Here is a 561,378-nt window from a genome sequence, read left to right as displayed (position 1 = left end):
AGCAAGATTATGGTCACTCAGCCATAAGTAAAACGCCAGCACTCATCAGTCTGAATGGTCAATAAAGGGGAGAGTACGCAAGCGTGCAGGCTGGCTAATCCTAAGAACAACTCGGTGGTACAGAGGAAATTCTAAGAACATGCAGCAGATTAAAGCCAAGGGTTTCCGTCAGCTCCCCGCAAAATAAACATTCCTGCCGGGCCTGTGCTCCTCGGATGGCTTCTATTTGTTTCGGAATAATTTGTTTGAAACTGATTTATGAGTCAGTTTGAGGTCACCCTTCCTTTTTGTGCTCCATCTGCTACCTTTACAGGGTCACTGTGACATTTGAATTTGTCAAAGAGTTCCAGCCCAGCAATTTCCCCTCTTAGACCCTTTTCCCCCTTTGCGTTTTGAGGTAGTGTTTCTGGTGGCCCAGGCTGGCCTTCACTCACTATGTAGCTGAAGTTGCCTTGAACTACTAACCCTCCTGCCTCTCCCTCGTGAAAGCTGGTACAACAGTCCTCTTCCGTCACTCCCAGCCTCGCCCCTAGATTAATTATGTTGGAGAAAATATGCAAGAACAATTTTATTTTTTTTTAAGTTTATATGCATGTCTGTGTGTCTGTGAGTGCAGATGCCCCTAGAGTCCAGGGTTGTTAGATGTTCCAGGAGCCACCTGATGTGGGTGATGGGACTTGAACTTGGAGCCTCTGGGAAAACAGCATGCATGCTTAAGGGCTAAACCATCTCTCCAGCTCCAAAGCAGTTTTTTCAATCAAACTTTAAAAAAAAAAAATTTTTTTTTAAAGTTTATTACTATGTGACTTGTGAGTATGAGTGGGGGTTTGCGTATGTTACAATATGTATGAGAGGTCAGAGGTCAACTTCCAGGAGCTTGCTTTCTCCTTTCACTAATAGGAGGACTGAAGTCAGGCTTGCACATCACACGTTGTTATCTGCTGAATGTGAGTCATGTCACTGGCTCCAGGCTCCAGGGTTTTTCATTTGAAAATCCAAGCATGTGGTCTCACAGGTCCCGTTGTCAGCTTGCATCATTGGCCAGCTCCATGGCTTCCGGGCGGGGGGGGGGGGGGGGGAGCATGCTCAGGAGTGTCGGAGCTTCTAGTCTTCCCCATTCTCTCTGCAAATCCCAAACTTATTTGCCTTGAGACTTGTGGGTAACACTTCAAATTGTGTCTGCTGCTTTCAAACTTGCCCAAAATTCCCTTCCCAAGCTGGTGCTGGCTTCTGCAGCATGGTGGGAGCTGTTCCAGGTTGTGGGGGTAGAGGCAGGAATAGGATTGGTCTTCCTAGGGACAGTTCTGTCTGTTACCATTGGATAGAGTTGACCCAAAGCACATACTGACTGGGCCCTTAGCCCAACACACCCCTAATCCCTACCTATCATATACTACCTCTTTGCGGTTTTTTCCCCCCCTAGGATAACCTTTTCTCTTCAAAAACCTGAAAATTCCAACGGGCTGTCAAAGGAGCAAGCCAGGGGAAACAGAGAATTTGCTCCGGTTCTCCCGTGGCCCCACATAATCTGGGTTGGCTTCAAACTCACTAGGTAGCCAAGGATTACTTAGAACTTCGGATCCTGTCTCCACCCCCAGGGTGCTGGGATTTCAGGTGTGAGGCAACACATCCAATATTGGGAGGGCTGGAGATGTAGCCCAGTACCTCTCTCGCAGACTATGCAAGTGCTGTACCAACAGAACTACACTCCCAGCAACTCCCTTTTTCTACTAGAATAATAAGCTACTTTTTCCTTGAGCACTGAATGTTTTGTCTTTCCTATTATAAACAAGTTCTCCCTCTTCCAACTCAGAGGAGGGCAGCTTGGGACCCAGTGACCAAACAACTTATTGGGCTCATTAGTTCTGATTAATAATCCACACCCTTAAATAGACCTTGGAGTCCTCAGCCCACCTCCAAAGAGTTGTGACACATGTCCTCTCAAGCTTCACCAGGCCACATCTACAAAGGTCACATAAACACATGTGACACGAGAGGCCCGCATGATTTCCTTATAATTTTTGGTGAATGAGTTGGCTGTTGTTCATCCCGAGAGGAACGGATGGCTGCTGGACATGACTTTCGGGGAATTCCTGAGGGGCAAGGCTAGGGAAGAAAGGGGCCTTCGGGCTGGATGAGGCACAGCTGGAGGACCCTCGTCAGTGAACTCTAAGGCTGCGTCTCAGGGTCGAATTTCCGCCAGCTGCTGAAACCCTTGCTCTGCTCTAGAGGTCGCTTAGACAACCCTTGTAAGTGGTGGCCGGCAGCAGGGAGACGGAGGGTTGTGGGCAAGCCTGGCGCCTCGGGTTCTTCATCGGGCGAGTGGGACTTCCTGTGGGGCAACATGTCATTTTCCCTTGGCTTGCGAACAAGCTTCTTCATTCAGAAGCACAGCGTCCACAAATACCCAAAGCCAAGAGTTGGTCTTCGGCTTCTAGCGCCCAGGATAGGAGGCAGCTAGAAGCTAGCACCGCGTTGGCCTCTAACCCCACCCTCCCACTCTTACCACGCCCACAAAACAACATAGGCTCCTCCCCATCCAGGCAGTGACTCCGCCTCTCACAGCCCCCGCCCCCGGGACCGCCCTAAAGCCCGCCCCGACCGGAAGAAGCCGGGACACAAGGCACTTATAGGGCTGGGAATGGGGGTGTCGCCGCCGCCCAGTCAGCTCCGTGTCCACCGATCCTCCGCCGGTGCCGCGCTGTCGTTGCGGCGCCCCCGTCCAGCCCTCTGTTCGCGCGGGCTCCAGAACCGGCCGGCGGGGCCCGGAGTCAGGGCCACGTCCTGCCATGCCGGCCCGGTGGCTGTTGCTCCTGCTGGCGCTGCTGCTACCGCCGCCCGGCCCCGGGGTGAGTAACCAGGGGAGTGCGGTGCGGGGACGGGCCGGCTCGCGGCCAGAGGAGAGTCGCGCGGTGGCGGGGGCTGGCGTCCGAGCCGGGCCGCAGCGGCGGGAGGCCCGGCGCCTGGGCTGAGGCAGCTGCGGGAGGCTTGGCGGTGGGAGCTGCGTCGGCCGGCCACACACTGGCGTCCGCCTCCGGAGGCGCCTCCGGGGCCAGCGCGGCCGAGGCAGACCGCGAGCGGCTCCACGGCCCGGGACGCGCGCGACTCGGAGCTGTCTCCCAAAGGCCGGGCCCTGGGCGCGCTGCCCACCTGCCCCGCGGTCTCCACAGGTGGGCGCCCGCACTGCCGCCGTGGCCGCGGATGGACACCCGAAGCCGGGGGAAGCGGGTGGTGGACTGGAGTTTTGAGTCTTTACTCGAAAGTTTTTTGTTTTGTTTTGTTTTTAAATGAGACTTTGGAAAGCGTTTGAAGCCGGGAATGGGCACGGCGTTTTTAGCCAGCCGCCGCTGGTTTCTGCCTACCTGACCCGAAGGTTTCTTTGTATTCGGAGGCAGGGGGCTTCCTACTAGTAATTTTGCTAGACAGTGAAGGTGTCATTAAACAAGTTAAGCTGTGGGCATTGGATCCTTTTAAAGACCCGGTGTGTGGGCCAGAGTTGTACTGCAAAACTTAAAGCTGTCTCACGTGCGGGGCCGTCAGAAACGTCTTCGCTTTTTTTTTTTTTTTTTTTGAGAAGAATATCGGTTTATATTTATTTAACTCTTTATCCACTCAGGATTTGAACACTTTGGCTAAAGAGGACATTTTGTAGGCGGACATGGCTATTTTCATCTTCTGGTTGGAAGAACTGGGGGCTTTAAAATTTTTTTAAAATGCACTTTTCAGGATGTGGGCATGGTACACTTGTGCTGGTTCTATTTAATGACCTCTTTGAAGGTACCGTGTTCCCTTTAATATGGCATATCATGTACCAGGTGTCCTGGTGGAAGACTGACATGTGTGGAGACCCGCGGGCCAGCCGCGGCCAACTCTTTGAACTCTTATGCCTTGTAGGTAAATAATTGTCTGTGCTCTCAGAATAACAAATTAGAATTTAGAGACTACTGAAGTATTAAAGAAGGTCTACTTTTTCAAATTCAAGTTGGTTTGTTTTTTTCCAAACGGAAATTTATATGCGTTTTCTTCATGGTAGACCCTAGGTGTTTTTTGTTTTTTTGTTTTTGTTTTGTTTTCTTCTTCTTCTCCTAATTAAAAAGAAAAGATGTACTTTTCACAACTAGGACCAGGTTTTGAACTTGGGCGCTTCACCTTGGGTTGATTGATTGCTGCCTGGTATCTGCTCACAGATAACGAGTATAAACAGAATGACTGGATGTTTCCCATGGAGCTCGAACGTTTCATAGTTTCCCAGCCGAGGTGGACCCGGTTTCCTTCTGAACAGCTTTGCATTTCTTCTGCTTTTGCTGGATTCTAGTGTTTTTGTCACTCAGCAGCATAGGAGAAGGAGCCAGCAACGATTTAGCTTTAGTTTTAGTTCATGTATTTTCAAGTCCTGCTTAGAAACGCAGACTTGTCAGAGTTCACATAAAAGATTCCAGGCCCTTAGCAAAGGTTGTTTTACTGTAACTTTTTTAGTCGAAAGGTTGGCTTTTACTTTTCAGAATTTTCTTCTAATAAAAGATTTCTTTAACTCCAAACATAGTAAGATAGGATTTTTAAGACCTGAAGTGGAAGTCAGAGCAGAATTCATACTTAGAGTAGACAGCAATGACGCTGGGCAAAGCACAGCAGCTGTTACATCAGATAGCCCAGTCTAACTGAGAACTTGCTAGCTGTATCCTCAGGCAAGTTATTTTTTTTTTTTAGGGACTCAGTTTCCTGATCTGTGAAATGGGGGCAGCTAGTGCGTGGGAGGGAAGGTACTTGCACATACGAGCTGGTGTGTGTGTATTCTCTTCCTCTCCCTGCCAAAGTGCCTTTTACTCCTTCATTGTAAGTGTTGTGCTTTTATGGTTATTTTGTTTTGACCGATGGAGTAGCTTGTGCACTGGAGGCAATGCTCTGATTTTCAGGGAGTGTGTTTTTTAATTGAGCCTGACACTGACTCAGTATTAGTTGACATTCGAGGCTACAAGACCCAAAATGCAGTAACATCCTTATTAGTAAGCACTGGAGGCTGCTTTTGTCAATCCAGAATGTGCTTAATAAGTTAGTTACATTCTAGAGTTTTCCCTTTCTTCCCAGACCCTTATCTTATACCTAATGTGGGTTAATTTTACATGGGCACCACTTCAAGATTGGCAGCATGTGAGACCAAATGCGTTTGTTTAAAAAAAAAAAAAGCTCAGCGAAGATATATCAAGTTTATTTAGTCGGTATTTGGTTTGATGTGGGTTAAGGAAAAGTCCCTGAGAACCAAGGACTGTAGATGTAAGAAACACACTGTGCCTCAGAGAGAGAAATCTCAACCAGAAATGCCCTTGTTTATCCTTTTCCTTGATAGCTATCATCTGAATGAATTATCCTAGTAAGAGACATGGAGTTATTTGTTCTGTGGCTATGATTAAGATGTTTCATTGCTGATGTTATCAGGATGGTTGCTGGTAAAATTAAGCCGTAGTTGAGCACATATGTGAGGTTCAGCAGTTCAGCAGCCCACTCAGCTTTCTTCAGCAGCATAGTGTTTCAGAATTGTATGTGAGATTCGCTCTTAAGAAAGAGCATTTACACCTGGGCAGTGGTAGCGCACACCTGTAATCCCAGCACTCGGGAGGCAGAAGCAGGCGGATATCTGAGTTCAAGGCCAGCCTGGTCTACAGAGTGAGTTCTAGGACAGCCAGGGCTATACCAAAAAAAAAAAAAAAAAAGCATTTGCAGCCCTTACAGAGGACCTAGGTTGGATTCCCAGCACCCACATGGAGGCTAACTGCAGTCTGTAATTCCAATTTGATGAGATCCATCACCCTGTTCTAACCTCTGCAGACACCAGGCATTCATGTGGTACACAAATACATACATGTTGGCAAACATTTATATATGGAATAAAAAGTAAATAAATCTTTTTTTTTTTTTTTCAAAGTTCAAAGATAGAGCTTGATCATGACTAGCCATCCATCCAGTGAGCCAAGGTCCCCTCACACTGGGAGCGTAGTTCTTCCTTCCGAGGCTGAGGGCAGGGAGTTATGTGCTTGCTTTAGGCTTTTCCACACCATTTTCACATTACAGAGTCATTAGATGACTATTTAATTATTATTGGATTTTTCCCTTGCCTTTGGGGCTAAAGTCTTTTAAATATTTTGTGTGTTTATAGTGATCAAATATTTCCTCCATAGGAAAGATACAGAGGAGAAATACCTAATGTCATTTTAATGGATTCAGTTCATATTATTTTCAAATAATTTGGGGGCTATCACCTCGCAAGATGATTAGAGTGTGATGCTGACTTAAAAAGTAGGGCTGGTGAATCATACCCCGTGAATAATAAGGGTGTTGGTTGGCTGTGTCTCCCGGATGCCACAGACTGCGCTGTGGCTTCAGCTTTATCATATTCCATGTCTGGTTTCAGACTTGCCTGCCTCAGAGTGACATATTGTAGAGCTATGCACTACAAAGGGTGGATGAGCCACCCTACCCTGTTGGGAAAAGTAGAAGTTAAGACAAATTATCATAAGGTTGTAACTTGCATTTGTTTTTAAAAGTTTAACCTTCATTCAGGTAAAAAGCGGTTGAGCTTTTGTGTCTTTCCACAGGTTGGGTAATGGGATCCTGATTGGGCTGGAAGAACACTGAGCCGTGGTTTGCCTAGCAGTTGCCTGGCTGGAGTCATGGGGTTGTTTCCATTTCCCAGTTTTATAAGGAAGGGTGTATTGCCTTTTATTCAGGGATATTTATTCTCATTCATTCATTCTCTCTCTCTCTCTCTCTCTCTCTCTCTCTCGGCACATGCTCCTTTTTGTGTGATAACATGGCAAATTTTTAAAAATCCAGATTCGGGCAGAGGTGTCACACACTTTTAATCTCAGCACTTGAGAGGCAGAGGCAGAAAGATCCCTATGAATTTAAGGCCAGCCTGGTCTACAGAGCAAGTTCCAGGGCAGCCAGGGCTACATAAAGAAACCCTGTCTCAAACCCAAACCAAACCAAACCAAATCAAATAACACAAACAAACCAACCAAAATAATCATTTTTATTGAAGAAAACTTAGAAAGGCTAGCTAAAGCAGAGATGAAACTAAAGCCCCTGTATAATCACTGCAAACTGAGCAAACCTCCAGTAACATTTCCAATAGCTTAGTGTGACTCTGGTTCATCCACTAGAAGGGTTCATCCATAGTTTTTGATAGTGTATTGATAGAATTGGACAACCATCTCCACGAGGAAGTTTGCACCGTTTTCATTGTCACTAAAAGAAATCCTAAGCTCAGTAGCTGTTGCTCCCTTTCTTTCCCACCTCCACCTCTTGTCCTCTCGAAATGCTAGCCCACTTTCTATCTCAGATTTGCCCGCTTTGCACCTTTCCCATGGATGGAATTGTGCAATACTTGCATCTCACCACTGACGTCGTTGATAAGTCATTTCAAGGCTCACACAGAACACAACATTAGTTGCAGACAATCTTTCTGTTTGTGCGACACCACATGTTAGCAGCTGATGGTCTCGTGGACTCTTTCTGCTTTGGGACTGCTGTGGATGTTACTAAGACCACTTAGGTGCTGCTTTCTGAATGGATGCATGTTCTCCATTTTCTTGGTGTAGAGTTGCTGGCTCATGTGAGCCAGACTCCTCTAAAATCAGCCTCCTCGATAGTTTACATTCTCACCTGCAATGTGTTGAGAAGAACAGGAACCTCCAAAAGGACAATTACAATGTGCACCACTGCCTGTTCTGTTCTTAGAGTTCTCTAGTGCGCATGAGTGGTAATTCATGGTGGTTTTGAAATGCTTTTCCCTGACCTTAATCTTCTAATATCTTGATATTTTTTCAGACATTTTTTTTCTGTGCACAAATTTACATAGATAATGTTTTTCTTCCCTAGACTGAAACAGATAGTTTTTTTATCAGTAAATTAATTAATTAATTCAAGACAGGGTTTCTCTGTGTAGCTCTGGCAGTCCTGAAACTCACTCTGTAGACCAGACTGGCCTCGAACTCAGAAATCTGCCTGCCTCTGCCTGCTGGGATCAAAGGCGTGTGCCACCATGCCCAGCTACTGTTAATTTTATTATTTTCATTTTATGTGTACAGGCATTTTATCTGCATGTATGTGTATGTACCACCTACATGCCTGGTGCCTACAGAAGCCATATCAGTCCCTCCTGGAACTAGAGTTACAGACAGTTGTGAGCTACCACATGGGTGCTGGGAATCAAACCCAGGTCTTCTGAAAGAGCAGCCAGTGCTCTTAATCACTGAGCCATCTCTGCAACTGTTGGATTTTTTTTTTTATAAAAGCATAAAATCAACTTTAATTGGTTTTATGACAACCACTTTGTAGTAAGCTGTTTTCTTTTAGAAGCATGGATTTATAAGATGGATGAAGATGTTTGGTTTATGTTTTCAGGATGAAAATAATCTTGGTTGAGTCTCTGACCCCTGTGTAACTAAGCGTTGGTGAGAAGATGCTTTATTCTGGCTTTTTAAATAGCTCCTTCACAGCTTCCTTTGCTCTGTAGTGGTTTCAGATCAGCTTTCTAGCAGATGCAGCCCTGTGAGCGCTCTGAAATACCTCAGGGTAATCCTGTGACTTAGGTTCTGATTGCAGCCTGTCTCCTGCAGATAAGATCCTTTGCTGGGTTTTGAAACCATTTAAAGTTTCGCCTGAAGAGTGTTCATAAATCAAGAGCTAACGTATTAATTGTCCTTTTAGAGGCTTCTGTTCTTTTTCCTGGTTTGTCCTTGCAGCTGTTTTTCTTAGGAAGATGAAAGTACCAGTTGACAGCAAACTTATTACTTTGGTAGTTTTTTTTCCCCCTCTACAAACATACCTGAACCTGTTCTTCAAAAGAAATAAGTGTCACTTTCAAAATAATTGCTTCTTCAGGGTCAATTTACAGTTATACAAATCTGTCTTCCCGTGGGCAGTGGTGGCGCACGCCTTTAATCCAAGCACTTGGGAGGCAGAGGCAGGCGGATTTCTGTGTTCGAGGCCAACCTGGTCTACAAAGTGAGTTCCAGGACAGCCAGAGCTACACAAAGAAACCCTGTCCCTGTCTTGAAAAACCAACCTTCCCCCCCCCCCAAAAAAAACCCCAAATCTGTCTCCCCTCCTAAAGAAAACCCCAAATCTGTCTCCCCCCCTTAACATTTTGATTATAACAATTATAACTTTCTAATCATGTAGTTTACTTATCTACTATTAAGTAACTTTAAAAATAACATAACTTTTTTTGGGGGGGGGGCAGGGTCTCTCTGTATAGCCTTGGCTGTCCTGGAAATCATTAAGTAGACCAGGCTGGCCCTGAACTCAGAGATTCTCCTACATCTTACTCTTGGGGGTGGGGTGGGATTAAAGGTGTGTGCTACCATAATAACTTTATGCACCAAAATAACTTTAAAATTTTTGTTTTGTTTTGGAGACATGATTTCCCTATGTAGTGCTGGCTGGCCTGGGACTCAAAGTATAGACTAGGCTGGCCTAATCAAACTTGTGTGATCTCTTGTCTCTGCCCCCCTAACTGGGATAAGATGTCCTGCCAAAACAGTTTTAATAACCCTAAACCAAGAAGGAATCTTTTTAAAAATACATATATCTACTCTTAAACCAATTATCCTTATATAACTTAAAACAGCTCCCAGTTCTTTCTAGCCGTCACCAAATACAACTTCTACATGAGTCATATTGCAGTTTGACCACAACTGCTACTACTTTGTTCGCAGTTTATTGCAAACACTTGGGTTAGATTTTTACTTGTTTATTAAAGTGTTGCAATCTGACCCACCCTCAGATCATCAGGACTTCCTCCTGCTTAGGGGATTCAGAAGTATAGTCGTTGAAAGGATCCTTGTTTCCAAAAAATGTTAGAAATGTTTCAAGCTGCAGTAACATATATGAATCAATGTGTACACTCTTGGGGTTTCTGGGGTCAGTGTAGAAGACAGGTCCATTCAGTCTTAGCCATCTGACCCAGTTCATCAAGAGTGCAGTGCCGGTCCCTCAGTGACAGTCGGAACCCTTGCCCTCTGGATAGAGGTTAGAAAGCCAGGGTCAGGGAAGTCTGGTCATCTGTCCTGGGTTATATGTGAACCTTTGAACCTGATCTTCTTGCTTCTCTACAGAGAGCTGTCCACTACCCCAGCCCTTTGCAGTTCTTTGGTCCTGGGGCTTATGTTAAGTCTGAGGAGGAGACTAGGAGGTTGCCATGAGGCTCTGGGTTTGAAGGACCCTCGGGTAGGCTTGCTGGTAAGCTGGAAGTGCTTACTTACTAAATGTGTCTATTCCTCCCACATGAGCTGTGGCCGCCTACCCTGTGCTGTAGTGTGGAGCTTCAGCATGAGCTACACATGCTGCCTCACTTCATCTGGGACGCTCCGTCAGGAGACAGGCCATCTTTAGTGGGCTGACCCAGCTTCAGAGGGTGAAGATCAAGAAACCACTAGGCCAGATTTGCAGTTTAAGCTCATTTCTTTAAGGTCTAATAATAACCAAGCAGGTGCATGTTTTTCAGTAACTTTTTGCCTAGTAATGTGTCTGAAATATCAAAACTGAAAACTCACGTCGTAGAAGTCCTGGACAAAGTTCTCATTAACAACCCTGCCAAAGTCTTCACCAGGAAACCCCACCTCCCAAGCAGTTTTGTCACCAAAGTGGGCCTGTGATGACAGGAAGGACCTGACCATGGCAGTGACCCTGGGACCACAGAGGAGGGACTCAGATTAGTCTAGGTGAACCAAGGAGAGTATAACGGGGGTGAGGAAACAGGAAGGTGCCCTGGGCTTGTGTGTGTGTGACTTCTTGCTGATTTATGCTAAAGCCTGAGAAACAACCCTGCCTTGCTTTTATATTTTTTATTTCTTGCCTCCTCTATGGAGTTTTGCATGCTGTGTTAGCCATACGCACTGTAGTATAGGCACTCAGCAAATAAAGATTGAATTTCCCCTTGAACTTTGTTAAGGGTCCAGAAAGCAAGGAACTATTTTATTTTATTTTATTTTATTTTGGAGACAGGGTTTCTCTGTGTAGCCCTGACTTTCCTAGAACTCCCTGTGTAGACCAGGCTGGCCCATAATTCAGAGATGTGCATCCCCAGTGCTGCCAACACTGCCCAGAGCAAGGGGCTGCTATTTTAACATAAAGCAAATGGCTTGTGGATTTAGGGTTGAGATGGGGAAAGATGTCACTTTGGTTGTCTCTATTCTATAATCTTTAAAAGGATTTCAGTGATAATGTACACTTTTATTCAACTAGAGGGCCTTTCAGAACATTTTCTTGAGCTCTTCCTGTCGGCACCCATGGGGTTAATGGGGGTGATCAGTGCAGTCCATTTCATTCCTCACTCAGCGTGAGTTTCACTACTAAAACATGATCCTTGATGCAGGGTTGTCTTCATGTATTAAACATGATTTCATTAGATTGTGGACTAATTTATAATTATAATTCAAAACCATCTTGTTCTGGTGGATTATCTCCCCTCCCCCACCTCAGATGTGGGGACAGTTGTTTGTCTAAGTCTCAGGAGTGTTTGTCATAGAAACTGGGTTTCTTCCTACACTTCTGAACACAAGGTGCTGTCAGATCCCCAGATCCTGATCTTGTCATTGACCTCTGGCCCAGCCAGAGGAGCTCTTTAACTAAGGTAAATCATATCTCTTAAAACTAATAGCCCTTGACTCCTGAGGGGCCTTGAAGAAGAGAGAGAAACATCTGCATAGAAGGCCACAGCTGCCCCAAGTGTGTGTTACTTGCAGCGAAGCTTTCTAGCCTGAACTCAGATTACTCATCTGGGAAGCTTTTAAAGCCCTGTGCCCAGTTACTATCCGAAATGAAGGAGGTCAAAATCTCTGGATACACAGCCTGGCATCTTTAAAGAAATAGTCTTCAACCCCAGGTCACTAATATATTGCCAGGTAGAGGCTTGTGGGTAATCCCTATGTCTTCCTTTTTTTTTTTTTAAGATTTATTTATTTATTTATTTATTGTATTTATATGAGTACACTGTTGCTCTCTTCAGATACACCAGAAGAGAACATTTGATCCCATTACGGCTAGTTGTGAGCCACCATGTGGATGCTGGGAATTGAACTCAGGACCTCTGGAAGAGCAGCCAGTGCTCTTAACCTCTGAGCCATCTCTCCAGCCTCAAATACACTTAAATAACTGAAATATAAGACGTTTAGGAGATGCTTACTTGAAGGTATCGAACAGTTGTTTTTGCTTTGTTTATTGAGAGACTTGGGAATCAAAACAACAGAGTTCCCTTGACAAACCCTGACAAGTAAAGTATCCTTGTTTCATAGGATGAAAGCAGGAACTTGATAGCAGGAGTGAAGTACCTAAGGGAAGTGGGTGACAGGCATTCATGGAGGAAGTAAGTTGGACCTTTAAAGTACAAGAGTGCAACATGTGTTTTCCTAGAAGCCACTATACCATGGCACACTTGTGTCCTGTGTCTAGTGTGCTACTACTCACAGCAGCCACAGTAGGGAGTCAACCTAGTTGTTCATCTGTGGGTGAGCAGATAAAGAAAGTGGTGTGTATATCTGATAGAATGTTATCTAGTCATGAAGAACAACAAAATCTTGTCACCTGTGATACCGTGAGTAGATCTGGAAGACATAATGTTAAGTAAAATAAGCCAGACATAAAAAGACAGATACCATTTGTTCTTATTCACATGTAGAAGCTAAAGAAATTGATCTCATAGAAACAGATAATAGAATAGTGGTTACCAAACCAGTCATGATGACACATGCCTGTAATCCCAGAACATGGGAGGCTCAAGAAAGCCTGGGCTACATAGCTTCAGACCTTTTTTTTTTTTTTTTTTTTTTTTTTTTTTGGGTTTTTCAAGACAGGGTTTCTCTGTGTAGTTCTGGCTGTCCTAGAACTCACTCTGTAGACCAGGCTGGCCTCGAACTCAGAAATCCGCCTGCCTCTGCCTCCCAAGTGCTGGGATTAAAGGCGTGCACCACCATGCCCAGCTTTCAGGGGACCTTTCCTGAGCACTGCTCCTAGCCTAGCACTTTGATAAGCATCACATCACTTATTGTCAGGGTCCACATGCAGGTCTGGACTCCAGTTTGCTTCTCTTCCTCTGGAGGAGTGGTGGCAACAAGCTTCAGATGTGTTTGAAAACCCTGAGCAAATCCAAGTGCTGATCAAGTTGTTGATTTTTAGTGGTAACAAGAAAAGTTTAAAATCAGGGAAATTCCCCAGTAGTTATTTGATTTTTGTGATGACTCTTTTTCCAAATGTGCATTGTGTGTGTGTGTGTTTCACATTAACCAAAATTAAAATTTTTCCCAATATAAAAGTATTTGAACTATCACCAAAGAAGTTAAAATAGTATAAGAAAGTTGTAAAACTTTCTCTCACCTCCCAAGTACTTTCTGTTTTCTCTGGGCAGTTCAGCAGTCTTTCACCATAATTCTGCGAGGGCTCGTTTTCTAGTTGTCATGGTCTAGGTTTTTTTTTTAAAGATAGATTTATTTATTATATGTATATGAGTAACACCAGAAGAGTACATCAGATCCCATGACAGATGGTTGTGAGCCACCATGTGGTTGCTGGGAATTGAACTCAGGACCTCTGGAAGAGCAGCCAGTGCTCTTAACCGCTGAGCCATCTCTCCAGCCCTTCATGGCCTAGTTTTGCATAGAAGAAAACAATTTCCTTACACTGTATGGTTAAGACATTCATCTATAGTTTTTCTGCGTAACTAACAGTCAACCCACGGTTTCTCTAAGACTAACCCTATTCCTGCTCTGAGGGCTGAGTGTTTGGAAATCTGTATAGAGTTCTTAGTGCTGGTAAAGTTCAGTCTCTTATCTGACCTGTGGTTGGAGAGAAAAAGGTTCTCTCCCTTTAGGTTTAGATGCTGGATGCTTCCAGAGTCTATATACCCTGTGCACATAGCTAGAAACCAGTCTCTGGTCCCTACAGAATTTTCTTTTAATTTTAATTTTGTTAATTTATTTTACCTTTAAATTTTTCCTTTGGTTTTTCTTTCCCTACTGTACCTTAAAGTGAATCAGATAATTACTAATATCCAGTGTTGCAATATTTCGAGATAAAAGGAGATGCCAGGGTGAGGCACGGATTCAAACGACTGTGTTTAAAGGCGTCAAGACTTCTACAGCCTCTATGTGGATTTTGGATGTGGTTTAATGGGCTGAGGCTAGAAGAACATTCAGCAAAGCTTGAGGGAGGCAAAGTTCTGTTAAATTATGGGTTACTTACACAGTGGAGCTAAAAGGCTCCATCTAGCCCACTCTTCTTCCCCAATAGAAGTGGAATGCCCTACTCATAGCCCAGGCTAGGACACATCAGTGCGTCCCACAGCACCTTCTTCATTCAGTCCTCTCCCCCCCCAAACAAACAAACAAACAAACAAAGCATAGGCCAGGTCCATGGGGCTCTCCCCAAACCTTGCTGTTTTGTTTTAGTTTAGTTTATAAGACCAGTCTCAGTACATAGCCTTGACTGGCCTACATAGACTGAGCTGTCCAGAACTCAGAGATCTGCCTATCTTTGCCTTATGAATGCTGGGGTTAAAAGATGAGCACCACCGTGCCCAGCAGCTCTGGGTTTTTTGAACTAAGATTTTGAGAGGATTAGTCACAAGTTTTGGTTGAAGTCAAATGAACACATTTGAGTTCGGCACAGGAGTGTGAGAACTTGGCCCAGGAAGGTAGAAAGGCTTTGAAGATTGGAGGCACTGTGGTGGAGCATGCTTTTTCATTGTTTTACGTGATTCCTCTGTTAGGTGGTCAACTCCTTGAAGACAGGAGCTCTGTAAGCTTTGGGAGTTCTTCATAACAAGCCTCTTTCTGTACATGTATAGGATAAAGCTAAGAGACCAGTCTGAGAGTGGAGTTGAAATAAGTGAACTAGCAAGTAAGAGAAACTGAAGAGTGAGCCAACAGGAAGCTGAGGGAGGGAGGCAGGGAGTGCCTGGAAGAGATTGGTAAATCCTCTAAGTCCTTGCCAATCTCCTTGAGTAATGGAGGCGATGATTCAGTGACTTATCTTAGTCTGTGGGGGTCTAGATTTCTCTCTCTTGTGGTAAAAGCCATCCTAGAATGGGTGCAAGTACCATAGAGACACATGGGGTGATTCAGAAGAAAGGGGCAGGGTTAACAATCATTCTGATCACAGTGAGGTGACTGACCAGAGAAGACTCTTAGACATGGGGTCTTAGAAAGCAGACCTTGAGTTGGGGTCTACTACAAGGCCCCTTTATTTAAGCTTTCCCCTGAAGTTTTACTGTGTTGTCCTTATAGTCTACAATCAGCTAAGCAACATTAATATAGTAATAGTGTAAATTAAAATATGAAGGAGGACTCCCACTATGTGCTCACAGATCATCACGGTTGGTGTGTGGAGTGCTTCATTCTTCAAGAGTGGGGTTTCCCAGTGTCACATCAGCAAATGGTCCTGTTGCTCCTGTGGGGCATAGGTAGATAAATAACCAACTAGACAGGTCTCATTGATTCTGGCCTTTGTGGCCCACTCTGTAAGTGCAAGCTTTCCCCCCAACCTTCCAGCCCTATCTGTTCACATTTCCTGTCTGCCTTTCTCTCCAGCCACACTGGTCCTAGAGGTCCTTAAATACAGATTATTTTCAGTCTCATGGCCTCTGCACAGGTTTTGTCCACTTCCTAGGTAGCTCTTCCTTTCCTCTCTGTGGATATTAACTCAAGAAAACCTTTGACATGAAATCTTCATCCTCAAACCCAACTCACCCCATCGAAAAACAATCTGTCTTCTGTTACACTTCTGTGCCTCCTGTCTCTTTCATAGTGCTTAACAAAGCACCTTGTTGTTTTCTGTTTGTAAAACTGACTGCTCCGACATCCATCTATCCATCCATCCATCTATCTATCTATCTATCTATCTATCTATCTATCGTGCATTGCTGTTTGCCTGCATGTATGTCTGTGTAAGAGTGTCGGATTTTGGAGTTACAATTGTGAGCTGCCATGTGGGTGCTGGGAATTTAACCCAGGTCCTCTGGAAAAGCAGTCGGTGCTTTCAACCACTGAGGCATCTCTCCAGCCCCAACTGCTGTGACTTTTTTTTTTTTTTTTTTTGAGACAGGGTTTCTCTGTGTAGCCCTGGCTGTCCTGGAACTCACTCTGTAGACCAGGCTGGCCTCAAACCCAGAAATCCACCTGCCTCTGCCTCCCAAGTGCTGGGATTAAAGGTGTGCGCCACCACCGTCCCGCCTGCTCTGACTTTTTAATGGATAATAAACTCCTACCCTAACCCTAACCCTCTTTTGTAATGGTAATTATTGTGTTTTGTTATTATTAGATTTTTTATAAATTGCCTTTGTGTGTTGTGAAAAAAATATATGTGTGTGTATAATTTCTCTTAAGTGCTTCAGAGTTTTATTATTTATTATTTACACCCATTTTATAGGTGACAAAGCCAAAGCAGGGGTTTCTCACTGGTAGTCTGGCTCCAGAATCTGGCCTTTTGTTTTGTTTTGTTTTTTGAGACAGGGTTTCTCTGTGTAGCCCTGGCTGTCCTGACTCACTCTGTAGACCAGGCTGGCCTCAAACTCAGAAATCCGCCTGCCTCTGCCTCCCGAGTGCTGGGATTAAAGGCATGCATCACCACGCCCGGCTCAGAATCTGGCCTTTTAATAACCATAGCACAATGATCAGGCTCTATATTGTACTATGTCTTTTTAATTGTCCAGCATTATCAGAAAATGGTATGATCAGGTGTGGTAGTATTGTAAAAAATTTTAATTCCAATCTGGTTTCTACCCCATCTTCAACCATTTATTTACCAGATAAAGGACACACACACACAACATTTATTTTTTTTTAATTTTATTTATTTATTATATGTAAGTACACTGTAGCTGTCCTCAGACACTCCAGAAGAGGGCATCAGATCTCATTACGGATGGTTGTGAGTCACCATGTGGTTGCTGGGATTTGAACTCAGGACCTTTGGAAGAGCAGTCAGTGCTCTTAACCGCTGAGCCATCTCTCCAGCCCCACAACATTTATTTTTTACAATAAGCTTTAATCAGCACAAGAGCTGGGCAGATATCTATCCTCTATCCTATTAAAATCTACTTTCCTATTGATAACCCTGAGTTATTACTGTGTTTCATCTAGGCTGCTCTTAACTCCAATTGACCAGCTCTCAGGGCCACATTTTCTTTATTCCTAACCCATTGTCTTTCTCCTCTCTTCACCTTCTCTCTCTCTCCTGGTCTCCTCCCACCTCTACTCCCGTTGCCTGGAACACCAAGCACCACCTATCTCAATTCTGTCCAGCTATAGGCTATAGGTATCTTTATTTACCCATCAGAAATAACTTGATCTTGGGGGCCTGCCCTTAGCATTACAATACTTAACAACAGACCAAACCTCAGCAGTGGTGGTGCATGCTTTTAAGCCCAGCACTCAGGAGGCAGAAGCAGATAGTTCTGAGTTCAAAGCAAGAAAATTCTAGGAAAGCCAGTGGCTACACAGAGAAGCTCCGAAACTCTGACAGGTAGTGGGGGGTTTTAGGGGCGGGAGAGGAAGAGGAGGAGGAGGATGGTATGTTGTATAAAGTGTTTCTAGATGGCTGAAATGCAATCCCAGGATGTAAAATGGAGTGGTGTCTGATAAGAATCTCTTCAAGAATCTTTTCACTGCTTGAACTTTTCCTTAAACACCACAAAACAAACACATTTTTCCTTCCCTTCCTCTTCCTAGCTTCTCTCTGGCAGTACCGTCTATTGTACTGCTGATGTCTGTCCATGAGATATGGGAGTAACCACTGTTTGAGACAGAGTGGATAATCAGGTTTTTGAGTTTTATTTGCTTTCTGAAGATATCCTTGGCTGCTACCAATATTCTTTATCGAATGTTCTTTGTTACATTTATATAACTCTTGCTTTGAAGTTTTTTATTTTTTGCTATTTAAGTAATTAAATTAATTTTTGAGACAGAAATCTCAAATGTATCCCAGGCTGTTCTCAAACTATAAGAGAGTGGTGTTGATTCTGCCCATGGCTTCTGCATTCTAGAGAGGCATTGTACCTACTAAGCCACATCCTCAGCCACCTGGGATTTTTTTTTTTTTTTTTTTTGGTTTTTCGAGACAGGGTTTCTCTGTGTAGTCCTGGCTGTCCTGGAACTCACTCTGTAGACCAGGCTGGCCTCGAACTCAGAAGAACTCAGAAATCCGCCTGCCTCTGCCTCCCAAGTGCTGGGATTAAAGGCATGTGCCACTACTGCCCAGCCACTTTGGAATTCTTAATATTCTTAATATTCTCAACAATTAGAGAGAAGTTGATATTTCTCAATTTTCAAGAGAGGAAAATAAAACAACAAAACTTAGAAGAGTAATGTCCTTGCCTCACAGTGCAGATGCCCAGGACCCATAGACGTTGGCAGTAGAGGAGACTGGATGACCTCTAGAGTATACAGAGCCTGAGGATGACATTAGGAAGAGAGAGTCCTGGAAGAATTGGACCTGTGCATGGGAGAATGTGTCCTGTGAAGAGTATGTCCCCTCCTCCATCCACGCTCTGGACAGCCATTTTCCCCTAATTTAACTGTTTGGAAAGACACTTTTTGAACCTATTGCTTCTTTTTGAGCCCAGAGGCTCTCTGTCTCCTGTGGTTACTCCATCCTGCTTCTGTTTCCTGCCTACCCCTTGATAAGTTAGAGAAGGCAGTGGTGCTCCATGCCAGTTGGTTCCTCTGGCTTTTTCTTTCATTTCTCCATGTAAAGGCCACAGGTCTGTAGACTTGGTTGTTCTAACATAGTCTTCCAAGCAGTTTTTATGCTTACCTGTCTCTGTCTGAATATATGAGAAACCCATGTTGAAATTAGGGAATCTGATGGCATAATTTGTATGTGGGGAGGGAGAGGGAAGTAGGGAGGGAGAGGGAGAGAGAGAGAGAGAGATATGCATGTATATGTGGTATATGTACTCATCTGTGCATGCATTTGTGGAAGCCAGATGTCAACATTGAATGTCTTCCTTTATTTTTTTTCTCCAGCATACTTTTTGAAATAGGATCTTTCACTGAAATGGAACTCATTGTTTTGGCTAGATTAGCTGGACAGTGAGCCCACAGGATCCCTGTGTCTCTGCCCCCTAGTACTGGGGTTACAGGAGTAGCCTGCTTCACCTGGCTTTTACATAGGTGCTAAGGAGCTGAACTTAGACCCTCATGCGCTCTACCCATTGAACCATCTCCACAGCTCCCTACTACCCAGGCTTGCTTATACTCACTGCAGTTCCAAAGTTGGATGTGAATTGCCAGTCTTCCCTCCTTTAGCTTCCAAGTGCTGAAATTACAGGCATTTGCCATCACAGCCAGCTAGCAATAAAACTTTCTCCACAAGCAATGTCAGTGTTTGATAGCCTCCTTTTGTGTCAGCATTTTATTCCTTCTAGTGAAACAGAAGGCATAATTTACTTTGGGAAGCTCATCAATTTGTGATTGTTAACATGATTCTTGCTGTAGAAGTAAGCTGTCTCATGCTAGTCAGTAATGTGCATTTCCTCATGTGCAGTGGCATTAAGTGACATTAAGAGCATAACTGGCTTCATCAAAGCAGTAAGCAATGACTGCGCCCTCCTCGTCTCACAACAGAGACCTTTATAGACAGTCAGAGCCGGGCTATTCAAGAGGCGTGCTTTACAACACGGTGGCTACAGTTAATAACAAGATTTCATGTTTGTGAAGAGTGTTTTTAATTAATTGTGTATGCATGTGAGTCTGTGTCTGTGAACGTGTCTATGCATGCATGCATTCGGAACTCAGAGGACTGGATTCTCTCCTTCTGTCTGTGGGTTGGTTCATGGGATTGATTTCAGACAAATGCCTTTACCTGCTACTGAGTTGTACACTTTAAGTATATGAATTTTGATGTCATCTAAAACATACTTTTTTTTTTAATTAGGAAAAGGTCTGGATTGGATCGGTGTGTGCTATAGGAAGTTTTTAGGATGATTAAGGCTATGACTTTTTGTGGTATTACTCCCACTAACTTACATGAATAGTAGGATCTCAGGAATTTTCATCTAGAGCATTTTTTAAAATGACCTCACCCTAGCTGCTGGAGAGATGGCTTAGTGGTTAAGAGCACTTGGCTGCTCTTTCAGAGGACCCAGGTTTAGTTCCCAGTACCTACATGATGGCTAATAATCATCTATTACTACAGTTTCCATGCCATTTTCTGACCTCCTTAGGCACAAGGCATAGACTTCCCATGCAGGCAAAACCCTACACACACTTTAAAAAAAAAAAAAAGACCCAAAAAAGACTTTACCTTGTCTAATTTGCTGTGCTATGTGATATGGTACATGTCTTTAGAGAACCTATAAATTATATTATAGTCTCCTTCAAGACATCTAACTCTTATGTCAAAGCAGAATGCTGATCCTCATCCATCCCACTGGGGTTCTAAGCGGGGAGTTTCAGACCTGAAATAATGTAGGCTTATGGCTCTTAGAGAACTATTACTTAAAGTAGTAAGATTATAGTTCAAGGACGGTGGGCAAAAGAGCAGATTGAGAGGTGGAGCTTTGAGCCTGCCTATGGTTAACTGTCTGTGGCGACCTGGGCAAGTCACTTCACCTCTGAGAGCCTTGATTTCTTCCCTGTGCAATGAGAGGGTTGGGAAGGTGATGTTTTGGTCCTTTCATCTTAAAAATTATATATCTCAAGAGCATAAGCAGCTCTGCCGTTTGATCTGTGTTGTGTGGATGATTAAATTGATCCAGCTAACTAGAGAGGAAAATGCTGCTGTGGACAAGTTGGTAGCGGTGGATAACCTACCAGTGTTATTTCAGACCCTGGGATCCTGCTGGGGTCTGGCCAGAGTGTTTCATGCTGTTCAACTTTTACTATGATACTTGGCAACATCTGGCAAGTGTAGGTGGCAATTATGTCATAAATACAATCGTTTGTAGATAATTTAAATTTAACTAGCACACTTACCTACTTTCTCTTTGACCTCTTCCCTTTCCACTCCCTCTGCCCCAAGGAATCTCCAGGGAAGTGTAAAGATCAAAATTGACAACTTCAGATTATTATAAGGACTGAAAATGTTGCTGTGTAATGGAGACTTATTTTCCCTTTGGGGTTTCTACATGAGCACTCTAATAATAGGTTAAACTGTACATGAATATCCATATTCAAGAGGAGTTTGGTTTTATAGATGTAAGGTTGATGCATCCTACATGTTTGTAGTCTAATCAGCTCTTTATTCGTCTAGATTGAGGTGGTTCTCCATTAGGATAAGTAAACCTGGCCAGTTTCTTAATTGTTACCAGGTCTAAATTGCAGTCATTTCTCTTTACTGAAGACAGTGGGAAAGCAGTGGCCACACCTGCACAGTAAGGCTCAGCTGCTAAGTTGTATCACCCTGGGTTTTTGTTTTTGTATCTATAAAATAAGTGATGTTCTCTAGATCTCCAGTACTCCTCAGGTACCTTGGAGATTTGATAGCATCCTAAGAACAAGGCTGTGTTTTCTGATCCATTCTCCAGTGTGGCAGAAGGACCATGAAGACAAGCAGAACTACAAATGACAGAACTTGGACTGAGCCTTGGGCCCTACAGCTTGTTAGTGGGGCACAGTCACCTGTTGTGAAAGCAGCCACCTTTGCGCTCAAGAATAAAGTGGACTTAGGAAGTGCCTTCTATCAGATCTATCTGGAAAAGCAGGGGGTAGCCTGAAATGAGGAGTTGTAACTGTCTTGGGTGGTGGTTAATTACACCACACCCTAAAATTGCCACAAATGCTAGTTTAACTCTCTCAGCTGCTTCATTGGAAACCACACAGTTTGTTCAGTTAGGCCTTGCTCTTTACTGCCTCCCCAGAGAAACACCTGACTCCTATCCAAAGCAAATGCCATTGTTACCTTTACTGAAACTCAGGAAATGGCACAGGAATGGGCTGGCCAGAAGGAACTGAATGGTTGATGGGTTATTGCTGACAGTACAGGCAAACTTGGCATGACAGAATTTGGAACGATTTAGGATTGTTCTGGAATCCTTAAAACTGGACATAATGAAGTTCATTAAAAGTAGACACGAGGAAGCTAGAAAAGTCTCTTACCGTCACCAGTGTTGTGATTCTGCAGGGTTTTTTGTTTTGTTTTGTTTTGTTTTTCTGCTGTTGGGTCAGATACTTGAATGAGATGGGATTGGAGAATAGCATTGGATTAAAATAAATATTTTGTTTTAACAAGCCTTTACCTAAAGGCAGACCTTCTGCTTGAGAATTTAGCCCTTTTTCTTGGGCTGTACAAGAGGCTTGGTCCTCTGTGGATCAGGTGGGCTTTCCTTGGCATAGAGAGGGCTTTGTGTAATAGATTTGTACTCTTACCAGACATTGATTTCTGTCTCATGCTGTTGTAGTGAGTGTGCCTCCTTGCCTTGTGTGAATTTTTTAAAAGTATTTTATTTATCACAGTTATGTGTATATGAATGATGTTTGGGCATGTGTGTGGAAGTCAGAGGACAGCTTGCAGAGATTGGTTCTTTTATTCTATGGGTACTAAAGATCAAACTCAGGTATCAGGCTCAGTATCAGGAGCCTTTACTTGCTGAACCATCTCCCTAGCCTGCTGCGAATTTTTGATGCCCTTCTGGCCTTTATTGGACACAGTCTCATACATGTGATTTTTTTTCGAGACAGGGTTTCTCTGTGTAGCCCTGGCTATTCTGGAACTCACTCTGTAGACCAGGCTGGCCTCGAACTCAGAAATCCACCTGCCTCTGCCTCCCAAGTGCTGGGATTAAAGGCATGCGCCACCACTGCTCGGCTCTGCTGAGTACTTTTATAAAACAATTAGACTCTTCAGTATCCAGGCTTTGTTTGCATTTATAAGAGGTAATATTGTGCAAACAGAATTGTAGATACAAATGTTCTTTAAAATATCTTTTTTTTAAAAAAGATTTATTTATTTTATTTATATCACTGTAGCTGTCTTCAGACACAACAGAAGAGGGCATCAGATCCTATTATAGATTGTTGTGAGCCACCATGTGGTTGCTGGGAATTGAACTCAGGACCTCTGGAAGAGCAGTTAGTGCTCTTAACCACTAAGCCATTTTTCCAGCCCCTAAAATATCTTTTAATGCCTATCAAGGTCCTCTGTTATAGGACACTACTCTGAGAGGAACTTCTTGCTGGATTGACATGCGCCATAAGTGTTTTATTTAACTTAGTTTGTTAATTTATTTGTTAAGATTTATTTTTTATTATACGTAAGTACACTGCAGCTGTCTTCAGACACCAGAAGAGGGCGTCAGATCTCATTACGGGTGGTTGTTGGGATTTGAACTCAGGACCTTTGGAAGAGCAGTCAGTGCTCTTAACCACTGAGATATCTCCCCAACCCAATTTATTTGTTTACTTATTTATTTAAAGCACTACAGGACTGGAGTCTGTGGTGGTCCACTAGAAAAGTTTCTGATATTCTTGAAAATCAGTGAGTTTGGGCTGGCAGTGGTGACAAACACCTTTAATCCCAGCACTCCAGAGGCAGAGGCAGGTGGATCTCTGAGTTTGAGGTCAGCCTGGTCCACAGAGTGAGTTTCAGGACAGCCAGGGCTACACAGAGAAACCCATCTAAAGAGGAAAAAAATTAGTGTGTCCAGGTTGTAATTCTCTCTTTTTTTAATGGAAAGGACTTATTTTTATATGTGTGTGTAAATACGCAAATGTATGTATGTGTACCACATGTATGCCTGGTACCTGAAGAGACCAGAAGAGGAGGTAGGATTCTCTGGAACTGGAGGTTGGAGGTGTTTGTAAGCTACCATGTGGGTACTGGGAACTTAATCTGAATCCTCTATGAGAGGGAGAGACGGGGAAGGGGGACGGGGAGGGGGAGGAGGAGAGAGAGAGAGAGAGGGAGAGAGAGAGAAAGAGAGAGAGTGAGTGTGTGTGTGTGTTAGGGAGTTTTATAAATGGAACAGCAATTGTAGTCCTCTTTATGCTGCACTCATAAGTGGCACAGTACAGTTTGCACCAAGCATAGATTACTTCAAAGGCTGGGAATTTCCAAATTTCCTGATCCCCTGGAACAGGAGTTACAGACAGTTGTGAGCTGCTGTGTGGTGCTAGAAATTAAACTTGGGTTCTCTGGAAGAGCAGGCAGTACTCTTAACTGCTGAACCATCTCTCTAGCCCCTAAAAACAATAAAAAAAAAAAGACCATTTGTGCTATTATAACAAGACTTAATCTAAGAAAGAAGAATAATACAGCCTATTTGATATTGACCTCTAGAGCTCTGTCATCCACCGCACGTTGACCATCTGTGCAGCGTAAACATGCAAGGTCTTGTCTTGCCTGCCCTTTGGAAAATACCCTTCCTACTTCTGAGCATTACTGTTAGAGCTAATAATTACAAACTCTCATTCTTTAGTACATTTTCATTCACTTAAAATTAATCATTCTTCATTTAGAGACATGCAGATTTAATCGCCATCAAGAGTTTATATGTCCAAACTGGGTAGTAAAACAAAACACTGTGGAAACTTGATATGTCTCACTGGCCTACTTATTTCATGTCTTACCTGTAACCCTGTACTGTGCATACATTAGTGAACCAAAATGGGCTCTGTTTTTTTCAGGTTTGTTTGGAGGCTAGAGTCTCATGTTCCTTGGTTGGCCTCAAACTTCCACAGTGACCAAAGATAACTTTGGCCCCTACTTCCCAGGTGATTGGAATAATAGCCATTCATCTGGTTTATGTGGTACTTTCGATCCAACACAGGGCTTCATGTGTGCTAGACAAGCACTCTACCAACTAGGCTATATCTTCACCCCAACAAAAAGAAACTTATAAGAAAATTATTTTATTTTATGTGATGGGTGTTTTGCCTCTATGTATATTTGTGTGCCTGGTGCTCTGAAAAGTCAGAAGAGGGAGTCAGAACTGATGTAACAGATGTTCTTAGCCACCATGTGGGTGCTGTGAATTGGACCTATGTTTTCTGGAAGAGCAGCCAGAGTGCTCTTAACCACTGAGCATCTCTCTAGACTCCCGGATGAACTTTTTAAAGTCCTTTGCTTGCTCTTCACCAGTGGAACAAGCTGACTATTAGAGTATAAAGCCCTGAGGAGTCCTTGTACTGCAGAAGGCAGCTTGATTGTTTATGGCTGGCCGTAGGTTCCGAGAGAGAGAGGGGGTGGGATATGAATGTGTGTTGGGGAGCTTTATAAATGGAACAGCAATTACAGTCCTCTTTATGCTGCAGTCTTATAAGTGGGACAGTATATTTGCATCAAGCATAGATTACTTCAAAGGCTGGGAAATTCCAAAGTGATTTGTGGTCACCTTTTATGAGAGGGACTGTTTAGACAGAGCCTGATGTCTTTGGGAAGTAGTAGATGTTCAGTTTTATGGTAGACTAAAATACTTGTCCCTGTTATTCTAACCCACTACAAGTTTCCTTGTTGGTCACTTTCTAGAGCCATCTTCAAGCTAGGAGTATATATGTATTAGTTTTAAACATCAGTTTCCAGAGAACATAAAGAAGATGTAAGTTTGACCTTTTTCTATTTTCAGGCCCTCTGGAAACTAGCATGCATAGCTGAAGAGTCTGTTCCTGTTTTTCATCTGTTGTAGAAAAAAAAATACTAAAGTCTGAAATGGCTAGGCAGAGGTAATGAGCAAGTTCATTATCATGAAGCAGCGTTTTTCAGTGTTCAGGTACAAATAGTTCTTGACTGTGATCAGTATCATAAAAGGCATCTAGGAGCATATTTAATTCATGTTAGTTATAGCAGCTATATTTAGAGACATGTATTTTCATGTTTAAGAAAATTGCTGAAGGTTTGGGGGAGTAGCTCAGTTGATAGTTTTTCCCTAGGACACATGAAGCCCTAAGTATGATTCTAGCACCACATAAACCAGAGATGGAAGGAACAGGATTATTATTGGCTATATATAGAGTCCAAAGCCAGCCTGAGCTATGTAAAACTCTATCTGAAAGGGAGGGATAAATTATGCTTGAGGTTTTGAAACACCAGGAAATTTGTAATACATACTTATAAGAGTTTGACAGGCTACATAGAGAGACTCTATCTCAGGGATGGGGGGATAGAGGGAGGGAGGGAAGGAGAGCAAGAGAGAGAGACAGAGACAGAGAGAGAGAGAATATGAATATGAATGAACTAGAATTAAGTAATTATAGTGGCTTCCCAGGGGCACCCAAATTGAATCAGTTAAGAACAAAACTTGCCAAGCTTGGCAGGGCTGTGATGTTCCTGTGGACGTGTACCTGGGCAAGAGCTCAGTTACTAATCCTTCTTCTCTCCAAACCTTGTGTTTTTTTGAGATTTTTTGGAAGAGTGTGCTAGTTGTATGACGAAGGGTTTATTTCGGTTCACCAGTCAACCACAGACGATTGCTTTTCCTGTGTTTCCAAGATATTCAAACTAGGTGGGTGGCTTTTGTCTCCACACTAGTAGTGAAGGAGTACTGATGTTCAAGTCACCATGTGGTTGCTGGGAATTGAACTCAGAACCTCTGGAAGAGATGCTCGTAACTACTGAACCACCTCTTGAGCCCTGTGGAGTGTTTTAAATTCTGCTACTGTGATGAGATATCTGGGGCATTCTCTGTGCTGCAATGTGCTTTAGTAATAAATAGTGCCAGCTCTCTTGTTCTCAGATGCTCATGATCTGACTGGGAGACTTTTGCCTCTCTAAGCCTTGCTGCTTTTGGTGACTACTAATAATCAAAGTTGGTAGAGCTGCCTGATTTCAATCCTGAAATTGAAAGTGTGCCCCCTGAGCTCGGCACTTACATTAGTGTTGCTGAGGGTTGCTTCTTTCCCACCTGCAGACTTGTGTTTTTCTTTCTGGTCTATGAAAGACCTGTTGCAAATTACATGATCATATTATTAAAAATTCAGAAAATAATAGTGCTATAATATTGTAATATTTTCCTCTGTAGGTGTTTTTGGTTTGTTTGTTTTGTTTTTCCTTGTTTTTTGTTTTTTTCAATACATGGATTCTGTTTTACCTCTGGCTGTCCTGAAACTCAGGCTGGCTTCTGAGACCAGCCTTCCTCTACCCCGTCCCCCTACCCCCCTACCCCACTACCCCCAGGTGCTAGGATTAAAGGCATTGGCTACCACTGCCCAGCTGTGTGTGTGTGTGTGTGTGTGTGTGTGTGTCTAAATTAAGTTTTGCTTTTGTTTTCTTGTTTTTGTTTTTTCCTAGTACCGTATGTGGAAGTCAGAGGACAGCTCACAGGAACAGCTCTCTCCTTCCACTCTGTGTATACTGGGAATTGAACTCAGGTCATGAGGCTTGGTGGCAAAAACCCTTACCCCTGAGCCATCTCCTCAGCACTCTGTTTTTATTTATTTTTGTTTATGTGTATGAGGATTTTGCCTGAATGTATGTATATATACTGTATGGATACTTGGTTGCCTACAAAGGCCAGAAGAGAACACTAAATCTGTTGGGAATGGAGTTACTGAAGGTTGTAAGCTGCTGCCGTGTGGGTTCTGGGACCAGAACCTCGGTCCTCTGAGAACAGCATGTGCTCTTACCAGCCAGGCATCTCTTTAAAGACCCACCACTCGCTTTTTTAAAAATAAAAGTAGGCGGGGGAAGGTATGCACTGTTAGGTACAACTAACAGAAACCTAGTTGCAGCAAATTTACACACAGCAGATTTTGTTTTAAGGGCAGAAGTGTCTTTGAGCTTAAGGGAAGCCCTTCCTGCTTTATAGAGGACAAGCATTCTCCATCTTTGAACAGAGTTTCTCCTTAGGCTTCCTTTTGTCTCTTTCTCTCATCCAGTTTTTTCCATATGGTTAAAAGCTGCAAACCTCTGCCTGGTTTATCATTTTCTATTTCAGCCAGCTGGACTGGGTTCCTGCGTGGGTTCCAAGACTGGTTTTACAAAGTGGTTATTCCTGTGATAGCTGTTTGCTCTGTGCCATGCAGTTTTCTCATGACAGGAGAAGGCAGGTCCACTTGTAGCTTGTTACCCTCTGGACCTTGGGAGCTAAAATGATTTCAACCATTCCCAAACAGTGACCTTTGGATCGTCAGATAGGACAGGTACCACCCTTGAGGCTTCTGTGGTTTCTCTCTTAGTCTTATTTCCGGGTTCCTCAGGTAGAATTAAAAGCTGGCTCTTTGTCCTCAAACTTGAGGCCCTGTACAGATAACAGATACACTGGGCAGCAGTAAAGTTGGCTCTTTCTCCCCGTCCAGAAAGAAGGCTGGGCCATATCAAATCAAGGGCTGCACCTCCTGCCCTCCAGGCCAGCACTTCTGGCAGCCGCTCCCAACATCACCCCCTAATATGGGGAATGGAGTACCGGGCTTGGAGTGCTTGTCCTGCCACCTCAGGCTGCCCTAAAGAGAACCCTCAGGGCCTATCCTTTAAGGTTTTTAAAGAGAGTGACCATTCTAGTGCCAGTCTCTCTTTCACAAGTAACTGCCCAATCCTTCTGTTTTTAACATGAACATGAAAAGACAGTTAAATTCATTCTAAAAAGAGTGCTTACACCAAAATTCAGATGCAAGCATTGTTGACCTGCTTAATTCAAGACTCTCCCACCCCAAACACACACACACAACTAGATAAATTGTAGGATAGCCTAGTGAAAAAGAAAAAGAAAAGCCAATTACAGAAGTGTGGCACAGTTGACTGGGGCCCATCCTAAAAGAGCAGCTTTTTCTAGGAAACTATCAACTGTCATCTATGTGATTGCTTGTGACAGTTCCTATGGAAACACTGTGGTGAGTAAAGATCCTAGCAAAGCCAGAGGACACGCAGACTCCACAGTGCCCACCAAGGTTTGGTTTCTGTATTTTTTTCACTGGCGAATGTATATGATCACTTTGCTGTATCATAGATTTCTCTTAAGGTCTGTGTTAATGACACATGCAACATTTGTTGTTGAGATATGTTTCAGTTTGTTCAGCTTTTTAAATATTAGAAAATTGAGTTCTAAAAAATACATATAGGGTCACTGTACCCTGAGATGTTTCTGTATCAGGAACTTTTTCTTTAGAAATTGAAACATGTATCTAAAATCTGAGGGACTTCTGCTTTCTTATAGGGTCATCTGAGGGATGAAAGGAGCAACTCTGTGTGTGTGTGTGTGTGTGTGTGTGTGTGTGTGTGTGTGTGTGTTGTGTTGGAACGAGGAAAAAGGGATGTGAGTAAGTGGATATGAGCAACGTGCAGTGATACACAAGTATGAAAATGTCACTTTACTTAAGTAAATTCTTTTTAAAAATACTTATTTCTGTATATCTGCACTGGTGTTTTGCCTGCCCGTATGTCTGTATGAGGTGTAAGATCTTGGAGTTACAGACAGTTGTGAGCTGCCATATGGGTGCTGGGAATTGAACCCCAGTCTTCTTAAAGAGCAGTCAGTGCTCCTAACCAGTGAAGCATCTCTCTAGCCTCTAAATAAACTCTTTTTAAAGAAAGCTTATACTAATGTTTCTCTCTGTTACTAGCAATGGATGATATAGATAATTTTCACAGTCTTTAGTTGTGACATTATGTGTATGGGTTTGTGCATGTGAACGCAGGTGCCTGTGGAGTGCAGAGATTATAGATTCTCCTGGAGCTGGAGTTACAGATAACTGTGAGCTGCCCAGTGTGGGTATTGAGCCCTGAACTCAGATTCTTTGCAAGAGCAGTAGGCAGTCTTAACTGCTGAGTTCCTCTTTAGATTTTTTTTAAAATCTCATTTTTTACTACTAGGATTTGAACTGGGAACTTTACACAACTGCTGTACCACTGAGCTATGTTCCTAAAATATTCTGTTTTAGCATTTTTATCTTGGGAACTGGAGAAATGGCTCAGTGGTTAAGAGTATTGTCTGCTTTTGTAGAAGACTCAAGGTGGGATCCCAGCACTCAAATTCACATCCATCTGTAACTCCAGTTCCAGGATTTGATGTCTTCTCCTGGCCTCTGCGATACCAGGCCCCCATGTAGTACACTTACATACATGTAGGCAAAACACTCCTACACATAATTTTTTTAAACTATAAATAAAATAATTTTTAAAATCTTATTATTTTATTCCAGTCAGGATCCTGGCTATGTAGCCTACGCGGATCAAAATCCTCTTGTATTCTCCTCTAAAGTTCTGGGCCCATAGGCACAAACTACCACACCTGGCCTTCTACTTTCATAATTTGTTGAATAATTTTTCATAATTTATTGAAAAAAGATAGACTTTAAATTGTATTTTTTTTTCAGTTTTTAAAAAAGATTTATTTATTATTATATGTAAGTACACTATAGCTGTCTTCATACACCAGAAGAGGGCATCATATCTCATTATGGGTGGTCTTGAGCCACCATGCAGTTGCTGGGATTTGAACTCAGCACCTTCAGAAGAGCAGTCGGTGCTCTTAACCGCTGAGCCATCTCTCCAGCCCCGTATTTTGATTGTGGAGAAAAGTTTGGAGTTCGTCTCTATCAATTTCCTCAATAACAATAGCTTCAACTTAAATTTACATTGGAATCTTGACATTTTTTGAAGTGTATTGTTCTTCAATCTTTTTTTTGTTAAATGTATTTACATAGATGTATGTATGTGTATGCCACATAGTATGGGAGTCCATGGTTTCAAGAAGAGAGGACATTAGAGCCTCTGGCACTGGATTAGAAGCTGTTATGAATGCCTAACATAGCTGCTGGAGTTGAGCTAGGGTCCTCTGGAAGAAGAGAATGCTCTCAACTGCTGAGCTATCTCTCTGGCCCAAGAATCTTGATATTTTAGCATATGCACTACTTTATATAATAAAGGCTGATTTCCTATTTTACTTTAAATGTGTTCTTCTAGTTTGCTTTAAAAAAAACTCTCCTGGCATATGAGTAGTTGTTATTCTTTTTTATTATGGATTCTTTTTTTTTTAAAGATTTATTTATTTATTATATGTAAGTACCTGTAGCTGCCCTCAGACACTCCAGAAGAGGGAGTCAGATCTCGTTATGGATGGTTGTGAGCCACCATGTGGTTGCTGGGATTTGAACTCAGGACCTTCGGAAGAGCAGTCGGGTGCTCTTACCCACTGAGCCATCTCACCAGCCCTGCTATGGATTCTTATAACATAGTAAGGTTTTATAGAGTAAAAGAGACCCAAGAGAAGGAAGCCAGAGAGCTGACCATCCTGACCCCTCCATCTCAGGGGCAGCTGCCCATGGCTGTTTTAGATTTTTTTGTCATGTTAGCATATAGACCTGTCGGTCTGTAGGAAAGACCAACACTTAGAATAAAGTTGACTCCGCTCTTGTCAGAAGATGTGCTCTTGGATGAGAACTTAGGCCCTCCAACCTCGGTTTCTTCCTCTGGAAGGTGGATGGTAATGTGAAGGACGACTTTTGAGGGCAGCAGTTTGACTATCCATGCCCAGGGTGAAGGAGTGGATTGACATGAAGGCGTTCTATCTCGTTGCAGAGTTTTGGAAGAACCAGCACAGTTACACTGCCTGAGACCTTGTTGTTTGTCTCGACCCTGGATGGAAGCTTGCATGCTGTTAGCAAGAGGACGGGCTCCATCAAGTGGACTTTAAAAGAAGGTAATTCGGATCGTTCTTGAGTGACACAGAACTCAAGTAAACATATTCCAGTGGAAAATGGTTCTATGTTGTTTAATAAAATAATAATGGAGAATGAGGTAAAAAGAGGAAACGGACTTGCACTCCAAAGAGGGTGAGTTTAAAGCTTGAACTGTTATGACTCCACCAAATGCAACAGAAACTATCTTATCTCTTATACTTCATTGCTTCTGTCTTGAGTTTGAATAGCTCTAGGTTTTTCTATTAATAGCTCTGGCTGCTTGGGCTTTCTGAAGACCTGCTGCATAAGATTTGTTAAGTTCTAATGATTAGAGTCTTGTAATCATAATTGCAAGAAGATCTCTTCTCAGCCATTTACATTACTCACTTGCTTTTTACAGGGCCTGTAAGGTTTGACATCCAACATAATCATGTTAACTGAGTTATTGAAATGAGGCTTGCTTCTCACTTAACTCTTACGTGTCCATCCTTCCCTTACGTGCTATCCTTCCCTTCTGGCGGTGGGGAGCTCTGCAGCTTGCAACTGATTGTACTTAATTTCCAAAGTGATCATCCCATACAAAGCTATGTATATATCAAATTCAGGGATTTTAGTATCTTCTCTGTTATCCTGTCCATTAGTAATTTTTTTTAAGATTTATTTATTTTTATGTATGTGAGTACACTGTAGCTGTACAGATAGTTGTGAGCCTTCATGTGGTTGTTGGGAATTGAATTTTTAGGACTTCTGCTCGCTCCAGTCAACCATGCTCGCTCTGGCCCAAAGATTTATTTATTATTATATATAGGTACACTGTAGCTGTCTTCAGACGCTCCAGAAAAGGGTGTCAGATCTCATCGTATCTCATTACGGGTGGTTGTGAGCTACCATGTGGTTGCTGGGACTTGAACTCAGGACCTTCTGAAGAGCAGTCAGTGTTCTTACCTGCTGAACCATCTCACCACCACCCCCCCCCTTAAAAATTCTTACTTGGTCTTAATTTAGACTTGACTGGTGTGTTCTCTTTTATCACGTCTTCATGGTTTATTATTTTCGAGCACAGCATTAATTTCCCTTTGTTAAGCAGTCTTCCAGATGGAAAAATATTGTCATATGTCAGAAGGTCACACGTCATTACTGCAGTAAACCTGCTTCCTATCCATAGTAAAGGCCAGCTCAAGTTCTTTGGGCATCCTGCCCCACCTGTTTGGAACCTGCATGGAGCAGCAAGACCTTTAAGGCACCCAAAAAGCCAGCACTATGAGGAGTGGCTAAATCAGCATTCTCAGTGCCTGCTTTGTGTTGTAGGCTCTGGGGACGCGTGTGTGCGGTCTCTCCTTCATGGTCGGTGTTTGACCTTTAAGTGTTTTATAATGAAAGAAGAATTTTTTAAATTTCAAAACTAAGAACCAACAAGTCACAAAGGACAGGGAGAAATATTTTGGAGGCCTATTCTTCCATTTACTGTCTCAAGGCAAGACACCTTTGCCACTCAGGCTGCTCTGTTCTTCCCCTGCTCTCTGCACACAGGTCTTTATTTTACAAGTAGTCTTGGTTGTGTCCAGCACAACTGGGGCTTGCCTTGTCTGTTACTTACTCAAATACACCAATCAGTCTGTCCTTCCTTGTGGCTTAGAGATGAAATTGTTTTTCATTCAATTTAATGTGTATTAATAGAACCTTAGCCTGGGAAAGATACTGTATGGGGACATTTAAAAAAAAAAAAAAAGACCTTGTCATTAAGGCACCTATAGTTTGATAGGGATCAAAGGCAGAGCTTCAGTGTAGAACAAGGTTCTGTAACAACTTAAGGAAGGCTCTGGCAATGTGCTGTGAGCCTGTACCCAGTGAGTGATGATTTCAGAGGTGGTCCGTGGCTGGGGTGGAGGGGAGGGGAGGGGGTTATTGGGGTAGAGGCCTGAGACAGGGTTGTGGGTCAGGGAAAGGGCTGGTGCGTGGGATACACAGCAGGTAGAGAGTGGAGAGAGCCGCAGGGTATGTTGGGCCTGATTGATGAAACAGGAAACTGGGAGCTATTAGCATGTTTGAACAGGTGAGTGATGTATCAAGTGTTCCCCTTTTAGATTAATCCAGCAGTAAGTATCTGTGTGGGAAGAGAACAGAGTCGGAGAGCCTATAGGTAGGGCCTAGCACTAAGTAAGGCGTTCAGACAGCAATTTATTTTTATTATTATTTTGTTGTTTTTTTTTTTTTGTTTTTGTTGTTGCTGCTGTTGTTATTGTTGTTGTTTTTTGAGAACAGGGTTTCTCTGTGACCTTGGCTGTGCTGGAACTCAGTCTGTAGACCAGGCTGACCTCAGAGTCAGACCTCCACCTGCCTCTGCTTCCTGAGTGCTGAGATTAGAGGAGTCAGCCACCACCCTGCCCAGCAGACAGAAGGATTGATTAAGACATTGAAGAATGGGGTAGTGATGCTTACCTAACCATCTAATCACTTAAAGTCATAGGAACTGGGCAGGGGTTGTTTCGGTTTTGTGTTTCTGTTTGAGACAGGGCTTCCTGGAGCCTAGGCTGGCCTTAAGTTCCATGTGTAGCTAAGGATGACCTAGAACTCTTGATTTTCTCTCTCCACTTTCCAAGTGACAGGATTATAGATCTATATCACCAAACTCAGCAGAACTACACTTTAAAATTAAGTCCTGGATAGCAGTAACTTCAATTTACATTTCTTTGTTTGTTTTGAGACAGGGTTTCTCTGTATAGCCCTGGCTGTCCTGGAACTCACTTTGTAGACCAGGCTGGCCTTGAACTCAGAGATCTGCCTGCCTCTGCCTCCCGAGTGCTGGGATTAAAGGTGTGCGCCACCACGCCCAGCTCAATTTATAATTCTGTATAATGATAGTAACACATTGATATTGTGAGTTGGAAATATAATTTTACTCTTAGGATTATAACTAAATATTTCAAAGTTGGCATATCTAAAACTATTAATATATAACTATATTATGAAGTTATAGACTTCATCTAATAGTTCATAAGAACTATTATAGACCTTGGAGATACATCAAGGGAAAAAAAGAGGAGGAAAAAAACCTCCCTTGCCTGAGCTCAGAGTTTTGGTTCTAGTAGGGACACAGACAGGAGAGAAATCTGTGCTGTGCTGGAAAGAGCTATGGAGAAACCGGATCAGGAAAAAGGGTCAGCACTGGGCAGGGGCAGGGTTGAGGGACCACACTTTTTAACAGGCCTACAGAGAACATGTCATTTGAGCAAGACCTCAAGGAAACAAGAACCCTTTGCAGTGAGATGTATGATGGCGTGTTATTGTTTGAATTTGAGATTATCTCCCACAGGGTTATGTCCACAGCTGGTGGCACTCTTTTGGGAGGTTGTAGAAACTTAAAAGAGTAAGGCCTGACTGCTGGAAGTAGGCCCCTGGGGATGAGCCCTGAGGGTTCTAGCTGGAACTTCCTTTCTCATTGGTCAGCATGAGAAGTGCAGCAGCCCCCCATTTGCACTCACATGGACTAAGCTTCTGTCATGCCTTAGCTTGGAGCTGGAGAGATGACTCGGTAGTCACAATGGTCTGTAATTCTAGTTCCAAGGTATCCAGCAATTCTTTTCTGGATTCCACAGCACCAGGTGTGCCCATGGCACATAAAGAAAAACAAAACAAAACCAACCCTGTGAGCCAAATAAATCCCTTCCCCCTTAAGTTACTCCTATTTGGTATTTTGTCATAGCAATGAGAAAAGTAACTCAAAATACCAGGTAAGGGTAGGTGTTTCCTCACCTGAAGAGCATTGGAATGGATGTGTGTGGCAGGAGCAGAGCAGCAGGTGGAGGTACACTGAACTTGGAGAGAAATGGGGACCAAACAGAATATAAGGGACCCTATTCTGCCTTTATGTGATTTATTAGAAAGGTATTCTTTTGCTTTCCTGAAACAAAATTTATAGATAGTGACTTACATAGTTTTGCAATTGATAATCTAAAACTGAATAATAGGAAAATAATTTTTAAAAATTGAGATATGGTCTTTCTGTGTAGTTTTACAGGCTGGGCTGTATAGCTCAGATTGGCCTCAAAATTGTGAAAATTCTTTTCACTCCTCATTACTGACGTTTCAGACACATGTTACATCTCAGCACTTGGGAGGCAGAGGCAGGCAGATCTCTGAGTTCAAGGCCAGCCTGGTCTACATAGTGAGTTCCAGGACAGCCAGGGCTATTTAGAGAGCTCCTGTCTCAAACAACAACAATCCAAACAAAACCAAACAAATGAAACTACCTGGCATCTCTGGCCCCAGTCCCTGTGGCCATCAGGAAATGTACTCACAGATTTCTGAGCACTCCATAGTGAACTGTCTGCACCCCCCCTAAAGAGTGCTTGTGTAGGCCTGGTTGCCATGGAAGGACATTGAAAGAAATGGAAGAATCCAACTGTAGGAGTAGCATGCCTACGTATTACAGACAGAATGTGTTTCCACAGGTTGGGTCTTAAGCTCCAGTGTACTGGTAAGTGACTGTGGGACTTTATGAGTAGCATAAGGGTGAGACTCTACACTTGCATTAGTGTCCTTGTAAGAACAGGACAGACTTGTCTGTGTTCTTTCTTTCATGTGAGGGCACAATGACAAGATGTCTGTAGCCATGAAGAGATTCCTGGATAAGATTCCAAGCCTGCTGGCATCCTGATCTCAGGATTCAGCATCCAGAACTATGAAAAATAATTGTCAGTTCTTTGAGTCCCTTAGTCTGTGATGTTTTGATGTTCAAGCAGACTAGTGTACCTGGTATCTATAAATGAGTTATCTTTTTTTTTTTTTTTTAAGATTTATTTATTTATTATATGTAAGTACACTGTAGCTGTCTTCAGACACACCAGAAGAGGGCGTCAGATCTCGTTACGGATGGTTGTGAGCCACCATGTGGTTGCTGGGATTTGAACTCTGGACCTTTGGAAGAGCAGTCGGGTGCTCTTACCCACTGAGCCATCTCACCAGCCCCATGAGTTATCTTTTTAAAAAATGATTTATTTATTTATTTTCGTTATATGAGTGCACTGTAGCTGTCTTCAGACATACCAGTAGAGGGCATCAGACCCCATTAGAGATAGTTGTGAGCCACCATGTGGTTGCTGGGAATTGAACTCAGGACCTCTGGAAGAGTAGTCAGTGCTCTTAACTGCTGAGCCATCTCTCCAGCCCTGATCATCTCTTCTCAATGATCCCTCTTCCTCATGGTTCAGCACCCCCACCCTTTGTGGACTTCTCACCCTATTCTCTATTCTGCCCAGCCATTGTGTAATTAGCATTTCTTGACAAGGCAGAACATAAATGGTAAGAATTGTTTACACAAACTTGAGGTAGGAGATTCTTGTTATAAGCATTACAGTGCCTTGTCTGGAGAGGGCAGAGAACTCAGCATTTGATTAATACAAGGGTAAACTTTTCACAGTGCACAAAAACATTATGCCCAAAGCATCCTCCAATTTGAGGATGGGCAGGTGCTATGTAGAATGAGGCTGGGCTGATGGGACTAGGAAGAAGTTGGGATCCTAGGCAGTAGTGTATTGTGCATGTTCACACCAGGGAGGACCTTGGCTTGGGCTTGAGACAGTGGAATGGGTGGAAGAAACCTGTGAATTCAAGCATAAGTTTTTTACCATCAAACTGATGTTCTTCGGAGTACATATCTGGGACTCATTTCATTGTTTCCTGTTTACTTTTTTTAGGAGCTAAAAACCTACAAATATTTCCCCCCATATCCACAGTTTTTTGGCAGGTACAGTTGCTCTCAATTAAACACATGTTGCTATTCCTAAAAATTTAAAGACAGACTTATACAACCACATGAATTTCCTATTCTGGATGGGCGCTTCTTTCTGAACCTTTTTCTATGCTGAGAGTCGTGCAACAATGCTCTCTGCTATCCTCTTACTGCTCAGCTGGCCATCAGGTCCTGTTGTGCAGATTCAGGAAGTACCTTCCAAATCTGACTGTCACTCCTCTCAGTCTCCAGGTCACAGCCAGGCTTGTGGCATCTACCTCCTAGATTCATGTGGCAGTCTGCTGACCACTGTCCGGATTCCCCACGTTCTCTTGCTTGTAATAGCCTCCCATTTGCCTGTCATACTGCCATTAGATTCACACACACACACCCTTCAAGGGACATTGTGCTGCCTCCAGTGCTTGCCACCGATATCCATGCGGAGAGTGTGCCACCTGTGCACAAAGAGAGAAAAGAGAGTGTGAGCACCCTCAATGGGGTCGTTTCAATTTTGGACCCTGTACCACAGCTAGTCTGAGAGGACTGGCTCATGTGGTCATGTCTGAGCTCATAGGACACCTGTAAGACCCATCAGTCTGATCACTCACATCTCAAGCCTCACTCCTTTGACTGGCACAGAACTCCTTACTAGGTCTCAGCACTTTGGTCTTATGGGCTAGAGAGATGGCATGAAAGTGAAATAGACATACATGCAGGCGAAGCCACTGAGACACTAAGTAAGTAAGTAAATAAATAAAGTCTAGACCTTGACTTAAAATAGTGTTGGGCAAAGACTCCATGGCCAGGTCACCTTCTTAGTCTACAGGCAAAGTGAAGGCCCTTCCTCATGTGGGCTCTGAAACTCTTCATTGCAGTGAATGAAGGTCTTCCAGCTTGTGCTGGGGTTTTGTCTTCTGCCAGATTTCTCTTTCTTGATGGGGCCTCTTGACCACTGAAGGGCTCAGTTAATATCTGAGGCATTTAATGCCAATTTGGTTCCCAGGACCCTTCTGACCAAGTGTCTTTTGTGAGTCCTTGGAAGTGTGTGGGACTTGCTTTGCCTCCTTGCATGCGTCAGTCCCTGACACTTGTACCACTGTGGTGACAGGTAGTTCTGGCTTCTTGAATTTCACACAGCTTTTTCTGCCTTTTGTAGTACCTGTTAGGTTGAGTGTGTGTTCTGAGGAACAGTCAGATCTGCAGAAAGAGTGACAGAGCATTAGATGGGGAAATTATGAAATGTGGCGATGGCATTTTCTTAGTAGTTCTATTTCTTAAGGAATTCCCAGGTTTTGGACGATGCGTGTCTTCTTCCTTTCTACCTCACTGCTCAAGTACAAGAAAGGTGTTTTTTCTCAATGTCTGTGAGGATTAAAATTAGTCTGACATGAGGGGATTATGACAAAGCTTTTTGTTTGTTTATTTTTTGAGACAGGGTTTTTCTGTGTAGTTCCCAGAACTCACTCTGTAGACCAGACTGGCCTCGAACTCATAGAGACCCACCTGCTTCTGCCTCCCAAGTGCTGGGATTAAAGATGTGTGCCACAAACACCCAGTCTGGCAAAGCTTTTTATTTCCGAAGCAAAATCTTTCACATTAAAAAGTAAAATTAATTAATTAATTAATTAAATAGTAAAATCCAGGCCCAGGGAGATGATGAGTAGATAAGGCACTGACTATGCAAGTGTGAGGACTAGTGCTCAGATTACCAGCACACACAGGGCAAGCTGGGTAGCTAGATTAGCTAAACTTGCAAGTACCAGGTTTATCAAGAGATCTAGACTCAGTAAATAAGGTGAAGATGCACTGAGAAAGACATCCAGTCTCACTCTCTGGCCTCCACACACCACACACACATGTGCACGCACACAATCATACCACGCACACTTTAAAAAACTAAAATACAAGGCCCACGAAAAAGCTGAGCTTAGCATTAAGCACCCATAACTTCAGCACTGGGGGAGGGAAGAGGACAGAAACAGATGGATTCCAGAGGCTTGTTGACCAGTTAGCCTGTCCTGCCTAACTAATAAGATCCAAGTTCAGAAGGCTTGGAGAAATTACTGCCGAAGACATCTTGAAGTTAACATCTGACCCCTACACATGTACACACATGGGTGAGAGCACGCATGTGGACACATGTGCACACATAGGTGCAGAGAGAGAGAGAGAGAGACAGAGACAGACAGACAAGGACAGAGAGCTGGGCCTGATGACACATATCTATGATTCTAACTGCTCAAGAGGCTGAGGCAGCAAAATCAAAAGCTCAAGGCCTACAGGGTCTATAAACTGAGATCAAGACCAGCCTGGACAATTAGTGAGATACTATTTCAAAATACAAATAAAAAGGGAACTGGAGACAAAATCCTGGACCTTGTGCTTGTTAGGCAAGTATCCTCCCACTGTACTAAATCCCTAACCCCATGTGAAATGTTTTTAAACATTTTCCAACATAAATGTACTCTGTAGGATACCATGCACTTACCCGTTAGCTTCAATAAGTACCATCCTGTGTACAGCCAGCCTTGTTCGTTTTGTACCTGACTCACTTCCCTTCCTGATGGGACACACTTCAAAATGTAGTGCTTCACACTGGACATTTTTCTTGCTAGCAAATCCCTACTAGTAGTAGCAGAAATCTGGCCTCTAGTGTATTCTTAGCCATCTGTTTTGGTATAACATAATTATGATTTTGGAAGCATATGAATAAAATGCTTCTTTTTGGCTGTAACTGTAACCTGTTCACTCTTGCCCTTGGGTATCAGTGGCTTGATGTCACCTCCCTCTCACCCCTATTGTATCTGTTAAGGTGTGGCATCCCAGAAGGCACCTGGGTGTGCAGTCTTTTCAGTCCTGTCATGATTGATGGTAACACCTGGCCTGAATTACTGTTGCTGAGGTGAGATGAGGAAGAATATAGAGTTTAGGGGCTGGAGAGATGGCTCAGCGGTTAAGAGCACTGACTGCTCTTCCAAATGTCCTGTGGCTCACAACCATCTATAATGAGACCTGACGCCCTCACCTGCAACATCTGAAGACAGCTAAAGTGTACTTAGATATAATAATAAATAAATCTTTAAAAAAAAAAGAAAATAGTTTAGCTACTTGGGCCATTTTCCTGATTGCTTGGGTATTTCTGCATGATTGTACATGCACTAGGTTTCCATGAAGACAAAAGCTGTGGTAAGATTTAGAACATGAAGACCTTTTGATTAAACATTTATTTTAAAGTTCTTTCCCCATGAAAGCTAGATTTTGAGGGGCATTTAAGACTTTCTACTTTACAATATAAACCTGACAACTTTAAGGAGCATAAGGCTTAGATTATTTCTGGGGAGAAATAGTTCCTTAACTAGGTTGCTTGGATGCATGAAATTTAGTTTTTTTTTTGTTTTTTTTTGTTTTTTTTTTTTTTTTACATTTTATTTTATTTTTTGTTTTTCGAGACAGAGTTTCTCTGTATAGCCCTGGCTGTCCTGGAACTCACTTTGTAGACCAGGCTGGCCTCGAACTCAGAAATTCGCCTGCCTCTGCCTCCCGAGTGCTGGGATTAAAGGCGTGCGCCACCACGCCCGGCTGAAATTTAGTTTTGAGTTGAAGGAACATAAATAACTATTTCATCCAATATTTTATATCAGAACAGTGTTAGGACATTTAAGTTAATTTCTGAGGAAATAGCACTTGTTTATTGCATTCAGGCCATACCCTTCTTGTTTTATTGCTGTCTTCTCTGCTAGAACTAAAATCTCATGTCAGCTTTTTCTCTTTTTGTCAGGACTCTAGCCGGTGTCTGTCTCTCTCGTTCATCTCACACTAGCTTAGGCCTGTTTTCATTGAGCAGTTGCAGCCGCCCCTATGTTGTGATTCCTTCTCCTCCTCCCTCCTCATTAGTACTCTGATGCCCACCTACTGCTCATCCCACTCTCATAGGGCTGCATCACACTTCTCTTCACCTTAGAAGCTTCTAGTTTGGTCTTGGTGCTTATATTCCCCTTCTGAGGCTTTCTATACTTTCTTGTCTGTGGTGGCTCTGCTGGCAGTCCAGCTTTTATTCTGTCTCATCAGGAGCACACCGCACTGACCAGGCTTGTGGCAGGTGCGTGGTTTTCAGCTCATCTTTTCCATCACCCCCATGCTCTGATCCTGCCTGCTTCCTCTATGAAGGTGTGTGTGTGTGTGTGTGTGTGTGTGTGTGTGTGTGTGTGTGTGTGTATGTGTATGTGTATGGGGGGGTGTTGTAAAGCATTTGGGACTTCATCTCTGGTGTCTATAGTCCCTAAATGCCTTTTGAAAGGCCTGGTTCAGAACATTTCAGATCACTTGGAGACACTTAGAAGGGTGTCTGATCAAATGCCATAGCGTGTAGGTTGTCTAGTTAGAGAAGAGCTGGTTCCAGTGGGTCTCTGTGGAGCCTGATAGAAAGAAGTTAGAACATGGGGGTATAGAAGGGCAGGACAACCTGCGCTTTGCCCTGCATGTGTGCCTGCAGACCCTGGAGAAGTTCCAGAAATATTGCTGTTCTTCTGGAGTAGAGAAGAGAATGATCTTTCAAGGCTCTTTGAGCAGCAGTTAAGTGAGCAGTGTGTTCTCACAGGGTCTATAATCAAAGGTTCTTACTTCTTGATACGTAGAAGTCTGTCTAGAGCCACCTCTAGAGAAAGCTGTTCATCGTCAACTATAGTTTGAAACAGTTGATTTCGTTTTTGACTGACTTCTTTAAAGCCTCTTTTCTCTTTAGCCAAGTTGTGTTGTCCCCACCCCACCCCCAACTCCCAATCTTCTCCTATAGCATCGCAGCCTGACCAGCTTCTGCTAGGGAAGTCTGAGGTGGGGGTAGGGTGTCTCTGGCATGCAGTTGCCCTGGGGAACTGGAGGATCAGACCTCCAAAGGTGTCACACAGGTGAATGTGGGGGTAAGAATGTCTTTGCTTCCAGCTTGTAGGAAAGGGTTTCCTGAAATGGTTTCTTTTTTAGTCTTTTTTGTTTGTTTTTATTTTTTATCTTTTCATTTTAGAAAAAAAATATATATATATATCTTAAATGAAAAGATATGCACATGCAGAATTAAAGGGAACAACATCAAGAGCTTCATGTAATCAAGAGAGCCTTATGTAGCCAGTGCCCAGCTGCAGTGATGGCCTGTCAACACATGACAATCTGCCCCTCTCCTCCTTTTATTTTAAAACAAATGCCACATCATCTTATCCATAAATTTAAGTAATTTTTTAAAAAGATTTATTTATTTTATTTATATGAGTACACTGTTGCTCTCTTCAGATACACCAGAAGAGGGCATTGGATTCCATTACAGATGGTTGTGAGCCACCATGTGGATGTTGGGAATTGAACTCAGGACCTCTGGAAGAGCAGTCAGTACTCTTAACCACTGAGCCATCTCTCCAGCCCAATTTAAGTAATTTTTTAAAACATGGATGAATAATCAGCACTTTGCCTAGGCAGCTACTTTTAACTTGTATTCCATAGGTGTTCACATGGGTTTATCCTTTTTGTTGGGAAAGTTTGGCTGCATTCTACCTGCAGTATTCTAAATTACTGATTGCCTTTCATTCTGCAGACTACATTGTTCCTCATGTGTCTTAGTCAGGGTTTCTATTTCTGGACAAAACATCATGACCAAGAAGCAAGTTGGGGAGGAAAGGGTTTATTCAGCTTACACTTCCACATTGCTGTTCATCACCAAGGAAATCAGGACTGGAACTCAAGCAGGGCAGGAAGCAGGAGCTGATGCAGAGGCCATGGAGGGATGTTCTTTACTGGCTTGCTCAGCTTGCTTTCTTATAGAACCCAAGACTACCAGCCCAGAGATGGTCCCACCCACAAGGGGCCCTTCCCCCTTGATCACTAATTGAGAAAATGCCCCACAGCTAGATCTCATGGAGGCACTTCCCCAACTGAAGCTCCTTTCTCTGTGATAACTCCAGCCTGTGTCAAGTTGACACACAAAACCAGCCAGTATACTGTGTATTAAGAGGGCAAAGGCTTGGGCAGCAGCCACTCAGAGGCACACTCTCTGGTTAGTCCCTAAATATATGTGAGCTTTCTCTATTTGCAGTGTGTATTTCCCAGCCAACAAAATAGGTAGACCCTGGGCCACAGTATTTGAAATTCAGTACAATCCTTAAGTAGCTGATACCAAGGAAGCTACATGAAGCAGAGTACTTACTCCTTGAGAAACATAGTAGGTCCATGATGCAATTGACCAAGTACACACAATAGGTAGTGGGTTTTTTATTTCCTGGAGAATGGGCTATTTGAATGGAGACTGAGGTGAGCTGACTTAGATGGAGGTGAGCGCAGGAGCAACATCAAGGCCAAGAGGAGTTTATGGAAGAGTGACTCACACAAGAAGGCACAGAGAAGTGGGCCTGCAATTGACAGATGTCAAACATCATGCTTGAAGGACATGATAGGTTTTAATCTCAGGTAATGCTACATTCATTTCGATGGTATTGTATCTTTGTGAAAGAGGAGTTTTTGACAGTTACTATGACAAAATTCAAGTACCATGTGAACATCTATGTTAAATGGTAATGAGGGTGGCCACAACCAGTTTATTCTAAGGTTTGAAAATTGTATAGTACTTGACAGGTACATACATTCTGTAGTTAGTAATTATGATTAAGAATGAAAAAATTTCACTTATGTGTATTTTTTGCCCCATGACTTCTCAGTTATTGGATCCTAAATACTAAGTTTCTCAAACCTATCTAATCAAGAAATGGGACTGTTTGAAATTCCTTTGGGGAAATTGCTGAGACATGGAGGTACTGTGACCATCAAGGATGGGGAAGCCACAGTAGAAGGCATTCAGTACTGGAAAGGAGACGTTGGAGGATTTTGGGCAAGAGGAGATTTGTGCATTACTTTTGTCAAGCCCAGCCCTCTTAGATAGCAGTGAATGTGGGTCTGAGAGCCAGAGAGACTCTGAGATGGGGAGCTGGAGTGTAGTCCAGTGAGAGATGATGCCTGTCTGTCTGTCGTGTCCCCGGTCCCCCCCCCTGCCCCCCCCCGTCCCCCCCCCCCGTCCCCTTTAATTCTCTCTTTTTTTTTTGAGACAGGGTTTCTCCATATAGCCCTGATTGTCCTGGAACTTACTCTATGGACCTGGCTGTCCTCAAATTCAGAGACCAGCCTGCTTCTGCTTCCTGAGTGCTAGGATTAAATGTGTGCACCACCACTGCCTGGCAGCTTTCTCATTTTTAAAGTGATAAGATGAAAAGGAAGAGGTACATTCAAAAAAATATTTAGTAAATCAAAATTTATAAAACTTGAGATCTAATTGAATGGAACTAGTAAGAGAAAGTAATACTGAGGACAGGAATGTTTCAGGTTATGTAACTGGGTAGTCTGAGACACCAGTCTCTGTGCCTGGGTAGTACTGAGACAGCAGTCCCTGTGGGTTAGAGTGAGGAGCAGGTGTGAGGGCCTGAGTAGCTGCAAATGAAAACATTGTCAGTGCGTGGTGGAGACCTGGCGGGAAGGATTTCAGAGTATCTCTGAGGCTTGCTCAGGAAAGATTACTGTGGCAGTGTGATTCTGACAGGGGAGAAAGGTCGGAGAAAGCATAGGTGAGAAGGCAGACAGGGAACTTGGAACAGTTCTTTCCCATAGGGCCAGCACATTGCATATGTAGCTAGAGAATTGATGCCTCTCAAGACAGTAATTTTCTAGGGGATGAGCCTAGAAATCAGCATTTCAAAACCTTATGGGTTACTGTTGGATGCTATAGGTAGCTGTGCAATACTTTGGAGAGCTGTTTGGCAATTTCTTGTCAAATATAGATAGTACAATCAGTCAATCCACTCTTAAGTTGTTTCTCAGGGGAAAGAAAAAAATAGTTCAAGAGACCCATACTCAAATGTTAGTAGTTTGTTTGTTTGTTTTTGTTTTTGTTTGTTTTTTTCCAGACAGGGTTTCTCTGTGTAGCCCCCGCTGTCATGGAACTCACTCTGTAGACCAGGCTGGCCTTGAACTCAAAAATCCACCTGCCGGGCTGGTGAGATGGCTCAGTGGGTAAGAGCACCAGACTGCTCTTCCAAAGGTCCAGAGTTCAAATCCCAGCAACCACATGGTGGCTCACAACCATCCTTAATGAGATCTGACTCCCTCTTCTGGTGTGTCTGAAGATAGCTACAGTGTACTTACATATAATAATAAATAAATCTTTAAAAAAAAAAAAAAGAAAAGAAATCCGCCTGCCTATGCCTCCCAAGTGCTGGGATTAAAGGCGTGCGCCACCACTGCCCAGCTAGTAGTTTTATTTTACAATAATCCAATGTCACTCAACAAATTAACAGGTAAGCAAATAGTGACTTAAGGCAGAATGCTACTCTTTAATCTTAGTAATACCACGGCTATGAATTTCAAAGACAGTGTACAATGAAAAAGAATCTCCACACAAACAAAGGAATCTTATGAGTGGTTGTTTGGGGTGGGGAGATTTGGGAATATTGATTCAGAGGGGTGTAAAAAAGTGTTTGCGGTAATGGAGATGCTATGACTGCGAAGGTAGTGACGTGAGCTATACATCTTTCCAAGATAATTTAAGCTATGTACTTAAATTTAATGCATTTAAGAAAGAAAAGAGATCATATGCAGAATGTATGTGGTAATATATGTACATAATATTGCCCCAAATGATTATAGTGTTTTCTTTTTTCTTTTTTTGGTTTTTTGAGACAGGGTTTCTCTGTGTAGCCCTGGCTGTTTTAGAACTCACACTGTAGACCAGGCTGGCCTCCAACTCACAGAGAACTGCTTACTTCTGCCCATGAATGCTGGGTGAACCACAGCTGCCCAGCTGATTGCAGTGTTTTCAACAGTGTTCAGAGGCCTGCTTTGAGGAAGGGGGATCACTAGATAGATTCGGGGTTCACAGTTGGAGCAGATATGTTGAGTAATTAGAAGTGATCATTGATGGATATGTGGACTGAATAGGAAGTAGGAAGTAAATTAATGCCTTTTAATTACTTCAACAAATGCACTGAACATCTGTTATGTGTCAGAGATTATTTTAGGTAGAGAGAATGTGGCAGACAACAGAAGATAGTATCTATAGAATCAGAGAAACAAACCAATAACAAAATACCCAGAATTTAAGGTGGGACAGGTGCCACAGGGAAGATTTCAGCAGAGGATATAGGAACTCCTGAGGGATAGAGCTAGTCATGGAAGACCTTTGAGGTATGACATCTGGTCAAGACCTAGGCAGGGGGAAGAGAAATGCACGGGCTCTGGGGCAGAGGTAGGCCTGGCAGGATGGGGAGGAGGACTGAGAAGCAGCGTGCTGGACTAGAGAAGAGGAGGAGCTAGTGGGCAGGGACAGGGAGGGAGTGTGTGTGAACAGTGGCCAGAGTGAGCTGGGGAACCACCAGACGGTCTAAAGCCATAGACCTGTGATCTGAGTTTGCCTCTGTGAGGATCATTCTTCTCTGTTTGACAGCAGTGAAGTAAAGTCTTGCTGTGGGCACTCAGGAAGCAGAGGGAAGTAGGCAGATCTCTGAGTCCAAGGTTAGCCTAGTCTACAGAGGGAGTTCCAGGACAGCCAGACAGTTTCTACACAGAGAAACCCTCTCTCCAGAAAACAAAAACAAAGTCTTATAATTATTGAATCTGTATTTAATCCATATAAAGATGGTCTGTGAGGGGCTAGAGAGATGGCTTAGTGGTTAAGAGTTTTTCTAGAGGATCCTGGTTCAATACTCAGCACCCACATGGCAGGCATGGCATGGAACTCCAGTTCTAGGGCTTCTGACACCCTCACACATATATACATATAGGCAAAATACTAATGAACATAAATAAAAATAAATTTTAAAAAGATGCTTGATGTACATTGATATATATATATATATATATATATATATATATATAATTTTCCCATTTGCTTAAAGCATAAGCAAATTTGCATACCAATGAGAGGGCAAAGTTTGTTTTTTTTACATAAAAGAATTAAGTCCTGTATGTGTGTGAGTGTGGTATATGTTGATGTGTATGTGTGTGTACACACTGTACACACACATGAAAATACAAAAAGGTGAAAAGTAAAGATATCTTTCTAGAGAGAGAAAAGTCTCGGCTGAACACTTGACACTGTAGGACATGGGGCATCTTCATCAGTTCCCAGTCGATCACTTGTTTTGATTTTATAACTCATTGTCGAGAACCCACTTCATACAAATCTGTAGTACAGAATGACGGAAGTATATTTAGTGTCATTTCAGAAATGGTTGGAAATCTCCATAATGATTTCTTTTTTATGAATGTAATGTCAGTGACTCAAACATCAGTTCTTAATATTTGTTTATTTACTTTGAGATAAGTTCCCACTTTGAGCCATGGCTAACCTGTAACTTGCTATGTAGACATTGTTGTCCTCAAACTCAAGGGATTCATGCCTGTCTCTGTTGCCTGAGTTCTGGGGTTAAGGCGTGGACCACCAAACCTGGCTCAAACATCAATTTTTTTTTTTTTTTTTTTAAAGATTTATTTATTTATTATATGTAAGTACACTGTAGTTGTCTTCAAATACACCAGAAGAGGGCACCAGATCTCATTACGGGTGGTTGTGAGCCACCATGTGGTTGCTGGGATTTGAACTTCAGACCTTCGGAAGAGCAGTCGGGTGCCCTTACCCACTGAGCCATCTCACCAGCCCCAAACATCAATTTTTAAGTCAAACAATAATTCGATACAATCTAAAGGTAATGGTGTTTTGATACATTCTCAGTGTGTAAAGAAATTAGGGAAATATTAATGGCTTTTGTTTTTTAATTAAATTATGTAATCTGTAACTAAGGCATATTTCTTTTGTTACTGGTAGTGGGTTTTGTTGTTGTTAGTTTGTTTGATATACTCTCAACCCAGGCTACCTTAAAATTTACTTCTGTGCAGCTGGGGATGACCTTTGAACTTCTGATTTCTCCACTGTACCACCTCCTAAATTTGGGTATTGTAGGTGTGCTCTACCATAATTGACTTTAAACCATTGTTTTTCTATGAGAGCAGAAAACTTTGAATGTACAATAATGTTCATAACATACAGGCTCTGATTGAAGCTGCAGTGTTTCAGGAAGTATTAACTGATGCTGTGTGGCACGATGGCATTCAAGGTGCAAAGTATATGTGTGCATTCAGGACCTGGCTGCAGTGAGGTTGTGTAGTATATATAGTGTGGGTGAGGGCTGCCAAGGACACCTTGGTGTCAGAAAACTTTCACTGCTGTCAAATTCTTCCTGATCCTCACATTCAATTATGCAGCCCCCTGTGGGTTTAAGAAGTTGGGCTTTGTTAATAATGCAGCGTACTCAATCCTGGCATTGGAGATGTCATTTGTGTGTCTGTCTCTCTGTGTGTATTTGCTTCTTGGGCTTTGTTTGTTTGTTTGCTTTGTTCTGCTCTGTTTGTTTGTTTTTCCTTCCTTCCTACCTCTTTCTTTCCTTCTGTCTTTTACATTCCTACCACAGTTTCCCCTTCCCCCTCTCCTCCCAGTCCCCACCTTCTCCCAACATTTACTCCTCCTTGTTTTCTCTTCAGGAAAGGGCAGGTCTCCCATGGCACATCAAGTTGTAATAAGACGAGGCACCTCTTCTCCTATTAAGGCTAGGCAACCTAGTAGGAGGAAAGGATCCCCAAAGTGAGCCACAGAGTCACAGACAGACAGCCCCTGCTCCCACTGTTCCAAGTCTCTCAAGAAGACCAAGCTATACAACTGTGCAGAGGTCCTAGGTCAGACCCTGTGAGCTCCTATGAGCACAGCTTAGTTGATTCTGTGGGGTTTCTTGTGGTGGTCTTTACCCATCTGGCTCCTATAATACTTCCTCCCCAATTTGTTTTCTAAAAAGGGGGTTGAGGATGGAGTTGGATGAATGGGAAAGTGGGGAGGATCTGGGAGGAGATAAGGGAGGAGAAAACCATGATAAGAATATATTATATGAGCCGGGCGTGGTGGCGCACGCCTTTAATCCCAGCACTCGGGAGGCAGAGGCAGGCAGTTGAGGCCAGCCTGGTTTACAGAGTGAGTTCCAGGGCTATATAGAGAAGCCCTGTCTTTAAAAAAACGGTGTTGGTGGGGGGCTGGAGAGATGGCTCAGCAGTTAAGAGCACTGACTGCTCTTCCAGGGGTCCTGAGTTCAATTCCCAGCAACCACATGATGGCTCACAACCATCTGTAATGGAATCTATGCCCTCTTCTGGTGTGTCTGAAGAGAGCAATAGTGTACTCATCATATACATAAAATAAATAAATAAATCTTGAAAAAAGAATATATTATATGAAAAAAACCTATTTTCAAAATAAACAAAAAAATATAGTGTACTCAAGAAGCCAGTCTCCGGTGAAAGATGGAGGGAATAATTTGTAGGGTAGAGGCTGAGGTGCTGGTAGCACCTAGTACAAATGTCCAGTTGATTCTGAGAAAATAGCTCCAAGTAGGGACCTAGGCCACCCCCCACCTTGTAGTTAGGGCTGGTTATAGATGCCCCTCCAGATGGAGCAAGACAGTACTCTGTCTGTCGGAGATGGGGACATTTTTACACTTCTGCCCTGATGAGCTCAGATGAGAAAGTATGGGCATCTGCTCTCCCAGTCCTGTCTCTGGTTAACCAGGGAGAGTAGATTAGCACAGTGTGGTAGCAGTGCCACCTGCCCTGGCCCAGGATGGAGTTTGATCCTTCCAGGGCAGCAGTGAGCAGGCTGGTTTCTTCCCAGGGTAACCTTGGGAGAGACCCAGCATTGTTTTCAGTGCTATTTTCCCAAAGCGTTACCTCATCTTTTCCTTGAGTTATACCCACTTAACCCTCCTTTTAAAAAATCATTATTATTATTTCTGTAAGTAAAACAGCTCAGTGAGGTTGGTATTTACCCTTCCTTACCTGGCCTGTGTTGCAGGAGTGTTTGCTTACAGCCCTGGAGTTGCCCAGGGTTTCTTTTCACCAGCTGACACTTGTAAGCAAGTATCATGCCTGATGTATAGTTGTCATTAGTAAATCAAAAACCACTTTCCATGTTGATCTTTCATCACATCACGGTTTCAAGTCATGTTTATTTTTGTTTTTGTTGAGGGTCACAAAAGTGTTCATCTTTAACCTTTATTAATGTAGGAAATTCCAAGCATATATACAAAAAATAGTGAAAAGACTGTGTGTCCCTGATTCTGTTTCTAACAAGTTACTAGCACTCTGCCACTTTGTGCTAATCTGCCCCATACACAACTCTTTTCTGTATTATTTTCGAGCAAATCTTGGATTCTCCTTGCACCAGATAAGGTCTCACTAGCCCAGGCTGGCCTTGAACTTTGAAATCTCCTGCCTCATGCTTCCAAGTGCTAGAACTCCATGCATATATTACCATGCCTGGCTATCAGATTGTTCTTTAAGAAGAGAAGGATCTGTAGAACAGGCTGCTGTTACCCCTCAGAAGCTGAGTCGCATATCGCTTGCTTCTGTCAGAGGTGTCTTAATAAATGAGTTTTTAATCTGGTCTATACCTTAGCAGAAACGTGTCCAGGTACCCTGTTATTCTGAGTATATAGCAAGTGTAAAGGAAACCACATGGCCACACCCCTAAAGTTTATCTTTTCCTTAGAAAGCAAGAATATTCCTTTATCACTGATGTTGTTGGTAGAGGGACACTGATGTTGTTGGCAGAGGGAACCTTGTGTTTTCCACTGATATTCTGTATCTTATGGTGCAGGCCTCAAAAAATAAATAAATAAATAAAATCAAAGAGCCAGTAGATAAGCCATAAAAAGCTAGGAAAATCTGCCTCTGAAGTCCATGAGACTGAGCAGACATTGTACAGCAAAGATCAAATTATGAGCAGGAATTCAAACACTTTAACATCCATGTCTTATTTTTATATTTGCTAGGTTTTAGCAGTACCTCTGCCCTCTGTTTTACCTGTGGCACCATTAAGTGGCTGAAGTGAGCAAAAAAGATGGCTTTTTACAGTGTTGTGCTTTCTTTGGAGTCTGACATTCTTGCTTTTGCTGGCTTGTGTGGCTTGCCTGGCTTTGAGGCTGAGTTGGAGATGCTGGGCCCTAATTGCACCTTGCCTGCTTTATTTCAGTTGAGTGAGTGTCGTATGCCTTTATTTCCTGTCTCTTGCATCAGTCTGTTTGTGAGAGTGTACTGAGAGGTGATTAATGGGAAAGATAAACATGTGCTTACTGACTGAAAGTTCACCCTGTTTCCTGTGAGTCCTTTGCTTTAGTGAATTTGTTTGCTACCTGCACAGCACATCTGGTGTGTGTCTCTGTTGTAAGCACAGGCAGTATATGATAAGGCTTGAAAGACTACTTCACAGGCGAGTCCCAAGTGACAAGAAGATCAGACAGCAGTCTGTCACCATGAGCCTCCTGAGTCTAGAACTCTGCATACAAAATCTTGCTAAAACGTTTTCCTCTCTTCTGCTCTATAGCTGTGGGCATTTGTTGGCAGTGCTGCCTCACTGTGCAGCCTCTTCCCTGAGGTCTTCAGATGTGGCAGCCTGCTCCTGCTACTCAGGCCCTCTCCACACTGTCCATCCCAGCCAATCAGCAGCCTGGTCTTCCGTTATGCCCAGGAGAAGAATTTGGCCAGAGTTTACTGCTGTAAACAGAGAAGGGAAAAAACAAAAAACAAAACAAAACAAACAAACAAACAAACAAAAAACCAAACCTCCATTTCTTTCTAATTGAAAAAGTAAAATCCAATCTTGTAGAAAATTTGAGAAAAATAAAAAAAGTGAAATTTGGTCATACTTTTAAAAAGAAGATCATTAGACTTTGGATCTTTCCATGTAGTGTTTTTCTGTTGTGCTGAAGGTTTTCTGTATTGTTACATTATAACCTATGTAGATGTGCCTTTTACCTGACTACATGACTGCAGAAGCAAAAAAAATTGTATATGCTTAAAACTTAGGCTTATTAGCACTGGGCCTGGTAGTGTAGAACTTGAATCCCAGCACTCAGGAGGTAGAGGCAGCCATTTCTGTAAGTTCAAGGCCAGCCAGAGCTAGTCAGACCTTGTCTCAAAACAAAATAAAAAAACCAACAAAAAGAAACATTTTATTAGACTTCTTAAGAGGCCTTAATTTTCCACCAAACAGATAATTTAACCATATCAAAGAATTTATAATGCTATTGTGAACATCTTTGTGCAAATAGCTTTTCTTGTATTTTATACTATTTTAAGCTAGATTTTATAGAAATACAATTAGTGGATCAAAGAAAATCATTACCTGAAGCCAGTAGGATTGCCATAAGCTCCGCAAGAGCATTTATTATCCAGTTAGCATCAGTTATGAAGTGTGGTGTTTCCTAATGGAAGGTATCCCAACAAAAAAACTAATGATTCAGTGTTTAGAAATTCCTGTGGTGGGGACTGGAGAGATGGCTCCAGATGGGTTAAGAACACTAGCTGCTCTTGTAGAGGACCTGGCATTAATACCCAACATGCATATGGCATTTCACAACCGTCTGTAACTCCACTGCCAGGCTTCCAATGCCCTCTTCTGGCCTCTGCAGACACTTTTTATGTACATGGCACAGAGACATACATGTGGGCAAAACATTCATGTATAAAATAAAAGTAAATATTTAAAAATTTTTATTAGATTTATTTTGTGCATGAATGTTTTACCTGTGTGTGTGTGTGTGTGTGTGTGTGTGTGTGTGTGTGTGTGTGTGTACACACACCATGTATGCTTGGTGCCCTCAGAAGTTAGAAGAGGGCATCAGTTCACCTTGAATTGGAGTTATAGATGGCTGTGAGGTGCCATGTGGGTTCTGGGAATCTAACCTGGGTCCTCTGCAGTAGCAACAAATGCTTAGAGCCACCCAACCATCTCTCCGGCCCACTATGTACCTTAGACTGTACTATGTACACTTAGTAAGAATTGTAAGCACGTACCTTTGTGCCTCTGTGTGTTTCCTGAAATGTCCTCACATGACTTACACAGTGGAGGTCAGCTTTAGTTGTTGGTACATCTTGTAAGTTGGTCCTGGAAAACCTCCAGGGCCCTGACATTTCCGAGCCCTTCTGATGATGCTTCTTGTTCTTTTGCACAGATCCAGTCCTGCAGGTCCCAACACACGTGGAAGAGTGAGTTTCCTTTTCTCCTCAGTATTTCCTTCTGACTTACCGTCTTATTTAGTTGCTGGGTACAAATATATGCACAAGTTTAAACTGTAACAAGAATTTTTGACACATAAAAATTCTCCATGTAGTATGATAGAAGCCTCTGTTCCTTGGTAAAGAAGAGGACAGTCATGTTAAAAAGGTTTGCGAGCCGGGCATGGTAGCGCACGCCTTTAATCCCAGCACCCTGTCTCGACACCCCCCCCCCCCCAAAAAAAAGGTTTGATTGAAATGGGACTTCTTGTCTTGTTTTTTGTTTTTCTTGAGACCTGGCTATCCTGGAGCTCACTATGTAGACCAGACTGGCCTCAAACTCACAGAGATCTACCTGCCTCTGCCTTCCTAGCACTGTGATTAAAGGTATGTGCCACAATGCCCAGTGACTTGAGATAGAACTTAAATTGAGTTTTGAACTGAACTTCTAAAGTCCAGTTCTCTTTTTAGGGTTTTTTATTTTTTTATTTTTTTATTTTTTTTGGTTTTTTGAGACAGGGTTTCTCTGTGTATGTAGCCTTGGCTGTCCTGGAACTCACTTAGTAGACCAGGCTGGCCTCGAACTCAGAAATCCGCCTGCCTCTGCCTCCTGAGTGCTGGGATTAAAGGCGTGTGTCACCATGCCCGGCTCCCGGTTCTCTCTCTCTCTCTCTTTTTTTTTTTTGTTTTTTGTTTTTTGTTTTTTGTTTTTTTGAGATAGGGTTTCTCTGTATAGCCCTGGCGGTCCTGGAGCTCACTTTGTAGACCAGGCTGGCCTCGAACTCAGAAATCCGCCTGCCTCTGCCTCCCGAGTGCTGGGATTAAAGGCGTGCACCACCACGCCTCTCTTTTTAAAACTTATTTATGTATTCATTTTTAAAATTTATTTATTTGTTTATTTGCTTGTTTTATGTGTATGGTTGTTTTGCCTCGATGCATATTTATGTATCACATGTGTTACTTGGTGCCTATGGAGGCCAGAGAAGGCATCAGATCTCCTGGGATTGGAGTTAACAGACAGTTGTGAGTCAACCATGTGGGTTCTGGGAATCGGATATGGATTTTCTAGAAGAGTAGACAGCACCTAACTTTCGAACCCATCTATCGCTCCATCCTCTGGATCTCTCTTTGTTCACTGTCTCACATCACAGAGAGGAGAGATGAAGGTAACCTGTTCTTAGGGTGTATGCATATTCAAGGGAGTATTGTTACCTGTAAGAGCCTGAAATGATGGAACAACCCAAGTTGAGAAGAGATTAGAAAAAGGATTCCTCATTGGCACTAATTCGAGTTCCATCTTTAGCACCAGACCATGATCAACCTCTCGTTTTCTTGTGAGATCTACAGACAGAGACCTTGATCTGTATCCCTAACATGTTCTTTGATGTCAGGCTTCAGAGTCTGCTTTTATTGCTGTCACTTAAGAAATAAATGTTTGAAAATGACAAGTAGATACTGGCAACACTAATTAGACTCAGTGGATTGATTGTTTTTTAAAAATTAAAAAGAGGGGAGCTGAGATAGCTCAGCAGCTAAGAGCACTTGCTGCTTGCTCCTGCAGAGGCCTTGGATTCAGCATGCACCTCTGTATCCCCAGCCCTAGGAGACCCAGCAGCCATAAGTGGGGTGCATATACATGGCAGGAGAGGTGTAGGAGTAGTTGGAAGGGGTGTGGCAAGTGGATATGATTAAAACATCATATGTACATTTATGAAATTCTCTAAGAATAAATAAAACTTTGGATTTGGTCTGAGATGCATGCTACTGTTGCTGTAAAATATTATCAATGTCTAGGCACAGTGGACATGGAAGTTGAAAATAGATTTGCTAAGCCCTTTTCGTTTTTGTCATCATTCACAGTAAATGACTTTTCTTTCTCAGATTATTTTTCTCTGTTTAAGTAGACTATGTACCTCAATGGGGTATTTTGTTTTTATGTGGCTGATGTGAAAAAAGCAGTTGGTAATGTTGTCTTCCACACATTCACTCATTCACCCCCCATGCCATGGCTCTGCATGATTTTGATCATTTTGGTCTTTTGTTCTGTGTTCTGGGCTATAGTTTATCATTGACATTTTAAATTTAATTTCTAGGCCGGCTTTCCTCCCAGATCCCAATGATGGCAGTCTGTACACACTTGGAGGCAAGAACAACGAAGGCCTGACGGTGAGAATATTTAGCTTCTTGGTATATTCTGAGGTTCTTAGCCAGGTCCTTGCCTGCTTCTCTATGTGAGACCACCTAGGAGCTTTACACAAACTGCAGGATTTCTGATTCAGATAAACTGGTTAGCATCACTGCCTTTTTAGAGCTTCCTAAATTAGCTTTTTTTTTTTTTTTAATTTTGTGTGTGTGTGGTATGTGTTTGCATATTCATGTTTGTGAATGCATGTGTGTATGTCACAGTGCACATATAGAGTCAGAAGACAGCCATAGGTGTTCTTGTCTTCTACCTTAGTTGAGACAGGCGGTTGTTGTTTTTCCACTCTGTATGCCAGGATAGCTGATCACAGACTGCAGTGATTCTCCTCCCTCTGCCCCCTGTGTCTCTGCGGGACTGTTGGGATTATAGACACTCAGCTCTGGGTCTGGCATTAGGTGCACTTTGGTTGTTTGAACCCAGGGCCTCATGCTAGCATGGCAGGCACTGTCACCTGCTGAGGAGCCATCTCTCCAGCCCCCAAACGAGCTTTGGATTGTCTAGCCCTAGTTCAGAATCCCAGACCCATACCAGCAGATACTGCTGTCCCAGACAATACCCTGGCGGTAGGTACAGAGGGCTCACCATGGTGACATGCTTACTCTAACTAGAGACCTTCAACTTAAGAGCAAGAAGTATAGTCTGAAATGCTGTTTACTGGGTTAACTGTTTACTGACTGTAGTTAAAGATACTTCCTACTAATCCAAGTTGGATCCGCAGGACACATGTGGCAGGAGAGAACTGACTCCTCTGAGTTGTTCTCTGGCCTCCACACGTGTGCTATGGCATGCGTTCAGTCCCCCTCACAGCACACACAGATGAATAAATGTCATCAAAAAGCTTAAAAAAATAATGTCTCCACCCCTCTCATATCAGAGAAATGTGCTTCTTTTTTAGCGAAAGCATGTGACAGTCTAGACTTGGGATTCTAGGCCAGTAATTGTCAATTTTTACTACACATTATAATAACCTGAGGTATGCTAAAAACAAATAAAAAAAATTACCAAGCATCTCAGGCTCAAGAGATGGCTCAGAGCACTGCTTGCTCTTGCTATTTCAGGGACCTACATTCAATTCCCAGCACCAAAACAGCAGCTCACCCATTTGTAACTCCAGTTCCAGGGCATCTAATACTCCCTTCTGCCTACCCCAGACTCTGCATGCGTGTGATATGCAAACATAATTTGGCAAATACTTGTACATATACAAATAATAAAATATTTTTTAAAAAGTTTTAAAAGACATGTTGAACCTAGCCATGGTGGTGCATGTCTTTAATACCAGCACTTAGGAGGCAAAGGCAGATCTCTGTGGGTTTGAGGCTAGCCAGGTCTACCTGGAAAGTTCCAGGTCAGCTCAGACTACATAGTAAGACTAGAGCTATAGAGTGAAACCCTGTCCATACAACAACAAGACAACTGAACCTAGATCTCAGCCCCACTGTTGATCTAAGTTATCAGCTTTTTTCTTCTAAGTTCTCCAGAAAAGAAAAATTTTAAATTAACCCACATAGATGGCCAACTGACTTGTGACAAAGATGACACACTTTGACAGGGGGTACCTTTTTAATAAATAGTGTACATCTTGGAATGGGAATATGGCTCAGTAGGAGAACACTTGCCTTATATGTACAGAGCTCTGGGATTCCTCCCCAGCACAGGGGGTGAAGACACAGAGATCGGTGGGGTATCCATGTAGATGTCTTGAGTGTACATCCATCCGAGTAAGAACCAGTTTCAGACAAATCATGGCTCTGTTAATAAATGTGAGACGTAAGGTAACACAGCCTTGGGAGTAAGTAACAGAACAGCTTCATGGTCTTAGAGTACGTCATCACTTAAAATTGTTTTACACTTTTATTACATTTATTTATTTGTATATATACCCACACATTCATACCACAGTGAATATGTAAAGATCAGAGGAGATGTGCCATTTCACCAACCCATAATGATTTTTTTAAATAGGATACTTTTAAATACACCAACCGTAAATTTAAATAAAGGATCAAGAGCTTTTCTTCCTGAAGAGAGGAAGCCACAAAGTATTTGTAGTCCATACATCCAACATTTGGAAAACAGAAACAAAATTCAAATATCTACATTTAAGAAACAAAAACAAATCCTATGGGGGCTGAGTCCAATCCCCAACAAGTACAGAAACTCAGTGTGGGGACTCATGTCTCTAATCCCAGTACCCAAGAGGTGGAGACCCGAGGATCGGAAATTGGAAGGTCATCCTCAGCTACACAGGGAGTTTGAGAACAAACTGCGTTACATGAGACTCTGTTCCAACTAGCCAACCAAAAGAACTCCTGTGTATCATTAGCAAAAGTCAGATGGTTGGGCATGGTGATGCACACCTTTCATCCCCAAAAGAGGCAGGAGCAGGCAGATTTCTGTGAGTTTGAGACCAACCTAGTGGGTCTATATAGTGGGGTTGAAGCCAGGGCTACAGAGTGAGATCCTATCTCAAAACACCAAACAACGATGATGACGAGAACAAAGACAGATGAGCCAATGGAAAGGTAGAAGAGTGTATTCTAATACTGAACAAGTGCATGAAGAGGTGTCATTAAGGAAATTGAAGTCATAAGGCCATCGGAGGTGCCAATAACCAGAACTCTGTCCACTGGGAGCTACAGGAGGTATAACTGACTCAGCAGCATATGTAACAGAACCTACTGTAGGCATAAAGTTTTTGAAGCCTGCTTTTAATAAGTGTTCAACCTCCCAGCAGAGGTAGTAGAAAAGTTTTTAGGCTATGGGGGAAGTGGACCTGTTCAGCAATTGTTCTTTGAGGGTGAGCTCAGTCTTCCTTGGCAGCAGCTCAGTCCCTTAGCAAATGCCAATTACAGCTCGGCAGCTGCAGACCAGTCCTCTAGGCAGCAGACACCACACAAGAACCAGCCCCTGTAGTTCCATCCTGAAGAAACCTCAGGCTCCCCAACAGGCCTGAGGTGAATCTCACAAGGAGTTCTTTGGCAGGTTTCTCTCAGTGGTGGTTTTATCACAAATGGAGCTCAACAATTCTATGTAAGGCAAACCAATACATGCGTGTCATTATCAAAGAATAGTGAGGTAGAGCAAACCAAACCAATGCTCAGTGGTCATCCCCCACTGACTGTGGGGTCATATTTATACTCATCATGGGTCCTTTTATATGTTTGCTATATTAAAACATCCTCTTACCTGTGTGCCCTAGCAAAACATCACTTGACATAACTGACTTTCCAAAGGAACTAGAAGTTTCCACTTCAACCTAAAACCAAGTAATACCATCCCTGGCATGTGCCCAAGAGAAATACATGGATGTGTTCTCCCAAAAGACATTGTCTTACCAGGTCTCTAGTGCTGTGTGAAGACCAGCACCAAAAACAACTCGGGAGGACAGGGTTTATTTAATTTCCACAGCTCTCAGTTCCCACTCTGGAACTGAAGGGAGGCCAGGCAGGAGCTCCTCGGATAGAAACTGAAGCAGAAATCATGCAGGGATGCAGCTTACTGGTTTGCACCTCCTAGCATGCTGAGTTTACTTTCCTATACACTCTAGGATTACCTACTAAGGTATGGGACCACCCATGGGACAGGGGGGCTTCCCTTTTAATCAAGAAAATGCCCCACAGGTCTGCCTACAGGCCAATCTGTTGGGGATATTTTTTTTCAGTTGGGGTTTCCTTCTAAGATGACTTCAGCCCATGTCAAGTTGACAAACAAACAAAGAACAAAACCCAACCAGGACAGACATTTATTCACCCCCTACTGCTTATTCTATGCAAAATGCAGAATGTAACTAAGTATATCAATAAATAGAATGGAGAAATAAATTGTGAGGTAGTCATTCAGGTGGCATACACCTTTAATCCCAGCGAGGCAGTCAGATCTCTGTAAGTTTGAGGCCAGCCTGGTCTACACAGAGAAACCCTGTCTCAAAAAACAAGCAAGCAAACAAAATAGGACAGACAAAACAGGCTACATACTCAAGAATTTGCTTTATAGATCTCAAAACCTGAACAAAATAGATTCTGTTGGTTTTAGAATTAAGATAAAGTTACTCCAGAGAGTTAATAGCAACAAAAGGGTACAAAGGGAGGGGCTTTCCAAAGAGCTTGACATGCTCTCTCTCTGTCTGATAAGGATGTTAGTGACAGATATGTTTACTTGCTGCAAATTACTGAGCTATGTTTATGAATCCCATCCTGCTTGTATGTTATGCTTCACCCGGAAGTTTGAAAAGCCTTCATGTGGTTCTGAGGTGCAGCCAAGGATGGAAACCCTTGGTCTAGACTTTTAAGTGTATTGTGGGCTCCCAAATGGGTATTTTAAAATTAGGTTTCGAGCACCTGGGGCTGATGCGAACAAAGGCAAGCCTGGGGGTGAGTTGCATGCACTTCACCGTTCACGTCTTTGTGTTGGTTTCTCTCCACAGCACATGAAACACACCTGTGTTTTAAGCATTTTGCTTGCTAGAAATAGTATGGAGTGATTGGAGTAAGTCATTGCATTTGAACTTCTTGTTAGTCCATGGGTGTTGATCACTTTAGAGATATAGAAAAGACAAGTCAAGAGTGTACTAAGACCACAGCTTACAGGATTGGTGTTTGGAGATGTGACTTCCCAAGGATGCTCTCAGAGCTGCGGTAGTGTCTGTCTTGGAGCATAGGACTCCAGAGTGCTGGACTGACAAGGACTTTCTGATTCCAGAAATATCTGCCAGCTCTAGGGATTGCTACCTTCTGCTGGCGTTTTCCCTTTTCTAAGGTTTAGTTTGAATGCTGGAATGATGGGAAAATGCAGATCATTACTACCTATGGTTCTGTTTGTTAACACTACCAAGAAATCTGTTCTTGCTTGGAGAAAAGGTCACAGCGTAGTAGAAGCTAACAGTGGGTATCTGCATAGTTTCAGGGCCCATTCCAAAAATAAAGTTCACCAAAACAAGCAGTGGCCAGGAGGGCATCAGAGGTCAGCTGTGGGCTCGGAAGAAGCAGTTTATGATGAAATGTGTTGAAACGTTGGGAGTTTCTTTTCCCAGCACCTACCATAACTTCCTTTTTATAACCCAAAGGCTACTTACTGAAGAAAACACCAAAATTCAGGCCTTTGTGCTTTGCCCATGCAACCATCATGGCTTCTCCTTCCCTTGACGCTTGAACTTCCTTCTAAGTTGCTTCTTTTCAGCATCAATGACATGGTAAAGGCATTGCCATTCTTCCTAGCCTGGCTGTCTTTGGGTCAGATTTGAAAGACAGGAGATTTCTTTCTCCCTTAAAATATCCAAGGCAGGGCCCAGGCATAGTGGTACATGCTTTAAATCCTAGCACCCAGGAGGCAGAGGCAGATGGATCTCTGTGAGATTGAGGCCAGCCTGGTTTACAGAGGGAGTTCCAAGAAAGTCAGGGTTATTACACAGAGGAACTGTGTCTCAATTAAAAAAAAAAAAAGCCATGACTGTAACTCTTCATATTTGTGTGATCTTAGAAAAGGTTTATGGCACCCTCAGGGAATACCTGACAGGAGACCCGAGGGACCTGTACATCCTGTGTCAAATAAATGAGTTGGTGTACAGAGTTCAAAGATGGAGGGAACCAGAGGCTGTTGGAAGTCCATGTGGAAGCCCAGGACCTCCTACTTAGGTTCCAGCAAGAGACCCCATCTGCAATGTGCTCCTCTGCTTTTACAAGAACTGGGTAACAGAAACAGCCTGTTTGGTAAAATTAAATTTCATAAGACTTAGTTAACTTTTTTCCTGTCTTTTTTCTTTTCTTTCTTTCCGTTTTTTTTTTTTTTAAAGAAACTTCCCTTTACCATCCCAGAATTGGTTCAGGCCTCCCCATGCCGAAGTTCAGATGGAATCCTCTACATGGGTAAGAGTTCTTGTTTTCAGTACTGAAAACTTGGTTCTTTTTGAAAGTGAATCCTGGATTCTGGGAGGGCTCTGGTTGAGAGAGCAGGCTGTTGTCACTCTCTTTAAATTCTTTCTGAATAAAGTCTTTTTTGCCTCAGTTGTGCTTTGGTTGTTCATACCAGCATCATCGGGCCAATTAAGAAAGAGCTTTCCCCCTCTAAGGAAAAATTGACACTATTAATATAGTTACTCATTTAACAAGCTTTTAGCCACTGGGTTGGTCTACTGCTGTTATTTCATGATTGCAACATACCTAGCTGCAAATGGATAAAATTTAAAGTAAATACAATACAATAGCCTGAGCTAAGAAAGGGAAGAAGGGCCTACCTATTAATTATAGGGCTTTCTTAGTATTTCCTGCTATCAGAATATTTGGTAGCAGCAGCACTTAGCAGCTTGCGTATATAAGCTGCCTTCATGCCTGTGAGGTCTCAGCTTTCAAAGCACCAGCTCACCTGCTTTTCCTCAGCATTAGGGTTCACCACAAGCTGCCAAAATGTCAATAAAAATGCATTTGTAGCACAAGGAACTGTATTTATCTCGAAATTCTAGTAGCAATAATAGCCCGTGTTTATATAGCAGCTTTCTTTTTGAGGAACTGAAAGTGTGTATCGCCTGTTCATGCTTCAGGATCTCTCCTTCATTTCCAAGGCTCCAATGCAGGCTGGTTTGTAAGGTCTTTGTAGGGACACCAGTGCTCCTCCTTCTTGCATGAGCCTCTCAGAATGAGGAACTCCCAGCCCAGCCAGGGAGTTAGAGGAAATGACTAGCAAACCTTCCCTCCTCTGGGCCATGCCCTGGGCCCATATGACTATCTTTTGACTAGTTCCATACTAGTCTTCCAGCTTTTGCCAACGATTCATCACCTGTGGCCAAAGGATATTGTGTCTCCACCATTTTGTGCCATGTCTTAAGTGATTTCACTGAGTATGTTTTTGAACATATAGTTATTCAGTCCATCCATTGGAGCTATAGGTAGATTATACAGACTGCAACAGTCCTTGAAGTAACCAGATGTGTATCACATAGATGGAAGGTATTTATGGTCATAGTTACTTGGATATAATTTACTCTCTATCTTCAGACCTATGAAGACTTTATTGTTGAGAACAGTAAGGATCCACAAACAAATTGTGCATGTGTGGAATATGGTGTGTTACATCTGTTACAGCTAAGTATAGCTTTAACAAATTCTGGTGCCTTGTGACCTTCTCTGGCTTCTCTTTATTCTGCTTCCATGGACTTTGAATGTAGGAAATAACTATTAACGTAAGAAGGCATAAATGACCAGAGCTGTGGCTTAAAGAACAGAAGTGTACACATTACAGTGACTGTTGGCCTTCAAACCAAGATGCCTGTGTCTGTGCCATAGACTCATATGCTGTATATTCACCTAAAAGTGTTTATGTGGCTTTGCTGTCTGCCTGTTCATATTTAATCAGCTGACCAAGGCAAGTGGCACAACCTGTGACCTGGGAATAGTTTGCTGGCCAGAGACAAAGGTTGAGATAACTTTAGCCTCATTAGCATCAGGTTACAGCAACTCTGCTGACCAGTCACAGGTACTAGCTAATTATAGTTATGTGCTGCTTCACATGTGAGCTAATTGGTAGGGATGTTGAAGAATATGAATCATAGTTAACCTGGAGGTGAGCCCTAGGTGCGCTTGTATTTACGTAGATCCTCACTCGTGGGAGAAGGACAGGCAAGATTTTTCATATTAAGATAGTTATTCAAAGCAATAAAATCCAACTTGAAAGTTAAGAGAACACTTTTCATACGATAAGGTTTAGATAAATTTTTATGTCAGCTTTAGGTTATTAAATTAGCATAAGAGTCAGTGGCCCAAGGAGTTATTACATTGACATTACCATTTACTTTGTCACTCCTGAGCACTATAGAAGCATCTCCAACATCCTGGCATTTCAGGCCTGCCTCCCAGCACAGAGGCTTTTGAATGGCTAGAAGTGCTACCTTGGCAATGCCATTAGTTTCCATCTGCGGTGGATGCTAACCGTGTATCCACTAACATTTCAGGTAAAAAGCAAGATATTTGGTATGTTATCGACCTCCTGACTGGCGAGAAGCAGCAGACTTTGTCATCGGCCTTTGCTGATAGTCTCTGCCCATCAACTTCCCTTCTATATCTTGGACGGACAGGTAAGAAGTAAGCCTTTGCTGTACAGCCCTCCTGTTTCTAGAGTGGATGGCACAAAGCTCCTCCACTGGCCTCTGTTAATAGTTTGTTCTCGAAAAAGTGGACAGAGTGGCCCTCTCCAGGCAGCCAGAGTTCTAGACCCTTCAGAGCCCAGGGGTGTGTCCAGATGACTCTGTGACTCACCTGCTGCATTGCCCTTCTTGAAGTGTTTTCAAGTGGGTGCACTACCTACAGCTCTCAGAACAGCAGTACTATTTTTAAGGACTCACGGTAGAGTGGCGCTCTCCACCAAGTATGCCTGGTTTGACTGTCTGGCAAGTAAATGTTCTTTCTCCTTTCACAGCTCTGCTCAAAACTCTCCTCTGTGAAGCTGTTTCTCTGTCTGCAAGCTCCCACCTCGTTTAGGAACACCCCATTTTAACTCCTGTTCTGGGGACACATGTACCAGTTGACCAGTCTGTTAAAGCAGCCATCCTCCCCTATAGAAATCAAGTATCCTCATTTCTAAACCATTAGGACTACTTAAGATTTGTTCCTTTTTCCATCAACTAAAGCCTTAGAGTGATTCCTAGATTCACACAGGGATTAAAAACTGTCTGGGTATTGGAGGGAATTTGGACATGCTCTGGCTTTGTTTGGAATGTATGCACTTAGTCCATAAAGCCACTGTTCCATTAGCCATTGCTTCATAATAAGCTGCCTAACCTAGTTTCTTAAAAATAACGGCCATTTTGTTGTTTCTAACGCTTTGACTAAGGAATTCAGGAGGGCTCCACACACAGATCTTCTCCAGTCTTCATGCTGAGATGACTCGTCTGGGATTCTGGCTCAGCTCCTTGTAAACTTGCCCCATTACATATGTGAATAGCCTGTACTTTCTGACATGGCTCCTTCTTGGGCAAAAATGGATATTAGAATGCCTCACACAGCTTTCTTCTGCTTCAGTCATTTGATCGATACAGGTCCAGAGCCAAGGGTGAAGACAAAGACAAAGCCTCTTGATAGGAAAAAAAAGGCTTGTGGGCTGGAGAGATGGCTCAGCGGTTAAGAGTACAGACTGCTCTACCAGAGGTCCTGACTTCAATTCCCAGTAACCACATGTTGGCCCACAACCATCTATAATGGGATCTGATACCCTCTTCTGGTGTGTCTGAAGACAGCAACAGTGTACTCACATACATAAAACAAATAAATATATCTTAAAAAGAAAAGAAGAGAAAAGGAAAGGAAAGAAAAAAGGCTTGCACATACGAGAAAGAAGTAATGATGGCCCTGTGCAGTGACTCTTACATCGTCTATCCTCTGGCTACAGTAGTGTAACCTTCCCACATACAGAATTCGTTCACCTCCTCCCAAGATCCCTAAAATCCAACCAAAGCCCAATGTCTTGGCATCAGTATCAGGCATGATGGGAGAGAGGATCCTCTGGCCTGGAGACTGGATTAAAGAGACAAGTTTTCACTGAACATGGTGTACACATCTGAAATCCCAGTGGGTGGGAGGTAAAGGCAAGAGAATCAGGAATGCAGTTTAGCCTTGGCTGCATGTGAGTGCAATGCCAGCCCGGGCTGCAAGAAACCAGATCCTAATGAACAAATGAGAGGGATGGCGAGGAGGGTTTTTCCCTCTTGTGCCTTTCCCTTCTTCAGCGTGGTGTACAATGGGACAGGATGGCTGAATAAATGTTCTTGTTCAAAAGGGAAGGACAAAGGGTGAAGGATAATATATATATATATATATATATATATATATATACACTTTAATTTTAAAAGATGGGCTGGAGAGATGACTTACTGATTAAGAGCACTGGCTGCTCTTCTAGAGGCCCTGGACTCAATCCTTAGCACCCACATGGCAGCCCACAACTGCCTGTGACTCCAGTTCCAGAGATCTGACTCCTCCACACCAATGCATGTGAAGTAAAATTAAATGAACTATAGAAAAAGAAAGAAAGAAAAGAAAAGAAAAAAAAAACAGCTAATTTTGTAGCTTTCTCATGTGTTCCTTGTTAAAAGTAGGAAGCCTGGATCCCACCCCCTTTTACTATCTGATTATTGTACTAATATTACTCTAAAAACTTGGTGAGCTTCTCATGTATTGAATTATAGTCTGTCTATTAGATAAATTCCATACCACAAATGCCCAGTTGAGAATGTGAGAGTGCCATAAGCCAGCATTCTTATGACTCTAGCTAGTAGAGTGCCTCCTAACTAAAGATTCATCCTAACTCTCCCTGAGGTCTCTAAGGATAGCATAGACTCACCTGAGTGTGATTTTAACCTTGACCTGGAACTTTTCCCCCTGCTGGTAACTCTGGACCTCTTTTTTTAGCATTTATTTTTTTATTTATTTATTTATTTATTTATTTATTTATAAAGAGTCTTTTTCAGCTGGAGAGGCCATCCTGAACTCTTATTTCCTCTGTATTCTGCTTGAAACTGGCAGTTTCTTCCTGAATTCATTGTCTTTTAGCATGTCATACACAGCTAGGAAAACCATTTAGCACTTTTTGCTGCCGCCTCGAGTCTCATTAGCTAGACTGCTGAGTCCAGATGCACCTTTTCTGTCTGCCAAGTGACTGAAAACAGTAACCTTACTGTGTCTACGCTATAGGCTCATACCTGGACTACCCCTTTCAGATTCCCACGGTGGTGGTCTCACTTGCCCTTCCAAGTTTGCATCTCCCAGTCTCTTATCACCTTCCCATCTTCCACTACATGGTCCCAGCGTCAGTGCCACATGTTTTAGGTTTTCATTATGGCCATGCCACTTCTAGGTACCCATTTCTTTTCTTTTCCTTTTCTTCTTTCTGCCTTTGTGTGTGTGTGTGTGTGTGTGTGAGAGAGAGAGAGAGGAAGAGAGAGAGAGAGAGGCAGACAGACAGACAGACAGACAGACAGACAAAGTTTCTCTGTGTAGCCTTGGTTGTCCTGGAACTCACTCTGTAGACCAGGCTGGCCTTGAACTGACAGAGATCCACCTGCCTCTGCCTCCTGAGTGCTGGGACTAAAGATGCGCGCCACCACTGCCTAACTTAAGAACCCATTTCTAATATTACCTATGTCTTACTGTGTAATAAAGAACTCTGAAACTTAGTGGCTAAAAACAGCCATTGCATGGCTAATGATTTATGAACTGTGTGTTTCAGAGCAGAGCAAGGGAGCCTTGACTTGTTCTGTTTGGGACTTGAGTCCTCCACCTGGTCTTTCCCTTTCCACATGGATAGGCTTGATGCAGTTTAGTGGAAATGTTATTTTTGTAACTATATTAACACCTCAGTAGGTTCTACATCCCTCCATGGTAACCGACTAGTCTGTATTCTCCAGAATACACCATCACCATGTATGACACCAAGACCCGGGAGCTCCGCTGGAATGCCACCTATTTTGACTATGCAGCCTCACTGCCGGAAGACGACGTGGACTACAGTAAGTGTGCGAAAGGGTGCGCCTTCCACATATAGAAATGATCGCTCCAGAGAGCAGGAGTTTAACAAAGTAACCCCTTACCACCAAGTTCTGGGTTTTTCATGGGCTTGTGATGATAGCTTTAGCCAGAGAGAAGGAAAGGCACACGTTTTGAGTCTTTATGTATCACAGAAGGAATGTATTACCAGCACGTGAGCAATAGAATCGGACGTTAGCATGTGGCATCAATACCTCCATTAAGAGGGCCACTCTGGGGAGCTGAAGAGATGGCTCAGAGCACTTGTTGCTTTTGCAGAGGACGTGAGTTCAGTTCCTATCATTGATGGCTCAGCTCACTACTGCCTATAACTCCATTCCAGGAGATCAAATGCCCTCTTCTAGCCTCTGCAGACACTAGACATGAGAGTGGTACACATAAATACATACATGCAGCTATTTACTCATAGTCATACAATAAATGAATCTTAAAAATCGTTTTAGGTCTACATAGTGAGTTCCAAAACAGCCAGAGCTACATAGAGACTCTCTCAAAAACAAATCAACAACAAAAATCTTGCCTAGCATGCTCAAATCCCTGGGTCCAATCCCTAGTACCACGATAAGAAAAGGCAGTCCACATTTAAATATGGTTTATACTCTAATAACTTGTAGCTGTCACATTCTGCAACTCAGATGATAACTGTGCAACTAAGTTTTTTTTTTAAGATTTATTTATTTATTTTATGTATATGAGTACACTGTAGCTGTACAGGTGGTTGTGAGCCTTCATGTGGTTGCTGGGAATTGAATTTAGGACCTCTGCTTGCTCTGGTCAACTCTGCTTGCTCCTGCCCTGCTCTCTGTAGTCCAAAGATTTTATTTATTATTATAAATAAGTACACTGTAGCTGTCTTCAGACACACCAGAAGAGGGCGTCAGATCTCATTACAAACAGTTGTGAGCCACCATGTGGTTGCTGGGATTTGAACTCAGGACCTCTAGAAGAGCAGTCGGTGCTCTTAACCTCTGAGCCATCTCCCCAGCCCCTAAGTTTATTGTCTTAACACTGGTATCTGAAAGTCTGACTCTTCTTTCTGGCTCAGGACCTCACACACTGTCTCTGGGTGCCCGGGCTTTCAATGATTGCTATAAAATGTTAGCGTCATTGGCACTGCATTCGCTCCTTTCCTCTCAGCATTTACTCTCACTTATTGAGAGAGTAATTTTTTAAAAAGGCAGGGGGGTGGGAAAAGAAGCCTATTTTACATTTATAAGCCAGGCATATCACAGTGTCTTAAAACTGAAGAGTTCATTGCAAACCAGTGACTTCTTGTGACCTGAGAATGTTCTGGAAGCCTCCACTTCAGTGATCCGAGTGCAGCCTCCGAGAGAAGAGGCCCTGGGTGGGAATGTGGCTGACATGCTTTGTTTGGTCTTTAGAGATGTCCCACTTTGTGTCCAATGGCGATGGACTGGTGGTAACTGTGGACAGTGAATCTGGGGATGTCCTGTGGATCCAAAACTATGCCTCTCCTGTGGTGGCCTTCTACGTCTGGCAGGGGGAGGTCCTGAGAAAGGTGGTGCACATCAACGTTGCTGTGGAGACTCTACGCTACTTGACCTTCATGTCTGGGGAAGTGGGGCGCATCACCAAGTGGAAGTATCCATTCCCCAAGGAGACAGAGGCCAAGAGCAAGCTAACGTGAGTTGGAGGAGTTGGGACAGATGAGGACAGGACAGAACAGGCAGCAAAGGACAAACTTGGCATTCTGGGACTGCTACAGTGTAATATGCCCTATACTGGGGGGGTCAGGGAATTGGCAGATATCTCTGAGCTCATGTAGAACATCAAGAGTCACAGACTTGTTTTGAGCTGGGGGATGGTGGTAGTGCACATCTTTATTCCCAGCTAAAATAGACAGAGGCAGGTGGATCTCTGAGTTCGAGGACAGCCTAGTTTACAGAGGGAGTTCCAGGACAGCCAGTGCTCTACAGAGAAACCCTGTCTTGAAAAGCAAATTACCCCCACCCCACCCCCCAAAAAACCAAACAAACCGCTGGCTCATTTCGGAACCTCAGAATGTAAGCCATGTAGTACCCCTTTATACTTCAGACTTCTCTGTCACTGCCTTTCTCTTTCTCTCTCTGCTTCTGTATTATGTTTATGGGTTTGAAGAGAAAGTCCCATTATGTAACTCATGCTGGCCTCAGCTTCCTAAGTAATGGGATTACAATTGTCTACCTACCTGGACTTCTTGAACATTGACTACAAAATATGAGGGGAGACTGTATTACAAGACTATATATTTAAAATTTTTAATACATGTCATATTCATTTTAAAAATCAGAAAAAAAAAGTATCACAGTGTATGTGACCAAAACTCAGCAGGCTGTATCCTTCATTTCTACCTGTTAAAAGCTAGGCCTCAATCTTCCTACTCCATAGATTTGTGGAGAAGCTGAAATATAATCATATTGTGAAACTGTTGTCTATAGTGAAACACCATTTAGGTAGAAGGTATTTGTAGAAAGAACTTTGGATAATTTCATAGATGACTGATCCAAGGCTCTTGACAGTAGTAATTACTGTAGCTCTGTAGGTATAGCTCCCGCTGTTTTCATGCTGGTACTAGACAGCCCTCTGTGATATCTCAGGTGGGAGCACATTACCAAGAAATATCATTCAGTTTGGATTGGAGTTTCTTTCTTTTTTTCTCATTTTGCTTTTTGCTTTGTTTGTTTTCTTTATTTGAGGCAGGGTCTCGTGAGCCTAGGCTGGCCTCCAGTGTGCTATGTGTCCTGGGATTACAGGTGTGCACTGCCCTGTACAAGATACATTCCTTTTGCTCTCAGCATCTGGAATGGAGCACCTGTTCCTTTGCTGAGCCCTGAAGTCCTCATAAAGCCCACAGCAGCATGGTAGTGCTGAGTGTAGTGCTTCTGAAAGAGTGCTGGCTCGCTCACCTGAGAAACTGGCAGCAGGTGCTAAGTGCTGAGTCTCCTGCTAGTCATCAGTGCAGCCCTTTCCTCGGCTGCACTGGTCTAGTCCAGTCTAGTCCAGTCCTGCCATTTGCAGGCAGGGAAAGAGGCTTCCCATTCTGTAGGTGATAGGCAAATCTGGGGCCTGAAGACCTACTGCCCTGTCACTCTACAGTACCCCTGCCACCTTGCTGGTTTCCTTGTGAGAGTTTCATGGCTCATGTGTGGCAGTTGACACTTGTGTCTATGCTTCTGATATCCTAAAAGCCACAGTGTATGGGGTTTGGACATAAAATGACTTAAGATGTATGTTTCTGGTTTTTTTCCTCAGGCCTACTCTGTATGTTGGGAAGTATTCCACCAGCCTCTATGCCTCTCCCTCAATGGTGCATGAGGGGGTTGCTGTCGTGGTGAGTCGAGTGTGGGACCTAAAGATGCAGTTTCTTGACTGCTTTTGTTCTAGCAAAAAGTGACATTGAGTTTTGTGTAAACGTCTGGTTAGGAAGGGGAAGTGCAGAGCTGAGTGAATCATGAGCGGCTTCTATAAATCCACATCCTGCTGAAAGCAGATGCTGACAGAAGCAGCTCCCTGAAGCCAGGAAAGACTCACTCCCTATGGCTTTGTGTTCAGATCTAACCGTCAGGCTTTCTTCCAGCCAGTCCCACCCTGCCTACCTACCACTCTGCTAGTTTTCAGGGTTGCATGGTCCAGAGAAGCACATGCTTCCCATGATCACCCAAACTTCCCTATTCTTTCTTCTGAGCTTCAGTTGCTGGTCTCTCACTTCCTTTCCCCTGCTCAATCCTTTTGTGAGTGCTCCATGCCTCCTCAGGCTTCTCCAGCCTGCTTTGAGCACTCTCACCGAGTGACTGGGACATTACACTCCTGATGTGCTTGTGCCTGGACTGGCTGGTTGTATACTGGCTGCCTGGTGAGTTGGTTGGCTGCTGCAGCAGTGAGGCCACTCCTGACTCTATCAACTCATCAGTGTCTAACAACTCAGCAGTTTATTCCACACTGTCAGTTGCGTCATCTGTGACCATATAGATTCTTACATGGTTTCATAGAATTTCTGATAGTAGCTTCTCGGAGTTCTATCATGCATGTTCTTCCTGGTTCTCGGTACCCAAACATGCAAACCTGACATGGCAGGACCAGACATGATAGTTGATGCCTGTAATCCCAGCACTTGCGAGATGCAAACAGGAGAGTCTAGAGTTCAAGAACAGCCTGGGCTGCTTGAGTTCTGTCTTAAGCAAACAATCTGAAAAGATGTCAGTAGAGTGTCCCTTGCCCAGTCCCAGGATCTTTGTGTCATGCTTTGATGGATGATGATTGTTGAGCTGCGTGAGCCACAACTGTCCCTTTAGGGAAACCTTTAGGACCTTGGGAAACCTCTCCTGCCAGCCCTGCAGCTCACCGCATCCCATCTCCACAGCCTCGAGGCAGCACTCTTCCTTTGCTGGAAGGCCCCCAGACAGATGGCGTCACCATTGGAGACAAAGGAGAGTGTGTGATCACTCCCAGCACAGACCTCAAGTTTGACCCTGGACTCAAAGGGAAGAGCAAGCTGAACTACTTGAGGAATTACTGGCTTCTCATAGGTAAGAGCTGCTTCTTGCTAGGTGGTAACATACTGCCCCCTGGTGGGCAAAAGCCAGCCCTGCTGGTTTACTGCTGCTCTTCATTGTGAATGCATTGTGTGCTCTGTCCATGTCAAGATGGTTTAGGCCTGGGAATATTTTTATTTTCAAGGAGTTCCAGGTTGCTTAATCAGGTCTCAAAAAAACCAGTTTCTCTCCAAGATTGAAACATTTGGTGTAAATTTCAGGCAATGTCTGCTCCCTGTTCCTCACAGTGACCATGTGAGGTGGGTACCCTTGTTATTTCCACTCTATAAGAATACTGGGACTTGTCATTTGGAATAGGAATCAGTGTGGATAAGAGGCTGGGCAGGACAAGTTTAAGACCTATGATGAGTGACAGTTGTGGAAATAAAGGCAAAATACTTAGCAATCTGAGGAGAAACCAGAATCAACAACCATGAAGAGTCTGCGCTGTTCCTGGGCCCTCACAGAAAGGCTCTTGGGGAGTTTCTTTTTCTCGGTCTGATTTTTTTGGTTTGTTTCATATTGTTGGAGACAGAATGTCACTATGTTACTCAGGTGACCCCCAATTCATTCAGTCCCTGTTTCCCACATACTTGGCTTCTCTCCTCCCTCCCATTTGCTAAGGCAGAGACCAGGGCCTTAAGCGTGCCAAGCATGCTTTGACTCTGGGATGCACCCTGGCCTTATCTTTTTTTCTTCTTCCCATTGTTGTTGCCCTTACTATCCTTGACCCTGGGAGTGAATTAAAGGCCTGGTTACAAAGATAAGAGGTTGAGATTATACCCCAAGGCAGTGAGTATTGCAAACAAAGGCAGAAGTGAGGGTGATTGGGTCCCTGGCAAATATCCCAAGTAACTAGAGCAGGATGGATTTTCTTAAATCAGATCTTTCCTTCCTGTGCCCTATATATACTAACAATACACACCAATTCTGATGACCTAGCCTAAACGTGAGAGGTGGTCTGAGTCCCAGCAGACTAGGTAGATGTGGGTAGAGAAAAGAGTATGTGTGGGCACAGAAGGCAGCAGGACCTGCCAGGCAATGGGTCTGGACCAGTATATGAATACCTAAGAGAGTGCTGCAGGGGAACTGGGTGTGCTGGAGCTCCGATCAGTCTATTGGCAGGCCATTTGAAAGATCCTGTTCTTTGTGCCTTTTACTTCTTCATAGCTGTGTGTGTGTGTGTGTGTGTGTGTGTGTGTGTGTGTATTAAATCTTTAGAGAACACTGACTAATACATTCACTCTTCACACATTGCTATAGAAGTACAGCAACAGCCATAGTATAGTGTTATCACTAACTAGCAAGGGCTCATTAGAATTATACGGCTACTCGGTTTTATGTACCAATGAAGGGTCCATAAACTGCCTGGCAGTGGTTAAGAAGTAGCACAAAGGAAATGTGTATGAAGGTACTGAAAATGTGCCAGAGGAGTCTCCGTGGCAGAACTGGAAAATGAGATCCCTTTAAAATCCCTTTAAATGGTCAGAGTAAGACAACTAGGAAGCCTAACAAACTTCTAAGAGGGTAGCTAAGTAAGGGTCTCACAATTCTGAGGTCCCCTTTGAGGAACTCTGTAACTGCTCAGCTTAAAATAAGGCAGTGGGAATACATAACAATCTTCTCATAGACCAGGGCCACTGTTTATACCTGTTAATGTCAAGATAGGCCCTGTGGTTCTTGTGGAAGACTGCAAGATAGTCTACCTTCACATTCATCTTGAAAATAAAGTGGATCTAATTAAATCAGAAGGTGGGGTTTGTTCTGTTTTTTGCCCCCAGCAGTGACCCTGACCTGGTGTTCAACATCCCCTAGTGCTTTGTCAAATAGTCATGAAGGTGACCCAATGCAGTAAGCTGGCCCTGTACCAGCAGAGATAGGTCCTGCGTGTACAGTGGGATATTATTGAACATCCTTCTTCAGTGGGAGCCTGTTTATAAGGAAACTCAGTGACATCTCCAGCAGTCTATTGGTAGGCCTTACAGACATGTCCTCTCACAGTAGGACATCAGGGAATGAGGTAGACAGAACACTGTAATGCAGAGTGGCCCATGGAAGGACAGCTTCATTTTCCTGGCTGTTGATCATTTTTGTTGGTTGTCATCGGTAACCCATGGTTGCTTACATTCAGATACCAAGTCTGACGCAGAATTCTGACATAGGCAGCCACATGTGAGAAAAGCATGCATGCCCCTTTGTAGAGCAAAGCATGCCTCAGCAGGCCATGGTATGCATGAGAAAATTTGTGATGGTTCAGAACAAAAGTAGGTTTTCCTGAACGAACCATGTCACACTATAAGTGACAAAAGCCTGGTAAGATTGAGGTCAGATGAGGGATTAAAGAGGGACTTTCCAGATCAAGAGGTGCAAGCTCTGGCTAGTTCCTGTCAGGCTTTATCTTGGTACACACTGAGTTGAGGTCAGCCAGGCTACACAGAGAAACCTTGTCACAAAAAAAAAACAAACTGAAAAGCTAAGTATAGGAAGGCAGAAACGGGAGGATCCAGGATTCACTGGCCAGCCAATCTAGTTGAAACACTCAGCTCCAATTTCAGTGAGAGACTGTCTCTTTAAATAATAGTAAGATAGAGAAGCAACTGAGGAAGATACCTCAGGCTAACCTGTGATCTACACACAGCCACAAAGAAGAACAGTACAGAGGAAAAGGCCTGAATCAAGCTAAGAGCTCATCCAGTGATCAGAACAGAAAGAAGGGAAACTGCTGGGGCTTTTCAAGCCCGGTTTCTTTTATTGCACACATAGACAATGGAATGGAAGTGTGCTGAATGTCAGGCGGTCATGAACTAGTATGTACAGGACAGCAGCAAGTGAGTGGGCACCACTCTTCCTGTCCAGCCAGCACCTACTTCTCTCATTCTCTCAGCTACTCACCACTCCTTAGATGGAAGCTCAGGTGTAGCTTGGAGAAGGACTAGAACTCTGCCTGAACACTGGAAATGTGCAGAAGGGACCTCGGTAGCCTAACTAGACTGATGCTACTAGAAAAAGCAATGAAAGAACTTGTTGAACTTTGAAGCATCACACTGCTTCCTGAGTTGAATACATGCACCCTCACAAGTTATTTTACTTGTAAAAAAACAAAAACAAGGGCTGGTGAGATGACTCAGTGGGTAAGAGCACCCGACTGCTCTTCCGAAGGTCCAGAGTTCAAATCCCAGCAACCACATGGTGGCTCACAACCATCTGTAACGAGATCTGACGCCCTCTTCTGGAGTGTCTGAAGACAGCTACAGTGTACTTACATATAATAAATAAATCTTTAAAAAATGACTCTTAATTAAAAAAAAGACACACATATAAATGGTAACTTGGACCTTAGGAAGCTGATGAGATCAAGGAATTGTGAAATCATGTTTAAATTGTGGTCAAAATTCAAAATTTAAAAAAACAAAAAAACAAAAAACAAAACAAAACAGAATACTGGGCCAGAGAAGTGGCTCAATGGTTAAGAGCACAAACTGCTTTTGCATAGGACCCAAGTTTGGTTCCAGCACCCAAGTTTGGTTCCAGCACCCATGTTAAGTGGCTTACAACCACCTGTAATTCCAGCTCCAGGGGGAATCTGTCACCTATCTTGAGCACTGCACATACCCACACACTGGCATGTAATTAATAATAAGAAGAGTAAACTATTTTTAAAAAGCAGAAGACTGCATTCTGCTGTCAATTAATAAATCTTGTTTTATTTTAAAACTTGTATTTCACATGTGTGTGCAGGTGTATGTTTGCATTTGTGTGGAGACTAGAGGACACCTTCAGTTGTCATTCCTCTGTTGCTTTTTGAAAAAGTCTCTCATCGGTATTCAGTGATTAGGTTAGGCTAGCTATGGGACAAGTTCCAGAGCTCACCCTGTTTCCATCTCCCCACTGGATTACACACACTTGACCGGCTTTTCTCATATGGGTTCTGGGGATTGAGCAGGGTCCTCCTGCTTTCACAAGCACTTTACTGACTGAACTGTCTCCCCAGCCCTAACATTTCTACTGGGGGACAGGGAGTGTTTTTGAGGTATTTGTTTGTTTCGAGACAGGGTTGCACTATGTAGCTCTGGCTGTCCTGGAACTCCCTTTGTGAACCAGGCTGGTCTTGAATGCACAGGGCTGTTACACAGAGAAACCCTGTCTTGAAAAACCAAACAACCAACCAAAAAATACTCTGTTTGCACACTAATTCTCTAGCAGCTCTATTTACCTTTTTCTCGTTGTGTAGCTATGAGTTTGCATTGTAGGAAAGACTCCCTCAGAGGGTAGAGAGCTGTAAAATTTTGTGTTGAGAGCTACCACTCCCTGGAGACTGTTCTCATTAAAGGTTTGTTTCCTCTTGTAGGACACCATGAAACTCCTCTGTCTGCATCCACCAAGATGCTGGAGAGATTTCCTAACAACCTGCCCAAACATCGAGAAAATGTGATTCCTGCTGATTCAGAAAAAAGGAGCTTTGAGGAAGTGAGTGGGAAGTGAACCAGTGACTCCAGCTTCTCCTCACAGCTGTTAGGGAGCTGGGTCAGGGCCTACCCCAGATCTTCTCAGAGAACCAGAGTGGAAAGGGCCTCTAAGCAGAAGCTGGGAGCTTTAGTCAAGAGCCCTCAGAGCCCTCAGACTTACTGTCTTGCCTCCATCTTCTGGTGCGTCCTATTGCCTTCCTGGTCAGATATCAGAGTGTTGGAGACTTTTTTCCTGGCTTGCATGGGCAGCAAAGGGGACTTGGAGGTTTCTGAAGGCCTTGGTAAGCCAGTAATTCAGGCCTGAACTCCAGACTGGCCTCAAACTCACAAATCTACTTACCCTCTGTCTCCTAAATTCTGGGATTAAAGTCATGTGCTGGCTTTAGGTTTTATTTAAAAGCAGAGGAATATTACAGTCTTTTAAGTCCAGGGTGCAATGTCTCTGTTCATCATCAATGGTATTAGCTGAGTTGGAGGAATAGGCTGGTTTCTAAAACAGAGATCTTGAACTGTATTGCTTGAAGATCTTATTAAAGTCCTGAATATTTATTATTGCATACTAGAGAATACAATTAATCTTATGCCCAGAGATAGTCATGGTCAAAGTTTATATTTAACCAGCTGAGCTTGAGCAAAGGGGTCTTTGAAAAAAAATTTTTTTTTACATTGATAGTGTGTGTGTGTGTGTGTGTGTGTGTGTGTGTGTACGTACATATGCCATGGTGAAGGTGTAAAAGTCAGGACAACTTGGCAGAAATTGGTTTTTCCTTTCACCCAGAGATCAAACTCAGATTGTCAGACTTGAAGTGTCTTCAGCCACTGAGCCATCTTGCTGGTATAAACAAAGGGCCAAAGAAGCTAGACAACTGGAATTACAGGTGATCCTGGGAGCCAAACTCAGATCTTCTGCAACAGCAGTACCTGAATTTAACCACTGAGCCATCTCTCCAGCCCCACAACTGTCTTTTTAAACACTCCTGAACAGCTAATATCTAAATAAATATTCTTCCTGTCACATGCTCAGCACAGATTTCTCAGCCACATGCTATATAACAAATAAGCCATGCTCCCCATGCACTGCACTATAAGAGAGGCATGAACACAAGAGGTGTTCATATACCTGAGTGGACTCAGAGCAACTGGAAGTGGGGAGAAGGGCATCAAAGCTGTGTCTGGCAGGAGAGACTGTAGTGACGTAAGGATGTGCAAAACCGTGTATGGGTTCAATGCACACATACCAGCATGGGTTGTTCTTCTAGGGCTCCTGAGTTCAACTCCTAGCACCCACATGGTGGCTCACAACCATCTGTAATGGGATCCAATGTCCTCTTCTGGTGTGTCTGAGGACAGCTACAGTGCACTTACATACATAAAATAAATAACTACATCTTAAAAAAAAAACTAAATAAAATAAAAGAAGGAAAACACAGTGTGCAGGGCCAGGAAGCTGTGTTAGCTTTGCTGGACAAACAGAGAACACAGCTGTTTGTGTACAGATCAGTGCGTTTTTCTGAACTGTTCCAGGAAACCTCTGAAATTCTGAGGAACTTGGAAGGAAGCTACATGCTTATCTGATTTAATTTGGAACTTCTACAATCATTTACTTTTTGTTTATTTTATTTTTCATAAGCATTTAATAAAGGCATCTGATACTTTTCTCTAACTTTGGAAAAACAACCTAAGAAAATGGCTTTATTAGGTCTGCTAGGTATATGCCTGCACATATATACATACGAACAACCATCTTGTTTTTTGTTGGTGTGCGTGTGTATGTGGTACAGTATGGGGGTGTGCGTAAGTGTAAAGAGGCTAGAAGATGTTGGGTATTCTACTCTTGCTCACCACCTTCTTTCCTTTGAGGCAGAGTCTCTCTGACTCTGAGGTGGCCTGATGATGGGCAAGCTCTAGTGACCCTCCTGTCTCCACCTCAACCACCTCACCCCACTGATGGGCTTACAGGTGCACATACACGTCTACTGCATCTGACTTTTTTTGTTTGTTTGGTTGGTTGGTTGGTTTTTTTGAGACAGGGTTTCTCTGTGTATCCCTGGCTGTCCTGGAACTCACTCTGTAGACCAGGCTTTTATTTGTTTGTAGTGTGGGGATTAAACCCAGAACCTTCTGCATGCCTGGCTAGCTTTATTTTTCTGTGTAAAAAGGTATCAAATTGGTGACCAACTTTCACTAGACTTTTTTCAATATCTGACTTAGGTGATTTTACAGTTTTCCTTAACTAGAAAATCTACTCTCAGAAGAGTTGTAATTTACCATTGAAAATTTTTAAAGAATGTCAGGGTCTAAAGGTATTTCCAAATATATTGTTCTAAAATCTCTGAACAATGGCAGCATCACTGTAGAATTGTATGGTCTCTCACAGCAATTGCTTAAAAAGAGGGAACAGTTATGTGGTCCATCAGAATTTGATGAACTAGAAAAAAGTTTCATTTTAGTCCTACATTTTAAATAGACATGGCTTCTCTCGAGTGCCAACTTCATCTCTATCTGGCTAGACATTTAGAAAATCTCTTCCATACAAGGTTATCAACATAGTTGGCCAGACTTCAGACAACACACCGACCACCGTATCTCAGGATGTGGAGGAGAAGCTCGCTCGCGCCCCTGCCAAGCCTGAGGCCCCCGTGGACTCCATGCTCAAGGACATGGCTACCATTATCCTGAGCACCTTCCTGCTGGTTGGATGGGTGGCGTTCATCATCACTTACCCCCTGGTAAGGCTTTGCTCTTTCTTAGTATCCTCCAAGTTCTGGTACTCCTCTGTCAGTCACTGGGTGTCAGTCAGGGCCACACAAAAGCAGGCAACATGTTTCATATTTAAAAGTCAATATTTGAGACAGATGTGGTATTGCACACACTGTAACACTTAGAACTTTAAGGCTACCCTGGTCTACATAGCAAGTTTAAAACCAGCCAGGGCTATATTGTGAGGGGAAAAAAGAGAAGTATTTGCTTATCTTCAAAAACATAATTAGAGATACTAGCTTCTCATAAAAGAACGGTTTTGTTTTGTTTTTTTAAAGATTTATTTTATGTATATGAGTACACTGTCAGTGTCTTCAGACACACCAGAAGAGGGCGTCAGATCCCATTACAGATGGTTGTGAGTCACCATGTGGTTGCTGGGAATTGAACTCAAAACCTCTGAAAAGTCAGTGCTCTTAACCACTGAGCCATCTCTCCAGCTCCCAAAAGGACAATTTGTAACTAAATCTTAGTGTTTTTTAAGAAAGGGTAAACTAGCTGATATATAGCTCTGCCTAAGATTATTTAAAATAGTTAATTGAATTGTGTTTTTAAAGGAAGGATAGATAACAGATGAAAATGTGCTCCTCACACTACTTAGGAGTGAGACCTGCTGACGGGTAAAGACTGGTATAGTGGTTCCTTTCACTTCCTAGTTACAAACAAGTCAAAATAAGCTGCTGTATCTGAGTAGGGAAGACAGAAGTCCCTCAGCAAGCCTGTGGGATTGTCTCAGAATACCAGCACATAGGCAGCTCACATCTCTATCGGGTAGGGAAGACAGATTTTGTATGCTTTGCTTTCTGTGGGCAAAGTGTCATTACCTAATCTTTCTAACTTCACACAGTCCTGTGAGGTCATTATTATTTATTCTCTGTCCACAGAAAAAGAAACTAGACTCTGGGAGGCAATGTGCCTTCGAGCTACTAGATGGCACTCCCGGAATTTTGACCCCAGATTCAAAAAGAGCTAGAAAACTCCCTTTTAGTGCACCTTCCATGCCCAGACAAGAATGTGTACAGACCACTGATGTTTCTCCTGATGGTGAAGCAGAGCTTTCAGAGTATTGAGAAGAGGGTCTGGGCAGCAGGAAGATGGGACTAGGCCCTTAGGAGCAGGCACCAGGTTCAGCCCCACCTACACTGCTCCCAGCATGCCTTCTAGACTTTGCCCCCCCCCCCCCCTTCTAACCTCTATTCAGGGACAGCTCCTCCTGGTGACCACTCAATCTCACCAGCCCCCTCCAGGGTTAGACTGGGCCCTACAGAAGTGTAAGATTACTGAACCAATTCTGTCTTGTTATGGCTTCTCTCTGACCTTGTGCCTTAGCATTCAAATAAGGCCAGCCTGACTCATTGGCCACAGGGAACACGTCTCCCTCTGACTTATTCTACTTGGAACTAGCCTGGCTGTGGGATTCTCTTCACAGAGCGTGCATCAGCAGCGTCAGCTCCAGCACCAACAGTTCCAGAAGGAGCTGGAGAAGATTCAGCTCCTGCAGCAGCAGCAGCTGCCCTTCCACCCACACGGAGACCTTACCCAGGACCCTGAGTTCCTGGATTCATCTGGCCCCTTCTCAGAGAGCTCTGGCACCAGCAGCCCCAGCCCATCCCCCAGAGCCTCCAACCACTCCCTCCACCCCAGCAGCTCTGCCTCCAGGGCCGGCACCAGCCCCTCTCTGGAGCAGGATGATGAGGGTAAATAGTTCCCCATTGTATCTGGGAGCAATACCTGGAACACAGAGCAAGCATGCTCTTCCCGGATTCCTGAGGGCTCACTGTTCTTTCTTCCCTGGATTCCTCCTACCTACTGATCTCTGGATAAAAGGCTCTGAACTGCTATTGGCCAGAGGGAAGTTTCCCATCTTCCCATCTGGCTTAAGTGAATTTTTAATTAATTAATTAATTAATTAATTAATTGCTTATTTATTGACAGGGTTTCTCTGTAGCCCTGGCTGTCCTGGAACTCACTTTGTAGACCAGGCTGACCTCAAACTCAGAAATCTGCCTGCCTCTGCCTCCCAAGTGCTGGAATTAAAGGCGAGTGCCACCACGCCCGGCTTAAGTGAATTCTTAAGACCCAGCACTGGCCAGGTTCAGAAGTGAAGCAATGGCCTATTTTCCTCTTGGGGAGTGGGCTTAGACATTGTCAGGCCACATCCTGGGAGGATTGCCACCGAGATGTGAAGGAACCCCAGCGCTTCTAGTTCTAAGCAAACTCTTTGTTTTACTGTCAGACCATACTGGGATGTTTTAGATATGGATCTTTGAGGTATCCTTCTTGTTGTTGTTGTTGTTGTTATTGTTGTTGTTCACTATTAACTAAATATGAGGTTCCACACAGAATTCTTCTCTTTGGAAAAGTTTAAGACTCCTGAGATAATGTAAAGATGATGTAAAAGCAGAAATAGAACGTAGGAGCAGGGGCAAAATGTTGGGGAGGAGGCAGGGGTCCCGATCAGTGGGCCTGACTCTTGCCCGCCAGGAGTCTGGGAATATAGAGCCTCTTAAACTCCACATCTTACTCAGGAATCTGGGAGCCCTGACATTCTTAAAGTACTTTAGGGGATGTCCGTTTAAAATGATCTCTTCTTTTTCCTGTTTTGTCCCAGATGAGGAAACCAGAATGGTGATTGTTGGGAAAATTTCATTCTGCCCCAAGGATGTCCTGGGTCATGGAGCTGAGGGCACAATTGTATACAAGTGAGTGGTATGGCCCAGTCCCCCAGCTATGTGAATCTTGTCAGGTTCCGGAGGCCTAGCAGGTCAAAGTGATGATCAAGGCAGGTGAGCCTTGCCTCCAGTAAGTTCCCACACTGTCTTAAGAGTTTCTGTTGCTGTGATAAAATACCATGACCAAAAGCAACTTGGGGAAGAAGGGGCTTATTTTACTTATACTTCCACATCACAGTCAGGATGTGAACTCAAGGCAGGAACTGAAATAGAAGCCATGGAGAAGTGCTGCTTACTGGCTTGTCCTCTTGGCTTGCTCAGCCTGTCTCTTATATACCCCAAGAGCACCTGCCCAGGGGTGGTACCCCTCACAATGTGCTGGGCAATCACCAATTCGGAAAGCATACTACAGAATTGCCTATGGGCAAATCTTAGGGAGCTGTTTTTTCAGTTAGGAGTCCATCTTCCTGAATGACTCTAGTTTGTGTCAAGTTGACTTAGTACTAGTCAGGACAGCAACTGGTGAGTTGGTGGTGGTTGGCCAAGGCCTCTGGATCTTGAAGCTGAGGAGGCTGATACTGGAATAAGGAACACTGGCATCTTACAGAGCTGATCTCATGTCTACAGCCCAATGTGCACTAACTAGACTCAACTACTACTTGTCCTACAGAGGTATGTTTGACAACCGAGATGTGGCCGTGAAGAGGATCCTCCCTGAGTGTTTTAGCTTTGCCGACCGTGAGGTCCAGCTGCTTCGAGAATCAGACGAGCACCCAAATGTGATCCGCTACTTTTGCACAGAGAAGGACCGGCAGTTCCAGTACATTGCTATCGAGCTGTGTGCAGCCACCCTACAAGAGGTGGGTCTAGCTGGCTTTCTAGTACCCAGGGTCAGTGACAGCTTTGCCATAGCCACTAGCCTCTTTTCCCACTAACTGCCATTTATTCAGAAAGTATATATTTACTATGCTTTTTTAAAAAGATTTATTTATTATTATATGTAAGTATACTATAGCTGTCTTAAGAGACACCAGAAGAAGGTGTCAGATCTCATTATGAATGGTTGTGAGCCACCATGTGGTTGCTGGGATTTGAACTCAGGACCTTCAGAAGAGTAGTCAGTGTTCTTAACCGCTGAGCAATCTCTCCAGCCTTATTTACTCTTCTTAAACTTGTATATGTATATGCACACACATACAAATATACATACATACATACATACATACATACATACATACATACATACACATCCACTTGAACACCAGTCACAAATACAGAGTTCTGAAGGTTATGTGCTGTGACCTTGCCAATGTGTCTCTTACAGTATGTGGAGCAGAAGGACTTTGCCCACCTTGGCCTCGAGCCCATCACCCTGCTTCATCAGACCACCTCAGGCCTGGCACACCTGCATTCTCTCAACATTGGTAAGAGTATCCTCTTTGCCAGACTAAAAGGCCCAGGATAGGGCGGCTTCCTGACCTTCACAGGAGAAAGGGGTGTGTGTGTAAGTGGTCTCTTGACAGGTTGTATAGGAATTTGAGAAAGAACCTTAGGTAATTGAACACTGAACATTTTGAAGATGACAGCAGGTATTTAGGAAGCTGACAAAGATCCACAGCCCATGTAGGAAGCTGGGGCCACTCATGGTAAGCATGGATGAATTTGGGGTTCTCTCCTAGTTCACAGAGACCTGAAGCCCCACAACATTCTCCTCTCCATGCCCAACGCACATGGCAGGATCAAGGCGATGATCTCTGACTTTGGCCTCTGCAAGAAGCTGGCAGTGGGCAGGCACAGTTTCAGCCGCCGTTCAGGGGTACCTGGCACTGAAGGGTGGATCGCCCCAGAGATGCTGAGTGAAGACTGTAAGGACAACCCTGTAAGTAAATGGCAATATTTTAAAAGAAAACCACAGCACCAGCCCATTATATTTCAAGGTTTGGGTGCCAGGCATATATGCTTACAGAATGACATCTCTTCAAACGTTTCATGTTCTAAGACAGACAGGTGTGAACAGTGTCTCTCCCAACCCTTCCATCACTTGTACCCTCTTTTCCTTTGGGAACCTGGAGAGTCAGGCCTTGTCTACAATGAGCAGACCTCCAATTTTCACTTCCCCAGACTTTTAACAATTGCTAGACGTACAGAAAGTTGGAAGAATATTAAGATCTATGTACTTTCACCCCTTCCACCTCTTCCTGACCTTCACAGGAACCACTGTTAACACATAATACATTTGTCTGCCTTTCTCTATTTACCTGCGGCTATGCCATGTACTTATAAAGGAGCAGAGATCTTGGCCCCTCGCCACTAAATGCTGCCGTCCCGTTCTCTAAGGACAGACCCTCTCCTACCACCTCCCTGCCACACCCGAGCCACCAGCATCTCCCTGTCCGCATTCCCCCAGAAACTCCCAAGCCTTTCCCAGCTAGTTTTGTCTTCCAGGACTGAACTGGACTGCATCTCCGCATCCCCGCAGCCTCCCTCCCTGTTCTGTTCTCTGATGCTTACTCTTGAGACGCCCTTTAATTCCCACTCCAAGCTGCTTGCTCATTTCCTCATGGCATCGCTTCACAGCTCTCTGTATTTTCTGTAAGCTAGAAGTTAAGACTAGAGGCTTGTTTAGATTCCAGAGAAGAGGCAGGTGGATCTTTGAGTTCAAGGCCAGCCTGGTCTACACAGTGAGTTCTAGTATTCCCAGGGCTACACAGAGAAACCCTGTCTTGAAAAACAAAACAACTGTGTAGATTCAAGAGAAATGTTTCAGGCAAGAATAGATTATAGGTCCCTGCCAAGGATGAGTGTGATGGCAGATTGTACCCTGATCAGTGACTAACTTGGGCACCTGGCAGAGCCAAGCATCCCAGGTTGTCAGCCCATAAGCCAATGACCTTGACATCAATCGGAACACTAGGGCAATAATTCAGGGTGTCCCCTTGCTGTTTTGGACAATTCACATTCATTAGCCACTGATCAGTAGGGGCTGAAGTGAAGTCAGGGCTGTGAATGAAGTGATGGCTGTCTGAGACCTCCGACTCTGTTTCTTTCAGACCTACACGGTGGACATCTTTTCTGCAGGCTGTGTCTTTTACTATGTCATCTCTGAGGGCAACCATCCTTTTGGCAAATCCTTGCAGCGGCAGGCCAACATCCTCCTGGGCGCCTGCAACCTTGACTGTTTCCACTCAGACAAGCATGGTGAGCAGGTGGTCTGGGTGGCAGCACCTTCCAACATACTGCCTGTCTGGCCTCAGGAAGTGCTGAGCCATACAGAGCTGACAGAGGCTGCCTAAGAGCATCCTTGGAGCACAGAGCGAGGCACTGACCTGGGGACTCTGATCAGAGGGCCTGACTGGCTGGCATATGGGAGGACCTGTGCTCTCTACACTGGACTCTGTTGTGTTATGGCTGTGGTTACAAGACATAGTCTGCCCAGCAGGGATACACAGGCTCTCCTTACTCTGCTGGCTCGGACACAATGCATATTTCCTCCCAACTGGGAAATTTGCTAGAATATATTAGATCAAAGCACCATAGTATGAAAAGATTAAAATGAAATAATTGTTTTGCTTATGAGGGTTCCCCTTATGCATTGTAGAAAAACACATTAGCATAAAGACCCATTTTTTCCCCCCGAGACAGGGTTTCTCTGTGTAGCCCTGGCTCCTGGAACTCACTCTGTAGACCAGGCTGCCCTCGAACTCCGAAATCCACCTGCCTCTACCTCCTGAGTGCTGGGATTAAAGGTGTGCACCATCATGCCCGGCTTCTTTTTCTTTTTAAAGATTTATTTATTTCATTTATATGAGTACACTGTAGCTGTCTTCAGACACACCAGAAGAGTGCATCAGATCCCATTACAGATGGTTGTGAGCCACCATGTGGTTGCTGAAAATTGAACTCAGGACCTCTGGAAGAGCAAGTGGCCAGTGCTCTTAACCGCTGAGCCATCTCTCCAGCCCCCATATTTTCATTATACAGAGATGGGTATCTGCTGTCAATTCCTTTGTATATGTTATTCTATTGCCTATCTAGATATGTGTACTTACTTTTATAAAAGTGGATCTGGGAGTAGTGGCACACAGCTTTAATCTCAGCACATCAGAGGCATGTGCTATAAATCTATAAATTCAAGGCCAACCTGATCTACATAGTGAGTTCTCAGACAGCCAAGACTGCACAACAACAAAAAGATGGGGTTAATGGGTTAGCAAGATGGATCAATGGTTAAAGGTATTTGCCTGAACACCTAATGACTGGAGTTTAATCCCTAGGACCCACCCACATGGTAGAAGGAGAAAACTAACTTCCTACAAGTTGTCCTCTGACCTCCACATGTGTGCTGTGTTACATATACATGTCCTCCCCTACACATACATACATGCATGCATGCATACGTACATACATACATACATATATACATACACATGGGTGGTTGAACATACCTGTAATCCTAAGGCTTAGGATGCTGAATCTCAAATTTGAGACCAGCCTAGGATACACAGAGAGTTCCAGGTAAGCCTGAGCTGCTTGGCCCCTGGTGGGAGTGGGGATGGGGTTCAGTCATACATTTACAATAGTCTTATTTTTTCAAATTCATCTTTTTTTGTTCGTTTTGTTTGTTTGTTTTTTGGGGGGGTTGGGTTTGTTTGTTTGTTTGTTTAATTAGGGTCTCTTTGTGTAGTTCAGATTAGCCTAGGTCTTCCTGGGTAAGTCAAACTTGTCTCAAAATCATGATCTTCCTGCATCAGCTTCCTGAGTACTGATATTACAAGCCCATTTCACCTTACCTTGAACGTCTGTCTAACCATCCAGGCTTACCCCACCGCCCTTTTAACAGCTCAGGTTTGGGATATTTTTAGTCACTACTTTTCACAAGCTACATAGTGAACATCTGTTACAAACTGATGTTTGCTGTGAGTTCTTCATAATTTTATTACAATCAATTCCTTTAGCAGAAGGTGGTATCAAGGGGCATGTAGGGGCTTGAGAGATGGCTCAGGTGGTAAAGTGCTTACCAGGAAAACATGAGGACTTGAGTTTGGATCCTAACACCCAGGACAGAGAGGCAGAGACAGGAGGCTCCGGTGCTTGCCGGTCAGCCAGGCCAGCTGAATCGGTGATCCCAAGTTCAGTGAGAGACTCTAACCTCATAAGACAAGGCGGAAAGCAACTAAGGAAGATACTTAACATAAGCCTCTGACCTCTGTAAGCCTGCATGCAAACCTGTACGCATATATGTAACAGAAACACACAACTGTAGGGGACCACATACATTTGTAAGCCTTCTGATATTTCATCTGGTTATAAGTTGGAAATAATGGGTTTATTTTTTCCTCTTTAGAGGACGTCATTGCTCGTGAATTGATAGAGAAAATGATTGCTATGGATCCCCAGCAGCGTCCCTCTGCAAAGCACGTGCTGAAACACCCCTTCTTCTGGAGCCTGGAGAAGCAGCTCCAGTTTTTCCAGGTACTGGGTCTGTTTCTCCATCAAAGTCCTAATGTCCTCCAAATTCTCAAAAGGTAAAAAGGGCAGTGAGAAAAACCAATGACCTACAGTTTACAACCAAGACAAATGTGATTGACATTTGCTAGTAGATTCTATGTGTAAAGGGAATGTACTAGAATGGCTCACACAGTACAGGCTAGGTAGTCTAGTCATGACCATCTACACACTGGAGAGACTGAGAGCCAGTAGCTGCTCAGTCCACAAAACTGGGTTGCCTTAGCAGCTAGTCTACACTGAAGACCTGGAAGATTAGAGACCCCCTGGTTTTAGGCCACAGTGGAAGGCTGAAGGAGCAGGGTTCTGCTGCCAGGGAAGGATGACAGCAGCAACAGAATGGGACAGCAAGAAGCAAAGGCCATCGGGTAAGACTGCTTCCCTAAGACCTCTCTCTAGCAGCCCACCTGGCAAAGGGTGCTGCCCATGCTGGCCGGGGGCCCTTTGCTCTAGGCTAATCCTTTCTGGAACTGCCCTCACAGACCCACCCAGGCATATGTCTTAGTTGACAACTGAAATTTACTGTCATATTTTGAATGTTTTCATATAAATAGTAGTATAATTAGGATCAAACTATATATAGTGTTATATCCTGCTTTTTAAAACATATACATAAAATTATGACTATAACATTCTATCATATGAATGTACCCAATTTTTTATTTCTTTTAAAAGATTAGATTTTTTTATATATTTATGAATGTTTTGCCTGCATGTGTGTCTGTGCACCATATGTGTACCTGGTGGCTGTGGAGTTAAGAAGAGTGTGACAGATCCCTGGAAAGGAAGCTACAGAAGATTGTGAGACACTGTGTGGATGCTAGGAACCAAACCCAGGTCCTCTGTGGAAGTGGGAAGTGCGCTTAACTACTGAGCCATCCTCCAGCCCCTAACTGTGCCCTAATTGTTAAACTTTATATCTGGGGATTTCTAATGGTCACACAGGTAAACTGGTGCTCCAAAGAGCTCCTCTTTCCATCCTCCAGTTTTAGCAAGTGTTCATTTCTATGCTGTTCCATACCCAGATGACTTTTTAAAGATTTCTTCTTGATGTGTGTAAGTGTGTACTTGCTTTGTAGAAACAGGTATATGTATGTGTAGCATACACTTGCCCTGGTACCCACAGAGGCCAGCATGGAGTACTGGCTCCCCTGAAACAAGGTACCGATGATTGTAGGCTGCCGGAAGGGGGCTGGGAACCAAACCTAGTCCCCTGTGAGAGCATAAAGTGCTCTTAACTATTGAGATGTCTTCTGAAACAAATCTCAGATACCATATAATTCCTTTCAGTGTCATAAATTCAAACATCTCCCTAAGTTTTTTTTTCTATTGTCTTTTTCTCAAATCTCATTTTGTTTAGTATATACTGTGGGGCTAAAATTTAAGATCAGTGGCTCAGAACTCCTTTGGCAAGTGACAGGTCTGTGGCTCTGTGACATTACCAAGTGGCTTTGTATAGACTATTTGTGGGTATTAGGTGGCATGAGATGAGTAAGTCATGAAAAGTAGGGTTGGGGCAGCAGGGTTTTCTCCTGGGAAGCACCCGACTTAGAATGGACACTCACATAGTCTGGAGCTTGGCAGGGGCCTTGGCTATAGAGATGCCCTAGAATATATGCTCCTTGAAGGCAGGACTTTCTGGATAATTGTAATCATTGTTCTGTCCTGGAGCTTAGTGATCATTCAAATGTCTTTGGGGTGAAGGGTCCAGTCTCTTATTCCAGCGCAGCAGCACGATTGGTCACTGTATGCTACAGGATATAACATGAAAATTCTCAAGTCTAGGTTACTAGACAAAACAGACAACAGAAATAAAATATATATGAAGGCCTTGACCTCACATGAAAGAGTTAGTGTATCTAAATTGTGTATCTGGCAAAGATGGCTGGCTTCTTTTCTATCAACCAGCTGTGACTAACTAGTTACTTTGCAACTCTGAAACATATTTCCACCATGCCCACCAGGACAGTCTAACAGTCTAGTCTCTGCAAAGTAGTTGGTTTTACATTTATTTATGTGTGCGTGTTTGTGTGTTGGTGTATATGTGGAGGTCAGAAGAGCTCTTGTGAATATCAGTTCTCTCCCTCCGTCATCTGAGTTTAGGAATAAAATTCAGATCATCAAGCGTGAAGGCCAGTACCTTCCCCTGCTGACCCATCCTGCCAGCCTTTCTTCGAGGCTTTTCCCTGTAAGTTCAAATAGAAATTCAGCCAGTACACTGGTCATGCTAGCTTACACCTGTAACCTGTAATCCTAGCACTCTGAAGGTAGAAGCAAAAGGACAATGAGTTCAAAGTCATTTTCTGCTATATAGCAAGTTCAAGGCCAGCCTGGGCTACATTAGACTGTCTTGGAGAAAAACAGAAAAAGGAAAAATTATCCAGTCTGATTTTTCCTTTATCAAAGTACTATGTAACTGACTCTCCCAGGGGCTCAGCATTGATGTGTGGGCTCATCATTCCATCTCATAGCCGTTATTACTGGAAGGGGCTCTGAAGGCTAGTACATAGGGTACCCACTCTTGACCCTCCCTTCCCTCCTACAGAGCTTGAAGCCCAGTAGGGCCAGATCCCACACCTACCACCCAGTGCTCTTGAAAAGAGGGCTCTTTATAGCTTCTCTTGTGCTCAAGTGAGGCGTATGACCTTCTGGCTAGCCATTGAGATGCCCTGTTTCAAGGATATCTGAAGCGCAGAATGAATTAAGCTTTCCCCTTTATGCTTCGGCTCCCTGGAAAATGTGTTTTGTATCTGTAGCTCTTTGTAAGTGTGCTCTGTGTGAGTGTGAGCTTCCAGAGGTGGATGTGTGCCCTGCATACAGGTACACCTCTATAACATCTCTCTCGTCATGGAAGGGATCTCTGCAAGTTTGTCCCAGTGAGTGAGGGATATATCTGCTCACGGGGAAAAAGTCAGTGGATCAGGGTAGGTTGCCTGCTGCTTTGAGGCTTTGAAGCTTTGAGGAACCTGCAGCCTAGACCTAAGAGGAATGTCAGTTTGCTTACAGCTCACACTCCAGTGCCTGCTCTGTAGCTTAGTGTGGACGAACCCCAAATCCCTACCCTGACCAGCACCTGTTGCCTGTTTTCCCTCACAGGATGTAAGTGACCGAATAGAAAAGGAGGCCTTGGACGGTCCAATCGTACGGCAGTTGGAGAGAGGCGGGAGAGCTGTGGTCAAGATGGACTGGCGGGAGAACATCACTGTCCCCCTGCAGACAGGTGACCATGCTAAAGGCAGGAGGAGACATTTTGAAAGCTGCAACTATTTCTGAGAACTTGATGTAGACAAGGAATTCCAAATCCCTGTTCTTGGATTTGAGACTTATTTGAGCATGTCCTTGTGGGCTTGGTCAAAGCAATGCAGTTTTCCGTTTGTCCCTTAGTGACAGGCTGGTGATAACGATGTGCTCTAAGATGCTGAACTCCAGACGAGCACCACCTTTATTTAGGTCCAAGAGGTAGCATCTTTTGTCTTGACTGAGAGTTTGTATCACTTTAGTTCAGTTGCAAGAGCCCAGGAATTCTCTGTAAAAATGTACCTGCTTAACCATTGCATCCCTTAATGTTCTTCTAGATCTGCGCAAATTCAGAACCTACAAAGGTGGCTCTGTGAGAGACCTCCTCCGAGCCATGAGAAACAAGGTAAAGACTTATGAGGGCTTGGGGAGGTGGCCACAGCAGAGATTGATGGCTTATGTTCATTTCTGTGTATTTTTTTTTTCTTACAATGGATCCTATCTGGGCAGTCTCAGCTGGATTTGACAAGTATTTTAGTTACCTGTCTATTCTGTAAAGAGACACCATGAACAAAAGAAGCATTTTAACTGGAAGCTTGCTTACAGTTCTAGAGGGTGAATCCATGACCATCCTGGCAGGGAGCATATCAGCAGACAGGCAGGCATGGGGCTGAAGCAGTAGCTGAGAGCTTACATTCTGATCCACAAGCTGGAGGTAGAGAGAGACACTGGGCCTGGCATGGGCTTCTGAAACCTCAAAGCCCACACTCAATGACACACCTCCTCCAACAAGGCCACACCTCCTAATCCTAAATGGTCCACCAACTGGGAACCACACCTTCAAATCTATGAGCCTATGGAGACCATGCTCATCCCAGCTACCACACCAAGTAAAAAGGCCATGTCTTCCCTCAGGGAATTTCTCTCCAAAGACTAGAATGCAGGGTTAAGCTGTAAGGGCTAGTCTTGGGGTATGTGTGCTGACAGCCAGTGTATAAATACTCTCTAATAGGGACCCCTGGTTACTTTCCTGTGTAAGGCTAGGTCTTCAGTGATCTGGAACGGTTCCTCTGTGTCCTCTTAGAGCCCTAGGGATGCTCTTGACCTGTGCTGTCACCAAGCAGCCTTCACACAAGGCAGACCTCAGTCACAGAAGCAGCCTCCAAGCCTATTGGCACAAACACTCCAACACACGGCCTTCATAGGAGGCCTGTGCTCTCTTCCTGGCAGCCTGTACCCCAGTGGAGCTAAAGCTGCTCTCCCTAAGCCAAGCCTTACCTGCTTGGAGCTTTACTTCTGGAGGAAGAAAGGCTACAGGACAACTGGGATGTACCATGGTGCATGCATCTCTTGTCCTTTCCTTACAGAGAAGCCCTTAGCACTGGTGCCTGCCTGTTAAAGCTGTGTCTCTGCTCATTCACAGAAACACCACTACCGGGAGCTCCCCGTGGAGGTTCAGGAGACGCTGGGCTCCATCCCGGATGACTTTGTGCGCTACTTCACTTCCCGCTTCCCCCACCTCCTCTCTCACACCTACCAAGCCATGGAGCTGTGCAGACATGAGAGACTCTTTCAGACCTACTACTGGCACGAGCCCACAGAACCCCAGCCTCCAGTGATTCCATATGCCCTCTGAGCTAGGGCAGCCCTCTGGTCTGGTGGCCCCAATAATGACCATGGGCCCGATCTCTGCAGTCATAGTTTGTTGCCTCTGGGATTAGCAGGAAGACTAAGCTTCGCAAATCAAGTGCCTTGAGCTGCTGATCTGCAGCCAGAAGAGGATAACGCTGATCCTAGGACGCAGGGGAAGATGGTCCCTCATGACTACAGAGACCTGAGGAGATGTGGCCCTGAAACCTTGTAGTGAAGGACGTCTACGAAGGCAGCCTGTCCCAGAGGCTGCAAAGGAAACAGCATCAGCCTTTCACCGGATGAGCTTGCTCCCACTTCTCTTTCTTTCTAAAATTCCTGTGGGATGGCATTTTGGGGGGCCTTTCAGTGAGAGTAGAGGAATCTGGTTTTGCCTGCATGGTGGAAGCAGCCTGGTTGGGGTATTGCATGTGCAGCCTCTGATAGAAATGGTTTGAGAGATGTGGGGTGCTAAGGAAGAGATGTTCAGAGGTGTTGCCATGGGGATAGGAGGCACCTCCAAGTTACTGATAGCCCGTGTTGCCTCATGCAGCAAGTTGTGAGAGTGGGTTGTGGAGACTCGTTAGCAATGCTGTGGACACTGACATGTGCTGTGGGTCTGGAAGATGAAGCAGACACTCAGTTCTGGATGTGGTGCTGGCCCAGCACAGTGGCCTAAATAGTGGCCCCTGATAGGTTGAATCCTGGCTATGTGGGCCAGAGATGAGTTTCCTGGCCACCAGGTGGCAGCTAAGACCAGACAGGGACAGAGACAGATTGTCAGGGCCAGAGAGGAGCAACTAGAGGGAGCTTCCCAGTCACTCAAAGATGCTAAGAACTAGAAGGTGAGTGATATGGTCCCTCTACCCCAGAGGCCAGCAGATTAGCGCATAGATTATGAATCAAGGCCCTGGGGGTAGAGAGCCAAGGTCAGGCTACCACAGACTTTGTAGGCCAGCTTTTATGTTTCTCCTGGCAGGTTTTAATAAGTGAATTTTGATCATATTGCAGAAAGCTACGTTTGCATAAATAAATTAAATGTAGCTTGATGCTTGTGAAGAAGAAATGCAAGATATATCTTCTGTTTTATGTTGTACCAAAAATCGCCATTCCCTTGATAATGTAGACCATTGTGTAATGCTGAAGAGGAAGACATTCTAGCAACACTGTGTAAATGTATTAATGTCAAAGTAGTTACATCAGTACCATTTTTCTCTAAGCCTAATTTTTAATTTTATTTCCCATCAGAATCTATTGTCTTCTCCCTCCCAGGATCCTTAGAGGCTCCGGGAGTCAGGGTATGTGGGGGAGATTCTGTGTAGGATCCTTGGAGCCAGCCGTGGTTTCTATTGTGTAGCCGTGGGGAGCTGAGGCGAACAGTGGCCTCAGCAGCTTCATGCACTGCACTGACTGGAGTCACTGCCCCTGCGTCCCCTAAGAGGGCTTCTGGGTGTGCTGGAACCAGGGCCACTTACCCAAAGCTCCCCTGCTGCTGTAAAATTGGATTTTCTTACTTTCATGGTGGCCAAAGAGGACTTTTTCTTAACCTCCTACATCTTTGGACCTCATGGGTGACCCTGTTTAGACCCTGGAACCTCAACCCCATGTTTGGCTTCCTGCTCACTTCTCAGCATAGCCCTTTGTCAGTGGCTGAGAGGTAACAGCCAAGACCAATGTGAGGAAGAGGAACCAATGTCACCGGGGGCTGCTGCTCACCTTGCTCCTCGTGCCTGGGCTCCCCTTTGGGAAGTGCTGAAGTTTTTTAAAGGCTCAACTTGGTGTTACCTTCCAGTTTGCATGGAGTCAGCTTTTCAAATGTCTTTGCCGTTTATCAGATCAGCTCTAACCAATCAAATTTCTAAAAGTCCTCTGTTCATTATACTTATTTGAAAACTTTGTGTAGAGCTAGGTGGGACATGAGATGCTCGGGACATAGAGGAAGAATACAGGAAAGACTTCTGTCTTTGAAGCCTCCTGAGAGTCAGCAGCACACAGTGTCAGGGCAGAAAGAAAACTCCAGTGGTTAGGAAGGGTGTGTATTTGGGGTTTGCCCTGCTTGTGCCTTAAAACTGTCCCATCTCGAAATCAGTCAGGTCTCGTCAGCTCACCTTCTGCCCATCCTCTGGGTGTGTCATGAAAATGCTGTGAGTCTGGATGCTCAGCCGGAGATGCTGGCTTTGGGTCAGGGTAGCTCTGTAGCGTTACACATCCCCAGAGGCTGCCAGATTGTCTACAAGTACAGCATCTTCAGCTTTAGCATGGAATTGAGCTGTGTCTGTGATGTTGTCTTTGTTTAACCCTTGTCTTGTATTGAAATTTCAGTTTAGGAAGTGTGCCGTTTCATTAGGTACCAAAGCACTTGCACTTTTGGGAACATAGGTGTCACTTGGTAAATCACTAGGCCATCTCGAGACTGAAGGTGAACCTCTGATTGCAGAGGTGTCCCCTGCTCCTGATACAGCAGTAGCCGCAGGCTCTTCCCATGATGCAATACAGAAAGGATGGAGGTCTGAGATCACTGGATATGGCTGAGTGGTTTCCACCAAACTGAGGATAGGCACGAAACTCTCCTCAGTCCACCTGACTTTGTGGAAGTTTTATGTGCATGCGGTTCAGTTAGCTGTAGCAGCTCCTTTTCCCAAAGTAAAAGGCTAATCTGTTGGTTGCTGCTGTGACTGCTGCAGAGCCATCTCTGGCTGCAAGCTGTCTTGTGCTGGCCCTTGCTTGTCATCTGCAGGGCTTTGGTCCCACTCTCCAGCTGTGCCAGGATTCTTTTGTCTGCTTCTGGGTCTGCTCCGTTTTCACCACTGCCTTCATCATCATGGTCCAGAGGTGTAGGAAGAGCCAGGAGTGCAAGCAGTAGCTACCCTGGAGAGAGCCATTGAAATTCACCCTGCTCTGTGGCTGATTTTCCAGCAGTGTCCTTGCTCATCCCTCTTGTCTGGAAGCCATGGTGTTGGCCATCTGGGGCCTGACATCAGCTTCACCTGAAGGTTATCAGACCTCTACCTGAGGTCTGAATTCTTTTAAGCCAAAGTGCCTGCTCCCCTCCTCTCCCCTTCCCCCCCCCCATCTTGGTTTTCATGATGAACTAGTGAATTTCCGTGCGTAAATCTGGTTGCTCTTGGCACTTTGGTCTCTTCTGTACTTACTAGAAAGCCTCCGAAGCCCGTCTGTGCTGAGCCACCCCCAGAGCAGCCTTATCCACACTGCTTGCCAGAGTCCTGTGGCCTCATCTCTCCTGTTCCCCTGTGTGTTTGGGTATAGTATTCCTTCCCAGTTGTCCCTAAAATTGTGATGGGGGAGTCCCCACTCACCTAAGCATTACCAGCCAGCTATGTGGCATCCCAACACGAAGACCTTGTGTAGTTCTTTTTGCAATGACATATTTATTGAATCTATTTATATTTATTTAATTTTTACTCTGAAGTATATCCGGTTACAATTGCACTTGCTTAAAGCACATCAGATCTATTTTGGACAATACCCCTGACCATTCTAAAACTGGAAAAGGAAAAGTTACACTGTATCCTGCCACCTTATGGTAGCCTTGTCTTTAAAGGGTGAATAATTTGGTCTGGGTAAAATGTTAATTTTTAGATGATTTTTTAAAAAAATCTTGTGCCATGTGTCTTCTCTGTGGACAGTTAATTGTTTAATTGATATGTGCTGATTGTGTGATTCACTCCTCTTTGTGGAAACTAAAATATTCTTTTTAGCTTTATATTTTATAAACTGCCAGATTGTACAACTTTTATGTGTATTTTTAAAGCTCATGATATGAGGATCATTATCTAAACGGCCTATTTTTTTACCTCTTTTACAGTTTTATAATTCTGCTCATTGATGAAGGCGACTTATGCTGAGCCAACCACAAATAAAGGTAGTTTTAGATTTGGGAGTTGCCTTGTTTCTTAAAGACTAGAGTGCCGCTCAGAGCAAGGAGCCAGGCCCACCCACGTCAGAGGTGCAGCATCTGCTCGGCCTGAACAGCTGGCATCTGCAGTAGACTCCAGAGCTATAACATCCTCCTTGGGGGCTGTTGAAGAAAAAACTGCCTTGGAATGTTTCAGGAAATTTCCTGAAGCGCCCTTTATTGAATTTCAGGAAGGTAGCCCATTGGGACCAACCTACTTCAGAGTGGGAATTAGATTTCCAAGTGAATAGGATTCTGGACTAAGGTACCTGGGAAGAGAGAAGATTAACTCCAGCCACCAACTGAAGAGTACACTGGGGAACCCATGGCTCCAGCTGGATATGTAGCAGAGGACTGCCTTATCAGGCATCACTGGGAGGGGAGCCCCTTGGTCCAGTGGAGGCTTGATAGGGGAACGCTAGGCTGCTAAGGCAGGAGTGGGGGGGGAGCATCCTCATAGAGGCAGGGGGAGGGGAGGGGGGCTTGTGGAGGGGAAACTGGGAAGGGGGATAACATTTGAAATGTAAATAAATAAAATAACTAATTTTTAAAAAGCACTAGGGAAGAGGGACCGTCCAACCTGGACCATGTTAGCAGCTCACACGACAGCCATGTCCCCACGGGATGTGCCAATGCAGCCTGCAGTCCATTTAGAATCTCCCTGTGCTTCCTCATCCTCCTGTCTAGAGAAGTCATGGAGGCTCCCAGGGCTCTTGCCCCAAGTCAAGGACTGTTTACAAAGCGCACACCCCAGGACCTCACTAGCCTCAGAACATCTTGTCAGACACTGGAGATGCTAACCATCCCTCCTACTTCATGCCTCAGGAGCCTAGAAGGTCCTGAGGCTTGTGGTCATATCTTTTCAAGTTTTAAATCTTGAACCCAGCCACATCCTCAGGAGACCAACCTCTTCCATGACCCAAAAAAGCCTATTGAGGTTTGGTCCCCAGAAGGACACTTACTGGGAGGTGGTAGAGACCTCAATTCTGTGAGTGGTGGTGCAAGGAGGGGGACAGTTAGGTAGTTTCCAAGTGTGCCCTTAAGAGGATTTGGCCACCTCCCCTTCCTCTGTTTTCTGGTTACAAAGTAAGTAGTTCATTCCTTTGGCCTCAGGGCAGCTAGAAAGGCGACTGACAAGTAGACTGGGAGGGAGGCCAGGTCTATGCCTCAGAACTCTACGATATCCTTACAGTCAGTCACCCAGCCCCTACTTCCAGGAACTGCCATCCTGATCTCCACCGAGTTCCAGAGTAACAGGCGTGAGTAGTCTGGGAGGAGCAAAGGAGTCTGGGAAAGCCAGGATCCAGTACTGTCTCTCCCTCCACAGTGAGAGATCACAGTCCCTGTAAACGACCAAGGAGGTCAAAAGGGTTGCTGCCAGGCCCCACCACAAAGGATGACTCTATTTGCAGCTGCTCACTGGCTTAAAAAAAGAACAACCCCAGGCTGGAGAGATGGCTCATCGGTTAAGAGCACTGCCTGCTCTCCCAGAGGTCCTGAGTTCAAGTCCTAGCACCCACGTGATGGCTCACACCCATCTGTAATAGGATCCAGTGCCCTCTTCTGGTGTGTCTAAAGACAGCGATGACAGTGTACTCATGTATACAAGATAAATAAAAAGAAAAGATTCAGTTAATAATTAAAAAAAAAAAGCAAACAAGCTGTGTAAACCCTGTGCTTGTTGGATTTTCCCCTTGCCAAACATGCAGTCTTGGGCTCTTCCAAAGGAAAGAGTGTATCCTCCCTCCTAGTCTCCAGTTGAGCTCACTGGTTTTATTTAGCCGTGAAATAGAAAAGGGGCTGGGCGTGGTCATACTTGCCTTTAATCGCAGCACTCCAGAGGCAGGCAGATCTCTGTGAGTTTAAAGGTCAGCCTGATCTACATAGCCAGTTCCAGGTCAGCCAGGGCTGTGTAGTAAGATCTTGTCTGGGGGGGGGGGGAGAAAAAAGGGGGTGGGGTGGGGGAGGCTGAGGCAAGAGGATTGCCAGGAGGAGTTCAAGTCCAGCCTGGTCCTCATAGGCACCTCCTGCATGTCTGCATGTCCTCTTCTCAGCTTTTCAGTTCCTGGATGTTTATGGATGTGTTCTTTTACGTCTATATTATTCTCCTTAAAAACAGTCCCTCGGGGGCCTAGAGAGAGAGCATACTGGTTTCCAGAGGAACCCAATTCAGTTCCCAGCACCCACATGGCATATTCCACAGTCACTCGTAACTCCAGTTCCAGGGGGACCCAATACCTTCTTCTGGCTTCTGTGAGCACCTGGACTCATGTATACATACCCTTATGCAGACAAAACACATAGACAAATAAATAAAACTAAGATTACCAAACTGCCTGGTGACTCACACCCTTCGGAGGCTTGAGGCAGGATTGCCATGAGGTCTAAACTTACCTAGGCTATCCAGTGAATTTCAGGCCAGCCTGGACTACAGGGTGAAATCCTTTCTCAAAACACAGTTTCTCAGGGACTCGTCTGCATCCCAATCCACTTTTGAACACAAAGGAACGTTGGGGCAGCCACCCAGCCCAGAGATGTAATTCTCATGCCTTTTAGAGAAGGTGGTGGCAGGATGCTTACTTTCTCCACCACTAGATGGCACTCATGTGCTGTCCATCCCCAGATCTCCTGCAGTGGCTTGTTCTTAGTGTGGCCACTCGCATGACCAGCCTGAATGCTGATCTGACTCCTCACCCTGCAGTGGGATTCCCCTGAAATGAGGCTGGGGTCCAGACCAAGGGAGACAAAGAGACCTAGCTTTCCTTTTTCTTTTCAAACGGTTTTTATTTAGTTTGTTTTTATGTATGTGGGTGTTTTGTCTGTATACCACATATATGAAATAACCACAGAGGTCAGAAGAGGGTGTCAGATCCCAATGGGACTAGTGTTACAGTTGTGATCCAGTGAGTGCTCTTAACCACTGAACCATCTTTCCCCCCAGGGACCCAGCTTTCTAAACCCAACTCCTTCGTCGGCTGATAGGTTTTTTAATAACCCCATAGCCACAAGCTTTCCCATTACAAGTTAACATTGGCCAGAATATATGCCACCCCTGTCCCTTGAAGAGTGAAGGTGATCCTGGAACTGGGCATTCCAAGAACCCCTGCAACAGTACAGGTGCCACTGTGTCCTTGAACAGAGGCTACGAGGACACAGATACCAACTGGAGCTACCAATCTCCGTTGTGTGCCTCTATTTACAAACTCTTGTTCGATGGTTTTACAAATTATCTGTGTAACCCAGGATTCCAGACTGACCCACAGCCTCTTATTTGGGCTCTCGGCCAATGAGTTTCCAGTTTACTGTGAAACTCTAGCCTTCTCCGTCCTGATCAACACCTTACTCTGCTTTCTGCATGTGGTTCGTTGGATATTATTTACTTAGCTCTTCTTCACTCTGCTAAAACAACGTATACACCTGTCACCTCTTACACCGGCTGGTTTTGTGTGTCAACTTGACACAAGTTAGAGTCATCAGAGAGAAGGAGCCTCAGTTGAGAAAATGCCTCCGTGAGATCCAGCTGTAAGGCATTTTCTTTATTACTGATCAGTGGGGGAGGGCCCAGCCCATGGTGGGTGGTGTCATCCCTGGACTAGTGGTCCTGGGTTCTATAAGAACACAGGCTGAGCAAGCCAGGAGAAGCAAGCCAGGAAGCCACACCCTCCATGGCCTGTGCATCAGCTCCTGCTTCCAGGTTCCAGCCCTGCTTGAGTTCCTGTCCTGACTTCCTCCAATGATGGATTATGATCTGGAAGTGTTAACGCTGAATAAACCCTTTCCTCCCCAACTTGCTTTTTGGTCGTGGTGTTTCATCACAGCAATAGAAACCTTAATTAAGATACTTCTCTACCCACCAAGGGAAAAGAGGGTGGGGGATCAACTCAGAATAAACAAACCATTAACAGTGTGCCCACGCTGAGCCAGTGATAGCATAGATATCCCGATTGCTCTCTACAGGGTGGAGTGCAAGTGTGTGTTTAGAGTAGAGAATATGCGAGAACATCCCAGCTGTCCTTTCCCATCTCAAAAGAGACTATAGGACTTTGCTTAGTGTCATGAGAGGTGACTCCTACCATATGTGTCCATCATTGCCATACACCGTCCTTCCTAGAAGCTAAACCAATGCCTCCTCTCCCCGACATCTAGGACTTTAAACCTCTAAAACTGAACTAAATATTTTTTTTTCCTTTCTAAGTTTGATCAGCAGGGCTGGAGAAATGGATAATTGGTTAAGAGCATTAGCTACTCTTCCAAAGGACCAGGGTTCAATTCCCACCACTGACATGGTGGCTAACAACTACCTGTAACTCCATTTCCAGGGAATCTGATGCCCTCTTCTAGCCTCTATGTGCACCAGGCTTGCATGATATACACAGACGTATACACATAATAAAAGAAAAAACCCACATATATTATACCTCAGGTGTTTTGTTGTAAAAATATGATGCTGACTGATACAGATGTCTACCCCAATTTATGTCTACAACAGATGCCTCTAAAACATATGGCAGGATATTTTAAAGTTAATTTGAAGTCAGGCATTGTGGCCTGACTTTAGTCCTAGTACCCCAGAGGCAGAGGCAGGACTATCTTTGCATTCAGCTAAGCCTGATCTACAGAGTGATCAGGGCAGCCAGGGCTACACAGAGAAACCTGATCTGGTGGGGAGGGCGTTTGTTGGGGGGTGGGGGGAATTGCTTTGAAGAAATTGAGGCACAAAAGCACCAAGAGAAATTGTTCCAGAGTCAGCAGACCCCAGCATTCTTGGTTGGCATTCATTCACAGACTGAACATTCTGTGGACTCCTGATAAGATCTAATTTGTGACTTTGCTGAGCCAGAGCTTTAGCCGGTATAGGCTGTGAAACTGATCCATGGGGACAAGATCCTTTGCTTTTGAGTGAACCTAGCTGGCTGGTTTCCCAGGACCCACCCCTAGCGCCTGGCTTCCTCCTTGTTAAAACAAAACCTCCCTGCTGGAGTAAATGACTTGCTAGTTGAGGCTACAGACTTGAAGAAATTTTGGGTGATGATTCTTAGTCACTAAGAACTTTTAGTGGAGTGCAGGACATAGCCAGAGAAGAGGGTGCTCTGTGTCCGCTACAAGCACAGAGGACAGACGAGACGGATGGCTTATTCCGTTGAAGGCCTCAAGCTGCTGCACATCAAGGAGAGCAAGCAAGCCTCCAGCTCTTCTGTAACTTGCAGTAAGCAGCCATCTGACACAGCTTTGTGTTCCCAAAGAACTGAAGCTGAACTTGCCTGGCCCTTTAACCAGTTTCAAATGCACGGTTCTGTAGTATTATATAATCGCACCTTTCTGCAGTGGCTGAAGCATTCATGGATAGGGGTCCGCCACATTTCCAGCTGGGACGCAAAGAGGAAGGAACATAGTCCCACGATGTCTTTCAAAGATGGTCCCTGAGTGACTTACAGATCTCCCAGAGGTCCTTACTCTCTTTTAAAGAATTTTAGGTCATGAGTTCAGGGTTCTTTCAGGCAATGGCCACTTGGCGCTGTTGTTCCTGGGCAGTGGACACATAGAACATTGTGGCAGGGAGCGGGGGGGGGGGGGGGGGGCAGGGGGTTGAAATACTTACTTTGTGGTAGCCAGAGAGCAGAGAGAAAGACAAATTGAAAACTGGAATTTGAACCAACAAGGTAGCTCAGCAAAAAACGGTGTATATGGAACCCGATGACCAGAGTTCAATCCTCAGGACCCACATGGTAAGAGAGAGCTAACGTGTTCTCTGCGTCTCGTGGCACACATATCTGCACTCATGAACGTGTGCACACTAAATAAATATGCGCACTAATAAGTTTTTGTAAAAAAGACAATGGGGGTGTGTGTGATGGAGAGATGGCTAAGAGCACTGACTGCTCTTCCGAAGGTCCTGAGTTCAAATCCCAGCAACCACATGGTGACTCACAGCCATCCGTAATGAGATTTGACGCCTTCTTCTGTTGTGCCTGAAGACAGCTACAGTGTACTTATATATAATAATAAATAAATCTTTTTAAAAAAAGCTAAAAAGACAATGGGAATTTGCATACTACATCATAGCAACAATATTTACAACAGCTAGAAAGTGCAAGTATCACAGGGGTCCAGCTGTGGACAGGGAACTGATAAACAAAAATGTGGTGGTCACTGTATCCAATGAAGCCGTCCTCAGCCTTAGAAAAGGATGTTCTGCCACATGGCTGAACCCTGAAGATGCTGAATACATGAAGCCATCACAGAAGGACCTAGAGAAGTCAACCGAAGAGTTGGGTGTGGTGGCTCATGCCTGTAACCCTAGCTAGCCCTCAAAAGGCTGAGGCTGGAAAACTGAATTTGGGGCTAGCCTGGTCTATGTGATGAGGATCCTGCCCTCCCCCAAGAAAACCCACAAAGTGATAGATTTTCTTAGGTATATTTTAGGACAGTGTGTAGTAAAAACCGGTAGTAGAGCTAAAGTCATGTTAATTTGGTGTAGAAACCACAGCACAGGAAACACGTGACTCCTGAGAGAGTTAACAGTTCAACTGGTAGAAACTTACACACACAACCACATTGCGGCAGGATCCCCAATTGCCAGCACGCGGTAAGTCACAGCATCTGGCTTTCCCCAGTTCCCCTCCCAGGAGCCCAGCAGCAGGGAACTTTTGGCCTCTTGAGTGTTAAGTAAGCCTGAATTCTGATCTCTTCTTCTCAGTGGAGCACCTCCCTAAAAGTTTCTAAACATTTGTTTTTCTGGTCCCCAGCCCACCATCTCTGCCCCGCCTTAGTGACTGTTTCCTGTTTTGTTTTCTTCCCTCCCTTCCTGCTCTGGGTGGCATCCCTTTAGGTTACAGATTTAGAAACATAGCCCTAGCTGACCTGGAACACACAGAGCAACCCCTGATTCTGTCTCCCTAGTGTTGGGATTAAAGTCATACAGATTTCATAACCCCAGGTCCACATGGGCGTGAGAAGGGACAGACCCCTTTTCTCAAGTGGTTCTCATCTTGAGACCAATGCCAGTTAGAGACAGGGGACCCATCAAAGCTATGGCCCACATTCCCACCAAGCCTCCTCTTTCCCTGCAGACCTTCAGGAATTTTCCTTTCCTCTTCGTCTTCATTCTGTAAAATTGAACCCATACTGTATAAGAAGGTGTCGGTGAGATATCTGTCACCATAGTGCACAGTGATGTAATGGTTGTGGGTGAAATGTCACTAAGACTTTCATGGACTGTAGCCAAGGGCTTCACACCGATGCCCAAGATTCCTGAAATAATGACATGGAGACAGAATTATATATGAATAAAAGCTTAGGCGTAAGCTCAGCCTATTCCCCAACGAGCATATATCTCAATTACCTGTTTGCTCTGTTCTATGAACGGCTTGTTGCCTCTCTTTATCGTTACAGGGCAATCTCCCTCACCTCTGACTCTATCCCAGAAAGCCTCTCTCTCTACCGGAGCTCCCACCTCCCTATTTCCTGCCTAAGCTCATAGGCCAATGGTCTTTTATTGACAGGTGAATCTTCCACACATTGCACCAAAGATTCCCCCTACAGTGGACTTCACCCCTAAGGGGCCACCCTCTTTCCCCCTACTTGCTAGAATTTTGTGTTAGTTTTTCTTTGAGGTCCTTGGTCATTCAAACACGCTTATTTTTATTTTATGAAACAGTTACATGGTGCCTAGCATTCTAAATCCCTTAAAACATCAACTCACTTGAGCCAGATGTGGTGGCAGCTGCCTGCACTCCTTGTATTTGCATGATGAAGACAGAAGGAACAGGAGTTTGAAGGCCAGCCTTAGCTCTAGATCAAATTTGAGGTCAGCCTGGGCTACAGAGGACTCTGTCTAGAGAGGGAAGATTAACTCTTTAAATTCACACAACAGTTCTGTGAAGGAGATACTACCATTAATCCCATTTTACAGGTGAGGGGTCGGACACATCAAGAGATTGAAAGATTTGTCCAAGGTCACACAGACTGTAGTAAGTGAATGTATATGTTTCCTGAGTCTCAGCACAAAAGTTCTTTTAGGGCATGTCTGTATCTGATAGGAGGACTGTGTGTGGAGAGATAGCTCCGTGGTGCTTTCTTAACCTCTGCCAACTTAATAGTTTTCATTTTAATTTCCTGGCTACTGTTGAGTTAAAAGTAATGTCCTCTTTCCTTGGAAATTGTTTTGTGGATTTGATGCACTCAGCTATCAATGACTTAATTTGTTTGGTTATTTTTCGGTGCTGGGAATGGAACCTAGGACCTGTGCGTACCAGGGAAGCACTCTACGCACTGAGCTACATCCCTGGCCCCTATTGTTTACGACTGACAGTTTTGAAGTCTTGCCTAATACCTTACCTCAACGACATAATATTCCCTTACATTTTCTGGTCAATGTCTATGACGTTTTCCTTCACATATGAGTACTTAATGTGAATGGAATTGAGTTCTCCATTGATGTGATGTAAGGATGCCCCGCCCCCTCCCTTTCCCATCTAGTTAATCAGTTGGCCCAGTCTCACATATCAGACCTTTCTTCTAACCCAGCCTTCCAGTGTCACCATGGTCTGATTTAGTCACAGATGTGTTTCTAGGGTCTAGAAACTAGGACTCATTAGTTGATCTGACACTCGTATTAATATTTTATATTAAATCTCAATATTCAAAGAGCAAATTTCCCCTCTTCTCCTTCCTGTGTGCCCTGAATCTTTTATTCCTTCACAAACACTTCATGACCAGCCTTCTGTTTCCATAAACAACCGTATTGGGATTCACTGGGATTTCACTGAATCTGTATATCAGTTGGGAAAGAAATGATCTTTCTTGTGTATTTCATTACATTTTATTTCAGGGGCACATAAGTGCCACAGCCCTCATAGAGAAGACAGAGGGCTTGTGAGGGTCAGTTGTCACATGGGGGTCCCAGGGGTCAAGCTCAAGTCACCAGACTTGGTGGCTAGAGCCTTTACCCTCTCAGTGAGCTGTCCCAGGAGCCCCTCAGACTTTTTATTTCTTCTCAAATTAAGTCTGTAAAGCTAATTTTTCTGGAATTTTGTTTCCTTTGTTCCATATTTTATGGCATACATTATTTATAGCTTTTACCTTTTCTTATTGGGTAGAGGGGTTGACAGTAGCCCAAACTAGCTTCAAATTTGCCATCCACCTGTCTCAGCCATCCAAGTGGTGCTGGGATTATACAACTGGGTCAGCACACCTGGCTGGCTTGCTCGCTCATTCATTCATTCTTTCTTTTTTTTTTTTTTTTTTTTTTGAGACAGGGTTTCTCTCTGTAGCCCTGGCTATTCTGGAACTCACTCTAACCATGCTGGCCTTGAACTCAAGACATCCATCTACCTCTGCCTCCCAAATACTGAGATCAAAGGCATGCACTACCACAGCCCAGGTTTATTTTTATTCTATTTGGTTTTATCTCATTCATTTGTTTATGGGTTGGTTGGTTTTGTTTGTTTGTTTGTTTGTTTGGAGACAGGATTTCTTTGTGTGGCCCTGGCTGTCCTAGAACTTGCTCTGTTGACCAGGGTGGCCTCGAACTCAGAGATCTGCCTGCCTCTGCCTCCTAGGTACTGGGATTAAAGGTACGCAGGGCCATCGCCTGGCTTATTTTTCTTTTTTAGTGGTGGTACTATACATAAAAGGGATGCTCTGTGCCCATTCGTTTATTTATTTGCAGCCAATCACGTTCACATTGTTCTGCATGTTATATTTGGACCAATCTTACAAAATGAAGCTATCCCTAAGACACCTCCCACTTCCCTTCCCAGCCCCAGCAGCCCCCCTCTCCTTCTGGGGTGTGATCAGTCTCTATATAGCCCTCTCTATTTCCATGGTTGTTCTGATGATAGTTACTTGCTTTCTTTTTGAGCCCTGTCTGGAAGTTTCCTCTGGCCTTGCATGTCCCTCCCAAAGGTCTTGGGAGAACCTGATCCTCACAATGGCTTCCTTTGAGCTTTCTCAGCTACCATAGCTGCCTGCCACTCATAGGGACTTCACCTTTCCCACGGTATGTGACCTTGGTGGAGCCACTTAGCCTCTCTGTGCCTCAGTTTCTCCTTCTAGGAGATGAGAACAGTAGTCATAGTTGAGCTTGTAGAATTCAGGAGTAAGCAGGTCATATTTAGGGAGCGCATTGACAGTGACCAGCCTGACGTAGGTATAGTCACCTGCTCCAAGACAACACTCTCATCCATGACAGGCCACATGTACGTACAATAGAGGTCCCAGAAGATTACACTGGAGCTACAAAAGTCATACCACATAGAGGCCTTATAGCCATCACAGCCCGGTGACAACATTGAATGCATCACTCCCAGATTCTCCTGGTGGTGTTAGTGTGCTACTGTGGTGCAGCTGTGTTCAAGTATAACACGTCTAACTATGTACAGGACGGTAGTGTCCTGTACCGTCTAGGTTTGTGTGGACACACTGTGGTGCTCACACCACCTGATGACAAAGTTCTCTGAACGTGAACTGCAAAGCGAGCTCTAGGCCAGTGTGGACCACTTAGCGGGGTGGGAAAAACACCAAGAGTCTAGGGATGCAGCTCTTGGCATGTGTCTAGCATGCATGAAGCCGTAGCGACTCAGTCACCAACACCCCTCCAAAAATGAAAAGACAACTCCTTCCCTGCCTAAGTGGTGTCTGTTTGTCTGCCCATTTGTGTTGCTGTATTATTATCACATTATTATTTATTATTATTATTATTATTACCCAGAGAAGGCCAACCCCCACCTTATCACCCAAAACCCTTGAAGCCCTCCAGTCCCCTGTTCTCAGGACTCTATCAGCCTAATGTGTGATCAGATACTCCCACCCTCCCCCCACCCTTCCCCCACCCTCCCCCCACTCTACCCCACCCCACTTCTCCCTTCTCCCTCTTTTCTCTCCTTACCTGGTCTTCGCTTTCTGGTGGAATCTCAAAGCCCAACAGCCTCATGTGGGGACTTCCCTTGATCCAGGCTGATAACATCTGCACTAGATAGCTATATACAACAGCCACTACTCAGCACTGTGGGAAGGACAGGATGTCACAGGGTCACTGGCTGAGCCATTGAGGCTTCCTCTACTTGAAATCTGGAGGACACAATGGACTGGGAGCTGGTCCTGCAGGTGGCTTCCTGAGCTCCAATAATGAGCCCTCAAAACCCTGGGGCTTCCTTTGGATAGGCCCTTTCTGGGATTCTACCGAGAAAGCAAGGAGGCCTGCTTTTGCCCTGCCTATCCCCCAGGTTCTAAGACAGAACTAAGACAGTAAGGTTGACTAAATATGGTGAACACAGTGCCTCCTGGGAAGGCCGTGTATCCAAAGTTCTCTGCCTGTGGTGAAGTGTGCCCGGAAGGAAGGCTAGGAAGACCAAGGTCCTGCCTGAAGTAAGGAGATGCACAGGAAAGCACTAACTGACAAGGCCAGGAAAGAGTCTAGGGTTTGGGAATAGGTTGTAGGCACTGTTTCCTGACCTCCTGGGCCCCAGGAGACGACTGTGGGCTGCCCTTTTGCAATCTCTGAGCCCTGTGTTGGCTGAATTAGGGCTAGGCTTCTGCTGGAAACTAAATGAGACATTGAGACATGCAGATATACGCAGGGCATTAGCAAGAGATTACTATGTGACTGCGTTCTAACTTTGGATATCATCTTTCCAGAGATGACGCCAACCGAGGCCTGGTAGAATTCAGAGTTCCCCTGATCTGAATCTTGGAGACCTCACTCTGCCCAATGTACAGTTAAAGAAATTCCATGTACACTCCCCCCACCCACACACAAAACACGTAAGTGCATGCAAGCTTGCACACATTCATGCATGCACACACACTTCCTGCATGTGATTTCCCATTGCTTTCCTATCCCCGCACAGGGAGCATGCAACGTGAGAGAACCCTGTTACACCCCTGCTTATCTGCTGCTTCCTGGCTTCCTCTGCATGAATTCTTGAGGCCCTAAAGGCTTGGGAGCTGGTCTGTGCATATTGTTTCCTGATCTCAGATAATTAGAGGAAATGAGCTCACTGGCACAGAGGAGATTGTGGATTTCAGTTGGGAGCGCCAGGCTTCACTCCCCGACCTGTAGCAGACATCTCTCCCTAACCCTCCAGGCAGCCGTCAGCTGTGCCCCTGAAGCCCATAGACTCCACAGACCCCACAGACCCCACCTGAGATGTCTTCTTTTGCTTGCTGGAGCCTGTCTCTTCTTATCCTGTTCTACAGCCCAGGTAAGCCAGCTCCCAGGGGTTTCAGCACATGGCATCTTAGGGTGGGAAGTACTAATACTCCTCAGGCATCGGGGTGGGGGAAGGGGACATCCTGGCCACAGAGGCCTCTCCACCATAGGTAAAGAAGACTGTGTCAGCCTGGCTTTGGTTTCTCATGGCCCCAGGCTAAGGACTAGGATCAAGGCCTTTTGGATACTAGAGGGAACAAACTCAGAGATCTGGGAATGTCGATGAAACATTCATCAATGAATGTTGATGTGACAGGCTACCGACGTTGGGGGTGGTGGACAGTGGGTAAATGGGAGACTCCAGAAGGAATGCCAGGGGCTAAGCGGAGATGAGGCAGCATGCCAAAGGGGCCTAGTGGACAGCAGAGGGCAGCCGATGATACTGTGCTCACTGGCAGAACAAAATGAAAATGAAAGCTGTTTCAGTGGGTCAAGGAGACCTGGAAGGACACAGCCTCTACGTGCTGAGTGTCCTATGTCTTAGACAACCTGCCAAACGCTTCCAAGCCTAATTGCACTCAGGACCCAGGGGAGGGCACATGATCCCTTTTAACAAGTGAAGAAACTGAGGCTCACAGAAAGAATATATATAACCAACGTTGAAAGTTCAAGTCCAGCACTATCTACATGGAAAGCCCCTCCTTTGCCGCTGAATTGAATGTCACTAGCTGATGGCTGAGTGGGGAGGGAGAAAGACAAGCCATGTGTAGGGACCCTGCTAGCCAGGATCCAGGACCATCGTGGTCCTCACAGAGTGGAGGTGAATACCGAGGGCCCCATTGTCTTACACCAGGTACATCCCAAATGTCTGTCCTGCATAGAGCTGTGTAGTCACCATAAAGAGAAACATGGGAAACTCAGGCCCAGCCTAAATGTCCTGGCTCCAACGATGTCTACAGAGCATCAACATAAATTATGAGCTTTATGCAACAGGTCCTTTTGATGGTGGCCTGTTGCTTTTCTGGTCTTATTTCCACCATTCCTCTTCCTTGCTAAGGTTTGGTCATCTCCGTTCTCCATTGCTTCATGAACGCATGCTCCCGATGGCAGGTCTGCGAGCCAGCGGCTCCGTTTATCTGCAAGGTGCTCCCACAGCGCATGAAAGGTTCTCTACCTCCCTCTGTCTTTGCTTCAACATCTCTTATTAGCTACGTTATTAAAAATGGAGTCCCTCCACTACCTCTACTCTCTTTCCCTGGAGCTTTGCCGCCACCCAGAGGGCATCCTGTCAGTTTTCGATGGTGATGTGAGCTCAGAGTTTACCTCCATTCTCAGAGGTGTCTTCATGACAGAGGGAACATTGTACGGGAGCTTAAGGAAGCCGAAAGTAGGCTTGAGGAAGACTGACCTAGGGCTGACTGATAAAGGGACTGGAGGAAAGGGGCCAACCAAAGGTGACCTGTCTCCTTGGGCCACTGGTAATAGAGAGCCCCAAGGACAGGCATCAGAGACGTCTGCTGCCAAGTGCTTTTGGTTTTACAGGGTCTGGTGAGAAGGCCTTTGAGGTCTACATATGGTCCGAGAAGCAGATAGTAGAAGCCACAGAGTCTTGGAAAATCAACTGCAGCACCAACTGCGCAGCCCCAGACATGGGCGGCCTGGAGACGCCCACGAATAAAATAATGTTGGAAGAGCATCCTCAAGGGAAGTGGAAACAGTTCTTAGTCTCAAACGTCTCCAAAGACACGGTCTTCTTTTGCCATTTCACGTGTTCGGGAAAGCAGCACTCGGAGAGTCTCAACATCAGGGTGTACCGTGAGTGTCTATGCTGGGGGCTCTACTCCCCAGTACAGTGCCCATGTCTACTACTACTGCTACTGCTGCAACTACCGCTACTACCACCACCACTACCACCACCACCACCACCACTACTACTACTACACACTAACTGCTCAGTGACTTCTCCTGGGTCTTCTCATCATGGGATTCATCTCCTTTGGCTCCTGAGCTACAAGCAGGACAGACCTGCGGGCTCAGGACCTGCTTACAGCCCTGGTTGGACTCCATGAGTCCTCCTGTACCTCAGAAGCAAACTGTGCAGGTTGTGACCCTTGCTCCAAGAAGGTCAGTCCAGCCAAGGTTTGCACAGACCCTGATGTCACTTCCTACCCTAGTTCAGCCACCAGGGCACTCACTCCCTCACGAGCAGCAGCGAGTCAGTCAGGGGAGCTAGCCTTCTCTAGTAGCTCCCTCATTTCATGAGGAAAGTGGAGGTGCTGTGCAGCAGTATTCTCGTTGTTCTCTCCAAGGACCTGTGGCAAGTGTGTGAACCTTGCGTACACACCTGCCAGGGTAGGCCAGGATTCTCTCAGTGTCTTAGTGACATCAATGGGTCAAAGAATAGATGTCCTAGGTCCTAGGTGTGTAGGAGTGAGTGGAGGAGACGTGCTCTAATTTAGAAGGGAACTGGGGTACCACCGTAGCACTCATTCAGTCGATCTGGAATTATATTGGTCAATCTAACTGGAGAAACGAGGCAAACCTGACTCCTGTCCCAGCATCGTGAGGAAGCTCAGTCAGCAACCCACGTGCTTCCTTCCAGATGTTCACAGCACAGAAACCCAGCTGTTTAATTTGAAGTTTGTGTTTAGTATCTAGAGAGGATGGAAACAGGCCCCGACTTTCCTATTTGCTTGTTTGCTTGTTTGTTTGTTTTTGTTTTTGTTTTATTTTGGTTTGGGTTTTGCTTTTGGTTTTTTGAGACAGAGTTTCTCTGTATAGCCCTGGCTGTTCTGGAATTTACTTTGTAGATCAGGCTGGCCTTGAACTCAGAAATCTGCCTGCCTCTGCCTCCCAAGTGCTGGGACTAAAGGTGTGTGCTACCACTCCCTGGCCCCAGATAGTTTTTTAAATCCTTCTAGTTGGTTGTACCCTTCCTTCCTCCCTTCCTCCCTTCCTCCCTTCCTCCCTTCCTCCCTTCCTCCCTTCCTCCCTTCCTCCCTTCCTCCCTTCCTCCCTGTCTTTCTTTCTTTCTTTCTTTCTTTCTTTCTTTCTTTCTTTCTTTCTTTCTTTCTTTCTTTCTTTCTTTCTTTCTTTCTTTCAAAAGACTTACTTATTTTATATTGTGTACATTCAGAAGGGGGAAGCAGGTCCCATTACAGATGGTTGTGAGCCATCATGTGGTTGCTGGGAATTGAACTCAGGACCTCTGGAAGAGCAGTCAGTGCTCTTAACCACTGAGCCATCTCACCAGTCAGCCTGGCTGTACCATTTCCGCATCTTCTCTTTGTAGACCCCTTTTCTATTTTCCAAACCATGTCTGCAGAGCAGAGCTAGCACCCTGCACACCCTCTACCATACACCTCCTCTTCCTCCCTCTTCCACTGAGCAGGCCACGCTCACTTCCTCTTTCTCAAGTTTAGCTAGGGATTTGGGATACGAGGAGTGGGCCTTAGCCCGGCAGGACATGCAGGGACACAGTTCCATCCTGTCTGGCCTTCCTCCTTTGTCTCCTGCAGAGCCTCCAGCTCAAGTCACACTGAAGCTGCAGCCGCCTCGGGTGTTTGTGGGTGAAGACTTCACCATTGAGTGCACGGTGTCCCCTGTGCAGCCCCTTGAGAGGCTCACCCTCTCTCTGCTCCGTGGCAGAGAGACCCTGAAGAATCAGACCTTTGGGGGAGCAGAAACTGTCCCCCAAGAGGCCACAGCCACGTTCAACAGCACAGCTCTGAAAAAGGACGGTCTCAACTTTTCCTGCCAGGCTGAGCTGGATCTACGGCCCCATGGTGGGTATATCATCCGCAGCATCTCGGAGTACCAGATCCTTGAAGTCTATGGTAAGGAGACCCTATTGGCTGAGAGGGTTAGAGGTAGCACTTCTTGGCAACGTGGGGAAAGAAAACTCACGAGCCTCACTCCTAGGTAGTCTGATGTGTGCATATAATTCTGAGGGTTCCCTCTTATACCCTGATTCCCTGGCTCTCTCCAATTCCACGCTGAACCCTAACTTTTCCAGAAGCCAGAAGAGCTCAACCAGCTGGCTTGGCCATTACTGAGCTGTGTAGCCATGTGTGGCAGTGAGCTCTCTCTTTCTACAATGAGAAGGCTGGCTGGCCTGATCCCCAGGCTCCTCAGAGCACTGCTGTTCTGTGATTCTCTACAGCCAAAGCCTGTTGTCAGAGAGCTCACCTGAAGCTCACTCAGCTCTGCCTGAGAAAGGCATGGTCTAAACCTGACCATGACGTCCTCCAGGCCATGGTATCTGGATGCCATGGCACTGGTATCAGGGGCTGCTGGAAGAGAAGGGTGTCTGCGCTGCCTGATGGCTTAGAACATAGGCCACCTTCTTCTTAGATGTCACTCTGGAGGCAGACACTCGCTGCTACCGGGATGACTGTGGAATGTATGAGAGGTCATGGAGTGATGAGCAGACTCCCGGGGCCCTAGCATCTGACCATCTCTGAGACCACTGCCTTTTGCCTCCCCAGAGCCGATGCAGGACAACCAAATGGTCATCATCATCGTGGTGGTGTCAATACTGCTGTTCTTATTTGTGACATCTGTCCTGCTATGCTTTATCTTTGGCCAGCACTGGCACAGAAGACGGACAGGCACCTACGGGGTGCTAGCTGCCTGGAGGAGGCTGCCCCGAGCCTTTCGGGCACGTCCCGTGTGAGCCCACGTTGCCAGGCCCCTGGTGGTTACCAGAACTCAACATGGCACCTTCAAGGTGTGGTTCGGCACTGGCTGAAGGACTGTGGCGGCAGCAGCAGATGCGGGGGACATTTCCTCTCCTTTTTAGCCTCAATACAAATATCTGGATTTCACCCTGTGCCCGCCATGACTGCTCTGGGGATAACAATCAACACCTATGCCAGGGAAGGTACTAAGTGCTTCCCGTTTACAACCAGTGTCTCTTCAGCTCTTCCCACCCCTTGCTCTTTCCCAGGGCTTTTTGGAGCCTCTGCATCCCCAGACATCTACCCACACCGTTTAGGAGCAAAGTATTTCCTCTTAAGGTCCCATGAGGTGAAGGACATTCTGTTCACACCCGACCCTGGGGACCTCATGCTGCTCCTGGTTGAATCAGGACACGGCCCTGACTCTCCTTTCTGCCAACACTAAGAGGAGGCTCAAGGGAGCTGAATCCGCTGCAGGGGCCTCCTGAGCTGGGCCCCTCTCCATCCATGCTGCCCTCTGGGAGTCTTAAGGAGTTTGGAGATGTGAGCTATCCTTTTCTCTCTTCCCCTATTTCAGGCCTAGGGGTGAAGACACACAGCCTTCATCATCCCAGAGAGAGGGGCTGAGACCAGCTGGGCTCTGGTATCAGGGCCTTATAGGGAAACAGAGGATCAATTGGTTTTGCGTGGCTTCTGGGTCATGGTTGGGCTTAAAGGAGCCTTTACTCCAGAACAGCCAGCACAAAATGGCAGTAGAGAGCCTGATGAGGGCTTGGGGTTGGGGGCGCAGAGTGGGTAAGAAGGGCCAGCATGGGTGCAGAGTTGCTCCAGGGTTTGGCATCACTGTGCAGAAGGTGACAAGGCCTGGTGTACATCTATCTTCATGGCAGGCTCTCCGCATCATAGTAGTCTAGAAAGACAGAACCCTCAGCTTGCTCCTTCCTGCCATTTTGGACCCCAACGAGGAACACAGACTGGGACGAGGCAGGCCTGGAGTCGTGATTAGCAGGACTGCACCCCCCACCCCCTTCACAGGGCACATGGCCCTTCTGACATCTTAGTCTGCCCCAAGTCAGGCCCCACTGCCCACCCACCCTGCCCCTACCTGAAGCTGGAGGTACATCTGCACCAACAGTCCCCGTTGCACTGGGGGGTGGGGGTGGGGGCACATCTCTCCTGAGGTGGGAGAGAGAGAGAGAGAGAGAGAGAGAGAGAGAGAGAGAAGACCCTTTCAGAGGCTCTGGATGGCATTTGAGGCTTTACCCCCCAAACTCTTCCTTTCGACCTAGATCGGGATCCTGGCCGCGCCCCAGTCCCTGTTCACTTACACCTCCTCTTGCCTGGAGGCAGGGGGCTGGTGCTGAATTCTCGGTTCACCCTGCCAGGGAGGCTGATGTGGGGGAACAGGGAGGAAGGAGGCTGGCCAGAGTGACATGGGACCCAAGGGAGTCACTGGGCAAGGCAAGTAGTGATGGTGGTAAACCAAAGGCTCTTGCTCCTGCATCTCCATCTCTTCCTCCATCTGCTCCTCGTGACTGTCGGTGTGGACCTGGGGGTTGTGCAAAGTGTAGAGGGGAGGTGATGACTCAGGCCTGGCCCTCCCTGCCTCCACTGCTCCACCTCCTGAGCCTCTGTCTGCACAAATAATCACCATCTCACGGTAACCGCGACTAGGCTATTTGGAGATGCCCACCCCATTACTATGCAGAGAGGAGAAGCTCTAAGAGGCTAAGCCACTCATCTAAGAGCATCAGAGCTAACAGGAGGGAATGAGGTAGTGCGGAACTGACTGGAAAAGTCCTAGTGACTCCAGAGTGGATACCAGAAGTCTACACATCTGCCTTTGTTCCTTTGGGGCCCGTGAAAGAAGGGAGATACTCATCTCAGGCCCTCAGAGGACCTAGGAGCATGAGGTAGCAGCCACAACTCAGGATCTACACCTACTTCATGATTTACCTCCTCCTTGGACCCCTCTGGGCTTCCTAGAGCTCCCCTTCCTTTGGTTCCTCTTTTCTCAGACCTCACTACCCTTACTGCCCTCCTGGGCCTGAGGTGCACAGAGAAATATCCAGAAGGAAAACCTTAAAGACAAGATCTGGGTGGTAGTGGGGATTTGGCAACTCCCTTCCTAGTGGAATCTGACCGGCCCTTGGCACACGGTAGATGCCAAAGAGACTTAGGCAGACTAAGTGCAGGCTAGTTTCCTGCTACTCTTGTCCTTGGTTTTTTTGTCTCCAGGTGAGGGAACCCCCTATAGAATCCCACCCTGACCCCCATTTTCACCTACCGGTGGGCTGGGCCACTCTGGCCCTGGGTTCAGGGCATCTGCCACCAGTTGGCCCAGTAGCAGCTGGTGCATCTGTGCGTTCTGTAGCATCATCAGCTCCAGCAGGTCTGGGGAGCAGGATTCAACAGGCCCACCAGGCCTCCACACAGTCCCTTCCCTCCCAGGCCCAGGCCCGACCTCATTTATAAAGGATGTAACCGGCAGAAGAAGGAAGGCCCCAAGTGCTTGTGGTACAGAGGAGCCAGGAGGGTGACCCAGAACTGTTACCTTCCTTGACCCGGTTATGCTGAGGCTGAGAAGATGGGACTGTCCAAGGGAAGGGCTGCAAGATGGTCACCCAGGGCTGGGGACATGGTTGGGGAGACTCAGCCAAACCAAGGAGACGTGGGTGGGGCATGTCAGGAGCCCCCTGCTTCCCTCTCAATGTCTCTGCACCTCATGACCACCCCTCCTTCTTCCCGGTCCACTCTCTTCCTCTTAGTTAGGGATCTCCCTCCCCACCATCTTATAGGCACCCCAGAGTTTACCCCAGCTCCACAGTCCTCCCCAGACCCCCACCTCCCCATTTAAGACAGTAAGCTCCTGGGCCCGGCCTCACCATAGGGGCTGTGCTCTGTGTTGGGACACCACTCCAGTTCCCACTCCCGAGGGAGGCCATGCCCTAGCAGGTTAAGTTACCTTGGCAGCTCTGGGGACGCCAGGGAGGGCTCCTCCCCAAAGTACACAAACCCGCCCAGCCCAGGACGTCTGGGGCCTAGGAAACAGGCCAAGTGTCTGCCCTAGTCTCTTCTTCCGGCTTGTGGGGGGTCTCTCTTCTGGAGATCCATCGTGGGAGGCCCCTGTATGGGGTTTCCCAGACTACCTTACCCCTCCTGCACCTGGTGCTGGCGCTAACCCTGGGTGACCCACTTTTGTTCAGTGAGAAGCTGGGGTGACTTGGTTTCCTGGTCGTCTGAGTCAGTAAGGAAGGCAGAGTCAGTCATGCTTAGGAGAGGGGAATCCAAAGACCCAGTGGTTTCTGGAGGGGACCAGGCAGACCCTGGGCAACTTTACAGAACAGGCTGGGGCTCTTCACCTCTCCTCTGCAGATTTGCTGAATTCCTGGCGGAGGTGAACCACTCACTGCCCTCTCAGAGATGGGCAGTTCAGTACCGGAGTCCACAACACCGTCTTCTGTTTCCAAGGCATGCATTCTTCCGACAGGAAGTTAGTGAAGTGTCTATTGCGTAAAGACAGGTGAGGGGAGAGATCTATTTCCACAGCTGTGACATCCGAAGATAGGCCCCGTGCAGCAGTCGAGCACAGTCCCAACAGGAAGCTGGGATTAGCACCCGAGACTCACCCTTCCCCCATCCTCCACTCCTGTCCCCCTTTCCATAGTCCTGGAGTGGAGAGCCAGGAAGAACATCCCCGTCTCCTCTTTGTCCCTGTCTGTCAGTGACTGCTGCTGCATTTTACTACGGCCAGAGCCTTCGCTCTCTCAGCCCTAGCCAGTCATCTTCAATAAGGCAATTAAAAAGATAAACTAATAGTAAAAATGTGGGAAAAGGAGAGTCTTCCATGTGGCCACATTAGGAAGGAGGACAAAGAGATCCAGTGATAACCCCGTCCCCACCCCCCAGGGCATCCTCAGGGTCTTGGCACTAGGGTTAGGTGGAAAGAACAGCCAAGCAACCCAAGAGGGAAATCACTGTACCCGGGAAATTAGCAAAAAGGGAGGTCACTCCCAACAGAGCAGAGCTCTCAGCCTTCAAAACGCTGCGACCTTTAACACAGCTCCTCAAGGTGTGGTGACCCCCAACCGTAAGAATTTTGCTACTGTTATGAATTATGGTGTAATATCCGATATGCAGGATATCTGCTATGTGACTCCTGTGAAAGGGTCATTTAACCCCCAAAGGAATCACCACCCACAGGTTGGGAACTGCTGTGATAAAGGCTGAGATTCCAAGATAGGGAATGTAGGTATTATCCTGAGAGTAATGGGGCTATGGGCAGGGGCCAGCAGGAGAGAACGGGTGACATGCACAGCCAAAACTAGAATTATTTTGTTCCTCGTGTCTTACTCCAATCCTATGGATAAACACACATGCGCGCGCGCGCGTGCGCGCGCGCACACACACACACACACACACACACACGTACACACAAACATACACACATACATATATATACACAAACACACACATACACACATCCATATATACACATACCCACACACATATATACACAGACACACATTCACATGCACACACATACACACACAAACACATTTTGGGGGGGGGAATGGGATCTCGCTTGGCCTAAGTTGCCCTCAAGTTCCATATGTACCCAAGGACACCCTTGAACTCCTGATCCCCCTGCCTGTATTTCTTAAGTGCTGACATTACAGATTTCCTCTTGTGTTTGTGGGGCTGCCACTCTCAGGTCTTCTGTGACTGGTCCACACACTTGCCTGGCTCTCCACATTTTCTATCCACAGGCAAGATAGGTCAGGAAGCTTGGGCATCTCCTGCCAGGCGAGTGTATTCCTTAGGGGTTGGCCAAGGCGAATCCCACATAGACTCTCCAGGGAACATTACGGATTAACCCTTACCCTTCCACTCCTGGATGGGCTCCTTACTGGCTTTTCTCCTATCCCTGTCCTTTCTCCATTCTGTCACAGACTTGCTACCCAGATCTTTGCAACTGAGTCTGCTTTGGGAAGATTCCCCACTTAAACACCAGCCCCCTCCATTCACATCTGCTTTCCACAGAGAAGCCCTGGAAAGATGCCGCTTCCATTGAGCTACTATAAATCTGGTTCTGAGAAACAAAATACTGTCGGGTGTAAAATGGATGCAACTCGGGCAAAGTTGGAAACTGAGGCTGTCGAGGAGGGCACCACCCTTATCCTTCAGGAAGGAGCCTGGGAAGGTGGAGAGAGAACCTATATTTAGAATACAGGGCTGAGGGGGGAACTAGTGTGCCCTATCCAAGTTCTTTGTCGAAGGAAACCAAACCATATCCATATAAAGGCTGAAAATCCCCAAATGCCTGCCTGATCTCTGCAGAGTTCTGTCAGCCCAGGGAGAACTGAAGGAGTACAGGCAACAGCTACTTCCCTGGCCAGGGTTATCTTCTTTCAGATGTTGGGCCCCCGCACCCATCTCCTTTTTATTTTGTCCTTCAGTAGGGACTCCTCCTTATGTCTTTGGATTTTTGTTTGTTTGTATGTTGGTTTGTTCATTTGTGTGTGAAGGGAGGGCTATGTGTATGCATGTGTGCACGCTTGTGTGTGCATGCTTGTGTGTGTGCCTGTGGAGGCCAAAGGTTGATATTAACATGTCTTTCTCAAACACTTCTTTGCTTTTTTTTAGACAATTTGAAATATTTATTCTATTTTGTGTATATGAGTTTTTGCTTGCATATATACATGTACCTATAGGCACTGTGTGCATGAGACATCAAGTCCCCTGAAACTGTAGTCTGTGGATGGTTGTGAGTCACCATGTGGGTGCTCAGAACCCAACCTGGGTCCTTTGCAAGAACAAAACTGGTTTTTGTTTGTTGTTTGTTGTTGTTAGTTTTGTTTGTCTATTTATTTGCTCCTGGTTGTCCTAGAGTGGTTGTCCACTCTATAAAACAGACTGGCTTCCAACTTGGAGATTCATCTGCCTCTGCCTCCTGAGTGCTGAGATTGAAGGCGTGTGCAACCTCCACCAGGTTAGACCAAGTGCTCTGGAGCCATCCCTCCAGCCCTGCCTTATTTTCTTTCTTTCTTTCTTTCTTTCTTTCTTTCTTTCTTTCTTTCTTTCTTTCTTTCTTTCTTTCTTTCTTTCTTTCTTTCTTCCTTCCTTCCTTCCTTCCTCTCTCTCTCTCTCTCTCTCTCTCTTTCTTTCTTTCTCCTAAAAGATTGTTTGTTTGTTTGTTTGTATCTCTATGACTGCACTGTAGCTGTACAGGTGGTTGTGAATCATCATGTGGTTGCTGGAAATTGAACTTGGGACCTCTGCTGGCTTGGGCCCCACTCGCTCCAGCCCAAAGATTTACTTATTATTATATGTAAGTGCACTGTAGCTGTCTTCAGATGCACCAGAAGAGGGCATCAGATCTCATTACGGATGGTTGTGAACCACTATGTGGTTGCTGGGATTTGAACTGAGGACCTTCAAAAGAGCAGTCAGTGCTTTTAACTGCTGAGCCATCTCTCCAGACCCTCCTGCCTTATTTCTTGAGACAGGGTCTCTCACTAAACTTGTTCTTTGTTGTTTCATTCAGACTGGCTGACCATCAAGTCCCTGGGATCCATTTGTCCCCACTTCCCACTACCAAGCACACTTCCCTCCTAGGCTTTCCCTGGGTGCTGGAGATCCAAACTCAGGTCCCCATGCCTGTGCAACCCACACGCCGAGCCAGCTCTCCAGTACCCATGGTGCTACATGGAAAGACCTAAAAATCCAACGTTACTCCATGTACAAGAATAAAAGTGGTTAAGCGAAGGACAGCACTTCACCCAAAGGAACACTGTAATGTCACTAAAACATACAGCTAGAGGGATGAACTCCCTCTGCTCTGGGGTAGAAAACAGGCCGGAAAAGACCTTTGGGAGAATTCCAGGGTTCTCAATGACTACTTCAGCCACAGCTGAGCAAGAACAGGGCAGGGAACATCTGAACATCAGACAGCAATGGCCTTTTTAGAGGGCTCAACTTCTCCCTCTCCCTCCCCCTCTCCCTCCCCCTCCCCCTTCCCCTCTCCCTCCCCCTTCCCCTCCTCCCCCTCCCCTCCCCCTCCTCCTCCCTCCCCCTCCCTCTCCCCCTCCCCCTCTCCCTCTCCCCCTCCCTCTTCCCCTCTCCTCCTTCCCCTCCTCCCCTCTCTCTCTGTGTTTAAGATTTATTATTTATTTTTTATTAGATATTTTCTTTATTTACATTTAAAATGCTATCCCAAAAGTTCCCTATACCCTCCCCCCGCCCTGCTTCCCTACCCACCCACTCCCACTTCTTGGCCCTGGTGTTCCCCTGTACTGGGGCATATAAAGTTTGCAAGACCTAGGGGCCTCTTTTCCCAATGATGGCCGACTAGGACATCTTCTGCTACATATGCAGCTAGAGACACGAGCTCTGGGAGTACTGGTTAGTTCATATTGTTGTTCCACTTATAGGGTTGCAGACCCCTTCAGCTCCTTAGGTACTTTCTCTAGCTCCTCCATTGGGGGCTCTGTGTTCCATCCAATAGATGACTGTGAGCATCCACTTCTGTATTTGCCGGGCACTGGCATAGCCTCACACGAGACAGCTATATCAGAGTCCTTTCAGTAAAATCTTGCTGGCATATGCAAAAGTGTCTGGGTTTGGTGGCTGATTATGAGATGGATCCCCGGGTGGGGTAGTCTCTGGATGGTCCATCCTTTCATCTTAGCTCCAAATTTGTCTCTGTAACTTCTTCCATGGGTATTTTGTTCCCTATTCTAAGGAGGAATGAAGTATCCACACGTTGGTCTTCCTTCTTCTTGATTTTCTTGTGTTTTGCAAATTATATCTTGGGTATTCTAAGTTTCTGGGCTAATATCCACTTATCAATGAGTGCATATCTAGTGACTCCTTTTGTGACTGGATTACCTCACTCAGGATGATGCCCTCCAGATCCATCCATTTGCCCAAGAATTTCATAAATTTATTGTTTTTAATAGCTGAGTAGTACTCCATTGTGTAAATGTTCCACATTTTTTGTATCCATTCCTCTGTTTAGGGACATCTGGGTTCTTTCCAGCTTCTGGTTATTATAAATAAGGCTGCTATGAACATAGTGGAGCATGTGTCCTTATTACCAGTTCGAACATCTTCTGGGTATATGCCCAGGAGAGGTATTGCTGGATTCATCCCTGATGATTAGGGATGTTGAACATTTTTTACAGGTGCTTATCAGCCATTCAGTATTCCTCAGTTGAGAATTCTTTGTTTAGCTCTGTACCCCATTTTTAATGGGGTTATTTGAATTTCTGGAGTCCAGCTTCTTGAGCTCTTTGTATATATTGGATATTAGTCCCCTATCAGATTTAGGATTGGTAAAAATCCTTTCCCAATCTGTTGGTGGCCTTTTTGTCTTATTGACAATGTCTTTTGCCTTACAGAAGCTTTGCAATTTTATGAGGTCCCATTTGTCAATTCTTGATCTTACAGCACAAGCCATTGCTGTTCTGTTTAGGAATTTTTCCCCTGTGCTCATATCTTTGAGGCTTTTCCCCACTTTCTCCTCTATAAATTTCAGTGTCTCTGGTTTTATGTGGAGGTCTTTAATCCACTTAGACTTGAGCTTTGTACAAGGAGATAAGAATGGATCAATTCGCATTATTATTATTATTATTATTATTATTATTATTATTATTATTATTACATGATAACCGACAGTTGTGCCAGCACCATTTGTTGAAAATGCTGTCATTTTTCCACTGGATGATTTTAGCTCCCTTGTCAAAGATCAAGTGACCATAGGTGTGTGGATTCATTTCTGGGTCTTCCATTCTATTCCATTGATCTACCTGTCTGTCACTATACCAGTACCATGCAGTTTTTAATCACAATTGCTCTGTAGTACAGCTTAATGTCAGGCATGGTGATTCCACCAGAGGTTCTTTTATTGTTGAGAATAGTTTTTGCTATCCCAGGTTTTTTATTATTCCAGATGAATTTGCAAATTGCTCTTTCTAACTCAGTGAAGAATTGAGTTGGAATTTTGATGGGGATTGCATTGAATCTGTAGATTGCTTTTGGCAGGATAACCATTTTGACTATATTAATCCTGCCAATCCATGAGCATGGGAGATCTTTCCATCTTCTTAGATCTTCAATTTCTTTCTTCAGAGACTTGAAGTTCTTATCATACAGATCTTTCACTTCCTTAGTTAGAATCACACCAAGGTATTTTATATTATTTGTGACTATATTATTTATTTATATGGTGTTCTGCCTGCATGTATGCCTGCAGGCCAGAAGAAGGCACCAGATCACATTATAGATGGTAAATGAGCCACTACCATGTGGTTGTTGGGAATTGAACTCAGGACCTCTGGAAGAACCAGTGCTCTTAACCTCTGAGCTATCTCTCCAGCCCCTCTCCCTCCCCTCTTCTTAAGACAAGGTTTCTCTGTGTTGTTCTGGAACTCATTCTGTAGACCAGACTGGCCTCAAACTCAGAAATCTGCCTGCCTTTGCCTCCCAAGTTCTGAGATTAAAAGCGTGTGTGACTGCTGTCCAGCGTGAGGGCCCAGTTTCTAAAGAAGCAAGGAGCCAGGATCTGAGGGGTGATAGAAATTAGGTATTGGCCTGCAGAATTCTGTGTCTGACGATGTATGGGCAAGGAGGAGTCTAGGAAACACACCAGCGAAAGCCGTTTGTCCCTGCCTACCTGCTCTCACTGGGCGACTTCTACCACTGCAGTTGTCCTTGAGTGCGGCGGGCATGTGGTTCTGTGTTAGCTGGTGGTACGCTGGGGACTTGTGAGCATGTGAGTGGTGCTGACGGGATGCTCAGGGGTGGAGATGTATTTCCAGAGTCCTACCCACTGGGACTGCAAGATGGAACGTCAGAGCCTTCCTCCTCACCTGAACCCTAGGTAGAAACTGAGGTGCCATCAGCCATAATATGATTAACCCAATAATCCTTGATACAAAATAGGAAGCTTAGCTCCATTCATCTCCTATACGTTTTTCCTGCCATCTGCAACAAAGTATCCATGCGACCATTCTACTTCAGCTGTGACTGGTGCCCAGATCCTCACAGTACTCAGCTCACACAACTGAATATCTCAGCCTTGCTCCCTCATATACGGTGACCCCCTCCCATTACTCTAATCCCTCATTTAAGAACATCCTACCCCATAGAGCTGTGACCAGAAAGAGGCAGAGACCAAAGGGGCAGGGATGTATGTGGAAGCGACAGATGACGCCAAGACACAGATGTTCTTACGCCTGTGTCACCGTTCTGTTGCTGTGAAGGGACACCATGCCCATTATAAAAGAAAACAGTTTCGGAGCCTTGAAAACGTGGTGAGTGTGGTAGCAGGCAGGCAGACATGGCGCTGAAGACGGAGCTGGGAGTTCTACCTCCTAGTCCACAGGCAGCAGGAAGAGAGAGACTCTGACCTTGGAATGGGTTTTTGAAACCTCAAAGCCAACACTTGTTGGAAGAAGGATGTCACTTCCTCCTCATCCTTCTAATCCTTTCAAATAGTGCCACTCCCTGGTGACTAAGCACTCAACTCTATGAGCCTATGGGGGCCATACTCATGCAAACCACCACATCACCCACCCAGTACCCACAAACAAGTGGCAATGTCCTGTCTAGGGGACAGTGACTAGTGACCTGAGACCACAGCAAGGCTAGAAGTGAGAGAAGGACCCTGAATGGCCTTGGGGAAGCCATCTGTGAAGAGTCTGAGAAGAAACTGTGTTTTCCTCTACATTCTGGAAGCAACCCCTTAGGAAGAAGCCAGGATTCCATTAGCAACAGAGCTCTGTAGAGACTGCTCCTCAGAAAGGACCCCAAGCCAGGCAGGGGCTGTGTATAAAAGAGACCAATGTGCTCACCTGGGTTTAGAAACTGCTCAGAGTCTCAAGTGGCTCTCCATGTCACCGATGCAGAGGGAGCTGAGAGGTGGAGAGTCGCAGGCCCAGCAAGAAATTCTGTAACCACAATCAGACAGGGCCACCCAGGAGGGGGGCTCAGTGACATCCGAGGCTCTGTCCACAGAGGTGCTAGAAAAGTCAAGGGTGGCTGTTGGTCAGGCCTCCCCGAGCCTACCAAAGCACACTGCACTCAGAGTTCAGTCTGCTGAGGGCTGGAAGCAACTGCCTGCAGCAGGAATAGACACGGCATGGCCAAGGCAGGCAGGCTACTTTGGAAGATCTGGAGCAGGAGGACAAGACAGAAACCACAGCACCTTCAGGCTGAGTTGAGGCACTTCTTAACAGCTCCACTAGGGGGCACCACCGCTACAGAGTGAACAGGGGAGCTAAGCCAATCTCGTTTTTTCCCAACCACAACCCCTCCCTGGGCTGGAAGGGACAGATGTCTTGCCAGCTGGGAGTTGGGGGAGGGGGTAGACAAATACTTCTTGGGACTTCTATGTGGTCCTGTTAAACAGTTGGGTGTAAATGTATGTGCATCTGTGTGTGGGTGTGGGGGTCCACACTGGGGGTGTACAGACTTGGTAAATACTTGATAAAAAAAAAATCTACTGGTAGAGCTAGCAGGTTCTGCTCATGTGAACAGAAGTGAGTATGTTGGCAAGCAAGTCACATTAGTGAAAATATGAATTCATGGACGTGCACACAGATATACCCTTCATAAAAGTCTGAAACATGTGGTGTTTGTGTTATCTGGCATGGGTGTGACTGAGAACATGGGATTTTGGGGGCAGGGGTGTAACTTGAAGGCTTGCACAAGTCTGTGGTGTGAGCCTGTGCGTGTGTGTGTGTGTGTGTGTGTGTGTGAAAGGTTCTTTGTATGTGTTGCATACAAATATGTTGCATGCAGCATTAGTGTGCAGTGAGCTCACATGTGAGCGTGCACCACAGTAAGTGTGAATGTGAGTGTGTAGACCAGCTTGTTCCCTGTGAACACTTGGAGAAGTGACTGTCAGGGAGATTGGGTACAAAAACGAGCCTGCGTATGTTTGTTGAGGTTAGGAGAGATCCTGGATGGGGGAAGTTCGTGTGTGTGTGTGTGTGTGTGTGTGTGTGTGTGTGTGTGTGTGTGTTCGTGCATGCGAGTGTGTGCTCCTGTATGGATAGGTGTGTCTTGGTCAGTGTGGTCCCAGAACCCAGGCAGTTGCAGGGGAAGCCTGGAACACGCCGAGAGAAAAGAGTGGCTGAGGCACCCACCTGAAGATTGGCCCAGTCCTCAGGTTTCACTCATGACTCTGTGACATCAGCGGTAGCAGCTGTCCTTGCCGGCCCGGCCCCCCAGCCAAGTCCCCCAGAGCTCCAGCCCCAGCCTGAGGTGGGCACGGCACCCGGGGCTCTCGTCTGCCACCGCTCTTCTCTGCTTCTGGCCAACAGTGAGTACTGTGTCTTTCTGTGCCAGCCCAGCCTGGTTCCCCCAGGGGTGGGTCACCCCAAAAGACAGGTGACCCTGGCCTCAACCCCAGCATGGGTCTAAGGAAGTCACCACTTTGCTACCGCTCCGCTGATCTGTTTGCGCCCGGCTCTCCTGTCTGCACCCGGACCCCACTCTGCCCTGTCAAAACCTCCTTGTACCCTGACCCTCTCTGTCCCCAAACTTGCCTTCTCTGGTCTGTCTTCTGTTCTCTCTGCCCCTGCCTAGCTGAACTTTCCCTGAGCAAGAGTCCTCATTCCCGTTACAAATGTGACTGAAAGTTAGCTCCAGACAGGCATAGGATGACCCAAAGGATAGGGCCCAGGCTGTAGTTTCTTCAGGAAGGGACATGACGGGGAACCAAAACAGTGACTCGGCTTGGCCTGTTTGCTAAGGAGCAGGGAGGTGGAGAGTGGAGGAGGAGAGCGGCTGGAGGCTGGGTGGGGGTAGGGTGGCGGCGGTGGCGGCTCCTTTGCTCTATTGAAAGAGGAATCTGTGAGATGCCAGCAGAGGACACATCCCGGCTGTCACTAGGCAAGGCTCTGCCCACTGTCCCGCCCTCCTCCAGCCCTCTCTGCCAGCCACAGGCCTCTTTTCCTAGCGAATCTGGAAGGGGTGGGGGTGGGCAGAGGTGTAGTCCTACACAGCAGAGGGGGAACGCTGGAGACCAAGACAGCCCTGAGTACGCTCAGGAGGATGCATGGGTTCCTAATGTAGGTCAGGGGACCTCAACCCCTTTCACCCCCTTTACTAAGAATAGAGCCCTCGGGACACCAGGACAGAGGGTAGGCAGTAATAGCTGATAGAGAAGAGGTGTGCCAGGGCTGGAGGGGCTAGCACTAGTTGGGTTGTTTACCAGAAGGGTCAACTTGGTAAAAGGTATCAAAGCATTATAGTCTTAGCTGGGCGTAGTGGTCTCTAATTCCAGAAAGCTGAGGCAGGAGGATTGCCATGAATTCAAGGCCAGTCTGGGTAACATATGACTCCATGTGGGTAGAGATCTCCAAGATAGAGCAGTGTGGGGCTAGGCTATGCCCAAGGGTTCAGAGCCTCTACTGTCAGGAGGCAGCCCCCCACCCCCACCCCCACCCGGGAGGGAACCCTCCACCTGTCCCCTCCTCTCCCTTACCTCCGGAAGGTTGCACATGAACAAGTCACTCAGCAGAGCCTGGAAGGCTAGAGGCACACACGGGGAGCCTTTGCTGAGGCCCTGCCAATGAACAGGTCAGGGAGTTGGGGAGGGAGAGGGGTTGAGCTTTAGGGAACAAGGTATGTCACCAGCTGTAGCTGTGTCAGGAGGATCCTAACAGTGGCGGAGGCTGAGTAAGCACTGTGTGTGGTAGGGTTGGAAATAGGGGTAGGTAGGGGTGTTCCTCCAAGTCCTCTGTCTAGAGCAGGAGGTATGGCCTTCTGTGGCAGGGACAGGGACAGCAGTGGCCACTATGCTACCTTTTGCAGTCACATTAACTATGTAGGATGTAGAAGAAGCTAAATATCCCAGGACTTTTGAACCTGCCATGTCAGGCAGGGTATCCAAAGATAAGCCAGGCCTGTGTCCCCACCCAGTGCCCAGGTAACAGAGGACAGAAACTCCAGGCCCTGTGTCTGGTGATCACAGAAGTTTACCTCAAAGGATTATATGTAGGGATTTAGGGAGTGAGGAGAAGGTAGATGAGGGACCTTTGTAGGCCCAGCCTTGCCCTGCCTGTCATTTCTGGTTTGGAACTATGTATGGGTGAGGACTTGGAACTGGGACCCACCTCCCCTGCTCAAGGATGGGCAGAGGGCAAGCCTGCTCCAGCAACTTCCCTCCAGAGGTTTCTGGACGCCCGGGCCCAGGACCTGACTCAGACACAGATGTCACTGGATCTCCTAAGGAGATGCTGGGGATTTCCTGGCAAGGGCTTTGCCTTGGGGGACCGTCAATTCCGGCCATCAGAACAGCAAGGAAACATGGGTAGACAAGAAAGTGGAGTGGTTAGCGCAGCTGAAGGCAGCAGTGTTCAGAGAAGGCTCCAGGAAGAGGGAGAATGGAGAAGAGAGAAGAAGCCATAGCTCCCAGAAGAGGGGAGTGGCTGCCCCATGAAGACTAGGCTTGGAGAACAGGGAGGAGCCATGAGGGAAGGGGACAGAGGCAGATGTGTGGGTGACGGCTTTACACTCCATGGGTCCTACAGTCGGCTTCTTCAACACCTTTCAGCAGATCCTCAGATGCCAAAGGGTCACACCACTTGCCTGGGGCACACCGTGAGTGAGTGGCCAAGGCTTCATCCACAGTGGCCACGGCCAGTGCTCTCTGGGGAGGAACTTGAGTTGGACTAAGTCAGGACAGAGCTTTCCTGGGACAGTGGAGACTGTGTTATGGGAGAAGATTCTGGGGCTTGGGGCCAGTCTGATGACTCTTTCAGGGGTCTCCAGTCTTATTATGGCAGGGAAGGTTCCATCTGAAGGCACCAGGGACCCAGGTTTCTTTCACCTTTACCACCATGCCTGGCCTCGCATGTGCGTCCTGTTCTTGCAGCATCAGCGATGGCTATTTTTATTCCCCGCCGTTCTCAGTCAACACCCTATGTTGAGGGTGGGGAGGGTGGCAGAGGATTGAGGGCTCCAGGGGTCCTAGGGGCAAGAGTGGGCAAGGTGGAAGACACCTGAGTCTGTGTCCCTGTCTCAGGGCCCTCTGCCTAGAGACCTGGCATAAGAAAGAAAGGTACAACTCAGTGGTCACTGGACTCCGCTCAGGAGCCCCTGTTAAGTGCTAGCAGGTTACAGCCTGTGAGGAGCAGTTTAGCCTGGTGGTTAAGGCAAGTTGAAGGCCCAGCTGTCAACTCCACTTACTACATAAGGAGCACTTATTCTCCCCTGCATCATCTACCAGGTGAGGTGATAACAACAAACTCACAGAGAGGGACCAGTGAGCTCCTGGAATGTCCAGAGCGGAATCTCACGTGCAGTAGTAGCTCTGTAGAAGAGCTCACTAAATTCACTGTGCCTATGAAGACAAAGGAAACACCTCACCACAGGAGTGAGAGAAGGAAGAAAGCTACAGGCTCTGGAAACCCTTCAAAACCAAGGTTTGGGGCCCGAGGAGATGACTCAGTCCATAGAGTGCTTTTTTTGTTGTGCAAGCATGAGGACCTGAGTTTGAATCCCAAGAACCCATATAAAAAGCCAGGTGTGCCTGTAATTTCAGCATTGGGAGGTAGAGACAAGAGGATACCTGGGGCTTGCTTGTCAGCTAGTCCAGCTGAATCAGTGAGCTTCAGGCTCAAAACACAACAGCAAATAGTGGCCTTAGTCTTAGCCCACACATGTATGTGCACACTCATACACACATGTATGCATACACCACACACACACACACACACACACACACACACACACACACACACACACACACAAATGGCAGGGGATTAACGGTTGTTTTTAGTTTTTATTCCTATGTTTCCTCTGGAAGTAAGGGCCTCTCTTACATGGGCTGGGGAGCCCTTCATCTGGGTAGCTGTGGAGTTTTGAAATAAGGCAGAGGCCATGGAGTCTGCTGTAGTAAGGTTTTCTGTTCCCTTGTGTCTTTGTTGAGGTTGGCAGGTCTCGGTCAGTCCAGTTTTGAAAAAGAGGCTCCAAGAGAGAAGGGGAGAAGACCTTTCCTGATAACAACTTGTAGGTAATGTCCCCAAGGGCAGGAGGAGGAGCAGGAGGCAGCACAGGCTTCCTGAGGACAGGTGGCAGCTGTCAGAGGAGGACACCTGTCAGTCTTCCTTGATCTCAGGTGTTGCAGGATGGCTGGTAGCCACGGTCTGCTCCCAGGATCTCTGCAAGGAGGCTTTTTAGCCTGCCCATGTGATGGGGGCTGATGGAAGAAGGTATAGAGCTGGAATTCTCTGGACTCTAGGAGGACAGAAGGAGCAGGATTGAAGTACATATAGAAAGAAGGAGCAGGGTGAAGTATATAGAGGCTGAAGGAGAGCAACAGAGGCATTGAGCTCCTGAAAAGAAAGATCCAGAAGGAGGAGCCACGGCAGGGGACAGCACTGTCTACATGGACATGTTTAGAGAAGGTGATGGGCTCACACATGACTGTAGTGTGAGCAAAGGAGAGGGGCCAGCATTGGATGCTAGGCACTGTTCCTTAGTGGGATTTAAGCTAACAGAAGGCAGGACGTCCCAGGCTTGGATAGAACAAATCGGTCTCCACAACCCTTTGAGCAGCTGGGAAATTAGTCACAGAGCTGACACTGTGTGTGTGTGTGTGTGTGTGTGTGTGTGTGTGCCAAGAAATGGCAAATAGGCCATAGTAGACATTAGATAGATATGGGGGCTAATTGGTTCCAGTTAGGGATGGTGGTACAATCCTATAGTGAGTTCAAGGTTAGCCCAAGCCACATATAGAGATCCTGACTTAAAACAAACAAGTATCCAGAAAGTTCTTTGCCAGGCTGCTGACTGGTGTGTTCCCAGACCTTCAGCCCACGACACAGAGACCCAAGAAGCAAGCAAGCATGGTCCTTCTAGGCCTGTCAGGCATCTTCAGCAGCCATACCTTTCAAGGGGCTTCAAGCAAGGCCTCTAGCCTGCCCTGAAGCAAAAGCCAGCTCAGTGCAGGGGGCTATTTGTGCTGTAGGTCAACCATGCCCAGGTCAGTGCTGTAAAGGGCTGGAGGAAGGCCATGTTTGTAGTAGTAGGTACGTGGGGTTGGCATGAAAGAAAGCTGTGTTCAAATCCTCTCTTGGTATAATAAAACCGCAGTAGGTGAACCAGGGCCTGGTACATGGTGCTAACTTTTCAACAAAGAATCTAGGGGTCTGGGATGACTCAGTGCTGTGTACCTGCCTAGTGTGGGCCCTGTCCCTGCAGCACAGAAAGCAGGCAGAGTGCACATCTGCAATCCCAGTCCTCCTGAGGTAGAGGCAGAAGGAGAAGCTCAGAGTCATTCTTGGCTATGTAGCAAGTTCAAGGACAGCCTAGGATACATAAGACCCTGTATCAACAATAAGGAAAAGGAAATAAGGAATAAGAAATGGGGGAATAAGCCGAGCAGTGGTGGCATATGCCTGTAATCCTAGTACTTGGGAGGCAGAGGCAGGTGGATTTCTGAGTTCGAGGCCAGCCTGGTCTACAAAGTGAGTTCCAGGACAGCCAGGGCTACACAGAGAAACCCTGTCTTGAAAAACTGGAAAAAAAAGAAAAGAAAAGAAAGGAAGAAAAATAAATAAATAAATAAATAAATAAATAAATAAATAAATAAATGGAGGAATAAAGTGGTGGTGGGAGGAAGGGACAGGGAGGGAGGAAGGAAGGGAGGGAAGGGAATATAGCTCAGGGCTAAGGGTGTAGCCTAGCATGCATAAATCTGTGAATTCAATTCCCAGAGTGCACTGAACTAGGTACAGTAACACAGGCTTGTAATCCCAGCATTGGGAGGTGGAGGCAGGAGGATCAGAAGCTAAATATCATCGCTCTTGACTAGGTAGGGACTTCTAGTCTAGTTTGTGTTGTTGAATTATGTGAGACCTGTTTTCTGGTTTGGGTTTTGTTTTTTTTTTTTTGTTTGTTTGTTTTGTTTTGTTTTTTCGTTTGGACGGTAACTTTGCCCCTTTCCATGATTCCTGAGTCAGATGTACAGGTGGACGCCCCAAGATTTAGGGCCAGAAGAACCCATCCTGTTCCGTAGAGCGTTTTCCATGTTGGAGGACACCTGGAATTCTGCATCTTGAGATAGATTTTTTGTCTGTTGGTTTTAAAGGTTTAGGCCTGGGAGGGAAAATCTTCCCTGGGGCCGTGTTCCTAGAGATACAGGAGCTGTGAGGAGTTTGGGAAGGTGCTGTCTGGGGCAAAGGCTGGGTTTAGCCTACTCACGGGTTCTTACATCATCGCTTTGAGCCAACAGGGGGCGCTCAGGGGAGGAACATCCAGCAGCCTTTGAGGGTCTTTAGAGCCTGCAGGCTGCAGGACTCACTGTGGAAGAAGAGGCTTTGGATGTGGACAGACGGCCACCTTGGTACACAGTCAGTGCAAAATAAATGTGTCCATCACTATTACCTGTGGCCCTTGGTTAACTGATGACCAGGTTGGGTGAATTTGGAATCTGAAGAAAGAAGGTTTATTCTAAACCTCTGTACCCCTTTATGAGTCTCCTGTGTAACACCGTTGGTTTCCTGAATTCTGGGGGCCACTCAATGCCCCTGGGGCTCCACTCTAGGCTCCCAGCTCTAGGCCACCCTTTGAGGCCCCACAGGAACAGACTGGGAGGGAAGGGCCACCAAGGATGACCTCCTCTGTACTGTGGCCTGCCAAGGCCAAGGCTGCTGTTCTCCTTCCTCTCCAGGCTAAGTGTTTGTTGTCAGAGCAGTAACACAGCTACCCAGCTTCCCATCCCCACCTCCACAGGAAAAAAGAGTTGTGACTTGAGACTTCCAGCCAAGGGATGTGAGCATCCATTTTTCACTCTTGGAACTGGGCACAGTGGGAACCCAAGGGTTTGGGGGAATTGCTCACTTTGACCAGAGTCGAAGTTCAGTGTGTTCGGAGTCGCCCAGGAAGTTTTGTATTGGAGCCTGTACTGTGGGAGGCCCTTAAAGCAGATCCCCACTGGCACATATAGCGCTCAGCAACTTCTGTCTGTCTGTCTGTCTGTCCATCTATCTGTCTGTCTGTGCCTTGTCTGTTTTGAGTGATAGGTCACTTCTCTGCCTGTGACAGGAGCCAATTGAAGCCATATTAGACTGTTTTACAGGCAGGTTTATTGGGAAGCTCTCGGGTGGGAGAGTTTACTGGCCCCAAGGAAGGAGCCCAGGGGAGCTGCCATGGGGAGAGGTGAGGGGTAGGGAAGAGAGAAAGGGCACATGGGCAGAGAGAAGGAGGAGGAGGAAGAACAGGAGGGGGAGGGGAGGGGGAGGGGGAGGGGAAGAAGAGAGACACCAAAATATCTGGGTTATATAGGGAAGAACATCTGGGGGAAGGACAGTTCAGCCCCTGGGCTGGAAAGTTCAGGGTTGGGGGGCAGGGTATGCCAGGTACGGACTGAGGGCTGCTGGTGGGGGGGACCAGAAGACCAGATCTGCTTTGATATGTACAATATACACCTCAGTCCCCCTAACCCTCCACCCCTGAAACCAAACACTAAGATAAGATTTACTCTGTAGTGGAATTCACTGTGTAGCCCAGGGTGGCCTCAAACTCATGGCAATCCTTCTGCCTCCGCCTTCCACTTACTGAGATGACCGACACGAGCTAGCATACTCAGGTTGTTTTAGATAGTTTTGTTCGTCTTATGTTATTTGTCAAGTACAGGTCTCACTATGCAGTCCTGGCTCATCTGGAGCTCCCTGTGTAGACCAGGCTGGCTTCGAACTTACAGAGACCCACTTGCCTCTGCTCCCCAAGTGCTGGGGATGAAGATGTGTGCCACCACGCCTCTCTATTACTTGTATTATTATTATGTATGTGTGATGTGTATAGGCAGGGTATGTGTGTAATCACGCCATGCATGTGGGGGCGGGGTCAGTTCTTTCCTTACATCCTTTACTTGGGATAGAACTCAGATCATCATGCTTCTACCCCCTGAGCCATCTAGCTGGCCCTTTCATTTCCTTCTTAAACAAACAAGAGAGTGGTGGGTGACGAGCAGTCTTGTGAGATTTGAAGGCTGCACTAGTTGGGAAGAAGAGTGGTAGCTGGACCCTGAACAAAGACAGCTAGCGAGAGGCAGGCCGTCTTTGTACTTGTAGAGGTGTGCTCTAAAGAGGATAGGATAGGTGTGCTCAGAGGCCATTCCACCCATGGCCAACTTCCCAAGACAGTTTCTTCCAGTAGCTTTGTATCACAGAGTAACGGGGGCATAGCTGAGACCACATGAGAGATTGCTGCTGTCGATGAATGAATTTCTGGATATTTGAAGACAACCCCCCCCCCACCAAGAAAAAGATATGAACCTTTCCAAAAAGGAAGGTTCTAGAAGTATGTGAAAGCATCTGGGGTTAGGAGACTATCCTGAGCTGTGTTTGGCCAATTGTTTGGCATGTTTAGCATCGCAGATACTCATTCGTGGTAGATGGGCTTGATCTCAGAGGAAACCAGCATCCAGCAGATAGACTGGGGTGTCCTGAGGCTTAGGAGGGGCAAGTGACCAAGGTCTTTGTAGCCCAGACATCGACTTATGTTAAGCTTGTATCCAGCAGCTTTTCTGTGGTTGTTTCCAGTTCTTAGAATCTTTTGGTCAGTTCTGACTTTGTCACCTGTCAACAGGACAGTTGTCTTTTCTCTTCTCTTCTCTTCTCTTCTTTCTCTTCTCTTCTCTTCTCTTCTCTTCTCTTCTCTTCTCTTCTCTTCTCTTCTCTTCCTTTCTTTCCTTTCCTTTTCCCTTTCCTTTTCCTTTCTCTCTCTCTCTCTCTCTCTCTCTCTCTCTCTCTCTCTCTTTCTTTCTTTCTTTTTTCTTTTTTTTCTTTTTTTTTTTTTTGAGACAGGGTTTCTCTGTGTAGCCCTGGCTGTCCTGGAACTCACTCTGTAGACCAGGCTGGCCTCAAACTCAGAAATCTGTCTGCCTCTGCCTCCCGAGTGCTGGGATCCAAGGCATGCACCACCACGCCCGGCTCAGTTGTATTTTCATCCTTCCCAATTGTTCTATTTTATTTCCTTGTCTTGTCTTATTGCAAAGGTAAACCATTCGGTCAGGTTGTTGAGAAGAAGTGAGGAGCCGCCTTTGCTTTGGTTGTGGCTTTCGGTAGAGAATCTTCCGGTTTCTCATCACTAAAGTAAATGCCAACTGAAGTAGCTGCAGGGCTTTCAAGGCAGGGTTTCTGTGTTGCCTGGCTGTCCTTGAACTCACTCTGTGGATCAGGCTGCTTTTAAACTCAGAGATCCACCTGCCTCTGCCTCCCGAGTGCTGGGATTAAAGGTGTGCGCCATCACTACCACCGGCAGAATTCTTCATAAATTGTCTTCATTAACTTGAGGGAATTTCTTTCCTCTCTAATTTACCACAGCCTTATTATGAATAGGGACTATGGGTTTTTTTCTTTTGTTTTTAATTTTTGCTCTCATCCATTGATAATGATCGTGGGATATTTTTTCTTCATTCTATTGATATGAAGTTACATTAACTTTTTGAGCTTGCCTAGCATGTTTGAAATAAATCCCATGAGGCCGTGGTACATAATCCCTTGACATACTGTTGGATATTAAATCAGCTACTATTTTTGTTGAGGTGTATAAAGGTTGAAAAGAGAAGAATCGGGGTAATTTACAGGATGGGGAATTAGACCACAGGTCTTAGAGACATCCAAAGTGATGGCAGACTCTGTCTGCGATGAATGGACACGCAGTGTCCAGGCCAGGGAGAAATCTGGAAGCTGGTGCTCCAATCTGGCTGCCCGGCAGGGAGAGACAATGCTGGGCTGGAGCTGCTCCAGGAGGAGCTGCCTCACCCTCAGCGTCCTCACCCTCAGCTCCCGGCCTGCGGACAGCTGGCCTCAGCCTGGCTCACCATTCCTGACCTTTCCCCACCCCCCAACCTCCCCACCTCCATCCTGCTCTGGCTCACCGTCTCCAGGCCCCCAGGAAGGCCTGATTTACCCACCACTTCCGCCCAAACTTCCTTTTCGAAGGCGGTTTGCATGAGACTTTGCACTTCCTAAATGGGCTCCAGCCTTGGCTCCTGGGAGATAGCTTTAGCCTTGGCTTGGCCTCTCATTTATCACACGCTAAAATTATCTTATTTGCTCCCTATTTACTGCCTGCCTCCTCCCTCTGGAATGCAAGCTCCGTGAGGGCAGGGACTTTACCTCCTCTTTGCTCTGCCCGAGGCCAAGACCAGAGCCGGGCATGTACCACAAACTCCGAAGGTTCGATGAATGAATGAGTGAACTTGTGGTCTGGGAAGTTGTGGTTGCCGAGTCTCAGTTCCCTGTTGGGAGCGCTGCTCTCTCAGGTCTTTCAAACACCAATATTCTCATTTGCACTGGGAAAAGGTTGCCCTGAGGACCCCTAACCCTCACCCTCAAGTGCCACAACTCGGGCCAGACTGGGACAGAGTTAGGTGGAAGGAGCGGTCATCCTACCAGGCTCACACCTCACTGTATCCCAAGAAGCCTACCACATGGTGACTTAGTGTCATGGAGTCTCTGTTGACGCTTTGTCCCTACCAGGAACATCCATACACCACAGCTGTCTTTTTGTCCTGTCACTGCTACCACCAAAGACAATGTGACTCTCCCCATCTGTTCCAGATGCATGGGAAGGGCAGGCAGAAGGGGCTCACTCCTGGGCGGCAGTGACTCCATTTGACTTCCCAGCCCTGGGAGGGATTCTCCAAGGCTACAAGGTGAAGTCTGCTCTCCTCAGGCCTGGCAGCAACCGTAACCGCCCCCTACCATCCACCTCTCCCCATCCTATTCCCTGCATGGCTTCTGTGACCCATATGAGTCTCCAGTGTCCTGCCCTTACCCTGGCTGTCCCCTCTCCCTGGGATATCCTTCTCCTCCATCCATTGGGACCCACCTGAAAAGGTCATCCTCCTTCCTCCTACTTGGAAGTAATCTCTCACACCTGAGCTCCTCCAGCACCAGCCACGCCCTTCTTGAAGATGGGCTCTGAGTCATCTTGTCGAAGCCCTGTATGCTCAGGACCACTTTCCCCAGACTGTCAGCTCTCTGCAAGCATCTAACTGTGCTTAACGCATGGCTATCTCAGCTTTTGAGATGTGAACAGAACGGATAGAGGGATGGATGGATAGATGGGTGGATGGATGGACAGACCGATGGATGAATAAATGGATTGGTAGATGAAGCATAGAAAAGCCCATGAGGTCCCTAGAAGGTCTGTATCCAAGGCTCACCCTTATTGGTATTTTTGTTTTAAGGCAGGGTCTCACTATGTAGCCCCAGCTGGCATAGAACTTTAGAGAACTTTAGGCTATGCTGATCTCAAATTCACAGAGATCTGATGTCTCACTTCCAAAGTGCTGATTAAAGGCATGTGCCACCATGCCTGACACACTTTCTAAATACCCACCACATGCCCAGTGCTGGGACTAGCCATGGTGATGTAGACAGGCACAGTTGCTGCTTGCTGGGACTAGCCATGGTGACACAGACAGGCACAGTTGCTGCTTGTGTTGACATTTCCATCTCGTGGAGAATACACACAAAACAAATGAGGCAAGCATTTACAACTTATGAAAAGTAATGCCAATGGGATGCAGGGGTGTGTGGTAAGAAGAAGAGGAAGAACTCTCTCAAAATAGAAGTCAGAGAGGGAACTACCATGGGAAAAGAAAGGGGGGGCTGTGGGGTTCCAGAGACAGAGGGGAGCTTGGTAAAATCCCAAAGGCAGGAACAAGGTCAAGGAAGACAATGGGACTGGAACAGAGTGCCCAGGGTGACAGCAATAGACAAAAGTGAGGGAAGTAGGCAGGGTCAAAGCGCCAGGACCTGGGCCACCACCACAGGAGGCTTAGGTTGTATTCCAAGCACATTAGAGAGTTTTAACAGAAACACAAGCCAACTTTTATTTTGAAGAATCAGTGGCTGCCTTTGTAGGACTGATTCAGAAGATAAGTGGCAAAGATAGTGGTAGTAGGAGACAGGCTACCCCTGGAAATGTCTGTGGTGTGGGCATGAGAGTTTGGGAAAAGATGGGTTTCCATGCATTATGGAACTATGGCTCAATAGGGCTTGTGTATGGAACCACTGAAAACCCACAAAAGCTCTGTTCCAATTGTGTGCGGCAGGGGCAGGGTAGGGAGGACATCTCAGCATTGTGGAGCTGTCCAGAGGCCAGTGTAGAATTCAAAGGAAAAGGTTCGTTTTATTCCTATGGCATTTTCTACCATCATAGAAATGATGGCGCTCCATGAGGGCGGAGCCCTGCGCATCTCAGAGATCGTGTACAGAAAGGGCCATACCGCAGAAATTGTTAAGGAGCAACTAGAGAGGAAGACAAACCATGAGTGTAATCCCATGGAGACCGAGGGAACAGAATTTTCCAGAGAGGGGCTGTGGCCTACTGGGCTGACCGCTCCTGAGAGGTCAAGAGAGGGGAGGGGAGGAACGGGTGCTGTGGACTTGGCAGAGCGCATTAGTGATTCCATAAAAACAGTTCCGGTTGAGCAGGGGGGTGGGGAGGGGTGATAGCAGCCGGGCTGGAAGGGGTTGAGGAGGGAGCAACAGGTAAGGTAGTGGAGACAGCTGGTGTAGAGACTTTCCAAGAAGTTCTGCGAACAGAGAAAGGAAGACCGGAAACTGGATGGTGGGAGGTGTGAGGTGCGGGCTGATGAGTGGCAGCTGTCATTAGTGTTAATGTAGAAGTCAGTCATCCCTGAGCAGGAGACAGAAAAGACCTGCAGAGAGAGGTCACGGGGAAGCACGGAGCCCAGGGATTGGGTGCACGTGTGAGGACCAGACGGTGGTGGTGGTTGTTATTATTATTGTTATTATTATTATTATTAGGTTGGTTTGTTAGTTTTTCTTTTCTTTTTAATATTTATTTATTCATTCATTTGTTTTTGGCTGTCCTGAAACTTGTTCTGTAGACCAGGCTGGCCTTGAACTTCAGAGATCCACCTGCCTCTGCTTTTAAGTGCTGGGACTAAAGGTGTGTACCATCAGCTACAAATATTCTTTTTTTTTAACATTTACTTATTTTAATGTTTGTGAGTACACTGTACACTGTTTTCAGACACACCAGAAGAGGGCATCGGATCCCATCACAGATGGTTGTGAGTCACCATGTGGTTACTGGGAATTGAACTCAGGACCTCTAGAAGAGCAGTCAGTGCTCTTAACCTCTGAGACATCTCTCCAGCCCCTAATAGTTAGTTTTTCAAGACAGGACTTCTCTATGTAGCCCTGGCACTCACTCTGTAGACCAGACTTGATACAAACTCAGAGATCTACCTGCCTCTGCCTCCTGAGTGCTGGGATTAAAGGTGTGAGCCACCATGCCCGGAATTGTGGAATAATGTAGTATTAACTATTAATATTTATTATTATTATTATTATTATTATTATTATTATTATTATATGCTAGGAAGGGGGAAGAATGAAGAGTCAGGGAAGTGGAGATGACTGTGAACTTGACTCCATGCTGACTTTCTGTAGGAAGACGAGGCAGCGTCGTCAAGGGAATGTTAAGGGGAGAGTGTGGGCATTTGAAAGAGTGTTAGATGACATGAAGCATTCAAAGAGTGCTTTTGAAAGGCCTCATGGGAAACACTGCAGGGATGGGAAATGGTTTGGTCTGCAAGGCACACATGGTACAGGCTTGAGAATCTGACTGCAAGCCTCAGCTCCCACACAAAACGAACAAAACCCCAGACAGACAATACAGGATGTGGTAGAATAGATGTGTTATCCCAGCCCTGAGGAAGGGGGCATCCCCACAAACAGCTACCATAGGTGATGTGATCATGGAGCTGTAGGTAAGGGTGGGCACACCTTTAGTCCCAGCACTCAGAAGGCAAAGTCAGCAGATTTCAGAGTTCAAGGCCAGCCTGGTCTACAGAGTGAGTTCCAGGACAGCCAGGGCTACACAGAGAAACCCTGTCTCCAAAAACAAAGTAACTATTATTTTTATTGTATGAGTATTTTGCCTGCACATACCTCTGTTCGCCAGGTGTGTGCCAGTCTCTGTGGGGATCAGAAGAGGGCATCAGACCCCCTGAAACAGACATTACAGATGGCTGTGAGCCACTGTGTGGGTGCTGGGAATGCAGATAATTTCCCCTCACACAGCAGAACAACCAAGTGTGAAGTGGCTTCAGGATTGGTAAAAGGCTAGGAGGGTTGGGAGGTGATTTTGAGGGGAAAAGTGTTGCCATAACAGAGACCAGAAGTGGGCCAGTGGGGTGGGCCACAACATTTCCAAGACTTGGGAGCAGGGCAGGATGCTGGGGGGAGGGGTCAGCTGAGAGAAACACTGGGGTTGTCCCTGCGCTCCTGTGAATTCAGATGAGGCTAGTTTCCTCGAGGGCTGGACTAGACCCAGACTGTGGTGTTGGGCTATTGTGGTCCCTCTGGGCTCCAGTGTGGGACAGAGGGCAGCACCAGAATCAGGGTATTGCTGCCAAGATGGCTTCAGGCTGGGTGGGTCCCTCTGAGGTCATCTGGCAGGCCAGCATTGCCTATATGATAAGATGCGAGCTCTTGTATAGGGTCAGGGTAAAGTATATATGACAGACTGAGTGTCTCTGTGAGGGGCTGCAGCTCAGACCTGTGTGTGTATGTGTGTGTGTGTGTGTGTGTGTGTGTGTGTGTGTGTGTGTGTGTTGCGTGTGTGCTTGCACACAGCAGGGTCACTGACCGGCTGGAAACCAGCAGAGTCATCCCCCAGAAACATGACTCCCTGGAACCTGGCAAGAAGCAGCTGGGTAGCGGGCAAGGGGGTGTGGCCAGCTCTGCCCAATGGCTCTGGCCCTTCCCTGTCATCTGCTCTATCTGTTGACCAAGCCTGAGAAGTATGTACAATGACCAGAGCCTCTGTGTCCGAGTCTTCTGTGAGAGGGCCGTACTTGATGTTGATCTGGGAGCCTGTTAGGGTGAAGGTTCTAGGATCCACCCATGTGTGTGCATGCTCTGTCTGTCTCTGTCTCTCTCTTTCTCTGTGTATGTGTGTGTGTGCACATGTGCTTATAGAGGCCGGAGGAGTGCATTGACCATTTTGCTTTCTCCCTACCCACCTCATTTCTTTGAGACAGCTCGTTCCTGGAATCTGGAGCTAAGCTAATGGCCAACGAGACCCTGAAACCATCCTTCTCTGCTCCTGCCCCAGCACTGGGGTTACAAATGTGCATGAGGTTATCCCATCCCCCTTTACTTTTAAACTTGAATACTAGAATCCCTCCTGGGGTCCTTATATGTTCTTACCCACTGAGCCATGCTTGCAGAGGCCAGAGGAGGCCTCTAAATATGCCCTCAGTCCCATATTGGCCTTTCAGTGGCCTCGAGGAACTAGACCGGTGTTCTGTTTGTTGCAGGAATCATTCCTCAACATCTATTTCCAATAACTAACCGAGCCCAGCCCTTCTGTGGGGAGCAGGAGCCAGAGAAGGTGGAGGGGCTACCTTAAGGATGGTCCACCTGCTGCTTATAAAGTCCAAGGCTTCTGCTGAGCCTTCCTTCTCCATTCCAGTTCATAAGAGAACAGTGACCAAAACCCGTTCCCATGGGGCGGGGGCTCTAACCCTGCCCTACTGGAATTGTCCATCTCTTTATCCCCATTACCTTCCCTGGCCATCTAAGTTAGCAGTCCCAGGTCTTCTGACACCCCCACCTGTACCTTACATCTTCTTCCAGCAACATCTGCCCAGAGGTTTTAATTGCAGAGAGCCATGGGAGGAAGGCACTGAGATCCCGTGCAGACCCGGGCTCTTTCTTTGTTCCTTCTCTCCAGGCTAAGATGACAAATACAGACAGGGCCCACATTCTTCTGAGCTTGTCTCTGGTAGATATCATCCTTTGGCACTGACTCTTGCTGAAACCTCAATGGTCTCCGCCCACATCTCCTGCTAGCCCGTATCACCCAATCCACATGACCTTCAAGCCGAAATTCTTTTTTATAGTCGTGTTTTAGGGTAACCCTACCATCACCCTCACCCTTGTCCATCTGGAGGTCATATAGACAGCCAGTACAGATTCTCTCTCTGTGTCCCTATAGGTTGAAGTCACACAGTTCCTGGCATCTGAACCCAGGAGACAGTTCAGGACAGTGGGGCATTGGCCCCAAGTTCCTAAGGCTGGAGAAGATCTGGTTTGCTTTCTGTTGATCCTGAAGCTGGCACAACCTATTGCTGAGAAGAGAACACAGTGGGGCCTGGGGTGGGGGGATGCTCCGTGCCCAGTGTCCTGTGCATCAGCACACTCAGGTCTTGCAGGCACATCTCTCAGCTCCAACAAGACCAGGACACCCACCTCCCTGACCCAACTCCTGGGCAGGCAGAGAGTGAGGCATACACAGTAGACCCAGGGCGTTAGTGACCACCCAAAACCCAAGGACTGCGGGCTGTAGCTGCTCCGTCTTTGCCTACCACCCTCTGGCCCCTGAGCCCAGAATGCAAGGATGGCCAGCTCATCTCTGCCCACCCTGGTCCCCCCTGGTCCCCACTGCCTGCGCCCCTTCACCCCAGAGTCCCTGGCAGCCATAGAACAGCGGGCAATGGAGGAGGAAGCCCGGCTGCAGCGGAACAAGCAAATGGAGATTGAAGAGCCTGAGCGGAAGCCACGCAGTGACCTGGAAGCTGGCAAGAACCTCCCACTCATCTATGGGGACCCCCCACCTGAAGTCATTGGCGTCCCCCTGGAGGACCTGGACCCTTACTACAGTGACAAGAAGGTCCGTGTGTGGGAGGGCTCCCTGTCTGTCCGTCCGTCTGTCCGTCCATCCTTCCATCCATCTGTCTGCCAGGCTCACCGTTTCTCTCCCTGCCTCAGACCTTCATTGTGCTCAACAAAGGAAAGGCCATCTTCCGATTCTCTGCCACCCCTGCCCTCTACATGCTGAGCCCCTTCAGCATCGTCCGGCGGGTGGCTATCAAGGTGCTCATCCACGCATATCCTGCCTACGTGGGAGAGGTGGGGAGGTTAGGGGTGGGCAGGAGACCTTCCTGTGCCCTCCTCTTCCCAGCTGCTCCCTCTCTTTCCTTGACCCGCCCCCCACGCTGTTCAGCATGTTCATCATGATCACCATCTTGACCAACTGCGTGTTCATGACCATGAGCAACCCGCCTTCTTGGTCCAAGGACGTGGAGTAAGTGTGTGTCTCCCCCACCCCCCTCCCCCCAACCAAACTCCCTCTCCCAGGTCTGCACTCAGTGTTCAGAGTGATGCTGCTTCTATCTTTCAGGGGAGACATTGTCCCTGTGACACAACACCTTAAGCCAAGGTGGAGTGGGCATGCTCTCTCCCTCACAGATGTCCCAGCCCTGGGTAGCCTTATGCTATCTTGGTACCTTTGCTCCTCCAGTGCCCACAGTTGCCAGGCACACACACACACACACACACACACGCACACACGGCATACTCAGCCCTGACCGGCCCTCTTCTCTCCAGGTACACCTTCACAGGGATCTACACCTTTGAGTCCCTCATTAAGATGCTGGCCCGAGGCTTTTGCATTGATGACTTCACATTCCTCCGAGACCCCTGGAACTGGCTGGACTTCAGTGTCATCACAATGGCGTGAGCAGGACCAGAGGCTGGGGTGGAAGCTGCAAGAGGGCCAATGCACCAAAGCGGGCACTGACAGGTGGTGGGGGCTATTGATCACTTATGCCTAGTGAGCCACATGATCTAGGGCATTCTCAGAGACCAGTGTCCCCTCCTGGAGCTATGTACACCTTAGCGGGGCAGCCTGACTCAGAGCTCCACAGCCAGCGGGTGACCAGGGATGTCCTTGTCCTTCCATTCTCTAGCAGTAAAACCCAGCACTATTCTTCCCAACTCTTGGGCTAAAACAGGACCTTTGGGGGTTTTGTGACCTCACTTTCCTCTCCTTGTGATAATCCCAATTGCAAGAAATTCTTCAGGAATCCTCATTCTGGACCCAGAGACACTTGATTTCTGTCCCAGCTCTGACATGCCCCACCTCAATTTCCCACTCAGGTACGTGACAGAGTTTGTGGACTTGGGCAACATCTCAGCCCTGAGGACCTTCCGTGTGCTGCGGGCCCTGAAAACCATCACGGTCATCCCAGGTATTGGGAGGGGTGGGGACTCTCTGCCTGACCATGGGAAAACATAAATATCTGCATTACGATCCCTAACGGGTTATTAAGTAGCAATAAAAATGACTTTATGGTTGGGGGTCACTGCACATGAGGAATTGTATTAAAGGGTTAGGAAGGTTGAGAACCACCGATCTGTAAGATGCTTAAAACAGCATCTTCTAGGGCCCAGGCGTTTACACTAGGGAGAATTCTGCCTGAGATACAAGGAGACCAGATGAGCTCAGAGCTCTACTTGATAGTGATTCCAAAAAGGACAAGCACCAGTCCTCGGTGCTCTCAGAGGAAAGTATCACCTCCATCCCAGCAGGCGATTCCAAAGTAATTAATCAAGAAGAACCAGGGCCTAGAGGGATGGCTAAGTGTTCAGAGTGACAAGAGTTTCCAACACACATCGGGCTCAGCTGCCCCTCACCCCAGCTCCATGAGACCCAACATCCTCTTCTGACCTCCTTGGGTACCAGCACACACATGTGCATATGTACATGCATACATGCACACATATGCGAAAGTAAACCAAGCAAAACCAAAATGATTTCTAATAAAAAGAAGAATGAGGCACACAGCTAGCTACTCAGAAAACCCCAGCATGGTGGGTGGGTCCACACCTGCAATCCTAGCACCAGAGAGACCAAATGATTCCAATCGTGAGACGGTCCTGTGCTCTATATAGACTCTCAGTCTCAAACACTATATACATGCATATGTATGTATATATGCATGCTTATATACATTTATGCACACACTACCTGCAGAGAGCAGGAGGTGTAACTCAGTGGTTGATTTCTTCTTGCTTTGCATTGTGAGGTCCTGGGTTTATCCCCAGCATCAGAAAGCATAGACAGAACCTGTAAACAGCTTACTCAGGGAGGACAGATTATCCCAAAGGGACGGCAAGCAGGCTGTGGAGGAGAGACACAGCTCACTCAGTCCTTATGCTAGGAAGTATGGTGGTCCTCGATAGTCCAGAGCTCTTTCGTGCACTGGAGACCTGTGAGACACGCAGCACTGATGGAGTTCACTAAACGCCTTCCTCTTCAGCATCTTCAGTATTCAGGAGGGCTTTCAAAGGGGAATGCTGAACATCTGGTTTCCATGTCAGGAAAAGAAGGGAGAAATGAATGACCAGGTCCAAGAAGGAAGCTGTGACTTCCTTCAATGACAGAAATCTGTCCTATGGAATTCCATCAGAATTGTTTTCTTACCTCTGTGTCTGGTGGAACGAATGTCTATCCAAAGAGACACTGGGTTTTTGTTTGTTTGTTTGTTTGTTTGTTTGTTTGGTTGGTTGGTTGGTTTGGTTTTTGAGACAGGGTTTCTCTGTTTAGCCCTGACTGTCCTAGAACTTGTTCTGTAGACTAGGCTAGCCTCAAATTCAGAGATCTACCTGCCTCTGCCTCTGCCTCTGCCTCTGCCTCTGCCTCTGCCTCTGCCTCTGCCTCTGCCTCTGCCTCTGCCTCTGCCTCTGCCTCTGCCTCTGCCTCTGCCTCTGCCTCTGCCTCTGCCTCTGCCTCTTGAGTACTGGGATTAAAGATATGCACCACTGCTCTGCATGAAGACACTGATTTTCAAAATCAGTTTAGAGATTTTTAAGGTGAACCCCACTGGTCCTTGGGTATTAATCAGTAATGGACTCTAGGGTACTGCCTTTCCCAAACACGGTGGCTTCCCCTTTTCTTTAAGGGCACAGTGAGATGAGGGACGGTTTTGAGAACACATTTTGGAAGCGCTAACCTAGTGACACTAAATTTCTCTGTCTGCTTTTGTGTGGTTCTGAGGTCAGGCGGCAGCCCATTGGATCTTAGAGGTCATTCTTCTGCGGGCAAAGCCGAGCTCCACACGGGGGAAGTGCTTAGGAAAGGCTTGCTATAGGGAGACCTCAGGGAAGAGGCTGTGAGGAGTGAAACCAGAGATGGAGCTGGCTGAGGCTCAGGGTGGGAGCCCCTCGACCATCCCACCCTTACCCCTGTTGACGCTTTTGCCCTGCCTGTGACCAGGGCTGAAGACGATCGTGGGAGCCCTGATCCAGTCTGTGAAAAAGCTCTCGGATGTGATGATCCTCACTGTCTTCTGCCTGAGCGTCTTTGCCCTGGTGGGGCTGCAGCTTTTCATGGGAAACCTGCGTCAGAAGTGCGTGCGTTGGCCCCCGCCCATGAATGACACCAACACCACGTGGTATGGTAATGATACGTGGTACGGCAATGACACCTGGTACGGCAATGACACCTGGTATGGCAATGACACTTGGAACAGCCAGGAGAGCTGGGTCAGCAACTCTACCTTTGACTGGGAGGCCTACATCAATGACGAAGGTGAGAAGGGAGGTAGACGGGCTAGAGGAGATACCTGGCTCCTCAGGTACCCATTGTCTCAGCTGCTTCTTCAGAGAAGACATAGCTTATGTCCATCCCTCTCCAGCTTGGGTAGCAGCCTCTAGCAGGTCTCTCAGCCATGACCCTTAGAACTGTTTCGTATTAAATGGAGTATGGCAAAACCTCCCTCAAAGGGTTAATGTGATGACGACAGACAGACCATTTTAAAATCCTGCATCTGTCAGGCTGAGAGAGCTCAATCCACAAAGTGCTTGCCCCACAAAGCTGAGGACTCAAGGTTAATCCCCAGAGCCTGTGTAAACAACCAGGCACAATGGCACATGTCTGTAGTTCCAGCTCTGGGGGAGTGGAAGCAGGCAGGTCCCAGGAGCTCGCTGTGCAGCGAGCCAACCCTGCTTCATTGGCAAGCCCCAGATCGTAAGGAGAGAATTCTGAAAAAAGTGTACCATTGGTCCTGAGAAACAGCACCCGAGGTTGCCCTGGGAGATACACACACACACACACACACACACACACACGCACACACACACACACGAACGCACACACGTGTGTGCTAAGGCTCTCACTGTACAAAGAGACAGTCTATCATCCTTCTATAGCCTAAGCATATTCTCCTTTCCCACATTCTGTGTGCCCTCCCTGGTAGAGCTGTTGCCAGTCACATCCCATTTGCGTGGTTGTCCTTTACAGCACACACAACACACATACACAGTCTCACGCAGTCACTATTACACACAGTGTCCTCATGGGAATAGTGTCCTTCCTTCACTGTGGTCTCTAGATTCCAACCCCAACCCCTCCCCAGTGCACACACAGAAACATGCCTTTTTGACCATTGGGCCTTATTAGGGCTCTGGTGAATCCTGACTTCATAACCACAGCAGGTACCAAGCTGATGTGGCTTAGCGCTGAGCCCATGCAGTTTATCCACTGGAGACCCTGGAGTTCGGAACTGTTCGTAAAAGACGGGGCTGAGGGGGGCAGGGAGTGTCTGTGTGGCCTCTTTGGGCACACAGATCTGTTGATGTGTACATGTGATAGATATGTGATGTGTACATGTGTTTCCTGGGCTTCTGTGTGGTAACATGTCTTCTTTGTGACCTCTGATTCCCAAAGGGAACTTCTATTTCTTGGAGGGCTCCAATGATGCCCTGCTCTGTGGGAATAGCAGTGATGCCGGGTGAGTTGTGGGGCCAAAGTGTACCCTGGTATTCTGGGGTGGAGAGAAGGTGAGGGAACCAGTGGTCGAGAATAGAAAGCTTTCATGCTTAGAGGACATATGGAGACCTGGGGATCCCCCCATCTTCATCTGTCTTCAGATCTCTTCTCTCCCTAAGGCAGCCCCCCCTTTTACTACCAGGCACTGCCCTGAGGGCTACGAATGCATGAAGGCTGGGAGGAACCCCAACTATGGCTACACCAGCTACGACACCTTCAGCTGGGCCTTCCTGGCTCTCTTCCGTCTCATGACGCAGGACTACTGGGAGAACCTTTTCCAGCTGGTACAGATGCCCCCACTCTGCTGTTTGGCCCCACAGACACACTTCATGCCACTCTCCTCAGAGCTTCACAGAGCCCACCCACAATGGCCAGACCCCCACTGCACTGTCTCCCCTAAGGGACTTCTTCAGTCCCACTGTGGGCTCTTAGAAATCCCTGGCTGGAGCCAAACCAGTCCTTTTCCTTTTCTGTTTTTGCTTTATGAGCTGAGAGTCTAGGCCTGCCATAGACTCAGGCCCAGGAATCTCCTAGCCTCAGAGAAACCAGTAAGATAGCCAATGGAGAAACTGAACCCTGTCCCCCTCCACAATGACAGTTGACCTTCCATATCTGTAGGCTCTGCCTCTGTATTCAACCAACTATAAATTGAAAATACTTGTTAGAAAATGGAGCAGAGAGTGGTGGCATGTGCCTTTAATTCAGCACTTGGGAGGCAGAGGCAGCCAGATCTCTGAGTTTGAAGCCAGCCTGGTCTACAGAATGAATTTCAGGACAGCCAGGGCTATATAGAGAAACCCTGTCTTGAAAAAACAAAACAAAACAAATGAAAACAAATAAAACAGGCTGGGTGTGTGGCTCAGTGGGAGAGTACTTACCTAGTGCACACAAGGTACTGTGTCCAAGTCCCGGTAATGTGTGAGAGATAAAGTATTTCAGAAGGAAAAACTGTACCTATAGATGAGACCCCTTTTCAGAAAACACACACAGATATTCTATGGGCAAAGATATTTATTCCATAACTTAGCAAGCCCAGCCACGATATGTGTAGCACTTATATTGTATTAGATACCATGGGTCATCTAGAAAGGATTAGAAGAGGGGGCTGTACCTAGGTTGGATGCAAACACTGCATCCTTTCCTAGAGGAGCCATGAGCATCTGCAGGTCTTGATATAACCAATTCCCAGGGTACCAAGGGATGCCTGCACTTGGTCTTTACTGTGTGTGTGGCAGGTGGGTTGAGAATGAACGATTTCCTCTGATCTTTGGCAGCGTTTCTAACAAGATTAATAATAACAATGATCATAGGTCTATTGTTCATTGAATGTGTACTAGGCACCAGGATATGGGGTAAGGCAAGGTTTCAGGCCCTGTTTGTTGTTTGTCCATCCTGGTTTTCTGGCCTCAGGGTGCCTATGTGGACTCCACGCAGCTCTGATATGGGAGGCTGGAATGCCTGGGTCACTCACAAAATATTTTGAGGTTCTCTAGAATATGGCTGGCTTGCTGAGGATGGCCATACCTTGTCTCCAAGACCCCCAAATCCCTGGGCTGTTTGAGGGACCCTCCTCTGCTTCCCCACCTGAGCAACAGCTGTGCAGAAGGGTCCCATGGAGACCGCTGATGCCTTTCTCCTTCTCTTCGCATCCCCAGACCCTTCGAGCCGCTGGCAAGACCTACATGATCTTCTTTGTGGTCATCATCTTCCTGGGTTCCTTCTACCTCATCAATCTGATCCTGGCGGTGGTGGCCATGGCATATGCTGAGCAGAATGAGGCTACCCTGGCCGAAGACCAGGAGAAAGAGGAGGAGTTCCAACAGATGCTTGAAAAATTCAAAAAACATCAGGAGGAACTGGAAAAGGTGTGGACCCAGGCAGGGAGCTTGGGATGAGGAGCCAAGGGTCTCCCTGCCTCTGGCCTGGACTTAGTGACTGGTTCCTTCCAGGCAGCCTGGGGGGAGGAGGGGAAAAAGGAAAGAAAGGACTGTGGGGCAAAACGAGCAGAAAGCCCCAGGTTGGGAGCTTTGCTGCCTCAGGACAACCATCACACAGCAGAGTTTGGAACAGTGACATGTGAACTTCCCTCCAGGGTAAAGGCCTATGGCTGCTTGCTTTCTGGGTCCTTGTTGAGGTAGAGGTGGGGCCCACAATTATTCATGGAGCAGCTTCTCTCTTAGGGTTGAGGGTTCTTCAGGGTCAAGGGTCCTCGGTCACCTTGTCTTTACCCTGTCATTCAATTGCCACTAAGGACTGTCCCTTTCCTACATGATTTGACATCAGCTAAGAAAAGCACCTGTCATTCAAAAGTCTCAGTAAGGGTCAGCGTGTTCATACTCCTGCCTCAAAGTGAAATCTCCTTCTTTCCTTTTTCTTTAGAGATTTATTCATTTATTTTATGTATGTGAGTACACTGTCACTGTCTTCAGACACTCCAGAAGAGGGCATCAGACCCCCATTACGGATGGTTGTGAGCCACCATGTGGTTGCTGGGAATTGAACTCAGGACCTCTGGAAGAGCAGTCAGTGCTCTTAACCACTGAGCCATCTCTCCAGCCCCAGAGTAAAATGTCTTAATCGTCATCTTTGCTGACTTATAGGCGAAGGCTGCCCAGGCTCTGGAAGGTGGAGAGGAGGCAGATGGGGACCCAACCCACAGCAAAGACTGCAATGGTAGCCTGGATACATCCGGGGAGAAGGGGCCCCCAAGGCCAAGCTGCAGCGCAGAGAGTGCCATCTCAGATGCTATGGAGGGTGAGTGCCCTGTGCTCCCTTCCCCTCCTACTCTGCCTGCGCTGCCCACCAGGCTTCTTAGCCTCCTGAGCTGTAGGGTGGGGCCTGCTTGGACCCAGTTTCAGGAGGGCAGTAACTTAATATTGACACCAAAGAAATAAGCTGGGTTAAATATAGACATGTCAACCTGGCCCATTGCTGGCTGCAAGGCCAGGCTGTTGCAGGAACTAGGGGCTTCCGGGAGGGCTCTTGGGGCTGCCAAGGCAACGGGGAAGGACAGGCTAATAATACTAACCAGGAAGGCCTGGCGTTCCGGAAACTACTCCACTATTTCCTGGGCACAGGTTAAAGATCGATGGTTAAATCCCCCAAGTAGAATCACAGACTCTCCACAAGTCCTGTGGCACCCCCAAGTCTCAGGAGGAGAATTAAAAATCCGTAACCAGACAGGGCAGACAGAGCATAGTAGATGCGGGGGAACGGATAACTGACTGGAAAGGAAGAAAGAAAGAAAGGAAGAAAGGAAGAAAGGAAGAAAGGAAGAAAGGAAGAAAGGAAGAAAGAAAGAAAGAAAGAAAGAAAGAAAGAAAGAAAGAAAGAAAGAAAGAAAGAAAGAAAGAAAGAAAGGAAGATGGGTGTATGTCGGGGTAAAGAGGAAGGAGAGAGGGAGGGAAGAAGAAAGGAGCAGTAGAGATATGGAAGAAGGAAGGAAATGAGGAAGAAGGGGGCTAGAAAGAATCTCTGGCCCAGAGAAGGGACCCCAGTCGCTCCCCAGGGCTTACTTAGTGTTAAAAGCAGAGTCTAGGGTTCTTCAGGGCTCTGTAAACCTTTGGAGGGATCCATCTCCCTTGACTTTATACTCTGCACTCAAGCGACTGTGTCCTGCCAGAGGGGGGTGGGGGGTGGGGGAAATGGTCCAGGGAAAACTGGGCGGAGCTGACCCAATAAGCTCCCCACCCCCTTTGCTCTTGCTGTGGTCTCTCTCAATCCCATTGAAGCACCCACAGTAGCTCAGGCAGACTAGTCTGGCACAGTCTGCAAAGAGGTTCACTCTTCTCACTCCTCGGTGGAACCCCAGCCCCACTCAGGGTCCCCAAGGGCCTGCCATCCTTCCTAGTGTCTTGCCTTCACCTGCAAAATAGGTGGAGTCAAGACTGTTGTCCCCAGTGCTGGAGAGCCTACCCAGAGGGAGGCCATGTGAAGGAACAGCCCCGTCCCATAGGCCCCACAGCTTGGGGGTGGCAGGAATAGGCAGTTTCCAGAAAGTCTCTGGAGGGAAAGGTGTCTATGCTCAGGGACAGTCTGGAGTGACCTATGTTAACCACCAGCAGGGAGGAAAGGCCTTCAGGAACTCTGGCTGGCAGCACTGGGGACTGTCCCCCTAAAGTGGACTCTCTGTTCCCTAAAGACTCCAGAACCCAGACAGAAGCCAGGGGAATCCCAGTCCCAAGAGCTCAGCTCCAGCTCACTGAGAGGAGGGCATTGTGAGAACTCAATAAAATGGTAGCGTTCAAAGCAGAGCTCTAGGGAGGGGTGTGGGTTAAGGCTTACCAAGGAGGTGTGCGTGAGGGGGCTGAGCTCTGAGAGAGCAGGTCCTGAGAGTGAAGTGTTGTGGGGCGATGCTAGAGAAGGCCTTATTGAGAGGGTGGGCAAAAGAGAGCAGAGAAGGGGGCTGGAGAGATGGCTCAGTGGTTAAGAGCACTGACTGCTCTTCCAGAGGTCCTGAGTTCAATTCCCAGCAACCACATGGTGGCTCACAACCATCTGTAATGGGATCTGATGCCCTCTTCTGGTGTGTCTGAAGACAGCTACAGTGTACTTATATATAATAAATAAATAAATCTTTAAGAGAGAAAGCTGAGCTTACTGGGCAATGTTCCATGAGGCGGAGTCTGTAGGGAAGATGTCAGAGCAGGCCTGTCAGTGGCTGAGGGGAGTACTGAGAGGAGTGCCAAAGAGGACCAAAGAGCCAGAGAGAAAGAGTTGAGCCAGGCAGAGACTCTTCATCAGATAACCCGTTATAACCCGTTGCAATGACCCCCGCCTCCAGAGCTGGAAGAGGCCCATCAGAAGTGCCCCCCATGGTGGTACAAGTGTGCACACAAAGTGCTCATCTGGAACTGCTGTGCCCCGTGGGTGAAGTTCAAGCATATTATCCTCCTGATTGTCATGGACCCCTTTGTGGACCTGGGCATCACCATCTGCATCGTGCTCAACACCCTCTTCATGGCCATGGAGCACTACCCCATGACTGAGCACTTTGACAACGTGCTCTCTGTGGGCAACTTGGTAAGGAGGGGACAGAAGAAGGAGAGGGTAGTCATCTGGAGGACAGGACAGACGCGTGGGGTTGCTTGGGCTGTGTGGCCATGCAGGGCATGTGGGGACAGCTGGCATGAGCTGTACAGAGGAGGCACAGGCAGTGGTCTAGCGGATACAGTAATTGAACTTCAAAGCATTTGGGAACAAGGAGGTGGGGTGAGCTGGGATCGGGATTCTCGGAGGTCTGGGATCCAGGCCACCTCCTGGAATTGGATTTGATATTGGATTTGATGGAGAGAGAGAGAGAGAAAGAGAGAGAGAGAGAGAAAGAGAGAGAGAGAGAGAGAGAGAGAGAGTGTGTGTGTGTGTAATGGGTAGGTAACAAGTTTCTCAACTGTTTATAGACTGTCATGAGCCTAAAAGAGACCAAGGGACCTGGGAGCGGGGGGGGGGCCATATAGCCAGAGACATCCAAATGCAAAGCAGTCTACCTCCCCCTGCCCCCAGAGGCCTCTCTGTTCTCCAGCCTCACCGGCTTCTCTCTCCAGAGCCCTTTGCTGCCTGGCTATTGTTGACATGCTCTGATCCGACTGCTTATCCTTACCCATTAGGAGCATTAGCACCTCATTGCCAGCCCCAGTGGAGCCTGACAAAGGGAAAAGCCGCTGCCTTCTCCTCCAGCCCCACCCATTGTACTCCACTCTTCCCAATGTGCTTTGCTGTTCCATTCCACCTCCCGTGGAAAATGGGCAAGAGGCTCGCCCTTACCTCCAGGGAGTGGCAAACTCACAGTGTAGGATGTGAGGGAGGGTTGGGGCAGAACTGGGTGGGTAGGGGACACGAAACTCCCAAATCACCCACATCCTCAGCCTTCAACGCACATATGTCTATCTTGTGAAGCAGCTGTGGCCAGGCTGGGCAAGGGAGGCAAGAGCGTGCTCCAGGCATGGCACAGATGCCAGGGTGTGTATAAATGGGCAGGACCTGTCTGCCTGCCCATCCACTGCACACTGTGTTGCTGTCTGGTCACCTGCTATGGCCAGGGAAAGTTCTTCGGAGGGATCCAGTGTGTGCCTAGGCAGGCTGTGGACCCCAGAGCAGCTGATGCCTGGTAGGAGTGGGGTGAACTTTAAGGGGCTGTGAGGCCTTTGTGTACCTGCTCTGGGGTTGAGGAGGCAGATCTGATCCTGTTTATCAATTTTATTCCTTTTAGACCCTGCCCGAGACCTTGTGCCCATCAAAGCTTGCTAGGTGGTTGAGATGTGGTTCAGTTGGTAGAGTGGTTCCCTAATGTGCAAGCCTCCATTCCCAGAGCTGAATAAAGCCAGGCATGATAATACATACTTTTGTAACCATAGCACCTGGAAGGTGGAGGCGGTTCAAGGTCAACCTCTGCTCCGTAGTGAGTTCAAGGCCAGCCCGAGCTACATGATACATGTTTCAAAATCAAAAAGTAAAGTTTGCTACGTCCTGGAGTTATATTTAGTAGGGAGACTTGGAGCCCAGAGGAGAAATCTTGAGCTGAGAACCCGTCTTAAAGGGAGCTGGGGTGCACGTCACTGAGCCTCCATTGCTTAACTGTGGAAAGAGTGTGATAATCCCTCCAGTTTTGTAGAGAACAGCATGCCAACGAGGTCCGTGTGACTAGCACTTCACGAACGTTGAACTTTACGATCAGGTCAAAGACACAAGACGTTAGCGACTTGACTGTGGTCACAAGATCCATAAATGGATAGGAATGGGTCTATGTTGTACCCACCTGTACATATGACATGGCCTTTGTACCAGACACTGCATGCACACACATGGGCTGTGGGTACTGCTCTCTGCCCCCTTTCTGGGTCTTGAACGCTTGCCCTTCGGTCCCCAAAGCCTCTGCCAGGAGGTGGGGGAGGGAAGTCTTCTCCATGAGGCTCTGTGACAGGGATTCCTTGTCCCACCCCACAGGTCTTCACGGGCATCTTCACTGCAGAGATGGTGCTGAAGTTGATTGCTATGGACCCCTACGAATATTTCCAACAGGGCTGGAACATCTTCGACAGCTTCATCGTCACCCTCAGCCTGGTGGAGCTGGGCCTGGCCAACGTGCAGGGCCTATCAGTGCTCCGTTCTTTCCGTCTGGTACAGACCCAGGGGCTGAGGAGGGTGGGAGGAGATTCCCTAAGAGGCTGCCCTGTGCATGCCACTTGGCCCCTTGGAAGCTAAACTGTAAAGTAGGAGAAAGAGAGTCCTTCCTTTCTGTTACCCAGGGCTGGGGTCAGGCACCGAAATGATAGCCTTGGGAGCCAACGTTAGGTGACCTTAGACTTCAGCTCCATGTTGCAGGCCTGAAGGAAGACAAATCCTCATTATGAGTTAGTAACAAGCTTGGGGCTTAGGAATTACTAATTTTTGCTCTACCTCTTGAAGTTCACTCCTTTTTTTGTTTTGTTTTGTTTTTTGTTTTTCGAGACAGGGTTTCTCTGTATAGCCCTGGCTGTCCTGGAACTCACTTTGTAGACCAGGTTGGCCTCGAACTCAGAAGTCCGCCTGCCCCTGCCTCCCGAGTGCTGGGACTAAAGGCGTGTGCCACCACGCCCGGCTCACTCCTATTTTTTAAACGTCATCAGGAGGGTGCAAACAGCAGAGAGTGTAGCAGAAGTATAATAGCCCCTTGGGTGTCTGTCTCCAACCCAACAGCCACCACCATATTGATCGTAATTTTATCTTTAAAAATATTTTAAATTTTATATGTGTGTGTGTCTGTATGCCACATGTCTGTGCTTGTAGAATCCAGAAGAGGATGTTGGATCCCCTGGAGCTGGAGTTGTTGGTGGTTGTGGACCACCAAATATGGGTGCTGGGAACTGAGCACAGGTCCTCTGGAAGAGCAGTCTGTGCTTTTAACTGCAGAGCCAACTCTCCAGCCCCACACACTGCAATTCTTGTTTCAATGATCTCCTCTTATTGAAGAGAACATTTTTTTTTAATTTTTAAAGATTTATTTATTTATTATACGTGAGTACACTTTAGCTGTCTTCAGACACACCAGAAGAGGAGGTCGTCAGATTTCATGGAGGGCATCAGATTTCATTACAGATGGTTGTGAGCCACCATGGGGTTGCTGGGATTTGAACTCAGGACCTCTGGAAGAGCAGTCAGTGCTCTTAACTGCTAAGCCATCTCTCCAGCCCTGAAGAGAATACATTAAAGCAAATCCTGGTATATAATCTTGCTTGTAAATACTTCAGACTTTATCTTCAATGGATAAGAACATCTTACTTTTAAATGTGGATGACAGGAGGGGTAAGACATAAACATCCAATAACAGAGAGACAAACTGAAGTTGCTCATCAGGAAGGTGGGGTTTAAGACTGTTGGACATTGCTCTTCCTCCTGGGGCTCGCTGGGATTGGGGTTGGCTGGTGGACCCAAAACTCATTCATACTCGGATTGTCTCTTCTTGGCAGCTGCGTGTCTTCAAGCTGGCCAAGTCATGGCCAACACTCAACATGCTCATCAAAATCATTGGCAACTCAGTGGGTGCGCTGGGCAACCTGACCCTGGTGTTGGCCATCATCGTCTTCATCTTCGCCGTGGTGGGCATGCAGCTGTTTGGCAAGAGCTATAAGGAATGCGTGTGCAAGATTGCCTCAGACTGCAGCCTGCCCCGCTGGCACATGCACGATTTCTTCCACTCCTTCCTCATCGTCTTCCGCATCCTCTGTGGGGAGTGGATCGAGACCATGTGGGACTGCATGGAAGTGGCCGGCCAGGCCATGTGCCTCACCGTCTTCCTCATGGTCATGGTCATTGGCAACCTGGTGGTAAGTGAGGCTGTCAGGCGAGCTTCCTGACTCTTACATAGGAAATCCATGAAGCATGTCAAGTTCCTTTCTTTCTCTTTTGAGGGGCTTGTTCATTAAGGTATAGCTGTATAAAATTCTTGGTCTTTGGGGGCCTGGTGGTGGTGGACACCATAATCCCAGCACTCTGGAAGCTGATACGGAGGATCTCGGAGAGTTCAAATATAGTCTGGGCTAGTTAGTGAATGCCCCTACGGCCTGGGCTCTAGAGCAAGGCTGTCTAACAAACAATCAAACAAACAACAAAAACCACTGGGGGCTGGAGAGATAGCTCAGCAGTTAAAAGCACTTGTTGCTTTTGCAGAGGATTGGGTTTAGTTCCCAGCACCCACATGGTGGTTTCTAATCATCCATAGCTCCAGTTTCAAGGGATCAATGTCCTCTTCTGACCTCCTCTGGCACCAGGCACTCATGTGGTACACCACACACACACACACACACACACACACACACACACACAGACACAGGCAAAATATATATAAAATAAAATGAAGAAATCTAACTTTAAAAATGTTTTCTATGCCCCGCCTCCCAAGATGGTAATTTTATACGACTCCTCTCAGTGAGCTTCAAAATTGTACGCCTAACAATCTGTAGGAGTTTCTTAAAACAGGTTCCTGTCCCCAGCCTTGGAGAATTTAGTTCTGCAAACTCCAGAGCTTAGGCTCAGAGCGCCACACTGGTTCAGAGACAGTGTTTGTTTTTGAGACTCACTCTATAATCCAAGACTGGCCTAGAACTTTCAGCAGTCCTCCTGCCTCGGTTTCCTGAGGCCCATTAGTAAAGCTGTGTACCATGTCTAGCTTGTAGGCTGTATTTGTGTGTGCACACCCAGGGTTTTTGGGGGGGGGTGCTGTGCATGGAAGAGATGCAGGCAGGACAGGGGTGAGGCTCATGGTCTAGCTGGCCAACATATCTGTGGCTAGGGTGGGGCCAAATCCTCCACTACCACTTGGGGTAGAGCTCTCTTCCATCAGGGCTCCTTAGTGCTGCCTTCAGCTGCCCCCTGTGGTGGCTGACACTTGCCCTGGGCAACAGAGGGTGGAAGTGGCTGCCCACATGTCCTTCACAAAGACTGGAGGAATTGTGGGCTGCTGGGTCAGGGCTTCTCAGATATCGCTGAGCTCTGGCTGGGGGCTGGTGCTGATGGGGGAGGGGGTGTCACCCCAGCTGGAGGAGACCGTGGGACAGCTACAGGAGAGAAATCAGAACTGCAGTTCCTCAGAGAGTGTTCTGAAGTCAGGGGGATGGCATGCTTGAAGTCAAAGTTTGTGACTGTAGATTCAAGGGCTGGGGTGGCTAAAAGAGTTAGGAGTCTTAGCTCTTTGTACAAGGGCAGTCAAGAACATTTTGTGCCACTTTTTGTGTGTTTGTTTCTTTGTTTGTTACCTTGGCTATTCTTGAACTCAAGATCTTCCTGCCTCAGCTACTCAAGCACTGAGGTTTGCAAGCATGCTCCACCGTGTGTGTGTGTGTGTGTGTGTGTGTGTGTGTGTGTGTAAGAGAGAGAGAGAATGTGTGACCATTTGTGTGTGTGTGTGTGTGTGTGTGTGTAAGAGAGAGAGAGAATGTGTGACCATTTTTGTGTGTGTGTGTAAGAGAGAGAGAATGTGTGACCATTTGTGTGTGTGTGTGTGTGTGTGTGTGTGTGTGTGTGTGTGTGTAAGAGAGAGAGAATGTGTGACCATTTTTGTGACAAGCCCTTTTACATTTCTGGTCATCTCACTGGCACATGCTTCGCAGTAATTTTCACCTCTTTTTTTTCTTGGTGGAAAACAGGGATGCCTAGCTATCTGGATTCTATCTATAAGGTTCTATCTGGAAAACAGGGATACCCAATGATGTGGTCATAAGAGTTACAGGGCACAGGTCTCAATACTTAGGCTCTAAGTTCAAGGAGGCCAGATGTTACCGATGGGTAGCTTTGGGTTAATAATTATTATAATAAAATTGGCTACTGTCTCCCCTTGGGGAGGGGAGCTCCAGCCATTAGCCTGAAGCTTCTGACAACACAGCTCTGTGAAGCAGGGAATACTGTCTCCACACTGGAGGCGGCATGGCCCTGAAATGCCCAGCTCTTGAGATGCTGAAGTGGGACTGGGTGTGGGGCTCTAATAACCAGAGCATCAGTGAGAGTGGCAGTGACTTAGTAACCTTGATGCCAGCAGTACTTGGTCAAGCATTTGCCCAGAGTCCTGTGCTGGGTCTGAGTATTCACTCCATCCTCACCACCCTGGGACAGCTGGACCAGGAAGCAAAGGCTCAGAGCTACTATATTTGAAGCCAAGCTTTCTGACTCCTGAATCTGTAGTCATGACACTGCACTGCCTCTGTGCACTGATACACCACAGACACAGATGCAGACACAGACGCAGATGCACATAGACACAGACAGACAGACAGACAGACAGACAGACACACACACACACACACACCCTACCAGCTCTTTTCCAGCCCATCTCTGTGACTCCCCCCATTAGCTCAGATGGCCTGCAGCAGCCCAGGGAGAGACTGTGCCCATTTCCTTGGGTGCTGTCTCCTCTCACCCCTCTCAACCCTCTCCCTCTCAGGCTTACAGAGAAGCAGGTGTCTGCCAGAGGGCACCAAGGCACCCTGCCAGGGCTCGTGAGCACTCATACCCTCCGCAGCCTTGGCACCTGATCACTTCCTCTGGGTTACTGTAAAAAGGTAAAGGACCAGGAACAAGTACCCTACCCCACAGAGCCCCCTAGGGAACGTGCCCTCCCTCTTTTGCCCCCTCCCCCTCTCTTTGCCTGAGGAAGCTATTTCTGTCCCAGGCAGGAGCCGTGTGCAAACCCTGCTGACCCAGAGAGCAGCTAATTCCCATCTCAAATGTGTTTCTGGCAGCTGGATGTCCCCTCCCCAGAGGGAGAAGAAAGACCAGTAAATGTGGGTGGGGGCAATGGCAGGAAGGTATGGGATGTGGGGCAGTGACTCTAAGCGCATTCCTCTGAAAAGATTCTAACATAATTTTGAGAGATTCCATGTTAACCTGATCATTAAGCCGATAATGAGAAGACCTTGGGAGGACACTGATGGTGCCAGGCAGTGGAGCCCATGAAGACAGTCAGGGACAGTAGATTCTCACACATAAGCTCCCTCATTCCCTCATACCCAGGAGAGCAAGACCTTAGCTATGCCCTTGTCAGGCAGAAGCTATGACCAACCACCCCAGACAGCTTCACCTTCATCCTGTTGTTTAAAGACTGGTGGGAGGGAGGGCCGCCATATTGCAAGCCTCCCGGGATTCAATTCATCTTGTAGTATAAAGGAGTGGTGCTCTATTAAGGTTGTATAATGATGCTAGAAACCTGAGATCTTGTCCTGGCTGTGCTGTCTGACTCAGGACAAATCATTCCACCTCTTGGGGACTCAGTTTTCTTACTCACAAAACACTAGCCCAACTTTGGGGTTGCCCACTCATTCAGTCTTTATACTTAGCACAGCGTGTGTATAATAGCTGCCAATTCAAGTACCTATTAAGTGTTCTATCTGTATTGATCTTCTAGCCATCACAATGTGCTGGAACTACCTGAATCGTACAGATAAGGGAACAGAGGCATAGGATATCCGGACAGCTAATAGGCTGAACTGTGGTAGCATGGTGCTAAAATTTACCCCCCTAGTTTCTATTGCCACCTCTGACCACGGTATTGGATTTGTCTGGTCGAAGGCCTGCTTCTCCAGGCTGTGGGCTCCTTGAGGCCACGTGACAGGTGTGTAGTCATTGTCCCTTGGTCAATAAAATGGAGGATCTGGATGGGTTGACTTGTGATTTTTTTTTAAGACCCAGTCCGCAGAGATGAGGGAAGGAAACCAGAGTGGGTAGGGAGGCTGCAGGTCAGATGTCCCTCCCAGAGCAGCAGGGGACAAGCAGCAGAGGAGAAGACCCCCAGCTGAGCTCCCCTGCTCCAGGGGAGTGGCCTCATTTAAGGACTAGAGAGATGGCACAGTGGTTAAACAGAGGACCCAGCTTCAAGTCTTGGATGTGAAAGAACCTGATAGCTATAACCTCCTATAACTCCAGTTTCAGGGACTATTGCCTTAGACACACACAAACACACACATTAATTTTTTTTACAAGTTCTATTTAATCCAAGAAGCGGGGGGCGGGGGGGCACATCCGTGATTAGATTAGGGTTTCCAGGCAAGTGAGTGGTACATGCCTTTGATGCCACCCCTCAGGAGTCTGAGGCAGGAAGATCTCTAGTTCAAGGCCCGCTTAGGTTATATAGTGAGTATTAGGATAACGAGGGCTACCTAAGACTTCCTTTTGAAAGTGAACTAAAAAGATTAAGATTCTAAAAAGTTTTAGGAGCTCGGAGTTGAGTTTTGTTCTTCTTTTCCCAACAGAGGAAGCACAGGGCAGCCACAGTCAGAGCCTCTGTCATCTGGTGGACCCTGCCACTGCTTTGAGCAGCACGGTCCTATGACAGATGTGAGCCCAGTTTCCATATCAAGGAGGAATGATACCAGCAACCCACCCTCCTGCTGGCAATCATGAACACCTCACTAGATGGCACCCCATTTATTTATTTATTTATTTATTTATTTATTTATTTATTTGATTGTTTTTGAGACAAAGTCTCTCTACACACCCCTGTCTGTCCTAGAACTCACTCTGTAGACCAGGCTGGCCTCAGACTCACAGAGATCTGCCTGCCTCTGCCTCCTGAGTGATGGGATTAAAGGTGTGTACCACCACTGCCCGATAGATGGCGCCCTTTTAAGTACCCAACATGAGGCAGTTCCACTGTATAGTCCTGAGGACCCCATGATGAATGAAGGTGGTATCCCCCAGACCCGGGCTGTCCTGAGGCCATCTGTCCCTTGCTTCCCAGGTCCTGAATCTGTTCCTGGCTCTCCTGTTGAGTTCCTTCAGCGCTGACAGTCTGGCAGCGTCAGATGAAGATGGTGAGATGAACAACCTACAGATCGCCATCGGGCGTATCAAGTGGGGCATCGCCTTTGCCAAAACCTTCCTCTTGGGGCTGTTGCATGGCAAGATCCTGAGCCTCAAAGACATAATGCTCAGTCTCGGGGAGCCTGGGGGTGCTGGGGAAAACGGGGAGAGCCCTCCCGAGGATGAGAAGAAGGAACCACCTCCGGAAGATGGGAACAAGGAGCTGAAAGACAATCATATCCTGAACCACGTGGGCCTGACTGATGGACCCCGCTCCAGCATCGAGATGGACCACCTTAACTTCATCAACAACCCCTACCTCACTATCCATGTGCCCATTGCCTCCGAGGAGTCCGACTTGGAAATGCCCACAGAGGAGGAGACTGACACCTTCTCGGAGCCTGAGGACATCAAGGTGAGGCCATTGCGTGTCTGCCTGCAGAGGATAAGAGCCAATAAGACCTAGCTTTAAATTTCTTTAAAGAATGCCACCTGGTGGCCCTTTCTAGGACCACATGGCATTCTTCGACAAATGTTCCTATCTGTGGCACATCAGCACCACCCCTAGGAACCCAAGAGGCCTCTCTTAAATATTTCTCTGGGCTTGAAGGCCCTGCTAAGTCTTTGCTCCAAATATGTTCAGATCTGATCCGAAACCCTGAGGCCCCCGTGCTGGCTGATAATGGCATGTTCACATTTCTATGTAGAATTCCTCTGGGACTGTTCCAATCTTCCTTGTGTAGGGCTGGGTACCAGGGCCAGGGCAAGGATACAAGGATAGAAAACCCAACAGGAGTTGGGAGACACAGGTGGTGGTCACCTTTAGAGTCTGGGACCCTGTCAGGGCTGCCCGGGGTGAGCTGGCTTTGAGTCCCCTCACTTTTCTTGCAGCCCTAATAGGAAAAGGATTAATATGTGATGGAAGCAAGGGACATTTACCCATGACACCCTTCTGCCCCGGGCCCGTTAGGGCACTAGAATCTAATGAACTTTGCCCTGAAAACTCTTGACTCCTTATCCCAGCCCCCAACACACACCAGTATGTGATTCGTTGACTTAGCAGAGGTTTGAGTGCCTACTGTGCTATAAATACCCTAGGAAACGTGGCACCAACCTCGACCTCGGTATGAGGAACTCAGTGGAGGAGGGGCTAGCTAGAGAGTAGTAGGTCCTTGACTCTGGGGAGGCAAGATATCTGAGGGGCTGCAAGCAGAGCTTAAAGGGCAATCATGGGAGTTAATTTGCAAAGGTGAAGCCAGCAGTCCAGTGTATGTCCTGATTGATCAAATGCTCTGTGCCTCAGTTTCCCTTCTGTCAATTGGCAGCAAGACCCGCCCACTCTTGGCTTTCAGACTACTGCCCTAGTTACATGTGCATGAGAACACACACACACATGCACACATATGTGCACATACACATACATGCACACACTCACACAGGCACACATGCACACAGGTGGGAGGGACTGCCCAATTCATCTTTCTCTTCAGAGATTTCACCGTGAAGGATCTCCCTGAAGCATGGAGGCCAGCCTGAGAATCTGGCCTGGGACAGTGCTAGGAGGTGGGAGGAAACTTAGCTAAGCCAGAGTACCAGCCCCCACACCCTGCCCCCACACCCTGCCCCCACACCCTGCCACCACACCCTGCCCCCACCGTGATCAGATTCCCTTGGCGCCACACCGGAGCCTTGGCTGGGGAAAACTTTCCATCCTTTCTGGGTCTCTCAGCCAAATAGACCCTGGGGGTGGCAAGGCTTGGACTCTGGGGGCACCATGTGCCTGCTCTCTGCAGCTGTGGCAGCCCAGATCTGTCTTGGCTCCGCTTCTTAACCTTGCTCCTGCAAAAGCACCTTCAGGCCTCTTTTCTTCTACTGACTCCTTCATATATCCCTACACCTCCTAGGACCCCACAGGGCTGAGCCAACCAGCCCCCCCCCCAGCCATCCTTCAGCCCATCTCCCGTCCTCCCCACTCTCCTCCCCAGGCTTCCTCACGTCACCCCTGTGCTTTCCTAGATGCCACGTACCACGAGGGCAGAACTGAGGACATTTTTGTCACTAGGGTGCCTTTGCCAGGGCACAGTGGTAGTTTTATAAGGGCTGAGTGAATGAATGAATGAATGAATGAATGAACTAATGGATGAGTGGCTCCTGCTCTATTCTCTTCTTTCTCTCTGGTCTCCCTTACTCCCACCTATTGGGAGAATGAAGGGATCTCTTGGGACCTAGGAGTCACATGCCCTGTGGTCCCCACAGAAGCCACTACAGCCTCTGTACGACGGGAACTCCTCCGTCTGCAGCACAGCTGACTACAAGCCCCCCGAAGAGGACCCTGAGGAGCAGGCTGAGGAGAACCCTGAGGGGGAGCTACCTGAGGAGTGTTTCACAGAGGGTGAGGCCACCCCTACAGACCACACCCACACCCAGGCCAGAGGAGAACCACAGAAATGGTTCTGCTCACCTTGCCTTACCTGGGGAGCCGACACTTGAGCCCCAGAGGCATTTTACCAAAGAGCCTAGGCTTGTTGAGATGGGGGATCATGGGAAGAGCTGGCGTCCTGAGCCTCCTTGTGAAGCATTTTAGTTTTGGGCTGTAGAGAGTCCCTGAGTCCCTGCTGTGTGAACCAGATGGAGCCAGTTGTGGGGAGGAGGTGGGGCCCCAGTCTTGGGGTAGCATGGCAGAGGGTGGGGAGGTGCATTCTGAAACATCCGAAGGCCAGTGACATGTTCCCGTCCTGCCTCCCAGCCTGTGTGAAGCGCTGCCCCTGCCTCTATGTGGACATCTCCCAGGGCCGCGGGAAAATGTGGTGGACACTCCGCAGGGCCTGCTTCAAGATTGTTGAGCACAACTGGTTTGAGACCTTCATCGTCTTCATGATCTTGCTCAGCAGCGGGGCCCTGGTAGGCACCCTCCCCCAGGGGACAGGGCGGGAGCAGGAATGGGTGCCTTGCTTCCTAAGGCTTCCATATCATGTCTTTCTCAATTGTTCTCCATCTTTTGCATTAAGGCAGGGTTTCTCACTGAACTCAGAGCTCGATGTTTGGGCTGTTTAAGGGATTCCCTGTCTCTGTCTCCTGTAAGCCTGGGGTTTCAGGCAGGCTGCTGCTGCCACCCGGCTTCCATACAGGTTCTGGGGATCCAAACTTCAGCTCTCATGCTTGCACGACAGATAAGGCATTTCCCCACTCAACGTCAGTTTCTTAAAGTAAAAGATTGGTCCCTTTGTTTTGAAAACCCTGTCCCCTCAGCCAATAGGAAGGTAGGTGGGCCCTGGGAATTTGGAGTTAAGGGCGGTCAGAACTGAAGATAACGTTATTGTGGACCCCCAGCAGAGAGTTGAGAGCTAAGCCTCCTTCCCTACCAGGCATCTTGCCCCTCCCCCTCCTGATGATAGGGCTGGGAATGGAAGATTCCCAGAGGTGCTACAGCCTATGTCCCGTGAAACCAGCAACAGCAGGCAGGATGGGGAACAGAGCTTGCTGCCCCAGCTGCTGAGCCCCTGGTCATTGTGGGTTATACTGGTGTCCCCAGGCCTTCGAGGACATCTACATTGAACAGCGGCGAGTCATCCAAACCATCCTGGAATATGCTGACAAGGTCTTCACCTACATCTTCATCCTGGAGATGCTGCTAAAGTGGGTGGCCTACGGCTTCAAGGTGTACTTCACCAACGCCTGGTGCTGGCTCGACTTCCTCATTGTGGATGTGAGTCTCCTGGATCTGGCCACACAGCCGGATGTCATGGCCTTTAGATAACCCAGGCTCTGGGAGGTAGGACCTATCTGAATCTACACAGTCAGACCTCCCAGGTTAGCACTGCTCCCTATAGACCAGCCTCTTCCTTCCCAGACATGACAGCCCAGACCTGGAGCCTTATGCTCCCTGCCAGTGTAATTCTTATATGCTCTTTGATAGATACACGGAACCTGAGGAGATGGGTACTGTCCTTCCCAATTATGGTTGTAGGTGACATCATTGAGGTGAACCCTGGTCCTACAGGTGCTAGAGGCCACAAGCCTACTCTTCCCAGAAGACAGGATTATCCATCAGGGATGGGGTCTACAGGAGACACACAGAAACTGGGGTATCTCTCTCATGTGTCCCAGGCTAGAAGAAAGCCAGGGACCCTCCACCTCCTGAGCATGCACTTCTTCCAGGTCTCCATCATCAGTCTGGTGGCTAACTGGCTGGGCTACTCTGAGCTGGGGCCCATCAAATCCCTGCGCACGCTCCGGGCCCTGCGACCTCTGAGGGCACTGTCCCGATTTGAAGGCATGAGGGTGAGTAGTGGATAGAGGAACACTGAGGTTTAGGGCTGTGACCTATCTCCAGGTAACCCCATTCCCACCCCAGGTTCTAGTAGATTCTAAACTTAACTCTGCTACCACTGGAGGGCAGCAGAGGCTGCTGCAGTGGCCTGGAAGGCTTGAGGCAAGACCAGGAAGAAAGATCTACCTGCTGGTTCATGGGGGCTCCCAACTCAGATTGGGGGCCCCCCATAGGGCCCTGTAACATGAGCACGTGAACAAGTATTTCTGTCTGCTTCAGTTCTGAGCCTGTCCCTCTTGAGCATGGAATCATGTCCTTGGGTTCGGGGGCACTTTAGAAAAGATCCCCAAAGGCCTGTGAGAGAGGAAATAACAGGTAAACACAGGGCACGACCAGTGGGACTTCCCCCACTGACAGGAGATGAGACTCATTCCAGGGCAGCAGCAGGCTCAGACTAAGCACCCTGCCCTTCCTAGTTTATGTAAGATGCTGGCCTAAGGCTAGGCCCCCAGTCCTGGTGCTGAGACCTCTGCCCACTAATAATCTGCTCAGAGCCAACTGAGTGATTTGAAGAAACACAGCACCCCCTCGCCCCCACCCCTGCTCCTGCCACCAACTCTGTCCAGAGGTCATGACATAGCCCTTACTTAAAAGGAAACTACTCAGGCTAGGGTAAGCTCTGATGGTCGAGTGCTTATCTGGCATGCAGTAAGCTCAGGACAACCCCCTGAGATTCATACATGAGGTGTGGTGGCACACACCCTCTGACCCCAGCGCTCAGGAGGCGGTGGCAAAAACTTGAGGTCTCCCTCAGCTATATGGCAAGTTCAAGTCCAGCGTAGGATATACGAGACCCGGTCTCAAAAGGCCTAAAGAAGGATCGTGGCGGTTCTCAGATCCAGCCAAGACTAACGCAGCATGGTAGGCCTGTATGGCTGGGGCTGGTGAGGGTCAGGAACCTGATCCTGAATCCTGTTGCTTCACAGATCTAGGTGGTTTCTTTTTTAGGCCATTTCTGTGTCTCTCACAGAAGCAGTGAGCCAAGCCGGGTCACAGCCGGGTCACGTGGGCTGAGTTTCCTATGGGGGCTGAGAAAGCAATGTTTGTCTTGTGCTTTGTGATCCATGACCTGGGCTGCTTCCAGAGAAGCCTGGCCCCTTTACTCTGCCTTAATGACTCCAGCCAAGCAGAGAGCCTTTCTAGAAGACCAGCATGGTAGCTTCTAATCCTACCATTTACCCTACACACAGAGACCCCAGCAGACTCCTCTCACACCCAGGCTGGCTAACACTGCCCCTTTCTGAGTGGCAGTGCTTAGCTCCTGCATGGTCCCCTAGCTGATCTTAGCTGGGAGCCCCCTGTCAGATGCCAGGGAGTGGCTCTAGCAATGACCCCAACCACCACCCTGGCCCCTAGGTGGTGGTGAACGCCCTTCTGGGAGCCATCCCTTCCATCATGAACGTGCTCCTTGTCTGCCTCATCTTCTGGCTCATCTTCAGCATCATGGGGGTCAACTTGTTTGCTGGAAAGTTCTACTACTGCATCAACACAACCACCTCCGAGAGATTCGACATCTCTGTGGTCAACAACAAGTCCGAGTGTGAGAGCCTCATGTACACCGGCCAGGTCCGCTGGATGAACGTCAAGGTCAACTATGACAACGTGGGTCTCGGCTACCTCTCTCTTCTTCAGGTGGTGAGTGGCACCCACTGAGCCTACTCAGAAATGGGTAGAAGTGCCTGGTTGTGCCTCATCGGATCAGAACCCAGTGGGGTGGCAGGTGGTCTCGGGGGCAGGCTTGATCAGGGAAGTGGGGGAAGAACATGAATGGTGGTGTGTGGTGGAGCCCCTCCCCCTCATGCCCTGCCGTGATCTCTCAGGCCACTTTCAAGGGTTGGATGGACATCATGTATGCAGCTGTGGACTCCCGGGAGGTGAGTGGGGTCACTGAGTTGGTAAGTTGGAGGAGCAGCAATAGCGGTCCATTCTGTCCTCCCCACTCTCACCTGACACCTTCACCCCACCACACTATCTCCTTGGAAGACCAGCAGCCTGGGGAGGAGGGGCATCCTCCTCACAGTACTATGGGGATCAAAGAGAAACTCCATGTGTGTACCCCATCCTGCAGAAAGAGGAGCAGCCAGACTACGAGGTGAACCTCTACATGTACCTTTACTTCGTCATCTTTATCATCTTCGGCTCCTTCTTCACCCTCAATCTCTTCATTGGCGTCATCATTGACAACTTCAACCAACAGAAGAAGAAGATGAGTATCTGGCCCTCTCCAAAGGCTCCCTGCCCCCATCCATCTATTCTTTCCTAGAGGCAGGAGCTGCCTGGGCAGCCCCAAGCAGTCACTGACCTAGATGCCTGGGGCAGCAAGCATGGATGGAAAATCTCACTAGGGACTGAGTAGGGGCTTGACCCCGTGAGCCTCATTTTTTTGATCTGTAAAATGAGATTGATGTAGAGACAGACATGGTAATACACCTGGAATTTTATCACTAACATATCTGAGACAGTAAGTTCATAAGTTGTAGGACAGCCTAGGCTATATAGTGTGTATTTGAGGCCAGCCTAGGCTGTAAAGAAAGACCCTATCTCAATAACAATAAATGAAACTATGAAGATACAGACTAAGGACTCATTAGTGAAGCACTGGTAGAATTTAACCTGAAACTGGGAAATTGACCTGAAACAACCCTCTTTGCCCCTTACCCATTGTCGTCGTTGTCTTCTTCTTCTTCTTCTTCTTCTTCTCCTCTTCCTCCTCCTCCTCCCTTCCTCCTCCTCCTCCTCCCTTCCTCCTCCTCCTCCTCCTCCTCCTCCTCTTCCTCCTTCTTCTCTCTCTCTCTCTCTCTCTCTCTCTCTCTCTCTCTCTCTCTGTTGTTGTCGGGTTTTTTGTTTGTTTGGTTGCTTGGTTGGTTTTGGTTTTTTGAGACAGGGTTTCTCTGGGTAACCCTGGCTGTCCTGAAACTCACTCTGTAGTCCAGGCTAGCCTCAAACTCTGCCTCCCAAGTGCTGGGATTAAAAGCATGCGCCACCACTGCCTGACTCATCCCCTCCCCCACTTCTGCAGGCCCAGTTTCTCCATTATTTGCTGCTCTACCTGGTCCCTCCAAAGCTCTGTCTCCCCAATCAGACACCTTTTCAAGGGTAACGCCACCTTCAAGGTGGTGTTTGAAGTAGGGGGTCCTGGAAGCAGGGAAAGGAACCCAACTCAGTCTTACTGTCTCTGTCCTACTATACTTTGGAGGGAAAGACATCTTCATGACAGAGGAACAGAAGAAATACTACAATGCGATGAAGAAGCTTGGCTCCAAGAAGCCCCAGAAGCCAATCCCCCGGCCTCAGGTACCAGGTTCTGGGCCCTCCTCCTGTAACTTCTAACAGGCTGCTGCCTATGAGGCCAGCAGGAGTCAGTGCAGCCTGTGCTCTGCCCACCACCTTTGGGGACTCATAACCTCACAAAGGCGCTGCTCCCAAGCACAACAAGTGTCTCTGGGCTCCTGTTATTAGATTATCGCTCATCTAGCCCTGTGTAGCTTCCCAGTATCGACCCACCTTCCCATGTGGGACCTCTGGCCTGTGAGACAGGAGCAGGATGTGGAGGGCCACACAGTCCAGCAAGCAATGACTTGGGAAGAAGGGTAGAGAGAACTGGTTAGGGAGAAAGGGAGAAAAGGTCCCATAGTAGAGACTGACGAATACACAGGGGCGGTGGGGGGGGGGAGAGAGAGAGAGAGAGAGGGAGAGAGAGAGAGAGAGAGAGAGAACAATGTCTTCCCTTCTGTGGCATCCTTCACCACTATCCTTTACACCATCTCCTCCTTCTCCCCTCCTCCCCCACGCTATCTTTGTGCCATCCCATGCCACCCACGCATACCCATACCCATCCTGTCTGGGTCCTGGCCATATCCCCCAACCCCATAGCCCACGTGTGCATGTTCCGTGTCACTGCAGAACAAGATCCAAGGCATGGTGTACGACTTCGTGACAAAGCAGGTGTTTGACATCTCTATCATGATCCTCATCTGCCTCAACATGGTGACGATGATGGTGGAGACGGATGACCAGAGCCAGCTCAAGGTGGACATCCTGTATAACATCAACATGGTCTTCATTATCGTCTTCACAGGGGAGTGTGTGCTCAAGATGTTTGCCCTGCGCCATTACTACTTCACCATTGGCTGGAATATCTTCGACTTCGTGGTTGTCATCTTGTCCATTGTGGGTGAGCTGGCAGGGCCACACCAAGATGAGCCATCCAGGGGAGTCCTTCCTCCTGCACGCAGACCTGCGAACACACACATGTACAAACACACACGTGTGTCTGCCATTCTTTCACCTTTAATACACAAAGGCATTGTTCATAGGCCACCTATCACCCTGAGACACACTGGCCGGATCAGTGCATGTGTACTTGGACGGCCACATGTTGAATCAAAAGCACGAGATGGGGCTGGAGTGGTAGCTCAGTCGATAACGCACTTGCTGCAGAGGTATGAGGATCTAAGTGTGAGCCCCAGAATCCATGTAAAAAAGCCGGGCATGGTGACACATGCTTGCTGGGACCCTGGGGAGCAAGGGGTTCCTGGCCAGTCAGCCTAGCCTAATCATTGGACCCTAGGGCCAGTAAGAGACCCTGTTTCAAAAAACAAGGTGGATGACATCTGAGGAGAAATGACATATTAGGTTTTCCTCTGGTCTATGTCTATGCACACACACACACACACACACACACACACACTATATGTATATAAGAATGTACCTGCAAGCATGTACATACACATGTACACATATATACAAATAGGGACATATATACATGTAAAAATACACACACAAATAAGAAAAGGGTTCCAGAATCTTTATAGACCAAGAGGAGAACAGATATGTCTGCAACCATGGCAGTAAATAGCTACTGTTTACTGAGGGTTTACTGTAGGCCAGACATTTGCTATGTACTTAACAAGCGCGGCTCTGCTTTTCCATAGCAAAGCCATCTCACTCCCCTCTTACAGAAGAGGACAAGCCACATGGCTACTCTCTCCTCCCTTCTCCCCATCCATTTTAGTATATCCCACCTGTAACCGTCAAGACACCGCAATCCCCTGCACCCCTAAGAGCCCTAGAAGCCGTGCTCAGAGGGTTGAGCACACCAGGCCAGGCCCCAGCCCTCCATGTCCCCAGTTCCATGACTGAGCCTCTGTTTGTCTCTGTAGGTCTCGCACTCTCTGACTTGATACAGAAATACTTTGTGTCACCCACACTGTTCCGTGTGATCCGATTGGCTCGGATCGGGCGTGTCTTGCGTCTGATCCGTGGGGCCAAGGGCATCCGGACGCTGCTGTTCGCCCTGATGATGTCCCTGCCCGCCCTCTTCAACATCGGCCTCCTTCTCTTTCTGGTCATGTTCATTTACTCCATCTTCGGCATGTCTAACTTCGCCTACGTCAAGAAAGAGTCGGGCATCGACGACATGTTCAACTTTGAGACCTTTGGCAACAGTATCATCTGCCTCTTCGAGATCACCACGTCAGCTGGCTGGGACGGGCTTCTGAACCCCATCCTCAACAGTGGGCCCCCAGACTGTGACCCGACATTGGAGAACCCAGGCACCAATATCAAGGGTGACTGCGGCAACCCATCCATCGGCATCTGTTTCTTCTGCAGCTACATCATCATCTCCTTCCTCATCGTGGTCAACATGTACATTGCCATCATCCTAGAGAATTTCAATGTGGCCACTGAAGAGAGCAGTGAGCCCCTCTGTGAGGATGACTTCGAGATGTTCTATGAGACCTGGGAGAAGTTTGACCCCGATGCAACTCAGTTCATCGACTACAGCCGCCTTTCTGACTTTGTGGACACCCTGCAGGAGCCCTTGAAAATTGCCAAGCCCAATAAGATCAAGCTTATCACATTAGACCTGCCCATGGTACCCGGGGACAAGATCCACTGCCTGGACATCCTCTTTGCCCTGACCAAAGAGGTACTGGGTGACTCTGGGGAAATGGATGCTCTCAAACAGACCATGGAGGAGAAGTTCATGGCAGCTAACCCCTCCAAGGTCTCCTATGAGCCCATCACCACCACCCTCAAGAGGAAGCAGGAGGAGGTGTGTGCTATCAAAATCCAGAGGGCTTACCGCCGCCATCTGCTGCAGCGCTCTGTGAAGCAGGCCTCTTACATGTACCGCCACAGCCAGGAAGGCAATGGCGATGGGGCCCCTGAGAAGGAGGGATTGCTTGCCAACACCATGAACAAGATGTATGGCTCTGAGAAAGAGGACAACGGTGTGCAGAGCCAGGGGGAGAAAGAGAAAGACTCAACAGAGGATGCTGGACCCACCACGGAGGTCACAGCCCCCAGCAGCTCGGACACTGCCCTGACTCCTCCTCCTCCTTCTCCTCCTCCACCATCATCACCACCACAAGGGCAGACAGTGCGCCCAGGGGTCAAAGAGTCTCTTGTCTAGAGAGCAGCATCAAGGCTGCATGCAGAGTTGGGGAACGGGGCTTTGAGATGGAGGAGGGTGGGGCTCTACAGGGCTTGACACCTGGGCTGAGGGAAATGGAGATTGTGCTCAGGGTCAGGTGGCTCTGAAGATCCCGCCTCCTGATTTAATCTTTACGATGCTCTAACATTCTCTCGGCCAGGGGGAATACTGTTGGTATGAAGGGGTTGGTCACCTTCCTGTCACTACTTTAAGAGCCCAGGTCCCCCAGCTCTAGCCAGGACAAAGACAAACTTTAACCCCCAAACTTACACTGACCCTAGAGCTTAGCTACTCCTCTCACCCCCATGATTCTGGGACACAGCTCCCCCCACCCCTCGCCGGCTCAGGAATGCCCTGAAAAGGGGAACCGGTTCTGGTACAGAAATTGCTGCACCAAGTCAATTGGCCGCTGGATCCGGATGTATCAGGCTGGAAACATGACTTCTGAAACCTTTCGCCCAGTCATATCCAGGCCGGTGGACAGCTCCCCTGGCTGGCCCCTGGGGGAAGAACTGTGGAAGGATTGTCCTGAGGAATCTCTAGATTGCATGGATGGGTCACACAGGCTGGGTCCTGCCAGCTGCATTCATGCACTTGAGCCTGAGCACCCACATCTGCCTGAGGTCAGGTTGGAAGCTCTCTAATAAGACTCTGTCTGTTCCCTCCTCCTTGTCTCCACGCCTTCTTCCTTTGACCGCCAGGGCTCATGGGAGCCCCATCACGCCCGAGAGACCTCCTTCTTCCTGTTTAATCTCTGCCCATCTCTTCCCTGTCCCTTCTCTGCTTCCTCAAGTGACTCTGAGAATGTTAGAACTCAGCACACGGGGAGATATGTTGATGCTGGGGCGTGCAGTAAGAAGGCTCGCTAGACTCGGTCTCAGTCTTCCTGCTACCTGGAAAGCCACTTTTCCCCCTGAGACAGGGTTTCTTTTCTCTGTGTATCCCTGGTCATCCTGGAATTCATTCTGTAGATCTGGCTAGCCTCAAACTCAGGGATCCGCCCACCTCTGCCTCCCACGTGCTGAAATTAAAGGCTTGCGCCACCACTGCCAAGAGGAAAGCCAATGTGCTTAGCGCTGCTCACCAGGATCTGACTTCGCCAGGCTCAGAGAGCAGAGACCAGACTTGGAAGAGGGGATGAGGGTCCTGCTCAGGGGTCTCTGGATTCAGCAGTCACTTGTATGTGTGCCTGCACATCTGTGCTTGTGAGCCTGAGCTCATCCTGAGTTTGTGCACGACTGTATGTGTGTGAGCCACTGTGTCTGCAGATATGCATGTGTCTGTGAATGTTTGTGTGTGTGTGTGTGTGTGTGTGTGTGTGAGAGAGAGAGAGAGAGAGAGAGAGAGAGAGAGAGAGAGAGAGAATATAAACATTTTGCCTTCTCCACCCATTTGTTCATCTAAGCATCCCTAAATGTGGGAAAGGGCATTTTCCTGTGCGGGAGTAAACACGGAGGAACACATATCTGAGCTTTGAGTCGCCTTCTGGCCTAAATTCCTTTTCTTTTTCTTCTTGTTTCTCATAAACAGTTTGGGTAAAACTCAGGAAGTGGTAAAAACAAGATGTGTGCGCACGTGCATTCACATATGTGGGCGCCATGGGTCTCCTTGCTTACCCTGCTCGCTCAGGCCTCCCTGCCTCACCTGGATGTCCCTCTGGCTCCCTCTTCTGAGATTCTGTCTCCCCCTTTCTCAGTTTCTCCTCAACACCCATGGCCTCGCCCCCCTTCTCCTTCCCATGTCTCTTGTGTAGAAGGAGTTGAGTCCTCCTTCCTGTGGTACTGACTGTCCCCTCAGAAGGTCCCTGCAGTGGGAGTCAGTAGTCCCTTGCCCAGAACCCAGCTACTCTGTCTTTCCCACACTGGCCCAGCCTGGCTTGGCCCTCAGAGCCTCAGGAATCTATAAGGTCTGATGTTCTCCACCAACTGTAAGAGTCACTGTGGAAGAAGATCTGTGAGCAGAGCCTGCTGTCGCTGGCGGTGAACCCTCTGCTGAGTGAGCCCAGCTCCCACCTTGTCTAGGTGGGAAACAGCCTGACTCCAGGCTGTTGGATAAGCTTCTTTGTACAGTTCTTATAATAAACCCTCACCCGGTGCCTCTGGCTGTGGTCTCCTTTAAACCTCCATATGGGTGAGGGTTGAGGGAAGAGGAAGCCAGCAATGGCAACAAGCGGGGATGGTGAATTTGGGGAAGCCAGGACAGGACAGGAACTCTGGGCTTGAATCTGAGCCCCCTGTCCTTCCACAGCCCTTTCTCCTGGTAACCAAGATCTGCAGGCACAGGATACTCAGGCAAGAGTGGGAGAGTTTGAGTCCTTCTCATTCACTCTTCCTAACCGCTTCCATCCTGGAGTCTGTGACTCCTCGCCATACACCTGAGCACCTGTCCCTCCCCTGTCTTCCTCATCTTGTTTTAATGCTATCTTTCTGGAAAGGGGAGGGGAGAGGTTGCCAGATGTTGGGGTATGTAGCTCGGACAACCCAGGGCAGAGGCGGGGGTGGGTTACACAGACCTCTTGTTCTAGGAAGGAACAGGTGTCATAACCCTGGGACAAGGCGGTCACTAGCAAGGGAACATCATGGCCCCAACTGTGACAAATAACCCTCCAGGGGTGCCCCCCCCTTGCCTCCTTCCTTAGCATGAATGGGGATGAAACCCAAAGGGCACATCAACATCCCTCCTACAAAGGATGTTGGTGTCAGCCACCCCCTGTCAACCCCTCGTGCCCTCCCTTACTTACCTGAGCCCCAGAACTACCTCCTGAGCAAGCACACAGCCTGGGTGACACGTGTGTGTCCCCCCTGAAAACGTGGCTATTAACCTTTCAACCTTGAGGTTCCCTAACCCCACAGCCAACTAAGGCTTCCGTCACTAGATCCTCAGAGGGGTCCAGTCTATCAAGAGGGGGGACCCTTGATTTTGTCTCACTGCCAGGGAAGGGCCCAGAATTCCCTTCCTGACCTTAGGTGACATTTACTGTTTCTCCTGTGACACCTTTTCAGAGAATTTTTGTTTCCACTGGGAACATCTGGAAAGAATAAAAAACATCTGGGACTGCCCAGAATGAATTGTTTCTCAGATACAAATTTAACCCTCTTATCCCCAATATCCATAGCCCAGAACCTATGCCTACATTACTCCCTCAGTAGCTTACCCTGACACTGTCAAGTGAGATACAAACTCAGGACAGGGGTAGGAGTGTCCAGATACCCTACCACACCTTCCAACTCTGCTGAAGGAAGAAGGGAACTGCTACTCTTCAAATTTGGGCTACTCTGCCAGCCACAGAGGCTGCCTATGGGCTGTGGGGACAGTGGGTGTCAACAGAGGCTACTGAAGACTCAATATCTGATCTGTCTTTCCTGGGGACTGGAAGACAAGAAAGAGAAAGAAGCTAGTAAGAGGTGGCTCAGAGGGGGTTAGGCTACAGGTTAGGATCTACATGACTGCCACAGGTAGCTGTGTCGATTTCACCTTGGACAAGGATATCACCCAAGGTTTTAAGAGTTGCAAAGACCCTGGGCAAGGACACAAAGCTAAGCTCGGATGAACCCCTGAATGCTCAGATGAATCCCTGAACGCTCTGGTCTCTCCTAAGGTCTTGCCAGCTGTCAAGGTAGGGCCAAAGAGCCTTCATTGCAGAAGCAGAGGGCTCGCCCATCTCAGCCCACATCCCCCTTCAAGCTCAGGACTCCTATACACAGCACTTCAATTATCTCAACATCCCACAGAATTCTCTGGAAAAGGCCCTTCAACCATGATGGTTAAGTGGTGGGTTTTCCCTAAGTGGTTTCTACTTAAGTCCAGCCCCTTTGGGAGCCCACAGCAAACTCTTTTTTTTTTTTTTTAAGATTTATTTATTTATTATATGTAAGTACACTGTGGCTGTCTTCAGACACACCAGAAGAGGGCGTCAGATCTCGTCATGGATGGTTGTGAACCACCATGTGGTTGCTGGGATTTGAACTCCGGACCTTTGGAAAAGAAGTCGGGTGCTCTTACCCACTGAACCATCTCACCAGCCCCACAGCAAACTCTTATACAAGAAGAAGAGGGCTGTGTTGAGGGCCTAGACTTCATTTTCTTCCTCCTCTTCCTCCTCCTCCTCTTTCTCTTCTTCCTCTTCTTCCTCCTCCTCTTCCTCCTCCTCCCCCCTTCCTCTTCCTCTTCCTCCTCCTTCTTTTTCCAAGACAGGATTTCCCTGTGTAGCCCTGCCTATCCTGAAACTCACTCTATAGACCAGACTGGCCTCAAACTCATAGAAATCCACCTGCCTCTGCCTCCCGAGTGCTAGGATTAAAGGCATGACTCACCACCACCCGACTCTGGGCTGTATTTTCTTCTATTTGTTGGCATACTTTTGCACAAGAACCTCTATGGCTCCCTTCCCACAGAGCCAACTTTTGACATGGCTTCCTGTACTCCAAGAAGTTCTACTCTGGACCTCTCCAGGAGCCTGGTGTGAGTATGTCTCCTGAATTGTCTGTCCTTGCTGTATCTCCTCCTAGAGTTAGATAAGGGTTGTCCAGGGCAGAGGAGTCAAGGTCAGATTCATTTAAGTAACAGTTCTCAACCGGTGGGTCATCACCATTAGAGAACACATATTTCCAATGGTCTTAGGAACTGAGACACCTCTCAGTAGCAAAATTACAGTTTTGAAGTAGCAACAAAAATTAATTTATGGTTGGGGGTTCCTAAGACCATCAGAAATGTGTGCAGTTGCCACCCACAGGTTGAAAACTGCTGATTGAGAAGGTTGGTGTGCATTTAGCTAAATTCCCCAGGCCCACTCTTCCAGAGCAAGGCAACCACAGGAGACCAGCTGACCTAAGAGATGACCCACAGTGGGACAGAGGGAGTTAGAAACACTGGCTGTCCCTAGAAGATTCAGGAGCAACCCCTTCCCAGGGGGTCTCTCAAGAACCCAAAGCTGTGCTACCCAGGCAGGACCACCCTTCGAGTCCTAGCAGACCAGCTGATGAAGCTGCCCTCCCATAGGGTCCCTGGAGGGATGGTGCCTCCCCTGGGTCTCAATTTGCATGGCAGGAAGGGGCCTAATGGGGAAGAGGCGGAGAGGAGACAAGCTGCAGCCCAGGCTGACATACAGTTACATGTTTCGCCCCCAAACCTCCTTGGGCTCAGAGACAGAGCAGTGACCATGGCCACACTGGTGCTGTCTTCCATGCCCTGCCACTGGCTGTTGTTCCTGCTGCTGCTCTTCTCAGGTATGACTTATGTGACAGACGATAGGCTCGCTGGCTTTGAGACAGGACCGTCAGTCGGCCGGTCGGCTCCATTCCCTGTCTCATTTCGGTCTCTCGGCTCAGCCTCTTGCATTTTGCTGTCTGCTTCTTGTCTGTCTCCCTCTAACTGTCCTGTGCCCAGTTTGTGGGTTTTAATGGTGGGCTCAGGGTCAAAGGTGTCCCAGCCCTTTCCAGCCTGGAGGGTATCAGGTTGAGCTTGGTACAAGGGGCTAATTAATCTCATGGGCAGCTATGACCTGGAAGAGTGTGTGTGTGTGTGTGTGTGTGTTGGGGCGGGGGGCTGCAGGAGGAAGAGGCCCTGAGGGTACTGCATAGAAAAGGCTCTTTCCCTATATCCTGGAATATAGTGTGTTCCAGGAATTGTCCTCTCTTTGCCGGAAAGACTGGGAGAGCCTTGCTGGTTGTGGATTCCCTCTCATTTCCACAGAAGCAACAGGCCAGCCTGATGATCAAAGGCAGCAGGGGGCCTGGGTATGGGATTTCCAGTACCCATACCTTATTTCTGCCTCTCCAGTACAGGGACGGGGGCGGGGGAGCTAAAGGGGCTTGAAGCTGTAGTCCCGGAAGGAGGAAGTAGCTCTGGGAATGTGGAGGGGTTATGGGTGGGGCAATCAATTGAGGGTAGAGAGGTCTGACCTAGCCCTGCCCACTTCCTTCCACCCTCCAGGTGAGCCGGTACCAGCAATGACAAGCAGTGACCTGCCACTGAATTTCCAAGGTTAGTTGCCTCAGCCACCACTTCTGGGACAAATGGGTCTGTTTAACACAGCCCTATCTCTGCCTGGAGCTCCCTGTCTAGAGCGCCCATATTTACACCTCCTCAAGGCCTCATTAAGGCTCCATTGCTGGACAGCTGTCGCTCTCATCAGACTAGTGTGCTCCAGCCCTGGCCACTGAAGGCCAGAACCAAGCAGAGGTTGGGGATCAGAGCAGGACAGTGCTAGAGGGGAGCCCACAAGGCCAAAGGCCTGGGTCTGTCTTATTAGAAACCCAACAAACCTCTCAGGCCCGAACTCTGAGAGGCATGGGTCCCTGAGAAGGGTAAGGGAGGTGGGCCTCGGGTGACAGGCTAAGGATTCGACCTTTATCACCCTGGGGATGGTGGGCAGACCTGGAGGATTTGGAGTGGGTGTAGGAAAGTGTAGAGGAAAGAGTTAAAAGTACCCAACCAGGTCAAAAGGCTGTCCTGCATGTGAGGCCATTCCAGTGAACATAAAAGCAATGGAAAGGTTCCAAAATTCTCCTTAATGAAAGACAACTGGACAGAGGTTAGATCAGGAAGAGGTGTACACCAGTGGCTTAGTATGAGGCCTCTCACAGACTTTACCTTCTCATACCTCTACTGACTGCCTCATGAACCTGATGCCCCAGACACGTGAGATAGGCTACAGGAAGACGCTAAGCCTGATTTTGAACCTTGCCCTGATATGTCCGCAGGAAGCCCTTGTTCCCAGATCTGGCAGCACCCGAGGTTTGCAGCCAAAAAGCGGAGCTCCATGGTGAAGTTTCACTGCTACACAAACCACTCAGGTGCACTGACCTGGTTCCGAAAGCGAGGGAGCCAGCAGCCCCAGGAACTGGTCTCAGAAGAGGGACGCATTGTGCAGACCCAGAATGGCTCTGTCTACACCCTCACTATCCAAAACATCCAGTACGAGGATAATGGTATCTACTTCTGCAAGCAGAAATGTGACAGCGCCAACCATAATGTCACCGACAGCTGTGGCACGGAACTTCTAGTCTTAGGTGTGTGCAAGGTAGATTGTGTAGCCATCCACACCCACTCCCCAGCTCAGCCTACCTACCAGGGGAAGTGGCTATGATTCTAGAGTCCCCAGGAGAGCTGCTAAGCAGTAGTTTCTGATGGTGTCCAAAGATCCACCATGTTTAACCTTCAACGCCAGTCTTATGCCCTGCCCTTCTCCCCTGCTCCCCCAGGATTCAGCACGTTGGACCAACTGAAGCGGCGGAACACACTGAAAGATGGCATTATCTTGATCCAGACCCTCCTCATCATCCTCTTCATCATTGTGCCCATCTTCCTGCTACTTGACAAGGTGCCCACAGGAGCTGGGGGAGGGGGGTCCTTGGGAAGGCTGGGAGGTTGGCACAGGGAAGACAGGACATGGGCAGGGTCTCCATATTCTGAGACTCTGGCTACTCATCCAGCCCCAAGTCCTGTCCATTGGCTCCCTGTTCATTCACTCATTTGGTCTTGGAGACTCCTTCTTCCTCGTCCCCACCCAGACCCACATCCCTGGCCTGTCAGGGGACAGAGATGGAAGACACTAACCCTCTGAACTGCATTCCCTCCCCACCCCATTGTGCAGGATGACGGCAAGGCTGGGATGGAGGAAGATCACACCTATGAGGTAAGGGAGAGGGTTGCTTAGCAGCTCTGAGCTGCGATGCTCACCCTCTGTTGTGATAGTTAGAATGTGGCCCAGACCTGACCTCCAATTCATGTTTCTAGGGCTTGAACATTGACCAGACAGCCACCTATGAAGACATAGTGACTCTTCGGACAGGGGAGGTAAAGTGGTCGGTAGGAGAGCATCCAGGCCAGGAATGAGGGTCACCTTCATCCTGCTCAACTCTTGGGCCTCACTGCTTCCAAACCGCCTGGCTCACAAGCCCATTCCCTGCTTCCTGGATACCCCGGCCAGCGTCTGAAGCTGGACCATCAATACCACCTCTCATTCTAGCCCCTGGTCCCCAGCTCTTGCTGAAGGGCCTGGGGTGGAAGGACAATAGGGTGGTGACATGGAGTAAGGAGTTCTCTGGGGATAGACTTGACCCAAGGCTTCTGGGAGTGCCATGTGGGATCTGTCCCCATGTTTGGGACAGGAAAGCAGAGACTTGTTGGAATCTGCAAATGGACTCAGAACACACTGGCTTCAAGAGGAGTCTAGGAGGACCATGGTTCACACTGACACCTGAAGAAGTTGCCAGAATGCCATTTCTCTCTCCCATTCCAAGGATCACCCAAAGCCTACAGCCCATCCTCCTGTGGAATAAATAATGTGCCTGACACCAGAGATCTTCGTGATATCATCTCTCGGAGCTGGGTGGGTGGGTGTGGTTCCGTAAGCTACGGTGACATCCGAATGTGGTACCTGTGGGCTTATAAAACTGTGAGAGGGAGTGGCTGCCCTAGTCACTCTACCTTTCCCTCTGGAGGCCTAGTTGGGGCCCTGAAACAGTTGCTGGAGAAAGAGGATCCAACCCACCCTTCTGATGAACAGGGACACCCTCAACCTGCTCTTCCTTAAACCGTTAAGAGAGAGATTCCTGCTGGGTGTGGTGGCACACATCTCTAATCCCAGCACTCAGTAGGCAGAGGTACTTAGATCTCTGAGTTCAAGGTCAGCCTGGTCTACAGAGTGAGTTCCAGGACAGACAAGGCTATGGAGAGAGAGAGAGAGAGAGACACACACAGACACAAACACAAACGCACAGAGAGAGAGACAGAGACAGAGACACACAGAGAGAGAGACATGCAGAGAGAGACACACAAAGAGAGATACAAGAGATAGAGAGAGACTGACAGACAGAGATAGATTCCTAAACAGGATTCGAATGGTGAATGTTGGGGGCTTTTGTTCAGGGTGATCCCTGTATCACAGGGAAGCAAAGTATCCTTACCCACACCCTCCATGGACTCTAATGCCTTACAAATTAGGTCGTGACCTACCAGCTGTGAGAGTATCTGGGAGCCCCTTAAACAACTGGGAAGCCAGGGCCAGTCAGCCTGTATAAGCCAAGCCTGCCTCCCAAGCCCCACTCTGTCGTTCTACTCCCTAATTGACCTCGGTGGAACCCATAACACATCTTTGCCGTTCCTGCTGAGAATTCAGGCAGGTGAATCTCTACCCTGGGCAGCATGTGGGAAAGACTGAGACTACCGATGCTATGGGGATTCAGGGTGGGACAAGTGGATAAGGCACACGGGCCTGGGCCTTCAGGTCAGAGTCCTTGTCACACAGTGAACCAGGATAGTTGGACTGGGCTGGCGGATCCACCCCCTGGTCTGGGCTGCCAGAGGGAACTGGCTTGTTTTGCCACCTGCCTTCACTGAGCTAGAGCCTCACTTTCCTGCTATTTTGCATACGAGGGCTAATTCTGTCCCCTACCTCCACTAGGGACCAGGCAGTCAGCCAGGGTGGGGGAGTCTCAACTTCTCCCCTAAGCAGGATCTCCTCTGTTTGGGGCCCGCCCTGGTTCAGGGGAGACCACATTTCAGCAGCAGGGGTTCCCTGGGCCTTGAAATGTTTGTTGACAAAGAATCATTTGGACAGGAGGCACCCCGTTCAGCAGACGCCCTCGCTGGGCAGTGACTTCCTTGGTTTTGATGCCGGATCCCTCCTGGGTGTGTTTTTCTGTTTCAGGAGAGTTGATGGTTTCACTCTGCCTGTCTTGCGGATCCCTGGACCCCTAGAACTCACACAGGCAGTGAAAACCTAGCTGGGCCATATGAGTGTGAGGGCCCTCTCAGGCCATATGAGTGCAAGGGCACACTCAGACTCCAGGTGCTTTATCTGCAACACGGGGATCATAAATGCAATCTGGCTGTCACAAGCCATGATGACCCATGCCTACTGATCCCAGCTACCCAGGCTGAAGAAGGGGCTTGAATTCAAGGCCAGCCTTGGCAATATACTGAGAACTAACTGTCTGAAAATCTGAAGGAAGGCAGTTGAGCCAGATACAGGGTATTTTTTATACAGAAAAATGTGGGGTGCTTCATGAATTTGTATGACAAGGCCTCTAACTAAGCTGGAGCCCTTGGATGAGGCTAGCCTGGCTGGCCATCCAGCTCCAAGCATCTATGATCTGTGCCCCCCACCCCCCTGCCCAGCACCGGGATTACAGATATGTGCTACTGTGCCAGGGGTTTGCACATTTGTTCTGGAAACTGAGCCAAAGCCTTCACATTTATGGGGCCAGTGCTTAACCAGCTAAGGTGTCTTCCCAGCCTAAATGGGGTTTCATTTTTCTTCTTTGGTTTTTGTTGTTTGGTTTTTTGTTTTTGTTTTGGAGACACACAGAGATCCTCCTGCCTCTGCCTCCTGAGTGCTGGGATGAAAGGAATGAGCCACCACTGCCTGGCTTTGTTTTTTGTTTTTTGTTTTTTTGTTTTTGTTTTTTTTTTTTTTTGCTTTTTTTGGTTTTTTGTTTGTTTGTTTTGTTTTTTGTTTTTTGGGACAGGGTTTCTCTGTGTAGCCCTGGCTGTCCTGGAACTCACTTTGTAGACCAGGTTGGCCTTGAACTCAGAAATCAGCCTGCCTCTGCCTCCCGAGTGCTGGGATTAAAGGTGTGCACCACCACTGCCTGGCTTTTTTTTTTTTTTTAATGTCACATCAAATAATTAAGTTTGTTTACTTTTCTGTTATTCTGTGTCATTCATTCCATGAATTCTAAAACATGTCAAGTTCTTACTAACCGGGAAACGGAACAGGAACCAAAAGCTATTACCGAGCACAACAAATAAATATTGAACACCTCTTTAATGCTTCCAAATTTTTGTGAGGCACCCCCCCCCCCGCCCCCATCCTCATCTACAGGATACTGCTTAGCCCTATCTTAACCTTAGGAGTAATCTTCGTCCCATAACACACTCACAGGAAAAAAGTCGAGCAAGCTCAGAAAAACTGGCCAACAGCCACAGCCAGGTCTTGTGTGATCCAAAGATCCATTCTGCTACTGCTTCATGGCTGCCTCCCTCATGGGACTGGGTAGCAACAAAACTGAAAGGGGGCGGAGGGGGGGTTGGAGAAGGAAGGGAGTTGGGGATAGAACCCCTCCCTGCCCATGGGACGATGGGACGGGACTCCAGTAGGTGTTTAAAGAACCGTGGTTTATCAAGCTCCACTCTTCCCATTTATCACAAAGTAAGAAGCACTCCCTTGTTATTGGGCCCGACCGGCCTCCTTTCTACAGAATGCAGCTTAGAGGCCCTGGGTGGGCACATGCCCCACTGCCCACTGGGGGAATCCAGCCCGGTCTCTCGGGGCCCTGGGTTAAGCACAGAATGGTTCCTCCTCCGCTCTAGCTTGACTTCCGGCCCTTCTCGATGCAGGTGCTGCCTGAGCTGGGGCCATCTGACCCATGGCTTTGGGTGTTTTTCCAGCACAATCAGAGATGAGAGAAAAACAAAGTACCAAAGGCCATGTCTGTTTGGGTGGGAACAGCAGGTAGTTCTCATCGCTAGTCACTGGAACATTGTACTTGCGGGATTCTGTCTGCTGTTTTTAAGTCCACTTCAGAACTGGAGACTTTCTGGATGCTTCCCGAGCCTTGAAGCTGACCCCCCACCCCTACCTCCACCCCCAGTGTTCACATTGTAATGAAAACACCAACGTTTAACCGGTGGTGTGGGGGGGGGTGGGGGGGGCGGGGGGTGCCTTTCCCAACCCAGGAGGCTTTCCTTGGAAACGCAGCTAACTGCAAAGAACAAAAATTAACAGGCATTAAATTCTGAGTTCAGTCAGAAAGTAGTTTGTTTAAAAACATTTGAACCGATCCTAGCACGGTTGGTTTGCTTTTTTTAAAAAAACAACATTGGACGCTGGTGTGGTGGCTTACATCTGTAACCCCACTTGCCCTGAGTTTGGGAAACTGAGACAGGAGGATGGACATGTGTATGTGTCTGAAGCCAACATGGGTTACAGAGTAAAACCCTGTCAAAACAAACAATCAAAGCAGTAAATAAATAAATAAATCTTTTTTTTTTTTAAATCTTTCCTTGGCTACAGCTCCTCCACTTGGCAGGATGGAGAAGCCAGACACCACTAGGGTCCAGAATCCGAAAGCGTGGGTCTGTTTGTGTAGACTTGTTATCAGTGTGTACATGCAGCCTTGTCTACTTTTCCAGTTAATTTTTCCCCCGTGTATGTTGCTGTACATTCGTGTTCCTATCCCTGTGATTTAAAAGCAGCTATAAAGTTGGGCTGGGCATGGTCACTCACAGCTGTATGTCTAGTACTTGGGAGGTAGAGACAGGAGGGTTGCTACATTTATTTCAAGTTTGGATGGACTGTATATATAGTGAGACCCTGTCTCAAAAAAAAGAAAGGAAGAAAGGAAGGAAGGAAGGAAGGAAGGAAGAAAGAGAAAAAGAAAGAAAGAAAGAAAGAAAGAAAGAAAGAAAGAAAGAAAGAAAGAAAGAAAGAAAGAAAGAAAGAGAAAAAGAAAAAAGAAACCACAATAACAGAAAAACGAAAGAACTGTTTCAGTAAAAAGACTTTGAGACAGGACATGTCTACTTGCTACTTGTAGCTGGTTTGCCTCCTGGGTCTCCCTTGGTTCTCTTTTCCCAAGCTTTGTTCTTATGAAAAGGTGCTCTTTGGTCGGCTGCCCAGAACATCAGCTTGCCTGCTAATGGGGTGGCTTGTTCTCACCCTGGTGAAAAGAAAGTATCCTGTCTTGCCGGGCGTGGTGGCGCACGCCTTTAGTCTCAGCACTTGGGAGGCAGAGGCAGGCGGATTTCTGAGTTCGAGGCCAGCCTGGCCTACAGAGTGAGTTCCAGGACAGTCACTGCTACACAGAGAAACCCTGTCTCGAACCCCCGCTCCCCCCAAAAAAAAGAAAAAAGAAAGAAAGTATCCTGTCCTTTGTTCCTGGAGGTCCATCCAGCTTCCTGGTACAATGCTCATGCTCGCCTTGGGAGATGGATAGCTAGCAGTTGCTCAAGGCCTGAGCCAGGGAATGGTTGCCTGCACCTGTATGTAATCCCAGCACTCAAGGGCTGGGGCAGCACGATAGAGAGTCTGGGTCCAACCTGGGCTACATAGTGAGATCTCTGTCTCATTGAGAGGAGTAGGGCAGGGTGGGGAATGAGTAGAAGAAAGGCAGGAATACCACCTCAAAGCGAGGTAATGGGAACAAGCTAATCACAAATAGCCAAAGGAGAAGGTAAGAGCTGAGAGCAGTTACTGTGGGCACCCCAGACTTCTTGTGTGTGTGTGTGTGTGTGTGTGTGTGTGTGTGTGCGTGTGTGTGCACGCGCACACACATGTAGGTGTGGGTGCACACTTGTGTGTATACAAGTACATATGTGTGTTTGCATATGGAGACTAGAGAACAACTTTGGATGGTATTACTCCTCAGGGTTGTTTTGTTTTGTTTTGTTTTGTTTTGTTTTGTTTTTTCAGCAGGGTCCCTCTCTGGCCTGGAACTGGCTGAGTCAGCAAACATGGCTGGCTCACTCTCCCCACGGATCCTCCTGCCTGTCTCCTCAGCACCATGATTGCTCATATATTTACCCCACCCTGCCCAAGCATAAACAACCCCCCACTGATACAAAGGGGTGCCTACCCAGTCTTCCACTCAGTGCCTTCTGCTGCACTGCAGGGAGAGAGAACTCCAGGGTCCAAAAAGATACAGGAAGTGAAACCATGAGGCACACTGAAACGTGCAATACAAATACGAAGAGCGATGGTGTGGTCTGCTTCACTGACCCAGGCTGCATCGGGTTGGTTTTTTTTCCTACGACTTTTCTTAGCGTAGGAAATCCAATTCCCTTGATTCCTCCCACCTTCGGTGAACATCTGTGTGAGGGCTTGCTATGCACTGAGGAAGGCCCTATCCAGGCCAGGCAGGGCCCTTGTCTTTACTAGAGCAGGCTTCTAAAGGGCTGTGCATGGGGGTGGGGGTGGGGGTGGGGGAGACTACTGAGTCACCCCTTAGAAACTACAAGACCCAGGCAATCTATCTTGAAGCCTTAGTTTCCTCTGCTCTCAAATGAGACGCACATGCCCTATTGTCCAGTACAGTTCCTGCCACAAGGTGGATCTTCAGAAACACACCCTCCTGGAAAGGCCCTTGGGAATCCCCAAACATTTCTCTCTAAATTTTAGAGTCTAAGCCCGGCATAGTGGTGAATGCTTTTATTCCTAGCACTCAGGAGGCAGAGGCAGAGGCAGAGGCAGATAGATCTCTGTGAGTTCGAGGTCAGCCTGGTCTACAAAGGGAATCCAGGACAGCCAGGGCTCTGTTACACAGAGAAACCCTGAGTGCTAAGACTCATGTACCAGCTTACACAGCATTCAGGATGCTGAGGCAGGAGGATCACAAGTCTGAAGCCAGCCTGGGCTACACAGTGAGTTCCAAAGTAGCCTGAACAAGAATATGTATGTGCATTTTTGTGTAGTATATGTATGTATGTGAATGCAATAACCAATCCTGACCTCCAAAAGAGGACAGAGCAAGAAGTGGAAAGGGCAGGCTTCATATTCCCAGTGAGGAGTGTGCAGAGCTACCCCTGACCCTCCTGAGGTCATTCCCACCACCAGAATTAGAAAAATGAGACTGCTTCCACCCAGAGACTTGAACCTCAAGGTGTAGAAAACGCTGCTTTTGGAGCAGGTCTATGACCTTGTCTAGTAGGTTTGGAGAATCCCAGAGACAGTCAAGTCTGGAAACACAAAGTGCTTCCAAACATAGAAGCCCATGGACCCAAAGTTTTAAGGGGTGTTCTCTGTGTATGCCTGTATCCGTTCATGTATGTGCATGCGTGTGTGCACCTGTGTGTGGAAGCCAGAAGTCAGCAGACAGTTTCTCCAGCACTGTCCACTCTGTTTCACTTTCACTGTTTTGTTTTGAAGTTTTGTGTATGTGTGTATGTATGTGTATTTGAGTGTGTGTGTGTGTGTGTGTGTGTGTGTGTGTGTGTGTGTACATGAATGCAGGAGAGCATGGAGACGGGAGGAGAGCATTGGATCCTCTGGAACTATAGTTACAAGCAGTTGTGAGTGGCCCCATGGAGATACTAGGAACCGAACTTGGGTCTTCTGCAAGAGCAGTCTGTGCTCTGAAGCTATCACTCCAGCCCCTTGTTTTTAGTGAAAGGGTCTTTTACTGAACCTGAAACTCATAGATCCATCTAGAGCAGTTCCAGGCATCCTGCTGTCTCTGCCTCTCTAGCACTGGGATTAAAGTATACAGAGCCACCCCTGATTTACAAAGTCTGGATGCTGGGGATCCAGGCTAGGGTCTTCATGCTTATGAAGCAAGCTCTCTAATGACCAAGCCATCACTCCAGCTCTAAAATGGATATTTCTTAGAGACAACTGGAGCTGTCAGTCTGAACTTTTGAAGGCTGGGATCAGAGATGCTGGTCACACTGTTTGGCAGCCTCTAAGCCTGAAGTTTTCAGAGGTCTCAGTGGTACACCAAGATTGGGCAACTTTCCAGAAGTACTGAACAAACCCTAAGTTAAGTCAAAACTTAGCTTCTAGTAGCAATGAATTCTGGTTTTGGTCTCTGCCACCAGACATCTTAAAATGGTCCAGACTAGAGAAAAGATCACCAACTCACTCTGATCTCACATTTATCTCAGCTCACCCTTCTGGGCCTAGAGCTTATAATACTAATGTTCTATAAAGATATCCCCAGGGGTCCCCCAAGATCTTCTGGGCAACTCCATTCTGAGGTCACTTCAGTTCTGATGTGGCAAGAGAAGATGTCAACAACCCTGTCCCTCAGGGGTACCTTCTTTCTCAGCGCCTGTATCTTTGGTTAGCCCCTGGAGCCTTCCCCAGACCTAGCCCTTAAGGCCATAGCAGCCTCCTAAGAGTGCTGGACAAATCAGGGAAAGCTGTTGGGAAATGCTTGTGGGATGTTTATATCTGTTGGTCCTCCATGGGGAGAGGTGTAGAGGCCCCGACATTTACATTGTAGCCCCCAGGGACATGATTTTTCAATGTTGGTTGCTGACATCACAACCAAGTACTTATGGAGAGATTCGCTTGCTTGTGTGTTTTCATACTGGATCAAACATTAAACATCCTGAGATCCAAAGGTAAGAGATCTAGCCACAGGGAGTGCTGGGGATTCGGGTCCTGGTGATCTTCACATGCTGACATAGCTCAGCCCTTTTTGGCCCTGGCTTTGTCCTGTTGTGGGCTTTCCCATCTGCAACCCATGCTCCTGGGCCATTTTCCTATGGGCCAGGGAAAACAAGATGGGGTGAAGGCACCCTTACATTTAGGGGCAAGACCTAGTACTCAGAAGGATTCAGAAACTGAAATAGCTGGGTGATACCACACAGGTGCTAGGGATAAGGGGCCTTGAGCCATGGACCATGGGAACTACAAAGCTGAAGGAGCTGCTGCCTCAGCAGAACCAGCGCTTGAATTTGTTCTTTCAGAACCTCAGTCTCTTCCTCTGAAAAATGGGTGTGTTGTGTATCCCACATTCCCAAGTCAGCCATGGGACCAAATGTGAGCGTGTGGGTTTTGCCTCCTGAGAAACTCAGGGGAGCAGAATGCTACAGTGGGTGAATTGGATTCTTTCAGAGAGCCCACCCTGTTTCCCACATCAGCCAGAAGGCTCAAAACCCTGAAGAGCTTTCTGAACTTTGAGGTGCCCAAAGCTTCAGGGCTGTATGGGAAGCACCTGAGGTCCAAGTCCGTTTACAAGAATTTTGTTTTTTGGTTTACAGCTGCTTGGCCGGTCCAAGGAGCAGGTTTGGGTCCTGTGCTCCACAGACCTAAGGGTTACCTTAGAGCTTATGGGAGAGCATTGTGTGTGGACAGTGGACAGTGCCCTCTAGTGCTCAGTGTTAGCACTACATCCAGTTGCCCTCCACCAGTTTATGCTGCTGAGGAAGTCTTTCTTTTCCCAACAGCAGTGTCTCTCCCTCTCCCACCCCCTCTCCCTCTCCCTCCCCCTCCCCCTCCCCCTCCCCCTCCCCCTCCCCCCCTAGGTTATTTTTATTTTTACTGGTGTGTATGTGTGTGAGTCTATGTCACATGTATGAGAGTGCTTGTGGAGACCAGAAGAGGGCATCAGAAGAGCCCCTAGAACTGGAGTATAGGTGGTTGTGAGCCACTTGTCATGGGTGTTGGGAACCAAACTCAGGTTCTCTGGAAGAACAACAAGCTCCCTTATCATATAAGCCATCTCTAAATCCAGGACATTTTTTTTTTTTTTTTTGAGATTTAGAGATTCAAGGAGGAGGAACAATAGGAGGAAGAAGGGGACAGAATAAGGCCAACAAAATGACCAAGGAGGTATAGGCACTTGAAGCCAAACCTAAGTACCTGAGTTCAATCCCTGGGACCCACATGATGGAAAGATGGAATCGATCCCCAAAAGTTATCTTCTGATCCCTATATGCACACACTTGAGGATGGACAGACAAAGAGACAGACACACAAACACACACAAATGTAACTGAAAAAGAAACCTCTATGGGGACATCGCCTTCTTGGAGAGGCTCTGTTGCCCCTCATCCTAGTGAACAAACAACTCCTACTCCCTGCCAGAGTATCCTACCCTTGGATTCAAAATGGTCTCAGAGGACACACCGGGTGGGCTCTGTCGCTGGGATCTTGCATAACCAATGCCCATAAGCCTGGCAAAGGTGGCGATGAGACGATAAGGTCAGGGACATGACCGCAGAAGAGGAGTGGGGACGCGATGAGTGGGAGGAGCTTCTAAATTATCCATCAGCACAAGCTGTCAGTGGCCCCAGCCATGAATAAATGTATAGGGGGAAAGGCAGGAGCCTTGGGGTCGAGGAAAACAGGTAGGGTATAAAAAGGGCACGCAAGGGACCAAGTCCAGCATCCTAGAGTCCAGATTCCAAACTGCTCAGAGTCCTGTGGACAGATCACTGCTTGGCAATGGCTACAGGTAAGCATGCGCAAATCCCGCTGGGTGTGGTTTGGGACCCAGGGCCCCTGAAGATGGATCTGAGGCTTCTAATGTGAGTGCGTTCCAACTTCTGCCATGTTGGGAATACTCTGGGTCCCTATGGGGATTGGGAGAGATCGGCCATTGCTCCCAGGTTTCTCCTGCCCTCCTGTCTCTCTCTAGACTCTCGGACCTCCTGGCTCCTGACCGTCAGCCTGCTCTGCCTGCTCTGGCCTCAGGAGGCTAGTGCTTTTCCCGCCATGCCCTTGTCCAGTCTGTTTTCTAATGCTGTGCTCCGAGCCCAGCACCTGCACCAGCTGGCTGCTGACACCTACAAAGAGTTCGTAAGTTCCCCAGAGATGGGTGCCCGTTTGTGGAAGCAGGAAGGGGCAGGTCCTACCCCATACTCCTGCCCCCAGGAAGTCATTGAGGGAAACTATGGGGTAGGGGAATCTTAGCCAATGCTGTACCATAGTAATGATGGTGACGAGACACAAGCTGGTCCCTCAGTGACCACCCTTCTTCCAGGAGCGTGCCTACATTCCCGAGGGACAGCGCTATTCCATTCAGAATGCCCAGGCTGCTTTCTGCTTCTCAGAGACCATCCCGGCCCCCACAGGCAAGGAGGAGGCCCAGCAGAGAACCGTGAGTAGTCCCAGGCCTTGTCTGCACAAATCCTCGTTTCCCTCCATGCAGCCCTAACTGCACTCCAGGCCAGGGACCAGCTCCTCCCTGAAGCTGGGGTAACCTGGGAGTCCCAGGCAGAGGTCACTAGGCAATACACTAACCCCAGCCCTTTTTTTCCCCCCTCAGGACATGGAATTGCTTCGCTTCTCGCTGCTGCTCATCCAGTCATGGCTGGGGCCCGTGCAGTTCCTCAGCAGGATTTTCACCAACAGCCTGATGTTCGGCACCTCGGACCGTGTCTATGAGAAACTGAAGGACCTGGAAGAGGGCATCCAGGCTCTGATGCAGGTGAGGATGGACTAGCCTGGGGTTATGCCTGGAGCCTAGGTGGGGCTCACTGTCCTCTGTTTTACCGGTCAGCCCTTAGACCCTTGAGAAGGCTTCTTCTTCTTCATTTTCCTTTATGAAGCCTCCAGGCTTTTCCTTCGGTCCTGGGGTGGAGGGAGGCACAGCTCCCGAGTCTCCTGCCCTTCTTTCCCACGACAGGAGCTGGAAGATGGCAGCCCCCGTGTTGGGCAGATCCTCAAGCAAACCTATGACAAGTTTGACGCCAACATGCGCAGCGACGACGCGCTGCTCAAAAACTATGGGCTGCTCTCCTGCTTCAAGAAGGACCTGCACAAAGCGGAGACCTACCTGCGGGTCATGAAGTGTCGCCGCTTTGTGGAAAGCAGCTGTGCCTTCTAGCCACTCACCAGTGTCTCTGCTGCACTCTCCTGTGCCTCCCTGCCCCCTGGCAACTGCCACCCCTGCGCTTTGTCCTAATAAAATTAAGATGCATCATATCACCCGGCTAGAGGTCTTTCTGTTATGGGATGGAGCAGTTGTGTCAATCTGTGTCCTGGAAGCCTGCGAGAATCCTGTGAGCTGATGGAAGAGCAGCCCTGACTCTCTCTGGGCCAAATAGAATCAGCACACCACTTTCTCCATTACAGAGTCCGTTCCCACGTCATGGTCAAAATCCCAGCTCTCTAGGCATCCAGAAGGCAACAACGACAAAGCCATAGGTCACCCCCATAAAGTACTCAAAGGTGTTCCTCCCTCCTCCAGCCAGAATCAGGAAGACCAAATGGCCCCCTGCCCCGGAGATTAGGAAGAAATGAAAGGGAGACCACAGGAGGGAAACGAGAAAATGAGTAAAATTACAGATTTACTGTTGTACCTAAGTCTTAAAATGGGTTTCATTTGTATCAACTACACTTGGGAAATGGAAGCAGTTCAAACATGAATTTAGAAGCTGAGCATGGTGGTGCACACCTGCAATCCCAGCATTTAAGGGGCTGAGGCAGGAGGATGGCTGTGAGTTTGAGGCTAGTCTAGGACGTCTGTCCTCTGAATTAGGGTAAAGGTTTTGGAAGAGAGGTTGTAAGATGAAGACTGCAGTAGTAATTGCAGTGGGTACCAGGCAGGGGCTGAGGGATGGTGCAGTTGGTGAGGTGCTTGGCTTGTAAGCAGAGGATCTGAGTTCAATTTCCAGAATCCACGTTAAAAAAACAAAACAAACAAACAAACAAACAACACAAAACCCCAAACAACAAACCGGAGTACAGTGGCAGGAGATTGTAAGCCCAGCTCTGGGGCGGTGGAAGCAGGCAGATTCCTGCTCATTTCATGAACTCTAGGCCAGTGAGAGACCCTGTCTCAAAAAGTAAGGCTCCGGAGGAATGACATCTGAAGTTGTCACATCTATGTGCACATCTATGTGCACTGCACACACAGAAACGCTCACGTGCACGCTCACACGCGCATGCGCACACACACACAATAGGTATCAGATAGAAAAAGCTCGTTGGGTGGGGATAAATCACCATTGACATGAGGCTTCCGTGTGAGGGAAAGCTACAAAAGGGAAGGGTGGGGACCTGTGTAACCAGAAGACTGAGGGCCTCGCTAAACGGGGGATCCTCTGACCTTGTCACCACTTACCATGGAGGAATAGGTCTCTAAAACCCTCTGAGGTGGGGACATCCAGACATTTATGTGAGATTTAAGACTGAGCATCTGAAGTGAATATCTATGGAAAACATTTTAAATGAAAGCAGGACCTTTCTGCCTTGGAAGGTGAGCCTGCTATGATCCTCAGTCCTTCCAATCTTCCTTGTCCTGTCATTGACAAGGGTATTTTTTTGTTTTGTTTGTTTGTTTTTGCTAACTATGGCCCCGTTGCTGCTCAAATAGATGACTTTGATCTTGTTGGTGTCAAACTTGTGTAGCAGCTGGATTCAGGTTCAGGTTCAGATGATGTGGCCAAAGCTGTACCTTTGGCCTTCTCTGAGCTGAGAGACCCAAGACAACTCATTCCATTAAAGTATCCTAATTGAAAGGGGTGTGTGTCGGTTGATGGATGAAGCTTAACAGTTGTGAAATGTGGTGGTGGCGCACGCCTTTAATCCCAGCACTCGGGAGCCAGAGGCAGGTGGATTTCTGAGTTCGAGGCCAGCCTGGTCTACAAAGTGAGTTCCAGGACAGCCAGGGCTACACAGAGAAACCCTGTCTTGAAAAAAAACAAAAACAAAAACAAAAACAAACAAACAAACAAACAAACAAAAAAGTTGTGAAATGTGCAAAGCATTTTGGAGATGGATGGTGATGAGCCAGTCAAGGACCACCTGGGGATAGAGGTGGGTGAGCTCCGGGGTTTTAATTCATGTTTCCCACTAAGAGTAGCAGCTGTGTCTTTCCCCTAGTGGCCTACATGTAGGTGCATCTTTTCTCAGCCTCCCACTCTGACCCCTGGGATCAGGCTGAGCAGGTGCACCAGAAAATCCAGGATGAGGGGACTTGAGGGATGGCTCAGAGGTTTGGAACGCTTGCTGCTCTTCCAGGGCACCTGAGTTCCACTGCCAACACCCACGTTGAGTAGCTCACAACAACCTGTGACTCTAGCTACAGGGGATCCAATACCCTCTTCTGGTCTCTATGTTTACCTGCATATATATGGCAGACACACAGACACGCATATGTACACATAAATAAAAATCATTAATCTTACATAACAACAACCAGGATAGTACAAAAAAACCACACGACTACTGGCCCAGATCTTACACAAGAAATATAAAAGGCTGTACTCATAGCCAGTACAGTGATGGCCTCAGCCCTCACTGGCAACCCAATAAAAAGCTGGGTCCTTTGCTTCGAGGCAGCCTGAGGCAGTGCTGGTCCCGTCCTGGTCCCTTTGAGTAAAGGCCTCCCTTGGAGCTTTGCTGCACGTCCACACCCAGTAGCATATTTGTTTCTACAATCACTAACTAACAAGTTCCCTTGACTGACAGTTGTAGTGTGGACATGCTCGACACATAACAGTGAAGATGTAAGTATTATAGTGTGTATTTTTTGTAACATTGGGGGGGGCATAAGGGAGACAATCTTGCTAAGCATCCGAGGCTGGGTTCAAAGTCAGAATCTCTGTGCTTCATTCAGACTTCCAAGTTCTGGGAACACAAGCATGCACCCCTGGTACAACGAATGTTGGGAGCCGCGCCCACATTCGCCGTTACAAGATGGCGCTGACAGCTGTGTTCTAAGTGGTAAACAAATAATCTGCGCATATGCCGAGGGTGGTTCTCTACTCCATGTGCTCTGCCTTCCCCGTGACGTCAACTCGGCCGATGGGCTGCAGCCAATCAGGGAGTGACACGTCCTAGGCGAAGGAGAATTCTCCTTAATAGGGACGGGGTTTCGTTTTCTCTCTCTCTTGCTTCTTGCACTCTGGCTCCTGAAGATGTAAGCAATAAAGCTTTGCCGCAGAAGATTCTGGTCTGTTGCGTCTTTCCTGGCCGGTCGTGAGAACGCGTCTAATAACAATTGGTGCTGAAACCCGGGACGAGAAAAAACTCGGGACTGGCGCAAGGAAGATCCCTCATTCCAGAACCAGAACTGCGGGTCGCGGTAATAAAGGTTCCCGTAAAGCAGACTGTTAAGAAGGATTCAACTGTATGAATTCAGAACTTTTCAGCTGGGGAACGAGAGTACCAGTGAGTACAGCTTTACGAGGTAAGTCTGATCTTGAACTTTCTAAGGAAATTCAAGACAGTCTATCAGAAGTAAAGTGGAATATGTTTGGCCTTGAATTTTTTCTGGTGTTAGGAGCCCTTTTGTTCCTTTTCACATGTTATCAAGTGATTAAGATAGGGCTAAAAATTCTAGAGGAAATTCAGGACAAGCTATCAGAAGTAAAGCGGGGAGAGAGAGTAGGAGCAAAGAGAAAATATGGTACACAAAATAAGCGTACAGGCCTTTCCACGGGTCTTGAACCTGAGGAAAAGTTAAGGTTAGGTAAGAATACCTAGAGAGAGATTAGAAGAAAAAGAGGAAAAAGGGAAAAGAAGAAAGATCAATTAGCGGAGGTCTCTAGGAAAAGGAGCCTGTGCTCATCGCTGGATGGGCTCGGGGAGCCAGCTCTTGGTAGCTCTGAATCAGATGATGAATTCTCCTCTGAAGAAACAGACTGGGAGGAAGAAGCAGCTCATTATGAGAAAAAAGGGTACCAGCCAGGTAAAGTGCTAGCTAATCAGTTAAGGAAGCCAAAAGCGGCTGGCGAAGGCCAGTTTGCTGATTGGCCTCAGGGCAGTCGGCTTCAAGGTCCGCCCTATGCGGAGTCCCCGCCCTGCGTAGTGCGTCAGCCCTGCGCAGAGAGGCAGTGCGCAGACTCATTCATTCCCAGAGAAGAACAAAGGAAAATACAACAGGCATTTCCGGTCTTTAAAGGAGCCGAGGGTGGGCGTGTCCACGCTCCGGTAGAATACTTACAAATTAAAGAAATTGCCGAGTCGGTCCGTAAATACGGAACCAATGCTAATTTTACCTTGGTGCAGTTAGACAGGCTTGCCGGCATGGCACTAACTCCTGCTGACTGGCAAACGGTTGTAAAAGCCGCTCTCCCTAGTATGGGCAAATATATGGAATGGAGAGCTCTTTGGCATGAAACTGCACAAGCGCAGGCCCGAGCAAACGCAGCTGCTTTGAATCCAGAGCAGAGAGATTGGACTTTTGACTTGTTAACGGGTCAGGGAGCTTATTCTGCTGATCAAACAAACTACCATTGGGGAGCTTATGCCCAGATTTCTTCCACGGCTATTAGGGCCTAGAAGGCGCTCTCTCGAGCAGGTGAAACCACTGGGCAGTTAACAAAGATAATCCAGGGACCTCAGGAATCCTTCTCAGATTTTGTGGCCAGAATGACAGAGGCAGCAGAGCGTATTTTTAGAGAGTCAGAGCAAGCTGCGCCTCTGATAGAACAGCTAATCTATGAGCAAGCCACAAAAGAGTGCCGAGCGGCCATAGCCCCAAGAAAGAACAAAGGCTTACAAGACTGGCTCAGGGTCTGTCGAGAGCTTGGGGGACCTCTCACCAATGCAGGCTTAGCGGCCGCCATCCTCCAATCTCAAAACCGCTCCATGAGCAGAAATAATCAGAGGACATGTTTTAACTGCGGAAAGCCTGGGCATTTTAAGAAAGATTGCAGAGCTCCAGATAAACAGGGAGGGACTCTCACTCTTTGCTCTAAGTGTGGCAAGGGTTATCATAGAGCCGACCAGTGTCGCTCTGTGAGGGATATAAAGGGCAGAATTCTTCCCCCACCTGATAGTCAATCAGCTTATGTGCCAAAAAACGGGTCATCGGGCCCTCGGTCCCAGGGCCCTCAAAGATATGGGAACCGGTTTGTCAGGACCCAGGAAGCAGTCAGAGAGGCGACCCAGGAAGACCCACAAGGGTGGACCTGCGTGCCGCCTCCGACTTCCTATTAATGCCTCAAATGAGTATTCAGCCGGTGCCGGTGGAGCCTATACCATCCTTGCCCCCGGGAACCATGGGCCTTATTCTCGGCCGGGGTTCACTCACCTTGCAGGGCTTAGTAGTCCACCCTGGAGTTATGGATTGTCAACATTCCCCTGAAATACAGGTCCTGTGCTCAAGCCCTAAAGGCGTTTTTTCTATTAGTAAAGGAGATAGGATAGCTCAGCTGCTGCTCCTCCCTGATAATACCAGGGAGAAATTTGCAGGACCTGAGATAAAGAAAATGGGCTCCTCAGGAAATGATTCTGCCTATTTGGTTGTATCTTTAAATGATAGACCTAAGCTCCGCCTTAAGATCAACGGAAAAGAGTTTGAAGGCATCCTTGATACCGGAGCAGATAAAAGTATAATTTCTACACATTGGTGGCCCAAAGCATGGCCCACCACAGAGTCATCTCATTCATTACAGGGCCTAGGATATCAATCATGTCCCACTATAAGCTCCATTGCCTTGACGTGGGAATCCTCTGAAGGGCAGCAAGGGAAATTCATACCTTATGTGCTCCCACTCCCGGTTAACCTCTGGGGAAGGGATATTATGCAGCATTTGGGCCTTATTTTGTCCAATGAAAACACCCCATCAGGAGGGTATTCAGCTAAAGCAAAAAATATCATGGCAAAGATGGGTTATAAAGAAGGAAAAGGGTTAGGACATCAAGAACAGGGAAGGATAGAGCCCATCTCACCTAATGGAAACCAAGACAGACAGGGTCTGGGTTTTCCTTAGCGGCCATTGGGGCAGCACGACCCATACCATGGAAAACAGGGGACCCAGTGTGGGTTCCTCAATGGCACCTATCCTCTAAAAAACTGGAAGCTGTGATTCAACTGATAGAGGAACAATTAAAACTAGGCCATATTGAACCCTCTACCTCACCTTGGAATACTCCAATTTTTGTAATTAAGAAAAAGTCAGGAAAGTGGAGACTGCTCCATGACCTCAGAGCCATTAATGAGCAAATGAACTTATTTGGCCCAGTACAGAGGGGTCTCCCTGTACTTTCCGCCTTACCACGTGGCTGGAATTTAATTATTATAGATATTAAAGATTGTTTCTTTTCTATACCTTTGTGTCCAAGGGAATACTGATGTCCCTCGTCTTGGTGATGTCCAGGGCGTCAATAATAAAGAGAGAGCAGCGTTGGGGGATAATGTCGATATTTCCACTCCCAATGACGGTGATGTATAATGCTCAAGTATTCTCCTGCTTTTTTACCACTAACTGGGAACTGGGTTTGGCCTTGATTCAGACAGTCTTGGCTCTGTCTGGACAGGTCCAGACGACTGACACCATTAACACTTTGTCAGCCTCAGTGACTACAGTCATAGATAAACAGGCCTCAGCTAATGTCAAGATACAGAGAGGTCTCATGCTGGTTAATCAACTCATAGATCTTGTCCAGATACAACTAGATGTATTATGACAAATAACTCAGCTGGGATGTGAACAAAAGTTTCCGGGATTGTGTGTTATTTCCATTCAGTATGTTAAATTTACTAGGGCAGCTAATTTGTCAAAAAGTCTTTTTCAGTATATGTTACAGAATTGGATGGCTGAATTTGAACAGATCCTTCGGGAATTGAGACTTCAGGTCAACTCCACGCGCTTGGACCTGTCGCTGACCAAAGGATTACCCAATTGGATCTCCTCAGCATTTTCTTTCTTTAAAAAATGGGTGGGATTAATATTATTTGGAGATACACTTTGCTGTGGATTAGTGTTGCTTCTTTGATTGGTCTGTAAGCTTAAGGCCCAAACTAGGAGAGACAAGGTGGTTATTGCCCAGGCGCTTGCAGGACTAGAACATGGAGCTTCCCCTGATATATCTATGCTTAGGCAATAGGTCGCTGGCCACTCAGCTCTTATATCCCATGAGGCTAGTCTCATTGCACGGGATAGAGTGAGTGTGCTTCAGCAGCCCGAGAGAGTTGCACGGCTAAGCACTGCAATGGAAAGGCTCTGCGGCATATATGAGCCTATTCTAGGGAGACATGTCATCTTTCATGAAGGTTCAGTGTCCTAGTTCCCTTCCCCCAGGCAAAACGACACGGGAGCAGGTCAGGGTTGCTCTGGGTAAAAGCCTGTGAGCCTAAGAGCTAATCCTGTACATGGCTCCTTTACCTACACACTGGGGATTTGACCTCTATCTCCACTCTCATTAATATGGGTGGCCTATTTGCTCTTATTAAAAGGAAAGGGGGAGATGTTGGGAGCCGCGCCCACATTCGCCGTTACAAGATGGCGCTGACAGCTGTGTTCTAAGTGGTAAACAAATAATCTGCGCATATGCCGAGGGTGGTTCTCTACTCCATGTGCTCTGCCTTCCCCGTGACGTCAACTCGGCCGATGGGCTGCAGCCAATCAGGGAGTGACACGTCCTAGGCGAAGGAGAATTCTCCTTAATAGGGACGGGGTTTCGTTTTCTCTCTCTCTTGCTTCTTGCACTCTGGCTCCTGAAGATGTAAGCAATAAAGCTTTGCCGCAGAAGATTCTGGTCTGTTGCGTCTTTCCTGGCCGGTCGTGAGAACGCGTCTAATAACAAACGAACTTTGTTTTCTAAATAAGGTCATGCTACATAACCCAGGCTGGCCTTGAACTTGTAATCCTCCTGCCTAAAGATGTAAAGACATGCAGTATCAGACAGGCATGATGGTACGATGGCACATGCCTTTAGTCCCAGCACTTGGGAGGCTGAAGCAGGTGAATCAATGAGTTTGAGGCCAGCTTGGTCTATGGAGGAGTTTCAGAACCGTCAGGGCTACACAGAAAAATCCTGTCTTTGAAAATGAGAGAGGGTCTGGCTCTGTTGTTAAGAACACTGACTGCTCTTCCAGAGGTCCAGAGTTCAATTCCCAGCACCTACATGGTGGCTCACAACCATCTGTAATGGGATCTGATGCCCTCTTCTGGTGTGTCTGAATACAGTGACAGTGTACTCACATACATAAAAGAAAAATAAATAAGTCTTTAAAAATGAGAAAGACATGCAGTACCACACTTAGTTCAAAAAATTTTAAGCAGTGAAAAGTCTTCCTGAGAGGTAAGATAGACACAGCTCACGCTTGGAAGGATCCCACAGGTGTATCTCAAGTACTCTTTGATTCCTTCAGCCATTCCTGGGTCATTTGCCCATTTTCCCCTCTTGGAGGTGCTGCTGCAAACATTTTGGTCAGCCAAGTTGTACCCAGGCAGTGTTGGCAAGGTCTTGTTTTCCTGGGGCGAAGCTGCATGCTGTTTGCTTTGGGGCAACTCTGCAGTTGCATCAGCTTTGTGTTGCTAGGCAACTGCCTCTTTCCCTGGGTCATTTGGCCCCTGTTAGATTTCCATCAGGTGCTTTTCTAGTCCTTAGGACAAAATTACCTCATCTAAGGGGCAACTTAAGGCAAAAGAAGTTTAATCTGGGTCACAGCTCCAGCGTCCATGATGACAAGGGAAGGTGTAAAAGCTGCGCTGTCCACAATGCAAGGTGACATCTTTCACATCTTGGTGGAGCAGGAGGTAGAGATGACAGGCTGAGCCCAGGATGGTATACCTCCAAGGCCTGCCCTTGGTGACCTGTCTACTAGCAAGCCCTCTAACCCAAAGATTCCATGGGCTCCCTAAAACAGTGTCGCCAGCTGAGGACCAAGCATTCAAACATATCATGTGTAGGGGGAATTTAGAATTCAGAGCATAGCACATCTCTTAACCAGGGGCCCAGTGTCCAGAGCTGCCTGCTGCTGAGGTCAGAATATCTGACCCTTGTCTGTCTTGGGAGTAGAAGTCTCTGGCTTTCTGACCAGTAGGACCAGCAATGTTACAGGTGATTCTGAAGTCAAAATGGCTGGAATCCTTTCGAGGCCATCATTCCAGGGTGTAGGGTAGTAAGTTTGAGGCTAGCCTGGGCTACACAGGGAGACTTTTTTCCAACACACACACACACACACACAGAGAAAGAGGGAGAGAGAGAGAGAGAGAGAGAGAGAGAGAGAGAGAGAGAGAGAGAGAGAGAGAGAGAGAAGAGTTTGGTTTTTTGGTTTTTTTTGTTTTGTTTTTTGGTTTTTTTGAGACAGGATTTCTCTGTATAGCCCTGGCTGTCCTGGAACTCACTCTGTAGACCAGGCTGGCCTCGAACTCAGAAATCTGCCTGCCTCTGCCTCCCAAGTGCTGGGATTAAAGGCGTGTGCCACCACGCCCGACTGAGAGAGATTTTTAGAACATGGTAAGTGCCAGGTTAAGGAGAGTAATTAATGGCCTTTTGAATTGCACTAGCAGGTGAGTTCTCTTTTCCCAAAGCAGGAAGCCATTTAGCCTGGTCTTAGTCTTCCCATGTCTTCTTTAGTGTGTCCTGAAGAGGTAATACAAGTGCTACAGATCTCGCTGATGACCTGGTAGAAGCTTCCTCCCCATGCGCCCCCACCCCATTTGGCTGAGAGATGGCTCAGGACATGGAGGGACCTAGTCTAGGCCTGGGTAAAGGTCAGTGTTGAGTTTTCAGTTGCTGGTGTTGTAGTTTCATTTTGTTGCCCTGATAAAACCAGATGAAAAGCAACTTAGGGAGGAAAGGGAATTGTTCAGCGTACAGGTTTCAGTCCTTGACTGGGGGAGGGCAGGGCAGAAACTGTGAAGAGGAGGATAGCTCCTTGCTGGTTTGCTCAGACTGGTGCTTAGACAGTTTTCTTATGCAGCCTCGGATCACCTGCCCAGGGAATAGCACCGCCCATGGTGGGATGGGCCTTCCTACATTAGTACATAAATAAGCCCGCCCCCAAGACAGGCCACAGGATAACCTAATTGGGAAAAGCCCTTCAATTGTGACTCTCTTCTCAGGTGACATTAAGCTGTGTCAAGTTTTGACAGTTAATTGAGATACGGGACATTTATACCCTTTCTGGGGATGCCCTGGTCCCAAACTTGAGAGTTTACCAAGGAATGGAGTTCTAGCAGAATTTTTTTCCTGTCCTTTGTCTTGGAAGGAATAGTGCCAATATTATTAAGAATTGTCTTTGGGGTTTTTCAAAGTCTAGGCTTATGTACCAGGTATGGTGGCACACAACTTTAATGTCAGTACTGAGAAGACAGAGGCAGGTAGATATTTTATGTATTAAAGGCCAGTATACTCTTCATAGCAAGTTTCAAGCCACCCAGGTTTACACTGACAGACCCTGTCTCAGAAATAAAACAAAAGGTGTAACTATGGAAGAGAGACACCAGTACTGTCTTATTTAGGGTTTTTATTGCTGAGATGAAACACCAAGACCTAAAAGCAAGTTGGGGTTTATTCGGCTTATATTTCCAGATCACAGTCCATCATGGAGGAAGTTAGGACTCAAGGGCAGGAACCTGAAGTTGATGCAGAGTCCATGGTGGGGTGCTGCTTACTGGCTTGCTCCTCATGGTTTGCTCAGTCAGTTTTCTTATAGAACCCAGGACCACTGGCCCAGGGATGGCACCACACACAATGGGCTGGGCCCTCCCCTGTTGATCACTATTTGAGCAAATGCTCTAGAGCTGGACCTCATGGAGGCGTTTCCTCAACTGAGGCTTCTTCCTCTGTAATGACTCTAGATTGTGTCAAGTCGGCACACAAAACCAGCCAGTACACTAACCTCTGAAAGATGTCACATGGAAAGCCGGGCCGGAGTCAGCAGGATCATCTCAGATACCTGGCAGCTCGCCCAACAGGGGCCTCGCAGGGCCATCTGGTAACAGTGGCACCATGTGGCAGTGAGAAGTCACAGCAGTCTAAACCACTAGCTCCCCTTGCTGGGCCTACAAAGCCAATGTCACCGTCAGCGTTTGGGTTTATGTGCCCTAGGTGGCATCTGCAAATGTGACTGCTGCTGACCAAGCCTGGTGCAGCTAATCCAAGACAGTAAGACTGCTGAGGTCCCTGGATTAAGGTGATCTGTGTATCCGTCTTAAATCTGCTTCCTAATGTACTTTCCCACATGCTAACCTCGAGAAGATGACTTGGAGAGGAACGACCAAACTCGGTGCGGAAATTGGCATTGCGAAGGCCTTTCTGGGAATACTGATTTACAAATTTGAAATACATTCTAGGTCCTGAGTTAAGACTTTCTCTAAACAAACCACACTTTTCTGGTCATAGAAATGAATGTGCCTTCAGTTTAGACCTGGGTTCCCCCTAAGGCCCATGTCTTAAGGGTTCTCCGACCATGGCACAATTGGGAGGCCATGAAACAAGATGGCACCTAGTGAAATGTCCAGAGGGAATTTAGAATTCCAGCCCCTTTGTATTTCTCTCTTTGCTTCCTTCTTCCATGAAGTGGAAGGCCCCCTCTGTGCTTCCAGCAGAATATACTGCCTCTACACAAGCCCAAACAAATTGAAGACTTGGAAACTATAGTGGAAATCATTCTTTCTTGTGGGTTGACATACCTGATATTTGTCACAGCAACAAAAAGTGAGCACATTCCTCACAGATTCTAAGTTTGTAGAAGCAAAGACAAACACTTTGTTTGCCACGGGGCCTCTGTTACCTTGTATGGTGAAACCAAAGGATAATTTTTTTAAAAAGATTTTATTTTTATTTTTAAAATTTGGGGGGGGGTGAGACAGGGTTTCTCTGTGTAGCCCTGGCTGTCCTGGAACTCACTCTGTAGACCAGGCTGGCCTCGATTCAGAAATCCACCTGCCTCTGCCTCCCAATATTTATTTTTATTTATATGAGTACACCGCAGCTATATTCAGACACACCAGAAGAGGGCATCGGATCCCATTAAGATGGCTGTGAGCCACCACGTGGTTGTTGAGAACTGAGCTCAGTCAGTGCTCTTTACCTCTGCACCATCTCTCCAGCCCCCAAAGGATGATTTTTACACCAAATCCTTAACCTCAGATTCAGGATAGTCCAGGAAGAAAGGGAGACACCCTTTGGTATCTGATGCTGCGTCATTTCTAGCTAGTATCTGCAAGGTGGAAACTGGGCATGAGTGTGAGCTTTGGTTTTGAGAGCAGGAAAAACAGGCCACTGACTGGAACTGAGACATCGCTTGCTGTAGGCTAGCTGCTCACATTACCAACTAAAAGCTATCCTCAAAGTTCTGAAACGCAACCATTTATGCTTAACATAACACAAGCTTCACTTACGATAACGGGAAAAGAAACTCATATTCACAAAGCCTATTTTATTTTGCCACAGCTAATATCTCAGTAGACATTTCATGACAGCTCTGGAGCAAAGACCTGGCTTGATGTACTTCAAGCCATCATCTAGACGGACAGTCCTTCCAAAGGACAGTGAAAGAAGCTGAGCTGTTACTGCATAGGGTGAGCCAGTCACAGAGAATTCCGGTGACAGAACAGAGTCCCATCTGTGTGTTAAGCACACTGCCGTGGGGTTGAGTACTTCCATTCTAGGTGGGACTCTGTGGCACCGACAACGATGAAAACAGGCAATTCTTGTGGAGGGGGAGAGTAAACCTGGGACTCCGCCTCTAACAGAAAGGGATTCGGAGTGTGGCACCCTAAGACCGATTTCATGGAGATAGTCTATCTTCTACATTAAAGCTGCCCTCCCAAAGTTAGTTCGGGTGTGATGGTACACACTTGTAGTCCCAGAACTCAGCATGGGGATCACACATTTGAAGCCATCTTGTGCTACATAGTAAGTCCTTGGTTTTTTGTTTTCACTGACCCAAAGTGAAATTGCAGAGGGTTACACGAGGGTGAGGGTGAAGCCAGCCAGCATCCTTCGTGATGTCAACGGGCACCGTTTGGGGAGCAGGGGAGTACGGTCAGGGGAAGAGTTCTAATTCCTGCCTATTGATTTGTTATCCTATGTATGAAGTCTTGTCCCTGAACTATGAAATAAGTTCCTAGCCAGTCATCCGGAAACCCTGAGCAACTCATGCCAGGCTATTTCTGGTGACCCTTCTCCATTGCTGTTTGAGAGGTGGGCAGTGGAAATGAGAGGCCAGGCCAGAGCCTTCTGTGTGCCTGAGAGTGACCTAGTTAAATACAGGGTAGGAATGAGAGGATCCCTCACCAGATGGAACAATCAGACTGAAACGTCTACAAACTGGAATAAACTCAAAAGAGAAATGAGCTCCAGACGGACTGGCTGCCAGCCACAGGGGCCCGTGAAACCCTGCTTTGGGGGACAACGGAATGCAAGGAAGTGAAGCCTCACATTGTCTCCGCCTTCCTCCTTGGCCCGCTCTTGCGTCCCTGTAAATGCTGGTAGCTGAAGTCACACTCCAGCAAAGAGTTTGTTTGTGGTCAGCAGAGATGCGCGTGGCATTCCTCCGCCCGAATGTCAGAGAACTGACTCTCCTCGCCCTTGCTTTGCTCCCGCGGCCTGTGCATCCGTTTCCTACTGTTTCCTTTGCAGGGCTGGTAGTTCAGGTATAATGCTACAGTGATCACAGCCATGCCCAGGGTGAAAATGATGATAATGAAGATGGTGGAGGAGCTGATGCCCTCAGGCAGGCCTGTGTAGGCACAGAAGACACAACTGGGGAAGGCGGGCTGAGGATGAGAAAATCATTGTCCCAAGCCACCAAGCCCTCATCTTACACTTGTGTTCTCCAGCCCAGGAGCATCTCTCTTCCCTCCACGTTTGAGGGAGAATCCCAAACCCCTAGGGGGCCTCCCTACCCGAGCCAGGTGGGGAGCTGGTGCAGCGGGTACCTTGGACAATGATAGTGATGTCTTTGCTGACGGAGCCTAGTGGGTTGGTGGCTGTGCAGCAGTAGGTCCCCGTGTGGTTCTGGGTGGCCTTCTGAGGTACATCAAGGTCAAAGATCATCCCATTCCAGACACACACCAAAACCGGAGTTGGATTTCCCTCTGGGATGCAGGCAAGCATCTGATGCATCCCTTCTACCCATATCTGGTTGCCAGGGCAGCGGGATTCCTGAAACCTTGGCTTGTCTGCAAGAGAGGCCCGCCAGGAGCCCAGTTCTATGTCCCATTCCCTTCTCACTTCTGTTCACAGCTCAAACACTGCTCCCTCAACCCAGCGCTTTCTTCCTCATGGAGAAGAGAATCAGCCCCTGCCTAGACCCAAGCCTCTCACCCTCCCCCACCGCACAGGATATGGGATGCAGCCTGGGCACTTCTGTGGGCTCAGCTAGGTGACAATGCAGCCTTGCCAGTGAGACCCAGGGGACTTTCCCATTTTAGCTTCTGGATGGGCGAGGGGTCACCTCAGAAATAAGGATTTCCTTATTTTCCAAAACACAAATCTTTTTTTTTTTTTTCTAGAGATGAGGACCAAACCCAGGGCCTTGCGCTTGCTAGGCAAGTGCTCTACCACTGAGCTAAATCCCCAACCCCAACACAAATCTTGATATGGAAATTTGGAGGTTTCTCTCCCTAGTGTCAGCCTCAGCTGTCTCCTCTTATGCTGTGTCCCCCCGCTCCTGATCTCCACTAACAGCGTCTGACTACAGGAACCCCTCTCCTGTCTGGGCTGCCTCTCCCATCTTGCTCCCACTCACCTTCCTGAGGGCAAGACAAGCTTGGTGAGAGTTCACTTTCTTTTCTTCTCTGGGTTTTTCCAACTAGAAAAGTGTGGTCCTGCAACTAACAAGGCTGCCACCCAACTCTCCGTAAGGGAAACTAAGTATCTTGCCTTTGTTCAGGGCGATCGGGCCTCTACTCACATAAGACATGAAGCTGGCTCTCTGTGGTCCTGACCAGTCGCTGGCCCTGTACCTCCAAAGAGGCCTCGCAGGACAGAGTCCGGCCATCATCTTCCTCCCTGGCAGTAAACAGAAGCCAGGCAGGCTTCCCAGGGGCAGAGTGGTTTAGGGATCCCTGAAGCCGAAGAGTAGGGCTAGGTGATGTTAACACGTGACCTGAGCAGGTCACATTAACGTCCGTCCCTGCCAGAGGGTAAGCATCTTCTATCTCCAGGATTGGTGGAGGGAAACCTACAAAGAAAGGAAAAAGAACAGTGGACACATTTTCCAGCCTGGTACGCACTTCTGTACTCTTCTTGCTGGAGGTCTCCTCGGGTAGATGATGGAAGGAGGGACTTGGGAAAGCATCATTGCTCCTGTAAAGGCTGAGGAGAGGGGACAACAATGTATTTTAAGGACTGGGAGCTTCCCTTCAACAATACACCTGGCCACATTAGGCTATGTCCCTTCTGAGAGGGCAACAGGATGTCTCCTTGTTGTGCAGACTTCTTACTCATTTCAAAGGCTTATTCTAGAATGGGGTTCAAGCATCTACAATTTCCCTATCAGCAGAACAGGTTAGAAACTGAAGATGAAGGCCACACAGAGCTGCTGTCACGATCAGGTCTCTAACCAACCTCCACCAGAGAAAGAGGAAAGCTAATGCTGACTTAAGAAGACGTCAGCAAAGGCTAGCAAGGATAAATATCTGCAGCCAAGTACATACATATTGCTATGAAAACTCTCCCTAGCAGAGACCCTATATGGAGAAGGGACGGGGTCACTTACTGTAGACATAAACTGGTTTCCTTGTTTTCTGCTCCACGGGACCCAGAGACACAAGGCAAGTCAGTTCCTGGTCACCAGTCTCCATGGCCTGAATGGTGGCACTGGCCCACGCTGCATCTTCCCTCCAGGACGAGAAAGGGCTCAGCTCCTGGTCTTCCAGGAACATTCGGAAGACAGCTTCCTGGGCTGGAAATACTCTGGTCACCTCACAGCTCACAATCTCTGCCTTCCCAACCTCCAGGAGTGAAGGCACCCAGATCTGGGGATTCTGAGAGAATTCTGCCAAGTAATGGAGAAAAAGAAAGGAGGAAAGCCACAGTCACATGTCACATGGGTCGCCATGGAAGGGAACAGAGCTGATGGAGAACTAGAACTGAGGCTCAGTCACCCTCACCCCTAAACCATGTGGGGACAGAGTCCCAAAGGGCAAAGTAGGCCCTGGGCTCCCTTCATGACTGCACTCTGACTCACCAAAGATCCGGAGTTGCTTGGTGGCTGAGCTGCCGTGAAACAACCCCCCACCATGTGGGCTCAGATCCAGTTCTGCTCGGCAGGAGAAATTACGCCTGTCATTGTCCCGGTGGGCTCTGACAGTGGCGGTGACCTCGGCTCTTTGGGATACCAAAGATAAACTTAGGAAGTCTTTTCTGTGCAGTTCTTGGTCACCCTGGAGGAGGGTAAGGGTGAGGCTCTGCAGGGGTGCCACACTAGGTACATGACACGTGACTGTGAAGGCTTCATCCACGGCCACCCATTCAGGCTGCAGGTCCAGTATCACCTGCTCTGGTGGCTCTTTAAGACAAAAAGGCAAGCCTCCATGAGGGGCCACTCACCTCCAGAAGGAAATGTCTCAGCGGAAAGTGACTGTGACCCTCAAAGCTTCGGAGATGAGTTAGCCTTACAGCTCCCTGTCCGCCAAAGGTGGCCATGGCTAAGAATTGTGACAGTTAGCAGGAAGGCCTCTGCTTTGATTATTCTGGCTACTCTGGGACATTTTATTTCTTATCAGAGAGGTCTCAGAGGCATAAGAAGCTTGGTGGGTAGGTCTTTAGCAGTCCATGAAAACTACTATACTCATCCCCACAGAGATCCTACTCATTCTTACCTTTGCAATGCAAGATGGCCCTCTGTAGCATCTTGCCTACCAGTGCCAACACCTCAGAGCCTCTTTCCTGCTCTGTAGGAGGGCCGCTCAGGGCCTGCACCACAGGCTTCTCTAACTGCCCCAGCTCAAAAGACCATCTGTCCTGCATCCTCTGCTTATCCTAAGAGATGGCAGCAAATAAGCCAGCACTCATCTTACACTTGTCTGGTCACGCTGAGGCTGGCATTCTTAGCATCTGCTCCCTGTATGATCTGTGCCTTCTTTTTTTGTTTTTTCTTTCGAGACAGGGTTTCTCTGTATATAGCCCTGGCTGTCCTGGAACTCACTTTGTAGACCAGGCTGGACTCAAACTCGGAAATCCACCTGCCTCTGCCTCCCAAGAGCTGGGATTAAAGGCGTGCGCCACCACCGCCCAGCTATCTGTGCATTCTTAAGGATGCCTCATGGCTTATGCTGTAAACTCAGAAGGCAGCCTGTACAAAGGGAGAGAATCCTGACAGTATGGTTGAATCTTTACTTGGTGTATGTGTGTGTGTGTGTGTGTGTGTGTGTGTGTGTGTGTGTGTGTGTGTGTGTGTAAAATTCTCTCCCCTAAGAAAACTTCCTAATTCTTCATAGAGGATGCCTTCCTGTCTCCCCACTCCTTTCTTCTAAGCGCTCCCTCCACCGTACTCACGGTACATGGTGATAGCGAGCACGGTGTCCTTCTGCTCCCCTGCACAAGAGAAGAAGCACTGCAGCACCAAGTCCTCTGTGATGTCCTCCAGGAGAAACTCCTTCCACTGGGACCCTTTGCTTAGCTGGGTTTTCTTTAAGAAGGTCTCGATTCCACTGGGCCCAGGGTCTGGGCAGGTGGTACTGCAGTTGACAGTTAGGGAGTGTCCAAACTCTACCAGGGCCTCATTTGGATGGACAGATACCTGAAACAGCTCCTCGGCGGCCCCTGAAAAGAAGCACACATGCCAAAAACGCTGAGGAGACCAGGAGATCCAGAATGCATCGAGAGGCCACTCTGTCATTTCGACCTAGGTTAGAGAAGAGGCGACCTGCCAAGAATGACTAAGTACAAGGATCTGGTGACTTAGCCCTTGCATCACCAAGGGAGAGTCTGGACCCTGGTCTCACTCCTACCCTCCTGTTCTGTGGTCTAGATCTTGCCACAGATTTTGAAAAGTCACATGCTGGAAAACATTCTCTTTGTAAGCTTCTAGAGATCTTCATAGCTGTCTGGATCAGGCACTAAAGACCCTAGTGGGGTCTTCATTCTTACACTCCAAAGCAGCATTTCTCTCAAATGATAAGGGCTACCTTCTCCAGAATCACCTGGAATGGTTGTTGAACTGCAGACTCTAGCTGCACCTCAGACAGAGTGACTATCAGCCAGCGAACGCCTGGAAATATGCTTGAGAACAAAACAAGCCTCGTGGGAGCCCTCCTCTACACAGGACAATGGGAACAAAGGACCTCGAGATAGCTGGGATTGAAGTGTGTGTCACCACCGCTACCAGGGCATGTTCTCCTTTTCATTCAGTGCAGGCTCTCTGCCACCCACAGTGGGCGGGTCTTCCCACTCCAATGAAACAAATCCAAATGATCCACCACAAGACAAGCCCAGAGGCTCATCTCTCAGGAGCTCCTAGCTCGAATCAAGTTGAGAACTGAGATTCACCATCACCCCATCCCCTTCTCCGTGATGACCCATGTGTGTCCTGGCACATAGTGACTTAAGAAATGTGTCTAGATACCCTCACCTGGACAAGGGATCAAGGCCAGCAGTGTCCAGACACCCAACAGAAGCATTTTCATTCTTGGGAGAAAGTCCAAAAGCTGGGGAAAAAGGAAAGAAAGAAGAACTGGAGAGATACAGTTTCATTAAATTTCCATAATAACTTACGTGTATTAGTGATTTCCCTGTGTATGTGCCGGTGTACCACACGTGTTCCTGGTGCCTGTGGGGATTCAGCGCTGGCTCTCCTGGGACTGGAGGTATAGAAGACAGTGAATAACCCTGGAGGGTCTGGGAATCCAACTCCAGGCCTCTGCAAGAGCAACCAGTGCTCTTAACCTCCGAGCCAACTCTCCAGTCTGGAGAATAATTTTATAAATAAAGAGGTGTAAAAGGAAGTGATTTGCTGTAGTTCCTGCCTACAGTCAAGCACCCGAGGTGGAAGCAGGGGGATCAGGAGTTCAAGGTCACCCTCCTTTACTGTCCCTGGAGAGTTGGGGGTTAGCATGGGCTACACGAGACTTCATCTCAAAAAAAATTTTAAAAAAGAACTGGAACACACACACATATATTCATATATTTATGTTCACACATATTTTATATATGTGCATGCATGCATGTGTATGAAACCAGAAACTTCACTATAGCAAGACTCTCAGTGTGGTCTTGAAAGAACTTCCTGCAGCCAACTGATTTAAGTTCGGTCCTTGTTCAAGGACAGGAAGGCATGAGGAGGACGGGAATGTATTGACTGTATTGCACATATCCTTTTCCTAGTTTGTCTTGTCTATTAAACTGAGTCCAAAAAAAGTATGTCAGCAGGGAACCACTAAACATGGTGATTGGGGAGATGAAATCTAGTTGGCCATGTTCAGTGCAAAGTGACCCTGAACCCAGCGAACACAGTCACTGGAAGCTTGCTCTCTGGGAGAAATGTTTCCATCTGGCCTCTTCAGAACCTCTGTGAAACATCTCTCAAGATCATTGTCTCTCCCTGGTTCGCCACCACATTCAACAGACAAATGGCTCCCCTTCAGCTGGCTCCACTGCTGTAGTCCGGGTCCATGCTTAGGTCACCTGCCCCTGTTCTGTTTCTTTTTATTCAAACAAAACAAAACAAAACCCCCATCTAAACTAACTTCTAGAAGTTTCCCCCATTCCCATTTCCTTTCCTCTTTGTTTGTTTCCCCCAGGGAACACAGCTGAGGCCTCTGGTAGGCTAGACAAGTGTTCTACTCTGGGTCTCATCTCCAGCCAGCCAGGAGCCTTCTTGCTTTGTTTTGATTTGGGGGTTGGTTTTTTGTTTTGTTTTGTTTTGTTTTTTGTTTTTTTGAGACAGGGTTTCTCTGTATAGCCTTGGCTGTCCTGGAACTCACTCTGTAGACCAGGATAGCCTTGAACTCTGAAATCTGCCTGCCTCTGCCTCCCAAGTCCTGGGATTAAAGGTGTGCGCCACCACACCCGGCTTGTTTGTTTTATTTTGGTCTTTTTTTGTACATATGTAACAGGCATATCAAAAGTAATACTTCCAAGTGAATGTTACTTTTCCAAAATAACCACATTAAGTGCCAGCACACTTTTAGTTCTTCCTAGCACTTGGCAGGCAGAGACAGAGGCAGGTGGAGCTCTATGAATTCAAGGCCAGCCTGGTTTACATACTGAGTTCTGGGCCAAAGATGATATACCATTATTCAAAAGTCTGTTGGAAGTGATTTATAACTAGCTTTTAAGTTACACAGGAAAAATCACTTTCTTTATTAAATTCTCCCTTTGTGTGTGTGTGTGTGTAAAAAAAGAAAACAGTGTTAGCCATGGGAGTTGTCAAACTTAGTTCCAGTTACTTACAACTCTTTTTTGTTTGTTTGTTTTTATTTTTGTTTTGTTGTTGTTGTTTTCGAGACAGGGTTTCTCTGTGTAGCCCTGGCTGTCCTGGAACTCACTCTGTAGATCAGGCTGGTCTTGAACTCAGAAATCCACCTGCCTCTGCCTCCCGAGTGCTGGGATTAAAGGCATGCGCCACCACACCCGGCATACTGAATGAATTTCCAAATGTAAGCTGGGTAACAATTCTGAAGGAAATGTCCCCAGACGGGACAGATGGCATCCATGCATTTTTATAAATGTATTGTTGAGCATGCCAGGCTCCAAGTAAAATGGGGAAGAATCAGCCAGGTGCTGATGGCACACGCCTTTAACTTCAGCACTCAGAAGGCAGAGGTAGATGGTTCTCTCTGAGTTCAAGGTCAGCCTGGTCTAGATAGTGAGTTCCAGGACAGCTATGGCTAGACAGTGAGACTGTGTCAAAGAAGAAGAAAGGAGGAAGAGGAAGAGGAGGAGGAGGAGGAGAAGAAACATCTTTATCCTGTAGAAATGGATTCCTTAAAGTTTAGTAGGAAAGGCAAATGTAAAGATACCTTTGCTAAGTGATGTAATGAAAAGTTAGACCTAAGGATGTGCCTCAGTTGCAGAGTCCTTGTCAGTCATGTATTGCATTCAAACGGTGGCATGGTGGGTAGCAGGTGGCCTCAATATTTTGTAAACTTTCCATAAGATGTAGAAAATATTGGTTGGGGATATGGAGGACCTGAGTTCAAATAAAAATCTGGACGTGGCCATGCAAGCCTGTAAGCCCAGTCCGGGCATAGTGGCGCACGCCTTTAACCCCAGCACTCAGGAGGCAGAGGCAGGCGGATTTCTGAGGCCAGCCTGGTCTACAAAGTGAGTTCCAGGACAGCCAGGGCTATACAGAGAAACCCTGTCTCCAAAAAAAAAAAAAAAAAAAAAAAAACAAAAAACAAAAAACAAAAACCAACAAGCCCAGTCCTAAGAGGGGCCAAGACAGGATTGCTGGGGCTTGTCGGTTAGCAGCCTAAGTTGAGTGAGAGACGCTGGCTCAAAGGAACAGATACACTGCAGTCAAACTGGTTGGTTTTCCCTGTAGTTGCTACTAGTTTAGGTCTGTGCCCCTCAGTAGACACAGGAAAACAGGGAAAGGTGAGGGTTCTTTTTGGTCATCACCCTATCACCCCTCACCCCTCATCTCCACACCTGTGTTTATCCTTCCTTCCTTGTTTCTTTCCATCCTTTCTTTCTTCCTTCCTTTCTTTTATTTTGAGACAGGATCTTGCTCTATAGCCCAGGCCAATCTGTATTTATCCTGGGCTAACCTTGAACTCACAGTCTTCCTGACTTGGTTTTTCCAACGCTGGGTTAAAGGCTTGTGCCACCATCCCAGGTTCCCAGACACTCTGTGCGCTACGCTGTGTCATGCCCTCCTCCCATCTGCCTGTCACACCCACAGCTCTAATCCTTCATCATTTTGTCAGCATGCATTTGATCTGATTCTGAGTGAGCCAGCACTCAGCCTACACTTGTCTGGTCACTCCGAGGCTGGCAGTCTTAGCATCTGCTCCCTCTATGGTCTATGTATTCCTTGGTTTATTCTGTAAAATATATCCCAACTTAGAGAACTTAAATTGTTTTTTTTTCTTTGGCTTTGTTGTTTTTGAGACAGCCTCACGTGGCCCAGGCTGGCTGGCCTTGAACTTGCTATGTGGCTGTGGATGACTTTGAACTCCTGATCCTCCTATCTCTCCCTAATGCTGGGACTACAGGAGTGTAACACCAGGACCAGCTAGGATTAAACTACTGGAAAGTTCAGGCCCACGGTCCAGACCCTTGGGGATTGGCTGTGGGACAGGACCTATCCCAGATGTGTGAGGTATGGCTTCAGCCACATCCTGTGCTTTGGACGTTGGGTTCTCGAGGCCCATTCGCATTCAAGTGTTCCTGAGGTTTCTCCTAAGCGGGAGCCACACTCCAGCCTTTGCCTCCTCTCTGCCTGGGAGCCATCCCCTCCTCCCCTTGCTCTCTGCTCATCTCTTAGGAGGTCCCTTTACCCTGACTACTCTCTCTTCAGCCCTCAGCACCCACAATGTCGGTCCGTTTTCCTTTCCTATCCTACACATCACCTCTAACACATTTACGGTGGCCATGCCCTGTAAGTGTTACCACGGAGAGAACCTAAATAACTCCCCCTAATTTCAGTTGTTCTCTGTTAACTTAAAAAGCTACTCACTGTGAAGGTCACACAGTGTAGCAATGCAGTGTTGGTCTTCCAGTTATAGATTGCAACTGACCACAGTTAAGAATGGTTGCCTGGGTTACTTTTTTTTTTTTTTTTCTAAACATCCTGAAGACTGAAAGCACTCTTCAATCCAGCCTTGGATGAGTGATTGGAGAGAATAAAGAGGCCTGCCTCTGTCTTCAGACAGTGTTGCATGCAGATATATGGGACCATTTGAAAACACTTTGGTTCAAAAGGATAATACGGGGTTAACTTGACCTAGAGCCCACCCCCCTTTAAAGTCACCTACAGCAGTGGTGACTACAATCATCAGTCCATGAAATTAGCAAAAAGGGACAGCACTGCCTAACCCTGAGTCCTGGAAAGTCCTGACTTTGTCTCAGAAAACATGACCACTACTGTCAGCCAGCTCTGAATTGAGAAGCATCTTTGGCCACTGAATAAAGATCTCTCTTGCCAATGGCTTGTGGTGGTGGTGGTGGTGGTATGCCAGGAACATTTTTCCAAGTTTCCGCTGTGCCTCTCTTCCCTGAACTAAAAGGCTGTGTCCGGCCAGGCATGGTGGCACATGCCTTTAACCCCAGCACTTGGGAGGCAGAGGCAGGCGGATTTCTGAGTTTGAGGTCAGCCTGGTCTACAAAGTGAGTTCCAAGATAGCCAAGGCTACACAGAGAAACCCTGTCTCGAAAAACCAAAACCAAAACCAAAAAAAAAAAAAAAAAGAAAGAAAAAAAGAAAAAGAAAAAAGGCTGTGTCTGTCTTCCTTGCACTATAAACACCATGAAGGAAGGGTCCCTTGTTTTAGCCACTGATGGGTTCCTACAGACTGGAACGGTTATAGCAATTACCAATGGTGGAACCAAAGGAAATATAAACTAATACTTGTGGGAAGGAACACTTGGATGGGGGATCAAAAGGCCAGCCTTCGCTGGGAAAGTGGCGTGCATACAGTTGAGTCTGAAGGCATTTAACGGCAGTATTTAAAACACTTGGAAATAGATGGGAACCAAATACTTCCAGGCGTGTTGGCTAACTCCCCCACCTGCTAGCTGATCCTCTCCTGGATTTCACAAGTACAAACCGACATAAATCCAAGCAAACCAAATAGGACCCAAATCCTCACTGAGTCAAAGCGGTCGTCTTGCCCCTCTTGCCTCACTGCCGAACCTTCCTCGATGCTTGGGGACCTCAGACTGAACAGCGACATCGCCAACGCGCTCGAAACCACCACGTGCGGCAACCGTTGAGTCCGTGCTCCTGTAAGGGGCGCTGTGCGCCTGTGCTGCGCCGAAGTCCCCTGATCTGCCCAGAAACTCGTGACGCTTACTCTGCCTCTTAACAGGATTGGCTGAGAGGAGAAGCGTGAACAAATAGCTTAAAAAGCTGGGTGCTTCGGAAGAAGAGTAGGGAAGCCATCTCCTGCTTCGAAAGGAGTGCGGATTTGTCTCTAGACAATCGCTACTGAGCGAGGCTTGGTGATGCAGACCCATAACCCTTGCTTATGGGAGCTGGTGGCAAGAGAAATACCAGTGCAAGGTCATGCCTTGATACTTGGGCTGTTGGTAGACAATAAGCTAGGTGGGGACAGACAGTAAAGTCAACCATGCCGCACTAAGCTCTTTAGACAGGCTTTCCCAAAAGTTACCGGCGTTTAGACTATGTAGAGCGGTGGGGTCCTTTACAGGCAATCCTGCGATCGCGTGATACAGCAAAGCAGGGCTGTTCCCAAAGTCGGGATGGAAGGGAAGGTGGAAGCGCCTCTCCTATCTCAGACTCAGCTCAGAGTCCCTGAGAGTTCTGAGAAGCCCAGAGAGCTACATTCTGAAGTCCCCTGATGAAGATAAGTGAGGACACTCGGGTTCGTGGATGGAAGTGTTCTGATTTGCTTTCTCGGGGAAAAGAAATGCCAGAGGATTGGCTAGGGTGGCCCATGCAGGAAGCCAGTTGGATGGGGTGGAAGACATGCTGAGGAGCTAGGAAAGATTTGGGAAAACAGAAGTACGTGATTCAGAATGGGGGTGGGGGTGGAAGATGACGGTGGTGTCGAGAAAGAGAAAGCTCTAAGCTGTTGTCACCACCTTGCCTTTTACCCCTAGCATGGACTCTAACCCTTCGAAACCATAAGGCCAATTAAATGGGTTTTGTTTGTTTGTTTGTTTTTAAAGACGGGGTGTCTTTGTGCAACACGGCTTTGTAGACCAGGCTGGCCTTGAGCTCACAGAGATCCACTTGCCTCTGTCTCTTGAGTGCTGGGACCAAAAGTCTGCACCCCCCACATGCAGTTTAAGTGTTTCCTTTTCTAAATTGCTTTGGTCATCACATTTTGTCACAGCAATAGAAAAATAGCCAATATCACCGGAAAACAGCTTTAATGTATGAGCTATGTCTCCATCCCTGCAGCATCCTTTTTACTGACCATGTAACACTGTTTCATGTGCATTATCTGATTCTCTGTTGTCAGACACTGATGCTGTTACATGATATAAAGAAAACACTAGGACCATAACAGCAAGCCTTGGCTCTACAGAGCAGCAAGTCAAACTTGGCTGACCCCACAGAAGATTCACAGGCCAGTTCATGCAGGCTTAGCTTTCCTGCTCTTTGAACAAAGGAGCCCCTCCCCCACCTTCTGGAGACAGGATCTTATTATGTACACTGTAGCCAATAATGAAACTGACCTTCCACTTCTCTGGCCTTCACCTCCCAAGTGCTGAGATTACAGGCATGCATGACCACACCCAGCTTTATGTGGTGCTAGGGATGGGAGGCAGGGCTCCACGCATGCTAGGCGAGCACACTGCCAACGCCGTTATATTCCCCAGTCCAGAGCAAAGAAGCCGATATGACACGCTAGCTTAGGAGTAGAAGAAAACATCTGGCAAACACTGATGGCAGAACCCAAGCAAAGCTGTAAACGTTACAAGTCATTTTTTCCTTCCAAAAGAGCCTTTCCAGACTTCATAAGCTCCTCTTTGCCAAGCCTTTGTCACTGCAGCCCCAGAAGCCAATTAAATGAAGTTTCTTGGGATGTTCCAGGATGGGAAGCTGAGCTCCTAGGACCTAATTCCATGTTCTTTTACATCAGCTCTGGTCCCTCCACTGTCTGCAGATTCTATACTTTAGATTGCCTGTTAGATTATGTATGTAAAGACTGTGATCACAGAAGAGTTGTGTGTGTGTGTGTGTGTGTGTGTGTGTGTGTTTGTGCACTTTCAGGGCTTTAATTTTCAAATGGCTTCCACTAAACAGGTGCTCTGAACCAAAGTCACTTGAAGGTGCCTTTCTGGAGACAGACCCCCCTCCCCCATTCTCTCTGCCCAGGAGGTCTAGTTCTTAGGTAACTGAGCCTTCACTCTGCCCAGACAGTCTTAGGTAACTGATCCAGACCTTACTTTTCATATAAGTAATTCATGCTGGCTTTGGTCTCGAGACCCTGCTTCCCTGACATTTTTGGGACCTGCTACCATCTCTGAAAGCTCAAAAGCTTTGTGGCACACAAGTGAGATCAACCCACCTACAGGACAACTCTTTATTGGACAAGTTAACAAAAGCAGTTTAGTCAAAAGACCAAAGCCTATGTCATCTTTGGCCAGCCTGGTCTACAGACCTAGTTCCAGGACATCCAGGGCTGCACAAAGAAATCCTATCTTGAAAAACCAAAAAAGAAATACAGAATCTTGTACCCTGCCCCCATTTCATTGAACCATAAACCACATTTTAACAAAAAGCTCGGCTTTCTTCTGATATAGGGTCTCCTGTAGAATCAACTGGTGATGCAGCTGAGAACCATCCTGAACTTCTGGCCCACCTGCCTCCTCCTGTGTGCTGGGATTTTGAGGATGCACCACCATGTAGTTGATGCAGTCTGGGGTTCAAGCCCAGGGCTTTGTGCACGCTATAACCTGAGTTACACCCCCAACCTGATTCTGAGGATTTTCAGTGCCTAGTTAAGTAGCACTATTCTATACCGTGGGTAGGAGATACCACATTGACAGAGGGTAGGTCTATAACATAGCCGAAGCCAGTGGTTTCTGAAAAGGTTCTCAACTTTTCTTTTCTTTTTTGGTTTTTCGAGACGGGGTTTCTCTGTGTAGTCCTGACTGTCCTAAAACTCACTTTGTAGACCAGGCTGGCCTTGAACTCAGAAATCCACCTGCCTCCGCCTCCCAAGTGCTGGGATTAAAGGCGTTTGCCACCACGCCCGGCTGATTCTCAACTTTTCAAAACTAAGTCCTATACAAACTGGATAAAACTTATTTCAGTACCTGGAGTTCTCTCAGCATGCAAAATCCCTTCACCTAAAAACATTTTCTGCGAATTACCAGGCTTCCTTAAAGAAAGGCACGGGCAAGTTAGTGCAGTTAAGTACTCGGAGTTGGGCCAAGCCAAGCTTTCACTCAGCTGGGTCACGTCTGGGGCCGCCCATGTCCTTGGAAGCGCGGAGCAACCAATACAGGCTTCTGGGGGTAGATGGGTGGGTGGGTGTGGGGTGCCTTATGCCACCGGCCCCGAGATGGGCTCTTAAAAAGTGGTTGGCGGCTTTCCCGCCGCGGATCGCTTATTTTTAAGGCTTGAAGACGCAGAATTGACGGAACTGTTTTGGATGGGCCATATCGGGGATCTCGCCGAGGCAGCAGCACTACGGAGCAAACAGCAAACACCTAACAGTTCGGACGGCCCTACGCGACCTTCGAACTCTGACCCCACGCCTTTCTCCTCCGCGCTTCCGCGTGCAGCTTCCGCTCCCGCTCCTCCGGGAAAAGGCCGCCTCCCCCAAGGGCGGGGCTCTAAGGCCGTCAGTTATGGGAGGTGCTGGTTTGAGGCGGGTCTCGCGAGGGCGGGATTTAAAGAGGCATTCTCGATTGGGTTGCCGGGCAGGGGCGGGGCCTGCAGGGTCTAGGTTGGGCGGGGCTGGGAGTTCGTAACCGCCTCTGGGTAACTGGACTCCGGCGATCAAACCTCCGGAGGCCGGGAGAGGCCTGCGGGCTCGCGGCACATCCCGGATCTGGAGTATCCCTGGCAGGAGCGGAGTCAGAGGGGCCGCGGGATCCTAAAGCCGGGCTGCAAAGAACTTGCGAACTTGGAGTAGAAGATCCCGGAACCCGGTAGTAAAATCGGGAAGTCCCGGATCGCGGAACGTAGCTCGCGGAGCGGACTCAACACGGAGACCGGAGGCCGGATCGCTGCACCGCGGGACGGGACAGAGTGATGTCCGGCCGTGGCGCGGGCGGGTTCCCGCTGCCTCCGCTGAGCCCCGGCGGCGGCGCCGTTGCCGCGGCCCTTGGTGCGCCGCCTCCGCCTGCGGGACCCGGAATGCTGCCCAGCCCGGCGCTCAGGGGCCCGGGGCCTTCTGGAGGCATGGGGGTACCGGGGGCCGCCGCCTTCCGCCCCATGGGCCCCGCTGGCCCCGCGGCGCAGTACCAGGTGAGGAGGGCAGGCGAGCGGCGCCGCGAGGGCGCTGTGTCGGTCTCCCTGGGGCCTCAGGTGAGGACAGGCGGCCCAGGGGACACTGCAGGAGGAACTGTCGAGGGCTGGTGGCGGGCAGGCCAGAGTCCCTTGGTTAGTGGCTCGGGGTTGGAGGCAGTGTTGGGGAAAGGGTGAAAGCCCTCTGCGGTGGAGGGCTTGAGCAGTTAGAGGAGTCCCGGGGCTTCTTGGCTCCGAGTAACTTAGAGATGGAGGCTTCGTGAGATCTAGAGAATTGTGGGCAATCAGGTTGAAAGTGTAAGACAGGTCCCGGAGTGGAGGTGAGGGAGTGACCCGGGATGTGGTGAGGAAAATTTGGAAGAGGGTCGTTAGTGAGAAAACAGGGTTACTCTTTCTTTGGCCTCGGTCCCACTGCATCTCTGCCTTGGCTTTCTTTCTTTCTTTTTTTTTTTTTTTTTCTTCCTAGTTGGGAACTGGCAGAGCGTTAGTATGTCTGAGATGGCTCCCAGCTGCTCAAGTTGAGGAGGAAGGAAGCCAGGCTTCCTACGAAATGGGAGACTAAAGAGATTGGGCCCAGATAACTCCAGGATAGATTAGAAATAGCTGTGTCCAGGTCTGAAGAAGGCCCGATCCCATTAACAGACCATTCAAGATATCCTCTGTACGGGGCTTTCCTTCTTGATGCCAGTGTCCAGTAAAGTTTGGAGGAGCAGGGAGGCTTTGTGGAGTCCTGCTGGTCTTGGGCTGCACAGGGTACTGCCCTGACCCTTCTGTCTTGGCAGAGAGCTGTCTCAGGTTGCAGCATCAAAGGCCATTGACAAGCAGAGACAGGACCCGTGGTCAGTGCATTGGGAACTCAGCCTGATTCTGCATGTGGCGCTCCTCATTCCCCAGAGCTCTGGTTCAAGTGGCTCCAGAATGTTTGGGAATTTTGTTTTGCTTTTGCATTTTGGTGCTGAGCATGGAATCCAGGCAGGGCTTTGCACGTGGCAGACGATTGCTGTATCAGGGAGCTGCACCTCCTTTCCTGGGGATTGTGCCCATCCTTCTCCCACATCCTTGTCACTTTTGTTACTTGCTTTTTGATACAGGGTCTCATATAGTCCAGGCTGGCTGTGTAGCCAAAGCCCACCTTGAACTCTTTTCTCTCAAGTGTCTGGCATTACAGTCACACACTATCACGCCCAACCTCTCTTTCCTTATCCCTCAGGTTCCTGACAAGGCCATATGTCTCTCAACCTATGTGCCAGAGAGGTGAGAGGTGTGCACTGTAGCTTGCTCTGTCCCCTGCTGGTGTCTCTAGGTAGAAGTCTCAGAAATAGATCTTCATGATGTATGCATATTCCACCCAGGAATCAGATTTCTTTTTTTTTTTTTAAAGATTCATTTATTTATTATATGTAAGCACACTGTGGCTGTCTTCAGACACACCAGAAGAGGGCATCGGATTTCGTTACAGATGGTTGTGAGCCACCATGTGGTTGCTGGGATTTGAACTCGGGACCTTTGGAAGAGCAGTCGGCGCTCTTAATCACTGAGCCATCTCTCCAGCCCAGGAATCAGATACCCAGGAGATACCTAACTGGGGGTCGGAGTGGGGATAAGTGACCCCCTTCATTTCAACTCCTATCTAAAAAGAAAATGACGAGTTTGGGTATAAACAGAGATAGACGTGGTTCCAAGGATACTAGCGGGGTTTATCTTTCCCATGTGGCTTTCTTTGGAGATTCATGGGCCTAGTATATCACTGATGAGTCTCTGCGTCAGCCCTTGGCTCTGCTTGTTTAGAGCTGGTCTGGAAGCTTCCTACAGGCACTGGGGATGTCTGTTTGGTTGGTTGGTTTTCCAAGTCTCTCTATATAGTCCTGGCTGTCCTGTAACTCACTATGTAGACCCATTTCCTTGGAAAGCAGCTGATAGAGAACATGCCATTGGGAAAGCCCCTGTTGAAGACTGGAAGATGGATTCCTGCATATTTTGTAGAGTAGCCTTGGGTCTATGCTGAGGCCAGGCTGGCCAGCCAAATGGCTGCGGCTGCTAGTTGTGAGAAAGGAGATAGCCTTGAATCTGGGCATCCCATACCAACTATGTTTCCTCTCCCCCTCCTCCTCCTCCTCCTCTTCCTCCTCCTCCTCCTCCTCTTCTTCTTCCTCTTCCTCCTCCAGGGAAAGGCAGGGGAAAGGAGGGAAGGAGAACCCAGTTAGCATTGGTTGAGTTTGAAGGAGATCCCGCTTGCTTCTTCCCATGTCCAACTTCCAGCAAGTCTTGGGATCTGAGGCCAGAGGGGCTCCTGGTTAGAGTTCTTGGGGTGAGCAGACTTGTGTGCTCAAGATGAGCATATTGGGGAGCCTGCTGAAGTAAATTGATAGCCCACCTAACTCTAGAGGCTTTTTCTAGTTTTGGAGTATAGTTACCCTGAAGAGCTTAACAAAACCTAGTGTGCATTATTGCAGGGTTCACTCAGCTCAGAGTTTAAAATACCTCTGTTCATAGGGTCAGGGTATGTCCTCCAAATGAGGCTCTTAGGTTCAGGCAGCTATCAGAAGGACCAGGGCTACAGATTTGGAGGAGAGCAGAGCATGTTTTGTTTTGTTTTGTTTTGTTTGTTTGTTTTTTTTATTTTTTTGTTTTTTGTTTTTTTTTGTTTTTGGTTTTTCGAGACAGGGTTTCTCTGTATAGCCCTGGCTGTCCTGGAACTCACTTTGTAGACCAGGCTGGCCTCGAACTCAGAAATCCGCCTGCCTCTGCTCCCGAGTGCTGGGATTAAAGGCGTGTACCACCATGCCCGGCAGAGCATGCTTACTTGAGCCCTACATTTTTTTTCTTTAAAAAAAAAAAAGATTTATTTATTTATTTATTTATTTATTTATTTATTTATTTATTTAATGTATATGAGTATGCTAGCTGTAGATGGTTGTGAGCCATTATGTAGTTGCTGGAACCCTACATTCTTAACCCAGAGATGGCAGAATCAGGCCTAGCCTACTAACCTTGTCTTGGTGGTTATAAAATCAAGCCTAGAATGTGGGGTTGGTGCTTGACCAAGTGGAAGTTACTGTATTCTGGTGTCCTGGGGATGTAAGCAGGCCTGCCTACCCCCATGGTGGAGCAGGCTGGCAGAGAGGCTGAGAATCTGTGGCGGTTGACTTTGTTTTGTTTCTAAGTAGGAGTTACTAGCTCTTCAAAGCCCAGGTGTAGAGCTTGACAAAGAGGAAACTAGGACTTGAATTGTGAGCAGCCTTCCCCTGAGGCTGTGGGTGAGCTAGGGGCCTGGAGCCTGAGCCCCAGAAGTCTAGAGCAGATGTCTGGGTGGGGCCTATCCCAGGCCTGCCTGGGCTGCCTTGCCTCAGGATTTCCTGGAGGGCTCAGCCGTACTACAGGTTTTATGAACCCCAGTGGAGAGCTTTTTGGGGGGAGGGCAGAGCACCGCAGATTATATCTGCAGTTACTCTAGGAAAACCTCAAGTCTGGAGTGATGATGGGGGTCTCAGGTTGTGGCCACCTGAGGTTTTTCTTCTGTCCCCTCCCCCCTTCTATAATCTCTTGCTCTGGCTTATTAGGGCAGAGAAACAGGCTGTCTTCTGCCTTTCAGCAGCATTGATGAATTTCTTCCTGATGAGGAGAGGCTGTGGCAGGACTCCCAAGGTCCCAGGGTCTCCCACTTTTAACTCCTCAGTTGCCACTGTCATCCTGCTCTGCTTCTGTCCCCTTTCCCTTGTCTCTGGGTCATGCGTCTGACTCCTTAATGCTAGATAAAGAAATTACAGGGACTCATCTCCAGGATGCTTGGGTGTGGGGGCTGGGGGGGGGGGTGTCTTTTAACTCAGTGTGAATCTCCACCCAGGCTGGCCCGGTTGTCTGGTTGTACTGATTGATTGCATAACCTGGGCCCCGGGGCCAGCCCTGTGAAGCTGCCAGGGACTGTGTGTGCAAGGCAGAGCTGCCAAACAGGCCTTTCAGGCAGCAGCTATGTGGATGAGCTGGGAGGTGGAGGGCTCCCAGGAAACGGCAGAAACCTGGGCCTTGGATGGGAAGTCAAGGCTGCTTGTGCCACCCAGACTGATGCTGCTGGTGACTCTGTATCCTTGCCTCCCAGGACCGTTGCATTCTGCGACTGGGGGTGGCACGGGTTAAGTTGAACCAGCAGCGGCCTGGCTGCCAGGTGGTGCAGAGACCATGGGCAGAGTCCAGATGTTTGCTGTTCCCATTCCCACAGGCCACCCAAGAACCATAATTTCTTTTTTTGAAAGTCTTTTGACATAGAGATAGGGGCATGGCAATAAGAAAGGAGGGGGAGGGTGGGGTGGGGGAGGGGACAATGGGTCCAGGTTGTGTTAGGGCCATAGGGACCATATGGTGACCAGATGGTGTCTGTACTCTCTTGAGGCCATCCCCACAAGTTGTGACATGGCCGAGCCATCCTATTGTACCTGCTCACCTGGGGTGCTGCGGCCTAATGGGCTTGCTATCCCTACTGCCTTTCTTCCCATCAGCCACCAGGCAGCAGACTTCACAGAGCCTCCTGGACTCCCCTGGGTTGCTATGCGTTGTCCTTGGTCTCCGGAGTAATGTTTTTCCTTCAGGATGGCGAAAGGAAGAAGGGGTCTCTAGTGGGCTATCTAAGGACTCTATAAATACCATGAAGCTGGCTGATCCCAGGGTGCAGGACATAGCATACTGGAGCTGGAAAGGTGTTGATTAGTACTAAAAAGTCCCTCAGGCCCTTCCTTCTGCAAGAGGTACACTCCTCCCCCTCCCACCCATGGACTCTGGCTGCCTCATTTGTTGGCAAGGCTGCCAGGGCGGTTGCAGGGGCGGGGCAGGTGTAGTTTACACGCTGGGCTCAGGCGCCTGTTCCCCTTTGTTCCTGGTCTCCCCATTTGAGAGAGAGAGAGAGAGATGGAGGGTATGGGCTATGGACCTCGGAGGGCTCCGCCACTGACCTGTGTCCCTCCACTGTTCCACTTTCCTCAGCGTCCTGGCATGTCACCAGGAAGCAGGATGCCCATGGCTGGCTTGCAGGTGGGACCTCCTGCCGGTTCCCCATTTGGCACAGCTGCTCCGCTCCGACCTGGCATGCCACCTACCATGATGGATCCATTCCGAAAACGCCTGCTTGTGCCTCAGGCCCAGCCCCCGATGCCTGCCCAGCGCCGAGGGTAAGCCTATTTCTCATACCTTGCCTATCTTGTCTTGGGTGTTAAGTTTCTCTATCTTGACCACAAGGAGGCTCTTGGCCATTTGGGAGAGGGTTTTGAAGATCGTGAGTTTGGACTGTTAACCTCTTAAATGGGTTTCTGTTTTCCTACTAGGTTAAAGAGGAGGAAGATGGCAGATAAGGTTCTACCTCAGCGAGTGAGTGTGTTGGGAGGCCTGCCCAGGTCTGGCTGGCCAGGGTGGGAGTCCTGGAGTGGAGAAGGAGGGGAGGATGGTAGAACTAGAGCTGGTAAAACAAGCCATCGGATTTCTCAACCTGCAGATCCGGGAGCTTGTCCCAGAGTCTCAGGCATACATGGATCTTTTAGCTTTCGAGAGGAAGCTGGACCAGACCATCGCTCGCAAGCGGATGGAGATTCAAGAGGCCATCAAGAAGCCTCTGACGGTATATACTACCCCAAGTTCTCCCAAACTGTTTTCCTTCCTGGACTTGTTCTCTAGGGATGAGCTTGGGCTTGAGCAGTACTCACACAGGGAGCTGTCCACCAGTAGAGCGCACACTCACTTTAGCGTGCTTTGAAATGGTGTCTTGCTACATATGGCTACTCACTCAGTCCTCCTGCCTCTTGTTCTTCCTTTTCAGCAAAAGCGAAAACTTCGGATCTATATTTCCAATACATTCAGCCCCAGCAAGGCGGATGGAGATAATGCGGGAACTGCGGGGACCCCTGGGGGAACCCCGGCAGCAGACAAGGTGGCCTCCTGGGAGCTTCGAGTAGAGGGGAAACTGCTGGATGATGTGAGTTGGAAGGGGAGAAGGCCTGTGTGAACTTAGACTGAGAACAGATGTGAGCGTTCTTTCAGAAGTCCTAGCCTAGGGAAAGGGTTTAATCTATCCAGTTAACAGCTTAGACTTGGTGGGGTGGTTGTTTCTATGCCTCACACATATTATACTAGTCTAGAGTGAACATCTGTAGTTACTACAGTTTTCTTATAGATGGCAGTCAGATGTGTCTGATTCACTTCCTCATTGGTTGGCAGTGGGGCTCATGAAGTACCCTTTTCCTGTCACTTTGCTCAAATTTTGAATGCTACTTCAGGGCCCAAGACTGGACCTTGAGCTTCATGATTGATAAATTCAGCAGCACACCCATCTTTTGTTTGTTTGTTTGTTTTTCGAGACAGGGTTTTTCTGTATAGCCCTGGCTGTCCTGGAACTCACTCTGTAGACCAGGCTGGCCTCGAACTCAGAAATCTGCCTGCCTCTGCCTCCCAAGTGCTGGGATCAAAGGTGTGCGCCACCACGCCCGGCTGCAGCACACCCATCTTATGTAGTGCTTTTCCACTCCCAGCCTAGCAAACAGAAGAGGAAGTTCTCATCATTCTTTAAGAGCCTTGTGATTGAGTTGGACAAGGAACTCTATGGGCCGGACAACCATCTGGTGGAGGTAAGAATGGTTCTGGAGCCTGGGAGGGACAAGCTGCCAGGGGATACAGAGCAGACCATCAGTGTGCTGGTAGAGTGCTGTAACCTATCTGCTAGTGATGAACTCTGCTGTTCTCTTGCCCGACAGTGGCATCGGATGCCCACCACACAGGAAACAGATGGCTTTCAGGTGAAACGGCCAGGAGATCTCAATGTCAAGTGCACCCTTCTGCTCATGCTGGATCATCAGGTGACAGTTGTCTAGGCTCACAAATGAGGCCACAGGTTTCAGGCAGGGAAGGGGTGCAGGGTCCTTTTAACTCAGCAGTTCTTAACCTGTGGGTCATGACCCTTTGGGGGAGGATGTCAAGTGACCATTTTACAGGGGTCATCTAAGACCATTGGGACACAGATATTTACAATTCATAACAGTAGCAAAATTAGAGTTATGTAGTAAGAAAATGATTTTATGGTATGGTTGGGAAGGTTAAGAACCACCGTTCTAACCCCTTCAGATGCTGTTTCCGCACAAGAATCTTTGTTGACTCCTTCTGTCCATTCCCAGCCTCCTCAGTATAAACTGGACCCCCGCCTGGCGAGGTTGCTGGGAGTGCACACACAGACCAGGGCGGCAATCATGCAGGCACTGTGGCTTTACATCAAACACAACCAGCTGCAGGACGGCCATGAGCGCGAGTACATCAACTGCAATCGTTACTTCCGCCAGGTCAGCTGGAATTACCCGCTTCTTCTCAGCCCTTGGCTCAGCTGCCCTGGAACCCTAGTGCTTTGACTGCTGTCTCCTGGCCCTGGAATAGTCAGCTCCCCGGGCCCTCAGGCTGATATCACCGTGCCTTTGATGCTCTTTCCAGATCTTCAGTTGTGGCCGACTCCGTTTCTCCGAGATTCCCATGAAGCTGGCTGGATTGCTGCAGCATCCAGACCCCATTGTTATTAATCATGTCATTAGGTAAATAGAAGGAAGAGAAATGAGATGGCTCTTGGAAAACAGAATTCACCCTGAAACCTTACTCATAGGATAGACGTGGTGGTTGGGATGAAGATAGCCATGTTTTTCCATGCTTTTCTGTGCTGCCTGCAGTGTGGATCCTAATGACCAAAAGAAGACAGCCTGCTATGACATTGATGTAGAGGTTGATGACCCACTGAAGGCCCAGATGAGCAACTTCCTGGCCTCTACCACCAACCAGCAGGAGATTGCTTCTCTTGACGTCAAGGTGAGTCCTTTGGGGCCAGGGTGAGGGTGAGTTGGTCTGTTCCTTTCACCCAGCACACTGACAGGACCTCAGACCCTAGAGCTGGAGCACATTTGACACAGACACCCCTTCTCCAGATCCATGAGACCATTGAGTCCATCAACCAGCTAAAGACCCAGAGGGATTTCATGCTCAGCTTTAGCACCGAGCCCCAGGACTTCATCCAGGAGTGGCTCCGTTCCCAACGCCGAGACCTCAAGGTATACTTCTTGTTTTTTGAAGGGTATTCCATGGAACATAGTGGGTAAAAGTTTTTCTACCCCATGTCTCAGGTAGACTGACCGAGGCAGGGGTGGGAATCGTGCCACACACACCTTAACCCCTCGTTCTTCACAGATCATCACAGATGTGATTGGAAACCCTGAGGAGGAGAGACGAGCTGCTTTCTACCACCAGCCCTGGGCTCAGGAAGCAGTGGGGAGGCACATCTTTGCCAAGGTGAGGCTTTGCCATTTTGGCCTCCGCTTTTCTTGAGAAGCTGAAGCCTGAGGCTTGCTTTGTCGTCTTCTTCAGGTGCAGCAGCGAAGGCAGGAACTGGAACAGGTGCTGGGAATTCGCCTGACCTAACTGCTCAGGGATTGCCTCCTTCCTTCCTCCCCTGCCCTGGATGGAACCTGGCAAGAGCCCGTCCTCTGGGTTCTGGCTTGGGCTGCAGACATGTAGGATGGAGTGAGGTGTGTTTCCTGTCACCCTCCACTCCCCAGCTTTAGTTTCATAAATGTAGTTTTAGATCCCTCACTGCTTGGTTCCCAAAGCCTTATTACTGACCTTTTAGCGCTGGCTTTAATTGGGTTTGCAATGAGCGGCCTCAGCCCCCTGCAGGCAGGCAGGCCTGAGTAGGAGGCTGGAGGCTGTGCTTTAACTTTGTACCAGACATTTCCAAACCAAAGGCTGCTGGGTTTGCATGTTTACAGGCTCCACCCTAGGGCCAGTGCCAGAGCTGGCTTTGGGGAGCTGGGCAAGGAAGAGAAGGCCCTAGACTCTTCCTGGCCTTTCTAACCAAAGTTTTTTGCCATTCCTACAAGCCCAGTCTTGCTGCTGGTTTGTCCTTCTTTTTGGGTATTTGCACTATTTGGGGAGCAGGTTTTTCTATGTGGGAGCCACTTTTTTGTACAGAGGTAATGGGGTTTTTCAGGGAGCCCACTTGGTGCCTCCTTCTTCCTTTCTTTTCTTAATCTATGCAAGCGGCTGCAGCCGCCATCATCTCCTGGTATGCCACAAGGCTGCCCACCCATAGCTGCTTGGGCAGGGGGAGGTGGAATCTCCTGAGAGTGGCAATGCCAGTTCTCTAACCCAGTTACAGCAGGGGTGTGTGTGCGTGCGTGCGTGCGTGCTGCAGGGGAAGGGGAAAGCTGGAGGACTGCTGTTACCTTTTGCAGTCGGTCTTAAAGAGGATGGGCCTAAGGCTTGGCAAACTTGGAAAATTCCAAATAAATCTTTTTGTTTATTGGTGGTGCCCAGACCTGGTCATTGAACAGTGCAACCGCGTATTAACAAACTGGAGTTGTAGTGTTTATCATCACACAGACCTTTATTGGTTGGGGGGGGGGAGCACACAAAGGACACAGCCTCACTTCCATAGCTTCTTGATGGACATGTTTTTCTCACTATCCTTTTGCATGACCTGGAGAGGGAGAGAGAAGAGAGTGCATATACACGGGTGAGCAGGGATTTAGGAACTGTGAACACAAGCGTGACCCCTGCTCCAGAGCCACCACAGCAAAGGCAGACAAGTGGAGGCACATATACCTTAGCTACTGCCATCTCAAAGTCCTCCTGAGTGACGTGGACACGCCGTTCCCGCAGGGCGTACATGCCAGCTTCTGTGCACACACCCTAGGTGGACAGAGAAGCTCAGACCCTGCTGCTGGAGCCCCTTAGCCCTGAGTTGGCTCTTAAGGCTTCCTGCTATTGCCCTGCTCCCCTGAAGCCTCCAGTTACCTTCACTTCAGCCCCTGAAGCTCCCGGCATCAACTCAGCAATTTTCCTCAGGTTGATCCCCCTGGTCAAGTTCATTTTCCGAGAGTGGATTTTCAAAATGTCCAGCCGGGCCTAGGGATAAGAGAAGAAAGCCCTAAGCCCTGCACTGTCTCCATAGCCAGAGCTCCTCCAGGCACCTCCAGCACAGACCTCCTCGTTGGGGGGTGGGAATTCAATTTTTCTGTCAATCCTCCCAGGACGAAGCAGGGCAGAGTCCAGGATATCAATCCTATTAGTAGCCATGATAACCTGGGAAAAGAAGGAGTGGGATCAGCTACACAGCTCGTAGGCCTGCATCCGCCTCACACCTTTCGCTGGCTTGTCTAAGGCTTATACCATCTCACCTTGATATTCTTGGTGGCCTCAAAGCCATCCAGCTGATTGAGCAGTTCCAGCATCGTGCGCTGTACCTCACTGTCGCCTCCAGAGCCCCCCTCCAGCCGTGAGGAGCCAATAGAGTCAATCTCGTCCATGAAGATGATGGATGGAGCATGTTCTCGGGCCATGACAAACAGCTCCCTCACCATTCTTGCCCCTATGCAAAGGCCAACCCGGCATTAGAGCTATGTGCACCCCACCATCTACCCTTCCACTCACTCCTCACAGTCTTAGCCAGTTACCTTCCCCGATGAATTTCTGTACCAGTTCAGAGCCAGAGACACGAATAAAGGTACAGTCTGTATGATGAGCCACAGCGCGGGCCAACAATGTCTTCCCAGTGCCTGGGGGTCCGTAGAGCAGGACTCCCTAGAGGGAGAGTATACATTACACTCAGGGGAAAAGGGCAACTCTCTTACGGAACATGCCCACGTGAGGGCTTTGTGTTGGATCCTTGCTTGAGGTGAGGGAGATGCCTCTCCTGGACTGTGTATTCAAACTAGCTTACTGCTCTGGAAACCTTGTTGCTGGCTGTGGTCAGTGTGAGGCTAAAGCTGACGGTACCTTTGGCTGTGCGATGCCCAGTGCTTCAAAGAGCTCGGGGTGCTTCACGGGCAGCTCGATCACTTCTTTAATCTCCTTGATCTGCTTGTCCAGGCCGCCAATCATCTCGTAGGTTGAGTCTGGCACCTTCTCCACCATCATTAGTGACACCAAAGGGTCCACCTTGTTAGGTAAGATCTTATGCAGAGTGTAGCTGTCATTTCTTAGAGCGACCCGACAATTGGGCGTCACATCGTTGATATCAATGTTCTTGTCCACATCAACAACAAATTTGCCCTCAGGATGGACCTGAGAAAATAATAATGGGCTATGATCTCCCTCGGTGGTCAGCATAGCCACCCCAACCAGGATTCCCGCAGGGAAGCTTGGGGGCAGTGTGACAGGGAGGGAGCACTAGGAGCCTGGCCGCGGCGGCATGCTGCTTTTACCTTGACCAATACTTTTTTCTTATCCATGGCCCTCACGACTTCTCCAACGTAGGAGCCCTGTTCCTGCAACAGCTGCAGCTCCTCCCGCAACAGGCGAACTAAAAACAACAACCACCCCCAAACCATTAAAGAAACATCAGCCACCGAAGGACCATTTTTTTAACACTTGGAAGGGATGAAAGAACTTAAGACTTGAAAAGGGCTTCCAGCAGGGCTTTGAAGAGATGTGCACGGGAAACAGCCACAGACAACAGTGAGACTACACTGTCGACTGAGAGGAGACTGAGCGCTGCACAAAGATGGGGACACCTAAACCCTGCCTCAAACCAACATTGACTTTTCTATCTTCTCCCCTCTCACCTTTTGCATTCAGCTCATTCCTCTGTGCCTGCAGTCTACGGAGATTCTGGCTCTTATCATTTACAATCAACTGTGGAGACAAGAGACAACCCCATTACTCAAGGTCAAAGCCTGTAGGAAACTGGATCTTGGCTGAGACTCTCTTTCTCCAACTCCCCACCTCCCCCCACCCCCAGACAGGGTTTCCCTGTGTAGCCCTGGCTGTCCTGGAACTCACTCTTCGGCCTCTATCTCCCAATTGCTGGGATTAAAGGCGTGCACCCCACTGCTCGGCTTGGCTGAGACTTTTTTTTTTAAATTAACTGTTTTATGGTTTAAGAGGGTTAGATTTCATGATAGCAAAACAAAGGCATAGGGGTAGAAACAGCTGACCAGTAACATCTTTTTTTTTTTTTTAACTTTTTCCAATTTTTTATTAGGTATTTCCTTCATTTACATTTCAAATGCTATCCTGTAAGTCCCCTATGCCCTCCCCCTACCCTGTTCCCCTACCCACCCACTTCCACTTCTTGGCCCTGGTGTTCCCCTGTACTGAGGCATATAACGTTTGCAAGACCAAGGGGCCTCTCTTCCCAATGATGGCCGACTAGGCCATCTTCTGCTACATATAAAAATATGGAATGCTTCACGAATTTGTGTGTCATCCTTGTGCAGGGGTCATGCTAATCTTCTCTGCATCATTCCAATTTTTAGTGTATGTGCTGCCGAAGCGAGCACTTGGCTGAGACTTTTTTTTTTTTTTTTTGGTTTTTCAAGACAGGGTTTCTCTGTGTAGCCCTGGATGTCCTGGAACTCACTTTGTAGACCAGGCTGGCCTTGAACTCAGAAATCCGCCTGCCTCTGCCTCCCAAGTGTTGGGATTAAAGGCGTGCGCCACCACCCCCGGCTGCTGAGACTCTTAAAGGCAGGTTTAAGTTGCTTCTTTAGCTTCTCCAGCAGTATCTGAAGACCCTGTCCTCTCTAAGATTTCTTAACAAGAGAGACTGGAGAGATGGCTCAGTGGTTAAGAGCACTGACTGCTCTTCCAGAGGTCCTGAGTTCAATTCCCAGCAACCACATGGTGGCTCACAACCATCTGTAATGGGATCTGATGCCCTCTTCTGGTGTGTCTGAAGACAACTACAGTGTACTCATATAAATAAAATAAATTAATTAAAACAAAAAAAGGATTTCCTAATGAGCCCTAGGCAAGTATCACAAAAGGCCCACCACTACTGGTCCAGGAAGAACAAAATCTAATGGAGAGAAACTATTTTGCTCATAGGAGTAGCCTCTGGAGAGGTAACATGGTATGGTGGGAAGGTCCTGGAGTGAGAAGCCTGAGTTCTGGCCCAATTGCTGTGAGTTAAAGGGAAGTCAGTTCCAAGCTGCAAATCTTCTGAAGTATGTATATAGCCTGGAGTGACTGCAGAAACCAGGGAAGTGACACACAAACCATGGTGGGTGTGTGTGTGTGTGTGTGTGTGTGTGTGTGTGGATGTGTAACAGACGGGTGTAAGTGATTTGTAGGGAAAGTGAGAACGGGGGGAACTTTAATTAGAGAGCAGGAAGAAGAGAAATACAGGAGGAAAGAGCAAGGTGAGATAGTAAGGACGTTTGAAAGTCATCAAGGCATTACTATCTACATAATATATAATGCATATAAGCTGTGGATATACTTGTAGTTAAATGCAATTTTCCCATCTGGATTGATAATGCTCCATTCAGGACTGGTTAATAAAAACCCACCACGTCTGAGAAGCCACCTAAAACACAGGCAATTTCTATTGCTCGTGGTGCCCCCTCCTCCCGAGGAGTGAAGCACGACTCCATTGCTGAAGGCACCGTTCAACTTCACACACAGGACCCAGAGCACTTGATTTGGCTGCCTTTTCCCTAAGGCGCCACACAAGCTTCTCGGGGGCAGGAGGGGGGGGGGGGCGAGCAACCAACAGTTCTCTTCAGCTACGATGCCTATGAACCGCGATTACTGTGGTGGCGCCCAACAGTTCTCAAATTGGACTTGCAGCCTGCTTAACAGGAGGAAAACCACACCTGGTATTAGAAACATAGCCAACTACCCTGGGCTAGTTAAGTTATGGATCTTGGAGAACCTACAATCACCACTTTACCTGCATCATTCCTAACTGCAGTGCATTTACTATAGACAAATGTAGTTCTAATCCCTTCTCAAGAAACTTCTCTTGGCAGCAAACGGAGACAATTACAGACAACCACAACTGATCAAAATGTAGAGACCGAGACTCAGCAGTGCCGGGTCCCAACTGACGCACGTACAACGCAACCCCTACACCTAAGGCTCGGAGCTCCAAGATTCCAGGAGCCAGAGAGACAAAAGTCTGCTGGGAGACTGTCTCTTAGAAATGTCAGAGGCCACACTCATGAAATCTCATCAATATGGCTGCTTAAATTAAGTCCTGAGCATTGATGACACCAACGGGCTTGCTTGCTAACCCGGAGGGGAGAGGTTCATTCATGGCGCCTCAACCCTAGACAAAGAATTAAGGGCTCCTGAGGAATGCTAAGAGGACAACAGACTTCTCCAAGGAGGAACCCCCATTTGGTTATCCAATACCAAGTGAGCATATACATACAGGTAACATTATATAGACTGAACAGGTTGTATTTAAGTATTTAGGGTGGTGGTGGTGATAAGGATTTCAAAATATAAAATTAGGAAAAAACAAAACAAAAAAAAAAAAACCCAAAAATTAGGAAAAACAGTTAGTCTAATAGGTAGGCATGATGACACAGGCTCGTAATTCCAACCCTAATGAGGCTGAGGCTGGGAGCTGGAGAGTGTCAGACCAGTCTGGGCTATACAATGAGATTCTATTTTAACAAATCCATTAAATAAACAAAAATAAGACAAAGGCAAGACAACAGAAGACAGACAACAGCATCCACTCTCCTGCTTCATTTCAGACCCAGGAGGGATGAAATCACATAGAGAAGCATTAAAAAGGGATAAAAACCATACTGGGTGTGGAGGCTCATGCTTTTATCCCAGCACCTGGGAGGCAGGCGAATTCTGAGACTGAGTCCAGCCTGGTCTACATGGGGAGTTGTGGGTCAGTTGCGGGTACATGGTGAGACATTTGTCTAAAGAAGAAAAAGTAAACTAAACGGAAGAACTGCAAATGTGCCTGAGGTTCAGGCATTCTCTCTGCGGCTTCCCTCCCAAACCCATTCTCGCTCCCACTCCCACCTTTGGCCAGTGGTTCCTCTGTAGGTGGTTTTGTTTTCCAGACAGGGCTGTACGTAATCCAGACTGGCTTCAAACTCAAAACACTGCTCCTGCCTCGGCTCTGGAGTGGCAACCTTACAGGTGTAATATTTGACTCTTGGGCCCGGAGAGGTGGATAAATGAGCCAGCCGCTCCTCTAGAGAACCTGGGTTCGATTCCCAGCACCCACATGGCCGCTCACAACTTTCTATAACTCCACTTCTAGGGCATCCTACACTGTCTTCTGGCCTTCACAGGCAAATGTAGGGCACAGACATTGGATGCAAGCAAAACACCCAAACACATAAAACGAAAAACCTGGAAAAGCAAGCAAGCAAGCACACAAACAAAAAATCCTAACTAAACACTATTCCCATCAAAGAGATTATCAATCTACCTTACACAGCTTGGTACCTCCTGACTACAAAGGAGCTGGAGAGATGGCTCAGCAGTCAAGAGGGTTTCTTACTGCTTTTGCAGAGGGCCTGGGTTTAGTTCTCAGCACCTGTAGTAGCTCATAACTATTTGTACGTAACTCAAGTTTCAGGGGATCCACTGCCCTCTTCTGACTTGCACAGACATCTGTATATATGTGATACACATAAGCTTACGCAGGCATATATACATATACACATAAGAAACAGACAAGCAAAGAGCTGCAAACGAACAACATTGGAAAAGAACTCTTTGCTGCACTCCCAGTGGAAAAAGGACACAGAGAAATCTGCACCTACCAGCTCCCGTCCTCCACTAGCTCCCTTTGCTGTCTGTACTCACCTGGAGTTCTTCAATCTTGGACAGATAATATTGACGGAGTCCACTGCCTGCCTTCCCCTCTTCCAGTTCCATCTGAAGACAAGTGTAAGTGTTAAAAAAAAAAAAGAAGAAAAGAAAAGAAAAGAAAAAGAAAAGGCATAAAGTACTAAAGGGTAAAGCCAAAGTATTTTCGAGGCACTCTACCATATAGCTTAAGAAACAAGGTCAGGAAAATACCATTCCCTTTTCCTCAGAAACTGGTATCTCGATGGGCGAGGTCTGTGTGTTTGAACTTCGGAGGCTTAGTTCTTGGTTCTAAGCCTTCATTTCTGAATCCACTACAAGGATGCAATTACCGCCTACCTTCGAGGACTTTTAGGAGTCTCAAGGGGCCATATACCCACCGAGCGCACTGCCCTGTGGCTAGAGCTACACATCCCCAGGGTTTAACTACTACAGACAAAGGCAGAACAGAGGGACCAAGTCCAGGTCGAAGCCCAGGCCATTCCGGCTTGCCAGCTTCATTCAGTTTCCACCCACCCCTGTCCTGCTTTCCTCAGGGCGGCGCTGACACAGCAGATCCAGTCCCAGGCAGAGTCCGGTCTGACGTGATCCACCCACCCCTGATCCACTGGACCCTCTCGCTCGTGGCCACCCCTCACTTCAGATTTTGTGCACTCCACACTCAGCTTGGATGCCGCCCAGCCGCCGCGGCAGAATCCTTACCTGCTCTGGCCCATCAAGCGCCATCTTCCCTCTCTCGGCAGGGATCGCCGGCATCCAAGTCACTCTATCGCGCAGGCGCGGAGGCGAAAGCATGCGCCCTGGGTCACCACCGAGAACAGTTCCGGGTCAATGGGCGGGGTGTGTGGCGATACAAACACAGTGGCTGTATTAGTAGAGGCTCTACTGGAGGTCACTAGTTTTGTGAAGAGATATAGAACTTCTGGTTGATGCTTCCTAGCGTTTAGGATACGAGTTATTGCACTCTACTTCCTAGCCTCTACTTTTAACTTGTAAGGCCTGCTGACAAAAAAATTTTGGCCACACTCAAAATGGCGGAAATCATGACGCCAGGAATGTAGGAAACGCGCGCAGAAGCGGAAGTACGATTACTGCCTACATGTGCTGCTTCCTAAGAGTTGAAAACCTGCGGAGTTAAGGGCTATCTAACGTCTGGGTAAGTGATTGCTCCACCGCCTGAGGAACCGAAGCGAGATCCAGTGCTCGGAAAGACGATCTCACCTTTTTCTTTCTCCCCAGAGTGAGTGATACTCCCCCATCCCGCCATGGGCAAGAAAGGCAAAGTAGGCAAGAGCCGGCGGGACAAGTTCTATCACTTGGCCAAGGAGACTGGTGAGTGGGTTCGCGCTGAGGAACAACATCCCCGTCTTTTCGCTTCTTCTAGTCCCGAGTTCCTTTTCCTTCGAGGGGGTTATGGGATTGTGAGGCTTTCCTCCTGGGAAAGGCCTCCGTAGACGGTATTGCCTTATACACCCACTCTCCACGATCCAGGTTATCGTTCGCGCTCTGCCTTCAAACTGATCCAGCTCAATCGCCGCTTTCAGTTCCTGCAGAAAGCCCGGGCCTTGTTGGACCTGTGTGCTGCGCCTGGCGGATGGTAACGTTTGGCAGGGGCTGCTATGATGACACGTTCCTGGCACTGGTTGGCTTTGAGTTGCTTTTCGGGGAGGATGGGAATCCGATTACACAATTCAGATTAAATATTCCATAGTATGTGTCTCTCTCAAATTTTGGAAGGGAGCGTCATTTTCCCCCTCTTGTGGTACTGAACCTAAGGACTTAACTCATGCTAAGGACTTAACTCATGCTAGGCAGCCCCTCCACCACCGAGTTATATCTCCAATTGCTTTATTTTGAGACAGGGACGCTGAAAAATTGCCAAGGATGGCCTTGAACTTTTGGTCTTAATCTCTTGCCCTCCTTAGTGGCTGGTAATGCAGCCCTGTGTTGCCATGCCCAGCAGGTTGCTTCTTGAATGTATGCATAGACATTTGGCCACTACACTTAACAGGTGCCTCTTAAGGGGATGAGAAGTCACCTTGCCAAGGGAGGATGAAAGGTATTTAAATCTGTCTCTTTCACAGGCTGCAGGTGGCTGCCAAGTTTATGCCTGTATCCAGTCTTATTGTAGGTGGGTGACTCTTGGGTATTTGAGGGGGAGGGGTGGGTTAGGTACTAATTTTGTCCTACATCTTCCTCCACCCTGTAATACTGAGTTAACATCTTTTAGGAGTGGACCTCGTTCCAATCAAGCCTCTCCCCAATGTGGTGACTCTCCAGGAGGATATCACAACAGAACGCTGTAGGCAGGTAATAAGACCTCTCCTTCTTTTCTTTCCTCTTTATGTGCTGGTGTCATTGCCTACTTATTTATTTATTTAGTGTGTGTGGTCTTTCGAGACAGGGTTTCTCTGTGTAGCCCTGGCTGTCCTGGAACTCACTCTGTAGACCAGGCTGGCCTTGAACTCAGAAATCTGCCTGCCTCTGCCTCCCAAGTGCTGGGATTAAAGGGGTGTGCCACTAGTGCCTGGCTGTCATTGCCTCTGAAGAGTGAATGAAACACTTCCCAATTTACCATGGTTTCAAGCACGTGGCCAAAAAGACTGACAATCCTTGTGTACATTTCCATCTTTATTTACAATCAAGTGTTTTTGTTTTTCCCTGAGATAGAGTCTTGCTGTGTACTTTAGGATAGCTTCTAACTGTGTAGCCCACACTGATGTGGAGCTGAGTACATAGCCTAGTTTGGCCTTGATCTTGCAGTCTCTCTCCCTCTGCCTCTGGGATTGCAGTCGAGTGCCACCGTGCCTGGCAGGGATAGTACTGTGAATTGGTGGAAGGATGAGAGATCTATCTTCAGAAAAATTCTTTCCAGGGAACTAATTCTAAGCTTGGGGAAGATGTATATTTTTTGTTGCTGTTGCATCCCTAGTACCTGGTGCAGGATGTTGGCACTGGTGGGCGCTCAGTGCATGACTAGACAGATGACTGAACCAGAGTTCTGTTCTTAGCAGTTACTGTGTTTCCATTGCTAGAACCCCTTTACTTTCATTAGGCCCTGAGGAAGGAGCTGAAGACCTGGAAAGTTGATGTTGTGCTCAATGATGGGGCTCCCAATGTGGGGGCTAGTTGGGTCCATGACGCTTACTCCCAAGGTACAGGGAATGTGGGCTTGGAGGTGAGGGTGGAGGTAGCACATCGAAAGGCTGCAGAGGTTCCCTGACTGTTTCCGTCCTACAGCTCACCTAACTCTGATGGCTCTGCGTTTGGCTTGTGATTTTTTGGCCCGTGGTGGTTGTTTCATCACAAAAGTCTTTCGTTCCCGAGACTATCAGCCCTTGCTGTGGATCTTCCAGCAGCTGTTCCACCGTGTCCAGGCCACGAAGCCCCAAGCCTCTCGCCATGAATCTGCAGAAATCTTTGTAGTCTGTCAAGGTGAGACGTTATTCCTTCCTCTTGACACAACCTAATTATGAAAGCAAACTTTTATTTAATCTATCTTCTCCTTTTAGGATTCCTGGCTCCGGACAAGGTTGATGCTAAATTCTTTGATCCCAAGTTTGCCTTTAAGGAGGTTGAAGTTCAGGCTAAAACTGTTACTGAGTTGGTGACAAAGAAGAAGCCAAAGGTGGTTTTGTTGTTACTGTTGTAAGAAATGGATTCTGAAACTGGGAGAACTTGATTATCTAAGAAGCGACTGTCTAGTAATTATCTTTATTTCTCTTCCTAAGGCTGAAGGCTATGCCGAAGGTGACCTTACTCTTTATCACCGAACCTCAGTTACGGACTTCTTGCGAGCTGCCAATCCTGTTGACTTCCTCTCCAAGGCCAGCGAAGTGAGTTCCCAGAGTGAGAGTCTCCGGGAGGCCTGAAAACATGGCCAGAACAACATCCCATTCCCTTCCCTCACAAACAGATCTCAATAGATGATGAAGAGTTGGCACAGCATCCAGCTACAACTGAAGACATTAGAGTATGCTGTCAGGACATCAAAGTGCTGGGGCGAAAGGAACTTAGGTACACAGGTGTAAGGGCAACATGATGTTGGACTCTGGGGACCAGGATTTTGTTGTTTATGGCTAAACCCTGAAATCTGGAGTGTGGGCTTTTAAGGAAGAGACAGGGACAAAGATGGGGGTAGATTAGTCAGTAATAGTATTTCTTGGGCAGGTCTCTTCTGAATTGGAGAACAAAGCTTCGGCGATATGTGGCTAAGAAGCTGAAAGAGCAAGCAAAGGCATTGGACATCAGGTAAGGAGGAGGTAGCCAGGGTTAGGGAGGGTTGGGTGTGGGATCAAGTGTCTGGGAAAATAAACACACCTTTCGACTGGTTTGCCAGCCTCAGCTCAGAAGAAGAAGAAGAAGGTGATGAAGAAGAGGCAGTAGCTGAGACAAAGCAGGCGCCAGAGGAAGAAGAAGAGAGAGAGGAAGAACAGCTTAATCGGACTCTGGCAGAGATGAAAGCCCAAGAAGTGGCAGAACTCAAGAGGTGAGGGGTCTGAGGAGGAGTATATGAAAAGGGTAAAGGACACTCAAGTTTTGGAGACAAGCAGGTTAAATCCCTCAACATCTGATCAGGAAGAAGAAGAAGTTGCTTCGTGAGCAGAGGAAGCAGCGGGAGCGTGTCGAGCTGAAGATGGATCTGCCTGGGGTTTCTATTGCAGATGAGGGGGAGACAGGCATGTTCTCCCTGCGAACCATCCGTGGCCAGCAGGTAAGGGAGAGCTGGGCCATCGGTTTGAGGGCTCAGAGGTCGGGGGAAGCATCGAGTTAAATATATTGAGTGATCGTGGGGTTTGGTTGTTGTGTTTACCTATAAATACTAGAGGAGAAAAGGAGTACCCGAGACTCCAGAATGCTCAAATGAAACACCTCTAATATGATGACATCAGGAAGCTCTATAAACTAGAGTTAAGACCAAGAGTTCACATGACAGGAGATGAAGTTGTAATGCCTGTGTTACCAAGGGGGCACAATTGACTCACTGGGTTTAATGAGCACTGTGATTTGGGCTGCTGAAGAATAAGCCTTTCAAAGCAATCTCACAGCAAAATGAGCTTTTGTGGTGCAATGGCCTGGTCACCTTTATGACACAGGAGAGGCAATAGAGCAGGAACGGTTTAGTGCCAACTCCCCTTTTATTGTGTAACTTAAGTCTGTTTTCCCCACTTGTTAAATAAGAATACACCATACCATATGGAGAGGTTTAAAAAAATGGTTGAGTATTACCCCCAGAATGGTGTGATACTCACAGAGCAGCTCTGTCCACCAGGAGTAGAGGTTTTGGGGTTCTAATAGTAGTCAAAATCAACAGATGCAGTTTGATGCCTGTTGAGTGCTCCTTTATTTGGGATCAAATTACACAAATGTGAATTCTGTATGTCAAGTGGCTTTTGAGGGTTTTTTGTAAACTAGTCAGTATGTAGATCAGCGCCCTGTACATTTTAGACAGGTTGATTACTTCCTAGGTCACGGCTGCTGTGTAGGGACTATTATTTGCCAGTGTTCTTTCTTATTGATGTTGCTGAGCTAAGTTAATGGGCTTGGGAAGATGCTGCCTAAGTTCTTGAATCTATTTCAGTTATTAGAGGAAGTAACACAAGGAGACATGAACGCTGCAGACACCTTTCTGTCTGATCTGCCAAGGGATGACATCTATGTGTCAGATGCTGAGGACGATGATGATACTTCTCTGGAAAGTGACCTGGATCCAGAAGAGCTGGCAGGAGTCAGGACACACTCGGATCTGAAGGAGCAGAAGTAGTAAGGGCTCTCTGTTTGAGAGGAAGTGCTGCCCTCTGAGACAGAATTAACTAGTGTGGGCACGGACAAAGAAAGGCCTATGAGGTTGGTTGGGTCTCTTGAATCTGACCTCTTTCCTTTGGGTCTACAGCTTGCGGTTTACTCAAGTAGATGACAATAAAGAGGAAGAAGGAGAAAATCCATTGCTGGTACCACTGGAAGAAAAGGCAGTACTGCAGGAAGAGCAAGCTAGCCTGTGGTTCTCCAAGGTAGAGCTAGGGAGACTGGTGGGAAGTGGCACTCCCTAGAGAAGGGATGCTGAGCTTTTCCTGTTCTAGGACGGCTTCAGTGGGATAGAGGATGATGCTGACGAAGCCCTGGAGATCAGTCAGGCACAGCTGCTGTACAAGAGCCGTCAGAAGGAGCAGCAGCCAACAGATCCACCTCCACCACCTACTAACTTGAAGACTGAGAAGAAATCTCCCCAGGGCCAGAATGAGGTCCCTAAGGAGACAGAAGCCATCTTGGGGACAGAGGCTGTCACTGACCCTGGAGGGGAGGAAAGAGGCAACAGCTCAGATAGTGACAGCAGCAGTAGTGAGGATGAAGATAGGTAAGTGGATACAGCTGATGGGTTTCTGTGTGATTAATTGCATTAGGCAGTTTTAAATGGGAGAAAAGTTGAAGCAAGGTGGAGTATCACCTTGCAAGGGTGGAATAAGCACAGTCTATCTCCTCCAGCTGGAAAGTGTCCCGTGGTGTGAAGCGAGGCCGTGGCTCTAAGGCAGATGAGGATGGGTTTGAGGTGGTGCCTATTCAGGACCCAGGTAAGAGGTTTGTACAGAGTGGAGAGAGAAACCAGTCCAAGCTTCAGCGGTGAGGATCGGGCTTTGACTTTTTTTTTGTCTTTACCTCTCTAGTGAAATACCGAATTCTGGACCCTGAAGGCCTTGCTCTAGGTGCTGTTATTGCCTCTTCAAAAAAGGCAAAGAGAGACCTCATAGATAACTCGTTCAACCGGTAAGGGGCAGCACACTGTCAGGTGCAATGGACAAAGGCCAAGTTTTCTTCAGGTGTTTTCAACCGGTGATTATTGGCCTGGCATCCTCTCTACGCAGGTATGCTTTTAATGAAGAGGAGGGAGAACTTCCTGAGTGGTTTGCACAGGAAGAAAAGCAGCATCGGATACGCCAGCTGCCTGTTGATAAGAAGGAGGTGGAACATTACCGAAAACGCTGGCGGGAAATCAATGCACGGCCCATCAAGAAAGTAGCTGAGGCCAAGGCCAGAAAGAAACGGAGGGTAAGTGGCTGAGGTGGCCTGAGGTCAGGAGTTGTGGAGAAAGGTATGAGAGACTAACTGATGCTTCCTCCCAGGTGCTGAAGAAGCTGGAACAGACCAAAAAGAAGGCAGAAGCTGTGGTGAATACAGTGGACATCTCAGAACGGGAAAAGGTGGCACAGCTGCGAAGGTGATTTGGCAAAGAATAGTCACAAGGACACTGGGTTAAATAGAGTTCTAGAGAGCAGACCTTTTAACCTGTTTCTTTCTTTTATAGTCTCTACAAGAAAGCTGGACTTGGCAAGGAGAAACGCCAGGTCACTTATGTTGTAGCCAAAAAGGGTGTAGGCCGTAAGGTCCGGAGGCCAGCTGGAGTCAAAGGTCATTTCAAGGTAGTGGACTCTCGGATGAAGAAGGATCAGAGAGCACAACAACGGAAGGAACAGAAGAAAAAACACAAGCGCAAGTGAGCAGAATTGTCTGGAAAGACTGAAGGACAGAGAGGGAGGTGTACAGTTCTCTCTGGAGGCTTTGTGGGATTGGGAGAGCTGCTACAGAGGAGTACCATGAAAGCACTGAGGAAACATTTCTTCATCGTGTTACACTGACAACCCACATCTTGGCTTGTGATGGATCAAATCTTTTATGAAGCCTTCAGGGGGACTCAGTATTGCTGGCCTTTGTTGTAGCCTGTGGTTCCTTCGGAGTCCTCTCCCACCCTTTTCCAGTATTTGAATAAAAAGATAAAAGAGATAACTTTTCTGATAGTTTAATAAGCAAGCACTTCCCCACATTTCACATCATGGGCTGTACTGTTCCAAGCCATAATTTAATATGTAGCAACTAACTTGTATGGTAGAAACGACAGCCCTCAGGTCCCAGTAGTAAGACATTTACTATCGAGCAAGCAGAGAGGGAATGCACATCTTAAAGAAACCTTCACAAAAATCACAAAATTCAAAGTTTGTATATTTTTCTTTTATAAACAAGATAGAACAAAAATCAAAATCATTTCAGCAGAAGACTTTTTTCTACTATTAGGGCAAGTTTAAAAAAACAAAACAAAACAAATAGACACTTTGAATGCTACTGTTGGGGTTGGTTTTAAATGGTAAATTTAGCAGTACTCCAGGCCTGGATTATCCTGGAATCCTTCCAAGATGATCATTCCTTCAGTCCTAATGGCTTAGGATTTCAAAGCCTGTGTCTGGAAGGCTGTCTTTCCTACGTGTCTCAGGGCTGGAAACAGTCTGGGGAACCTGAGCGCTCAGGCATCTTCCCTGCAAACATCTGAAAGCACCACTGCTCCCCAAGCATCCCTAACAGGGCAGAAGTTGGGACTGCCTGGCCACAGCTAAGAAAAAAAGTCCAATTTATAGATGTTTATAAGGTGACATTTTAGTAAAAAATATAAGCTATTATAAACCTAGAGTGAGTTTTTGTGCCCTAAAAGGCCCTTTCTCCCTAAGTATTCTACTTACCCTCCTTAAAACTCACCCACAACAAACAAAAGCTTCCCAGCTCTCTGCTTTCCAGGGCCAGCTCAGGTTCCCAAGGAAACCTCTGAATGAACACCAGATGAAGGTACAATCCACTCTCCAGTTCTCCACCAAGGGCAGGGGGTCTGTATATCTTGGACCCCAACCCAGCCCTGAGACGCCTCATTACCAAAATCTTTCTAAAAATAAAATTAAAGACGACTGACGACGCTGATTTTCACATACCCTCTAACTATCCCATCGGCTTTTCTTTCTTTTGGGTGGCTCTGGAACAGCAAAGCCATCAGGTGTCTTATCTGTCTTGCTGTCCACTTTGTCCATCCTGCTGCTATCCACCTTGGGGTCCATCTTGTTTTCACGATTAAAACCTTCTTTCCTGCTTTCTCCATTCCTGCCATCATTTGCACCCCGGCTCTCTCCGTGTCTGCCGGCACTTCCTCCATGCCTGGTCTCTCCATGTCGGTGGCCATCAGTATGACGGCTACCACTTTCTGGATAACGGTATCCATCTCCATGGCGCCCACCATCTCCATGCCGATTGCCACCATCTCCATGGCTATGACGGCTACCACCCCGGTTCTCAGTATATCTCTCTCTCTTCCCATTGCCACCCCCAATCCCTTCACGGCTGTTATTCCCTGAAGCTGTGTTGTTGACTCCTTGGGCTCCAATAGAAGGGTAGGTCACTGGGGCACTACTGATATTCCCAGAGTTGTTGAAGCCTGGGATGTTCTTGGTAGAACTGGTCATGGGGTTGTCAGGACTATTATGGCCCTGCTGTGCTGAATTAGTTGGAACAGAATTTAAGCTTCCTGCACTAGTCCATCCACTTGCCCCTGCAGAAGAGGTTCCGGCCTTCTGATTACTTAAACTGGCTGCAACAAAGTGACTCTTGTACTGGGACTGAAAGAAAAAAAAAAAAAGACACCAGGAATAAGTATAACAAACTTCAATATACAAATAATGTTACAAATAATCGTTAATGATAAAGTGTACAGAAACTCCACTTGTGTATTCAAGCAGGATACTGTTAATGCCTGTATGTGAAAATCAAGTGAACATAAGGCTCTAAATCTAGCATGAAGCTTACAGACTCAGCTGCTTTCTCAGGAAGGTTTCCTCACTCTTCCAAGAGATACTGTTCTAAAGTTGTTGTTGTTGTTGTTTTTTTTTAAGGTTTATTTTAGGGAGGGTATAGGGAACTTTCGGGATAGCATTTGAAATGTAAATAAAGAAAATATCTAATAAAAAAAATTGAAAAAAAAGATTTATTTTAATTATAAATGAAATAGTGTTTTTTGCCTGTGTATATGTATGCATGTATGGCACATGCATGCCTGGTACCTGTGCAGGCCACAAGAGGGTGCCAGATTCCCAGGAACTGAATCAAAGATGGCTATAAACTGCTATGTGAGTGCTAAGAAAACAAACCTGGATCCTCTGCAAGAATACAAGTTCTCTTAACTACTCTCTAGCCCCATCTTGAAAGCTTTTAAAATGGAATATTTGTTTCAGACCTGAAAAGCTGCTTTCATTGCTGTGAGCCTATCTCCCATGGCTCCTGTGGAGGGCTTGTAGGCTTCATAATTGCTCATTACATTGTTATTATTTCCTCGGTCCTAAAAAAAAAAAAGCAAGCATACTTATTAGAAAAGCAATTGCAGCAGACAGTCCGATCACACTGAAACCCTGGGTACAGGCTGCAGCAGGCACCAGGTATTGTTAGAAGTTACTTCCTTTGTGAGAAAAGGTGCAATAATAAAGAGGTATTAAAAACACTTAAGTCCCTCAATCTAGCACATTTGTTTCTGGGAACCAACTCCAATGATCAGAATGCAATTGTTTTGTGACTGTGTAGTACATGATTATATACTCTATCATGACACGAGTGCATATTATATCAACATTCTATTAAGTAAAAATGTTAAAGATGAAAAGGCCAATAATAGCACAATGTAGCTTCACAGGATCTGAAGTGACACCATTTAAAGAGATGAATCTCTAATTCAACTTTTGCTAGTGTATAACTTTTAACTTTCATTAGCTGCACTCATTTATATTGGCTAAAAATGGAAATATTTGGAATGGCCTCGGCTTATTTAAAGTGCTTAATAATCCCCATGAACCACTAATATTTCCACAATCAACATTACCATAATATGGTATGGAATACTGTTTATCCAGTGATGCCAAATTAACACTAATGCGCCATCCAAGTATACTGACAGCTTTGTTCCTAGCTTTAAGAATCGCTATGACAACAAACAGGCAAGCCAGTGAGTGAATGCTTTATGTGATGCGAGACCATCTATCTTATCTTCTCAAATCCTTCTAACCAAAATGTTCAGGGTAGAGACTATTTCTGAGTATAGTTCTAGCTAAGTGACCCTCTTAGTGTTTCCCAAGCAACAGATTCTAAGCCAGTACAGAGAGGCTTTTAAAGACAGGCTACTGCAAGGCGGGCCGTGGTGGCACACTCCTTCAATCCCAGCACCTAGGAGGTGGCAGCAGAGGTGGAGGTGGATAGATCTCTAAGGACAGCCAGCCTGGTCTACAAGCAAGTTCTAGGATGGCAAAAAGCCTGTCTCTAAAACCAAACCAACCAACCAACCAAAAGAGCCAAAACAACAATAACAAAAAACCCCACACCATACCAAACCAATCATTTGGGGCAAAATTATATACATATATAATCAGCTGGGTCCCCTGTCAGTAGAATATTGCAATTTGAGATCCATTAAAGCTAGACTTCCTGAGCAAGCCTAGTCAGCCAAGCACACACATGCTTCTCCCATAGCAGTTTCATTGTGAAACAACACCACACTGACTCGTATCAGCACAGTACATACAAATCCCCTGAAGGACAGGACGTGGGGCTCATGAGGCTCAGGTACAGCAAATCACCATAATTTAAGACATAGGCCGATCCCTAGAGTACTGCTGTAGGATGGACTCACCGAATTCTCAGAGCCCAGCCCAGGCCGCTCTCTATAGCCCAAGCCTCCTCCACCAATGTTCAGCTTTTTGCCTTTCCCTCCTTTGAAGCGAGATTTCCGAAACCAGGCATTCTGCAAAGAACACAATTCAAGGTTAAACCCAAGAAGAGAAGCAGACAGGGTACACACTTAGGTAGGAAGGAGGAGCTTCTTTGTTCATCTTTAGCTGATGCTTTTCTGATGAGAGGGACCATTCGTAGTAAAGGTCCTATCTTGGCCTTTTGAGGACACAGATGACTCAATTTCTGTACCTTCCACTACCACTTCCTAAGGACTGGGATTAGAAGTATTTACCACCATTGTACAGTTTACATGGCAACAGGGATTGAATTGAGGGTTTCAAGCACACCAGGGAAGCACTGTAACAACAAGCCACATTCCTAACTCCAATATGCCCTCTTTTTGATAGCTTGACATAACAAATTTATCAGTGTGCTTCGGTGCTTACCTAAGGTGTCCCTTGTTACTCCTTTGTGGAAGTACAGTGATTAATAAACATAAACTGTAAAATAACTATTTTACATTGGTCACGTCTAACTTTAGAGTTTGTAAAAATGATTTATTTTTATTAGTGAGTGTGTATCTGTCTGTGTAAGTTTAAGTTCACCAAGTGCATGGTACACACCTTACACACCTTGTGTTTGCAGAGGACACTGAAATCTCCTGGGATGGGAGTTACAGTGTAAGCCACCTAACGTGGGTGCTGGGAACTGAAGCAGGGTCCTCCGCAGGAGCAGTAAGTGTTTTCAACCACGGAGCCATCTCCTCAGGCCCGGGCTTTACCTTACATCCCAGGACTTCTCAACCTTCTTAGTGCTTGAGCTTTCATACAGTCATTATGTTGGGGCCACCCCAACCACATTATTTCGTTCTTACTTTATAACTGTAGTTTTGCTATTGTATTGAATCATAATATAAACATCTGTCTTTTTTGATGGTCCTAGGTAACTCCTGTGAAAGGTCATTTGACCCCCAAAAGGATTGCGGCCCATAGGTTGGGAACTATGACTCAATCCTCCTACTGGACACAAACTTACACAGTTAGGAGCAAAGCTTTATAAAGAACAGGCATATTGAGAAATGAAGGGGAAAGCTAGATAAAATAAGGCTTATTAAGAACTGATTTTAGACAGGCATGGTGGCACACACCTTTAACTCTAGCACTGGGAAAGCAAAGACAGGTGGATGTCTGTCAGTTCAAAGCCAGCCTGATCTACATAGTGAGTTCTAAGACAACCAGGGCCACATAGTGAAGCCCTGCCTCAGAAGAGCAAACAAGCAGAATGCACACATCTCGGAGTTAAAGCTTCATCCAAGACTTACAGACTAAAGTATGGCAGGCTTGGAAAGGTACCGAGCACAGAAAGCCCAAAACACAAAAAAGGTGCACAAAAACACTGTGCAAACTATACCCTTCAAATTTTAGTTTTGCTCTATATCAAGGAAAGGGTAAAAAAGATCACTCTCCTTTCTTCTGCACTGCAGTTCTTCACCACTAGCGTGACAAACAAGAGTATTCCCAACAGCCCAGCTGTACAACATACGGCTAAAACAGCCAAATAGACTGGCTTGAGTCAAACAAATACTTCCTACTATCAGAACTTGTCTTGAGGAATGTGTGCCTAGTACCCACAGACCCTGAGTTTAATCACTAGCTTGCAATAAAAAACAAACTGTCCTGAATCAACTTGTTATTTGAGAACTGCACAGAATAAGTGATTCAAGGTATAATTTGGCACAGTATCTTACTTAGTTTTGGAATAGAGCATATCTGGAAGTGGGCAATCAGTATGGTCAGATGTGAAATGTTAAAATGTAAGAAATACTTAAAGCCCATGTCAGAGAGGCAGGGGGTGCAGTTCAATAGTAGAGCACTTGCCTAGCATGTACAAAAAACCCTGGATTTAATGCCTAGTAGCAAAAACAAAAACAAATAATCACACAATTGTTTCCTTAGTAAACAAATACTTTTTAGCCCTCAAAAAGAGAAGACTTGGGGAAGAGGAATGGGCAAGAACAGTGGGCATCTTCTGATATTAAACTTACTCATAAAAGTGTGCTATGGGGCAAGTAGAAACTAAAGAAACAGACTTTAGCCCAAAGAAAGGAGCAGTTTTTCAACAGAAAGCATAGAAAGAACATACACATGAATTGTGACATCCCATGGTGCCAGTCTACATAGTAACCAGCCCTTTCTGCCCATTTTCTTTCAGGCTCCTATGTTACTCCCTCCCTTGCCTGTTGAATTCCTTACTCAGTTGAATTGTTTTTATTAACTTTGATTGCCTAACCCTTACCTGCATTGCAAGATCTAAGAGCTCCTTAGAAACATGTTGGTTGGCTCCTTCCAGGTTCCGTACAAGGTCACCAGCAAAATTGCTGTCCTTTGGAGTCAATAAGGTATAGGCTACACCCTTCTCACCAGCTCTTCCTGTCCGGCCAATCCTGTGAGTGTGCGTATCAATGTCCCGTGCTACATCATAGTTAATGACTGTCTTAATGGAAGGAATATCCAGACCACGGGCTGAAATACAAAGTATTGAGTTTCTTTTACTTTTTATCTACAGTTAAGAAGAAGAAGAAGAAAAAAAATCGAAGTAACTAGAAATGCTAGATTTCTAATAATGTGCATTCCCCATACCTAGGCAAGCTCATGGATATGAAGCCAAGAATAGAAAGTAGTTCACTCTTTTGCGAGTAACATAAATATAAAAAAATACTGTGGATAATTTTACTGGAATCACACCTGCAATTCCAATACTTGAAAGAGGTAGGCAGAAGGACTGGAGTTCAAGGTCACTTGGGCTATACGTATATAAGAACTCATCTCAAAAATAAAAACAGAAGCCAGGTGTGGTGGTACACACCTTCAGTCCTAGTACCCAGGAGGCAGAGGCAGGTGGATCTCTGAGTTTGAGGACAGCCTGGTCTACATAAGGACAGCCAGGGCTACACAGAGAAACCTTATCTTGAAAAGACAACAAAACAAAACCCCCCAAACAAACAACCCCCTCCCCAACCCCATACAAGTTAACCGTTTAAGGACTGTAATTCAGTTAGTAGTATCATGTTTGCATAAGGACCTGAGTTCAGTACCCAGAACCTCTGTGTGTGTGTGTGTGTGTGTGTGTGTGTGTGGATGTGGGTGTGGGTGTATGCATACATATATATCACAACTTGTGTATAGAGGATAGAAAACAACTTGGGGGGGGGGGGTCGGGTTTTTTTCCCTCCACTTTGAGTCCTGAGTACCAAGCTCAGGCTGTCAGGGCTGGTTGGCAAGTACCCAGTGAACCATCTTGGAGGTCCAAAACACTAGCTTTTAAGGGTAGCCGATAAACTTAACAGAGTAAAGCCAAAGCTTATATTACTAATTTAAGATACACACTGCAGTGGACATGAGGGCATAACTGTTCCCCTCAAGACATCCTCTGGCTGCAAGGGTACTCTGATGACCAAGAATAGTAAATGAAGGTGGCCACAGAGCCACTGCGCTCTACAGGTCTCATTACAGAGCAAGGCAACACCCATAAAATAAAGGCTGGGGTTATGATGAAATTCATACTCTTACCTGCAACATCAGTGGCCACCAGGACGGGGATGTCCTTTTTCTTAAAATCTGAAATAACCTTGTTTCTTTCGCTCTGATCCATGTCCCCATGGAGCAGACCAAGATTATGACCCTCCTGCTTCAGGTTACTGGCTAGCTCTTCAGCATTGGCTTTCTTAGTAACAAACAAGAGCACACTCCCCGAGGAAGTAAACTCCACCAGACGCCGAGTCAGCCAGTTCCATTTACTGGGTCCGGAATGGAGAATCTCCACAATCTGTGTCACATCTTCATTCGCCTGAGAGGAAATAAATAACCAGTTGTGACTCACGTCACAGGAAACTTCGGAGACTAGGTATTTTATTTTCTACCTGCATGGGAATAGCTCTGCACAATCCCTGTTATCGTTGGGGTTTCCTTTAGTATGTCAAATATAGCTTAAAACTTATTATTCCTTTAAAGCACCTTGCACACCAATTCCCCCGGTATGTTCATTTCTAATTTGTATGCCAAAATAATCTACAATGATTGTTATAAACCTATTTTTATTATTCCCTCGGGAGTACTTTTCGGGGTCTTGCCCACTCCCTGTCAAGCAGAATTTATATGTAAGTACATTAAAAATAAGAACCCGACATACAAAGGTGCTTACCACTCAGAAACTTTAAAAACAACTATGAGAAATTATACATATGGTTGGCTAATAAATACATATTTTAATAAAGATCTGTTTCCAACTCAAAGAAAGGATTTACTATTTGAGGTGTTAGATATGCTAATTACACATTACATACATGTATTGAAATGCCACACAATATCCCATAAATATTTATAATTATGTGTCAAAAACCCTATTGTCCTAGTTGAGTTTTTGTCAAATTGATACAAGCTAGAGTTATCTCAGAGGAGGAACCTCAACTGACAGAATGCCTGTAGGCAATTTGTGGGGTATTTTCTGGTTGCTAATTGAGATGGGAGAGGCCAGCCCTCTGGGGTGGTACCACCTCTGGGTGGGTGGTTCTGAGTTGTATAAGAAAGTAGGCTGAGCAAGCCATGGGAAGCATGACATAAGCAAGTGTTCCTTCATGGCCTTTGCTGGATCCAGTTTCCTGCCTTGACTTCTTTTCACTCAGTTGTATGCTGGAATTCAAGAAGTGGGCCACCACCCAGTTCTTTTAAAACTTTAAAACATTAAAAACTTGTGGAAAAAGCCAGGCGTGGCGGCACATGCCTTTAGTCCCAGCATTCACAAGGCAGAAACAGGGATATCCCTGAGTTCAAGGCCAACCTGGTCTACTGGTCTACAAGTGAGTTCCAAGACAGCCAAAGCTACATAGTGAAACTTGTTAATTCCCATATACCCATCACTCATCTTCCATCAATCATCTGTGCCACTCGTGTTTTCACTATTCCCTTAACTTGTCTATCTTAAAACAAATCCAGGAGCTGTGGAGATGGCTCAGCAGTTAAGAACACTGGCTGCTCTTCCAAAAGACAAGGGTTCAATTCCCAGTATTCACATAGCAGTCCACAACTATCGGTACCTCTAGTTCCAGGGGATCCAATACTGTCACACACATACAAGCAAGCAGAACACCAACATACATAAAATAAAAATAAACAAATCATTAAAAAAAAAAGAAAAAAAATTAAATCTAAAACAGAACAATCATTACTTAAGAATTAAATTCCACAGCCTCATGAGAAATAAATCCCAGGACCCACCCTGCCTTAAGCAGGATTACCTACCTCTCCAATGTCTCCCTGCACCACTCGAATAGGGTCAATCAAGATGTCTCTGGCCAACTTTTCAATCTTCTTTCGAAAAGTTGCACTGAATAAGAGAGCTAAAAGATAAAGCAAATTCTGTTAAAAATCACTTCTTACTGAATTCACTCTTTAAGCTTCTGTAATGTAACTGATTCACTAAATAAAAGTGATTTTTTTTTTTTTTTTTTTTTTTGAGACAGGGTTTCTCTGTGTAGCCCTGGCTGTCCTGGAACTCACTTTGTAGACCAGGCTGGCCTCGAACTCAGAAATCCGCCTGCCTCTGCTCCTGAGTGCTGGGATTAAAGGCGTGCGCCACCATGCCTGGCCGTGATTTTTTTTTTAAACTTCATTTTCAATCAAGAAATGAGTTGCCATAATGGTTCAGGAAAAGACTTTAATTTTGAATCAGCAGATTTACACTGCAGGAAATTATTTAAATTCAATTTTAGCACCAATAAAAAGTGAGCAGTGTGCTGGGCCTGGTGGCATGAACCCATAATCCCAGCTATTTGGAGGAGGAAGCATGAAGGAGTACTTCAAGTTTATGGCTGCCTAGGCTATAGTGAGTTCAAGGACAGCCTAGTCAGCTCAGCAAGACTCTACCTAAAAAACAAAGTGAAAAAGAGGACTGGAAATTCATATGCAGCTAAGAGAGGTAGAGTGTTTGTCTAACATCCATGACACCATAGGTTCGATACAACAGACAACAACAAAACACACCTCACATCTGATGTCGTCTAAGGTCTTTTTTAGCTCAAATAAATGTCATTAACTCTCCTCTTTGCAGTACTCATCAGGACATACAAAGCAATTTTTGCTTACATAACTGTGAGTACTTATAAAAATCCCGGTTCATTTTGAATATAGTTTTAGTATAAAGCTGCTTCATACATACTTTGTCTGTCAGGACGAACATGACTTGCTATGGACCGAACCTGATACTCTGAAAAAAACAGAAGAGTAATCAACACACTAATGTAATGTAGTTAAGACAGGTGTGAAAAGTTACTTCAGTAAAATCTACCCGAGAACTCTCACGGATTAAAAAAAGCTTTGAAACTCCTAGATAGAATTCAGTATGAAATTTCAAAAAACCATCAACATAGCTGAACTGAGTAGATAGTGGTTATTTAGAAATTTGCTAAGCTTGGTTAAGAAAAGGACCTTGGATGATTTAATATTTACCTATCCATGAATATGGACTTTAACCTTCAAAGGCCTGTGATTAAGAGTGAAGAACAAAGGAAACATTTCTTCTGTCCTAGCCCTTGTCCAAGTTCTCAACCCGGTCAAGACGTGTGCACTTCTCTTCAGAAAACTATGATGGTTTATGATTTCATCTATCCCTTAATTTGAAACCCCAAAGAGTTTTTAACTTCTTTTGTGATGAACAGTACTGGTTAATTCTAGAAAGATATGGCAAAAACTGACTTGAGAATAGGGACAGAAGAAGCTAATATTCAAGGCATACCAAATCCCATGTCAAACATTCGATCGGCTTCATCAAACACAAGGTAAGAGACTCTTTGAAGATTAGTAGCTTTTTTCTTCACATGATCAATCAGTCGACCCTGTGAGATTCACAAAATAGTTAATATAATCAAAGGCATTCAAAGACATTCTTTAGTTATATTCCTGGAAAAGTGTATTCTCTGGTCTTGAACCAAACTGATCTGACAGTCTTTCTATACCAATCCCAGAAAATAGAAAAGCACTTTTGAGACAGGGTGCTATTCACAGGTGGCCTGAAGCTCACAGAGGTCTGACTGTCTCTACCTCTAACTGCTAGGACTCAAGGCATGTACCACCATACTTAGTGAGAATAGAATTCTGAAGACTCAAGTTCTTCCTTTACATTAATTACAGTTTAAACTCTATGGGCAAGTGGGCCTGAACCATCTTGTAATATGCTCTGAAAAGATGTAAAAACTTATGGATGAGTTTTATGTCTACCCTACATCTTCTGGCAGGTCTAACCATTATCTGAATATCTCTACGGTTCCTCATGTAACCACAGACCCAGCTTTTTTTTTTTTTTAATTTTTTTTTATTACATATTTTCCTTAATTACATTTCCAATGCTATCCCAAAAGTCCCCCATACCCTCCCCCCCACTTCCCTACCCACTCATTCCCATTTTTTTTTGGCCCTGGCGTTCCTCTGTACTGGGGCATATACAGTTTGCGTGTCCAATGGGCCTCTCTTTCCAGTGATGGCAGACTAGGCCATCTTTTGATACATATGCAGCTAGAGTCAAGAGCTCCAGGGTACTGGTTAGTTCATAATGTTGTTCCACCTATAGGGTTGCAGATCCCTTTAGCTCCTTGGGTACTTTCTCTAGCTCCTCCATTGGGAGCCTTGTATCCAATAGCTGACTGTGAGCATCCACTTCTGTGTTTGTTAGGCCCCGGCATAGTCTCACAAGAGACAGCTACATCTGGGTCTTTTCGATAAAATCTTGCTAGTGTATGCAATGGTGTCAGCGTTTGGAAGCTGATTATGGGGTGGATCCCTGGATATGGCAGTCTCTAGATAAAACTTCTTTTGTTGTTGTTGTTGTTTCGGTTTTTTGTTTTTTTGAGACAGGGTTTTTCTGTGTAGCCCTGGTTGTCCTGGAACTCACTCTGTAGACCAGGCTGGCCTCGAACTCAGAAATCCGCCTGCCTCTGCCTCCCAAGTGCTGGGATTAAAGGCGCGAGCCACCACCACCCGGCCAGACCCAGTTTTTAAGAGAGCCTAAGAAAACCTGTTTAAAATAGGAACTTGTAGCTGCTGATACATTGGTCATGGATATAACTAGACTGCTGTTTAGTCAACTGATCATAATGAAACCAAGACAAAAGGTTGGTTACTCACAGGATAATCCCAGCCTAGCTTTCCCATATTTAGAGGGAATTCCCTCAAAAGCAATCATGTTTTCTGAATCAAGAGAGATTGAGAACAAGATATACTTACTGGGGTACATACAACAATCTCTGCCCCTTCCTGAAGGGCCTTGGCCTGCTCCCACATGCTCCCTCCTCCATACACGGCCACTGATCGAAGATTATACGCTTTCCCAAACCGCTTACACTCTGCGTGGATCTAAAAAGTTGTTAATATTTTAAAAACTACTCAAAACACAGTCCTTAGAACACAGTATATACCACTATAGAAAATCAAAATGTAGCTGTACTTAGTGGCACAGGCTTATAGTTTAACTAGGTGATAAAAGCAGAAAGATAGCAAGTTTGAGTCTAACCTGGGTAACTTAAGACACAATCTCAAAAACAAAAACTAGGAAGATACAAACAGAAGAGGGCTGGGCATATAGCTCAAAGGCTGTGTTCAATTCCTATTACTGAAAACACACACACACACACAAACAGCCACCAAAACAAGAACAACCATTTAAAAATGAAAAAGGAAAAACCTAGAACATGCTTAAAATCGAAATTCTTTTGTTTCTTTTCATTTCTGTTTTTTTGTTTTGAGGCCGAATCTCTCTATATATTACTGTCTGGCCTGGAGCTTGCTATGTAGACCAGGCTGGCCTCAAAGTCAGAAAATTCTCCTGCCTCAGCCTCCCAAGTGCTGGGATTAAATAAATCTCCTACTACATCCAGCTTAATCATAAAACAAGGCTATGGTCTTCATTTGCATCATTCATCTTCTTGATCCAGTCTATTTACCAAGAAAATTAAATTCACTATACAGAAAACATTGTGAGCTTATAATATAAACAATTCCCATAATACCCACACCCCTTTGTGACTTTAAAAAAAAAAAAAAGCTACCCTTATTACGGAAATATGTTCACATTTCTCAAAACTTCACAGGGAAGATAATAATGTGAATATGCTTAATGTCAGCCACTGAACTAGATACTTAAAATGGGTTAGTTAAGATGGCCAATTTTATATGTAGTTTTATCATATTTAAAACAAGAGTTGGAGGAGGTTGGGGAGATGGTTCAGTGGGTTAAACACTTGCCACGCAAGTGTAAGAAATGACATTCAGACTTCTAGAGTCCACATAAAAGCTAGTGGGACTGGTGCCCTGCCAATGACCCCAGGAGTACCCAGGAGGTGGAGAGAGAATATGTGGAACAGCCCGCTCAAGCCAAAGTAGCAGTACTAGCTCACCAAATGGGAAGATAAATCCTGGAAGACACTCCAAAGTCAGCCTCCGACTTCTCTTATAGAACCACATGTATGCGTGTGCCAAGCAACAATAACTAAACTTCACAGATCATTCTGCTCACTGTCCCTTGCTAGTCCAAAAGTAGAAAGGGGCCTTTTATACAAAGCACATACCTGTTGACAAAGCTCCCTAGTAGGACACACAATAACTGCAATTGGTCCATCACCTGGTTCCAATTCCTTCTGATCCATTATATGAATCAACATGGGCCAAATAAAGGCTGCAGTTTTCCCACTGCCTGTTTTAGCAATACCAATCATGTCTCTCCCACTTAGTGCTACAGGTACACCCTAGAGAAGAAGAAAGGAAAGGTATATTCACTCAATTCTAAAGATGAACTAACGTCTTGGGGAAAATTACTACAAATGACATTCATTTCCAATGGAACAAAAATATTCTGGGCCATGAACATTAGCTGAATCCTGACATTCCCATGAGCCTGATTTAAAGGAAATATTACCTTCATGAAGGCATCATTTATAAAAAAAAATCATGACTCCCATTTGTATTGATATATCAAAATAAAGACTTGATGTATAAAGGGAGTTATTAAAAATTTTGTACAGGGCTTCTAATGTTCTCTCCTGGAAAATAAATAGGCCACTTCATTTATATGTAGGAATTTCTCTTTCTGTTTTTGTAAAGGAATACATAAATTCCACATTTGAATGGCAAACAGAAGCTATCCGTCACAGCAATAAATGAAAAACTTTCATGTCATTTACAAAGGGATTCTAGTCATTGAAAGCACAAAGTATATCCATGGACAAATCTTTTCTGTGAGGTTTAGAAAAGAAAGTATCTCCTTCACAACACATTTTCAATGGATTCAGCAGGTACAAAAAACCTTTTCCAAAGGTCTCCTTTCGCTCCCATCTTTAGAAGTTCCAGAGCTTTCCATCCCCACCCACCATGCTGTACGCACCTGACACTGTATTGGGGTCGGCTGTGTGTACTCAGATTTCCTAATCTGGTGCATAAGTTGTTCATCAAACCCAAAATGAGCAAAGCTACTTCCTGGTCTGGGAGGTGCAGCACCAGAGACCTAGAGACAAAGACAATTCCCAGGAAGACCGGTACTTTCACTTAAACAGCATTTACAGTTCAACAGTGCACACTCAGACCAAGCACTTTAGCTAGAATAAAGAGTGAAAAGCAGGTGTGTAAGCAAAAACACCAAAAAGGGTCAAACCCTGAACACGATGGCCTCATGCAAAGGAAACCATGGTAAGAATTCCTGAATAATCCCACCACCAATTTTAAATGATTAAGTACACAGAACTACCTCAAAATTAATTTTCTTATGAGAAATGGAAACAAATTATTCAACTAACTGAAAAAGTCATCAACATTCTTTTTACCAAGTTGAATAAACATTAACTGGGATGACAGAAAAATTAAGATTCAGTGTAAGGTAAATTAAAACTGCAAATAAAATGAAAACACATCTATCGCTACTGTTTATAAAGATGCAACCTACTGATTTCTCAAGAGTTAACCATTCTCTTAGTGATGGCCTAGCCACCATCAAGCCTCCTCGTTTCAACTGGGTCCCAGTAAAGAAAGAGAACTACTGATTTCCGTTTTGTCTATATAGTAGTAGTAACTTTTTATTGCTTCTTTTAGAGTGGTCGTAATTTCCAACGAGGATTTTATTTATTTATTTATTTTTAAAGATTTATTTATTATATGTAAGTACACTGTAGCTGTCCTCAGACTCTCCAGAAGAGGGCGCCAGATCTCATTACGGATGGTTGTCAGCCACCATGTGGTTGCTGGGATTTGAACTTGGGACCTTTGGAAGAGCAGTCGGAGCTCTTAACCACTGAGCCATCTCTCCAGTCCGGATTTTATTTATATATATATGTGTGTGTGTGTGTGTGTGTGTGTGTATAAAATATATAATATATAATAAAAATATATATAATTGAAGACCTTTCTTTGGGGAAGAAGGTACTATTAACTTCTTAGAAACTTCATCGGGAGTGTAAACATGTATTTGTGCATACATATACACACATACATACTATGATATCTTTGAAAATTCAAGATTTTAAATATTATATAGCAACTAATAAAGCAGAAATAAACCAGTCATTCACACTAGAGCAAACCAACATATCCTCTCTGCTATTTGACCTTAACATATTAAAAACATTTTAAGTAACATGGCAAATGGGCAACTCAATTTGTTGGTGGCAATTTAAAGTGTTATTGTAAAATTAGTGCGTGAATGTTTTTAAAAGTCAGTGATTTATTTGAATATTTTTAAAGTAGACTTTGTGTGTGTGTGTGTCCCCGTTCAGAGCAGGTCTAAGCCCTCTGAGCCTGAGTACAGCTACCTGTGGGATGCCTCGCTTATGTGCAAATAGCTGAACCTCAGTTCTCATGACTAAGCAGCAAGCACCAAGCCAACTCTCCAGCCTTCTCATTTACTATTTTAAAAAAACACATCATATAAAACTTGAAGAAAATATAATTTCAAAATATTCCAACAGCTCATGGTTTGTTCACATCTATTATTAATTCTACTTCCTGCCTCTGAAGATGTGTTTCCTATTTTTTTATTCTTAGTCCACCTAACTCAGTACAAAGTTGACTGAATGTGCAAAACAAGATATAGGGCTGATGAGAAGACTCAGCAGGTGAAGGCACTTGTCATCAAGCCTGACAATGAGGTCTATTCCCAGGAATCACATGCTGGAAGGAGAACCAACTTCTGCAAGGTGACATCTGAAAGCAACCCCCCAATATCCACACACATATGTGCACACACAGTATTTTTAAAAGATGAAAAGTTAAAACCAAAATAATCTTTCTGAAATAGCATCTTTAGGGCTAAATCAATCAAATCCAAGACACACAAACCCTAGGGCTGTAATTATTATTCTCCCTAGTAAATAAATCTAGGCTTACTATCTGGATGAGCGGTAATTCTAAACTTGTACAAACACTGATGTAAGGATTCTTGCGTAATGGTTCTTACCCGAAGGTTGAGCTTATGTCGCAGGTCTATCAACTGCTGTGGAGTGAGGTTGGTTATCTCCTCATGTTCATTGTAAAAATTTTTTTCAAATGGTGGATAGTCAATCTGCAGGTCCAATTATTCAAAGTTAGTCTAGAATTCAAGAGTCAATCCTGTAAGTTTGATTTAATGTAAGATAACTTTTTACAAATATTATAAAAACAAAGGCATTCTTTCTAGAAAGATAATGAATTCATTTATTTCTGACACACTCTTAAAAAAGTACAGCCTATATTTTTTCCAACTCCAACTTTCTTCTTTTTGTTTGTTTTTTTGTTTGTTTGAGACAGGGTTTCTCTGTGTAGCCCTGGCTGTCCTGGAACTCACTCTGTAGACCAGGCTGGCCTCGAACTCAGAAATCTGACTGCCTCTGCCTGCCAAGTGCTGGGATTAAAGGTGTACGCCACCACACCCGGCTTGAACTCCTACTTTCAAAACAGACACCAATTTACTTTCCACAGACATCTCAGACTTTAATAACATGCAGCAGAATAAAGAATGGCTGTAGTGCTAAAGGTCTCAGAGGACAAATTTTTAAAAAGAAATTATTTTACAAATATCATTAATGCTTAGGATTAAGTTGTTCATCCAGGTCCAAGCATTTAAAAACATTATCAGTATTTCCTTTAGAGATAGGTTTGTCTTGAGAAGGAATTCTAATTTTTTTTTTTAAAGCATGGAATTAGGGCTAGAGAAATGGCTCTTGCAGAGGATCCAACTTCAGTTTCCAGCATTTACCCTCAGTGGCTTTTAACTCTAGAGATAGCAGATCTCTTCTGTCCTTTGGACTCTGCACTCATGTGCACATATCATCCCCACCACATACACACATCATTAAAAAATATAAAACTCTTTTTATTCTATGTAGGTGTCTGTGAGAGTGCATGCCCCATATGTGCAGATGGCTGGGGAAGCTACAACAGGACATCACACTCCTTGGAACTAGGTTTATGCATGAGCCGCCTGGTATGGGTGTGGGTGCTATGACCTACACTCAGGTCCTCTGAAGAGCAGCAGGCCGCTCTTAGCCACAGAATAACTTCAGCAGTTCCAAAAATAAAGTCTGTAAAGCTCTAAAATTGCCCACGAAACTTATTAAAATGAACGGCCAAGCCTATTTTGGCTGATTTGTTTTGATTGTTTTTTTTTTTTTTTTGAGAGTATCTTAATATGCAGTCCAGGCTGACCTTGATAGTGCTGGAACTCGACATGCACCACATACAGTTTTATGAAATGCTGGGGATTAAACAACAGGCCTTGTGAATGGTAGGCAAGTTACTCTTCTGACTGAGTTAAATCTTCAGGCCCAAATTTTCTTCTTATAGTACACAACCATTTACAGTAAGCCTTTTTGGTTTTGAAATAGTCTCATTTAGTAAACAAAGCTAAGCTGCAAACCACTATGCAGTTTAGGCTAACCTCAAACTCTTGGCTATCCTCCTGCCTCTGTCTCATAAGTGTTGAGACTACAGTGAGCTAGTTTATATATTATGAACGCCTCATGGAATTTCTGATCCAACCACTTAGCAGAAATAAAGATTCCAAACTATGAAACTGTATCAGTTAGAAACAAAGCAAAAAATGTAATACCTCCGAATGATCAATGGGAGGAAGGGGATCGATAATTTTTTTGGAAGGTGCAATTGGATTTCCATCACTGTCATACTCCAAATTGTCCTCTTCTTCCTCCTGAACCACCCCAGCAGTTGGGTTCTCTGCCATGTATCGAAAATAAGCTTCCTGCAGGAAAGCACAAGAGCACAATCAAACCTAAGTACAGTTAAGAACATTTATACATTTGCAATCAGTGCACATGCAGTGCACACACAGTGAACCATAAGATTATATAATTTAAACAAATACCTATCAAATAAGGAAAGACTTTCACTAACATAGCAATGATTTCTTTTACAATAGCAATACTCAAAATCAATGAGCAAGACAATATTACACAATGATCTGATTTATTTAACAGAAGCCTTCCTGTTTGTGGGGACATCTTACTACCCTGCCCAGAGCTGAGGAAGACATGCTTTGGCTTTATACCAATCCAAGTTTGGAAGTTAACACTGATTAGAAAGATCACAAACCTGGAAGTCTATAGTCCTCACCATCCCACACTAGACAAGGCAAAAAGAAGTACTAATGGATAGTTACTAATGTTTCAACTACAATGTAAGAGTCACAAACAATTACTGGAAAGAGGCAAAAAAAAAAAAAAAAAACCAGTAAGAGGCCCCACACAACTCATATTACTGGCTTATCACAGTAAACTTAAAATTTGGATTAAAAAAAAAACCTGAATAAGGTTCTTTTTTTAAAAAAAAATGTCAGTTGATCAAAAATCCCACGTGCATCATGGGGGAAGGGAATCTGGAGATAGTATTAATTGGTCACACAGATAGAAAAGGAGTAAGTCATTCAGTGAAGGCAAGCTCTGACCTGTCCCCAGTATAGACTTTGTGGAGTAAAAATAAAAGATAGAAATACTGCATAGAAACTCACTTGGTCATCTTCCTCTTCAATGTCATCTCGAATACCCCTGGAAAAACAAGCGGAGAAACAAACTTCCCTGCAAATGTTCCACATACCCAGCTCCATACTTACAACAGCTTAGTGTTGAATTCCATACAGTATAGAACTCTCAACACTAACGTTAACAAAGCAACAATAAGTATACTGTACACGATCCACCCATAATATATGTGTGGCTTAACTCTATGAGCTAAAGATTCCCTCTTTTTGCAATGAGATGATATGGTACCCTTAGAAACATCAATTACCAACTGATATGAGAGGTAAAATCTAGCTAGGAAGTGGTGGCCCATTCCTTTAATTCCTCAGAGGAATTAAATAGCACCCCAGAAGCAAATGTAGGTGGATCTCTGAGTTAAGAGACCAGCCTGGTCTATAGAGTTCCAGGTCAGCTAAGGGCTACACACAGAAACAGTGTCTTAGACAGACAGACAGACAGACAGACAGACAGACAAAACAAACAAAAAAAAGTAAAACCTTTCTTGGTGAAGAGAGGTATGGAGGGATACTAAGCTTTGTCAATATATACAACAAACATAACATAGTTGTGTATTACATATTGAAAAGAAAACCCTCCTGGGTTTGGTATACAGTTGAAAGAATATCACAACTTTATTATTCCTGTAACTTCTAGCTCTAGAATAAATTGCTTTTAGTCAAAATCAGTTACCTTGGGGATGGGGAGAGAAAGAAACTACATGAATTCTGTCATGAGTTTGGAATTGAAACTAGTACTTCACATAGAGAATGGAACCACTGCCACTTGCTGCATCTCTCAGGCATCTACTGCATAAACGACTATTGCTTACTTCCCACAGTCAACTATCTTGTCACTCTTTCCAGTCTCTTTCTAACCAACTTGCAGCGTTTGCTATTTCCAAGGGAACTAGAAGGATGCAGCACACAGCAATCATCAAAAGATGGCTGACTCTCCATCTGGCACAGAAACTTTGGGAGGGGCCTGACTTCCAAACAGAGAGAAAAAAATGTCCAAACACACGGGCAAAGGTTTAGGAGTGTATTCAGCAGAGGAAGATTTCTTTCCCAGAAAATATAGCATTTAAGTTAAGCATTTGGTGCCACAGAGTAACATCAGATGAAAGTAGCTTTTACTCACTTGTAATTTTTATATAGTTTTATTATATAACCATCATAACTTCTAATTACTTATCACATAGGCATTAGTCTGTTATTATTATGAGAAGAAATCTAAGACAATGAACCTAAACTGTATAACTATACTTCCTTTACCCTCACTATAATTCACTTCCATTTCTTGGACAACTATTTATAACCAAATACTTATTCTACCAAAGAGAATGCCTTTAGTTATTACAAATGCAAAGGCTGTGCCATCTTCATACCTAGAGAAATACTCAAGATACAGAGACAGCTCAAATAAAGATCTTTGTGTACTTTAGTGTTCTTTCCTTTATAAGTTCTTAAGAATAGTCTTTGCTATTCTTCTACAATTTCTATGTAACTTTTGTGAGAGTGGAGAAAAAAACTTACTTGACGTTTTTTCTTTCCTTGTCCTTTTCTTCAAGTCTCTTCATGTCTCTAGCAGCCTGATCCTAAGGAAATAAAAGGCTACATGGAGTGACATCACTTTAAAATGCTGCAGGAGAAGTTCATTACAGACAGTTTATATACTGAAACACATTCACCACAGTTTTCCTTATGTGTTCTGACACTTGCATTTCCATATAACCTTTCAGGAAGCGTTGACAAATATTTTTCAAAACAAATATCCAGTTGTCTTTTGCTATACATAGATTTCACAGTTTTTAATTGTAATACATATGCCACACATACATGTAAGTGCATATACACTTTTAAATGCTTAATTCACCACCAATAAATCTTTGGTGATTTGTCTTAGAAAAGGAAATAACTTGCTATAGATGCCCTGAAATTCAAGCAAATCAGCCTTAAGTATAGCTTGAAGTAGATGTAGTTGAAACAACAAAACCAAAATCCTGCACTACCACCACAAAACAAAACAAGCCACTCACCCACCCCAAACTGAAAGAACAAACAGACAAAAGCCAAAAGGAAAAATAGATGTATTGAGCTCTGACTCTTATTTTGGAAGGATGGTTCTGAACTTGAAAGTAATTTCCCCTCCACCTTTGCTTTGATCCTGCCCCCCCCCCCCAAATGTCTGGCATTTTTGCTTTTACAAATTAAGAGTGAGGTGGGATAACTAAAAATAGTGATACAGGCTGGCAGGGGCTAGAGATGCTTCTACACAGTCTCCAACAAGAATAGCCCTAAAGCCTAGCATAGTAGTACATACCTTTATCTCAATACTCAGGAGGCAAAGGTAGGCAGAACTCTTGACTTAGAGGGCAGCCTGATCTACATAGTGAGTTCTAGGACAGTTAGGGCTACACAGACTCTGTCTCTCAAAAACAAAACATGGGCTGGCGAGATGGCTCAGCAGTTAAGAGAACTGACTGCTCTTCCAGAGGTCCTGAGTTCAATTCCCAACAACCACATGGTGGCTCACAACCATCTGTAATGGGGTCCAATGCCCTCTTCTGGTGTGTCTGAAGACAGCTGCAGTGTATTCATATAAATAAAAATAAATAAATCTTAAAAAAAAAATCAAAACCCTCATAATAAAAATTACGCAATCATAAATACTAATAAAGTTGAAAATGTGCTATAAAAAAAAACCAGTAAATTAAAACCTTTAGGAATAGAATTAAAAGTGTATCATTGTTACATTTTCCATACAAGTTCTTATACATTAGAAAAATGACAATTGCAGATCACTGCTCTATACTGATCCTTTGTTTTATACATTTGGAAAGTAATGCTAGGATTACTTTTTTCCAAAGCCCTTCAGCATAAAGAAAATGTGGATTTTTCTATCTTTGTATTTTAGTTTAATTGTGTGTGTATGCATGTTTGCCTGCATGTATATTTGTATGCCATGTGTGTTGAGTGTTTGCAGAGGGTGAAGGACATTGGATCCCCTGGGACTGGAGCTCTAGAAGAGCGTGAACTACTGAGTAGATACTGAGAATCAGACCCAGGTGGTACTCTAGAAGGACACAGTGCTCTCAGAACTATCTCTCTGGCCCTTGTATTTATCTTAACAAACAAACAAACAAACAAACAAAATCCCCAAAAAACAAAAGTCACTACATATACCATGGCATGACCAGCTGTTTTATGAATGAAATGTTTTCATCAAAAAGGAATTATTTGTAAAAGAAACATTATATACAACTACTTTTCAAGGGGTTGGGTTGATAGAGACACGTCGAGGGCTATAAACTGAACACAATACCAACAATATTGGTACGTATAAAAAAAAAAAATCACTACATTTGCAGGACATATTTTTGGTTTTTTTTATTGTTTGTTTTTTGAGTTTCAAAGTTTCTCTGTACAGCCAGGGCCTATCTTGGACTTACTCTGTAACTCAGAGATCTATCTGCCTGCCTCTGCCTCCCAATGGCTGGGATTAAAGGCATGAACCACCACAGCCTGAATAAAAAAAATTCACTTCTTATATGCAAGTGTGCATGCTATGTGTGTGTGTACCTAGTGCACACTGAAGGTAGAAAAGGACATCAGATTTCCTAAGACTGGAATTATAGCCCCATGGATGCTAGAAGTTGAACCCAGGTCCCCTGGAAAACCGGTAATGTGATCTTACCCACTGAGCCATCTCTCTAGCCTCAAATATTCTTTTAAGCCTATATAAATCTTTCATTAGCACACTGTCTAAAAATAAACCTTCATCAAATTCAAGTCTTAGAAAAGTTCATACATCGTACAAGTTGGCATTTGACATCAGGACTTCGTCTTAGAATCCAACACCCTTCAACATCTGACAATTGATCTCTCTGTACTTAGCTAAATAAATCTCCTAATACTACACCAAAGAGATCCAGGAGCATGTTAGCGTACTCAAAAGAACTTCAGCTATTTAAATGTCAAGCAAAAAGAATTTGGCCATTCTCAACTAACTCATTCAAAAGGAGCCATATAAACTTAGAAAGCTTTAAATTTAAACCTAAAAACAACAACAAAGCCAAGAGTTGACTTTTCTTATACTTTATCATTAGGATTATCATGAAATAGTGGGGCTGGAGAAACGGCTCTGTGTTAAGAACACTGGCTACTCTGCTCTTCTACAGGTCCTAAGTTCAATTCCCAACAACCATATAAGCTTACAACCATCTGAAATGGGATCCTACCCTCTTCTGGTGTACAGGTATATATGCAGACAAATCTTATATTCAAATACACAAATAAATAAATAAACATTAAAAAAAAAGAATGAATGAATGAATGAGATTTCTAAGAAATACTGCCCTGTAGCAAATGTCCCTCTCTTAAGAGCATGAAAAAACATTGTATATCAAGCACTATATATCTTTCATTTTTAAAGCAAATTACTTATTTATTCAATACCTACTACACTGCAAGATACATGTATGCCTTGAATAATTTTATTAAGTTTTGGTGTCTTCTATGGTCTGTTAATTTGAAAAAATGTTAAGGCCAGGCATGTGGCTCATAGCTTTCATCCCAGAACTCAGGAGGCAGAGGCTGGAAAAAAAATCACAAGACCAGCCTGGTCTACATAGTGAGTTCCAGGATGGTCAGGACTAAGTAGACCCCCTGTCTCAAAACAAACACAAAACCTGTAAGCTAGAAGAACTCAGAGACATAAAGAATACAAGGATTAGAGTTGAATTCTGGCTCAACCACTTATGAGGTTTATTTTCTCTAGACAAATAGGTAGTTTAAATCAAAAGTGAGAAATCTAAACATCTAACATATCAAGCTACCAATACATGGGTGTTGCCAGGACAAGAAAACAGTAGACCTGGGCTGGGCACAGGTCTTATGAGGTAAGCGATGACGGTGCTAGAAGAGGTTATTTAGGCTGCTGTGGGAGAACAGGAGTCAGTCTTACTTAGTTCTGTGGCTGATAAAAGTTGGACATAGAACACAAGGAGGTTATGATTTAGTAATGAAATATTCCTAAAAAGGGTCCCAAGTTGGGTTTACTGCCTAGTTGGGGGCACCATAGAGGAAGCTCTGGAAACCTCACGTGATGGACCCTTCTAATTCTATGTATGACGTCCTTTAGGTTTAGCTTCCTTATGAAATAGGATTTAATAAATGCTAGAGTGCATACTACAGTATTCCACTTAAGAATATACTAAAATTCTTATAACAAAACATATATTTGAGTAACTATGTTCAAACATTGCAATTAACTATTCGCGCCACTCACTGATTACCTCTGAAAATACTTAAGAGGGCAAATGGAAATAGCAAAATTCTAAAAACACCAAAAACAAAAACAACCCCCCTCCCAAGAGCTATTTCAATATGCTCAATATTTTAAGGAAACAAGAGCCAACACTTGCCTCCACTTCAGCCATGAATGCCTCTAAGGGGTCATCATCACTGTCAGAGTCTGCGGGCTTGGAATGGAACTGCTGGCGGGTAGGTGAGTTTTCAGCAGGAATGTAAGGTAAATCTACATTGCTGGAGTCTTCTTCTTCATCTTCAAAATACCTGAAAATTAAGACAAACCAGTAAGGAGACTAAAACCTTCACTAGCCCACGCTTTCACCGTGGTGCATTACACAGTAAGAATTCCCAGCAGGGTTTGTTGGCACATGTCTGTGACCCTCGAAAGGAGGAGATCAAGGTAGAAGGATCATGATCATAGCAAGATAGGGCTACTTCTTCACCTTGTGGGAATTGCAGATCAGATCCTACTTCAAAACACAAGTCCATCAAACTCCATTTGAATTAAATATAAAACTCTCCAGTTGACTCAAATACCAAAATCATTATGTTCATCTTGTTCAGAACACTTATCAGGAAAAAAACCCACCATTCCCGAATAACAATTTAAGCAAGCACATGAATACTGTATACCTTAATCCAAGCAAATTCAGGGTGGGGGACAAGAACTTCAATCCTGAAAATTATTAGTATTTCACACTGGTTTAATCATCAAGAATTATCACTTACGCATTTTCTTCATCAAAGTTGGCCCGTTTAGATCCAATTTTGTAGAAAGAAGGAAGCTGTGGTGGAGCAGACTTTCCAAATCCAGAAGAAGAGCTGGCTGCCCCAAAGGCACTATGGGACTGCTGTGGCAGTTTGGCTTCCTCCTTCTTCCCAGCACTGATAGCAAAACCTCCAAAACCAAATCCCCGCTTGGTTCCAGGGCCGCCTTTATTCCAGTTCATGATGCCAATGACTGGTGCTAGGAACAAGATGCACACATATTAATGTGACTTTGTAAACAGCCTTACTAACCCTCAGTTCATTTTCTATGTCTACCTACAAATTTAAGGTGCTGCTTAGTGGTACAGTACTTACTTGTCCCACGTGTGGAGGCCCCAGTACCACGTGAAGGCATGTAACATTGGCCTTCAGATACAATTACAACTTCAACCAAATGATTTTCTCTTAAAATATTTAAGAAACTATTATTCATTTTATTGAGATCCCAAACAAAAGAAGTACTTTTATGAGGTTGTGTAAAATAACCTTTTTATTGGATGGAGTTGTCAAGAATGATCCTAAGACAGTACCTACTATCTCTAATATAGGATCGAAATTGCAAGACAATCTCTTAACCTTTATCATTACTATCTTTAGTGTGTGTGAACACAAACGTGTGCTTTGGTACAAGTGTGGAAATGAAAGGACTGTCCACATGCTCTCGTCACCTTGTGGGAATTGCAGATCAGAACTTAGGTTTATCATGCGGCTCGCTCACTGGCCCTTCAACCTTGCTTGTTCCCCACCCTACCTCCCTCCTCTTTTTTTTTTTTTTTTTAATTTTTTTATTTTGGTAGTCTTGATTGGTCTCAAAGTCAGAGAGCCACCTGCCTCTGGAGTACTACAATTAAAGGCATTTGCCACCACCCCTGGCTTAAATATTTATTCCTAAGCATTTACTCAGGTAAATTTCACTAAATACAAATCCAGTCTTAAAAATAGATAAGGGGGAGGCGGAGGCAGGCAGGATCTCTTTGAGTTAGAGGCCAGCCTGCTCTACAAATCAAGTTCCAGGCCAGCTAGGTCTGTTACAGAGAACCCGTCTTAAAAAAAACAAAAAAACAAAAGCCACAAACAAATGAGAAGGTAAGGAAGAGAAGGCTAGAGAGATGGCTCAGAGGTTAAAAGCACTAGTGCTCTTCCAGAGAACCCAGGTTTGATTTCCAGCACCACATGGTGGCTCAAAACTGTCACGACACCAGTTCCGGAGGATACAATACCCTCCTCCAGCTCCACTAGAACCAGGTTTTGTACATGGTACACACACACACACACACACACACACACACACACACACACACACACACACACACAGGCAAACACTCATACAAACACACAAAACACTTGACTAGGCAAAAGACTTGAATAGATTTCTCTGAAGACAATATATAACTGATCAGTAGATTACATGAAAAGACACCTTGCATCAAAGCCAGGTATAGTAATGCACACATGCAATGTTGGTACTCAAGATGTTACAGTAGAAGGATCTCAAGTACAAGACCAGCTTGGTCTACACAGTATAGGACTGTCTCAAAAATCCTTATACTACAAACAATGAAGGAAATGTAAATCAAAACCACAACGCACACCATTTCATATCGATCAGGATGACTGTTATTAAAAAACAGTAGGGTATCTCATAATGCCTCAAACAAACAAATGCCCCAGAAAACAGCTTTTTATCAATATATCTTTGAAAGCAAAGAAATCCCTTGCTCTTGCCAAAGCAGTACTCAGTATTGACAGATGCTCAAAGCCACAAAAATGAAGATCAGCAACTGCCCCCTTTCTGGATGCCCCCAAGACTGTACTAACCCAAAAGCAACACAAGTATCCTCAGCAAAGTGCTCTCAAGAGAAACACACTCACTCCATCACTATGCTATCAATCCCCCTGCACAGCTGCCAGGAGGAAGACAGAGACAATTTGTTGTATTCACCAAGGCTCATCAGGGCCAACTGATCAGGCCTGATGGAGAGAAGGTATAGCCAGGACTTTATTATGCTGGCAACAAAACTGGAATCACCTAAGTCTAAGGGTTGAGGATATAACTCTGGGAGAGAAAGTGCTGGCAAAGACGTAGGGAAACTGGAACCTCTGCGAACTGCTGGTAGAATGTAAAACAAACAAACAAAAAAGGTTCAGTAACTATGGCAATCAGTATTTTTCTTCCAAAAAAAAAAAAAAAAAAAAAAATCAAGCAAGGTCAACAAGATAGATCACTGGGCAAGAGGACTTGCCTCACCTGAAGGTCCGAGTTCAACTCCTGGGATCTACATGGTGGAAAGTGAGAACCAAGTCCTCCAAGTTGTATTCTGAACACAAATAAATATATACAGGGTTTTTGTTGTTTTTGTTTTTTTAACTTCATTATTAAAAAAAGAAAACCCTTGAAAATAAAAACACCACACTCAAACCAACCAGACCCAAATATATTACTTAGTCAACTTATATACAGCTATGATTGGCATTTAAAATGTAAGCTGTAAAGCTTCATATTAAATGTGTGCATTTATCTACTACCAAAACAAACAAAAATCATGACAAAACTGGGGGTGGGGGATCCATGGAACACTTATTCTAGTTGGAATTCTATCAACAAATGTTTTGGGGTTGTTTCTTTTGGTTGTTATTACTGTTAATTAGAAGAACATACAATTGGCATATAACCCAGAAATTTCACTTATAAATATACACCTCCACCAAATGAAAGCAAAGTTCATTCAAGCTCATAGCAACATTAATCAGGGTTATAAGGCAAAAGGTGGCATCCCGTGTTCACTGACCGATGAATGGTTAAAGAAAACATTACATATATACCTTAAACAGAATATTACTTTGGTTTAAAAAGAAGATTCCAGGCAAGTTATACAGTTCAGTGGTATGGCTCTTGACTTAGCACAGGTGAGGCCCCAGACTCATCCCAAGTACTGGAAAAAAAGAATCCCTTTAAAAACTAAAACACCTAATTTCGTAAACAAACAAAAACCCAAACACCCCCATACAGCAGACTCAATTCAAGCTGGATACTGGTGAGCTCCACTGTCTCACTCTGATCACTACCCACTCTCTGACGTGTGCTCCCCAACTCCGTATGAAATAGATGCTCTTCTCTCCATCTTTACTCTACCACTGCAACTCTCCAACAAGACTGACAGTCATCAAGCCCCCACATAACTACTAGAGTGATCATTATAGCAAAATACATGGCGCGCTTGTTTTGTGTCAGGCAATTGTTTTTTAGGCTCAGAGGATACAAGCATGGAATCAGAAAGCCCTCAGGGAATTCAATGTGGTCAGAGATGGGGAGATGGGGAGGGAGCGAAGGAATGATATTATTCTATTTTAGATCGTAAAAATACCATGAAATGAAAGCAAGCAGGACGAGGAGGTGAGGTACTGCAGACAAGTCAAGGACTCACTGAGCTAAGTATATTACTCAACAGGGCAAAAGTTCTACTACTCTGCCTCAACAATGTCTGTTGTCCTGGAAAAGTCATGTGACTCAGATCTATAAGCTGCATCTACAACTAGCTAACATTCCATAATTTATAAAACATGAAGTATAAAATGAAAATGAAAAGTATAAAATGAAGTAAGAATGAGACAAAACTGCAAACAAAATGAATTTCTACTTCCTTTGGCTGAACAGCACTGTGTCTGTTAATACTGTGTAATCAAGGAAAGTCACATCAAAGAACAGAGCTCCTGAAGTACACACACTCAGCAAAACCATCTTCAAAATACCAATTTATGTTTCTGTCACTCCCTTCAATTTAACTGCTCTCCAGTTAGTCAGACTAGAATTAGGTGTTGCATTGTGGCAGTAAATAACTTTAACCACCCATATTGCCCAGGGTTCCAAAGAAAATCAAGCAGTCTGATGGAGTTCTTACCTCTACTTGGGTTCTCCCACACAAAATCTGTTATTGACATTGACCTATCAAGGTCCTTCTTACCTGTACAGCTCACTGGAATAACAATTCTAGAGCATCAACACAAATATGATTTGTATAGATTTATGTTAAACCCCTTCTCTGGTCTTTAAACACCTGGCACTACATTGTTTCTTAAACACGATACATCTCATGGCTGAGTATTTACATTCACTCTCTTAGGTCTTTAAGAGCAGATACTCATTATTCATGCTTTACATACAAGAGTTTTAAAGAGGAGCTACCCTTGGATGAGAATAACTGAAGATGCTATAAAGGACAGCTTGGTATCCAGGCACCAAAATGTGATGGTTCATTTAGAAATTTTAACAGGATTGTAAAATAATACCAGTTAGCTATATTCAAACTCTAATTCTGCCACTAATAGCATGAATCTTAAAGATGTTATTAGCAGATTTTCCATTTGCAAAATGGTGAGACTATCATACACCTTACTACTAGGTTTTTACTCCAAAATAATGGGGAAAAATGTGTAGTGACCCATGCTTCAGCATTCAAGAGGCTGACAGAGAGGATACTGTGTGTTAAAGACTAACCTGGGCTATAAAGTGAGCTCTAGATCAACATGACCTAAAGAGTGAGACTCTGGACCAAATTCAATAAATAAAACTCAAATATATTGAGTGAAGTATGGCAATACAGTGCAACCCACACTATAGGCATAGTTATCATTTCTCCAGAAAGCAATCTCCCCATTGATAAATTGATAATATCAGATCTCTTAACTCAGATTCCCATTCAAGGGTCAAGCACCACTTACGATATCAAGATCACTGAGTAAAAGAGTGGGGTAAGCTTCATAAGAGAGCTACAATGACAGTTGGTTAATATCTACTCTACTTAATAATCTGCTTAGTAAGAACATCTTAAACACTGTTGAGCCAGTTAGTTTTTTAATGGCTTAATAGGAAATTAAAACAGAATAAAAAATAGCTATATTCAAATTATAATTTTGTCACTTTCTTTAATGTAATGCAAAGCTGTCAAATACCCAAGACTTTCTTTTTTTTTTTTTTTTTTTTTCATTTTTTTTTTTATTAGGTATTTAGCTCATTTACCAAGACTTTCATCACATTCCAAATCTAATAAAATGTGAGTGAGGGGAGTGGTGAGAGTTGTCTGAAAAGCACCCCTTTCCTATCAGTTTTAACAAAGCCAAGGACAACTTGGAACTTTGAAACAGACTACATTATATTATCACAATCTACATTACAGTGAATGGAACTGAATTACAATGTAAGTCAGATTTAGCACTCCTCTGCTCAGACAGCCCCATTTCATGCAGAATGAGGACAAAATCTTCAAAACCGTCTACAAGGCCCTAGTTGCTTTGTTTTCCTTTCTTCCTTTACGGTCTCATCCTTCATCTCATCTTCATCCTCATCTTCTCATTCCTTCATTTGCTAAGTGCTACAAACACACTGCTCCTCTAACAGGCCCAGCTTTGTCCCCTTCAAGGCCTTCATGATTGCTGTCCACCTGCTCAGAACATTCCTTTCTCCAGATACCTCCGTGGTTAGATGCTCTCACCATTTTCTAGCTTGCCTAAATATCTGTTAGATACCAGAAAGGGCTTTCCCTGACTACTCTATTGCAGCTTCTCCCAAGCCTCCTTTGCTGGTACAGACTACTCTTTAACATAAAGCATAACACACATCTCTCCTTCTTCTTTAGAAAGTTTCATAAATGGACTGGTAAAATGGTTCTACAGATTAATCGCCTGACCAGAATTCCATCCTGAGGACCTACATAGTGGAAGGAGAAAACCAACTCCCAGAGGTTGGCCTCTAACCTCTACAGGAGGGCATGATAAACATACATAAAGAAATAACGTGCCGGGCAGTGGTGGCGCATGCCTTTAATCCCAGCACTTGGGAGGCAGAGGCAGGCAGATTTCTGAGTTCCAGGCCAGCCTGGTCTACAGAGTGAGTTCCAGAACAACAAGAGCTATACAGAAAAGCCCTGTCTTGAAAAAACAAAAACAAAGACAAACAAAATAATACGTCCAAAAAATGTATATAAAGAGTCTCATGAGTGCAGTGGTCATAGATTTAACACTTAAGCAATTCAAGAGAGAACAGGCACAGAGGCAAGGCAATAACAATTTTATTTTTAAATGAATCACTGCAATTCTCCTTCTAGGTAAAGTAAAATAACATTTTCGCCCTGGAAGAATAAATTTTTATATCAGACTTACTGTTCACTTCCCACCTGTCAGAACAGGATTGGACTCTACAAAGTTTAAACGAATTAAGACATAACCTACCACCCACGACGGGTGGTGATGCACGCCTTTAATCCCAGCACTTGGGAGGCAGAGGCAGGTGGATCTCTGAGTTCGAGGCCAGCCTGGTCTATAGAGTGAATTCCAGGACAGCCAGGGCTACAGAGAAACCCTGTCTCGAAGGAAGAAAAAAAAGAAAAAGAAAAAGACATAATATCTACTCTACTTAATAATTGTTCAGCTTAATAGCTGTTCAGGTATGTGTAGGAGACAATACAGAAATAACACTTGCAAATAGTAACAACAACAACAACACAGTAGGAAAGCCACAAAACCACAGCCTAAAGGGGTAGGGGTGAAAAGGGAAAAAGCTAAGATGACAGAAAAGTTTATATATGCTTCCAAACTTGACTAGTATAATTTTTTCCTTACGATTCTGATACAGGTTTTCAACCCATATATATTATTCAAATCAGGTAGGCTCAAGTAGGCCGCAAAAAGTTTGTAACTATGGTGATGATGTTAATCATGATCTACTCAAGGTTTCACAAAGATCAATGACTATCACAGCCTTCTAATCTGTCAACCTCCGCTACCGAGACCCTCCCCGCCTCCATTTGTGGGTCCGCAATCCCCAACAGCTACCTACAAGGATCAATACTCCTCCACTGGCTCTCACAGCTTCGGAGCCCAGCACCCTGAAAAATCCCTTCCTGGAGCCCATCAAGCACCGCCTCCGGAAAGCCGCCAAGTGGGCCTCGTTAAGACGTGCAAGGAGCAGAGCCGTGGGAAGGCAACGTAGCTCCAGAGGGCCACCTCGGGGCTCCAGATCGCGTACCCATCCCTGCCCGGACCCCCGCAGCCACCCGGGTCCCCAGGCTCTGCCGATTCTTTGTTAAACGAGGCCGAGGTTCCTCCGCCCTCGCCAGGCCCCAGTTACCTCTCGTGTCCCCCGGGCTAGCGGCACTGCGTCTGGCGAGCCCTTCACCCAAACCCGCTGCCGCGGCTGCAGACGCAGTTGCTACTCCAGTCGGCGCGAAAGAACCCCCGCGGCCCTGCGTACGCGCGGTGCGGGACCGCGTCCAGCCGCGCTCTTCCTCCGCCCCCTTCGCCGCCGCCTCACGGCCCGTTGCTGACTGGGGGTAGGGTGGGGGGAGCGTCTGACATGCGCGCTAAGTAGAGCGCGAGCCGAAGGGTGGGGCTGGGGCTACGGCTGCCGAAAGGCGCCAATTAATGCCGCTCTTCCGATTCCGGAACGCAACATAACTACGTCACACACCCCGGACGGGAATCTGGTCCTGGGTGAGGATTGTGTCTGGGTCGTGTAGTGAGGGAGTCTGCAATGAAGAGAGCCGCGGCGATGGGGAACCGCCCGAAAAACTCAAGGTAATAAGGTGTTGATTGGAAACTTCATTTACATAAGAATGTCCACCTTCCCTTAGCTCTTGTCCCTTGCCAAAAACCAAAGCAACACAAAAAACCCACGACTCGGGCAACATTTCCCTTCATGCCTCTGTCCACATGGCCCCATAGACTATGGCCACCTTTAGCTTCCGGAGCATCCGATCAAAGTGACGTCTACCCGACGGACGGAACCCTACGGGAGAAACGCAGCCTCCGCTAGTTAGAGCACTTGTAGCCCAGGGGACGCTGGGGGTTACGTAATTTTCCCAGCAGCCCTAGCTCGCCTTGCGCGGATGTCCTGAAGGCCGCGCCCCGCCCCCACCCCGCGCGCAGGCGCAAACTAGCTGTACGCATTCTACGTAACGGACGGCTGAAGCTACGTGAAGAGTAGGGTGCCGTGACTGAGCTACCTGTTCTGGGCTGTTCAGTGACATCGCGGCCCGCAGATTATCTTTGCGACCTGAAGACAGAAACCAGACAAAGGCAGGCTGGTTGGAGGTAGTGGCCTCAGGAGCCCCGGGCCCGGTTGCAGCCTCGGGTGCAGGTAGGTAGCGGGGCCATGACATTCCAGTCGGTGTGACCGTGCCAGGCCGAGCGGTGACTAAGTTGCATGGCCGCAGAGCCAGGTACTGTTTCCCTCCTAACCAACCCTTTAAGTCCGGCCGGTGGTGACATGCATCAATACCCTCAACTTATCTTTCCAGAATTAAAAGAAAAAAAAAAAGACTAAACCTCTGTCCATCCTTTTCTGCTCCATTTTATGTTGGGCTTTAGGAAGATTTGGGGGAAGGTTTCGAGTAGATCCCAACCAACAGGACAAAATCTGAGAAAATATCTGGTGTGTAGCCAGAAGAATAAAAGAGCATCGAACTAGGCTTCTCCGTGGTGGACCTAGGACTAGACACTAGAAGTTTCACGGAAGCAACCGCTTCTAGAGTCGACCTTACCCGAAGGTTTCTAACATGCAAGTTATTTGTAACCAACACTTTACTTTGTAAGGTGACAGTAATGTCTACATCATTTCTAGAAATTTCATCATTTTGACTGATGCCACAGAGGCCTGGGAGGACAAGCAATGATTGCTACATATACTCCTTTTTACTGAGAGAGCTTGCGGAAGATAATCAAGATGGGTGTGTTAATGTTGTGCCTGGCTTGGAGTCTAGTGTTTTCTGCTTCAGAAGTCCTAGAGGCTGGATGGCCTGGCAGAGAGCTGTGCATCTGAGAAATGGGTTGACAGGTCCAGCTGAGTCTTATCAGAAAGCCAGTGCACAAATGGCTTGGATAATTTTAACATAAATAACCTTGAGGGAGCCTGTATGAATTCCATTAGAAACACTTCTGTGTTGTGAACACTCCTGGTATAGACTGAAATGGCCAGACTGTCAAATTGACAGGGATATGTAGTTACTTCTGCTTGGACAGGGAGCCACTAAAGCAGACGCTCTTTGTTCTTTGAGGCAGTGCCTCTTACTCTTGCAGGCTGGCCTAATATCACTATGTAGGACAAGGCAGGGCAGGCCACTGGAACTACTATACCTGCCACCACCCCCACCCCCTTAAGTATAGGGTCTCGCTATGTAGTCCTGGCTAGCCTTGAATTTGGACATGTGCCTGCATTTGACTCCTGAGTACTGGGATACCTCACCCACCCTACCGGCCCCTTGGAGCTTTTGAGACAGGGGTCTCCTGAAGCCTGGACTCACTATGTAGAAGAAGATGGCCTTGGACTCTCGGCCTCAGTCTCCCAAGTGCTGGGATTACAGGAGTAAACCGCCACACCCAATCTTATATGGTCCTGCTATCAATTTAGACAGTCTCAACAGCTTGAGTTACATCCCCAGCCTCCCTTTGTAACATTTTAAAAATTACATTAATTTATTTATTTGGGTCAGGCATATATAAAGGGGGAGGTATTATATCGCTGTGCATGGAGAGGTCAGAAGACAACTTCTAGTTTAATCATCAGTCGTAATACACATACCCTATCAGTAATAAAACTCTTACACGCATCTATCCTTTAGGCTGAATTTCAATGCTTAAAAACAGATGTTTATTGTTTTTGTTTTGTTTTTTAGATAATTAAAGATATAGGACTGGTGTTTAGATTAGGGAGCAGAATTGAAAATGTAGCATAAATGCTTTTGTTGGTTGGAAATATTTTTGCATTGTACTCTGTGATTTCATACAAAATCAGTACCTTCAGTCTGAGCCCGTGGAGTAACGTGGTAGTTGGACTGATGCATCTTCTTTCTGTACTTAAGTGTTCACACTTGCGGTGATCTGAGCAAGTGTGTGTTCAGGAGAACGTGTCTGCAGGCCAAACACAGATCTACAGTTGGTCTGTAGGTAAATGGCTGTCTCTTTTAGTACTGATGGTGAAGCCAACCTTATGTATGTCACAAGAATGACAAGAGTTACACTGGCTTCTTTCCAGTCTGCGTGGTTTTTATTTATGGATTATTTTGTAACTATTTACATATCCATAATTGTATCTTATTCTCTATAGTCTTTAGTTCTTTTATAAAGGATTTTTAAGAATAATTTATTTATTTTTATTTTATGCACTTTGGTGTTTTGCCTGTATGCATGACTGTGTGAAGGTGTTGGATTCCCGAGAGCTGGAGTTGCAGACAGTAGTAAGCTGCCATGTTGGTGCTGGGAATTGAACCTGGGTCTTCTGGAAGAGCAACCAGTGCTCTTAACTGTTGACCCATCTCTCCAGACCCTAGAAAGGTTTTAATAGTCTCTCAAAAATACTTTTTTGGTTTTTTGAGACAGGGTTTTTCTGTATAGCCCTGGCTGTACTGGAACTCACTCTGTAGACCAGGCTGACCTCAGACTCAGAAATCCACCTGCCTCTGCCTCCCAAGTGTTGGGATTAAAGGCGTGTGCCGCTATGCCCGGCTTCAAAAATATTTTTGAGGGGGGAAAAAAAACTATGGAATGTATAATATACAGAAAGATTTTAGAGAATTGAACCAAAAGAAATCAATTGTGTATCCTTGTTTTTACTGATAGGATCTGGATAGACCCCATACCTCTTGGCTTCGGCTCATTGTTTCCTTTACGTAGGGCTTTCAGAATCCATGAGTATTGAGGAAGAGAAAAGCAGGAGGCATTTGTGAGATTGTTTTATTTTTCTAAGTAAGGGTCAGCCTGTAGGCAGGCCTTGCCTTGGACTTCTGATCCTCTTTCTACCTCCCAAGTAATGGGATCACAAGCATGTACCACAACTCCTACCTGGCTCTTAAATGACTTAACAATTTACAAAAGACAATAATCACGCATGTGCAAGGGTCGTTCACTTAGCATACACTGTTTCTCACAGCTTGTTTTTAAGGTGCAATGAAAGCCTTCTATGCTTTCTGTGTGGTCCTCTTGGTGTTTGGGAGTGTCTCGGAAGCCAAGTTTGATGATTTCGAAGATGAGGAAGACATAGTAGAGTATGATGATAATGATTTTGCTGAGTTTGAGGACGTCATGGAAGATTCTGTTACGGAGTCGCCTCAGCGAGTGATCAGCACTGAAGATGACGAGGACGAGGCCACCGTGGAGTTGGAAGGGCAGGATGAAAGCCAAGAAGGTGATTTCGAAGATGCAGATACCCAGGTGGGGCTTTTGTTTTTAAGATTTATTTATTTTTATGTGTATGAGTGTTTTGCCTGACTGTAGGTGTGCTGTGTGCACACCGTGCCTGTGAATCCTTTGGAACTGAGCAGCCACGTGGTTTCTGGGAATCAAATCCAGGCCCTTTGCCAGAGCAGCAAGTGCTCTTAATTTATCTCTCCAGCCCCACGAAGTGGGTTGTTCACTGTTGATTTATTGGGGAATTCAGGAGGATGGGAAAATCTATTAGTGCTTTCTCAGACAAAAACCCAAATATACGGAGACTGTTGCTGTCTGGAATCTTCATTTTTGTCTAATACTTTTTGTTTAGCTATTCTAGTTTATTCTCTTGGTTTTTTGTTTGTTTGTTTTGACACAAGGTTTCTCTCTGTAGCCTTGGCTGTCCTGGACCTGGCTTTGTATACCAGGCTGGGACACTAAACTGTAGACCTCAGACTCACAGAGGTCTGCCTGTCTCTGCCTCCCAAGCACTGAGATTAAAAGTGTGTGCCACCACCACCTTTAACTCTTGTGAATATTTTGTGGTATGTTCATACCTTTTACTTTAATGAAGCATTGTGTTTTCTGTGGAGTAGATAAGATCTGAACTGAGAGTAGCTAATGTATGAATGAGAATTTAGAACTTTGGGTTCTAAAGTAAGTGTCCCCTTTTGGTGTTTGGGGGGTTTTTGTGTCATCCTTCAGGTTTGCTATTTATTTATGCTGTGTAATAGCTCATTTTGTTTGCTACTGAGAAAAGGTCTCACTGTGTTTTGTTTTTCTTTTTACCATATGCTTTGGTGTGCATATACATTGCAGAATTAAATTAATACAATCAGGCTAATTACCATCTTCATCACCCACATAGTTTTATATATAGGGAGAAGAGGTGAGAAATCAAGGACATTGCCTTTCTGTCTTGTTTGTTTGTTTGTTTAGAGGCAGGGTCTCACTATGTAGCCCTGGCTATCCTGGAACTTGCTATGTAGACCAAGATGGTCTCAGAATCACAGATCACCTGCCTGTCAGGTGCTGGGATTCAGTGTACTTGCCTCCATGCCTGGCTCTCTTATCGAAATTCAAATATGAAATGTGTTATGAAATTGAAATGTCATTGGCGTGTATGTTAGTTTTCTGGAACTTACTTATCTTACACCTCCAAGTTTAGAATTGTACTAAAAGCATGTCTCTCTGTTCTGTACTTGTTGCTGACAAGTCATGTTTTTCTCTACAGATGTTACCAACAAACTGCGACACAACTGCTGGCGCCATTTGTAGATGTGATTGTGTTTTGTTTTTGTAGGAGGGAGATACAGAAAGTGAGCCATATGATGATGAGGAATTTGAGGGTTATGAAGACAAACCAGATACCTCTTCTAACAAAAATAAAGATCCAATAACAATTGTTGATGTAAGTATATAAGATTCTTAATCACAAACTAAACTATAATCCATTGATACCATAGCTATAATCCATGACGCACAGTAGGTACTGGAATAATAGTGCAGTCTAATAAAGAGCCTAACATGAATTGTGATGAGCATCCGTCACTGTGAGGCAGCTTCATGGTGTAGTCTGGCCTGTCTGCTGTTACTCACTTAGAGTATAGAAGTGGATGGTTGGGCATGCTTAGCTTGATACGTTTGATAGTCTCTACATTTTCTTCTTCTTTTTTTGTTTTGTTGTTTGAGACAGGATTTCTCTGTGTAGTAGCTGTCTGTCCTAGGACTCACTTTGTAGACCAGGCTAGCTTAGAACTCACAGAGACCCTCCTGATTCTGCCTCCCGAGTGCTGGGACTGAAAGCATGTGGTACCACACACAGATCTACATCTTCTGAAAGGCGTTCAAAAGCTGACCTGGAGCTGGGCATAGTAGCCATGCTGTTAGTCCCAGCACTCAGGAAGCAAAGGCAGGCAGATCTCACGATTCTGAGTCCTCTGGTATACAAATCAAGTTCCAGGACAGCTAGGGCCACAGAACCCTGACTTGAAACAAAACAAACAAACTCAAAAATAAAAAGCTGATCTAGAAGATCAAAATGAGCATATTTTTCAGAGTGTAACTTTTTAATTATGACTACTTTGTGTGTAGGGGTATTTTTTTTTTAAAGATTTATTTATTCATTATATGTAAGTACACTGTAGCTGACTTCAGACACTCCAGAAGAGGGCGTCAGATCTCGTTACGGATGGTTGTGAGCCACCATGTGGTTGCTGGGATTTGAACTCCAGATCTTCGGAAGAGCAGTCGGGTGCTCTTACCCACTGAGCCATCTCACCAGCCCTGTAGGGGTATTTTTTCTGCACGTTTGTTAAGTGCACCCTGTGCATGCCTATTCCTCTTGGAGGGCAAAGACAGTATCAGGTCCCTAGAACTGGAGGTAGAGATGGTTATAAGCTACTTTCTGGGTGCTAGAAATCAAACCTATGTCCTCTCCAAGAGCAACCAGTGCTCCTAACCATCAAGTCTTCTCTCTGGCCACTAAAGTGTAACTTTTCCCCAGTGAGAGTTATATAAAGTATCGACTTCTGTCTATGGGCTTTCTCATTTTTTCATCCATTCCTTAGACTCCGTGTTCAACCTCAGCCAAAATTAAATGGGAATTTTTCCTTCTTAAGGTTCCTGCACACCTCCAGAACAGTTGGGAGAGTTATTACCTAGAAATTTTGATGGTGACTGGTCTGCTTGCCTATATCATGAACTACATCATTGGGAAGAATAAAAACAGCCGACTTGCTCAGGCCTGGTTTAACTCTCATAGAGAGCTTTTGGAGAGCAATTTTACATTAGTGGGTAAGTTAAGCCAATCCAAGTCTGGGAGCCTGCCTGGAAACAGTCTGGTAAGAACAGTTTATCCCCTCACTCAACAGAAATAGCTAAATGCTTTCATGGCATGCTGGCTACAGTGCATTTGTTTTCTCCAGTGATCCCATTCTGTTGGCTTCCATATATGAGTAAATTAAACATATAGGCTCATTTTTCCTTAGTCAACAGTATAATTGCTAAATAGCTTTTGATATAGTCAATATAAAAACAAAATTTAAAAAAATTTTTTTTTGATTTTTTTTTTTTTTTTTTTTTTTGAGACAGGGTTTCTCTGTGTAGCCTGGCTGTCCTGGAACTCTGTAGACCAGGCTGGCCTCGAACTCAGAAATCCACCTGCCTCTACCTCCCAAGTGCTGGGATTAAAGGCGTGTGCCAATGCTGCCCAGCCAAAAAATTCTTGTTGAAACAAGAAACTGTCATTTTAGGTTGTTTGATAAACTAGTTTCAGTTTGATTTTTAGAAATCCTCACAATTTCTTCAAGTTCTGGGTCCTTTGGTTTTTATGCCACATGTGGGATATGCACACACTGTGTGGGGCGGGGCAGGCAGCTGTGTGAGGTTGTGAGCTCAGCCGCCTTCATGCTCCTTAGTGGTGAGGTCCGGCCCATCTGCTGCTGGTCACACACACTGCAGTGTGTTCCTCACTTGCATTGTTTTGTCTGGTGGGTTTAGTTGTTTTTAGTTCATTTGTTACTTTATGTGTTGGAGGTGGGCAGGAGTGCTGTGACCAAGAGCACAAGCAGGAAAACAACCTGTAGGAACTTGCTCTCTCCTGCCACATGCAGGCCGCAGGCCCCAGCAGTCGGGGTTTGGTAGCCAATGCCTTCACCAGCTGAGCCATCTTACTGGTCGATTCTGTAGCCCTGACCATGCCTCTGCCTCCCCAATGCCACCAAGTTAGGCCTTATACAATGTTGGGTTTTGTTTGGTTGGCCTTTTTTAAATTTTTTTTTTTTTTGGTCACATATTGTTTCCTAATTGTTCTTTGTGGCAGCACTGTTGATGGGACATAGTTTCTGTTTTTTCTATGAAGGAGGCTGATGTTAAAGCTTATCTAAGGGGTTAAATTGCAGCTATGTTATTAGTCTATGCTAAACTATACCTGTTTACCAGTGGATGCTGTCTCCCCTATTCCATGGTTTTTAGGGTGTTTTTTGATGGTAGAATTTGGGTTGGGGGCGGTGGGGAGCATTCTTTGGCTCATTGCCCTCCCTCTTCTTCATGCCAGACAGAATCCATAACTTTTTTTATGGGAACAATAAAGAGTTGTAAAAGTAAAAAAGAAGCACCACCTCTACTAGCCTGTGCAGCAGCCTGCGGCACCCCAGACACTTGGCCTAGCAGATGATAAAGAGCCTGTCTGTCTCCTTGATGCCCGGTCTTGGTGCCTGCTGTGCACTGGTGGCAGAGGAGATGCCGTTCTCTCTGCTCTCTTCATACATTTACAGAGGAACATGAATGGATAGCAACATAAAATGGTGGAACAGTGGAAATCAGTCCCTTTGCACAGGAATCTCTGGCAGTTGTTTGCTGTAGTCTGCATGAAGTTGGTATAAAATTGAAATAAAATAATGATATTGGTGATTTGAAATGTGTGGAAACTGCCTTTGAACTCTACCCTGTCAGAGGTAATTGGAATCAATGGAGCTCATGCAGAAAATGCAGGCCGTATACACAAGCGTTGTTATGAAGATGGTTGGCCGAGAGGTGACACTGAGTATGTCTTCAAGACTAGATGAATGCATGTACGATGGAGCAGATGATAAATTTATACATCACGTCTATTGAGGTGTAAAACCTTTAAGATAATACTGAAGTAAAAGCAACATTGCTGGTCCTTTAATCCCTGTCCAAGGAGATTCTGTGAGATAGCAGAGCGTTGCTGCCCTAACGTGATCCAAAGGTCCAGTGAGTCAGATTCAGTGCTTTTACTCCTAGGGGATGATGGGACTAACAAAGAAGCCACAAGCACAGGGAAGTTGAATCAGGAGAATGAGCACATCTATAACCTGTGGTGTTCTGGCCGAGTGTGCTGTGAAGGCATGCTTATCCAGCTGAGGGTGAGTAGGGAGCGGCCGCTCCAACGTCTGTCTGCCCTGCAGTTCTGTTTTCCCTGGAGTCCCTCCACGGCCCTTCTGTAACTGTAAGCTGAAGGTATTGATTAATTTCTCTCATTTTTGCAGTTCCTTAAGAGACAAGACTTACTTAATGTCCTGGCCCGGATGATGAGGCCAGTGAGTGATCAAGTGGTAAGTATTCCTGCTGGCTTTCTGGGTACAAACTGAATTGTTTACTAACTGTTCCATTTCTGTCTGGATTGTGTTTAAAACTCACAGCAATCTGTGTCCATGCCAGAAAATATGATTGATGCTTGTCGACCAAAGTGGGTCAGCTTTTCTCATTTCAGCTGTCCGGAGGCCTCTGACTGCTTTCTTGCAGGAATTTAAGTTGTTTGTTTGTTTTACTTTGTTTTCTTTTCAAATATTTTTACTTCAAATGATTAATTTTGATTGAAAGAGCTCAAATCACAATCTAGGTTATTGGCTATATGTCTTTCATTTATTAAATTGACATGAATCTACAAATTGTGTTCACTGTCAAAAATGTCTTTTGCCTCTCTCAAAGAGATATTCTCAGATAGGATTGTTACTAATTTGTTGGTTTTTTTTTCTTCTGGGTTCTGTTAAAGAGACTGCTTTTGCAATTTCCTGTAAATACAGAAGTACAGATTTTTTTTTTAATACAGCTATCATTTACCAGGTTTTTTCCTACATTTAGCATCCTGGGACCCTCCTTTGGAAAAAAGATTTTTGAATTTTATGTGTGAGGTGCCTATATGTCTGTCTGTGTACCACATGTGTTCTTGGATTGTCTAGACATCAGCTGGGATTCAACAATTCATTTCTGACACTGCCTGGAATTAGCTTCAGGTTCTACAGGTTGAAGGGTTCAGGCCCCACTCCCTACCCTCAGTGTCTCTACTTGTGAGGAAATTTCAAACCCCAGGCCACCATACCATATGCACTTTTGGCTGGGCAAGTTGAGGGTTCCCATTGCCTCCCTCCAGGTTTAATAACTTTTTTTGAATGATTCACAGAATTCATGGCAAACCTTTGCTTATATTTACTGACTTATTGAGGACACAACTCAGCAATAGCCAGTTTGGGGGGCGGGGGGAGAGGGTGCCAGGCATGGTAGCGCACGCCTTTAATGCCATGCCAGCACTGGTGAGTCTGCAGGTGGATCAGCCAGCCTAGACTACATAGGGAGCTCCAGCTTGGGCTACAGAGTGAACTCAGCCTGGCCAGAGCTACACAGTGAGATGCTGTGGAAAGGGACGGAGGAGTGTGGAGCCTCTTTATCATCTCTGAGCATCCTGCTGTTTTAGTGAATCCACACGCTTACAAATATGGAAGCTTTCTGAATGTGGCTCAAGGGTTTCTAAAGCACAAAGCTCCGTGTTCCTCTTCTTCAGGACCTTGAGGAGGGCTGAAAGTTTCAGCCCTCAGCGTTTGCTCTATCACATGATCAGCCCGCAATTCCTGAAGCTGTGTGGAGAACTTAAATTAGTGTGAACACAGGCTGATTGAAAGGGGTTTCTTACAAATAATGAAGCATAAAGGTTTTAGTTCTGTTCCAGAAACCTGTGACAAACCTAGATGTAATTCTTTTTTTTTTTTTTTTAATTTATATATATGAGTACACCATTGCTCTCTTCAGACACACCAGAAGAGGGCATAGGATCCCATTACAGATGGTTGTGAGCCACCATGTGGTGGCTAGGGATCGAACTCAGGACCTCTGAAAGAGTATTAGTGCCGTGTTTCTTCATAACAATTTGCCACAAAACTGATCAGTTTAAAATAGTACCATCGGGGTCTAGAGAGATGGCTCAGCTCGGCAGTTGGAGCTCTTCCACAATACCTGGATTGTAGAACCAACACCCAGCTCTTAACCAACATTCTGTTACTCTAGTTCCAGGGGATCCAGTGCCCTCTTCTAGCCTCCAAAGGTGCTGCACACATGGTGCACAGATAAGCATGCAGGCAAACATATAACAGAATAGAAATAATAAATCTTTTTCTGTGTGTGGTTTTTTTCTTTTGGTTTTGGTTTTTTTTTTTTGAGAGTCTAACTTTGTAGACCAGCCCTCAAACTGGAATTAAAGGTATCCATTTCCATAACCAGCAACCTTTAAAAAAAAATTTTTGAGACCTTGTCTCAAAAGCAAAACAAAAACAACAGCAATAACAACAAAAAGCCAAACAAACAAAAGGAAAGGAAAAAGGGAAACCAGAACAATTTATAATCTCACAGTGAATGAGTACATAAGCGGCCCAGAGTGGGTTAGCTGGGTCCTTTGCTTAGGCCTGCAAGGCTGAAAACGGCGTCAGCCGGGCTTGTGTTTCCTTCTTTCCAAGCACATTCAGTTCCTTGTATTCATAGTTAGCTGTTCTTTCACTGCCCATCAACTAGGAGCTACCCAGGTCTGGAGGTCTGGACCTCAGGACTTTAATCCATCCCTCTCCTTGATGGTCATGTAGGTCCCAAAGCTTCTCTTCTCCAGCTGAGGCCCAGTTATCTTATTAACTTGCTGGATCGTTTCTCATACCCAAGACAGTGCTCTTTCCTTAGTTGGAATCAACCCCCTGGGGGTCCCCTGTCACACCCAAGAACCCTGTTCACGGGAAGAGTGTGGATACCAGAAGGCTGAACTTTTAGGGCCATTTAGAAACCTACCCACCATAGAACTCAGTAAGCGAGTCTTGTCTTGTCTTGTTTTCTTTTTAAAGCAAATAAAAGTAACAATGAATGACGAGGACATGGACACATACGTGTTTGCTGTCGGCACTCGCAAAGCTTTGCTGCGACTACAGAAAGAGATGCAGGATCTGGTATGTCAAGTTGCTCTAATTTAAATGTTTGTCAAAACTGCCTCTTCATCACAAAGAAGTTCAGCTCTGTAGGACAGCACAGTTCTGTCTCTCAGATGTTAAGCACCACTTCAAAATAGATTGTACCCAGCACTTGGGAGGCAGAGGCAGGCGGATTTCTGAGTTCGAGGCCAGCCTGGTCTCCAAAGTGAGTTCCAGGACAGCTAGGGCTATACAGAGAAACCTTGTCTCGAAAAACCAAAAAAAAAAAAAAAAGATTGTACATACCTAGCAGTCTGGGAAGAACTGTATAAAATATCATGTTTCCTGTTTTCGATTTTTCTTCCAGAGTGAGTTTTGCAGTGATAAACCAAAGTCTGGAGCAAAGTATGGACTGCCAGACTCTTTGGCCATTCTGTCAGAAATGGGAGAAGTCACAGAGGGAATGATGGATACAAAGGTAAATGTGGTACGGGATGTGCTCCAGTGCATGTGTATGACGTCATGAGTTCTAGACCAGGCTAGGTAGTACAAGGAGAGACTCTCCAAATAAATGAAGAAATGTGTGTGTGTGTGTGTGTGTGTACACGTTATATATCTCACATACTGAATTTTACTTGACCCTTGCTAAAGCAACAGGCAAATAATCTCTGACTACAATCACTCATGATAAGCATTCTTTGTGTAACTTACAGTAATCTACCTGATTTTGATCAACTGGGTAACACAGCTGTCGATTTTCTGCCATTCTAATTGAGGCATTGGCTAGCTCTCATGTTGAGCTGGTGATCTCCTACAGTTGGGACAGGTCTCCTCTGAGCCGTTCATTAGTTACAGGTGTGCACTGCTTGCTCCTGCTGATAGCTCAGCAGAGGGCTGTCAGTCCAGGAGACAGACAGCATGCGGTTAAGAGCACCGAGCAATTGTAAGGACGGTAGCTTGCAGGCCGGGCAGTGGTGGCACACACCTTTAATCCCAACACTCGGGAGGCAGAGGTAGGCGGATTTCTGAGTTCAAGGCCAGCCTGGTTTACAGAGTGAGTTCCAGGACAGCCAGGGCTACACAGAGAAACCCTGTCTCAGGGAAAAAAAAAAAAAGAAAGGACTGTAGCTCTTGTCCTAGCACCTTCCTGACAAGCTAAGTGTCCCACAGCTCCAGCTATGAGGGATGTGACTCTCCTGCCTTCCCCAGGTACACAGCACACATGCACACACATTGACATGCACAAGTAAAATAAAAAGTTCTCTAAAAGACCCATTGACTTTCAAGGTTTTTGTTTTAATTTTTGAGTCTTACTATGTAACCCTGGCTCATAGAGGTCCACCTGCCTCTATCCCCCCAAATGCTACAAATAAAGATGTGCACCGCCACTCCAAGGCAACATTCAGGTTTGCTTGTTTGTTTAAGACTTCAGTCTAGTCTTGAGTTTCAGTTTGTATAAGTAAAGGTGGGCACACAGGGTGGGCACTTGTGATCCTGTCATGGGAGGGACTAAGGCTGGAGGGTGACTGCAGAGAATAGCCCTGGCTGTGCTGGAACTTGCTTTTGTAGTCCAGGCTGGCCTTGATCTCATGACTCCCCAGTGCTGGGACTAAGAGAACCATCTCTTTAAATTGAAGGTGAGGTAATTTTTTTAAAAGAAATATTTTAATCTGAATGACATTTTATAAAAGTATGGATTAAAAAGTGAATATCTATGAAAGCTTGGGAGTGCACTAAACTAGTTAATATTCTTTCTGTTTTGTTTTTTTTTTCAGATGGTTCATTTTCTTACACACTATGCTGATAAGATTGAATCTGTTCATTTTTCAGACCAGTTCTCTGGTCCAAAGATTATGCAAGAGTATGTATAAAGTCAAAGCATTGAATTCATTTCCCTTATTAGCTTTATGTTGGAACACCACAGGTAGCCTCGTTAGCCTGACCCAGTCGTTCAGAGTGAATTATCGCTCATGTACTCAGGGACCAGGGCTGGCTTCCCAGCTCCCTTATGAAGGCTAAAAACCACTCTTAACTCCAATTCCAGGAGATTTGACACCCTTCTCGGACGTCCATGGGCACTGCATACACACATACATGCAGGCAAAACACTCCAACACATAAATAAATAGAAATTTAGAAATTAAAAAATAAGCAAAAGTGTTTAGAAGTATGGCCTCATTTTTTTTGTTTGTTTATTTATTTAATGTCTGTGAGTACACTATACTCTATTCAGACACACCAGAAGAGGGCATTGGATTCCCATTACAGATGGTTGTGAGCCACCATATGGGTGCTGAGAATTGAACTCAGGACCTCTGGAAGAGCAGTCAGTGCTCTTAACCCCTGAGCCATCCCTCCAGCCCATGGCCTCATTCTTAAATAGAGGCATTTCTGGCTCCCCAGGTGAAAGTGGTTATATCTTGTCTACTGGAAACATCCCTGGAGGGGTTCACATGTAGCAGAGTGTCCTGTGCTTACCTGTGACTTGGAGGTGCAGAGTACACTTACTGCTGTTTGCAGGTATTTGCCCACCTGAGTCAGATGTGTGCTGGTATGCATAGATGGACGGGTCCTTGCTTACAATCTCTTAACAGACTTCTCTCTGATGACAGGGAAGGCCAGCCTTTAAAGCTGCCTGACACCAAGAGGACGCTACTGTTTACATTTAATGGTAAGTGTTCTGGGTCCTGTCTGTCTAGTGCTTGGCTTCCTCTCAAATGTTTTTGAGATTATTTTTCCTTCTGAAATAATAGCTCTAAAACTGCAGCACTGCTAACTTCCTTCCTCCTTGTTGATTTCTGGGTTCCTCCAAGGAGCTACACTGTTAGCATTAAAACAGACAGACTGCCAACCCAGAAGTGTTAATGCTGCCATTACTCAGTAGGAAAATGGCTTTGTTTTCCAGTGCCTGGCTCAGGTAACACATACCCAAAGGATATGGAGTCTTTGCTACCCCTGATGAACATGGTGATTTATTCTATCGATAAAGCCAAAAAGTTCCGACTCAACAGAGAAGTAAGTCCCTAGTCCTTTCTTACAAACCAGCCCCTATTATTGTTGGGTTTTCCCCTGATGGGCAGCAGCTGTCAGTGACTGCAGCGACCCAGCCTTTGCTGGTTGACTTGAAAGTGTCAAAGGGGAGGAGTTGAGCCATGCTAAGTTGGGTTTTCTCCTGTGCATTAGAATTGGTTCCTTATGAAGTCTTTGTTTTCTGGGGAAGGGGAAACAAAAAGCAGATAAGAACCGGGCTCGTGTGGAAGAGAACTTTCTGAAGCTGACACATGTGCAGAGACAGGAGGCTGCACAGTCTCGGCGTGAGGAGAAAAAAAGAGCTGAGAAGGAGCGGATCATGAACGAGGAGGACCCTGAGAAACAGCGCAGGCTGGAAGTGAGACACTCAGAGGCTCGGCTGCTGGGCTCAGCTTCTCTATTATGTGGTTTTATGTTTTAAGATTATTTTGTCGTTTTTTTTTTTCTCTCTCTCAGAGCTGAGGACAGGTACAGGGCCTTGTGCTTGCTAGGCATGCGCTCTACCACTGAGCTAAATCCCCATCCCTGTTTCGAGATTACAATTATACCATTTCCCTCTTCCTTGTCCTCCCTTCCAAACCTCCCATATATTAGTTCCTTTCCACAGCTCTCTTTCAAACTTAGGGCTTCTTTTTCTTTGTTGTAGTGACGTGTGTGTGTGTGTGTGTGTGTGTGTGTGCGCGCGTGCGTGCGCGTGCGCGTGTGCATGCTCTTGCATACCTTAACTATATAAATACAGTCTATTGAGTCTGTCTGCTGTTAGCTGTGTGCAGTTTTCAGAACTGACCCTTTGGGTACTGGGTAACCAGTTGATGCTCTTATCTGGGAAGGCTGGTTCTCCTGCTATCAGAGTTCCTCAGCTGCCTGCAGTTCTTTGTCTAGGGTTGAGGTTTTTGTGAGATTGCCCCAAAACTGCTGTTTTGTTTTGAATTATCTACATGCCTATTTCTACCCTACTGTCTACTATAATTCTCTGTAGAAATGTGCACAAAGTTGGGCAGTGGTGGTGCACATCTTTAATCCCAGCACTCGGGAGGAGTGAATTCCAGGACAGCTAGGACTATACAAAGAGAGACCCTATTTCAAACTTCTAGCACTGCCACTCTCAAAAAAAAAGGATTTTGAGTAATAATAGGGTGAGTGGAGGTGCCCGGTGTGGAGTTCAGATGCATCAGATCCCTTGGAGCTGGAATTAAAGGCAGCTGTGAACCACCTGACAGATGCTTGGAACAGAGCTTGGGTCTTCTGCAGAAGCATCCTGAGGTCTAACCACCAAACCGGTTCCCCAGCCCCTGGGTTTTAGTGTGTCCTTAGAGCTTAATTTGGACCCTCTTCCCCTCCCTGTTACACAGGAAGCTGCTTTGAGGAGAGAACAAAAGAAGTTGGAGAAGAAGCAAATGAAAATGAAACAAATCAAAGTGAAAGCCATGTAGAGCTGGTTGCAGAGGTTGTGTCCTTGCTGCCGTTAGCTCTCCGTCCACCGGAGACAGGAAAAGCAGGAGTCTGCACCTAACAGTCACGAGTCTCTGCTGACTGAGAGATCTTTATCTCACCCTCTCCTCTCGGTTTAGAGTTCTACAGAGGTTATAGATACAATGAAAGGGCTCTTTCAGTTATTTCCTTCCAGATAATCAAATTATTTTGATTATTTTATAAAAGGAGCGGTATATAAAGTATGTGTAGTTTTAAAATATATTTAAATTATAATGTGAATCATCAGTGCGTTACTTTGGTGTTTGAAGACCGATCATGAAATTTCTAGGTAGATTGTTGCTCTTTGTTTAAACTGGACAGTTGAAATAACTATGGAGACTGACTCTAAACCAAGACCCTAATATCTATTGGAATTGCACAATAAACATTGCTTGTTTTTTCTGTGTCCACATTAAACTTGTGAAAAAAGTGGAACGTAGAACACTATGTGGTGATAAATTCAGAGACTTAGAGCATAGTACAGCGTATGGTTTGTGTGTGGGTGGTGCTATGGCAGTATTATAGGAGGGAATCTGTCGGTATTAGGATACTGTAAGTCAGTGGAAGATTCTAGATGTAGGTAGTACAGGAGCAGTTTCTCATTGCCTGATACTATGAGCTAATGACACTGTGAGTGCTGGATTTGAAGTAGTTATGTGCTTATTTTTCTTGAGCAAGAATGCATGACAAGGTGAAGTGCTTCACCTAGCTCCCTCCGCTCAGCAGCAGTCAGGTGGCTGGGCTCTGTGAGGTCACAGTGGTTTGCTTGCTTGCTGCAGCCTGGTAGGTGTTCATGGAGGAGCTGATCTCTGTCTTAGGCGTGCACTTTGCTTCCACGCCTGCTTTTATATCGTCCACAAGGCCGGTTTGTACTTTCTTGAAACAAATAACCAATCGATATACACAAATATGCTTTTAAAAAGTGAGCTTTTTTTAAATGAATCAGAATTTTGTCTGACTCATGAGGCGGAAGCGATGGTAGGGAGAGGTTCCTCTCTGTGCATAAGCATTTGGCTTGTTGAGATCTCTGCATTTTATAAATGCTTCCTACTGAGAAAGCATTTCTTAAGTCTTTGCTTGTACCAGGTCATTTTTGCTGGGGTGGGAAAGGGTGGTTTTTGCTTTGGGAGCGGGTAGTGGGGTTTTGTTGATGCTTTCTGTGTTCTGATGCAGTAACAGTGAGTTGCGGTGAAAACTGTGTGTGCTGTTGCCTTGGGAATTGTATGGAGTTTTTCACATGGCTTTGTGTAGGCTAATAGAAATATATGCACTGGGATATTCAAGTGTAATGTTTTTTAACAGTTCACAAGTTTAAGTTATTAAAAATAACACAAAATTAAATCACTTTAAGGCCAGATAATTTTAGACTTAACATTGTTTTACAAATCTTTAAAATACATTTAGAATCAAAATTTATGTGTTTAGTTATCGTTTAAGTAATATAAGCTTTCTTAAAGTCCCATACATCAGACCGTGGCAGCTAATTTTGTAACAAGCATTCATATGAACTACCTATGACATATATTAAACTGATTGACAAAATCTGTGTGCTGCTTTGACTTTTTGTAGTTGTCCTACAAGAATATGTATACTGTTCTCTTATTAAAAGCAGGAAAATCGTTTTCCTTCAAAAGCATTAATCTTGAATATTCCTTTATGGTTACCACTCTAAAGCCCTGTATGTATTGTTTCAGAAAGGGTCTCACTATGTAGCCCAAGCTGGCCACAGTCAAACTCAGGATGATTTTCTCTCCTCAGCCTGCTGAGTGCTGGGACACTGACATACCACTGCACTGTGGCCCACAGGTTTTATTTTTTTTGAATTATTTTTTTTATTACTTTTTAGGTTTTGTTTGTTTTGGTTTTAGTTTAGTTTAGGTTTTTATTAATTTATTATGTATACAGCATTCTGCCTGCAAGTATGTCTGCAGGCCAGAAGAAGGCAACATAGGAGTCAGGGCTCTTAATCTCTAAGTCATCTCTCCAACTCCCTTGTTCTTTTTTGTTGGGGGGGGTGTTGTTGTAGTAGGGTTTTTTGGTTGTTTTGTTTGAGACAGAGTTTTGAGCTGTAGACCAGGCTGGCCTTGAACTCAGAGATACACCTGCTTCTGCTTCCCAAGTGCTGGAATTAAAGGTGTGCGCCACCATTACCTGTCTTAATTTTATTTTTTTGGTTTTGTGTTGAAATAGGGTCTCTCTGTGTAGGGCTGACTGGCCTAGAACTCACTTTCTAGGCCAGGCTGACCTTTGCCTCGGATCTGCTGGTATCACCTGCATGTGTGTGCTGTCACACCCAGCCCACTTTAGCTACAGTGTTAATCAGCTCTCCATCACTGTGACAGGACAGCTGAGATGAGCTTCAGGTAGGAAAAGATGGTTTGGGTAGAGCACACCTGCTTGCTTCCCCGTGGCCAGGGAGTTGACAGACAGGAGAGGCAGGCGGTCTGATATCTCAAAGCCACACCCTCAACGGCCTCACTTCCTTCTTTGGTTTCCATCACCTACCCATAGTGCCACTGGCTATATGGCTTTACTGTGGAACTTTGGTGACATTTAAGATCCAAACCATTATAGTCTTCTCCTTGGGTAAGACATCTTGTTCTGTACAGAATCAGAGGACCAAGAGAGGAGAATGTTGCTTACTGTCACACTAGGAAGAATCCATCTTCCAAAATCTTTTTGCCTGGATCACTAGCAAGCCAAAATTATCCCTGAAGCATAGACAAAGACTGTCAACAAAACCAGTTGCTAGGACCAGAGGGATGGCTCAGTGGGTAAAGGTGCTTGCTAAGCTTGACCTTAGTTTGAGCCTCAGAATACATGCAACTCCTACACGTGGTTGTTTGACCACCACATGTGGGCCATGGTGTGTGCACACACATGTACACAGTAGGTGAATAAATAAATGTGTTGAAAAAAAATTGCTAAGCCTTTTCTTTTGGGTAAGTTACTGACCTCTGAGTCTGCTGTTTATTCCTTTATAATGTGGGGGTAAACATTTTTCCTGTGTACCTCACAGTTTAACTTTTTCTTTATGTGTATGTGTGTTTTGCCTGCATGTATGTCTATGTACCATGTGTGTACAGTGCCTAAGGAGGCCAGAAGAGTGTTAGAACTTCTGGGACTGGACTTACCTGTGGCTGTAAGCTGCCCTGAGGGTGCTGGGAACTGAACCCAGCACCTTTGCAAGAGTAGTCAGTGCTCTTAACTGCTGAGCCATCTCCAACTCATCTCACAGCTTAAAACCAAAAGATAATGTGTGCAAAGTTGTTTTATAATCTTACACTTTACAAAGGCAAGACTACTATCCAATGGTGCAGTTTTACTTTATTCTCTTGTTCTCGTCTGTCCAGTGGAATGAGGTGAGTGAATTCTTTTATCCTCTGACTTTATCTGTCAGAACTGACAAGGTGTTTGTTTTGTTTTTTTTGGAGCTGGAGGGTGCAATGAAAATAGAGGAATTATAATTGTGTTTCTTTAGTCCAAGGAAACCTCATGGTTAGGCATCAGATCTAGAGCTCCTCTATATGGGCCTCGGAGAAAGGGGAATACTTGGTGACACGTCAAGCCTCCGGTAGGAAGTAGAGAGTGTGAAGATTGTATCAGGTCTGCTGGATTTTGTGAAGAGTCAAATTCTGTACTTTTTCCACCCAGGTTCTCTTGTGCCTCATTTAACTCTAAAGGTAAAGGATGTAAGAGGGAAGAGTTAGACCCGTAGGTATGGCTTCTATTACAAACTGCTGAAACAAAGTAAAGAGAAGCCTGGCTGGGCGTGGGGCTGATGTCTTTTCAAGTGTTTGAAGATCGGCAAAAGATTTTATTACAAAAGGAAGATATCAGGGCTAGAGAAAGGCGAGGGGTTGAGAGCACTTACTACCCATGCAAAGGACCCACATTCAAATCTCAGCCCTAGGGGAATCTGTTGCCCTCATCTGGTCTCTGCAGGCACATACAGGCATCTAAACATATATTTTTAAAAAATCTTAAAGGAAAACAGTGTTAGGTTGTATAAGTTCACAGCTTTCTTATCCCTCTGAATTAAGAAGGAAGAAAAGAACGCTGTTATTTTTCCCAGTGGTGGATCCTACTGCTTGCTTTGAGGTGAGATCTCATCTGTAACCCAGACTGGCCTGTGTCCCAGTCTCCAGAGAGGGTGACAGGTAGATACCAACACATCTACTGTTTTCTTAGAGGACTAGCATCACATAGGCTAGTTTCCAGGGCATAGATAGGCTTGGCCTTTCAGGCAGCTGGAGTACACTCCCATGCTCACTCGCTGTCCTACCCACCTCTTGAGACAGAGTCTTGTGTATTCCAGGCTGGCCTCCAGCTTCTGGTCCTCACCCTGGCCTTAAAGTATTCCTTTTCCTTGGGAGTTACTGAAGAGCAAGGTGGTACTAAACTTTTCAAACTTTTTTTTTTTTTTGCATTATTCAAAAGTATTTCAGGCTGTAGAGATGGCTCAGTGGTTAAGAGCACTGACTGCTCTTCCAGAGATGCTGAGTTCAATTCTCAGCAACACAGGGTGGCTCACAACCATCTGTAATGGAATCCAATGCCCTCTTCTGGTGTGCTCATATGCATAAAATAAATATATCTTAAAGTATTCTAGGTAACATGCAGAATGGGCTTCACTACATGTTCATACCCGTAACATTGTATTTTACCCATGTTTGTTCCCAGAGTACTCTTCCCCCCCCTTCCATTCATATTTTAAATTTATATAGCTTTCTTCTGTACATTTTTCTGTAGCTTAGCTTATCACTTTGCATAGAACTGAAGCCTGTTTCCTGTGCCAAGGATGCTCTGGCATTGTGCATCATATATTTATAACCACACACACTTGACCCCAAGGCCTCCTCCGTGTTGGGTGAGCACTCTACTGATACACATCCAGCCCTCCTATTCCAGTGCGTTTATCAAGGCTCTTTTGTCTTCCTACTCCTTTCTAAAATGGCTATTTGAAAGCTCATATTAGGTAGTAGAATGTAAAGTGCTTAAGGACGTATGGTGGCAAATACCTAGCAGATTAAGTAATTCTAGTCGACTTGTTCTACACCACAAAAAAAAAAAAAAAAAAAAAAACAGCAGCCAGTAGAACAGCAGCCAGTTTTCCAAGTCAATTTCAGAAAGCACTGGGAATCTTTTAGCACCTAACACTAATACTTCAAAAAGCATCAGGAGCCTGTACTTCCCTGGACTCACACTCTAATCTCTGTTGACCTTTTAGTATACAGTTTACTATGACTCAGTAAGACTGCTGGATGAGAAGCTGTGCATTTGGCCACTCACACAGTCACAGTAGAGTCTGGGGTTCTCTGAGCAGTTACTGTGGGCAGCCATCCAGTTGGTAAAATCTTTTAGCCACACTCAATTTGTAACATCCTGTTAGAAAATGTGTTGGCTGGGTCACTAGGTATAGATGAAATACCCAGTGTTTACACATCCTATTGTAATGACTGTAAGAGGCTTTAGGGCTCAGGCATTTGTCCAGAATGCTGTGAAGCCCTAGGTTCAATGTCTAGTACAGTCCAAAGAAGGGGAAGGGAAAGAAAGGAGAAAGAAAAACTCAATTTGAGGTTGCCTTGGCAATTAGAGCCCGGCGCAGTGGTTCACACCTATAATCCCAGAAGAGACGGGGTTTACCAAATTTAAGGCCAGTCTGGTTAGCCTGGACTAGATGTGAGACCCTGTCTCAGAGTTTGGGGCTGGAGAGCTGGGTCAGCAGAAAGATGCATTTGCTGCTCTTGGAAAGGATCAAGCACCGGCAACTATCTGTCACCCCATCCAGTTCCTCCGCCTGCTTCTGCGCGCACATACACACACACACAAGTACATTCAAGTACAAGTACACACACAACATATGAAAAAATAAAAACCGAAGCTTGACACCTTTTCAGGTATTGCTTTCCCTAATATTCTGGATTCCAAAGACCATGTGAACTGGCAGAAACTGCATTTTCCTCCAGTCCCCTTGCTTTTTGTGAGTTCGTGATGTTTGTTTGATGATGAAATGTGGTGAGACTGAGAACAAATTTGGCATGTTAAACGCACTAGGCAAGGTTACAGCTGTGTGTAAAACATTGAGATCTTCAGGTGAGGGTAGTGTGCGTTTCCAAGTTCCTGTATGATGTGGCCAAACTTAAAATTCTTGGAAGTTAGTCGACTGGTATAAATCTGAGACAGGAAAAAAAACAAGTATTCATTACTTGACAGTATGTACACAGATGTATTGGGCCCTCACTCCACAGTAACTGAAGTGACTAAAAATCACTTCATGATAAAACGGAGTCCTCATTTTATTAGTCCTATATGGTTTGGCCCCTGCTGTCTTTTTTCATAAAGGCAAACTCATCACAGGTTTCTGCTAATAGAGGACATACCACCAAGTCTTTAATCCCATCCCAGCAGAGGCAGAGGGAAGCTGATCTGAAGGCCAGTCCAGACTACATGCGACACTATCTCAAAAATACCTCACTACCAAAAAATAGTTATGAAGCACTTAGGGACAAAAAAAAAAAAAAAAAAAACCCCAACAAAAAACAAACCATAGCTCTCGTTTAGTTGAGCTATTTTCTGTGCTTTAAGGAGAAGGAACTTTGGGCACAAAGGGTAAGTTTCCTCTTTGTTGTTCTATTGCCTGAGACTGACCCAAGAAAGACTTGTTTTTCAATTGGAGTCCTACCAGGTGAAATGGCACCTGGGATTTGGGAACCGCAGAGTGTGGGATGAGGGGTGGGAATACCCCTGGTAGCCAAGTCAATAGCTATAGTTAGCCCTTGCCCCTTTTCTTGCTGCTGGGTTAGGAGGGGTACAGAGACTCGAGGGAGACTCTAGGGTCCTTTGGAACTGCAACAATGACAAGGTCTTTCGCTTCCACATACGTGGGGAAACCTGCCTTCGTCCTAGATAAGGAACGACCTCAGCAAAGGGGAAAAAAGACTAGTTAATAACTCTCTCCCTGACGAAGCGACTGCGGGTCTAGCATGTCCGGTAACGGTAACGTGGGATGGAAGCAGAAGCTCTCTCTGGGGAAAAGCGGAGCTTCCTCCACTGGGATGGGTGGGGTGAAGCGAGGCGAGACGAAGCAGAGTCCTTAGTGGGCAGGGGGTAAGGCGGAGCATCTTCTGAGAACCGGGCAAGGCAGGACTTCCTCTGCTGGAGGCAAGAGGCGGAGCTCCCTTCTTGGGTGGGGCAAAGCAGGGCTTCTCCGTAGGGGAGGGGCGGGACTTCCTCCGTGGGGCGGGAGTAGGAGGGGCTTGTTCCGTGAAGGGGAGGGGCGAGGCTCGGCCAGTCTCCCTGGGTCCCTCCACTGCGCATGTCACGTTGCGTACCTCCCTCCCAGCAACCGGCCTGGCGGCAGCGCGGCTACAAAACTGAGGAGGCGGAGCCGAGACGGAGTCGGTACTGCGCTCTGACTCCTAGACCAGGTACCCGGTGGCGGAGCCGCCTGGTGCGCTCCCAGGGATAATCCCTCTTGCCAGACTCCGAGTCCGTGTCCTCGGGGGTGAGCCTCAAGTGGCCATCCCGGCTCACCCTCGCCCTCCTCTGGCCCTCATTTAACCTGGGTTCTGGGTTCCCGCATTGAGGTTACAGCCTGAGAGCAAAATTAGGCTTGGGCCTGGCTGGGGAGATGCTGAGCAGAGTTGCCGGACCGGAGAGGCTAGCTACCGCATGGCCTCCCCACCTTTTCCGGGGCTTCCAAATGGGGTTGAGTTCTCATACGGAAGCAAGATCAGAGCTATTCTCTGCTTTGGTCAAAACGAAGAGTTTCTAAATGTGTTGTCTTAAGTGTCCCAGCAGTTTTGGGGACCGAGTATGGTGGCGGAGAGTGAGCATGACAGAAGGGGAGTGGCTAAATAAAATTGTTCATAATTTTAGGAAATAGATAACTTCTCAACTCAGTCTTCTGCTAAGACCCTAAGGTACTTCAATTTGACCCCTTTCTCCCAGACGGTTGGACTCGGTCTTACTGAAATACCCGTTGAAGTAGAACTATGTTCCAGTGTTTGGATGGGTCTTCATGATAGTTGATAACCTTATCCGGAGGTACCCAACACCTGAGACTGACTCAGATCCTTGAGGGTTGATTAACCAAATTTGAGACTGTGGGCGTGGCTCAGCGCCTGAGTTCTTGATTAACATCAGTGCGGACTTGCTTTCCATTCTCCACACTACCAAAAAGAAAATTGCTAACTTGCTTCTGCCGTAGTGCAGGAACTTAATAGTTTAACCATTAGTTATAGTACGGAAACTGGTCAACTCTCTTCACCCTTTAATTAGGTTTCTTAGAAGATTTTTTGGCTGGGTTTATAGTTGTGACCTCCGACATAAAGTTTGGAGGACCAGCGGTAAAAATAGAAGAAAAAAAAGTCTGTCAGAACAAGTGAATTCTCCTATCGGTACCTGTTGTAGTGGGAGAGATAATGAGGCGATAGTATGGTTGGGTGGTTGGAGAGGTGTCTCTGTAGATAGGAAGATATGCTGCCGTCTCCAGAACTCATGTAGAGAGCCATGTGTGGCCATGAGCCTGTGACAAGAGAAACACCAGAGCTTGCTGGCTGTCAGCCTGTGTCCAGAGTGATAGAGTAGAATACACAATGTCCTTTAGCTTCACCAAGCATAGAAACAGGTACACACATAAATATATACATACATACACACACAAGCACATACATATATATACACATATATACATACATATACACACATTGGTAAGTGTAATAGTTAATGTGAGAGCCAGGCATGATGGTATATGCCTTTAATCCCAGCACTCGGGAGGCAGAGGCAGGCGGATCTCTGTGAGTTCGAGGCCAGCCTCATCTACAGAGTGAGTTCCTGGACAGCCAAGGCTACACAGAGAAACCTTGCCTTGAGGGGAAAAAGCTAAGGTGAGGAATGTAGGTGGTTAGTGGGAGCGCTGCTGTAATAGAGGGTACTGAGTGTCAACAATAGACTGGGGACAAAAAGGGAAGTGGAGTCTATAGACTACACTCTGTCTCTTCTTTTTTTCAAAAGAGACTGTAGCCAAGTGTGATGTTGAATTCCTGATCCTCCTGTCTCTGTCTACTGAGGGCTGAGAATCCACACATGAGCTATCATTCTCAGCTGTGGATTTCTGCCACTTTTACAGCCTTAGCTGGTGATCTTTAAATCCACCAAGCCATCTCTAACCTCCTTTTAAACATCAAGTACTACTTTTCTCACAAATTGCTATCCCTGCTTCTTGGAAGATAGAATCCTCAACATTAGTCAACCTTCATTAAACTTGAACTTGGCAGAGATCAACAGAGGAAGACATCTGATGTGCACCCCTCCTGCAAGCCTTCAGTATACACTTTTTTTGTTGTTGTTCCTTGACAGGGTTTCTCTGTATAGCCCTGGCTGTCCTGGAACTCACTTTGTAGACCAGGCTGGCCTCGAACTCAGAAATCCACCTGCCTCTGCCTCCGGAGTGCTGGGATGAAAGGCATGCACCACCACGCCCAGCCACTATACACTCTTATACATTAAATGAATAAATATTTTAATCTACCCCTCCACTAAAGCCACTTCTACCTCCAAACTTTTCCTTTTCTGGCATTGGCTCCGTGGCATATTAATCATTTTCCGAACACTCAAAAACACAAACACACATCAGCTGTAGAATGGGCTCTCAGATAAGGTATTAAGTCTCTGCAGTTTTCAGTCAGGGACTACACAACCACATATCTAGGAGAGTTTGTAAAAGATAGTCCCCAGCCATACTTGGTGGTGCAGGCCTGTAATCCTAGCAATGAGGAGCATGGAGGCAGAATCAAGTTCAAGATCACTGTCAGCTACGTAGTGGCTTTGTGTGTAGGAGACCCTGTCTTAAAGCAAAGAGTTCCAAGGGTAAAGAATGAACTAGATAGCCTGGGCTGGGCTGGGCTGTACATGCTTCATAGTTCATTCTTTTTTTTTTTTTTTTAATATTTTAAAGATATAATTATTTATTATTTCATAGTTCATTCTTAGCCACTTATCTGTTCCTGGTGTTCCTACTGCCACAGACTCCAGGAAAGGGGTTTTCTAAACAGCTTGCTTTTCTCTAGGCTATTTTTACCCCTCCCTGTCTCCATTCCTTCCTAGATTGACATTTCTTGGACTGTTCTTCCAAACAAGGTTTCTCAAATATTAGTTAATAGCACAGTCCACATGGCAACGGCATTGTCGTTTCCAGGGAGTGCGTTAGAGTTCCCCAGCCCACCCCAGACCTTCCAAACTACAGGCTGCGTTTTCACAAGATCTGTAAGTGGTTTGTGGGCACAAGATGTAAGACACAGTGCTTGGACTGCCATTGTGTGTCATCTTTCTGTTCAAAGCCTCCCGTGCTTTTCCTCTCCCTGCTAGTACAGCCATGTGCTAGCATGCCTGGTCCTCACACACTTAGAGAATGGTCAAAGGGCTAATGTTTCACGGTCAGGCAGTTTAGTGTTACCGAGTGACTCGTGTGTGGCATGCACTGTTGTGGAAGTTGGTGATACACCTTTGCACAAGACAGAGCAGATACTTGATAATAGTTACGCTCTTTGGCTTGGAATTTCCTGTTTCTTTAAGTCACCTTTGATACTCCAAGGCTTCCTACCTCTCAGCTGTGCTTTTGCTGAGTTCTATAAGGAGTTGCTCACTCCTTGTCTGTTTCCCTGTCCTGTTTATTGGTGGGCATCCCACTTCCATAGCCAGTTAAGGTAGCATTTGTGTGTGTCAGGTACCAGGGCCCGGTTAAAAGGATGTACACACTTGAGGATGGTGAAGGCTGCCTGGTTCTCTTTCAAGGCCTGACACTAACATATACTCTGGGGTTGTTTTTTTAAGATTTATTTATTATTATATGTAAGTACACTATAGCTGTCTTCAGACACTCCAGAAGAGGGAGTCAGATCTCATTACGGGTGGTTGTGAACCACCATGTGGTTGCTGGGATTTGAACTCTGGACCTTCGGAAGTGCTCTTACCCACTGAGCCATCTCACCAGCCCCTACTCTGGGGTTTTAAGATAAGTTAGAAGTGCCCTTTTCCAGGTTTAATGTATAAACATCATAGCTACTCTTTCAGGTAAAGAAAAATAAAACTAAAAATAATTTTTTCTATACTGGGGATTAAACTTAGGGCCTTGGGCATGCTGGGCAAATACCACACAGCTCAGCTATTCCTAGTCTATACTTGTAATATAAATATGGGCCCACCCTAAAGTCGATTTCTCAGTTTGTGCAGCGTATGTAGCATTTACTCACACTAGCTACAACTGAGCTCCTCATTCTTACTTCTGAGGACTCCCGGTCCTCTCAAGTACTAGGAGTTTTAAAACTAAGTAACCGTTGCTTGTAAATAATAAAGCGGGATGTCGGATGGGGTGTACCTCAGTGGTAGAGCACTTGTCTAGTTATCTCTAAGGCCCTGTGCTGGATCTTTAGCACCACAAGTCAGTAAATTATAAGGCTATTTTTGTTACCTGTCAACTATGAATATTGCTTTACCAATGTATTGTGGTGTTAAATGTTGATAAAAATGGATTCATGTTTTGAATGACATATCCATCTGCTTCATCCTTCCACTGTAGTTTTGTATTCTAAGAACATTTGAAGCAGCCTAGTGATCTTAATGTGACACAGAGTAGAAGGTGTTAAAGTGTCTTTTCTTCATCTGATGTAATTGCTGTTGCCAAGGCTCACTGCCTCCCTCTGCTAACCTAGGCCTAGTCCTGGAAGCTTCTAGCCTCCATGTAATCTAATCTAGGTCCAGAATGTTTTCAGCCTCTGAGACTTACTGCTGAACAAGCTCACCCTTTCTAGCTCTTTCTGAACTCTGGATGGCTGGTCAACCCAGCTGTTCTGGCTCAAAACGCCTATCCATACTGATTCAAACTGGCTTTTTTGGCTTCTGACTGCATTGCTTTGCTTGGCCTCTTACTAACTTTGGCAATGTGTTCTAATCTTCTGGCTCTTTCTCATTCTGTCTTAACCTGTGTCTAGCTTGTTCTTTGTCTGCAACCTGTCTCTATAAAACTGTCTCAGTAAAACTGCCTCTCCCCTCTCCATCTCTCATTGCTGCTCTTTTAATTCACCTCTCTTTCCTCTCTGTTCTGAGAGCTAGGCAGATCCTATTCTGTCAGGTCTTTCTCTGATTTGTTACTTTGTCAGCCGCTCAATTAGACATCACTTTCAAACATGGGTGTTTCCTTTTACAAACTAATTTTACCTTCATTGTTTGGATATAAAGGTATGTGCTAAGGGCCTGTTTCTATTCCACATGGCCATAGTAGCCATGTTGCTGGATTTAAATTCCTCTACAAGAAATAGAAAAGGAGGCCTGGAGAGATGGCTCAGAGGTTAAGAGCACTGACTGCTCTTCCAGAGGCCCTGAGTTCAATTCCCAGCAACCACATGGTGGCTCACAACCATCTGTAATGGTATCTGATGCCCTCTTCTGGTGTGTCTGAAGAGAGCAATGGTGTACTCATATACATCAAATAAAACTTAAAAAAAAAAAAAAGAACTAGAAAAGGAAACTCCCTCAATATTCAGATGAATTGTCTATGTGCTTTTAGATTGGTTTTGGTTTTCCCTTGACCCAAGATCTCTTCTGCAGCCAAACTGGCCCTGAATTCTTGATTCTCCTGCTCCAGTCTCCCTAGTTCTAAGATTACAGGTCTTTTGCCATGACACCCAGTCTGCTCTGCTAGTCTAAAAATTGAGGTCTAAATTTTTGTTTTGTTTTGTCCTACTTATGTGTTTATTTTTGGCCCAGGTCATGTAGGAAAGGCTAGTTTCAGAGTCCTAGATAGGCAAATAAGACCTTGAATGCCTGATCCTCTGGCTGGGATTACAGGTATGCAACACCACACCCATCTTAAAAATGGTTTTTTTTTTTTTTTTTTTTTCGTTTGTAGAATCCTTAGACTCTTTTCAGTACACAATTATGTTATCAGTAAATAGTTTTATACTTTCCTACAGGTGCAGCTGGCATGTCTGTAATCCTAGCTCTTAGAGTCGGAGTCAAGAGGATTGTTTGAAGCCAGCCTATATAAAGGACTTTGTCTCAAAAATAGCAGTGCTGGTGGCTCACAGGTAGAGTGCCTGCCTAGCGTGTCCAAGGCCCCTCAGGAAAGAGTGCAGAGTCACTGCAGTTTGCTGAACATTTTAATTCAAAGTAAAGACTGCACCTGTATTTAAAATATTCAACTGTCACTAAACCAAAGAAAAGATTATTGGATGGGTGTGGTGTTTCAATCCCAGCATTTAGATAGGCAGATATAGGAGGATTAGAAGTTCAAGGTCATCTCCTGCTGTTGTGAGAGATCACCCTGGGTCTCTAGAAAGAAAGGGGGAAAAATCTAGGCTGGGGATGCTGCTCAGCGGTGCACACCTGCAATCCCAGCATAGCCTATAGTGTGCAGACTTTCAGGAGGACAAGGTCATTCTCTACTTTGTAGTGAGTTTGAGGCAGCCTCTACCTACCTACAGGAGACTGATTCAGAAGGAAAAATATTTCTGCCGGGCGTGGTGGCACATGCCTTTAATCCCAGCACTCAGGAGGCAGAGGCAGGCGGATTTCTGAGTTCCAGGCCAGCCTGGTCTACAAAGTGAGTTCCAGGACAGCCAGGGCTATACAGAAAAACCCTGTCTCGGAAAAAAAAAAAAAAATTCTATAAAAAACAATTTAACCAATTCTTTCTGCTTCTGTTTTCCTTTTAGGTTTAAGTTTTTGAAGTTGAAGTAGGTCTACACAGTAGGAACCCATGTCTTTTCTTGTAAGTAAACCAGAGCGCATTAGGGTGAGTGTTCCCAGTCTTCTGGTTTTCTATTTGTTTTTTCTTAAAAGTGTTTGGGTTGGTATTACAGTGGGTTGTTTTGTTTTATGTGACACCCAGAGTTCTCTGGTGGAAAACAAAACGGGAAAGGTGGCTTATTTGATGAATCAATTGGTCACATGTTAAATGGGTTGGGCCGTGTCTGTGTAGTTACATAGTTGGTAAAGATCTCTTTGCACCTGTTTCTCAGGGATTTCTGTTTTTAAAGTCACTGTCATACTGTAGTTACTGGCACACATTTCTAAATATAATCATGGAGAGTCTTTAAAACTAACCTGAAGAACGTATTATATCTTAATTTTTATCAGGGACTAGTGAGCTGGTCCCGCAAGTCCAGGTGCTTGGTGCTAAGCCTGACTACCTGAGTTCAGTTCCCAGGACCCACACAGTGGAAGGGGAGACCTGGCTCCCATGTCCTCTGATCCCCACATATGCATCATGCACACATGTGCACACACACACACACACAAAGACCGTCTACTCACCTGACGGGAGATGCCATGCAGGTGGTTTCCCAGGTGAAGGCTTAGCACGCAGATATGCTGACCCCTGCAATTTCCCCCAATTCAGAAAACTCAACTGTGTACTTTGTGGTAGTGGAAACTTGGCTCCTACTCTCTCCTGTAAAAATTTTAAGAAAAAATATTTGATTGACCTTAAGGACAAATACTGGGTTTAATGCCAATGACTTCAGTACTTAAGGACCGCTAGCTGGCTCAGCAGGTACAGAGGCTTGCTATCAACCCTGGAGTCCTGAGTTCTATCCTTGGGGACCCCTATAGTGAAAGGAGAGAATCCCACACGTTATCCTCTGACCTCCATGTGTGCATCTCTCCCCTCCCCCCAACAAAATAATTAAAATTTTCTTAAAGTATGTTGTTATCTTTCATCAAGTACTTAATTTTAAAATGCAATCATTATTTAAAGATTTTAATCATTTATTAAAGATTTATTATTTTAATTACTTAATATTTAAGGATTCTTAAAATTGTATTTAAAGATTTTTTATTTATGAGAGGTGAATTTGCCATTCTCAAATATTAAAGCACAAATTATCCTTTGTAGTATAGTTCATAGAAATTTTTACAGTAAATTTGATTTTTTTTAATTCAGAAAAAATTGTTACAGAGAAGGACAAAGGGACTTTATAGTATATATATTATATAACTTATTTTATATTTTATATATCATATAGCTTATATTTATATATTATATAGCATACTATATATCATATAACTTATTATATTATATAGCTTATTTTAGAATGTTCTTTAGACTTCCCTTTCTTGTGTATACATGTATAAAAACAGTTACTCTGTAAGGAATAAACTTCAGTGTTAATTAAGAGGACAAGGTAACTCACTACTTAGCCTGAGCTCCACTCAGTGGAAAGAATGCCTCCATGCCAGATTTTGACACCGGTCATGAAACAGAACCTGCATTCCATTGCTTTTAAATAGGAGCCACATTCCTATTTTAACCTGTCCTAATTAAGGTGAAACTGGACCCCTGATTAGTGTAATGGAAACCTAACACTCATCTGAAATGGGCTGGCAAGGTGTACAATGATTGTGCTAGTTTAGTCCTGTGAACTTGATAGAAGTTAAGTCTCGGGTTAGAAACCCTTGTAAATAAATGTGCAGCCCCAGGAGCCTCTGTGCCCCCACGGAGTGACAGAGAGGATGAGCATGCCCACAGTGTAAGGATGACCAGCAGATCTCAGACAGGAAATCAGCAGGAGTTCAGAGTGGGGAAGGGGCAAGGAAAGGGTGCTGGGCTGCAAAGATGTCCAAGGTGCATGAGCTGCATGTGTGAAAATGCCAGGGGGAATCTCATCCTCCGCACAATGATAGATGCTATTTTATAAACACAACAGAACAGAACAGAACAGAACTTGGGAAGCGGGATTAAGGAGTTTAAGGCCAGGCTAGGCTACAGAGTGAGACCCTGTCTCACAAAGCTAAAAATCAAACAGAAGAAGAAAGCTTTGTCAATTAAAAAAAAAAAAAGGATGGGATATGCTAGGTCACATTTTATAAACTAGCAGAGGCTCGTGAAGAATTCTTTTGAATTCTAGTAATACTTTTTCAAATGGGCATGAATGATCCAGAACTTGTAAGGACTACCTATGGAATATACACGATGGAACCAAAGAGTTTTTCTGTCTAGGAGAGAAAACATTATTATTGGGATGGTTCCACGTATTTCCCCCCAGTCACATGGATGAATCAATCGTCATTTTGCGTAAGGTTAGACTTGAGAAAGGACTGAATCTATTGTTTGTAGCCAGTTTCAAGATCCTTACTTTTCTATGGCCTTAGTCCTGTTGTACTGCGTAGTTTTATGTTTTTGTGGGGTAATTGTCTTATTTGTCTCTAAAGGCTGATAGCTACTATGTTGTGGCTTAGAAGACTTACTAATTCTCTTTGGGGTTTTCCTCTTTAGCGGTGGGTCTCGGAAAAGTTCATTGTTGAGGGCTTAAGAGATTTGGAACTGTTTGGAGGTAAGTACGGTATGGCACTTAACATCATTTCAGGATAACTGCCGCTATTCTCCTGCTGACTGCATCAGTTTATAGACGTTAGCAATTTGAAGAGCCATTGTAAACTGTGTGCTTAGATTCATGAGGCTTCCTCTTTAGTCCTGTGTTTCCCAGAAATCTGCAGACGAATCAAGCAGCTGTTCTTGGCCTGTCTGGATTGTTAGAAAGCAAGTGCAGTGGTTAAAGGCCTGTGCGCTTCTGCTTTTTATAAGTATTTGTCCAGCTGAGACACATACTGTCAAGTTAAAATTTTCAAAGTCCCTAAGGCAGGCCTGGTGGTAAAAACCTGTAATTCTGTATACTTGGGAGGCTGAAACAGCAGCATTCCAAGTTCAAGGCCAGCGCTGGCAACTTAGTGAGACCCTGTGTCAAACTGGAAAGTAAAAGGCCAGGAACACATGTCAGTGTGCAAAGCTTTAGCAGGGTGCGGGCTCTGGTCAGTCTCTCTCTCTCTCTCTCTCTCTCTCTCTCTCTCTCTCACACACACACACACACACACACACACACACTTTTAAACACTAGGTTGAGGCAGATATAAAACTAATATAAAATTTCTGGTTGTATTGATCCATAGAGTTGACTCATGTTTTTGTAGAGGAAATCGTGAGACTTAATAGAACTAAGAAAAAAAAAATCTATCAGGGAAAAAATACTAATGCCCTATCATAAAACCTATTGGCTCAGTAGATTTGTGCTGTGAGGTTTAGCAGGCACAGACATTCCTGTTTGGCCCTTTTCAAAGTAAGGCCTTTTAGAAATGATGATCTTAGTTCAGGGCAAAGGAAAAGTTCTCTCTGTAGAAACAGTAGTGGTGTCTGGGCATGTTGGCACATACCTGTTTGTAATCCTAGCACTCGGGAGGTCAAGACAGAAGCATCAAGAAGGCCATCTTGGACTACATAAGGAAAATCAGGGGCAAATGGGCTGTATAACAAGGCCATCTCTAGAAACCTAAAGATAATGATAATAACACAACAGTATAGTTGTTTCAACTATCATGGTATTCTAGGCATCTTACAGATGAAGAAACAGGAATCCACAGCATCCACAAACAGCAAAGGAACTGAAAACTCAAATGTTTTAATTACTAGAAATGTACTATTAACTTATTTTCCTTAAATAATCTTGAAGAAAATTTAGAGTAGTGGCTTCATGGACTTAAGAGTTTTATATTTTAGCCGGGCATGGTGGCACACGCCTTTAATCCCAGCACTTGGCAGGCAGAGGCAGGCGGATTTCTGAGTTCGAGGCCAGCCTGGTCTACAGAGTGAGTTCCAGGACAGCCACGGCTATACAGAGAAACCCTGTCTCGAAAAACCAAAAAAAAAAAAAAAAAAAAGAAAGAAAGAAAGAAAGAAAGAGTGTTATATTTTAAGTAAGAGCTCACAAAAAAAGAAATAGGATCTTTTTGTTTTAATTATAGCCAACAAAAATTATTACAGTATAAACTAATGGAACAAAAAATAAGTTCTGTTAGCAGTCTCTTCTCCTTCCCATCACTAATAAAATGCTTTAAACACCATGGCTGATGAGATGGCTCAGTGCATAAAACATTTGCCTGGTGTGAGTTCAATGTCTGGAACCCATATTAAGGTTTGAAAGGGAACCAATTCCACAGAGCTGTCTTCTGGCCTGTGTTCATGGACCACGGCACATGTGGTCACACACACTCAACTTATAATGAATTAGTCACAAATATTGCCAAATATGTGACTGAAATGAATGGATTCTTTTATTCAGTTTCTGACTGTGGGGTCTCTGGATACCTGGGTATTTGTTGTGGTTTAGTTTTCTTGTTTATTTGAAATCGGGTCTCACTATATAGTTTTGCCTTCAAACTCAGAGATCCTTCTCCCTCTCCATCCTGGGTGCTGGCATTAAAGGAACATGCCACCATGGCTGGCCACTGGCTTCTTTGACAGCATCCTAGTCTCTGACCTAAGGCAGTAAAGAGCTTGTTCTCCACGTGGTCTAGCTTAGTGTAGCTAGAATTACCAAGTCTTACACTGCTTGGAAATTGCCTTCTGTCAAGAAAATTGAGGTGTATTTCATGTAACCTCTCACTTGACTTCTCCCCTTTGACTAACTGCCATAAGCAATTGCTTCTGTTTGTATCCAAGAAAAATGCTGTCTGTTACTCCTTCGAAAAACCAACTCTCCTTTAATCTTCTGTAGCTAGGTAATCGGCTGCTCTAATGTATCGAGTGAAAGGCATTTTCCTTGGGGACTATGCTTTCCTCTCTGACTTGCTATAGTTTAAGGTACTTAGCATTGTATTATTTAAGATGTTTGGAAATAACTAGCCCTGTGTTTTATGGTGGAGACCTTTAATAACTGTTTCCTGGGTGGGGTGGATGAGACCCAGGGCCTGGCATGCACCAGGCAGGCCCACCCGCACTGTACTGTATCTCCAGCCCATGCTAATGGAGTTATTTCTATTACTTTTGAAGATGGAAAAAAAAATCAAGGGACACAGAGAGTTGTGAGCAGGAGGTTACTTAGTTGTCCTATCCCAGCAGCTGATGCCCAAAGCCACTGCTGTACTCAACGTCAGAATCCATTGCCTCTGACTGCGAGTTGAGCTGGGAAACTACCCTTAGACATGTACTGCTTTGCTGAAACGTGTGTACCTTAAACCAACGCCCCCGCCCCCAACCCGCACACTCCTCAAAAAGTCTAATGTCTACCCTGCTCAGAAGTGGTTCACAGGGCTAGAGAGATGGTTCAGCGGTTAAAAGCACTGACTGCTCTTGCAGAGGACCTGGATTCAATTCCCAGCAACCACATGGTGGCTCACAACCATCTGTAATGGGATGTTCTGGTGTGCACTCATACACACAAAATAAATAAATCTAAAAAAAAATAAAAATAAAAAGTGGCCCAGCATCCCTGTGACTTCAACATTTGGGAGCCCGACACATGCCTTGAGTCATGATTGTAGTCTCAGTCCTAGTGAGAGGCTGCAGCAGGAGGATTGCTACAAGTTCCACGCCAGTTTGAGTTATATGCCAAGGTACTGTCTCAAACAAAGGAACAAAGACCAGTGAGAGGCTCAGGGAGCCAGGGTGCTTGCTGTCAAGCCTGGAACCCCATGGACGGGGAGCAGCATCCTTCCCACGGGCTGTCCTTGTCTCCACACACAAGTGCTAAAAGTTTTAAAAGAAATTTCCAGAATAAACAAATCAAGGGACATAGTAGAGTAGTTAATTGCCCAGCCTGAGCAAGGTCCTAAAGAACAAGGGGAAGGGGAAAAGTGGGGTTTTGGTTCACAAGGTATAAGGCTCAGAAGCCAGCAAATCCCAACAATGGACTATGCCGATGGTGAGTACGTGTGCTCAGGGCTGTACTGTGGAGTAGGTCAATGTTCACGTCCGTGAGGCTGCATCAGTCTCACTGCGGTCTATGTATGTGTATAGTACTGTAATGACATACGTGGTTTCTATTATTAACTGTAGTCCTAAGTGTGATCATTGCTATTCTGAGTGTGGGTATGTCTTCCGCTAACAACAAAATGCCAACAATCGATTTCTCTACCCCAGAGCAGCCTCCGGGTGACACTCGGAGAAAAGTAAGTGGCTTTCTGGGCTCTGGCTGTGGCTGCTGCATGCCTGTGAGAGATGCCTGTGCTCTGCCGGCCCGCGTGCTATGCTTCTGCTCTTCTGTTCTCGCAGCTTGAATTGAAGTACAATGTTGTTTTTTGTTTTTTTTTTTTTCCTTATTTTACTTGTGATGCTTCAGGTTTCACCCTGGAAAAAGTTTATTGTGTATTTTAAAGAGCAGAAAAGTCTCATCTGGGGACTAAAGTCTTCACCCCTTCCCCACCCCGCCCTTGCACTTTAAGTTCATCAGTTTGAATTTTCAGTCTCAGTGGCACTTCCTCATCAGTAGACATCAGCAGCAAGTTTCAGTCCCTGCAGAAAACACAAATCTCTCTCTGGCTCATTAGGCAGGACCTCAGGTCTCCTAGTGTAAAAACAAAACCAAAATTCGAAAGTGCAAAAGAGACTAGGTATACCACACCTGTCACCCTACCTCTCACAGCTGAGGCTGAGGTGTAGCTCAGGAGCTAGTGCATGACAAATATGCATAAGGCCCTGAGAGCCACCCTCCATTCAGGACAGAAGGCAACAGACAGACACAGCCAGGCCTGACGGCACATGGCTGCAGTCCCATCACTTGTGAGGTTGAGGCAAGAGAATGGCATGTTCAGAGCCATCGTGAGGTATATGGCAAGCCTGCCTTCAAAAGACAAGCCACAGGGTCATGAGACGGCTCAGCAGGAAAGGCATAGGTTGTAGAAGCCTGGGCACCAGACTGAGGAGCCAGCCTGAGTGAGCCCTGGGTGGAAGGAGAGGACTGACCCCCCAGAGTTATCCTCTGACCTCCACACACATACATTCCTGCTCACGTACACACACAATTGAAAAAAACAAAAAATGTTCAACTCAATCTTTCTTCCTCCCTGCAAACCCATACAAAACAGGGATTCTTTTAAACTGGCACAAGCTGCAAGGTTTGTGTGTCTTCCTCCACTTGAGCTTTGTTTTCCCAAGTAAATAACACCATATGTGTACACAGCTATTGTGGGAAACATGAGTCATTGGCTAGAGAGAGAGGAGGGGAGAGAGAGAGAGATGGGGAGAGGGAGGAAGAGAGGGAGGGAGAGCAAGCGTATGAGCACACAGTGGCTGGGCATAGCGGCACACGCCTGTGGTCCCAGCACTCAGGAGACTGAGGCTGAAGGATTACCAGTTTGAAGCCAACCAGGGTTGTTAAACATTGAACCCTTAGAGGTAGGGAAGGAGGAAGGGATCTGGGAGAGATAAGAACAGAACACTTGGCGGACCCCTTTCTGTGGGTTGTTTTGTAGGCAGCACAAGGCTGAGTCAAGGATAACGATGCTCACGTTAGTTTTGTCTGAGCGTGCACTGTCAAGAGCACCTGTCTGTCAAACCCATGTGTTTTCATTCAGGAAACAAACAAACAAAATAATTTTTAAGAGAGAGAGAGAGAGAAAATGCTAATTATATAATTTTCATATGCTCTTAGCTGCTGATGTTCTAGCAAAAACTGTCCTTGGTGAAATCTGTGGCCAGTTGAATGCGTTCATTTGGTAGTGTTTCATAAATATTATAGTCTTTATATATGCTTTTTTGGATTTTATTTTAAACAGTGCTACTGTTTTATGGTCATTTCTAAGTATCAATGGCTTTTTTTTTTAATGTTTTTAAAATGTTTCAAGAAAGTAAAATGCTTTTAATGTTACAGAGACCTAAAGAAGAAAGGAACAGAATTAATTAGCCTTTTCTTGAGCAATTTGAAATTCCAGATTACACTGGTCTAATTATGCTGTGCTGTGTTTAAGAAGAATAAGCTAATAAAAAAAAATTCATCCCTTTGCTCTGAACATTGACTTTAAAAATCTGGACGATTCGTGAGCTAGCCCTGTTCTGATAAAGCACAGGTTTAATTCAGTGACTCTGGCTTTCCGCAACCACAGCTAGACCTCTGTCATCTGCTCTGCTCTCAGCAATATCGTCCATGTTCCCACAACAGTTGACAGCATTTCCAGCCTAGACTCCAAAGTCCTTCACAATCTCCCACCAAAACATGGTTATGTCTGTCACAGCAGTCCCTATGACCCTGATACCACTTTCTTAGTTTGCTTTTTATTACTGTGGTAAACACCATGACTGAAAGCAACTTGGGGAGGAAAGGGCTTATTTAGCTTGCGTATCCTGAGTCACAACAGTCCACTGCAGGAGTCAAGGCAGGAAGTTAATGGTAGGAGCCTGGAGGCAGGAGCTGAAGCCGATGCCATGCACAAGTGCTCCTTATTGGCTTCCTCAGGCCTCTTGTAGTAGCCTGATAGCCCATGGGTGGTGCTACCCACAGTGGGCTGGGCTCTCCCACATCACTCACTAATCAGGAAAACACTCTACAGACGTGTCTACCAGCAATCTAATGGAGGTGTTTCCTCAGTTGAGGTTCCTCCAGATAACTCTAGCTGGGTCAAGTTGACAGAAAACCTATCAGGACACCCCATCTCTTTTGTCAGTAGCAGACCAGGCATTTCAGAAATCCTCCTGCATTTTAAATCCATCTGTGGAAACCAGATGCACAATTTATTTCAAGTCTCTGTTTAGAAATGAAGCTGTGCAGGTAGGTAATCTAAAGGGAAAGTGTCACTAGCAACCACAAACATGACTAATCTTAGTTACCCAAAGAACATTAAAGTATTTCTGTGCTTGTTACAAAACCTTTCCCTGTCTCTGTGTGCTGGCTCTGACTGTAGACTAGCCAGAGGGGAAGGCTTGCTTTGGGAATGTGTGTGGTGAGGAAGAAAGCCGGCAGCCGGGTAGAATCTGCTGTGGCCTCTAGGCTAGCTCCTCTCCTGCAGTTCCACATTTTCCAGTTCCAAAAGAAAAAAAGAAAAACTGGTTACTAAAGGTTACTTTTTCCGGTCATTTTCTGTGCAACTAGATTGGAAGGATTTGGCAAAGTTCCTAAGAAATTCATTGAGCCTTTTCCTACCTGTGCTCTACAAGAAATGCATAGTTGGAGCTTAGTGGGTGGTGTGTCTCATATGCCTCCCTGCCAAGAAGTGGGACACAGGTAATAAAGGACCTTTCCAAAGAGAGTTGTTTAAAACATATAAAAAATGTAAAAGCGCCTATAGTAAACACTTTACTCTGAGGATTCAATTGTTCTTCCTAATACTTTTTTTCCAAACAAGAGGAGGTTTAAGAAGTTTGGAGATCCAGAGAAAGCTTTAAACACAAACAGCTACTTCTCATGAGGTTGTATGTTACTCGATTTCAAAACAACAAAACAAAACAAAAACAAAAACAAAGTAATGCTTTCTTGCTGGAAGGTTTAGGCTCTGGGAAGGTGCTTCAGGACCCATGTCACCATCACTTTGAGCCCTCTTTCCAGAGGGATTGGCATCCACCCTACTCTCTGATTCTTCAGGGAAGATTGTAGGCAGACCTCTCAGGTTGTAGTGGACTTGACAGGAAATAGATTGCTTAACTTTAGCAGTGACTTGTGTGAAGAACATAAAAGTAGCGTAGTATAATAAAGTGATAGGAACCAACTCAGCTTTGCTGGGCAGGTTTATCTCTGGAGAAATTATACTAAGACCTAAATGATAAGAAGACCATGATGAGAAAATGTGTGTGTGTGTGTGTGTGTGTGTGTGTGTGTTGTAACCAAAGGGGGCAGCCTCAGCTACATAGTGAGTTTGAGGCTAGCCTGGACTCTATGACACTGTCTCAAAACAAAACAAAAACAACAGCAACAAAAATCAATGGGGACAGAAGTTGTAGCCAGGTACAAGTGCTCCAGTTGAAGAACCCAGAGAGTGCTCAAAGATTAAAAGCACTTGCTGCTTCTGGAGGGCCCAAGTTCAATTCCCAGCACCTAAGTGGTGACTCAGAACTTCAATTCTCGGGAATATGGCTCCTTCTTCTGGCCCTTAGACATTGCACACACTTGGTCCACTTATATACGTGCAGACAACACCCAAACACATTGCCTTAGTTTGCTTTCTATTGCTTTGATGAACACCATGACCAAAAGCAGTTAGGGAGAAAACATGGCGCTTATTTCATCTTACTGCTTACAGTAATTCAGGAACTGAGCGCAGTGATCACTGGCTTGCTCAGCCTGCTTGGTACCTGGGCTTGGTACTCCTATGGCAGTCATTCATCAAGAAAGTGCCCTACACTTGCCTACAGTCAACTTGACGGAGCCATTTGTCTCACCCGGGAGTCACTCTTCCCAGATGACTCGAGTTTGTGTCAAGATGGACAGAAAACTAGCCAGGACACAAAAACAAATAAATCCTAAGGGAGGAAAGTTTTCTAGTTGAAGTGATTAACAGGTTCACTAAGGTTGAAGACGTGCTTTGTTTGTGTGGGGAAAGAGGCTGGTCAGGGAGATAAGGTCCGTGAGGTAGCCAGATCTGATAGCAACCCAGGGGCTTTCTGTGACCCAAACACTGATGTGACTGAGAGCAAGAATATTCAAGTGCACTGGCAGCAGGGCTTGGTAGGCCTGTGACCTGACTTCAGTTCCCACTTCTCCCCGTTAAAGGTAGGAGAAACTGACCCCACATAGATGCTCTCTGTCCTCCAAAGCAATATGCCTGCACACCTACACATGCACACTATACACACACACACACACACACACACACACACACACACACACACAGAGTCTTGCAGGCACTCAGAATGTGATGTGAATAGTGTCCTGGAAAGCAATGCCATTGTCTCACAAAGTTGGCTGGTCGGTGATTCTTTCCCGTTGCTGCCAGCTTCACTCAGACCATAGTCAAGCACGTTGATAGTAAGTAGTACAGCTCGTCATAGCGTAGCTGGAGACCAGCCCAATCCCATCAGTGCTAGGGTGGATAATTTGAAATACATTCCTCAAAGGAATAATATACAATAGTGAAAGTCAGCGAGCTATACCTAAATAGAATATTATGGCCCAGTCTTGGAATATAACAAATGGTTAAATTAAAAGTAGACTTTATTAGTCGGTATCCATTTTGCTCAACTAGAGTCTTCTTAGTGTCACTTTCTTTCTCTTTGTTGTTTTGAGACAGGGTATTACTATGTAGCCCTGGCTATCCTGGAACTAAATATGTAAAGCAGGCTGGCCTGGAGCTCAGAGAGATCCTTCTGCCTGCTCAGTGTTGGGACCAAGATGTTTGCCACTAAGCTTTTAGTTCACTCTTAGTGATAAGGGAGGCAGATCCATTTTGCTTTTTATGGAGATAGGCATTATTAATTGCTGTAAACTAGATGGACTCAAAACATCAATCAGCAGGACACTTGCCCTGGCAGGGAGGGGCCTGGTTCTTATCTTTGTCACATAGCCATGTTCTAATTTCTTAGCAAATTGTTTGCCTCCTGGACCCTTGTTTTTGCTATTGAATGATGGAGCTAGTGTGATGGAGTACTCCTGTAATCTCAGCACTTAGAAGGCAGAGGCAGGAAGACTGTCATGTATTCCAGGAGCCAGGGTTACTCACCGTGGTGCCTGTCCCGTAAAAGTTTCACTTTTACTGCTGTGAGTGTAGTGTGCATGTGTAGGTGTGCAGGCAGATTGCTTTGGAGGACAGAGAGCATCTATAGCACAGGAATGCATTTGGCCCTAAAGGAAAAGCAAGCTTGTGAAAGGAGAGCTGTTGGTCCACATCCCAAATGGCTGGTGTCCTTTTTCATCCCCAGCCTGAGCTGGCAGGGACCCAGGTGGCTGAGCATGCCGACTCTGAGACTGTAGCTCAGGGAGTCAAGTTACTCTCCAGCACTCAGAAGTTCAAAGACAGGGAGATCTGTAAGTTCAAGGCCAGCCTGGTCTACAAAGAACTTGTCTCAAAAAGGATGTATCTGTTGTATTTCCTCATCTAGCATGGGGAAGGAGGATCAGATCCAGCGTAAGTAGGCTCTGCAGAGCATATGGTATTTCAATGAAGCCAAGCACAGTGGTTTGGAGGGCTTCTCTGCCATGGTGATGATCCAGGTACCACCTTGTCAGAAGAGTCTCAGCTCTTACAGGCAGTGCTGACTTTTGTGTGTTTGCACTATCTTCTGAATGGAGGCCAGGTTTGTTTCTTGTTTGGTTCTTTGAGACATGGTCTCCTGTTGCTGACGCTGGCTTGGAACTCCTGATCCCTATGCCTCCTCCTCTTGAGTACAGGATTACAGGTGGGCACCGGCACCCCTGCCTTGAAGCCAGGCTTAGAACCGAGGTGTACCACACGGGGAGCCGGCCTCAGATTTCTCCATTGCAGTTAGACACACCTGCAGGAAGAAGGTTTGAGGATAGAAATCCTCTCCCCAAGTCATAGGAATGTATTTGGCCCTAAAGGAAAGCAAGCTTGTGAAAGGAGAGCTGTCGGTCCACATCCCAAATGGCTGGTGTCCAGTTTCATCCCCAGCCTGAGCTGGCAGGGACCCAGGTGGCTGAGCATGGACTCTGGTCAGTAGCTCAGGGAGTCAGTTACTCTCCGCTTACTTTGGGAACTTCAGGAATGACTGGGCTCTTGGTTTACTAAAGGAATGGGGTTCCACCAGTAAAGTCCTAGATTAGTGGTTCTTTACCTTCCTAAGGCTGAGACCCTGTAATACAGTTCTTCACGCTGTGACTCTCAACCACAGAGTTATGTCATTGCTACTTCATAACTGTAATTTTGCTACCGTTATGGATAATAATGTAGATATCTGATATGCGACCCCTGTAAAAGAGTCGGTTGGCCCTTAAAAGGGTTGTGACCTACAGGTTGAGAACTGCTCTAGAGCAAGCTTGCCGGTCTGACCTTTTAGAATCTTGCAGTTGGGCTTTTAAAAATTGGATCTTAATGAAGCAGAAGACGTAGAACCCTGTATTTCTCTACCTGCTCACTTCTTTGGTGTGTCTTTCTCCACACATCCTTCCCCAGCCAAGAACTTGGTAGACTTTAGCAGTCAGTCACTGGGGAGGACCAGCAGAATGGCAGTTGACTGGGGTAGTTGTCCTTGCTGGTAGATCTCACAACTCTTGTTCTGCCAGGAGTGTTGACTGCACACCCATATGCTGTGTTCCTCTTCAGGTAGAGCCAGCGGTGCTTCTTTGGCACCGTCAGGATTGCTGTGTGTTGTAGAGGCAAGGCTCCTCGTGCATCTGTGACTGCCTCTGCTCCACTCTCCACCTCTGTTTTCTCAGTTAACCTCTTTTTCTTTTCCTTTAGGCCAATGAGGCGAGCTCAGAGTCCATAGCATCTTTCTCCAAACCAGAGATGATGAGCAGCTTTCTTCCAGAGGGCGGGTGTTATGAGCTGCTCACCATCATAGGTAACTCCCAGGGACATGCTTACATTCCCACTACAGTGCCCTCAGCCATCTGGGAGGGTTCATGGTGACAATGGGCTTCTGTGGGTTTCTTGTGCCAAGTATGGGAAGTTGTTTCCAGGAGGCCAGAGACTGCTACAGTGATTGTCTGAGAAGGAGTGATGGACAAACCAAGAAATGTCTAATATGAAAGTTCCAGCAGTGAGCTTTGTAACTAGACTTTCCTGCTGAAATGGAGTTCCTCTTTCTTTAGAGTAGACAGATCTTGGTGGCTGGTTTTGTGTAAGTCATTCCTCTTTTCTCTCAGGCAAAGGGTTTGAGGACTTGATGACAGTGAATTTAGCCAGGTACAAACCAACGGGAGAGTATGTGACAGTACGAAGGATCAACCTAGAAGCTTGTTCCAATGAGATGGTGACATTCTTGCAGGTAATGATGCATGGGTGTGGACCTTGGAGGGAGTGGGGTGGGGGTGGCGGTGGGGGTGCTCCTGGCCACATGGTCATTCTTCTAGGGGTTTCTGCAGGAGACTAAGGTAGACCACGTGAGAAGTCATGAGGCATCAGTGATGAATCTTATCATCTGACAGTTGATCGGGCTGTGGTGCTGCTCCACCCAGCTGGCCCCTCTTTAAATATTTCTCTTTGGTTTGTTCTGTGTTATTCAGAGAGGCTAAGTAGCATGCCTGCCCACAAGCACAGCAGAAAGCAGCAGAGACAGAATCAGTCCCAGGAAGTCTTGGTCACAGCAGAGCCACTTGCTCTGCCACCAGTGGCCATTTTCTGGCCCTGGGCATCCTGTTTGCTGCAGGCTCCTTTCAGTTTGACAAGCAAGGAGCCTCCCTCTTTTAAGCTGGTTTGGGAACTGAGTGGAGTGCGATTCCTCCTGGTCCTATGATACCAGTGTGTGTAGCATCCAGTGCAGTGTGGACTCAGTGTGCAGCTCCCGCCCTTCCTTACCTGTCCTGTTCTCCTCAAGTGATGCTCCCCTGACCCTGACCATGCTGCCCAACTTCTTCTCTTCATAGTCACTAGACTGGGCCAGTACCAGAACCTGACATTTCTGTAGTTTTTACTTTTTGTTTCTTTTGAGATAGGGTCTCATGTTCAGGCTGGTCTAGAACAACCTCACTTCTTCCTCTTCTTCTTCCTCCTTCTTCCTCCTTCTTCTTCTTCCTTCTTTTTCCTCTTCTTCTTCCTTCTTCTCCTCCTCCTCCTCCTTCTTCCTTCTTCTTCTTTTCTTCTTCTTCCTTCTTCATCATTGTCATCTCTTCCTCCTCCTCTTCCTCCTCCTCCTTCTTTTTTTTTTTTTTTTAAAGAATTATTTACTAGGCTGGAGAGATGGCTCAGTGTTTAAGAGCACTGGCTACTCTTTCAGAGGTCCTGAGTACAATTCCCAGCAACCACATGGTGGCTCACAACCATCTGCGATGGGATCTGATGCCCTCTTGTGGTGTGTCTGAAGTTGGCAACAGTGTACTCACATACATAAAATTGTGTGTGTGTGTGTGTGTGTGTGTGTGTGTGTGTGTGTGTGTACATATAGGGTGCTGGGAATTGAACTCAGGACCTCTGGAAGAGCAGTCAGTGCTTTTAACCGCTGAGCCATCTCTCCAGCCCCTGATTTTTTTTCCCAAGTGTTTCATATACCTGCTTTCAGGGAAAGAACCCCCAGTCAAGGTGCTGGGAATGTCCCCTTGTATTCCATACTTGTCATTTGTCTACTAATTTTGTTAAGTCTTATACTTTGCTGTATAGTGTGAAAATATTTTTTTTTTAAAGATTTATTTATTTATTACATGTAAGTACACTGTAGCTGTCTTCAGACACACCAGAAGAGGGCGTCAGATTTCGTTACAGATGGTTGTGAGCCACCATGTGGTTGCTGGGATTTGAACTCTGGACCTTTGGAAGAACAGTCGGGTGCTCTTACCCACTGAGCCATCTCACCAGCCCCCGAAAATATTTTTTTTTGTTCATTTTTAGATAGCATTTTGCTCTGTTACCCAGCCTGACCTCAAGCTTACAGTCCTCCTGCCTCAGTGCCCAAACTGGGTTCTTACTCTTGACTTAAAGAGGACTCTTCCTTGGCCTTTGGAATTTAATTAAGTGAATCACGCCCTGTGTCAGCCACCGTTTTATTTTTGTCTTTTCTGAGGTGGTTAACTCTCACTGTGTTGACAGCAGTGACCCTGCATGGTGAGGGGTTGTTTTCTAAGGCTCTTGGGTGTTGGTGGCTGACAGGGCCACCAAGAGGCTTAAGTGGGCAAATAAGGTGGCTTTCCTCAAGTATGGTGGCCCTTCCTGCCCTGGAAGGATTCTGAGGAGAGCATCAGAAGGTACTAGGTCCCTACACTACTGCCATTTTCAAGCTGGACACTTTCTTGACTGCGACCTCAGCTTTGCCGTTGCTTTCAGGGGGAGCTTCATGTCTCTAAACTCTTCAGCCATCCCAATATAGTACCGTATCGAGCCACCTTCATCGCAGATAATGAGCTGTGGGTCGTCACATCATTTATGGCGTACGGTGAGTACGAAGGCTTGCAGAGCTGTTGGTGGGTTCTGTGCTGTTGCTTTCTCCTGTTATTCCTGACGTCCTTTTCAGGCTCTGCAAAGGATCTCATTGGCACACACTTCATGGATGGCATGAATGAACTGGCGATTGCATACATCCTGCAGGGGGTGCTAAAGGCCTTAGACTACATCCATCACATGGGCTATGTGCACAGGTGTGTTCCAAGCTGCTTAACCCTTTGCTAGCCAAGCTAGAGTTCATAGTGAAGGATCTGGATTCTAAGCTTGCCCCTTGGGGAAAGTCTAGCTAGTCAGAACTGAAGTCATATGATCTTTATTGTGTGAGGGACATCTGCTGTGGACCACTGCCCCTCACCCCTGACCCTGCCTTACTCCTGTGTGCTTCAGAGCAGGCCCAATGGCCAGGGCAGAAACAGTTTGCTTATTAGTTAACTCCTAGTGGGGAAGAGAATGGAACTGGAGCCTCTTTTCCACCTTGTAGGTTTCAGGGATCAAACTGAGGTAGTCAGGCTTGGCGGCAAGTGCCTTTACCCACTGAGCCACATTGCCAACCCTGAAGTGCAGACTTAAGTAGAAGTCAACTGTGAGGGATAGCTTTCGGACCTGAGACACACAGTTACTTCTGGTCATTTAAGAAGCATAGAGCAAGAAAATGATAAACTTGATTATATCAGGTTTAAATATTTTTATTTCATAAATGACACTATAAAGTAATGTATACCAGAGTGACAGATGTTAGCTTTGTCGGAACACACGTGAGCAACAAGAAGATCATCAAAACAGGGAAAGGACAGCAGAATGTCAGGATGGGAAGTTACTGCAGAGCAGGCCCTAGCAGTCATCCACAAACACTCAGTCATCAGAGACCTCAGATGAAGGTAAGATGTTACATTGTACCTGGAGGTGGTTAGGGGCTGATGGGACCCAGGCTCATCATCAAGTCTGGCTGTGTGCCTGTCAGTGGACCTGCATGCTGACATCTGTGACATTTGCACTAAGTTGGAAATTCCTTGAGTGTCTCTTCCTGGAGAATGGGTAAATGTTAGATCCCTGGATTAGAGATGCCAATCAGAAGCAAGAATCAGATGTATACAGGTAGAGGCGAAGATGAGTCTTGCTCAGCACTGACAGAGAAGTCGCTTGACATAAAATGATTAGGTAATCTTGCACTTGCCAAGAACACCCAAGAACAAAAGTGCAGATTAAAAGTATTAGCCAGGCAGTGGTGGCGCGCGCCTTTAATCCCAGCACTTGGGAGGCAGAGGCAGGCAGATTTGTGAGTTCAAGGCCAGCCTGGTCTACAGAGTGAGTTCCAGGACAGCCAGGGCGACACAGAGAAACCCTGTCTCAAAAGAAAACCAAAACCAAAACCAATAAATAAATAAACAAACAAACAAACTTAAAAAAAAAAAGTTGCGGCCAGCCTAGGTTACCTGAGTACCTGAGTTCCAGGCTAGCTGGCTGGGGCCTGCTACTGGATACAGACACACCAGGAGCCACACTGTTAAAGAAAACTGATTCTCCTCCCCAGCAGCTATCAACCTGTCAGTTGGGGTGGAGGCTCTTGAGCCCCTCTCCTCCCTGCTACAATGCTGACTGCTTGGTTTTCTTCGGGCCTTCTGCAGGCACCCATAGTTTCTGTGAGTTCATGGGTGCAGTGGTCCTACTGGGTCCAGAAAAATCTGTTTTGGTCAGGTCCTCCTACCTCTGGTTCTTAGTCTTTCTGTCCCTTCGTTTGCAGTGGTCCTTGAGCCTCAATGGGAAGAGGGTGATTCACATGTGCTAGTTATGGCTGACCACTGACACACACAGCTGTATTCCAGCCAGTTGTGAGTTTCTGCACTAATCACCATCCATGGCACAGACCTTCTGAAGAAGGTTGAGAGATGCACTAATCTGTTTGTATGAAGATACAGATTTAGATGGCTCAGGGGTTAAGATCACTGATTGCTCTTCCAGAGGTCCTGAGTTCAAATCCCAGCAACCACATGGTGGCTCACAACCATCTGTAATAGGATCTAATGCTCTCTTCTGGTGGGTCTGAACAGTGTACTTACAGACATATAATAAAAGTTTATTAAAAATAATTTTTAAAGATACAGATTTAGAGGACACTTTGACACTAGGGACATAGTAAGTTATAAAGTATAATGATAATTAAATGTTAGTTAGTCTCAGCACTCCAGAAATACACAGGCAGGTGGATCTCTATAAGTTCAAGACCAGCCTGGTCTACAGAGGACTTCCAGGATAGTCAGGGTTACAGAAAAGACCTTGCTGCACAAAATAAATAAGAATAAAAATCTAGCCGGGCAGTGGTGGCGCACGCCTTTAACCCCAGCACTTGGGAGGCAAAGGCAGGTGGATTTCTGAGTTCCAGGCCAGCCTGGTCTACAGAGTGAGTTCCAGGACAGCCAGGGCTATACAGAGAAACCCTATCTGAAAAAAAAAGAAAAGAATAAAAATCTAACTACATAAATGGGGCCATATTATTTTTTCATTTTCAGACATGTTTAAAAATGTTTATAAAATCATTTGCATATGTATGAGATGCAGTTACATACATGTGATATGCCCATAGGAGAGAACTGGCCATGTCTACCATGTGAAGCTTGCGCTTCTGTAACAGTGAGATGTGACCATGATCCTGTCTTTACTTCCCCACAGGAGTGTCAAGGCCAGCCACATTCTGATCTCCACGGATGGGAAGGTCTACCTGTCTGGTTTACGCAGCAACCTTAGCATGATTAGTCACGGGCAGCGGCAGCGTGCAGTCCACGATTTCCCCAAATATAGTATCAAGGTCCTGCCTTGGCTCAGCCCAGAAGTCCTCCAGCAGGTCTGTGTCCTTGGACACAGGGAGCCCCTCCATCCCCAGGGAAACGCTGGAGTGTGCTGGGTGGGGCTGCTCCTGTGTCTGGTAAGAGGAGTCTAGAAGGAAGAGTCCTTCTGTTTGCCTCAGAAATACTGCCCATCCTAGGGCTAGGGGCCATTCTGGAAGTACTCGGAATTTAGATCCCTGTGCTGAACGGGCACATCCATCTCAGTGCGCCTACTTATTTCACAGCAGCACCAGACGTTGGCTCTCCTCACACAGCAGTTAGGTCACAAGCGTGGTCTGAGTTATGGTCCTGACTGTGGGATGGCAGTGTTTGTTTTTGTTCTATTTGTCCTATTTAAGAAAACCCAAGGCTGCAAATGGAATCATCTGTGCCTTTTCTTCTGACTTAGAATCTTCAGGGTTACGATGCCAAGTCCGATATCTACAGTGTGGGAATCACAGCATGTGAACTAGCCAATGGCCATGTCCCCTTCAAAGATATGCCTGCCACTCAGGTAAGCCTGCCGTCAGTGCTCCCTTCCTTCTCCCCTGCCAGCCTTCTACACGTGTCTGCTGCTTCCTGCCATATTTGGACACTGACATGAAAGAAAGTCACTCTTTTCTTCAAGCTTTCCACCCTTGATGCAGGGTGCTTGTGCAATTCTTTGTTCCCTTCTCTGGTGATAAATGTGGTCAGGAACCCAGCCCAGGGGTGGGGCAGGTAGGGCAGCAGTACAGTCAGAGGCACATAACAGATACCACATGGCTATGCAAACCGGGTAAACCTCACGAACCAACTTTGTTATGCTTTGTTTTGTGAAATAGGCTCTTTGTGTAGTTCAGGCTAGTATCAAGCAATTCTACCTCAGCTTCCACGATTTGTAATTACAGGCATGTACCACCACGCCTCGCTAAGCAGCCCTAATCTTCCTTCCTCCTTTGAGTGGATACAAATTCTCTCCCATCTCTGAGTTTTGTGCCACCATATTCTAGCACATACTTTTAGAACCTACATCCTGTAAGCTCAGTAAAAACTCATGCTCCTGCACATGCCTGCCTTGTGACCACAATTTAGGCCAGGGTGTAGTCTACTCTTGTTGGACAGATAGACCCAGAGAAACTTATTCAGGCCCCATCATACCAGGAAATGAAGTTGGAATTGTTTGGGTAAGTGTTTCCTGGGTCTCAGGTACCTAGAGCAAAATCTAGAACCAGAGAGGAAGCAAGAAACTGAGCAGGGCCTTCCCTCAGGCTCACAGACGGCCCCTCTCAGGCTCATACCTTGGATCACAGGTTGGAGCTAGAGAATGGCCAAGTACTACTACCTGGAGCAGAGACCAATGCAACTTCTAGGGCAGGATAATACTTGGTCTAAGACTTTTTGTAAAGAAAAAAACTGATGTGTGTGTGCATTCTTGCATGTGTGTATACAAGTGCACACATATGCACTCCATGTATGTAATTGTCTAAGGAGATCAGAAGAGGGCATCAGAGTTCCTGGAACTCTGTAAGCCACTTGACATGGTTGCTAGGAACCAAACTCGGGTCTTCTGTAAGAGCAGCGAGCTTCCTTAACCATTGAGCTCTCTCTAGTCCTGGTCTAGCCTTAAAAGGTACTAGCGGTTGACCATATGAAGAGTTGGGGCAGAAGCTTATTCTTGGACTGGAAGTGGTAGAATACTTGCCTGAGATGTGCTGAGTCTGGAGTTCTGTTTTCAGCAGTGCACGAGTATGCACAAGCGCAATTGGGTCCAGGGGGCTGCTGGGTGACGGGGCTGGAGAAGGAGGCAGGGCATCCTATATATGTTCCCTAGGTCGTTTGGTTCATGTCCCAGTGAATAGAGAAGTGCTGAAGATATAAGTGTAGGGGTAATATAAGATTATCTATCCAGCCATCTATCTGAAAGGTGGTTCAAATCTATCAATTCTAGTTCTTAGCTTAACTTAGCTGATAGAATAATTAGGTTGTTGAGCCTAGAATAAGGAATGTGGCCGGGCGTGGTGGCACAGGCCTTTAATCCCAGTACTCGGGAGGCAGAGGCAGGTGGATTTCTGAATTCAAGGCCAGCCTGGTCTTGGTCAGGATAGCCAGGGTTATACAGAGAAACCCTGTCTCGAAAAAACCAAAACCAAAACAAAACAAGAAATGTGTAATAAAAATGAGAAACAGGACATGCTCAGAAAGGAGTTAGATGGTTAGTTAGTATGGATCTAGTTAGTATGAGCCTAGTTTGCGTGAGCCTAATTAGTGTGGATCTCGTTAGATTGAGCCTAGTTAGTGTGAACCTAGCTCGTGTGAACATTAGGTTCATACCCAGAAGCAACATTGTCCATTCGAACTTTGTCTGCCCCTATACTGCTCACAGTAAGGGAGCCACTAACCACTTGTTATGTTGACTACCTAAACTGTGGCCACTGAGTCAGAGGGATAGAATTTTAAGGCTAATGTAATGTAATGTAAATATAGTCACATGTGGCTATAGGCTTCCACATTAGTACAGCCCTAGAGACCTCTCCAAGTTCTGCTCGGACTGCTCAGCAGGTTCATGAGCTCACCTATGGGGACAGCTATCTTCAAGGTGTGGCTTGTTTTGCATGTGACAAGTTTGAAGGCTTTGGGCTTCTGGTGCAGCATGCCCGTCAACCCAGGGTGCTGTGTGTCAGATGCTCCACTGTGGGCTCCACTGGACCCGCCTGCCCTGGTAGAGCAGAGCTGGGAGCACAGAGACCCATGCCAGTCTGCTTCTGCTCTGGAGAGAGGGCTCTAGTTACTGCAGTGCAGTGCCTCGCAAAGGGAGCGAGGACGCCGAGCCCTTCAGACCAGCCCATTCTTTCCCATCTGCCTTCACTGCCAGCCAGTGGCTAGTGTTCCTCTGCAAAAGCCAGATTTACATCATGTCTTAGGGTTTTTACTACTGTGGTGAAACACCATGACCACAAGTAAGTTGGGGAAGAAAAATGCACTTGGCGTATACTTGTGGGAAACAAGAGCACTAAGAGAAGGCAGGGCAGGGACTCAAGCAGAAGCCACGAGGGGTGCTGCTTAATCGCTGCCTTGCTCCTCGGGACTTCCTCAGCCTGTTTTACTATAGAACCCAGGACCACCAGCCCAAGGGTGTACCATCCACAGTGGGCTGGGCCCTTCCCCGTCAGTTACTAACTTAGAAAATGCCCTAACGGCCTGCCTATAGCCTGTTCATGTGGGGGCGTTTTCTCAGATGACTCTGCTTTGTGTCAAATGTACCTAGCACATCCAACACCTGTCTCCGCGGCCAGAGGTCCCATTTGTTCAAGGGAGGAGGAGATCTGTGAGGAGACTCCTGGCCCTCCTGGGCCTCTCACCCAGGCCCATCTCTCTTTCCTAGATGCTGCTAGAAAAACTTAATGGCACAGTGCCCTGCCTGCTGGACACCAGCACCATCCCTGCCGAGGAGCTGACCATGAGTCCCTCCCGCTCCATCGCCAACCCTGGCCTGAATGACAGCCTGGCTGCTGGTAGCCTCCGGCCTTCCAATGGCGACTCGCCTTCCCACCCCTACCACCGAACCTTCTCGCCTCACTTCCACAACTTTGTGGAACAGTGCCTTCAGCGCAACCCTGACGCAAGGTACTCTGCTGGCCATCAGGTGGACTTCAGGGAGCAGAGGGAGCCTAGGGGCTGCAGCCAGTGTTCCAGAGGCTGCGACTCTCACATGGATATCTGGAAACCCAGCAGGAAGAACTGACTTCCTGTTAAGAAACTGGCGAGGGTAGCTTGGGCTGTTAGGTACTGGGAGACAGTGAGACAGGAGAGGGTCTGGGTTTGGACAGCTGAGCCCAGGGGTCATATGGGTCTCGTCCCCTTTCTCTCCAGGCCAAACGCCAGCACCCTGCTGAACCACTCCTTCTTCAAGCAGGTAAGGTAGTGCCCTGGCTCCCTGCTGCTGCTCCCTGTGACTTGAGCCGCTGACCCCCTCGGTGGTTAGGTATCCTTCCTCTGCTTGTTTGAACTAATGCGATGACCGTCCTTCTGGAGCTCCAAGGGGCTCGCTCTCTCCTTCCTTTCCTTTTTGGCTCTAGAACACCACAGGGCAGGAGCTTTGGCTCCTGGGACCTGAGTTGTAGGACACATACCCACCTTGTCTCTCTCCCTCAGATCAAGCGGCGTGCTTCCGAGGCTTTGCCTGAGTTGCTCCGCCCAGTCACTCCCATCACCAACTTCGAGGGCAGCCAGTCTCAGGATCACAGTGGAATCTTCGGCCTGGTGACAAACCTAGAAGACCTGGAGGTGGATGACTGGGAGTTCTGAGTCTCTGCAGCCTGTCCTCCAGCTGGCTGGCGTGGGGTATGAGCCTGGGGCCTTCTTGAGGACCAGCATCTGCCTCTGGCCACAGACTGGGTTCAAAGGATATTCTGCCTGCCAAGCTGGCTGTTGGCTACTTGAAAGGACATTCTAGAAGGGACTTCACTGTTTTTGTGGCTTTTGAGACCCAGGGAATCCCAATCACCAGGGACTTGGAGAGGCCGGAAAGCTGACATCCTGTTGTGTGAGCTCAGGGGACCTCCTTAGAAGGAAGAAGTGCTGCATGGGCCCCGAGGCTCACGGCCAGGCCCAGAGTAACTCTTGACCCAGGGACCTTCACATCCTCTTCCCAACACTTGCTCTCAGTAGCCTAGTCCCTCTTCCCTCTGTTCCCATGTCCTGAAGGGCTGAAAGGGGACAAGTCCTAAGCTGTCTGGCCCTGCCCAGCCGCAGGCATTGCCCCAGCTACTGAGCACCAGGTCAGTTAAGGCTGGGACTGGCCATCCTCATCTCCACCTCTCGTGGGCCCTGACACCTGAAACCATCTTAGCTCATTTATTACACTCCTTTCCCAAGAATCCATCTTACTGCCTCCTGCCAGCTGCTGCCTTGGTGCCTCCTCCAAGGGCCATACATGTCTTGCCTCATCTGAGGGCTTAAGAGTCCTTAAGTTGTATTAGTTTCATTGTCAGAACAAATTAAAATTTTCAGAGAATGTTGGGAATGGCACCAGTGTTTCCTTGTGTTCAGAGCCTGTATGCTGGCTTCTGGGATTGCCAGGCTGGATTGGCTGCAGGTCACTGGTTCTTCCAGAGTGGGCTATGTGGACTTGTGCCGCTGGCCTGGCAGTGATTTCTTTCATAAGCATACATACCAGTTTCTTAGAAAACTGGTCTTAGAAGAAACATCCGTGGTCACCTTTTTCTTTTCTTTTCTTTTCTTTTCTTTTCCGAGACAGGGTTTCTCTGTGTAGTCCTGGTTATCCTGGAACTCTGTAGACCAGGCTGGCTTCGAACTCAGAAATCCGCCTGCCTCTGCCTCCCTAGTGCTGGGATTAAAGGCATGCGCCACCACGCCCGGCTCCGTGGTCTCTTAATTCCCTAGAGTTTGAGTATAAAATTTTTTTAAAAGATTTATTTTATGTTTGTGAGTACATTGTAGCTGTACAGATGGTTGTGAGCCTTCATGTGGTGTAGGACCTCTGCTCGCTCTGGTCAGCCCCACTCGCTCCGGTCAGCTCCTCTCACTTTGGTAAACTCCCCTCGCTCAGTCCCTGCTTGCTCTGACCCAAAGATTTATTTATTATTATACATAAGTGCACGGTAGCTGACTTCAGACGCACCAGAACAGGGCGTTAGATCTCATTACGGGTGTGGTTGCTGGGGTTTGAACTCAGAACCTTCGGAAGAGCAGTCAGTGCTCTTAACCACTGAGCCATCTTGCCAGCCCTAGTATTAGATTTTGCCTTGGCAAAATTATCAGAAAGGGTACCAGTGCTGGCAACTAGCCAAGCCCACCTCTGGGCAGCAAGGGGTGGAAGATTTTGTCTTGTAACCTGATGTTTGTCTCCTTATGGTTGGTACTAATACCCAGCAAGTGTAACCCAAGAACCTGTCGTCCTGGCTGGCAGCCAGGGATGAGGAGCAAGGGGACCTGTTCTGACCTTGTTCCTGTGCATGCCCACGTGTACAACCCCAGCTCAGCATTTTCCACCTTGCCAGTCCCCTGGGTGAGGCCCTCACCTCTGGCTGAGGTCTTATGCCCCTTTTTTCTGAGAATTCTCAGACCATCAAATGCTCCCCAAGGAAACTTTATGTTTTCTTAGGAAGTTTTACAGTTGAGGCTGGGAGTCCAGCTTGGTTGGCAGAGTACTCACACAGCAGACGTGAAGTGCCATGTCGTGTGTCCCCCCCACCCCCCAGACAGGGTTTCTCTGTGTAGCCCTGGCTGTCCTGGAACTCACTCTGTAGACTAGGCTGGCTTCGAACTCAGAAATCCGCCTGCCTCTGCCTCCCCAGTGTTGGGATTAAAGGCGTGTGCCACCACCGCCTGGCAAGCGCCATGTTTTGCTCCCCAGCTCCTCAGGACTCTCTCTACTGGGCATGGCTCAGAGTACTTTATAAACCTAGCACTTGGGGGTAGAGGCGAGAGGATGGGATTGAACATCACCCTTTGCTACATAGCTGGTTTGAGTCCCGCCTGGGCTAGAGATCTTGTCTAACAACTACAGAACATTTAAAGAAACTTTAAAAAAATTTTCCTACTGGAGGTAGGCTAGGGGACCTGAAATGGCATGTGACAGAAGCTCATGTGACACTCCAGCGCTTCTAGCCCCTGCCCAACTTTTTCTCAGATACTTAAAAAAATTTTTTGTGTGTGTGTCCGTGTGTACCAGGATATGACTTGTAGCCCTGGGTGGCTTCGAACTCAGAACGCTGGCGTGGGCCCACAGTTAGCTGCTTTCGATCCTTCCTCCTCCTAGCTAACTGCTGACTGTGGTAGCTTTCTCCAGCTCTGCCCACAGATGGTCCCAGCAGGGCGGGCTGCCAATCAGTGCCCCGGAGCAGCTGCCTGGTGTCCCTAAGGGCTTCACCCTTCTTGTACAAAACAGCTCCCTTGGAGAATCTGATGATAGGTGTGGATAATTTTTCCTAGGAAGAGTCACCCCTAGTTGTGGAGGAACACCCATTACGAAGTCCAGGCTGAGCCTCAGTGCAGGCAAACATCGACCTGAGGCTGAGGGAGAAAAGCGAAGCTCAGCGTGGGTGCATTAGCACCACAGTGGGGCGCGGGTGGGGATGGGTGATGCTGCCTGCTGCCTCCCTGTTCCCCTGCCAGGCAGGAGGCGGTAAGTTGTTCTGTTCCCTGACACGCGTGGGCCTGCGCTAGAGCCACCAGTTTTATTCCTGTTACAGGGGTGTGGAAATATGTCGCCGAGGGCTGTGTGAAGACAGTCTCCAGCTGGGCTTCAGGCAAAGCCCTCAGCAGAAGTCTGTGCCCTAGATGCTGCTGCCTAGAGTCCTTCCCCTCAACCTGCTGTGCAGTGGGCTGGGGCGGAGCGGCAAAAGCAGCTCTTGTTGCACTTTGTTCTCTAAACAACTCCAGCCTAAATGGCTCTCTGCTCCCTTCGGTGGAACAAGGTGTGCTTGATGCAAGGAAGTGGGTCCTTTCAGATAGGGGCTTGACCTGGGCCATGGCAAGGCCCGAGGTTACTAATCCCACAAAATCTGGTCACAGAAACCATTTAGGATGTCGAGCTTAAGGGGGCTGGTGATTTCGGAAACCACAAGGCTGCAGTTCTCGGATAGCGGATCTGTCACACCCCTTCAGTAGTGACATGGGCCCACCGCCGGCTCCCTTGGCCTAACATCGGGGTATACGGAGGGACTACGAGCCGCCTCCATCTTCCTCTGTAGGACTCCGTGGCTGCCAGTGGACCTGCCTCCCGAGTCCCCACAGTGGGGTGCCTCAAACTACTGGGTCTTAAGAGCGCAAGAAGGGGGCGGAGCTAATGGGACTGCGTTCACAACGGCTAACGGGTAAACCGAGGCAGTAAAGGCCCAGGCCATTTCTGAAGGTCCGCGCCGGAAGAGCCTTGCGTGTCGATCGCAGGCTGAACTCGTCTCCTCCCGAGATCTGCGATTCGGTCCCCGCCGTCGTCCCTTCTCCACGAGCGGCAGAGGAGGTTGGCTCCGGGAGGCGGGAGAGCGCGGGCTGTGAAAGCGATGTGGGGGCAGACAAAGGCGGGGGGACGGCGAGCAAGGGAAAGACAAAGCACAGAGGGGGGTCGGCGGCGGCTTCTCCCGGAGGCGGCCCCGGGCGCGCGGAGCCAATGGGCGGGCGCGGGGCGGGGGCCGGCGGGGGCGGCGCCGCGGTGAGGCGGCGGCTGCCGCTCGGGGACCACTGGCAGCGGCGGCAGCTCGCGCCCGCGCCACTTGCACCCGAGGCGGTCCCGCAGCGACCGACCCCCGCCCCGCGGCGCAGGCCGGGCCCGGTGAGACCCACGGCGGCCGGGGGGAGGGGCGCGGAGCGTTGCGGGGCCGACGCCGCCTGGCGGTTCGCGCGTTGCGCTCGCGGGGATCCCGAGGCTCGCGTCGGTCCCGTAGGGCCGGCTCGTGGTGGGGTGGGGTTTCGGGGTCTGGGGTCCCGAAGAGCGGGCGCGGGAGGCAGCGCAGCCTGGCCAGGCAGGAGGTCGGGCCCAGCACTGTCTAGGGGCTGGACGTCTAAGCCCGGTGAGGGGGCGCGCGGGTCTGGCGGTACCCTGCCCAGACCTCTGCTGACCTCCCTTCATCCCAGGCGGGGTCTCTGCCTGTGCTTCCCACAGGCAAAGACCGTGGAGCCCCTGTCCCCGGCCACTCTCGCTAACTTTGTTCTGTCTCCACATATGTTTCCACTCAGGGACCCCCTAACCCTTGGGGGCTGTATGAGGGGCGGGTAGGCTGTTGGGGGTGGGTGAGGGGCGGAAGTGGCAAGACCCAGAGCAACAGGAAATGACTTAGGGAAAGTCCCAACCGCAGCCCCCCAACCCCCTGCCTAAAAACACCCCAGCCTGCAGAGTGGGGGAGGGCTCATGGGGCCCCACTGACTGACTTCCCCTTGCAGAACCCTCTTGGCTCGGCATCTCCTCCAGGGCCACCAAGCACCTCTGAAGAGCCATGTTCCAAGCTGCCGGAGCCGCCCAGGCCACCCCCTCTCATGTAGGTGTCCAGCCAGGTGGGGAGGAGTCAAGGGGACAAGAGCAGCTTGTTTGCTTGGCACCTTGTGCCACCTCGAGTGCCCCTGGGATGTGGGCTGGGCCACCGGAGAGCTGACCCCTCTGACTCTTCCTCTTCCCCCAGGAAGCCAAAGGCAGCAGTGGCAGCAGCACGGTACAGCGGTCTAAGGTAGGGTCCTAAGGGTGGGTGTGGGCAGAGGAAAGGGTCGGCGCTAACCCGGCTTCTTGCTAAGTGTACTCTGCTCCTACTCCACAGTCCTTTAGCTTGCGGGCTCAGGTGAAGGAGACCTGTGCAGCCTGCCAGAAGACTGTGTACCCGATGGAGCGGCTGGTGGCAGACAAGCTCATTTTCCACAACTCTTGTTTCTGTTGCAAACACTGCCACACCAAACTCAGGTGCGCTCCTGCCCTGTCCCGGCCTGCCCACCTACTTGCCCACCCTTACCCTACCTTCCCGCCCTGCCCCAGACTGACCCAGATGTTCTCTGCTTCCACAGCCTGGGCAGTTATGCTGCAATGCACGGTGAATTTTACTGCAGACCTCACTTTCAGCAGCTGTTTAAGAGTAAAGGCAACTACGATGAAGGGTTTGGTCGTAAACAGCACAAGGAGCTCTGGGCCCACAAGGAGGTGGACTCAGGCACCAAGACGGCCTGAGACCCCTTTAACACCCATTCCCTCCCAGCACATGGCCTCCCGCTGGGCAGTGGAAAGGAGATTAACCCGGGGGCGCGGGGTGGGAGAGGATGAGGCTCCCTCACACAGGTTTCAGGCATAAGGCTCTGCTCCAGGATTCCTTACTTTTCCCATGGGAGGTTGGCGTTGGGAACCAGAATTGGAATTTTCACCATACTGTGTCCTTTAGTCCACCTCATCTCACCCCACGGCTCCCTGGGAGGCCCACAAGCCCAGCTTCCCTACTTAGGTGCCTTTTCTCCAGCAAGGAGTCAGCATGCCCTCCTCAGGGTCCCAAGCTCCCTCACTGCCACCTGGGCCTTGTGTACCCCCTTGTCTCCCCATCTACCTCTGCCCCTTAGCCTGGTAATGAGCCACAGAGACTGGAAGAGGGAGAGTGCCATCTACTGGGCCTCATAGATGCCACCTCGCTGAGGGGGGAGGGCTGGGGAAGAGGCAAGACAGCCTGCAGCCTTCAGGGTCTGGGGGTCCCTTGCACCACAAAGCTAAAGCTCTTGCTAGAGCCTCAGCTGACAGGGTCGGCAGTAGCTATGCTCCTCCATCTGTTGTGCTGTTCTGTTGTGATCAACCCTCTTTTAAAAACATTTAAACAGCTCTTGACTCTCTTGTGTGGCCTGATGGGGATGCTTTGTGGCAGGCATGCAGCAGACTCCTCATAGCGAGGGGAATGGAGGACAGCCCACAATACTCCTGGCCTTAAAGGGGCTGGTGGTCTGTGCCACCTTGGGGTGTTAAGCTGTCAAACCTGAAATCCCACTGTGTATCCTCGTCCCAGAGTAGCCAGGCACACTGGCTTGCAACCACACAAATGTTTTGGGTTTTTGAGACAGGGTCTCACTGTAGCTCTGATTGGCCTAGAACACAGAGATCTGCCTGCCTCTGCTTCCAAAGTGCTGGGATTAAAAAGGCCTGTGTCATCCATGCCTGGCTTCGGTTCTTCAGAGGTTAATTCACTACACTTGAGTACAGAAGAGAACCTTTCTGACTTGGCCAAGACCTTAGTGTCTGCCTTTCTGCTAGCTGATTCCAGCTGTCCAATTTCCTCCTAGTCCTTTACCCTAGAAATCTGCAAAGAATGGTAGGAATCCATAGCCTATCAAGTGCTGCCAGTACAACGTCTTCCACCTTCTCTCCTCATGACTGTCATCTTCCTGGAGCCTCTTGTATGAAGTGGGATGTCACAGCTACTGTGCCAGGACCTCCAGGGGCAAACTTTGCGCTCCTCAGAGTTCATGCACACTGAGGGACGACATCACACAGCAGAAGCACAAGGCAAGTGTGAAGATGCTCCCTCAGTGGAAGTCTGAGTTGTCTCGCCCCAAGCCCTATTTTCCTGGCTTCTGCAAACTGCCTATGGGACAGATGAATCGGTAAGCAAGAGGTCAAAGGCTGCTAGGCAGCCCGGCCTCTGGTCTTGCTAATGGGTGAATCACTGTAGACTTCCTTCAGGTGGGCATCTGGGAAGCAGGCACGACAAAGCCTTGGATTTATGGGACAAGGATGGTCTCTTGCTGCAGTAAAGAAACAGTGGCTGGGCTGGACGTGGCAGCACATGCTTTTAATACCAGCACTCAGGAGGCAGAGGCAGGTGGGTCTCTGTGCATTCAAGATCAGCCTGTTCTATGTAGTGAGTTCCAGGACAGCAGAGCTACATAGTGAGACCTTGCCTCTGACTGATGTTCTGTAAGGGACCAAGGGAAACCCCTCGGCCAGGAAGACTACAAAATGCCATGAATGGTCCTAGGAACTCAGCTATTGATGGATTCGGCTCAGATGGACAACCAGTGCTGTCCCAGTGACGCGCTGGGATAAAAGGGAAGGAGAGGGGCCACCTTGGCCAAGTTATCACAGGCTGCTTTTGGCAGCCATTTCAAGTTCTATTTAAGAGGCCTCAACTTGGGTGTTAGGCATTGTACCCAACCCATCCCTGTAAAAATTCCCACCACCACCTTTAACCGAAAGCATGGTCACAGGACCCTTCTGATATAAATGATCCCTTTTATTGTAAGTAATGCACTGGCCTGGCTTTGCACTGCAAGCCCTCAGTCAAGATATAGTCAATAACTATGGCTGCAGGTTCTTCTGCACATTCCACAATTCAGACACAGAGCTGGGCAAGTGGGAGGGAGGGGAAGGAGGGTGGCAGCGTGCACCTGACCCAGGCTTGGCCCTTCCATGTGGGGTTGGTGAAGGCAGATAAACCCCATGGAATGAAGAACAAATGAAGGTGGTGTAGCATCTTTGCACAGCAGGCCAAGGGCTGCTAGGAAACCTTCCTTCATAACCTTTGGGCCCAGGCCACCCTGGAGGCCCACAACTTGTCATTTGGATTTGTTAATAAGAAAAAAATAAATTAACAGCTTGGTCCTGAGGCTGCTGAACCAGCATGTCCACAGTTTTTGGCACAAAAAAAGGTGTCTCCCCCCCACCCCCCCTTTGGAGTGCAGAATTTGTTGGTTTACTTTTAAGTTCATTTTAGAAACATTGCCTATGAGGTAATACACTCCCCCCCCCCCCCCATGGGGATATGGGGGGAGCTCCGTGAGAGCCTGAACCTGTGACAAGCAGAGTTGTCTCATCTAACATCTTGTCACCCCACCAATCTCTATCTCCTTTGGGTTCGGGGTGTGGATAGGGATAGGCTAAAGGGTGCTATATAGCCATCAGGATGGGGTCATGGAGAGGCCCAGCTGCCTTTTGGCAGCTTTGGTCTAGAAGAGGGGCCAGTCCCTACTTTGGGCAAAGGCTGAGGTGGAAGCAGGACTTTGCTCACTGGCTTCAGAGCAGTTAGAGAGTGGCCTGACAGACCCCCAAGGGAAAGGAAATAAAACAGAGGGGCCCAGGCCCAATTGGCACCGTGCAACACACATATCTGCAAAACCAGCTGCTTTCAATTTCTGTTCTCTCTTCAGGAGTCCATCACCGGTAACAGTCTAGAATTGATATATATATATAAAACCATCAAATATGGATCTGAGATATAAATTAACAAGTACAAGGCCTCACATTACATGATGTGAAAAGGCTAAAAACAGCGATAGAAACTACATTCATAAAAGTGCATCGTCAACATACAACGAAGGCTTTGGCTTGTTCTGTGCCCATGGGGAAGTGGGCATGGCTGGCAAAGAGCTGCCTGGCACTAATCCCCAGCTCCCTGGAGATGCCCATCCCTGGGCACTGGCTTCTTTTTTTTTTTTTTCCTTTCCTTTAATGATAACTCCCAAAAATTTGGGAGTTAGGAGGGAGGAGCTCTAGAAATAGGCACATTTGGAGGGGAAGAAAGGGGCTGGAAGAAAGGACCAGCACCCAGGCTGAGGTAAATATGGCCAACTCTAAGCTGCTTGGAGATAACTCTTTCCCTAGCCCCTACTGGCATCCTCCTTTGTGGGAGGAACAAGAAGGGAATGAGGTTGATGACAAGTGGACAGGTCGGGCTGAGGAACACAGCTGGTGGCTTTGGACACGGTTGTGGCAGCTCAAGGACTTTCCCATGGAGTGGGCTCAGGCCTGACAGATTTGAGATGCAGACAGCCTGAGACAACCCCCTGCACTCTGCTGAGCTGCCCAGAACCAGGTGCCCTGACTTGTGTTGTCTACTTTCTCTGCTCCAGTGAGGGAACAGAGGGCAGGCCAGGGGGCAGAGGCCATCAGCTCTTCCATCCAGTCCAAGGCCTAAGCCCACATGGGTCTCCAGAGCTCAGAGGGCAAAGTCTCCAGTTTTAAAACTGGGAACAGCATAAGAGTGACTCCAACTTGTAAAACAGAGACAATTGCATTGACAAGACTGGGTCTCCCCAGTTTCTGGAGGCAGCTCCATCTCTCAGGCCCTGCTTATCCGAGTAGCTCCTCCTTCCCAGAATAAGGCAGTGTAACATTTGCTTCATTCATCTTTGGTAAGACAGGACTGACACCGAATACCTGGAAGCTATAGTGGGGTAGCCCAAACCTCTACCTTCTGTTGGCTGGGGGATGCTGGGCTTTACCTCAGGCTTGCAGCCCAGAGACAGGCTGGTGGTCTCCAAACATTGGGAGAGAAACAAAGTAACACTCTGAATGAAGTAACACTATTCATACCCTTGAGGACCTCCTGTGCCCCAGTCCCTCTTGACTTCAGTGCTGTCTGCAGTGTTAGGACACATCTGAGGGTAGGCAGGACCCATGGCAGTCTTGCATACTGTTTCCAGCCCTTCCCGCCATACTGAGCTTAAGGTGCTAAAGCTCTTGGGTCTTACAGGCTGGAGCTCCCAGTCTTGATGCCAGAGCTATCCCATCCTGGCTTTGAGTCCCAGTGGCAGATGGGGCACAGACAAACAATGGCTGGACCGATGCTCCACTGGTCATAGCCTTGCCTGGAAGAAGCAGCAACTTCACTGAGCCTGACAGCAGCCCCTTGCCTGCTCAGCAGGTGGCAGCTGGCAGCTGCATAGCCTTGAGAGCTCAGTACACTAGCTGTGCAAAGTGGTGTGTGAGCAGCTCCTCAGCTGAGGGTCTCTGACGAGCTTCCACAAATATGCGCCTCAGGAAGTCCCTGCCGTGTTCTGAGATGTGAGAGGGCAGCTGAGGATTGGTAGGCTGGGTGGCAATCTTGAAAATGGCAGCCATAGCTTCATACTCTGCCCAAGGTGGTTTCTCTGTCAGCATTTCCACCACAGTACAGCCCAGGCTCCTAGAAGAGAGATCCTTATGTCATTTGTCAGCCAGCTTCAGACTCTCAGACACTCTATACACTGTGATGGAAGGAGTATCTTTCTCAGATGAAAACTGAAGAGCTAATGGGCCAAGCTAAAGGCTGACAGGGTTACAGATATATGCCACCATGCAAAGATGTCATTCGGGCACTTACTGAGACGGTGAGCCTCTAAGATAACTCTATTAGTTTCCTGTTGGTGAAAATAGTTCCTATTTCCTTGATTTTTAAGTTTCGGGAGTGTCGTCTCTTGTCATTTTGTGTGAGAGATTGAACCCAAAGCCTTGTGTGTATTCAGCACATTCTATATTATTAAGCAATAACTTCCCCAAGCCATTTGTTTGTGTTTCTTGGCTTCTGGTTCCTCACTCCTTGACCAAGTCACTCTAACCTGTGTACCCTCTGCCACATCTCCCACTACCCACTCTGACCTGCATTTCTTTATAAAAGAAACCCAGATACTTCAAGATAGTGCCTCACAGTTACAGAAGACCTGCTGCCATATAGGAAAATTTATAGGTTTTGACAGTTAGGATTTAGACACCTTTGGTGGATGACCCATGGTAACTTCCCAAGGAGAGTTGTTCTTGTAACTCTTGGATTCTTTCTGAAGTCAGATATAAAGTTAAGTAAGTCAAATGCAAGCCATCTGGGCACAAGAAGGGACTGAGTTTACTTGTTTAGAGACAAATCCAGGCCTTCAGAATAGATCCTGTGCTGTGCGCTCTCTCTGTCTCTGTCTCTGTCTCTCTCTCTCTCTCTCTCTCTCTCTGTGTGTGTGTGTGTGTGTGTGTGTGTGTGTGTAATATGCATTTGATCATGTCTGTATTTGTACATGCTGAAGCAGGCAGGACAAGTGTCTCTCACTAAAATGGAAGGTTACTTTTTTGGTTAGACTCACTGGTCAGAGACCTCTCAGGACCCACCTGTCTGCCTCCCAGTGCTGGAGTTACAGGCATGCCTGGCTTTTATGTGGGAGCTAGGGATTTTAACTTAGGTCCTCGTACTTTGTACAGCAAGTACTCTTACCCATCAAGCCATCCTCCCTAGCTCTAGAACCCATCTTTTCTTTTTTCTTTTCTTTTCTTTTCTTCTTCCTTCCTTCCTACTCTCCCTTCTTCCTTTCTCACATAGTCTCAATATGTTTCTGGTTAGCTTGGAACTCACTATGTAGACCAGGCTGGCCTTGAACTCACAGAGATCTGACTGCCTCTGCCTCCCCAGTGCTGGGATTAAAGGAGTTAACCACTAGGCCCAACCCCAAACCCGCTTCTTAAAGAGATCCATCAAACATGAGGGATTTGAACTCCCGTGGCTTAAGTCCTTAGCAATAACCCTTAGTTGTTTGGCATAAAAATTCACTCCATTTGTCAATGTGCCCTGCATCTATCCCCTTACCCCGCTACAGAATCAATCCCTGGGTGCACCAGCCAGCAAGAGTAGGTCCTCAGCATCTCTCTCTCATGCTGTCAAGCCTCTGAGTTCATGTCCGACTTAGAGATCCTTCAGCTCAGTCAGTCAGGGAGCTAGATGGCATAGCCAGTACTCACCACACGTCTGCCTTTCTTCCATAGCCCTCGCCACTGATGACTTCAGGACTCATCCAGTAGGGTGTGCCAGTGACAGAGCGAATGCCTGTCCCTGACATGCAGATGGTCTGTAGGCGTTTGCTGGCCCCAAAATCCCCAAGCTTCACATTCCCAGCTGAGTCTCGGAGGATATTGGCTCCTAAGGCACGAAAGGGCAGAGGCTACCGGTTTGCATCCTTTTCTATTTTCCTATAATCTCCCCTTCCAGGTGCCTGAAAACTGTGGGAAGGCCAGACCCACCACTGACTTAGACATGAGCTGCAGGAAACCTCACAGTATAAGGATCAGCTCCATAGTCTAGATTTGCATTTTAGATTATTTCCCCCATACTGTTTAACCAATTTGTACACTCTTCTCCAATTATGGAAGTAATTGGGGTCCCATTTTTTCAGAAAGCTCAGAGTGGTTAGTAGTGATTGGTCTACTGGTAACTGAATGGTAGCCTTGAACCTACGTCTCACTATGTAGGCTTGTCAGACCTAGAACTCACTATGCTGACCAGCTGGCCTCACAGTGCACAGAGCTCTGCCTGGGGTTAAAGGTTTACACCACTATGCCTGGCTGAACCTAGGTCTTGATGCCTCTGCCACAGCTTTCTCTGCACTCACCCTTGATGTCCCGATGCACAATCATGTTGCTGTGCAGGTATGACATGCCCTCCAGAATCTGCCGGGTGTACTTGCGGGTCACACTCTCTGTCAGAGCTCCGTAGGCCTTCAACTGGTCTTTTACAGAGCCCTAATAGAGCATAAGGAGTCAAGAGAGTCCCCTTGAGAGCTGGCTTGTGAGAGGAGACAAAGTTATTTCCAGTCCCCAGGACTGGTAAAGCAGGGATTCATTTGGGTCTCCTTTGCATGTATGAGCCACTTTGTCAGGAGCTGTCAGACAGCTAGGGAAAGGCATCAAACAGTCCTTATCGCAAGCAAGTGGTACAAAGTCCAGGTTGAAGGGACTCCACTGCTCGAGGGAAAGGCTGTGCTTACCTGACATGGACCAGCCCTTCAGGACTCTCAAGTTAGATGGAACCTGGGCCGTTTTTCATCTCACACCCTCTCTGTAGCCACAAGGGCCCTCCTGACATCAAATCCTGCTATCACTACACATGGTTTCCCAGCTCATGGGATCAGACTCAGGTCAAGAGTGACTCACACTCACAGCCACTAGCCCTAGGTCAAGCCTCTTATGTGAATTTCCCATGCATCCAAGGGCACATACCCCTGGCATATACTCCATAAAGATGGTGAGGATCTTCTCAGCACGGTCCCGCAGGCAGCCGTAGTACTGCACAATGCGCTCATGCTGCAGGTTCTTCAGCAACTGGATCTCACACTCCAGAGCACTCACCTCCTAGAGAGGGACCAGTGGTCACCTACCTAGGTACTCAGGGTCCAGTTCTGCCCACCTAGGGTCAGCTTATCTTGTTCTTTCACAGAGATCTGCTTTAGGAACTTCAGCTAGGGAACAGCAAACTCAACTGTCTAGCCCTTGGCCACAATGCTCAGTAGCCCTTGGGATGTAGTACTCCTTACGCAGAGGAAGGAGGGAGGAGGGGCTAGAGAAGCCTAGCTAAAGTAACTACTTTATTTGCTTATTCAAACTGAGGTATAGACTGTATGACTCCTACTTCCAAAAGAACAAATGAGTGAGCTCCACAGCTTCCTCCTGGGCCAAGGCACTGTTTGGGAAATGGGTATAAAGAGTGCCCTTTGGGGAAATGGTCATCACATTTCAGTTTGGGTTCCTAGGGACTTTAGAATGGAGGCAGTCTTCCCATGGGCTCCAGTTGCTTTGGGACACTGACCCTTCCCCCCTTGGCTAGAGCTAAGATGAACAGCAAGGGAGCTTGAGAAGAAGTTATGGGGAAGTAACTTGTATCACTTTAGGCAAGTACTCAATGGGTGTTTTGGCTCGAGGTTGGTGCATGGGGAAGGCCATACCTTGCTTGTCTCAGGACTATCTGGGTCAAACTGGACCTGCTTAGAAGCAAGTTCACGTCCTGTGTCCACATCATAGCACAAGTAGACCCTGCCGAAGGCACCTTGACCCAGGAGCTTCCCCCGACGCCAATTGATGGGAGCACTAGGAGCTATGGAGAGCAGCAGGAGAGTGTTAGTGCATGAACTTTCTGTATTTGGACCCAGCACCATCTACTGCTTCCTTCTCTTGTAGGCCCAAGCCCTTGTCAACTGAACCTTAAGGACAGAATCCTGACAAACACAAGACTAGTAAAATAGCATTCTGTGCTGATCAACTAACCTTATTTTCAAAGTTTCTCTGCAGGTTTTTTATCTGTTCATTATGATTTTTAGATAAGGCCTTGGTGTATAACACAGACTGGCCTTGAACTCACTATATAACTCAAGCTGCTCACAAACATTAGATCTTTCTGACTCATCGTCCCGAGTGCTGAGATTACAGGCATGTACCATCCTGCCTAACTCGCTCCTAAATACCTGATGTGGCAAGGATTAAGAATATATTCTTTAGCTTAAACATGGGAAAACTAAAGATGAAGAAATGGCTTATCATATGGCCCTGGGATCAGGCCTATATTCTAGGGTGTGGTACCTGTTCCAAAATTCTCTCAAGAGTGGGAAGGATGGGCCAGAGCAGCGCACCACAGCTGAGCTCTTGCCCTGCTGTCAGCACCCACAGCCCCTCCTAGTCAGGGGTACTTCTCACATTTGGTTGGCACATTCCTTTCCTGCACAGTGAGGGCATTCTCACTGTCTGCACTCCGTAGGCGCCCACGGGGGTCCAGGTATTGCACAGCTACACCCATGTTCTCGCCATTTGTGCTCAAGGAGCGACTTGAGGGCACCAGAGTGAATAGGTTGCCTTGATGCCGTCGTATTCGGGGAAATGTTCTTCTGCCTGAAAGGGTACAAGAGTGAGGACAGAGAAAGTCAGAGCCTGGCCAGTGACAACCAGCTCAGGTGCATCCCAGCTGCCTCCCCCTCCCCACGCCCCCTAAGATCAACACAAAAGCAGAAATTTGGATGTTGTTTGGTTCAAGAAGCCCTGAACACAGGGAAGGCATAAGACTGCTCCTCAGGCCCTACAAAGAGGCTAACCACAGCTCAAGTGACCTGCTCAGCATTCTGTTCCTGACCCCTCAGCCACGGCTTTAGACTATTTGTTGCTACCACAGAAGATGACGTCAAAAAGGTGGTACCCTGGAGTATACATGTACTCAAAGGACAACATTCGCAGTGGCAGCATTTTCATGGACCAACACCGCCCCCCTGCCTGCCCCCATATCTAGTTAGTTCCTTGTATTTTTTGCCTAAAGCCTAGGGCACAATGCCTCAGGAATAAGAGGAAATGCAGAGGCTAGAGCAATTGGTTTCCTTTCCATCCACCCCTAAACTCTCCTTTTGTGATGTTTTTTCCAGGCAAAGTTTGGTCTTTGACCAGCCACCTAGCAGGGGCCAGTGCAGAGCACTCACCATCATTGTAGTCTTTGTGATGCACAGACACATGGTAGCGCCTGGGATAGGTTCCACCTTTGACACCTTTATCATAGAGCTGGGTCTCCCGATCTGAGGAAGACAGGGGGAATCAAAATGGATGATTCACTTGAGCTCCTAAGGCCTCCTGAGACTTGACAATTTCCAGGAAAATTACTCTATCGTTTTGGCTTTCCAATTTAGAGGCATCTATGGCTCCAAGAAGACACTTCCCCAACCCCTGCAGTGCCCACCTAGATTCTGCAGGACTTACCTGAGCATTCCTTTCTGTTGTCTGGGAAGCTCCGGGCTCGGGACATTTGTGATTTCCTGAAGGATGGGCTAGAAAAAAAACAAAAGACTAAAATAAACTTTAGCGCCTGTGTAGAGTAGCCCAGAGGGCAGAAGGAAGGGCGTCTGAAGTGCCTTCCCTTCCAAATGATGTTCAGGAAAAGAGGTAGAGAAGAGCAGCTTTCCCTGGAGCCTGGCATAATACTTCAGTAGCCTGAGGCCAAAAATCAGGAGGGAAACCTCTACCTATTCTACTGAACTCAACCCTGGCTGTTTGCCCCTTTCCATTTTTGGCCTTTTTTTCTAATCTCCAATCTCTATAGCAGGAGAAGAGCTGCAAAACCTAACCAAACCAAACCACAACAACAAACCAACTTGGCCTAGGCAGTAATAATGAAAATACTGCAGTTTAAAGAAGACTTTGTTTGAGGCAGGGTTTCTCTATGTAGCCCTGGTTATTCTGGAACTCAACTTTATAGATCAGGCTGGCCTTGAACGCACAGAGATCTGCCTGCCTCTGCCCCAAGTGCTGAGATTAAAGATGTATGGCACCACTGCCTGGCAAAGAATGCTTTCTTATTTTACAGAGTGAGCTTCTCCTCATTTAATCCTCATACTTCTGTAACTTAGGACAAATAATAAAAGTAATACAGGTACCAATTATAGAACAACTGCTGTGTCATTACTAGTTGATAACCTACAGGTTAAATAGAACACCTCTCTCTATATGCTCAAAGATAGCCAGGAAGCAAGAGGTCTTAAGACCTGGTATACTACTCCAGTCTGTTTCTATATCAGACATCTTCCTTTTAGACTACCATCTCCTTTTAGAGATGGGAAAACTAAGAACCAAGAGGAAAGTGGGTAAATTAAGCTATCTTTTCCAACATCCAGTTAAATCTGAATGGACCTTTGACATGCGAGTACCTTGTGAGTGTGCATGCACTATGTGGATGTGCCGGTAAAGACCAGAGATTGACATCTGGGATCTTTCCCAATTGTTCTCCTCCTTATTTTTAGAGGCAGAGTTTCTCAGTGAACCTTGAACTTTCAGATTCAGCTAGACTGGCTGGCTAGTGAGCCGCACTTATCCTCCTGTCTCCACCTCCCCAGCACTGGTTACACATGTGCAGTGCTGAACCCAGCTTTTCACTTGACATCTGGTAGATTAAATTCAGGCTCACATGCTTATACATCAAGCACTTTACCAACCAAGCCATCTTCATAGTCCTCCAGGTATACTTTGAGGGTCACAGGTCAGAAACTGTCCAGAGGGCTGCCATCTACTTTTTTTTTTTTTTTTAAGATTTATTTATTTATTTATTATATGTAAGTACACTGTAGCTGTCTTCAGACACTCCAGAAGAGGGCGTCAGATCTCGTTGCAGATGGTTGTGAGCCACCATATGGTTGCTGGGATTTGAACTTCGGACCTTCGGAAGAGCAGTCGGGTGCTCTTACCCACTGAGCCATCTCACCAGCCCTGCCATCTACTTTCAAACAACTAGACTACCATCCTCCTTTGACACCCCAAAGTTTAGGATAGTCCAAGCTAGAGCAGTACCTGTCCTGGCTGAGACCTTGCCTAATGGTAGCACCTCTTGCTATGTGTACTTGTACCTTTTTGCTCCCTAACTGGAGAGCAAGCCCCAAAGAAATTAATATACTAATAACTATGGATGTATTCTGTGACATCTAGAGGACACTTTCATGGACAACTGATCACATAATTAAGAAGGAAGCTCGCGGGCTGGCGAGATAGCTCAGTGGCTAAGAACACTGACTGCTCTTCCAAAGGTCCCGAGTTCAAATCTCAGCAACCACATGGTGGCTCACAACCACCCGCAATGAGATCTGATGCCTTCTTCTGGTGCCTGAAGACAGCTACAGTGTACTTATGTATAACAATAAATAAACATCTAAAAAAAATAAACTTAAGAAAAAAAAAAAAGAAGGAAGCTCGCTGGGCATGGTGGCGCATGCCTTTAAGCCCAGCACTCGGGAAGCAGAGGCAGGCGGACTTCTGAGTTCGAGAGCAGCTTCGTCTACAGAGTGAGTTCCAGGACAGACAGGGATACACAGAGAAACCCTGTCTAGAAAAACCAAAACCAAAACCAAAAAAAAAAAAAAAAAAAAAGAAGGAAGCTCTTCCTGTTTCCTAGCCCCAGACCTAGTCCCCAATCCCCAGTCAATGAGTCCTTAGCATAAAAGGGTGATGGCCCGCTCCAAAGACCCTTTCAAGCCAGGTTTTGGCATAGGAAACTGATGTATGAAGACTGTGAGTTCCAGACCAACTATCTAGTGAGAACTTGTCTCAACAAAGTAAAATAACAAAACAAACCCTTGATACCACTAGGTGAACCATGGAGCACTGACTTCTACCAGTGTTAGAACAAATATTTTACATCAAGAGGTAAAAGTTAGGCGGTCTAGATATTCTGTTTTCTAATTATCTAGCTTCTTATTAAAACAGAAACATTTGAAGAAAGAAAATGGACAGACCAACCTATGTGTGAGAATCCCTGTTTTCTTTCAAATTCCAACAAGCCACTGCTTCTCAATCCAAATCACAGAAGGATTAAAAAGCAGGCAGAACACAGCACGCGTAGAGTCAAACCACATAAAGGCCTGGAGCAACGCAGCCAACAATAAGTGAGCTGCTCTTCTAAACTATTACCAAGTTTATTCTACTGTGTACCTAAACATTCTGAGTGTTGGGAAATTGAGGGCTTCTCTAGAAGCACATGTTTTAATCCTGGGCCTGTGGTTGTATCAGAGATACGGACTGGCCAATTCTACTCTTAAAACCATTCCAAAAATGCCTACTTATTAACCCAAACCACCACAGCTCCATACCTGTCTGCTGACCTGTCCAAGGATTGGCAGCTTCCTGACAAGGAATTTTCGGCACTGCTGAGGGGATCTAGCATCTGTAAGGCAAGTCACACAATGAAACCATAGTTTGACTCAAATCCCAGCCAGCTGACCCAGGTAGAGCTAGCATATGGTCTTTTTGTCACAATATGGAGGTGTCTTTGTTTCCCCATGTAGTGGAGGAAGGGTTATAGGGTACCATTCTCCCTTCGTTTGAAAGGCAAGCTTCTAAGATGAAGAAAAATGTTTGGCTGGCTTCTTTAGGGCTCTGCCAATAGAGCAAAGCAGAGGAACTGCTTCTCTTGTTGGCACTTTCTTTTCTTCTTTCTTGGCCCATCAAAATTAGTGCCTGGCACTTGACGTGGTATTGCCCTGCTTAGGTTTCCAGTGGAGTTTGGGTGGAACATTAATGCTTCTGTTTATACTCTATAATTCACAGTTTATACAGATAAGATCACCTCATTTCACAATGAACATTGCAGACCAAGAACAGTGAGAAGACATATCCAAACTAAAATCATGGTTAGTGCACAGCTGGTGCCAGAAAAACAAACTCCCAGCTCCTGGCTCTAAAGCAGAGGTAAGAGGTATCTACATAAATCGAAATATTTTTCTAGTTTATAGTCAAATGCAATAACAAAGAACCTTCAGAATAGATTTTTTCCCAACCAATCTCCTAAAGGCTTCATTTTTTTTCTCTCTCCCAGACATAGAAGTGGTAAAGATGGGACTATAGCCTTCAAATTCAGAAAGCAGTCATTACTTTATATTCATGGGAGCTAGTTCCAGGACTCCTGCTGATATCAGAGTCCCTTATAGTAAGATATTATTTATATGTATGTGCGCATACACACACCCTTATATAAGATAATACAGTATTTGTAGGTAAACCACAAACACACCTTCCTGTATACTTCACATCATCATGACTACTAATATATAATAACATAAAGGCTGTGCAAAGTTGTTAAATTGTATTGTTTAAGGGGTGACAAAGAAAAGTCTCCATGATTAATATAGATGAATGGTCAGTAAAAAACCCAGGGAAGAAATATGCAGCTAAAAGCAGTCCAGCTTACTGCTCTAAACTTAAAATTATCTGGAAAGTGTACATACAGAAGAAAGAAAGTGTTCAAAAGTCTTCTCACTTCCTTTATAGCTTGAATAATTAAAAGTATGGGAATTTGCTTTCTGTAAAATCCCACATATACTGGTATTAAATTGTGTGTGTGGTGCTTGCACATATGAGTAGAGGAGCCCACTGAGCCTAGAAGAGATGCCAGATATCCCAATGAAATCATAGGCAATTTTAAGCCAGCCAGTATAGGTATAGAAACCAAATTTGGATTTTCTTCAAGAGCATCAAGAACGCTTAACTGATATACCATCTTCCCAGCCCACCTCCCTTTTTTTTTTTTTTTTTTTTTATGGTTTTCGAGGCAGGGTTTCTCTGTATAGCTCTGGCTGTCCCGGAACTCACTTTGTAGACCAGGCTGGCCTCGAACTCAGAAATCCGCCTGCCTCTGCCTCCCGAGTGCTGGGATTAAGGGCGTGCGCCACCACGCCCGGCTGCCCACCTCCCTTTTAAATATATATTTTTTAATTTTTGTTTATGTGTATATATATATCTGTGTATAGGGGAGAAATATGAAAGTACCCACAAAGGTCAGAAGACAATGTCAGATCCCCTGCAGCTGGAATTACAGGCAGTTGTGAGCTGTCTGACATGGGTACTGATGATCAAACTCAATTCCTTGAGCCTTCTGTGGTTATTTTATCTATTAGAAAATTTCCCTTCTTAAATCCAATCTCAGAAACTTGAAACAACTTAACTCGTTGCAGTAAAGGCAACATCACTGAAGGAGGGGAAAAAAGCAGAGTTCTTGCCCTTACTCAGTTAATTAATCCAAAGTCTAATTTTTATTAAGTAAGCTACTGTTTAAAAAACTAGCCATCGCTGGGCAGTGGTGGTGCTCGGGAGGCAGAGGCAGGTGGATTTCTGAGTTTGAGGCCAGTCTGGTCTACAGAGTGAGTTCCAGGACAGCCAGGACTACACAGAGAAACCCTGTCTCCAAAAAACCAACCAAACAACCAAACAAACAACTAGTCATCAAAATGGGTTAAGCCATTGTGGTGAACACTTTATTAGGTGACCAATAAGTTAGCCTTCCCTTGAGTGCAAGGAGAACTGGGACTTAGTTCTAGCCAATAAGCTAAGGCCAAGAGGATAGGAATGCTACTCTTTATGTTATGAAGACTCCATCTTTGTAGACTGGAACAACAGAGTCAGACCAGCCTTGAAGAAGGCCATGCTATGAGAGGAATAAATAATAAAGAATTGTAGGTAGCCTCTAGAGTCTGAGAAACTTCTTGAACAACCTCTAACAAAGAAAAGGGCTACAGGCCTACCAAGCACAAGGAACTAAAGTGTGCTAAGAACCTCAAGCTCAGGAAAGCTTGCCTAGTGCCTTGAGTGTAGCCCCGTGAGACCATGAGGGAAAAAAACAAAACAAAAAAAAAAAAAAACACTGTAGTCATGTCTGGACTTCCAATCTAAAGATACTAAAATAATAAAGGTATACTGTTTTAATATCAAACCTGTAGCAAATTGTTATGTAACAATAAAAGGCAATACAGCTATTGGCAAAATCATGTTAGTTTACTGGTCCTACAGTCAATTTATAACCCCCTCTTCACGAAGAAATAGCAAAACTAACATGTAGCCAATGAAAAACATAATCTGTCAGGTTATAACTGTTCACAGGTAAAACTAAATAGCAAAACTAAAATATGGCCAATGAAAAACATCATCTGTCAGTTCGGGGCTCTTCATAGTAAAAACTGCTGAATACAGTACACAAACAGTACAGCAAGCTGCTCTGCAAGGGGCCTAGTGAGAGACCCCAAAGGTGAATTATCATTAAGTGCTCACCTAACACTAGTGAGGTTAAGAGGTTTAGATCTCATCTTTAAAAAGACTGACCTTTGGCCCTTCAAAGGAATAATCCATCTTGGGGCAGAAATGGTTCTCAAAGCATTATGGGATGGCATCAAACTCCTCAGCTCTGTAATGGGATCCCTGAGAGTCCCATCACAGTCTTGGTCTGACACAAGTCATGGTATACCCTGTACCCCACAAGTCATGGTATACCCTGTACCCCATCTCCACACCCTCATACTCACACACTGTTCGCTGGTCTCTGGGATGAATTCACCTTCGCTGTTGATGCTCGTATAGGATCCTTGCCGGGCAATGTGCTGTTGTCGCTCAGGTACATATCCCGGGGGAGGAGAGCTTCGGCCAGGGTTCTGGGAGCCTAGAGCACAGAAAGAAGACCCTTTAACAACAGAGACAAGATGTGGCGCAGAGGAGCAGGGCCAGAGAGAATAGTGACCCCAAGAGATCAGGGATGCAATTTAGATGGCCATGCAATTCAGCATTTTCAGCTTGAGGAAGCAAATACCATCCCTTCCTTGACAAAGAACTTTCAGAGATGGAGCAGCACTAGAACATGTATAACTAAGAACCATGACACAAAACATGAGTCATAACTAACTCTGTGACAATCTGTGTAAGCTGGATGTTAGTTAGCCAGCTTTAAAAAATGCTTAGGACCTTGAGATGGCTCAGCAATGAGAGTACTTGTCACTAAGCCTGACACCTAGAGTTCAACCCCCAGGATCTACATGATAGGAGAGAAATGACTCCTACAAGTTGTCTTCTAACCTCCACACATGCTGTGGTATGCACATGTACATGTATGTATACACACACACACAATAAATAACATAATACAAATTTTAACGTTCTTATATATTATTCATAATGTCAATTCTCTTGATAATGTCACTGTAGGCACAATTTTTTGGTTTACTTAATTGGGTTCTTAAATCTACCACCCTTCCAACCCTTACTCCACTGTAATTCCCCCTTCCAACCCCCAAACACTAGGTAGGAGAGAAAGGCTAGAGGGAAAGGTGTGTGTGTGTGTGTGTGTGTGTGTGTGTGTGTGTGTGTGTGTGTGTGTGTATCTCTTTAGACTACTTCCTGCTGATTAAGGGAGTTGGGTTCCTTGGGGCAAATCCAATCTCCGTGGTCATCAGGCTATCCAACAAGCAACCTAGCAAAACAGTAACAGCAAAAGCAACAGCAGCACAAACCAGCAGCAGCAGAGGAAGCAGCAGCCACCCCAGGCTTTCTTGGGGCTTTCCCAATTATACCCTCTCAAGAGTACCCAGACTTCCAAACATAAACTATCTGCAACTGGCAAAAATTGTGCCCTTCCTACAGCAGGAGACAACCATAGTTAATGGTTACAGACAAAGAACAGCCTCTATCCTGAACCTGGGATTAAAAGAAAAACATAATCACATAACCGAAATTCTCACTACATCGTACATCTTCTTCTTCTTCTTCTTTTTTTAAAAATATTTATTCATTTATTTATTTATTTATTTATTTATTTATTTATTTATTTATTTATTTATTTATTATATGTAAGTACACTGTAGCTTGTCTTCAGACACTCCAGAAGAGGGCATCAGATTTCGTTAAGGATGGTTGTGAGTCAGCATGTGGTTGCTGGGATTTGAACTCAGGACCTTCGGAAGAGCAGACGGCGCTCTTAACCACTGAGCCATCTCGCCAGCCCCTGTACATCTTCTTCTTTCTCCCTTTCTTTCTCCCTTTTGGGTACCAATGCCACATCCTCCTCTCCAAGGAAGAACTTAGGAAAATGATTCACACAGTTCAATTCCCTACACACACAATTCAGAGATGCACTGCAAGACCGCAAGCCTTGAAACCCTAAACATTACCAAGACCCCCTTAGCCCCTCTGTGTGTGTGTGTGTGTGTGTGTGTGTGTGTGAGAGAGAGACAAAAGTTTAACGTGTAAGAGATTAATAACTAGCTTGTCATAATGGTATACTACTATAATCCCAGGAATTGGGATAGAAGCAAGGAGACCGACCTCAGCACTAGCATAAGCTATACACCAAGATTCTTAAAAGAAAAAAAAGACCAAAACCAACCAACCAAACAAAACACTACACACTGCAAAACAAACAACAAAAACTCAAACTAACAAAATACAACAAGTGTAACAAAATATTTCAATAAAATTAACAGCATCACTTCTCTTTAAAGCCATAGGTAAAAAATGAGTTACTTGAATGCAAGCACTAATAATACAATACAATCTAATAACTGGGGTAACCACTGACAAATGGACCAGTAGCAAATGTATCATGGCTACATTGGACAAAGGCATGACTCACATTCCAGGTAGAGTGGTTGAGATTTTATCATGAAGCTCAGAGTAAAGCACAATTTAAAACGTATTGTTGGGACTGGAGAAATGGCTCAGCAGTTAAGAATCTACACTGCTAGCCGGGGCGTGGTGGCACACACCTTTAATCCCAGCACTCGGGAGGCAGAGGCAGGCAGATTTCTGAGTTCGAGGCCAGCCTGGTCTACAAAGTGAGTTCCAGGACAGCCAGGGCTATACAGAGAAACCCTGTCTCGGGGAAAAAAAAAAAAACCAAAACATAAATAAACAAAACCATAAAAACTCACCCTAAGTGTGGTATTGCAGCCCTTTAATCTCAGGCAGATCTCTTGTGAGTTCTAAATTGGCCTGGTCTACATATCAAGTTATAGGTCTTCCACAGTGGGAACCTGTCTCAAAAAAAAATTCTGAGTGGTGATGTGGATAAGAATGGCTCCCATAGGCTCATATATTTGAATACTTGGTCTTAGTTAATGGAACTGCTTTGGGAAGACCTAGTGGGTGTGTCCTTGATGTAGCTGTGTTGCTGAGCGGGCTTTTAAACTTTTGAGGCTTCAAACCTTTTAAAGGTTTCCAAGCCCACCCAAGTCTAGTTTCTCCCTGCCTCGTGCTTATGGATAAAATGTAAGCTCCCAGCTACTGCTCTAACGCCATGCCTGCCTGCCACCTTGCTTCTCACCATGATGCCCATGGACTCACCCTCTGAAACTCTAAGCAAGTCCTCAGTTAAATGCTTCTCTTTATAAATTGCCTTGGTCATGATGTCTTTTCACAGCAGTAGAAAAGTATTCAAGAAACTGTATACTTCTGATTTCTCTTCTCTTTTCTTTTGGTATTTTTGAAAGAGGGCCTCACTATGTAGCACTGGCTGTCCTGGAACTCACTCTGTAGACCAAGCTGGCCTCAAACTCAGAGACCTGCCTCCAGGTCCTGGGATTAAAGGTGTGTACCACCATATCCCATCCTAATTTCTTCATTTAAAATTTTCTGGGGCTGATGAGATGGCTCAGCAGGTAAGAGCACTGACTGCCCTTCAAAAAGTCCTGAGTTCAAATCCCAGCAACCACATGGTGGCTCACAACCACCCGTAACGAGATCTGATGCCCTCTTCTGGTGCATCTGAAGACAGCTACATAATGTACTTATGTATAATAATAAAATTTTCTGGCTGCGCTAGATGTTGAGTTTATGGAGCTGAGGTAGGAAGAAGCCAACCTAGGGTAACTTTTCTTAAAAAAAAAGAAGGGGTTGGAGAGATGGCTCAGTGGTTAAGAGCACTGACTGCTCTTCCAAAGGTCCTGAGTACAAATCCCAGCAACCACATGGTAGCTCACAACCATCTGTAATAAGATTTGATGCCCTCTTCTGGTGTGTCGGAAAACAGCTACAGTGTACTTACATATAATCAATCAATCAATCAATCTTAAAAAAAAAAAAAAAAGAAAATAGAGCCAGACCTTATGGCATGTGCCTATAATCCTTGTACCTAGGAAGTAGAGGCATTTCTGCTACATAATGTGTTAAAGGCCAGCCTGAGATATAAGACACCATGAATAAAACAAACATAAATTCTAAATAGTTCACTGGTAGTGACTGAAACTATGAGAAGAAGTATAAATAAAAGGTCCCGTACATTGGTTTATCAGCTGAGTTCTTTCTTTCTTTCTTTCTTTCTTTCTTTCTTTCTTTCTTTCTTTCTTTCTTTCTTTCTTTCTTTCTTCCTTCCTTCCTTCCTTCCTTCCTTCCTTCCTTCCTTCCTTCCTTCCTTTCTTTCTTTCCTTTCTTTCTTTCCTTCCTTCCTTCCTTCCTTCTTTCTTTCTTTCTCTTTTTTTTTTCTTTTTTTTTTTTGTTTTTTGTTTTTCGAGACAGGATGTGTAGCCCTGGCTGTCCTGGAATTCACTTGTAGACCAGGCTGGCCTCGAACTCAGAAATCCGCCTGCCTCTGCCTCCCGAGTGCTGGGATTAAGCACCGCCTGGCAGCTGAGTTCTTTTGAGCTTTGGCCTTAACATTTTGAGGCTGGGGTCCAGGAAAAATTACCTGGATATACCTGAGCATATGTCTTGGGGCTCAGCTCCTCCAAGTACCTTCTCTAACCGTTTTTTTTTTTTTTTTTTTTTTTTACCTGTATCAGATAAGACAACACTCTGAGCTAGGCTGGTTGCAGATGCCTAAAATCCCAGCACTCCAGAGGCTAAGGCAGAACCAGCCTCAGTGAGGGCATTCTGGGCAATGACAGAGGCTGCCTCTCCTTACCATTTACTACCACACTTCCTGACTACTGCGAGTCACCTTATGCTATCCTTATTTACAAATTTCCTTTTTGTTGGACATTCATAGTAATTACTTCATTTGATTTTCAACAATTTGCAAAAGACCTTTGGCAAACACTCTCTGCTTAACTGCTAAATGGCAGGCATCCTACAAGGTAATTTTGTTACTCGAGAACAAAACAATCTTTAGACAGTTCAAGAAAAATACTAACAAGGCCAATGAGATGGCTCAACCGGCAAAGGTACAAGGAGCTTGCACCAAGCCTCACAACAATGAGTTCAATCATCAGAGCCTACAGGGTCTAAAGAGAGAACTGAGGCTACCAGGTTGTCTTCTGGCCTTCGACGTTGCTCCCCTAGATTCCTGTTTGGGGGAACATATTTATTCCACCATGAAGAAAGCCAGAAACCTAAGAATCCTTTTCTCTTTTATACCCTCTATCTCTCTCCTACAACCCAGAAATCCCCAGACACCAGAAATGGCAAGGTGTCATCCCTTAACAAATTATTTCACGGCTATTAAATTGAGTTTTCTGGGGTAGAACTCTGCGGGCAAGATGTTCTGTGGAAACATCTTGAGAACAAAACAATCTTTAGACAGTTCAAGAAAAATACTAACAAGGTCAATGAGATGGCTCAACAGGCAAAGGTGCTGGGAAAACGATGGGTTTTTTGCTGTTGTTCTGTTTTGAGACAGGGTTTCACGATATAATTCTAAGAGAACAAGTTTAGTAGCTAGAGGTGTGGGGAAGAACTTGACTCATTCTACTCTGGAAGGTGTGCCTAGCCATCCCAACTTCACTCTTTTCTAACAGAAACCAGTTTCAGAAGGAAAATTTAGGATACGTACTGTTTTAATTTTGTACATAGCTCACTCAGCCTGCACTCCAGGCAGGACAGATAGACGGCAGGACAGATAGACGGCAGGTCCATCTATACTGTAAGGACTGCTGAAGAGTCTGGCTGAGATGCTTTTAAAACCCAGAGAAAATATATTGAGCATAAACAAATGGACCTCAACAAAACTTTCTGAGTCAGGGAGGCTAAGGAGGAGCAACAGAAGGAAGAAAAATACTGGGAAAAAAGTGCAATAGGCAACTGCTGGGAAAACGATGGGTTTTTGCTGTTGTTCTGTTTTGAGACAGGGTTTCACTATATAATTCTGGCTGGCCTGAAAGACCAGGGTGGCCTTGAACTCAGAGATAAACCTGCTCCTGTCTCTTGAGCCCTAGGATTAAAGGCATCCTACCACCATGCCTAGGGAAAAACAGCTTTTGTTTTTCGTTTGCTTTTGATAGGGCCATATACTGTAGGCCAGAATTGAACACGTCCTCTTGCTTCCATCTCCTGAGTGCTGGGATGACAGGAGTCTCACATTCAGTGATTAAAGGACAGCTTCTAAAGAGATTAAATGATTCTCAGGTTCAAGAGACTGCGTTCTTCCTTCTTCCACACGAAGTCAGTTGCTCCACAACATGGCTCTTTTGGTTTTACTGAAGATATTTGATGAATTACCACCGAGAACACTTCCATTGATTCTTGGAGGCATCTGTTGGGGCTCAGGAGTCACCCCACAAACCACACAAAGACCAATCTCAGTCAGACAGGAATAGATTATTAAACATACACACCAAGAAATTCTACAACCATGAGCTTCACTTAGGGCCCGTCATAAAGTTCATATGAACGGTTTTGTCTAAAATAGCTTGAGTCCGGGCTGACCAGCAGGGAGCACTTCCTGCACCCGTGTATGAGCTCACTGTGGATTTTGCAGTGTTAGCCTTTATAAGCTGGCCCTAAGAAATGTTAGAGGTAGTAGCTTTCAGCTTCTGAGGTCTAAGCTATATCCCCTAGAGTGTATATTCAATAAACTATCCTTGCAACTCCAGAAGCCCAATAGCATCAACCCAAGGACATAGAGGGCTGACATAAAGCTATAATATTGTATTGAAAATAGGCAAAGAATTTTGTGTACTTCCTGTCTCAACCACTCCATCACAGAGTGAAAGCTACCAGTTCTGAAGTAAGTCAGTACCTGAGCCATGGTATTGAAATGATCTCAGCAGCCTGCAGGAGACAATTTATCTAGGTATTTTAAAGCTCTATAGAAACTAAAGCTGCTCTGAGTATAAATTTAGGGATATTCTGCCGTGAACTCAACTCACAGAGCAATAAAATCAGCTAAGATGCCAGGCAGTGATGGCGCACACCTTTAATCCCTGCACTCAGGAGGCAGAGGCAGGTGGATCTCTGTCAGTTCAAGGTCAGCCTGGTCTACAGAGTGAGTTCCAGGACAGGCAAGACTAAAGAAATGCTAAGATGACTCCTGCCTCCTGTGTGTCTGCTTCTTTCACTTTCACTAGTTCCATAATCCAGAATTCTATATTAAATCTCTTCTTTCTGAAAGAAATTACAATGGTTCTTTTCTAGCATTTGAACCCAAGATGCTCTAGAATAAGAAGAGACTATAATTTTACCTAGAACAAAACTTAAAAGTCTCTTATAAGTGATTAATTAGAAAAACAAAAAACCCTCTTTCTTGTTGGTGATATTTGATATTGATATTAGTAGTAGTAGGGGATTGATTCCCCCTGGCTTTGGCAGTTGGGATCAATCTAGTATACAAGGCCACTGCCGCAGACCCTGGAGGGCCTGGGGTGGGGGTGGGGTAAGAGCAAAGGTTTTCTGAGCTTTTATTTCCAGCCAGAGACTTTCACTTTTTCCAATCCACACTGTGGCCTACAAAAAACCAGCCTTGCTATCTGATGGGCGACATGCCAGGGGCTATTGTGCACAGGCCCACTGCCTGGAGCAGGAAAGGGAAGTCTCCCCAGACCAGTGACTATCAGAGGAAGCAAATGGAAACAGCAGGAGGCAGCATGACTGCTCCAGGGTATTTTCAGTTTTGTTTTTATCTTCATTTCAAAAACTGAGTCAATGAGAGGCACATCAACCGTTGAGAACAAGTGAGAGACGGACAGGCCATGATGCTGCTGAGCATATTTACTAGCAATGCCCAGGAGAGCTCCAGAAGGTGCAGAGCTCTACTATCAAAGCACAACTGACTCCACAGTCTTTGAGGGCACGCTGGTGGGAGGGATGGCAAGGGATGGGAGGGGGACTCCCAGGGGACAGCCTTTACTGATACTCCAGGCTGGCTGTGCTGCTCTAGCCACATCAAGAGGCCCAGGCAGCATCGCCGAAGCCTATCTGAAGAGCTTCCTCTGAAGGCATTCTAAATGGAAAGAGAAGTCCAGGGTTTAAGCATGAGCTGTTACAATTCGTCCCAGATTATGTCACTCTGCTAGTTTCTTTAACCCAGAGAAGCCGAGCAGAAACTGTTTGTATTCTGACTGAGGCTGAAATGCAGCCTCTCACTCTCCTCAGAGAACCCTCATCAGGAAGCTGATGCAATCAGGAAGCTGCCTCCACAGGGAGTTCTAGGGCTTTGGGTCAGTGTTAATGTGCAGGTCACTGCAAGTACAAAGAGATATTCTAAATCCTTTTCTCTTTTAGGGGACAGATGAGATAGGACAGTAATCTAATCTTTTTTCTTCTTCTTCAATAGAAAACTGGAAGCAACATTTCTTGAACTGCTAACATGGGGGATAAGGCTGTACAAAAATACTTCTCAACCTTTCTATCCCACAGACACTAGCAGCAACCTATGTTTCAGTTTTTAAGCAGGTATTATCATCATACACTTTATAATCTTACGTAGTATCACAGAATTTACTGTGAGGAGAAAAGAACCTCTGGAGTGAAGGAAGGAGACCATTTTATTTTCTCAATGTGTAATAGCAGAAACCACCTCAACCATCATGGTTTCTTGTCCCGGGACTGGAAGTTTATACTATGCAGTGTTTTGACTTTCTGCTACCAGCTATTGCTATAATAAGATTCCAGCTTTTCCCTTTTTCCCTTCATCTGAACTCACCCTCTACTTGGAGGTAGATATTTTTCTCCTTTTCACGGCATTACTGTCCTAGATTCCACAAAGCACCTCCTGCTGAAGTTCACATATCTGTGGTCTATTTGTCTTCCCTCTCTTTAGAAGCTTATTCCTCTCATTTGCTGAGATCTCTAAAATATTCTGATCATATATATGGTATACTGTATATGTGTATGATGATAGAGGCTGTGTGTGTGTGTGTGTGTATATATATATATATATATATATATGTATGTATAATACCACCCCACCCCACCCCTTAAGCCACTAGCTTTCACCAAACACCTTCAAAAGATCAATTGCCTCCACTGATCTTCAGGGTTGCAGTCTGGCCTGCTGACCATGGGATTAAAGTGGAAAAGCAAGAAAGGTATAGCTCAGGTAGAGCGCTGATAAGTATGGCTAGAGTCTTGAGTTCAACCCCCTGTACTGGGGGTGGGAGGGAAGACGGTGTAACAGAGGCAAAGGCTCTTAAGATACACTAGGACAAAGGGATTAGAATGTACCTTCTATAAATACATTAGTTGTGATTTGACTATGTAGTTTCAGGGCACCACCCAGCAAATTATGGAGGAACAGTGCTTGAATTTCCATAGGCAAAGATATAAAGGATAGACTCATATAGGGAAATTCCATCTGTCTCTCTAATGATCTCTTCACAAGGCTATTCATTCTTTGAGGTAAATTCATGATCACGGATTTTTGTTGGTTTTGAGACAGTATCCTCGCACTGTAGCTTTTGACTAGAACTAATTACAATACTACGTTAATGTCCTGAATGCTGGGAATATATAGGCATGATTCACTGTACCTGCCTGGGTTTTTATTGCTGTTGTTGTTGTTGTTATTGTTTTTAGCACAAACTAATTTAACAGATTATCTGGCTTGAAAATGATGGAATTCAATGTGTATTTGTTATGATAGAAAAAAAGGTTAACAGTAGCAATTTCAAATATTTCAAGAGCTGTCATATAAAATACTTAATCTCTGTTATCTGAGTTGCTTAAGGCAACCTTATAAGGATAAATTGGTAAACTGAGAAAAGGCAGACTTTCAACCCAGTATGAGGAAATTTCTCAGTAAAGATTTCTATAACTGCACTGGGGTCCTTTGTACTCCTCCAGCTGTACACATGCTGCAATGAGAGCTGAGTCTCCCTCAGGTTGTAGTTTTCAACTACTCACAGGTGTGACTAAGAAGAACCAGGCAGGAGGCTGAATTGCTAAAACTTACTAACTTTGACTTCTCCACTGACTCCATTTCTTCCACTAGTGTTTTTCTTAGTCCTTCAGCTTTTGACTCTTGGTCTCTTCCCATGTCCCTTTACCTCTAGAAAGCTTTACACTGGACCAGCTTATAGTAAGCACCTAGACACTTGTGGATAAAAGTGTCAATTGTAACCCTTTATCCTCAACACTCCCCCACTCTTTATACTACTTCTAGCTTTGTCTTTCTTCTCTCTGAGCTGCAGTCCTGTAATATCTGCTGTGCTACAAGTCAAGTTTCAGGTTTATGAGGCATGCACTTACCAACTGAGCTACATCGCCAGCCTCAAGACCCACGCGTCCGACTGTCTCAAAGGCATTTAAAATTCAACATGACAGCGGCTAGAGAAATGCTCCACAGTTAAGAGCACTGGCTGCTCTTCTAGAGGATCTGGGTTCAATTCTCAGCACCCATATGGCTGCTCACAACTGTCTGTAGCACCAATTCAAACAGACATACACAGAGCAAAACACTGAATAAACTAAATAAATCTTTAAAAAAAAATGGGGGGTGGGGTGGCTGGAGAGATGGCTTAGTAGTTAAGAGCACTGACTCTTCCAGAGGTCCTGAGTTCAATTCCTAGCAACCACATGGTGGCTCACAAGCATCTGTAATAGGATCTGACACCCTCTTCTGGTGTGTCTGAAGACAGCTGCAGTATACGCACAGAAGTAAAATAAGTAAATAATTCTAAATAAATAAATAAATAAATAAAATTCAACATAACAAAATGTCAGGTCTGTCTTCCACCAGTACCCCAAACCAGATTCTCTTCTAGTAACTGCCTTCTTTTGGTATTAGAGCTCTTGCAGAGTTTTAAAACATTTGAGTTTTATGTGCAGGTGAAACTGCAGGGAAGAAACAATGACACCTTTACCTACCCCCTCAAAGAGGGATGGCATATACTCAAAAAAATAAAAAAGCTCAATAGAGGAAGTCAACTTTCATTTAGTGTTTTACATCACACAAGAGCATTCAGCATAAAATGCAAAAGGCCTGAGTAATGTTCCATTTTTATACTTTAATGTGACAGGCAAATGTGATCAGACAGAAAGGGTCGACCTTACACAACAGATGTGAGGGAACTCAGTAAGGCCTATTGAAATTCTTCTTGGCCTCAATAAATGGGGTCTTCCCTCAAAGGTAAAGTGTAGCACCAGTTCTAGGATGAGTGGCTTCAGACCTGCTCTCAAACAACAAAATAGTTCAGAGGAACTAACTTACTTACTTACTTTCTTTCTTTCTTTCTTTCTTTCTTTCTTTCTTTCTTTCTTTCTTTCTTTCAAGATTTATTTATTATTATATGTAAGTACACTGTAGCTCCTTCAGACACACCAGAGGAGGGCGTCAGATCCCTTTACAGATGGTTGTGAGCCACCATGTGGTTGCTGGGATTTGAACTCGGAACCTTTGGAAGAGTTGTCAGTGTTCTTAACCCACTGAGCCATTTCTCCAGCCTCCAGAGAATTTCTTTATAGCTAGCTCTTACACAAAAGTTGAGATTAGGTTAGAGTAATATTTCTAGGTTTTATGACTAGTTTTCCAAGATAGGGTTCTCAACTTTTCATGACCCACAGAGGAAAAGAGATTTTTATTCTATGGCCTGCGTCGGGAAAAGAGTGGAGTAGGACACAGGACAAAAGGAAGTCTGAAGCAAACTGCTTCTGAGATCCTCCAAACATCTTTCCATGCAAAATATTTAGGAGTCAAAGAACCATGCTGGGGTATATTTTTTTCCTGAGCACCACGACTATCAACTAATAATAACAATATTATAAATAAAGCTCGGGTATTTTCGTTTTACATTTTATTTTATTTATATGTATGAGCGTTTTCTGCATTTATGCCTATGTATTATAGGCATGCCTGGTGTCTGTGGATACCAGAAAGGGAGTGGGGTCAGATCCCTGAGAACTGGAGTTTATGGATGGTTGTGAGTGATCATGTGGGTCCCCTGCTAGAGCACCAAGTTCTCTCGACTACTGAACCATCGTTCCAGACCCCCTATGCCTTTTCTAAAAATCCTTTTTTTTCTATGATATGGGTCTTTGCTTGAATGTACATCTGTGTTCCCATTGAGACCAGAAAAGGGCATTGGACCCCTCTACATCTGCAGTTATAAGTAATTGTGAGCTGCCATGTGGGTACTGACAACTGAACCCAGGTCCTCTGGAAGAGCAGCCAGAGCCCTTAACTGTTGAAAAACTTCTGTAGCCAAGCTGAGGTGTGTTCAGCTATAAAGCTGGAAATGTAGTTCAGCTGGGAGAATAATTGCCAAGCATGCATAAAGTTCTGGGTTCTATTCCCAGCTCCAAATAAACCAGGTATGGTAGTGCATGCCTGTACTCCCACAATCCCAGAACTAGGGAGGTAAAGGCAGAAGGATCTGAAGGCTAAGTAAGATGCATCCCTGCTACAGAAAGAGTTTGAGGCTAGCCTGGGATATATGAGATCCTGTGTCTGTCTCACACATACATGGGGAAGGGGTGGGGAAGAGAGACAGACAGAGAGACAGAGAGATCGATCCTCACATACATAACCTATGGAAAACTCTATGTATGCTTGTGATGGGACGAGTCCCAAATTTTAGAATGATTATAAAAATAGTCTCGCCCTCACAGAAGCCCTAAAAGGATCTTAAGAACTCCCCTGGTTCCACATTCCACACTGTAAAAACTACTAACATGCCAGTAGTCATTCTGTCAGTGTTACCTCTAGATGTCTCAAATCCATCTGTTCCTTGTCTTTACCTCTGGCACCAGACTGATCCAAGCAAGGTCTTCTTTCACCTAGACCACCCACATTGGAATGTATGGTTCCTGGGTCCAGGTCTTGCCCTTCCAGTCTGTCCTTCACACTTCAGCCAGACATTCTTTGACAATGCAAATCTGAATATGTCAGCCTATCTTTTCATCATTACTTAAAAACTAGTGACTTTTCACTGCTTTCAACAAGGATTAAAATGAGTCTTCATTACTGTCTGCTAGGGTCCTGTCCCCTCTCTTTGGGAAGGCCTGCTTTCTTTGCTCCTGGTTCTTAGTACTCCAGACACCAGTACTTCTCTTCAACAGTTCACATTCTTTCCAGCCTTAGTTCTCAACAAACAAAACATCTGTCCAAAGCCCTTGACCCCAAATCTCTGCACAGCTTCTCTCTGTGCTTTAGGTGGTGGCCCTATGTTCTCCTGATCCCAAAACCAGGCCCTGTTCCTCTTTTACATATCATACAGCACCACACACCCTCCGAGTCAGCTTGTAGCTACACTGACCAGATTATGATAAGCAAACTTTTTTTTTACAGGTCTACATTGTCCACAGCACAAAGCCTGTGTCTTGTTTGGTATCCAGGTTTCTGGTCCATGATAAGACTTTTTTTGGTAATGAATGAACAAAGACACAGTTAGATGGAAGAGATATCATGATTAGCATTCTAGTGGAGATGAGTATATGGTGCAACATTTTGCTGTGACTTCCAACCAACTACAAAAAAGCAAAAACAAAAACAAAAAAACCCTAGGTACAGTCAAGAGTTCTTAGAAAGTGGCCTTGAGATACTTTCTTGACCTTCTCTATGCCTCTGCTAAATGTATCAGCCTACCCAGACCTGAAAGGCAGGACATCCCCCACAGCTCACCCTAAGTCCTCTCTCTTCAACGCCTATGGGACTCCTCCAGAAGCTTGTTAGGTGCAGCTCCTCCTCAGAATGCACTTGCCATGTTACTCTGGTAGAAATGGAAGAAGCTGGGTATGGTAAGGCAGTGCATGCCTATAATCCCACCACTTAGGAGGTACAGGCAGGACGATCACATGTGTAGGTGCACTTGGGCTGTATGAGGGGTTTTTGTTGTTGTTTTTTCCAAACAGGATTTCTCTGTGTAGTCTTGGCTACCCAGGGAGCTCCTCCTGCCTTTGCCTCTGCCTCCAAAGTGCTGGGATTAAAGACATGTACCATCGCCACCCAGATTTGGGTTTGTCTTTTACCTCGAGCACACACGGTGAATTTGGAGCCCTCCCTCCATGTTCTTCTGTAATGACGCCCAGGAGGTGTTCTTTCCCATGCCTGCGATGCTAGCCTCAACTCACCCTTTGGGCATCAGTTCTGATGTTATCATTACTATAAAAGTTTTTACTCAGCTGGGCGTGGTGGCGCACGCCTTTAATCCCAGCACTTGGGAGGCAGAGGCAGGCAGATTTCTGAGTTCGAGGCCAGCCTGGTCTACAGAGTGAGTTCTAGGACAGCCAGGGCTACACAGAGAAACCCTGTCTCAAAAAACCAAAAAAAAAAAAAAAAAAAGTTTTTACTCTACGGAGAATCTGTGTTCCTACCACCCTTGACTTCCCATAGGCTTCACTGTCCTGCTCATTCCAGCTCATTGAATAAAAGCCAGGCTCTAGGTATGCTGAGATATGGGTACCCATTTTCCAGATAAAACAAAATAAAATAAAAATCATATTTAATATGTCTATTCAAGGAAATGATTTCCATATATGGTTCCCTACAACATGGTAAAGGACCTCAGTGGCCCAGCAGTTAGCCCTTGCCTCCACACAGGAATCACAGGTTCATGTTTAGGGGCAGAAAACCCAATTACTGCCCTGGGTCAGTCTTCAGCAATTACAAAGAATGATGCTGCCCAGCCTCCTCGTCTATTTCTACAAAGACCCTGGGAAAGCTTTCCTCTGCATCTCCACTCTCTCCCGGTATGATGGACTCAGACACCTGCCAACCTGCTACTCACTAACTCTAGTTCTGTGTGAAAGAGCAAGAGAAATAGGTAACCCTATGCTGCTGACTTTGCCCAAATTGGCTTCAAACTCACAATTCTCCTGTTTCAACCTTGTGAGTGGCTCACCATGCTTGAAGGTGGGCTCTCCTTGGGCAGAATGTATAAGCTCCATTCCAGTTTCCTAACAATGTAAAAAAATCTCCAAACCTCAGAGGTCTTTTTACACTTATTCAGATTTGTAATGGTGTTGATTTTGTGAGAATTTATTCATCCACAGTCTAAAGTTTCTTTCTTTCTTTTTTTTTTTTTTTTTTTTTTTGGTTTTTTGAGACAGGGTTTCTCTGAGTAGCCCTGGCTATCCTGGAACTCACTTTGTAGACCAGGCTGGCCTCGAACTCAGAAATCCACCTGCCTCTGCCTCCCAAGTGCTGGGATTACAGGCATGAGCCACCACCGCCCGGCCAGTCTAAAGTTTCTTAAATCACAAGTTTGTTGTTGCTATGTATTTCTTTTCCAATATCCATCATCTGTGTGATTATTTTTCACTCTTTTCTATTTTGCTATTAGAACATTCTCCATGTCTGCTTGTCTTTTTACTTTCTCCAGTATTGTTCTTTGGTTTGTTTTCTTTTTCTTTTTTCTTCCTTCCTTCCTTCCTTCCTTCCTTCCTTCCTTCCTTCCTTTCTTAGGGGAAAGTCTTTTTTTTTTTAATTCTTTAAGATTTATTTATTTTATGTATGTGAGTACACTGGCGCTATCTTCAGACACACCAGAAGAGGGCATCAGATCCCAGTACACACAGTTGTGAGTCACTATGTAACAGTTGCTGGGAACAGAACTCGGGTCCTCTGGAAGAGCAGTTAGTGCTCTTTTTTTTTTTTTTTTAAGATTTATTTATTTATTTATTTTATATAGCTGTATAGATGGTTGTGAGCCATCATGTGGTTGCTAGGAATTGGGAATTGAACTCTGGACCTCTGCTCCAGCCCCGTTAGCTCCGGCCCAAAGATTTATTTATTATTATATATAAGTACACTGTAGCTATTTTCAGACACTCCAAAAGAGGAAGTCAGATCTCATTAAGAATGGTTGTGAGGGCTGGTGAGATGGCTCAGTGGGTTAGAGCACCCGACTGCTCTTCCGAAGGTCCAGAGTTCAAATCCCAGCAACCACATGGTGGCTCACAACCATCCGTAACGAGATCTGACTCCCTCTTCTGGAGTGTCTGAAGACAGCTACAATGTACTTACATATAATAAATAAATAAATCTTTAAAAAAAAAAAGAAAGAAAAGAAAAGCTATTAAAAAAAAAAAAAAAAGAATGGTTGTGAGCTACCATGTGATTGCTGGGATTTGAACTCAGGACCTTTGGAAGAGCAGTCAGTGCCCTTAACCACTGAGCCATCTTCTCCAGCCTGAGGGAAAGTTCTTATATAGTACAAGCTGACTTCAAACTTACTATATAGCCAAGGGTGGCTTTGAATTCCTGATACCTAGCCTCTAAAATGCTAGCATTTTACAAGCATACACTCCAACATCCAGTTTCTTCTCCAATAAGTTTTAAGTATTGTTTTCCTTTTCTTGATAAGATGTGATGTATTTTGTAGCTGGGAGTATGGCTCTGTGTGTAGAGCAATTGCCCAGCATGTCCAAGGTTCTAGGTTCAAATCATATCACTGCTTAAAAAACAACCCAAACGCAAACACATACACACAACATCCACATACCACACACAAACCAAACGTTTTGTGTCAAAACACACATGGGATTTGAAAAGGTATTGCTTCTTTATGACTTTTTATTTTGGATTTTATGTTTTGAGACAGGGTTTCAAAGGTCTAGGCTGGCTTTAAACATCTGATGTAGATGAGAAAGCCCTAAACTCTTATCTTCCCACCTAAGTCATTCATGGTGCCATGATACCCAAATTAGCTTTTGTTTTATTTTGCATTTTCAGACAGGGTTGGCTCCATGTTGTCTGCATGTGTCACAATGCCCATCTTCCCTATGGTTCCTATTTTTACTAAATTATACTTAAAATAGTATTTTTGTTATGGAATTACAGAAGTTTTCTCATTTTTTTGTTAGTGTGTATGGCTTTTTGTTAATTTGTTTTGAGACAGGGTCTCACTGTGTAAGCTGTGACTGGTCTAGAATTCTATGCAAATGAGGCTGACCTCAAACTCACAGGGATCCACCTGCCTCTGCTCCTGAGTGCTGGGGTAAAAGGTGTGTATATGAGTCACCATACCCAGATGCTTGGTTTTTGAGACAGGGTCTGATGTGGCTTAGCTGGTCTGTCACTCACAACATAAAGCAGGCTGGCTTTCTTACACTCTGGGCATTCCTTTTATTTCTGCCTTCTGAGTGCTGAGTTCATAAGACACACTATCATACCCGTGTTTGAGAGTTTACTTTTAATACCCTACTACAAAGGCTATGTTTATAAAAGGTCTGTATTTTCTTGGGGGGAAAAAAGTCTCTTTTCTATAGTTTCTAAATACATCCAATAACTAATGTCTTAAAATTATTAGCTCTCAAAGAGTCTTTAATTAACAAAATGGATTTTTGCACTTCATTAAAATTTCTAAAACAATGAATGTGGTAGCTCATGCCTGAGGGAGATCCCAGCACTGAGGGAGAAAGGCAAGAGGATTGTAAGTTCTAGGGCAAGCAAAGCCACATACTGAGTTTCAGAGAAGCTAGAGTAAGACCTTATGTTTAAAAAAAAAAAGGACTACAGTAAAAAGGCCAAGTTGGAGAGTTAAAAGACAGCTCAGTGGTTAAGAGTACTTGCTACTCTTGCTGAGGACTGGGATTAAGCTCCTATTAGCCACAACTGTCTGCAATTCTATTTCTAGAAAATTAAATGCCCTTTTCTGGCTTCTAAGGACATTTGTCGTCCACATGATGTACATACATTCAGAAACACACATATACACATTTAAAAAAAAAATCAAGTTGCTATTATTTCTCAGGTTCCAGACAATCAGATTTTTAGGACATTCTGCACAGGGTCTATTGCAATCTTGCCTCTTTCTCTTCAACTAGCTTATGAAAACATACCCATCAATTACTTAAAAATCTGAAAATCATTTACATTCAAACATGCAGCTACAAACATTAAATATGAGTGCCTGAGTTCCAGAAATTACTCAGTGAGGCAACGCCAGTGTCTCAGCAGCTCGTTTCTCCTGGCTACTCTCTTGGGAAGAGCATCACTCTGAAGCAGAACAAGGTTAAATCCTCCCAGAGCCAGCTCGGGATCTGCAGAGAGCAGCTAAATTTGAATGAATTCTCTCTAGTGTGAAAAGGAAAACCTGGCTTCCTAGTGGCAGCAGCAGGTGTCTCAGATCATCAGGGTAGCAGGCACATGCAAATGTTTGATAAAGCATAGTTCTTTTAGATTTTTAAAAAGATTCGTTTATATGTATTTACACATAGATATGTGTGCATGTGAGTGCAGATGACCACCAAAGTCTGCAAAGAGAACTGAATTCCCTAGAGCTGCAGTGACAGGCAGTTTAGAGCCACTTGTCATGGGCGCCAGAAACTGAACTTTGGTCCCTGAAAGAATAGTACCTATTCTAAACCACTGAGCATCTCTCCAGCCTCCAGATTTCTACCTTGATAAAAATCCCACAGTTCAAGAAATGGGCTTTCTCCTCAAATCCTTTGCTGGCTAGTTCTATGTTAACTTGACACAAGCTAAGTGTCATCTGGGAGGAGGAAACCTCAACTGAGAAAATGCCTCCATGAAGACAGGGCTGAAGGCAAGCCTCTAAGAGAGACCTTAACTAAGAGAGACCTTGAGAAGTATCCAGAGGAACACTGTATTTTCTGCTATATAATGCACAAGCCTGATTTAGAACGAACGCCTTCCTCGGGAGGTCTAGCAGCATCTACATAATTTCTTTGCTGTTCAGTTGTACATACTCTGTCAATGCTGAGTCTCCAGGGTAACTCAGCTGACTGTCAGCGTCTTCCATGAAGCCCAGGATTTCTTAGGAGTAAGCAAGAAGCCTGTGCTCAAAACTAAAATGCAGACCTGACCCCTAACTTGACAGGTCCCCTGCGAGTATTCAAACGAATCCCTAAGATCACTTTCTCAGGGATGTTTAAAACAAATTTAACCATGTCATCCTATTATTATATTCTAAGATCCTCAAAAGTCCAGGTCATTTCATGTCCCCTCTACCCCAAATAAAAATGTAGAGCACTACTTTGCATAGTGATAGTCAACGAGCATTTGATGACTGTTTAGTAGTTGAATATTTTAAATGTGAACACATCAAATTTACAAGGATAGTAAAGAAGAAAGAGACTTACTGACAGACAGGTGCCTGCTTCTGGGCTCAGGAGCTTGGTAGATGGTATTTATATCCCCTGCAGACTGGGAAGGCTTGATCCGAACCTGCCTGGACACTCCAGAGTGGGGAGAGGAACTAGTCTATAAGAGAGGAGGCAAAAGTGTGAGCTACATTTTAAGTAATCAGGTCTATGAAGGATCTTCGTCTTTCCTTAGGACTCTCACACTCCTCAGGCACCTTTTAATGCGTTAGCTACCAGGTTTTTCAGGAAGTCTCAATCCTCACTTGCCACATCACTATGCTTGCTGTATGTTCACAGCTTCAGTGATAATTAAGCACTAAGATCTGCTGCCCCGACTCAAGAGGTGATGACCCAGATGCAGAAGAGTAACAGACATCCACGTAGTAATCCGTCACACAAGAAAGCGCTGTAAATACCCTCTCATAAAACTAGCTATCGAGAGGATGAAGAGGCGGCTCAGCAGCTAAGAGCACTGGCTGCTTTTACAGACGACCCAGGTTCAGCTCCCTGGACCTACATGGCAGCTCAAAACTAACTCCAGTTCCAGAGGACTCAACACCCTCTCTGGCCTCCTGCATTCATCATTAATCCTGCTAGCCCAGTCAAGATACCAGGCAAGAAATTAAATTGAAACACTGAGAAAGCTTAAAACTGAAAACTGAGGATGAGCAAGTTATACTAGGACATAATTTAAAAAAAAAAAAAAAAAGCATTACCAAGAGTAAAAATAGGAGCTACAATTTGGGCTAAAGTTTTTTGCTTGCTTCTCTGTATCTCTTCTACCTCCCAACAGGGGGGAAAGTACCACATAAACAATCTCTATATCCTGTCCTTCAGGAAAAAGGTTTCCCGCTTCCAGGGGCAAGTCCAGCTGCCAAGCAGCCTTCTCCAGCCTTCCCATGCCAGACTTTATCACATGGAGGGTTGTCTTGACAAACTGTCTTGCTTTAACAGGAAGTCAGAAACAAGGGGAAGTGAATGTTCTTGCTGAAGCCTCCGATGTGCAATAGCTCTCTGCTGAGAGTCAGAAAGGAAAAAACAGTCCAAACCACATACTGGGGGGAAAAGGGCAAGGAGGGGCCCCACAGCCCTGCAGTTAGGGAAAAAGCTATACGATGGGTATCCAAGGTCCTCTGCTTAGATGCAAAGCCTTTTACATAGTGGGCATTGACTCTATCTTGGCAAAACATGGATTTAAAATGTATCAAAGAACATATACTCTAACATTCAGTTTTTAAAAATCTATAAACTGGGGGTAGGAGGGGCTGGAGAGTTCAGAAAAGCACTAGTTGTTCTCTCAGAGGGCTCAGGTTTGATTCCCAGCACCAATATGACAGACAGCTCACAACTGTATATAACTCCAATTCCAGGAGATCTAACACCCTTTTCTGGCCTCTATGAACATCAGGCACACATGTAGTACAGGCAAAACACCAATACACAGTTGGGCTCAATCTCCAGCACTGAGTAAAACTAGTCATGGTGATGCATATCTGTAACTCCAGCACTCTGTGGGTGGAGGGAGGAGGATCAAGAAGAACAAGATCATCCTTAGCTACATGGTGAGTTCAAAATAAGCTTGGGCCGGGCGTGGTGGTGGCGCACACCTTTAATCCCAGCACCCGGGAGGCAGAGGCAGGCATATTTCTGAGTTCGAGGCCAGCCTGGTCTACAGAGTGAGTTCCAGGACAACCAGGGCTATACAGAGAAACCCTGTCTCAGAAAAACAAAACAGAACAAAACAAAACAAGCTTGGGCTAGAGACTTCCTCAAAACAAACAAACAATTATTTAAATACACAGTAACAAAGGCTGGATGGGGCAACTGCAGAAAATGGTGATCCACAGAAGAGAAATAAAAGGGTCAACATTTATCAGTGACAGGAATCAAAGACCAAAGATTTAGCATGCTGGAGCAGTGCACTCCAGTGTGATCTCTGGTGCCAGTCTATGAACTAGCAGCACACTGGTAACCAGTAATGTACAGTAATTCTGGAAATATAGCAATTTGGCAGAGGAACCTTACATTGACTGAACATAACAATTGAAAACTATGGGCTTATAGTTATAGGTGTTCATGTTTCCATGGATGCGTGTTAAATCCAGGACCAGGGCTTTGCACTTACTAGGCAAGCATTCTACCACTGAACTGGCTACAAACCCCAGTCTATCGGCTTTATATTTTATACTTCACTTTTCTATTCCTTCTTGAGACAGGGTCTCTCTACTCTATAGCTCTAGTTGTTCTGGAACTCACTATGTAGACCAGGCTAACTCTGAACTACCAGAGAGATGTTCTTGCTTCTTATGTCTCCTGAGTGCTATGATTAAAGGTGTATACCATCAACCCCAGCCCTATTTCACTTTTCAAATTAAAAAATAAATACATGGTTAATGAAAAATTAGAAATCAAAAGGACAAAACTGATATTTCATGTGCATAAATGTAGATGACATGGATTAATGATGGGTGTATTTCCTTGGTCTGCACCTTTTAAAACAATTACTTACTTAAAAATCACTTGGGGGGGGGGCGCTTGAGACAGGGTTTCTCTGTATAGTCCTAGCAGTCCTGGAACTCACTTTGTAGACCAGCTGGCCTCGAACTCAGAAATCCACCTGCCTCTGCCTCCCGAGTGCTGGGATTAAAGGCTGCGCCACCACTGCCTGGCCATACTATTTATTTATGTATTTACTTGCTTCTGTGTGCACATGTATAGAGCTCAGAGGAGAGCTTTTGAGAGTCAGTTCTTGCCTTCCACCATGTAGGCTCGAGACCAAACTCAGGTCATGAAGGTTGGCAGTTAAGTGCCTTTACTTCCTGAGTCATCTCAATCAATCTATCTATCTATCTATCTATCTATCTATCTATCTATCTATCTATCTATCTATCTATCAACTATCAGAGGCAGAGTCTCATTATGTTGCCCTGGCTGACCTTTTTTAGTCTGTGTGTACATGTATATGTGAAGGTACATATATGCCATAGCATGTATACGAAGACAACTTTTGGGAGTTGGTTTTTTTCTACCATGTGGGCCCTCAGAATAGAACTCAGGTTGTTAAGATTAGCAGCAAGAGCCTTTACCCACTAAGAGACTTGTCACCCCATCTTTATTTCTCCTTCTATTACTACTACTACTACTACTACTACTACTACTACTGCTGCTGCTGCTGCTTTTGAGTAAGGGTCTCACTGCTGGTGGCCCCCAAAAATCACAAAAATCTGTCTGCCTCTGCCTCCCAAGTGTCGTGGTTAAAGGCATTCCCCACCACACCTAACCTCCACTGTTATTGTTAAATGTAAGTATTAATACTAAAAATAAAAACAGTTTAAATTTGTCAATAGTAAACCACCAAAAAAATTTATGTAATTATGGTATATCTTGTGAAGGAAATTATGTGCCATTGTAAATTATAATTATGAAGAATAAACACCAGCACAATGTTCATGACAATATTAAGTAAAAGCATAACTTAAGAGACTTGCAGAAATAGCACTAAAACATTTACATAAAGTATGTACACATAAGTTAGAAACTCAAAAGGTATGTGTAGAAATAAACCAATTAATGTATTATGGCAAGGACTATGTACAACTGCTTTGCCTTTTTAAATGTGTAACTTTAAATCAGTGGTTCTCAACTTTCCTAATGTTTTGACCCTTTAATACAGTTCCTCATGTTGTGGTGACCCCTCCAATCAGAAAATTATTTTCATTGCTACTATTACATTCATTTACAATGTAAATGTAAATTATTTTCATTTACATTACTATTATGAATCGTAATATAAACATCTGCGCTTTCCAGTGGTCTAAGGTGACCCTGATGAAAGAGTTGTTTGACTCCTGAAGGGGTTGTGACCCACAGATTGAGAATCACTGCTTTAAATGATAGGACCTGAGACATTTATGTAGCACTTGTCCTATGTCAGACCATGAGTGTCAGAGCTCCAATGGTCAGTCATCTCTTAATGATTCTGTACCACAGCTCTCTCTGTCACCTTACGCACCTTTTGGTAACTGGGATATGGATGTAAATAACTACTCGCTGTCTTTAACTCCTCCTCAGGGGATCAGGAGTACAGGCATCACAGTCAGTCAGAGGTGATAGTTCTCAGGCAATGCTTCTACTAAGTTGCCAATGCAGACTGTTTTATAAGGAAGGGAGGTCTGTTAAAATGATCAACTTCTGCTAACAGTTTGTGCTGGCTCGTCTTAAGTCAACACAAGAGTTATCTGAATGGAGGGAACCTCAACTAAAGAAATGTTTCCATAAGATTCAGCTGTAAGGCATCCCCCATCCCTTTAATTTAGGTGTTTCAAGACAGGGTTTCTCTGTGTAACAGAGCCCTTGCTGTCCCGGACTCCCTTTGTAGACTAGGGGAGTAGCCTTGAACTCTCAGAGATCCGTCTACCTCCCGAGTGCTGGATTAAAGTCATGAGCTACTTTTGCCTGGCCCCATAAGGCAATTTTGTAATTAGTGATTAATGGGAGAGGGTGTCATTTATTGTGAGTGGTGCTATCCTTGGACTGGTGGTCCTGGGTTCTATTAAGAAAGCAGGCTGGGCAAGCCAGTAAGCAGCATTCATCCATGGACTCTGCATCAACTCCTGCCTCCAGGTTCCTGCCCTGTTTGAATTCCTAACTTGAGTTCCTTTGATGATGAACAGTGAAATGGAAGTGTAAGCCAATCCTTTCCTCCCCACCTTGTGTTTTGGACACAGGGTTTTACTGCAGAATTAGAAATCCTAAGACAGAGTTTCAAACACTCTCTGTGTATTATTTAGAGAAAGGATGGGAGAGTTGTCTCAAAACAATGATCCAGCTCCTGTTCTTAGAGAGTTTATAGTATCTTGTGATGTAATTTACAAATATGCAACAAGAAGACAATTACTAACCAAAATATGAACTAGTATGAAAACCACATTCAAACTGAAGAAATAACATAATAAAATAACCAACAAAGCTGGGCATGGTGGCACACGCCTTTAATCCCAGCACTCGGGAGGCAGAGGCAGGTGGATTTCTGAGTTCAAGGCCAGCCTGGTCTACAGAGTGAGTTCCAGGACAGCCAGGGCTACACAGAGAAACCCTGTCTCAAAAAACCAAAAATAAAAATAAAATAACCTACAATGCTGATACACTGTAACAGATAAAATCAAACTGGCTGCTAAACAAACAAACCAACAACCCAGAAGAATGTATGGACTTACTGCAGATAAGGAGGGAGTATGCTAAAGGATGTGAAAAAGATGAGAGTGGGGAGCTATAAGCAGGGGCAGCTGGCAATCGTCATGAACTGAATGAAAACAGCGTCCACAGGCTCATATCTTAGTCACCAAGAAGTGGGACTGGTTAAGAATTAGAAAGACTAGGAGGCGTGGCCTTTTTAGAGAAAATGTGTCACTAGGTATGGATGTTGAGGTTTAAAAAGCCCATGCTAGGCCCAGTTTTGGTCTATCCATCTGTCTGTATGTCCCTCCCTCTATTTCAAAAAACACAAAATAGAGTAAAATAAACTGGCAGCATAAGGGCTAGTCCACCTAAACTACTGTGGTATTCTATGTCCACAGATCTCAACTCATAACCATACTAACTGTCCTCGGTTTACTGTCTTCAAGTTTGAGAAAAGGGAGGAGTGCCAAGAAAACTTCGGGAACATGCATCTACAGTAATGGCAGACAGGTCAAGATTGCAAGCATACAATGCACACACAGAATGCAATTACAGAATGTACATCCAGAGGGACCACTCAGTACAGGAAATTATGTAAGAGAAAATTCCCAGACATCTAGTAAATGAGCACTTTAAGCTGGTTTACTCTACAGCCATTTTTCCCCAGTGAACAGAAGTAAAAGTATGTTTCTTATAATGTGTCTCCAAGGCAAGGCAAGGCAAGGCCTTGGAGTTGAGGAAGCTGGTTTCAAAACGCATGAGTCTCAAATCCCTGACAGCTTTTGGTACCTTCTATGCTACATAAATATCTCTTATTAAGGTCAAAAATCTAATAGAAGGACTGTGTGTGTGTGTGTAAAATGTTTTCTCCTTTACCATGAAATATTCTCCCACCCCCCACCCCCAACACTGTTAGTCAAATAATCTTTGTTGTAATTAACCCTAACAATCTGGCTTCCAATGAAATCAAATGTAGAAAACTTGCTGGTCCCTGATGGGGCTGGACTGAATGTTATACTCGTACTTTGGCTAAGAAACACAATATTCTATCAAATAAGCAAGGCAAAATGAAGAAATGTAAACTCTGTCTTCAGTTGCTGGGCCATGGCAGAGGCTACTTACATGGTTTCTGTCTTGGGATAACAGTAGTATCCTAAGGCTTTTCATACTTGAGCTTCTATCCAAAATGTCAATGGCTTTATCGAGATCATCTTGGTTTTTCAACAGGATGGAGAGCTACAACAACAGGACACAGAAAATCATACAAAATACAAACCCATTCCAGTGCTTTAGTGTGCAAAACAAAATCTAAAATATGTTTTAGAGAGAAACAATCTCATTGGTTTCATTGGGGTTTGAAGAGATCTAGCAGAAATTATATGGTTTTGTTTCCTCTCAATGTGAAGTAATTCCTAAAGAGATTTAGAGTTGTACATCCATCAGTCCTTCTCAATCTTTTTTTAAAAAAGGATTTATTTATAGCCAGGTGGTGGTGGCCCACGCCTTTAATCCCACCACTTGGCAGACAGAGACAGGCAGACTTCTGAGTTTGAGGCCAGCCTGGTCTACAAAATGAGTTGCAGGACAGCCAGGGCTATACAGAGAAACCCTGTCTCGAAAAACAAACACACACACACACACACACACACACACACACACACACACACACACACACACACAGACACACACACAGACACACACACACACACACAAAGATGTTTATTTATTTATTTTATGTATATGAGTACATATGGTTGTAAGCCATCATGTGGTTGCTGAGATTTGAACTCAGGACCTTTGGAAGTGCTCTTAACCATTGAGCCATCTTGCCAGCCTTCTCAATCTTAAAACAGTGCCATCACTACAAAGATGTATGTCTTATGCCCATTTATAGTTTGTCCCCCATTCCCACTACCAATGCCAGGCAGCCAGCAGCATATTTTCTATCTCTATAGTTTTCTATTTTCTAAACTTTTAATATAAATGGAATCATAATATGTGTGTGTGTTATATGCATGTATGTCTTGTTTGTTTTTTGAGACAGGGTATATGCAGCCTTGGCTGTCTTGAAACTCACTTTGTAAACCAGGTTGGCCTTGAACTCAAGAGAGCTTTCTGACTCTGCCTTCTGAGTGCTGGGATGCCAAACCTCTTTGTTTTAAAAGTTTATTTTATGTGTGGTCCTGAGTATATGTATATGTGTACCACATGCATGCAGGTGTCTGTAGAGACCAGAGAGTATATTGTATCCTTTAGAAATGGAGTTTTAGGTCATTATGAGCTGCTTGATATGGGTGCTGGGAACCAAACCTGAGTCCTCTTCAAAAGCAAGTTCTCTTATCTGCTGAGTCATCTCTATAGCCCCTAGATTAAATTCTTTATTTTTTAAAAGAGTATACTTGGGCTGGTGAGATGGCTCAGTGGGTAAGAGCACCCGACTGCTCTTCCGAAGGTCCGGAGTTCAAATCCCAGCAACCACATGGTGGCTCACAACCATCTGTAACAAGATCTGATGCCCTCTTCTGGAGTGTCTGAAGACAACTACAGTGTACTTACATCTAATAAATAAATAAATCTTTAAAAAATAAAAATAAATAAAAGAGTATACTTAGTTTTTAAATGAATATGCATGTTTGCCTGCATGAATGTAGGTGTACCTGGTGTGTGCCTTGTGCTTATACAGATCAGAAGGTATGAGATCTCCTCAAACTAGAAACATGGACAGTAGGGAGTTACCATGTGGTGCTGGGAACCAAATCTGCATCCTCTGCAAAAGTAACAAGTGCTCTTAACCACTGAACCACGTTTCCAGACCCTCAGTTCAATTTTTAAAGCTTTAGTCTTAGGCCAGAGACAGTGGCACACACCTGTTATACCAGCACTAAGAAGGCTGAAGTATGAGAATTACACAAGTTTGAGGCCAGTGTGCCTCGGCAACATGATGTGTTTCAGGTCAGCCTGGGCTACAGATAGAGACTTTGTCCCAATAAAACAGCAACAACAATAAAAAAAAGATTTTCACTTGTCTGATTTAGCCTGTGCTACTGCCACCAAGATGCATCTTTATTTTTGTAAATTATGAGTTAGTGATTTACTTACCAAGTTTGCCACATTTAAAAAATTTATTTAAAAAAACTAAAGATCACTGGGTGGTGTGATGGCGCATGCCACTTGTAATGCCAGTACTTGAGAAGCAAAAGCAAAAAGACCACAATTTTAAGGCCAGAGGGGGCTACTTAAAAGGACCTTGTATTAAAAAAAACAAAACAAGACCTTCAGCAACTAAGCCCAGGTGTGAGTACACACCTATAATCCCAGCACAGAAGTGCGTGAAGCAGGAAGATCATGAGTTTGATCAAAGATAGCCTGGGCTTCATATTGAGACTGTCTAAATAAATAAATAAATAAATAAATAAATAAATAAATAAATAAATACCTATAACTTTCAGCAACCACCAACCTAGGGACTAAACTGCAGAGACGTTTCCTAGTTTGTTATCAAATATAAAACTACACAGTAAGAGGTTAGGCACGTGGCTCAGTGGTGAAGCACTTGGATGGCTCACTCACGCCAATTGTCCCCAACACATTCCCTTTAACATACATGTTTTCTGTTACATAAGCATAAATACATTGCCTTTCAGAGTAATAAAAACCACTAGCCTAAAGCAACTGTAGCCTTTCTTAAGAGCTGGAAAAATAAAGTCATCTTCAAAAAAACTTCTTCCTGGGTGGACTATGGAACAGAAATAAATAAGGACTGTTGTTCTTCTGCCTTTCTTAGGCATGAAATAGTTAATCAATGTATTAAATGTTAATTTGTTTGTTTCTTTGGTTTTTTTTTTTTTTTTTTTTTGAGGCAGGGTTTCTCTGTCCTGGAACTCACTGTAGACCAGGCTGACCTCAAACTCAGAGATCTGCCTGCCTCTGCCTCTGCCTCCCAAGTGCTGGGATTAAGAGCGTGTGCCACACCACCTGGCTTAGAAGCTAACTTTTGAAAGAAGCTACAATCGGAATTAACTCTAAAAGAATTTACCCTTTATGACCGTAGTAGATGATCTATCCCTTAGCTCCTTATACCGTCCCAGCCTCTGCTAAAATTTCCACTTTTGTTAAGGCTGTGCTGAGGAAAACAACATCAGCAAAAATCTATTACAAAAATATAAAGAAACAAACAAATAAAAAAAGCCTTGGCTCTGGTACTATATCTTACCCCACCATGGAATATCTGATCTACTTGTTACTGAATAAGGATGGTGAAAATAGCTAAATAATCTCGTATATGGTAAATAAAAATCCCAAATTTTTGCAATTAGTAAGAGGCTCCAGAAACAGGAAACTCTCAGATGATATTAAAGAAACAGACTAACAAATTTTCAGGTAAAATGTAAGAAAATGCGCATAGCTGTCCTTCTTGGCCCTTCCCCACCCATCTCTCTTACCTCATTATTCATATAATGCAAATCAAGAGGCTGCCCAAAGACTGTTGTCACCTTGTGCTCCACATCTTCGTATCTCACAGGCCGGCTGAATGCTATAATTCTAAAAGGGAACAAGAATGTTGGTTAACCATATATTTAAATTTTAGAAACTATCTTAGTTACTGCTCTATTGCTGTGAAGAGACACCATAACCAAGCAACTTACAAAAGGAAACATGTAGTTGGGGGCTTGCTTACAGTTTCAGAGGCTGAGTCTAAGACCATCATGGTGGTGCTGGGACAGTGTACCTCATCCACAAGCAGCAGACGGACACTGGGCCTGGCATGGGCTTTGGAAACCCCAAGCTCACTCCCAGTGACACACCTCCTCTAGCCTGGACCTCCTAAGCCTTCCCAAACAGCCCAATCAGAAATCAAACGTTCAAACACACAAGTCTATGGGAACATACATATTCAAAGAAATAACCACAGAAAATAATTTTGCTGTCAAATTTGTCTTCTTGGACTGGAAATAAAGCTAAGTGATAGAGTAGTTTGCCTTGACCAAAAAAAAAAAAAAAAAAAAAAAAATTAAATTCTTGCCCAAAATGGTAGTACAGCCTTTTAATCCAAGCACTTGGAAGTCAGTAGTAGGCAGAGCTCTGTAAATCTGAGAGCAGCCTGGTCTACAGAGGCCAGACAGGACTGAATGGTGAAATATAAAAGTCTGGTTTGATCCTGTCTCAAAACCATAAACCTTCGAATGACAATATAAATCATCAAAGAAATTAAGCCATAAAAGTCAAGAAAACCAATAAAGGCTGGGATTGATAAAAATAAATAAAATTAAATTTTAAAAAGCTAGAAGGTATAGGGGGTTAGAGAGATGGCTCTGTAGTTAAGGGCACTACCTACTCTTCCATAGGAACCAGGTTTGACTTCTAATGCACCAGGCACACAGTGGTATACAGGCACATATGTAGGCAAAACACCCAAACAAATAAAATAAAACAAAATATAATTTAATTTTAAAAAATTTAAAGTTGGGATTGGTGGCACATGTGTTGGCTCAGTGGTTAAGAGCACAAGAAACCTCACAACTGTCTTTAAGTCTAGTTCCAGAGTTTCTAACACCCTCACACAGACACACATGTAGGCAAAACACCAATGAAAATCAAATAAAATATTTTTTTAAAAAGCTGCGTAGTGATGGTGTATACCTTCAATCCCAACACTTGGGAGGCAGAGACAGGTAGATCTGTTAATTCAAGGCCATCCTGGTCTACAGAGTTAGTTCTAGGACAGGCAAGGCTATACAGAGAAATCTTGTCTTGGGTAATTTGGGGAGAAGGCTGAGGCAGGAGGATCCCAAGTCCTAGGTTGATACAAAGTTGGTTCAATGTCTGTCTGAGTTATACTGTGAAAAAGTATGTCAATTCCCATCCCCTTGGAAAAAAGAAAAAAAAGAAAGAATTGAAGGGAACAATCAATAAGAAAAAGACTATCTCTCGAGCCTCAGTATAAGGGAAAGCAACCAAGCTCAGAGGTAAGATTTTCTGCATCAAGTCTGGCTATGAGACAGTCAGTCACCCTAAACTGCTTCAAAGTCTGGTTATGATCAGAGACTGTGGCTTTCCAGAGCTAATAAGAGCCAAGCTGCTGCCACTGCACTGACTAACAGATCTTAGGAAAGGCTGATTGTGTCCTACTACTAAGTTTTTCGGAGGGAACCAGTTGTCCTCTCTGCCCTCTTACAGGATAGTCAAGGTCTTCCACTTCTAAAATGGAATTTTATTAATGTGAGTGCCTGGACAAATGTACAAGTCACTACTTCTTTCACTTTTTCTGTAAATTCCAAATCGACACAGGCCTTCATTTATAAGAGATGATTCGATAGTTCCAGAAGCCCTAGAGTTTGTCTCCCAGCACCCACACAGCAGCTAACATCCTAGTTCCAGCTCCAGGGGATTCAATGCTCTTAGGCACCTGGCACACAGGTGATGCACAGACATACATGCAGGCAAAACAGGGACACATAAGATTTAAAAAAAGAAAAGATATTAACACAAAAGAAAGTCTACAATGACCCTCTTTACATAATCCTAAGAAATGAAATACATGACACTAGAGAGATCTGGTACAGAACAGCCTAAGTTTGGCTCTTCTGGTACTGCTAACTCTCTCAGTCCTCAGTTCTACACAAGTACACAAACTGCAAAATCCCATGGTTCCTGAAAACAACTTGGTGGAAAGAAAAAATGGTAGATTTTCAAAACCTTGATAGCAACATTCTGAGGCTCAGGCTTCAGAAAGCCATTCCTGCCTGACTACCTTAAATACTTGTGGTTTCTCTCTGGCAGCCTCTGAAATCAAACACATAGACTTTCACAGTTTAAGTCTACTCACTGAAACTGCATACCACTTTGGGAACAGGGAACTCAGGAGACCATAACTGCATAATTAAGCTCCAGCACAATTGAGCTTTTGATTCCATATCTACTTCTGAAAAGCCCCTGGTGCTCTAAGTTTCTTCATTCCTCAAAAACTGTCAGGCCAGAAACTAAAAAGTACCAATGATGAAGTGGCAGCTTAACTTCCTTGCTACTGTTGGGACACAGGGTATGGAACTGGGAACAGCTCTGCTCTTCCCTCCTCTAGGTTTAGAATAGCCCTAGACCTCAAAGCAGCAGCAGGACCCTGGCTCTGCAGAATCACCATTTCCACAGTACTTTCACCAGGAAGCTCTTCCAACCTTGTACATGTCTCTGAGAATGGGTCATTTTGAAGGAGAACAGCAACTATCCATCTCCTTTAGAGCTGATTTCAAAGTGGGTTGAAATGCATCAGCTGCAGAAAACTCAGAAGAAAAGGAGTAGAGGTACTGGGGCACCTCAGCAGGACTCTGTGACCTTGTGGGAAGCTGTTTACCCCTCTGTGGTGGCCCAAATGAGAATGCCCCCTATGTTTGAATACTGGATCCCCACTGGTAGAATTGTATGGGGAAAATTAGGAGGTGTGGCCTTGTTGGAGGAACTGTGCCACTGAGGGAGGGCTTTGAGGTTTTAAAAGTCTCCCACCTTTTCAAGTTACTCTCTCCACCTCCTACTTGAGTCAGGATGTGAGCTCTCAGTGACAGCTCTAACCATGTTATAATGGCCTCTATCATGGCGTTTTGTTACAGTAGCAGACAAGTAACTAAGGAAACACACAAAGGGAAGGAGAGGAGGTATGGGAAGGAACAGCAGGGTGTGACGACCCTGAGAGCAAGTGTAGGTGAGCAGAGGCCACACCGACAACACAGGGCCCTAAATGCTCCTTGATGAGCAGAGAATTAAGTAGAATCACATTTTTCTTACTGAGAATTTCTACCTTGGCATTTTGCAAAATAACTACAACTAAAACATTAACAAGAAATGTGAATTAAAAAGAGAAAGGAAGTTTTATAATATTACTAGAGGTAGTTTTCTGAGCTCAGTGCTTTCCCAGGACTTCAGCATACATTAACACAGAAGGCAGCTTACCGTCTCTCCCCATTGTGTTCAAACTTGATTCTGACGTCACTCTGCCAAAAGGAGTAACAAATAGGTTAGCAAGTTCTCTGAAGTTTCCCGTAAGTCATGGATAGCCCTTTAGGCATTGGGCAAACATTACCATTAATAAAACACCTAATAGCTCCTGTTCCAAATTCTCTACTCAGAAAGACTACTTATTCTTTCCTTCAAACTTGAAAATTCTGCTTTAATTTCCCCCTTTTTTCCTTCAAAACATTTTCATATGAAATATTCTGATCATGTTTTCCCCCTCCTCCAATTCCTCCCAGAACCTCCCCCACCCAACCAACTTTTTGTTTTTTCTCACTCTTTCAAAAACAAACAGAACTACTGTGGTGGTTTAAACCAGAATAGCTCCCACAGACTCATGTTTAAATGCTAGTTAGTAGAACTATTTAGGGATGGCTAGGAGGTATGGCCTTGTTGAAGGAGGTTTATCACTTGGGCGGGGGGCATGGGGTTTCAAATGGCCATGTCAGAGCCAGTAACTCTCTCTCTCCCTCTCTCCCTCTGGCGTCTGTCTGTATGTCTGTCTCTGACTTCTCCTAAGGATGAGGATATATATAACTCTCAGCTACTGCTCCAGCATGACTGTCTGCTTTCCACCATTGATGATCATGGACTAACCCTCTGAAACTGTAAGCAAGCCAACTAAATGCTTTCTTCATTTAAAAAAATTTTTGTTTTGTTTTTATTTTTTGAGACAGGGTTTCTCTGTGTAGCCCTTGCTGTCCCAAAACTCGATCTGTAGCCAGGATTATCTTGAACTCAGAGATCTGCCTTCCTCCACCTTCCAAGTGCATGTGCTACCATCACCCAGCAATTGCTTCTCTGTAAGAGTTGCCTTGGTTACATATGATGTCTCTTCACTGCATTAGAACATTTAAGACATCAACAAAAACACAAAACTAAAAATCAAAACAATTGATTGGCTGGTGAGATGGCTCAGTGGGTAAGAGCACGGAACTGCTTTTCTGAAGGTCCGAAGTTCAAATCCCAGCAACCACATGGTGGCTCACAAACACCGGTAATGAGATCTGACTCCCTCTTCTGGAGTGTCTGAGGACAGTTACAGTGTACTTACATGTAATAAATAAATAAATCTTTAAAAAAAAATCAAAACAAACAAGAGTTCATTTTGTGTTAGACAACTACTCCTGAGCATGGGGCCTGCCCTGGAATAAGGTTGATACACCTAATGGCACTCCAATAGAAAGATATTGATTCCACTTTGCCAACAGGTATCAGATGCAAACAACTTCTCAGTTAGGGGTGGAACCCATGTCCACACCCCCCTCTTAGGACTAAAGACCATTATTTTCTATTGTGTTATATTCTTTAAATTCTAATGTGTTACAACAATTCAATTCAGAGACAACAAAACCCACTCTTTTAAGATTTATGTTTTATTGCCAGGCAGTGGTGGTGCATGCCTTTAACCCAGTACTTGGGAGGCAGAGGCAGGAGGATTTCTGAGTTCAAGGCCAGCCTGGTCTACAGAGTGAGTTCCAGGACAGCCAGGGCTACACAAAGAAACCCTGTCTCAAAAAGGAAGAGAGAAAGAGAGAAAGAGAGAAAGAGAGAGAAAGAGAGAGAGAGAGAGACCACAAAGATTTATGTTTTATTTTTGATTAGGACTTTGTATACATTTTTGTATGTGGTATGTGCACATGGGTATATTTGGAGGCCAGGGACACTGGATCCTCCTGCAGCTGGAGTTAAAGGTGGTTGTGAACTACCTGATATGGGTGCTGAGAATCAAAGTCAGATCCTCTGAAATAACAGCAAGTGCTCTCAACTGCTGAATTCTCTCTCCAGCTTCCAAAACACTTTAACAAAATTACTAAGTGGCTACTCCTGGTTGGTTGTTCTGCCCCGATACAATAGCTTTCTAGTTTTACACATTCACTATTTTTACAACTGACTCTGAATTTCTCTACCAGCACTCACAAGAGATAGCTCACAACTGCTTATAACTCCAGCTCCAGGAGATGCCTCTAACTTCAGGCATATGCACATATACATACAATACACACACACACATACATACATACATAGTTAAATAAATAAATAATACTATTCCTTTTTGGCTGATTGATTCAGCTAAATAAAACATGAAATCTTGCCGCATATCTTTCTAGGTACAAATAATGTAACATTGCTTATCATTTCTATGTCTCAGTGTTTACAACTGCAGAATGGGGCTAAATATATCTTGCAGAGCTGCAATGAGAACTACATGAGATAATATTAGGAAAATATCTGACATGAAGTAAACATGTAATAAGTGGTTTTTGCTTCTATAGCTGCTGCTGTTAGTTCTATTATTCACTTCCCACAATCCTCCCAAGATTACCCCAGTAAACTAGGAAACTAAACAAATAACCTTAGATATTGTTCTTACTTAATTTAATCCAATGTGACTATCCAGATAGCCTATAAATTTTGGAAAGGCAAGGACTGCTTATCCAGTTTCTGTACCTCTGTGCCAAACAACGGAATGGCACATTATATGTGTGATTAGTAATGTTTGTTAAATGGATGGATGGACATAAGAACAAAACCAAGTGTAAATGTCAGAAATAAAAAGTAAATTGGGGTAGCTGGAGAGATGGCTCAGTGGTTAAGAGCTCTTCCAGAGGTCCTGAGTTCAACTCCCAGCAACCACACAGTGGCTCACAACCATCTGTAATGGGATCCGAGACCCACTTCTGATGAGTCTGAAGACAGCTAAGTGTATTTATAAATATAATAAATAAATCTTTAAAAAATTAAATTGGGTGTGGTGGTGTAGACTTATGTAGTCCCAGTTAATTGCAAACACCTTGAGGGAATCTTTTCAGATTTTCCTGACAGGAAAAGCAAAGAGATATCAGAGAAGAAAAAAACCAGCCATAGCGTTTTAAAAATAATATTGTCAGGAAATCAGTAAATAACAGGTAAAAGAGAAAAACAGTTCACATCAATTAATGAATTATTCTGAAAAAGACAAATTAATAGACTGTAGCTGGGAAGAAAGAGGGCTTTGGGCATCTAAAGATGAAGAACACACAAAGTGAAACAACACAGAAGAAAAGGAAAGGAGTTTGTAAGGAGGGAAGGATGCAGAAAGGACTTTCTTTTCCCAGGAGATTATAAAGCTAGAACTCCTTCCCATTCCTTGAAATGGAATACTGGTTCTAATACATACCTTAAAAACTACTGCAGCTCTCAAAGAGATTTCATATATGTTAAAAACTTATACTTTGTATACTAATAGTAATTAAGATCACTTAATTACTTTTAATGTAAAATGTAATATTACTTTTAATGTAAAATTATATTACTTTTACTTACTTTTAATGTAAAATATTAATATTTCAAAACATAGTGACTGAATGCAGATCTCTTTAATGCATGGCCTAAAATGGCAGAATTTTCATGCCTGTTTCTACATTCAATCTATTGTAATAACCTACATCATGAAGCCTCTGGAAAGTCCCTATATATCCTTGTGAGGACGAAGGTAAACAGGGCATAACATCACAGAATCATTATGAAAACAGTTTTAACTCCATATACTCCCAGTGTCTTTCAAAGGACCAAAGGAGGATCCTACAGGGTCTCTAGGCCATAGCTTAAGAATCACTAAACTAGAATAAAAGAAAATATCAGAGCCAGACAGATGATTCAGGAACCCGTGAGATGGCTCAGCTAATGCAGCCAAACCTGAGATCTATCCCAAGACCCAAATGGTGAAGAAAAAGAACAACTTTCAAAAGTTGCCCTCTGATTTCAGTGCACATAAGCTGGCATATATATACACAAAGAACAAACTAAAATATAATTAAAATTTCTTACAATTATGGCTTAAAGCATAGTACAAGTACTCATTCTTCAACTAGACCAACACTGTAATTAGATACACCTATAAAAACCTTCCTCAGACCCTTTACTGAACTGAAGGAGCTAGTCTATTCCAGGGTGGCCATAACTCAAGCATTGTTCTACATTAGATTAGTGCAAAGGGGAATTGAACTTCAAGCTCCAAATCACTCCTACCAAGTCTAAGCAAGTCCATGACTAGTAAAACAGTATATAAAAAGATGCCTTTTCTGATGCTATGACAAAACAGAATGCAGATTTCAACAGATATCATCCTTTGCCCAGATAAACTAATCTGGCTAATTCCCAAATCTGAGTTTCTCCTGTCAGCCACAAGTAAGTTCAGATTAAGACAACTAATGTTCAACTCCCACACTATTCTCCTTGACTTAGTTTAAACCTAGTCTCCTCTGATTTATAAGACTTAGTTCTAGCCTAAAGAACTTAACAGCATTCTAACCACTTCTGCTCCTTGGTTGGTTCCTCTTTCATGGCCTCTCTCACCCTTCCCCCAACACGTTTCGACTTCTGGCTTTTCGCTCCTCTCAATACCTTCCTTCTCTTTAGTCAACCTCTTAACAGAGAGTTCTCACATCCCTTGGCACACCCCAATCTAAGATGAAGCAAAACTTCGTCTGTTTGACATGGACTTGAATCAGAGATGAAGGCAGCGCTGGAGACAGAGAGAGAACCCAGAGAAGAGAGGCACTCATTGCCAAGTCTAAGAACCATTGCATTCACATGGTAGGAGAGAACCAACTCTCTGACCTCCATAGATGTACAGACACGGGCACACAAACAGATGGACAGACAGACCCGGACGGACACACACACACACACACACACACACACACACACACACACAGAGGCACATTCTCTCCTCTCCCTCTCCCTCCCCCTCCCCTCCCCTCTCCTCCATGTGCCCTGTCCATTAGAAGAAGTAGCCACTTTTAGTCTCAGAACCCAGGAGGCAGGAGGAGGCAGGAGGCAGAGGCAGAGGCAGAGGGATCTCTATGAGTTCAAGGCTAGACTGATCTACATAGTGAATTCCAGGACAGCCAGGGTTACATAATGGGCTAGAGAGATGGCTCAGTGGTTAAGAGCACTGACTGCTCTTCTGAAGGTCCTGAGTTCAAATTCCAGCAACCACATGGTGGCTCACAACCACCCATAATGAGATCTGATGTCCTCTTCTGGTGTGTCTGAAGACACCTACAGTGTACTTACATATAATAAATAAATAAATCTTTTTAAAAATTAAAAAAAAATTAATAATTAAGATAGTGTTGGAGAATGTCAGAGCAGGGAGGCAGGAATGGGTAGGTGTGATGGGGGAGGGGAACACTCTCATAGAAGCAGGGGGAGGAGGGATGGGATAGAGGATTTCCAGAGGGGAAACCGGGAAAGGGGATAACATTTGAAATGTAAATAAAGAAAATATCCAAGAAAAGAAAAGAAAAGAAAAGAAAAGAAAAGAAAAGAAAAGAAAAGAAAAGAAAAGAAAAGAAAAGAAAGGAAAGGACTGCATTTAAAATTTTAAATAAAGTTCACTAATAAAAACAAAAAAAAATTAAGATAGTATTGGGGACTGAAGAGATAGCTTGGAGGCTAAAAGCCACTGCTGCTCTTGCAGAAGGGTGGGACTTGGTTCCTAGCACCCACGAAGTGGCCCACAACTATCTATAACTCCAACTCCAGGGGAGCTGATGCCCTCTTCTGACCTTTTTGGTCACCAGATATGTGCATATTACACATACAAACATTTAGGCAAAATACTCAAACACATAAACTTTTTTTCAATGTCAACATAGGAATCAAACTACCTTCTTTAAGTTCTGATTCTACAGTTTCTTGGCTGTACAATCTTGCTCTTGTCGTTTAAATCTCTCGTGACTCAATTTTCTCATTTGTAAAGTGAGACTGGTGATCATACTTTACTGGATAGACTTTCCAAAAATTTAAATTATATAATCACATAATGAGATCCAAATGATATCTGACATATAAATTCTCAATAAATGATTACAAAAACTCCACTATCTTTTAGCCAAAATACTTGGAAGCAAAATTGTCTGGACTGCACATTTAGGACTTAGAAAGGTAGCATGGTGTGTACGCTGTATACCATATGCTGCTTCTTCCTCACTGAGGGCAGCAGCTACAGAAGCCACCCAGCCAAGGCAGAAAGAACACCCTCACACTATTTCCAGGAGTTAGCTGTATGTGGTTTTGATCAACAGCTGGGACAGAACTGAGTTCTGGCAGCTGGATGTTTCAAGGGAGTTTCATGATGTTTCAACATGAGTATAGTGATTATGGAGAAATCTATCCTACCCCTCATACTGGACTCACCAGATTAAGCACAGAGATTCGAGGTTTATTTGTTAATACAGAATATGGTTTGTTAGTACAGAATTCTGCAAATAAAAAACAAACTGTGACAGAGCACTACCCGCTCTTCCAGAGGACCTGGGTTTAGTTCCCAGTACCCACATGGTAACTCACAACCATCAGTCATGTTCATGGTACACAGACACATGGTTAAAATACCCATACACATATTAATAAATAAAATTTAAATAACAGCAACAAAAACACCCTAAAAATTTTAGTTTTACAGAATTTTTAGGTTTTTCAAAACTGCAGATGTGGAAGGTTCTCTCTCACTTTCTATACCACATCATGATACACAGCCAAGTCCAGCTATCATTTCTCTCAAATCCTCCCTCTCATTTTTCTCACTCCCAGCCCTCATTTTTTTTTTCTAAGACAAGGTCTCACTATACAGATCAGGCTGGCATAAAACAGTGATCCCTGAATGCCAGGGTTGTAAGCACTGACCCATGCCCACCTTCCTTTTCATCCTTCCCTCTCTCATTCCCAGCTATTTCCCAGTACCGTGTGATTTCTGGGGTACACAAAACACAGCACATTTTGAGGAGGGTGTCTTTAAGAAGCTTGACTGCAGACATATATTAAACTGACTGGAGAGGTGCCACAGCTACTGAGAAAAAAAAATCCAACACAGATACTCAGGCTTGGGTATAGCTCAGTAGGTAGAATGCCTGACTGGCATACACAGGCTTTGGGCTGGATCTCCAGTACCATGAAAGTGTGGTGGCACCTGCCTATAATCCTACCATCTGGGAGATGGAGGCAGGAGGATTCAAGTTCAAGGTGACCCTCTGCTATGAAGTAATTCAAAGCAAACTGGATTATATGAGGCCCTGTTTCAAAAAAGTAAAAATGAGCTGTGATGATCTGAATGAAAATGAAAATGCCCCCTATAAACTCCTAAGAAGTGCCATTACTGGAGGTGTGGCCTTGTTAGAGGACATGTATAAGTGGGGGAGGGAGGCCTTTGAGGTTCAGAAGCTCAAGCCAGGCTTGTTCTAATTCTACACGGTCCCTTCTTCCTATAGTTGCTCTTTAAAACAAACAAACTAACTAAACCAAGGTAAAGTGGAAAGTTCTCAATTTTTTGGAGAGTTAGTTAAGTTATACTGATGGGGCAGACAGGTAAAAGAATTACTAAAGCAGATATGTGATGTTTAGAAAGAATATAAGTATGACCCACAGACAGTAGAAGCTGGAGTATTGGTTTGCTTTGCTCTGCCTTGCTAGTCTTGGCTGACTGCAAGCATGCATCAGTTCCCCTTCAAATGTGTTGCTGATCTTCGATTGTGGTGACTTCATAGAGAGAAACCCACCAAAGTTCTCAAGAAATCCCTGCAGCTTCTTGCTACTTCTGCATTCGGGCCCACTGGTGAGCCTGTGATTTCTTCTGGATTGAACAGGCCTTAGTGATTTGTGTGCGGTGTCTGCCAAGTGGACCAGACTGCAGCTGCTGATTTGTGTTTGCTGTTTGCTAGTGGACTGAACTGAGAACAGTGAAGATTGGAATCATCCCAAAGAACTATTTCTAAACAGGTCCACCTTCCCCAGATCCTAATAACCTTTCTTTTCCACTACCTCTGGTAGGTGGTCAGCTAGAGGGGAGGTGAAACCCTTATTAAAGTAGGTTGTGAAAATGCATGTGCACACCAGGGTCTTACTACGTAGCCCTGGTTGGCCTGAAACACACAGATAACTAACTGCCTCTGCCTCTCTAGTTCTGGAATTAAAGGCATATGCCATCACAGCAAAGTATTTGCTGCGTGTTTGGGTGGGTCCTTACACATCTGGAATTGTGGTCCTTTTGCCAAAGATAGTAAATAAGTTAAATGAAAAGGGAAAGAAACATAATTTTTATGTATAAATGTGACGAGTCATAAGGAAGCACTCTGGGCTCACATGTATCTTATTTTCAAGCTGGACAGCCCTCATCAGCAATCTCTGAAAAAGAAAAGGAGTTCTGAGGAGTTACAATGGGTACCACAGGAACAGCTCACTCAGTCTGAATGATGCTTCTATTTACTCTGATGATGGGATGAGATGAGAGCCATGCCCAAGCGGTGCGAATATGTCTGCAGCTTGGGCTGAGCCCAGCTTATTTCTTTCTCTGTTCTAACTGTTCCCAGGCCTAGGCCTGGAAGCTTCTAGTCACCATACAATCTAATCTTCCAAGTTAATTGATTCAATCCAGCCTCTCTCAGCTTCTGACTCAATTTCTCTGCTTAGCATCATACTAACTTTGGCAATCTGTTCTAATCTTCTGGTTTCTTCTCATTCTCAGGTTTCTGTCTTCACCTGTGTCTAGCTTGTTCTCTCTGAAGCCTGTCTCTGTAAAACTGTCTGGGCTCACCTGCCATGCATACACACCACCTTCTTCTTTCTTCCTTTCTTTCTTCCTTCCTTCCTTTCCTTCCTTCTTTCCATCCTTCCTTCTCTCTCCCCCTCCCCTCTCCCTCTCCCTCTCCCTCTCCCTCTCCCTCTCCCTCTCTCTGCTTCTCCACCCTATGCAGTTCTCATGTGCACTGGGTATATCCTATCTCTGATTCATTTCATCAAATTATTCTCAGATTTGTCATTTTATCTGCCTCTTAATTAGACATCACTTTCAAATATGGTGGCTTCCTTCTACAAACTAACCTTACCTTCATTGTTAGGGATCAAAGGTATGTAATAAGGGCATATCTGCATTCCAATCAGATCACATAGACCTAGAAGGTCTTTGAATGTGAATCATCCAGCCATCATGTTGCTGGATTAAAATTCTTCTGTCTCTGGCCTGGTAAGGATAACCTCTCCTGGAGTTCTCTAGTCTGGAACTGGAAACTAAGGCCCTGCCCTGCTTGTGCCTGCCAGGAAGAAAGCAGCTTTCCCATCCAGACATATCCACCAGTGAGTACCTGAAGAATCGGATCCTGAACCTTGGAATCTATGAAAGCATAGAGAAGATTAGTAAGATTTAAGAAACAAAATTCATGTAATACGAATTATGTTTCTTCCTTCAATTTGATCTTCAGAAATTAGGACAGAGTCAGAAGTTTGCAAAAGACCATCAATTAGATAGTAATGACAAGCCAATAAAGACAGCAAAATCTTAAGACTTTTAGTTCCACAACATGCACAGTTCTGGTTAGAAACTGAATTTCCCCAAAGTTCAAATCCATAGTGCCAAAACATAGAAGAAACTACATAATTACTACAACTTTACATTTGTGTATTTTTAATGATATGAAAAATACATACTCTGATTTTTGCAAAATTTTTAAGTAGAAACAATGCACATTAAGTATCTCCCTAATTCAAATGGAAAAACTGAGGTTCACAAAAGCTATCTGAATTACATTCAGTACAATTTTTGTGACTAGAAATCAACAGGTCTGTTTATTTCCTGGCTCTACTCCAAATCTTTGTGTGAAAGCTCCACAAACCGTGAAGTATTGCTTATATATGTGTTTATAGTTACTGACATTGTTAACTGCTATCATAAAACTCTGTGTCAACAGGTGATTAACAAACAGCTTGTAACTGCTGGGTGGTGTACTTTTCACTACACTAAGCTGCCAGCTCCATGAAGAACTAGCAACCATTAGTAGTGAACTGTGAATTGATGAGTGCTAAAGAGATACGGTGTAGCAAAGCCATGCACTGGATGTGTCGTACATCCAACATGTTCACCCAGATCTCAATATGCTCTTGGCTTCCAGGGACCTAACGTACAGAAGGGAAATTACAAAAAAAACGCAAACTTATCTCCTAACAGATGTTTACAGCTGAGACCCCACTACCCATAAATTCCCATAACTACTTAGAATACATATTTATACTCAAATGTATTTTCTCTTTCAATTGCTTAGGAAGCTTGTTTATTTAGGGAAGCGGATGTCTAGAGTCCTGCCAAGCAGATATTTGAATTAGGTTTTCTAGTTCTTCCAGGCCTCAGAATCAAAAAATTCTGTCAATGAACCCAGCTCTTTTGGCATCTCTTGCTTTGACAACTTGGTATTGCCATTCTCACACTGAAGGGCTATTTGCCTCTGTCAACACCGTTCTACCCTTGAATAAACAATTTCTCCTACCAGCCTAAATACTTGATTACCTTTAACTTCAACTCTGTGGTTTGAATCTTTACCCAAATTTAACATTTCTTAGTCGAATTTGGCATCTCAGCTATTTAAATTAGGTTTTTATTTTTCATCCTCTCTTTTCTTAAACACAGGCCTCTGGGAGAAAACAAAATGGTAATGAAAAAAAAAAACTATTTTATGGGCTAGAGAGATGGCTCACCAGTTAAGAGCACTGGCTACTCTTTCATAGGACCTGGGTTCAATTCCCAGCACCCACCTGGTGGCTCACAACCATCTGTACCTCCATGTCCAGAAGATCCACCTCTTCCTCCAACAGCAATGTACACTAGGTACATAGACATACACGCAGGTAAAACACCAGTAAAACAAAACCCTAAAACACTCTACTATCTCAAACCTAAGCTACTTTAACAAAAATAATAATAAGTGATGATTCACTCCATAATTGTAAAGATCTGTATTAACAAATGACTCACATTTGTCAGGCTCTTTTCACTACATTAACTTATAAACACATCTAACTGCGCATCTCCTGTACCCCTATCTCATTCAATTTCTTAGAAATGCAACTTGTTCAAGATTTTGCTAAATATTTTCCAGAAACGTCTACATTTCCCAGAAGAAACCATTCTATAATCTTGAGTTCATTTTTTTTTAAAAAGTATCTTGATATTTTTATTGCCATTTTACCAAATGTTAACATAAAACCTTGAGTTCCCATCAAACACACACAACACCTCTTTGTGCTGGAAATTGAGCCTCATGCACACTACCAACTGAGCTACCTCTGATCCTTAAGCTTGGACTTTTAAACAGCCATGTTAGTTCTTTTGCTTCACACACACCCAAGAATACAATATTAAAAATGATTCATTAGTAAGCTTATCCACAATGCAGAAACTAATAACATGTAGAAGGCATGAATTCACCAATGAATCTATACATTTCTTTTTTTTTTTTTTGGTTTTTCAAGACAGGGTTTCTCTGTAGCCCTGGCTGTCCTGGAACTCACTCGGTAGACCAGGCTGGCCTTGAACTCAGAAATCCGCCTGCCTCTGCCTCCCGAGTGCTGGGATTAAAGGCTTGTGCCACCACACCCGGCTGAATCTATACATTTCTAAGCATGGAATATCTTTTCGTCATCCCAACCCAACCCCCAGAAAAAGGGCCTTATACTGTTTATAAAGTTGTTTTGCCCAATACAAGAGCCACAAGCCACACATGGCTATTTAATTTAATTAAAATTAAAGAAAACAGAAAATCCAGTTGCTCAACAACTGCATGTGGTCAGTGGCTACCATACAGGATAACACAGAAGTGGATATTCCTGACCGCACAGGACCTTTGGACAGCACTAACAGAGGCGGCTGATGAGTAGTAGTATTGTGAGAAATGGTCCCTAAAAGACAAATTTGAGTCACAGTAACCAATGACCTCTTCCAGAGCTAGTGGCAAGTTTAAAAACACATAGCAGCTTTCACAGGTAACCGGGTGCTTACCCTAGCACATGAGCTTGTGGTTATTGTGGGGCTGCTCAGAAGGGCTGAGCTGCTGTTGTTATGGTTTTTTCTTTAAAAATAAAAAATATATATATATATATCTGTGGTTAATAACTTGTATCCTCCACACAACAGAAAACTGTTTGGTGTTATTCAATAAATTGTGGTGCCAAAGAGCCAACAGGTCTTGCTATGATTGCTTTCTAACAGATACTTAATCCATCCCACAATCTTCAGAGCACTGACTTCCTCTCTGTACAGCAGCAGGCAGAGGCTTTTGTTTTTAAAGCCAGACTTTTAGGTAATAGCTTTTAAGCTCCAAACAAGATTCCTATAAAACTATCTGGGGCTATCTCTGTGCCATTTCCTGGAGTGGTCCCTTTAGGGCCTTCTCTTCACCCATTAACCGCTATCCATGCCAACAGTCCAGTTAGGAAAAGATCAGCTAACTGTAGCTGTGTTAGCAAGCATACTCCACACATAGGAAGACAGGAAGGAAAGTGAGGTCATTAGACTCAAGCCATGGGGGAGGGGACTCACTTCTGGTAAAATGTTCCTTCCCAACATGGCTTTGAATACAAGTAAATTACAGCACAAGGAAAGCCACACAATTGGACAGATTAATGTATGAAAAGTATAAGAATGAGTCCTAATTTGTTATTTCACCCAGTTCTGTAAGATACTCACAACAATAGAGGTAGCTTTCTAAACTAATCTTTTAAACATGGAAAAGTACTCCCCTTAACCTCCAGGGAACTAAATTTCTAAAGGCAGGAAATACTCTGGGAGGGTATATCTAGCAGACCACAGATAAAACAAAGTTCTAAAGTCTTATAATTTCTTTGTAACTCTGAACAGTTGATAGACAAAGTTAAATGAGAAGAGGTTAGCTAACAGGAATACCGACAGGGAGAATGCCCTGGACAAATTTTCATCAAGCGTATATACTTAGATACTACAGCCATTACACAGAGCACTAGACATCCATTAGACTTTGTGGAACCCTATCCATCCACTCTTCTTTGAAGGCCACCTTACCCAGGAAACATGATGATAAGTGACACTAGACATGAGATGATTTCATCAACACATCAATTTAAATGATAACAAAAATAGGAAATGTTTTTCTAAAGCAGCATATGACTCTCAATAAAAAGACACTCTCAAATACCCAAGCCAATAATGAGAAACAATAAAATCATTGAGCAGTGCTCTTAAAATGTTATGTGATAGCCGGGCATGGTGGTACATGTCTTTAATCCCAGCACTCGGGAGGCAGAGGCAGGTGGATTTCTGAGTTCGAGGCCAGCCTGGTCTACAAAGTGAGTTTCAGGACAGCTAGGGCTATACAGAGAAACCCTGTCTTGAAAAACCAAAACCAAAACCAAAAAAAAAAAAAAAAAAAGTTATGTGATACTTAATAAATGAATTACCCTTCCGAATTATATTTTACATAAGCTAATGTAAAAATTACTTTTTTTTCCTCAGTATACAGAAGACCTCCCAACTTATAGATCATGATCTGATCTGCCAAATAATCAGTAAAAGCAAAAGAATTACATGAATATAGATCTCATAATACAGGAAAAATTTATTCTTATTCTTCATGGATGAAATGCTATGCCAAGAACTCCAGCTCTTGGACCCATACTGGCTGCTACATATCATTAACTATTTAACAGAAGTGTGAAAGGGACCAAAGCATTCAAGCCTAGTATTACAGTACCCTTAGCTTCTCATATATTCCTCATTTAAAAACCTTCCCCAATAAATAAGGTTAAGCTCTACCAGAGCCACACGTACCTGCCTGTTTGGGTGACCTGTGTCCTTATTCTTCATGGTCTCATATCCAGACAACCGGGTTCGTCGGCTCATCTGGAGGGCCACCAGGTCCTTCATGATCGAGTCTAATGCCTCTTGTTCATCTGCATTTAAAGAGAGCATGTGGGCTTAAGATACTTCAATACAGACCAATAAAGAACTATTTCCACAAATTATACGACTAATATTCCAGGGAGTAAAATGACATACCCTGAGCCAGATGTGGTAGCACATGCCTAAATGCCCACACTTAAGAGGCAGAGGCAGAGGATCACTGTACTCCAAGTATGCAGCCAGGAACTACAGCAAGATTGTTTCAAAAGAACAAGACAGACACTGTAACTACAGTCATTTAATGGTTAAGATAATTAAGGTCAAGCTAAAGCAATCTGAATTTTAAAGTTTTCTCAATAGTCCTCCAGATTTCTAGAAATGCACTGATTGGGTCTGAGGAAATAGTTTATTCAATGCCAGAAGACTTCAACCACGAAAACCCTGAGAAGTTGGAGTAAGGAACAGCATAGCACAATACAGTTGGCTACTGAGTGGGAATATAAATTCAGCAAGCTCATCAGGGCTAGAATTGGTCCCAAACCTAGTCTTCCTTCCTTCCATCCTTCCTTCCTTCCTTCTTTCCTTCATTTTTTTTTTTAAGGCAGGGGCTCACTATGTATGTAGCTCAGGCTAGCCCAGAATATGACATCCTCCTGTCTTAGCAACCTAAGTGCGATTTTTACAGGATTGGTAACTATACCTAGCCAGACTTACTCTTTTTATTTTTTTAAAGTTTTACTTATTTATTATATGTAAGTACAGTGTAACTGTCTTCAGATACTACAGAAAAGAACGTCAGATCTCGTTACAGATGGTTGTGAGCCACCATATGGTTGCTGGGATTTGAACTCATGACCTTCAGAAGAGCAGTCGGTGCTCTTACCCCGCTGAGCCATCTCACCAGCCCTACTCTTAAAGCACTATGTGTACAAGAGGACATCTTAAAGGACCTCAGGTAGCTGCTTTGAACAGTTGTTTTACATGGCTTCTTTAAATATGGTTCTAATTACAAAGTTTACAGGCAGGTTGGCTTCTGATAGGGAGGTCAGAGGGTAGTTCTCCTGGCCAGAGCAATTCATCACCCTCAACTCACTGGCTTTACTGTAATCCCCCTGTCTGGGACACTGTGGAATACTGCGTTCTCACCCTCTGAAGACAAACTGTTCAAAATCCAGAACACAAACCAGCCCAATCTCAAGCTTTAAAATTCTCCCAGAGATCTTTGCCCCTTCAAATAACATTTAAAGGTTGAAAATAAGTGTATCTGTCGATCTGGAAGAGAACATGAGGGTAAACTGTCACACTCCCCAAATGACTCACTTGGGAACTTAGGACACACCTTTTAAAAAAGCAAGTTTAAAAAAAAAATCTCCACCCAAAGAAAGTGCCCATCTTCTGCCCTTTATTCTTGTCCCTTATAATATTAATACTCCAGAGGAAGGAAAACACAGCATGATTCTGGTCTCTTCTCCAACTCCACCTGCCTCTTACCTCTTCCTAGAATACCTCTGAAGAGACATAGGAAAGACATAGAAAAAACATAGAGAAAGATACCTATAGAGATATTTTTGTCTGTTCAGAAAAGTAAAATTAAATTTAAAACCTGCAAGAAAAAAAGGAGTAGTTTCCCATATAATTCTACTTTAAAATATATACAAAAATTATAGGTCCAGAACAGTGAGTGGTCCATGCTCTTTAACCCAAGTACTGAAGAGGCTGAAGCAGGAGGTTCTTAACTTGGACACCAACAGGACAACACAGCAAGACCCTGTCTAGAAGGAAAAAGAAAAAAAATCGAAGGGAAGACGTGTTACACATATAATTCTAGTACTCAAAAAGATTAGAAACTTTCAATAAAATAACAAATGAGGATATAGGCCCTTCGTTGACTATTTTATACTTTTTTTCTAGCAGTTTCTCTATTGGCTCTTTAGAGAAAGAGAATATGATGTAGGAAAAGTAGAGCTATCGAGAATTTGCTTGTTCTATTGTTTTTAATCTAATATCTAATAAACAAACAAAAAAGCCAGTCACGTGGCACACACCCATCACTCAGAAGCAGAGGCAGGTGGATCTTTGTGAGTTCAAGGCCAGCCTGGTCTATATAGTTCTAGGTCATCCAGAGCAACAAAGTAAGACCCTGTCTCAAAAAAAAAAAAAAAAAAAAAGGAAGAAAAAGTTTTTAAGGGCTAGAGAGATGGCTCAGTGTTAAGAACAATGGTTGTTCAGTACCCTCTTCTGGCCTCCTTCAGGAGCAAGTCAAGCAAGAGATGCACAGATATACATGAGAGCAAAACACTGAGGTGGAAACTTCTAGTTTCTTTGGAAAGTCAGTTATATCAAATAATGTTTTGCTGTGGCACACAGGTGAAAGGATGGGTGAGGAACTAAAGGAGAGGTTGAACCCTTAATAAAGTAGGTTGAGAAAAATGTATTCCTACAAAGCACCAATACACATAAAATAAAATTAAGAACAAAACAAAGCCGGGTGTGGTGGCACACGCCTTTAATCCCAGCACTTGGGAGGCAGAGGCAGGCGGATTTCTGAGTTCGTGGCCACCCTGGTCTACAAAGTGAGTTCTAGGACAGCCAGGGCTATACAGATAAACCCTGTCTCCAAAAACAAAAAACAAAAACCAAAACAAAAAACAAACAAACAAAATAGAACAAAACAAAAACAAGAACAAAGGCTGGTGTATACATGTGCAAGGCCCTGGATTTAATCCCTAGCAACACACACACACACACAACACACTCACACTGGCACTCGCACGCATGTATGCACCCTAAAGGATAGTATCTAAACTGGCTTAAATGTGACAAACACATAAATTGCCTTATATTATTAAATATACTACCTATAACAATTCATCAGGATCAATATAAGATAATAAGATTAGTACTAGATGAATGTTGTCTGAGAAGCATCCAGTAAAAAATACTAAGAGCTTACTACATGTATGGAGATTCGGGAGGATTGGGTTTTGGGGGTTTGGGAGGTAATTTTGGTTCACTTTGGAGACAGTGTAGCCCTGAGTGGACTGGAACTTGCTATGTAGACAAGGCTGGCCTCACAAAGGTCCATTTGTCTACATATCCCACGTCCAACATGCATGAAGTTTTTAGTATCAATGTTACCACTGGAAGTATTAAGAATTTCAGTGTTAAGTATTCAGTGGTAGAAAGTATCTCAGTACTTGCCTAGCATGTACAAGGCCCTACTTTCAATGTCTAGGAGAGAGGGGAAGGGAATTAGAATTTGCTATTATAAGGGTTGGTTTATCAGGTTGACAAATTTTTCTTCCAGGAGGCTAACCAATTCTCAGTGTTATTTGGTGTTCCTAGGACTAACAAGATACTAGGAGAATGGTTTGACATTCTTTCCTGAAATCTAGGACAGCTGATATAAGTGTGGCAGAGGTTTTATGAGTTGAAATTTTATGAGGACAAACATAGAACTAGAAGCAGTGACATTTTTCAGTGATGCTTCCAACTACAGACATAGATGAAGACAAGAAGGGAACTGAGTGTCTCTTTTAGGCACTGCTTCCTGGACTGAGATTTTTAACTCAATTAAAATTATCAGCATTCCCTCAGCATGAAATCCCATAAAAGCAATTCTTAAAAACAAGAGCCTTCTTAGAAGACAGCAGTCAAGAATATGAACTTTTAGTCAGAAACATCTGAGGTTAAGGAGTCCCTAAATCATGTGTTTTCCCTAAATCTCAATTTCCTCATTTGCAAAATGAGGTAATAAAGCATCATTTTAAAGAATTACTGAGATAGAGAGACGTGAAGATAGAAGAAAACTTACAAATTACTTTTCATGGTACTTAGTAACACTTTAAAAATGCTAGCTGTTACTGTCATCAATATGAAAAGGTCAGTGGAAAAAGACAGGAAGGGCTATTTAGTCTACCCTAGGGTTTAATTCATTCCTGAATTTTTATTAATGATTAACAACCATTTGCTCAACATTTATCATGCATTATACATTAGAAAGCTTTTTAAAAAGGATTTATTTTATATATTTCAGTGCATGGATACCTGCCTGGTGCCCACAAAGGCAAGAATGACGCACTTGATGGCCTAAACTGGAGTTATAGGTGGTTCTAAGCCAACAGGTGGGTACTGGGAACTGAACCCAAGTCCTTCACAAGAGCAACCAGTGCTCTTAGCTGCTGAGTTATCTCTCTAGTCCTACTTTAAAACATTTAAAAAGCAACCAGGAATGGTAAAGCCCAACTTTTATCCCAGCACTTAGAAGGCAGAGGCAGAAAATCTCTTAGAGGCTAGCCAGATCTAGTAAGCTCCAGGGCAGCTAAAACTACATAGTAAGACCCTTGTCTCATGAAAAGCAAAAAAGAGAAAAATTTAAAAGCTACTTCAGAATGTATAAACTCTTGGGGTAAAAACATAAACAAGCTGGGAGTGGTGGCCCATACCTTTAATCCTAGCAATGGGAGGCAAGGGAAGGGTAAATAAACATTGAGTTTGTGAATCTAGTTTAGTCTCCAGAAACAGTTCTAGGCTAGCCAGGGCTACACAGTTAAGACCTTGTCTCAAAAACAAATAAATTAATTTCTGAAAATAATAAATATACAAATACAATGTAATTTTAAAAAGTAGAAGTAGGTTGAAGAGACAGGGATAGTGACACACACCTGTAATCCCAGCTCTTAGGAGGCTTAAGGCAATAGTATCACAAGTATGAGACCAGCCTGGGCTATATAGTGAGACCCTGTCTCAAAATAAATAAATAAACACACATAGAGACACACAGACACACAGACACAGACACACACACACACAATTAAACCAGGTATGATGGCACATGCCTCTAAATTCAGCTTTAGGGAGTCTGAAGCAGGAAAATCCCATCAAGTTCAAGGCCTAGTCTCACAAAAACAAAGTAAACTGGTTTGGACAATATACAAACCATCATACTTAAATAAAAATGTATGAAAATATTTTTAAGAGGTGAGTAGCAAGAACTGTATATAGATGGTTTTATATAATCATTAACAGAATAAATAGTAATTAACAGAATAAAGATTCTTTCAGAAGAGCAAGCTATTTCAGCCATAGAAGAAAAAAAGTAAAGAATTTATCAAATTCTATCAAATTTTATCAAATAAGGGATAAAAAAGAAATAAAGAAAATCAGATCTTGATCAATATGCTACCAGTAAAGCATAAAAACATAAAAAGGAAGAAAATACTTGAAATTTAAAAATTAGGGTCATTTGTTGTGGCATGTCTACAATCCTAGCTTGAGAGGTAAAAACAGCAGAAGTTTAAGGATATTCTTAGCTATATGGAGAGATCCAGGCCAGCTACAAATAAATGAGAATGTGTTTCAGACAGACAGACAGACAAACAAACATGGGGTTGGAGATGCTAATTGGGTGAAGGTCCTTGCTGCCAAGACTGACCACTTGAGTTGGATCTCTAGGAACCACAGAAAGGAAGGTGAGAGTTAACTTTCAGAAGCTGTTCTCTAACCCTCTACATACATGCCACCATGGCCTAGGTATCCTGCCCCCACCCCACCCCACAAAAACACACACACAAAATGAGTAAATACATGTTATTTATAAAGAAATTTAGTAACCTAGGAAGGGTATGATGTGTATTCACAGAAAACAAGAAACCTGTGAACCAAGGATGAGAGAGGTCGGCCGTACAATAGAAGCACAGGTTGGCAAGAGGGCTTAGCAGGGAAAAGTGCTTTGCCATCAAGCATGACAAACTGAGTTTGATTCCTGAAACCCACATGGTGGTAGGCAAGAAGTGACCCCTATACAAACAATACTTTGAGCTACACACACACACACACACACACACACACACACACACACACACTGTGGCATACATGAGCATGTACCTGGTGCACACAGAAAAAGAGAGGGGGAGGGGAGGGAAACAGAGGCTCCTAAGAAACCATAAGAAAGCAGGTACCTCGTACTTGTACTTCTTCTCTTATTTCTGACTTATGGTGTGGAGCCATACACCCTCCTCCTTCCTAGCTCCAGTAGGAAGTTACTTTTCCACATTGAACTTTATCTGAAGGGTTTTTAAGGGAAGTCCCTTTTATGAGTTTTCTTGGTTAACCCAGAAGTTACAGGAAGCACCATGTCTTATAATAAACATTGTCATCCTACAGACAAACAATCTCTTTTCCACATTTACAAATCCCCAAAGTAATATTTTGTTGGTCGCAGTTTTTTAAGACAAGGTGGCCCTGGCTGTCCTGGAACTTGCTATTCAGACCAGGTTTACCACCTGCCTTTCTCCCAAGTGCTGGAATTAAAGGAGTGCTCTGCCACACCCAGTCTAAAGTAATTTCAATTTTTGTTTTCACTTAAGTAATGATGTTATTTCTTCATCTTGCCAAGGCTCTGTCTTAGCTCTGCCAGGTCATCTGATCATACTGTTCAACTCAAGAGTCTGTGCTCCAGAGTCCCTGAGTCAGATTTTACTTTCTCTTCATGACATTTCATGTATTTCCACTGCCTCTACGCTGACCATATTCAGACAAAAAAAAAATTTTCCATTATATTTTTATTGATTGTTTGGGAATCTGACAGCATGCACCCCACCACACTTACTTCCCAGTCCTCCCAGGTCTGGCCTCCTCACTGGCAAAAATAATTTACAGTAAGTATGCACAACCAAACCCCATCTTCGATCCAAAAAAATTTCTTCTTCAAGAACAAGGGTGAGGGACTCAGCCTTTAAAATCTCTTGCCATGCAAGCCTAATGCTTAGATCCACTGTGGAAGAAAAGAAGTGACTCACAAAAGCTGTCCTTTAACCTCCACATGTTGGTGCACACACACACACTCTTGCACACACACTCACACAGATAGACACACTTTTAAAAAAACATGGTTCAGCCAAGCACAGTGCATACCAGTTCATGGGCAAGTTTAGTTTGAGCCAAGTGTAGGCCACATGAGACCCAGTTTAAAAAAAAAACAACAACAACAACAGACAATGGTTGAAGCCAAGAGTGGCGACTCACATATGTAACCCTACCAACTAGGAAGCAGAGGCAGGCAGATCTCTGTGAATTCCAAGCTACGCTGCTCTACATAGTGAGCTGTAGGCCAGCCAGCTACAGGTTAAGACTGTCTCAACTCTTCTTCAAAATTTTAAAGATAATGAAAACTTTTAAAAGTACAGTATTTAATTTTTTTATTTAAAAGTTAAATATAGCCGGGCGTGGTGGCGCACACCTTTAATCCCAGCACTTGGGAGGCAGAGGCAGGCGGATTTCTGAGTTCGAGGCCAGCCTGGTCTACAGAGTGAGTTCCAGGATAGCCAGGGCTATACAGAGAAACCCTGTCTCAAAAAACCAAAAAGTTAAATGTGTATTGTTCTATTACTAGGAGATATAACAATCTACCAAAGTTAATGGCTCAAATGCATATTACAAAGTAAAGCACTGCTTGCTAGTAAGAATCAATAGAATCACCACTTTACACCCTTTGTGTGTATGCATCTGCAGGTCTTGTGCATGTGCCTCTCTAAGTCAAAGGTTGATATCAGGCATCTTCCTGTACATCTCTCCAAACTTTGGGGAACAGGATCTCTCACTCATGTAGGATGGCTGGCCAGCAGGCACCAGGAATCCTCCTGAAGACCTGCCCAGGCACAAGTCACCACGCCTGGCTTTTCACATAGGTAACAGGGATTTAAACCTCAAGTCTTCACACTTGCATAGCAAGCACCTTACTAAGCCAGCCCTTTGTCATTATATTTTAACACTTGGTGAAACTAACTTAAAAGACTAGAGACTATATTATATTACATGTGTGTTTTGTGTGTGTGTGTGTCCCAACTCTTAAAATACAGAATGGTCTCTTCTTGTGAACAATTGCACACTATCATTTTTTATTTTTCATTTATTTATCCTTAATTTTTTTGTGTACTTGTGGGTGTGCACATGAGGGGCTCACCTGTGCATATACATGTGGAGAGCAGAACACTTGGTGCGCTTTACCTTTCTGTCTTAAAATGGGGTCCCTCACTGAACTGGAAGTACACCATTTCAGCTAAGCTGGTTAGCCAAACAGGGAGCTCTCAAGAGCTACATGCCTTCTCCCCCAATGCTGGGGTTACAGGTTAAAGCCTTTCCTAGCTTTTAATGCAGATGCCACAGACTCAGACTCAGGTCTTTATGCTTGCTGGGCAAGCACTCTTACTCACTAAACTGTCTTTTCCACCCACAACTGTCATTTAAAAAAATATCAAAAGTCAGGGCTGGGAGAGATGGCTCAGCAGTTAAGAGCTCTGGCTGTTCTTCCAGAGAACAGAGGCTTAATTCCCAGCACCTACATGCCAGCTCACAACAGTATGTTATTCTAGTTTCATGGGATCTGACATCCCCTTCCAGACTGAGGGCTCCAGGCCCACATGTAGTATGTACACACACACACACATACACACACACACACACACACACACACACACTTGCAGGTAAAACACATTACACGTTAAAAGAAATAATTTAATACTACGTCAAAATTCTACACGAGACATGTATGGATGCCCTGAGATCCTGTCTCAAAAACAAGAATCAGGAGCAGGAGAGGTCATTCAGCGGGTAAGAGCTTGTCCCACTTTTCTAAAGGACCTGAGCTCAGCTCCTAGCACCCTCACCCTCATCATGCAGCTCACAACTTCCTGCAACTCCAGCTTTGATAGATCTCTCTTTTGACATTCACACAAACACATGCATATAAATAAAAATAAATCTTAAAAAAAAAAAAAAACTGTCTTCAGACACAACAGAAGAGGACATCGAATCCCATTACAGATGGTTGTAAGGGAATTGCGCTCAGGACCTCTGGAAGAGCAGTCAGTGTTCTTAACCACTGAGCCATCTCTCCAGCCCCATAAAAATAAACCCTAAAAAAGAAGGAGGAGGAGGAGGAGGAAGAGGAAGAAGAGGAGGAGGAGAACAACAACAACAAAAAGGAAAGAAAAATCAAAATCTACTCATGATATAGGCATGTTAATTTATTAAACTGTGATTCAAGATTCTCTCAAAACAGTTGTTAATCATGCTGAGCTTACTACAGTCTAGACATATTGAGACTGTTCTTAGGTTCTCCCAAAAGCCTTGGAACCATAAAAACTCAAACCTAGTTCTGTAAGTTATAATTATTACAATTCAAACCAAGTTGTCAATCCAGAACCAACCATTTTTAATCCTGTATTCAGTTCCCTAGATTCCTGTAATATTTCCAAGTCCTTACCCAGTTTTAATACATTCCCCTAAGCTTCAAGTTATATTTAGAAAAAGAACAAATAAACAAGAACAAATAAGTCCCAGGAATTATTAACAGCATTACTATAATTACTGGAGGAAATTCTAGTATGTCCAAGAAAAAAAATTTTTCAATAGTCACACAGTTTCAAAGCCAAAAAACTAAACAAAGATTTCCCACTTTTTACAAGGATAAGTTGCAGCATCCACTAGACTTTTGCTGAGGCTAACAGACAATATAAAATCTGACCTGTTTTTACTAATAAGTCAAGTTGTCAAACAGGCTTCAGTCTGGAGCATAGAACCACTCAGGAAAATATGACTATGGATTAAAGTATCTGCAGAGCAGATATGCAAATTAATTTTAGCCTCTAGTCACTGGCCTGGAGTTTAAATGTAATGAAAATATTAAGAAATTAGATTCTTCTTTATTAAATGTTTGAGTTTGTTTGTTTATTAGGTTCTGAGGAAACAGGAATTACAATAAATTTAAGAACAGCCTGGTCTACACAGCAAGTTCCAGGGTAGCTAGGACTACACAAGAAGACTATCTCAGAACAACAACAAACAACAAAAACAAAAAAGGAAGAAAGAAAGAGCTAGAGAGATGGCTTAGAAGTTAAGAAGACATACAGGGTGATCTTCCAGACAACTTGGGTTCAATTCCCAGCACACACATAGCAGCTCAAAACTGTCTGTAGCTCACACCCTCACACAGGTATACATGCAAGCAAAACACCAATGCAGATGAAATAAAAATAAATAATTTTTTAAATGTGAGAGAAAGACAGAGAGAGGAAAGCAAAGGTATTTAAGAGAATGCTAGGGACGGAGCTCAGTGACAGATGCCTGCCTAGCCTTCACAAGACTTAGGTTTGATGCCCAGCACTGGAAACACAAATACATTTAAAAAGTGACATGGGCTCAAATAAAAAGACACCATGCTCCCTGTTCTTTTTCCTTTGGGACTTTACCCACGGAGTTTCTTTCCTCCCAGCAAGGCCTTTCCGAAAACATGTTCATACACTAGCTGAAAACATCTTCAAATTTGAAAACAGGCTCTCCTCTATTTTCATACTAGATAATGAGACGTTGCCGTCATTATTGGATACTCACACACTGGTTTTACAACCAAAGTGTTCCATGTGAGGTCTGTATATCCTCAAGGGTCTCATACTCCCGTTTGCGACTTAAGGCTCACACACCGGGCAAGAAGGAAAGCGTATAAGACTATTACAATACAGGTCCATAATTCAAAGATCTAGCTTAAAGTCTGTAGCAGTAGGTAAATGTGGGGAAACAGGGAAGGATAAAAAGAATTCTGTTCCCCAATAATATATAAGGAAATATGTGCCCCATATAATAAGCATTCCATAAACATTTATTGGAATATATTGTATTAGACATGTGAATAAATAAATGTTGAAATGTAAATCCTTACTAGTTTCCTTTGGTGTCTCTCAGATGAGAGTTCTATAGAAAAAAAAATCTGAAATATAGCATGGAAAGGGAATAGAAAACCCAGCAAATGAACAAATCCTTCCCATACTGTATGAGGGGCAGTCTGATAAAGAACAAAGCAATTAACTTAAAGCCAGAGTAAGGAGTTCCACCACAATCGAGTATCTGGCCAATTTGCTACTGCACCCACAAAACCTCCTACAAAAATGACTTGACCTTGCTTTAGGGCAAAACAAACATTAGCATTTCATCTTATGGAGCACTCACACAAGCAATGAATACTTCTGCAAAGGAGACTTTCACTAAATTTCACCCCTTTCTGACTTAGAATAATACTAAATATTTTTGCAAAACCTGATTGAGACCAGGAAAATGAGCATCACAATACCTGCCCCAACTGGGGAAGCAAAATATATTTAAAATGTCACACATTCCTTAGCTAAGTCCAAGACTTTTTGATAAAGAACCAAAATTATGCAAAATATATATAAAACAGCTCAAATATTTTGTAGAAGGCATTAAAAAAACTTTTCTTAGATTACATCTTCACAGGAGAATTACAAATACTGACAAAAAGGAAATGATTTCATAGTGATCCTTTTATGTACCGAATGCCTCTTTCAAAAAGTTACATAGTTGCAGGGGTAGCGCAGGATAAATATAAAAGCCGGGTTTTTCCAAAAGTAGGGTTTGAGTTATAACCCTCAGCGCTCAAGGATTCTTAACTTCCAGTAATCTGCGAGGAGCGCAGCTCGCATTTCTCAAGCCTGCTATTGCTAACAGGGATCCGCGTCGAATAGCGTCGCAGTGGATGCCCCGCATACCCTCCCCCCGCGTCCCCCTCCCCCGCGCAGGAGAGCGCACAGAGCTCCAGAGCAAAGCCCCGGGAACTCACAGGCCAGCCTGTGTGAGCAAAGGGAAGGAAATGACACAGGCAGGAAAAAAAAAAAAAAAAAAAAGCAAATCAAGGAAAAGACACAACAGCAGCTGGGCCTGCACCAGGCTCCAGCCCCGGCCCCACACTGAGCTCCGGCTCCCCCACCCTCAAGCTCGCGCGCCAGCTCGCTGGGGACCGCAGTGGGCCGCCCGACGGGCCTCGGTCCCGCAGACCCCTCCCCGGGATACGCCGGCCGCATGCCCGGAAAGAGAGTTGCCGAGTGGGTTTGGCCGGTAGGGCACCCCCGGAGGTAGCCAGAACGGCGCCCCGATCGAGGCACCGCGGAGAGGCGAGCGGTCCGCGATCCTCAGCCCCGGGCCCGGCGAACTGTCCATGCCTTGTCAGGCGGCGGCCCAGGGTCCTCCTCCCCTCAGCCTGGGGCGGGGCGTCGCGAAGCAGCGCGGGCACAGGCCGGGGCGGTGGCGGTACTCACCCATGGTGGCGATGGCGGAGGCGGCGGTGGCGACTACAGCCCAGAAGTGTCACCTCCGCAGCCGGGGCTGCATGCCGGGGGAGCGGGCGGCGGGGACGGCAGCGGGCCTGGCTCCGCGCGGGGGCCGTGGGCTGCGCTCGGGGCCCCCGCCGCCTCCCCAGGCTCCGGCTCCGGCCGCGGCCGGGCGCTGTGGCATGAGCAGGTTGGCCCGCTACATCCCCGGCGCTCCCAGGCTCGGCCCAACCCGGCCTCGGCGGCGCCACTCGACCGGGCCGCCTGCGAGTCCTGAAGTCCAGAAGACGCTCCGACCGGCCACTGTTCTCCACCTCAGGAACGCTCCGAAAAACAAACCGCTGGGCGCGCAGCAAGCCTTGCAGCCTGTCACTCATGCCAGCATCTGCCAATCGCATGCAGCCGCTGGGCCTTGGCACTACCCCCACTCTCATTACCAGCCAATAACCAGGAGGAAGTCAGATACTCCCGCCTCCTCCTCCCCGCTCTCTCCCAACGCCCTCACTCTCATCCGCCAGCTAATCACGACGGACCAATCCCGCCTACTCTCACAGGATGCCAATGGGCGAAGTCAAGGCGATTTCCGAGGGCTGGCTAGAGCCTGCCAATCACTGAGACAGCGCCCGTCCTCTCGCGCCTAGCCAATCACGGAGAGAGCGCTGAGTACCCGCCGCGGAGTGTCGCTAGCTGGCGCTCTCAGCCTCTCTGGCCAAGGTGTGGGCTGCTCCAATCACTGCTCCGGCTTGAGGCTCCGCCCACAACCCTCTGCTCAGTTGCGGAACCCTCGGCGGGCGCGCGGGCTGGCGCCGTTCCCCTCGGCGGCTACCCCGGCCTGGCGCCTTGCAAAGTCGTCTTCTGTAGAGGCCCTCAGAAAAAGAAAACCTTCGGCCCTATGGTTGTCGGTTGTTGGCGACCTCGAGGTGCTGAGGTGTCCGGCCCCTGCTGGGGCAAAGTGTCTGGCGCGGATTGGGCAGGGAAGGTTTGGCTCGATGCTTTCAGGCTACTTGAGCTGCGCGATACCCTGAGTAGCCTCGGCTTACAGGCAGGGGGATGGTCTTGTTACTTCTCTCATCCCCCTGGGTCTCAGACCTCCGAGGCCACACCTGATACTCCGTCTTCAAAGGCTAGGCTAGTGCTGGAATGTGGGTCCCCACATTCTGAGTTCTGCTAGAGTTGCTTTTGGACAAGTTTTGCTCTTAGAATTATAAAAGCGAGACACGTTTTTAAAAGAAAACTTAAAAGTGCAGGAAAACAGAAAGAAAAGCCCTACCCTGAAGATAGTTTTATCTATTTCCTACCTAGATATGCAACGTTAGACAAAAAATAACTTCATATTGTTTTCTGGTGTGCTTACACTTTTGTGCTTCCTGTGCCACTAAATATTGTCTCAAAACAATTGTACTGGCTGTGTGATCTTTCAAAAGAGCATTGTGATTAACTTTTTCAACCTCCATTGTTTCAATAATTCATACACCCAGTCTTAAGATTCCAACTCTACCACAGTTAGTGTGGCTTCCCTTTCTCTGGAGACAGTTCCAATGACATATTTCAGATTCCAGAAAAATCTGATGCCATTTTCAGTTGTCATTTAGAAACACTTACCTTAGGAGGTGGCTTTGGAGTATCAGATCTCTTAAGGAGTGTCTTACGCAATTCTTTTTCTTCATCCCCACTCTCAACCCATACTATTAACTTTATTGTCCTCTCTCTCTCTCTCTCTCTCTCTCTCTCTCTCTCTCTCTCTCTCTCGTGTGTGTGTGTGTGTGTGTGTGTGTGTGTGTGTGTGTACGAGGTGTTTGTTGTTTGAGACAGAGTCTCTAACCTAGACTGTCCTGGAACTTTTTTTTTTGTTTTTTTGTTTTTTTGTTTTCCGAGACAGGGTTTCTCTGTAGTCCTGGAACTTCTTTGTAGTCTGGTCTGAAACTCACAGATCTATCTGCCTCTACCCCCTGAGTACTGGGATTAAAATTAAAGGCCTGTGCCACTGTATCTAACTCGTTTTTCTTCAAACTCTCAAGTCTCATATTCTCACTTGATTAAGTCCCTAATTTATGCCGGGTAATGATGGTGAACGCCTTTAATCCCAGCACTTGGAAGGTAGAGGCAGAGGCAGGCAGATTTCAGAGTTTGAGGCCAGCCTGGTCTACAGAGTGAGTTCCAGAACAGCCAGGGTTACACAGAGAAACCCTGTCTCAAACAAACAAACAAAACAAAGAAGTCCCTAATTTACTGAAGTGCCTGAAATAGAATAATCTTTTTTTTTTTTTCTGGTGAAGAAACAATAGGGAAAAACACCAGCTATTTACTAGATCCCAGCCATGTAATCTCACTTAGCCTCTCCAATGACTGAGCTAGTAAGCTTCCTCTTTCTGCCTTTCCTTCAGATGCCTTTCTTGTGAATTCGATTCCCACTGTTTGTCCCTCAGCCACTGAAGTCAAACATTTCCATGCTGCAGTTACCCTGTGTGCTGAGGATTCCAGCTCAGGCAGGTCTTGGTTCTAAGCTCCCGAGGCAACATTCCTGAGCATTCCACAGGCACCTCACATTCTACAGGTCCAAACTGAACCCATCGCTTCCCTCCACTGTTCACATTTCCTCTGCTCATCAGTTCCCCAAGGAAGACACCGAGTGATCAGGTCTCCAGTCCTTCTGCCTCTCTTTCACCCTAGCTCCGCTAGCCCAGTTCAAACCATCAACATCTCTTACTTCATTTACTTAAAGTGTATTCACACCACAGACTTTCTATCAGAAACATGATCCTAGAGAACCCTATTTACAAATATTATAACCCATCAGTTTTAAGATGAGTCAAATAGGGGCTGGAGAGAGAGCTCAGCAGTAAAGAGTGCTTGTTGCTCTTGCAGAGAAGAGAGCCCAGGTTCAGTTACCATCACCCACATTGGTCAGCTCACAGCTGCTTGTAAATCCAACTCTAGGGGATGGGCCCTCATTTCAACTCCACAAGTACCATGCATGCATGTTGTCATACACAAATATAAACCAGGCACACGCATGTACCGATCATTTAAAAAAAAAAAAAAAGAATCAAATGTGAAAGAGGTAACAAAGTATTCTCACCCCAAGTCCATGCTGCAGCCACACTAAAAATTCCTCAAATCAATCTCAACTTTTCAATCCATTCCCCGTGATGGTTTGCATATGCTCGGCCCAGGGAGTGGCACTATTAGAAGGTGTGGCCTTGTTGGAGTAGATGTGTCACTGTGGATGTGTGCTATAAGACCCTCATCCTAGCTGCCTGGAAGCCAGTATTCTGTTAGCAGCCTTCAGACGAAGATGTGGAACTCTCAGCTCTGCCTGCAACATGCCTGCCTGGATGCTGCCATGTGTCCTGCCTTGATGATAATGGACTGAACCTCTGAATCTGTCAGCCAGCCCCAATTAAATATTGTCCTTATAAGAGTTACCTTGGTCATAGTGTCTGTTCACAGCTGTAAAACCCAAACTAAGACATTCCCCTCCCTGTCTCCCTCCCCACACAGTCGTATGTGTACTATGTTCTTTGTGGTGAGTGTACTCCATTTCTGCTCCCAGTCTCAGTCCTTCTAGGGAGGATTAAGTCCTCTTAGTTCTCCACCACTCCCTCTCAAGCTGGGCTAAGGAAGGCCTTTGCTCTGCTCCAAGAGCACTTGTTCTGCTCTCATGTAAGTGCATTTTGTAAAACAGGCAGGTAAACAGAAGCTGTCAGGAAGGGGATGTAGCTCGGTGGTAAACGGTTCACCTAGAATGGGCAAGAACCTGGGTTTGCTCCCTTAGCACTGGGGGAGGGGCCACAGGTGAGCAAGGAAGAAGCTGTCCTTCAAACTGGCGTGCCAACCATCTCCTCAGTACATCTGAAATGCCTGCTGGGTGTGGTGGTGCACACATGCCTGTAATCCTAGTACTCAGGAAGCAAAAGAAGATTGCCTCAAGTTGAAAGCCAGGCCCTAGACTATATTACAAGACCTATTTGTTAGGACCATATAGCATAGCATGACACTCTGACTCAAGACTCAAAATAGCAAAGCGTGTGTGTGTGTGTGTGTGTGTGTGTGTGTGTGTGTGTGTGTGACAGAGAGAGAGAGAGAGAGAGAGAGAGAGAGAGAGAGAGAAAGAGAGAGAGAGGTGTCAAGTGGGAACACTAGTAATTGAATATAGTGTCCACATATACACCCTTAGTTATGTATTTTATCTTCCCTTTGTGGGTTGCTTTCTCTTCTTTCTTAGCACTGCGTGAAGCTTCCTTGCTGGGCCATACCTTCTCTTAGTTTTACAGTGACCGAATGCCTGTGGGTATCTGAGCCATGCCTACTTCCAGTACCAGGGACCAAAAAGTGCTGGCCCTATCTGGCAGCCCTATTATATAGTAGCTGCACACTTTCATTCTTTTCTTTCAAGTGCATGTTGCCAATGGGGCACAGCAGGAACAATAAACAATGGACAGTTTCTCTTAGGGGAGGGATCAATAGGTTTGGTTTACAAAAGAAAAATACCAGTAAACCTGTCACCTGTTTCATGAAAATTCTTTTAATTCAGAGATAAAGTAGGGTACATTTTAGATTACCTGCTGAACCAATTAATTTACTGTGTCATCAAGGAATAATATGCATATCTCATAGATCTTAAAAATTATTGGTATTTTCTCCTAAATAAAAGTAGTATTCATTTTAAAGTCATGCTGGTATACATTTATCCCAAAGAATAACTTACTTTGCAAGTAAGCAAAGGTAAAGAAAATTCATTGTAACCTCGTTTCTAAGTAGACATCCAAATAGTCACTGATCGAATGGTTAAACATGTTATGATAGAGTATTTTTAATTATTTGTATGTATGTAGGGGTGAAAGGAATATATGCATGAATTCAGGAGCCTGAGGAAGCCAGGAGTGTTTTACCTGTGTGGTGGTGTTGGGGGTAGTTTGTATGTACAAATGACCTTGAGTCCCACCTTGGCTGAGGCAGGATCTTTTTGTTGTGTACTGCTGTGTGTACACTCCAGGCTAGCTGGCCACACGTTTCTAGGGATGCTCCTGCCTCTCTCCCATCTCTTCGTAGGAGCACTGGGATTACAGTCTAGGAGCTACCACTTAGGGTTTCACCTGGGTTCTGCAGATTCAAACTCAGGTCCTTGCATTTGCACTGTACCCACCGAGCCATCTCTCCTGCACCCAACACTTCCTATTGCTAAACAGCAGTGTAGGAACCCACAGGTTGGGTACTAGCAACACCTCCACTCTGGAAGAGTCGAGTACTAAAGAGGTTAAATTCTTGTTCAAGACTGGCAGAGCCAGAATTTGTATCCTAGGCCCCACTGGCTTCAAATCCAGGGGATTTCCTGTTCAGACTTCCCAGTGGTCAGACTGTAGACACAGACCACCATTCCCAGTTACTAACTTAAAATAAGCAGGGGGACAGGTGTTTTCAGGTGAGAGTACTTGCTGCTCTTGTAGAGGACCAGAGTTCGGTTCCCTGAATCCACACTGAGCATGGCTCACAACTACCTGCACCTCTTTCTCCAAGGGAGCACGATATACTCTTCTGGTTTCCTTGGGCACCCCCCTCCACACACACATAAAGTAAACTAAGATTTTAAAATAAATAAAAATAATGTTTTTTATCATAAGCAGAAGTTACGAGAAGGAATAAAGTTAAAAGTGCTACCTATTTATTCAGTGGCTGGAAAGACTGAAGTCAAACTAGTTTGGTATTTACCACAGCATTCATGTCTGCCGGGCCCACTGGCTCTTTTTTTTTTTTTCCCCCAGATCATCTACAGAGGAGTCCATAAGAATTCAAAGAATACCTAGGAGTCAGAGCCTCCAGGAGTTTGAAGCTTTATTGTAAGCTTTCCTACAAAATTCAAAGAAAAATAACTTGGGTTGGGGAGACATGTCAGTCAGTCAGTGAGTGCTTGCCTTGCAAGCACAGGAACCTGGGTGTACTCGCCAGAATCCATGAAAAACTGCCAGGCGAGGTGGGATGCTCTTACAACCTTAGCACTGGGAAGGGTGAAATGAGAGGACCTGGAGTTCACTTACCAGCCAGTTAAACTAACTGGCCAACTCCAGAAAAATGAGAGATTCTGTTTCAAAGGTGCATGGTGTTCCTGAGACAACATAGAAAACTGTCCACTGGCTGGCCGGACACACACACACACACACACACACACACTTTTTTTTTAAAGTAATCCAACAGCATTGTAGTATTTTCACAGTTGACTGGAACCAGAGCCTTCACTGTTCTGAGTACACCAGGGCCTCGTGCACACAAGAATGCTGCTTTTCGGGCTGGTGAGATGGCTTAGTGAGTAAGAGCACCAACTGCTCTTCCAAAGGTCCTGAGTTCAAATCCCAGCAACCACATGGTGGCTCACAACCATCCATAATGAGATCTGATGCCCTCTTCTGGGGTATCTGAAGACAGCTACAGTGTACTTACATATAGTAAATAAATACATGAAAAAAAAATTTAAAAAAAAAAAAAAAAAAAAAAAAAGAATGCTGCTTTTCATTCCCCCCTCACAAGTGCTAAGATTTATACGTATGCTTTACCATGTCCAGTTTACATGATGCTAGGGATCATGTCAGAGGCTTCAGGCATCATCTGAGCTACATCCACAGCCCCACAGCAGCAGTTCTGGTAAGAGTCGATGTAAGCCAGGCTTGCTAGCACAGGCTATAGTCCTATCCACTTAGGAGGCTGGGATAGCAGGATCACAAATTCAAGACCAGTGTGGGCAACTTAGTGATATCCTGTCTCCAAAAATAAGAATGGGGCTGGAGATATAGCTCGGTGGTATCTATAGCCTTTGCTTAGCAAAGCAAAGTTAGGTTAGGTTTGATCCTAACATGTACACACATACTAGTCAAAATTGTGACAGAGCCTGTCACAAATATTTCCATCTTACCAGAAGGACAGGAGAATATAACTCTAGTGTGGCTTCAAGGCAGTGAATAACTTTGTATCACTAGGACAATGATCAAAGATAAGATGATGTAAGTCATCCAAGTCACTTAAAGGTTCATCAGAGCCAGGCGTGGTGGCTCACACATGCAATCAGCACTCCAGACACAGAGGAAGGAGGAAATTCAAGCTCAGTATCTTCTACATAACTAGGGCTATACAGTGAGATCCTGGTTTTTGTTGTTGTTGTTTAAAACACACACACACTATACCCAGACTTCCAAATGTTGTTGGTCTCCTAATTGGGAAATAATTTGATTAAGATTTTTTTAGTTTTTGGCTTTAGTTTTGGTTAATGGATTTGTTTTCTCTTGTTTTAAACCTCTGTCTAGCCTTGGAAGTTGGAATAACTGGTATACAGGGCCACACCCATCATATATTTGTTAGTTTGTTCCTTATATCTCCCCTTGGGCCAGGGATGTAGTTCAGTAGCAGAGCCTAGTGAATGTGAGACCCTGGGTCGGATCTCTACCACTGGAAAAAAAATAAACAAAAACTTCCCCTGATAAGAATAACGTGACTCTAGAAAGACAAACTCAGTAACACTAGCAGGCATGGTGAGCCACAGTTGTAGGACTCTCAGGAGAGGGTAAAGCAGGAGAATGAGTGCAAGGCCAGCCTAGGCTACAGAGTAAGACTGGCTCACTAGTCAAAATAAAATAAAACTCCAAAACAAAGCAAAAAAAAAAAAAAATCAGTGATATCACCACTCTACAGTTGCCATTCCTGAAATTCTGACAAATTTCCTCTTTCACCCTAGCCTAACATACATGTAATTTTGAATCTTTACATAATACTACATTGTAAACATTTTATGACATAAAATATTTTTATTTGATTTTTGTTTTGTTGAGGCAAGGTCTTACTATGTAGCCCTGGCTGGCCTGGAACTCTGGATGTAGACCAGGTTAAACTCTCAACAGTCCTCCTACTGCTGCATGCACTTGTGTGACAGGTGTGTGACACCATAGCCAGTTTGATAAAGTATGCTTAGAAAGGTAACTGTTTCCTGTGAATGTCAGGGCTTTTTTTGTGCAGTGGGAAGGGCTATACCTTTGTCTTCTCGTTCCCAATTTTTTATTATTGATCTGAGAGTCCTGAACACTCACTCCATGACCTCCAAGTGAAATTTCAAAGCAGAAATAACAAAGAGAACTCTAAGATTTCTTCCCTGAAGCACAGATGCTATTGTTACAAAATTCACTTGTATAATGATGAGAATCAGACAGAATGTATCACTAAACTAAAAATTTCCCTTCTTAAATGTTTTTAGTATGAATCTTCACAGTGGTTTCTTGTTATATTTTATGGATATGACTATCTTTATATTTTATGGGCTCAACTGGACCCATACATAATAGGAAAGGTTCAAGTCAGCCCATTTCTGCTTTTCCTTGTTAACAGCAGGGGCATGAGAGGCACCCCGGCCGCCAGGGGTCAGTGCAGAGTCATTCTCACAGTTGCCTAATAAGGAAACTGGTTCCTCAACAAGTCATATTAACGAACTCTTCTAGATTGGAAGGGGCCTGTTCACATGAGTGGCCAAGTTCCCTTAAGTTCCCTCAGGTTAGAAACGATCATATTCCTTCAGCTTAGTTTATATTCAACATTTCTAAAGCAGGGCTATATTATAAACAAGGTCTTGTCAACATAAGATGCCATATTAGACCCAGTCTCCTTTGTTTGGAAGAAGATAATTTGAGGGTTCTTTTTCAAAGAGATTTATTATCTTTTTTTAAAATTAACTATGTATGTGTGTGTATGTGTGTATATGTGTTTATATCATGTATATGTGAATGTTATAGGAGATCAAAAGAAAAAAAAGAGAGAGCCATCTCTCCAGCCCTAGGTATGAGATAATTTATATATATAATAATTATTTTATTTTAGTATTTTTTGTGTATGTATATGTGTACACAGGTGTACATGATATGTCAGTATGTTTGTGTGTATAAGTGTGGGCACACATGTGCCATGGCATATGTGTGGAGGTCAGAGGACTCGGGTGGGAGTATTCACCTTCTACTTTATTTGAGACAGGGTCTCTTATTTTGCTGCTATGAAGGTCAAGCTAACTGGCTCCCAAGCTTCAGGGGACTCTTCTGTCCTAGCTCCCACTCTCCCACAGGAACAGTGGGGTTACAGATGCACACTATGTCTACCCTTTAGGTGGCTTCTCTGGATTCACACTCAGGTCCTCACAGTTGCAAGGCAAGCACTTTACTTGCCAAGACATTTCCCGACCCCTCGCTCTGTTTTACAGGTTTGTTGGTAAAAGTCAAATAACACAACAGTATCATATCTATGATAAAGCAGTTAACCAACATCAAGTTACCCCATTCAGACGATGTGCTAGTCCATACTTATGACGTAGCCAAGCGACTCTAAAGAGCCCTGGCTAGTACATGCCTTTGATATGAGGCATAAGGGCATCTGCCTAGGTATGGTCTTAGGTTGTTCTGTTGGTGTTGGTGTTGGGTTTGTTGGTGTTGTTTCCCTCATCTTGGCTTTCCAGCCGTCTTTTCTCAGAAGCAGAAGTTATCTGTCACAGATCTGGGTCTTTTCCACGCTTATTTATCTACGGTTCCTTCAGAAAAGATTACTCAGAGCTCAGACCAGCTTGAAGAACTTATACATCGGCAGGTGACCTGGGTTCGAGAGCCATCCCACACCCAGTGTGTTTGACATGCTACAACACAGCAGTCAGCACAGCTAGACTTTCTTTTTTTTTTGGGGGGGGGTTGGAAAAGGTTTATTCAGCTTACACTTCCATACTACTGTTCATCACCAAAGGAAGTCAGGACTGGAACTCAAGCAGGTCAGAAAGCAGGAGCTGAAGCAGAAGCCATGGAGGGATGTTCTTTACTGGCTTCCTTCCCCAGGCTTGCTCAGCCTGCTCTCTTACAGAACCAAGATTACCAGCCCAGAGGTGGTCCCACCCACAAGGGGCCTTTCCCCCTTGATCACTAATTGAGAAAAATGCCTTACAGCTGGATCTCATGGGGGCATTTCCTCAACTGAAGCTCCTTTCTCTGTGATAGATAACTCCAGCTGTGTCAAGTTGACACAAACCTAGCCAGTACAATTGACCCCTTGTCAACTTGACACAAAAACACATCACTGGTAAGCCTCAACCTTTCATTTCTTTTTTTTTTTTAATTAGGTATTTATTTCATTTACATTTCCAATGCTATCCCAAAAGTCCCCCACACACTCCCCCACCCACCCACTCCCACTTCTTGGCCCTGGTGTTCCCCTGTACTGAGGCATATAAAGTTTGCATGACCAATGGGCTTCTCTTTCCAGTGATGGCCAACTAGGCCATCTTCTGATACATAAGCAGCTAGAGTCAAGAGCTCTGGGGTACTGGTTAGTTCATAATGTTGTTCCACCTATAGGGTTGCAAATCCCTTTAGCTCTTTGGTTACTTTCTCTAGCTCCTCCATTGAGGGCCCTGTGATCCATCCAATAGCTGACTGTGAGCATCCACTTCGGTGTTTGCTAGGCCCCGGCATAGTCTCACAAGAGACAGCTATATCTGGGTCCTTTCAGCAAAATCTTGCTAGTGTATGCAATGGTGTCAGCGTTTGGAAGCTGATCATGGGATGGATCCCCGGATATGGCAGTCTCTAGATGGTCCATCCCTTCGTCTCACAGCTAGACTTTCTTTGGTGAAGGTACAAAGGCCAGGCTCTGGACCAGCACATCAGTCTTCCCTTTGCCTGTTTCCCCTCTAGTTACTGTCGTTCCTGTTATTTGGTGTCATTAGAACAGGAGCCAAAACTGGCCTTCTGAGACCCTCAAGCTTTCAAACCTAAGTTAGTATAAGCCCTTACAGGAAAGCAACCCCCATCTGCTGTTATCAATATTACAACACAGGGTTAATCAAAGTAGATCCTGGGGAGGCCTTTTTCCTTGACACCTGATTTTCTATTGGCACTAAAACTTAAGCTCTCAAACGGGGAACAGAAACCACAAAAAGAGAACAAAGATAATGAACGTAATCCATGATACCCTGGAGCAGTGCCATGGGTACATCCCTGTGTCTTCCCTTTGAGGTCTCACATCTTAGAGCAGGACATAAGCACCAACTGAACTGCCTTCTCCCTAGAAAAGCACAATCCCTGTAAGTAAGGTGTTCAAGAGACACTAGCTGCATGAACAAGTGAGAAGGCTAGGTCGTTATACCAGCACCCAACCACAAGAACAGCCACGTCTCTATTCCACAACAGAAAGAAAAGGAAAAAGACAATCTTAGTATGAAAGTAGAGAAGTAAGCATGTGGGCTTGAATGTCAGTTAGTCCAGAGGTTCAAAAACTGGACACAAATCAGGACACCTCAAGAGTCATACCAGCAACAAAGCATCCAAAAGTCACTACTGTTATTATTGAAGATCATTTCCACTCTACGGTACCACAGGACACTTAAGACTCTTCACAAGAGCCAGTCACCTGGGATCAGAGTCAGACCGGCTGGCCAGTCTCACCTTGCATTCCAGATGGCCCGGTGATACCAACAGAGCTAAGAGTCCCCCTTTCCCAAGGCTGACAGCCATTGCAGCAGGTCTCTAATAGGCTCTCAGCTGTTTCAGTCTCTGAGATTGCTGCAGAAGCTTGTGCGGCCTAGGAAAGAGCCGGAGCCAAGTCTAGTCGAGGCCGCTTATTCAATATTGTCATAAACGTGAATCACATCCTCATAGTTGTTAAGCGCCTGGATGAGGTGAGCAGCCTGCTCCAGCTCCGGCTCAGCCAGCTGCACCTTGGAGTGAGGGATGAACTCCATTGAACAGGACACAGGACACAGGCCCAGCGAGTCCAGTTTTTTCCTCACTTGATGTAGTGAAGAAGCATCACAAATGAACTAGAGATAAAAGAAGTGAGGAGGTGAGAAGCCAGGAAGTAATGCCACAACCCAGACAGAAGTTTGCAAAATCCTGAGTGGAGCAACCTGTACTATATCATCATTGGCCTTTAAGTTCATAGTTTCCAATGCGCAGAATTCTTCTTACCAACTCACAATAGGCCCTATCCTCTGGTGTTCACTTAGTAACACTGTGCAGTTTGTGAATTCTTTGCTTTACCTGTAGTCTGACACACAGAGAAGTACACCTTTAGGTATCTATTATATCTATTATACCTTCAGGTATCTATTAGAGACCCCTTGGAATCCCATCAAACACAAATGCTTCCGGTTGTCAGCTTGGAAGCAAGCCCCTTGATGCACTGAGCCATCTCACCAGCACCCATACTCACTTTAAAAAGGTTCTTTTCTTCTTCGTCTTCGGCTTCCTTCACATCCTCGGCTCCTGCTTCGATGGCCAGTTCTAGGGCACGCTCTAGGTTCACAGCTTTCTTCTCTCTGTCCTCCACTCCAACAACAACCACTCCTTTTTTGTCAAAAAAGTGGCGTGCTCCTTCAGCCATCATTCCCCTGACAGGAGAGGGAACAGGCAAGAATGTGTGGATGATTTTAGAAGCCCAACTCTACACAGCGCTGCGTCCTAACACTATCCCCTAAGCCATCCAGCCACTGGAGCACCCAAAGACACCCAGCAGCTCCCCTCATGACGAAGATGCAGCTGGTGCTGGGTGAGGTGACTCGAAGAGCACCCCCACCTCCTATTTTCTGCCCTCCCTGGTGTCGGTAGGATGCAACTTAACTCATTGTTTCCTGTTCCATTAAGATTCCTGTCCTGGTGGAGCATTTGAAGACTAGGCCGTTCTATAGCTACAGATGGAATAATGGGGAAAAAAAATCTCTCTTAGACCCAATGACTGTATCTTTGGGATCCTATCTCATTCAAAAGACATGAAGGAAAAATCAGTTATTATTCTGGATTCCACTAAGGAAGAAGTGTGCTTAGAACCTGAAATATTGCTGAGAACCAGTGGCATTTGCTACATAGAACTGGAATCTAAAGGTGCTATCCCTTTCTCCTTCCCCTTTCTCCATACACACACACTTACCCATTCTTGTTCAGGATATATTTAATGTCCAGATGGCACTTGGGACCACTGTTTGATAACGCCTCAATGAGCAGAGAAGAGCCTCCAGGGCCACGACCCTCATATAGCAAATAAATGCCCTTGTTTTTCTGCATAAATAAATAAATAAATAAATAAACAAATAAATGCACCATCCTATTTCCTAATGTCCCAGTGCCCTTCTTGCCAGCACCAAACCACAGGTACTAAAGAGTGGCTCCATGGCCTCTCAAGACTTAAGCTTGGACCCTCGAGTCTTTATTTTTGTTTCTTCTGAGGGGAGCCCAATGGTATCAACCTCTGAGACCGCTGGAAATCCTCTCCTTCAAGAAGGGAGTCTGTTTCCCTCATTCCTGAATAGCCTTTCACAGCTCTGCTTCCACGCCTCTCTAAGCAGATCTCACATCCAATCCTCTCACAGTCACTCTTAGCTTGCTTTTCTTTTGTTTTTTTCTTACTTTTTCTTTCTTTCTTTCTTGTTTTGTTTTTCTCTGTGTAGCCTGGGCTGTCCTGGAACTACTCTGTAGAACAGGTTGGCCTCGAACTCAAAGATCCACCACCTCTGCCTCCCAAACGTTGAGATTAAAGACTTTTTTTTAAATTTGTTTATTTTTAATTATGTTTATATGTGTATGTACATTTGAATAACAGTGCCTATGGAGACAAGAAGTGTCAGATCCTTTGAAGCTAAAGTTATAGGTGTCTGTGAGCCACCTGATGTGGGTTCTGGGAGTTGAACTTGGGTCCACTGGAAGAACAATAAGCACTCTTAACCACCGAGCCATCTCTGTAGTCCCTGGTCACTCCTATCTTTGTTCATCTTCCTATATTCCACTCCATGTGAAACCTACTTAGGAAATCTCAATGCCCCTGCTGAATGCTGCTATAGAAACACCACATATGTAGGACTTGTCATGGCAGCCACTGAACCTAGCTCTGTAGCTAAATTCAAACACTCCCCACCTAGTTACCAATTTCCTCTGGACTCCCTAGACCTTCATCCCCTGCCCATGCCACTACTCTTTCTGAGTGCCTTGGCCTGAATCTTCCAAGGGCCTTTCAATTGATGACCTTCCCATCCATTTTCACAGATGAAATCCAAGTTTCTTACTGAGTTCTGGGGTCTGGCCGCTTGGATTGAGGTCTGTCGTTTTTTGCATGAGCTAAAACAAGTCAAACCTTTCTGTGCCTTAGTTTCCACTTTAGGTCACCTGCAGGAGTCCCTGAGATCCTGCATGCAGTGTTTTTACTAAAGGACTTGGTCTGGAACAAGTCCCAATAACTGCCAGCTCTATGACAATGACTCTGGAGAGTGATGAAATGCCTCTATCGGCTCAGCACTTTGTGAGGCTGAGGTAGGAGGATCAGGAGTTCCATGCTAGCCTGGGCTAAACACACACACACACACACACACACTCACACACTCACATACACACACTCACACAAACACACACACTCACACATACACACACACACACACTCACACACACACACTCACACATACACACACACACACTCACACATACACACACACACTCACACATACACACACACACTCACACACTCACACTCATACACACACACATACACACACTCACACTCATACACACACACATACACACACTCACACACACACATACACACACACACACACATACACACACACACACACACACACACACTATTTCAAATTAAAACAACAAGAAGATACTCTTAACTCGTCAAATTCCTAGCTATTCCGGAGAAAGACGTGTTGGAGGCCAACACCTCCCACTGTCATCATTGCCCTTAACCTCTCTTTTCACTGGCTTTCCTTCTTTAGACATAAACATTTGAAAAGAAAAACAATCCCTATTCCAACCTAATGTCAGGGCTTTCCCCAGTCTTACCTGTTCTTTCTACTCTAATGCAGCTCTCCACTGTATAGGTCTCCATGCTGTCTACCTAGCCTATCCTGGTCATGGGCCTCCAGCCCACCAGTTTTCAACCTGTGGGTCTAAACCCCCTTGCAGGGGCAAATGACCCTTTCACAGGGCTTGCCTAAGAACATCAGAAAATACAGATATTTACATGACAATTCATACCAGTAGCAAAATTACAGTTATAAAGTAGTAACGAGATAAGTTTATGGTTGGGGGGGGGGGTCCCCAACACGTGAGGAACTGTATGAAAGGGTCACAGAGTTAGCAAGGTTGAGAACCACTACTCTAACTAAAGGCCAAGGGTAGAGAATCCCCAAAGGTCTCTGGGTTGAACTTGTCAGCCATGTTCCTACCCTTCCCCCCTGACAATTTAAGGAGTCTGTGGTGGCTTTCCAAACATATACTCTCTGGGGGCTGTGGTGAATAATGTCTAAGGACACACCTCTGTCTTCAGTGCTGACTCGATGGTTGACTTGGGCATATTCTTGCTGCGACACAACTCTAAGATGTTGGCCAGGCTGCTGTTGTTCTCAGGGTTAGGGCCTCCCTCTGGATAAGGAGAGAAGAATGATCAAAAGCCTCTCACCACAGTATAGGAGAAACAAGTGGTTTCCACCCTCTCCAACCCCAAAGCAATGAGAAATGACTCTTTGTCAGAATACTAACATTATAATGAGGTGTGTAAAGTCCTGGCTGTCAACTCACTTTGTAGACCAGGCTGGCCTCGAACTCAGAAGTCCGCCTGCCTCTGCCTCCCAAGTGCTGGGATTAAAGGTGTGTGCCACCACAGCCTGGCAGAGGACAAAAGTATCAGAATTTGATCCCTAGATCCCACATATAAGAAAATGCCAGCACCAGTTTATAATCCCAGAACCAGGCAGGCAGATACAGATCCTGTGACCACTAGCCAGCTAGGCTGTCTATTTGGTAAACTCTAGGCTAGAAAGAGCCCTGAATTAAAAATAAAAAAGCCAGAGAGATGGTGGTAAAATTGCCTAATGTGCAAGCCTAGTGACCTAAGGTCTATCCCTACAATCTACTCATAGGAGGAAGGAGAGAATCAGCTTCAGAAAGTTGTCCTCTGCCAGGCTGTGGTGGTGCACGCCTTTAATCCCAGCACTTGGGAGGCAGAGGCAGGCGGACTTCTGAGTTCGAGGCCAGCCTGGTCTACAAAGTGAGTTGACAGCCAGGACTACACAGAGAAACCCTATCTCGAAAACAAAACAAAACAAAAATAAAGTTGTCCTCTGATTTCCATGTGTGCTGTGGCTGGCACAACACACACACACACACACACACACACACACACACACACACAGTATTTAATCTAGATAAGCATATTGGCGCACACCCGTAACCCCACCACTCCAGAGGCTCAGCATGTGAACTACATAATGAGTTCTGGGTCCGTTTCAGTTAAGAGTGAGATTCTGGCTGGACATGGTGCTGAACACCTTCAAACCCTGCACTCAGGAGGCAGAGGCAGATTCCAGGTCAGCCAGGGCTACATTGAGAAACCATGATTCAAAACAAACAAACAAACAAACAAACAAAAAAAAAAAAGAGTGAGACTCTGTCATAAACAAACAAACAAACAAACAAACAAACAGAAAGTACTTGATTTAGTGATTCTATTGGAATAAGGAGAACTATTTTAGGGAAGAAGTTTCTTTATTGGTGGGTACAGGCGATGGAATTCAAGGCCTCATCCATGCTGAACACTGGGCTTTATGCCTGGGCTAGAAACCCAACCTGGATAAGAAGTTCCTAATTCAGTCTGTCTTGAGGGATAGTTATCATGTTGCAGGGTTTCAGCAAACTCCATTTCTGTCAGCTGAAACAGTTGAGTGTTAAGATACTTGCTCTTACTGTCTGAGTTAATGCACTCCCTGAAGTGCTCACATAGGACTGGGCTCAGCCTCTGTTCAGCCTCTGGGGGAGGGGGACTATACAGGATGTTCTCTGTAGTATCCCCTCCTGGGTCAAAAATAATGTTGGTTAAATCAAAACTTCCTTAGAAAAGGAAGCAAAGAGAAGCATCAGACACAAGTTGTAGGGATAAATTAACATTAGCTTATTGCCTTTTGCATGCCGCAAGCCACCTCAAAGTGGGTATTGTCCTTGCTTTACAGAAAATTAAAATTCAGTAGTTAAGCCACGGGTTGAAGGGCATTGAATCAACCTAGCCAATACATCGTTCACATCTTCCTAACTCCAGGTCCACACTTTTCATAGGATTTTCCCCCCTCTACTTCTACCAGCCTGACACCGAAGTGAGAATCACTGAAGCGACGCATGGTTCCAAAACTGACTTTCCAAGGAAATGTCTTAGGAGCTCTGATGAGGGAAAAGGAAGCGAGAAATGGCTTGTCTCAGCATGCCTGTCCCAACCTTCAGTGGTAGTAGAAGCAGCTGCAGAGCGCATGGTTAGTCCCTTCAAGAAAGGCACTTTCTTTCTCTTTCTTCCTTACAAGACCTGCTCATGTGCTTGCATGCATGATGCATGCAGTGCCTGAGGAGGCCAGAAGAGAACATTGGGTACCTTGGAACTGAAGTTTAAGGTAGTTGTTAGATGTCACATGGGTGCTGGGAAACAAACCCAGGTCCTCTGCAAGAGCAGCAAGTGCTTTTAACCGCCCAGCCATCTCTCCAAGCCCTGACTTGACTCTTTATGCTTTATTTTTTCCTTTTCCCTCTTCCAGTCATTTTATTTGATAAATATCTTTAACTTTTTAAATCGATTCTTTGTGAATTTCGCATCATGCACCCCAATCTCACACTGATCCTGTCATCCCTCCAGATCCATCCTCTCCACGCTTGCAGTCTCCCTCCCCTAAACAAAACCAAACCAAACCCATCCCTGATGTAGAAGCAGAAGCTGCGGTGTTGTGGAGTGTCACACTGGATATTCTTTTGTCCAAACAGCTTCACTTGCAAATGTCCATTGCCATGAATTATTGGTCTGGTTCGAGGCCTCCGGCTTCTGCCACACTTTCTTTTTTTGTTTTTTGTTTTTGTTTGTTTGTTTTTTGTTTTTTGTTTTTCGAGACAGGGTTTCTCTGTGTAGCCCTGGCTGTCCTGGAACTCACTTTGTAGACCAGGCTGGCCTCGAACTCAGAAATCCGCCTGCCTCTGCCTCCTGAGTGCTGGGATTAAAGGCATGCGCCACCTCGCCCGGCAAAATAAAACAAAGGTTCGGGAGCGGAAAAAGACCGGAACGACACGGGAACCCGCGACCGGCACCGACAGAACCAACTCGCGGAAATCGGGCAAGCCGGCCGCGCTGCCACACTTTCTTAAGGCGTATTTCTATGAAGTACCTTCTAACTATACCCTTAGATGAAGTCATTTTTATCTAAGGGCGGGTCTCTGAAGGTCTTTGAAAAGGAAAACAGGTATATCCAGTGTAAGTAAGTGCTTTGAGGGTTATGAGTAGGACAATTATGACAACTGGGGGTTGGGGGGACGGTCCTAAATGAAGCCTTAGGCACCTAAAGAGCTTCAGTGACCAGCAGTGAGGACTACCAGGTTCTCACCTTTAACCGCCAGGCGGATACTGAGAGTGAGTTTAGAGAAGATTCGACTCCTTTCCATGTCCTTGGGGCCCTTGATGTGCCGGACTTTAGACCACTTATTGTGTCCCGCCGAGGCCGTCGCGCTGACATGCAGCGTCCTGTGTGGCGCTGCACCACAGCCGGGGTTTGCATGCTGGGAGGCGCCCCAAGGACCCACGCGGAACCCGAGGCATCGCACACGAAAGCACGGGACAGCGGTCATTCTCAGGCTGGCGGCAGCCCAAGACATCATCTGCTTCGACAAGGGGCTGCGCGGTGCAAAGATGAGCAGCTAAAATCAGCCCGTCTAGTCCGGCCCCGGAACAACCCGGTCTGGACGTTCAGACCGCTGCTACAGCTCTCCAGAAACTCAGAGGTTCGGCTCTTCCTGACGCTGCACTGCCTTGAGTGACCGCGAAGGAGCCGGGCGCGGGGACCCTAAATGGTGCAGTACACTTCCTTTGCCCGGTCCGCCGCAAAAAGACGTTCCCGGATTCTGCAAAGTTGGTTCCGCTGCCTCGCGGTACTCGTTCCAACCCCGCCCCTGCCAGGAGTGACGCAACCCTTCTTTGCTCCCGGTTGCTTGGAAACGACAGATCACCTTCCCGGAGAGATTCAGGTGACTGACTTTCCTTCCTAACTGAGCAAGTCCAGAATAAGAATTGTTTGGTTGAAAAAGAAATATGTAGTTCAGTCGGTTCATTTTACAGATAAAGAAACCGCCGCCAAGGTTGCCTGTTTAAAAAAAGGAAGCAATAAACAAAAAAGTACTAAATGCTGGGCGTGGCAGGCCATGTCTGTGATTCCAGCACTTAAGAGGCGAAGGAAACCTTAGGACTTTGTCTCAAAAAAAAAAAAAAAGCAAAAACTTTAATTAAAACAAACAACGACAAAAAAAAAAAAAAAAAACAACCAAACAAAATAAGCCACTACCCCACCAGCCGACGAGAAGCGATTTGCCCAGTCATTTAAAACTTTCTGATTTAGATTTCATTTCTGTAAACAAGGATGGCATTGCCTGTTTTGCCAACCCATACTGGACAAAAGATCGGGCCAGCCTTTGAGTCAAACTGCTATCTTCGTTTTCCATCTGTTGTTTTAAAATTAGTTTAAGTATTTTTAATATATGTGTATGGTTGTTTTGACTGCATGTATGTCTGTGCGCTACATGTGTGCCTGGTGTTCTCAGATATTTATTTTACAGATAAAGAAACCGCCGCCAAGGTTGACATCAAGATAGCCTGGAACTGATGGTTGTGAGCTGTCACATGGAGAATCGAAATTGAACCTGGGTCCTCTGGAAGGGCAACCAATATCCTTAACTGCTGAGCTATTTCTCCAGCCCCTTCCACCATCGGTTCTCTTGGCAGAGAAAACAAGAGAAAAAGGACACTATGGAAAAATAAAGAAAAAATAATGTAGCAGCTGCTTGAAACTCTTTAAGAGCTCTCTAGGGGGGGGGTGAATTAAGTCTCAAGAGCGTAACACATTTAAAAAAGCAGGTCAGTGTGAAGGCAGTTTGAAGTCTTGCTCTCTAAAGTTAGGCTGGATGAATTCAAAGTGTGTTTCTGCCATTTAGTAGTGCAACCTTGGGCAAGTTCTTTACTTTCTGTTTCCTTCTACAATGGCCTTGAATAAGCAGGATGAGGGGAAGGGCACGGACACAGATTTTATATTATTTTTTAAAAGATTTATTTTATTATTATACATAAGTACACTGTAGCTGTCTTCAGACACACCAGAAGGCATCAGATCTCATTACTGATGGTTGTGAGCCACCATGTGGTTGCTGGGATATGAACTCAGGACCTTTGGAAGAGCAGTCAGTGCTCCTACCCACTGAGCCATCTCTCCAGACCCCAGATTTTATATTCTTAGTGGATATGTCCAAAATTAATCTACTTACCTTTCATTCTCATGTATGTCTATGGGAGGGCATTATGTTAGCTGTTAGATTATCCTTGTGTTTCCTTCCTAGTTCCAGAATAGCAGCTGGCAGCCACCAAGCACAACCTGAGTTCTTTTTTTTTTTTTTAAGATTTATTTATTATGTGTAAGTACACTGTAGCTGTCTTCAAACACTCCAGAAGAGGGCATCAGATCCCATTACAGACGGTTGTGAGCCACTATGTGGGTGCTGGAAATTGAACTCAGGACCTCTGGAAGAGCAGTCAGTGCTCTTAACTGCTGAGCCATCTCTCCAGCCCGTGTTTTGTATTTTGAGACAGGGTTTCTTTGTGGAGCCCTGGCTGTCCTGGAACTGACTGTGCAGAGCATACTGGCTTCCGACTCAGAGATTCATACACCTCTGCCTGCTGAGTGCCAAGACTAAAAGCCCACGCCACTGCTACCGGGAGTGAGTACGAATTCTTTGCCTCTTTTGTTTCTCTTGAGTCTCCTTCATTATGAAGGACATCCTTCATTCTTCTGGTGAAATCATTCTTCAGGACTCAGCTCCAGGGGGCTGGAGCGATGGCTCAGCATTTAAAGCACTTGCTGCTCTTGCAGAGACATCGGGTAGGAGCCTCACAGCCTCTGTAACTCCAGTCCTAGAGGATCCAATACCCGCCTCCCACTTCTGTAGGTACTGCATACACATGCTGCAAACACTCATTTAAAAAAATCTTCAATGATTATATTTTATATGTGTGGGTGTCTTACAAGTACTCTTAACTGCTGAGCCATTTCTACACTCTCTACTCCTTCAAATTCTATTTTTGTTTTGTTTTTTTAAGACAGGGTTTCTCTGTGTTGTCCTGACTGTCCTGGAACTCACTCTGTAGTCCAGGCTGACCTGAACTCACAAAGATCCATCTGTCTTTGCCTCCCAAGCATTGGAATTAAAAACCTGCAACTCAACTGCCCAGCTAGATCTTTTTTTTTTAATTAGGTATTTTCCTCATTTACATTTCCAATGCTATCCCAAAAGTCCCCATACCCACCCACCCCCCACTCCCCTACCCACCCACTCCCCCTTTTTGGCCCTGGCGTTCCCCTGTACTGGGACATATAAAGTTTGCAAGTCCAATGGGCCTCTCTTTCCAGTGATGGCCAACTAGGCCATCTTTTGATACATATGCAGCTAGAGACAAGAGCTCCGGGGTACTGGTTAGTTCATAATGTTGTTCCACCTATAGGGTTGCAGTTCCCTTTAGCTCCTTGGGTGCTTTCTCTAGCTCCTCCATTGGGGGCCCTGTGATCCATCCAATAGCTGACTGTGAGCATCTACTTCTGTGTTTGCTAGGCCCCGGCATAGTCTCCAGCTAGATCTTCTTAATCATGTGTGTGCAACTTGTGGCAGTCAGTTCTCTCCTTCTGTCATGTGACTCATGTTTAGTAGTGGTTTCAAACTCAGGTTGTCAGCCGGGCGGTGGTGGCACGCACCTTTAATCCCAGCATTTGGAGGCAGAGGCAGGCAGATTACTCGGTAGTTGGGTTTTTTTTTTTTTTTTTTTTTTTTTTTGGTTTTTCAAGACAGGGTTTCTCTGTATAGCCCTGGCTGTCCTGGAACTCAATTTGTAGACCAGGCTGGCCTCGAACTCAGAAATCTGCCTGCCTCTGCCTCCCAAGTGCTGGGATTAAAGGTGTTGTTTTGATCTTAAGCTTGATTGACACTCTACAAATAATACAGGACACCCATGTAATGTGTGCGATGATTTTTAGTATATTCACCATGTATTCATCATCCTGACTTAGCCTCTTTGCCTGAACTCTGTACTCATTATTAGTCTCTCTCCTCCTCAGTCATCACAGGTCCAGACAGCTGACTTCTGGCTCCATGAGTATGCTTCTGTTGAACATTTTATAGTAATGGAAGTATGTAGTATGTGTTCTTTGTGAGTGATTTCCTTCATTTAGAAAACATCCTAGTGTGGTGGTTTGAAAGGAATTGGCCCTCAAAAGTCTCTATGTTTGAATGCTTGGTCCTCTGTTAGCACAACCCTTTATAAAGGATTAGGTGGTATGGCCGTGTTAGGAGAGGTGTGTCACTAAAGGTGGACTTTGGAGTTCCAAAAACCCACACCATTCCAGTTGGGTCTCAGCCTCCAACTTGCAGATCAGGATGGATGTAAGCTCTTAACTATTGCTCCAGTGCCTGCCTGCTTGCTGCCATGCTCCCTTCCATGGTGATCATGGACTCTAACCCTCTGGATCCATAAGCATCAGTAAACATAAGCTACCTTGGTCATGGTGTATATTCACAGGAAAGGTAAATAAGACACCTACTTCCCTTTCTTAACCAGACACAGCCTAGAGTCCTATGTGAAGAAAGCCTCAAGTGAGGAATTAACAAATGAGATTGGTATGTGGAACTGTCTCCATGTGTGAATCTTATTTTTACAGGACAGTTCAGGCCACTGTGAGCAGTACTGTCCCTAGGCAGTTGTCCAGAAAGCTAGTCGCTAAGGTCCTGGTGAGATGGCTCACTGGTTAAAAGCACTGTCTTGCTCATCCAGAGTACCTGGGTTTGAGTTTCAGCATCCAAGCGGTGGCTCACAAACGTTTATGACTCCAACTTCAGGGAACCCAATACCCTCTTCTGGCCTTTACAGAGCATGCAAGTGGTGCACAGACACACATTCAGGCAAAAATACCCAGACACAATTTTTTTTAAATGAAAGAAAAAAATAGCTAAGCACAAGTCTCACAAGTTGAGAGGGAGGGATGGAGGGAGGGAGGGAGGGAGGGAGGGAGGGAGGGAGGGAGGGAGGGAGAGAGAGTGAGCACATGCATGTATAGCATCCATCTGTGGATTGTTTCAAGCTCCTGTTTGGTTTTTAATTTCCCTCAATAATGAACCATGATCCAGAAGTGTAAACCAAGTGACTCATTTCCCACCCTGAGGTGATTTTGCTCATGGTGTTTGTCATAGCAACAGAAAGGAGATTAAAACAGCATGTTTTCAGGGTTCAGTTGCTGCATCATGTATCAGTATTTCCTTCTACTGCCAAACAATATTCCATTCAATGAACATTTTACTTAAACATTCCTTAGCTGAGAGGCATGTGTTTTTACTTATTATCATGAGTAATAATGCCACAAAGCTTGCTTGCTACTCCTTTTCCCCCCTCAAGACAGGGTTTGCTGTGTAGCCCAGGCTGGCCTCGAACACACAGATTAGTCTGCCTCTGCCTCCTGAGTGCTAGGATTAAGGACATGTGCCACCACAGCCTAAGAACCCTGTTTTTATTTCTCTTGCATCTATGCTGTAGAGTAGAATTTCTGGCAATATCATAACCCTGCTTAACCTTTAAGGAACAGCTAGACCAATAGTTGCAGTAATTTACGTTCTCACCCTCATTATTAAAAGGGTTCGATTTCTCCACAAATCACCTAGTATCTTTTTCTCCATAGCTATACCCATTCTAGGAGTGTCAAGTGTTGTCTCATGGTGTTTAATTGTCTTTGTTGTTACTTTGATTTTTTTTTTGTTTGTTATCCTAGCCTATAACAGCTGAGCCATCTCTCCAACCCTTGTTGTTTATTTTGGGACAGGATCTTCCTATGTAGTTCTGGCTAGCCTGGAACTCACAATGTAGACTAGGCTGACTTTAAACTCCCAGAAATCTGCCTGCTTTTGCCTTCAAAGAGTTGGGATTAAAGGTATGTGCCACCATGCCCAGCATCCCATAGTAGTTTTAATTGTACATCATGACTACTGGAGCATTTTCTCATGCTAAGTCAACCTTCTTCCCACTTTAGATGTGTCTCTGTGTGTGCACGCACACACATGCTTATCTTTCTAATGTGCAAGCCAAGTATAACCACAGAGGCTGAGTCAGGTCAAGGTCAGCCTGGGCTACATACTGAGCACCAAACCCAGGCAGGTGTACACAGCAAGACCCTGCCTCAAAAACAAAACAAAACAAAACAAAAAAAAAACCCAAAAAAACCAAAACCAAAACCAACAACAAAAACAAAAAACAAAAAAGGAGGGGGCCCTGGGGAAATACTTCAGTTAGTAGAGTGCTTGCCTACTGTGATGGTTATCCATTTGATTTAATCTAGAGTCATCTCACAGACATGTTTCTGTGAGGGCATTTCTAGGAAAGGTTAACTGAGGAAGAAAAGACCTTCTCCCAAGCAGCCCTGATGGAGACCTGAGGGTTGTGGGTAGGAGCAGTGTTGCTTTGCTTGCTGTCCTTCCCTCCTGACTGGCAAGTACATCTACCCTACTGTTGCTGCTGCTATCCTGTCCCGACACTAACGACCAGGAGCTGTCCAGGAATCCTCAGGCTTTCAGTGCCAGAACAGGACTGCTCAAGCTGGCAGCCTGTGAACTGAGGTGGTACTGGGGTTTTGGCCTCTCTAATGAGCAGATGGCTCTTGTTGGACTACCCGGCCCTACTGTGTGAGCAGGTTAATCAGTCTCTTTTCATCACATCAGTCATTCAATCAGTGCTTTTTCTCTAGAGAGCCCCAATATACCTACCACATACAAGCCCCCGGGTTTCATCTCTAGCATGTCATAAACTGGACATGGTGGCACACATCTGTTATCCCAGCACCTTGGAGGTAGAGGTAAGAGGATATAAACAATTCTAGGTCCACTTACAGAGACCCTGTCTCAAGAAGATAAATAAAAAGCAAGGCAGACCCTGATGAACCTCTGTGTTTTCCAGTCTCAACTAAATAACATCTAAAAGTTTTACAAAGTATAAGACTCTCCCTGAGCAGGTTGCTGCTTCCTCTCCAGTCACACTTCCATTCTTCATACACACCTACTGACCTGAATATGTCCACACTTTCTTGTTTCCAAAAATCTGCATTCTCTTTGCCTTAAGTGCCATTCCCAGTCCCAGAGAACTCAAGCCTCAAAACCCAGGTCAGATAGCTTTCCTCTTGTGACATCTTCTTGACCCACTCTGATTCTCACCCAGACAGAAGTGGCCTCAGGGTTCCTGGACACAGCCCCATGACTGCAGAACACTACAAGTCTGTGGATGTCCCTCTGGCAAAGCATAAGCAGTCTGAGGGTTATGGCCCTTGGCATGAAGTAGGTGTCCATGTTTTCTTAATTGACTAAGAAGAGAGTGAACAAACAAGAGATACCAGGTAACAAGTTGGGCTGTCAGATACTGTGTTGAATTGTAGTGGAGTCTAATGCCCTCCCAGCACCTCTGAAACATGACCACAGGTACAAACTGAGAAGAACTGAATTCATCACAAGAAAAATTTCAATCTATACATGTTCAAGTTTTATTACAAAGTATGATGGGCAGAAAATATGATACTTCTTATACAGGAGGCTGAAACAGGACAAAACTGAGATTAGACTTCACGTACTAGGAAGTAAGGTCACAGAAGGGACACTCCACCCTCAGGTGCTTTTGAAGTCACCTCCAGTGGAGAAACCGCAGCTCGTTGACAACACAGTGTTAAATTTTTATTATAAGCCCTGTATACAATCAGCCCTGTGAAAATAATATTTATAAAGGAGAAATGGTTACAGTACAGGTCTGCAAAGGGACAGCTTCCTCTCCACCTGAACAAGGAATGCCACAAAAGCTTTAGAACAGAAGGAAAGTTTAAATATATAAGAAAGTCAGGTCATACACATGCGCACAGAAGTGGGTCAGTTAGAGCTTAACATTTGTAGAACATGAAATCTCCATTTTCTACATAGAGGTTTATACAATCATGCTATAATTCACACTCAGGGGAAAGTCACTGACAGAGGGGTCATAACATACACGGGATCAAAGCAAGGGACTCAGATTTGACGAAAGCTTCAGCCCAACAATTCCCATAACACACTGTACATCACAGTCAGCCCAAGGTGAGAACGTTTCTTTCCAATGGTGGATAGCACAGTTCGGCTTCACTTGTACACTTCCCAGCTGTTGCACAGATGTCAGCATCGATCCTTTGGAGTCTAAGCTTCTTCTGGCTGACACATCAGTCTAAGCATCTCGGAGAAAGCATCTGCACGTTTCCACATTTAAAAAGGGACATTCAGATAGCAGCCCAAGAAGACCTGCTCATTCCGTAATGCCACATGCTTGACTCTGAACATTAGCAGCAATGACAGTATGGGAGAAAGAGAGAATGTAGATGGCTCGAGGTGAACAAGATTGGAGACGTGAGACACTCAGCTGCTGCCTCACAGGAGGAGAGGACAACTCTGGGAAACCTGGCTCAGGGTTCACAGTAACTGCTCAGACCAGCTCTCCTCTCAGAAAACCCACATGCTGAATAGGCCGGCCTTCCTCACCCTCAGGGCAGGCTCTAAAGAAAACACTCGTTCTGAGGCCTCTATTGCAATGGTACTCTAGCCTGAGCCAGGCAATCAAAGGACCTGCCCTATTTCACAATGGGGAAAGTAGGGTGCACTTATGAACTGCCGACCATGTTTGGTAAACCCCGGAGTCCTACATTTTCTTACGGCCTAGGAATCAAGGGCCCAGAGCATCAGGGAGAACATTCTACAGTAGCGAGGTAATGAGAAAGGGACAAAGGAAAGAAACGGCAGGGGCTAGAGGGTGTGGTTCAGTGGCAGGTCACTGGCCTAGCCTGAGGCCTGCGCTAGGGAAGAAGCACGGATGCTGGGGCAGTGGCTCATCCTGTGCTCCCAGCACTCAGTTCAAGGATAGCCTGGTCTACAAAGAAAGAACCTGTCTCAAACAGTGTCATCATGCACTGTCACGGGATACCCAAAACCTAGAATTTAACCACCAGACATCACGCTGCTGCCAGAAGGGCTCTCCGCCCACAGTACCTCCTGGCACCCAGCGACACAGAGGCTTCATTAATGGTGCAGAAGCCAACCTAGGCTGAGGCACAGGTCCGCTGCATAGCTATGAGACAGAACCATCTGAATGTTTCTCCCCTCAGACTCTCTGTGTTCTCTAGTATTTCCTTCTACTCTACCCTAAATATCAAATCTTAGTTGTAACAATCATCAAAATACTATAGGATTCTGCCTTTTTCCCGTTCTTCCTGGGCTGTCTCCAGTTATCTGACCTAATGCTGATTTTGATAGGAAGTCCCCACCGACTTGTCTCATGTCACTCTCCTCCTCAAGCCCAGCCTCGGAGGTCAGGAAAGGGATCAATCTCCAGTGGGGACAGCGCAAGCCCACAAAAGCCTCAGACCCACTCACCAGCTCAGCTCTCTGCTAGTCTGACCGATCATGCAGCCTCCCCTACAGCAGACACAGAAACCACAGGCCAGAGCCTCTAGCTGTAGCTTGCCAAAACCACGTCAAAATAGCACTGCAGCCCCACCAGAGCCTGGAGCCTAGAGGACAGATCTGGAGATACTGACCCACCTCACCGTCAGGCTAAGAACTAGCAAATATTAAGAGACTGGCTTTGAAACTTTAACAGAGCTGTGCTTCAGGGAAGAGAGCAGACTTATGGACTTCCTGCATCTCACGCCCACAGAAACCTCTTCCTCAGCTACAGGGGCCACCTGTGCATATGATAAGAGAGAGACTTCAAATGCCAGCAACCCTGCAACTGTGGGTACACACGTACTTGGAGGCAGAGATAGCAAGAGTCTTACCTAATCTAGTTGGAGAGCAGAAAAGGAAGACTGAAGAAAGTTGACAAGTGTCCACAGAGCAAGGAAAAAGTCATCACGTGGTTGGTTTCCAAAGCACATAGAGACCTCACACAAATGTATTCTAAAACTGCTGCTAACCTTTTAAAACTTTGTTTTCAAGTTCTAGTTGACAATCCTATCATTCACCCCAAGCTAAAGTCCACCCAGCACAGGTGCTCCCCAGCACAGGTGCTCCCCAGCACAGGTGCTCCCTACAGGCCCTGCGACGCCCTGACTCAGCCTACTACTGTAGACTCAGCCCAGGAAGAAACTGAGGGCTCCTACAGCAGCAACCATCAGCAAGTCTGCTACCTTTGAGGAGTCTGTACCTGGCTGGCAAACGCCACTAAGAGCAGAGGGAACCACAAACTGATCCAGGACAAGCCACAGGTTAGTGCAGGAACCCCAGAGACCCAAAATCAGAATGACAGATTAGGAAGGCCAAGGAGAAATACCCTGACTGAAAAGGCCTTTCCTTTGGGACAAGGTCCTAATATAGTGAATCTAAATCTAAGACTTTTGGCATACAACTACATCAGTTGTGGAAGCAAGCAAAGACTCTGCCAGACAGTCCATGTTCCCAGAAGAATGAGTCGACATTGACTTCTCCAGCAATGGCAGCATGAGTGGCCAACCAGCCATCAGCCATCAGGCCTGCTGCTCTCCTTGTCCCAGAGCGTCTAAGAAACCTGCAAGCAGCTCAGCAGATTATAAACAGCCACCCTCTCCTAGACCATGTTCCAAACTGCCGGGGACTCATCTAAAGTCAGAACCACATACAAGTCCCCTCTGTGGAACCCATACACCTAACGGAAACAGACACGCGAGGCCTGTAAGTCAGCATGGCCAACTGCAGCCTACAAAGTCCAATACTGCTCATAACCTTAACTGAAGAGAGGGCAGGTGCCACAGGCGTGGAGAGTCTTAGCTGGCTGGCCCTGAGTCTACCTTGGCTGATTTGCTCATCATTTATGAGAACTGCCTGTCTGTCACAGTCTAAAGATCTTGTTCAGGGTCAAGCACAGACGGTAGCTCCCAGGAAGTCTCTTATTCAGAGTACTCAATCCAAAGATGGGCCAGTGTCCCACCAGGTAGAGGAGACTCAGCAAACAGAAACACAGAAGCTTAGCTGAGAGATCTCTCTTGCCTATCATTCAAGTTCGAAACTGGAAAAATAGATTCTGAAACCAGGTACTGGAAACACAATATAAGTTCAGCTTTCCTGAACATGATTCTCCTTCCGCATGACCCCTAGTCAACTGCTTATCTCAGCCCCACAGGGTACTCAACTAGTGAAGCCAGAGAAAGGGACTTGAGGGTGAACAGAAGCCTCCTGCATCTCCTGGGCCTCCGAGGGCCTTCAGGAGACCCAGGCTGAGAACGGTTGGTGAGTCAGTAGACTTCAGAGCACCAGCGCAGTTGTCAACTCCCGGTCAGGGGTCAGGGCTGTGCCCCACAGGCAGTGACTCAGGAAAGCAAACTGCTCGTGGGGTCTAGGGTCCAGTACCCACTGCAGGCACTGAGGGAAGAGAGGAAGGTACAAAGAGGGAAATCTGTGAAATCAAGAAACCAGAAAGGTTAAATTCTTTTCATAAAAAAACTAGCCTGATAGATAAAAAACATACAAAGTTGAGGTTTGTTAAAAGACACTGGTGCCAGGAGGAAAGACAATCTCAAGTTGGCCTTTGTTCCCACTTAAGTGCTAGCACGACACAGATGGGGACACGAGATGGATGACTGCCTCAGCAGCAGACAGACAGACATGGGCAAATGGACACAGACAGAGCCAGTGCTTGTACTGTTTATGAACACAACAGCTGACAAACAAATATACAGAAACGTTTAATTGAAGAAGCAAAGAAGAGGAAAGGAGTGAAAATTTAAAACCCAGCCCTGGGCTGCAGTGGCGCCACACAGCACAGTCCAACACAGACAGCGGGGTAACTGGCCTGGACTTCTACAGCAGCTTCTGAACACAGTGGGTGTAAAGCAGCAGTAGACATACTGGCCACTGGGAACATGTTCTTCTTACATGGGAGGGAAGGGGGCAGAGGCTGAAGCACACAAGCCCCTGCCGGATACGTGAGGTGCCACCAACACTACACGCGGAGTATCTCCAGGCAGTTGTTGTAGCAGATAGCGATCCAGTCAGGCTGAGTGGAGGCCCACTGCACATTGTTGATCTCTCCCTCAGCTGTGTAGGCCAAGATAGGGTCCTCGATGGCCCGAGGCATCTGCTGGATGTCCCAGATGAGGGCCTGATGGTCATCCGCTAGGGAAAAAGCAAGCAAGAATGTCATAGCTCAGGCAATGGGGTAACAATCTTGCATCTGGAGAGGCAGTCACAATTTGTGAAACATTTGTTCATCAAAGCTTTGTGAAAGGGCTTTATTTTAGAGAAGAGGAAACCAAGATTTAGGAATGTCACCAGACTTGCTCCTTCTTGCCATGTAGCCAGTGAGGACCAAATCTAGGTCCTGACTCCATTTCCCAGGTGTCATTAAGCTCCATTTACTATACCAGGGTTAGAGAATTAGATCAGGACATTGCAGTCAGGAATCAGGGAAGGACACGGGATACAATGACCCCAAACTATGATGTTACTGACAGCCACTAAAAATACTTGCGTGGATAAAGATGCTTCTCTGATGACTGTTTCCCAGTTTATGTACATTTACATTTCAATGAGTTACACAGATGGTTGACATAAAGTGCTATATAAACATACAACATTAAAAAAATTCCACCCATGCCTGTAACCCCAGCATTAGGGACTGGGAACAGAGTTAAGTGATAGAGTAACTCTTATCACGTTCAAAGTCCTAGGTCCAATCCCCAGCACCATCAGAAAATAAATAAAAAACCTGAACTATTGCCAATGAATGTGTTTTGCTAGGTGTGGTGGCACATGACTGTAACAGCATTCTGGAGGCAGAGGCAGGGGGACTGCTGCCATTTGGAGCTCAGCCTGATAAATACAGCGGGTCACTACCTGGCAGCATTATCCAGCAAGACCCTATCTCAACAGAATAAATAACAAAACTAACACAAAACCTTAAGACCCACCACAGTCACCTGGCCTGATACTTCCTCCCGCCATGGTTACCTGCAGTACAGATGTGGCAGGACGAGTGTGGGGCCCAGGCAATGCCATTGACACATGCTCGGTGGTTGTTTAGCCTAGCAACCGGTGTGCAGGGAACTCGAACATCCAGAATCACCACCTGCAGAAATACAAGAAAAAGGCCCAATAATTGCAGAGTGTAGCAGGAAAGCACTATCATGAACACAGCACTGTAAGCATGGTCTTTTCCTTTATGGATCCGAGAACACTAGAGATAGGGTTTCCTGATGGAGAAGGGAAGAAAACAATGAGCTAACACAGACCATGTGTTCTCCTTGCTGAGAGATTGGGAGACTATAAAGAGACTGAAGGAGAAGGGGAAGCAGGAACAGGCCACGTGAGTTAGGATAATCTACAAGCATCTTTGCTAAGGGCCTGTGCATCTTAGTTAGGTCTCACATGCCTTATCAATGCACAATCCGGGATGTAAGAACTCTGAGGCACAAGCTGCACCCAAACCAAGGCTAACTACTGTATCCTCTCGACCAACAATCCACCCCTCATAAGAACTAGCAGACCACAGAGCTGCTGTCTGAGCATCTGCCTGGAGAGTCGGCCTAGAACACCAAATGGGAAGGCCTACGCTTTCATTCAGTCCCAGTAACTGTGACTTGGTTTAAATTCTAGTCACTTAGATGTCACTCGTCTAACCCTTTTTTCTTTATCGTGAAATGTTTATTTGCATTTTTAAAATTAGTTATATAACTAATTCATGACAAATTACCAGATGGATTTAATATTATTTCTTCAGGACTAGAGTTTTTCAATGACTTCAAATTTGAAGCTGGGAAACATACGCATACATGTGTTTAAGCTTAAAAGGCTCTTGCACACTCTGGGCCAGGACAGCAAGTCCTCCATATGCCTGTTGCTCTGACTTACACTCTTATCTCATCCTTGAGGTTTCTGTATAGGATCAGCTTCCTTATTAAACACCACATTCCCAAAGAGGGAGGCCACTGAGCAAACGACAGGGACGAGCATGAAGAACTCCAAGAATCATGTTGACTGTGGTGTCTGCACTGAGTCCCAGGCTGCAGACGCACCACCACTCTTCGTCTCAGCTTTACTCTAGCAGAAATGTATGTATTTATTTATTTATTTACTTACTTACTTATTTTTGAGACAGGGTATCTCTATGTGGCCTTGTTGTTCAGGAACTCACTCTGTAGATCAGGCTGGCTTCAAAGTCACAGAGATCTGACTGTCTCTGCCTCCCAAGTGCTGAGATTAAAGGTGTGTGCTAACATGGCCAGCAAAAGTTTATTGGGTTTTGTGTGTGTATGCATTTGTTTTTTGTTTGTTTGTTTGTTGTTGCTTCTTTTTTGTACTGGGGATAGAACTCAGAGCCTTGAGCATGCTAGACAAGCACTCTGCTACTAAGCCACATTCCACCATATCAGAGATCCTTACACAGAAGGCTGTGCAATGGCAGTGAGTTTGCAGTTACCTTAGGATGCACAGTAAGTTCCAAGCTCATCTGGGCTACAGAGACTCTGTCTCACCAAACAAGCAGGGAGAAGGCTCCGAGTCCTTTTGTTGATGGGATCCTCAGTCAGGCCCCACTGGCCCTTGTTGTGCACGGACACTGTTGGGGACTTTGAGGACTGCAGAATGAGAGCAGCCTTCGTAGTCATTACCCATGTGATGCCAGGAAGACTCCACTCTCTATTTTTTTTAACCTCCTCCTTTTATTTTATTTTATTTTATTTTATTTTTTTACTACACACTCTAACTTTTGACAATCAAAAACATCTCCTTATATTTCCAAAGATATCCTGGGCATAAAACTGCCACCATCTAAAAGCTACTCTTGTAAATATACTGGACAGACTGGAGTCAAGGGTCAAGGCTCGGGGCTTACCTCCATCCCGTCCATGGCCATGGTGGCCAGGTAGTTAGGGTCCTGCTTGTTCCAGCAGAGGCGAAGCAGGGGGTGGTGCTGTGGGTCTTCATAAATGATGGTGCTATGTTCCAGATGGCGGAGGTCAAACATTCTCACAGACCCATCAGCGCCCACAGAGGCAAACATGTCCCTGCCCCCTCCAGCGCGGCTGAAGGCGATGTCATAGACCTGTTGGGGAGAAGGTCCAGATTCAGCTCACAGCGTGGACGGCTGTCATTTCCAGACCATCTGAACCCCAACTCACCACACAGCAGGTAAGCGAGTGGCTTCTCAGAGAATACACATCATCCTACCACAGACACTGGCTGACTTCTTCCCATGCCCTGCTTCCTACTTCTCCTCTAAAACCCTGAGATGCTCTCGCTGACTAGCACAGCACACGGGGGTCTGAATAGGACTCTGTATTTTCTGGCTATTAGTGGTTTCACTTACACGCAGTCAGATGCCGATTCACGATAAATCCACATACGGTTCTACCAAGCTGGCCAGCTATAAAACCTAGACCTGAGATCCATTTGTATGAAAAAGGTAACATGACTTTTGGTTTTGTGTTTTTAAGAGGGCAACTGGAGGTATGGCTTGGTGTTTAAGAGTACTTGTTGCTCTTGTTGAAGACCCAGGTTCAGCTACGAGTGATCTGTAACTCTGGAATGGAGGATGACACCCCCTTCTGGCCTTCTCATACTATACACACATGTGGTACAAGGACATACATACATACAGGCAAACACCCATACACATAAAATAAAAATAAATAAATCTTAAAAAATAAAATCTCTTGTGGCCCAGGTTGGTTGGATACGTGGTAAGGGCTGTGGTGTGTGTGTGTGTGTATGTATGTGTGTGTGTGTATGTATGTGTGTGTGTGTGTGTGTGTCCGTCCGTCCGTCCGTCCTTATGTAGTAGAACAGCACCAGACAAAGCCTTTGTCTATCTAGTGCGTCAGGCCTAAGAAGACAGGGTCTTGTTATGTAGCCCAGGCTGGCAAGCTTTAGACGGTTTTATCTTTACCTCCTATGCACTAGAATCACAGGCATCCAGGAACCCATCACTCTTTCCTTTTCCTGTTGTTTTAAGACAGGGTCTCATATATTCCAGGTTAGTCTTAAACTTGCTATAATATAGCCCAAGATGACTAAGAACTCTTGATCCGGGCTGGAGAGATGGCTCGGTTAAGAGCACCAACTGCTCTTCTGAAGGTCCTGAGTTCAAATCCCAGCAACCACATGGTGGCTCACAACCATCCGTAATGAGATCTGACATCCTCTTCTGGTGCATCTGAAGACAGCTACAGTGTGCTTAGATATAATAATAAATAAATCTTAAAAAAAAAAAAAAAAAAACCTCTTGATCCTCCTGCATCTGCCATTCAAGTGATAGGAGTACAGACATGTGTCACTATACCTGGCCCTTTTGAATCAGTCAATCTTACATAGAGTATTTTTTATGGTTAGAGGAAAAGGGGTTAGTATATTGATCAGAAATAGATGAGGATCTACTAGCAGTATTTGTCCCTGAGTATCAAGAGTGGACAAAGGACCTACTTTTTTTTTTTTTAAAGATTTGTATTTTATCTATATGAGTATTTTGGCTCCTTGTATGTATGTGGACTGCATGAATAGCTAGCATCTGCAGAGGTCAGAAGAGGGCATAGAATTCCCTGGAACTAGAATTATAGATGGTTGTGAGCTGCCATGTAGGTGTTGGATTGAATCTGGGTTCTCAGGAAGGGCAGTCAGGCTCTTAACCACTAAGCCATCTTTTCAACCCCAGACCTTACTTTTTATTTATTTATTTTTATTTTTATCTTTTTTTGGTTTTTCAAGACAGGGTTTCTCTGTATAGCCCTGGCTGTCCTGGAACTCAGAAATCCGCCTGCCTCTGCCTCCTGAGTGCTGGGATTAAAGGTGTTTTTTTAGTTTTCAAGACAGCATTTCTCTGTTCCTGGCTGTCCTGGAACTTGATCTGTAGACAAGGCTGGCCTCAAATCAGAGAACCACCCGCTTCTGCCTCCTGGATTAAAGGTGTATGTTACCCCAGCCTGGCTTCAGATCCTCCATTTTTAGTGAGATATTCTTATCTTCCACCCTGATGTCAGTTGTCATTATTACCAAGATTCTAAAAAGTTTGTTCTGTGTTTGGCATCTGCTGTCCTGTTGGCTCTAGGTAATCCTCAGGCAGAGACACCAGGAATGCCCACTGTGTGGCTCGGAGCAGAGACTCTCTCAGCCTAGGTAACTGCTCTGCTATCTATCTGTGCTCTACCTGTGGGGTTCATCATGAAAGAGGAAAGGTGGCAACTTCCAATGCACTAAACTCTCCTCTACTACACCTGCCAGGCAGCAAACCTTCCCTCCTCCTCTCTCACCACATGCACACGCACACACACACACGCGCGCACACACACACACACACACACACACACACACACACACACACACACACACACACGGCTTTCCCTCAGACAGATCTGCCATCCCCAGGCTCCTTCCTTCAGGTCTGCCATTTGCTTTGATCCATTCCTGCTCCTCTTGCTCTTCTCTGGGTCACAGAGACCTGACTGCTACAGGTCAAGTTTGGATGGGCCCCAAATTTGCTGTCTGCTTCTAGATAGTTTAGACAAAGGAATGAATCAGAGGTAGGAAATTGGATTCTGGGACATTTCCACAAGTTCTTTTAGTGGTCATCTCTGCAGACACACTCTGCATTTGACCCTTGGCTTAGCAGGAGTCAAGTCCCATAGTCTTGCAAAAGAGCTTCCTCTCAGGAGAGCAGAACACCAAAGATCAAACCCTCGGAATGGCTACCTGGCTCCATGATACTCTGTTGATGGCCTTAAGGCATCGTTTCTCCTATACAAACCCTGATACTACTCGCACTGCAGGTGAAGGGGCAGCAAAGGAACTAAGACAGGGGCACAGGCACTGTGGAAGCAGACTTATGCTGGCTTCCCCAGTCACCAGAGGAACGCTCCCCTCGCTTTCCTGATAAACAGCGGAAACACCACCAATAAACACACTTGCCTCCTAACAGGACCGACCGAAAGTAGAAAGAGTAAGTAAATGTACTAGAGTTCACAAGCTGGTTTCAGAGAAAAGTGGTTAATTACGATTGTCTGTCATGAAATTTTCCTCCTTCCTGTTTCCCCCCACCTCTGAGAAGCCATTACATTCAGAGAGAAGTGTTACTCTAAACAGCTCCTAGGATATCTATAAGAGACTTCATCTAAAAAAAAAAAGCAACAAACTTTGATATGAAAGGAGAAATGAGACTCTAGGTTAGGTGGTTAGAGTCATTTAATGATGCACGTTGGGGGTGGGGGGAGGTAGCTCAGCCATGGGGTAAAAGCACCTGCTGTTCATGCCTGACAACTTGAGCTCACTCCTTGGAACCACAGTGGGAGGAGACATCTGCCTGACTCCTAACGCGTGCACCATGGTACACACGTGCCTGCACATATACACACTTTCTCTCTCTCATAATAATAGCAATAAATAAAACATGTTTTAAAGGGTGCATCCAATAAGTGTTGTTTTCTGTTTTAACACATTATAATTTACATGCCAACATTATGATCTACATAGCCTGCAACAGCGTGAGAACACTAAGTGCTCTGTTCTCACCTGCAGGTGCAGACAGCATAGGAGAAAAGGAAAACATTACCTCTTTGTCATGGGCAATTAGCTGGGTCTTCACATGGCCAGACACGAGATTCACTCGTCCCAGCACTTGCCCGGTCTCTAGTCCCCAGATGGTGCACGTTGTGTCAATGCTTGAGGTACCTGCGGACATCAGAGCATGTCAGAGACATACAGACTCCCCCTGCTCTGCTCGGCACAAGGGACAACAGGCCACAACCACGTCCTGAACATTCATTTTTGTCTTTTGTGGTAGGGAGGAGAGTTTCTTGAGACATGGTACCCTGGTGTAGTTCAGGCTGACCTTGAACTCAGGACCTCCCGGCCTGCACTGCACCACCACATCTGCAAGACCTTAGATTCTAGATGTGATAGACACACAGGAAAAGCTAAGCTCCCATGAGGAAGTAACAACTGCTCTCCATATTCACCCACTTCACCCCGACCTGTTCTCAGCATGAACTCAAACTCAGTCGAAAGAGCCGGATCTGAGGAAATGTATCTTCTGTTTCCTCAGGCTGGAATTCAAAGCCCTCACCTAGAAGATAAGGATCCACCTCGTTCCAGTCAAAGGAGGTCAGGGGAGCACAGAAGTCTGAGTTCTTGTTGTTGTTTAGCAAGCACTCCAGCCTGGTCTCTGTTTCACCAACCTGTAGAAACAATGATTTAAAACATTAGCCAGCCTACACATACCATCCCTACTTAAAATCCTGCTTAGGGGGCTGGAGAGATGGCTCAGTGGTTAAGAGCACTGACTGCTCTTCCAGAGGTCCTGAGTTCAATTCCCAGCAACCACATGGTGGCTCACAGCCATCTGTAATGAGATCTGATGCCACCTTCTGATGCGTCTAAAGAGAGCAACATTGTACTTACATACATAAATAAATCTTTTTTTAAAATCCTATTTAATAAATCTAAGAACAGGAGAAAATATTTTTATGATAAAGGGTAATAAAACCCAAAGGGACTCCTGAGTTTGGACTTCTTTTACAACTTCCCCCTTCCCCAGCTTAGCTCTCTCAGCTTTCACCAACGCCTCGCTCTAGAGCTCTTAGCAGCCTGTCTGCCTTCGGGGCAGGCCCTGGATTCCCGAGCACAAGGGAGGCTGCTGAGCTCAGCTGAGAAGAGAAGCTCCACACAGAGTGCATCAAGATCAACACCCTGCCATCTCCTTACTCAGGAGTGTCTTGTCTAGTAATGGAGTAGGGGGTCCCAAGTGCTCTCTGCCTCACAGAAGGCTTGTCCCCATCAGCAGCAAGACCTGGGCTACATTTCCTAGAAAACCCGTTGAGCTGAAACAAGGTCAGTCCACAGGCACGTCCTGTGCTTCTTCCATGTGGCAGTGATACTAGCTGTCTGCTCTTCAGGACTGCACACTGCTGTCAGCTGTCCCCAAGAAAGCATGCCTGGCCACCCGCAGGTAAAGCCTCTGCTTACCCTCCACACACGGAGATAGTCACCACTTGTTGCCAGGAGGTCTGGATAGACGCCCTTTGTGTCAGGAATCCACATGAGCTTTGTGGTAGGGTACGGGTGGTCAAAGGTGTTTCGGCAAATAAACTCTGAACTCTCCTCATCTAAACCAACAAGCTGAACCTGCAAAGCAGCACAATTGAACCACACGAGAGTTTGTTTTTCTTGAGCAGGATCAAACACATCAGATTTCTGGTCAGTCTTGACACGACTACACTGAGTGCGCAGTCAAGTTATTACGGTGAAGGACCCCTAGACTTCTGATCCCAGCACTAGATAAAAACTCAAGAACCACAGGGTTCAGTACAGTCTACGAAGATAGAAAAAGATAGAAGATCTGAATACAAGTTTTCTGACTCTAAGTGCTGAATGACCCTCCTCCTCCTCCCTCTCCCGTTTTCTGAGACCATCTGATCATTCCGCCTTCCCTCCCAAACACTGGGGTTGCAGGAAAGTACGATCACAGCCTACTTAATGAAGGTGCTGGGAATTGAACAAGGGCTTCATGTACGCTAGGCTAGTGTTCTACCAACCGAGCTACATTCCCAGCCCCCATTTTAGCTTCTTGAGTCAGGCTGGCCTTGAACTCACAGATATTCTATTTCTGCCTCCCGAGTGCTTGGATTAAAGGTTTGTGCCACCATACGCAGCTCCATTCTGAGTTTTAGGAAGTAAAGGACACATATTTGGCATTATGGTGTTGTGAAGAGTATCTTCTGAGACAAGGCTTCATGGAGTCTGTGCTACCCTCAAGCTCACTGTGCACACAGGCCTTGTCTCCACCTTCTGAGGGTTTGCTCTATTTATTGGGTCCAGTGGTTTTCCCATTGAGTTTCAGTTCTCTGTAAACCTTTGCTCTTCTGCGCTACTGTCTTTCTGTGTGAATTTTAAGAGCATCTCTTTAAAATGTACAAAATGCCGTTGAGGTTCTGACTCCAACTGTCTTGAATCTATGATTCAGTTTGGGAATTTAGTTATTTAGGTCACCTTCAGCTTGTTAAAGCAATGCTTTAAAGTTTGGTGTGTAGAGAGATCTTCAACTCTTTCACCAACTTTATTTCTATGTAATTGTATGCTACTTCAAATATATTTTTTAGGGTTTTAGTTGTATTTTTCCCTACACTACCTACCATGATTTTTAAACCCCATTTTCAACTGTTTATTGATATTATGTCGAAATAGTTTATTTTAATTATATATTATTAAAATTAGTAATAATATATTAATTTTAGATCTTTAACTTTGGTACAATTATACATTTGTAAGGAATTTCCTGTGTCTATCTACACACTTAGTCATCAGCAGACTTTCTAGCAGTTAGGCAGAGATGTCCAAGGTCTGTAAATGTGTAGGGAGATAAGGAGTATGGGTGCAAAGGAGACAGAACCCCAAGCTCTGAAACTCCAGAGCAATAAAAGCAAAGCAACAGGTAATACACTGGTATGCTGCTGCTGCTCTTCCTCCTCCTCCTCCTCCCCTTCTCCTTTCCTCTTCTTCCTCCTCCTTTTGGTTTTTTTTTGAGACAGGGTCTCACTGGGTAGTTTTGGCTGTCCTGGAACTTGCTCTGTAGACAAGGTTGGCCCCAAACTCATAGAAATCCACCTGCCTCTGCCTCCTGAGTGCTGCGATTAAAGGCGTGCACCACCACTACCCTAGAAGAGATGTATTCTTAACACTATCACTGATAATAGTTCTGAGGCAATTCTCCAGTCCTCAAATTCAATCTGAACAGGCGAGGAAGTGAGTGACCTTAGGATCTTAGAAGTCTTCCTTTTAGGTGTAAGTAGAAGGACACAGGAAGTAGATAACTTCAAAGTGAAACTGGAAAAAGGGGTTACACTCACTTCTAAAAGTTGCCTGTCATCCATCGTAAGACATGTTTCCCAAACCCCAAATATCAGATCCTGTGAAACATCTCCTACTTAAGGTTCTCTAGACCCAATGGCCAACGCTGACTGCCACCCAATGCCAGCTAACCTTATCTTCCATTCCCTCTTCTAATCACCATTTTCCATATTCTCCCTTTCCTTATACATCTTTCCAAGTTTGTAAATTATGTCTACACCCTTTTCATCAACCTCAATCCTGATTACTATTAATACACCAGTGACATCAGGCTTCCAGGACTCTACCATTCACTAGCTGCAGGGCCTCAGCTGCATCACTGTTGTTAATCCTGGTTCCCAACCTGTAGAGTTGAGATGTTCCTGATACCTACTCTTAATAACTGTGTAAACTGCCTTTCCCAATGTACAAGTGTCAACATTCTATCTTACTTCTTCCACAAAGCATTGGCAGTTTTCCTGACTCTGTCTTTTAGTAATTACCAGTATGATGCATTTGACAGTTAATCCCATAGTGCCTCATGAGACACTGACATTACTGGTTGGTGTAGTTTCCCTTAGTGTCTTAATGACAGGGCTTGTGTTTTTCTTTTCATACAGTTGGCTATTGCTTCCAAATTCAGCTTTCTTGTACCTATTTCTAATATTCCCTGTGTTTGGATACTGCTGTCATTATTTCTGGTACCCAAGTCCCAAAAGCAGGATTTCTGTATTAGAAAGATGTATGTGGTAATGGTATTTGAACTCAAAGCCACACAAGTGTCTGACTTTGAGCTATATCCCGAGTCTTAAAGTTTAAAGAAATATTTCAGTTTATTCTAGCATAGTGTATATCTAGACAACTGGAAAGATGGAGGATCCAAATAGAGATGCCACTGGAGAATAATCTACCCATCCAGGACTCCAATTTCTAAGCACTCCATGACTACAGCTTGACCCCAAGCTCTTCTCAGATCAGCTGGTTGCAATGGTGGCTCTATATTACAATGAACTTTAAGAACATCCCAAGGCCCAAGCAATATTCAGAGCAGTGAAATGAGAATCTATGGTAATGAAACAAACAAGCATCATATCTGCGAGAGCCCCCAGGGGTCCTGGCACAGTCAGGGTTGAGGGCACTGCACTAGCTTTGCCACATTAGGCTGGATGACCGAGCCAACCAAATCCATTTCTGGAAACATGGGGACTTAATCCAACTTAGTCCCAGGTATTTGTTTAAAAGGGAAAACGGAAAAGGCCAGATCCACTGCTGCATAGAGATTCAGGAAAAGCTGCAACAGAGTGAAGAAGACAGAAGAAGACAACTTGTACTTGTAGGGTGTGGGCACAGCTTTCCACTGCCTGATTTGTCCCGAGGCCTGAGACTCCTCTTTTTCAGATCTCCACCTCGTCTGAATGAACCCATCTCTTACCTGAAACCATTTTTTTTTTCTTCATCTTATGTGTATGGCTGTTTTATCTGCATGTATGTCTGTGTACCACTTGCATGCCTGGTGCTGGAGAAGGCCAGAAAAGAATATCAGAGCCCCGGAGTTACAGATATTTCCCTGCTGCTGTGTGGGAGCTTGGGACTGAACCTGGGTCCCCTGCAAGAGCAGCCAGCAATGCATGGACACTCCTGAATGCATGGAGTGTTTCTCTTCTTCTTTCTTTCTCCTCCTCCTCCTCCTCCTCCTTCCCCCTTCTTTCCTCCTTCCTTCCTCCTCCTCCCCCCTCCTTTCCTCCTCCTCCCCCCCCCCTCCTCCTCCTCCTCCTTCTTGCACTTTGGAGTTTAAGAGAACTGATAATCAAACCACTGTAAGAACTTTCTAGTGCCATACTTTAAAGGAAACAGTTTTTCCAGAGCACCTGAAGTTGTTCCATCCTACCCTCTATGGTCTGTCTATATTCCCAGTCATGCCAAAGGATGAGGAGGGCATGCTCCAGGGCAAACACTGCATCACAGAGTGCCAGGCGAGTCAAGGGCTTAGGAAGAGCGCCAGCTTTCCACATGACAGGAGTAGCTGTGACCTGAGCCTCACCATCCCCACCGTCCCCAGCCATTGTATCTTCTTCAACATCTCAAGGTTCTCTTACTCAGGCGATTCAAGAAACCTACTTTCGAGATCCAAACAATGTCTTGTAGGAACTTGTGTTTAGCCCCTGGTCAAGTAGCTCTGACATGCTCCGAGCTTATGTTCGGATAACCAGATATTGACACTGGATGATAAAGAGACTGCTAGGTGGTTGGTGAGAGTTCACAGAGCAGAGTAAGACTGCAGAGCTCACATTAGCCCCACTCCTCACCCTGCTTACTAATATTGGCAAACTCCTACTAAGCCCTACAATGACTGGTCAATAGGTATCTTTCTAAATTATTTTTCCATGTATTTGTGTGTTTTAAAGGTATGTATGGTGGGTTCTTTATAACAAAAACAAACAAACAAACAATCCAAAACATAGACTTGTTCCATATAATTTACTCTACAACTTGCTTTGAATAAGAATGTCTTCTCAAGTCAATACAAATGGTTCCACCTTATTCTTCTACAGCAAACTGTGGTGAGCACATCTCAATTTATTTAACTGTTCATTTATTTTGGTTATATACCCCATTGTCTTACAGCTACCAACAGTGCTACAATGACTATCCTCATTTAATTATCTTTGTATTTGTCTGTTAAAGGATTTTATTGGATAGATTCCTAGATGTGTAATTGCTCTATCACACTTTAAATTTTTTTGTGTGTGTGTGTAATGTGTATGTACATGCTCATATGTATGTGTGCATGCATGTACAGGCCAGATGTCAACATCAAGTGTCTTCCTCAAGCAGTCTCCGTCTTATTTTTTGAGACAGCATCTTTTATAAAACCTGGAGCTCATCAATTTGACTCAACAGTCTGGCCAGCAAGTTCCCAGGATCCTATTATTTCTGGGCTTTGGGCTTTTTACATGGATGCTGGGGATTTAAATTCAAATCTTCATCTTGGTGCAGCTAGCACCTTACCAGCTAAGCCATCTGATCCCCAGTCTCATATTTTCAATTTTACCCTCTTCTAAAGGTTGCTTCAGGCTGGTGAAGCAAGACATGCCTGTAATCCCAGCACCGGGGATGGGAGGGAGGATGAGGCTAAAGAAGAGTTTAAGGCAAGCCTGACTACAGCTAAGTCCTTGTCAAGAAAAGGGGGTGCTGGGAATGGTGGTGATTCCAGTATTGAGCGGTGGAGGCAGGAGGATCAGAAATTCAAACCCAGCCTCAGCTTTATGAAACCTTGCACAAAAAAGTGAAAAAGTTATGGACTATTAAGAGGAAAACATAAGCCGGGCGTGGTGGCGCACACCTTTAATCCCAGCACTCGGGAGGCAGAGGCAGGCGGATTTCTGAGTTCGAGGCCAGCCTGGTCTACAAAGAGAGTTCCAGGACAGCCAGGGCTACACAGAGAAAAACCTGTCTCAAAAAACAAAACAAAACAGAGGAAAACAGGCAAAATACTTTAAGAGGCAGGCATAGATAACTAAGAACTTTCTGAGAAGTCCAATAGCACAAAAAATAATCCTAAGAATTGAGAAATGAGATTGCACGAAATTACAACGCTTGTGCACAGCAAAGGAAACACCCAGCAGCATAAGAGGCAGCCCACAGAATGGGTGCAATCTCTGCCAACTAACTACACCGACAAGGATTAATATCTAGATGTTATAAAGACTTGTTAAAATTAAAAACCAAAACAACTAAATCATATCAACAAATGGGAAAATTAATTCAAGTGACAGTTTTCAAAGAAAAAATAACAAAAGGACTATAAATACTTGAATATACAAATAAAAACTACTTACAAGTTCCATCTCACCCCAGTCAGAATGGTTATCATTGAGAAAATAAGTGCCAACAACTACTGGTCAGAGTGTGAAGAAAGAGGAACCATTACTGGGAATGTGAACTGGTACAGCCACTATGAAAATCAGTATAGAGGTTCCTTAAAAAGCTAAAGAATAAACTGGGCATGGTGGCTCATACCCATAATCCTAGCATTTGGGAAACTGAGACAGGAGAATCCCTGCTAATCCTAGGCCACCCTGGACTACAGTGAGAACGAGGGAGGAATAAAGCTTGAAGAACTGAAACATATGGTCCACTCCTGGTCTATGCCAGGATCCTCAGTCAGCACCACAGCAAAGATACACACTCAGCCCAGAGGTCCATCACCAGGTGAGGGATAGAGCAAACATGGTGCAAACACAATGGAATTGTATTCTGCTGTAAGAGAAAAGGAAGTTTGCAGGAAAATGGGTGGAACTGGGAATCACGTTAGGAGAAACAGACTCAGAATGACAGTGTTTTCTCTCATATGTGGTCCATTCATATCCATACAGCTACACACACACACGCGCGCGCACACACACACACACACACACACACACCCTATACATATATCACAAAAGTAGAGAGGGAAGAGCATGAGCGAAGAGGAGGAGGTCTAAAGGGAGGAAGGAGGACAAGAGATGAGAGTGGAGCATATATGATAGGAAGGCAAGTGGGAGAGCTGCTTGGGAGAAGAGGGGAGAGAGAGAGAGAGAGAGAGAGAGAGAGGAGAGAGAGAGAGAAAGAGTGAGAGAGAGAGAGAGAGAAAGAGTGAGAGAGAGAACACGAACAAACAGGGACAGGAAGGAGGAAGGACCAAAAACAACAAAATATAATGGTATGTATGAAAATACCACAAGACACTCTTCTTTAAAATAACAGAAACTTAATTTTAAAAAATGGAAAATGTACAAATTGCTTTTATTTGTACTTTTATTGATAGTAAATAAGTGCCAATCCTTCCACACCTCTGAAAACACTAAAATTAAAAACAACCTTTTACTAATCTGACAGGAAAAAATTGGCATTTTTTAACACCATTTTATTACTGAAGTTGAACATAAGAACTCACCATGTCAACTCTTTTCCTCCATTCTTTAACTACATATCTGAGGGTTTTCTTTGTCTCATCTCTCTGGTGGGAGCTGCTCTCCAACGATGCCTACACAGGCCTCCTTCTCCCCACCTCCTGTTCTTTCTCAGTGTAATCTCTGTTTCTCCCACTCCCAGCACAGGGGTTGAATCCAGGACATCACACACCCTCAGCTATATCCTCAGCTTTGTTTTTAGGACAGGTTCTCACAAAGTCAACCTGGCTAGCCTTAGATTTGCTCTATATCCCAGGCTAGCCCTGACTTCATGCTCCCCCTTCTTTAGGCTTCCAAGTAGTTGTCAACCTGTATGCCTTCTTCTTGTCCTAAAAGACCTTTTCCCTTTGTCCAACAAACTCCTGCTGCGGACAAGTACAGTTCTTCTGAGTTTGGCATCTGTAGCCAGAGGTACCCCTCTTATCCTCTCCCACGGTCCAGCATCCTACTGCTCTTCCTTACACACTAAGGGAGTGCTGGGGAAATTGACCCTGACACTGTCATCTTGCTGACAGCCAGTCCTTCCTCCAGTCTCCCCATGCTCTGCCATTCTGTGCCTCGTCTGTCCCCTACCTTCAGAGCCTTGTGCAGTCACTCTTCACAACTTCCTCCAACCTGGGAAACGAAACCCTAGAGAGGAGAGCTACGAAGCAGGATCTTTAACTACATATCTGAGGGTTTTGTTCACGCACTGAAAAAAAAAAAAGTCTCCCAGACTGGCCTTCAAATCGGAACCTGCTGAGATTTCAGGCACGTCACCATTCTTGGCCTACTTTTCCTCATTTTTATTTTTTGAAAGATTGGTTTTTAAATTGTTGTTTATGCATAGAAGGTGTCTGACCACCTTGTGGACATCTTTTAAATTCTCATTCTCTCTTCTTTATGCATGTATGTGTACTTCATGCATGCCTGTTGGCTCCCCTGGAACTGGAATTGGGACACCATGCGGGTGGTAGGAATTACCCCTGGTTCTCTCTAGACCCCACCTGATAATCATAACCACGTTCTCCCCAGCCTGTGTGGCTGTGCATGAGCTGCCTCTGCGCCTCAGTTCAGATGAGGTAGGGAGTCAGATAATTTAGTTAGAAAACTTTTTTATTCTTGTGCTGGGGATGGAACCCAGGGTCTCATGCATGGCTGATTTTGGTTATATCAGCAGCTATGGGAAAGTGATTAATGACTCCAAGTGTTGGTTGATTTGAATAACACAGACGTGTTTATCCCACACTCAAACACGTCCACTGTGGTGTTCCACATGAACACTGTGTGTCCTAAAGTGGAATAAATTTTCTTTCTTCAAGGAGCTTATGATAACAAACAAAGGAGATATGGCACTTTTATTTTAGAAAAACAAAACCCACAAGGTAGTGGGACACAGTGGCATATGTTGGTGATCCCTGCATTTGGGAGGTGGAGGCAGGTGGGCCACATGAGACTGTCTCAAAAAATAATAACCTCATAAGACACTATGCACACCAGGACCCTGAAGCCCAGCTCCAGTTTTACTGCCACTGTGGGGGTAAAAAAAGCCACTAGAGAGGAGACAAGAAATAGGGCTCTTCACTAGGAAAGGGCGGCTCGGTACACACTCCCTGGGACTGTAAACTGCTGGTGTATGTGTGACGTCTAGACAATCAAAGGCCATCCTTTTCACCCTTTTCTCAAAGAAGATGCCAAAAAATGGTGACCCTTTCCCAGAGAAACACATGTGCTCCCGAAATACCATAAACAAACCTAAAATGCTCAAATGTTTTCACCTGACCCTTCACATATAAAACAGAAGCCCTCTCCTAGATCACTGTGGGTCAAAAATAATAAAATCTGGTTTGTTCAATGCCTTATAGCTAAATCCTAGACCACCTACTTCTTCCACTGCTCCCACCATCTTGTCATTTGTCTCCAGTCTGATGTTCATAAGAGTAAGGCAGAGTACTGGCTATAAATACCACTGGCCAAAGCTTTCAGTATCTCTGATTACTGTCATTCATTTTTTTTTTTTTAACTCAAATTACAACAAAAGAATGAAGGTAAGAGATTAGGGAAAGAAAATTCTTCTCAATACTTTCAAACCTATACCCTGCATATAAAAATTCTCTCCTTCTGCCAGTGTTTTGATGAAGTGATGATGTCCAGCAATGCTGCAAATGAATGTGTAAAGAACCACGAAAAGAACAGGTCAAACGTCATCTTTCTCTATTCAGAAATAATGGCGGGATAATGCCACAGACTAAGGTTTCCAAGGATAGGCTGTTTGGGGGAGGGTGAACATCAAGGAGCAAAACCAATGACCAATGACAACCTAGCATTAGGGCTCTGTATCCATGAGAAACACCTGAGATGGGGAAGATCTTGCAATAAATAGCCCTAACAGAAATCTCGCGTGGCCAGGAATGCACGACCACCAATCCAAGCGCCGCATCTTCCTCCACTGCCTCTCTCCCGCCCCCCACCTAGCAACAGAAGCACTGCGACAGGAGTGGGGGAAATGAGAGGGACGGAGGACATAGCTTTGGGGGTGTGACTCCGATCTGAAACCTGCTACTACCATCGAAAATCTTATCTGCCTCAGGCATGTCACAACACCGTGCCTCGGTTTCCCCCGGCTGTCAAAACTAAATAAGAGGCAACGAGTGTGACAACCTCAGCGACAGGACCACAGAGGACCCACCCCCTTGTTGTGGTCAAGGCGAGTTTGCAGGAGAGTTGTGGGGACCGGGGCTGCCGCCCACCTCGAGCGTTCCCCGCCGGCTACACGCTGAGCCCCGGCACAACTCACCTTGTTGTTGTACTCTTCCACGAAGCTGCCCAGCGCCAGGCGAAAGCGCTTGTCCGGCCGCACGCTCCAGTTCATGGCGTACACAGTCCAGGGCGCTTCATATTTGTAGATCTCCTTCCGTTTGCCGTGCAGGGACATGGTGGCGGCTGGGCCGCAGAGCCGGCCAGAGAGGCAGCGGGCTGGGGCACAAGACAGGCGGGGACCCGGGCTTGGGTCCGCGGGTCCGAGGGGAGGCGGGGCCGGGGCGGTCAAGAACGGCCTAGCCCTCCAGCGGGTCCTCGGCTACACACACTCACACTCGGCCGGGCCCGACCACCAGTTTCAAACCAGCTCGGGCAGCGCTACCACCTTCCGTTTGGGATGCCGGCCCGCCCTCTCGGAACGGAAGCCACGCGACCCCGCAGCGGCGACGAGCGTTGGCTGCCGGGTACGTCCTTTCCAAACTGTTCCTTCTTTTCATTGGTCGACACAGTTGTAGCGCCCGCGCCCTCCTTACTATTGGTGAAAATGTTTGTCATTCTGCTCATTAGCCCCGCCCAGCTCCTGGAGGCGGGCTCTTTTGAAGTCCCAAAGATCATTGGCTACCCAAGATGTCAGTCAAGGGGATAACGGCGCAGTGCGGGTGAATGGGGGCGTGGGTGGCATGGGGGCAAGTGTGCCCCTCTACTGATCCAAATTCTAGGCCAAGAGTAAAGCCTGCTATTTCTCCTCTGCTGCTGCTGTTCTGATCACCTCTCTCCACTGACAGTAACTGTCAAACCTACCTTCATGGAGGACCACCTGCGTTTATTACATCTCCCTATGTCCGGCGGTCCCTCAGTCTTTGCCAAACGGGAACTCTCTCCAGCTCCAATGCCCACCTTTTAACTGTTCTCTTTCAGGCATGATAGAAACGTCCAGGGACAGGCTAGATTGATTAAGGCTTTCCTGCGCTTTCCTACAGACACTAAAGAGACTCCTGAATTCTGGGATCGATTTGCAAATGACCTGGCTATTAGTCACTTACCTTCTTCCTCTGGGATGTTCAGAAGCCAAATGGTAATCCAACTTTAAATGCTTATATGCCATGAGTTTGAAATGCAGAAAAACCTGGATCTAGGTACACCAATATAAATGTAAATTCTTTCAACGATATTGAAAGGGGTTGTATTGAATTGTTAGGCAGTACTTTAAAACACGTTAATTTTACGTGTATTTGTATGTGCCCGAGTATAAGTAAGTGTACTACATGTGAACAGTTGCCCACGGAGGTCAGAAGAGGCATTCAATCCCCTGGAACTGGAGTTAGTTACAGATGGGAATCCAACCCAGGTCTGCTGCAAGAGCATCCAGTGCCCATAGGGCTATCCTACCTCTCCAGTCTGTAAAATACAATTTTTAATGGATACAAACACTTGGAAGCCTTGAGGGACAATAGTATACACTTATCAACCATCTTTTAGTAATGGCCACCTGTATGAACAAGTCTACTGGGCACTTTTATTTTTACATAGAGCCTAGGCATGGTGTTACACACCTCTAATCCAGCTCTTGGGAGGTAGAGTCAGGAGAACCAGAAAGTCACTCTTATCCTGGGCTACAGAGCCAATTAGAGGCAGCCTGGGCTAGTTGAGAATCTGTTTCAAAATAATAAAAGTTAAAAGAAAATTAACTGGATACCTAGGTGTGTATTTTATTGAAACGTTTTATTTCTGTGCATATCAGGAAATTTGGTCCATAGTTTTCTATTGGTTACATCATTTCTGATTTTTCAGTGGGTTAATAATGGTCTTGTAGTACAATCTTAGCGGAGGTCTATCTATCTATTTTACGGAACAGGTCTTTTTTGTTTTGTTTTGTTTTTTCGAGACAGGGTTTCTCTGTATAGCCCTGGCTGTCCTGGAACTCACTTTGTAGACCAGGCTGGCCTTGAACTCAGAAATCCGCCTGTCTCTGCCTCCTGAGTGCTGGGATTAAAGGCATGCGCCACCACGCCCAACAGAAAAGTTAACTTTAACGTTTTAGCTTGTATAAACACTTGCGAATGTGTGCTCATAAACTCACTAACAGACTCTGGGGCATCAAATAGAAATTGCAAAAGGAAGGAAAAATGGGCTGAGGAGGACAGATTAGAATTATCTGACAAGCAACGATGTTTTAACAGGTCTCTCAAGCGAGGCAGTGTGGGTTGAAACCGTGTTCTCCTTTTTCTAGTGTGTTGAGTTTAACTTTTTATTGAAATGTCATTTACATATGGGAGCACACATGTTTTTCTAACCGGAACACATCACCAGAGCAGAAAGCAAATACTGACGTGCCCAGAAGGCCTGCTCACACTCTGGTAAGTGCCATAGTCTCTCTGCTACTGACCCAAGACCTTTCATATGAGGATAGTAAAACCAACTTCCTAAGGCTATTCTACGGGTTAGAAGGACAACCATGTGCAGGAGAGGATGGTGGAGGGCTGGACAAACACCGTCTCTGGCCATGATTCTCTGTGGACACTTAGGAGGCTGAGTCTGTTTCCCTTCAGCTGGAGACAGCTTCAGGCTGTGGAGCCCCTGCTCCTAGCTGAGACACCTTCAGGTCTCCAACAGGTTGGGTGCGGGAAGGGTTTGGAGAAGGTCCCAGCATAGGCACGGACCTGAGGATGTTCGGGTGGGTTACACACCTAGCCCAACATGAAATGTTCAAGGCTTTATTAGTTATGTGGTACTGCATGTCCCAGATATCGTTATGGGACTCTCGGGGGCTGAGGGGCTGAGGGCTGCAGCTCTTTCTTTTATGTCCACCACAGAGGAAACCTCTAATTCCAGCCATATTAGAGGCTTTTGGTAAAGATCTGGTCAACCCTGGCCTTGGGTCTGAGCTTTGGAGGCAGAGGGTGGTTCTGATCATGTGCGGCCCCAAGCAAGACTCTCCCGAAGACCCGAAGCATCTCTCTTCTCCACTGACTCTTACATCCTGTGAGCTACCCCTGAGCAGCCCTCTGCCTGGCTTGCTGACTATAGGGACTCCCAGGGAGGCTGGGCCAAGTCCCAGGCCTCTCTGCTCAGGCCATCCTGGTCACCTGGTTCAGCAGTCTGCAGTTTTTCAGAGAAAATGGTTTTCAGAGTTTTATGGGAGAGCTGTCTGGCCCTCCATGGAAGGGGGCTTAACTCTCACCTCGCTGTATTTAAATTCCCTCATGGTAGCTTTTATCCCGGGGTCTAAAGGGCCTAACTCCTTGTGAATCCAGGATCTGAACCGTGTCTCTGGAATTCCAGCTGCTTGGGAACGGAGCTGAGGTGTTCAGGGAGGGAGGAAAAGTGGGGACCACCCAGTCCCTGTACTTCCAGGGGACACAGAGGTGAGGCCAGAGGTGACAGGAGCCCCTTGGGCTGCTCTTGTTCTGAGGACGGCACCAGAGATTTGTCCATTGCCGCGGCCACGTGAGGTATCCTGGGGGAGAAATTCCTGGGCATCCGGATATGTTTGTCCAAATCACCATAGCTTAGGGTCTGGGAGAAAGGCAAAAGGAAAGAGGGTATATTGTGTATGGAGTCCCACCCCTATCTCCAGGTCGGGCTGGATATTTTCTCATTGTGGTGTGTGTGTGTGTGTGTGTGTGTGTGTTGTGCGTGTGTGTGCACCAGTGCATGCATGCATAAGTCAAGTACATGTGGAAGCCAGTGATCAGTCTCAGATGTTGTTGATTAGGAGATGTCTGTCTTGCTTTTGTGTGTGGGAAGCCGCCCCCACATTCGCCGTCACAAGATGGCGCTGACATCCTGTGTTCTAAGTTGGTAAACAAATAATCTGCGCATGAGCCAAGGGTATTTACGACCACTTGTACTCTGTTTTTCCCGTGAACGTCAGCTCGGCCATGGGCTGCAGCCAATCAGGGAGTGATGCGCCCTAGGCAATGGTTGTTCTCTTTAAAGAGGGAAGGGGTTTTCGTTTTCTCTCTCTTGCTTCTTGCTCTCTCTTGCTTCCCTCTCTTGCTTCTTACACTCTGGCCCGATAAAGATATAAGCAATAAAGCTTTGCCGTAGAAGATTCTGGTTGTTGTGTTCTTCCTGGCCGGTCGTGAGAACGCGTCGAATAACAATTGGTGCCGAATTCCGGGACGAGAAAAAACTCCGGACTGGCGCAGGAGGGATACTTCATTTCAGAAGCAGAACTACGGATCACGTTTATAAAGGTTCCCGTAACACAGACTGTTGAGAAGGATTCAACTGCCGAATTCAGAACTCATCAGCTGGGGAACGACGGTGATAAAGGTTCCCGTAAAGCAGACTGTTAAGAAGGATTCAACTGTATGAATTCAGAACTTTTCAGCTGGGGAACGAGGTAAGTCTGATCTTGAACTTTCTAAGGAAATTCAAGACAGTCTATCAGAAGTAAAGTGGAAAATGGCTTTACAAGTTAGGTTTGGCCTTGAATTTTTTCTGGTGTTAGGAGCCCTTTTGTTCCTTTTCACATGTTATATAGTGCTTAAGATAGGGCTGAAAATTCTAGAGGAAATTCAGGACAGTCTATCAGAAGTAAAGCGGGGAGAGAGAGTAGGAGCAAGGAGAAACGGTAAGTATACAGGCCTTTCCAAGGGTCTTGAACCCGAGGAAAAGTTAAGGTCAGGTAGGAATACCTGGGGAGAGATTAGAAGGAAGAAAAAGAAAAAAGAAAAGAAAAAAGATCAATTAGCGGAGGTCTCTAGGAGATACTCGTCACTAGATGAGCTCAGGAAGCCAGCTCTTAGTAACTCTGAAGCAAGTGAAGAATCCTCCTCTGAGGAAACAGACTGGGAGAAAAAAGCGGCTCATTATGAAAGAAAAGGATACCAGCCGCCAAGTAAAGTGCTAACTAGTCATTTAAGGAAAAAGCCAAAAGCGGCTGGCGAAGGCCAGTTTGCTAATTGGCCTCAGGGCAATCGGCTACCAGGTGCACTCCCGCCCTATGCGGAGTCCCCGCCCTGCGTAGTGCGTCAGCCCGTAGTGCGTCAGCAATGCGCAGAGGGGCAGTGCGCAGAGAGGCAGTGCGCAGACTCATTCATTCCCCGAGAGGAACAAAAGAAAATAGAACAGGCATTTCCAGTCTTTGAAGGAGCCGAGGGTGGGCGTGTCCACGCTCCGGTAGAATACGTACAGATTAAGGAAATTGCCGAGTCGGTTCGTAAATACGGAACCAATGCTAATTTCACCTTGGTGCAGTTAGACAGGCTCGCTGGTATGGCACTAACGCCTGCTGATTGGCAGACGGTTGTAAAAGCCGCTCTTCCTAGTATGGGCAAATATATGGAATGGAAAGCGCTTTGGCACGAAGCGGCACAGGCGCAGGCCCGAGCAAACGCTGCTGCTTTAACTCCAGAGCAGAGAGATTGGACTTTTGACTTGTTAACGGGTCAGAGAGCTTATTCTGCTGAACCTGATAAGAGGTATCAATGGAAGATCTTACCACAGGGAATGTCCAATAGTCCTACAATGTGCCAGCTTTATATACAAGAAGCTCTTTTGCCAGTGAGGGAACAATTCCCCTCTTTAATTTTGCTCCTTTACATGGATGACATCCTCCTGTGCCATAAAGACCTTACCATGCTACAAAAGGCATATCCTTTTCTACTTAAAACTTTAAGTCAGTGGGGTTTACAGATAGCCACAGAAAAGGTCCAAATTTCTGATACAGGACAATTCTTGGGCTCTGTGGTGTCCCCAGATAAGATTGTGCCCCAAAAGGTAGAGATAAGAAGAGATCACCTCCATACCTTAAATGATTTTCAAAAGCTGTTGGGAGATATTAATTGGCTCAGACCCTTTTTAAAGATTCCTTCCGCTGAGTTAAGGCCTTTGTTTAGTATTTTAGAAGGAGATCCTCATATCTCCTCCCCTAGGACTCTTACTCTAGCTGCTAACCAGGCCTTACAAAAAGTGGAAAAGGCCTTACAGAATGCACAATTACAACGTATTGAGGATTCGCAGCCTTTCAGTTTGTGTGTCTTTAAGACAGCACAATTGCCAACTGCAGTTTTGTGGCAAAATGGGCCATTGTTGTGGATCCATCCAAACGTATCCCCAGCTAAAATAATAGATTGGTATCCTGATGCAATTGCACAGCTTGCCCTTAAAGGCCTAAAAGCAGCAATCACCCACTTTGGGCAAAGTCCATATCTTTTAATTGTACCTTATACCGCTGCACAGGTTCAAACCTTGGCAGCCGCATCTAATGATTGGGCAGTTTTAGTTACCTCCTTTTCAGGAAAAATAGATAACCATTATCCAAAACATCCAATCTTACAGTTTGCCCAAAATCAATCTGTTGTGTTTCCACAAATAACAGTAAGAAACCCACTTAAAAATGGGATTGTGGTATATACTGATGGATCAAAAACTGGCATAGGTGCCTATGTGGCTAATGGTAAAGTGGTATCCAAACAGTATAATGAAAATTCACCTCAAGTGGTAGAATGTTTAGTGGTCTTAGAAGTTTTAAAAACCTTTTTAAAACCCCTTAATATTGTGTCAGATTCCTATTATGTGGTTAATGCAGTAAATCTTTTAGAAGTGGCTGGAGTGATTAAGCCTTCCAGTAGAGTTGCCAATATTTTTCAGCAGATACAATTAGTTTTGTTATCTAGAAGATCTCCTGTTTATATTACTCATGTTAGAGCCCACTCAGGCCTACCTGGCCCCATGGCTCTGGGAAATGATTTGGCAGATAAGGCCACTAAAGTGGTGGCTGCTGCCCTATCATCCCCGGTAGAGGCTGCAAGAAATTTTCATAATAATTTTCATGTGACGGCTGAAACATTACGCAGTCGTTTCTCCTTGACAAGAAAAGAAGCCCGTGACATTGTTACTCAATGTCAAAGCTGCTGTGAGTTCTTGCCAGTTCCTCATGTGGGAATTAACCCACGCGGTATTCGACCTCTACAGGTCTGGCAAATGGATGTTACACATGTTTCTTCCTTTGGAAAACTTCAATATCTCCATGTGTCCATTGACACATGTTCTGGCATCATGTTTGCCTCTCCGTTAACTGGAGAAAAAGCCTCACATGTGATTCAACATTGTCTTGAGGCATGGAGTGCTTGGGGGAAACCCAGACTCCTTAAGACTGATAATGGACCAGCTTATACGTCGCAAAAATTTCAGCAGTTCTGCCGTCAGATGGACGTAACCCACCTGACTGGACTTCCATACAACCCTCAAGGACAGGGTATTGTTGAGCGTGCGCATCGCACCCTCAAAGCCTATCTTATAAAACAGAAGAGGGGAACTTTTGAGGAGACTGTACCCCGAGCACCAAGAGTGTCGGTGTCTTTGGCACTCTTTACACTCAATTTTTTAAATATTGATGCTCATGGCCATACTGCGGCTGAACGTCATTGTTCAGAGCCAGATAGGCCCAATGAGATGGTTAAATGGAAAAATGTCCTTGATAATAAATGGTATGGCCCGGATCCTATCTTGATAAGATCCAGGGGAGCTATCTGTGTTTTCCCACAGAATGAAGACAACCCATTTTGGTTACCAGAAAGACTCACCCGAAAAATCCAGACTGACCAAGGGAATACTAATGTCCCTCGTCTTGGTGATGTCCAGGGCGTCAATAATAAAGAGAGAGCAGCGTTGGGGGATAATGTCGACATTTCCACTCCCAATGACGGTGATGTATAATGCTCAAGTATTCTCCTGTTTTTTTACCACTAACTGGGAACTGGGTTTGGCCTTAATTCAGACAGCCTTGGTTCTGTCTGGACAGGTCCAGATGACTGACACCATTAACACTTTGTCAGCCTCAGTGACTACAGTCATAGATGAACAGGCCTCAGCTAATGTCAAGATACAGAGAGGTCTCATGCTGGTTAATCAACTCATAGATCTTGTCCAGAAACAACTGGATGTATTATGACAAATAACTCAGCAGGGATGTGAACAAAAGTTTCCGGGATTGTGTGTTATTTCCATTCAGTATGTTAAATTTACTAGGACAGCTAATTTGTCAAAAAGTCTTTTTCAGTATATGTTACAGAATTGGATGGCTGAATTTAAACAGATCCTTCGAGAATTGAGACTTCAGGTCAACTCCACGCGCTTGGACCTGTTGCTGACCAAAGGATTACCCAATTGGATCTCCTCAGCATTTTCTTTCTTTAAAAAATTGGGTGGGATTAATATTATTTGGAGATACACTTTGCTGTGGATTAGTGTTGCTTCTTTGATTGGTCTGTAAGCTTAAGGCCCAAACTAAGAGAGACAAGGTGGTTATTGCCCAGGCGCTTGCAGGACTAGAACATGGAGCTTCCCCTGATATATCTATGCTTAGGCAATAGGTCGCTGGCCACTCAGCTCTTATATCTCACGAGGCTAGTCTCATTGCACGAGATAGAGTGAGTGCGCTTCAGCAGCCCGAGAGAGTTGCAAGGCTAAGCACTGCAATGGAAAGGCTCTGCGGCATATATGAGCCTATTCTAGGGAGACATGTCATCTTTCATGAAGGTTCAGTGTCCTAGTTCCCTTCCCCCAGGCAAAACGACACGGGAGCAGGTCAGGGTTGCTCTGGGTAAAAGCCTGTGAGCCTAAGAGCTAATCCTGTACATGGCTCCTTTACCTACACACTGGGGATTTGACCTCTATCTCCACTCTCATTAATATGGGTGGCCTATTTGCTCTTATTAAAAGAAAAAGGGGGAACTGTGGGAAGCCGCCCCCACATTCGCCGTCACAAGATGGCGCTGACATCCTGTGTTCTAAGTTGGTAAACAAATAATCTGCGCATGAGCCAAGGGTATTTACGACCACTTGTACTCTGTTTTTCCCGTGAACGTCAGCTCGGCCATGGGCTGCAGCCAATCAGGGAGTGATGCGCCCTAGGCAATGGTTGTTCTCTTTAAAGAGGGAAGGGGTTTTCGTTTTCTCTCTCTTGCTTCTTGCTCTCTCTTGCTTCCCTCTCTTGCTTCTTACACTCTGGCCCGATAAAGATATAAGCAATAAAGCTTTGCCGTAGAAGATTCTGGTTGTTGTGTTCTTCCTGGCCGGTCGTGAGAACGCGTCGAATAACATTTGTGACCTAGGGCTTGTCAATTAGACTAGACTAGCTGGCCAGTGGACCCTAGGGATCCACTTGTCTTTACCCGCCCCCCCACCCCAAGCCTTGAAATGACAAGTGTACACTCCCATGCCCAGCTTTTAGCATGGGTGGTGGGGGTCGAACCCAGGTCCTCACACTTGCATGGCAAGCCCGTTCCCAACTGAGCCATCTGTCCCAGGCCCCTAAGCTGGATATTGATCCACTTTGAGCTCTGGGATGGGAACCGGAAAGAGCTCCAACTGCTCCTCCTCAGGGAACTGGGGGGACCTGAGGGTCCTGTTAGATCTCCCCAAGCTGTGGAGTCTGTGATCACCGAGAGGGCTCTGCCAGCACCTGTCTAGGCTGCCCCAGTTGGGCGATGTCAAGCATAAACTGGGCAGCAGAAGACACAGCTTCTTACCCTGCCACAGACACCCTGAGGCTGAGCATCATCAGGGAATCAGGCAGCTGCCTTCAGGGAGACCCTGGGATCCCCTCACCTGTGCAGAGGGCAGATGTCCCACCAGAAGCATCGACTCTGAACTCTGAGTCACTGAAGTTTCAGGAAACAAGGCCAGGTCACTGGAGGCAGGGGCCCCCAAGATGTAGCCGGGGTGGCCCTGTGGATGCTGAAGTAGCTGTAGGATGCGGCTGAGGTCTGACGACACGCGGGACTCCAGTCTGCCAGACAAAGCACCATGGTCAAAGTCAGGGTTCTGGGAGCAGCTCAGATGTCAAAGATACCTCTCGAGTTTGTGACCCGACCTCTTCCTGTTGAGTGAAATGGTAGCCTGGGGCCTGCCTGAAGCAATTTTTCCCACTAGGATCCACACAGCCTTGCCCACTTAGCACATACTGTCTTTCATGACGCCAGGGGGTAGGCATGGTACATACCACATTCAGTCTTAATGAAGCTTTAATGTAGGTATATTCTAATTGTACCCATTTTATCGTATGGTGAAACTGAGGCACCAAGCTGTTAAGCTCAGAGCTTGCTCACATTCTAACTTATGAGCTGCTACACAGCTATGATTTTAACCCTCTTTGCCTTCAAGCTTTCTCTGTGCCATCCACAGGCAATCCATCTTTCCAAGAACCTCTGAAATTTGTTTCTGCACATGGATATATTTCCCTCCCCCCACAAGAAGCTTCCTTAGTATGTCCTAGAGTTTGCTGGGGGAAGCCATGCTAGGTCTTACGCTTAGGGATACAGAATTAGAAACTTAACCTAAATGGATCCTATTCTAAAACCCAGCCAGGCACCCAGCGATGCCCCTACGCTACCAGGAGGTGGCGCCCACACCCAGCTGACTCCCTTGCAGCACCCCACCCTTGCGGGGGGGGGGGGGGGAAGGGGGTTCTCACCTGTTCATCTGGGCTTGGAGCTGTTCTAACTTAAAGCCTAGCTCCCGAGGCCAGCAATCCAGCTTCTCTCGTGGGTTTGGGGGACTTGGGGGCATTTGCTGTAGCAATTCAGGCCAAAGCCCAGATGTGTCTGAAATGCTCAGGGAAGGGGCAGCACCTTCAGGAAGGAAGGGGACAACCTTTGCTACATCTGATTCCACAGGCCTGCCCCTTCTCACCAAAGCCCGTGTTGCTCCCTCTTCTTGTCTCGGGAACACAGTATAAGGAGTGGCTCTCCTTGCCTGGGTGCTCTGAGGACAAGGTCCTGTTCCTACGGAGGTCTGGCTTTCAGACCCCAACTGGAATATCCGTGGGAGGGGAGTTGGGAGCTTCAACTTCAATGGAGTGATAGGGGTGAGGACTTCTAGCTCTGGTCTTATTGCTCATAGAGCAAAGTCTGGAGAGGGACAGGAATCTCCTGGTACCTTGATACAGGACCTCAGGCACTTGGCTAGTACCCACCCTTAAAAGAACCACCCAGCAACTAGTACCTTGATACAGAAACTCAGGCACTTGGCTAGTACCCACCCTCAAAAGAAGCACCCAGCAACTAGTACCTTGATACAGGACCTCAGGCACTTGGCTAGTACCCACCCTCAAAGAAGCACACAGCAACTAGTACCTTGATACAGGACCTCAGGCACTTGGCTAGTACCCACCCTCAAAAGAAGCACCCAGCAACTAGTACCTTGATACAGGACCTCAGGCACTTGGCTAGTACCCATCCCTGAAAGAAGCACCCGGCAGCTAATGAGCTCTCCCTCTCTGACTCATAGGATACAGGCCAGCAGGGTTGGAGAAAAAGATAAAAGCTACTATCTCTTTGCCCAAGGAAGAATTTTTCCTTATCGCCTAGTGGCTGACACACCCTCTTCAAGGAGACTCAGAATAGTGGGGACATTAGAAGGGGATAAAGGCTGGACAAGACTCCTGGGTAGGGGCTGGCTGGACTCACCTGATTGGCTGTCATTGAGGAAGAAGCCTTGGGGGTCTTGGTTGCCTGGGGCCTGTCGGGGTGTTGAGTGGAGACCCCCATCTGCCTTGTAGGGAACAAGAGCAACAAGTGACAGGGACCAGGGCTGGGACAGGGTCTCTTTCTTTGTTCCTCCCTGTCCCCAAGGTCCCCTCTGTGACCCTTGTCACCGGCTGAGTGAGAAAGTAGAAACAGGCATGTAGACACCCCAGGGAAACTTGGAAGCTTCCTGCAGACTCTTTCCTAAGAGGCTCGCAGGCAGGTCAACAGGCCTGGAGGTGATGACCTTAGCCCACGTAACCAAGTAGAATCCCCCGGGAAAGTCTTGGGAGGCAGATTTAAGAGCAGCGAGCCTTGAGGGTGGATGGCAGCCGGGCTCCTCCCTGCCTGCCTTTTCTCTATTGTCCTAGTGGCCCACACCCCAGCATGGGACAGTCGGTAAGAAGTGTCTCTTGGTGAACACTGGGTCAGGAATCTTCAGTCCACTCTAGCGCTACCCATGGTAGCATTTTTGTCTACAACCTTTCTGGTACCATGAGACTCCAGGGCACTGTGGGGCTACAGTTGACTCTGGCTAATTAAGACCATGAAAACCATCTCCCTTCTACCCGAGTGTCCATCCACTGGACACAAAGGCCACCAGCTGGCTCCCAGTAGTGAGTCCAACAAAGCAGGGTGCTTTGTGGGGGGGGGACCTCTTATGCAGTTCAAGGGAACAGAGAGTCACAGAGGCTACAGCATGGGGAGGGACAACCAACCTTGGCCCCACAGTCTAGAAGCTGTATGCCACCTAGGCTGTGAGAGCACTTCTCTGGAAGCTGAGGGACAGGGGTCAAGGTTCAGTGTTTCCCTGTGTTTCTTACTGGCCGATTTCAGACTCTTCCTCCAGGAAGACCTCTGAACTTCCATTGAACAAGTAATGTCCACCTTCCTTGGCAAACTTGATGTGATAGCTAGTTTCACCTCAACTTGTCACAAGCTAACGTCATCTGGGAAGAGGGAAACTCAACTGAGAAAAAGCGCCCCCCGCCATCAGATGGACCGAGGGAAAGCCTATGGCATGTTTTCCCGATTGACATGGGAGGACCCAGCTCATGGCAGGGGGTGCCACCCCTGGGCTGGTGGTCCTGCGTGCTACATGAAAGCAGGCTGGGCAAGTCATGTGAACAAGGGAGCGAGTAGCATCCCCCATGGCCTCCGCATCTGCTCCTGATTCTAGGTTCCTGCCTTAAGTTCCTGCCCTGACTTTCTTGGATGATGGACTACAAGCAGTAATGAAATAAACCCTTCTCTCCCCAACCTGTTTTTGGTCATGGTGTTTTATCACAGCAATAGTAACCCCAAGACATTGGAGTACCCCGGAAATTGGCTCTTACGTGCCCTTGTGGCTTTGCCTCTTTAAATGAGCGGTGTTTTATTTCTCCTGGACTGCTGAGTAATAAGCTTAAGAGGCAGTTGCACCCCCATGCCTGGCATCGTGAGTCCTCTGGGATCCCATCTTTTTAACTTAGCGCCCTGTGATGTGAAAGCCTGCGTTTTAAGGCCAGACAATTTGAATCCACATTTTGGCTCAGCCTTTTACTAGCCATATGGCTCTGGCCAATTAACTTACCCTCTCCGGTGCTCAGTTTATTCATTTAGATAATGGCGATAAGAAAATCCCACGCAAGGGCAGGACTAAAACAACCCGAGAGAAGCCCAGGATTTAGCTCGCAGTAGCTGCTCATTAAATGGGAGCCATCACTATAGTTAGTGGTGTGTTTGTGCATAGTGGGTACAGAAGTATCCCAGCAAAGGATGCACGAGGAGTTGAAGGGAAGAGGTAGTGGTCAGATGAGTCCCTCAACCAGGCAAAACAAGTCCTTAGCAGGCTGCCTGGGTGCTACCCACAACCAGCTCTCCGTGAACCATCGCAACCCCGGCCCCACAGGCCCAGACTCACGTCCCGCAGGTTGAAGGTGACCTCTAGCTTATTCCAGAAGGTATCTGCAAAGGCGGGGTACATGTCCAGCACCTCCAGCAGGTCTGCTCGATGGATCTTGTGCAGGTCGCAGTAGGTCAGGGCACGCACATCGGCGCTTGATTTGCCTGGTCTGGCATGGAGACTGGCAGGCTCCCCAAAGATGTCATTCTTCCCTGCCAGCCAGAAGGATGGTGGTCCCTCCGGGGTCTGGCTTCCTTATGAAGACCTTCTCTCGGGGCCCCATTGACTGTGATCTTCCTACCTCCCACCTCAGAGATCCCACCGAGCTGGGGCCTGGTGCTGAGGGGGTCTGAGGACAGGACTGCATGTGCTGGCATGATGAGGGAGGCCAGTCAGCAGTTCCACAAAAATTCCCCCAGAGCTGCTCTGTCCCGACAACATAGGATCTCTTTTTGTCTTAGCCTCTCAGAACCACCTCCCACCAGAAGGCCCTTTGGTTTGCCTACACCCTTCAGTACAGTTCCCATTCTGGCCAGGGGACAGTAGGCAGTCAGGGGCACTAGAAGTCCCTTGCTCAATTTCCTTCTGCTCCCCTTGACCCACTGACACTATGGAGTAGGGGACAGAGGATCCAAGGACTAAAGCTCCCAGCTTTCCCAGGTAGGACCCGGAGCTTCTGTTTCTTGGTCTCCTTACTCTCCATTGTACAAACATGGAACCAGCGTGCCCCTGGCAGAGCAACCCTGGGAAGCTACCTCCCTGTCTGTGAGTGTCTTCAACCCTCAGATGGGCATAACAATGTCACCTACTCCACTGGACTGTTTGCAGGGGCAGAGGTGGTGATGTTTAAGATAGTATCCCTCTAAGCTAGAGGCCCCAGCGTAGGTCAATGCATGATACAAGGAGAGATGGAGGTCACAGGGTAGACACAGGGTAGACAGCCAAGTTAGCTGATGTAAGCACAAGGTCCTTGCAGAGCCAGGAGCTATGCTGGCACTAGGATATAAACATGAGTATGAGAGTCTCCCACAAGGAGCCCCTCAAATCCCTAATAGGCAGGTACTTGGGTTGTCAAGGTTACAGAATAATGTATCTTAGAAGCAGATGCAACCAAGAGCTCTGGCCCATGAGGGGATCAAGGAGAGCAGGGAGGCAGGGCTTTCAGAAGGAATAAAATTCCAAGAGAAGGACAAGACCCCCAGGAGGAAAGGACCTGTATAGCCACGTCTGGGGGCAAAGAGACCAGAGTCACAAGTGCCATAGGCCTTGGTTTCTTTGACACTTCCTGCCCCCAGGAAAGCCCAGCTTTCTCAGCCTTGTAACACTGTACAAGGGACACTAATAGTTCAGCAGAGGAGAACAGGATGGAAAATCATTCCTGGACAGGATGGGGCTGAGGCTCAGAGATAGAAGGGACTTGCCAGGGTCACACGTGACATTCTGAACTCGACATTGATATCTTCTAGGTAATGTGATATCGACCTTCGCTTTTTAACACATGAAAAATTGTGATCTAATGTCTCCTTCTACTCAGGACAAGATGAGAGGATTTCTTGTCTCTCACTGGAACTTAAATTGGACCATCTTCTTAATTATTAATATTAATTACCCGTCCCCTGTGGGTGGCATTTGTAACGTGGCTTGGGAGAAGGTACTCACAGGGGAGTCCATGCTGTAGGTCAGCCTGGAGAATGACCGCATCTGCCTTGACAGGGGCAGGATGGGTTCTGGAGACAGAATGGCAGTGTGACAGAAGAGCGGAGTCATGGGGTGATGAGAAATAGTTGTCTAGCTTGGGCACGGAGTACCAGGGGACAGAGACAGGACTCACAGGGTGACTCGATTGGGTGGAACCATGGGTTTACCTTTGTCCCATAGGGACCTAGCAAAGGGTTCTGAGTGGACGAGGAATCTGTGCAGATGTGTAACCCTTGGCTGTTGGGAGGCTGAAGTAGTGAGGATGTGCCTGATGCGAGGCCTCAGGAAGGGAGCTCCTGACACCTGCCCGGGAGGGCCAGACCAGTGGAGGCTGGTACAGAAAGCATAACTATCAGTAAAGGAAACAACGCTCTGTATGTGACTGGATGGGGGCAGAGGACAGGAAACTGGCAGGCTGTTCCTGTGGTTGGCTTCAGCCCAGACAGTGGAAGGACAGGGAACAAGGCTGCCTTTGAGGGAAAGTGATGGTGTCAAGTTGGAATCTGTTGTACTTGGTTTGGCTTTTTAAAATCAATCAGTCCATCTGTCTGTCCGTCCATCCATCCATCTGTCTGCCTACCTATCTATTTTGACAGGCTCTCGTAGAGCCCAGGCTAGCTTCGAGTGTATCTCGCTATGCCTGATGAACGGAGCATCTTAGACAAGCACTGTACCAACTGGGCCATATTCCCAGCACTCTGCCTGTTTTGCTCTAAGGAGAAATGGGGGCTAGGACACATCTCTGGGGACCCTTGAGGCTCAGGCTATAGGAGCAAGGGGCTGGCCCGGGTGAGGCTGTGAAGTGAGAAGAAAGCAGAAAGCCAGCTGCCACGAGTAACCAGGCACTGAGGGCAGGGTAATGGAGAAAGGTGGGCAGAGCAGGCTGGGAGAGAACCCGTCATGGAGATCAGGCTCCACCAACATGACTGAAGTTAGAGATGGAGACTTGGGGTCAAGGGCTAGGAAGATGCAAATAGAAGAGAGGACTTGAAGTCAAGTGACTTGCTGAAGGTCACTTGACAGGCAGAGAGCTGGATTAAGGATTCTTTGAGGTGGGTTTAAAACTCTCTGAGGCCAGCAAGACTCTGTAAATTAAAGGGCTTTATAACCCTGACAACCTAGTGTGATTGCCAGAATCTGCAAGGTGGAAGGGACAGACAAGTTGTTCTGTAACCTCTGCTGTCACAGCGTTCTGTGTGGTGTCCCTGCCCAATGAATAACTTAATATTTATCTTTTTAAAAAATCTTTACTGTTGTTGTTTTGTTTTGTTTTGCTTTTCAAAAAAGGGTTTCTCTGTGTAGCTCTGGTTATCCTAGAACTCGCTCTGTAGAGAGATCAGCCTGCTGAGTGCTGGGACTGAAGACAAGAGCCACCACTACCTGGCAACATCCAGGAATCTGAGCAACACCATTGTTATGGATACTCATTAGGAAGAAGGCGACCCAGTAGGGCCTCTCCAGCCTCAAGCCCCTTCGTCAGCCCTACCCGACCCACCTAGAATGGCCACGACCACGTCATCGCGCAGGATCTCGATGGAGCCGCGGGAGATGAAGTAGAGAGTGGAAAGCACGTCGCCCAGGTGCACCAGCGTGTCCCCAGGCGGCGCGTGCGTGGTCTTGAACTTGACGGCGAGCGCGCGCAGGCACCCCTTGCTGGCGCCGCGGAAGGCGGGGCAGTGCTGCAACAGAGCGCGGTGCAGGTGCAGGCAGATGTCCGCCTGCAGGCACTCAGGGAAGCCTTTCAGCACCTGCGGGTGTGGGGTATGGCGAGTCTCTCCGGGCGCAGCAAGGGCTGTGGGTGTTGTGTTTGGGTAGAAGGGTGGGGAGCGGGGGCACACTGCACCGGGCTCTGGATCTCCCCTAGGGCATGAGGCAGCTGGTGGCCCACCCACTCCCCATCAGGGCTGCAGGGCTCACCGCGTTCATGTCGATGCCATTGGTGTAGGACCAGGCGTGCTGGAAATACTCTTCCAGGCGCTGCCTCAGTGGGTTGGGGATCTGGTGGAAGCGGATGAACTCCTTGACCCGCAGCATCTGAGTGTGGTAGCGAGCCGTGCCTGAGTACAGGCGCTGGATGATGGCCGACACGTTGCCAAAGATGCTGGCGTACATAAGTGCTGGGGGCGGGGCGAGATGAGAAGGAGGAGTTCCCGGGTGACTCCTGACCTCCTAATCTCGACAGGACCCCAGGGAAGGGCTCTCTTTTTCCATGGTGATAGCACATGGGACACAAGGGACAAAAGCCCCTGGGCTACCTGCCCTTCTGCCTTTCTCACTCTGCTTGTGCCCCCAGGCTTCTTCGGGACTCAGGCTAGACTTTTTTTGAGGAAAGAACTAGGGTGATGGTGTTTTGCTTTGTTTTCAGATTCAGATTTGTTTTCGCCTTCAAGTTGCAAAAATATAATACAGGGAAAACTAACTCTCTCTCTCTCTCTCTCTCTCTCTCTCTCTCTCTCTCGTTATCACCCCTCCCATCCCCTTTTCTTGTTTTTGTTTTTCTAAATACTCTGAACATGACAACCTAATGTGTAAATTTCCACACCATCTCTAGGGTTCTGAAAGCAAGTGTTATGGAAGGCAGGAAGCTCTGTGCAGAGACTGTGAGCTCTCGGTCTTCTAGCCGACCCCTGGGCTGACCTTGGGGCTAGAGACTTCCTAGCTGTGGGTCTCCAGCAGGTTAAGACCTTTGGCTTCTACTCTGGAAACTGGGCTCCTAAGAGAATTTGACCTGAACTTCTGTGATTTGCTTAAAGGAGTTGGCTGGCCTGTTACCATCTGCATTATTTTTGTTTGTTTGTTTGTTTGTTTGTTTGTTGTTTTTGAGACAAGGCCCCTCTGTAGCCCTGGCTATCCTGGAACTAGCTCTGTAGACCAGGCTGGCCTCGAACTCTCTCTGTCTCCCAAGTGCTGGAACTAAAGGCATATACCACCATCTAAATTTTTAAAATAATTTTTTTAAACAAGAGCTCTTTATGTCCTGTAAATGACCTGTCCTAGAGCAATGTCTATGAGTGGTACACACGTATACACAAATCTGCATGCCGCTGTTTTGGGGAAGTACCCTGTATAACCCAAAGTCCCACTCACAGCCAATGAGCATGACGCAGATAGAGAAGACCTTCTCAGAGTTGGTGTTGGGTGACACATTGCCGAAGCCCACACTAGTGAGGCTGCTGAAGGTGAAGTAGAGGGCGGTGACATACTTGTCTTGGACAGAGGGTCCCGAGGCTGGGTCGCTGCCGTTATAGTGCTTGCCAAGCTGCGCGCCCAGGCTGTCCAGCCAACCAATCTTGGGCTCCAAGTAGGGTCGCTCCACATTGCCGATGGCGTACCAGATACAGGCCAGCCAGTGCGCAATGAGCGCAAAAGTACACATGAGCAGGAAGAGTACGGCGGCCCCGTATTCAGAATAGCGGTCCAGCTTCCGGGCCACGCGCACCAGCCGTAGGAGGCGCGCCGTCTTCAGTAACCCGATCAGGGTGGTGGTCTAGGGACAGAGAAAGTCAGGGTCAGCTCTCGAAAGGGTATATTCAAGCTTAAGTTTGTTCTATTTGTTATCACACAGTCATCCCACAAACACTCAGGAAAGCCGCAGGCACTTGGCCGTGAAATGTAAGAAAGAAGCTCAAGGATTTCTCAGGCAAAGTGTAGAGCAATGTTCGGGTCGCTAGGAGAGAAACCCCATGGGAGCAAGGAGGGAGAGATCAAGTCTGCAGAAGCAGGTCAGGGAAGGCTTCATAGAGATGGCATAGAGTACATCGTTGAGAATGAAGGGGGCTGGAGAGATGGCTCAGCAGTTAGGAGCACTGACTGCTCTTCCAAGGGTCCTGAGTTCAATTCCCAGCAACCACATGGTGGCTCACAACCATCTGCAATGGTGTGTCTGAAGAGAGCAACAGTATACTCAAATAGAAGAGGAGGGAGGAGGGAGGAGGGAGGAGGGAGGAGGGAGGAGGGAGGAGGGAGGAGGGAGGAGGGAGGTTTTTGGTGCGGGACCACAGAGGTATGGGGGTATAAAGTGCTATGGCCCATATGGAAATCAACCATGACCCTTGCACCTGAAGAGTGGGAGGTGACAGACAGTGAGAAAGGAGTCTGGGGAGGTGTGTATGGCTGCCCCAGTGGTCTGAGGATCCATGAAGATCTTGGTTTTAACTTCAAAGGCTATGGAAAGTCCCGAGGGAGGAATGGCAGGGCTGGGTAAGAGATCTGAGACTTGCCTGTGTAGAGGGGACAAAACCTGGGAGCAAGGCAGGGATGAAGTCTACTCTGTAGGCAGCTCAGTGAGAGCGGAGGGGAAAGGAGCAGGCTTGAGAATGGTTCAAGGGGAAGGTTGGGGGAGTAATAACTTCTGTTGGACAGGCAGGCAGGGGTGACAGTGGTTGGGAACCCCGAAGGCAGAATAGCACGAAACATTCTCACATCACCCACAGGTATGTGGGTTAAGTAGAGGGATGGTCCCCAGGTCTGGAGGCATATAGCTAGAGATGGCAGATGTTTGAAGCCCCTCTGCTTCCAATTGCTGTCTACATCAGTGATGGGCCAGCATGGCTGCTGGCACTGGTCCCATACGCTCACCTCATCTGAGCCAGTGCGGAAGATAAGCAAGTCAAAAGGGATGGCAGCCACCATGTCAATGAGGAACCAGCCCTTGAAATAGTGGACGGCGATTCGTCGGGGGTGGCTGACCACCTCGTCATTAGTGTTGACGTAGGTGGTTCGGAAGTTGATGACAATATCCACCACAAACATGATATCCACGATGAGGTCCACCACGGTGAGCGGGCTGCAGGTATAGCCGCAGGTACCACGCTGTGAGTCGTCCTGGTCGCTAAGCAGAAAGGCAGCAGAGTAGGGCGTGAAGACCGCTGTATAGATGACTAAGAGCAAGATGAGCCAGTCCCATACAGCCTTGAAGGGGCTGTAGTGCAGAATGGTACCTCGGTGAATGCGCGGTGCCTGCAGCTTGTACTCTGGCAGCACATCTGCACCCAGGGACAGGACCTGGGATGGAAGCCATGGGTGGTCAGTGGGGACAGCCACTGCTAGGAAGACCGGTCTATGGGGAGGACTAGGGAGGAGAACTGTCACAGTCATGAAAGGCAGAAGGACAAAGGAAGGGCACATGAGGGACAGGTATGTCAGGAGGAGGTAGGACAGAGGGAGAGAGCAGGGGGCTCTGCCACATGGTTGATCTCTGGTAGCTCACAAACTTTCCCAGAAACAGCTCTTCTTGGGGTGAGCAGGGCCAGGCCTGGTGAGTATGTTTTAAGGAAACCTGGGTTGAGATAGCTTGCTGGGCTGGTTGTCTATAATAGGCTTTGGGTGGCCATTGGTGTTTGCTTGCTTGCTTGTTTGCTTGTTCTAGTTTTAGTGCTAAGGATTAAAACTAGGGCCTTATTACACAGGGCAGACAAGTTCTCTACCATTGAGCTAACGCCCCTACCCAAGTTTGGGATTCTTGATGGGAACAAGTCACTTCCAGAAGAGTCTTTATTCCTAAGGGCCAATGAGGTTCCTCCCTGGGGCGACTCTCAGAGCATCCCATGGAAAGAGCCAAATCTCCATCACACATGAGTCACTGCCATCTGTGAAGCATCCTCTTCTCATCTCGGTGCCTCCAAGACTATAGCAATGGATGGTTGCTAAGACAGAAACCGACAACTCCCAGCTGCCTAACACGAAGCAAAGCAGCTGGGGGAATCAGGAAGGGCAGGTGTTTTTGAAGCCAGACTCCAGGCTAAATATCCAGGGCTGCCATTTGTTTCTTTGGTGCCTTGAAGCAAGCCTAGTAACCTGTGATCCCCTGTTCCCTCATGGGTAAAACGGACAACAGACTGCATAGGAATGTAGTTAAACAAGATGTATCTGCCTGCTTCTAGGGCAGTGGTCTGCAACCTTCCTAATGCTGCACCTCTTTAATACAGCTCCCTGTGTTGTGGTGACCCCCGACTGTAAAATCCTTTTGTCAGTACTTCATAACTGTAATGTTGTGACTGTTATAAGTCATAAGGTGAATATTTGACATGCAGGATATCTGATGTGTGACACGCCCCCCCCCCCAAGGGTCGCAACCCATAGGTTGAGAACCGCTGTCCTAGCTCATCCTTTCTCCACCATCTGACCGACACGGTCTCAGTAAGGATGGGATGGTGGTGGGGTTGACCATCCCCACAGACTCTTCCATCATCGCTGCTGTTATAAGGAGACCAGCCATTCTAGGCTCTGGTCTTGTAGAGTCAAGAGATGGGATCATAGGACAAAAGAAATCAATCTAAGGACTGATTCTCCCTAAAATGGTACTGATTTGACAACCAGACACCTAAGTGGGAGCCACCGTGTTCTGCCTGCTCGGCTTCCAGCCTCCACCCATCTTTTACATCCTCAGGGACCCACTTGGGGTCCTACATTGACTTGGACCCTCTTATTTTCAGGGATCTTTTTTTCTCTACCCCTATATGTAGCCCTGTCTCCATAGTCACCTCAGTAACCTATGTCCCCTCACCCAGCCAGATCTGGGTCCATGTGGGCTTTCAACCAAGGCTCACCAAAGTATCCCTGGTAGCTGAACTCAGATGCAAAGTAGGAGGTCATGGTGCCACACCCCTGGATACCAGAGCTCTTCTCCCTGCCAGGCCTCTTCTTAGTCCTGTCTGTGAGGCTAAATGGTCTCCTCCATAGCTGGTGCTGGCATTGGCTATGCTTCAGATGAGAAGGGTCAGGAAATGGATTGTATGGTCCCCTCTGCAGTCCCTTGCTCATCCGTATCCTAGGCTCTTCTCTACGGCTTAACAAAGTCCCCTTCTGTCACCTGAGCTGGCACTACTTAATGTCAATGGGTCCTCAGAGATCATTTGGCCTAACTCTTTCCTGCATATGAGAGCTCTGAGGCCCAAAGGTAGGGGTGTCCTTTGTCAAGGTCACATAGTGTGCCAGTGCCAGCATCCTATTGACTCCAGTCTCAAGCAGGGTTCTAGTCAATTGCCCCTGGAAGAATCAGGCCAACAAGCCCCTTAGAAGGGACTGTCGGGGTCAGATGAAACCCAGGACCCAGTAAGGGACATGTGCCAAATAGAAGATGCACAGGAGGGGCATTTAGAGATGGATCCCCAGGATCCAAAGTTAGCTAGAGACACCGACACTACCCCACTCCTGCCAGGTGTACTGTTTGCATACAACGCAAGGAGTGGCCATCGTCCCAAAAGCAGAGGGAAGGAGCAGGACCAGGGCAGGGCTCATCCCATCCCTCCTTCCTCTCCTCATCTTTGCATGGGCTTGACCCTCTGTACCACTCCTGCCTTGTGACTGCAGAACCATAGGCTGGCCCCAAGGTGGCCTGTGTGTTTTCTCCTCCTATCCTTCTGGGATCTCCAGGCCTCGGAAGTACTCATAGGCCTTGCTCACCCCAACCTCTGCTGATTTCAGGCCTCAGGGCTGTGGCCTCAGACCAGGCCTTCAGGTCTTAAGAATCTGACTCAAACTATAGAAGACGAGGCTGGGGACTCAGACCAAGATGTGAGGTGGGGGGCAGGGAGAGGTTGGACAAGTCACATCTCCCTTCTTAGTTATGACCTTAAAAGAGCTGAGGTCCAAGGGACCCAGGGGTTCTGACCCCGCCCACCCTCACCGCTCTCCTGCAGACCCATACCTGCGTGACCTTTTCAGTGACATTCTGTGTCCGCTCCACCACCTTGTGGGGAGCGATGATCTCAATCTCTGTGGTGGAGCCTGAGCGGTGCTTCTCCAGGTTGAACTCCACAAAGCTGAGCGTGAACTGCGGGATCTGGCTGACAGTTCCATACTTGCCCCTGCCTGGACCAGGCCCCTGTCCGCTTGGCCTGCTGTGAGAGCCCTCTGAAACCAGGGTCAGGGTCAGAGCAGCCAGGGATGGGAGGTGGTCTTGAATCCCTTCCCCACCCCCAGTACTGTTACCCACTGACAACACTCACCAGAGCCCAGGAAGCTGTGTGACAACAAACGTTGGGTCAGGCTGCGGCTGCTGCTCTTGGCCAGGAGCTGGGCCAGGTCCTCGAAATTGAGGATGAACATGATGACAGCCCCATCCTCGTTCTTCACAGGGACCACATCCACCAGGCAGCGGAAGCTGGAGGCTGCAAACCCCATTGGCAGGGAAAGGGTCGGTCACTGAGGAGGCCCCTCCTGCAGTGGCTAAGGAAGGACCCGCGTGAAGGTCAAAGGAAGGGTGGAGAGAAGAGGCCTGGACAGCGACCAGAGCTATTTGGCAGAGGGTAGGTAAAGCTGTCCAGCGGGTCCCCTCCACCCTCCACAGGGCAGAGCCGCTCATTAGGAGATAGTGTAGCATCAGGTCCAAGCCCCTGTTCAGCCCTCAGTCCAGGGCTTAGCTCTGAGGTTTGCTTCTGTGGTAATTAAGGCTTAGCAGATGGGGGTGGATTAAGTAGGGAGGTGAGGGAGGGCATACCATCCTCCTGTAGCTCTGGCTGGCCCTGGGCTCAGCTCCCATATAGCCATCCCACAAAGACGCCTGCTTCCCCTACTGTTGGAAGCAACTTGCTAGGAACACATCAACTGCTGGGCATGGAGCCAATTGGCACATTAGGCCTTAGGAGGTTCTGGGAGCAGGCAAATGAAGGTTCTGAGAAACTGGTTTGTTGGAGCTGGTGGGGGATGTGGGGTGAGGACCCCTAGTCTCTCGGCAGATAAGAGGTTGTGGGGAAAAGGAAAAGGTCTCTCTTTTAAATATAGAGCTGGAATAGTAACGAGTAGACAGGGTAGTGACCTGGGGGGCTAAAGAAGGAGAAGGCCATGGAAATAAGAGCTCTTAGCATCCCAGATCCTACTGTTGGCACCTCATGCCTCTGGCCACACTAATTGTCACCTTGTTCTAGGGTCTCACCATTGGCAGGCAGATCATTATAAGTCAAAATGCTGCCTATGTCAGTCCAGCCTGTGAGCAGGCACCCTTTAGGTGTGCTATATCTATTAACTCAAACTATTGTTAGGTGTCAGTTCCAAAAGGCAGGATCCCCAGGGACAGCAGGCTCAGGTGACCATGCAGATCAGAAAGCCAAGCTGCTTTTCCAGAGGGCAGGTTTGGGTCTGTGTCACCTCTCCCAGGGATTGATAACCAACCCAGTGACTGCGAAAGGACAATGGATCCAAGCCGTGTAGGAGGAACACTGAAGTCCGGAACTTCTTTTCATCAGACCCCATACTTAGCACTCACTTTCCAAGCTGGGTTGCAGCTGTGCCCCACCCCCATCTTCCTTCCCATGTTCCTCCCGGGAGCAGGAATCGCCCGGATCAGGATCAGATTCCTGGACTCCCAGGCACCAGGCAGCCATCTGCCAGCTGGTGCCTGGGCCCAGGGGAGACATCCACACCAGAGACACTGCCTGCCTGTTGAGCCACTCCTGGGCTCATAGTGCTACAATGACTCTGGTCAGCTTGGGGCACAGCGACATTCCTGTCCCTAAGACCACACTATGCTCTCTGTCTCTCTGGCCCTGGGGAATTAACCTAATACCAGGTGAGGAGTGGAGCCGAGCAGAAGTGCAGGCGCTCCAGATCTCCTGTGCCTCTGGGACTTCCCAGAGCCATCTTCAACTGGTTGTACCCCATGGATGCAGAGTCTTGGGATGGACCCTTGTATCAGCGAGAGCTGAGGAGCTGGTAGTGTTCTCATGTGGCTTTCCTTGTCCCACACACCACTCCAGTGGTAGCAGATGAGAGGATTTTCAAAAAGCCTGAGTGATTTCTCTCCCTATACCTTACCTGTGACTCAGAGCCCACAAGTAACTAGCTCAGTGGAAGAGGGAATTGTCCTTGTCTGTATCGAGGAATGGCAAAGTTCCAGTGTCTTTGCTCTGTCCCTGGAGGAAGAGCCAGTCTCTGCCTGATTCTTCCTCCAAGACGCTCCTCTCACCACGAACTCCTCTGATTAAGAGGAGTTGTCTGGCCCCTAGATTACCCCACTTCCTTCGGATCTTCCACCCCTTGGCTATGCTAGTCTTATTTCTCATAGTTTATGTCCCTTCCCCATCCTCCGCTTACCCTCTCTTCAACATGGCCTCCTTGTTGTCTTTTACCTTTTAGGAGTCTGTGGTTGAAACCCAAGATATCATGCGTGCAAGACAAATGCTTTACCACCAAGCCGCACCCCTTGCCCTGCCCCGTCTCTTTATGTGCACCTCGCTTAGCACTGAGCTGAGAGCCCTTAGGAGACTGCTGCTGCAAGCTGATGCTGCTACGGGGAGGGGTGGCTACACTGCTCTCGGCTTTACCATCCTGAAATGTGTAGGTTAGTGTGTGGAAAACATAGGGTCGGAGGGAGAGTGGGGAGAGCCCTGGCCTTCTTACCTGGAGCTACAGACTAGAAAAATACCGGGTCTCTAGTCTAGCTTGGGGGGTTTGGGCTCATCACAGTATAGGGCTTGGTGAAGGTAGGCAGGGCTAGACCCTCTGGCAGGTGTCTGTTAGGGCGGATGCAGGGGTGATGGATCTGCGGACAGTTATTGGCTTTGTCCAATTTGTCATGGCCTCCCTTCTTCAGCTTTAGGGTTTTTCCTTTCCTGACAAAGGGAAGCAGAGGAAAGGCTTTGATTCCCAGGGTTTTCTGACAGGGAAGTGACCATGGCGATACACAGCTGTAGCTCTGTGAGTAGACTTAGGACATAGAGATAGAATTTTCAGTAGATCACCCTTTTAAAGGGAAAGAGGAAGCCAGGACGTGGTGGCGCCCATCTTTAATCCCAGCACTTGGGAAACAGAGGTAAGTTGATCTCCAAGTTCGAGGCCAGCCTGGTCTACAGAGTGAGTTCCAGGACAGCCAAGGCTACACAGTGATATCCTGTCTCAAAAAACCAAAAATAAGGGGTGGATTATAAATAAACCAGTTGGGGATGTGTTCAGAACCCCTTCCATCAGCCCTGGAGTCAGAGGTTGGGGCAGAGAGAAAGAAAGAAGAAATCACCGCTAGGATACCTTTCTGTGCAATCATATGAATATGATTTTTAAATCATATTTAAAAATCACATGGTCAGAGTAGACTGTTAATGTGGACATAAATTATCTGAGCACTGCAGGGCAGTGTAGGCTATCTTTTGGCTTCAGGCCAATTCAGGATGGTCCAGGTGGTCAGAGGCTTAGATAACAGGACAAGGAAGGCCTGAAGGCGGAATGGTGCAAGCCGGAACTGCGGTGCACCAGATATGTGGGAAATTTTATCTTTCCACCCAGAGCCAGTCTCCAAGACTAGGTTCCCAGGGTCCTTTCTGTTAGCTAACGAACCTTGATAGACTTCTGAAGACCTGAGTCTTGATCTGAGGGGCCAAGACAGTCTTGAGCGCTGCCTTTTGTCTGGATACCTACAGGGTCTGAAAGCCCAGGATCTCATGCTTGTCCCTCACTCTCTGGGGTGCACGTAGAGCTCTAGGGTCAAGGAAAGAAACAGAACGGACCTACTCTCTTGGCACCTCCACTTCCCGCTGTCCCATCTTGTTCCTCTGGGACCCTTCTCACTCCCCTGACTGTCACCTCTTCCTTGCAATGATGTGAAGAGGTGAAGTCGCAGCTTTTAAAAATATTCTGACTTTGTTAACCCTGTGAGTACAGCCAACCTAAGCTGGATGCTTTCCAGGTCTCCTGTTCTTTGCCTCTATCACAGCACCTCCCACCTACAACTCACTTGGCTAGTAGCAGAAAGGGATAGCCAGGGGTGTGGCCAAGATCTGTGTTGAGAAGCCCTCAGAATTCTGTAAACACACACACAAGCACACACATGCATACACACACAGTCACACATATATACACATATGCATGCATATACATATGCATACACACATGCACATGCATGTACATACATGTGTACACACATATCCATGTATACACGCATGCATACACATGTGCATACACACACACATATGAACACACATATGCACGCAGTCATGTCCCGTGCACACACCAAGCCTCTGGAAGTTAGGTTCTTAGCACCCCTTGACTTCAATCTAGAGGTGCCTGCCCTGTTTGTACTCTCTGATGGTTCCCAGGGGACAACTTCTCTCTTCTGGGTGTTTCTTCCCCCAAATTCCTGCTTCCAAGCATGGAGAGAGTTGAGGTCCTTTCTTTCTTGGGATTACTCTGAACAAAAAACATCTCTGAGAGAGAGTTCCAGTTGCGCCCTGGCAATGGGATCTTGGAGAAGGGCCTTCCACACCCGTGAAATGGAGGGAGTTATCTAAGCCAATGGCTTTTAACATTGGCAGCAAATCAGAACCACTGGGGATTTTTTTTCCAGATACACCTGCCTGGCTTCACCCTGCACCTTCTGAGTCAGCCTCTCTCTAGGGAAGGTGTGTTTTGCAAAGCACGCCCCAGGTAATTCTGATGCAGAACCGGTTTGGGGGAGATGCTGGTGATTTCCAAGAGACTCGGTTTCTGACTATAGTTCCACACCCTCATCCACTGAGGGAGACTTGAAGGATGCTGAGCTTTTGGCCCCCAGCCCTTAGCTTATGTTTCTGTTGTGCTTTCCAAGGGCTCGGGCAGAACTTAAAAACACAAAGTCCATCTAGGTAAGCCACCTGGTGACAGCAAACCCAAGGCTACCTTCCCAAACCACTGGACCTAAGTGAGCCAGATTCACTCTTCCTTTCAGCCAGCAGCCCCCATGCACTGCCTAGCCAGAGAGACCTTGGGGGGCTGACTCCTCCCTTAATCCCCAGAGCAGATGAGGGAAGGTTAATTTCCATCCTTGACAGCTGGGGCTGGCAGTGACAGAGTAGGTAGCTGGGAGGTGGGGGAGGGAAAGTGGAGCAAGAGGCTGTTCTATACCAGTACCAATAGCTGGCTCAGCCCAATCTCAAGTCCCTTAGAAGACATAACATGCAATTCTCATTGCTTCTCTCTAATACTAAGGAAACCAAGGCCCAGAGTGGGGATAGAAGTGGTCCAGGCTCTTTGGCTCTTAGGTCAGACCCTTCCCCCAGGGCACTCCATGATAGACAAGAAAGGTAGCCTACAGGACCCTTGGCCCAACTGAGTCTCACCATCCTTGCGATAGTAGAGGATGTCCACCTTGCACTCTTCAGCCCCAAGCAGGGCCTGCGCCAGGCGGGACACAGCACTGCTCGGAGTGTTCGGGCCAGTGAGGAAGTCACAGGTACAGGGTCGCTGCATCACCTCCACACGGGAGTAGCCGAAGAGTTCGCAGAAGCCATCATTGCAGTAGATGATGGCACAGTTCTCCATCTGTGCATTGGCAATCAGGAACTTACGACCTGGGGTGGGAAGAAAAAGGTAGGAAGACCGTGGCAGCCAGGAGTGGGTAGTTGGGAGAGAAAGATTACAGGGACCGGTGGCAGCCAAGGAGGGGATTTATACACAGGAGCAGGCAGGGGCCAGAATGAGGGAGGTGGAGGACAGAGCAAGGGAGGGTGGAAGAACCAAGAGTCCTGGGGAAAGGTCATTCCTTCTGGGAGCACAGAGGGGCATGAAGGAGGCAGGGAGCAGAAAAGTAGGGGTGTGGGAACCAAGCTTGGGGGCTAGGGTCAGTAGAGTGGGAGGAAGACCCCAGAACTCCTGGAATAATAGTTGGGATCCAGACCAGAAAGCAGGACTGTGACCAGGGAGTCAGACCTGCTCTGTGGGTGAAAAGAAGGAAGTCAGGCAAACCTCTAGGAGAGGCATGAATGGTCTGGAGGGGTAAGTGGGCAGTGACTGAGAGGGCAGGCCAGGGTTTGTAACACCAAGAAAACTGCTGTGAGCAGGTAGAAGAGTGGCATTATGCCCAAGACACAGCACATATGGAGGAGGTGTTGGGGACATCAAAACGAAAGATTTTGTATTCAGAATCTACCCCCCCCCCCAGCCCCCAGCCCTGCCATTTCTTTTACCCCATCAGAAGTTAGTGAAGAGTTTGGCTGCTCCTGCCATCCAACCCGTACTGCAGAGAGTCCCCCACACCCCCAAACCTCACACTTACTCTGGCCCTCAAACTTGCGGATGATGGTGTCCAAGTAAGTGTTTTGGGGAGCAACGTGGCCCCTGCGGACTGGCATCTTTCTGTAACACCACTTGCTGGGAGTGACCGGTGCCCTGGCTTCTGGCGTCTCCGTCAGTCCTGGGGCTCAGCAGCGTCGGGCTGGGGTGGGCGCCGCCCCCGGGGAGGGCTATCGGGCCCCGCCCGTCCTCCAGCGTCTGCCCTCCCCGCCCTCTCTAGTCCTCCCGCTCCCACGGCTCAGCGCTCCTCCTCCTTCCACGAGGCTTGCGCCCGGGAGCTGTCCGCGTCGTGGTGCTGAAATAAGCCAAGGGACGTGACAGGCAGACGGGGTTGGGGTTGGGGTTGGGGGTCAGGACAAGAGCAAATTCTGATCCATAAGGGGCTCTGAATCCTAGAGAGAGGGGCAGGGGTCCTGAACCTGGGATACTCTGAAGAACTTCTGCTCATGTCCAAATAGACAGAGACCTCAGCATCTCTTTGGACCCCTTTTGATACTGAAGTAGTTTTCCAGGCAGAGGAGGGCAGAAGTTGTTAGGGGCTTCAGATAGTTTTTTGTTGAAGGCTGTCTTCAGGGATTTACCGCTGGGACTGACTGTGGCAATGGGGCACTTAGGCCCCTTGCCCACAAATGGCCGCCACCTATTAGCAAGTGACCACTGGTAAAAGTGTCTGTGTACTGATTAAAAATGAACACACTTAGAAAAAGCAAATTGGGGTGGGGTGAAGTTTATTGAAAAAAAGGGGGGTTTTCTGAGAGGAGAAAAGAAGGGCCACAGTTCATTAAGCACCTTGGTGGACTTGGAACTTTGCAGAGGGTCCCAAGACCAATTTTGAGCCACATTTTAGTAGCAAGCATTCAAAATGAAACATGCACCTTCGGAAAAGGCCCAAGGGTGGTGTCAATGCAGAGGGGCTGAACTGGCCAATGGAGGAGGTGAAAATGCAGGAGAAAAAAATGACAAGCAGCATCCAGTGCTAGTTTGAACATCCAGATTTAATTGATGGACAGCTACGTTTTTAAGAAGTCTGAGGTTCGGAAGGAAATTTGAAGGCCTTTGAAGCAAATATTCTGGCAGAAATATAAACTTTACAAAGTGGATGGGGGGGTGGAGGGGGTGGCCAAGGAGGCTCAGTGAGGTTTCCACTGAAGTCCAGGTGAGAGGCTTAGAGTCCTGGGCGGGATGTGTCCTTGCCACAATACCTGGTGGGGGACCTTGGCCACAGTGGTTGAGAGATGAGAGGGCTGCCAAGTGTGGTTTCCTGGGGGGGCAGAGATGTCTTGGCTGTCCCTGAATGTGGGGAGCAGGCTGGCTGTGGAAGAGAAGTGGGGACAGTATTTCCTATCCAGTCAGTAGCATGGGCTTACGCAGTAAGACATTCATTCATTTGCTTATTCATTCAAGCATTTTTCTGGTCTCCACATTACAAAGAGTAATCCCGACGCATGTTGAGCCTTATGGACCTAACATCTAGTAATGAGGACAAACAACGGCATTATAGCAATAAATACACCACGGGATAATTCAGAGGTATCAAACAATAGTGCTGTAGAATCTGATCCTGGAGTAGAAACTGTTTAGAACTAGGAAGAACATGGGGAAGAGATCTAGAGACCCGGGCAGAGAGAGGGGTCACGGAATCCCTTTCTGTTAGCCTGTCTCCTCAGCCTGTGACTTTAGTATTCAGATCTCTAAGAAAAGCTGGTCTCATGTTTGAGCTACCTGGTGCCTCTTCCCTGTGACTTCCGGTTATAACTTATTTCCCTTCAAGCCTTCCCTATTTCCTGTCAGGTACTGACTCCCAGGCTTCCCGGGAATCCTGGAGCTTCAGCTTCCACTTAGCTGTAAATATTGAGTATGGTATTCCTATGGTCAGAAGGCAAGGCAGAAAGGGCTAAAAGAGTAGAGGCAGAGGCCCCTCCCCCCTTTCCCAAGATTATCCTTAGAACATCAGATCCCAGCAACCCCCCTCATGGTATCTTCTCCCAGTTCTCCCTTCCCCCACTGAGCCTGGAAAGGTGCTGTTTGCCCTGCGCTTGCTCTCCAGGGCAACGGGCCAGGCAGCAGGTGTGTGTGTGTGTTGAACAAGGCCATCTCCGGAGCAGAGTGACTAGAGATGAGCTTTGTTTAAATATTAAAGAAGTTGATCATTAATCACGCCTGGCTCAGTGCCCAGCTACCCACTGTCTCCATTCGTGAGGGCCTGGGCTAGGGTGGGGAGAGCCATGGGGCAGTTTTGTGAGGTTACTTGCATTTTAGGTGGTCAAACAAAGAGCCTTTTTGGGGCCTGGATTATGCAGACTGAAAGGGCACGATAGAGGCTCATCAGAGTGTGGTAGGCTATATAGAGAACACAGTGCTCAGGAACTGGGCATCAGCAATTCGTAAAGGAATGTCTGGTCCTACTGAAGGACAGTTTATAAGTGGATGGCAGTGAATCCTTTTTCTAGAGATTCCTTGGAGCCTAGAGCCCTACAAGCCCCATAGCTAAACTCCTGAACAAAACAAGGCTGTGTGAAGGGTTAGTTCTCATGTGGCCTGGTATGAAAGCAGCTTCAAAGGGACACAGACACTGACTCAATACAACCATTGTTTCTGAGCCACTGTTAGAAAGTAGGGTTGGTCCCAGAACCCAGGACACTCATGGATCACATACAAGGTTAGTCACCATCACACCATACAGTCACAGATCTGCCACAGCTGCACCCAGTCACAGCTGGGCACTATGGCTGCAGCCCATAGCCTCCCTAGCCTGTCTGTCTCAGACATCCTTCTACCCTATCCCCCAGTCTCTCACCCATCTCCATGGTGGCTCCTCTCAGCTCTGCCCTTCATTTTTCATCCATGGAGTGTTCTCGGTGTTCTGCGTGACTATCCGAATGAGCAGGCCAATACAGCACAGCATAAGGATGCAGCAGAGGCCCAGCAGAAGCCACTGTTTCCGGGCTGCCTGATGGGGTTCCATGGCTATGCCCAGGAAGTAGGAGTAGGGCAGGGTCTTAAGAATCATTGTGTCTTCGTCCAGTAACTGTTTTTCCAAGTAGTGCAGCCTGAAGCCCAGTGCCAGGATGAGGACCAACATGAAAAAACTCATGCTCAGCAACACCCACTGCCCCAGGTACGCCTGCTCAGGCTCTGTGTCTGTGCCCAGAAACGATACTTTGCTTGTGATTTTTTCTGTGGGGAAAAAAAATCGTCTTATAGAGTAAGAAAGCCTGAGGGAAGTGGCCCTTGAGTCCCCTGTGACAGCCAGGAAGGACATGATAGCCACCGTCTTCTCTCTCAGCCTCAGGCCACAGGTGAGGGGACTGTCCTGCAGTGAGAGGGGACATGAGAAAGCAGAAGGAAGAGAAGATGTATGTGGGTCAGGTGACCTAACTCACAGAGCCCAGTCTGGAGGCTCCTACCCTCTGTGCAAGCTTGGCAGCCTTGCTGGATGGTGTGCAAAGAAGCCATTGAGTAGGAAGTAAGAAGTGGACTTTGGAACTGGGTGAGATTGTCCTGGGCCTGGTACAGATGGGGGTGGGGGGGTCACTCAACTCTACTGTCTGGCTCAAGCCAGACCACAAACTGACTAGAGCTTAGTATCGACCCAGAGCAGGATAGGGCAGGGCCTAGATCTGCATTAGAACTAAGGCCAGGGTTTGTCCAACCTTCAAAAGAACAGCTGAAGTCTGGCCAGCCAAGGGTGTCCCCTTGCTTCACGTTTTCAGTCACCAGCCAGTCCATCAGTGGCTTGAAGTAGGTCAAAAAGGCCTTGGTGGATATATTGGACTCTCCAGTCACCTCCTGGAGGACCTCCCGCCAGGGCCGGCTGGAGCCCAACTTCAGGAGATCCCTAGGGGAGTAGAGTCGTCTGTGAGGCCATGTGGGAATGTCAGCTGCTGAGATCCCCCTCCTCCGAGTAAACACAACTTTTAATTCCCAACTTTGCCCTCCAGGACCCCAGAGCTCTCAGTACAGTAGATTCCAGCACTCATGTTGAAGCAAGATTCACCTGGGTGTGGCTATCAGCTCTGTCCTTGGGATGCCTTGGACAAATAACTCATCTAAGTGTCATCTCTGTAAGTGGAGGCAACCGTGCAGGGTTGCTACCGTGCTGCGAAGCAATAAATACCGACTGTTGCTGCTGATTGGTGTCCACTATTACTGTGGGCATCCTTATTCTCAATTCAAACAGGCAGCCATTTGGAGCCTCTGCTCACGCTGATGTATTTGAGGCAGCAACAGCCCTTCAGTCCTTCTTGGCCACATAGGGAAGGATTGAGAGAATTCAAGTGATGTGAACATGGAGGTTTTCTGTGTAACGCCTGCATGCTGTGCAAATATTAGCTGTCTTGAGGCACACCCAGGGCTTGGTGGCAGATGGCAGGCTCACTGAGTTCACCATGGCGGATGCAGAGGGTACTAAAGGCAGAGCTCCAGGCTCTACCCTGGCCTTGACAAACAATAACACTGGGCAGATGTTGACATTTCTCAACCCGTTATTCCAGGGTCTGATCAGGAAAGGGGTGGGGCTGGAAGCTTAGAGGTCACTGTATAGAGGTACCCAGGTTCAAATCCCAGCAATGCTACTTAGAAAGCATATAACCTTAGACGGTTAAGCTCTCTCAGCCTGAGTTTTCTCATCAGTAACATGAGCTTTCATGAATGTCTGCCCATCACCGTAGTGAGTATCAAGTCACAAGGTGGTGAAGGAATTTGTAACTTGCAGGATTTGTTCATGCTACTCGGTAAACGACTGGAGGTAGATGTGGGAACTAAAGGCCAATAGATACTTAGCAGAAACCATGAGACACATTTGCCTAGCATGTGTAATGTCCTGGGTTTGAGTTCCCCAGAATTTAGTAAAGAAACAAAGGAAGACAGGAAGAAAAAAAAACAAACCACTGAGAGAAAAATCTGTTAAGATTTAGTTATAGAGAATAAAGGCGAAGAGTCATCAAGAGTGAAATAAATAAAAATAAAAATAAGAGTCACAATTAATAAATAAACAATTCCCAAATGATTTGAGAATTTTTCAGATGCTGGATCCTAGGTAGAGGCAAAAAAACCCCAGTATAGGCCAGGGTCTCACACCATGTAGCCCAGGCTAACTTTGAACTCATGGTCCTCTTGTCATGACCTTCTAGGTGCTAGGATTACAAACTTGTACCATCACACACAGTTGGGAGAATAGCTTTAACTTCTGAGAATCTGACCATGAAGAAACAGCTCCACGGGCCACCGGCCTGTGTGAAGAGAGCCCAGCTACACACAGCTAATAAAGGGCCGTAGCATCAGTTGCTGGACACTGCCTCAGGCTCCAAAGTAGCAACACAATCCACAGATGATGGCAGGGCCATCATGGCTAGGGGACTTTAAGAAACAATCCAAGGTCTACTTTGACTGTCTATTGCCATCAGAACCAGTTCAGCACTTGCATGTAGGAGGGTGGGCCCAGAGAGCAAACGCACAGGAAAGCTACCCTAGGAAGAAGATTGGGAAAGCACCTCCCTTTCCTTCTTCATCCCCATCCCCATGAACCTGGGGACTTAAGCTGCTTTACCTTCTCTTAACATCCAACGACCTTTCCCCGCACCTGAGCCCATAAATATCTCCATGTCCTATCTTCAGGGCACTGGGACGTGGGTCTCAGGCTCCTTACGCTTGGCCATTTTGTGAAATTTTCTCTTTTACAAAGTGAGATCTTTCTCCCGTCAGGATGTTATGCAGCTGTCAAGGTGGGCCTGGTAGCACCTGCCTCCTGTTCCTTTACCCCAGAATCTCTTACTTCCCCTCCTCCTTCTCCTCCTCCTTCTCCTCCTTCTCCTCCTCCTCCTCCTGGGCTCCACTATGTTTCCATTTAATCCTCTTCCAAACCTTGTGACAATCCCTTTCTTAGAAGGCTCTCTTCTGCCCACTACCCAGTGAATGGTGTACAAGATGCTCAGCCTGGAATTCCGGGTCCTTTTAGACCAGGGGTGTAGACAGTGAAGGGGCGTGGGGGCTGATGAACAATGTCACGTGTTTTGGGGTTTAGTTAAACAGAGTCCTGTGTACGCTGGGTAGGGTAAGAGAGGGAAGTAGAGAGAATGACTGACGTCAAGTGTCCCTCCAAGCAAGAGGCATAAAGGGGAGTTAGACATGAGCTCCTGGGGAGAAAACACACGTCATTTTCTTCTGTGTCTGCTTTTGGGGACAGACATTTTCTTTGGTTCCCTGCTGGACTTCCTAACCCTCTTCATATTCAGCAAAGTCTCTTCTGTTTAGTCTTCTTTTTAGTAGTTTAGGATTCGTTTATTTCGTAGTCTATTGCCCTCTGCTGGACACAGGAAGACTGATCAGGCCTGTTCCAAGTAAATGCTAAGTGAACAATACAAGCAGCAGAGGTTGAATGAAGAGCCCACTTGTTTGTGTGTGTATACATCCATATGCGTACATCCATATCCCTATGTATAAAGGAAGGAAGAACTGACAGGGGGTGGTGATAATGGTGGTGATGATGCTCATATTATTGGACCTCTCTAGAAACAAAGCCCAGAGGACCAAACCTTCTGCTCCATCTGGTGGTTGCAGATGGTTAAAGGGCATGGAGGAGCCATAGATAACCTCATTACATATATAAAAGAAGCCAGGCAAAGTGACACATATCTGTAATCCCAGCACTTCAGGGAGGTAGTGTGGGAGGATCTCAAGTTTGAGGCTAGCCTGGGCTACAAGACCCTATCTCAAAAGACCAGAAGTACAACTAACAGTCTAAAATGCATGCAGGGGATGCTAGGTCAAGTATCACTAACTCTCTGCAAGGCAGAAACAAAACTCATTGAACAATTAAAGACACAGACCCAAATCAATAGCAGTCAAGAGAACAGAGATCCGGCCACTGGGTAGATGCCCCAACTCAGTGGTGGGAGAGCTGGCCTTGGAACCAGAAGACCTAATGTGATCTCACCAGGGCCTGCATCCCTGGACGGATGGAGGTGACACTCCTCCCCGTTTTCGGAAGCTTCTCCTCTGCCACTGCCTGGAGAATGGTGTCCAAGCTTGGAATTCAAGGTCTTCTCAGAGCAGGAGTATAGCTGGTGAAGTAGGGGAACAGATGAGCCATCTCTTGATGACAACTGTTTTGCAATCAGTTCTGAATTCATAGCATGAATTTCTTACTGGCTAAACGAATGACACATGATCAAGTCACTTCTCAGACCTTCAGTTTGATCATTTGTAAAAAAAAAAAAAAAAAAAAAAAAAAAAAAAAGCCAATGACAACTTTCTACCCTACAATACCAGTGCGGAACATGAATAAAGAACTCAGAGTCCAGCCAGCAGGGAAAATGCTCTGCACGTCCAATTCCTGTCCTCTACCTACTCCTCCAAGTTGGCTTCAAGGCAAAGCCTAGGACCACAACAGACCTGGAAAGGGATAGGCTAAACATCAAGTGTATCAGAAAAGACCGGAAGGTCAAAGTGGACCATAGGCCGGCCAGAAGTGTGTCAAGAGGCTGCAGTAAGAGTAACTTCAGTTGCCTGGGAGCCAAGTTGAGCTCAGCGAGGAGTCAGGAAAGGTGAATGGCCCAAGGGTGCCTCAAACACAGCCAGACACTCACAAGGATAGAATAAGGGGACTCTGGTGACTGAATCAGAAGGCAGAGGCAGGACACCAGCCCTGGCTTTCCACAGGAGACAAGTAGATTTACTGTATATGTGAATGCCTGTGTGTTCCAAGTGTCTCTGATCACAGCAGGCTACACGAGAGAAAGCAGGCTTGTGTTAATGTAGTAGAGAGTGCAGTCTTCCCTGAGAAGGCACTTCCACCAGAATGTCAGCTCAGTGCGGTTGCTCGGGGGGGTGGGGGGGGTGGCACTTTGGGGTCTAGGGGAATCCTGAAGCCAGGACTCCCTGTGAGGGAGATAGTAGGAACTGAAAGAAACTGGGGGATTTGTGCACTCACCCCAAGATCTTCCCTGCAACCTTGGAGTTGTAGTTATCGCACTGGTGCAGAGGGCCCACGTGGCCGGAGGCTTCGCATAGTGCTTCATGAAGTTGAAACTGCAGTATCAGACCAAGAAAGTATCTGTGTAGAGGAAAGATAAGGTGGGCTTCAGAGAGGAGATCTGGTTTAAGAAGCCCAGAACTTCTTGGGCACTGAGTGGCCATAAGGTTTCTTTGCACTTTCTGGAACTCCTCCACCCAGTCCCCATGTCTCCCAGATCCTACCAGCTCTGTCAACAGGGCCCAGACCTTTACCGGATATAGGGCACATTGGCAGGGATGTGAAACTTGGCACCTGGGTCAAAATCATCGTCTGATCGAGGGACAGGTGGGCACAGGCCTTGGTACTTCAACCTGGTGGGAGAGAGACAGGGCCTTGGCCATGGGTCCTGGAAGGCTCTTGTTGTTTGAAGCCCGTGTGTGTTCAGCCAGTCTGGGCCTGGCTTGCAGAGGCCATTCAGTGCATTTTCATGGACTAGATAAGTAAGAACATGCGGAATTAGGAATCATAAAGTTTAATAACAGTGATTAACAGTGATTGAGCATGTAGACTGTTAACACTGGCCTGATCTTTGTGGAGATGCCATCAAGGGACCAGGTAAGGTCAGAGCCTTGCTCGCATCCATCCTAGTGATGAGATCAGGCTATAAACTAGGAAACAGGTATTTAATCTAAACAGTGCTAAGAAGAAGAAAAAAAAAAAAACAAAAAGTGGGTGTGGTGCTACACACCTTTGATCCCAGCACTTGGGAGATGAGTTCAGGGCTAGCCTGGTCTACAGAGTGAGTTCCAGGATAGCCAGGGCTGGGCAGAGAAACCCTGTCTCAAACAAAACAAAACAAAACAAAACAAAACAAAACAAAACAAAACAAAACAAAACAAAACAAAACAAAAAACGAGAGAATCACAGATCCAAGAGAAGAGGGGTCAGACTGCCACATGCTACAACGCAGTGTGAGTGCCTGCTAGAACGACCCTAGATCGTGTGACCTCTGAGTGCTGGCTGCTGTAAGCACATTGAGCCAATGCAACCTATAGGGCAGACACAAAGTCTAAATGATCACAGGATCCTGGTGTAGGCCACCCTGTGTCCAGAAACCTTGAACTTGATAGTGTGGTGCCTGATGGACGTGGAGAAGCCAGGTTATGGGCATGTATTGATCAATCAACTGACCTGCTTGACAACCGCTGAGCTTTCTGTAGATGCCTAGGCTTCAGCAGGCATGCATGTGTTTTGGGATAATGACCTGCCTCTCCCCCATGGAAAGACTTTCCAGCAGACAGAGTGCTCAGTCCTCTGTCATCCCTTTTGCTGACTTTCCGTGGAGGGGGCAGACAGCAGGGGCCTGCTTGTTGGTCATTGTTATAGCATAGGCTTTTGCTTTTTCGTTTTTTTTTTTTTTTTGGGGGGGGGAGGTTCATCTTTTGGAGGCAGAATCTCATGTGGTACAGGCTGACCTCCAACTGGCTATATAGCCAACAAGCTGCTGGCCATGCCTGCAAGACTCTGTCCTCTCCTCCTGCCTCCTGACTGTCCTGTGTCCACTTTCCAGGTGTTAGGATCACATACAGGTAGGTATGTATCACCACACCCAGTTACTGCTCTGTTCTTGGAGAGGCCTAGTGGATTTCATGGTGTGAGATTCCTGGCCACCCACAGAGCAGATGAAGTCACTGCCAGGATCTCTACTTCACAGATGAGACAGAATCCTAGGAAGCTAAGAGATCTGCTCACCGCTGCCACCAGATTCAGAAACTCATGGCCCCCTGTGCTGGCTCGATGCACTTTAGTCTGTATGTCTTTGCTTTGGTGACAGCAAAGAGCATGCATTGCCTGGCTTCCTCGGGTTCCCAGGACATCAACACTTCACTCTTACTGGGTAGCCATCTTCCCCACCTGAAGTTCCACCACTCCTGGTTGTATGTAATCTTCGAAATAGTGCCATCAAAGATCTTCCAACGAAACTTGTCTACCAGGTAGCTGAAGGGGATGAAGGCAATCTTCTCCAGGGCAATGCCTAACAGGAAGTTGACCTCCTCCTCTGGGGATGAGGTCAGGGCCATCAGGAAGCAGCTTCTTAGGTCTCCCTTTCTTCAGCCTTGCCCTGAGGGCTTTAGCCCCCCCTCAGCCCCAGCTGAAGCCCCAGGCTCAGGCCACCCTCCTGTGACACCCCTCCCCCCCATCTCCCATCACCTGAATCCTGGTGAGGTTGGCTGAGCAGACCTCTGGCGAGCAGGTACTTGTGGGAAGAGACTGAGAGGGCGATCACCGACCCCACAGCCTCTTCAAAGGCTGGGCTGGCACCTTCCTGGTAGATGACAGAGAGATTCTGATACTGCAAGAAGTACTGGATATGGCCCATCTGGTGGAAGACGGAGAGCAGGTCTTCTAAGGTCACTTCCGTGCACTTCTTTACCCTAGAGTTAAAGGGTAGGGGTCAAGGAGCATGGGGATGCCCTGGGGACAGGAAACTTCTTCATTCAAACTTCATTAAGGTATTAGGGCCATCAAGTCAGAGACCAGAAAGGCCTTGGCTACCATCTTTCCCAACTCTAGACCCTGTGTCCACCCCCGTGACCGTATGCTCTACTTTCCACACCCACCTTCTCTTCAGTGCTTATGAATCTCACCCCACTTCCCCCACTCCTGCTCTCCCCGGCTTACTCCTCACTACATAGCTAGAGGGAAACCAGAAGAGGGGGTAAGAGAAGGATGCTGGATGAAGACCATGCTGTCTGTAGACACCTGAAGTCATTGAACTTGTAGAAGTTCCAGGATGAGGTGTGGCACTCCACTTCCCGCCCGTCAGCTGGCTTCTCCATCATAGACTTTATCCAGAAAGCAGGCGGGGCGGGTAGCATGCCCATTGAGGTAAAGAATAAGTTAGCCTCTTCAAACATTTTCTCAGGCCTCCAGTGCTGTGAGAAAAAAAAAAAAAAGGTACTGTGGTTCTGTTGCTCATTGGCCTAGGGGCATCGTGGGGACAGAGGAATGGAGGAGGGGCAACAATCCAGAGGTTCAGCACTGACCTGGATCTTCATGATCGCTGTGATGTCCTCTGGGGCTTTAGTCGGATAGGGCAGGACCAGATCTAGGATATTATTCCAGGACTGAGCCCACATGTTCCCTGGAAAGGGGGTGAACAAGCTAAGAGGAAGGAAGAGTGACTTTCCCCCTGTCCCCACTCAGCCACTAGTCTGGCCCTTACCCAGGAGGTGGGCAGGGATGGGCCCCCTCAGGTCAATGAGCTCAGGCCCGTAGTAGCGGTACAGTGAGCGGCGCACATAGGCATGGAGGTTCAGGTAGAGAGGCTGCAGCTCCTTATAGAGCTGCTCTAGGTCTTCCTCCAGCGTGTCAGATTCATACTTGGATCGCCATAAAGCCCCCATGTCTTTGTATCCTAGGACAGGAGAAGAGACTTATTAGTGTTCTCTGTGACACCCAGCATCCAACGGCCTGGCAGGGAGGAGACCTGGACACACTCCAAGGAAGCGTCCCCACCTCCCTGCTCCGCAGGAGTCCATGGTGTGAACACAACCTCCCAAGGCATTGCCCACCCTACAGTGCAAGCTCCTGACCATGCCTTGCAAGGTCCTGTCTTTCCCTACTGCCATGTCCCAAACCCCCAAATCACCCAAAGCCCTTTGGTTGTTGGGGTTTCTTTCTGACCCCCCTAAGACCCTGGTTTCCTCCAGTTGTGCTGCAGAGTCTGTGCAGATACTTCCTTGCTTCCTGCCTTCCCGGCCCCTATCATCTTCCCAGCATGGATAAATGTCAGAGAGGTCTGCCTTGAGCATAGATCTGACGTTCTCCCCTTCCCCACGGATCCCAGCAGCCCCTCCCTCCATGGCTTTACATTAAGCAGTGTTAGAGGTGCCTGTGTGCTGGATGAGGCTCACCTCCGAATCAGACTGCCACAAGGAAGTCCATGAGGCAGACATCTGTCTTTTCTCTTACAAACAAACCCTCAGGATCTCCTTTAGCTCCCAGCCCATAGTGCAGGCTCCCTGTCTGTTTGCAGGGCTCATGGACCCTGAGCATTGTCCATACCGATTCTGCTGCTGCCTGAGTCCTCTGCAGATTCAGCTTCATTCGTTTCCTGGGCATCGACCCCAAGAACGTTATGTCCAGCCCACTTACCATTATATTGGGCAGCCTTGTTGCTGAGACGTACGTAGTCCTCAAAGACAGGGCGGAGTTGTCGGCCAACAGCATCCCGCCAGCCCTGCCAGGCCCACAGCAGCTCCTTCTGGTCCCTGGAGGTGGCCATGATTTCTTGGAGGTCTGTGCCCAGAGAGGAGCCACATGGCACCCCATACCCACCTACCTGTACTCTCACCCATCCTACGTGCTCCTTCACCAACAAGGGCACACACGGTCAGGAGCAGGGTTTGTTGCTCACCAGGCTCTAGGGTCAAGCAGGGACCCTCATCCAGGCACACCTCAGCTCGGTTATATGCTGTCTCCATGTAGGTCAGAAGTCTGTTGTACTGGGGATGGGGGTGGGGTACGGGCAGGCGTCACCCAGGGTAGGCCCACATTCTTGGGCCCACTCCCAACATTAGCCCCACCAGCCAAGAGAGGTAGATCTGGCTAAAGTGCCCCTCTCCTCCTCTACAGGAAGCTCTGGTGTCACCCCCACCAATACCCGCTCCTGCTCGAGATACTCTGGTTCCAAGTCCGACCTGACCCACCCTCCTCTCAGGTGCTGGAGTGTGTGTGCCTGGGCGGCCTGGGCCTCTGTCTGTCACCTCTAGGAGATCCTCCGTGGGCAAGGCCGACTTGTCTATGTTCTGCAGCTTCCTCAGCATGCGCTTCACGTCCTGGTTCAGGAAATGGTCTGTCCTAAACATGCGGGCCCGGGTGCTGAAGTATAACATAAACTGAGACCTGTCCGCCTCCTTCTGCAGCTGGAAAGAAGGCCTTCACATTGCTCATGGCAGGTTGGGGGGACGCAGTATGGGTCCCATGCCGACTTCTGAGATCACAGCCCCAAAGCCCACTTTAAAAGTCCAGAGTCATTGAAGATTTGCTAAAAGGGATGGGGTGCCTGTGTCCCTAAAAGGGGGAGGTAAAGTTGGCAAAAGCAAAGAATCCAGAAAGTCTTGTGTAGAGAAAAGTCAAGGTCATTGAGAGCTCTGGAACTCACAGCCCACCTTGACATATGTTTTGGGGTGTCCTTCTTTCCATACACTCTGGACATAGGGCAGGAACTATGATCCCCAACCTCCAGGATCCCTAAGAAGAGCAAGGAGGGGAAGGGAGGGCCTTGGGGGGTGGGGAATGGTACCACACCATGTTCTTTTGATTCTGCTTGGTGATGTTGGTGACGTAGTTCCAAGTGGCTTCCATAAACTCATTCAACACGACCTGGGCTGTTTGCTCATAAAACTGCAGGAACAACTTAGCCTGAGCCTCGCTGTAGAAATCATCTGCAAGGGAGGGAGAACGTGTGGGCCTGGAGGAAGGGGCTGCCCCTCCACAGTCCTCGTATTTGGTCCTATGCTTCTTCAGGTCCCAGCCGTACTTAAGCTTGTCTCTCCCACAGTCCTGAGCCATGGCAAGAGTTGCCGGTGAGAGAGGAGCACAAGTAGCAAGGCCCAGGGCAAGTTCATCTTGTTCCCATGACCAAGAGAACAGTAGAGCTGGCACAGGCAATGGCCAATCATGAGTCAGATCCATATTTGTGACATCAGGGGCCAAAGGGTCTTCCATAGAATGTTAGAACTAGAAAGATTGCCACCCAGCCTGCTACGCACACTCCAGTGAAGTCTGCTTGGCAGGCCAAGAGGCCTTGGAAGCACTCATGATGCAGGGAGTTTCAAGGAAACTCAACCTCCTGGAACCAGGCATTCACATAACCCATATACTCATACCCTATCCCTGTGTTAGTCTGATGTATGGATCCATGTGCTCTCTTTTAGTATTATTTTATTATAAGTGCCTTTAAAAATTGAATTCTGACATAGCTAAGCCTTCACCAGTGTTCCACCATCCTAGAAAAATCCTTGACTCCAACAAACTTGGAATTCAGTAGGAATTCAGTAAGAAGGTTATCTATTCAGTAATATTCAAATTTACTTCTCGCAGAGACAGTGAAACTAGTTAGGCATTATGAAGAAAGGAGCCGGAATAGCTCAGGGCTAGTCTGCAGAGTGATTACTTAGGACTTAGGACAGTAGCCAGTCTCACCCAAACACGGGAATACACAATGGCCTAGCGAATAGGTGGGTTTACCATGACAGAATTAGGGAATCCCCCTGAGACAGTCTTCTTCACTAGAACCCCTGGTGGTGGGCTTGACAATAGACTAGCATTACACCTGGCTTCCTTCTTAGTGGTAAACAGCAGCGGCCTGGTCCCCACCATCTTTTGATGTATAAATTCCTTATGTTTTGTGTCACTGTAACTCAGCGGATGTATCTCTCCTGGTTTCTTGTTATTCTTCTGTATAAAAACTTTGATGCTCGACTTGACAAATTACACTCAGATTCTACACAATCTCTTGTGTCGCTTCTGTTTGTCATTCGCCCAACTCCTCATCCACCTGCAACTAGAGACCCGTTCTATGCAGACAGGGACCAAAAAGGGTCTGCGGCACCAGCTAGCTGCTTGTTTAACTACCTCCAGTAGGCAGGTGAGGAAACATCTGAGGTCCAGAAGAGCCAGGTCATGTGACCTGGTTCCAAGGCTAGCTAGTGGAAGAGTAAAGAGGAGAATCTGACTTTTATTCTATTTGGTCATTTTTTCCCCTGGGGTTGGAGGAACCCTTGGACTTTTGCTAGGGACAGATGAGGCCTCTCCCCTCAAGGGCTGGGGTCCCTTAAGTGGGGTGTTGGTTGGAGAAATAGATGCATGGATGGATGGATGGACAGAAGTTATACTTTTGGATCTTTAGACTCTGAAAACCTAGTAGAACTCCCAGGTCTTCTGACTTGACATCTTAGGCCTGTATTTTTGGCCTTTTTGTTTTCTCTCTCAGGAGACATGTGATCAACTCCAGGGCTCCCTTCCTCCCTCTTTCTCTCATACCTGCTTCATTAGGAGCCATCAGGGCTCTTATAGGGTGTGAAGAAGTATGGCTGGCACCCTGCATTCAGGGTACATGTCCCCAAGTATATCTGAGATGGGTTTCCAAACCAATGACAAGACTGTGTTCCCTGCTAGCTCTTGGTAACTCCCAAGGACTCCGTTGCATAGAACTTGGAAGAGCAACCCAGTCCGTGCACTCTTGGATTTCCTCCTCAGACTCACTTTCCTGTGTCTACCCCGGGTCTCCTTTACCCTCAGTCCGGGACCACTCATCCTTGTGCTCACACCAGGACCACTGAGACTAACCCCATAACCTCACCCCCAAGTATTATTCATTGTTGTCAAAAACATATTAAACTCCATTAAAGTCCAAGGAGAGAGGACTGGGCTGATGGAAGCTTACAGAGATGCCCTTCTTGCTTCAAGCATAGATTTGATAGAACAGGATTTGGGTCCATGGCAAGCCCCGTGCCTAAAAGGAGCATAAGGTTTGGCGTTGTTGAGATAGTGTCTTGCTCTGAAGCCTAAGGCTGGCTGGTCTGGAACTAAGTGTGTTCCTGCCTTAATCTTGTGAATTCTAGAATCAAAGGCGTGCCCGTGTCACCATGCCCAGCAAAAGCAAAAAACGCAGAGCTGATCTAGAAGACAAGAAAAGGGACTCCCAAGATAGTAGATGGGAAAAAAAACAAACAAACCAAAAACCAAAACAAAGAAGCACTGAGTGGCTGAGTAGAGCCTAGAGTCCTGTGGCCACAGGGGAGGCCAGTGCCTCTGCCACAAAGCGCTGGTACCTGGGTCCAGCAGCCCATCACCTCTTACAGTACAGATATGATACCTTTCGTAAAGCCTGAACTAAAAGGCTTAATTTCTTTTTCCTACCTTCTTCCTTCCCTGCCTCAACCCCTTCCTTTCTAGGCTGTGTCTCCTGGAGTCCAAGCTGGCTTGGACCTCTGAAGCTGAGGGTGATCTTGAACTCCCAATTCCTCTTCCTATCTCCCTAGTTCTGCAGGCACATGCCTTTACTTCTGGTTTCTGTTGTGCTGGGGATCACATCCACTCGCCTGACTGAGCTACATCCATAACACACGGCACAGCTCATAAAAGTGAATCTTCTCAAGTAGAAGGAAATCTAAAGCCAGGTGTGGCTACAGTAACCTGCCCCCGCAGAGGACGTCCCAGGCTCTGCCTTTAAGGGGACTTTCACGTTTAGTTTTGTTTTTGTTTTGTTTTGTTGTTTTTTTTTTTTTTCGAGACAGGGTTTCTCTGTGTAGCCCTGGCTGTCCTGGAACTCAATTCGAAGACCAGGCTGGCCTCGAACTCAAAAATCCACCTGCCTCTGCCTCTCACTGACTACATCTGCCTCTGCCTCCCAAAAGTGCTGGGATTAAAGGCGTGCACCATCACCATCCAGCTTCAGATGGAGACAAGCAGAGGGGCTTGCTTATAGACACAGGGAAAATAACGGAAGCTGGACTGAACCAAATGCTCTGGTTCAAGAGCCGGTGCCCGGTGACAGAGACAGTGATCAGAGCAGATGGCACTGAGGAAAGACGTTGTCCTCAGACCTCTCCCATGTGTGCTGTGGTGAGCCACCCCCAGTAATCAAATGCAATTTAAAACCAAATAAAACTCGTGGACTAGCCATGAAGAATGTGCGCTGTCAGGTGGCCAGGTGTGGTCTCTCACACCTGGAATTCCAGTACTGGGGACACTGAGGCAGGAGGACCACTACTCTCTCTTTCTCTGCAAACTTCCAGGTAGACTCCATCATCCTTTTCACCCATAGAAGCATGAAGCATGAACAAATGTAGTGTTTGAGAATGTTGAATATATATGTATGTATGTGTGTGTATATATATATACATAATATATATATATATATATATATATATATATATATATATATATATATATTACTATTCCCTAGGATCTGAGGTCAGCCTGGATCACATAGCAACACCTCTGTCTCATTAAATCCAAAACAACTGTAATGCTTCAAAAAACGGAGTGGGGGGGGGGTGAAGACTAAGATGACAACTCCATTGGAAAAGTGCTTGTGGTACAATCACAAGGACCTAGGTTCAAATCCCCAGCACCCTTGTAAAAGCTGGGCATGGCTGTGCACATCCAGGCTTAACAGCAGCCGTGACAGTTGGATCCCTGGGGCTAGTAGTCTAGTGGAATGGACAAGTTCCTGGTTCTGTGAGAAACTTTGTCTCAAAAAATAAAGTGGAGGATTGGCAAATGACTTGGTGAGTAAAGGTGTTGCCAAGCCGGGCAGCCCAAGTTTGGTCCCCAGGTCCCACACAATATAAGGAAGACTCCTGCCTGTCCTCCGACCTCCAGAAGTGCTTCAGGGTACCTGCATGTGCACATGCCCCAAACAACTGAAATAAGGGCTGGCAAGAGGGCACAGTGGGGTAAACTCTTGGTGTGCAAACCCGACAGCCTGAGTTCCAGCCACGGAACCATGCTAGGAGCAGAGAACAGACTTCTGTAAGTTGTCCTCTGACCTCTATACAGGGCGCTAGCGCGCGCGCACACACACACACACACACACACACACACACACACAGAGAGAGAGAGAGAGAGAGAGAGAGAGAGAGAGAGAGAGAGAGAGAGAGGGAGAGAGAGGGAGAGAGAGAGAGAGAGAATAAGAGTTTGCCACGGTAACCACATTGTGAAATCCTTTGCCCTCAGCCTGAAGTTTGGTCCTTTGGGTGAAGGCTGGTGACCTCACATTGCCCACAGCCCTGAGAGGCAGCCTGAAACTGTAGTTTATAAAAATAGAAAAGGAGGTTATGGGACAATGACCTTTGTCTTGCAAACAAATTGCAAAAGGGAAGGGGTGGGGGTGGGGGAACTAAAGTCTGTGGTTATATGCCTTGGAACAATCCAGAGGGTGTGTTTATAAGTTTCATTGTCTTGCTGAATTGTAAACTTCCACCCTCTTGTAAATCTAAAAGTCCTCAACTCCATATCCCTGTACATCACGTACAGAGAATGAGCAAGTGAGAGACAGAAACAGAGAAAGAGAGAGATAGAGACAATTTGGGGTGAGGGTCCTAACAGAGGTGAGACCCAGCGGGAAGGCAAGATTCTGCCCTAGAAATCTGACCATTTTCCATTTGGCCAAGAACTAGGATTAGCAATCAAATATTTTTTTGTAAAAATAGATGCATTTATGATAAAGGGGGGAAGATACATAGAATATAGTGGTACCTCATATCGTGTGTAGAGAAAAATAAATAAATATAAATAAATAAATAAAAGAAAAAGTCTGAACGATACCAAAACTTCAACAGTGCTTATATTTCTTAATGTTGCTACCATGGGCTTTTTATTCAGATTTTCCAAATTTACTACATAAATATGTAGATAAAAAGTTACTTCAAGTGACACCCCCTAAAATCCAAATAGGCCTTCCAAAGGATGGCTGAGGCTGAGGGGATGTGTTCCGGGATGAGGAGGTGGGCAGTAGCAGTGAACCCACTGTGTGGTCACGGATTAATGCTCTTTCCTGTGGGCAGAGCCTACGTGGCTCCGTCAGGGAACCCAGGCTGTCCACTTATATACTGGCCGCTTCAGCATGCTCAGTGAGGCACGCCCTTCCAGGGCCCTCACCCTGTAGCAGGGAAGGGCATCCAGAGCCTTCCTCCAAGACACCCAGCCACAGAGAGGTCACATGGGACAGGATGAGCCATCTATAGTGTATCCACACATAAAGGAGGCAGCCTACCTGCTTCCTTCCCCTCTGTTTCCTAGGCTCCTCCCTGGCAAGTTCATGGGTCTGCAAGACAGGAGCCACCTCACCTGGGCTGTTAGGAAGGCTGGTGGGAAAGGTTGTGGGGGATGGGGTCCAGAGGAATTGGGATTAGCTTCCTGCTTGGAGGAAGACTGCGAAGACAACCAGTAAAGGGTCGTGCTGGGACTGTCAGGAGACAGGCAAGCAGCCGGTCCTGTCCCTGGCTTCCCACAAGGGACACAGACTCAGGTGTGGGGGAGGACCTTTAATTGTATTCACAGAGACTGGGCAGGGAAGTCGGTGTTAGACACTGGGTATCCAGAGAATGGGGGCTGGGCCTGGGGGGTGGGGGTGGGGCAGAGTGGATGGGGACAGCAAAGGAGGAAGGCTCAGCTAGGGTATGTTCCACTCAAACACCATGTCCCCCATCCAGTTTCTTATGGGACACTCCTCTGCTGGCCTTGCCAGCAGGGTCACCTCAGGAGTGTCTGAGCTCCACCTCAGACCCAAACTGGGGCCCACGGTGGGGCCGGCGGAGGCTGTGATGGTTACGGATGTTGTAGAGCCGATGGGCGAGACCCACGGTGGCCACGAGCAGGGCGACGCCCAGGAAGAGCAGCACCCACTGGCCCACGCGGGCCTGCTGTGGCTCCAGGTACAGGCCCAGGAAATTGACGCGGTTGGACTCTGCGGTGGAGCCTTCTGCGCGAGCTGAGCGAGGAAGCAAGGAGACAGGGCGGTGGGCAGGGCGACGGGTGGGCTGGGGTCTTGCGTCCTGGCGTCCCTGTTCTTGCTCTGAGGTCAGACTGGAGACTGTCTGGACTGGGAATGGGGTTCAGCCCTATATGAGCTCTAGGAGCTGGGCCCGGGGGCTGGAGGCAGGGTGGGTGTAGTACCGGTGTTTGGCGCCCAGTTGTACTCCGGCCAGCCCAGTGTCTCTCCATGTCTCCTGTTCTCGGTGACGAGCCATTCTGTCAGTGGCTTGAAGTAATTCATCATGGCGGAGGCTGACATGTTAGGCTGGCCTGTGATCAGCTTCATGGCCTCTGGCCACGGCTTACTGTAGCCCAGCTTCATGGCATCCCTGGGGGGCGGGGGGGGGGGCACCGGAGAAAGGGAAACTGAGTAAGAAGGACCTGGATTCTTTTTACCTAATCAAACCCATTTTCTCCGCCTAAACATCCCTTTAGGATTGGGAAAGCCTGAGTAGGTCTGAGGCAGGGGTGGAGAGGGGAGGCCCCAGGAACTCCAGGGTCCTCCTGGAGGTGTCATGTCAAGGGTGACTCAGGCTCTTCCTGTCTGCTCTCAGTGCCGCTCAATAGCTTTAGTGGTTTCTCAGGTCCAAAGAGTCAAAGGAGGTTCAAGGACACTCACGCCAGGAGCTTCCCTGCTTCCTTGGATTGGTAGATGTCACACTTGTGCAGGGGACCCGTGTGCCCGGCTGCGCGACACAGCGCCTCGTGGAACTGGAACTGGATGATGAAGCTGACAAAGTACCTGCGGTGGAGGGAAGGGGTGACACGGTGTGGGCGAAGTGCCTAGACTATAGGAAAGGTAGAGTGGGGCGGAGATGGAGGGGCTTGCTGGTGCCCCTCTGACAGTCCCGGGAGACACTGGATGCGGTCAGGATGTCACTATTGCCTTTGGTGCCATCTGAGCTCCTCCCAGCCGTGCCTGTGTGGATGCTGCCCACCCACAGGCTGCCTAAATTCCTGCTCCAAGGAGATCCAAAGAGCAGGCAAGAAGAGGTTAATGAAAGAGCCCCGTCAAATCCTTGGCAAGCTGTATGGTTCCCACTGATGGAGCAGAAGGCGATTGCTGGGTGGAACCTGTAGATGTGATAGAGCCTTCTCCGTAAGGAAGGCAGTGGGAACAGTCTTATCTGAAGTAGCAGGAATTTCCTGGTGGGAACCTGCCAGTCAGGCCTGGGCAACCACACCAACTCTGATTTTAAAGGTCCTGAGTAGCAGAACAGGCTCCTTCCTTTGGATCCTGGGCATAAACCATTTGCTACCCGCTCCCCTGGCACTTCCTCAGTGTTCGTGCAGGCTGCAGGCCAGTGAGATGTGTTTTTCTAGAGAGCCAAGTCTCCTTCGTTCACTCCTGTCTGGATAACTGTGCTAAGTTGGGACACTGTCACAGGGTCCATCTCCAGGCAAGAGTGAGTACTGGGACCTTAGGAGATCTGGTAGGTGGTGGTGGCCTCACCAGAGACTTGTCACCTAAAGATCCTCACTAGGACACTGTCTAGGTCAAGGCTGATGGGTCCCAGCAATGACTCTTCCTGCTTCTTGGTCCTCTGCAACATTGGAGAGTGAGTGCTGCTTCCTTCCCAGGTCCCAGACTCCATCCATCTTAGTATGTGCTGACTAGTCCTGATGTCAGGGCCTGCTTCCCCTTGGCTTGCAGAGATTGCTGGAGGCAAGACCTTTAAGAAGCTTAGCCTTTTTGAGAGGCCTTCTCTGTCCTCTGTGCCTTGCTCCCAGGTACCAGCCTGGGGACCAGAGACTCTGTCCTGGGACCTGCCTAGTCACAACTCTGGGTCCCACACCCATCCTTCCTCAGTGCCCTGAGAGTATGAGGAAGGAAAGGAGCTGCCTGGGCCACCTTATGCTATGGCTGAATGACGCACAGGCTGGTGTGCTGACGCCATCCACTTAAGAGTGTAATTCACAATGGAGGACCACAGCTAGCAGGTCTCCAGCATGTTCTGTGTAGAAAGGAGGCTGAGTTGTTAGCCCTTGTGTTGAGATCAAGGTAAGAATGTGGATACCCCTAGAGACAGAGGACATTGCTCAAAGAACATGACCTCTGAGCCCCAAGCTGGTAATTAACCTGTCCCTAAGCACCCAACCTTCTACATAAGCAGGGCCTTTAGTCCTGGGCTGCAGATGACAGGATATTTTATATATAACTCAATATGTATTGCAGGCAGTTGGTTTAATTGGAGCAAAGGCCCCGCAAGGGGATCTTGTCTCGAAACTAATCAATCAATGGGGCCCAAGTCAGTATCCAGCCATGTGCCAACTGCCCCGTCAGTGGGGGATGTGGTGGCTCACCATTCCAGGCTAGGTTAAGATAGGAGGACTGATATAAATTTAAGGCCTGCCTGAACTACATAGTTTGCTCCAGGCCAGCCTGGGCTACAGAATAAAACCTGCTTTGAGACAGAAATCCTACCGAGACTAGGCCTTGTAACCAGTAGCCAATCTTCTGGTGAGGTTTCTGACTTTAACTGTTTAGTTGATGCGAACGTTCGTGTTATCCAAGGAACATTTAAAGAAACGGTCTTGGTAGCGGGTGAGCGGACCCAGGCACCGTGTGCCCTGAACCAGCTCCAGCGTGGAGTGTCCAGTGACGAAAGTTTAAACATGAGCCGGAAGGGACCACCCCCCATGGCGCCCTCTCCTCCCTTCAGTCTTACCTGACGTATGGCACGTTCGCAGGAACGTGGAACTTGGACCCTGGGTCAAAGTCACCTTGGGATCTTGGCACTGGGGGGCACAGACCCTGATACTTCAGCCTGTTGGGGAGGAAGATGTGGTAGAAGGCGAGTTTAGGGAGAACCAAATTGAAAGGGAGTGGGTATTTTTTTTTTCACTTGAAGAACAGTCCCTGCATCAGAATATCCTCTTCCCCTGCATGCTGTGTCCCTGTACAACCACCCGGGGGACCCCCCATCACTGGTGTGTACGCACACATACACTTTACTGGCTCATCTGTAGACCCTCAAGGCGCATGCAGACAATTCATAGATCCCTTCCAATCCACACCCCCACCAGAGTGTTCTAGAACCTGAGGCTCCACCACTCCTGGTTATAGTTCTCCTTGGTGATGCTTCCATCAAAGACCCTCCAGCGCCACTGGTCGATGAGGTAGCTGAAGGGGATAAAGGCGATCTTGTCGAGGGCCATCTTCATTAGAAAGTTGATGTCATACTCTGCCAAGAGAAAGACAGAAAGAACACAGCCTCAGGTTCATGCCTGCCTCTTATTGGGTGGGTGGGGTTATCAGCTCAGATCCGGCTGGGGGAGGGGTGGAAGGTGCTGAATCTCTTCATCCTTCTTAGGGATGATCTGTGTGATTTCCTCTCAGGCTGGGTCCTCTTCTCTTTCTAATGGTCTATCTCAGAACTTTGCGCAGGCCGGGGAGGGGCTACAAAAATTTCCTCCTTCCCACCTCCCGAGGTATGTTACCCCTTCTGGGTCCCCAGCCTGACCAACAGGGCCTCTGCTCTCTCTCACCGTAGCCACTGCCCTCAGTGCTAAGCAGGTTGAGACTGTATAGATGCTTGGGGGTAGACACTGAGAGAGCCATTATATCTCCAATAGCTTCATGAAAACCAGGGTTGGCACCCTCCCGGAAAGTCACGGGTAAGTCTTTGTACTGCATGAAATACTGGATGTGGCCCATTTCGTGGTGCGCTATCACCAAGTCCTCCATGTTCACAGAGGTACACTGCTTGATCCTAGGAACAGGGGTTGGGAGAAGGGGTGTCAGAATATCAAAGACGCAAAGGGACCACGATGCATGTATCCTATGAAGCAGACATACTCTGTGTGTGTGCAAGGAGCATGACGTGATGGGAAGGAGAAATCCAGATACCCTAAGAGAGAGGTAGCCTGAGGGCCAGGAGCTTCTAAAAGTCATTGTAGCCATTTCTCTGTCCCTAGCTTCCCTGAGTAGCTCTAATCGGCCCTGTCTATTGCTTTCTGACCTGCTCTGCAGGCCCAAAGACGTGAATTCTGTACACTGTAGAGTGTGTGACCAGTGTTTTCCCACGTGCTTTAGCTTCCAGGGAAACACACAGGCTGTGGCAATCTGCATCTCATTTAATCCCAAACCACAGAGTGGATTCACGTGAATGCTAATGGCCAGGGGTGAATGACAGTTACAGAGCAGTCTGAGTCAGAAGGCTCTGCCTCTCTGAGTTGATCCCTCTCTCTTCTACAAGCCACTTCCAATGATGGCTACTTCTGCCTGGGATCTAAGCAGACTCTCCCAGGGTAGGCTCACCTCATAATTCTTTCTTATGGGGAGTCTGCTACAATGTCTCTGATTGCTCATAGAAAAAGATTCCCAGACAAAGTTTGGAGCTGAGACAAAAGGATGGACCATCTAGAGACTGCCATATCCAGGGATCCATCCCATAATTAGCCTCCAAACGATGACACCATTGCATACACTAGCAAGTGTTTGTTGCAAGGACAGTGATATAGCTGTCTCTTGTGAGACTAGGCTGGGGCCTAGCAAACACAGAAGTAGATGCTCACAGTCAACTATTGGATGGATCACAGGGCCACCAATGGAAGAGCTAGAGAAAGTATCCAAGGAGCTAAAGAGATCTGCAACCCTGTAGGTGCAACATTATGAACTAACCAGTACCCCAGAGCTCTTGACTCTAGCTGCATATGTATCAAAAGATGGCCTAGTCGGCCATCACTGGAAAAAGAGGCCCATTGGACAGGCAAACTTTATATGCCCCAGTACAGGGGAACGCCAGGGTCCAAAAATGGGAATGGGTGGGTAGGGGAGTGTGGGGGGGGAGGGTATGGGGGACTTTTGGGATAGCATTGGAAATGTAATTGAGGAAAATACGTAATAATAAAAAAAAAGATTCCCACAGGAATTCTCACCCCCCCCCATGATCCCGATCCCCTGGTCAATTTACCTGGCCCTTACAGCTCCAAGCTCTAAACCTTTCAAAGGGTTTAAGGCCAGACAGTACTCCCTCACCCCACGAACCCACTTTGTTTGTGCCCTAGCTTTGTATCTACTTGTCTTTCTTTAAAAGAATTTACACACACACACACACACACACACACACACACACACACACTGTAACTGTCTTCAGACACACCAGAATAGGGTATCAGATTCCACTACAGATAGTTGGGAGCCACCATGTGGTTGCTGGGAATTGAACTCAGAACCTCTGGAAGAACAGTCAGTGCTCTTAACTGCTGATCTCCCCAGCCCCTGTATCTACTTGTTTTATTGGGACACTTCATCAGCTAGGGACAGTATCTCCGTCCCAACCCAGACATAGTCTTCCCCCTTTCCTTTGACTCTCAGTTGGGGCTTTCTATAGCCAATAGAATGTGGTAGACATGTAAGGTTAAAGATACCTGCAATCCCAGCACTTGGGAGCCTCAGGCAGGAGGATAACAAGTTCAATGTCAGCCTAAGTTTATAGTGAGTCTGTCTAAAAAGAGGAATGCTGGAGGGAGGAGGGACCCATAGAGCGGACAGGACTCTGTGCCAGTTTTACATTTAGTCACTGAAAAGCCTGGCTGCTTCTGCTTTAACTCATCTGCTAGCTTGTGCCAAAAAGAGGCCTGATCAACTACAAGCCGCTCCGGCCGCACTAACCAGACACCCTAACCAGGTCTCCTTGAACATTCTAACCTAGGCACTACCTGTGGTGGAGACCTGAAAAACTCAGCCAATAGCCAAAACTAGATTCTGGGCAAATGGCCCCAGATGAGCTGCTAAAATTACCCCAGTTGTGTCTAGGGTGTAGTAACTTAGTGACAGAATGTCTTTCCAGTATTCACAAAGCCCTAGGAGTCACTTCCCCCTAGTGTCGTTTAATTAAAGTTTTAAGAGTTGATATATTTATGTGTGTGTGAACCTGTCGTGGTATGCCCTTGGCCATCGAAGGACCGAGTCTTTTGAAGGTCCATTCTCCCTGCACCATGAGGGTTTGGAGGATTAGACTCAGGTTGTGGAAGGTGATGGCAAGCACCTTTGTGTTCTGAGACACCTTGCTGGCCCAATTAAGCTTTTAAATACTCTGAGATGTCTGTCACCTCGGAGTAAGGACACTTTCACCTGTAGTGAACACCTCCTGCGCAGCACATGGAGACTTGACGATCAGCTAGTCATTTTGTGCCACTATTTTTTGGGGCAGTCTGTTAGACAGCTGTAGGTAATTCATCCCAACTTTATAAGGACAATGCTTTGTCTGTCATTGAGAGTGGGTTCTGTGTCAGGCACCCAAGCACTAGCGTGCCTCCCTGGGTACCCGCGGCATGCCCACAGGAAGAGCCAGCAATCTGTAAGGGAAGCTTTGCAGCCTACAACAGAGCTTACAGCAGGCATCAGGTCTGTGGCTGTAAGCATCCAACTGACCACTGACTGACAGAGCTGCCCACAACTTCTGCCTCTCATTTCTTTTTTTTCTTTTTCTTTTTTCTTTTTCTTTTGGTTTTTCGAGACAGGGTTTCTCTGTGTAGCCCTGGCTGTCTTGGAACTCACTTTGTAGACCAGGCTGTCCTCAAACTCAGAAATCTACCTGCCTCTGCCTCCCGAGTGCTGGGATTAAAGGTGTGCGCCACCACGCCCTGGCCTGCCTCTCATTTCTTAAGTGGAATTTCCCTACCTGATTCTCATGTCTGGAACTGGACCCAGCTCCTTGACTCTTGATTCTCAACTGCATCCCAAACACGCCCCGCCCCCACCCCGCCCCACCATCTGTCTTGTTCACTCCAGTTGAGGGGATAGCCACAGAGCCATACCCTTGTCTGTCCTGGGGCTTAAAATAAGAGTCCTAGTTCCAGTCAGACAGACCTGAAGTCCTTGCCGTTGTAGAAGTCCCAGGCTGAGGGATGGCACACCACCTCCCTTCCATCGGTGGGCTTCTCTAACATCGACTTGTTCCAGAACTCAGGGGGCACAGGTAACAGCCCCAGGGAGGTAAAGAAATTGTCAGCTTCCTTAAATATCCTTCTGGGTGTCCATCCCTGCAAGCAGAGAGAGAGTTCTTTGCAAACTGGGCTCTCTGATTGACAGACACAATTGTGACAAGAGAGAGGATGTGAGAGGGAGAGAGTATCTGCCCTCCCATCTGGGCCTGTCCCCCCCACCCCCCATTCCCTCAGGAGGTCCAGAGATGGCCGTCTTGGCTTCACTGACCTGCTTTATCATGGCTTCCGTGGCATCTATATTGGGGGCGGAAGGGAAGGGCGCCACCAAATCATAGATGTTGGACCAGGTCTGCGCCCACATGTTCCCTGGAGGCAAGTGGGAGAAAGACAGATGGCAGAAAGGAAACATGATTGTGTAGGTTCAGAGAAATCCTGCCGGAAGAGGGATCAGATCCCAATCCTGTCAATCAAGGTGGTATCTCTTGAGCACCAACTGTTTGCAAACGGTGCTGGGTATTTGATGTGCATGTCTCCCCACCTGCATACCCAGCCCACAAGGCCACTTCCAATATTGGTTGTAGGTAAAGCCTTGCTAGTCATTAGGAATCAGGGTAAGTCTTTACTACTCATGAGCAGTGAGGGAGTCCTCCACAGGAGGAATCTATAGTCCCTGGAGCATCAGTGCCCATGACCACCACCTCCAAAGTGCCAACCAACCCAAAGCACGTGGCATGTAATGACTTGTAATCCTCCCTGCTCCCTAGTACTGTGTAGCAAAGGACCCTGAGTCTGGAGAGAGTTACATAATCCCAACAGGGGTGGGTTCATAACTCCTAAGTGATGAGATTGGTTTTAACTGCCAGCAGGCCACTCTTGTCCAGCTACCATTACACTGTCCCCTCTGTATTCTCTGAAGTTGTATTATGCCGGCCCCCGGGACTCCAACAGGACTCAACCATCTCCTCTGGGGATGGCTAAGGCCCTAGAGTTTAGTGTCAGTTTAAGAGCCCAGCCCTCCAGGATTGGAGAGAAGGGTGATGTTCAAATGAGTGGAAAGTTCGAAACTCCACATAGAGTCAGGAGTCTACGATAGCTGAGGGAGAGCGTGCCAGAGTGAGAGCGGTGGAGGATGAGAAGGGGATGGGAATGTCAGTGGGGGGGGGGTAATACTATACTAGTACAGTACAGTACAGTACAGTGTAGTGTAGCGTAGTATAGTTTAGTATAGTTTAGTATAGTGTAGTATAGTATAGTTTAATACAGTATACTTTAGTATACTAAAGACTTTCTTCCCCTCTCCTCACTGAAGATGAAGTTCTCAGCCCCAGCCTGAATCCCCAGCCACCTGGAACTTTCTGCATTCCTCTTGGGCTCCATGCTCTTGGTCACTAAGTTGATGTCTACTTAGATTGCCTTTCAACTCTCCTAAAAAGGGATGGAGGAGGGCTAGGATCTTGGGACGCAGCAATGCTCCACGTGAGTGAGAATCAGACCCACAGTAGAACCACCTTCTGGGGGACGTCTCCCAAATGAGCTCTAAATGTGGTCTCTCTGGCTTCACTGTTCCTAATAACACCAGGAAAGTGCTGACCCAATGGGAACAGAACACTGGTGGCCTCTGTCTTCCCCCTGGCTCTTCTCATCTCCTACTGTGTTGCTCCTCTCCCTCCTTTATGCACTTGGGGTTATTTTAATATTTAAAGCCCTAGAAGGCTCTTTGCTGTCACACCTTGACCCAGATCCTCCACACCATCCCTGCCAAAATCTCACATCTTTCAAGGCTCATATGGAACTTCCCCAAGCCCCACACCAAGACTCCTGGATCTTGTTATCTCAGGGCATGATGGATAATGTAGTCTTTCCCTTAAAAGATGGTAAAAGGCTTGCACATCTTAATTCTGTGGCGGGCATGGCACCAGAAAAGCTGGGGAGAGTGGATCAGTGTTAGAGCAATTGCCTGCCATATATAAGGTCGTGAGTTCAATCCCCAGCACCACAAATAAACAATATTTGTGGTATGAAAGATGAGTGGGAAGTTCCCCCAACCCCTTTCCACTCCAGCCTTGGCCACGCTCCCTCAGAGCTTCTGGTTCTGTCACTATTCTGGTTTGATCTCTGCCCTGTGGCCAGTACTATACTGTCCCTTTATTGCCCATTGACCACCTCCCTGAGGCTGGACCAATGTCCTTACCTAGCAGATGGGCAGGAATGGGGCCATCCAGGTTGATGTACTCGGACCCATAGTGGCGGTGCAGGGAACGACGCACATAGGCATGCAGGTTCAGGTAGAGTGGCTGCAGCTCCTGGTACAGTTTTTCCAGGTCTTGCTCCAGGTTGTCAGACTCGTATAAGGATCTCCATGAATCCCCTGCATCCGTGTAGCCTGCACAGGAGACACAGTCAAGCTCTTCCAACAGCCATCACTTACCCAATATGTCCCTGACACCTCTAGGGCCCTACTTGTCCCTGGCCTGGGGATCCCAGAGGGCCTCTGAGGAGTTTGAGGTACTGGGGAGCAGCCAGCCAGAGGTACCAGCATTGGTAACTCACCATTGAGCTTGGCAATCTTGTTGGAGAACTCCACATACTTTGGGAAAAAAGGAAGGATGGCTCTCCCCACCTTGTCTCTCCAGCTCTTCCATGCCCATAGCAATTCTTCATATTTCCGGGATGTGGCCATCATGTTTGTTAGATCTGGAATGAAGGGGTCAGATGGCTTGAGCCTTGGTTCACCTCTCATCTGCTATTGAGGGAACTTGGTCATTGAGTTTCAGAGTTGGAATAAAACTGGTAAGAGCACTTGGAAATGACAAAGACGGGCAGGAAGTCTAGTGGGGGTAGGGGGAATGGGGGAGCCAGCGGCTGCAATGAGCTCCTAGGGTGCCCACCTGGGGTGACATGCTGCACACACACAATCTCAGATACTTTGAAAGGGACAGCTTTGTTCTTCTCTTCTGAGGATCTCAGTGATGTGCCTATGTGCACGTGCAGGGTGTGGCCAGAGCAGAAACAAAAGGTTCTCAAGAGTTCCCCTTCCCTGGGAGAAATGGTTTGTGGCGTTTCACAGGCCTGAGTTCAAGTTCTCTCTCCCACGGACCTATCTCTTTCCAAATCTATAAACAAGGAAGTGACCATAGCCCTCTCAGGGATGTGGAAATGAATGGGAGAGCTCGGTCCCTGAGCAGGGGGCTGTGCCTTGTCATTGCTGTGGTCCTGGGGACCTCCAGCATCCTTTGCAAATTGTCATTGGGCTGAAATTAATAAAACAGTAGCCACAAGGTTTGTGGAGGGTCAAGAACTACCTGGGCTGTCCCCAGCAAGGAGGAGAGCCTGCGTCTATGTCCTGTGGAAGCCACTCTGCACGAGAAACCCCAGTAAGAACACACAGGTGGCATCCAATTCTCAGGCCTGGGTGAGAGCCACACAAGACTGCAGGTGGCTATCTTGAAACAGGTGCCTTTGCCAGGATCCTGCCCTGCCCTTGGCCTACATGGAGGAGGCTTGGAGCATCTGATGTGGCCCAAGCCCTCACTATTGAGCTTGTGCTCAGGGCCTCTACCCTAGAATAGTCTGTCATATTCACTTGTTACAGAGAAAGATAAACTTAATTAGATTTCTTTGAAAAGATTTGCTTTTCAGAATTCTGTGATGAGTCACTGGTCTTCACGGACCTTTTAATTACCATGTCTATGGCCAGATGGCCTAGTCCTAGATCAAAACCCTGTATGGCAGCGATACCAAATGCTACATGTTTTTTAAAGTAATTTTTTTTTTTGAGACAGGGTTTCTCTGTATAGCCCTGGCTGTCCTAGAACTCACTCTGTAGACCAGGCTGGCCTTGAACTCGGAAATCCGCCTGCCTCTGCCTCCCGAGTGCTGGGACTAAAGGTGTGCGCCACCATGCCCGGCCATGTTTTTTAAAATATCCACATTTAGAAATATACACCCAGACATGCATACAACCCCAGGCATTCTTACATGTCTGTGTGCATGAAGCACGGACATGTTCCCTCTCCCTCTCTGCGTGTGTGCGTAGCCACACCCACTGCCTATAGGGCAGACCCTGCCCCGGGACTCTTTCTTCCTTCTGTTTATTTTCCATTTCTCCTTCTATTTGTTATTGTTCTGACTTGGGAGCTGGGGTGGGGCCAGGAGGAAACAACTGGTAAAGATTCCTCACAAAGAATGCTTATGAATCTAGTTTATCAATCCTGGAAAGAGTGTGTTGTGAGACTATCTGTGTGGGTGTTGGTGGGGCCAGAGTGAACCTTGGCAAAGGGGACATAGGCTGAAGAGAAATGAGTATCGGGAGAGAGGTGGTTATGAGCCGGTTTATAACCGGTTCACTGTGGAGCCGGTTCACTGTGGAGAGGTTCAGTAGCGGGAGGGATGGTGTGGAATGGTATCAGGCTAGGAACAGGAGGCCAAGTTCTAATTTGGTGTTTCTAGGGCTGTGAGACTCTTGTGCGATTCATCCTTTCCCATTTCCTTTTCAGGAATCTCCCTCAGTGAGGGAGGGGGTTCTAAGGAAGTCAGAGAAGGTGAAGACTCTCCTTTTTGGGGTCTGAGCCTCTGAGACATGTGCTGGCGAGTCTACTGCTCTGAGGGGCATGTAGAAAGAGAAAGAGAGCTGAGGAATTCTGGGCGAGACAACCTTACAGGGGCAGAGGATTAGAGAAATTTGGATGGGGTTCTGGTTCTCTGTGCGGGCAGAGCAGTTCTACTGGTGGGGACAAGTTCAGGAAACCCTTCCCTTGACAGCACGCTCATCCCTACCAGCCAGTTGCCCACTGCCACCTCTCTTTCACCCAGGGGTGCTCTCACCAGGTTCCAGGGGCATACAAGTGCCATTTGTGTAGCAAATGTTGGATAAGCTGTAAGTTGTCTCCATGTCTAGCAGGATCTGGTTGTACTGTAAGGGGAAGAAAAGGGTAGTGAAGAGCCCCTCCCCCACTTTTGCTCTGGCACCAGGTACCATGGGGTGGGACCCATAGGAGCATGGGCCCTCAAAGTGTTACTGTTATGGGAATTGCAGAGACATGAAGACAGGACCCCTATTATTAAGACTTGACAAATCAAGACAGCAGTGTGGACCCAGACCCAGGACGTGGTGGTTCACTTCCCAGCAGTCTCCACTCCCTGCCCCGCATGGCCACCTACCTCTTCTAATTCCTTGGGAGGCAGCACTGCCCGGTCCAGGTTCTGAAGCTTCTTTATGATCCGCTTGATGGAAGAGTTTTGAAAGTTGCTCACATCAAATGTCTTGGCCCGGGTGCCATATTTCAGGGTGTGATTGGATACCTCCGTGCTTTTCTCAAGCTGAGGGCACAAGGAGGTAGTGTCAGGCTCAGGATATTTGGTATGGTCTCCGTGTAGGAGGGTCTATAAAGGTAGTGGTGAGGAGTGTTGTTTCATTAGGCTGGTATCTTTGCCCTGACAAATACCCTCCACTTCAACTTGGACCATACTGTACATTAGGTACAGTATGAGTTCCTTGGCAGACACCTGCAGTCTAGCACGTAGGGAAAAAGAGCTTAGCATGCCTTAGGTGTCATTAGGATGAAGGCAGTGTGCTGTTAGAAGGACCACACCCACCCACCCCTGCCTGCCCTGAGTATTCAGTGATTGCATCTTTGAAATGGGAAGAATTTCACTGCTTATGCATAGCTGCCAAGGGGTGTATGCAGGAAGAGAAGTTGAGGTACCAAGGACCCAGGGACTGCAGCACATAGTGGGTCTTCAGTCAACATTAGCACCCAGTGGTTGGAGCATATGGCTAGTTGGTTTTCTGTAGTATAATGTATACTCTGTCACAAAGAAAGGGCCAAGGTACAGGGGAATGATCCCTCAGTGCTGACAAACAGGCTGTCAGTCCTTTAAGGAGTGACACTAACATCGCTTATAAGTCACTTATAACACTGATGTTATAACGTTATAATGTTATAAGTCACTGATGCACAACGGATTACGGTCTGAGAATCCTCAACTAGAGAACGGTAACAAAGGAGAGAAATTTGCTCAGGTGCAGAGTCCAAGCCCACTAAACTGGAAACTGAGTATTCTTTTAAATACTCAGTTCAGACTTTTCACCAATTTTGACAGCTTGGTGCTGTGTGTGTGTGTGTGTGTGTGTGTGTGTGTGTGTGTGTGTGCACATGGTTCATGCTGGAGTTAGTGGAAGTGGTTCCTACCAGGATCTTGCTGCCCTCTATGGTAATGTTGGTGTTATATTGCCAGTTGGCCTCTGCGTACTCGTTCAACAACACTTGGGCTGTCCGGTCATACTCTTCCACGAACCTGTCAGCCTTGGCTTCATCAGTCTCTAGGTCTGCAGGAGGTGAGGAGGAAAACAGACAGGCCTTGCCTTCCTTACCACAGGGTGTGGTCTCATTGGAGTTCCCTCCTGCTGGCCCCTGGCTCCTTGCCCCCTCATGGCCCTGCCCCCTTCCAAGAGTCCCACTTGGGATCTGGGTTGTCTGGTCAATGGTTGCTTGGTGAGTTGTTGTCTGGCTTCTGGTTGTTGCCTGGTTTGTTATCCCCTGGTTGGCTGTCACGTGGTCAGTGGCCACCTGACTCAGGACCAGCAGATGGTGCCCACAGCAGAGCAGCAGAAAGAGGAAGCTGGGCAGTCCTGGAGTAGCCCAACCTTGGCCCATGGCCGCAGGAAAGCAGAGCCCTGAAGCTCCCATCACCGGCCAATAAGAGCCAAGCCTGCAGTGTGACCTCATAGAGCAATGTGCCAGCCAGCCTGACCCCAAGGGCCCTCAGGCTTGGGCACACTGTCTCTAGGACCCTGAGAGAAAGACATACCCATTTCTGCTTAGGGCCCTGAGGATGAGCCCAGGGGTGGCTTGGCACTGAAGCAAAGGACACTGGGGCTCAGCTGGCAGCAAAGTGACCAGGATGCTGAGGCTTTGACCCAGAAGCCAGAGGCCAGAGGCCAGGACTTCTCTTGGTCCCAGTCCACCCTCACTCAGAGCTTTACCAATGCCCTCTGGATAGTTGTCGGGTAACGGTGGACGCCACTGATTCTCTGGCCAGCCTAGGACTTCGCCATTCCGCTGATTCTGCTCTTCCAGCCACTGGCTGACCGGTTGGAAGTACTCCAGCAGTGCCTTGGCATCCAGGGCATCTGAGCCTACCAGGTCCTTCAGTACCTCCTGCCAGGGCCTGGAGCAGCCAGCCTGCAACACCTGCCTGCCAAGCAGAGTGACCACTGTGGGCACAGGGGACACAGGGTGGGGCCCACAACAGCACCATTGTCCACTTGTCCCTCACTAGTAAAAGAACTCTAGGGTTGCGGGGGGTGGGGGAGGTCTCTGTGAGGCTGGTAAGGGATATTTGCCTGGCCCATGGCAGCTGAAGGCCTGCTTAATAAATATTTGATATGTAAGAGAGACAGGAGAAAGAGGGAGAGAGGGAAGGAGGGAAGAAAAGGAAGGGAAGGGAGAAAAGAAAGAGAGGGAGGGAGGGATGAAGAGATGGAAGGAGTAGAGGAAAGAGAGAAGAGTTACTCCACAGGTGCCTGGCTTTGTGGTGTTGCAACCAGAGCAGACAGCTACCTGCAGAAACGACCTCCACCAGCCTCTTCCCTCAGCTCCGACCCCTACCCCTTGTTTTGGAACCCTGCCACATACTTGAGCTTGGCCCCCGCCTGGGCGGACTGGTAGATGTCACACTGGTGTAGTGGGCCCTGGTGGCCTGCCTCCTTGCACAGTGCTTGATGGAACTGGAACTGCAGCACAAAGCTCACGAAGTACCTGCGGGCACAGACGGGGGCTAGGAGGAACGAGCGTGGGGAGCTAGACAAAGGCCCCTTGCTCAGGCTCTATCTATCCGGTGTCCTGCAGGTGACAGCTGGACTAAGGGCTGTCTGTTGGGAAGAAGGCAGAAATGGAGTGTACGTAGCCCAGGAAGGAGCATTCTGACTCTCAACCCTTGGGTCTGAAGGAGGACAGAGCAGGGATGTGGGTAGAGCAGAGATACCTGATGTACGGTGTCACGTTTGGGATGTGAAACTTGGCTCCAGCATCAAAATGGGTTTCATTCCGGGCAACTGGTGGGCAGATCCCCTGATACTTGGTTCTAGAAGAGGATGTTTAAATCCTAAGGCCCTAGGCTGTACACGTTGCCTGAGACTGGCAGAAAAGATACCGGCTCCACCCCTATCCCACCCCTTCCTCAGCATCCCTTCCACAGCCTGGAAAATGGGGGTGAGGGGACTTCCTGAAGGCGAGGCTTCAGTGGGAAGGGAAAAGGGCAGACGTTAGAAAGGAAGGGACAAGACTGGTAGAGGCAGGAGGTGCCCTGGGTGAGCCTCTTCTCACCGAAGATACCACCAGTCGAAGTTGTAGCGAGAGGGTGGGGTCCGTCCACTGAAGACCCCCCAACGCCACTGGTCCACCAGGTAGCCAAAGGGCAAGAAGGCGATTTTCTCTAGGGCCATCTTTAGCAGGTAATTGATGTCACTCTCTGTTCAGAAACAAGAAGAAAGAAAAGGGGGAAGGAGAGAGTGCAGCTAGGGCAGAGTGGACCTGGCGGAGGGAGGGTCATTTGGCAGGAGGCGAGGCTGGACAGATAGAGGAGGTGAGCCTCAAGTTCTAAGCCCCGCTTAGACAAGGACTCTGGGTGAGTGCTAAGGTCAGGGTGTGTGCATCTGGTGTCTCAAGTTAAAAATAAGGACGAGATGGAGTGAGGAGCAGTGGGGATCTACTGTGGTAGGAGATTTGAATGAGCCAGGCTGGATATGCCTCCCCCCCCCCCCCCCCCCCCGCCATACCTATGTCATTGGTAACATGGTCCAGTAGGCCGATTTTGTGCAGATGTGCAGGGGTAGAGACGGAGAGTGCAAGCACATCCCCAATGGCCTCATGGAAGCCAGGGTTGGCACCTCTACGCAGAGAGACGTGCAGGTCCTTGTACTGGAGGTAGTACTGCACGTGGCCCATCTCGTGGTGTACTGTGGCCAGCTGTTCCATCGTGACCCGTGTGCATTGCTTAATCCTGGAGTGGGGATGATGGGGATGAAGGTGATGTTGAGGGCAGGACCAGAGTGCTGGGAAGGCTGGTCCTGGAGGAACACAGGGCCAAGGAGGACTCTGCCCTGGGGTGAGGAGAGTTCAGGAGCTAGCAACCCTATTGACCCTACCCTGATCCACCATCACTCAAGCCACGCCAAGGCAACACAGCTGGTCGTCCCTCCAAGCGGCAGGGATACTGAGCTAATGTGGCTTATTGTCTTGGCATAGACCAATCCCCCAGTACAGAGGCAGGTCTGTGTCACAGCCGCCTCCCTTAGACCCCTTGTGCACTCCTCTCCCCAGGTCTGACCGGAAGTCCTTCCGGTTGTAGAAGTCCCAGGCAGAGGCGTGGCACACCACCTCCCGTCCATCCGTTGGTTTCTCCAGCATTGACTCCGCCCAGAACTCAGGAGGCATGGGTGAGAGCCCCAGCGAGGTGAAGAATTCCTCTGATACCCGGAACATGTGTGTGGCGTTCCAGCCCTGGCCAGCAGGCAGGGAAACAGGTCAGGAGGCAGCCGTATGGAGCCATGCCTTGAGCTCAGGGCTTGTGACTTCCACCCAGGACAGGAAAGGTATCTGAGGCTCAGTGGCCTCACTTCCCAAAGGCAGGGCACTACTGACCACAGCAGATCACTCTGCCACCTTAGGTCACTGTTGACTATTGCAGAAAAGGGGAGGGGCCCCATGCCTATCACATGACCCCCAACTCCTGTCTCATTGACCTACCTTCTGTACCATTGTACTGGTGACATCGAGGTTGGGTTTGTCTGGGAAAGGCACTACCATGTCGTAGATGTTCTCCCAGCTCTGGGCCCACATGTCTCCTACAGGGAAGAAGCAAGTGGGACAGTTTGGTCTCCTGCTCAACCATTCCCATTATGTATGCTATCCTGTGTGGGTGTCGGCACCTATATACCCTTGGGCCAAAGGACATGTCCCCTGACTCTGTGGGCTCCACAGGACTGGTTACTGGTGTCTTTTCCGATTATGCCAGGATCCTTCACTAAGGGGCCACAGGCTTCCAGGCTTCCAGGCTCCCAGACTCATGTCCTCAGGTATGGTCCACAATAAGGCTGCTGCTAACCCTGACCCTGAAGCCAAAGCCATCGACTTGACCCCTAGCTCTGCTCTATTCCAGTTTTCCATTGGCTCTAAATTCTTGGCTCTAAATAAACCTCAGTCTCTAAAGCAGGATTCCAGCTTGGTGGGGACATTGAGCCATGGGGGGCTTCCGTGTAAGGAAGCAAAGGTTATGACATTCCACATGCCTGAGGCACTGTGAGGGTGACCCATCGTCCCTCTTCTAGGCATCCTCCTGCACCCGAGCTCCTCTGGGCAGCAAGGTTCAGGTTCTTACCCAGCAAATGGGCAGGAATAGGCCCCCTGAGATTGACGTATTTGTCCCCATAGCGGCGGTGCAGTGCGCGGCGGACGTAGGCATGGAGGTTCAGGTAGAGGGGCTCTAGTTGGTGGTAGATATGTTCCAGACTCTCCTCAAAGGAGGGGGACTCATACCAGGAGCGCCAGAAGGCTCCTGTGTCTGAGAAGTCTAACAGGGTGGGAGAGTGCAGGTCAGGCCCAGAGCTTTGGCTGTCCACATCCTAGCTTCAACTCTACCATTGTCCTGATTCCAAGCACTGGAGTGAGACTTGCTCAGGCTGGCCTTGAACTCAAGATCTTCCTGCCTCAGTCTCTCCAGCTCTGGGATTACAGTTGTGTGCCATAACTAGTCCCCCCTCCCTCATTTCAAAGCCAGGGTCTCACTATGTAGTCCAGGCTGGCTTCAAACTCCTCATCCTTCTAACTCAGCCTTTCAAATACTGGGATTACAGATATGGGTCACCATATCAAGGTCCACTCTAGGCTCCAGCAAAACAGGTCCAAGAACACAAAGAGGTAGAGAGTCTTAGGGCCAGGAGCAGTGCCACAGGTAGTACCAGGAGCATCAGTAAAAGGGACAGGACAGCAGGGTCTGTTGGCTGCAGGTTTCATACCATTCCCACTAGCTATGAGATCTTGAGACCATCAGTCTGGCTGTTTTATCTAGCTCAGGGGTTTAGGGCTCACTGGGGACAGCAGACAAGGATGCCTTATAAGATAGGAAAGGTGGCTGTCTGTCCATGGAGAGAAAGATGCAGGCTCACCGTCTTGTCTGTAGGCTTCGTTACTGATGGCAGTAAAGTCTTGATAGAGGGGTTTCAGTGGGATACCCACAGCATCATGCCAGCCCTCCCAGGCAAACAACAACTTGGCATAGCTTCGTGAGGAAGCCAGGATGTTGGTGAGCTCTGAGAGAGGTGAGCAGGATCAGTTATGAAACCAGAGGTATACACTGGTCTTCATTCCCACCAGCTTCCTCACGCATCACAGTATCCCCAGACCAAGGGCAGCCTATGGGTTTGGGGAGATGAGGCTATCCAAAGAAAGCACCAGGCAGGACCCTGCTCCCAGGAAAACGTCTAAGGCAGTTGACACAGAAAGGACATTTAGAGGTTAGAATAGACAAACCCTCCATGGCCCATTGCATAAAACAGCGAAGCACCAAGGGACCCAGGGCTTGTGGGAAGCTTTTGGGGAAGGTGAAAGGACCCCTAAAAGGAGAGCTAGGTGGCCAGACGGTGGTGGAGGGGTGGGCTAGCCCAGTGGTTCTCAACCTTCCTAATGCCTCCACCATTTATACAGTTCCTCATGTGGGGACCCTCAACCATAAAATTATTTCTGTTGTTACTTTACGTCTGTAATTGTGCTACTGTTGTGAATCATAGTGTAAATATCTGTGTTGGGTAAATATGGTCTTAGGTGACCCCTGTGGAAGGGTTGTTTTGACCCCCAAAAGGGTCACAACCCACAGGATAAGAACCGCTGTGCTAGAGGCTCCCTGAAGTGAGTTTGCCAGAAGCAGCAAGGGTGTGAGGCAGAAGTGTGGGTACATCTGCACATTCCAGCCCCAATGGGGTACCAGTGCCTTTGGTTTACTGACAGACATCATCCTAGAGGTGACCCAAAAGGACCAGGAAACCCCAGCAGAGATTGGACAGGACCATACCTGGGTCCAGGGACCAGCAGGTGGCAGTCTTGTTGGGGAAGCAGACCTTGCCAGTGGAGTAGATTCTGCTCATGTTGCTTAGCAGAGAGTTGTACTGCCAAGTTGGAGTTGAGGAAATATTAGTGACCAAATATTAGCCCCTGGAGTTAATCTTCCCACCCCTTTGGCTGGAAGGAAAAAGCGGCCTGGAGGAAGGATGTGACTCAGACAAGGCCACCCAGTTCTTCCAACCCCTACTATACTGGTGCCCCTTTCAGTGCAAGCAGCCTTTGCAGGTGGTACCCACTGACCAGAGAGCCGAGGCAAGCATCAGCTGGTCTCCAGCTCACAGCGGGCATGAATCCCTGCTATCCCCTGGCCTTTGTGCTGTGTGTGTGTGTGTGTGTGTGTGTGTGTGAGAGAGAGAGAGAGAGAGAGAGAGAGAGAGAGAGAGCACATCTCTCTTTGTATGTGCAATACAATTCTGAGTATGAACTCCAGGGCCTCACACTAGTTCAGCTACCCGCCAGCTCCCGCGTTTGGCTTTCTACTCCACAATACAAAGTGACTTGTCACACCATGCATCTGGAGGGAAAAGCCCATGAACAGCACTCTGTCTCCCCAGATTCCTGATAGCCAAGGTCCAAACAGACTATCAGTCCCTTCCGGTCTGCCGGGCTGCTTTCCCAACCACAATAGGCACCCGGGGAGCTCAAGTTCTGCCTCCACCCTCAGACCCACCTGCTGCCGCTGGGCCAGGGGCAGATTGGCAGGTCCTAGGGTCCGAATAGATCCGATGATCCTTCGCAGCTTTGAGTCAGTAAAGTTCTGCCAAATGGACTCATACAACTCCTTGGCCTTCTTGCCCCAGACCTCTGCAAACTCCTGGCTGACCAGGGCCGCTTCCTCCTGTGCTCACCAGGAGGGTAGAAAGAGTAGCCCAGCTTAGAAAGAGGCTCAGGTAGGAGAGACTACAGAACTGAGAGAGCAGTGGTAGGCTAAGGGCTTCCGGACCCCTTGTTCCTGCAGAGATCCTGTCCTGGGGATGAGCTTGCAGGGGCAGCACCCCTCCTCCTGAGCCCTCTGGTTGGAAAGTGTGGGAATCTAGTTCAAAGGGAACAATGAAGGAGAAAATTGGGGCCAAAGTAGGGGACAGTGAGTGGAGGGCCAGGGAAAGAAACTCAACAGGAGATCAGGCAAATGCCAGAGGGCAAGGGCTCTGCAGCCAAGCTGGGTACCCTGTACGCAGACAGCCATCGCCCCAACCCTTGATGCCGCTTCGGGAGGATTTTGGCCTCTGAGGAGCCAGCTTCATCCACTCCATTCCTGTGTTGGCTTGGATCACGTGCCCAGCCCGTACTGGAGCATCATTGCCTGTCTAATGCGCAGAGCGGGTGGGAGGGTCCGGCCTAATGGCAGGGGTCCCATTAGGGACCTCAGTGCTCAGGGTTGAGGCTGGGGGGCGGGGGGGTTCTGGCGTCTGCTGTCCGCCCTAGGCGACGGACCGCAGGCCTGTGATTGGCCGCTGCGTCCTGCTGCGCCCCGCCCCCGCCCGGGCCCGGGCACCCACCTGGCGTCGCGCGTTCTCCTCCGTGATGTTGGTGTCGTGCGCCCAACTGGCCACGGTGCTCTGGAACATCACCACCTCGGCACTCGAGTTATAGCTTTCAGCGAAAAGCTGCGCCCCTGCCTCGTCCGGGGAAAAGTTGCCCGGCTGCAATCCAGGGTCGAGTGCCGGGGCGGGCGACGGCTGCAGCAACAGCACCAGCAGCGACAGCATCAAGAGCGGAGGCGACAACGGCCACCGCCCCCGCTGGCCGGACGCGGCCCCCATGGCGCGGTGCGCGCGGTGCGGCGCTGCCCCTTCTCTCGTGCCGCGACCGCCCTGCGGATTATAAAACCCAGCCACCACCGCCTCCCGACACACCCCCACCTCCCCGCCCCTCCGCGCTTCCTCCTCGCTCCAAAGTCCCCGGCAGCGCGAACCCGGCTGATTCCCCGCCCGCCCTGGGCAAGGAGAGCCCTGTGGGGCCAGGGAGCAGCCTGGATGGAGAAATGGGGCTAGATCGGGCTCTCTCAGAGGAAGCTAGAAAAGGGTCCCTGCCCGCTGCAAACACTGCTGCGGCCCAACCGTGCCCTCTGGCCGCCACCACGTAGTCTCAGGCCACAGAGCCCAGCAGGCTTGGCATAACCCTCCAAGCCTTTCCGGGCTCTTGAGTGACAAGGGGGCGGGGGTGGCAGGCTGGTGCCACCGGGATGGACTTAAGGTTGCCAGGTCATGGAGGAAAGGGGTCGCCTGCGTGGGCGCGGGAAGTTTAGCTGTCCTGACAGGCGCCTTGGCTAGGTGCTGCAGATGTCAGCAACCAGTTCACCTTGGGCTTCGGTTGTTGGGATGCCTCGAAATAGAGTCTATTCTGCTCTATGAGGGGGAGCCATAGACTAGGCCATCAGCACTGGCATGCCTGCCCCTACTCTTTGGATACACAGCTGTTCAACTCACAAGAACCATCATGTGTGGTCCCAACAGAGCCCTAGAACCTCGCAGTTGCACGCTCTGAAAGCTAAAAAAAAATGTGCCTTAGAGATTACAACAACCCCCTGCTTTTTAAAAATGGAGAAATTACCCCTGAGACAGATTGGCTTCAAGTCACCTCAGGTCTCCACACTCCCAGTCATTTCCCTGTCTCCTCCACCCGTCCCTCAAAGTGACAGGCCTGGGGGAAGGAGAATCAGGTCCTCTAAATGCATCAGCAGCCTGTGAAGTTAACCTCTGAGCACCAGGGCTGTGCCCCCAAAGAGGTGGGCGGACCCTTGTCCTTGCCAGATGGGGTGATGGAGTTCACATGGGAGATTGTGTGACCTGCAAGGACTCAGAGTGAGACTGTGCTGGCCTGTCAGGTGACTTGCTCCCAAAGAGGTCCCAGGGGACGGGTAGAGATGGAGAAAGGAGGAAGGAGCAAGGGGCCACCTGCTGAGAACTTAGGTGGTCCATATTGCTTGGGCTCCCAGGATTTGAGGGCTGTGGGTTTGTGTGAGCTGTTGTGTTTCTGGAGGAAGCAGGCTGTACTGGTGGAGGGTTAGGAGGGGATTCTGAGAGTGGTACCTATGGAGTTCAGAAAGAGGATCCCAAAGAGGAGGGTGGGTGGGCAGGGGTAAGTACAGGCCTTAGCTTGTATTGAGCGCATCTGATTTGTGTTGTTTGTTTTTCTTTTTCTTTTTTCCCCCTCTGTCAGAAACAGAACTGAAAGCAAGGAGAGAGAAAGACAGGGTGGAGCTGGAGGCCCAACTGTCTCTGAAGAGCTCCTGAGTACCAGGCCAGACAGTGGAAGAGCAGGCTGTGCTTTCTGCTGGCTCATTCTCAGGCCCAGCTGTGTGGCAGTGTGACATCCTCTTTACTCTCCGATTAGGGACTAAGTTCAGGAATGAACAGCTCTGCCTTACAGACGTGATGAAATCAAAGGCTCACTACTGTGATAAAATAATCTAACCTTGCTTACTGATAGCCTGGGTACTTGGAGTCGTCACCCTCCTCCTCCCTCAAGGTGACAATGTATTGTAAGAGCTTGTTGAAGCACAGGGCTTTCCACTATGCCATACTTTTGGGGGAGTGGATACAGACTCTATCAATCTGCTTTATTCTCTGTGGGTTTCCCAGAGCTTAGCATGCACCTGTCACAAAGAAGGGAGCACAAGGGTGACATGAATGACTGGCGTTCGAGCACATGCCCCTGGCAGGGAGCTCCCGGTCTCTGCAAGAGCGATCTATGAAGAACCAAACCCCACCAATTTGGAATTTACAGTAATACATTGAATATCGTGATAAATCAAAGTTAAAAATAACTTTCTCTATTTTTAGGGTCTTGTACATGAAGGAGAGGGAACATAAGGAAAATATACCTTACACTTGTATTGCACGTTGGATGTTTCTGTACCCTTATGTGTGAGTGGTATAATTTGACGTTTAGATATCCCCGGGAGGTAGGGAAGTGGTAAGGTTCTCTTTCCCCTGTCAGCTCCCAGGTGCCACAGACTGTGGAGGAGGCCCCCAACCCTGCAGGAAGATCTAATTAGGATGAGGCCAGTGAGGAGTTGTGCAGATCCTGCCCACCTGTGCTCATGCCGCCAATCTCTCACCCTTTAAATCCTTTCCAGTTACTGGTAACTACAGAGCCGAGGGAAAATCCTTAAAAATAAACTCATCACTAAGCATTGGTGGTATTATTCATGGAATCCTTACCCTTGGGAAACCAAGGCAGGAGGACCAAAAGTTGGGAGTCAGCCTGGGCTACATGAGTTCCAAGTCCATCTCGGACTATGTAGGAAGACTTTTCCTCAAACAAACAACAACAAAGCCAAACACACACACACACACACACACACACACACACACACACACATACACATACACACACACACACACACACACACACACACACATACACACACACACACACACACATACACACACATACACACACACACACACATACACACACACACACACACATACACACACACACACACATACACACACACACACACACATACACACACATACACACACATACACACACATACACACACACACACATACACACACATACACACACACACACATACACACACACACATACACACATACACACACATACACACACACACACACATACACACACACACACACACACACACATACACACACACACACACATACACACACACACACACACACACACACACACACACACACACAATACAAACGTGACCAACAGGAAAGAATCTGGAGAGATGGTCCCGTGATTGAGAACATTTGCTGCTCTGGCCGAGGACCTGAGTTACCAGCACCCACACTGGGCAGCTCCCAGGGCCTGTAACTCCATCTTCTGGGGGTCTGATGCCCTCTTCTGGCCGCTGTAGGCAGTGCATGCATGTGGGATGCAGACACAAACACTAATACTCATCAAAAAAAAAAAAAAAAAAGAGAGAAAAGAACTGGGAGCTCAGAAATCCTTATATTTATTTCTATTGCTCTTTGTTGTCAGTGTGCCATGTAACCCAACAAGCTACTTTAATAAAATGTCATTCGAAGGAGGTGCAGGGTGATATTGCCAACTACCCCTGGTTATCAGTCGCTCCTTGTAAACAAGCATTACAGATTATTATTTTACAACATTGTATTTATCTCATGGTTAGCCTTTGGTTTCGAAATAAGGCACAGCTTCAACTAACAGCAATTTTGCCTGACTGCTGGGATAATAGGTGTGGACTACTGTGCCAGGCTGTTCAGTTGATTTGTGTGTGGTATATGTAAATGTGCCTGTTAATGTGGGGGCCATACATAGAGACCTGTGGTCAATGTCTAGTGTCTCAATTACTCTCTACCTTATTTTACAAGAGGGTCTCTCACTGGACCTGGTACTCACTGATTTGGCAGGACTAGCTGGCCAGCAAGGCCCCAGAATCTTCTTGCCTCTGCCACCCCAGCTCTGGGGTTAACAGTTTATGCTGCTATGCCTGGCTTTCTACATAGGTGCTGGGAATCCAAACTCAGGCCCTCTTGCCTCCACAGCAAGCACTTCTCTGACTGAGCCATCTCCTAAGCCCCTCAACTGAGTTGTGTTTTTGTTTTATTTGTCTTTTGCTTTCTTTAAGACAGGGTTTCTCTGTATAGCCCTGGCTGTCCTGGAACTCACTCTGTAGACCAGGCTGGCCTCTAACTCAGAGAACTGCCTGCCTCTGCCTCTCAAACGCTGGGATTAAAGGAGTGTGCACCACCACTGCCCAGCTTCTTAACTGAGTTTTTGAGGAGTAGGCCAGGATAATTAAATGGAAGGGAATAGATATTTTTTGTTTTGTTTTGTTTCTAAGACAGATAGATTGAGAGCTGTGGCCAACCCAGACTACACCGTAACCAGCAAAGGTAGACACACAAATGTTAATAGGATGAAACTAGATAATTAGAATCCTCTTGCTGGAAAAATTATAAAATGGATATCTATATATCTGAATCTATAATATCTATACCTCTATATCTCATCTATCAGGGGGGATTGAAAACTGCCCGTACAAAAATTGTGCAGAAGTGTGTTAATAGCAGCATATTATTCATAACACCAAAACATTGGATACAATCCTGATGTCAGCTAACTGAAAAAGAGATAAAATGTGTTTTCATATCAGGAGTATTCACACCATGATTATTCACACCATGTAATATTCACACCAACGTAGTATTCATACCATGAGTATTCACACAATGTATATTCACACCACGAGTATTCACACCATGTAGTAGTCACACCAAGGAGTATTCACATCATGTAGTATTCACACCATGTAGTATTAGCACACATTGCATTCACATGGTGCAGTATTTATTCCTCCAAGAAAGGAAGTGCTTATACATATTACAACATGCATGAACCCTGAAACATTACGCTAAGTGAAGAAAACAATCACAAGACTATATAGAAATCCATGTATGTGAGCTGACCAGAATAAGCAATCCACAGAGACAGAAAGCCACTTCCTGGGATTGGGGGAGGGGGGAGGTGGCCAACAGGTATGAGGGTTCTTTTAGGGTGATGAAAGCAAGCTAAAATTAGTAATGTTGGTTGCACAGCTCTGTAAATGTATAAGCCACCCTATGTACTTTGAGAGGGAAAGATCCCTCTCAAAGTATGTGAATTATACCTTGGTAAACTGTTAAGTTTTAAAAACACCCATAGTAGAAACACAGAAAAGCACTTGCCTAGCACGTGAAAGGCCCCGGTTCCACCTCCAGTACTTGAACTCCACACAAAACCCGAAGGTCTAATTATAGCATCATGAAGTCTGACTAATGACTTGTTTTGATCCAGAGAGTGTATACATACTCCCCTTTGCTTGGTCCAAACCTGCCGCCCCTGGGAACCCCAGCTCAGGGGCTGTCTAGGAAGTAGCCCTGGGCTCCCTGTCCCATGTGGGTCTCTCCTTTCTATATATCTATCAGCTGTTGTCTGCAGTGTTGCCTTTAGCACTGTGATTGAACAAGGGGCCTTGTGTTCTACTGCTGAGTATGCCTCCTACCCCGTTTTATGTCTGCTTTTTACATTTTTTTTTTTTTTTTTGAAAGAGAGCATCAGGGATCAGGCAGGCAGGGAGACTGATAGACAACTTGGTCTGTTGCCTACCTTGACCTCCATTTTCCGAGTCTGCATTAACCTCTACAACAGCTGGGACTACAGGTACCACCATATCCCGGCGGTGGCTGAGTCCTCACACAGGCCCTGTTGTGTGACTGTCTGGGGAGTTTAATTTCTATTCGCATCAGATAGAAAGGACAAAGAAAAGACTCTAGCTTGGTGAGCCAGTGAGTTTTTGGGGGTTGCTAAAATGGACTTGGACAACTATGGGCAGCCACATCATCAGTCTCTCATCAACAGTTATTAACCATTTATGTGTCTCTGGAGGGGAAGGGCCGTCTGAGCCTTCTTGGTGTTCTACCCCCTCACATGAGGGAGTGCTAACAGGAACAATTGTATGAACATCTGATGGGGCTGATCACAGCGACTGTAATTCAAGACAGTAATGATCAGATCTAGCCTGGAGGAAACAGTCTCACAATGGGCACCAGAAAGAAGGACGGGGAGCCGCCTTGGCCCAGTAATCTCTTCAAGCCTCAGTTTCCCCTTGTGTACAGTGACTGTGACAATTTCTACCCATCCTCTCTCGTAGGCTTGTGGGAAGATGGATGGATGGGTACAGCTTCTTCATCAGTGGGACAGCACTGCACGGTGCCATGATGTTGAGCACAGTGCAGTGGAATGTGCCTGCAATCCCAGCACTCAGGAGGTAGACACAGGATTAAACACACACACACACACACACACACACACACACACACACACACACACGTGCACGCGCGCGCTGTAGAAACAACAAAGTCAGCTCAAGACACCCGTGACCAAGTTCTCAGCACACGGAGATTTAATTGCTCCAGAGGAACAGAGGGCAGAGATAAGGGACAGAGATAGAAGATAGAGGAAGAGGGAGAAGGAAGAAGGGAGGGAGGGAGCACAGGAGAGAGAGAAGGGGGAGGGGTAGTGGGGGTGAGGATGGCTCTGGAGAGAGAGGAGACAGGCCTGGCAGTTTATAAAGGTACAAGGGAAAACCCTGTGTTAGGATGAGGTGTTTCATTTTAATTGGGCTTGTTAATTAGGTGAGCCAGAGGGGTCTTTTGATTGCTGGACTTCAGTACTTTGATAGCTGGACCTTAGCGGTCAGCCTCAGGAGGAGGAAGTGGACAAATAAGGGAATGGATCTTGGGGGCTAGCTTTAGGAATTCATTTTAACATTTTTTTTTTTTTTTTTTTTTTAGCAGGGCAGAGGGAATGGGGAGAAGGGCAAGGCCTGCCACGGCCATGTTTGCCACACTCAGGCTGGCTAAGGTCCCTTCACATACAAAACATAAGGAAAAGAAAACTTTTTTCTTAATGATAATAATATGTTATTATAATAACTTTTTCTTAGCAATAATAATGTATTCCTAAAACAAAAAGGGGGAAAGAAAGCCCGTGTGGAAATGGGAACAACGGGCTCCTGAAGCTGAGGTGAGCGGGAAGCTCAGTGGTTAGACCAGCGCTGTCTAGGAGCCTTTTCTGGAATGTTTGTTTAACAGGCACGCAGCAGAGGCCTGAAGATAGAACTCAGGGCAGAGCACCTGCTTGGGATGTGAGCCTCTGGGTTCCAGCTCTACACTGGGAGGAACCGTATATACATACATACACATACATGCATACATACACACACACATACATACACACATATACACACATACATATACACACATACATACATACACACATACATACATATATACATATACATACACATATACACATATACATACACACATACATACATATACACACATACACACACATACATACACCCATACATACATACACACACACAATACACACATACATACATACACACATACATACATATACACACACGTACATACATACACACACACACACATATATACATATGTACATACTTTCATCCATTAGACAAGAGTCACAGATGTAATTTCTCCTTTTCTCTCTGCCTCCCCTCCCTTCCTACTTTCCTTTTTTCCCCTCCACCTTCCCTTCCTTCCTTCTTTCCTTGAAACAGTCTTATGTAGACCAGGCTAGCCTTGAATCCTACGTAGCCAAGGATGACTGTGAGCTCTGACCCTGTTGCCTCTTTGTCACAAGTGCTGAGATTACAGAAGTGCCACACCAGCAGGGTGCATGAGATGACCAGGGTTTCATGCCTATGTGACAAGTACCTATCTCCAGCTACACACCCAGGCCCAATTTTATACTGCCTAATAGCCGTGTCAGGAAAAGCAAAAACAAGTAAGTAACAGTCTATTTAACTCAAAAATATCTAAAATGGCCTTCTGACATGTAGTTTCTAGTAACGTATTTTGCCCTTTGTCCCTTCTATGGCTTAAGACATCTCGTGTGTTGTATGTATCTCAATTCAAATGCTACATTTTCAACAGCATGTAATATAGCCCAGCCAAAACACTCCGTTGCATTGAACGGGCCAAAACGTCTCTCCGTGCTTCCGTTTTAAAACCGGCTAGGTAAAAATAAAAACTCCGTTCCTCTGCCCTGTCCAACTGCGAACAGGCGGGCTGGACCACAAGCTAGAGGAGGTTCTGTGTCAGGTGTTTGCCCGAGGAGGGAAGAGCCTCCCACTTGGAACTCGCTGGGCAGTACGATTATGCCCAAGGGCCTTCCTGATCTACTGGTTTGGATTGTGGACAGTGATGATCACAACAAAATGCCTCAGGCCACAGTGGGTTACCTCGCTAAAGAGACATGAAATCTCAGCGTTGCAGAGTCTTATTTTAGGCCTCACCTAGCTCAGTCCCCGAGGGTCTCTGACGGTCACAAAGCCACTATTTATGTTGGGATTTTTGTCTGTCTGTTTAGGGGAAGACAGTGTTGGGGTATGGACCTCCTGTAGGCAAGCGCTCCACCACTGAGCTCAGTAGTTTCAAAACCTAAAAACCATCTATCCTTACTAAAGTCACAAGTGTCTGATTCTGGTCTTCTAGCCTAAGGACAGAGCAGCTCGCCCTGACAATGCCAGATGGCAGTGTCGGATCCGGCGTCCAGGAGTCCTCCCGCATTTCTGAGCACAATCTGGCAGTGCACAGCTGCCCTGGCGACAGGGCTGAGCTGGCAGCAGCTCGCTGCATCCCACGCTCTGCTCGACTGTGGTCCGCAGACAAAACAAACACCGCGGAAGTGCAGAGATAAGGATGCTGAGGCCAAAAGTAGCTGAGGACTTCCGGTCCAAAACCAGTGGTTGACCACGTGTGTGGGGGGGGGTTAGGGTGGGGTGGGGGGAACCCGAGGCAGACGGGTTGGTGGTCACGCACCTGGGCCTGCCCAAAGCAGGGGTGGGGCATTGAGGCTGCGCAGACATTCCCACATTTTGCACCTCAGGTTGAGACCTTGGTGGAATGTGTCAAGAATGGGAGACAAGCTTTCACTCTTAAAATGCCTTAATTATACGGTGTGTGTACCTCATAGACGTGCATATGAAAGCCAATAAACGCGATAGAAATTTAACACACAGAAACCCACTAGCCAGCTCGACCATATGTCTTATCTTTCCCATCCTCCATCTCATTTGCCTCATTCCACTACTGCGTGTATGTGTGTGTGTGTGTGTGTCTTTCAGGCAGAGGACCACTTTGAGGAGTCAATTCTTAGCTGCTACCTTTACGTGGGCTCTGGACTCCACCTCTGGTGCTTAGGTTTGTATGGGAAGCTCTTGTACAGTGTGAGCCATTTCACCTGTCATTGAATGTTTCTGTTTTCAGTGCCAAAGTAGTGCTGAGAATGGAAATAATCCAAACGTCCAATAGCTGGCAAAGAAAAGAACAAAATGTGCTGTATCTATGTACTGGGATATTATTTGATAATCAAAAAAGAATAAACAGATACATACAGAAAACAAAAGACTGCTGGACATGGTGACTCATGTCTGTAATTCCAGCATTTGGTGGAGGCAAAGCCAGGAAGGACTGGGGGGAGGATTGCCACAATCTGAGGTCTCCTTGGCCTAAAGAGTGAGACAGTATCTCAAAAACAAAACACAGCAAGCCAGGTGTGGTGGCACACATCTTTAGTCTCAGCATTCTGGAGGCAGAGACAGGTGGATCTCTGATTACAAAGCCAGCATGGTTTACACAGTGAGTTTCAGGGCAACCAGGGCTACTTAGAAAAACCATAAACAAACGTGGCCACTTTGGCATGCTAGGGATTAAGTCCGATAGTAGAGTTCTTGTCTAGGGTATGTAGTGCCCAGTTCTCTGGGCTCTGATCCCCAGCAACTGCTTCCCCCCACCCCCATAGCTCCTAAGGTGGGGGTGGGGCAGACAGACTGCTGGATTGCTACATTTAATGTATTTATAGCCAGGCGTGGTAGCTGAGGCAGGAGAATCAAGAGTTTAAGGTTGTCTGCCTTGTACATGCCTTTATTGCTAACACTCGGGAGGCAGAGGCAGGTGGATTTCTGTTGAGTTCAAGACCAGCCTGTTCTACTTATTGAGCTCCAAGCTAACTGAAACTAGATTTTTTTTTTTTTTTTTTTTTTTGAGACAGGATTTCTCTGTGTAGCCCTGGCTGTCCTGGAACTCACTTTGTAGATCAGGCTGGCCTCGAACTCAGAAATCCGCCTGCCTCTGCCTCCCAAGTGCTGGGATTAAAGGCGTGCGCCACCACACCCAGCCTGAAGCTACATGTAATGAAGTTAATTTATTTAAAAAGGCAAAAGAAACTAGCGGGAATATTTAAGACTAGGAAGCACTAAGCTTCATAAACCTGACAGGATGTTTAACCTTAGTGGCAACAAGAGAATAGATATCCCCTAATCTGGCAAAAAGAAAACTAGACCCTCACCCGCTGGAGAGGGAATCGCAGGAATTAAGGGCAGGCTAATTATGTGGACAGACAGGATATGGAGACAATGGATACAAAGTGTTTTTTTTTCCAAAGGCCAAGGCAATGAGAGGAAGGGGCAGGCCTCAGAGTCTCTCAGCTGAGCCTAACCGTGCAGAGGCTTTGTGAGGAGAAAAAGGAGGGAGGCTGCGCAGGCAGGAGCTGGGCTAGCAGTGGTCCTGAAGGGTCGTTCACTCTCCTGCCAATCATGTGACTTGTGTTAGTTAATGACACATGAAATGCTATTTGCTATGGAACTAGAAACTCGGGAGGGTGTTACAAAGACATTCTGGATTGCATGAATCTAAAGAAAGACTTAGGCTTCGTTCATGCCTGAACAGCACAAGAGAGGTTGAGGCAGGAGGATCACAAATTCAAGGCTAACTTGAGCTAGAAACTTCCTCTGTAGACCAGGCTGGCCTCAGACTCAGAGGTCCACCTGCCTCTGTGTTCCAAGCGCTGGGGTTAGCTGCATGTGCCACCACACCCAGGCAGTCTTCATTGGTTTTCAAGGATGCCATCCAACATAACGGATTTGGATTTCACCAGATCACGTACCTCCTCCTCCCTCTCCCCTTCCCACTGCCCTCCTTGGGGGTCTGCGTCCTCCCTTTCCTACCCCCTCCACTTTCACACGGACTCCACTACCTTCCCACTACCTTAAGGTCATTCTTCCACTCTCATGGTCCCCTTCTAGTTTCATCACACTCCACCCCTACCCTCCCACCCCTACCCCCACCCACCCCTAGCCCTACCCCCAACTCCCCACTCCTACCTCCCAGTCCCCAACCTCTCAGCCCTCCCCTCCCCCAACACCTACCCTTACCCTTACCCACACACACCCACCTTTATGCCCACACCTACACCCCAACCCCTCACACCTACCTCCCAGCCTCCAACCTCCCACCCCTAACCTCTCCCACCCCACCCCTACCCCCACCCCCACACATCCACCCCTACCCCCACCCCTCAACCCTTCACCCCTACCCTCCACCCCCACCCCCCCACCCCTACCCTCACACTCCCTACCCCCAACCCACCCCATCCCTATTGCCACCCTTACCCCATCCCCCAACCCACACACCCCACACACCCCTACCTTCTACCCCTCCCCCCAACACTATGTGAATTCTTTCTCATTTTTGTTTTTGTTTTACTGGGGATCAAAAGTCCCAGGGCCTAATGCATGCTGGGCAAATGCTCTACCACACACCAGGGCGCCCCCATGCCTGGGATTAGCCAGCACAAATGGAGCTCAATGGTATTTTGTGGACTTTTTGTGTCATTTTGCTTTGTTTTGACATTCTCTTGTCTTATTGGTCTTTTCCTTGTTTTGATTTTTGTTTACATGGAGTGTGTGTGTGTGTGTGTGTGTGTGTGTGTGTATCTTGAGAGGAAGAACATAAAGTTGGGTGGAGAGGATCTGGGAGGAATTAGGGGAGGAGAAAACACAAAAGATATTGTATGAAAAAATGTTCTTCAATAAAGAAATCCGCAGGGGAGAAATAATTAGATTTCGTAATGTTGGGGCGCGTGGAGAAGAAAAGCCTTGGCAAGCACTGCTCTTTCCCGTGATGTTTCCCGTGACTCTGCTACCCTGCTCATGCCTGAACATGGACAAGGACGGGAAATGGCGTGGCTCGCAGCCTCAGCACCTCCCATGATGTCTTGCTCTCTGTGATGTTTAGCAGCATACAGTAGTTCATACATTCTTCCCACAACAGAAACTCCTGCTGGGTCTCTTCTCCCTGTGAAATGGGTTCCCAACCTCCAACATGCCTCCTCCCTCAGACTGAGCTGTGCACCACTGAGGAGGACCCAAGGGCTGGCTGGCTGGCTGGCTGGCTGGCGTGCGTGCGTGCGTGCGTGCGTGCGTGCGTGCGTGCGTGCGTGCGTGCGTGCGTGCGTGCGTGTGTGTGTGTAGAGAGTACCTGAGCCGGCTATGTAGATAGCGTTGGAGCGGTTGGAATCATTGTTGTCCAGGCAGCCTGGTCTCCCTGTGACAACCTGGAGTTGGTGAAAAACTTTGTCTCTTTCATGTGAAGAATCACTAGTTTGGCTTGCAGCTGTTGAGCAGAGGTAAAGCTCTTGCCTGGGTTAAATTCTCAGCACTACAAAGATGCAAACATCACTCATCTGCTCACAACACAAAAACCATTAGCTTTCTCCTCCTCCTCCTCTTCTATTATTATTATCATTATTATTATTAATTCGTGATGAGCCTTTTGGGGTGCCACTTGGCAGGAATCTGACATTGGCCATGACAAAGAAGTAAGGCCAGGCAGGGACCTGACATTGGCCAAGGACAAGGAAGTAATAATCTGATTTTAGGGTAGAACAAAGTGGGCTCAGATATCTTGATCATCCTTAGAAACAGCATCACTGGAGTGATCATGGGGCTTTGTGTTTATTGTCTTGCTTGTCCCTTGACTATTGTCCTTTTAGTTCCTTATTGTATTGCTTGCCCTAAATACTTGCATGAAATTAAAATGGTATAAAAGTGAATTGGGAAAAATTAAACCTGCCTTCAGTCTCAGAATTGACTGGGGTAATGCTACAATGATATCTAAATTTTATTTTTTCTTTTTAATCATCACTCCTGAACTGGAGAACCTGTTGACTGACTGAGTGGGCTTGGTTTATTATTATTATTATTTGTATTGATTTCTTTCAGTACTACAGATAAGGCTCAGGAGCCCAGTTACAATACTAAGCCAAAGCAATCTTTTTTTTTCTTCTTCTTCTTCTCATTGTTTCCTTTCTTTATGCTGTTTTCTGGGAGGTTGCATTATAGGCATAGGCTGGCCTAGAACCCAAGATTCTTCGGCCTCAGCCTCCAGAGTCCTGGGATTTAGGTACTGATACACGGGCAGTATACCACCATGCCTGGCTCTAACTCTGCCTCATTGTTTTGAGATAGAGGCTCAGGTAGCCCAGGCTAGCCTGGGCTTGTGTGTGTGGGACTCAACATGCTCTTGTTTCTTCTTCCCATCTGAACTGATGTATGTGCCCCAGGCCTGCCTCCTGAGCATTCCCTGCAGTTTTAGGTCAAACATAAACTTAATAAGTAAGACATTAGCTAGGCATGGTGGCGCACGCCTTTAATCCCAGCACTCGGGAGGCAGAGGCAGGCGGATTTCTGAGTTTGAGGCCAGCCTGGTCTACAGAGTGAGATCCAGGACAGCCAGGGCTATACAGAGAAACCCTGTCTCAAAAAAACCAAAAAAAAAAAAAAAAAAAAAAAGTAAGACATTGCTTTTTAAAAAATTGTTGAGTTAGTGTTTAATAGGTAGAGTTTTAGTGTCTTAGAGATGAATGTGTTTCTTCTCCTCCTCCTTCCTTCCTCCTCCTCCTCCTCTTCTTCTTTCTCTTCCTCCTCCCCCTCCTTCTCCTTCTTGGAGTCACTATGTAGCTCTGGCTGTCCTGGAACTTATTACATAGACCAGGCTGGCCTTGAACTCACACGATCCCCTTGCCTCCCAAGTGCTAGGATTAAAGGGTCCACCACCACACCACACCCAGCAAGAATGTATTTCTTACTGTACGTCTAAGAATGCACAAGAAGGCTTAGCAGGTAGAAGCAATTGTCACCAAGTCTGACAGCCTGAAAACAATCTTTGGCTACCCCATGGAAGGTGAGAACCAAAGCCTACACGATGTCTTCTGAACCCCGAGTATCCTCACTATAATAATATTTTTAAAAAGCAATTAAAAATAGTTAAGAGGCGGGGCATGGTGGCGCACGCCTTTAATCCCAGCACTCGGGAGGCAGAGGCAGGCGGATTTCTGAGTTTGAGGCCAGCCTGGTCTACAGAGTGAGTTCCAGGACAGCCAGGGCTATACAGAGAAACCCTGTCTTGAAAAGCCAAAAAACCAACCAACCAACCAAACAAACAAAAAACAAAAATAGTAAAGAGATTGAGTGTAGGCTCACATCTATAATACTAACATTCAAGAAGCTGAGGCAGAAGGACTGCCATATGCTCGAGGCCGTGCTGGCTCACATACACAGCTCCTTAAAATAAATAATTTGAAAGTTGATGTACTGCTGAAAAGCCTTGGGGCAGTGGGCCCAACCCTGTCTCCAGCACACCCTGTCCAGTCCATGCACCCCCAGGCAGCAGGAAAGGGGAACTGGTCATCTTCTAGCCCAGAAGGCAGCCTGGCTCTGCCATAGCTGTGGATAGCGGCAATGCATCTTGGCCGCTCGGGCCAGGAACATGTGAGTAAGTTCTGACTCACATCTGTCCTTTCCTGGTTGCCTCATCTGGCCTGGCCTTCATTAGACCCTCCCACTCGTTCATTTACTCCTTCCTTGGCTCGGTTCCATCAAGATCCAGAAAAACAGCTCAGGGCCTGTGCTCCTGTTTGGTGACACAGTGGGGACAGCACTGAGCGAGAGCCTGGCTTCACCTGCACAGACCCGTGGGGGATGTCCTGACGTGGAACCCCAAGAGGAGTTGAAAGCCATCAGTTGTGGCCTAGGGGGCACAGAGGCACTGAGTGCCCAGCAGGAAGGGGCCAGGAAGGGACAGGCAAGGTGGAAAGAAAGGCAGCCTGAGCTGCTCGGGTGAAGAGAGTGAAGGACGTTCTACCTCCAGGCATCAGAGTAGGGAGAGCAGGGGACCAGCATGTGCAGAGCTCCAGAGATCAGAGGCCATGGCCCAGTAGAGCCATGAGCTCGAGGCTGTTCCGTGGGTGGCTGTCTAGACAGTCCACGTTGAAGGGAGGCAGAGGAATGCCTCTCACGGAAGGAACACGTTCAAACCGGCTCAGGTGAGGGGCAAGAGTGGGGAGGCGTGGTTAAGGAGCGGGCACTGCTTAGTCCCCAAGGGCTGGGCTTTGCTGTGAAGATGGTTCTCGGTGTTGTATCTCATCCTGCAGCTGCAGGCAGGCAGACCCCTGTGCTCTGGTCTCCCTCCCCCAGCCACTAGGACCCTTTGACCTTCTTCTGTCCCCTGCATGCTGATGGGTCAGGGATCCATCCCAGAGAACTCACCAGAAGGCATTCAGCCCCTCCCCAAGAGCCCAGGAAGTGGCTCCCAGGGCCTTCTTCAAAGCTGGGCCTGTGTCAGTCAGGACCTAGCCTTCTCCTCTACTTGCCACTATTGGCGACCTCTACCCAGGATGCACTGCTGCTGGGATGTGGAGGTGCAACTTGACTAGGCTGTGTCTCCCTAGTGCTCCATGCAGTTCCACTAATTCCAACCTCCTAACCTTGCAAGTTAGGTACCACTTAACTCCCACTTTGCAGGTGAGAAAGCTGAGGCACAGGTGTTAGTTGAATGTGATCATCCAGGGGTGGAGCCCAACATGGCGGGACAGGGTCTCCAAGAACAGTGATGGTGTCTGATCTTTCCCCTTCCCACAGACTGTGAGGACTTCCGTGGTTTACAGGAGAAGACAGTGCTCAGGAGCGCACTGGTTTTGTTGTGTTTTGTTGTGCAGCATAGGTTGGTCTCAGCAGCTACCTTCCTGCCTGGGGTTGCGGGTAGGCGCCCATGTCCAGCCAAGTTCTTTACTCTTTGGACTCTTGGTACTGTTTAATCGCAAATCTTAAACCTATTTCTTATGGCTTTGCCTCTAGGAAGTCAAAGTCCCCCCTGTCGCTGTTCTTATGTGAACAGGGACCGGATGACACCCCTCTACACTGGCCCTGTGTGAGGTCTCCTTCCTACCCACCACCTCCCCTGCACACAGTGTATATAACGTCCTGGCAGGGATGAAGATTTTCTGAAGAGATGCCCCGTGTCCTTCCCTAGGCTGCCATGTACTGAGACACTGGTCCCCAATGAACAAGAATCCCCCAGACAGGCTGAAGCCTGGTGCCACCCACAGGGAGGGACTTGCCTCTTCACAAGATTTCACACAGTTCTGTCTGAAGGCCTTGCAGGAGAGACTGGAGGAGCCACACTGAATAAATCTGTTTTTAATTATTTACCACCCCCCCACCAAGTATGCACTCATGTGTGCACACAAGTGTGTGTGTTCTCACATATGTGCATGTTATGTGGAATGTGCATGTGTGTGTTACATGGTATGTGCATGTGGGGTGTATGTGTGTGTGTGTCTGTTGCGGTGTGTGTGCAAGTGGAGGCCAGAGGTCAGCAGCAGGCGTCACCCCTCAGTGGTTTTTCGTCTGAAGGTCACTGATCCTCCTGTCTCTGCCTCTGGTGATGGAATTTACAAGTGAGCCACAGCTGTGCCTGGCTGGCTTGCTTGCTTTCATTTACTCTCCTTCCCTTCCTCTCTCCTTCCCCCCTCCTTCCCTCCCTCCCTCTATTCTTTCATTTTCTTTTCTTTGTTTTTTGGGGACAGTCTCTCTATGTAGTCCTGGAGCTTGCTGTGTAGAACAGGCTGGTCTTGAACTCACAGAGATCCTTTTGCCTCTGTCTCCTGAGTTCTTTCTTTCTTTCTTTCTTTCTTTCTTTCTTTCTTTCTTTCTTTCTTTCTTTCTTTCTTTCCTTCCTTCCTTCCTTCCTTCCTTCCTTCCTTCCTTCCTTCCTTCCTTTCTCTTCCTTCCTTCCTTCCTTCCTTCCTTCATTCCTCTCTCTCTCTCTCTCTCTCTCTCTCTCTCTCTCTTTCTTTCTTTTAATGTGGCTCTTGGGGCTCAAGCTCAGGTGCCCATGCTTGAGGGCATGCATTTGACTGACTGGGTTAGCTCCCGAGCCCCACGCTTGGCTCTTATTGGCTTCTTGATGAGGTTGCTGAGCTTAGGTTAGCAGCGCTGTCAAAGTGCAAGCGTTTGCCCTAACAACTCCGGGAACATCAGCTCCTGGCAAGGTCTTCCTCTGTACCCTTCTTGAGTCTGTCCTCTGTCTGTGCCCACTGACCGTGGCTCTCTGCCTTGCAGACCCTCCTTGCCTCTCCAATCCATTTCTAGAGTGCTGTGAGGTTTGCTAAAATCCCATCTGATTTCAGGATCTCTTTCCCCAAAAGCCTCTTTACTTGTTTGTGGTCACCTCAGGGGACTCAGAAGCCACACTTCTCAGAGCCAAGTACAAAGTCCTTCCTGATGTGGCCCCTGTCTCCTCCATGTCACCAGGTCTGGTTCCATTCCATATGGACCTGAGAGTGTGCTTCTCATAGGCCAGCTGACTCTGATAGCTCCTTCCTGAGTCAGCAAGGGAGGTGGCGGAATGCTGACACGCCCTCCCCTACCCCCACAATCTTTTGAGACAGGATTCCAGGAACTAGCCTGAAATCGCCTCTGCTTCTCTTTTCCTAGGGCCGGAATGGCAGACTGTTATTTGTGGCTTAGCTCACCTTTCCTATCACAATAGTTTTTATTCTAAATAGCTATTCTAATTTTTTTGTACTTAAAATATATTTCTTTCCTAAAATGGTGATGAGAATAAATGAGGTATTAGAAAAAAAAAATTCCTGAGCGGGCCGTGGTGGCGCACGCCTTTAATCCCAGCACTCGGGAGGCAGAGGCAGGCGGATTTCTGAGTTCGAGGCCCCAATTCCCTTGGGGCTGGGGAGATGGCTCCAAGGGCAGCAAACCTGAGGACCTAAGTTCAAATCCCAGAGCCTACATAAAAGCTGAGCGCAGAGGAGCTGAGCGCAGAGCCTCTGTGATCCCATCGCTTCTACAGGGGAGCTGAGAGGCAGCAATGGGAGAATCCCCAGGAGGGTCAGCCATACACACACTGTGGCAAAGCAACAAAGACGGCCTGTCTCACACTAGATGGAAGGCAAGAATGGCCTCTCTGCTTTTTGTCTCTATCTCTGTCTGTGATAGAGGCTGACAGCTGAGCCTAGCTGGAGCCAGGGCTCCAGGCTTAGAACCCTGATTGCACCATGATGGGCCAGTAGAGGCTCTTTCTTCCCCGTGGGGGAGGTGGTTGTTCTCAGTTCACCTGGAAGCATTGCTCTGTTCTAAAAAGCACCTCTAGAGGACGCTTTTGTGCAGGTGCCAGGCAAAAGTCCCAAGGCAAGGGGACAGTTGCAGCAACTACGATGGCTGGGCAAGAGACCAGGCCATGGCGTGCTCCTGGGGAGGCAGGTGGCAGGTGTATAAAGAGGGCAAAGGTCTGAGGGTTCCTGTGCCAGCCCCTTGGAAAGAGCAGGAAGGATGGAGGACCCCACAGGGGTGGCGAGGCCTAAGACAGATTTGCTTGGGGTAATTCCCTCAGCTTCTCACACTGCCTATGGCTTCCTTGGTAAGGGAGAGTCTGGGTCAAGGTACCTTCAGATGAAAGATTCTCTCTGATAGCGGTACTTGAGGCAATGGTTAAGAGGAGGAGGAAGGATGGTGGTGGGAGGGAGAGAACATGGCGAGGTCAAATCTTGGACTCAGGACAACAGGCCTTGGAGGGTCGACAGTGTGGCCACTGGAGGTGGGACCTGGCCCAGCCTCTCACTGCTACCTCATCACCTTCTGCTCTTCTAGACGTAGCTACAATCATGGTCAGGGAGGAGGTTGAGACAGAGCTCTGTCTGGGAATTACTGACTGGACTCCAGCCCACAGCCTGCAGGGGGACACAGCCCCAGGTCATGCTTGGTTCCACTCAAACAGGTCACCGAGTACCCCATGGTGTCCCCAGTGTACTGGCTAGTTTTGTGTCAACTCGACACAGGCTGGAGTTATCACAGAGAAAGGAAGTTCAGTTGGGGAAGTGCCTCCAGGAGATCCAGCTCTAAGGCATTTTTTCAATTAGTGATCAAGGGGGTAGGTCCCCATGTGGGTGGTGCCATCTCTGGGCTGGTAGTCTTCGTTCTATAAGAGAGCAGGCTGAGCAAGCCAGTAAGGAACATCCCTCCATGGCCTCTGCATCAGCTCCTGATTCCTGACCTGCTTGAGTTCCAGTCCCGACTTCCTTTACTGATGAACAGCAATGTGGAAGAGTAAGCTGAATAAACTTTTTCCTCCCCAACTTGCTTTTTGGTGATGATGTTTGTGCAGGAATAGAAACCCTAAGACACCCTGGGATGCAGAACTTGGCTGAGAACCAGGCCCTGCCCCGACAGCATCAGGGGCTTCAGGGACCAAGGTGGGAACTCCCAGAGGCTTTGGACAAAGTGCAGGAGTCCCTGCCCTGAGGTTTATGGTTGGTAGGTGTAGATGATCAGAAGGCTGGGACCAGCATCTCCTCCTTCCTACACGTGCTGACACTGTTGGAGGGTGTGACACCTCTGCACTCAGGGCTTTCTGCCTGGCTCCAGCTTCTGTGTTGCCTTTGCTGTTCTCACTGCAGGCCCTCAGTGCTTGATGCCTGCCTGGCTGGCTGGCTAGGGAAGGAAGCAGGGAGATGGGGGACCTGACTTGGGCACAAACCTCTCACTTCTTTCTTGGAGGGAAGGCTGCAGAGTGGGTGGTATCAGGCTGGCTGAGGCCCAGGGCTTCCTGTTAGCCCCATTACTAGCCACAGGAATGCCCGGGCTGGGTTACAGGGAGTCTGGCTAGGGCCCTGCCAATCACAGCCAATGTGGTTAGACACAGCTACACTTAATGGGTCTATGGTGATTGCCCTGGTGCCCTGCACATTGCAGTTGTGGGGAACCCAGTGTCTTAGTCAGGGTTTCTATTCCTGCACAAACATCACGACCAAGAAGCAAGTTGGAAAGGAAAGGGTTTATTCAGCTTACACTTCCATACTGCTGTTCATCACCAAGGAAGTCAGGACTGGAACTCAAGCAGGTCAGGAAGCAGGAGCTGATGCAGAGGCCATGGAGGGATGTTACTTACTGGCTTGCTTCCCCTGGCTTGCTCTTATAGAACCAAGACTACCAGCCCAGAGATGGTCCCACCCACAAGGGGCCTTTCCCCCTTGATCACTAATTGAGAAAATGCCCTACAGTTGTATCTCATGGAGACATTTCCTCAACTGAAGCTCCTTTCTCTGTGATAACTCCAGCTGTGTCAAGTTGACACAAAACTAGCCAGTACACCCAGGCACACAGTTTGTACCTTCAACCTCTGCTCTCTGATGAGCTGTTTATATGCCTGTCTCCCATCTCTGCATACTCAGCTAAGTTCTCCATCTAGGAGTGGCAGAGGGCAGGGCAGCAGGCAGATAGCCTCACACATGCCTGGCACACATCTCTCCTCAGCCCTTCCTGGGAATTCCCTTCCCCAGGCTCCTCACAGCCACAGTCCTACAGTCTCCTCAGACAGCCTTCCTTAGCGCTGGCCTTGGGACAGCCACCTCTGCTCTCTGGCTCCTGCTTTATAACCTTCTCGTGCTTGCTGTGTTGATGCGTGACACCTACGATTCATCCGATTAGGTTGGTGTGTAGACGTCCATCTGCCCACGCATGAATGTGTGTATATATGGCATTTGAAGTTTCCGTTCTGATCTTTGTTCTGTCCCACATCACTGGAGTTACATGGAAGCAGGGCCCTGTCTTACTGTCTTCTTTTCAGGGCCTAGAACAAAGCCTGGCACACAGCAGGTGCCCAGTGAACCCATTCCTGAAGGGAGGAAGAAGGGAGGAGAGGGGGAGGAGAACAGGAAGGAAAGAGTAGAGTGATCCCTGAAAGCATGGTCTCCCAGTGCTGTCACACTGAGGGACAGGAGTTAGACAGACTCCTCGGTAGGCAGTTAGAGAGAGGGGACATGTTTGGTAATAAAGATGGTGACCTGCCAAGGTGGCCAGCTTCTTCCTCACCCTCCAGACCCGAGACAAAAACCTGACAGCTTAAAACAAAGGCCCTGTGGGCATCTTCTCCCACCACCGGCCAACTGCTGATGGATTGGCCCAACAAGTTCAAGATGTGTTTACACAACAACTGTGGGCCAATCGGCAACCCTGTCTGTGTTCTGAACTGGCCAATCCTAACTTAGAGGAGGAACCCCAGCCCTGGAGAGGAGACTGGATTTTCTGGTTTCCAGAGTCTCTTCTCTGTTTGAAGCTCTTTTTCTCTGGGTGTTTGCTGTGTGTGCACGTGTTTCCACGGTCCCAATAAATCAAAAGAAAAAGCCTCAACCGCGGATGCTGACTGTCTGCTCCTGTTTTCGGAGTTCGAGATCTTCCCTGCCTTCTGGTTCTTTAACCGTCAGAGGAGCTGAACCTGATCAAGAGCCCTAGTTGGTAGATAACACCACCACTTCCTGCTCAAGGCTGGTTCCCCACAGGCCCTAGCCAGCGCGTGTCCTGCTCCTTCAGGGCCCAGCAGAGGAAAACCTCTGCCTGACGGCACACCTCGCCTGGTCTCCACATTTGAGTTCTGTAATTACAGTGTGCTGTTTGTCTAAGTCTTATTTTTCTCAGAATGGACCAACCTTGGGATCAACCATGGATGGGCAACAACTCAGTCTTTGATGTCCCGTGTCCCCTGCCCTTAGTGTTCCTGAGGTCTCAGGTGGCTGTCTTTACTGCTGGCTCTGGAAGCACTGTGGCTGGTGTCTTGCCTGGCTGCTGCTCTTGCCCCCATGGTGGGTTGTTCCAGTAGATGCTCTGATCCTTCCTGGGTCTCTGCTGTCTTGGTCACCTTCAGTGACCATGTATCTGGAAGATAAGCTTTTCTTCCATAGTGATTCATGGTTCTATTTTCAACTTGATCACAGTAACCATTATGTATATCCACAACCTGAAGGGACCTGAGGATGCTGCTGCCTCAGTCTCAGGGTGGTGGACACAGGACCTGCTTGCTGCTGCTGGTGGCCGTGGCTGCTGAGCTGAGAGCTCTCCAGGGGATATTGTAGGGCAGGGCCCAGTTTTTGGAACTGATATAAATTTGTTTGGCTCAGGCATGTGGATTCTTGTATCGCTTTTCACATTCCTCTGGACTCTAAGGACTCCAGAAACACTTGGGAGCTACACCTACACTAGGCTTCCCTGGTGAAATGAACAAAAAACTAAAAACTTACCTTCAAAGTAAAACCAGGCTGGGTGGTGGTAGCACACAACTTTAATTCCAGCACCCAGGAGGCAGAGGCAGGCAGGTCTCTGAATTTGAAGACAGCCTGGTCTACAGAGAGTGTGTTCCAGGACAGCCAGGGTTATACAGAGAAAAGTCAATACCTCTCACAGATGCACGTGTGTACACGTGTGCACGTACACACACACAAACACACACACACAAGACCTGGTTACATTTGAGAAACGCTTAGGATCTATTCATGCTAAATTTCTAAGATAGAAATGTAACTAGGAATCCTGGTTTTCCCCTCAGCTTTCTGCACTGGGTAGCCCTGGGGAGAAAGAATGTGCCAGGTGGGAGTGGGTCTGCCTTAGGTCTGGCGTCCTGGTTATGAGGACAAAATTTATTCTGCTCGGTGCCTTTTTTTGCTCCTTAAGGCCTTTCGCTCAGAGACCCCCTCCCTGCATCGTGAGTGTGTGTGAGTGTATGTGTGGTCGTCATAACTCTAGTCTTTCCCATACTGCCACACTGGCGGTCAGGAAATGCACTGTGAAGCAGTCAGCTTGGAGACTTGAAGGAATGAGGTAGGGGATGATCCAACAAAGGACTCTCCCAACAGGAGCCTCCCCGGGTCTTGGAAGGCACTTTAAGACCAACACTTAAACAAGATTCCATCCTGCCAAAATCGGTCCCTCCTTTTCCTCCCAGGAGCCCAAATATACCCAGCAAACAATGAGAAATGGCTCAGCGCCATGTTTAGTTTATAAGCATGTATTTATTGCCTGCACCACCAAGGAAGCTGTTGCTTACCTTAAAAAGCCCATTAGCTTCTGCCAGACGAAAAGTTACCATAAGGTAATTCCGGTTTTTGGTTCTCTCTCAACCGTACACTAGACAGCATACCCACCCTCTAAGAAGGAGCCCCCGCCCCAATTCTGGCTTCTACCAGTGGGCAGCTCCCAGCATGCTGAGGTGTTCCAGGGACTGCCTTCACAGTCATGCTTTGCCTCACAAGGTAAAATACCCCATTTCTCTCCTCCTCTCCGTGAGTCTGGCCAGGCATCCAACAGGAAAGAACCTTTTGTTCCCAGCTTGTAGGAAGTCTGAGCTAGGCTCTTATCTATTCGTAGCATTTCCTGGATAGCGGGCCAGGATCTGCTAAGCTCCCAGCCTTGGTCTTGGCAACAGTCTTAAGTACAGACCTTGGCATACACCAGGTCTAGGACTTAAATGAGAAGTTGGAAGGACACAATTTACCCTTAGATTGGTGTCTCTGTCTCTCTCTCTCTCTCTCTCTCTGTGTGTGTGTGTGTGTGTGTGTGTGTGTGTGTGTGTGTATCCTGGAGTGGAAAAAATGGGAGGCAAACTGTATCAACAACAGTGTCTATGTGGTCAATGTGGCTGGTGTGCAGATGCGGAAGGGCAGGGTTATTCCCAGCCTTCCAGTAAAGTGTAAAGTGCCATCTCCGCCCACGAGGGCTGGAAGAGGTGACCCTGGGTTCCCGGAGCTGAGCTTGGGCCCAGGCCAGGCCTGACACCTAGCGGCCTCCTGGGTTTGGGCGTGGAGAGTAGCGAGCGAGAAGCTAGAGACCGGGAACCCGGGCGCCGAACCCGCGCCGCTAACCTTCCCCGCACGCCGGTCCCGAGCCAGTCCGGAGCCAGTCCCGAAGCTGCTGGAGTTCGGGTCCTGAGTGCGGGTCGGTGTAGCCGAGGTGCCCTACCGAGTGCCGGCGCCTGGCGGGACTTCCGGCGCAGGTGACCGTCGCCTCCTCGCGCGCGCTACCGCTTCCCCGCCGCCGCCCCGTCTCCATGGCGACGCCGTCGCGCCGAGGCTCGTGGAACCTGCCGAGCGTCCGGGGCGCGGCGCGTGGACGCGCGCAGGCCTGGCGGCGGCGGGACAAGGTAGGCGACGGGGAGGTGGGGAGCCGAGTTCCGCGCGGAGGGGCGGAGGGGACTGTGGCCAGGTGAGGCAGGGCTTCGAGCCGCCCTTCCGCGCGCACCTGCCCGCACCGACCCGGCGCTGCCCGGCTTGTCCCCTGACGCGGGTGTTGTGCTGCTGGCACCCGGCAAGGCAGCCGGGGGAGCGCGGGCCGCGTCTGCCCGAGTTAGAATGGGGACTGCTGGTGACTTGAATTCAAGTCCAGGGGCCTGCGGCTGTACTGTAGAACAAAGTGGGTGGGAGTGGACCAATCTGCATTCGCCACGACTGAGCTCCCACTGTCCCCGCGGCCGGTCCCTGCGCTCAGGTGCGGGCCTGGTGGATCCTCTTTCTCTTCTTCCGCATCCCACCGTCCTCGGGCAGGATAACTAGTTCCTATCCTGGCAGAACGCCTGGCTTCGTGCTTTGGCCTTGGAAGTGACTCAGGGGCGGAACTTCTCGGAGAGAGGGATCTGCTGCCGCCTCTGACTCCTGGAGTGGTAGCCAGGCCACCTCCCCCTTTCCGGTCACTTCTCTTCTTACCCTTACCACCTTTCCACAGGCGCTGCAGCACCACAAGTCACAGACACTTTTGGTTGCCCTTCCTTTTTTTGTCTTGGCAATTTTCTTTAAGAAAAGCCCCATCTCCGATACCTGAGTTCTGTCCGCTTCTTAACAAAACAAAAAGCAAAGTGTTCTCACCTCCCTTAGATACCTTGATTGCTCCTCAGCACTTGGATCTGGGAGGAAAATACTGGACTGCTCCAACCCCACCCCTTGTAGGAGGAGCTCCTGGAACCAGAAGTAGAGTTGCACACAGATGCCCTGCCCTGCCATTGTCCCTGGGTAGGCAGAGCCCAGGTTTCTTGAACTTACAGACATCTGAATGCTGGGATTAAAGGCCATGCCAGGCCTTGCGTTCCATTTTCTAATCGCCTCACAATTAATTAGAGTACAAGTGGGAATATGAAATTTCAGACATTAAAATTACCACCTAGGTCACTTGTGGTGACAAGAGGCTGTGTTCCTAGAATGTGGGAGCCTGATGCAGGGAGACTGAACGTTTAAAGCCAGCAGACCTACAGAGGGAGATCTTGGTCTAACGCCCCCTCCCCCGCAACAAGAACTAAAGGCAGACTGTTTGACAGTCTTCCTCGCTCTAGAAGTTTGTACTCTATAGGGGGAATGAATGGGTTGGTGGTGGGGCAGGAGGGATCTGGTCATCTTCATGGGTCCGTTGACGTCACTATGACGTTTAGGAGATGTTATTTTTGTTCAACTGCTGTTTGCTTAGGTCCTAGCTAGGTGGCAGGCACTGTGCTAAGCACTTGTGCATATTTTTTTTTTCCATTTAAGTTGTCCGAAGTCCAATGAGGTAGGTCTTAAGGTCCCCACTCCACCCCGCTCTCCTCCTCCCCGACCCCACAGTTGAGGAGGCCAGCTTGGAGAATGGACAAGGCCTCCCTGATGGCACACAGTAGGAAACAGTGGAACACACAAATGCTCCCATGCCTTAGGTGGTTGGCATTCATGGGAGCCCTTCCTCCATAAAAATAAATAATGATATTTTTCAAATTTCCCTGGTGTAAAGACAACATACAGACTGGATTAAAAACATAAACCATTTCAACCCCTAAAGTTCAGCTCTTCCATTCTGAAATGAAGCAGGCTCTTTTATTTTTAACTCTTGGCAAGTTCTGGTGCAGAGGCACACCTGATGCTGACCCTCCTTCCTTCCTGGCGCATCCTGGGTGCCCCGTGCTACCGCTCAGCTTCTTTTTGCCTTTTGTCTCATCGTGTCTTAGGATCTTACCCATCAAGGAAAGCTCTAGTCCCTTCCCCCACTGCAGTCTTTCCTAACTCAGTTAAAGCCTGCTGCTGATGGGGAGGGCTGTGGCCAAGCCAGGTTTGCTGCTTCCCTGTGCTCTGCTCTGCCTCCTGGGCTGTTCAGCATGTGCATCTGGTACCAGTAATGAGGTTAGGCCTGGTTGCCTTTTAATAAAACACAGTGGGCTTGGAGAAGGAGCGTGGTGCTCTGCACAGGTCGAGCCCCGAGGGTAGCCATGTCCCCGTGTGATTACATTAAGTGGGAGCCAGTCTGCAGGTGGCCTGTGGAGATTGGGGGTGTATCTGTTTGAACTGTCACAGCCCAGAGATCTGTCACCCCACCCTGAACTGAAAGGAAGGAGAGTAGCCATGTAAGGGGCCACACAAGCACCAGTTCCTTGCAAAGCTCTGAACTATAGTGCGATGTGTCAAGAGGCTGAGGCAGGGGGATATCTAGTTAGAAGCCAGCCTGGGTTACACTGTGAGATCATGTTTTGAGAGAAAGGAGAGGGAGGGAAAAGGAGAGAGAACACAGATCTGTGGGGGCAGAGGAAACCCAGGGTCAGGAGTGACCATTTCCAGCCTGAGGGGTGATGAGCTACTGTTGTGCTCTGGAAACACAGAGGCGAGAAGAGCCTACAGAGAGAGCAGAGCCAGGGGCTGCGATGCAAACACATGCTTACACGGGAGCAATCCACAAGTCCTCTAAAGCTCGCGGATACAGGCTTGCTATGGGTTGAGCAGCTCTGTCCAGAGCCTTGGGGGCATCCATGCCCCCCTCCTGCCTCTTACATCACCTTGTAGCCTTACCTTCAAAGGGTGTATTTCCTGAGGCCAGTCTGGCTCACTCTGTCCCCAGGCTGGCGTCCTCGCTTGTCTGGGTGTCCTACCTGAGAGTAGATGGGAAATGAAGATGCTGCCTCTCCCTCCCTCCCCTGGAACCTTTTTCTCCAGAGAGCTGCAGGCAGCCCCTGTGCCTGGCGCTCGGGCAGTGCTGGGGATGAGCAGGGGCCAGGGAGATTCTCCTATTTATCTGGGGCCACTAAAGCTTTGACTGGCTTAAGTGTTTGGAACGTGTGACAGTGCCACCTTAGTTACTGGGCATTAGGAAGTTCAGAGTCACACTGCTAGCAGGAGACTCAGAGGAGAGAGCCCAAAGGTGCCCATCTCCTGTTCTGGTGGGGAGGGCCATGCAGGGATGGCTTGGGTTTTTATTGTCCACTCCCTACCCCCCACCTTTGGCAGAGCTGGAGACTGAATTTAGGCCTTGAGTATGCCTGGCAAGTGCTCTGCCCTCTATGGCCCTTGTTGTAACATCAGCTACTATTAATATTTGTCTGAAAGCCCCTGCCGGCAGGGCCCACATCTTTTCTGTGGAGTTCTAGCATTTAACATTGCCCGCTATAAGGAGCAGCAGCCAGAGTAGCAGCTATTTGCTGATGGTAACTTTGGGCATGTCCTTTAGTTACTGTCTTTGAGCCCTAACTTTAGTTATTGTCTCTGTGCCCTAATTTTCCCATCAGTCACATTAGGGTAGCACGCTTGTTATGCCCACAGTATTGTTGAGGGTTAAACAGAGAGGGTACAAAGTGCTTGGTTCAGGGTGTGGGGTTCACTGGCTGTTGGGTCTCCACCCTGCTGGTGCATACGAGCCCGTCTCACTCACTCTGGGGTGGGTGCAGGGAGCACTTAGACATTTGCTTCATAGGGAATTCCAGAAGGAATTTTCAGTGGGATGGTAAAGCCATCCTCTCACTCACTCCCTTGTGAAGAGACTTTCTCTAGGGTTTCTGCCCATTTCGAGAGAAGACTGACTGGGACAGAAAAAGCAGGCCGTGGCTGGTCAAGTGCCTGACCCCTGCATCCCAGACCTGCCCTTTGTATTCCAGGAGGTCTGAAGAAGGCTGCTCTTGCTCTTCTTTCTGATGGGGAGCTAATCAGATTCTGTCGTGCTTCGGGCTCTAAAGAGATGAATCCAATAAGGGAGGAGTGACCTGGAGAGGAGGAGGAGGCAGGACAGAAGACTACAGGGGCACAGCATTCTTTCTCTGTTGGATACCCGAGAGTCTCGGAGAAGGGTGAAGTGACCTTCTTGCCTTTAAGGAGCAGGGCAGGAGACATTTCCCTCGAGAGCATCGTGGGACTAATCTAGAGCAGAACCCAAGAGGGTAAGGAAGTTTTGGGGGAGCCTTGAGGACAGAGGAGGGGGTGGAGCTGCACTTGGGGACAAAGTAGTGAGCAAGGTGCCATTGCCCTGGGGTGAATCTGGGAGGCAGTGTAGGCGGCAGGGAGCAGAGGAGGAGGCTGGGCAACACTAGGAGGACCGCAATAACAGCAGGTGTGTTGTTACTGCAGGGGCGGTGAAGCCCCCACATGGACCTGGTGGGAACATAGTGGGGCTGCAGAAAGATAATTTAGGATGGTGTGGCAGCTGGGGTGATATGACTTACAAAGCTAGGCGTGTCCAGGTGTGTCAGGCAGATTGACTAGGGAGAGGCTAGCGTGGTCTGGTATGGCTGCAGAGATGGCCGAGAGGAAAGGGATAACAGAGACCAGGGAGCCCCTGCGGCGCTGTGTAACCTTCAGTGGACTCCCTGGGCAGGAGCAGAGCAGTCCATGGTTATCTGGGATGTTGTGAGGAGAGGACGCTGATCTTGGATGAGGCTGAAATGTCCGTGGGGTGGGACTCGGAGGGAGGACAGACCTGGCATGGGATTTTGCAGTCACATTGGGAACAGACAAGGATAGCAGCAAGAATTCAGAAACAGGAGTTTACTCTTGGCCAGGGCTTCAGAAAGAATTCCCACACGACAGGGGTAGCATGAAAGAAAATGTCAAGAATTTGAGAAAGGGGCTAGCCTGGGTTCATACCAGCCTCCGAGTAGTGCGTATTCCGTGAATGTCGAGAACCAGTCTCCTGAATATTCAGGGTAGGACGGCAGAGCCCGCTGGCAGGAGGTCGGGGCTCAGCTAGAGACCTACAGTGCAGTAGTGTGGAGTTACTGAACCGCTGAGGCAGAAGTGTGTTGATGTACGTGCTAGGCCTGCGCGTGAGGATGGGTTAGCAGATGCATGGGGCTGTTTCTACAAAAAAAAAAAAAAAAAAAAAAAAAAAAGTATGTGGCTGTCAGACAGAACCCGCGAGGATGCGGAGGGCTTGCTTTGTCTGTTTTCGGAGAGTGTATTATTAACTGCCTTGGTCCTCTTTTCAAATGGAGGCGTTGCTGTCAGAGAATTGGGAGGTGGAGCTGGAGCTGATCAACTGGAGGAGCTGGGGACGCAGGCCCAAGCACAGCTGGGCCAGCACGGGCTCTAGCTAGGGTGGGGAAGTGGCTGCCACAGCTCCTGTTGGCTGCTGCGTGCATCTTCTGGTGCTCACTGCTGCTGGGAGAAGCAGTTGGCTGCGGAGGCCAGTCCTGCCTGCCTGTCTAGGGAAGGGACAGTAGCTGGAGCTCTGATGTCTCTGTGCTGGTGGCATTGGTGGTAGCTTTTGTGTTGAGTCCCAGCCATTGCCAGCACTGAGGCAAAGGGAACAGAGGCCAGAGCCAGCCTGTTCCCCTTCCACCCTCTTTACTTATGGGAACACTGGGGCAATAGGAGAACATGCAGAAGAAGGGCTGAGGGCTGGCCTGAGGTTGGATGTCAAGGGTCTCCCGATGCAGGCGGTGCCTCCTTAAATAGCTGCGTGCCTGCTGTGTCTTCCTGCACAGATCGCCAGCAGTTGAGTAAGGTAGATGGGGACACATGGGTTCAGAATGTGAGGCCACAGTGCTGGGACCTTCGGTTCTGGAAACCTCACCTGAGGGAGGAGAGCACTCCCTCCCACACTTGGTTTGGGAAGGAACTGGAAAGGAGAGGTGGGGGGCGGGGGTGATGGGGGCTAGTGGGCTAGCCTGTGGTCTGGTACAGTGGGGGCAGAAAGGAGCTATGTAGAACAAGGGGACCCTCTCTGGTGCGCCCATGCTGACTCGGGGTGAAAGAGCAAAGCTTCTACTTCTCACCCGGGAAGGACTTTCCCATTGACCTGGACAAAGAAGGGGATTTGCTTGCATTTTCAACACATCTGTCAGCCCTACCCCAGAAAATGCAGGACCTCTGAAAATAGGAACTGTAACCCCGGGATGGAGGCCATGCTGTCATTAGAACTCAGGATGTTTTCAAACTTGTGCCTTCCCTTATACATAGAACCCAGGTCAAGTTTGTCTGTGTGGGAAGGCCTGGCCTCCTGCTGATGTGTTCCTGGGATGTTGGGACTCTGCCCAAGGATGTGGGCATGGGTCTTAATGGTGGGAGAGTGAACAGAGGCGTGCACGGCTTAGGCCCTGGGGTGGAAGAGGTGGCAGTCCCGGGGACAGGTCATGGGTGGTTCCTTTTAGCTAGCTCTCTCTCTCTCTCTCTCTCTCTCTCTCTCTCTCTCTCTCTTGCAGCTGGGGTCTCAGAATGGAGCACAGTTCTGCGTCTGTCCCTGCTGCACTGCCGTACTATGTGGCCTTCTCCCAGCTGCTGGGCCTCACTGTAGTGGCTGTGACTGGTGCGTGGCTGGGTCTGTACCGAGGTGGCATTGCCTGGGAAAGCTCCCTGCAGTTTAATGTGCACCCGCTCTGCATGGTCATAGGCATGATCTTCCTTCAAGGAGATGGTGAGTCCCGTGGGGCCAGCTCCCTCAGCCACTCTCTGTCCCTCAGTTTGTAGCTGTCTTTGGGAGAGGCCATGTACAGGGATCCTGTCCCACCAGACACTCCTTCCACTTAGACAAATTGATGATTCTAGACAAGACAGATGAAGAATCTAGGGAGTCCAGGGGGACTGTGGTTGGAGGGTGATACCTGCTTTCCATCGGTTGCACTGGTACCTGCCTCTGGTTTCAGCAGATGGCATCTCCAGGGCTACAGTTGCCTTCTAGATAGAGCAGGGCCAGACTGGGCTATTAGTTATCTTCAGGGGCAGCTGGAAGTTGGGAAAAGAAGTAGACATACATGCATGTGTATATTGTTTCCTGTGGACCTGGCTGAGCTAGAGGGTCTGTCTGTCCCTGGGGTAAGAGCCAGCAGGTGCTTGGTCTAATAAGCACACCACCTGTGGGGGCTAGATGGTAGGGAGTGGGGCCTACCGACAGCCACCTCTCAGCAGCAGGTCCTAGGAGGCATCCAGGGGTAGTGGAAATTAGGCAGGATCACATGAAGCCTTGAGAGCGTAGCATCTGGCTGTCAAGAGCAGTACGTGCCTGTCCAGGAAGGTTCCAGAACTGTACTTTGTTAATGGGTACACAGAGTCTGGCCATCACCTCAGTGTGACAGCATGATGAGTCCTAAATACTGAATCACTGACTTATATCTCAGGCCAAGCAGTTACTCAGGGTGCTCTGCAGAGCCCTGCCTTTGCTGCCCCGATGGTAGCAGAGGTGTGGCGTAGCCTCTTCTCATGGCCCCTGGGTGTGCATGGGGTAGAAGAAGGACTCAGGGGAACCCTGACCAGGATGAGTGCAAGGTCCTTATGGAATCCTGATCTCTCCTTCAGTTTCTGTGCCTGGCAAACCTCGACCGACAAGCTCTTAGCATAGTCTGCTGTCCAGCACAGGCCTACACTCTTACATCTTTCTCTCACTTTCCATAAGCTCTGCTGGTGTACCGTGTCTTCAGAAGAGAAGCCAAACGCACGACCAAGATCTTGCATGGGCTGCTGCACGTCTTCGCCTTCATCATCGCCCTGGTGGGTGAGTTCCTGAACACAGCGTTTCCTTCTCTACCTGCTGCTTCAGGCTCCAGCAGCTGCTGCTGGACACACACTGTTCCTGCTCCAAGCTGCTTGGCTTTGCCCCTACTCTTCTTCTCACAGGCATCACAGGCAGGGACACTGGGTGCTGGCCATCATCTGGCTGGACCAAAGCCCAGACGTTCTGGCTAGTGTTTCCTCCCAGGCCTCCCCTCCCTTCCCTTCTCCATGACTAGCCCTGTCCTCACATGGCCCTTGCCTCTGCTCCAGGGTTGGTGGCTGTGTTCGACTACCACAAGAAGAAGGGCTATGCAGACCTGTACAGCTTGCACAGCTGGTGTGGGATCTTAGTCTTTGTTCTGTACTTTGTGCAGGTGAGTCTAGTGCTGTGGCAGCAAGGGCTGGGAGAGGTAAAGGGAGGGCAAATGGGGTCCAGGTGTGGCATGTAGGGGCCCATTCTCCAGGGGGCATGTCCAGAAAGGAAAAGAGCAGATGGATTTAGTTGGGTGGTTTTCCGAGGTTGACCTGGGTAGAATCTAGATTCTAGAGGCCAGGGTACCCCAGACTCCTTTATTCCACCCACCGACTATGCCTCCTATTAGGTCCCAGCCAGCTCATGGCTCAGCAGAGCCCTCTCTCCCTTTAGTGGCTCGTGGGTTTCAGCTTCTTCCTGTTCCCTGGAGCTTCATTCTCTCTGCGGAGCCGCTACCGCCCTCAGCACATTTTCTTTGGTGCCACCATCTTCCTCTTCTCTGTGGGCACAGCCCTACTGGGCCTGAAGGAGGCCCTGCTGTTTAAATTGGGGTAAGTGTCCTGGAGAGGCAGGGCGCCAGGGCCTTCTGCCTTCCTGGAAGCCTCTCTCTGAGCTGGCTTCTCACTGGGAGGGTGGAAGGTTGGGCATCGGGAAACCCGAGGCATCTTTAAGGCCTGGACTATGATTGTCTTAACTGGAACCCTTGGTGGCTTTTCCCTTCACCCTACCCTACAGGTCCAAGTACAGCACGTTTGAACCTGAGGGGGTGCTGGCCAACGTGCTAGGCTTGCTGCTGGTCTGTTTTGGGGTGGTTGTGCTCTACATCTTGGCTCAGGCTGACTGGAAGCGGCCTTCCCAGGCTGAAGAGCAAGCCCTCTCCATGGACTTCAAGACACTCACGGAGGGAGACAGCCCCAGTCCCCAGTGATCGCCCTCCTTGTCCTCTTGGCTCTGTGGGTTTCCAGATATCTTTTTGCTCTTCCCTGCAGACACTGAGTCTCTTAGGTCCAGGAGTGTGAGTGTGGGGCTGTGTTGTTAGTTTAGTGGGGTTCCAGGCTTTGGAGTTGTTCTCAGTCTCCCTTCCTCCCCTTCCTCTCTGCAGCTTTTGATACATCCTGTGAGCCCTGAGTAGGCTCTGTCTGCCTGTACCCGCTGTTGTCCGTTCACGTGCAGAAAGCTTGGTTAGGGGATCTGGGGTCAAGCCTGGCCCTGATCCCTATTGGAGCTAGACAATAGCTCCGCCCTCCATGCAGCAGATGGCTGCTGGGCCTGGGCCTGAGGGACTGGCATGGAGAAGTCAGACCGCTGCTTTGTGTATTCAACCCAGGAGTTCCAGCAGCTTGGGAAGCATGTGTCCTTGGCAGTAGAGCAAGTGATATTATGTGTAAAATATGCTGGTGTTCAGAGGAAGGCTCCCCAGAAAGGTTGACTCTGGCTCCCAAAGGAGCCTTGGCGTGTGGGTTGGCTACAGTCTTTAGGCCTTTCTGTTCTTTTAAAATCCCTGATCATTAAATAGGCTTTTCGTGGGGAAGGGGATTAGTGATCAAAACTCAGGTAAATACCTGCCCTGGTGGAGGAGGGCAGGCTGCTTGCTCACAGTGAGGGCTGCCCTGGCAGAGTACCTCCCTTCAGCAGGGGCTAAGCCCTAGCTTCCTTCTGCGGGCCAGCCTGGGCAGACTCTGAGAGTGGGAGGCCACACCTCCGGAGTTTTTGGAAGAGGGCTGCTGTTTGCCTTGTTCTCCAGGGGGGCTGCTGGGGTACCCTGGCTTGGGGTGCCCTGTCTTGGTTGAAGCAGCCCTGAGGGATCATGGTCCTCCCAGCCCTGGGTCCATCATCGCTGGACAGTAGGACTGAAGTGGAAGAGAGGAACGGGATTGGTCTCCTGCACTTAGCTTCAACCCCCTACTGCCTGTTGCGTTGTTAGCTGAGTCACTGTTTGGCTTGAGTCTAGAGATATTGGGATTAGAGCACTGATCTTGTATTCTCTGGCTTGGCACATGCTCTCTTCTTGTTTTCCTTCTCTCGGGTTTTAAGCCTCACAGTTTGTGACACACATGGTTAACTTAGTGAGGAAATGAATGGTTTCTGAACCTGGCAGTTCTTTAAGTCACTAGGCTGGTTTTCTCTGTCAGATTTCTAATAACTGCGTGGGCCCTGCTTCTGGTGAGGTCTCTTCCCCCAGCTGTGGTGTAGCTCTCTCCCTGATGCTCCCTCACCTTCCCTCCCGTCTCTCCACTTGCTAGGATGGTGAGGTTTGCCTCCAGTTCCAACTGTATATGCTGTAAGGCTAGGGAATCTTAGGAGTTCTGTCGTCGGTTGGCACACTTGTACAGTCAAGTGTTTACATCTGGGCGACTCGGCCTTAGACAAACTCACGAGTACCATTTCGAGTCTCCCTTGCCAGACTACACAGAGAATTAGAAGTTAGGTCTGCAATGAGAGTCTGTAAACTAGTCTTTTTGCCAAAGTGTATGATACATGACTAAGGACCAAAGAAAGCCCCCAAGCAGATGTCTGTGGTTTCTTCTGTCTCTTCTGTCTCCTGTGACGTACAGTGTGTTGTTGGTGCAACAGAGGAATCAATAAATGTCTACAGCTGACCGCTTGCCTTCTGTCTTCATTTGCTGAGACAAGAAAACGAACCAAAGCTTTAAGCTGTCATACATGAAATTCTACTAGAGATGAGAGACATTGTCCTCGGGTTGGATACAGCAGATTGTGACCGGCAGCTTCTCAGCCCTGGGCTGACCTGTCTGAACCCGGGCAGCTGGACATGCCCAGTACAGTGTCTGTTTGACCCTTTCACCATGTGTTTCTGATCCTTACAAAGAGGAGTGAAGCTTTTAAGACAGCTGAGATTAGTGTTAGGTTGATTTCTATGACTCAGGCAGGCTCTGTGCATATGGAGAATTTAGATGGGTCTCACTGTGCCTACCTATGCATGGTGAGCCTTCTCATTTAAAGCAAGGTGTGGTAGTACATGCCTGTAACCACAGCACATGGCAGGTAGGCAGATGGATCTTGAGGGCAGACATCATCTTAAATTAACAGGACTCAAGGTGGGAGATCACTTGTCTAGTGTGAGCAAGGCCCTGGGTTCTGTTCTAGTACTACCACCACCTCCACCACCACAACAAAACAAGCACAAATACCCTCAATTTTACTAACAAAAAATACTCCAAGGAGATATAACTGCCTCTTTTTTCCTCCCAAAACATGGTTTCTCTGTATATCCCTGGGTGTCCTGGAACTCACTCTATAGACCAGGCTGTCCTTGAACTCAAAGCTCTGACTACCTCTGCCTCCCAGGTGCTGGGATTAAAGGCACAAGACACTATGCCTGGTCCCAGAGCTCACTATTTAAAAGGCACTTACAGCAAATCCACTCATAAGGGGTTCCCAGACAATTGTTAAGTTTTATCCTCTTGCTGTTTTTTAGTGTGTAGGAGCCAGAATCAAGCTGGCTTTTCCCTGCAAATCAGTGGTTCTCAACCTTTCTAATAATCAAGTTTCTCATGTTGTGGTGACCCCCAACCATAAAACTATTTTTGTTGCTACTTCATAACTAATTTTGCTACTGTTATGAATCATAATGTAAATATCTATGCCTTCTGATGGTGTTAGGTGACCCTGTGAACGGGTCATTCAACCCAAAGAGGTTGCAACCAAGGCTTAAACCAAGGCTTCCTTGTGGACCTTCACTTATTTAAAGGTTTGGCACAGGGTTTAGCACATGCACAAGGTATCAACGTTAGATGCAGGCTGCCCAGTGTATGCACTAGGTCCCATCTTATTTCTCGTTCGGGGTTATTCCTAAATCCTGTGTTCTCATTGTGAATTTCCAAATGATTCCAGACACTGGAGGTCAAGGTTACACTACCTCTGTCTTCTGTGCTGATTTAAATGACAGCAAGCTCACTCTTGCTGCCTTGGGAATCTTGAGAGGTTGAACTTGGACCGCGTGTAGCAGGGTCTTTGACTTGGTGCCTATGCTTCTCTCAGTGTCCTTCAGCTTGTTTTCTCCTTGATCACCCTTTTGAGGAAAGCAGCAGCAGGGCAGATCACTTCTGAGCTCTGCCTTTGCCTCTGTGACCTCAAGAAAATCTCAGAATCTGCTTTGGCACATGCACTTTGGAGAAAGCAAAGTCACGGGTTAGAAATTTCCCTGATTCTGGCTTTTAAAACCACTCATTGTAAACCCTTGCCGACTATAACAATGACTAATCTGGAAAGATGTCCATTGGATTAATAGTGGCATGAATGCTCTGGGGCAACCAATCACTTTCTGACTGGATTTAAAGCCTGCTCCACAGATAGTCATGCCTGGTATGACTGGTTCAAGAACTTGTGGCTGGCTGGTCATTGACCCTAAAGGAGAATAATTGCTTTGTTTGTTTGTTAAATGGACATAGTAGGAAATTGCTTTCTAAATACTTAGGCAGCTCTCAGATCTCACAGGATAAGCTTCATTTTGCAGTGGATGGTAGTTATATAAAGAATGATCAAAATGCAGAGAATAATATCCTGCCGTCTCCTTGAGGCTCAGGGATCATGATGGGATCATTATGAAGTGTGTGTGTGTGTGTGTGTGTGTGTGTGTGTGTGTGTGTGTATAGAAAGATCCTCCATGGGCTGCTGCACAACTCACAGTAATTGTGGTTGCCAGCACATGACCTGCACAAGCTCAAGCCAGCCAAACATCCAAGCATGCAATGAGGGAGGGGCTGATGAGGTAAGGTCCAACTCCCTAGCGGAGGCACTATTAGCAACTGATGGCTTCTGTGGGAAGGCCAGTCAGTTTTCTTCAGTGATGTGGCCCTCGCTAGGTTGCTCTTTCACTCAGCACATTCTTGCAACACTAACTGGACACAATGGGTTTAAAAACAAACTGGGAAGGAGGTCTGGGATGAGTCAAGATCTGGGGAGTCCTTCTCATATATGTATGGAATTCCCAGTAAGTAAAAAACATTATCAACGAGCCACTCATGAAGCAGCAGCTCAGCAGATGACTTTGCGGTGTTAGTTAATTGTTGGGTAGGTACTCCCCTGGCAGATCTGTGAGAGAGCCACACTGCCTCCAGAGGGCTGGGAAAGGCATGAAGAAGCAAGTTTGGAGGCTGTGGAAGTAACTTTTTTTTTTTTTAAACTTCCTCCCATACTTGGCCCATGTTTGATGGAGCAGCCTATGATGTTTCAAGCCATGCCCTTTCAATACTTTTAAGCAAATAATGGTTCACACAGGGAGGCCTCGCTTCAGAAGACCACTGGTGCTGTGATGAAAGACATCTTTGCTGCTGTGTGTCAAATCCCTAGCTTAGCGTCTGGGTATAACACAGCCCAATAAGAGAACTGACTGAGACTTCTTTTGGTCCTTTTTCATGAGCCTACCAGGCCTGGTTTTGTCTTACTCCTGGGAACACAGTGACTCAGTCATGAGGGGCTGCAAGTTCCCCCAACCTGCCTTTTAAGCTATCCTGTTCCACTTGCTGCCTCTGGCTTCTGCCTGACTTTCCCCAGCCCAATGGAGGAGTACGTACAGTTCTTTCATAGATCAGCACTGGAGAACATCTATCCAAATGGTCACCAAAAGGCAGCTTAGTAAGGGAAGAAGTTATGAGGAACTTCTGGGAACCTATGAAGACATCGGCTACTCACTGATGCATGGAGCGGCTTCCTATCTAGAAATACTCTTTTAAGGATTACTTTTTCTAAAGACTACCTTGTTCTATTCTTTTGATGCCCCAAAGCTGGAGTTTTGTGAACCACTTTCTTTTCTTTTTTCTTTTTTTAGTTGTTAATGAAGCAAACAGTTATCAGACCTAGATGTGAGTTCTCCTAGAATCTTTTCTTATTTATAAAGGCGATTTTGGTATACAGGCTAGCTGGCTGTGCCTGTCCTGGAGCTTTCCTGCTTTCTCAGGTTTTAGTTGTTTGGGAATTGGGTTTAGATGCCCAGTAGGATCAATGGTGTCACTGTTAGTCATAGTAGAAGGTCAGTCTGGAGAAGTCACACCTCTCAAGCAGCACACAGCATGGCCCTTGGAGTGAAGGTGGCAGCAGACTGATTCTTGAGAACTGGGCAGTCTGATGGCTGACAGGCTGGGTGGGTGGGGCTGCTGACATAATCTGGTGTCTTTGCTTGTCTCTCAAATAGACAGGTTTCAGTGATGCAGGCAACGCTCGCCTCACTTAAAGGTCCTGAAGAGTTTTAGGACGCAGTAAGCAGTAAGCTTTCTGGTCACATTGCAGCTCTTGAACTCTATAGCTAGACCTGGAGACATCCAGATGGATTCCTGAAGAAAATAAAGTACTGGGAGCGGAGTGAGGGTCTTCAGTTTGACTGACAAGCTAGTCTCTGGATCTACAGCATAGATTGCATCCCATCCTTGGACTTAGCATCTCTAAACCCAACAGTTAGGCTGGCAGCATACTGCACGCTTGGATTTTGGCAAGGTGGTGATGTTGGGGTGAACTTCAGCTACCAAAATTGAAGCAACTGGCAATAGTATGTGCCTGTGTCCTCAGCTACTTGGGAGCTGAGGCAAAAGATCACTTGAGTCTAGAAGTTTATGGCCAGCCTCAGAAAACACAGCAAGACCATGTATTAATCAGTCACAAACTCCAAACAAACAAAACATGATGGAATGCAGCGCTCCTGTGTAGCTGCTGCTGAGAAAAAGGCTCCCTTTAACTCCACACATAGCCAGGCTTCACTGAGGTCCTAGAACCATCCCAAGCCAACAGCTCCCTCAAGTGCATGTGATCAGTGTCCACCTCAGAGGAGACACACAACTTGGAAGAGACACAGGGAGGCATGCTTCCGCGCCTCTCACAGCAGAGCAAACAAGTCATCAGGAATCTGGCTGTAGCCTTGACCTTGGTGTTCTCCCTTGGGGGGGGGGGGTGGGCATCCTCAGCACTGCCCTTTCAGTTAGGGGTGAGCATGGAAGTCAGCTCCCTGGATAGAGCAAGGAAGGAGAAAAGCAGCAGACACCAGGTTTCTCCAAGTGTTGACCATTTATAAATACGTACATTTGCTTTCATACATACAGTTCATTGTACAGATGACGCTCTGTATACATGGGGCAGGAAAATGCATTCATTTGAACTTTTCACATCTATCTCACACAGCTCACATGTACAGACAATAAAACTGTTCAAGCAAGTACAGTAGAGAAAATGTCTTCCTTATTCACGGGGCTGGAGGCCTCCGCT

General features: G+C 46.6%; 23 protein-coding genes, 4 long non-coding RNA genes and 1 other non-coding gene across 111 annotated transcripts in view; 14 read left to right on the top strand and 14 right to left on the bottom strand.

The window, feature by feature from the left end:
* The first annotated feature begins 2,669 nt into the window (after window positions 1-2,669).
* Window positions 2,670-92,846, top strand: Ern1 (endoplasmic reticulum (ER) to nucleus signalling 1). The gene is made up of 22 exons (NM_023913.2): window positions 2,670-2,849; window positions 31,438-31,558; window positions 53,343-53,376; window positions 55,479-55,551; window positions 61,380-61,452; window positions 63,531-63,653; window positions 66,978-67,079; window positions 68,499-68,760; window positions 70,369-70,447; window positions 71,477-71,642; window positions 75,997-76,115; window positions 78,652-78,843; window positions 80,304-80,571; window positions 81,486-81,576; window positions 82,217-82,406; window positions 82,871-82,970; window positions 83,226-83,425; window positions 84,597-84,744; window positions 86,891-87,018; window positions 90,148-90,271; window positions 90,627-90,694; window positions 91,712-92,846. The coding sequence occupies exons 1-22, from the start codon at window positions 2,790-2,792 to the stop codon at window positions 91,922-91,924; spliced, it is 2,934 nt and encodes a 977-aa protein (NP_076402.1). The 5' UTR covers window positions 2,670-2,789; the 3' UTR covers window positions 91,925-92,846.
* Window positions 92,847-102,326: 9,480 nt separating this feature from the next.
* On the top strand, window positions 102,327-112,810 carry Icam2 (intercellular adhesion molecule 2). Of its 7 annotated transcripts, none has more exons than XM_011248763.3 (7): window positions 102,327-102,419; window positions 107,471-107,596; window positions 107,920-108,036; window positions 109,042-109,149; window positions 109,527-109,799; window positions 111,503-111,820; window positions 112,472-112,810. In XM_011248763.3, the coding sequence occupies exons 3-7, from the start codon at window positions 107,982-107,984 to the stop codon at window positions 112,657-112,659; spliced, it is 942 nt and encodes a 313-aa protein (XP_011247065.1). In that variant the 5' UTR covers window positions 102,327-102,419; window positions 107,471-107,596; window positions 107,920-107,981; the 3' UTR covers window positions 112,660-112,810. The 7 variants fall into 7 exon arrangements, with proteins under 7 accessions (XP_011247065.1, XP_011247063.1, XP_011247064.1 ...); XM_011248761.3 differs by having other exon boundaries at window positions 107,683-108,036; XM_011248762.3 differs by lacking the exon at window positions 107,471-107,596.
* A 541-nt stretch (window positions 112,811-113,351) lies between these two features.
* Window positions 113,352-115,704, bottom strand: Prr29 (proline rich 29). Of its 2 annotated transcripts, NM_029345.1 has the most exons (6): window positions 115,549-115,640; window positions 115,218-115,293; window positions 114,951-115,057; window positions 113,992-114,212; window positions 113,769-113,839; window positions 113,352-113,573 (listed from the first exon to the last, which is right to left on the bottom strand). In NM_029345.1, the coding sequence occupies exons 1-6, from the start codon at window positions 115,606-115,608 to the stop codon at window positions 113,545-113,547; spliced, it is 564 nt and encodes a 187-aa protein (NP_083621.1). In that variant the 5' UTR covers window positions 115,609-115,640; the 3' UTR covers window positions 113,352-113,544. The 2 variants fall into 2 exon arrangements, with proteins under 2 accessions (NP_083621.1, XP_006534451.1); XM_006534388.2 differs by lacking the exon at window positions 113,992-114,212 and having other exon boundaries at window positions 113,362-113,573; window positions 115,549-115,704.
* Window positions 115,705-115,730: 26 nt separating this feature from the next.
* Window positions 115,731-124,902, bottom strand: LOC108167929. 5 transcript variants are annotated; one of them, XR_001780341.2, is made up of 4 exons: window positions 124,816-124,902; window positions 123,520-123,687; window positions 122,340-122,553; window positions 115,731-116,169 (listed from the first exon to the last, which is right to left on the bottom strand). It is a non-coding gene; the product is annotated as an uncharacterized LOC108167929 (long non-coding RNA). The 5 variants fall into 5 exon arrangements; XR_001780342.2 differs by lacking the exon at window positions 122,340-122,553; XR_001780338.2 differs by lacking the exon at window positions 115,731-116,169 and having other exon boundaries at window positions 122,122-122,553.
* Window positions 124,903-124,906: 4 nt separating this feature from the next.
* Scn4a (sodium channel, voltage-gated, type IV, alpha) lies at window positions 124,907-172,921 on the top strand. 3 transcript variants are annotated; one of them, XM_006531987.3, is made up of 25 exons: window positions 124,907-124,991; window positions 140,675-141,349; window positions 141,448-141,566; window positions 141,674-141,763; window positions 142,066-142,194; window positions 142,618-142,709; window positions 144,737-145,051; window positions 146,189-146,252; window positions 146,433-146,574; window positions 147,946-148,155; window positions 148,891-149,044; window positions 151,074-151,312; window positions 153,233-153,406; window positions 154,735-155,091; window positions 159,993-160,469; window positions 162,311-162,446; window positions 162,801-162,955; window positions 163,587-163,760; window positions 164,213-164,335; window positions 165,741-166,019; window positions 166,205-166,258; window positions 166,453-166,590; window positions 167,574-167,678; window positions 168,288-168,558; window positions 169,547-172,921. In XM_006531987.3, the coding sequence occupies exons 2-25, from the start codon at window positions 141,077-141,079 to the stop codon at window positions 170,800-170,802; spliced, it is 5,526 nt and encodes a 1,841-aa protein (XP_006532050.1). In that variant the 5' UTR covers window positions 124,907-124,991; window positions 140,675-141,076; the 3' UTR covers window positions 170,803-172,921. The 3 variants fall into 3 exon arrangements, with proteins under 3 accessions (XP_006532050.1, XP_030101332.1, NP_573462.2); NM_133199.2 differs by lacking the exon at window positions 124,907-124,991 and having other exon boundaries at window positions 141,076-141,349; window positions 169,547-171,873; XM_030245472.1 differs by lacking the exons at window positions 124,907-124,991; window positions 167,574-167,678; window positions 168,288-168,558; window positions 169,547-172,921 and adding an exon at window positions 135,324-135,344 and having other exon boundaries at window positions 166,453-167,126.
* A 2,982-nt stretch (window positions 172,922-175,903) lies between these two features.
* Cd79b (CD79B antigen) lies at window positions 175,904-179,125 on the top strand. 2 transcript variants are annotated; one of them, NM_008339.3, is made up of 6 exons: window positions 175,904-176,048; window positions 176,755-176,805; window positions 177,525-177,833; window positions 178,026-178,144; window positions 178,418-178,459; window positions 178,561-179,125. In NM_008339.3, exons 1-6 carry the CDS (start codon window positions 175,982-175,984, stop codon window positions 178,657-178,659), a joined length of 687 nt encoding a protein of 228 aa, NP_032365.1. In that variant the 5' UTR covers window positions 175,904-175,981; the 3' UTR covers window positions 178,660-179,125. The 2 variants fall into 2 exon arrangements, with proteins under 2 accessions (NP_032365.1, NP_001300868.1); NM_001313939.1 differs by lacking the exon at window positions 176,755-176,805.
* Window positions 179,126-186,762: 7,637 nt separating this feature from the next.
* On the top strand, window positions 186,763-190,205 carry Gh (growth hormone). 2 transcript variants are annotated; one of them, XM_006532223.3, is made up of 5 exons: window positions 186,763-186,888; window positions 188,910-189,070; window positions 189,255-189,371; window positions 189,540-189,701; window positions 189,900-190,198. In XM_006532223.3, the coding sequence occupies exons 1-5, from the start codon at window positions 186,822-186,824 to the stop codon at window positions 190,098-190,100; spliced, it is 708 nt and encodes a 235-aa protein (XP_006532286.1). In that variant the 5' UTR covers window positions 186,763-186,821; the 3' UTR covers window positions 190,101-190,198. The 2 variants fall into 2 exon arrangements, with proteins under 2 accessions (XP_006532286.1, NP_032143.1); NM_008117.3 differs by lacking the exon at window positions 186,763-186,888 and adding an exon at window positions 188,570-188,726 and having other exon boundaries at window positions 189,900-190,205.
* Window positions 190,206-201,728: 11,523 nt separating this feature from the next.
* Window positions 201,729-217,446, bottom strand: Tcam1 (testicular cell adhesion molecule 1). Of its 5 annotated transcripts, none has more exons than XM_006534399.4 (8): window positions 216,815-217,446; window positions 208,488-208,563; window positions 207,413-207,679; window positions 206,103-206,423; window positions 205,632-205,910; window positions 204,825-205,094; window positions 203,848-204,090; window positions 201,729-203,648 (listed from the first exon to the last, which is right to left on the bottom strand). In XM_006534399.4, the coding sequence occupies exons 1-8, from the start codon at window positions 216,830-216,832 to the stop codon at window positions 203,437-203,439; spliced, it is 1,686 nt and encodes a 561-aa protein (XP_006534462.1). In that variant the 5' UTR covers window positions 216,833-217,446; the 3' UTR covers window positions 201,729-203,436. The 5 variants fall into 5 exon arrangements, with proteins under 5 accessions (XP_006534462.1, XP_006534463.1, NP_083743.2 ...); XM_006534400.4 differs by lacking the exon at window positions 216,815-217,446 and adding an exon at window positions 213,717-214,520; NM_029467.3 differs by lacking the exon at window positions 216,815-217,446 and adding an exon at window positions 213,592-213,794 and having other exon boundaries at window positions 202,323-203,648.
* A 21-nt stretch (window positions 217,447-217,467) lies between these two features.
* On the top strand, window positions 217,468-227,295 carry Smarcd2 (SWI/SNF related, matrix associated, actin dependent regulator of chromatin, subfamily d, member 2). Of its 3 annotated transcripts, none has more exons than XM_006534552.4 (13): window positions 217,468-218,033; window positions 222,948-223,132; window positions 223,286-223,328; window positions 223,453-223,575; window positions 223,774-223,929; window positions 224,483-224,578; window positions 224,705-224,806; window positions 225,122-225,283; window positions 225,429-225,526; window positions 225,659-225,794; window positions 225,911-226,033; window positions 226,170-226,271; window positions 226,347-227,286. In XM_006534552.4, exons 1-13 carry the CDS (start codon window positions 217,758-217,760, stop codon window positions 226,398-226,400), a joined length of 1,656 nt encoding a protein of 551 aa, XP_006534615.2. In that variant the 5' UTR covers window positions 217,468-217,757; the 3' UTR covers window positions 226,401-227,286. The 3 variants fall into 3 exon arrangements, with proteins under 3 accessions (XP_006534615.2, NP_001123659.1, NP_114084.2); NM_001130187.1 differs by having other exon boundaries at window positions 217,494-217,973; window positions 226,347-227,295; NM_031878.2 differs by lacking the exon at window positions 217,468-218,033 and having other exon boundaries at window positions 222,834-223,132; window positions 226,347-227,295.
* Window positions 227,296-227,353: 58 nt separating this feature from the next.
* Psmc5 (protease (prosome, macropain) 26S subunit, ATPase 5) lies at window positions 227,354-234,281 on the bottom strand. The gene is made up of 11 exons (NM_008950.1): window positions 234,252-234,281; window positions 233,547-233,618; window positions 229,544-229,613; window positions 229,184-229,281; window positions 228,756-229,043; window positions 228,434-228,560; window positions 228,158-228,348; window positions 227,964-228,062; window positions 227,775-227,885; window positions 227,583-227,669; window positions 227,354-227,457 (listed from the first exon to the last, which is right to left on the bottom strand). Exons 1-11 carry the CDS (start codon window positions 234,273-234,275, stop codon window positions 227,404-227,406), a joined length of 1,221 nt encoding a protein of 406 aa, NP_032976.1. The 5' UTR covers window positions 234,276-234,281; the 3' UTR covers window positions 227,354-227,403.
* Gm23645 lies at window positions 230,153-230,260 on the bottom strand. Its single transcript, XR_003949873.1, has one exon. It is a non-coding gene; the product is annotated as a U6 spliceosomal RNA (small nuclear RNA).
* Window positions 234,282-234,381: 100 nt separating the features above from the next.
* Ftsj3 (FtsJ RNA methyltransferase homolog 3 (E. coli)) lies at window positions 234,382-241,328 on the top strand. Its single transcript, NM_025310.3, has 21 exons — window positions 234,382-234,705; window positions 234,789-234,881; window positions 235,041-235,146; window positions 235,634-235,680; window positions 235,780-235,859; window positions 236,605-236,704; window positions 236,790-236,984; window positions 237,062-237,177; window positions 237,281-237,385; window positions 237,466-237,566; window positions 237,720-237,800; window positions 237,889-238,038; window positions 238,128-238,263; window positions 239,131-239,312; window positions 239,443-239,560; window positions 239,630-239,904; window positions 240,033-240,118; window positions 240,212-240,311; window positions 240,410-240,593; window positions 240,668-240,762; window positions 240,850-241,328. The coding sequence occupies exons 2-21, from the start codon at window positions 234,815-234,817 to the stop codon at window positions 241,040-241,042; spliced, it is 2,517 nt and encodes an 838-aa protein (NP_079586.1). The 5' UTR covers window positions 234,382-234,705; window positions 234,789-234,814; the 3' UTR covers window positions 241,043-241,328.
* Window positions 241,326-273,579, bottom strand: Ddx42 (DEAD box helicase 42). 6 transcript variants are annotated; one of them, NM_028074.4, is made up of 18 exons: window positions 273,310-273,540; window positions 266,148-266,385; window positions 265,532-265,682; window positions 261,642-261,703; window positions 260,100-260,136; window positions 259,185-259,334; window positions 257,556-257,660; window positions 255,495-255,614; window positions 254,683-254,859; window positions 253,343-253,471; window positions 251,859-251,958; window positions 251,283-251,330; window positions 250,367-250,464; window positions 248,639-248,915; window positions 247,365-247,591; window positions 245,029-245,139; window positions 243,589-243,690; window positions 241,326-242,974 (listed from the first exon to the last, which is right to left on the bottom strand). In NM_028074.4, exons 2-18 carry the CDS (start codon window positions 266,366-266,368, stop codon window positions 242,300-242,302), a joined length of 2,790 nt encoding a protein of 929 aa, NP_082350.3. In that variant the 5' UTR covers window positions 266,369-266,385; window positions 273,310-273,540; the 3' UTR covers window positions 241,326-242,299. The 6 variants fall into 6 exon arrangements, with proteins under 6 accessions (NP_082350.3, NP_001348572.1, NP_001348573.1 ...); XM_030246345.1 differs by having other exon boundaries at window positions 241,521-242,974; window positions 257,556-257,687; window positions 273,310-273,579; NM_001361643.1 differs by lacking the exon at window positions 260,100-260,136 and having other exon boundaries at window positions 257,556-257,687.
* Window positions 273,580-273,942: 363 nt separating this feature from the next.
* On the top strand, window positions 273,943-291,206 carry Ccdc47 (coiled-coil domain containing 47). Of its 2 annotated transcripts, none has more exons than XM_030246238.1 (13): window positions 273,943-274,317; window positions 277,105-277,385; window positions 278,617-278,793; window positions 280,004-280,178; window positions 282,150-282,271; window positions 282,395-282,460; window positions 285,005-285,106; window positions 285,435-285,545; window positions 286,843-286,928; window positions 287,680-287,738; window positions 287,973-288,082; window positions 288,288-288,455; window positions 289,450-291,206. In XM_030246238.1, the coding sequence occupies exons 4-13, from the start codon at window positions 280,055-280,057 to the stop codon at window positions 289,528-289,530; spliced, it is 1,029 nt and encodes a 342-aa protein (XP_030102098.1). In that variant the 5' UTR covers window positions 273,943-274,317; window positions 277,105-277,385; window positions 278,617-278,793; window positions 280,004-280,054; the 3' UTR covers window positions 289,531-291,206. The 2 variants fall into 2 exon arrangements, with proteins under 2 accessions (XP_030102098.1, NP_080285.2); NM_026009.2 differs by having other exon boundaries at window positions 274,099-274,317; window positions 278,686-278,793; window positions 289,450-291,112.
* A 5,625-nt stretch (window positions 291,207-296,831) lies between these two features.
* Strada (STE20-related kinase adaptor alpha) lies at window positions 296,832-327,492 on the top strand. Of its 10 annotated transcripts, none has more exons than XM_006534293.4 (13): window positions 296,862-297,000; window positions 303,286-303,341; window positions 305,847-305,904; window positions 309,483-309,511; window positions 316,685-316,787; window positions 317,092-317,213; window positions 319,202-319,310; window positions 319,389-319,512; window positions 321,986-322,157; window positions 322,550-322,654; window positions 325,505-325,746; window positions 325,993-326,035; window positions 326,275-327,150. In XM_006534293.4, exons 2-13 carry the CDS (start codon window positions 303,330-303,332, stop codon window positions 326,425-326,427), a joined length of 1,272 nt encoding a protein of 423 aa, XP_006534356.1. In that variant the 5' UTR covers window positions 296,862-297,000; window positions 303,286-303,329; the 3' UTR covers window positions 326,428-327,150. The 10 variants fall into 10 exon arrangements, with proteins under 10 accessions (XP_006534357.1, XP_006534356.1, NP_001239377.1 ...); NM_001252448.1 differs by having other exon boundaries at window positions 296,863-297,000; window positions 303,286-303,365; window positions 326,275-327,492; XM_011249270.1 differs by lacking the exon at window positions 296,862-297,000 and adding an exon at window positions 302,641-302,658 and having other exon boundaries at window positions 303,286-303,365.
* Window positions 327,493-329,306: 1,814 nt separating this feature from the next.
* On the bottom strand, window positions 329,307-331,078 carry Gm10840 (predicted gene 10840). The gene is made up of 2 exons (XM_030246469.1): window positions 331,008-331,078; window positions 329,307-330,706 (listed from the first exon to the last, which is right to left on the bottom strand). The coding sequence occupies exons 1-2, from the start codon at window positions 331,076-331,078 to the stop codon at window positions 329,905-329,907; spliced, it is 873 nt and encodes a 290-aa protein (XP_030102329.1). The 3' UTR covers window positions 329,307-329,904.
* Limd2 (LIM domain containing 2) lies at window positions 329,737-334,212 on the top strand. Of its 3 annotated transcripts, none has more exons than NM_001356458.1 (5): window positions 329,737-330,106; window positions 331,024-331,118; window positions 331,260-331,304; window positions 331,392-331,531; window positions 331,633-334,212. In NM_001356458.1, exons 2-5 carry the CDS (start codon window positions 331,077-331,079, stop codon window positions 331,790-331,792), a joined length of 387 nt encoding a protein of 128 aa, NP_001343387.1. In that variant the 5' UTR covers window positions 329,737-330,106; window positions 331,024-331,076; the 3' UTR covers window positions 331,793-334,212. The 3 variants fall into 3 exon arrangements, with proteins under 3 accessions (NP_001343387.1, NP_765985.1, NP_001343388.1); NM_172397.4 differs by lacking the exon at window positions 329,737-330,106 and adding an exon at window positions 330,290-330,415; NM_001356459.1 differs by lacking the exon at window positions 329,737-330,106 and adding an exon at window positions 330,539-330,653.
* Map3k3 (mitogen-activated protein kinase kinase kinase 3) lies at window positions 333,810-405,879 on the bottom strand. 2 transcript variants are annotated; one of them, XM_011249037.3, is made up of 17 exons: window positions 403,818-405,504; window positions 393,582-393,671; window positions 393,354-393,475; window positions 379,682-379,722; window positions 376,183-376,282; window positions 372,863-372,976; window positions 366,560-366,680; window positions 347,908-348,041; window positions 344,707-344,780; window positions 341,834-341,901; window positions 341,560-341,652; window positions 340,793-340,984; window positions 340,048-340,196; window positions 339,326-339,457; window positions 338,719-338,848; window positions 338,072-338,249; window positions 333,816-336,500 (listed from the first exon to the last, which is right to left on the bottom strand). In XM_011249037.3, exons 3-17 carry the CDS (start codon window positions 393,447-393,449, stop codon window positions 336,272-336,274), a joined length of 1,851 nt encoding a protein of 616 aa, XP_011247339.1. In that variant the 5' UTR covers window positions 393,450-393,475; window positions 393,582-393,671; window positions 403,818-405,504; the 3' UTR covers window positions 333,816-336,271. The 2 variants fall into 2 exon arrangements, with proteins under 2 accessions (NP_036077.1, XP_011247339.1); NM_011947.4 differs by lacking the exons at window positions 393,582-393,671; window positions 403,818-405,504 and adding an exon at window positions 405,533-405,879 and having other exon boundaries at window positions 333,810-336,500.
* Window positions 405,880-416,430: 10,551 nt separating this feature from the next.
* On the bottom strand, window positions 416,431-424,409 carry Taco1 (translational activator of mitochondrially encoded cytochrome c oxidase I). 2 transcript variants are annotated; one of them, NM_027346.2, is made up of 5 exons: window positions 423,948-424,375; window positions 420,854-420,960; window positions 418,472-418,599; window positions 417,758-417,935; window positions 416,431-417,365 (listed from the first exon to the last, which is right to left on the bottom strand). In NM_027346.2, the coding sequence occupies exons 1-5, from the start codon at window positions 424,216-424,218 to the stop codon at window positions 417,165-417,167; spliced, it is 885 nt and encodes a 294-aa protein (NP_081622.1). In that variant the 5' UTR covers window positions 424,219-424,375; the 3' UTR covers window positions 416,431-417,164. The 2 variants fall into 2 exon arrangements, 1 of the variants encoding a protein (NP_081622.1); XR_003949501.1 differs by having other exon boundaries at window positions 416,870-417,365; window positions 417,758-418,232; window positions 423,948-424,409.
* A 15-nt stretch (window positions 424,410-424,424) lies between these two features.
* On the top strand, window positions 424,425-437,778 carry Taco1os. Its single transcript, XR_003949781.1, has 3 exons — window positions 424,425-424,584; window positions 425,170-426,321; window positions 437,538-437,778. It is a non-coding gene; the product is annotated as a translational activator of mitochondrially encoded cytochrome c oxidase I, opposite strand (long non-coding RNA).
* Dcaf7 (DDB1 and CUL4 associated factor 7) lies at window positions 431,142-453,594 on the bottom strand. Its single transcript, NM_027946.3, has 7 exons — window positions 453,205-453,594; window positions 443,617-443,775; window positions 442,718-442,829; window positions 442,205-442,323; window positions 438,500-438,709; window positions 436,618-436,735; window positions 431,142-435,783 (listed from the first exon to the last, which is right to left on the bottom strand). The coding sequence occupies exons 1-7, from the start codon at window positions 453,340-453,342 to the stop codon at window positions 435,611-435,613; spliced, it is 1,029 nt and encodes a 342-aa protein (NP_082222.1). The 5' UTR covers window positions 453,343-453,594; the 3' UTR covers window positions 431,142-435,610.
* Window positions 453,595-454,870: 1,276 nt separating this feature from the next.
* On the bottom strand, window positions 454,871-482,422 carry Kcnh6 (potassium voltage-gated channel, subfamily H (eag-related), member 6). 14 transcript variants are annotated; one of them, XR_388374.3, is made up of 13 exons: window positions 482,188-482,419; window positions 481,253-481,483; window positions 476,177-476,338; window positions 475,876-476,081; window positions 472,806-473,231; window positions 471,431-471,714; window positions 470,145-470,344; window positions 469,723-469,975; window positions 466,548-466,741; window positions 464,588-464,672; window positions 463,594-463,750; window positions 462,729-462,909; window positions 454,871-457,461 (listed from the first exon to the last, which is right to left on the bottom strand). XR_388374.3 is itself a non-coding variant. In XM_030245696.1 (13 exons), the coding sequence occupies exons 1-13, from the start codon at window positions 482,261-482,263 to the stop codon at window positions 457,420-457,422; spliced, it is 2,613 nt and encodes an 870-aa protein (XP_030101556.1). In that variant the 5' UTR covers window positions 482,264-482,409; the 3' UTR covers window positions 454,871-457,419. The 14 variants fall into 14 exon arrangements, 6 of the variants coding, with proteins under 6 accessions (XP_030101556.1, XP_006532614.1, NP_001032801.1 ...); XR_003949357.1 differs by having other exon boundaries at window positions 454,871-457,810; window positions 464,588-464,668; XR_388373.3 differs by having other exon boundaries at window positions 464,588-464,778; window positions 471,315-471,714; window positions 482,188-482,412.
* On the top strand, window positions 469,726-496,093 carry Gm35971. 5 transcript variants are annotated; one of them, XR_389081.4, is made up of 4 exons: window positions 469,726-469,988; window positions 476,306-476,476; window positions 493,581-493,767; window positions 494,797-496,057. It is a non-coding gene; the product is annotated as a predicted gene, 35971 (long non-coding RNA). The 5 variants fall into 5 exon arrangements; XR_880253.3 differs by lacking the exon at window positions 493,581-493,767 and adding an exon at window positions 478,302-478,506; XR_880254.3 differs by lacking the exon at window positions 493,581-493,767 and having other exon boundaries at window positions 494,797-496,093.
* Ace3 (angiotensin I converting enzyme (peptidyl-dipeptidase A) 3) lies at window positions 482,916-495,878 on the bottom strand. Of its 10 annotated transcripts, none has more exons than NM_001101453.3 (15): window positions 495,704-495,817; window positions 495,472-495,608; window positions 494,928-495,086; window positions 494,579-494,666; window positions 494,317-494,460; window positions 493,385-493,576; window positions 493,206-493,303; window positions 492,922-493,094; window positions 492,370-492,593; window positions 492,073-492,217; window positions 490,431-490,529; window positions 490,135-490,257; window positions 485,858-486,042; window positions 485,002-485,381; window positions 482,916-483,516 (listed from the first exon to the last, which is right to left on the bottom strand). In NM_001101453.3, exons 1-14 carry the CDS (start codon window positions 495,789-495,791, stop codon window positions 485,023-485,025), a joined length of 2,214 nt encoding a protein of 737 aa, NP_001094923.2. In that variant the 5' UTR covers window positions 495,792-495,817; the 3' UTR covers window positions 482,916-483,516; window positions 485,002-485,022. The 10 variants fall into 10 exon arrangements, with proteins under 10 accessions (NP_001094923.2, XP_006533117.1, XP_030101749.1 ...); XM_006533054.4 differs by having other exon boundaries at window positions 482,996-483,516; window positions 493,206-493,267; window positions 494,871-495,086; window positions 495,704-495,878; XM_030245889.1 differs by having other exon boundaries at window positions 482,999-483,516; window positions 493,206-493,267; window positions 494,928-495,099; window positions 495,704-495,877.
* Window positions 496,094-500,501: 4,408 nt separating the features above from the next.
* Ace (angiotensin I converting enzyme (peptidyl-dipeptidase A) 1) lies at window positions 500,502-522,518 on the bottom strand. 3 transcript variants are annotated; one of them, NM_207624.6, is made up of 25 exons: window positions 522,221-522,518; window positions 521,392-521,559; window positions 520,672-520,765; window positions 519,770-519,913; window positions 518,983-519,174; window positions 518,352-518,449; window positions 517,933-518,105; window positions 517,382-517,605; window positions 516,930-517,074; window positions 516,589-516,687; window positions 516,240-516,362; window positions 515,588-515,799; window positions 514,794-514,930; window positions 513,763-513,921; window positions 513,427-513,514; window positions 511,153-511,296; window positions 510,794-510,985; window positions 508,871-508,968; window positions 508,526-508,698; window positions 505,198-505,421; window positions 504,749-504,893; window positions 504,378-504,476; window positions 502,328-502,450; window positions 501,850-502,037; window positions 500,502-501,664 (listed from the first exon to the last, which is right to left on the bottom strand). In NM_207624.6, exons 1-25 carry the CDS (start codon window positions 522,482-522,484, stop codon window positions 501,432-501,434), a joined length of 3,939 nt encoding a protein of 1,312 aa, NP_997507.1. In that variant the 5' UTR covers window positions 522,485-522,518; the 3' UTR covers window positions 500,502-501,431. The 3 variants fall into 3 exon arrangements, with proteins under 3 accessions (NP_997507.1, NP_001268748.1, NP_033728.1); NM_001281819.2 differs by having other exon boundaries at window positions 500,502-502,037; NM_009598.3 differs by lacking the exons at window positions 515,588-515,799; window positions 516,240-516,362; window positions 516,589-516,687; ... (7 more) ...; window positions 521,392-521,559; window positions 522,221-522,518 and adding an exon at window positions 515,063-515,277.
* On the top strand, window positions 504,772-524,859 carry Gm11651 (predicted gene 11651). The gene is made up of 3 exons (NR_104047.1): window positions 504,772-504,928; window positions 517,926-518,041; window positions 523,890-524,859. It is a non-coding gene; the product is annotated as a predicted gene 11651 (long non-coding RNA).
* A 20,587-nt stretch (window positions 524,860-545,446) lies between these two features.
* On the top strand, window positions 545,447-556,764 carry Cyb561 (cytochrome b-561). Of its 6 annotated transcripts, NM_001356374.1 has the most exons (7): window positions 545,979-546,355; window positions 550,088-550,366; window positions 552,626-552,837; window positions 553,813-553,911; window positions 554,181-554,284; window positions 554,557-554,714; window positions 554,899-556,764. In NM_001356374.1, the coding sequence occupies exons 3-7, from the start codon at window positions 552,639-552,641 to the stop codon at window positions 555,089-555,091; spliced, it is 753 nt and encodes a 250-aa protein (NP_001343303.1). In that variant the 5' UTR covers window positions 545,979-546,355; window positions 550,088-550,366; window positions 552,626-552,638; the 3' UTR covers window positions 555,092-556,764. The 6 variants fall into 6 exon arrangements, with proteins under 6 accessions (XP_006532196.1, XP_006532197.1, NP_001343303.1 ...); XM_006532133.4 differs by lacking the exons at window positions 545,979-546,355; window positions 550,088-550,366 and adding an exon at window positions 545,447-545,468 and having other exon boundaries at window positions 554,513-554,714; window positions 554,899-556,630; XM_006532134.4 differs by lacking the exon at window positions 550,088-550,366 and having other exon boundaries at window positions 545,944-546,355; window positions 554,513-554,714; window positions 554,899-556,630.
* Window positions 556,765-561,161: 4,397 nt separating this feature from the next.
* The window catches only part of Tanc2 (tetratricopeptide repeat, ankyrin repeat and coiled-coil containing 2), a 339,845-nt gene continuing 339,628 nt past the window's right edge, over window positions 561,162-561,378 (bottom strand). For all 11 annotated transcript variants that reach the window (XM_006534483.4, XM_006534472.4, XM_006534473.4 and 8 more), the window contains one exon: window positions 561,162-561,378. This exon is cut by the window's right edge. The gene's annotated coding sequence lies outside the window, so the exon portion shown is untranslated.

The sequence above is a fragment of the Mus musculus genome, chromosome 11 (genome assembly GCF_000001635.26).
Source record: "Mus musculus strain C57BL/6J chromosome 11, GRCm38.p6 C57BL/6J".
NCBI classification, from domain to species: Eukaryota; Metazoa; Chordata; class Mammalia; order Rodentia; family Muridae; genus Mus; species Mus musculus.
This window is presented reverse-complemented; position numbering and strand designations above follow the sequence as displayed.

Excerpts from the sequence above, each read along its gene's own strand:
- Ern1 (NM_023913.2), top strand. The coding sequence starts at position 2,790 with ATGCCGGCCCGGTGGCTGTTGCTCCTGCTGGCGCTGCTGCTACCGCCG. Across the intron at positions 2,850-31,437 it reads TACCGCCGCCCGGCCCCGGG|AGTTTTGGAAGAACCAGCAC; the intron begins GTGAGTAACCAG and ends ATCTCGTTGCAG. Across the intron at positions 63,654-66,977 it reads TCTATATCTTGGACGGACAG|AATACACCATCACCATGTAT; the intron begins GTAAGAAGTAAG and ends TGTATTCTCCAG.
- Icam2 (XM_011248762.3), top strand. The coding sequence starts at position 107,982 with ATGTCTTCTTTTGCTTGCTGGAGCCTGTCTCTTCTTATCCTGTTCTAC. Across the intron at positions 109,150-109,526 it reads GCTCCCACAGCGCATGAAAG|GGTCTGGTGAGAAGGCCTTT; the intron begins GTTCTCTACCTC and ends TTGGTTTTACAG. Across the intron at positions 109,800-111,502 it reads TCTCAACATCAGGGTGTACC|AGCCTCCAGCTCAAGTCACA; the intron begins GTGAGTGTCTAT and ends TGTCTCCTGCAG.
- Prr29 (NM_029345.1), bottom strand. The coding sequence starts at position 115,608 with ATGGCCTCCCTCGGGAGTGGGAACTGGAGTGGTGTCCCAACACAGAGC. Across the intron at positions 114,213-114,950 it reads CAGAGTGGCCCAGCCCACCG|GTCCACACCGACAGTCACGA; the intron begins GTAGGTGAAAAT and ends CACAACCCCCAG. Across the intron at positions 113,840-113,991 it reads GCCTCCAGGCAAGAGGAGGT|GAGAGATGTGCCCCCACCCC; the intron begins GTAAGTGAACAG and ends CTCCCACCTCAG.
- Scn4a (XM_006531987.3), top strand. The coding sequence starts at position 141,077 with ATGGCCAGCTCATCTCTGCCCACCCTGGTCCCCCCTGGTCCCCACTGC. Across the intron at positions 142,195-142,617 it reads TTCAGTGTCATCACAATGGC|GTACGTGACAGAGTTTGTGG; the intron begins GTGAGCAGGACC and ends TTTCCCACTCAG. Across the intron at positions 142,710-144,736 it reads AACCATCACGGTCATCCCAG|GGCTGAAGACGATCGTGGGA; the intron begins GTATTGGGAGGG and ends GCCTGTGACCAG.
- Cd79b (NM_008339.3), top strand. The coding sequence starts at position 175,982 with ATGGCCACACTGGTGCTGTCTTCCATGCCCTGCCACTGGCTGTTGTTC. Across the intron at positions 176,806-177,524 it reads CCTGCCACTGAATTTCCAAG|GAAGCCCTTGTTCCCAGATC; the intron begins GTTAGTTGCCTC and ends ATATGTCCGCAG. Across the intron at positions 178,145-178,417 it reads TCTTCCTGCTACTTGACAAG|GATGACGGCAAGGCTGGGAT; the intron begins GTGCCCACAGGA and ends CCCATTGTGCAG.
- Gh (XM_006532223.3), top strand. The coding sequence starts at position 186,822 with ATGGAGAGATTCGCTTGCTTGTGTGTTTTCATACTGGATCAAACATTA. Across the intron at positions 189,372-189,539 it reads AGGAGGCCCAGCAGAGAACC|GACATGGAATTGCTTCGCTT; the intron begins GTGAGTAGTCCC and ends TTCCCCCCTCAG. Across the intron at positions 189,702-189,899 it reads GCATCCAGGCTCTGATGCAG|GAGCTGGAAGATGGCAGCCC; the intron begins GTGAGGATGGAC and ends TTCCCACGACAG.
- Tcam1 (XM_006534399.4), bottom strand. Across the intron at positions 205,911-206,102 it reads CAAGCAACTCCGGATCTTTG|AATTCTCTCAGAATCCCCAG; the intron begins GTGAGTCAGAGT and ends ATTACTTGGCAG. Across the intron at positions 203,649-203,847 it reads CATCACTATCATTGTCCAAG|GCCTGCCTGAGGGCATCAGC; the intron begins GTACCCGCTGCA and ends GTGCCTACACAG.
- Smarcd2 (XM_006534552.4), top strand. The coding sequence starts at position 217,758 with ATGTCCGGCCGTGGCGCGGGCGGGTTCCCGCTGCCTCCGCTGAGCCCC. Across the intron at positions 225,284-225,428 it reads GCAATCGTTACTTCCGCCAG|ATCTTCAGTTGTGGCCGACT; the intron begins GTCAGCTGGAAT and ends TGCTCTTTCCAG. Across the intron at positions 226,272-226,346 it reads GGAGGCACATCTTTGCCAAG|GTGCAGCAGCGAAGGCAGGA; the intron begins GTGAGGCTTTGC and ends CGTCTTCTTCAG.
- Psmc5 (NM_008950.1), bottom strand. The coding sequence starts at position 234,275 with ATGGCGCTTGATGGGCCAGAGCAG. Across the intron at positions 229,044-229,183 it reads AGAAAAAAGTATTGGTCAAG|GTCCATCCTGAGGGCAAATT; the intron begins GTAAAAGCAGCA and ends TTATTTTCTCAG. Across the intron at positions 227,886-227,963 it reads TCCCACCCCCCAACGAGGAG|GCCCGGCTGGACATTTTGAA; the intron begins GTCTGTGCTGGA and ends TCTTATCCCTAG.
- Ftsj3 (NM_025310.3), top strand. The coding sequence starts at position 234,815 with ATGGGCAAGAAAGGCAAAGTAGGCAAGAGCCGGCGGGACAAGTTCTAT. Across the intron at positions 238,039-238,127 it reads GAAGTGGCAGAACTCAAGAG|GAAGAAGAAGAAGTTGCTTC; the intron begins GTGAGGGGTCTG and ends ACATCTGATCAG. Across the intron at positions 239,313-239,442 it reads GATCTGAAGGAGCAGAAGTA|CTTGCGGTTTACTCAAGTAG; the intron begins GTAAGGGCTCTC and ends TTGGGTCTACAG.
- Ddx42 (NM_028074.4), bottom strand. The coding sequence starts at position 266,368 with ATGAACTGGAATAAAGGCGGCCCTGGAACCAAGCGGGGATTTGGTTTT. Across the intron at positions 265,683-266,147 it reads AACTTTGATGAAGAAAATGC|GTATTTTGAAGATGAAGAAG; the intron begins GTAAGTGATAAT and ends CTTAATTTTCAG. Across the intron at positions 251,959-253,342 it reads AGATTGTTGTATGTACCCCA|GGTCGACTGATTGATCATGT; the intron begins GTAAGTATATCT and ends TGAATCTCACAG.
- Ccdc47 (NM_026009.2), top strand. The coding sequence starts at position 277,122 with ATGAAAGCCTTCTATGCTTTCTGTGTGGTCCTCTTGGTGTTTGGGAGT. Across the intron at positions 280,179-282,149 it reads GAGCAATTTTACATTAGTGG|GGGATGATGGGACTAACAAA; the intron begins GTAAGTTAAGCC and ends TTTTACTCCTAG. Across the intron at positions 287,739-287,972 it reads GCTACTGTTTACATTTAATG|TGCCTGGCTCAGGTAACACA; the intron begins GTAAGTGTTCTG and ends TTTGTTTTCCAG.
- Strada (NM_001252448.1), top strand. The coding sequence starts at position 303,330 with ATGTCTTTTCTTGTAAGTAAACCAGAGCGCATTAGG. Across the intron at positions 319,311-319,388 it reads CACATCATTTATGGCGTACG|GCTCTGCAAAGGATCTCATT; the intron begins GTGAGTACGAAG and ends CGTCCTTTTCAG. Across the intron at positions 322,158-322,549 it reads GCCCAGAAGTCCTCCAGCAG|AATCTTCAGGGTTACGATGC; the intron begins GTCTGTGTCCTT and ends CTTCTGACTTAG.
- Limd2 (NM_001356458.1), top strand. The coding sequence starts at position 331,077 with ATGTTCCAAGCTGCCGGAGCCGCCCAGGCCACCCCCTCTCAT. Across the intron at positions 331,119-331,259 it reads CCCAGGCCACCCCCTCTCAT|GAAGCCAAAGGCAGCAGTGG; the intron begins GTAGGTGTCCAG and ends CTCTTCCCCCAG. Across the intron at positions 331,305-331,391 it reads GCACGGTACAGCGGTCTAAG|TCCTTTAGCTTGCGGGCTCA; the intron begins GTAGGGTCCTAA and ends CCTACTCCACAG.
- Gm10840 (XM_030246469.1), bottom strand. The coding sequence starts at position 331,078 with ATGGCTCTTCAGAGGTGCTTGGTGGCCCTGGAGGAGATGCCGAGCCAA. Across the intron at positions 330,707-331,007 it reads GGTTCTGCAAGGGGAAGTCA|GGAGGTCAGCAGAGGTCTGG; the intron begins GTCAGTGGGGCC and ends CCTGGGATGAAG.
- Map3k3 (NM_011947.4), bottom strand. Across the intron at positions 340,985-341,559 it reads TCACAAAGACTACAATGATG|GCAGAAGAACATTTCCCCGA; the intron begins GTGAGTGCTCTG and ends GTACCCTTTCAG. Across the intron at positions 338,250-338,718 it reads TGTGCATCGGGACATCAAGG|GAGCCAATATCCTCCGAGAC; the intron begins GTGAGTGCAGAG and ends TTCGTGCCTTAG.
- Taco1 (NM_027346.2), bottom strand. The coding sequence starts at position 424,218 with ATGATGTCTTGGGCTGCCGCCAGCCTGAGAATGACCGCTGTCCCGTGC. Across the intron at positions 420,961-423,947 it reads TATCCGCCTGGCGGTTAAAG|AGGGAGGCCCTAACCCTGAG; the intron begins GTGAGAACCTGG and ends CTCCTTATCCAG. Across the intron at positions 417,936-418,471 it reads TATATCCTGAACAAGAATGG|GGGAATGATGGCTGAAGGAG; the intron begins GTAAGTGTGTGT and ends CTCTCCTGTCAG.
- Dcaf7 (NM_027946.3), bottom strand. The coding sequence starts at position 453,342 with ATGTCCCTGCACGGCAAACGGAAGGAGATCTACAAATATGAAGCGCCC. Across the intron at positions 442,324-442,717 it reads GGTGGATCCTTATCTTCTAG|GTACCTCAAGCATTGACACA; the intron begins GTGAGGGCTTTG and ends TGATGTCCGCAG. Across the intron at positions 435,784-436,617 it reads CTGCCACATCTGTACTGCAG|CGGATGACCATCAGGCCCTC; the intron begins GTAACCATGGCG and ends CTTTTTCCCTAG.
- Kcnh6 (NM_001037712.2), bottom strand. The coding sequence starts at position 482,263 with ATGCCAGTCCGCAGGGGCCACGTTGCTCCCCAAAACACTTACTTGGAC. Across the intron at positions 476,339-481,252 it reads CCTCTACTATCGCAAGGATG|CCTCCAGCTTCCGCTGCCTG; the intron begins GTGAGACTCAGT and ends TGGGGTTTGCAG. Across the intron at positions 469,976-470,144 it reads ATGGCATCGACATGAACGCG|GTGCTGAAAGGCTTCCCTGA; the intron begins GTGAGCCCTGCA and ends CCACACCCGCAG.
- Ace3 (XM_006533053.4), bottom strand. The coding sequence starts at position 495,845 with ATGATTGGCCATTGCCTGTGCCAGCTCTACTGTTCTCTTGGTCATGGG. Across the intron at positions 494,667-494,870 it reads CTCCAGCACCTGAGAGGAGG|TACAACAGACTTCTGACCTA; the intron begins GTGGGTCAGGTC and ends CCCCATCCCCAG. Across the intron at positions 492,218-492,369 it reads CCAACCTCACCAGGATTCAG|AGGAGGAGGTCAACTTCCTG; the intron begins GTGATGGGAGAT and ends CCTCATCCCCAG.
- Ace (NM_207624.6), bottom strand. The coding sequence starts at position 522,484 with ATGGGGGCCGCGTCCGGCCAGCGGGGGCGGTGGCCGTTGTCGCCTCCG. Across the intron at positions 515,800-516,239 it reads CAGGCGGGGGCCAAGCTCAA|GCAGGTGTTGCAGGCTGGCT; the intron begins GTATGTGGCAGG and ends TCTGCTTGGCAG. Across the intron at positions 513,922-514,793 it reads TAGAGGGCAGCAAGATCCTG|CTTGAGAAAAGCACGGAGGT; the intron begins GTAGGAACCACT and ends TTGTGCCCTCAG.
- Cyb561 (NM_007805.5), top strand. The coding sequence starts at position 552,639 with ATGGAGCACAGTTCTGCGTCTGTCCCTGCTGCACTGCCGTACTATGTG. Across the intron at positions 554,285-554,556 it reads TTGTTCTGTACTTTGTGCAG|TGGCTCGTGGGTTTCAGCTT; the intron begins GTGAGTCTAGTG and ends CTCTCCCTTTAG. Across the intron at positions 554,715-554,898 it reads GCCCTGCTGTTTAAATTGGG|GTCCAAGTACAGCACGTTTG; the intron begins GTAAGTGTCCTG and ends CCTACCCTACAG.